At 41.9% G+C, this 540363-nt stretch overlaps 5 protein-coding genes across 10 annotated transcripts; 2 read left to right on the plus strand and 3 right to left on the minus strand.

Moving 5' to 3' along the window:
• Nucleotides 1–49232: 49232 nt before the first annotated feature.
• Nucleotides 49233–50197, plus strand: cmlc1 (cardiac myosin light chain-1). The gene has a single exon (XM_047568915.1). It carries the CDS (start codon nt 49331–49333, stop codon nt 49937–49939), a length of 609 nt encoding a protein of 202 aa, XP_047424871.1. The 5' UTR covers nt 49233–49330; the 3' UTR covers nt 49940–50197.
• Nucleotides 50198–125872: 75675 nt separating this feature from the next.
• On the plus strand, nt 125873–385004 carry LOC124996430 (astrotactin-2-like). The gene is made up of 23 exons (XM_047569442.1): nt 125873–126552; nt 173467–173654; nt 200002–200431; nt 224361–224513; nt 246518–246625; nt 251225–251371; nt 255571–255738; nt 265992–266076; nt 266943–267017; nt 269880–270017; nt 282355–282505; nt 295599–295765; nt 298672–298860; nt 323944–324068; nt 325168–325272; nt 326219–326398; nt 336870–337192; nt 345348–345481; nt 347169–347317; nt 367401–367542; nt 379129–379229; nt 379714–379897; nt 382495–385004. Exons 1-23 carry the CDS (start codon nt 126084–126086, stop codon nt 382730–382732), a joined length of 4149 nt encoding a protein of 1382 aa, XP_047425398.1. The 5' UTR covers nt 125873–126083; the 3' UTR covers nt 382733–385004.
• Nucleotides 327785–334184, minus strand: trim32 (tripartite motif containing 32). Its single transcript, XM_047569443.1, has 2 exons — nt 334036–334184; nt 327785–332652 (listed from the first exon to the last, which is right to left on the minus strand). The coding sequence occupies exon 2, from the start codon at nt 332637–332639 to the stop codon at nt 330591–330593; it is 2049 nt and encodes a 682-aa protein (XP_047425399.1). The 5' UTR covers nt 332640–332652; nt 334036–334184; the 3' UTR covers nt 327785–330590.
• A 4709-nt stretch (nt 385005–389713) lies between the features above and the next one.
• On the minus strand, nt 389714–475138 carry pappaa (pregnancy-associated plasma protein A, pappalysin 1a). Of its 2 annotated transcripts, none has more exons than XM_047570158.1 (22): nt 473476–475138; nt 467074–468196; nt 459790–459935; nt 459195–459488; nt 458744–458936; nt 458501–458622; nt 451835–452336; nt 444597–444725; nt 444382–444473; nt 441589–441785; nt 426850–426960; nt 426371–426506; nt 425961–426174; nt 421897–422068; nt 413628–413811; nt 413182–413383; nt 412849–413080; nt 411718–411865; nt 411312–411427; nt 407458–407529; nt 406510–406608; nt 389714–396040 (listed from the first exon to the last, which is right to left on the minus strand). In XM_047570158.1, the coding sequence occupies exons 1-22, from the start codon at nt 473864–473866 to the stop codon at nt 395936–395938; spliced, it is 4980 nt and encodes a 1659-aa protein (XP_047426114.1). In that variant the 5' UTR covers nt 473867–475138; the 3' UTR covers nt 389714–395935. The 2 variants fall into 2 exon arrangements, with proteins under 2 accessions (XP_047426114.1, XP_047426115.1); XM_047570159.1 differs by having other exon boundaries at nt 412879–413080; nt 473476–475137.
• Nucleotides 475139–488050: 12912 nt separating this feature from the next.
• znf618 (zinc finger protein 618) lies at nt 488051–521032 on the minus strand. Of its 5 annotated transcripts, none has more exons than XM_047569774.1 (16): nt 520412–521032; nt 520223–520308; nt 511155–511422; nt 509884–509961; nt 509596–509640; nt 504373–504462; nt 501345–501425; nt 500208–500297; nt 499723–499812; nt 499486–499575; nt 497862–497939; nt 496844–496888; nt 496002–496079; nt 494606–494764; nt 493251–494350; nt 488051–493060 (listed from the first exon to the last, which is right to left on the minus strand). In XM_047569774.1, exons 3-16 carry the CDS (start codon nt 511393–511395, stop codon nt 492518–492520), a joined length of 2808 nt encoding a protein of 935 aa, XP_047425730.1. In that variant the 5' UTR covers nt 511396–511422; nt 520223–520308; nt 520412–521032; the 3' UTR covers nt 488051–492517. The 5 variants fall into 5 exon arrangements, with proteins under 5 accessions (XP_047425730.1, XP_047425729.1, XP_047425731.1 ...); XM_047569773.1 differs by having other exon boundaries at nt 511101–511422; XM_047569775.1 differs by lacking the exon at nt 496002–496079 and having other exon boundaries at nt 511101–511422.
• Between the last annotated feature and the right edge of the window lie 19331 nt (nt 521033–540363).

Here is a 540363-nt window from a genome sequence, read left to right on the forward strand (position 1 = left end):
AGTTCACAGTGGATCATGAGAGGAGGCATAGTCTTCCACACAGACTCCCACTACAGCCCAGCTGTCTATCACAACTTACCAACTGCTCCCCTTTTTCAACTTGGCACCGTGGTGAATGTACCGTACCACAAGTTCTGTATAGCATAGGTCTTCAACAGGGGATCCCCTAGGGGGTCCGCAGAGGTACTGCAGGGGGGGTCACAAAATCTTTGGTTGATTAGACATTTTATATATATATACACACATTAACAGTATATTTTAGCAAAGGGATAAGGGATAGCTTAATATTGAATGCAAAATGTATGTATATTTTCAAATAGCACTAGGCCGAGTCCTGCTTTCACAAGACTGATCTGAAAACAAACAACAAACAAACAAAAAAAAAGCCCCAGGCACCCAACTTTAGTTTTATGGAAAATAGCAAATTTTTCATGTTTTTTTTTTTTTTAACAGTGACTTCAAGTAATCAAACTGACATTTGACAAATTCCTCAAAATGATTGAATCTTTGGTAGTTTTGTAAAGTGCTGAAGTGGTTTAGAGATTTATGCAGAAAGAATCAGAAAAAAATATTAATCCGTTAAGTTTTTATAGCAGTGTTGGGACATGGACGTTTTTGTCTGCAAAAGTTACAAGAGGGTAGAAAATTAAAAGGATGCCTGAGGGTTAATAGAACACATGTAGTAGGTAGGGGGTCCCGATTAAGACCCCTGACATATAGGAAGTGTGAAAAAACTAAAATGTAGCAACTATATTTGAATGTTACACGTTTTAATGAACTTATCCTATTTACATATATTCATCAAACTTATTGTATTTAATTGCTGCTGGTCAGCAAACGACAAACGCTGAAAAGGAGCATCTTGTTAAACATTTGTGACAATGTGAAGTAGTCAGTTTTTACGCTTCCCATCGTCATGGACCTGAAATGGCAAGCTGTCATTTATGCGAACGAATAATGACAGTGAGTGTATGACACAGCGATAAGGGTTGCCCCTTTGACGCCAGCAGTGAGAGGCAAATAAACATTGTTGGCATAAACTGAAAGCTTTATCAAACTAATTTGGTGAAATCAAGTAAACAGCCGTCAACTGTTCTGTATTTTTCCTGCATTATTTATAGATTGCCACTTGCGCCGTGTGGGTTCTTTAAAACATCCAAATGTGTTTATAGACACTCAGTAGAGAGTGACAGTTCAGTTTTGCTTTGGGAATTGAAAATGCGCTGGTATATTTGTGTGCCAGGCGTCTTTGCATTTCTGGCGTTACAGAGAAACGACTGACCCAGTGTCTCTTGTTTTTTATTTTTGTTGTAGTTGTTTTAGTTTTTTTTTTATCTACTGTCTAATTATGATGCTATCCTAGCACTTAAAAACTATTTATACAGTATATGAAATGTCAGCAGGTAGACTAAGAACATGCATTTTGTGTCAGTTCATCTTTAAATTACCGTAATAACCTGGATATAGCGACAAATAGCAGCAGTTTATATACAGGAATACAAAACAATGCTGCTGAGATGTGGCAGACTATGAGCAAATGTATGTAAGATTAAATGAAGTGTGGGCCAATAAAACTAATTTATAGTATAGACTTTCCATAAAACTCTCTTTAAATAATTGTAAATCTCCGTGGTCTGAAAAATCAACAGCGCAAACATCCGATTTTGAAAAGCGCCGGCAACATCAATGTTGTATTTATAGCCTCACATGCTATGTGAGTTGTCCATGACGTTTTCCATCAGATTAAATTACTACAGAGCAGAAGTGCTGGTAGAGCAGCAGAGCAGCTCCATGCATGGTGGCATATTCATATAAGATTCAGTTCTAAAAAATAAAAGCTTCTTTCTAACCTGCTGGAGTTATAATCACCAATTCCTTTGTGTGACCTTGCGTTTCACCTTCTGGTACCCCGAGTGGAGCACATCAAAGAGACTTCAAGGGCCACATCTGGCCCTCTAGAAAAAGATGAAAAAGTGGTGCAACCTCAGGCATTACTCTTAGAAGTAGTAATCCCCTGTGGTTAAAGGTACCACCAACTATAAAAGGGCTGCACTGGGAGACTAGATGTGAAGAATAAATCATATCTCTCTATTCAGGAATCAGTTTTCTGTGACTCAACTTTTTCCACAGCATACTAGTTAAATGTATATTAAATGTCTTTTTTTTTGTAGGTATTTATGTTTGAATTATAAATCAACACTGATTTGATTTGTTGGTGTGACATATGATCAGAATAGAATGGAAATAGTTTTCTTCACTTATTCACGGGTCTAGATCCTTCAGAAAAGACGGATTTTGTCCTTGGTCCCGAGACACACTCCTACTACTTTAACTAAATGAATGTAAAGTAATTTTATATTAGCTTCAGGCGTTTGCATATGGCTTTAAATGTTTGACATGATTAATATTGCCCTTGTTTGATCCCTGATATTGATGACTTATGATCTGTAACTCTCTATTTTTATGTAAACTGCAATGTACAAGTGCATGTCTGTAATCTTTACTGCTGCTTGTCTAAACCAAGCCCCTGGAGTTACAGTCATGTTTGTATATTGAACTGATGGCCATCAAGTCTTTCTTCATCCTTCAAAAGTACTGGTTGAGGGAGTGGTGTTCACATAATTGCAATCTGCAACCTTACCATAAGGTGTCACCCAATTTTACACACTGGTCCTTTAAAGGTCCATCCCACCCTAGGTTATGAATTACACCAAACATATTTTATAAGATAAGATAAAATAAGATAATCTCCCAAACTGAGGTGGACATTTAAACTGTCTTTCAGGCTGGTCTTTGAATAGATTTTTTTGAATGGTGGACCCAGGCTTTGAAAAGTGAGGGGAAGAAAATGTTTTGATTGTATCTCACTATGAAAATGGAATCAATTATTCAACACCTGAAGTACTTTGATTTAACATCTAACTCACAGTATGAGGCCCTTTCCCTTTTCCGTCACTTCAGGAGATAATTGTGCATGTCCAGGGTCCCGGGTCATCGCAATTAAGTGATCTTGATTTAAGGCAACACATTATGCCGCTGACTGGTTAATGTTTGCCAGTGTTATAATCTTGTCAGGGTCATCCCCAACTCCCTAAGGAGCCCACGAACGGTGCAGGAGTTAATGATTTCCCAAGGGATCATATCAATCCATGTTATATTCAAATGTCACTTCAATTTAATCATTCACTTAAAGCAATAGTGTATACATCTATATGTGTTTTAAAGCATATGTAAATGGAAAATCTTTGATTGCCCTAGGAAAAAGCATAATGTTTATTCGTTTCACTTTTTCGACTTTTAGTATTCTGGCCACCCTGAACTTTGCCTCATTAGACAGTCACATTCACATCACATTCACATCACCTCCAACTCCTGTGTTTTTGGGTTCCATGCTAATTTGCTTAACTAAGATGCTAATATGGTCTTAAACATCAGCACATGAGCATGGTACAGTGTTTCCTAGCAGGGTGGCCTATACCCCAGAACGCAAGAAATCTATAGAATTTAAGATAACTTAAGTCATTCAATTTAAAAACACTCTATTTAATTCCAAACTAGATAAACTGTCATAGAACTGACACAGTCCTGTTAATTCACAGTGCCACTGTGTTTCATTTGTGTGACAAACCGATGTGTTTTACTTTCGTTCACAGTTTTTTTCCATATAGCACTGAATTTGAACTGCCTTTGCACATCGAAAATGCATGATTATATGTAAAGCATGTCTTGCACTATGAAAACACTCGAAGAAATGATGTCTCTTTTACTTACAAGGCAACAGAGAGAGACAATGACTGCACATTTTTTCATGTGTATAGATATATATATATGTTCCCTGCAGCCTTTGGCACTTATACACTCAATTATGAATTTCGAATAATATATGACAGTCATTGTTATCAGTGTGCTTTGCATGTTGCGATATTGTGATCGTTCATTATGCATCGCTATTCATAACGCTCTTGGCGTAACCCTCGCAGATGTTGTTTTTCAGTCGTTTCGTCTGATTTGATCTCTACACCTGCAAATCTGTTTAACATCTCTCTAACTACCTTTTGTCACACCTGTTAGGGCAGAAACATCTGACCCTTTTTCTTCTTAGGAACGACGTGCTCCATTTGGCTTTGCAGTGTGCTTTTTGCAGCGCCAGTGGTCGCAGCAAAAATGCACACACACTCGGATGATTACTGACAGACCCACGGTAATAAAACAGCACAAAGTAACTACAGATTTGACAAGCTATTACACCAGTACAGAAAAATGAGTATTGCATACTACAAAATTAAAAATAAACAATATACTCTGCAGTTGTATAGCTTAATTTAAATTAAATCACTGCAACTATCCCGTACGACAGTAGTGAATCAGAAATGACAGAGGGAGTTTAAAGTAAAAGTTTCAAACAAAGTTTCTATAAAAAGAGCCCTCATTAGGCATAAAACATGCATAAAATAAGGATCTAATCTCCATCTCAGCAAGTGAACTCTGGGTTCATTCATTTGGGTTTGAATAAACTGCTATCAATAGTTATTCAGAGCTGCACAGCATCACACCATAAGAGTCGATTGATTTACAAAACGAAAAAAAAAAAAAGAAATAAGGGAAAAAAAGTTCTAGTACATATGGAAGCAGTCTTTTCAAAAGAAGGAACAGAGAACAGACAAGACGTTATTTCGAATCACGGGCTCCAGCTGCGGGAACTACAAGTGCAAGATAAACAAACAGCGAGGCTGAAAATGTGCAGCAATTTCGACTTCTCTCTGGGACGTTGCGGGAGGCTGCCGAGGAGAAACGGCAGCGAAAGCTCAGTCACCTTTTCAGCCTTGACCTTCCAACAGCCAGATATCCCCGTTGTGAAAACATGCAAAGAATGGGGAAATAGATGAGGAAACGTATCCAAATAGGCAGGTCATTTTGCCGCGGGTGGGTTGATCCTGTCTGCTCTGGCAGGTATGGATCACCGTTTTGAGGAACAAAAGAAAAACAACAAAAAAAAAAAAACAGCATTGGTATTCATTGATGCTAAGCTGTGACATTAGGTCACACTACTCTTGTAGTATGGGTAACGGTGCCGTGGGGAGGTCATTATTATTATTTAAAGATTGAGGAAGGTGAGGCTGAATGTACTTCAGAAGTTCCTGATTGGGTTTTAAAGAGGAGGACTGTTTGCAAGGAGCTCACAATGCCTCCTCTGCACTGGTATCTACTCCTTACTTCTAATTTATAATAATATACAGTATCAGCCACAACATTATGACCTTTGACAGGAGAAACAAATTACATTGACCATCTGGTGACAATTCAATGAGAGATAAGCAAGTATGGAATTACTGGCCTTACAAGAGCTTGTAACCCAGAGTCGAGGTTGAAACCTTCATTGCAGGTCAGGTCCTTGGCGCACACATTTAATCGGTAATCAAGATACAAAGCATGGGTTGGGTCAGCTGGAGTTGAAAGCACTTGGCAAATTATCTGCTGAGTATTGACCCGGAATCCATACTCCCACACTCAACGAGCGCGAGGGTGAAGGGCTGGATGTTTGAATGAATAAATCTATTATCTGACATTATAACTTTAGAAACAACCCAATTTCCGTTATGTCGATGTGGTCAATAAAGTCAATTATTCCACACTGCTGTCAGCCTAACTCGTTCATGCTCATACGTCGACACAGAGACGCGAATGGCATGCTCCCTCGCTACTTGTAGTCTAATCAGTGAGAAATGGCAAGGACGGCAAAACACAATACAGAATGAAGTGAGGGTGTACACACAAGCTACTATGAAAGCCTTGCTGCCAACTTTGAAGAGAAGATGTCACATCTTAAATCTTCATCTTAAACCAGTGTGAAAAATTCTGCAGTTTGAAGTTTTTAGACAGAGTTTTGTTTTATTTGATCAAGCTAAATTTTGAAGACATTTTTGAAGTGACAAAATGTGTGAAATAATCCTACCTTTTTCTTTTTAATGTCAGAAAAATGGAAGATTCTGTGACACACGTAAATGACAGAACGAAAGCCTAGACTTACTATACTTTCCTATAAGGACCAAAAGTTTTTTGTTCTCACACTACTATTATCCTCTTAAATGTTTAATTCAAGTATTAAAAAATACAGATAATAAAAAATGGCAAATTTTCCTTTTGCGCACATGATGATTTTAAAAAATAATAGTTGAATTCATCCTAAATAAGCTAAATGTCATAATTGTTCATGGTGATATTGCCTTATCCCTTATACTGAATGTCATCAGAAAACTCTTGTCTAGGTTGAAGCTCACATCACTGTCTCAACTTTTCCCCGGCAGTGTGAAACTGCCTGAAAAGGGAAGAGACAGATGACAGGTGATGATGAGACGGCAGTTTGAAAGATGAACGAAAAAGACAATCTATGTCAAACACGAACAACCGTGGATGAAGAGAGCAGACGGCCGGCGGCCGCACTTATCAGGTACTTACAATGCCATCCTGACATGCCTATGTGAGTAAGTTCACGCCAATTCACACTTAAATTGACGAGACTGTATCCACTGCAGGATCTCGAAGCAGGGGCGAGGCGGCAGGAAACGTTGTCAGGAACAGCTCCCTAACTGGCCCTTAATGCCTTTCGGTTTCCATCGCTGTCTGTGATCCACCAGACTCATTATGTGATGTGATAATTATGAACAGCATCAGCCGCGGCATCACTGCAGGCCAAAACTACAAGATTCATTAATAGGCGTTGAGCCCCACCCAGGAGGTTTTCAGGGCAACCTAGATGTAAGTACATTTCTCTCCTCCCAAAAACATCCCTGGAAGAAGTCCAAAGGGATCAGTTCTTCCTTTGAGAAAGTGCACAAAAATTTGAAAATTAGTTCAAGTTAGGACTGGTGCTCACATTCAGTTTTCTAATAATGAGCGAAGTGAACAGACTTTCTCTAGTCTCCTTAAGGAATGGGCAACAGTGAAATGTATAGAAATATGTATATAAATATGGACACTTGAATATCAATATGATATTGAATGACTTGAACATGCATCAGAATTACATTATCTAAAATGACAGACCATCCTTGGGAAAAAAAATCATTTGATGTGTGTTAGAATTTTACTTCAGCTCAAGTCCCATCCACTAACATGGAGGGGGTGGAGCTTATGACCTCTACTGCAGCGAGTCACCAGGGGGAGCTCTACTCGCTTTGGCTTCACTTTTGAGGAGCAGTTCCGCCGTAAATCTTTAAATTGTCTATGGGTAAAACCTGTGTGACACAGATGCATGAGGCGGTGTTTAACTGAACCTGTCTCGTTCCCTGAGTGTACCAGACAGTATACATTTTGTTCTTGCTCTTCGCTGCTCCTGTGTTTCCTTATTCTTAATTAGAAATGATGAGACAACAGATCCAGTTGCGTTGGGCTTAGCCCCTCTCGTTAAATCATGTTCTGAGTGCCCTGTGTGCTCATGAGTAACGGCGGGTTTATTTGACATCCATCTCGCCTGCATCTGACTGAACAGATATGCTCCCACTTTAATCAACCCAGGTGTCTATACAGGCTGCATAATAGGTTTTACTTGAGCTCTAACAATTGTGAATAGGGCTCGGAGCACTTCCAAAACGAGGGGTGACCTACAACTCGACACCGCGCCTGAATGCCTCATGCACACACGTACCAGCGCTGCTCAAGTGCCTCGGCGTTGTGTGCGGACATGACTCGAGGGCTGTTAAATTCTGTAATCCAGACGCAAAAGGGTAAGGGGAAATGTGGCCGCAGCGCTCCACGCGTGATCCTTTTGTGTCACACGCCGCCGCTGGCAGCCACGCAATGTGTCGAAGGATGAAACAGCTTTAAAAACAACAGAATTTTCTACTGTGAATGCTACGTGCACGGCGCCATGTCAACACCGTAAGTGTAGTCTGAGACGATATCAAATCTAAAACGGAGAGCTGCCATTTTTTTTTTTTTTTAGACTTTTGATGGCAAATGAAGAATAAGATACAAATCCGTGGATCAAGGTCTTAGCCTTAAATGACACTGACTAGCGGCTGTGGGAGGACAGGCCATAGATTTCCATAACATGGCGAACAGCACCAGATGGTGATGCAGCCTATCGAGTTCTATATGCCCTCTTTTTCACCTTGCTATCATGGAGCTTTTTTTTTTTTTATAGAAGGCGGCTGACAAGTCCGTGCATAGCCTCGCACAGACGTACAGAACAATATCAGTGAGAGTGCAGAGAGGAATATCAATTCGCGGCGTAACGTGTAAGAGCTTCTGCAACGCAGGCTGGGGCGGTGCAAGGAAGATCCAGCATCGAACGGTTTTAGCGGCAGCGCGTCAGGTGTCAGGTTAAGACGGGCCGCAGTGAAAACATGCACAAACGGCAACGTTAGCGGCTGAAGAATGAGCGGGAGCATTAATGAAACAGCTGATACTAATCAGCTAATGCAAGCGCGCCCTCAGTGCTCTGCCGAAACTAATGCTACGCCCCATTTAGTTGCAATGTAAATGAATAACACCGCATGCGGATTTAATACATAAATGCTAAATTAATGTCTCACTTAGGCGAGTGGTTGTTAAGTCACTTGTGTCTAACTTTAATCACAATTTATGTTGATTAATGGTAATATTTGCAGAAACCAGAAAGCCGCGTGGAAAGTGGCACCGCTGCTTCAGAGAAATGAGACAATAAAAAAAAAAAAAGCCAAATCAGTATCCGTAAAATTTCCACTTTTAGAGATCTATGTAGAGCTGTCTCTTCCCTTTTTCCAATTAACTTTGACCCATTAATCAGCCCAAATTAGACAACACAACAAGGTAAACTGATGCCAGGCATTATGTCCTCATGCATTTGTCCTCGTCCCACAGCGAGGGGAAATATTTTACCATTGTGCTCAGAACACTTCTGGTGGAAGCGAATACATCAGCAGAAACATCAGGAGCATGTGAGCAATTGCGCAAAAGAGTTTTTACATTTCTCTTCGCAACTCGAAGATCCCTGTTCAAAAATATCTGTATGGTCTTTGGTATTTGCCTGTTAAATATAATGTTGTGTGTCATTTGCTTTTATTTTTGACATAAAGCTAAAATAATTAGCTATACTTGCTGCTAACCATCTGGCCTGGGAAAGACCAATAAAATAATATGTCCATAAAAGTCATTTCAGGTCTTGATGTACTGGTCTTTTGGATACATGCCTTTATAACACGTAGCAACACGGTCTATTTTAAAAGTCCCCACTGGGCTGGTACAAAGGGTGTGTCTAAAAGTGTGCACATGCACTCTGAGGCAAGACTATCACCACGCCATCTGTAGTCTCTCCACAGGAACATAACCAGCACCATTTATTGCACATATGATTACTGGTTGGCGTATTTTTTTTTTTTTTTTCCCTTTTACAAGCCATCTGCTCAGGAGAGGTGAGAAGGGATTTGTGAAATGGAATACTGTAGCATATTGATTCTCTCCTTTAGCACATCGATATCCATTCTTTGCACTTGGCTGTTTTTTTTTTTCTTTTTTTTTTTTTTTTTAATTGTGTTAGGTAAATCTGTTAATTCTCGGCCTGGTCTAGCCTGATCCTCGCAAACAAACAAGGATGTAACCGGCGAGGAAGCAGAGGGATTTGTTTGCGAAACCATATTTGTTAGTCTGTTTTTTAGTGTAGCCCCAAGACTGACTGTTGAGGTTGGTTCAAAATACAAACACAGCACGGGCTGGTGCAGTTCTGTTATTTGTGCAGACCGTGCCTTGACTGACATATTCATTGAACTGCCATATCTGTTATCTGATATAAAATAAATGTCTTTCTGCAGCAAGCTGTTTCGGCGTCCTGCGCAACTCAGCCCTTAACCTCGCAGCATTTAGATGAGGCTACATATTGCTTCTGTTTGCCGACAAACAAGCCGGCTCTTTTAGGTGAATGATGGGAACTGGCTCGCGTGTCTGAGGGGCTTTCGGTTTAGCGCGTGTTTGTTTTTTGAGCCCGCGCGCCCGTGACGTCTGCCTCGCTCAGTGACAAAGCTTTGGACTCGGTTCTAACGAGGCTGCGGAGCAGGAGTGTCTGCCTCTCTCTGTTGTGTCACCGTGTTTGTGCTGCGAAGCAGAGAATGAGTGGCCGCCAGTGGAGACTCAACCCTATGTATAATGATTTGTTTTATAGTTGTTTTTTTTTTTTGTGCGTCGTCAGGATCCGTGCATGCACGCGTATGAAAGCTTTCTTTTTACGCTGAGCCCAGTTTGTATGTATTTTATATTTTTGTGCATACTTTCGCGATGCAGGATGATTTCTGTCCATTACATTCAGTGTTTTGTTTTCGCGTCATGAGTCATTTGGCGTGAACACAGTCGAGTTAATCTCCTTCATTTACTGACACTGCTCCACTGCTGAGGACGCCGTGTGCTAATATTGTCAGTATAAATACGGAGGGTCAAAATTTACAATGGCCTAAGTCATCACCTTGTTGTTAATTGTCTCTTAATTGTGTGGCGCTGGCTATGATTTAGCATGTCTTAAACGAGCCTGTGAAATTGTCCCACTCTAATCAGGTAGCATTGTTCTGGTTGTCTCGCAGGGCCGCGCTGTGATCCGAACACAGAATGACTCGAATTCAGAGTACAAAAAGCGGAGGGGGGGGACTAAGTCGAGGCTTCAGCGTGAGCGTGACAGAGAGCTGTTTATTCTCCCTCACGCTGCTGTCACCAAAACTGTTCTTTGCGCATGTGATTAGGAAGTCGTCTGCGAAGGCAGCAATGCAGACGAAATGCGCACTGAGCGTCTCGCCGTGTGGCTGATTTGCAAAAACACAAAAATCGGCTGTGCCACTCTGACTAACTCTCAAATGGGCTCATTTGGCAGTAGCAGTGCACTGTGGGCCAAAGATCAATGACTGACTTTGTAGCTGTCTCATTAGACTTGAGGTGTTATGTCCTGGGTGAGAATAGGGGCTTAGCTGTCAATTGATCACCACCTGGTAGCGACTTGGATCAGATGGGGAGGAAAGAAGTGTGTATTATACTGTAAGGGTGTGTGGTATTGGCCTCAAACACGTCTGTCCGAATATATTTTTAACCTTTCAATCGGGGCATACGTTCACCGTACGTAGACAGAGGTTGGCTCCTTTTGAGCGCTGCTCAAACCCTACAGCATGGACACCAGCACTTAGAGAGGCTATCAAAGCTGAAGAAGGAGGCCATCCAAGCCTGGTTGGCATGACCAGCTCCAGACTCAGAGGGAAGGTTTCCACTGGCCAAAAGGTTGTGTAGGCCAAAAGGCTTCTTTGGTCCCAGGAAAAAAAAAAAAAAAAAAAAAAACGGGCTGTATTTGGAGAGTCTGTGGAGGGTGCGTTTGAAATGATTTCAGGCTTGCAAACACAATTGCCAAGTTAAAGGGGAGGCGGAAGCTTGGGCCACTTGAGCAAAGAATACTTCTGATTCAGTTGGGCATTTTACATTTCATTTATTTATTTGGGAGTCATTTACTGCCTGGATGACACAGTATCCCTGCATGGTTACATACATTAAGCATTTGAAGACAATCGGGTTTTTGCAGAGAAAAAAAAATGGTCCCAATATACAGCAGGTAAAATAAGTATTGAACTCATTCCAATTTTTCATAGAAAACGTATTTCTAAAGGTGCTATTGACATGAAATTTTCACCAGGTGTTGGTAACAACCCAAGTAATCCACACAGCGAAAGAACAAATAAGTTCAGAAATTAAGTTATGTGTAATAATGTAAAATAACAGAGGGAAAAAGTATTGAAGACATGCAGACAGGGAGGTGGAAAAGGGCACGTGAAAGCCAAGACACCAGCTGAAATCTAACAGAGATCACAAAACCATAAGCTGTGTCATTACCAAGGTGTCGCACAAGGAACATCTCATGATGGGTAAAAGCAAAGAACCTTCTCAAGACCTTCGCAACCTTATTGTCGCAAAACATTCTGATGGCATTGGTTACAGAAGGATTTCTACACTTCTAAATGTTCCAGTGAGCACTGTTGGGGCCATAGAAGTGGAAAGAACATCATTCGACCTCAAAACCGGCCACGACCAGGTGCTCCTCGCAAGATTTCTGACAGAGGAGTGAAAAGAATTATCTGAAGAGTTGTCCAAGAGCCAAGAGGACCACTTGTGGAGAGCCTCGGAGAGAAAGAAAACAATAAGCAATGCACTCAACGGCCGTGACCCATATGCACCCTCACCGCGCAAGAAAAAGCACGTTGGAGTTCGTCTAAAGTTTTTTCGCACAACATTTGGACAAGCCCGCAAAACACTGGGAGAACATAGTCTGGTCAGATGAGAGAAAAATTGAACTCTCTGGATGCCAAATGCACTGCACATCACACATGATGATCATGGTGTGGGGCTCTTTTGAAATCTTAAGCTATGCCATCGTAAGCTACGATTTGAAATGCTACTTTTTTTAGATTATTAGAAAATCGGTGGTATTGAACATCCCTAATATGCATATATATAGAACAGCCTGCCATAGAAATGCAACATGCATTCCCTGTCACGGCTTTAGAGTTTTGCACTTTTGGCGTAACCTTTTTCCAGTGTTCATTTTGGATTTCTGCTTCCTGCCTGTCTGTTCCTGCCTCTGCAGCTGGCCTCACCCGTCTTGTCTTGTGTCTTTTGGCTGCGTGCTCCAGCCCTTATTGGTCTCTCCTCTCTCTCGTCACCCCTTGTGTCGTGTGTGAGTGTATGCCTTTCCCTTTGTTCTTTATCAGGTCATCTGTTCTGTTACCCCTGTCAAGCTGTCTGTTGTATTTTCCCAGCGCTGCTACCTCTTTGGATTTTTTCCTCGTGGTTTGTCCTTGGTTTTTGGCCTTCAACTGTTTCTTTTGCATTTGCGTGTTTCAACTTAAGTTTTTTCTTTATATATATATATATATATATATATATATATATATATATATATATATATATATATATATATATATAAAAGCTGTTTGTTGCCTGCTTCTGCCTCCCCTTAGTGTCTTGAATTTGGGTCCTCCCTCCCTTGCTACTATACGTGACCCTCCCATCGCATCATAAGGACAATGGCCGGATCTGTAGTTCGGAGGTGTTTCTTCTACTAATGCAAGGCTTAAGAATGCGCAAATATTGTGATTTGGTTAGGGTGGGGGTGGCTAATATGCATCCCTCATAATCTCACGTTCACACGGTTTCACTGAGAATACACACAAGCGCGGGCCAAGTGCCAAGTGGAATTGCGTGACGCTTGCCGCAATAAATGGTTCTAAATCCTTTGACGTGTCTCCTGACTGAAATTGTGTGAGTTCAGGCGGCGCGGTGGAGTCATGCACACCATTAGCTGATAAGTACTAGCTGACTCTTACAATCGCCACTCACATTCAAACAAGTCAGTAAGACAGCCTTAATAATCTAACAAGCTTCCGCCCTCACTCTCACTCCTCTGATCATTTATGCTGCCTCTGCGTCTACTGGTTTTGCTGCTTACTGCTGCTGTAGTGTATCGCTACCTCCCCCACCTTCTGTTCCACTGTCATATTACCATACTTAAGAGATGGCATCTCTGCCTTGTGCATTATGTATGCAGCCCAACGTGGTGATATGCACCCTCTGGGCTCTGTTTAGTATACTCCCCGTAGTTTGAGTGTGCTGCCACAGTACCTGCTTGGATTCATTTAGGGTGCACCGTCATGTGTAGAGCCTTTTACATGTGAATATGGACGTCACGGTGGATCCGTGGCACCGCAAAATGATCCTGGATTCGCTTCTGAAGGGTGGTTACGACCTTTTAATATGAAGTCTGGGTTTTTTCTATAGTCCAATAAGAAAGAATGTGGACTTCAAACTCCAAGTACCCTGTAGGCATAAACCTGTCCCACTGTCTTAGCTTTGTGTTTGTACAAGGACCCAGTCCAGGGTGTATTGTCGTTGTAACAAAAGTCATCTTTCAGTGTATCAGTATCTTCTGGATACAACGTTGCACTGTGACTCCAGCACCTTAGTTACCGTTACGCACTATTTAAAGAAGGCACCTTTTCAGATGTGTTTTTTTTTTTAACCATTTTAAGAAAAAACAAAAAAACATCACAGCGTGCGGCAAAAAACAAAGGCGTGAGCGACAGGGCTGATATCTGCCCACAGTACCCTATCTTTCAATCTGCCACATCTGCTGCACCGACTGATGGGTTAATGAGGGGCACACATGTCCCATCCTATTTCCTGCAATCAGCTCACTCAGACATTTTGACAGGAGGCAATTATGGACGAAAAATACTGAGCAGACTGCAAAATTGCTTAGACACACACACACGCACAGATATATCTATTCCAAGGGTCAGTACTGCATTAGGGATAAGGTTTGGTGCACCTGATTGGCACACACTCTGGAATTACGTTTGACATGTGAAGACTCCGGACCGTTCGGAGCCCAACCTCAGTCATTTAAATACAGAGGACTAGATGCTATATCTTGCAAATTATACCTGCCACGAACAGATAGACAATTCTCATTTCCTATAAGTAGGGATAGTAGAATTGATCAAAAGAAAATGAATTTTCTCTTTAGGTACATTAGAAATGGCATTTGATCTTGAAACCCACGCCGCCTGAATCACAGACGAGGCATTAAAACAGGGGCGGCCGTGCAGCTTTGCGAACTGCAGCAGTGCTGCTGAGATTACTCGCCAGGCGTCTGACTCGGGTTGAGGTTGGGGTCATTAAAACAGTCTGCCTGTGCATCTCCATCTTGCTGAGTGATTGAGTGATAAGGCAGTCACAAATGATGCGGGCCGGTCATACATCAACCAAATACTTCACTTATCCCGCCACCACACCCCTGCATCCCCAAGGTGATATTGACTGGAACTTGATAGAGAAGGGCAGGGGGAAGAAATGTCTACACTCAGCATGCTAACATCATACTTCAATCAATCTCGCACGTGCCACTTTTTATGTCTTGTTGGTCGGACGAGGACGAGGCGTTTTACGACGTCGGAGGCTCTTAAACTGTGACATTTCCTTCTTCTTCAGACAGGAAGTGCCCGTCGTGTGCACAAGGAAATTCTTTAGGCATTTTTAACAATCGCATACTGCTTATAATTACAAAGGCAGAATCTCCCTGAGGAGAGTTTGCTAATCAAGGCATGAGACACTTTTATCTAAATGGCTTAAGAAACACATTAAAAAGCTGCAGACTAATTCTCAGATGGCTGACTTCTGACGAGAAGCTGGTTTAAACCTGCAAACTGTCTCCTAATCTGCCCTTCCACCTTGGGCAATCTATCATGATTGACAGTGTGTATTCAGTGGTAACAACACAAACATTCAATCTAACTGCAGAGGCCCCCACAAGGCATTTCATTTCCCTCCAATGAGACAGCTAGGGAGTAAACCCTGTGATTACAGGTATAGCACTGGTTAAGGTTCAGTTTGGCAGAATACTGCTCTCTGGTGATTCAGCCGCATTAACATCCCGGACACTCAGGATGATTTGCATGCATTGTCAGCCCTTTTAAAACATCACACTAAGCACTTGAACAGCTTGCTGCTACTGGGGCCAAGGGGCCTCACACCTCTCCGCTGTCAAAGATGTGCACACTCACAACCCTCATTGTGCTGTCTGCGCTGGTGGTGGGGTTACATCTTATCTGAGCAGAATGACTGTAGAGGTAATTTGTTTAGCTTTATCTCATTAAATTGCTTCATTGGGCATTAGGTAAACGCTACAATATAACATCTCAGCTTGAAGAATTAACCTGAAATGAACTTCTGAAATCCTCTTTAGCTATTTTCCAGTAAAAAAAAAAATATATATATATATATATATATATGACTTTTGGATGCAATGTTAAATGGAAAACAAGAGTTTTAAATGAAGGTAAACTGTTTGGTGTGGGTAAAGACAAAAGACCGAGCGGACCCGTCTCGTGAGCTGAGGCTACCTGACAAAACATGTCAAATGTGAGAAATGACACTGGACGTGACATTTAAGTTGAGACGGCACGCGGGAAAGAGAGGTACGACAATGATGACACATGGGACAGAAGTATTACTCACAGAAGTAAGTGCAGCACAGGTATCCTCTGCGCTTCCTGTGCTGGGGATGGGATTCAGATGGCGCTGCAGTTTACAAAAGCCGATCCATCCACGTCAGCAGCTGCGGGGGGAAAATGTGCTGGGCCAGTGTCACAGAGTGAGTAACATTTGACTGCAGATCAAGACAGAACACAGGGAGACAGCCGCAAGAGCCGAGGCATCCAGCTGACAAGCTGAGCTAGTTCGACAGTCACCCCGTTGTCACTGAAAGATTCCATTCAGATGTATGTATTTTTATTGGATAGTTATTTTCTTAAGGTTATCACTTTTGTAACTGATTCAGCTGCGTTTTCATTTCTGTGGTTTGCAGTGCTGCTGAATTGCATTGTGCGCCAATGTTTCCATCATTGCAAATACGTCCATTGGTAGTGAGAGACATGGACAGAGGGATAAGAAGTGTCGGGATGAAAAGGGGTTGAGGGGATGGGATGAAAAGAGATGAAAAGGGTTGAAGGGGGATGGGATGAAAAGGTGTTGAGGGAAAGACATGAAGGTGGCGGAATTTGTAGAAAGCTGATGGTAGGGGCACATCTCAGGAAGCTTCGGATCCTTGTCCCTTGGTTTCTGTGATGAAAGGTGGAAGAGGAAGACAAAGAAAATAGTGGGATGCGGAGGGTGGGTTTGAGAACTGAGATGAACATTTACGCACTTTTGTGATTAATTCAGTACAGTTTCAAACTACACCCACCCAGAATGATCATATAGTTGACTTTCTTACCATCTTTCTTATTTTCTTTTTCAACATATTATCGTGAGGTGCTTTTCAGTTAAGCAATAAAAAAAAGGCGGACTACAACCTTGCCGTCTGTCACCTTGTCTCGACGTTCAATAAATCTTTTAAGCCGACCAGACAATTTAGCACAATACTCTTTTCTCATATTTGAGTTACTTAATTTCACCTTTGCTTTTGGACTTTCGTCAACACGAGCCGCCCTCGTGCTCACGTCGGCGCTTTCTTGTTTTGTTCAGCTTTAAAGGGAGTTTTCAGGCCCCTTGTTTATCGCACACAAGAGCTCAGTCTGCTCTGCCATCCAGAACAGAATCCAGTAAAAACAAACAGTCCAGTGAAACTCATTCCGCCGCGGCGTCCCTCTCCTACCGGCAACGACTTCTCCCCGCTCACTCCTACAAGTCTTATGTGTTTCCTCTGCCAGAAAGGGTTGTACTTTCGGTCTAAGTGGTCTGTGAATAACTCCTGATGAAACAGATTTCAGTGAGCTTTGATGTGGAGTGGAGCCTTTAGCATAATGATTAAATAAATGTGATCTGATGGGAAATGTTATATTTCTCATCAGCATCAACTTCATGATGGTTAGCTAATGGCATACATGTTTTTTTTCTTTTTAACTTTTTTAATAAATATGTAACTGTAATGCAATTAAAGGTAATTTTGATTGACATCGGTGGTATGGCTATTCTGCAGTAGTGTTTAACAGTTACATACGTTTATGCGTATAAACGGTGCCACGTAACTCAGCGGTCAAACCAGCTCTCAACATCAATGTGTGACTACTTACTTGCTGTATGGTCTAAATGCCAACAAAGTTTTCTTGAATAGTTTGATATGTTTGAATCTGACAATGTGTAAATTGCTTAGACTCAAAGTTTTTTCTTCCATGGCAATAATGTATTTGTAAGTGCAGCTATATAAAGAGGAATTTACATACAGTGCGTGGGCTCCACTCTGCTTGGTTAGACCAGTATCTATGACTTGTGATTTGTAAAATACCACTGACCCCTTCAGTCTTCTATGTTTTTCTTTTGTTGTGTTTCGCTTGCCCATATCATACCTCCACGTACAACTCATACAATTTAGTGACTGTGTCCCAAATAGCTGTGAGAATACTCGCCTTTAAAAGTTGCGGTGCAGGCACAAAATATACTGCCAACTTAAGTTGCCCCCCCTAAAAAAAGTGGACACAATTTGTGTCTTTTACAGCCAATCATAGATCCCATTTCATGACTTTTTATGAATCGCCATGTGTCAGTGTTGCTGTATCCATTCTGGCTGCATGATGTGACATTTTTTTATGGTATTTTTGCAGTCGCATCCTACAGGACGTCCCTTTATGTAGTTTTATGAATATAGATGTGTTCATTTCGTCTAGGCTTTCTATGCATCGGTTTCTGTCTTTCTTCTGCTGTCATTCTCTTTTGAAAAGTGCCATTTTGTCTCACACCAAATGCTCCATCCAACCAGCAGCAGTCTCAACGGCGGTAACTACACACCCATCCCTCAGCTGATTTGTTTTGTCGAGTTTGTCCTTAGAGTCACCAGGAACCGTCTCCACACATAAACCTAACCTGACCTCGCTCGGTTATTCCAGATAAAATATAATGTACGTTCACGCTAGATAATCCTATTTGTGTATGCATTGCCCCGAATCGTTCCGGGCATCATGTTTGCTTCGCTGAGTATGTCTGCAAGATAGCCAGATTAAGCAAGCCACTTCTAATCCATCAAGACATCTGCCTGATCAGACTTCTTGTCACACGGAATGAGATCTCCTTCCTCAGCTAAAACGAACATGTCACAGTTAGATAAAGGGACTTCACCCCTGCGTGCAGGGTCAGTGAGCAATGGTCAGTACTCAGCTGACGAAGACTCGGCGCAGAATTGAGATTCTGGTGTTGATGGAGTTCATAATAGCCTCATGTCCAGGAGATTTGAGTAAAACGCACGGTTGGCTTATCCGTTGGGACTGTGCCACATGCAACAAGGACATAGGGGGGTAATAATTACGAGGGTAATTTTTAATCACCTGATAACCCCCAGGTAACTGTAATCCCTTGGAAATAGGGAAAATAACACAATAGGGAATATGTGATCAGCAGTGCCCACATCATTGCTTTTTCAGTGTGGACATTTCACTGAGGATGACATCGTAAATTACCATTACGCAGCAAGACAAGTTGTGTTACTTTCTGTCAGGATTATGGGCTTTAGTAGCTGCAGATTTATTTTGGCCACTTACTATCACACTGATTTGATGGGCCGGTGTTGTAAAGTTTTATCTTCCTTGCTTACCTCCCAGTTGCATCAGTTTCAGCCGGTCCTGCAAACCTTCCTTCGGGTGGAATGCTTATCTTTCAGAGCATGAGTCACAGAGTCAGGTTAGCACAGGTCAGATTTTCTGAAGATGCAGTGGAGTTTGCTTTCACATAATGATGTGTACTTTTACTCCCACATCATTACTTTTAGCTCAACACGGTTCTGGGTCTCAGTTTCTACACATCTATATATTTCTATTTCCATTGGGATATTTTGAACATAAAGTAATATTTGTGGTTGCCATGAGATAATCTTCTAAGGTAGAGGTATTGATTAGTGTTAAATTAAATTTCTTGATGATACTTGATGATGAATGAATCTGGTGTGTGTTGAGCACTGATGCCTCACAGCAAGAAGGTCTGGGTTGGAGTCTGACTCAGGCCTTTCTGGTTGGAGTTTGCATGTTCCTCCTGTGTCTGCCTGGGCTTTCTCCAAGTACTCCCGCCCTCCAAAGACATGCTCATTAGGTTGATTGGTAACTCCAGCAACCTCCACGGCCCTAGTGAGGATAAGGGGTAGCAGAAGATGAAGTTCGTTATTTTTTTTTTATTATTGTGAAATAGACAATACAGATGTAGCCCTGTGGCTCTTGATTGTATTCATACAGAGGTTAAAATGTTTATGTTGGTAATAAATAACAGTTCAAGTGTAAATATGTTTAAAATGTTGGATTATAACATGTTAAAATACAGTCATTTCATATACAGTTAAAAGTCAGAGATTATAGGGTGGTGTTGGTTTTAAAAAGAAAAAAAAAAACAATTCATATTGGTTGTTGGCGCAAATGGCAGACCACATTTGTTTGTGGGGCATGGAAGCATCTTTTCATTCTGTCATCTCTGTGACGTTAGCCCTTAACCAATCCGGTCCTCACCTTGTTCAGGTAGGCGGGGCTTAGCGTCACCTACGTGCTGCAGCAAAGTTAGCAATCGCAGAGGCCGCTTTGCCGGCATGCGAGTAGGAGAGCTGTACGCTGAAAAATAAAGTAAACCCCCGTAATTCCCAGGACTGACGGAAAGTCGTCTTGTGCTTCATGAGCGTGAATGTGCCAGAGGTAAATCCATGTATGTTGGTGCTGTTGCTTGAAATGTGTAAAAAAAAAAAAAAAACAAGCTGAATTGCTAATCGATGCTAGCCTTTAGCTTAGCGGCTCATACGCTTTCACGCTGTTAATTTTGCACTGCAGCTAGCAATTGCTAATTTGCGTAGGACACATTGTGGACTTTTTTGCTATGCATTAGCCTATAGCTTATTTACTAAGAGGACTTATGTGATTCAGGACTGGACATTCGCCATAGGAGGGAGAGCCCTGGACGATTGAGAGAGACTGTAGCTGCTGTACTTGAACGTGGTTCCCCGCACCGTGTTGCCGCACGCTCCCTTGCCTGCCGTTGGAACTGCACCTTGCCTTTTCCTCCCTCCATCTTCATCTCCGACTGTGCTGGACTCGTGAGTACACCTTTAACACTTTGCTTTTGTTTGCGCTGGTTAAAGCCAGTGAAGCGGCCATTTGTTTCCGGCCTTCGCGCTCACAAGCGTAGACTGGGCCTGCAACATATTTATTTTATTTGCATTTAATAGTCCGGTGTGAATGTGTGTGCATGTGTGGGCTATGGACATTTGAGTTACCCTGGTCATTTTGGTTTATTTTCCATTTTGGGTTCATCAGGGATATTGTCGGGTCATAACTGCCATAACCAGAGTGTTGTTATTAGTGCATACCTAAAGGTCATCAGTGAACCAGTTAACTCATTTACGAATAACTAATTCCTATCCTTGTAATAAATAATTAAATAATTCTTGTTTCAACTAAAACCTGCGTTCTAATTACAAAGCTGAAGTTCAAAGTGAACTTGTATTTTAAAGGGGAAGTACCACATTTTGTGTTTACTTCTTAGACATTATTGGAGGCACCGCCATGTTACTTTATAATAATCATTTGCACAGGTATATAGCGCCATTTCCAGGTGGACTCAGGCCCCGTCCTGTTGTACTGTAGCTACACACCCCATTATTTGTCAATCTGTATTCATTAGCTACATGGGACTGGGGTTACCAGATATACAGACATCATACATGGAGTTACATTTGATAATTACATATTTACCAGCAAATTATGAATATGATTTAAAAGTGTATGTGTGTGTGTATATATATATATGTGTGTGTATAAAGCTTCAATTAATAATTAGATAAACAAACAGACATACGCAAAATAACTAATAATTATAGTGATAATAATCACAAGGATAATGGAGGAGGAGGAGGGGATCTTTTATGAAACTGATGTCTTGGGCCCCTGCCAGCCCACTGGGGCCTAAGCACATGTGGCAGGACGTGTTTTGTTTTGTTTTATTTTTTTGTGAATACATGTGGTGCATTAAAATCAAGATGTGTGTGATGCATTAAAAACAAGATGGGGGTTGCCATGGGCTGTTTTTTTGGTTTGTTTGTTTCTTTTACTTGATTGTGGTTTCCTGTTTTTTTTTTTGTGTCTGTTCGTGTAAAATGCAAGAACTACAACAACAGCAGCAGCAGCAGCGTTGTGCAACGCGCCACGCGAGAGCAGTCCAGGGCAGAAAACGGGGAGGCCCAGAGGCCAGGAGGGGCAAGGAGACCCCGGGCCAGGTCTGCCACGTGCGGCCCCACAGGGACCTGAGGCCTTAGTAGCGGCAGCAGTTGCAATAATAATAATGACGTTTGTTAGTTTAGTTACTAAGGTTAAATTAGATCTGCTTCGACCCAAGGTTTTATTTAAATGCGCACATATATCAAGTCAAATCAAGTCCTTATTAACAACTCCAGGATGGTGTAACAAAACAACAACAAAAAAAACAATTAAAGGTTGTTCCAGGTTACATTTAATATTTAGATATTTCAGTATTGAAAATGGCAAAGATGTCATATAGAAGTCACAAGAGTCGTGCAGTACTATAGGAAAGAAAGTAGTTGAACCTTTTGAAAAGGAACTTAAAATAGCGGTTGCAACAATGAAAGATTGTGCACTCCAAACACTTATAACATCACCTGAAAGGAGCCCTGCTGCTAGGCAATGTTGAGAGGCAATTTATCGCCGTCTCCTTTTTGCCTCAGGTGTGCGGAGTGGAGCTACTGGCCCTTATTCTGGGGCTGGGCCTGCTATCTAGCCTGCAGCTAATTGTCCAATCAAGCTGTACTCTACTTAAAGACTTTCTACTCGCCCACTCATTGCCAGTTCTTCTAGAAAGCATGTAGGAACCAATGAGAAGCATCTATCGTGTGTGACGTTGCTCTGTTTGCCTTCCTGTTCAGTTCCTCGTTGTTCATGTTTTTGTCTTGGTCTCGGTTTTCATCTGTTTTCAGATTTGAGTTGTGAATTTTGAGTTTTTATCAAAGTCATTTTGCTTCCTGGTTCCACCTCCCTTTGTGTCCTGCATTTGGGTCCTACTTCACGAGAAACCTAACATTAACATAATATATACATATATACAGAGAAAAAACTTGCCATTCACTTCCATCCCTTCAGAAAACAGACACATCAAACACTCATAAACTCAGACCTCACCTAAAACTGTAATTTACATAGCTGTTGATACCACAGAGAGGGCTACTCATGTGGTCTCCTCCGATGAACATGGTAAATATCTCATTCATAACACCACCTTAGACAAACACTCGGCCAAATTAGAAAGCAACAAATCTCTCATTCATAACGCTACCTAATATTATAGTCCCCGCAATATCTATCCTGTAACTACTTTCCCCAAAAAATATAAACTTCTTTTATCATGAACTTCAAAGGATGCGGTCCCTTTTCTAAAATAGGATTATAAACTGTATGTTGTATTAAAGCCACACATAAGGGTCAGCCCTTCCACTTTAAGTCCCCTAACCCTAAGGCAGACAATCAAACTTGGTCTGGGCACAAATAAACAAACTGAATTTCAACTGACCTGTATGTTGGATAGTTTATATGAGTTTCGAGCACTTTGTGGCAAGCGGTTTTCAGGGTCTGCTGACCCCCCCCTCCCCCACCCCCGGAGCGAGGAGCTAGGGCCAGTCTGCCTCTCATAAAAGATTCCTTTCATCCTTTTTAAAAGCATTACTCTCCCACCGTGACACACTGACAAATTAATAATGGAATAAAGACTTTAGAGCAGCTTCCCTTGAGAGGAGACTAATATTCTTGCTTTGGATGCGCAGAGTGGCGAGTTTAGGGAGTCCAGAAAATGATGGCGTCAGGTGATTTAACTCACAGTTCAGAACACGCTGATATATTAGACATCGCATTGTCAGGACTAATGTTTTACTTGCACTAAAACATTATTTTTCAAATGCACATTCACGTTTGAGCTGGAAATGGAAAGTTCTACCTTACCTTTACATAACAAGCTCCAGATCTAATTATCTTGGTAGATATTACTGAAGTCCTCATGACCTGGTTGCAGTACATTGAATATTTTTATTTAAATAAATAAATAAATAAATGTGCCCGAACACAGTTTTGAAAGCTATGTGTAGTTCAGCATGATGAAAACGAACAAGAAATGTTGTACTTAATCACGTGTCAAGCCCAAACATCGTTTTCAGCATTGACCATGGTTTATTTTAATATGATCCAGCTTTGGCCATTGTGCGCTTCAATTACAATAATAGTAATCAACCCCATTTTTACACCCCTTTTCAAAACACAATCCTGTCCGGTGTGTTTTCTGAATAAGGTGTAATGTGATGATTATATTCCTCCATGAGGAAAGGGTTACTTGACAATGGATCAAATTGGCATCCCATGTTTTACAATAGCACAAAGGCAAGCCTTTTTTTTTTCTTTTTTTTCTTTAATTGATTGTTTCATGATGTTGGGGCTGAAAACTAGCGTATAAAAGAAAAGTATTATACAACATGAGTGGAAACTGGAGCATTGGTCACAAACATAGGAGATGCATTTACCCACTCTGAACATTGTGCCAAACTGTTGCTTAATTCCTCTTATGCATTGTCATTTTAAGGTGGTAAAATACATCTGTGCATTAAAAAAAATAAAATTGAATAAAATATATTTTGCATTCATAGGAATTACAGCCTCTTGTCACATAAAAATAGATGTAGGAGCTCTGAAAATGCCAGATGTGTTCTAGGCTTAAGGGAACAGGGTAATCAATTCAGCCGGTTGCTTGGTAACTGAGGTCACGCTTGGACATTTTCATAGGTTATATATCTGTTCACAATGATGTCCCTGAGCAGTACACTAGCAAAGCTACTTCACCAGTTAAATCTGTCTATCCTTGCACACACATCAACACAAAGCATTTCAGTATTACTATCTCCCGACAGAGGATCGGGAGCTGCAAGTGGAACAGTTACGTGAGCCGCATGGCAGGCTCGTATTTTACCTTCGGGCACTGACTGTCAACATCTCGACCACAGAATTACAAATGACAGAGCAGCTCCTAAAATCCTGACCACCACCCTCTGCACACCCAGAAATGGTGTGCAGACATTACTAAGTATTGTGTTCCGTGAGCCATGAGCTGAAATGTGATATCTGCTGGGTGTTTTGTCCTCCTTACAGCAACCAAACAAAGGTTTATTCTTGAATAAGAGATGTTAAAGTGAACTACCACTTTATTGGTTTATCCTTAGGAACCAGTGCAATTTGCGTGTTTGTGGAGCTTTGGATATTGATATGTGTTGACAGGACAAACACCTCTTGGGAACCATGCTGTTTTTCCAAACCATTACGTGAATCTGAGCCTTTAACCTCAGTGTTAATATTTATTTTCTTTGGAAATGGTTGAACCGACTTTTACTTGTGTCTCAAATAAACAGGTGTTGACCTCTCGGTGTCTAAAGCCTCGCGTGCAAACTCATTATTCTTAATTTAGAGAGCTAATTAGATCACTGAGAAAGAAAAAGAATTAGATAAACAAACAGAATAGAAAGAATAGATGTCGGAGAAATAAAGGTCCAATTGCGTGTTTTCACAGCTTTTCTTTTCTGAAGTTTTTCTGGATGGGACACAAAGTTAATGTGAATAACACATCATCACACACATACACCGATCAGGCATAACATTATGACCACTGACAGGTGAACTGCCAGCAATGCAATGTTCTCCTGGAAATCTTTTGGAACTGGCATTCGTGTGACCTGTGCTGCAGCCTGCCACCAGGGGGAGCTCCACATGCTCTGGTTTCAGAGCTGTATATTTGAGAGTCTGGTCGACTCAAACCATGGGCGCCATGTTGGATACAGTGTAACCCTATGGAGCGGATGTGCTATGTTGAAATAAATCTTATTTTCACCATTAATGGGCCTATTAATGTTATTTCCAACGTCTGTCAATATGTAAAAGGCCCGTACTTAAATATCCCGGCGTCTACTTACTTTAAATATTTTAAATGAGCCTGTAAAATGTTTTGTAGCCCAGTCGCCTCATCAGTCACTCAGCTGTGTTTACCGTCTCCTCAGTCTCCGTGTTCATCCATCGCCAAGAAAAGTTTGAAATTACTCAGAAAAATTATATTCTGTAATAGTGAAAATTAAGCTAGTCCTACTGTTGTTTAGTATTATCATTATAACATTAGCACGCTAGCCATAATAACTTAACAACACAAAGTTACGTGTCAATTAAATTTGTCTTTCTACATGGACATAAATTACATGCACACATGGGTTTCACAGTATATATGACGGTAGCTGCTATTTTCCTAAGCCTTTAGTCTAGATAACTAGCTACCATAAGGCTAGGATTAGGCTAGCATAAGGCCTGGTTAACTTCAATCTTAATTCATTTGTTAAGTATGTTGGGCATTTTTGAGATCCAGGTTCACATTAATGACGGTATGACTTTATTTTTGCTATATAAAATCTTAACAAACGTCAAAGAGAGACATTGAGATTTACCTCACATAACAGGGAGAAATCAGTTGACATCCAGTTCTTCCTTTTAGTCTTCTATTCCCACAACTTTCTCCGTTTTTGTTCACTGGGGAAACGGTGCTGGAGCCGTAGGCTGAACACTGGCGTATTTTAACTTTTAATCCAATTTTATTCTGTTATTGCCACTTTTCTATGGGTGAATATTGGTTAAATGTATCGAACATGGTGCCCATGAAACACGTGAAACACAGCTCAGAACCAGTCAGCACAGCCGAATAACTGAGACGTCCACTCCTTAGTTGGCCAGACTCTCTCTAATGTACGCCTCTGTTTGGCTTCGCTTTTGAGGAGCTGTCATGGCGTCCACTTCTACTACAATCGAAGTTCCAGAACATGCCACTCCCACCTGATTGCCATTCCTGCCTGTGGAGTCACTTGACTGCTCATCTCCACTCACCTGCATCCACTCCACAAATCAGCAGTATTTACACCAGCTCCATACCCCTCTCTTTCCAGATTGGGGCTTTGTTCCATGTACCATTACTGTCCAGTGTTCTGTTGCACCATTTTCAGTTCACCTAAATTCTGGCTTCTGTCTCTTGATTCTCCCATGTGCTTGTTTGCCTTCCTGGTTTTACAACCTCATACATACCTTTCTTCTTCTTCTTTTTTGCTTTTACCCTCTCACCCTTCGTGTCGTGCTTCGGATCCAAAAATCTGAAAGCTGACAACAGCTGCACTGATTAAAACCCTTCATCATTGTCTCATGTGCATGCATGTTGTGCGCGTGGCGCCAGACTTCGTTCTCAAGCTGCGTCTGCACAGACGGCTCAGCTGCATTTTTAAATTTTTTATTTTTTTTTTCCCAGTCATGTGTCTCACGCGCATCTGATGAAACAGAAATGCTCCAATTTTAATCAATCCAGCTGTCTTCACAGGCGGCGTAACGGCTTGTGTTTGACTCACACTGTGTGTACATGTTTGTAACCACAGCAGTTATGTACTGGGCTCTGAGCAATTTCAAAACGCAGGTGACCTACAACTCAATCCTGTGCCTATTATATAGACATAGATGGAAGACCAAGGGAAGCAGCTCCCCCTTTTCTACTTATGCGCTTGCCAGTGAGCACTGGCACTGTGTCAGACTGTGTCATTTCACCATATTGTGGCAAAATACAGGCAATTTACATACGATATGTTTTCCTAGGATTCATATACTGTATTTTAATAGGATTTGTCAGGATGGTTTTGTCAAGCCGTCACTTATAGTTGTAGCTAATTAATTTCTTTAGTTGGTCACTGTAGAAATGTCTCTATGAAATAGAACTGATGCGCCTTCCCATACATCCCAACAATGCCTCCTTCGCGACACTGTTCAGATGCTTTTCTGAGTATGGCATGGAGTCGCACAACCACAATATAAAATGCCATAGTATTCAGTTTACCTACTGAGCTACATGACTAACCAGTTATAGAAAAGCTCAGCTATTCGAGGTTTCCATAATCTTTTACAATAAACACACGTAGCGGTCCCAGCCAATATCTCAGAGAACTGTGGATCCTCAGTTCTCATTCCCTTGACGGACTCTGCGGCAGACATGTAAGAAAATGTGTCACTCATGAGATGAAAAATAAAAGGAGAGAATGTTGAGTGGGAATTTAAAAACATGCGTGGGCAACTGAGATTTGCCACTGTGCAGCAAGAGGTGAAGGTGAGAAGGTTGTTTTTCTTTTTTCAACAGAAAAAGGAAATCAACACACAGGAAGGAAAACGCAGAATAATACACCATATTTATTAACTGGATGTGACGTGACAAAGGTCACATCGAGCAGAAAACAGGACTTAATTGGAAGCACGGTACAGCGTTGATAAGACCTATGAACTAATCACTACAATGAGTTCTAGGTCGAAGGGTTGAGGGTGAAAGGGGCGTGGTGATGAGAATTGTAAAGAAAATCTTTGTCGTTCTGGCCAATCATTTCAACTGGAACTGTCACATTCATCTAGGGCACATGGATCGGTTCAGCCTGAGAACAGGATCATGTAAACCATGATGAATTTATACATACAACTTACACCGATCAACCATAACATTAAAACCACGACGAAAGAAGTACATTGACAACATTGTGACCAGTGATGCCAGATTGTGACTTTAATCTTTAGTCTGACCACTTTTTTTTTCCAGTAATGAGTGATCTCGCGTTACTATTTCCAAACAAGTAATCAGATTAAAGTTACCAAGTTTCTGCGCGTTCCTTTTTTTCCCCATTATATATTTTTGATTTTTTCTTGTGTCTTGCGGGGAGTGACGTCACGTTTTCGGTATGAGGACAACTCACGTGCACGCAGTGACACAAACGCAAACAACAACGGAGGGTGGAGTGAGATGAGCGTTACCGCTACTGGAGTAGTGGTTAGACGCACAGCTTGGAGGCAGAAGGGTCGGAGGTTCACGTACCAGAAAAAAAAAGTCTTCAAGTCAAGACTTTGGAGCAAAGCCAGTAAGTTGGGGAGAGTTGAAGAAGTTGGACGGGCAGAATGTTGCAGAGGAAATGTTGCAGTTTTGATAAAAACGTGTTTTATTTGTTTTTTCCTGATGTAACTAATAAAGTAACTTGGAATCTAACTTGGTTACTTTTAAAATCAAGTAATCAGTAAAGTAATTAGGCTACTTTTTAATCGGTAATCACTAATTGGACTACTTTTTCAAGGTAACTGTGACAACACTGATTGTGACACTGACTGTGCGAGTGACTTTTGGACCCAGTATTTGTGCAGAAGTTGCTTAGACAAGTACCACCCGCCTAGACCAGACCAGACACCCCCACACCATAGCAATGACACTCCTTGATGGCAGCAACCATCCCCAGCAGAATGCAGCCTGACACAGTCACACATTCAAAAATATTGTAGAAACAATCCAAAGAACATGAAGAATAGCACAAGAAGTTGACCTGGCCTCCAAATTCACTAGATCCCAAACTGATCAAGTATCTGTGGGATGATCCACAGAGGTCCATCCCCTCAACCCATCAGGCCCAAAGTTCCCCACTAACCACATTGTGTTGCCAGACACCGCAGGACACCCTCAGAAGGCCCACGTCTGCAGTATTTGGCAGGTGTTTATAATGTCGTGCCTGATCAGTGTTTGTTTAAACAGTTTTTGAGGAGAGCGTTCACAAGACGATCCCAGAGGATAGGGTGAAAAATCACGCTGTCCTAACAGTTCTCAACTTTACACACTTGACTAATTGCTGTTAAAAGTCTGTCTCTGAAAGCTTTTTTTTACAGCTCTTTCCATGAGCAAACACATGGCTTTATGGGTGATATCTGTCATTCGGAATGACTAAATTGTTCATCTTCTGTTTCCCCTGAACGTGTCGGGGACATAATTAATTTGATAATTGTTAACGATTTAAACAGGGTCCTTTGCTTATTAAATCTACTGACCTATTGACGTTTGCAGGTCCCATTACTTATTTTCTCTCTCCAGTTCTATTTACTTTGAATCTGCATTTAGTTCACCAGTGCACATTTCACTGAATAAAAGGTCACGGGTATAATGAAGGTCCAAGATCTAACACACTTGTCATTTTAGCTTGGTCACTAGAAGAGCAATTAGATCGGTTTCAAAAGACCTACAGTATGTGAATCGTACTGTACACACTCACAGAGCAGGTTAAGGTTATCCAGCTGTACAGCATTCAGTGCTGCATCAACACTCCACTTGCAGTCATTAAAGTGTTCAATTGTGTTCAATTATGCCTTTGACAAGACAAGACGTTGGTTCTGCACGTTTTTATTCCAATATGGCCTATATACAATTACTGAGATTATCTTGGCTCTGTGGGTCATGATAACTAGCGTGAACAGATATGTGATTAGCATGACGGCTCTTTTAGCGTATTGCAGAACATAGATGCTGTAAGTTACCTCCACCGGTGCAAGCCATTTATACTCGTCCATCTGACTCGCTCTGTAATTGGCGCTGTGTCTTCTTTTGCCACTAGGGTTCATTTTTGTTTCTACTTCCCACTCCACTTACAACAGTGGCAACTGAAACTTTTGCCTGGTCATACACATGTCTGTATCACCAAACCAATTCTTTAGTCATCCAAAACAGTTGATTCAAAAATTGCACAGATGGAGAAGCAGTTGGAACAGTAGTAAAGCGGAAACTACCACCAAGCACTACCTGAAGACGAGTCATACACATCCAAACCTCCTCAGTTTACTTTTCCTCGAGCTGTTCTATCTAGATTCGTAGTTTTACATCAGCTGCTGCGCTAGGGGCTGCGTATCCTCTAGGTTTTCGCCGTAGCTACGCCATGAAATTGATGCAGAACGATAAACTGCCTATAAGCCAGCAAGTTCTCCCTCACGGACATCCCGGGTGCGGTAAGCTAAATAGGTGCTAAATTTTACTTGCTTAAATTTTACTTACTGTTTTCTATGCCAACTTTAAACTGAACAAGCAGGTGATTCATAAAATATAATTTCCCTAAACAATTGAGGTTGAGAGCCCAAAAGTAACCAAGATCCACAGACGCAGTAGACACGATAATCACAAAATAGTTCAAATAAACCATAGTTTTCTGTTAAGTGGTCAAAACTACAGCCATACCAGCTGGTTAATGATAAGTCGGTGAACATCGGCTACAGGCAGAGTATTGGTATTTTGAAGGTAAAAAGAACATCTAAATTAAAAACAAAAAGTCTTCTTCTGCTTATCTGGGACCTGCCCAGCTGATGGTATCCTAAGAGGCCACGTAGCTCACCGTTCACTAAAAACAACGCTGCAAAGCAGAAGAGGTTTAAGTACTGATAGCATTATCTCCAAGATAATGCCTCTCTTGCACTCTGTCACATCTCTCTTTCTCTCTCCACACAAGATTAGTGGCTACTTACTGAGCTTGTTTTTTTTCACCTCGTTTGCTCCCATGACATCAATATAATTTCCAGTGTTACACAGGCAAAAGCCCCTGGAATTCACAGGTTCCGATAATTAAATTTGCTTAATTGGTGCCGTCAAAAAAACGGGATGAGTTTTATGATATTTTACCACAAGATGGCATCGTGAAAGCAGCTGAGAGATACCACAGTATCTTCTGCTACCAAAAGACAAGTAGCCTAAATATAGCATAGCTTCACATCACAGTACCACAAATTATTGCATCTTGTTAGTGAGTTCATATCGATGGAAATGTTGCGCCACCGTGCAGGGAATTGACAAAGAGCTCAACTCATTGACACAAAACACCCCCAGGGACTAGTGAGTAAGATGATAAATCCGATGTGATAGAAGATAATTAGATTTATTTGGATAAATTGTCGGTTTTCGAGCTGTTGTGGTTCAGGTGAGACAAATAAGCTGCAGTCATTACTGTGAAAAACCTAGCTATCAGGCACATTTTTTCTCTTTAAGCCAAAAGCACATTACATTAGATGAACCCAGTATACTGCTAGGTTGAACATTTTATCATTTATGCAGTCTTTTGAATATAAAAATACTTGATCAATCACAAATCCCAATCCCAAGGCTAATCAACTGTACAAATCTTAATTTGTTACATTGCAAACAGTTGAAGGCACTCTCACTTTGTCATCACTTTGCAATCAATATTAGTTTGATGCTGATATTAGTTTTTAAGTAGATTAACTTCCCGGCTTCTTGGCTTAATCTGGTTTGCCGAGATGTACAGCCACGTGCTAAACGCGAGAAGAATTATTTTATACTTGTACCGAGAACCGACTTCAACAAAACAAATACACAAAAACATAAATTGTCAGAATTTCCCCTGCCATAAAATGTTGCGGGAGATGTACTCCCTGCTTTTACGTCGCATTGTTTCCTGGAATTGTTGTCGTTCGCAATGATACACCGAGCACTTCACAATATGAATAGAATCTCCTTGAATGCAGCAGATGGATGGTGAATATGGACGACTCCTGCAGCTGCAGAAGCCACATGTGCCAAAGCAGAACCCTAAGAGCACTCTGATCTATAAACAACAGATTAGAGCTGCTGCAAAAAAAAGCCCGTTTCACTGTGAGCTCATTCATACAAGTCCACTTCTGATCAGTCCACTTCCCTCCAGTGCTCTTTTTCTTCTTGTCATCTTCACACATATTGTGCCAGAATGCCTGGTTCCCATTGCCAGGAGCAAAAGGCACCATGTCATCACAGGCGTGAATGGACATGAACTGACCCCTGATGATTATTTCCTTTATGCCCTGGTGCATATGTTACCTCCAGATCATGGCCTAGTCGAGAGACGGCGCAATATTAGATGTTATTCCTTTCTGGTGAAACCGTTGCGGGTTGTCAGTTACTAAAAACCTGAAGGTCGCTCGCGCCTTAGATATGGTGTAAGATGTACAACGATAAGAAACTAGCACGCATGAATGTTCTGTGTCACTCTCGCACTCCCCCGGCATCTTCGGCACATGAATGTAACACTTGTCAACTTTTTTTGTGCCCATGCCGTCAACTTTCTTCTTTTTCTGCACCAAAGCGAAAGCGCTTCAAAGTCTTCCAATGTGCTGGTCAGCAGTGGAACTGTCGTACGGAAAGCTGAAATCAACAAACAGGCTGGGTTCTCCTCTATCAGAGTGACTTTGCCTGTCTTTTTTTTTTTTCTTCTTTCTTACAGCCGCAAGCTCTAAGAGTCTGCTCTGCGGGCTGCACAGAAAGACTCTGCTACTTCCTTTTAAGACAGACGGATTCAAGTTTGCATGAAGTACTGTTCGTCCTCACAGAATTCCAACAAAAAAACAGGAATAAACGCTGAACTGAGAAAACTGCACACATTGCCCATGTCAAACTATAGAAACTATGAAAAAACTTCTACAAAAAAACAAACTGAATTGGTTATAGAATCTTTTCAAATGCTTCCACATAAAACTTGTATCCATATTACACATTAATATTAGTTGCTATGATCAAAACAGTGGTTACTGTGTGTTAATGCACGAGAAAAATATACAAATTTACTAATAAATTGGTGACTTAATAACGTGCTTTAAAAAAAAAAATGTTGATTTACTTCACCCCTGCAGAGAAAGTGGGCGTCTGGTAACCAGTGGATACCAATGGGTGAGATCCTTACCCTGGAGGAGGTATGTGTAGGCTGCAGTGTAAGGTAAACATACAGCAAACACTGGGGCTATCTTTCAGTTCCTATTTTTATGAGTCAACACGGTGCCACTGCTGCCGCTTCATTGTTTTTTTTCTTTTTGCCTTCACGAGGGCCACAGATGTGGGGCTATATATTGCCTTTAACAGGGTAGCTGATGTGCTTTAGCATTTGCCACAACAGGTGCCTTAATGGCCACAACATTAGCGCTAATGTGGTGCCGGCATTGTTTGCGACATGCCCGGTTTCCTTATCGTATGTGAGTGTGTAATGTCTGTACCGCCGAGTCCATTATCGCTTTTAAAAATCTCAGCACCTCTTTTCATATCTTTTTTTTGTAATAGGGCAAATAAAATTGCGCTTGAACTGGATATTAAGGGCTGTTGTCACAGTTGTCCTGCAAAACTATTTCTTCCGGGCGTATTATTAAAAATATTTACTGTAGGTGCTTGGCCGCGGTGTTTATTTGTCGATATAAATTCCGGCGTTCTTTAAATGCTGTCGCCGCTGAGGTGCGCGAGTATTTCACAGCGAAAGCGCGAGGCCCACAGAGCGTCGGCAAAGAGGGAATGCCGGGTGTGTGCGCTGCTATGTGTCCATAAAAGTGTGTGCTGGAAAGAGTAGTGTTTGTGTTTTGCAGCAGGGCACAGCATGGTCATATTGTGTTAATGGCGCCGACTGTTACTGTGGGAGTCCGCAGCAGAATCTTAAAATTACCAGAGCTCCTGAAGGTGCCAAAGGAGCCAGACCACCCGTTTTATAGCATGTTATCTCAGGGGAGGCTACAGTTTTTATCCCCAGGGATTATAAATAGGGGCTCATAGAGTTGCATCTTCCAGTACTGTGGAGTGTCTTCAGCCCATTTTAGACAAGCTGTATTATTTTATGCATAAGGTGTGGATTCCAGACCTTGCCAAAGATTGGGATATCTCCCCTACAGGGGCGCACCTGTTCATCTGAATTTTTATTTATTTATTTATTTTTTCAGAAAGAATTATTAAATTACGCGCTGCCTCCCAGTCAGTGTGAGACCAAGATTGAGTGCACCCCATGCTTCCCCGCTTTCTTTCCTGTCACTCTTAATAGTTATTGCTACAAATTTGACACCCCGAAGGACGCGGCCAAGTTCTTTCACAAAGAGGTTCCCTTCCAGCTAGACAAGGCTGCCTCTGCAGACCTCATCAAGCACAATAAGGAGCATATAAACCATTTCCCAAAGGTTAAAAGAGACGACATGGCACTTTTATCACATGCGTTTTGGGCTTTATATATAGAGAAAAGGAAAGTCTCGAGGGAATAGTAATGTCTTTTTGGTGTTTCAAGTGAGAGCAACAAAGGGAAAAAGGAAAGTCTTAGAGAATAGCGTGTGACCTGTCGGTAAATACCGAGTATGTGCGTGCATATTTCATGTTGCAGTTATTTTATGTTGGAAACATGTCTGTTCTCGGCGTTAGAGCAAATGTGTACAGCGCCCTTTCATTTATGTACCACCTGTGTAATCATCTGTAAATACCTGCATTTTCTTCTCCCCGTGCAAATGGAAATCGCTTTAATCTATTAACCAGTTCCAATGTGTGCCAACCTAACGACATGTTAACGACAGTATTTTGTTAATCATTTGAATTATTGCCCAACAAAAATGTCTCCCTTATGACTTCAAAATACTGTGGTGTGTTATTAGTGGGGGCCTTTGGGTCCTATGGGCTGAGGGGAGGGGCCTCTCATGGCTAAGTAACACCCACACGAATGCCAGTCCAAAAGTTTCACAGCAGAACATTATATTGTCACAAGATGGTCAATTGTATTTACTTCTCCCGTCAGTGGTTTTAATGTTGTGGCAGATCGGTGTAGTCCCTGGTAACTTTGAAAAGACACTTGGTTAACACTGACACAGGCAGACTTTTACATAGCCAGAGCATGAGCTTGTAACAGTATTTAACTTAAAAGTTTCTTAGCTTAAAAATGTATATTTAGTTGTTTAGACCATTGACTGTATATAATATGGACGACGTGTCCACAGTTTCTTGCTTTGGCCAAACTGAAGCTATTTTCCAGGGGACACGGGTGGCGCTCTCTTGTGGGTGTGAGTCTATGCAGTGCAGTCCGAGAGTGCTACTTCCCCCAGCTGTGAAGAAATGTTGGGTTATACATTACACTTTTTTTTTTTCTCACAGCCCCACAAGACTGATTTATATGATGGTTGTCACTGAAACTGGTACTCATCAAGATGTCACGTCCTGTTTTACAGCATCAAATAACTAACTAAAATGAAACTTGAAAAAATGGCACTTGCGTATGCATCAGCATTATATACTGCAGCCAGTCACCAGGGGGAGCTCTGCTTGCTTTGGCTTCACTTGAGCAGAGGTTTGGTTTAGACCGTAGCTTTGCTGTGCGTGCATCTAGTATTCTTTTAGGCTAATTAAAGCTCATTTCTTTCTTAGTTGTTGAGAGGGGTTACAAAAGCTTGCTGTTGACACTGGAAAAGGGAATAACCATAAACTCAGTGTTACCCTGTTAAAGAGGAAGGTGCCAGACATCATTGTGGAAAGAAAGTCCCATTCAGAGAAAAATGGACTTATATTTTCAGAACGGCCAGAAATGAGGCTAAATAAATTATGTGCTGTCGTAGCTCCAGGTCTGCTGTAATAAGATGTCACTGTTGTGTTTACAAGATGTTTATTCCTCACAGCTCAGTTGCGTCACAACTTACCTTTCAGAGCAGCCCTCGAAAAGGGGCAATTTTGTGGATTTATTTATTTACTGAAACACAACAAAATAATTTTTAAGTTGCCACTTAACAAACCTATTAAAATATAATGGATAATATATATTTTAAAATGAAATATCTGAGATTGTATATGTGTGTATTTTTGGCACACTTGCATTTTTCATCATAGGCCTCTCATCCCAATAGGTTTTTCTGTTTTCAAATTAATAAAAGAGCGTGTAATCTGTTCACACTCGAGGTGAAAGAAAACGTCGCTGTTTTGGTCTTACCTCCTGTTCAACTATTGCGCTTTTCCATGTGTTTTCTCTCCGTTTGTGAGCGTATATGTATGTGAGTGTGGCGCTCGTTACCTCCTCGGGGCCCCGCTGATTGCTCATCAGCCTACACACCAATATTCCATCTACTCCTCAGCCGAGCAGCATTTCAACCCCGGGCATTCGTTCCATTCCTCGCCACATTGTTACTCCAGTCAGCCGGCGCGGTGCTCGTGCTCTTTGGCCTCCTTGGTTTAGTCAGCCTCTTTGAGGCTTTGTGTGTTTGCCAAACTGGCTCCTTACCAGCCTCTCAGCCATCTAGCACTGTATTTTTTTCCCATTACCTCTGGAAATGCTCAAAACCTAAATATCACAATAAAAAAAGAAAACCGGTAATAGCGACGCCTGCATTTCAAAAAACTCATATCACTAAAACACTTTTACGCTCTCTTGAGGTGGTTTTTCAGACATACAGACACAAAGGTGTATCGCAAAATTGCAATGAAAGACTTTTTTTTCCCATCACCGCCGCCACCAGAGATGACGCAGGGGATCATGTGAGCAGTTCATTTTGACATTTAAGAGAATTTTGGGATATCATGAGACTTTACGAGAGTTACAGCTCATTTGCAGAACATTTAAACCTTTAAATGGCGCAGTTCTACTTGATTGAAATTTAAGAATTAAGAATGATTGCTTTATGGAAATGCAGCTTGTGCCAGTGTCCTGTTCCTTACTGACTTTACTTAAAGCCACTGAAAGGAGCTAAAAAACTGCACTTTTAAACTAAATGACTGAATACACGTACTATACAATCACAGCACATCCCATTCCAGATATTACTTCGTATCCAACCATGCTGCATTGAAGAGCTGCTCTGTATTTCGCACCCATCGTCTATGTCTTTATTTATGCACTCATTACATTTTGATGCAGTGGCCCCAGCTGTTAATCATGCGTACCATTTAGTTCAATAAAAATCTTCCACTCCAGGCGAGTGACGTAGCGCGAGCACCTGCCAGAAACGAAATGCGCTGTCAGCAGGAAGCGCAACACAACTGTCTTTCCGATCTGTTTTGTTCTGCCTCTCCGTTTTATCTGACTTTTATATCTCCTGCTAAATCCGTCTCGCACGTGTGCCGAGATAATGCTGATTCTTGGTAACTGAAGCAACTTGTCAAACTTTTTTAAAATAGAATTGAACAGTAAGTATTGAACACATTAGCCATCCAGGTTTAATATATTTCACAATGTTTTTTTTTCTTCCTGTGCATAAGACTAAAAGGTTCCATAGGTGCCCCTTTAATCTCTGTGCAACAAAAGGTTACACCAACCGCTTCCTCACATAAATGTAAATGTGATGATTACCAAATTACATGCAGGAAAGGGTCTCCGAGCACGGTGGTTGGTGCTTGCGCTGTGGATCATGTGCAGTGTACCCGCTGAAGTGTCATATTTGCCCAAAAATTATCTTAACGCTATTCTGATCACACTAAAAAATGAAAAAGACAACAACGCGCAGCAGCAGCAGCACATAACTGCAAAAGGCAAACAGTTTAAGCATGGCTGCATAGTCAAACATTTGATTTGGGTCTCTAACTTCTATAATGAATTTCTCAGCTTGGCTTTCGTTTTGTAAATATTCCAGCGGTTGTTGCTCTGACACCGTGTCTATGCAGGAGGCTTAGCATGAGCAGAACATTAGCATAGCAGCAGCATCAGCAGCTCCAGGGGCCGTGTCCGTGTCTACGCAGGGAGCGTTCAAGCGGCACAGTGCTGCACAGTGGGTCACCTGTCTTCCGGATTTGCTGCACGCAAAATGCAGGGAAACAGACTTAAAAAATGTTTCACCTCGACTGTAGACAGATTAATTTAATAAAAGAGGAGCATATCTGCTCATTCAGGCGGTCGTGATGCACACAGCTGAACCCAGAAGCTGGTTATCTTATGTAAATGAGCTTGGGAATGCAACAAAAACAGTGACCTCCAAACCCAGTACTCCAGTTTTTTGGCAAATCTCCATACTAAATAGGATCATTTAAAGAAGTCGGGGCCTATCGCAAAATGCATCTGCTTCCCTGAGAGGTCCTTCCAGAATAAGAGCAGTCCAGCTCAGTTTATTATCCTACTCTAATGTGCACATATTTTTTTCTTTTATGAATGGATGTGACTTACAAAACTCACTTGTTTATATTTTCTTCAATTTACACGGTGCCCTATAAGAAAGCAGCACAAGCACCATATGTATCCTGGAAAAAGCTAGTCAGGGGGCATGCCCCAGCCACATTTCTTGATCTTTGTAAAGATGTAATTTAGACTGTTCAGGTTTTGCCAAAGAAATCTGAGTCTGAGAATGAGTTTTCTTCCGGTGGGCTCGGAGTGGTGCCAGTGTGAGCGTGGAGCACAGGAAATGTAGATGAGGAAGCGCATTAATTTGTAATGACTGAGATTCTGGCCCAATGTGACACCGGCGGATTAACCCACCATCCAAAGCTGATTCTGCATTCCGACCGAAATCATTGCAATCCTTTGGCACAGACGAGCCAATTCCTTTTAAGTCTCTGATAATTAGAGTGTTTTATCTTTGTGACATTTGTGATGACAGTCTACTTCTTTTTAAAGGCCAGGTGGACTGATTCGTTTCCCTTACACCTATAGCTTGCAATGCAATTAAAGGTCGTTCAGATGGGTTATGTATGAAAGAGAATCATAATCACAGACAAAGAAAAATTATCTTATATCCTGTCAATTTGATTTGGTAAACATTTGTATTCAAGATGCTCAAAAATATGAACCCATCACTTACTCACTTCTCTGTACTGTATAGAGGGGCCAATACATATTCTGGCTGTCACATGTGACTCGTAATGGAGTACCACTTTGTATTATTTATTAAATTACAGGTGTGATACAGCTTGCAAATACAGCAGTTTCGGACACAAGATTCTGGAATGGATGAACACATAAATACACCAGCCGGTTTCAGCCAGAACAGCCTGTTTTTTTGTTGTTTTTGTTGTTTTTTTTTTCTCGGTTTTAACAACCTAACAAGCACAAGGGGAATAAAGCTCCAGCTTTCTGTTTGACATGCTCTGCTAATGCAACACTATCAAAGGCTCTATACACTCCCGACACATCAGATCCAGTCACTTGTGGGTCTCAGCTGCAGTCACATAAATGCTGCCCCGGTTTGCCTCCTTTTGCTTGTTGACACCTGAACGACAGAGAGTCGGTAACTAAGGTCGAGTGACCACTTTTCAGGTACCACTTTTTGGAAGACGCCTCAAATGTCACCTGTCACAGATGTTTCTTTGTATCTTGAATCTTCCTGTTTTGTCTGTGTGGGGTTTCTACCGTTTAGGACACTGCCCCAAGTAACACAGGTTAAGCAGTTTCGAAAATGGGAGCATTAAACACAAGTAAAGCAATGTGGGAATGTTACTGCAGTATACTGTATATTCACCTTCCAAGGACACTTAACACCTCCCTCAATCTTCACTTTCTAACCAATAACCTTGTCTTATTGCGTCATTGTTCTTGTTGGGTGCGGAGAAACACCCCATAGCATGATGCTGCAACCACCGTGCCTTACTGTGGAGATGGTATTAGTCAGATAACAAGAGGCGCTATATATTCTCCAAGTGTAATGTTTGGACTCTGCCCAAGAGTCCAGTTTTTGTCTCATCAGACAAAAGAGCAATTTTTCTTTGGGGTGTCAGGGTTTTTGACATTCACTTTCAATAAATGTTCTTTTCCATAACAGACGAGGTACAGATCATCTGAATTCATTATAAAGCAAATGGAAAGCCACAACAAAAGAAACACAAGTTTTTATCATTACTTTTAATTAAATTCTAAAAAAATAAAAGTAATCACTTTGTCGCTATGGGTTATTGAGTGTAGAACATTTGGGAAACATTTTTCTTCACTTATTTAAAAATAAGTGAAAAAATAAAAATAAATCTACAATTTTTTTTTTAGTCAAAAAAAAAAAACCTCAGATATTATTTGTGTTTGATTGGATTTTGAATCTTCTTATTTTGTCTCTGTGGCCTTTCTACCTTTTTGTATACTGGCATTGGAATTGGGTCTTAGAACAGATTAAGTAGTTTAGAAACAGCATTAAGCAAAATTTGAGCAGAATGGGAAGTGGATGAATGTCACTCTAGTGAAGCAAAACTGTACACTATTGATTTTTTCACCTTTCAAACACAATTAATACCCCCATCAGTCTTCCCTTCAAAACCTATAACCTAGTCTCATTGTGTCATTGCTTCTTGATGCTGCCACCACCGTGCTTCGCTGACATTAGTCAGACCAGGTGACATTTTTCCTTGTGGTCTCAGGGTTTGTGACAATCAAAAATAATCAAAGCTGATGTGTTTTTGCTGTGGCTTTCTATATGCCTCGTCTACCATGGAAAAGAATATTTATTGTCTTACTCATAAAATACTCATGTTATTCATACTATAGACTACTAAAGGGGTTCCTTTTTATCAATAAGTAAACGTGTAGCCTACTTGAGGACTCACTTTCAGTGTTTTTGTGTTTTAGAAATAAACTATACTAGAGTATATATCGGCTAAATGGGCAGCGTAATAAAAGTGTCAGTCCTCTTATCATTTTATTGAAATCTGCCACAGTCCAGTAAGCATTCTCACCACCAGAACAGCGCGAGTGTCCTCCATCCTGCTCCGTGGTCACATCTACAGCTGAAAAGAGTCAGTGGCCCTCTTGGATGAAGCCCAAGATTTTTCAAAGACCAGCCTGTGTGCAGAGTTGCTTTGTCTGTTGCCCAGCAACTGTCCTCATCTCACAGCATAGATGGTGGTGGTTTGAGAAGATCGAGTACGTCCAACTGAGGAAAGAAAAGCCATTCTTCTTGCCTTCCACAAGAAAATATCCACACTTCAAGAGCAAGATACTGAATGCAGCACATAGACCACAGAAAAATACAATTTGGTAGCAAAGCAGTTTTATGTTGAGAAAACTGGCTTGTATAAAACCACACCTATCGCAGCAAGTATGTCAACGTAATGGCACGCAGGTCGGAAAGGTCTAGGTTATCTCACTGTTGACCCACTTGTAGTGAAACATCTGGAGTGCTACTGGAATGTGACTTGTGAGCTGAAAGAATTCAGATAAAATTGATACACAGGGGCGCAGGGTCAGCGCAGAGTCGTGGGTTGGCTCTGAAATCTTCAAATAACTAAATTAACATAGCGTTCTGTGTCTATTCATGAGTTGCAGTTTTGTTCTTCTCCTTTCCCTCCTCTAACTTAGTGCTAGAAGAGAAGAGCTTCTAGATACAATTACAGTACACACTGATCAGACATAACATTATGACTACCTTCCTAATATCATGTGTATCTGTGTGTCTCTTGCGCCTCCAAAACAGTTGTGACTGAATGGACATGGACCTTCTGAGGGTGTCCTGTGGTGTTTGGCAACAGAATGTTGGGCTTTGAGTCCTGTGGGTTGAGGTGAGGGGTTTGTGTGGATCAGGTTTGCTCCAGGCTTCGAATGCCAGATCCAAAAGTTTCCCAGCAGAACACTGGTTTGTCACAAGATGGTCAGTGTTGTTTATTTCCTCCTGTCAGTGGTTTTAATCTTGTGGCAGATCGGAAAGTAGAAATATTTTATATTTTTGTCTGGAGAAAAAAAAAATGCCTTAAATGGTTGTCCAGTCAGTTGGCTGTCAGATGGATGACAAATTAATCAACCAATTGTTTCAGCCATGCTGGTATATATGCAGTTGTGTAGCTCAGTCTGATGTTATTTTGAAGTGCACTTGTGCGGCTCTGTCATCTATCAACGGCAGCACTTGCTGATTGGAATCCATGGCACGGAGTGAGTCAGGGGAGTTTTTACGGGGCTGGGTTCAAATTATAGATCTGTGGCTGCAGGTGACTTCAGCATTTCAAGATCGCCTCTAGCATATTTACCGGGGACAAGAGACATTTTAATATCAGAATGTGCTTTTAATTAAGAATTTATCACAATCAGCTGTGCTGCATCTAGACAGGGTCAACTCTATTTCTGTTTTTTGGGCACTTCCTGTTTTACTTTGAATGACACTAAACTCTCCATGTGTCTTCACTTCCCCCTTGTGGTTGCCGCCCCTGCTCGTTAGCCCCGCCCTGATGTATCTCACCTGTGTCTCATTGTTCCACTTGCATTTAGCCTACGAGTTCCCATCATGCATGACAGAAGCTCCCCGGCCTGTTTCATTCATGCCTGGTAATTTTGATCTGCTCCTTGCATTTTTCTTATTTTTGGACTTTGTACTTTCACCTGCTTTGACAGGCAAAGACTTCCTAACCGCCACCTGTGCCTTGGGTCGCGCAATTAAGTCCTCCTCACTCGCGATGCGTACGGGCATTCCAAAATGAAATACTGGCGTTGACAATTTCACTGACTGCTTAAAAAAAACTTTACTAAAAGATGGCACGTGAGTGTTCGGTCCTGCACTTTGAAGCATGAAAGGTGGTCACTGGAAACTGGGCAAAAACACTATATGGGGAAGGGGGTATATGGGGGTACCCCTGTTTTGCGTTTCCAGAATGCGCTTTACAACACGTTGATTCCCACGCAGCTATGTTCTGGGGGGAAAAAAAAGAAAAAGCCAGGCACGATGAGCAGTAAAAAATTCAGGGCTCTGCTGAAAGCCCCATAAGGCCGCTCCAGGTGCTGCCTATATGCTGTGGTGGCCATAGCATCTTGATTGTGTCGCGTCAATATTTCACCAGCTGTCAAACCGACTCTGTCAGTTACTGCAAGTGCTTTTTGGGGCGCTTTTTTTTTTTTTTTTGGCGGCGGCGCAGCTATCTGTATCATCGAACGCGCTTAGCTGTAGCAAATGTCATGGGGATTTATGCAAATCTGTAAATACATTCGGGTCTGCGCGATCATTTTTGTCTGAAAGCGTGTTTGTGAGGACGGGCATGGTTTTTTGCTTAGTGACAGGGAGTAGAGGAGTGAAGACAAACCAGAGGAGATGCAAAAAAAAAAAAAAAAGAAGGTTAAAAAGAAAAAAATTAGAACCCACATTTCTGTGTAAGATAGCGGAAGCACACCGAAGACATGTTTGGTCCACTTTTCTTGGGATTAAGGGTCTGAATTAAACATACGGGCATTCCAGCTGAGAAAAGCACCTGGTAAGCTTTGAGGCAAACACCTCATAAGCCTGTGTGCTGCTGGGATAAACAGGTACAAGCCATTCAGAGACACGGTCTAAACATGGCAGCAGAGGCACGTCAGAAATAGACCGGTCCAGCAGAAAGGGAGAGGATTCCGCCGTCAAGCCAAGTGCTCGGTGGAGAAGGGGAGGTGGTGGGTATGAATAGCTTGGAAACTTCCCTAATCTCCCCGTCAGAATTCCAAGCCGAGCTTGCGTCGAGGAAGCCTACGGCTCATTCCTAGTAAGGGGGGGATGTGCACTGTGATCCCCAAACTATTGTTTGGTGCAGACATGGATACCTTACAGATGCAAAAATAAACTAAGCATCATGTTGACATGAACAAAAATCATACTGAATTACCATATAAATGTCACCCGCTACAAAGAGGCTACAAAGGCACAAAATGTCCATTTAAAGTTGCTTTGTAACTGATATACATTCATATTATAGGAGTCTATGTTTTAGGTCAGCTCTCTGATGTCAAGAGACTTTCTTCACTGTTCCTTAACTGTGCCGTATTGTGGCACGTCTCATTGGGATGCCCGTAATATAACCCTGCTTGATTTTTGAACTGGACCGGTGTAGGTGATTGTCTCCTCAAAGAAAATACGGTACACTGATTGTCTGATTGGCATATGATAAAAGACCCTGAGCAGGAAATGTGCTCGTCTCTGATTCCAGGTTCAGTGTAGGTCAAGTTAGTCCTATTGTTATTACGAGTGCTGACATTCAATGATTGGCTTCACAGACGGTGTACTTTTTTTTTTTTTTAATGACAAAGGTCGCTTCTATATATAACTGTCCGAATGCAAGGCAAAATTCAGTTCTCTTAAGGACCCTTTCTGAGAGACGTGTTTGATCTGCTTTTATATATTCCATTTACTCAAAAGGGATAACCGAGACTTTATGTCCAGATTTGTTTTTTCAAATGCAAATTCTCACCTAAAATGTAATTTAGTCCGAATGCAGTTTTTGCCCAGTATTATTTTATGTCGTAATGTGAAAATGTGACCGGAATATCACAAATCAACTCCCCTCATTTTATATGCGGCGCCTCTTTATCATGTTGTAAACTTATTGTGTTTTGATTAATTTCAAATTGCTTGCTTTGCTTCAGTAGAGTGTGAAATGCACTTTCGCTTTTTGCAGGTTTTTCAATTTCTATCATTGTAAGCAGGGGGAGAGGACGAGGGTGGGTGACGAGAATGAACACATGGATGTCTCGTGTAATTAAGAAACTGAAGTATTAGAACAGGCAGTGCCTTCACCAGCTATAATTCATCAAACATGGTCTTAATTAAATTGTTTACACAGATGTCTGCAAGCCGGTTTCTGCAACAGTCATTCTATTATAACTACGCAATATTATTACTGGACTCATAAAGAAAAGTTTTGTGTAGCTGCTCAGTACACAATGACAAAAAAAAAAAAAAATAGAAATGAACTCCTAATAGCTAATTCAAACAAGTGCTCTTTGGAAGATGCTGTGAACGGGGTCTGGTTCTTTAGAGTGGCGGCTGCAGTAATGGGTGGACGTACTAATGTTTAGCCTTTGAATACCTCACTGTCAACAAATAATTAAAATATGCTGGGTGCCTGCGAGGTGTTTATAGGTCTTTATAGTGTGCTGAATCTGGGGATCTGTAGAATATATGCTAATATTTTAATGATGAAACACATTTGATGTGCCCTGCAAAGGACAAAAGCAACTGTCCAGGTTGGACACATGTGGGCAATAGAGTCACAGGCACTTTAGAGGAAAGATAAGACTCAGTCCTGCTTCCCTTTTTAGCAAGTTAACTAATCAGAGATCTTTAAAGTCTGAGTCACACCCTGCCAGGGCCACAGAAAGAATGTAGCTGCTGTCTCTATCACTCTCTTTTATTAGCCTGGACCAGACCAGTGGTCTGCCTGCTCTCATTCCCAGTGTTATCTCAGGGATTAAGGGCTTGCTGTCTCTGACCACCCTCTCTTCTTCTGGTGACACAGATATAAACAAACACTCGGAAGATCTCCGCGAAACGCAGGCATGCAAAGCACACTCTCGCCCACACATGGATTTGGAGGGAAGCCGTAAGTCGGTTGGGGTTAGAAGAGAATGGTTGACCTTAGGCAGGATTTTGTGGATATAGTTGGATTTTATTTGTACTTTTTTTTTTTTTTTTTTTTTTTCAATATGAGTATGTAAAGGAAAGGGAGCCTCTTTAAGGTTGAATTAATAGTTTTACTTGTTTGTCTTTTTACTTTTTATGTTTTTTTTTTTTTTTCAGAAGTACATCACATGCTTGTATTAATATTTTAGATTTACTAACTACAAATGGACTTGATGAATGTGAGACCAAAACATTAAGCGGAAATGGGCTTAACTATCCGGGTTCTATGGGTCTATAGGTGGTAATAGTTACTAGTATTGATCAGTCCAGCACTAAAGATAAAGTAAACCACACTAACCAACACTTAATGCTTAAGGAGACGCCTAAAAGGTTAAGTTAAGCCCTTTAGGACCAAACAGCTCTGCCAACTCCCTGAGCGCAAGTACTATCCCGACAACATAATTTCAGGGGGAATATTCTTCCATTTGCATTTACACCGCCATCAGGACCAACAACACACAGCAATATACAGCACAAACAAGTACGGAGATTGTATACAATCTCTATAAAGCCCTAGACTTCACTGGTCCATTCCTTTTGTGTTTCCTTCCACTGTTAGAGCTCCTGTCCGCAGCATTCATGTGTTTGAACAATCAGTGTAGACTTGCGTCACTCACTCTTGTGCTGAGAATCGTTCATTAGATCCTACTTACCTCAAACAATGTAAACTCTTCACAGAACCATGATTATTGTCGGTTCTTGCAATGCGAGCACACCAAAGGGCATACCGTCTCCAACAATTATATGAAAAAGCTTCCCGCAATCCGAAAGCCTCTATTGCAGGCCCGGGCGTACAAGCCCATATAGACTACTAAAGCATCCACGCTTAATGCTAGACTAGACTTGACATTTTTGACTGGATTTTCATGTTTGTGCGTGATGGCAATTCCATCCAAGTTTCTGACTGACATCTGGTCACTGCTCAGTTGTGCTATCAGCTCCATGAGTTTGTCCCCTGTATGAATTGCAGCACTGTAATATGGGTCTGAATACTTTTTATGCATTTTAACACTGGCCTCTCAATCTTTTGCCAACTGAGGAACGTGAGCAACAGTATTATTCAGATTATTCAGCGTCATTATCAGTCATGACTGGGAGAAGACTGTTCCATGTGACTGTATGTGAGGCAAAGCATAAAATAAAAATCACAAGAATCCAGTAACATACAACATATCAACGTTTAAGTAAAGTTAGGTGAAAGTCACTAATGGATTTTTGAAAGTCTGGGATAAAATAGTTTTGTTCATAATGTGCAGACAGCTGACAGCTCTTTAAAAATCATACGGACCAATAAAATTACCACTTTTTTTGAACCAGTCGATTACGGCTTTCAGCATTTTGAAATCAGTCATTGCAATAGCAGTGTACTGATTGAAGCCTTGTCTGAAAGACGTTTGATGGAAGAAAGACCAATAACGAGCCTGTCCCAACGCAACCCATCCAACATCATCGCACGGCAAAGCGACGGCTTGACAAAACGTCTGCGTAAGACCCAACATGCATTTGCTTGTTTGTCACAATCAAAACTGCACGAGGTCATTGGTTTCACATTAGTTAATCCGGCGTGGGCTTACGTTTGCTGGTGTTTTAAAGATGTCAGACAGCAGCAGCTGTAACCTTGAAGGAGAAGGGAGAGGATAATGAGGTTCTATCATGAAAAATATAATTTCAACCTTTCGGTGGTCGGTATGACAGAAATCATTACAAGTAAGTAGCCCATGCGAAGATGACTGCGAATGAGGTGAAACATTTCATCATTTATTTTTTAATAATGCAAGGGGAGAAATACCTGGAATCTTACATAAATTACTTTTGAGTACAGATTTTCTGCTTGGCCTCTCTTGCAGGTTTTGCTTGTTTGTTTCCATCGGGCACAAATGTGCACATACACACCAAAAGACGACAAATTAGCTGTCAGTTTTACTAGCCATGTGACCTCAGAAGCAAAGGGAAGGGAGATAACGATCTTAGGCTAAGGACAACTATACACAAACACACACACAGAGGCACACACACTTAAACTGCTCTGCTCAAGGACTTCAGCCTCTTGATTGACGGATCAAGGAGGACTGGCATGAAGACAGAGGAGGGTAAACGTGATTATTGCTTGACATTCGTTGGCTTTCTTAAAGTGAGTTGATAAACTGCGAGGCATGCATAAAATTAAAGTTGCCATAATTAACAGCGTGTCACACAACTGCACATCCTATATACTCTCTCCTGCATAAATGAAATGAATATTTTGTTGGTTTAATTTATCATTCATGGAGGGAATTGCAGACCAGTCATCCACATAAAACAAAGTGACACATTATGTATTTATAAACCAGACACATAATGGAATTGCCTTTCCTGCTTTCACCTTGTAACCCTGCAAGGTATATTATTGTACATGGGAATACAAATACAATGGACACTTTCAAAACACACAGGTAGTATGCCAAATATTTGAAAGGCCATTGTTTTTGGTCACGGTACTGTAATTATAAATTTGTCACGTACATAAGTGAATTGGGGAAAAATATATATGTATTCTGTTATATATATATATATATATATATATATATATATACATATATATACATATATATATATATATACATATATATACATACATATATATATATATATATATACATATATATACATATATATATATATATACATATATATACATATATATACATACATATATATATACAAGTTCATACACAAAAGCAGCTTCATGGTTTGGCTTAAGATGTAATGATAGATGACCGGCATTGCCATGGTTAAAGTATTGTATTTTAGGTTGTCGAATAGTGATGGTTGGGAGTCCAGTGTTTTGTCATCATCTGTTTTGTCCCATCTATCCAGCCCAAACTCCTCACAATGGGGACAACATTATAATAACTTCAACCACCAGAGCTCTGTCTGTTAAAGGTAAACTTCGGTTCTGTTGGGATATTTAATGAAACCACTGATGCTGTCTCACGTGGCTGAAAGACAATGACTTGTATTAAACTGCTTGACCTCTGGGGCCATTATTTATGGGGGGACTGTCGACTAATTAGGCACCTGCAGAGGACAACATATATATTGTCCTCCAAAAGACACTAGCACTGAATGTATCTTAAACATTTATGGGCTTAACTTGTTGACCTTTCTAGAGCATCAGCCATTAATAAGCATTAATTAAGAGTCCCTTCAGGATAGGAGTTCCTGGCAAGTTCCTAAATATTGTGAAACACTCTAAGCTACCCGGTGACCAGGAAGGGATATGGAAGTCATGATTTATCTAGGAAATGAAAATTGCAAATTATTGTGCACTGATATATTATCCAAACACATAACATAGAGAAACATCTCTTAAAAGTACAGTAAAGGGATCTGTTGCCATTGTCTTAAAATAGAATTTCATTGTCTTACTATAAAAACAATACATACAGTACCACGTCTGGAAGCTCCTCACATTGACAATGCACTATTTGTGAGTTTGCCATTCAGAGACAAGGAAAGGATTGTTCTAGAAAGTAGTGATTCCCAAGCATTTAGCAGGCTATTTTGGTCCTTCTCCCCCATGGGCTGATCACCGGCTCTGCTCTGATCCCTTTGTCCATCAGAGAGACAGAACATTTTCGGGGTAATGCAACTGGACCCTCACTAATGACAGTAAATAGCCCTGTCGGCTAGATGACAGCAGCTGAGAACAATACTTAATGTTGACATCACTTGCTATGCGTATCTATTTTGGGTTTCTTCCTTTTATAGTATGCTGTTTGAAATTGCTATCTGGTTCCCTAGACAAAGGCCATATAAAAGCTTTGTGAGTGGAGGTGGCCCCTTGTACTTGGGAATCACTTCCAGTCCATCCAGAGTATTGCTTGTTTCTCAGCAAGTAACAGCTCACCTCTGAATTCTGCTGCAACATGCCACCAAAGAAGATTGAACCAAAGAAACCCGAGCCCAAAAAGCCGGAGCCCAAGAAAGATGCAGCTCCAGCTGCCAAGCCAACTCCACCCCCTGAGCCGCTGCCTGAGCCACCAAAGGAGCCCGATTTTGACCCAAAAAGCATCACCCTTGAGTACACCGCTGACCAGATTGAGGAGTTCAAGGAGGCCTTCACCTTGTTTGATCGTACGCCAACTGGAGAAATGAAGATCACATATGCCCAGTGCGGGGATGTGATGCGAGCTCTGGGCCAGAACCCTACCAATGCAGATGTGCTGAAAGTCCTTGGAAAACCTCGACCAGAGGACATGAGCACCAAATTGGTGGACTTCGAGACCTTCCTGCCAATGCTGCAACACATCTCCCGTGCGAAAGATCAAGGCAACTTTGAGGATTTTGTTGAGGGGCTCAGGGTTTTTGACAAGGAAGGCAATGGCACCATCATGGGAGCGGAGCTGCGTCACGTGCTGGCAACCCTGGGAGAGAGGATGACAGAAGACGAGGTCGACAGACTGATGGCTGGACAGGAGGATGCCAATGGATGTATCAATTATGCCTCCTTTGTAAAGCACATTCTCTCTGGGTAAACAGGACATTCAATAGACATAAAGACTTAATTTTACATCAGTTTTCTTCATTTTCTGGAACCTTGCTGACATTTGTCCATTTAGTCTGACGTTATTTTGATGCAGTCCAAATGTGTTCAACATAAAGAGATGCTGGCTGCAAAACCCAATGATCACTTCTTTTTCATAAACATTATGAAATTTAATAAAATACCAGTGAGATAATATGAACATCTATTTAAAAAAACAAAGGTTTAATAAAGAACATATGATTACAAACTGTCTCAAAAATGTCATTTCAACATACTGAACATTTAAATTTGAAAATAATGTTTCACCTAGGACTGCTGACAAAAGTGATCTTTTTATATGAATTCAACTTTTCACATCAACTGTGTCAATGCAATTAGGCCAAAGTATTGTTGGAACTGGATTAAAAAAAAAAAAAAATAGGACTTGGCTCCTTCTAAAAAGATTTCATTCTATTCTACTTCAGACAAAGAGGGTTTGGATGCTATTGTGACTGAGTTGCTGCTGCTGTGAATCACAAAGCTGAAAGTCCTTAGCTCATATTTAATGTTTATAGTTCAGGAGGTCCATACATTATCCAACTGTGTTTGTTGAATATATATCCATTTCAGAAGTAAACACGTTTAAAGTTTAATTCTGCAAAATGTGACCACCACAGGGTATAAAGATCCCCAAAACAATGTCATAGTAAGCTTTACTTTTTCCACCATTGCTTTTGAGCTTTGGACACACTAAATCTATTCTCGCTACCTATGAAACTGGAGAAGTACACTCAAGTAATTAAGCAGATCAATCAAGTGGAGACTGGGGCCATGGAGGTCTCATTTTCTGCCCTAGGGTTAGCAGTTTATAAGACCCATCTCAGATAAAGGTTTCTGAGGTGGATATCAGGCAGTTATCTCCGTAATTAGTCAAAGCTATGGAGTCACAAACACAAAGGACATACTAAACTATTCAGCTTAAAGATTAGATAAAAAAAAAAAGTGTAAGATCAAAAATCACACCATCTTCACCATTAACAGTGCGCTTGATTGATTTATAGCTGCAAATATAACATTACAAATCCATACCATCATAAACTAAATGGAAACACCACAAAGGATTATAGTAGCACACAGGCTGACCTCTGTTAACAGCTGACAATAAATCCACTGTAACACTGCGGGGAGATACACCTCCGGACTAATATTATGTCGGTCTCCTTGTGCCTCCAAAACAGTTGTGACTCAGCAGAGAATGGACACGGGCCTCCTGTGGTGTCTGGTAGTGGAATGTTGTTAGTGGAGGTCTGAGGGGTTGAGGGGTAAGGGGAGGGGCCTCTATGAATCAGACTTGTTCCAGTGCATCCCACAGATCAGTTTGGGATCTAGGGCAGTGGTCTTTTTTCATGCCAAACTGGTGGAGAGATTAAGTAGGAACCCCGGCTTATTATATATAAACTCGGCCTAGTGCTATTTTGAAATATACATTATTATTATCATTTTGCATTCAATATTAAGCTATTCCTTATTCCTTAAAATATACTAAAATATGTTGGATTCATGGTAATGTGTATTTTAAAAAAATGTCTAATCAACCAAAGATTTTGCGACACCCCTGCAGTACCTCCATTGACTCCCCAGGTGTCATGGACCCCCGTTGAAGACCTATGATTTGGGGAATTTAGAGGCCAGGTCAACATCGCGTGCTGTTCTTTATGTTTTTTTGAGTTGTTCCTCCCGGGGGGATGGATGTTGCCATCAAGAAGCATCATTGGATGTTTAAGCAACATCCACACAGGTGTATATATTATATTTACGTTACAGCTGCTCATGTAATAACGCTCTGCAAATACATAATGAGGATACCAACATAGTAAAACCCGTGTTTTTTCTTCAACAACTGAAACTGAATCCCTGATACACATTAAATATGTTTAGCTGGTATTTTTGACTAGATGTAGAAAGATTAGAAAGATGCAGCTAAATAGGCAGAAGTGGCACTTACTCTATGCAGCTGTCAAGTACATGCAAAGGAGGTTCTAAGTGCACTGGGCACCCAGCTTCGTAACCATTTGAGAGCCAGCCAGTAATTTAGACTCATCGTGATTAATCAGCAGCTGTTAGCTTTAAAGTCCTTTGTCAAATATGTGGGGTTCTTGGCCGAGAGGATCCACCAGCTTGTGTATTTACGTTTTATTATTAGCTTCGCAGAGCATCCCCTGTACAAAAGGTGGACACAATATGCTAAATAGCTAAATATTACTGTCAGAGAGGTGAGGATTCTATTATAATTTTCATAGCCATGACTTTGCCACTGTTGTAGTTTTAGATTGCATCATATTAAAATGTCAGCTATACAAAGTGCTCTCTGCATGGGTCTGGCAGCCCAGGTGGCGGCATAAAACAGCACAGTGCACACACAAGCACTCAAACGGAAATATCAAGTGGCAGAATTGTATCTCATTTAAGGCGGTAATTTGCGAGATCCTCGGTTTTTTGCCAAGGGCGGCATGGAGTGCTCGGTGCCAAAAAGTTATTGCAGAAGGCTAGGGATCTCGCGCTGCCTCAGCCTAATCGTGCAATGACTGGGTCTTGTCATTGTCGCTTCTCTTCTGCCAGAAATGCATCAGATCCCATTACGGAACTGGATATTCACTGGGAAAGATGGCTGCAAAAATAAACCTTCTGTGTGCTGTAGATTGTCACTTGAGCCCTCGTTAATACAGAATAGTGAAAAAAAAGACGTCTTATCCTTTTTGTGTTTTCCTGCGGCGCTCCGTGGACCGGCACATTTTTTGGCAGAGAAGGCTCCTGATCAACAATGTTTTTAAATCACAATTTTGAAAAAGGGGTGTCAAAGAAGGTGTGCCGAGCATCATTTGTTGGCAGGCAATCATTTATCAGGGGGAGAAACAAATGCCTACCTTCTATTAGGATGATGATAAACTCATTTACTAAGGTACCTGACATTTAAACTGATCTGAGTGAGGGAAGTCAATACAGGGGAACTGGCGTGATGGCACTGTTTGTGATATTTGCATACAAATGGATCATTTTTGGGTTTTGTACTGTGAGTGAAAAAGCTGTTATTGCAAATACACTATTACTGGATTTCGAATAACAATATCAGCCTCGAATATGACAAACACGGGCTGATATTATGCGAATAAACGGACCTTTGCTTGAGGTAAAGATTAGAGATCTGCAACATACAAGCGGAAAACCTCCCATGCACGTTGCATGTGCATGCATTAAGAGGTTGCCAAGTCTGCTCTGTTGGCGAGGACACCAGCTGCAGTGTGATTACATCAAAGTTAACATTTGTACTTGAGATCCTCTTGACACATCTTGTCTCAACTCATCTGCAGTCTCACAGGTCGCACTGATAATTTGCAGTTTTCCTTCAGCCCGGAACCTGAGCACTAATATCTATGTCTTCACTTGCAAATGAAAGCAGTTCCAAATCAATATAGTTAAGAGCCTGTGGATGTGCACCATCAACCAATTCTCTCGAGGGCTCCCGTCTGACAGCCCTCAAAAGCAATATCCTTGCGCCATCCTATAAAGTCATGCCGCGGACAACTTTTTTGCACCGCGCGGCGCTCGAGCTGTTGATACTGCTATTGTGATGCGCGGCACAGCTAAGCTAGTTAGCACTAATGACATTAGCGCGCATGTGTCCTGTTGACTGATGGCGGCTAAGTAATCACACCGATGCTGCGCGTCAAAGACATTACAGCTGCGATACGCAGCCAGGATCTGTTCCTAAACGGCATCCTTTCTCGAAGGTTTCCAGCTCTCAAATCGAAACGGTTAGGTCAATTAATCAAACATCTGCTGGTCTCGAGCGACGCATGTGAAATCGGCACGTTAACCACGTCAGTTAAACGTTTTCTCGTTATTTGTTGCCTTTTTACATGTTTAAATTACATCATGAGAGGTATAAGTGGTAGCAGAAAAAAGGAGAGGAAAAACACAGACCTAAAGGGATTTTTCATGCAGTTTTCTGTTTTTTTTGTAATATTCATCCAAAACAAGTTATTTAAATGATTACAGAATGAGTAAGTAATACAAATGATCCTCATTGTCAATGCAATCTGGCCGTCTGATAAGCTTTTTGTACAATGCTCTTCAGAGAATGCTGCAGACAAAACCTCTACAAACAGCCTCTATCCTCAAAGCTGCTTTCATTACCGTTCATTCAACACACACTGTGTCCAGCGATCAATACTCCTTCACCTTGTGCAGCGTGGCAGCCAGATTAGATGCAGCTCCAAGGGCAATAATGAGGAGTGTCTGAACTGGCTTCTCGCAAACATCCAAGTTTATGACATTTAAACTGATCTCAGTGAGAGATATCAGTGCGGGCGAATTAGCAACGTGGCACTGTTTGTGATGGTTGCATACGAATGGGTCATTTACAGCAATTAGAAATGACGCTACGTAATATATATTTACATGACTTGATTCCATATGATCGCATTAGGATTCTGCGCAAATGTAAGTATCTTCTGCCCTCGGGTTCCTTTTTGTTTTTTTACAGTTTAACTGCAAATGAAAAACTGTCATTGCATTACACCGTTCTCTCTTATAATTGGAAAGTTTCCCCTCGTTGGAAAATATTCATCTACTGAAAGGCATCATTTAGAGATTCGTCCAACCTTGGTTGCGCATAAAGATGTCTGGAAGCGATTTATTGACTACCTTTCAAAATAAAAAAAAGGTCATCTTTGAGCTTACATGTTTTTTACAGAGTGGAGAAAATAACGTACTGCAGCTGTAGCTTCCCAGCGTGTGACATTTAAATGGTCAGTGATTGAAGACAAACAATTCTTGCTTTGGAATCCTCTCAAATAATCCCTAATAGTTTCTGAAAATATGCCTCAATTAGAGTGCCCGTTCGCATTATGGGACGTTGAGAGGCCGCGGCGAACACAATCATGAGGCTCATTTTTCTCCGAAAAGGTTCTGAAGTCGACGCTCGCATTTCGGGCAGGGAGCCGAACCTGAGCTGGGCCTTTGCTGCCATTATGAAAATGTATTAGGGTGCCTAATGAACCCGTGCGCCATCTTGTACGCAGCGGCCCACTGCCATTTATTTTAATTCCGCGTTCCGTGTCTGCGGACTGAAAACACATTTAAATGGTTATGATAGAAAGACACACCAGGCGACTAGTTAAGGTCCCTCCGTATTCTTAGTCAAACACGCTACAGGCTATACACGGCCACAGCAAGCATGAGGAGTATCTCTAATGACTCGTGGTTAAATCAGGCCCGCGAACGGGGCTACCACTAAGCTGTGTTTCACCTTAAAAAAAAAAAAAATCCTTCATTTGACATTTAATACTCTGGCCGGCCTATAAATAAAAATAATTTTCTTGCCGAGGACAAAGTTGCTCTCACAGTGCCATGCCTGCCCATAGGGAAGGTGAGCCCTTGCCTAGCCCACCAGAGATGTCTCCTCTGCCATCCCCAGCTGCGAGAGGCTATTATTTTTCTGTAGTCTGTGCTCCTCGACACGGAGTCAAGCTGACTGTCACGCTGGAACTTAAAACCTCACTAAATCCCCATCAGGGTGTTATAAGCAAAATATGATACGGACTTGGCAACAAATGAGAACTCCCTGTATTCAGATTTTGATCCCAAACTGGTTTTATTGTTATTATTCTCTATTTAGAGTCCTCTATTTTCTAAATGAGGCCTTTGTTGGCATTCTTTAGGCAGACTGAGGGATGGTTTCAGCCATTCAGACATTCAGCCAAAAAGACTATTTTTCATATTGGTTTATAAGCATAATGCACAGAAAGAAAGCACAGGGCAGACGTTATCAGCCAAGGACATGCAAGTCTCTTGAGGACCTTTTACCGCTCCGCGAAGGCTTTAGCCGTCTTCTGTAGCGCGCTCTAACTTTTTGACTGCTGACAGGAAGAGATTTAACAGGCAGGTTAAGAAGGCCGGCACTGCCCTGGGATGTCCCCTCGACCCAGAGGAGGTGATGGGTGACAGGAGTTTGCTGGCTAAGCTATCATCCCTGCAGGAGAACAGGTCCCATCCCATTTAGCAGTCTGTGTTCCCCGACCCGGAGTCGAGCTGTCACGCTGGAACTTAAAATCTCACGAACCCTCATCTTGACTTGTTTTATCGTCTAAAGGTGCATAATGGATTGAGAAGGACACATGTTATAAAAATTCCTGGGCTCAAAATCACTGCCAGAAAGAATACCTTACCTTTTTTTTTTTTATTTTGTAGAAAATGCCATTAAATAAAGTTGATATTTAACTTCACACAACGTGATGCACGACGCACAGAATGCGAAAGAGCATCTCTGTCCGGTGCAGAGTGCAGGAAGCCCCCCCAGAGGACCTTTTATGACTCTGCGGTTCCATGGTGTGGATCTCTCATTTCCACTGCTGACAGCGAGAGGCTTAACAGGCTGCTTAAGGAGGCCCGACTTCGTCTCGGGATGTCCCCCCACCCCCCACCCCTCGACCCGGTCAAGCCGGTGGGCGAGCTATCATCCCTGATGGAGAACATGTCCTGGCCCGCGCGGGACACTTTGACGAGACTGGGCAGCTCATTTAGTGACAGGCTGGTTCACCGGCGGTGTGTGAAGGAGAGATACCGCAGGTCCTCCCCTTCCTGCAGCTGTCAGACTTTGCAATCAGCGCCGCCCTCAGCAGGCCACACACACACACGCAAATCTCCCCAATTCATCCGTGTGCAGCGTCAGCTGTGCAATGTAAACGCTTCCAATGTGCTATTACAGTAGCACTGCTACTGGTAAGCGGCTTTTTATCCGATTATCTATTTCATCGGTTTCTTCTTGATTCTTTTGCTGCATTTGTCTAATAAAACATTTCATTGCATTTAATCTAATTTAATATCTTAGTACATACTAACTTGCTAATCCTGTTTAGGTTTCCCTTGTTGTGACTCATGAGAGAGTGGACATTTGGCCTTCTGAGGGTGTCCTGTGTTCTAGGGAATTTGGAGGCCAGGTCAACACCTTTTTTCTAAACGTTTTTTTTTTTTGTGTGTGTGTGTTCCTGTGTCAGGCTGCATCCTCCTGGGGATGGTTGCTGTCATCAAGGAGTGTCATTGCTACGGGGGTGGTCAAGTCAGCTGTGGTCTTGGTACATGACTAAGTAACGTCCGCAGGAATGCCAGGTCCGAACATTTACCAGCAGAGCCTTGCATTAGTCAGTGTTACTTAGGTCTCTCCCGTCAGTGGTCATAATGTTATGTCTGATCAGTGTATGCTGCATAAAGATAAATTGTGCCTCCCCAGAGGCCATCACATGTGCAGGCAAATCTAAAGTATGAAATAAAAAGGATGTGGATTCTCTGTGGGAGAAAAAAAAAAACTGTCTGGTGTCAAAGCTAGCCTACACACATATGCCAGCCCAAACGTTACGAATAAAAATGTTAATGTATTCAATTGTAAAAATGCCACCACGCCAAATTTTTTCATGTTTTTATGTGGGTGTGCATAAATCAGGGATGATCAGTTTTCAAACTGCCATGTTGTGTTTGAGTTTCCATAAAAGATCTGAATGTCTATAAAGAAGCACGGTCCCTGAGAAGATAAAAAAAAAAAAAAGAAAACTTGTACGAGGCAGCACTTGTCAGCACGTACGCACAGAAAACTGCTACAACATCACACAAACTGGTTACCATGCTGAAGCCATGTGCCCTTAACAACCGTGCCAATCAGAGGGAATTAAGTCATTTGGCTGTATGTTGCATTGATGTTTTGGACTTATAGAGAGGAACACTTAATGTAAATCTATGTCCTTAGGTCTAATCCTAATTGAGTGTTAAACAGTGTTTTTTATTTATTTTTTTGCTGTAACTGAGAAAGCATTGTAAGGATTATAGACACAGCCTCTGGCCAAAACATCTGAGCAGCACTAAGAGGAAACACTTTGTTAAATTTCTCATTAAATATTGCAAATTTACTTAGCTTCTTAGCTTTGCCTCAGATTTCGCGGCGAACCTGACTACGTGCCCGCTCGTTCTGAAACGTTCCTGCTCTCTCTGGCTCACAGGTGCGGATTATCAGCCCTCGATTGTACCCCTGACCACCGCCAATTACCCGCCCAACTATTTTAGAAAATGTTATTTTAAAAGCAAAGGCAGAAATAACAAAATGGCTCTTTCAGGGAAGAAAATTAATTAATCCGCTGAAGTAGTTAAGCTTCATTACAGCTAAAAGAGTGCTGATTTTCACCCCCTCTTTTTCCATGTGGAATTGGTTCCTTTTGATCAGTAAGCTTTTTGAAAAATACATTAAATGTAAGTTGTGGCCTCGAGGAATTCGAAAACTTTCAAATGTTAAGTTACACTGTGTTTTTCAAACAGTAACATTTAAGATGAAGTGCTTTATCTAGGACACATATATTATGTGCTGCTGATGAACACACAAGGTGGATTAAATTAACTGGAAAGAACAAAACACCTGACACTATTTTTTTTGTATGCTGTGTGTGTGCAAAAAGTAAACCCATGGAAATCTATAGGCGTGCGGCAGTGCAGTTATCTGTTGAGACATAGCCTTTTTTTTCTGTATTTTTTTCCCTTTGTTATTATTTTTCACTGTTTGGGATGTCTTTGGGCTGGAGTGTTTGGGCAGGGATGCAGAGTGCAGCCCCCTGCTGATGGGACTCTATAAAACCACAGCGAATGTAGCCTCAGCATATCTCTTCTACTCTCTTACTGTGTCGTGGACGTATAAGGAGCTGTGGGTCTGTTCGACCAAGCGCAACGCCGAGCTACTGTACGCACAGACACGCACGCCGAGCAAAGAACTCAAAGAAGACTCTGCAGGACTGGCCTGCGGGATGGTGTGGAGGTGCGTCCGAAAATACTTTTTTTACCGCCTGACTCACGTTATATCGTCTAATTTCTCTCACTCTCTGGCTCCTTGAGTTGGGGAGGAGGGGCAACTGCCAACTTCCACCAATCTTCCCCTTAATAAAATATATAAAATGCTTTATGGTTCAGGTCAGTGTGCAGGTTTCACTCTCTCCAGAAGTACATTTGTCAAAATATTGTCATTCACTGCACGACAGGTCCGTTTATTTCAAGTGCAAAGATAAGTGAAACTGACATGACCACTGTGATCCCGTCCGCTGACAATGCTGGCAGAGCCGCGGATAATGGTGGAGTTGTGTTTCTTTCTATTCAGCGTCTGAGGAGCTCTAATGCACAGTCCACATAATGGCCCTCGTATTTTGTCTTTAATGGTTGAGGAGTGTGACAGTGGGTTATTTTCTGATAAGAAAGAATGGCAGTATGTCAGTCACTAAGTTCTGGTGATACACACAGCACGTCAGGGTGGAGAATAGTAGTGCTATAGATAATAATTGACATATTGTCTGCTATACCACTGTATGTCAGGTCATGATGGACAAAGATAGACTGGGCCAGTGAAGTGAGTATTCTATCAAAGCAACAGTAAAAAATGTGTTTAAAAATGGTAGCGGATTTGTGATGCAGAAAACTGACTGCATGAGGGTTGTGCGTGCCTTCTGCATCAATTTGATGCCCTAGTTACGGCATCATACCAGACCCCACGCGGACCCAACGCCACAGCCTGACCTGCGCTTCCCCAGAAATGTAACTAGAGCAAGAGCTGTGATTGATCTGCTTGGTAGTAGCGTGTTTCGGCCTCAGTATTTGCAGGCTGCCTCGCAATCTCCGCAATTTTCAAATTGATTGTTTCGGATCAATGAAGATGGTACGGATCGAGGAAAGGTTAATTCAGGACGCTCAAAGATGCTTCGGCGTTTTCAGTTTCCATTTGGGGCAGGAAGCAAAAATGAATCCTATCGGCAAAAAAAAAAAAAAAAAAAAAAAAAAAAGACGGGTGGCGTTTCATTTCAGAGCGAGCCAGACTGACGATCGCACAAGAATAAATGGCTCGCACCTGTGTAGGGTATGTGCGTAGGTTACGGTATCTATGTCCCGCAGAGGTATAAAACGCACTTTCCAGTAAAGGATCATCCAAAAGCCCTGACAGAGGAAAGGGTCGGTACACCAGGTACAATTGAGCACGCTACACTATTGTTCTCTGAGCGGAGTCCAAAAGTCATCTAATTTGTCAAAGGCTGCAGACAATGGGCTCGCCCCATTCTACGCCTGTCCACCAAGTGATGTGATATAGGGTGCCTTACTTTCCCTCCATAACAATTCATTAAGCATTCAACTGAGTGAAAGGAAGGCTTCTTTTAAATAGTGGCCGTCTTAATTGATGCCGACGCTGGACGAGTTCCTCACTTCGTCTACTCTCAGCCGTATTGAGCCGCGTACGAACCTTACGGACAGAAATGTGAGCCATTATTCTGCGGGATGCTGCCTTTGCTCAGAGGTAGATAGAAGTTCAAAATTAGACTTTCAGTGCTCTCCGTATGATGTATTAGACTCTTACCTTTTAGTAGATTAAATCCAGAGGAACGCACACCTTCGGGGCTGATGCAATATGACCATACGCCACCATGCTGTGTTTTTTAAACTGGTTGGTGAACTCAGGCTTCTACAAGATTCCTACATTATGAGGTCTGATCATGAGTTTCCATTTTCTGCGTTCAATATGGTTATGAAAAGCTGTAGGAAAACAAAAAAAATGATATTTCTTCTGTCTGTACCACTGAAATTCGTAGTTTAGTTTAACATTATTAATGTTGTGTTTTAAGAGCAACCTGGTCATACTGCACTTCTCTTACGTTAAAAGGAATGTGTATTCTTTCTAATTCTGAAACATTACCACGCGCCCAGTGCACCGCATCCCTCCGGCAAAGATCGACCAAAAATCTGCTTCAATTTCTGCCCACAGAACACTCCCCTACGCTTTGCGGCGTTCGCCATCAATCACAAAAGAAGGCCCCGAACGCGCAGAGTTTCGTGCAGACTGTGTGCCCTCTGATGGACTAATTAGTCTCGAACACTGTTACACTGCAGGAACACTAGACTGAAAAGCAGCAGGTGATCCATACCGCGCTTGCCACATCCGTGTAGGGCCTCAGCACGCCACCAACAATCTCCAGGAGTTTCCCGGGCCTCCTGGAGATCTGTGCACTCCCCCTAGGCTATTAAAACCGCTCTATGGTATAGTGTTATGTAATTTCCAAATCGTGTGTAATTTACAATTCTACCGTAAGAGTGAAAATGTACTTATATCTTCAAGTCAAAGAGGAGTGTAATAAGGCTTCCTTTAGTTTACCATATGTGTATATATAACAAAATAACTGTGAGTACTAACATTACAGGGTGATGAAACTAACTCAGTAATGTGGTAGACAATAGACAGAACTTGAAAACAGTAATAATAGAAAATAAAGTAATCATAAGAATAAAACAAGCAAATAAACCCACACATCTACAGCCCGGTATAATACATGTTAAGGCTGTATGAGTGACAAATACTCTACTTTCCCATCTTATATTTCTCCAATCTGTTGCTTAAGACATATCGTATTTTGTCTAGGTAGAGGGTATCTGTTAGTATTGTTATTGAGTGGCTAAAAGATGGGAGTTCTTCCCTCCTTTCAGTGCTGCAAAATCAATTTCTGGGCACAGAGAAGACCATTAGACAATAAGCGATATTGCGCTTTCCAGAGTTATAACAGGATCAAAATTATAACAGGGTCCAGCTTCATTCGCGCTTCCAAATGTTTTGTAAAATCGGCAAAAATTTCCAACTGGAACCACTGTAATCTTGGCTTCTTTACTCATCACAGATAGGTGACAGATCCGGGTAGATTTTGTTCAGTTTCACCTTCATAATATAATCTGTGAGTGATTTTGAACTGTATTATTAATGGTGTCTTGCATTAAGAGTACACCGGTTAACAAATTGCACTGCCCTTCCCCAGATCTCTACCGATATCTCCCCACTTCATTTTAATCGGTTCTGTATTCGCTTGATCATGATCTTGTGATACGCCATATAAATATGAAATGGCGTGGCTCATCTAATAAACTCTCGCTAAAGCGGAGATCTAGCTTGTCCCGCTCGGCGTTTTCAAAGTAGTGGAAATGTGTTTGAACGAAACCTCGGACCTGAAGATAGGTGCAAAGGTGCCGTGAAGGTGAAGATCTCCCACCCTACTCAGTCCCATCAATCGAAACCTCCATCTGCGAGAGAAGGTGGGAATGCCGGATAAAGACCGTTAAAGGCAGTGTAAAATGACAAAGATCTAAGCTTGAGTTGTTTGGAGATGTGTCACCGTATGAAGATGGCATTGTGTATGATGGTTGTGATTGTAAAGCGATTTTTTTGAGATGGATGGGAGATGTGAATACGGTCTCCACGTACTACATGCAACCAAAGAGGAGTGTAATAAAGTCAGAGTGAAATTCTGTATGCCGCATGCGTAAGAGGTATAAATGTTTCAGACAGAGGCTTTAATCATTTATGATAACATGAAACAGTAATTACATCCCCATCGATCAGTTCATCCCTCTTCCCTGCAGGTACACAGAGTCTGACAACTGTCCATCACCCGGATCCTATTAGTCCCATTACAAGCAAAATATGTACACATCCACCTGTGCAAGGCAGCGAGGAATGGCAGTCAATTTCATCTGACCTTGCATTAAACTAAGGTGTCCCAATTTAGCCACGGATAACCTTAGTTTTTGACATTGCCTGTCAATTTTGAACCTCTATATGTGTCCCAATTAGCGGCACTGTGGCTGTCACTGTCCTTCACAAGATGGCGGTGGTGGCGGCGGTTGCGGTGGTGGAGAACATAGCCATTAAGGGGGATTTTTTTTTTTTTTTTGCAACATGGATCTTATTTTAGTGGCTCTGCCCATCATTCCCCTCAGGCTACGTTGATATTTCACTAACCAACAAGACAGGTGAGATCAGCCACAAAGACACAAATGGTCCGACAATCAATTTGTAAACAAACCCAAACCTTTGCGGTAGAAACAGGCACACAAGACGCATGCACACATATGCACCGGTTTGACAGTTCTGACAACCGCTCTGGCGTCTATTAGAGAAAGAAAAATGCTGCAATGCAGGATTGTGAATGCATAAAAGAGAGACTGCCTCCAGATTCCCCCCGGTTTTACCTTCCACATCTCGGATCAATATTGTCTATCCAGCGAGAGCTTTTGATAAATGGGGAGTCAAGGCCGTTTCCTTCCCCCCTGCTAACTGTGGTTCTCGGCCTTTTATCAAATCAAAATGTGAACGCTTATCACAGCGCACCTTCCAAAAACAACTTTTAATGGCATTTGGATTGGAAATGAGGCAAGCTAACGCGCGAAGTAGCTCATGAGATTCGGAAAGACGAGTCAAGACGAGTCAATTTTGACGAGACCAATTTGCCAGTCATCGCAGTAAGTGTATGAGACGAGACTCATGGCACGGACAGAATGTCTTAACCACAGCTAAAAAAAAAATGGTTTCCATCTTGCATTCGCCGCATCAACAGTTCAAAACAACAACCCCGAAGAATAAAGTTTATTATACGCGAACCTCATTAAACTTTTCAGTATTAATATATACGACAAGCTCCTGTGAGTTGAAGTCTTTTGACTTAATATGAGGAGCTCAATGAATGTCAACATGAGCATTAGCGGATCCCTCCGCATACAGTGTTTTCTTTTTTCCTTCTTTCTTTTTTTTTTTTTTCAAAGTAAAAACTCTCCGGAGGCTTTTCTGGTTAAAGAAAACATTCACGATGGAAGTGAAGCCATGAGTCTTTTATTGCATGTTAATTAAGATGGTTGTTTCATCTCATAATAATGAACGCTGTCGGTAGCAGTAGCATGAAAGTCACCGGGAGCATCCTCATGTGCCGTTTTGGGGATTAACGGGTGCAACCACGGTTGTATGTCAAAACTTAAAAAATATGTGTTGGTTAAGTTTTTGCAGGACCGAACACCTATTAGTCATGTGTGGGTTCAGGGTCAGGTTAGTGTCCTCACAGATCTGTATTTTCAGTCGGGAGACAAAATCTGATGACGTCTTTTTAAGAAAGATGATAACTTTGCAGCTCTTCTTCCATTTCTCCTTCTCCCTCTTCTTTTTCTCCTCCTCCTTCTCCTTTGTCTTCTTCTGAATAATGAATATGTAACACCATATGCTATTGGTGTGGTACTTGAGATGACCTGTGCTTTCTTTTAGAGAAAAAGTCACCACTGGCGGAATCACGTGCTTACCTGTGACATCTTCAACCTCAAGTTCTCACTTCAGGGGGGAACACCTGACTTAAGGGTGAAAGTCTCCGCGTTTATCGCTAAACTGGCTCACTGTGTGGACAGGAGCATATCTGACATACTTTAGCCGGGTTATTGCGGGAGGCCGAGGCCCGCCGATCCTCGCTGCTTCTCCCAGCTGCCGCGCAGTTACTATCTGCAGAATTTGAGGTGTCGCCGCGTAAACCGCTGAGCACGCCGTTTTCCGATTTCCATCATTACTGCATGCAATGTGCGCGCGCGGTGGATTTTTCTGCAGTGAACGCAAGAAAATGGTGAATTCCAGGATAGATTGGACACAAGTAACACGTTTCAGGTGTCACTGTCCCAGGCATATATAAATATGGACGGTGTGTCCCCACTTCCTTGCACTGGCCACACCGATGCTGTTGTCCCGGGGATACGGGCAGCGCCATCTTACGACTTTGGAGCCAGATATGGCCCAAGAGCAGAGCCACACAGGCCCGCGTTATCAGTGATCCAGCCACACTTTCGCCAGACTCACTCGCGTTTTCCTTTAATTAATACTGTGCTGTGCCATCAGTTACAAATAAAGGGTGTGCGTATCGATCCGGAAATATTGATACTTCCCATCTAGACGTGTGTTTTTTTTTAGAACCTATCTTCACATCAAAATATCGATACCAAGTCCGTCTGGAAGGCAGTTCCCAGGTGTATAGTGGAAATACATCACAGTGCTCATCACAGACATATACACGTAGATCACGTCAACATGCTGTTGTTTCTTAACAAAAACATATCAATGGGAAGTGACAGAGAATGTAGAATGTGACCTTTGCCGTCAAAGTCCAACTTCTGTCAAGTTCTAACCCGAAGACCAATAAGATTTATATCGAAGTCAGAGCGACTGTTCTTATTTTCATTTTTGCTTGAGTTTTTTTTTTTTTAATGTGATTTGCTCAGATTTTTAGTTGACTTGTTGATTTGCACAGATTGTCTTTAATTGCTCTGATTAAAGTGAAGTCTGATATTTGGCAGCTCGTTTAATTCTAATACAGAGGTACAGAATACATTTTTCATAATTACATTCACAAACGTTCATTGTAACAGTCACCATTTCTGTCTAATAGTATCAGCGTTGGGATATTAGCCTTGGTATCGCACATGCCTAGTTACAAGGTAATGTTGGAACATACACTGTACTTATGTTTAAAAATGGTGTTTACAACTCTCACAATCCCATGGGACTGCTTTTCGGAGCGGATGGCATGGCAACTGGTGCTCGGCATCATGTCACAACCCGTTTCAATAGCAACGGAAATGAAACTTATACAAAATATTGTCACATTAGCATGTATTAACATTATATTAACTACCTAAAATGACTGAAACCGCCCTTGGGGGAAAAATAAATATTTGACGTCTATTAGAGTGTTTTAGTTTGACCCAAGTCCCAAGTCCACTAAAATGGAGGAGGTGGAGCTTATGACCACCAGGGGGAGCTCTACTTGCTTTGGATTCACTTTTGGGGAGCAGTTCCAATCAGCTTCACACAAATTATAAAATGCAGAGCAACTAGTGAAATATATTCATTATAACAATCCAGGCAGTTAAAGCAGTCTATTATTTATGTTTATATTGATCTATGACACTATTAATTGGCTAAAATTTTAAGTTGCTGGTTACGGACTAGTTCTTCTTCATCAATTAGCTCTGATTAGACGATACAATGGAAAACACTGTGATGCTGTTGCAAGAAGGAAACACGGCCTTTGCAAATGACAATGTAGTCTTGCTGTAAAGCAGTCTAACAGAGATGCACTGCGAAGGACCTTTGCTCTCCACACCCGCAGCATACAGCGCAGGTGTGGGAGGTGTGCAGCAGCAACTTGATCCACTATTCTGCAGGAGCTAGAAATGATTGCTGCGGGGAATTTCGACGCAACACCTGAACGGGCAGGAAACAGGGAGACGGGTTGTGTTTGTTTCACACAGCAGCACAGAAACATCACTTGTTTTACTTTGAAAATAAGGCATTGATTATGGAAGCGCACATAAGGGATTTATTAGCGGATAGGCCCCACCAGCGTGTTCTTTTTGGAATTCTTCATGAGGGCATACTGGATGCGATTGTTTGCGGATACTAGCTTGGGATGTAGTGCTTCAGGCTGTTCACTCACCCTCATCTGCATTAAAATTGTATAACATTTATCAACACTGTCAGACACTGCGGTGCACAAAAGACAGTGGAGACTTTAAACTGAGAAGTTTCACACATTATACACTACCAATAGCTTGCTCCTCTTCGCCGTTTCTCACTCTTGTACAAATAATAACATTAATTTAAACAGAATATAAGCATTCGAGGGCAGAAACGCACGCAAAAGAACCTTGCATGAGACACGGTGGAGCTTTATTCACACGAACTTGAATTATATTTTCAGTCTAACATCGTAAAGCACCTTTGGCGTCCACTGGCATTGCACCACATTGCGACTACAGACAGAACCTGATTGGAACACAAATGGTCTTTCTGCCATTTTATCTGCAACTACACAACCTGAAGCGCGATAGAGAGGAAAAAAAAAAAATGAACGCAGGCATCGACACGTTTACTGCGGCAAAATGGATGTATTCGCGTGCCTGTCCGTCAGGGAGCGCTGCTTGTGGTTGTCCAGAGAGAGAGAGAGAGAGCGAGAAAGTGTTAATCCGTCTGTTGATGAAACAAACTGCAGCTTTTGATCCAGATAAAGATTTGAGGCTTTGCACCTCTCTCAGGAGTGCAGCCTGGGCAATTTCAGAATGCCTCCAAATATCAGGTGGTGTGGGTTTTCAAAAATGTTCACTTTGTATTAATTTTAGTGAGAAATGGAATAGCGAGAGGAGAACGGGAACTAAAAGGTGCACACGCAGCACTAAACAAAGTGGCGAAAAATAGAGAGAGCAATACATTACGATCTAATTAATCAGCCTTGTGTACTGTAAGCCTATGGGGAAACACATGGAGCTAAAAACCCTTTAATACAGCGACACAATCTCCTTCCATGTGCTCCTTATCTGTCTTTGAGAGACGTATCTAACTACCTCCCTATTACTCTCCCATTATACGCTGCCACTCTGTGGCATTCTCACAAAAAAAACCTTTGCTTCATCGTGAAAACACGATGGCCCCCCAACTGAAAGCATATTAAAAAGGTCACACATCCAAATAAATGCCAGCAATGCCAAAGTATTTCCCCCCACTAATATAAACACTCAGGAAAAACAGAGGCTTGCTGCACACACACAGAGAGAGACCCCGGTCTGGTTGAAGGGACTTGATGTAATGTGAGCTTGGCCTTTAATTAAATAGCGCAGGATTGATTTTTTTTGGCCACAGCTGAATGGAGCTGCGAACGAAACTTAGCTTCATTATGACGTGGCAGTCTGTCCAATACGGTTAGATGGCTTTTAGAGGGTAATTAAAAGTACGACTGTAATTGCAAACTGCAGAGCTTTTGTTAAAAGAAAAAAAAATAGTTAATACATCCACCGCTATCAGTTCAAAAGCAGATATTTAAGTTCTGCTCATGGGCTTATATAACAGCGGCAAGGGGAACAGTTTGCAAGCATGATAAACAGCCGTTACGCTTTTTGAGAATAAAGGATGAGCATTTCACTTCAACCCTTAGCTAACAGCCAAACTTGCAGGGGAAGGATTCAGCGTGACTTTTGCCAAGGTTATGGAGGCATTTATCAGTGCTGAATTCCTGCTAAACACAATAGAAGAAAAGGAAGAAGAATGAGAGCACTTTTCTAGAGCACAAGGGCACCGGCAGAGCTCTACATCTCATAGGCCAAGTGCTATTTCACTGAAAGGACAGTGGCGTCGCATAAAGCGAAGTTTAGTTTTTAAATTCCTTCAGTTAACTGCATTTATTACTGTGCATCTGCACAGATATGGACTCTACAACCCTTCGGGATGATCGATTGACACTAATGATCTGTGTAAGATGAAAAAAAAAAAAAATGAAGTTAATTAATTTTTTGCCCACTTGTTTCTATTTATAAGACCCACCATGCATTACTTTTGGGGAGTGGGAGCCCGTGACATAAAGCAAAGTAAATAGTTTAAAGAGTCGTGACTTGAAACCGTGTAGTTTCTCACTGTGGATACAATGCAAGACTATCTCAAGGCTTTATCGTGCACACAGAGCTTGCAGACGTGTGCTCCATCAGGCTCTTGTACCACAGTCAGAGATAAAGGCCGAGTAAATGATGCATGCTATGCAACATTTTGCGACAGTCAAAACTACTGTGCTAGTTAAAACCGGGAATTAATTTGGATAAAGTCCTGTTGTTTCCCTGAAATTTGAACATCCGTAATGGTGGCATTTTGTCATCGTAATGGAGAAGTAAATGGTCTGGGGTAATAAATGAATTTGTTAAATGAAATGGAAAATGAAAGGTTGATGTAGTATGGATGTTTTTTTTTTTTTTTTTTGCACTTTCATTGTATTCTGCGTGCTTGGTCCACTCACATCAATGTCAGATGGAGGTAGACTACATGGAAAAGCCAGATCTGGGAAACAGGTGGTATAAACAGGTGGCATATGGTTCTCACATATATAGATTGTATGTACACACATGTTTACACACATATAAACTTAAGTGACATCCCACTCTTAATCCATAGGGTTTAATATGACATCAGACCACCCTTTGCAGTTATGACAGCTTCAAATCTTCTGGGAAAGCTTTCCATAAAGTTTAGGAGTGTGTTCATGGAATTTTATGAACATTCTTAAAGAAACACATTTGTGAGGTCAGACACTGATGTTGGATGAGAGGACCTGGCTCACGGTCATCATCTAATTCATCCCAAAGGTGTTCTATTGGGTTGAGGCCAGTCAAGTTCTTCCGCACCAAACTCGCTCATCCATGTCTTTGCTTTATGCACTGGGGCACAGTCATGTTGGAACAAGAAGGGGCCATCGCCAAACTCTTTCCACAAACTTGGGAGCATGGAATTGTCCAAAATCTCTTGGTATGCTGAAGCGTTCAGCGTTCCTTACACTGGAAGCAACAACAAACAACCCCACACCATAATCTCCCCTCCGCCAAACTTCACACTTGGCACAATGCAGTCAGCGAGCGTTCTCCTGGCAACTTCCAAACCCAGACTGGTCCATCAGATTGCCGGATGGAGAAGCGTGATGGGTCACTCCAGAGAATGTCTCCACTGCTCCAGTGTGCTTTACACCACTGCATCTGGCGCTTTTCATTGCACTTGGTGATGTGCGGCTTGGATGCAGCTGCTCGGCCATGGAAACCCATTTCATGAAACTCTCTATGGACTGCTCTTGAGCTAATCTGAAGGCCACATGAAGTTTGGAGGTCTGTAGCGATGAACTTTCTGCAGAAAGTCGGGGACCTCCGTGCACTATGCGCCTCAGCATCCACTGACCCAGCTCTGTCATTGTACCTGGCCTGCCACTTTGTGACTGAGTTGCTGTCATTCCCAGTCACATCCAATCACAATAAAACCACTGACAGTCGACTGTGGAATATTTAGTAGTGAGGATATTTCATGGCTGGACTTGTTGCACAGATGGCATCCTATCACAGCACCACGCTGAAATTCACGGAGCTCCTGAGAGGGACCCATTCTTTCACAAGTGTTTGCAGAAGCAGTCTGCATGCCGAGGTGCTTGAGTTAATACTATTGCCATGGAAAGGATTGGGAAACCTGAATTCAGTTATTTGGATGGGTGAGTGAATACTTTTGGCAATTCAGTGTATATACACATATATCGAGAGTGCTTTGGAACTCCGCTAAAGTGAATTGATAGCAAGTAGAGCTCTCAATCATAAGCTCTTCATTTTTTTTGGATAAATTTTGTCTTACTAAGTTATTTGATGCCCTAGAAACAGGATGTGACATAATGGTGACTACCGGTTGCCATGCCAACCACTCCTTTAATCTCTTATTTTATTCCTGTTCATTTTGGTCTCCATGTTTCAAACAGAAAACACCTGCTTGCTACTCTCTGGTGTCTTTTCAGCATCACAAGCTTGTGTACTGGTACCATGAAGCAAAAAAGCTCTCTAGAGCCTCTGTGGTAAAACTACCCTCAAGCTCCGGCGGTGCAATACAATACAGAAAGATCTTCATCCCACACGTGGCGCTGCAGCTTGACTTGACTGATTAATTGCTTTGCTGATCTCATTGCTCTCCTTGATATTAGAAGAAAGTAATAAATGCTTACGCCTCTGGGCCCTTTGGAGAGCTGTACTAGGCGAGACGGGACAAAATTGCTTACAACAGAGAAGCTTCCTCATTTTGTGTGGACCATTTTGGCCATTTCCAATGGTCTGTATCCCACCGACGCTCCAAATATGCTTCCATTAGTTTTTTTTTTGAGCACAGCTTGAGGATGATAGATCAATGAATTCCTTGTTGGCCCTTGGATGATCACAATTTTACCCCAGTCTGCAATGTGTGTCACATATCGACACAGAAAACGTGCTTTGGGTAACTGTGACGCAAGATCATTGTGATTTATTCACTGCAGGACGTTTAACAGTGCCAGAAATAAACCCTAACCAATGACTCATCGGAGAATGGACATGGGCCTGTTGAGGGTGTCCTAGGCTGTCCTGTGGTGTCCAACAACAGAATGTTGTTAGTGGGCGTCTTTGGGTCCTATGGGTTGAGGAGAGGGGCCTCAGTGCATCAGGCTGGTTCCAGTGCATCTCACAGATACTTGATCGGTTTGGGGTCTAGGGAATTCGAAGGCCAGGTCAACACCTTGTGCTGTTCTTCATGTGTTTTTCTGGTTCTGGTCAATGTTGGTGGTACATGTCTCAGTAACGTCCACACAAATGCCAGATCCAACGGTTTCCCAGCAGAACACTGTGCTGTCAGATGTCAGTGACATTTACTTCACCTGTCAGTGGTCACAGTGTTATGCCTGTGGAAGTGGAACCCTGGTAGCATAGCAAAAACATTGCGATCGACTACCTGTACCTATTCAACTGAAAGGCTCATCTTGCACTTACACAGACGGTAGTTGGCGAATAGACTATAGCTATTGATTTAAAGCTTGATTGTGTTTACTATTTGTTAAGCGCTTTTGACTTTACCAAGTTTATATAAGCGCAGTCAATATCAAATCATTTCAAAAAGCTAGACTGAGTCAGTGTGGTGTGAGTCTGTGTGTTTAAAGGGTCTGTAAAATGGCCATCAGCCAGACACTCTTGACCTATTCCCTGAGAATCCTTCTCTATCCCTGTAGTTTCTCTCCAGCGACTCCACTGCCAGCCTGTCCTCTCCCTCTCTCTCTCTCTCTCTGCTCTCCAACCTCCCTGTTCTCTCTCTAATGCCTTCCTCTCATGCTCTTCCCGCTCCAGTGGTCTCCTCTAGCCTCTCCTCTCCATTTCCTGGAGCCAAATCAGCCAGTCTGCCCCTCTCTGTGCTTCTAACTGGTGTGTCCTCCTCTTCACAAACCCACCCTCGTCTTTTGCCCTGTGCTTGCAGTGGAGGAGAAAGAAACCGCTGCTGCGTCCTTGGGGGAGTCGCACTGGGCCCGAGGATTAATGTGATGTTTAGGTTTAAGCGTATCGTCCATCATCCTGTAGCACATCCAGGATGCAGCAGCAGTTTCTCTTCCCTATGCTGCTATCCCTGTGTGGGTCCTTTAGCTTCTCAAGTGAAATAAAAACACATTCTGTTGTTTTAACATACTGTCAAACGTGTTAGCATACCGATTCCCCCAGTCGTCTTTCGCTACACTCTTAGTTCTATTTTCACCCAATGCTTTTCTTCCGTGGGAGTTCAACGTATAATAGTGGATAGCCAGTTGTTCCATCAATTGTAAATTTGAATTACTAAATACTATTGTGACGTGTTTGTGTTTTAGCTGTGAGGCAAACAAAATGTTACACAAAACAGCAGTTTTTGCAGGCGCACATCACATAATCTAACCACTCATAGTCGCTAACGAAACCAAGCACGTTATTTGGCCTGCATTTTCAGTCTAGTACGGTGACACTGTGTAGAGTCCGTCCCACCTAAAGTTAAGCCAGTAAAAGGTTCACACCAAAGGTCATTTCATCAGGAACAAATGGCAACGGAAATCCCTGTCCGCTGTCTGATTATATTTTGCCTTGATTTGTGTCTGTAGCTGCGGCCTTAGAATGGTGTGAAGGGCACATACATTGATCAGGATTAACATTATGGCCACCTTCCTTAAATTGTGTAGGCCTCCCTTGTGCCTCCAAAACAATTATGACTCATCAGAGAATGGACATGAGCCTTCTAAGGGTGTCCTGTGGCATCTAATGTGTTGAGGGAAGGGGCCTCTGTGGATGATCCCACAGATACTCGATCAGTTTGGTATTCAGTGAATTTGGAGGCCAGTTCACACAATATCAGTGTTGCTAGGATGTGGTTACTTTGGCAGCTGAACTGAAATGCCTGTTCATTCGGTGCACTACTGAAGACAGTCCTGGGCTATACAATATCTTATAGGCAGTTTCCGTGTTAAGTTGACACAATGGCTATGACAACAACACAAACACGTGCTAACTACATGCTGCAGCGACGCATGGAGACGCATGACTGGGCAAAATTTCTCTGAAATTTCACCAACCACCAAAGTTTCAGTTTATTGAAAGTGAAGCAGGAAGTAGAAACGAAAATGAGCCCGAATGGCAAAAAAGACACATCACCGACTAGCGTTAGAGTGGCATTGTTACAGAGCGAGCCAGACTGTATTGTGTTCTGACACGTTTCTATTAGTGGACCAGGCTAAACAACACAAACGCCTTTGTGTTTATAGACTTTTATATTCCAGTGCATTTGTTCTCACGACTGTAAGCGATGAACTGGCAAGCGAGCGTACACTTTTGTGCCGCACTTCTGTCTAAACCTGGGGAAATAACGAGCGAATAATTGTTTCGGATGATTTATTGTCGCCGTGACATCTGCAAGTGTCCATTCGGTTGGCCCTCACCTTCAAAACTTGCTCCAGCACTTCTGCTCAAAATCTGTTCCTGTTTGCCTCAGAAACGGCGGCTTGGCAGTTTTCGAGGCGCGCGGCTCCCAACGCTGCAGTGGGCGATGGGCAAATTTTCGCTCATGCATCCACTGAAGAGGCCGCGAGTTGACAGGGAGTGCATGACACACCGCAGATAGACGGGGGGGTAGTGTCATCCGACTCCAAGGGCACCGTCCCTTTACCCCCTCGCAGTATGTGCACCAGCTGCTTCGATGAAATGTGAAGTGACAGCTCGGTGTTATACCGTCAGTTGTTAACATAATTCATCGTTAACCCTTTGTCACAAAATTGACTTTTTTTTTTTTGTCTCAGACGGGTTAATGCTAGAACGAATTCAAGATCGCGGTACCTTTATAAATGACAATCTGTGACACTGTTTATTATATTGGGCACTGCTATAACTAACTACAAATCAATTCACATTTATTTGCTGCTATTTTTTTAACTAAGTGTTAACTCACTGTATTGATGTTATATATTACCACGTATGCTCCCATATACAAGGCATTTGTCTTGGCACAATAAACATAGTATTAGTAAAAGTATGAAATGGGAGTGCAGAAAAGAGTGCTAAAGTATTAATTCGGTAACAGAATGTACAGGAAAAGCAAGATGGCAGTCTTGTCTTAAAATTAATGTAACTTACAGTGAGTTATAGCAATGAAACAGATATGAAAAAAAAATAAACAAATAAAGATTAACGTTATTTTGAGGGCATTTACATCATGCATCCAAAGTTAGTCAACATGCGCGATGATGTGCAGACAATTCAAACTCATTTACTTAAGTGGATCGCTTTATTAGCCGCGAGGGGAGGAAATCACAAACACCGGCGTGTCTGCGGATCTTTATGGGCTCCTTCGCGCAACAGACCCCGAGCCTGTAATTCAAACATGCATACTGCTGACTGGCGATTGTTGTGTTATGGCTCCTTTTAATTAAACCCGAGCACATGCGCGTGTTTTACTTGCCTCCGTTTATCGGGAGCCAGCAGTCCGCGCGCGCCGCAGATGGAACTTATTAGGACGACGACACGTCTCTCATCGTCTCGGGGGCCGCACCAACGCATCCGTCCGCTCTTTCAGCGGTTTATCCCGTTCGTGCTCGCAGGAGGCCGGAGCCTCTCCCTGCGCACATTGGGCGAGAGACGGGGCGCGCCCCTGACAGGTTGCCAGTCTGTCGCAGGGCTAACTCGCGCGGACAGGCGAATACTTGAAGCGAAATTAGTCACTAAATTGCTTAACTTGCATGTCCTTGGACTGAGAGGACACCTAGAAAAAAAAACAAAAAAACAACAGCTGTGTTCAAATAAAACCCTCCTTATAAAAAGGCAGCAAAATAACGGATTTTCTCAGTAAAGGTGCTAAGCGCTGACCTGTCTTGCCGCTCTGATGGAGTCATCATAAATAAGATAGTAGTGCTCCTGCCTAACGTCAGCATCTATATTTTCTCCTGCCACGCCAGAGGCCTACTTGAATTGAGCCAATCTTGCGCAGCTGGATGCAAGGAACGCAGGTGTAAAATAAATGTAAATTCATTCACTTTCAAATGAAAAGGTTGTTTCAGGCCCGGCGCACACTTCCACACCCACCCACTGCACGATAAAATAGTCATTTCAAAATCGTACGTTTCACATTTTTGCTGAAAATACAGACGGGGAACTTGGGGAAAAAGGACTCGGCGAAGACATCCCCGCGTTCTACTTTTGGAACCGTGAAAGTGACTTTTCCATGACCTTCGCCGTGATGTTTTGGCTGCGGCGGATGTGGCGCGTGTGGAAATATTAAGTTAACGGTGTATTTGGACGAAAGACTGAGCAGCAGTCACTTGGGGCTGAAAGCTTTTTGAGTCTGGCTCTAAAAGTCAGCCCATCCCCATAGATTGCCACGTTAAAAAAAAAAAAAAAAAAAAAAAAAAAAAAAATGACATGTTGTCAGCCTTACACGTGAAAAAGTTTTCCTTTTTTTTTTCTCAACTGCAAGTTCCCTATTCGACGTTCCTCTCCTTTGCCTGTTTTTAAACTGGAGAGAAGATGGCCATGCAGAGATTTAAGAATCATCCTGAAATCCTACGTGTGATATCATGGACGTATTTATTATAAACTTTTATGAATAATACAAATCACATATCAACCGAGATAGAGGATCTGATCATAATAAATGATAAAATATGCATCCCGGTCCTGCCGATCCCTTTGATATTCCTTCCTCCTGCTGTTCTCCTCATCCCCCATATTTCTTCCCAACACATGATTATCATGGAGAGGGCTCTCTGCGTCTACATACATGCATAAATTCTTTTGTTGTGGAACACTTTTAGAGTTTCAGTTCATAAATTCACGAGGTGACCATCAGCTCTTGCGCAGGATCGCTGGTTGACCGGAGCGGCGCCTTCCCGTCTGAACCCGGCGTCAGTCTTTTTACGAGACAGAAGTGTGCGCTACACTCTGAAGACGCCGGGGCCTCTCATTTCTGTGTGTTTTCATTAGCTTTTGTGCGCGCCCGAGCCCGCACGCACGTGCTCACACGTGAAGATTAGCTCAAAAAAGAAAAGGAAACCTGTCAAATGGAAATCCAGGCATGAACCCGTCTGTCAGATCCTCGTAGGTAATGAATACCAAGCAAATGTGGCTGACGTGATGCAAACACAGAGCTATATTTGCAGTGTTCTGAGAAGCGCTATTTTTCTTTCTTTCTTTTTTTAATGTGACAACTTTACAAAACCAGGTGCCGTCTTCTCGGCACATCCAGGGCACACGTAACGTTTGTAGATAGGGAATAATTTGCAGAACACAGGCTTAATGACATTTTTGTTTAAGGACGTGCATGAAAGTGCTTCAGACACAAATCTTCCAGACGCACGCTTGCCGTTTTAGGTGCGTCGCATTCAGCGCCTTTTTAAAAATACACGCAACTCCGTCTGTGACACGCACAGAACTTTTCAACTCCCGAACTTTTTTCTTTTTTTCTTTTTTTTTTTTATTGCACGGATAACACCTTGCTGTTCTTGCAGAGGCCCATCTGGCAGCTTGCTTTGAAACCAAATGACCCATTCAATATGGAACAGGTCAGTGCTTTGGCGATTACCGCCATTACTTCTTGCAACACCAATTTAGTATTTTTGTCACCTGAAGAAAAAAAAAAAGTAAAAATCAAGATAGATGGGACAAGTAGAATGTGCAAAATAGAGTATTACAGAAAGGTTAAATAAGAGACGGGGGGGTTGGCGAAGGGAAGCCGCTGAAGACGTGAGTGACACGCAGCTCAAAAACAGCTGCTCCTGTGATTGTGCGTGGTATGTGAAGTGCGGAGAAATGAACGTACTCCACGTTCACAAGTGCAGAGTGACAGAGCTAATTATAGCCATCAGGATTCTTCTACTGTTCAAAAAAAAAAAAAAAAGACAAGACAAGACAAAGCCAAGCTGAGGGGGAGCAGGTAGAAACAGCTGCGTGAAATCCCCCCGAGGACGAGAGCACGTTCGTTAGCACGAGGGGTCTGCTTATTAGCGGAATTTTTGTCCTCGTCACTTGTGAGGTTCGTGATTTGTGCTTCAGCCTCTCGAGCTGCACCTCCGCTCGTGCAGGTTACTATCTTGAAACGCAGCCACCCGGCTCTTATGCCCACCCCTCAGCAAGTTACACATGTCATTATCATTATGTGGCATGCACTGCCAAACCACTGTCAGTGCTACATGGACAGCCATTAAAGAGGGTCAAAAAATGTGCCAGAAATACAAAATTTTAGACAGTGAAATTATTCCATTTACCAATCTAATGCATTAAAAAGACGAATTAAAAGTTTAGTTTAATTTTTCACAAAAAAAACTAATTTAACAATCTTCTTTTTTGTCTTTAATGCTTGGTGTGAATCTGTTTTTGATTAATTCAGCAGAGATTAAGTTCTTGATTTCATTTATCTGTATTGTATATTGTGTTCAAAGTTTCTTTTAAGAAAGGGAAAGATGCAGCCTTCCATCATGGATCCATGGAAAAGGAAAGAGAATGAGAAGGGCTTGTGGTGCATTAAATACGTCGCAGCAGCAGCATTTTACGGTAAAGCACAAACTCAGCTGGTGTATCTCCTGATCTATGACAAGGACCCGGCAATAGTTTTTCCAAACAAAACTGCAGCCTTCGCTTAATTTCTGCCCGAGGTACCTTTTATCGAATGGATGTGTATGTTTCATTTTAAAATAAATCTGTTCTTGAAAGTTTTATTCGTTCCGTTTGGGATGACAGAAACTGAGATGAGGGGGAAGTTGCGGCTGTTAAATAGGATTCACTTATTTTAAGTTAACATTAAAGTGTTAACCTGTCAAACAACCAGCAGTTTCTTCTGTTTGCTTTAATTTGTTTGGAGTTTGCTGGACTGTGCTTCCGTTTGCTATGTTATTGTTCAAATATGGAAAGCTTGGCAGACTTGTGACTGTTAGGAAAACTGTCGTTGCTGGCCAAGCCCTGTGGTAACAGTACGGCAAAAAAACAAAAACAAAGCCATTCATTATATTTTTGGGTGCCTGTGAACGTTAAGGCTTCCAAATAATTTATGGCAACTCTGGGCTGGTTAGATGGTTAAATGGAGGGAAAAAAAAAAGTGCAGCAACTACAGTCAATGGCACCAACGCTGATGCGTGTCGAATATGAGTCCGACTGTAAAATCAAGGGTGCTAAGTCACTGGTGGCAGCACTTCATGCGTTTTATTATCGATAGACAAATATTTGAGGACTGCCAGGAAGTTTAGTGGCTATATCCTGCGCAAGGAACTATACAGAGGTCATTCTAGTCTTTTTATTACTTTTTTCACTTTCACAAAGGGATAACTTCTTCTAAATTGTCATAGTTTAAGTAGCATTGACATGTTCCGCCCACCTAGACCAGCCCAGGCACCCCCACCTCATAGCAATGACACCCAGCAGGATGCAGGCTGACACAGGCACACACACAAAAAAACGGTTACGGTTTAACTAAATAAAAAACAGCACAAGGTGTTGACCTGACCTCCAAATTTCACACAAACCGATCAAGTTACTGTGGGATTCTCTGGAGCAAGTCTGATCCACAAAGGCCCATCCCCTCAACCCATAGGACGCCAAGGCAACGCTAACAGCATTCTCATGGGACCCACACAATATTAGGAAGGTGGTCATAATTTTATGCCTGGTTGGTAGGTTTACTTTGTCCCGTTATAATACCTACCTCCAAAACAGTAACACAGTGGTGTTTAAATCAGAGGTATAATTTAATTGTATAATAATAATATATATAAATATAATTTAAAAATGACATGAAACACATAATTCTTTTGGAATACCCTGAAGAAGAATAAATTATTTTATGTTTTGCAGTGTATCCATGCTAAACTATGAGCCTAATACCAGTGTACCAAATGAAATATTTCTGTTTTCAGCTGCTTATATACATTTCTTTACGGTAATGTCAACTGTCGACATATACATATAACCAAAATAAAACTGCAAAATTGCACAAAAAAATAATGTTTCATCATAGAGCATGGTTCCTATGGAAGACAGACTATTCTCCACGAAGATTGTGTGCCAGTTAATTATACTGTATGGGAATCATTTCTAACTCCAGGTCTCCGCCCCCTATCAATTGATTTTTCTTCCGTTTCATTGCAGAGAGACGAAATGCCCACTCCATCTCAATTGTCAGAGGCAGCGGGATCCACTTATAGGTTCTTCTCGGGTAATTGCAATGCAAATGAGGTTCTCCAAAGACAAATTAGCCACCCTGAATGAGAGGCCATGTCCTCAGTTGGTCTGTCTGTCTAGTGGATAGTCCAATGGAAGGTGAAAAAGAAAAAAGGCCCACTTTGATTAATAAAACATGACTGAGAAATCCTGATGATCTGCGGGGGGACAGCTTTGATCATCATCTAACCCTTGAGATACGACAGCGTCCCATTCTACATGACATTGCACAAACATCAGTCAAAGCAAAGCTCTGCTGCACACACGAGGAGAATAACAGATTGCCGTGTAAGGGTTGCCATGTGTTATCATTTGGATCTGATCGCCAAGATTCACGTCTGTTCCTTTAATTGAAGGTGACACGGGAAGTCAAAGAATCATATTTAATCTCTTTGTTTTGAGTTAGATCTCTCTTTTTTTGTTTTCTTGCTTTGACTAAGCCTCGCTTAAGAGCAGGGGCGCATTTAAATTCGCAGTTGTTTCGCGAAAACATGCTTGAACATTCCCGGTTTTGTCTTCCGAGAGCAACATCAGCTACAGTGCACGTCCGCTCGGCCTGGGAAACAGTCGCTCCCGTTTAGCCTGTTAACATTAGAGTCATGTAGAGTCTCCAACTGGGATAACAGAGAGCGAAATCATTCATGTTAATTTGTGCATACACAAGGTGCAACTGCGCGAGGCGCCTTGCATTTTAACGAGGCTGACGCTGAACTCTTGGGCAGCGGTGTGTTCAAGTGAAGAAAATATGTTGGTTGGAACATCTTTGGCACTAAAGCCTTGCCTGGCCCTGTGAAGGAGACACAAATTGTAGAGCATGCCTATAGAGGATTAATGTGTGCACTCTCTCATCGCGACTCAATTTAATACTGCAGTGATTAATGAAGTCCTAATTAGCCGTAACCCCTACCTTTTGGATTTGTGCTAGGTATATATTCTCAAAACAGAATATATTTACACACTTTATTCTGAATTGCTCTAATCCTGTTGCTCCAAATATGGTATAACAGCATATGACACACCAGACTGCGTAGAGTTCCCTTTTATAATCATCAAAATAACATCTCATTTTGCATCTCTGTCCAACAGATGTTCGCTTATACAAGATTTAATGAACTGCTCAGAAGGGCATGCACAGGAGCCACCTTGGGAGTTTTTAAACCCCCAACCTTTGACTAAATGAAAGGCTGATGTTGCTTTATCCGCTGTTTTGTGGTGCACAACGCAGCGGCCCACAGAGTTGTCTCGCACTTCTATAGCTCATTAACATGAAACCGACGAAGAGATAAGGAAATTAATGAAAAGTCACGCCTGTCAATCGCGAGGTCTTCCAGCATCATGCGTCTGTGAAATGTCTTTGAGGCTACTATCGTGGATGACGTAGATTATGATTGAAAAAAAAAAAAAAAAAGATAATAAAATTTGGGTTGAGAGACACCCTCGAATGGAAGAGCAGGACCACACCTCCTCTCTTCCTGTCATATGTCTATAAATGCCTTCCTGCTCTACACACCTGTTTGTTCTCATTTTCCATCCACCGCCCGCCCTCCTTCACTTCTCTCCCGCTCTCCTCTGTCATCACTCCTAGTATCCCCTGGGGGTCTGCCGAGCATGGAAGCCATGATAGATCCATTTCAGTGCCTTCCCCACACCGCAGCCATCGTTCTGCTGCAGCATTCCCATCTGCCAAATGCTACTGATACGTTTCATCTTCAATAAACAATTCATTTGCAGATCATTTTATCGTGTGTTTTTTGCTCACGAAAGGAGAAAAACACATGGTCTGCAAGTATTGTAATTTAGTGTCTTTCCACAATGGGACTTTTTTTTTTTGGAATACAATAGAAATAGTGTGATGATGGTCTTAGAAATCATCAACAAAGATTGACTGCGGCGCCGTCTCATATTCCCTGTATTTGGGTCAAAAAACCTGCAACTGAACAGCCACAAAAATTACCACAATCACTGTATGATATGCATCCGAGGGAGAAGAAATATCTCCATACCGGCATGTCTGTTAGTCTGTTTTCCTCATTTAAAATGGGTATCTTCAAGAGCAAGTTAGGAAGCTAAGTAGCTATGAAGAGCAACAAAACCTTTGTCCGGCAGCCATCTCCGGTTGCAGATTGGTGTCAGGTGTTTAAAGGTAATAAGTATATGAAACATAAATATAAAAAACAGACCACATAATCCTTGCCTGAAACAAGGGGAGTGGGTTGACATTCCTCCAGCAGTCCTTTCAAAGCCACGGGGAAAAAAGATGTCCTTGAGTATGTTAGTGTGGGCCCTCATGAGTCTACGGGGGTGTCCTTCCTGGGTCCTGAGTAGTGGGGTCCCTATGGATCTTCCGTGGAGATGGTTCCCGTAGGTCTTGTCCGGATGTGGAAGTATAGATCCTACAATCCACTCGGCAGTCTTCGCGACCCGCTGCAGATGTTTTTTTTCTCGGTGCAGCTGGCGTACCATACCATACATCCGTACAACCTATGCTGTGAGGACCTTCTTCGTTTCGTCATTGCTAACTTGCTTGACATTTGTGTCTCTTCTTGTGCAATGACTTGCAACGCTGAGCAGCCAATCAGGCTGTTGTATCACGCAGAATATGTTGAAAAAGCCACTATGTGAGGTACTGCCAGTGTCTACAGTATGGAACATATCCTCTAAATGACACCAGAAAACAGACGACCAATGGCTTGATGTCAGGGCCCTTAGAGAACCAGGCCTCCTACCCAACCTATCCATTCATCTATGTTTCCTCGCTATATAGTAATGTGAATATTAGGAGTTTGGTCCATTAAAATGAACAGTTGGTGGCACTAATACTCCAGGGGGGTGCCACTAAACCATTGCAGAAAAAGGGGACGCAACAAGGTGATAAATTTTAAAGAGCAGCCATTAAACCTAACACTGCGGAAAACAGTGTAGCAAAAACACCAGGTAATTGTGATATTTACGTTCATGTGTTATTGTGAGGCGTGTGTCACAGAGTGTTACAATTAAGGTGCTTAAGACGCCTGCTTCATGCGCACAATGACTGACCTACACAGTCTTTTTCCGTCGCAGTTTGCCACCATCTAGCAAGAGCAAAAATGTCACGAGGAGGATATCCTCTCACCCTTTTTAATGCCTGAAAACAAAACTTGACAAAACCTTATCCATTCTAATATACTAAAAGTGCCAAGTTCAATGTAATATATGTAATGTTTTCCAAGGTACAGATCTACGACCTTTTGCAAGTGATATGAGGTATGTAAACAGGATCATCAATCAAACTTAGAATCCACCTACGTACAGTATTTTAAATGCAGTCCTCCACTATTGCAATTTATGGCTGAGCTGATCAGAAGGTCTGTTTGCTTTGACCCGTGATAATGCCCACCGCCGGGGCCACAGACTGTCTGAAATGCTGAAACACACTTATTAGCTGCAGCGTGCCTCCAAGTGTTATCTGAAACAATAGATTGCGAGGCCAATCTATTCTCTTTCTCCCTGAATCGTTGAGGAGGACAATTACATTGCTGTGTTGTTGGTTTTTATAGCTATTCTAATGCGCTAAAAGTAGTGTTGTTTCCATAATGCCGTAGTACTGCTCATGAAAACATGTTCAACACCATTAATTATCTGCCTTTTACACCCAGCATGGATTGATTTTACTACAACACAATTGGATTACGCTACGCAAGCTGTTCAAGTAATTCTGCGGTAATTTGAGGTTTCTATATGTCCTGCAACTAATTTAGTTGTTCTGGAGCAGACTTGCAAAAACATATTATTTCAACAGCCAGCATATGACCATGAATAAATTAATATATAATACATTTTTGAGCTATTCATAAAAGCAGCTGGAACATTTCTATTCTCATCATTTCAGAACCGGTTTTCTTTTCTCCATAAACATTAACAACAGTATCTTTTTATTCCGCTGACGCTCTGTCCTTTAATTCTCCCTGTGGGATTGTGTGTATTGCAGTGACAAGGGGCTTGTAACTAAAAACATTTTCAGTTTGAAAGACTTAATTTCAGAGGGAACGTTATATGCATGCAAACAGAGAATGATTCATCCGGTTCACGAGGTTCATTGTGGAGTACTTGCAGATGGCCGTAGAAAATAAATGAGATTTTCAAAGTATGTGTAGGTGGAATATTTCTACGTAGAAGTGCTCTGCCATAAACACAATTATATGTGTAACCCCTGGCAGCAGGTTGAGAGACAGAGAAAGCAGTCGTGTTGGCATATTTCATCTATTGCTCTGACATTTAGTATGGGCAGTACAGTGAGCATGTTTGTGCGTCACACGTATGTGGTGAGTTCACAGCAGCGAACATGTGATCTGTTAAATATCTTATTGTTTTTGTAAGGTCCTCCAAAACAGCAGTAGCAGAAAGGACACCGTTTGAGATGATTCAATAATCTGATTCAACAGACATTTGGAGCGACACACTGAAAGACACACTGTTTGTATTGGCATTGATTGTTCCCCATTAAGCCTCGGGATGCACCAGCTCTGTTCCTCAGTTGAGGAACTAATTATGGTGGATACCATCCAAGAAGCAAAGTACATCCCTGGACTGAAACACCAGTGTTTGTGCAGCAATATCTGCCGACAAAAAAAATACATGAATAAATAAAAAATCTACAATGAAAGTACAAATAATCATAATGCATGGCACATTTGAGCTGTTAAATAAATTGTCTTTGTCAATAACAACAATGGCGACTGTGCCTGTGGATTGTATCATTAGATGGTTAATTATGACTGATAAAATGGCATAATATTGTATAGACTGTATATAAACATGGACAACGCATCCCCACTTCCTCATGATCCAAGAGTGGAGCAATGTTATCAGTGAGCCACCCACAACTCCATTTCCACGAGTTACAAAGAAATGAGAGAAACCATCCTTGAAAAAAAATATTGCATGTTTTTTAGTGTCCAAGGCCACGTCTACACTTACCAAAACAAGCTTTTTTTTCTCAGGTTTTCCCTGGCATCATTTCAGAAATTTCTCCGTGAAGTTGCATTGTAGTTGTAGGTCTATGTGTGGTGCTGTTTCTGCTACGGAACTCAGACAAAAAAACTGAAGAGGAGACAGAGCATGCGCATCAACCCTGCTTGCCGTATACAAACATACAGTCCAGATCACAGTCCAGATTTCCTTTTTAAGTTGTTGGGAGACATTGCGGGCTAGTGGGGGTGAAAGGTGGGGCAATGACATCATTGCGTTCATACCAGGCGTCCACGCGAATGAAAAACAGAAACTGCACAGGCTCCATATTTGTCTTTTCACTGTGGGACCTGGATTCAAAAAGTTGCAGTATCTGCCACCCAAAAATCCATCATGACAGACAGCCTAAATGTGCACCCAAAAATTGTATTCGTGTGGACATGACCTTAACGTGGCCAAAGTCCTATCCACTAACATGGAGGGGGTGAAGCTTATGACCTATACTGCAGCCAAACACCAGGGGGAGCTATACTTGCTTTGGCTTCACTTTTAAGGAACAAGTTGTAGTGGATCAACTGGATTTACAGTCTATGATTTATAGGCTACACGTATCACATCTGTTACTATAAGTAGTAGTAAACACGAAAACGACCTGTCATGGGCAAGTGGTCCTTTCAGTCCACAACTAGGTGATTTTATCATATGGACTATTGGAAGGAGACCTGTGCTTATTTTTAATCTTGTTGTTGTGGCATTCTCAAAGATCTCTATTTTGTTCTTTTTAATGGCACCAGTGGAGATGAGCACAAATTGAAGGTTTTTGAACCTCAATTCTCAGAGATCCAAACAGGTGTGACGCCGTCAGTCAGTCAGCCAGCTGAATGTTTGAATGTCAATCCACCTACCCCTCTCTCTGGCATAACTCCTGGGTAATAGAACATGTGTCACTAACTGTAAGTGCTTTATGATTTTCTGTAGGAATTGCTCCCCAGACAGTTAATGGATGCATTTCTATTTTTCAGCCAGTCATTAGTTCAATCGCCACTGCCTAAAAAGACATTTATGCTCATAATGTTTACATAAGAATCATTATGTTTAACAGTACTAATGGAAGTGAATCAATCTCCTTTGTAAGGGCAAATTTTCTAGCCATTTCCACGTTTTGTTGGATTGTTTTTTTTTTTTTCATTATTTGAAGCTGTGGCTGTAACGGTGTATTAGTACCACCATTGGTCGTGTGCATTGGCAGTCGGCAGAAACTCCTGGCCTAGTGCGCCGCATGTTATTCATAAAAAAACAACAACTGAGCCCTCCCAACACAGTTGCATTTCTTTATTGATAGCAATTACTCTGAAGGGTAACAGTTAACATTTAAACGGAAAATTTATTCTGCATGGCGGCATAACTAAATTAGCCGGTAGCGTCCATTAAATTGCATTTTTCAATATACCACTCAAATGTAACGTAAAAAATAAATAAATAAATTCACTACGTGGTCCTGCACATGTGAATGCGTGTGTGTGTGTGTGTGTGTGTGTGTTCGGTTAATGGGAAAAATAACCTGCAAAGATAGTTGTCTTTGACTCTCATTTGAATTCATTTAATTGCCTCTCTGGTTATTAAAACGCGTGTTTTCGGACTGCATGATTTATAGTCAGATGGTGGGGCAGGAAATGGTAAATTCATTGCCGTGTGTTGCACCAGCTAAGGCGCCACCTGCTCAACAGCATGTCCAAGGGGAATCACTGTAATCTATTACAAGCTCTCTCCAGAGCACAGCTTGTTTTGTCGCTCCATGCCCAGTGGGTAATTTGGATCCAAGCCCACTGTTTTCTAAAACATCCAGGACACTTACACAACAAAATATTTCAAATGCAGAATCATGCTTTAATTCGGTAGGCAAAATGTATGCGGCTGAATTCCCTGGGCTTCACGCAAACACGCATCTTGATAACACAGAGATGATCACATTAAACATCAGAGCTTAGATCATGCTGAAGACAACGCTGCTCATGGTTAGGACAGACAACTCTGTCACAGTAGCCTGAACACAGCCGAGCATTTCTCTTACTTTTGGATAAGTGAGGCTTACCGTGTGCTGCAGGTTCAATCCCCTGCACTGAGAGAATTATTAAATACAGTCCCCACGTCGGTGTGCTACATTTTATGCTGAATGGTGAATTTAATGCATAACTTAATTTTATCATCGCTACAGTCATCAAATACTCAATTAACTTTGAACTCAAAGGCAAGGGTCGGAGCCGCGGAAATTATCCACGACAACCGCGCCCCTACCTTGAGTTGGCTTTGCCGGCATTCAAGTAAATAAGCATATTGCCGAAAGTGCTTGTGTAAACAGAACGCCAAAAAGAAGCAGCATTAATACGAGACTGGGAGCTTGGTATTAAAAAAAGAAAAAAGAAAAAAAAAGTGGCTGGTGGGTAATTTTGGTGTTATTTTGTGCTTAACTTAATGCTGCGTGTAGCAGTTGTCATTATTTATTTATTTTACTCTGCTAATCCTGCCTGCAATTCTCACGACGGGACGTTTGCCCATTCACTTTGGATTTTCAGTTATCTGATCGCGTACAAGTTCATGCAAACATTTGCTTTTTTTTTTAAAAGAAACTTGTACTTCAGGAAGTCCAATTATTCTCAATCCGCATATTTTTTGTGACCCTTGCACCTCCCACACTTTCTGAGGCTGCACAGATGCGCTGAAGACGAATGTCGTTGCTAAGCAGTTCATTATACGCTGCTGAAAACAATGAGAGGTGTGATGACCGAGTGGAGGAATGTAGTGAACAAAGCAGACCAGCAGGTGCTGATGTTACTTCATAAATGTCACCCAGGAACATGCAGGTGTTTGAAGAGAACAACACACCTCTTTCCTCTCCTCTCCTCTCCTCTCCTCTCCTCTCCTCTCTCTGTGTCCAGCTGTATTCTATACCCACATGCAGGATGCTCATGCGTCTTTCCTGGTCTGATGGATCTGAGCGTGTCAGCGTTGCAATAGAGAGTTGCAAAGACACAGTCAGCAGTCCTTTAGTCATTTGTCAGTTACTTCCTCAGTGGAAAGGATCATTCTGCTCCTCTTGTTTGTTAGAACAGCTCATACAGCCCTCTTTCCCGAGTTAATTTCAACTCCAGCACAACTCCACGGTGATCGTCCTGGTTATCTGACTATGACTCATTTGCACATGACATCTATCATCTCATTTACTCACATCATTAGGCAGCAGGGCGAACTTATTAAGAGCACAGGGAACAGAGGTGAAAGAGTGCAAGTGTTCAAGCATCCCGGGAGAAGGGAAAATCAGGCTACCACGATGTTTTCAGACAGCGCAAGAGTAAAGTGGCGACAGGACACCTGCACCTTCGTTAAAAAAAAAAAAAAGTCCTCTAAGCCTGTGTGCCTGCTTTGTTCTCTTCTAGCACAAACAACAAGGGCATCTTCATCATGCACCAGCTGGAACTGTGAGCACCTGCGTGTGGTCGTGTCCTAGTCACAGGTTTCTGAAGACATCCTTCTGTGACTGGAGTTTTGGGTTTTCATTCAGTTCGATCTTTTTTTTTTCCCATCTTCCTTAAGCCCAAACCTCCCATTGGCCAATATGTTGGTTCCCAGGTGGATATGCTGAGCAAGTGGCACAGGTTGAGAGTGACTTGTGACTTAGCACTGAAGTGTCAGTTGTACACTGCCAGGGTACAGGGCTGGAGTGGAGTCAAAACAGCAGCAGCCACAGAAGAAGGAACAGTTCTAATTTCTGTGAAGGTTCTCAGTCATCCAGGTCATAGTATATCCAAAAAGAGTTTGGTAGGTACGACAGTTTTTGATCATCACAGAAACAAGCCAGGTGAGTTTTTCTAATGGACTACACTCACAGATGTTCCTATTTAAGCCTAAAACTTTGCACCCGTCCCTTAGAACTGATGAAGCTACTCGGATGAGTGGCAAAACGTCCTCAACAAGCTCTACAAGTCCACCTGGCTTTCTTTAACACCTTTTGGATAAACAGTTATAATTCTTAATTTAAGTTTCGTGTCTTGAAAACTTTTTTTTTTTCCTCAGGAACTGTGAATTTAAACCAAGAATGGCGCTCTGCAGGAAAGACTCTTCCAAACAGTGATTGCACAGCTGCTAATTAAGACTCTAACAAAAGTGCTCCCGTTGAAGAGAATTTCTCAGAAGGAAGGTTTTATTTTATTTTGTAAAAAATAATAACAGTGATTCAAGACCTATTTTCTGCACGTACGAGATGCACCTTGTTCCCCAACCAGCAAACCAGCGCTCGCATCACAGTGAACAACACAACACTCTGGATCTCTGCTGGATGTTGCGTGTACATTTGCACAACAGGCACAGTAAGCTTAATGAAACTTGCATCACAATTAGAAGAAAATGACTCTACACTGATGTCTTTAATTAAGGCCATTATCACCGCTTACCTCAGTCTAAATTTGATGCAAATTTAATTTGGATAATGTAAGGTGTGGGGACTTTCAGGTCAGGACGGGAAAGAGGGAAAGAAAGAAAACAAACCGCTGTTGCCTTGGAAACATAATGAATGCAGATGTTTCCATTTACAGTCAGAAGAATCGGTTTAATGAGTCTGGGAATAATGCGACTCAATCAGTCGTGACCTTTGCGGTTGCCAGACTTCAACCCAATTTCATAACTACGGAAGGTTTTACGCAGCTGTATCAGACGGCGCTTTGAGCAAAACACCAAATGAGGGTTTTGTCGTTGGCTCCACAGGTGGCAACGCTGATCTCCGACTCCATCATGTTCATCCAGACAGAAAAACGGTTTAAGATGGAAACAGTTTGGTACGTACTTAATATCCATCTCAGGAACTGTATCCACATCCTCAAAGTTTTTATCTAGCTACCACCAGGTCAAACTTTCAGCCAGTCCACTAGTTGTTTTAGGACAGTATCTCTTACAAGACCACCGACCTCGCCACGAGCCTCGTCTGTACTTGAGCATTAACGTTGTGGGCATGTTGGCTGCTGACATTAGTATACATGAAGATCAAGTTATCCCTGCGCCGGCAGCCACAGAGCTTAGCTGTAGTCCCTCACCCTTGTTATGTTTTATTTATCATGAATTAAACATGTAGAAAACACACCGAACACTGATTTCCTTTGACTGCTGAAGTTCACGTTATCATATCATAACCTCTCATGTGCTCTCAACTCCTACACCACTTACCGTGTGCATACTGTATTGACCATTTCATTAGTGTAAGTGCTATTTGTTTGAGCGTTAGATGTATTTAAGGGCTCTCTGTGGTTTGCCTCTGCGCCGTATTGTATTCCATAGGTCTTCAGCAGGGAGTCCGCGACCCCTATGGGTTCTGCGGAGGTACTGGGGGAGTCGCAAAATCTTTGGTTGATTAGATATTTTCTCTGTATTTTTTTTAATTAAAAAAATAAAAAATGAATATTTGAACCTGTGTATTATCTGAATGCTTAATATTAAAAATGATAATGTATATTTATAAATAGCACTAGGCCGACTTCAACATAGAACACATAGTTATAGAACATATAGTAGGTAGGGGGTCCCTCCTTAATCTCTCCATTGGTCCTTGGTCTGCAAAACGTTGAAAACCTCTGTTGTATTCGATTACCAGAACTTGCCATATTGTATTTAAATTACCAAGAAGTATGGTCTCACACCGGGACCTTCTTAGAAGTCCCTCGCCATCATGTTGTATGTTCATAATACAAGTTCTTGCTCAAGGGGTTTCTAACTGCTGTATGTAACGCCTAATTAACTCTCCTCCAGTTCCTATTACCTTATGACTACTGTACCAACATATTTCCTTTTAGAAAGATTAGCTGTGAAGAAAGAACGAGAAATAAGTTAGAAATACGGCGCCTGTCTTCAAAGAATGAGCGTCGTCATCCATCGCATGACTTCTCTTTATCAAGGTAGCTTGCTTCCTTCATTCTTTTGATGTGTGTCATACGAGCTGTAATTGATTCCACTCACTGCTGTCATGCTATTGCCTGCAATTTGCACTGCAATATGCCACCCTGAACTTTTTGAACCCATAGCATAATGGAAAAGCTGTGGGGCCCGCGAAGCGTGAATTATCACCTGGTCTTGCACATAATGCTGCTGGCACGAGAACACACACACCGACATTCAGCGTGTAAGAGAATTACGCTTCTGATGAAGTTAGACAGAGGAGCTATTGTTGCTCAACTGTGTAAGCTCTAGACGCTTCAAGAGGTAACTCATTAGCCTCTTCCTAATTCTCCCTATTTTTCACCTTGAAAATTTAAAGCTGAAATGTAATCAAAGCTAATTTGCCTCTCAGAAGTAATATATAATAAATGGATTTGTGCATAACTTAATCTCCAAGTGCTGAACTTATAATAATGTCAATATAGCGGTGGAAGTTTTACCTTATTACTTCTGTTTAGGACTCTGCGAATATCAAATGTTCTCATGTCTAACACTGATTAATAGGTCCCCTCCTTCTCCTCCTTCAAAACGAGGGGTATGAGTTAAGATGTTAGCGTTAAGGTCCCTCTTTTTTTCCGTCTACCAATTATATCTAGTGCCATTCATCACCCATTAGAGCTTCAGCGTTTTGTTTGTGCTGATGCTGCTATTCACTTACATAAAATAAAAAAAAATAAAAAAATAAAAATAAAAAACCTTCGTGATGGGAAAATGTCTGCTGCCACAGAAACTCTTTGAAACACGTGGCGCTTATATAAATAAATTCCGTTGTGTTTATTCTGTCAGTCTGCTGATTACTTGGATTCCGTGATATTTTCAAGATGAAACAAGTAACAAATTCGGCTTGACAAGCAGAGAAGCATTATGTATGAGAGGAAAATGTGTTCTTATTATGTTTCCTCTTCCTCTTTTCATAAGTGAGGGCTCCCTCCCCATAAGTATTTTTTTGGGGGAAAGTGGGAGGCCTATTACTTTACATCTAATCCGCGGATGAAGACAGCCTTTCTTGTATGTGTCAGACATGACGGTGGATCTTTTAACTTTTTTTTTTCTTTTTCTTTTTAGATTTAATTTAGGGAGCCGCAGCGTGAAAACAGAGTGGCTTTCTCTCAGTCTGCAGCACACTAGTGCCATTCTGAGTGTTAACGTGAAATCCGGTGCTGGTTTTTTGTGCAGGACGCTTAAAAATATTTACCCTTGAAGTATTCCCTCTGAAAACGGAAAATCATACATGAACAATCGTGTGCGTGCGCACACTCGCGTGCACACAGTTTAAACAACCTATGCAAATGGTAACCCAGAAACAAGCACAGCCTAGAGGAGGGAAGAGACAAAAGATAAAACAAAGTGACTGTGTTCTTTGCACTAATAGTATACACTGCAACTCAAAATGTTTTTCAAAGTCAGCTTGGGGCAAAAAAGTCATTTGTTTAATGGTTTCTGCCCAGCAGGAAGCTGACGGTCTATTTATAAAAAAAGGGATACTAGCAGGTGGACCACACCTTCAGCGCACCGGGTACATTACAACGCAGTGTATCCCCAAATGGCCTCGGCAAAAAACGCAGTCAGGCGGGTTTCAACACACGTCTCTTCTCGATAAGGGCATTAAAATGTGATGACTTTCTAAAACACTGCACGGTGACTAGGTGAGAACAATGAAAGTGGGCAAGCGAGGGAGGAGTGAAAAGGGAATTAAGTACAGGGGATGAAGTCTATGAGAAAGAGGCTGAAAGAAGGCGACGCGTTAGAACGTAGTCTATATCTGCTCAAATCAAAGGCCCCTGCACCTTTTTTTTTTTTTTTTTTTTTTACCCCCTACTCCTTTCATCCCTTTGTCAGTGCTTTACCATTGCTGCTCTCTGCGGTCAGGGAACCTTTTCACAGTGACTACAGCACGGCGGAGTGGAGCCCCCGTCAGCACAGACATGACTGAGAGCATCTGAGTAGATCTCTGCTACCACCTAGAGGTCTCAGGGATGGTGGTTTCACGTCTCATTTCAGTCACCGTCAAGGAAATGGATAGATTAAGACTCTTCAAAGATGTGGCACAAAGTTACTAGACTATTTAATTTCACATTTTTGGCGCTACATTAAGCAAAATGTAACAATAGTTTTTTTCAATTCCATGGATTTGAACAACAAATTTCTTTGTTGAAAGGTGTGAAGCATGAATATTCCTACCCCATCCATCAAAACCACTCGAGTGAGACGGAAAGTGAGGAGGCTCCAGAGAGATAAGGTTTCAGTTTCAAAGTGGCCAGCCAGGAAAGAATTTCTTGCTCCCGCCTTAACATTTAAGCCTCAGAAGAGAAAAAAAGTACTCCCCGTGGCCATCGTAAATTTGCATAACAGTCCCAGATAGATGATACAACTACTTCACAGGGCTTATTCTTACCTGGGGAGACCAAGGGGGGGATGGTGAGAATCAGTTTCTTGGATTTTGCGTGTGCTTTAAAACCATCTAGCTTTTCCTGCTCGGTCAGAAGCGCATAGAGATGCAAGGTGCAGACGGTTTTCAAAGGCTTCCTTGGTGGCAAGGGGGTGATTTCAGCCTGGTGTAACATGAGGGCAAGCCAGTGGATCTGCAGTGTAGCCATACGTACCTCAAGACTCAACTCAGCGTATTTCCAGCATAACTTGTGATGACTCCTTCATTGTACATTACCTCCCTAGTGGTGAAGGTCTAGTTGAGAGTGCAGAAGATTGTTAAGTGCTAAAAGAAAAGAAGTTGGGTCTGTTGTGAGGCTGAGTATAGACACCCTGAAGGCGGTAGCAAAGGGCACAGAGGGGAACAAACTCAATTCCATCTTGGATATCACCTCTCTCTCCCTCTGTAATGAGCTGATGCTGCTTTGAGCAACCTGAGCCTTGCATCGCCTCTTCGAAAGGTGCAAAATTGAGTGTTTTACTTACTCTTTTGTGCTGACAGCCATCAGAGTGTACAGCGTTTCTTGCTAAAATTGTCCCAGCCTCATCGATTTAGGATGCTGGCAAAGCGGGTCACCTGAATAGTTAAGGCTGTACTTGCATATTAGAAAAAACAACTCTATAGGTTGTTTGTGGATGCAGCTTGTCAGGTACGTAGGTATGTTTGACTGTGACGACACTCTGGTGGTTGTAGTTGTATGTAAGTATGAGAGCAAGAAAGAAAGTGGAAGTAACACGGCGCAAAAACGTTACGAATAAAAAACTATGTTCTTTTTATGCAAAACTGCTCATGCAGTTGAAAGTATATATATAATTGCACTATAGTATGTAGTCACAACACTGTTCCTTCAACTTGTGAAGAAATGAATACCCTGGTTACCCCATTGCATATTCCCCACCCTAAATGGAGCAAGGATGGAGAGCGAAACAAGCAGAACATAAAAACATTGCTCGTGTGTGCTAGCTTTTATTGGCATCAACAACACCACAACTTCATCTGAGTTCACCCTACACTCTGCACTATGGGTCAGATTAAACATTTATCTTAAAGGATCAGTGCTCGGTGGGTAGCTGATGCCTCCCAGCGAGAAGGTCTGGGTTTCAGTCCAGCTCGGGGCCAATCTGGGTGGATTATTGCTGTGATGCTAGCATTCTACGGTCTGTCATGTCAAAGCAAAGTCACATTTTTTAGTTATTATCATTCCACAACCACAGGTTTATTCTTACCATGACTAAACCAACCAAACCCTGGTACTGTCCTACTTTCTTCCAAGAGATTGTATGCAGAGTTCGAGATTTCCAAGTGTATGGGCCCATTCTACATGTGTACTGTGGACTGAGATGTTGGATTACTCCTTATGGCTTGTGAGTGAGTCACTGTCCCAAGTGAAGGAGTTAAAGTATCTTAATGTCCGGTTTGCAAGGCAGATTTTCAGGCAGATAGCTGTGGCAATGTTGTAGCAGATCTTTGTGGTAATGAGTTGGCTGAACTGGAGGGCAAAGCTTGGACAAATGTTTGAGGGAGTCATTGAAATGCACTAAAATGTTGTTTCAGGTATATGATAAGGATGCTTCCTGAACAACGTCAATTTGATGGGTATCCAGGTAACTCAGGTACTGTCCTAGCTTCTTCATACAGATTTTATGCAGATTTTGAGGACCTGCTGGAACTGCCACACTGCTTACTTTTTTCTGGTACAGATCCATGCAAGATTTGTGTGCTTGTTTGTGCTAGATATGAGTCAACACATTGATTTAAGCATCACATATCAATATAGTATTACACGTTGCACACAAATAGGAAGCAACTCATGGACAGAAAATAGAATACATAGGTTATTTATATGTTAGTCTACAGTTTAATGATCCACATTGTCAAATAGTTACGTGACCTGTATTTATTTTCAACGTACACCATAAAAATGGTACATTGAGAAACAAGAAATACATAATCTACAAGATATAATTCACCTGAGACCATTGGAACATTAATTTCCCATTTGCACTGTTTGCCTTTACTATTTCCTAAAGAACCAAGTATTTTCTGGCAACAATCTCGCAAGCACCCTCTGCAACGTTCAAAAAGCAGGTAGATCTTCTGCATGAAGGTGGAATTTACACAGAGCGCAATGGACTGTTTAATGAGGTCAAACGTTCATTCATCTTGCAGCTTAGTAGGCAACACAATTTAGAGGAACTTCACAATGTAAACACTTTTGTGTTTTCTCTTTGGAACGGCAAGGCTTAAGTTTAATTGAAGATGTCAACACAAATAAGGCCAGATAAACCTTTGAAATAATTACAGAGAGCTACAGAGCGTTTAAACCCTTTACTTTCAGAGACAGGAAATCCAGACTGACCACTGGGATCAGGGATTTAGAGACCCTCAATTCACAGAGCTGGCAACAAATGTAGCACAACAACAGGGCTTTGTACGCGCAGGACAATCTGCTTAGTGGATCGTACATTATTGCTTTACTAGTTTGATGAAAGGCATGGTCACACATATTCATACTCACATGATAAAAGTATGTCTCTGAGTGGGGGTGGCCACCATTGCGGCCTGATTTACCAGTTAACACACTCCAAGGCTTGTTCGCTTGTTTCTTCTCTTGGCGGCTGGGAGACGTGGCTCCCGTGGGTCAAATAATGTCACAGAATAGCGTATAATCTTCGAACCAGCTGTGGCTGGAGATAAAACCTTAATCAGGTGAAGGGAGCTTGGTAATATAATAACCTGGAGCAAGAGAGTCACAGTAGACACTGTTTTGATAATCTTAGTTCAGGAGCTTACTTACCTGCATCACTATCGTGGCCCACTCAGAACTGGAAAGACATGATTGAAGGATTTGGGAGGGAAGAAAAACATTTCGCTAAGTGCAAAGCTAGAAAAGCGAGGTAACATGGAGTCAGGATGAAAGAGTTTTAATGACACACTTTTGAATCCTGTCATGTGCTCCTTTATAATCTTAAACCACATGTGAACAATTGCGTTTGAGGTGTGCTTTCTGGAGAGGATGTAAAATTAGTCTGATAGCAGGGGGTAATACAAACTGACGTGTTTTTGCCTGCAGTCGGACCATATTACACTGAATTCAGTAGTATTTGAACTGTGAGAATGTGACTGATTTTGTGCATGCACACAAGGATATGCACATGCATGTGGGTGACACAGACGTAATTACAGCCAGTGGCATCACTGCCGAACAGGTGGCAGAAACATATTGAGGTGTGTACAGGGTGTCGTTTTTGGACTAGTCAGTGATGGGCAACAAAACAAACATCATAGGATGATTCATAGGCGTGTCAGAGACACGTTCCACCAAAGATCACTGATGAACTGTGTGTTTGTTTAACCAGATCAGCTGCCATATGTCTTGAACACTCAGAGCAGAGCTGAAGTGATCACCACCTGGGGGTGATCTAGATGGCAGGCGAGACTGCCAGACAGATCTGGTAATCAAATGCATGAGTTGTGGTTCTACTAGCAATATCCGACTGACGCCCCCTTGCCATTTTCAGACAGGCAGAGGTAACATTTCAGGGGAGGCTGGGGACATGGGATCTCAGTGCGGCACGTCCAGCCCTCCATTGTGAAAGTGGCCGCTGAGGTCAGAAGGTCAGAAAATCACAACTGCGACATAAAAATGAGTCAGGTGAGGGAAAGCATAAAGCCGAAGAAGAACACCTTTTCATGCTTGGCTGGGTCAGGGGTCTTCTGAAACACCAAAAAGTCGTCACCCAGACCACAAAGTAGGTGTGGGAGGTGCATGGAGAAGCTAAAGGGAAGTATTGTTTGGTTGGTTTCAAGTAAGTTCTGGTACTTTATGAAAGAAAAAGAGACAGGGTGTGAAGACTTGGAGAGGCAGCAAGTCACCAGGCATGGATTGATGAGAGAAGCCTTGGGATATCAGGGACAGACTGCATTGCACATGAACAATGTGGTGATTACAACCAGGTTGTGGGACAACCAACTGTACAGGCCCAGTCTACATGTGTACTGTGGACTGGGATGATGGATTACTCCCTATGGATTTTGAGTGAGTCACTGCCCTAAGTGATGGAGTTAAAGAATCTTAATGTCCGGTTTGCAGCAGACTTTCAGGCAGATATGTGGCAACGTTGTACCAGATCTTTGTGGTAATGAGGTAGCTGAACTGTTGGGCAAAGCTTGGGCAAATGTCCGAGGGAGCCACTGAAATGCCTTAACATGTTCTATTTGTTATTTTTTTCAGGCATCTGATAAGGATGCTTCCTGAACAACTCCCATTTGACGGGTATCCACGTAACACAAATATCCCATAACCCATATACTGTATCACATGTGGGGAGCTTATATACTGTATAGGGACCTCACATGAAACGTCTCAGTTAAACAGAAAAAAAAAAAATCTTCCAAGACTCAAGACTGTAAGGAGAGCGCTTGAGACATAATTGCTTCTAAATTCCCCCTGTACTAAGCAGGTGTTAGATTTATGCAGTTTAGGTCCACTTTAGATGATGCAGTATTCTATCATCGACAGTGAGCAAGATGAGTTAAGGATTCATTTTATCACTCAACTTAGTTCAGCTTCGCACTTCAAAAAGACCCAAGCTTGGAGATGAAAAGATTCACAGATTGCGCCTGGCATGTCTTTGTCACAAGATAGTCTGTCTCCATTTTGCTCCTTTAACATACTGTATACAGTCTTTGCTGAATGGTTTGCGGAAAGAAAAAGGCGATGCTGTATGGCCAAAGCATTCACCGCAACCTTCAGAAGTACAGAACTATTAGAAGAGAAATTAATAATTATTATAGTACAGAACTATTAGAAGAGAAATTAATAATTATTATAGAGTATATTTTCCAATAACAGTATGGATTGTAAGATCTGAAATAAAACATGAGATACTCCCCACACACACGCTATCCTATCAACACAATGAACTTCAGATTAGACATGCAGTATCAGTAAACATGCACACTGATCATCCATAACATTATGACCTTTCCTAATATCGTGTAGGTTTATGGGGTGGTGGTGTCTGGTCTGGTCTGGTCCAGGTGGGTGGTACATGTCTAGGTAACATCCACAGGAATGCCAGGTCCAAATGCTTCATAGCATTGCATTGTCACAAGATGTTCAATGTGTTCACTTGTCAGTGATCATGATGTCTAAATGTCTGCTGTTCCTCTTATTACGCACTCCACAAGATGTACAGATACATTTTTATTATAAGCTTTGTATTTGTGTGCCATGGAAATGGAAAACTAATTTCTTGCCCTCTTGTAGATATTGACTGTCACTTCGGCTGATTTTGGAATAGTTACTATTTTGCCTTAGTTTCTCTTTGGATTGATTTACTTCTTTTAATGTGTACTTAAGTCTGGTTCTAGTATTTATTTACTGGATGTAGACCATTTTATTATGTTGCATCTTTGTGATGCTGCTAACTGGTCTGTAGAGGTGACCTGTTATTTCTTTGTTGAAAATGCGCTGCAGGGATAAACAGTGCAGGGGGGTGACAAGCTCCCCTTACTAACCTCACCAGCACTTCACCGCCCCGTAGTTGTGATATCAAAGAGTCTAAGCTAAGCCTCAGCCTGTCTACATGTTCATTGCATTTGAAGGTTCTAATTTAAGGCAAGAGTTGTGTGGAATTATGTACCGTGATTATCAGGCTTATTAGTTAAAGCGTGTAGCATTTCTCTTTGCCTAAGGATCCAGCTAAATGCACCCCGTGGCACATTCAGCGGGGGTTCTTTTTAAACATGTAAAGCTGACTGGAAATAACGGCTTTTATTGCTGTCAGTCACACTCGGAGAAACCTGAGGGTGTGTTGACATCCATCTCGACCACTTTTCTCGCTGAGAGACAAGCGTGGACTTTTTTTTTCTTCCTTTGGTAACCTGCACGCCAACATCACAGAGCAGCGGTTGAAGGGCTCGGGAAAAAAAATATACACGTAGCGATGCAGACACACCATCAAGCAATTGAAGGTGAACTATGAAAAAAAAAGGACAGAGCCGTGATAGTACATAATGCACAAAAAAGCCATGTTTTCCTTTATAAACCCGATCTCTTTCAGGATCTTCAAGAAAATTACAGGCTGCTGGAACACCTTCATTTGTGCTGTGTTGCTCGATAGACTCTGTGGGCCTCAGAAGGTGCCTTCACGCATGCTACTGGCCAGATTAGGGAGCTGCTCTTCAAGTCTTCTTGACCTTTTCTTGCCAGCTGCTTGCTCCTTATGTAGTGATTTCCGAGCTTTGTACACAGCCGTCTTGTGTTGTTTCTAGGGCAGAATCTAGAGTAGGGATTGTTATACGTTCTGCAGCTCTTGACCCCTCACCAGGAAGCCCTGTAGGCCCGAGTTGTCACCTCACTTGTAGCTCCTGTTGTCCTTTTTTTTTTTATTGAAAGTTAGGGTTGGGATTGTACCTTTTTGTTTTCAAGTAGCAGTTGTGTTTTTCTGACTTGCCCTTGGCTCTCTCTGATTTTTTTTTTTTTTTTTTTGAACTGGCAATAAAAAGACTGAAATGCTGAACGCTCCTGATGTCCTTCCTCTAGTTTTATGTCACTCTTTCCTAGACCAACTTGGGGTCATAACATGTGCAAGCTAAATATTCATCATTTTTTCAGCATTCACTGAACAAATTTCTTATTTTTAATTAACAGCGATGCTAAAAATGTCTTAAGTCTACATAGGATATGTATTGATATGAATATGTAGAGTCACCTGCATATTCGGAGCCCAATCATTGCACCAACCAGGGTAAAATGAGGGAAAAAAAACGATCTGAAACATAAGGCAGAAAGTAGTAAAGCCACGTGTTTAGACAGCTGGGCAGATTAAAACGGGAGAATATCTCCTCCATCAGACATGCGTGAGCTGGACAAAAACGTGTGGCTGGAGCGCTTTCTGTGTTGACACAGCATTAGCTGTTCAGATTGTTATCCATCATGCAACACCATCAGGGAGCCATCTGGTCCGTCCGAGACTCATTCTGCAGCGTGTGACGAGGACCCCAAACATTCCCCCGTCGCCCTTCACTTCGGCGGCCCCCCTGAAGTGTACGAACGAAGGCACAAAATGTAAAGGAAGCTGGCTCCAAATACGTGGCGGCAACAAATGCGAAAGCGCATTCAAATAGGGAAAGAACATGCATAAAATGAAATCCAAATATTGCCGGAGTCGGGAGTCTGCTTTGACATTCCTCAGAGGTGTGAGGACCAACCTGTGGTTTGAGACCTGCCCTGACTAGCCAATCGCTGTGTGTTGTCATACTGGGGAGCGCTATCACAAAAAGTGCTTTGGCAATTTACCACTTGGTCTAGTGTCTGTAGACATAAGAAATAGTAAAAAAAATCTCACAATATCATGGATTAATCCATCCCAAAAAGGTGAGAGATGTTCATATCTCAGTTACTCTGTAGTCGGAGTGTTGCAGAAGAATGTCCACATGGCAGCCCATTCAGTATTTGCGATGTGTGCCAATGAAAATAATACGCCAGACCGCACATAAATGTCTGATGTAACAACCTTAACAGGATCCTCAGTTGTGAGTGGTGGTGTGAGCCCCTGATAAACCGGAAATATGGGAAAATGGGAAAACGCTGCCCGCTGATCTGATCAGTTCTCTCCGGTTGGAATAGATGGATTCTTTCTGCGCCTGTTTTCCCAACATCGAGTGACGTGACAAGTTCGGGGAAGGCGTAAAAACCAAGCAACAAAAAGACTTGCTCAAAAAATGTGTTTGAAAAAGAAGTCTTATGTTTCTGAGTGAATTCAGTGTTATTGACAAATCTGAAGGAGATAAACTGTACTTGTTCTGTTATGTCTCTGCTAAATTCTAAATGCCTTTATTATATTTTATCTGATAAATGTATGTAGTAAACTTTTAAACTGGAATCCATGATCAGAACCTTTTAAATGGGGCAGAAGGAATGTTGTCCATGTAAATATGTGAATGATGACACATTAGGTGTGTTTTGATGTATGTGTGTCTGTGGAGGAGGTCATCCAGCACGTGCAGCTCAAATAACATAAATCTTCAGATTGAATTTAACCTGTTACTTAGCTTACCTGATACTCATGATCCCATCCTCTCTTATGATAATGTTTTTCTCCGTTTGCACCTTTCAGTCCGCTGATGCAAATACCAACAGCGGCTTCAAGATACTTATCCTTGAAGACATGTTTGTCTGTAAAAGTTTCCATTTGCCGAGGCTGAAATTAGCGTATTCACAGAATGTCAATGAGCACATGAAAAGGCTCCGAATTCCTTCCCAATATCGGAGTTTATTCGCTGCGCTGGAGCTCTAAGGTAAACAAAGCGACACAAATATTTGCACCTGAATTTCATTTGAATGCCACGCCACTGTTTCTCATTATTATTTTCATCCCTCTTCTTAGACAGAGCTGCGCGTGTAGGCTATGTGAAAATTAATCTCTCCAGAGGAGTCTGGGACTGCAGATTGGGCCGAATTGGCGCCTTCGTTTTTATTTTCTAGTAACATCCGAAATGAGCCTCTATAAACTGAGACAGAGGTGGTTCCTTCAGGGCTCGGCCAACATGCTCTGAAGATATTAAGTCCAGCCTTCACCAAGGATCAAACAGTGACCCACCAGTTCATCAAATACTCTGAGCTGGACATTCATAAAACATGCTTTCCCCAGCTTGCTCTTGGCATAAGCTCAGATGTAATAAATTACATACTGTATATTTTATAACCGTACTGGTTTCGGGGTCGTACTCAGGGTTGTATTAAGACGGTTGCCTTAGATACTGAAGACAGGATTCGTGCATGTTTAATCATGGATTTAATCCTATATTACTGACCGGCACCACACCACCATTACAATATAAATTTTACAGCCAACACGGCTTTTAAACCCAGATCATAAAACATATATTTCCCCAAAAAATCAGTGCGTGCTTTATCAAAATCTGTGTATCTCTCAATTTTTCACAATTCGTAACTCCTTCCCATAACTTATAAAAGATTATAGAAGTCCTACAACCCCTTTATCTTTCAAGTGACACGTGCACGCACGCACACAAACTCTACAAATGAGCAATATTTTCGTTTACAGCCGTCTTGTTATTGCCAGTAAACTGCCCACCTGTTATTGCCTCCATGTATTTCCAATTATTTTATATGTGAGAGAGGGCAAAGGGACAAATGGAGTAGAGACAAGAGATAGAAAGAGTGTAGCAAGCCAAGACACTTTGTAATGCCATGGGCAGGTTATAAGGAAGATAAATAGCGTGACACCTTAATGGAGCCATATAGTTATCCTTTATGAATAAAGTGAGATTGCTTCATAAAAGGTACAGTCCATGATTAATGATAGGTCTGATAGAACTGAACTGCTTACATCGATCTTGGACATAAAAGGACTCTCGAGTATTTACAGCTGTTAATGTTATAACAAATGGCATTATAAAAGTTGGATGTATTGTAAGTAAGTCCAATAAAACGGTACAGACTTGGGAATTTGACTGAGTCTCTGGTGGCTATCGCTGTTACTGTGCTCTGCTTTTTTTTTTATTTTTTGAAGTGAACGGTGGCATTGGGGAAATACAAAGACGCTGCGAGACAGACAGGCAAGTGCCAGAGGGGGATTCACTAGAAACGTTACACTGTAAAAATAAAGACAAATGTATAGTTTTTGGTGCAGGTGCTTTGCCCGATGTTGGGATGTTGGGATTTCATTATGGGAGAACTTTTGTAGGACAATTGGGTAGTTCTACTACCAATCAGAGCCATTTTGTTATAAAGAAAATCAACTTCATAGTCCTCAGATGATGGTATGATTATGTTGACGTTACTCTTCTTTCCACCACTGCATGAAGCCCAACCAAACGACCCGATTGGACTCGTAGATCTTTTCCGGTGGATAATCAACTCCCAACAGTGTGAACCCAAACCAAAGATTTTGTGGGCCGGGACGGTTCAGGCTGACTTCCAGACTAGTGGTTACTAGAATATGATGCACATCTGTGCCATTACATACACTGAACACCCATAACATTATGACCACAGGCAAGAGAAGTGAACAACATTGACCATTTTGTGGCAGCTGAATGTTCTGCTGGGAAACTCTCGGACCTGGCATTAGCGCAGATGTTACCACCCACCTACACCAGACACAGCACCCCCACCCCATAGCAGTGACACTCCTTGATACATCCCCAGCAGGATGATGGAAAAACACCTGGCCTCCAAATTCACCGGATCCCAAACTGATCAAGTATCTGTATGTGGGATGCAGTGGACCAAGCCTGACCCACAGAGACCCCTCAACTCACATTACCCAGAGGCTTGTCTGTTGTAGAGGCACAAGAGAAATGTGTTCATAATGTTATGCCTGATCAGTGTATATTAAAGAGCATATAAAAAAGAGTACAACACCATATCAAAACAAAGATAAGCCAAATGCCTGCATTAGCTAAAAGATTGGGGAAAAAGGGTGTTTAACACTTTCTATTTTGCAGTGAGTTTCTCTGTACATGTGGTTTGAGGTAATAAACTTAATGTATACTTGACATTAGGTATAGACTTAAGCGTATGCGATCATGTATCTCTCTGCTCACAATCCTACTGAGGAAGCCTGTGGTAACTTGCAGGGTATGAAGGCTGGATTTAAAAACGTCAAAAAGGTGCCATGTTGGAATTAAAATACCTCTGCATAAATTTGTAACTTCAGAGGCCGCGCTATAAAAACGCTGCCAAATTTATATTCGTCGGTGGAATTTAATGCTCTTTGTCACATCTGTGCTAGATGTGCCGGATAAATACGATTTCAAAGGGGAGACCGCGGTTCAAACAAGGCTGTGAACTGACTCCCTGTGTATCACACAAAAAAAAAAATATATATATATGTATACAGTATCTAACAACTTCTCACCACGTATTAAAGGACACATATCAAAGACAGCAAAAAAAAAAGGCGAAGAGAAGCGAAAGCCCAGCATATCCACATGCTTGGATAATTAACACTGAATATATGTTGTTAAAGTGCTTGTTTGAATGAAGAAGAAAACCACACATTCTATTCCGAGGTGAGTTTCTCCGCACGTGTGCATTGTGGGAATAAATGACTTAAGCAGATGCAGTCGCATCTCCGCTTGCAGTCCAGCTGAGGAAGCCAACAGCAATTTCCAGGGTTTGAAGGCTGGATATAAACACCTCAAACTCTTTCCATATATACAATATATAATTCATAAGCAGCATATATCGCAAATTATGAGGGGGAAAGGCGAAGGCCTAATTGGACTGAGATGGACAGTAGCGTCTTTGGAAATTCTTCATCTGGAGTCAGAAATCAATGGGCGCAATTACGAAACACGCGGCTGACAGTGTGACATTTTCAGAGAATGACAGCTTACCACATTGTAAGGACTGAGTAAATGCTTCACAATGATTTGTTTGGATTTAATTGTGGAATGTGGGCTAAGGCCGATCAGCCGAAAAACCTGCGCAACGCTGCCATGAGTGATTCAGTGTTGATGTTAACAAGGCACGTCTCTGAAGGAAGCCTGAGGCAACGAGCATTGACGGGATATCAAGAGCGTTCATTCGTGCCAACCTCCATCTCAAAGAAATACCATATATTCACACCTCACACGCGTGATATTAGCAGGATTACAGGCGTGTTGTTTTTGCTATTATTATTCCGCATCCCATTGCTTAGACAAATTATCTCCCAATTAGAGTCGTTTTTGGTCCACTTGGGGTGAGAGTAAACCTTCCAGTAATCGACATATTGTGTTCGTTATGCACTTATCTTCAGTCACAGAGTGCTAAAAACGCACGTCTTTGTGACTTCTGACCAAATAAAAGAGATCTGTTCCTCCATATTTTCTCCTAACAGGCCCATACTGTAACAATATGAAAGATAATGTGTAACATGCGAGCCTTGAACATTTGCATAGAAATCTGGGACAATATACTGTGTTATCTTCACTTGGAGTTTTTCACACCATCTATGTCATTTAAATGGATAAAGTAAATAGACTTTGACACATCATTAACCACGGTAGCAGTAGTCCCACAGAATGCTGTCTGGCTGCGGGCTGCCTGAGTTTGAATGTTCTACGGGCTTCCTCCCGTTATTCCAAAGGCATTGCGTGTTAAGTCAATTGCTGCATCTAAATTGGCCGTAGGTTAGGGATGTGCGTATCGATCTGGAAGTATCGATACTTCCGATCTAGGTGTGTCTTGTTTTTTTTTTTTTTTTTCAAAATCAATCTTCATGTCAAAATATTGATGCCAAGTCTGTTTTCACAAGAAATATTAATACTTTCATGACACTGAATATATAATCAATTCTAAAAAAGCAAAAAGGGTACACACACACACACACACACACACATACATATATGCACAAGTAGACATCTAAAAGTATTGGTATCAGGATATTAGCCTTGGTATCACTTGGTATCGGATCGAAAGTAAAAATAGTGGTATCGCACATTCCTTGACGTAGGTGTGGTGTGCATGAAAGTCTGAAAAGTTTGTCTGTGTTAGCCTTGTGATGGACTAGCGACCTGAATGCAACCTCGCCTCTGGGATAGGCTGGAGACCCCCCATCATGTAGATAATGGATGAATGCATGGATGCTGGCTATCATCTTTAAAATCATCAATACGTTTTTAACTTTTATGACTGCCCATCATCGGTTACCATAGCCAGAACATAGCCATATGTTCGCACGGCATGATACAGCAATAGCTCTCACTTTACTCACTGCTGCTTTTTTTTTTTTGCATATTACCGAACTAACTGCCAAGCGTATAAATAGAAGCACACGCTGTGCCCCCAATAACTGAACCGCAAAAGAAAACCAGGTGTTTAAGGGCTTGCTACAAGAGTCACAGTAGACAAAGTGCAAGTTTGCTAAGTTAGCCTGTGGAAAATCTGCTTCGCTGCTTTGGGACTTCGGTGAGACATGCAGCTGCAGTTTGGCTCATCGTTGGACACGTTTTAGGGCCTTTGGTATTTTGATTTAAATAAGCTAATTTAAGTGTCTTTCCTTTCTTCTTCTACTGTGTGTCGATCCCGCATGCATAGTAGTTCCTGCAGGTTTTAGTTTATTTTAGTTTATTTTAGTTATTATCACAGTGTGTTAAAGTAAAGGCAGTTTTTGATTCAACACAGGTTATCCTTTTGGGCGAATAATGCTGTTTGATGCCTTCGTATCACACCACAGGGAAGCACTTAAAGCCAAAAGGTGGTTGTTCTGGAAGACGGAAAACTAATTTTATCCGAGCAATGAGCTCAGTGGTTAATGCCCACGTGCCAATACACGTGAATGGCAATTTTAAAGAATTATCGGCTATTTTCTTCTATGACTTTGCTCTGTTTAACATATTAGTGGTTGGTCATGAGACTAAACATCTTGTTAAGATGCATTATTTTTTCAATGTGTCACTGCCTCTTGTGATGATCGCCAGCCAGAGGAGATGCGGGTCAGATCAATGGTGCTTTGGAAGGCCTGTTGAACCTGGATCAATAGCCACTGGCTGAGCGAGGACTTGCTCTCTGATTTGGTGTTTTTCACTGTCAGACACTTGCTCATAAACTGCAGTCACTCTCTCAGCTATCCACCCCCGCACTAAACACACACGTACGCTCACACGCACGCACGCACACACGCACACACATGCTTCCCTATCTATCTCTTACTCTCCCTCTCTCTCTCGAGGCTAAATAGACTGGCAGTTCCCAGTGCGGCGCGGTTAAGTCATCATGCCTGCTGACAAAGATGCGAAGGGTTATTATCTGATTCATGCTGTGAAAGACAAAGGTGATTTGGATCGATACACTCAAGTGTTGTGGCTGAGACACTGAGTCCCGTCTTGTACATCATATGTACTAATATGAAAACTAATATGAATTTAACTCAATATCAAAGGATCAAAAAGGCCACCACGTACTGTAGCTATATGGTCGCAGTCTTCAGTAGCTTTTAAAATGCATCTGGATCCTCTAGAATTTAAAATAAAACATTTAAATATGTAAAATATAATTAATTTAGAATTCTAATGTAGCCTTAGGAACATTAGGCTTTCAAAGGAGCCACACCGTACTTTTTTGCCCAATCCCTGAGTGACACCCATGATGGCGTCCTGAGAAATGAAATTATTTGTTGTATCCATTGGAAATACACTGACATTTTCTTCTTCGCTTGCAAGCATTTCCAGCGGAAAAAGATACTGCACATTTAATTGGCTAATGGACTTGCCAGTGACAGAGAAAAGGAAAGAAATAATTGCATTTGAATTGCAGATTCCTAGAGCTAAGTCCTAAGCTTCTAAGGCACAGGAAGGAACAAACATCAGCATTTTACCCTGTAAACAGCAAGGACAGCAAGATGGCTGACTGCTGACAATAAACAGCTGACACTATAGGCTGCCATACACGGATGTACCCCCGCTGCTACTTCTTGTGAGGTAAATCTCTCACAGAAATTTCTGCTCTCTCAAAAAGTCACGCATAATCCTGGCTTCCAAAAGCGCTGGGGCTTCCAACTACGTCAAAAGACCTTTGGATGTCCCGGAATTTGCATTTCAGCTGTGAAGACGGTGCTGCGCCCATGCATGGGGTCTGTGAACACCTGGAGACCTGGTTGTGTCATCAACTGTTTTACTGTTGCTGCGCTTTTATCACAGTACAACCTCATAAATCTAAATGTCAACACTCAATAAAATGGATTGTGACTGAAGTGGCTAACCCAAATCAGTATGTTACTTAAAGGGAACATAAGTTCAGATTAGATCTACACCAACACAGAGTAGCTCCACTCACAGTGTAGTGTTGTCAGCTTTCTTATTTATCTTGTACACAAGAGGCATGAAACACAATCAGGAAATGAGGCACATGCAGAAATCCTCCGGTGAAACAGCACTTGTCAGTTGTATTTTTAGGCTGTGATGAAAGAAGAGAAATCTAATTATTTTCACACCGTATCTTCAGGCAAATAAAGCAGGTGAAAAAAGAAGGAAACTGCATTGCACACTGTACAAAACAAAAAGGAGTCTACATCCTGTGAGGCTGTACTGAGCTAATTACTACGTCAGCATGCCAGCATGTCATACTGTGAGAGGGACCATGGTAAGGTTGTAATGGTTTGCCGGAATGAGGCTTGCCATATTACATGTCTTAAGGGGTACACACAGAGAGGCTCTATCAGCGATATGGCCAGTGGAAAACATGGATTGTTCAAGTTCAGCGAGTTGTAGCAAAGGCGATATATCCTTGGGTAAGGCAAAGTGGCCAGGTACCAAGGCGAAGTAATCATAACCCTGAGGCGACGCAGCACAGGGGAACAATATCGTTCATTCATGCAAGCAAAACCATACATAACTTACGTCTTTGAAGGTTCTCAGTCGTTCAGGTTGTTATATTTCCAAAAATGTTCAAGACGTTTCACAAGTCATCCAAGAAGCTTCTTCCATTCTAAGGAACTACTCAAGGACAGAAAGATATGATACCATTCATGTAATCTCGTAATGAGAACGCAGTTATTTATACCATCGCAGTATCTGCGCTAAAGTTAATATTCCAAAATTGGAATTGTAAATAGTTTATTTTCGTCAATAAATGAAATGCAGTGAATGGACACAAGAGAAATCTATATCAAATTAAGTATTTGGTGTGACCACCCTTTGCCTTCAAGACAGCATCAAATCAAGTACACTTGCACACAGTTTCTGAAGGAACTCGGCTGGTAGGCTGCTCCAAACATCTTGGAGAATTAACAACAGATCTTCTGTGGATATAGGCTTCCTCAAATCCTTCTGTCTATTCACACTCGATGATGTTGAGATCAGGGCTCTGTAGGAGCCCCACCATCACTTCCAGGACGTTTCGTTCTTCTGTACTCTGAAGATTTATGCTGAAGTTTCTCAGCATAGAGGACACCATTAATCATGACCAAATCTCCAACTCCATTTGCAGAAATGCAGCCCCAACCTTGCAAGGAACCTCCACCATGCCTCGATGGATTTTTGGCTGCAACTGTTCCATGAATACCACTTCTGGTAAGACTTCTCCAGACAGCCGATGGGTGTACCTGGGTCCCACTGGTTTCTGCCAGTTCTCAACTTGGCATTTTGTAAATAGAGTCTCAGTTAAGGCTACTTTAGTACTATAAGCACACAGCAGAAGGCCTCTGTAAAGAATACATTAGCAGAATATAACAACACCGTTGTAATGAGTTAAAGCATCAGGCAAAGCCAGATGAAGCTGCGACGTTAGCGGTATTTTCTCCTCAAATAGAGAGGAATTCCAGTTAGGAGAGCTAGGTCGTGGTGATCCATGATGACAACAGGTGCTGAAGTTCAGGCTAGCTCTGTTCTTAAACTAGTTTTGTAGGCATGCTAATATGCTGATAGGTGCCGAACACAAACTGAGGCTAATGGGTTTTGCAAATCATTTTTGAGGGAAGAAGAACCTCAATTTCCATGACAATCCAGTGAATGGTTGATGATATACATTACTAAATAAACATTAAAAAATAAAACTTCTTTGTGCCAATACAGGATGAGTCTGGGGATCACTTACGTAAGTAAGCTTCATCCTCGGACAATGATAAAACGTCTGCCCCAAATGTCATAGCAACCCATCTAGAAGTCGTTGCAATATTTAAGGCTAAACCAAATGAGCGAGCCAACCGACAGATATTGCCTCCCTCTGGCCTTGCTGCTAGTGTGACTAATAAAAAAAAAAAAAGTGAAAAATGAAGCTTCTGTGTCCTTGGAAATACCAAGGACTTTCTATAGCTTTTCATATTTTATTATAGTGTCCTTGCTGCTGTATGGGCAGGTTATATCTCTCTACACTAAGATCATCAGGTGCGCTACTATTATAGTAATCTGGTTTACAATGTTCACATGGAGGGGTAATGAGTTTTTTTTTTTTAATTTCAAAATGATTTATGAGTTATTTCCTCATCTTTTACTTGTGCATTCAAGTTGCCCTTTGTGCCCTCGTTTGCATTGTACTTCCACGCACATCTTTTATCACATTTTAACTGGCTGCCAGCATTTGTAAATGAAGCCTACAACTTCTTATGGGATGACCAAAACTTTTAAAAAACATAGTTTCTTGTTTGCAACTAACATAACAGAAAGAACATTTCTCTGAAACTCAGCCAAACACAATATTATATTCAATATCAAAGTTTTCATCGCGTACATTTTCAAAACTTTCCCCTCTACAACATCTGAGCCGAGCAAATATGGGCAAGGTTAGACAAAGATTACTCTTATCCCAGATTGGTCGGGATTTGCAAAGGAGGTAAAGGTCATGTGTTACAGAATTGGCCGTAGGACTGTAACTGTTCAATATAGACCGACGTAGTGCTTCTTTTTCAAACCCATTTTTATTTTAATGTCTATGTATAATTGAGACTTGGCGTACAATATATGAAAAAATAAATGGTATATTCAGTGTCCTCGTCTCCAGCTCTTCACAAATCCCATCCACAAAATCCTCTTCACCGTGACCCATTGTGAACGTCTCTGTATACTCTGATCTCATGCTTCTACCTGCCCTCAACCCGTTGAACACAGCCTGCAACCCAAAACCTCATATTCACCCTGTTTTTGTATTCAGAGGACAACACTCTATGGACACAATCTCCAACTGAGAGAGCTATTGATTTGAACCGTACAATATCGATCTTCGCTTCTTTTGGCATGAAAAACTACTTTTCCATCCTTTGGTTCTCTGGTTCCATTCATAGAACTTCACTCCCAATTGAGACCTTGTGTTTCTTTCACCCTGTCTTGGTCTTGTGTTAATTCATCTGTGAGTTTAATATGAGATTTCTGTTACCTGCTGAGCTTCTGCTAAAGGAAAGGGGGGGAAAAGCCTTGGCCAACGTTCTGTTAGACCCTCTGGTTGGGAATTGTGTGTGAAAACAATACACACACACACACACACACACACACACACACACACACAAACAAAAGAAAAACAAGATATGGGTCACCGATATACCTTTTTGACACTTACTCAAGAGTCCTGACCACTGTACCATAAAGCATCCTGTTAGAGGGACTTGAGTTCAAGAGAATAGGAACAACTCTGCAGAAATCCTAAGTCACCACACTGGCTTTTGAAGCCACATACCGCAAGAAACACCTACGCTGATTATGAAGAAACACCTCATAGTACAACTCAGATCTCTAATATTGACATTATTGCGACACCAATTACGAGCGATTAGGGAATTATTTCAATCACGCGCCATCAGTGGGCTTATGAATGGGGAAAAAGCGTATTGTTCTGTAACCGCTTAGAGGGCATTGATGTGCAAATCACCCCTCGCAAACGGAATGCAGAAGAAGTCCACTTTCCATTAGTAAATAGATAAATATAGAAGAAAAATAGACACACTCCGCAGACGGGAGGTGGACGACAGGCATGCTGTGGTCCCATATTGCTTTCAAAGATATTCAGAATTGTCCAGGGAGGCACAACTTCAAAAGAGAGTCACTCCCCACTGAACCCGTCTCTTGACTCTTTGATTGTTAGCTATTCCAGCCATGTATGAGGTATTGTAGAGGCTATAAAAAAAATTATGACCTCATGTTTTATTCATGGCTTCTCCGCTTTCATAAGATAAGGGGTGTCATTGTTGCACCAGCACAAAGTTAGCAGAGCTTTTGTGTGAACGTTTCACCTTCAGCTTCTGCGGGGCTCTAATCGCAACTGCGTGTTGATCTCGCGTGGAATAATGTGTGGCGAAAAGGAGACCAGGAAAGGCGAACAAGATAAGGACTCGCCGTCACCTAAAGCGCATGTGATGTCCCTAAGATGTTTAAACGTATGCGGCGTGCCTAATACGGTATAGGCGAATGAAAGGGTTCCTTATTGGCTGCAACACCTCTGCTGTATCAGCAGCAACCCACATGCTCACATGTATGCATACATGCATGCACAACCAGTAAAAAAACAACAACAAAAAAAAAACATGTTGCCACCCTCCAGTAAACAGATTTGCTCCAGATGGAATTTCTACTCCGTGAGGTCAGGGGAAACACAGGAGTGGGCTCCCCGGAATGACTCGCGCAGTATTTTGTGTTGCTGTACCTGGGTGTGATAGCTTGTGCTGATATATTTGGTCTGACACATACGATAGCCTCACTGTATTCCCTAATTATTGAACAATTTCAGCATAAAATCCGATTTAGCGGTGCAAATGAAGCTGCCTGAAGTCATTTGGCTCGGGCCAAGACTTATCTCCTCTGGTGGTTTTATTCATTTGTTTTGCAATATTTTCTTCTTTTGTCAAGCTTCCCACTGTACTCCAAAGATTTTCCAGCACCGGAGCCTCTGGGTGAAGTGATCGTCTCAGTGACAGAGCAACATTGCCCCCTGTTGGCTGCAAATGAGAAAAACCTCGCAGCAACACCAATGCGGCCACAATATGTATGCTGCAGGCGCACTTTGTAGTCACCGTGCTCCTAATGTTGCATCTGATCACTGACCTTGTCTTGACACCTATTATAATACTGGTATCACATTAATACCCGGGCAAAAACAGGTACAGAAACACACCGGAGAACCTCCAGCTGAATGTTAGTGTAAGTAAATCAGTGAGATTATCAAGTGGGCAGGCACCTTGCCTCACCGATACGTTCTCTGAATTATGCACAATGCACTACAAATAGACTTAGCAGTAGATTTCGATTCCTTGCACATGACTATACTGTATGCACAGCATGATTGCAGAATCCTGGGCTCCTCTTGATTGCTGTCATTGTACGCATTTAAACTCCTGCCACTGGTAGTTATCAATACAATATGCTTCAAATACAAATACACAAATGATGCTGAAGCCGCTCTGTACAACCATCTAAATAAAACATAACAAACTAGTAAACTCTATGGACATGTGGTTGTTTGCAGGATCGTCTTGCATTGTTATTAACCGTATCTTCTCACAATTGTGATTCTTCAACCCATTTTCTCCTCCGTTTCTGCCTCATCGATTCCCCTTTCCCAAAATTTGATTGGACAGTTCCCCGTGTTCTAGCCCCTGCTGCAGCTAACGCCCTACATTGATCTGGGTAGTGTGCACACTACCCACAGCGTCCCCCCGGGACACATCAGTTCCCTATGTTCAAGCAGCTATTTTCCCTTACTTCTGGAAGGGAAGGGGGGGGTTTAATGCGCCAAGGTTCACACTGTCCTGTTGCCCACCGCCCTCTTCTACACTGCCTTCACCAGTCAAGCTGCCATTGCAGAGAAAAAGGACTCCACTCCAACTTCCCGCCATAAGAATATATTATTTTAAAAGGAATGCTTTTAGGCACTTAAGCCGACTATACGGAAGGCGCATTTTATCTTCGCACGTCAGCCAGGCATATTGTGTGACTGCAGCTGCCATTATGATGTATCGTAACAATCCAAAAAGGTTAATTTCCTTTGTATATTTTTATATTTTTTTTAAACTAACCCAGTTAACTTTCTCTGACCCTTTTAGTTACTATCATTTAGGCCACTATTAAAGTTGACAGTTGGCACTTTTACCATAGACCGTTAGACCTCTCACTCATTGATGACATTTGGCATTTCCACAGATTATAAAATTAAATTTGCAAATGCACTGTGCTCCATATAAATAGTGACTGCCTCTGCCAAGGCTCTTTCCTTCTGCATCTTTCCATCCGAAGCAATAAGTGCATACAGTTGGGAAGCCGGGAAGTCTTTGGATGTATAGCATATTATCTGTATATCTTTAAAAGCTGCATTCACTATCATTTTGCCTCTCATGCCGAGTCCAGTTACACTACACTATGCTGCATCATTTTTGCATTTTTATAGTTTGACCGTCTATCTCGTTGAAGTCCACGGAGATATTTGGCGCTCGCCCTGAACCAGCGGCAAGCGGCGAATCAAGTGTTTGATTTAATACTTAATCTACACGACTCAGCAGCCGTCAGATAATCCGCATGGATAAATGTGACTAAGCCGGTGGCTGGACTTCGTCTTCGTGCCTGCAGCTTCATAATAGCTCCACGTGTCACCTGCCGCACCTGCTGTTACACCTACGGAGGCGGCGCCGCTGAGAGCCTACTGAATACTGATTCGTTACTCTGGTGTTGATTGTGAGAACGCCACGGTCATCTCAATTCGGCATGAGTCACAGATTAATTTGGCTTCGTTTGTTATATATTCAAGGAGGGCTGCGTAAAGATTAAGAGCATGCATTACGCATAACTATAAAGTTATCTTATCTAACTAACAAGTTCATTTATTCTGAATTGTAGCCTTTTTTTTCTTTAGCCTTGCAACTTTGCTCAAATGTAATGATATGCATTACTCCAGCACACCACCACCAACATTTTCATTAGATGTGATATATTCAGGTTTGTATGCAAATTGTGCATAATTCCAGCTCATGAAAAAAAAAATGTAAGTATTGTAGATTTTGCAAAAACTCACATTGCTTTTATTTGTGTAGAACATATGTTAGGCTTCAGTAAAAGTTCTGGTTATTAATCAGGAGCTTGCTCTTTATAGGGAGTAAATTCTAATGAAAGTAATAAAGATTTAATTATAACCTTCCACGGTGAATTTTATTCATTTTTTTGTTTTTGTGCTCTTTTTTTTTTTTTTTTTAAATTATCATTATGAATAAAATCTGATCGGAGCTTGTTTTTGATTTTTAAGCAGGTTCGTAGCGACCTCGTGTGATTTGCATCTTAAGTACGCCTTCTCTGTATGACTGCTCTCTGCATCCGAGAGCGCCCATTTGTAATTCAGATGTTGCCTTGTTTATCCTATCTGTCAAATAAGCTCATGAGAAGAGGATGAACATCCACCCCTTGGCCAAACTGCAACTTATAAGTCCATCACAAGCTCGGAATCCCAGATGAAGTAGGGGAAAAGCATTTGAATAATTATGTACAAATTAATCTGTCAATAACATTATCTGAAAAAAACAAAAACAACAAAAAAAAAACAACCTTTACATACATAACACGGTAGATTAGTGAGGGATAAAATTCAGTTTACTTGCAAATAGAGTTGCATTTTGCAACCTTTACCCGCAAATAATAATCAACTCAGCCTTGATATGATAATAAAAATGAAACGATACGTATCTTTATACTTTTTTCCTTCTGATGGTGTGACAATGAGGCCAAATAAAAAAAAAGGAAAGAGCCTTCCTTCCCCTCACATTTAGTCACAGTTTTAATTATCAGCTGTTCTAATTGCATTCTGTGTCCATCTAATTAGTTTGAAGGCATGGATTTTACAGGAGTCACTCTGTGGGAGGGTCATGTCGGGATCTGCAAATTAGGTCTGGGGTCCTGCTGATGAGCCGGGGGCCTTGGAGTGGAGTGCCAGAGTGCTCTGTGACCAGATGAAAGAGATACAGTGTGGCTCTCTAATAATCTTTGAGCCATTACTGACTCTGGTCTGTCTCCTCTCGCACGTTCTCCCTTGCCGGTAGGTGGACAGGGAAGGTAAGCCAATAATATCAGGGTTAATTGCTGAGCCCGGTTTGCAGAGAAATGTGATGCAATGACGAGTCAATATAAAACCCCTGTAACTCCTGTTTACATTTGCATTTTATTCCCTTTACTCTTAAGGCTCATTTGAGGTGCTGTGGGAATAGATGCTGTAGCCTACGCCGGTGCGAGCCATTTACACTTGTGCTTGTCATTCGCCGAGTCGGTTTTGCCGGTTGGGTTCATTTTTTTTTTCCACTTCCTGCTTCACTTTCAAAAATGGCGACTGAAACTTTTGCAGAAACTTCACCGAAGACGTGTCGTGCAAATGTTCATATCTCCGAACCCAGTCAGTTAACCTTTCCTCAGCGCGTTCCGTCTTCATTGATCCAAAGCAATCAATTCGAGAATTGCGTCGATGGGGAAGCAGCAGTCAGCTACGGCGCTGGGGTCTGTGCAGGGTCTGCTCTGCTTCGTGCTGTCACTGTAGCAACGCCGTCAAACTGACGCAGAAGTCTAAACCGCCCACTACGTTTGTGGGGAGGTGCACGTCAGGTTACGGTGTTAGGTTATGGTCTGCGTAGGCTAGAAGCCTAGAAGAAACATTTATGGCATAGTTCCTTAAATGTTTCCTGTTTTTGCACATCATGCTGTTCACATTACACAACTTCAATTGCCCCCCAGCGACAAATAAGTGTTGTGAATCGAAATTTCTCAGGGTTTGTGCTAGTGTAGCTGGAAAATCTTCTCTCTTCTCTTGGTGACTTTTAACCAATGGTCTCTCAAGATCCGACTACCTATATATATATATATTTATGCATTCATAAAAGCCAGATTTAATCTGTGATCTTTATCTAGCACTTAGGAATCCTGAAGCGTCCACGATACAATCACCTTTGGCATTTAGATAAGGCCACGGGTCTGATAGTGCAGCCGTGTTACGGGGCTCTAAATTAAGATTACATGGATATAAAAGCCAAGAAAAAAAAGGGTGATAGGGAACCCTTAGGTAACGGCAGAAATTCACCACAAATTGGTTCTGCTGTTCCAACCTTTGGTCCAAATAATGAGACCTGTGGTAAGAATTTTAAAAAATCCACTTTAGGTCAGAACGGGGAAGCGAGAGTTTTATTTTTTTATAGGTGTTATTCTAGACTCTCGAGTGGAGTGGCTCAATTTTCTGAAATGCATGCCGTAACACTGCGGGACTGTATACTGTTTTTCATTTGGGGAAATGAAATGAAAAACTAAATAAAGTATTAGGCTCCAGTGCGAGCCAGATGTTTGTTAGCGTCAGGGTTACATAGCTGCTCCGTTGTTCCGCTAACGTAACCTGATTTACGTGTAGGGTCACAAAACGACATAAGCACTGTTTTGATTAACCCTGATTTTCTTCCAGACAGTGGAACCATTGGCGAACATGCCTGTATGTTACACACTGAACATTGGGAAAGGCTTTGTATCTTTCTTTTGCGTAATGTTTTCTTTTGTTCTTGTTTTACTCTGCTGTATTTTCTTTTATTGTGATATGAAAAGAAAATAAAGAAATTATGATATTTGAAATCATATATATCCCACTGAGGCCATTTCTGAAGTTAATGGCGCAAAATTTCAAACAACGCACTGTATTTTATCAGCGCAATTATGAATGCAAAGTGTCCGAGATGCTGCTAAGAACAGCCAGCGATTACAAAATGTGAATTATTTTTGACAGGCTTTTATTGTTTGTTGTCTCAACAGTACCATTAAATTGTCAATATTTGAAATAAATACAATAGACTTTAATTTCCTCTGTTGCACTCGGCGTTGCAGCTCTAATTATTCAGCCGGTGAAGACGCGTGTAGCCAAGCTGCGTTTTCTGATAAAACTACATGAGATAAAATAACAACACAAATATTTGAGAATGCCCAAAGAGAGATTCTAATTCTCTCACGGAAAACACGACTCTGCAGAGTGCGGCAGCTTAAATGCTGTAATAAAACACGCCTGAGGTGTGAGGAATATGCCGCGCTGCTGTTAATTCTGGTGACAGATGGATTCGGGGGGTGGTGGGGGGGAAACAGAGGAAGGGGAAAGCTGAAAAGTAATGGCAGGGAGCAAGGCCAGAGTAATGAGAGTAAGGCCGTACCTCCGACCTTGCCTGACTGTCCCACCTACCCCGTCCATCACCGACGGGGACTAACGGATGGGTGAGTCGGTGTGCCAGGATGAGGACGGTAAACAGGGGTGACAGCTGACCTGGCAGTACTCACCGGCAGTACTCAGTGGGAATGATGGAAGAGGATATGACCATGGGGGTGGGGTCATCCAGAGGTAGATTTTCTAACACTCGGGAGTCTGTCAGGGAACCGCAGGCCCGGCGATGAGGTGGGGGACGTGGTCCTGAATGAAAAAGGTCCGTGGCTCCGGTGTGGCAGGAGCATGAATCAGCTCTATGGTCCCACTGGAACGGACATAAAATATCAGCAATTGCGACCTGGAACCAGCCGCTTGCACTCTTCACAGAGGAATGTTGGCAGCTGGAGCTTAAAACAGAAACACAACTAATGCCAACTACATACCAATTCGCATAGAGGTGTGCGTGGAAGTCCTTGCTCCCGTGAAGGCTGACGGCAGGCCGGTGCTGCGGCGTATCACCAGGGCACACACTCACACTCACACTCACACTCACTTTGAACCAAATTTAATTATTGCTAATAAAGAATATATGCTTTTTTTTTCAACCAGGCCAAAGTAAGTATTTAAATATAAACTTGATTTTTTTTTTTTCTTGAACTTAAATCTCTTTTTTTGAATGGATGTCCTATGCCAAGGAAAGAAGGATTTTTATTGCACTAGAGGTGTTACACAGACCAGCCAAAACATTAAAACCACCTGGCTAACATTATTTGAATGGACATGGTCCTTCTGAGGGTGTCCGGTGGCGTCTGGAAACAGAATGTTGTTAATGGAGGGCCTTTGGATCCTATGAGTTGAGGGGAGGGGCCTCTGTGGATCAGGCCTGCTCCAGTTTGTCCCACAGACACTTGATCAGTTTGGGATCTAGTGAATTTGGAAGCCAGGTCAACACCTAGTGTTGTTCTTTGTGTTTTTTTGAGTTGTTCCTAAATGTTCTTTTTGTGTGTGAGCTTGTGTGTACCTGTCAAATACCTAGTCTGAAAGTTCCCCAACAGAACCATTGCACGGTCACAAGATAGTCAATGTTATTTGCTTCTCCAGTCAGTGGTCATAATGTTGTGGCGGATCAGTGAATAATGCATTACTATGTATTTTCCAGTCTTCATGCATTTGTATTGTTCTTTAAACTACAACCAAGCTTGTCAAATCATCATCAAACCACAAATATATATATATATATTATTTAACTACTGTGTTTGAACTTACTTACTTCCAAAGTGTCTTCTCATAAATTAAATATTTGCCTCATTCAGAGAGCTGTCTCCTGCAATGTTGTGATATAAATAGTCAATCTGCTATTCCTGTGTGGAGCAAAAAAAAAAACAAAAAACACTTTTTTGCCGAACAAATCACTAATGCTGCTATAAAAAGTACACAAACAAAAAACCCCAACTAACTGTTCGAGTGGCTCGCTCAGTAAAAGGAATCCGCTGATTAAAATGGAACACTCGTGATTACACCCCAACACACTTACCTTCCGTGATAAAACGTACCAGTGCTGATGGAAGCCACTTTGGAAAACCCATAAAATTTGTTGCGGCCTGGCCCCCACACGTGTTCCATCAGTATTAGGGAAACACATTTGAAGTTTCTGTACTTTGAACTAACAGGATTTATCAGAACCCTGCTGTACACATTTTCTGGATTGTGCGCTCAGCACCCACTAAACCAATTTGTTAGATGATACTCTCTGCGCGCTTCATGTGTGTTTTGCCTTGGTGCGCGGTTGTGTGTTTGTCCTCCAGGTGTAACCCAGTTACTAATTGAGGAGCTCTTTGTTTACACCTGCAGAACTGGGGCAGTCTCCAGATAACTTAAAGTAATCAATTAGCAAAGATAGCATGGGGAAAAAAAAAAAAAAAACACATTGCCAGCGCACTTTCTTTCCCCTTACATCACCTCGCGAAGAACAAAAACAAATTACACATGTGGCTTTGCAGATTTCACGATTTCATGACACAGCTTTTTTTGGCTCCACGGGTGGAAATGTCAGCTAGTTCAACGCTTTGGTCCATTCTGCAATTTTCCCAGCACCTACTAGATGGATTGCCGTGACATTTAATACGGACGTGCATTGTTCCTGGAGGGTGAATTGGTCTGATTTTGGGTGATCCTTGTCTTTCCCTCTAATGCCACCATGTGGATCACAGTTTTATTATGTTTTCATCCATGTTGCACAGAGGCGTGAATCCTAATGATTTTCAGTGGTCCTCCCTTGACATTTCCCTTTGTCGCCTTCATGAGGCTGACATTTGTGTGGGCTCTGTGTGAAGCAGCTACTAGAGTAGCATGTTTACTCTGCATTAACAACCCTGCGTTAACTAACCCTAGCCCTAACCCTAACCCTAGTTTAAATAATCACTCTTGCCAAGAATAAAACATATTCTTTAATATTCTCACATGAAGCTGTTAGGGCTTCACCCGTTTATGTACATTTAAACTCTGATCTATTTATCCACAGCCTTCTTCTACTTGCGCAGGTCTGCTCAAAGATTTGGAGCTTCCCGGAATTATATATTTTTAATAATGCACGAGGGAGCAGAGAGAAAAAACGTTCACTCGCTTTCTCAATCCAAATTCACTCTCTAATCTAGGGATTTGTACTATCATGCTTAAACCTTTAGGTTAGAATCTGGCACAACGCTATAAGCGCCTCAAGCCCAGTATTACCACCTAACTCAAAGAAAAGAATGGAAGACAGAAATTTCAATCATTCGCTGACATGAAACAAACAAAAAAAAAAAAAATAATTCACCAGTCTCGCCGAAAGGATGTGGGGACAGAAAAGGTCAAGGCCTTCGCTCATTACGCCGCAGAAATGTGTTTAACCATCTCCGTCTAGGTGCAGCGGACTTTCGGTTGTTGTCTATCAAATTCAATTTTGAGGGAGTAAGATGCTGCCACGGCATTCGGGTCGAAGCAATTTCCTGAGCAATAAATCTCATATAACCAACCACAGACTGTTTAAAAGCTCTCCATCAGCTAATAAGAGTGCAGTTTCCCTTTCCATATCCTTGTTTAAGTTGCTTCTCGGAGCTCTCCACCACCTCGCACAGCGCGCCGACATCAATCAGTCCCACCGGATGCCTTGTTACTGTTTGCCCATTAAAAACAGACAGTGTTCGATGAAATCTATCTACAAAAGAGGTCATGTCTGCAAAGCTACGGCACCCGCTTAGTGGGCCTGCCCTCGCCCTCTCCACAGTGTCAGCACTTTTGCTAGAGCAGGACAGCAAAACCTGTCAGATTTGCCCTTTAGGCTAATCTTTGTAGCCAAATATTCTATTAGGAAATCATTATGACAGAATGACTAAAATGTCAAATTACCACAGAGGGGAAAGGGAGAAATTGCCCGAATGCAAATTTCCATAAGGGTGGTTGTTGCGGCAGTGACTTAGAAGGGTTCACTTTGATGCCGGCTCTTCAAAGTATGGATTAAACACCACAGAACTTTAGCAGTGATTTAAGGAAATAGCAATTATTTTCCGTGCATACATTTGGTGTTGTTAGCGAGATGAATGCGATAGCTCTCAGTTTAAACTCTTAGAGAGCGGAGCCTTCAAATGCAAATAGATACAAATGGCCGTGTTAGCAACTGTCGACTTTCAAACGACTGATTAAAAGAGTAGGAAGCGGAATGAACTGGTTGCCATGTTGATCCTGCATTTAATTTAAAGGCTGCGGCAGACGACATGACTGGGGCCAAAAGCGTGTCTTATAAATCTCCCATCTTTTTTTTTTTTTTTTTGTGCATATATTTTCTGTATGTTAATGTATAAAAATGATTCATGTCTCGAACATAAAGTTAGTGTGGTCAGTTGGGGAGAAATGCACTTTGTAGAAGGCACAAACTACATAAAACTTTAGATTGTCCAGCACAATAAAAATGCATTGCTTCCAAATGAAGGAATGGAGGCGACGGAGACAGCGGAGAGTCGAAGCTTGCAACCTTAACGCATTTATCAGTGTCTTTGTTTGTTTTACTTTCCATCTTTCATCCTTTCCTGGCGACTTTTATTTACTTAAATGTAAAAGCATGGAGATGTAGGAATTCCAGGAAAAAGAGGAAGTATGTCCTTACCTCTCAAGCGTCATAAGCAAATTTATTCCCTTATGACAGCTGCAGAGCTGGGTCGGCTGTCAACGGGGTGAAGTGCTCGGGAACAAAAGACGCCACGGCATAGTGCTCCTCCGTGGCATCTTTTGTTGACGTGGAATTTTTTTGTGTGTTGCCCCCGAGATTTACGGGATGCACTGCCCGGATAACCGGCTGCAATGTCACTGTTGCACAGATATTTTGAGATTTGCTCCCACAACTAAACTGAATGTGCAGAAAAATGGTATATTTATGAACTACTACCAGACTAAATGAATGAAAGTAAATGGCTGAAATAAATCATTTGAATACAAGGACAAATACAGGTACACAAATTGTTTATCATCTACACCAGTGGTGCAGTATTTACAAGTGTGGATGTTGTGCTGTGCAACATTTTTTTTTCTTCTTTTGTGATTGTGTAGTGGTTTAAAAGAGGGAATCATTTAGTTACGTATCCACATTGCTCATGCAAAAATTGTCTTTAGAAGCTTAGCACTAATATTACATTACATTCACACACATGAACAGCAATGCGGCAACAACTCGACAATCACTAAGGTCAAATATTACACATTTTTAAAGGAGCTAATGCAGTCATAAAGTAAATTATGGGACAACCCCATTTGAGTTCATGCAAATATTTCATAGTGTTTACACATGAATAAAACATCTAATTTTGCAGCTGGTTTCCCAGGACAGAGATGCTTTAGAAGTCCACATCAAAATTTAACTGCAGAACAAGTAGATGTTTCCACGAGCTGGTATAGACTCTGTAAGAAGCATTCATTTTCTTTTTGGTTTGTTAGTCATTATTTTTAAAAACTCAAAACACAGTGTGACCCTGCTAATATTATTATTATTTGACATTATGTAGATTCTTTTAAATAACACGTTGTCAGTTCTACACCTAAGATACAACTGTTGTGGTCCAATCAAAAAAACAAAAACAAAAAAAAGACTTAAGATCAATAAGACTGTTGATTTGCATTAAGTTGGAGAGGGTTATGGAGCATACAGTAGCTGCCAGAGAGGGAGGAAATCAGGCCAGACCTTGCTCTAGTCTATACCAAGGTTTGGCCGTGATTATCTGGTGATGTGAGATGTTTACGCATCTACCATTAAACCCCTTGAACCCAGACTTGTGTCTCCCCCTATTAGTATCAAACCGGTTTGAAGTCTTGAATTTAAATGCTCAGTGACCACGCCAATACCTTCACAATAACTAATCAGAGAAGCAAGTGTACAAGGACTTACTCGCGTCATCTGGGGGAATCTCACTTCCAGTTCTAGCTGTGAAGACCCCGCGCTTCTGACATTTTCTCATCCACACTAATTTATGTTTTGTTAGTTCTTTTTTTTCCCCTCACGGCAAAGTATTTCTGAGTTACAGTGAGTTCTTCTTTTTGTTTCAGTGTGAAATTGTAGATTTGCAGTTGTACCGCAGTCTTTGTTTTTCTTAGTTCTTCCACGAGATCACACGAGACGATGCCTTCAAAACTAGTTAGTGATGTCAAAATAGGGAAAGGATTTTTTAAAACTGCAGCCTGAGCACAGCCTTAAAAGATATTATTGGAGATTACTACCAGAAGAAAATCGTAAAGGAAGTCACATCTCACTTCTAAGAACCTTGACTGTCCACAACACTACTGGGACAATGGAAGTACACGAAGCTCTGGACGTGGAGTAAAAAGGCTTGAAATCATTATCTCATGAGTTAAGGTTGCTTTGCAGTTTCTGGGCCAAGAAATCTCACTATCTCCGAGGAGTCGATTGATCTCCAAATGTACCAGGATGTCTTACGGGATAATGTCAGGGTGGTAATCCCTAAGCTAAGTGAAAGCAGAGACCACTTGATGCAACAGCAAAAAGCTTAAACACTGAAGTATTTCCTACAGTTTACTAAAGTAATTGAGGTTACTGATGCCAAAGAAGGTACAGCCTGTTATGAAAAGAAGGATTTACCAAATTTTCCGTGAATTATCACAGTTGCGTCATTAAAAACACATTATGTCCGTCTATACCTGGATCTGCGGTGAAGAGTAGACTGTAACTAATGACCAGTTATAAGAGAAAACCAGATCTGTCTAGTGGATTTGCATTTGTTTTCTTGCCACTAGGTCTGTGTGCATAGGAAAGACTTGCATTGATTGCGTTCGCACCAATCCAGTATGTCAAGGAACCCGATGACCCCAACCAATATGTGTTCGCATCAGTTGGGAAACCAGCTGAAAGGAGTGTTAACGACAGTGGCACAGGAAAAGCATGATGAATTACGGGATACACTCTGAAGTCAACAGCTCTGACTTTTGCTTTCACGTACCGGGTAAGTCTGCATTAAATGGAGGTTACGTAAGTGAATTGGCTGCTGGATTTTACTGGCTCCCGACGGTGAACGTGCCCAAGTGACTGATGTGACCAAGGTGCACTACTGAAATGAGCATGCATGAGGTTTTAAGGTAACCTAATGGAGCACAGCCGACACTATCCTTGCGCTGTGGCCTTGACAACTGCTTTCTGTGGCATTAGCTACTTCGCCTTGATATGTTACCCCCACCACATAGCAATGACACTCTTTGACACAGGCTCACACACAAAAATGGTTTAGGAACAACTCTAAAAAAGGTGTTGACTTGGACTCCCATTTCGCTAAATCCCAAACAGATAAAGTATGGGGATGTACTGGACCAAGCCTGATGCCAGACCACACAGGACACCCTCAGAAGGCCCATGTCCATTCTCTGATGAGTCACAACTGTTTTGGAGGCACAAGGGAGACCTACACAATGTTAGTAGGTCATAATAATGTTGTACCCGATTGGTGTAAAATGTCAAGTGCAATTCTAAAAGTCCTTCCATTCAATCATAAAAAAATGTTATTGGGACTTGTCTCATCACTGGGTTGCATGCACCATCAAGAAAATACAGAATTACTTATCCTTAAATGGCAAACATGCCCTTACTTGGCAGCTAGCAAGCTTCATCATGGATAAAAACAGACAAAGAGAGTGCGTTTGAATATGTCATTTCCATGGAGAGAAAATGATCCTTCACTTTATTAAATCCTTGCAGCATAAGCAATGTGTTAATACCGGCAAAGTGATAAATAATGAGTATTCACAAAGGTGGCGACATACAAAGAGAATGCATGCGCATGTCATTTTTTTTTTTTTTTTTTTACAGTGTGTGTACTCATGACCCACAATACCGTACACAAAACAAATTATGACTCCTCTTCAGAACTGTGAGAAACAATAAAAAAGCGCTCATACTGATGCGACAGCCTTGGGGAAATATTGGAAAACTAGCAATGAAGTATTAGATCAAAAGAATAACTTGTGCATACATAATTTAATTACATCTATATTTGTTTTATTTATGACTCAAATTTAACCCACCTCTGCGTTTTTAGAAAATTAAATTGGATTAAAAGTATGTCATTATTTTGTACTGAACATCGCAATGTGAAGTGGGCCCCTTTAATTTCAGCTGAGGATTTATAGCTTAGAAGGAGATGAAAATATTTCAAATCTTTCAAGTGAAACTGCAATTTCAGTTCATTTTTTTTTTTTTTTTTAACATTAACCCTTGCAACTCCCTAGCTGGGAGAGAGAATGATTTTCACTTTTATGGGTGAATGAAAATCTTTTTCTTTTTCTTCTGACCTAAACAATGAATCCTTTTCTGTAATTGAAAACCCAAAACATGACCTCTGCCAACATAATTGATTTTTTTTTCTTCATTTTCTTATTTAACACAGAAAAAACTATACCTTTTTCAGCTAATAATGATAATAAAAAACCTTGTGATGAGATTCCCAAGAATGAACTTCACTGCATGTTCAGACCAGCGTGGATGAGTACATCATATTTTTGTATTTTATCATTCATTGGTTTGACATTTTGGCACTTTGAGTTTGAGTGCACTTTGTCTGTTTCTGAAAGTTGCACCGCTTTGTAGTGTTCAAAAGCTCTGGATCTTGGGGTGAGATTACGGCCTCACATATGAAGTTATGAAGTTATCAGTTCAAATGGCATGCTTTATAATGAATGCAGTTTATTTGTTGCTCTGTTTCAGGCGTAGTAGCAGTACTAATTTTGCACGCGCACAAAGAAAGGAACAAATATGATATTAAGTTTGGTTCAATGACAACTCTATGGGCTAATGAAGATAATCTGCTATGATCAAGAGCTATGGATCTCGATGTCAGATGATAAGGCAATCATACCTCTACACCCTTACATAAATATTTAGTGTTTAAATGGGATGTTCTACTTGAATTCATGCCTCATTTTAATGAATGCACTTTGTTTTTGAAGCACTTGTGTCTTCTATTCTTATTCAGGAAGAAAACTAACTATTAGTTTTAGTTTTGTGATCACTCTAAGGTGAAGACTCTCCGATGAAGATCATCTGTTATGATCCAGAGCTCTGGATCTTGAGGTAGGATGATACGATAATCATTATATGTAGTTGTGTTTAAATGGCATGCTCTGTTTGAATGCATGCTTGCTTTTAATGAATGCACTTTTAAGGGTCTCACTGTCTCAGATGTAGCAGTACTCATTTTTGTATGTCTACAGTGACAGCTAGTGAACTTTTCATCTCTTCTAAGCATATTCAGGAACATTTCAGTTCCATGACAACTCCGTGGGCTGATGAAGATCATATGTTATGATCAAGAGCTCCGGATCTTGAGGTCTGATGATGAGACAATCTGCATCCTCGCGTTAATATTTAACTATGTATCTGTTTGAATCACTAATATAATGATACTTTGATGAAAAAAAATGTCCAAATGATGCGTTTGATCATTTATTTGTCTATTTCTGGATGCCCTTACTATTCAACGCTGTTTGTTAAGAAGACATCAGAAGCCTTTAAAATGACTGATATGCAAATAAACATCTCTTTAAAAAGGACACGTGTTTGTCCAAGTTTCGGTGATTTGTTGTCCCGTGCGCACGGGGCGAGCACGAATGGATGTGCGAGGAGCCGAAAGATGTCATTCTCCTCACTACACCTGTGCTGCCGCCTCCTGGACGGACGCGACTCCTTTGCAGCGACTGTACTATAAGTGAACGGACAGCTTATGAGCCCCGCTCAAAGCGAGGGAACCACACACAAGGAGCGGGATGGCGAGGATGTTGGCGCTGCACCTCCGCGTCCTTCTCGTGGCTCTCCTCCTCGCCGGCTCCCTGACAGTCCGCGCCAGCGGAGGCGCGACGTCGCCCGACGAAGAGAGGGACAAAGAGAGCGACGCGGAGACGCCGTGTGAGGTGAAAACCGTCACCGTCTCGACCCTGCCCGTACTCCGGGAGAACGAGTTCAGCTTCACCGGCGGAGCCTCGGGGAGCGTGGTCGGAGGAGGAGGAGGAGGGGGTGCTGCTGCTGCTGCTGGAGCAGGTGGTGGTGGTGGTGCTGCTGGTGGTGGTGGAGGAGGTGGAGGAGGATCTGGAGGAGGAACTGGAGGAGGAGGAGGAGGAGCAGGAGGAGGAGGAGGGGGGGAATCCCGACTCCTGTTATTCGTGAGAACAGACCTACCTGGGCGAATTTCCGTAATGGATGATCTTGACAACACAGCTCTTCCCTACTTCACTCTCGGTAAGAACTGCTGTGGTTCTGTGTTTGCCCTCCATGATGATAACCAGGCAGCGTGGCTGCACGTTCGCGCAACATTGGGACCAAACTAGTGGGTCCACGGCTGCGTCCCCACGCTGAGGCGCAGCACCTGCATGGCGTTAAATCCCCCATGTTTCACGTTGCCCATGTGCAACCCATAATCCACTTAATATAATGATACCCTGTTTCCTTTTCCACTTTTTTTTTTTTTAACTTGCAAGCTGCATAGGAAGCAACTCTTGTTTAAGCAACACTTCTTGCTTTCTCACTTTGCTCCCTTCTTTCCTGTTTTGTGGTTGAATATGAATATGATTTTTAAATTTCATGGCATACCCCTAAGTACGGTGCCCCAATCAAGGAATGCAATTTGGCCCTGCAAATATGCGTGAAATTGGTATTTTATTCTCACTTGAGCACATAATTCATGGCACACATGCCTCCCCGCCAGCAGAAGTTGAGGCGAGGTTAAAACACCACACGCCGGAGTTGCCGTCAATATTTAGTCGTTTTGGCTTTTAGGGGTAGCCCAGACGTCCCAGTTTTGCGTGGGTTGACTCGCACATCCCTAGAAAACTGAGTGAATCAGCACAGCGCTGACAGGTCGTCTGAAGTTCTCCGTGAAAGCCACCGACTTTAAAGTGGTCTTGGGGAAAAGCGTCACTGATAGGATAATCATAGACCGCTTAGAAGGGAAGTAACTCTGCCCTACACGAACCAAAAAGATAAATTTGCTCATTAAAAGGAGCAGGCTCCGTGTGCACACGACTTTGCTTTCTTGTGTGTGTTTCAAGATCCAAGGTTTGGATGCACGGGGACGGCAGCAGTGAAGTGTTTTTTTTTTTTGTTCTCGTGCTTTCCTCTTTGCACTTGACTATGAGCACGTAGAGCGGACTAGTCTCGATGCCTCAAGCCACACAAGATGAAGTGAAAGACAACACTCGCAGCCCCGCTGTTCAGTGGCCCATCATTTCACAGAATTACAGAAAAAAAAAAAAAAAAAAACATGACAAAGATGCAGGACTAGGTGGAGGTCACGCCTGAGCGCGGAGAATCCATGATAACGTCTCATTATTGCAGGACAGTGGCTTTCTTGCTATCTCCTATCCCCCCCCTCCCTCGCCCCTGTTCCTCGGTCTCAATTTCATTCTCTGTATGGAGAGTGTCGACTGAACTGGCTACGCGAAGCAAAGTCTGGCAGGCAGGCTGAGGGCTGGAGCATTAAGCTAGTAAATCACTTTCTATTCTCATTAAGGACAGCCGTTGACTGGTGAGAAAGGCCTCTCTGTCCTCCCAGTCAGCCAGCTAGCAAATTTGCCGCTTCACTCTTTCAGTGCATCACTGCATGCTGTAGAGTGAGAACAGCAGCTTTTAATAGATCCATATGTGCAATACACACTGCGGACACGCGCTCTTTGAAGAGGTAAAGATGTCACCTGCCCTGCGTTTAACATGACTTTAAAAACATTTGAATTGGCGGTGGAGGTATCGCTGGCATTGAAGACAGTTGCGTTTTTTTGCTGTAAATGATGTTTTTATCAAGGCATTACGAAATTTGTGACTCGCGCCCTTGACCACATTGTAAAACTATTAACTATAAATTAACAAAATAACTGTTATAGTCTCCCTTGCCAGTTCTGCTGGTACACTTGTGAAAAGGAATACCTTTCAATGTAATGATCCTGCAATGAATTCCCCCGCTAGACTCTCGTAATGTAAAGTTGCGGCGCTGTTCGTCTGTATTGAATTAAACGCAAACGTGTTTCTGATTAGAATGGAAATAGTAGAAATTTCTCTGTGCAATATAATTAAATAAAGCCACAAAATGCAGACTCCTAAATGAAAATGCAGTTAAAACAATAGCTCTTGGGTCATTTTAAAGAAATGCTGAATACTGTAACCTTCATGAAGCCTTCATCGAATCTTTTTGTGTTCGCTTATGTACCTAATGCACTCAGGTGCACGTTTTGCTTCTTGTTAAAATAATGTAGGATTTTACTTTGCTAGTAGCCATGTGCTTAATTCTCTCTTTGCAGTTATGTCATTATTTTGTCAAACCCTTTATCTAAGTCTGATTTTCATTAACTAGAAAGCACATATTTGCTGTCCTGGAAGCCAGCCTGAACTGACGAAAGGTTTGCGTGTACGTTGGGGTGGTGGTCTGGAGTTGCTCGGTTGCAAGTTCGGGCAGCGTTTCCCAACGGCGTGTTTCCAGTGTTTCTAGTGTTCTCAAATTTAACCTGCCCACCCCAGGCTACATGTTCGGTATAATATTCAAATTTTTGGACCAGAGTTTTCAGTTGAAGCTGCTGTAGTGTGACACTTGCTGGTCGCATGTCATGACTTGTCATCCACCCAAAGCTAATGGTGAAAAAACTCTTATTGTTATTATTATTGTCTTAAGATCCCCATACTGGAGTCCCAGGCAAAATTAGGCAGACATTCCGGTGCTACGTGACTTTTCCTGGCATTCGGTATTCAAACCCTTGATGCGTGCCGGTCATGCTGACAGCTGTTTTTCTTGATGGATGTATTAGTGTCTGTGCTGCAGCTCGTGAAATGAAATGTTTTACTAAACTGCATAAAAACGCACCTTGTCGCTGGAGAAAAATGGAAAAAAAATTAAGTGGAATACACAGAGACACTGTTCATCATTCACTCACACCTATTAAAATTGTGAATTTTGATGCTCGAGATGCTGCAAAAGCTTAAGCTTTACCATAATGGCACATATTGGCTTAGACGGGGGACATTGTCATTTTTGATTCATTCGTTTTTTTTTCTTCTTCATGTTAGCGGTTTTAATATCCGCTAACCATTACACAAGGCGATACTATATAGGGTACACAGACTGTACTGGATTGATGCAGCCACCCACCAACACTCCCTATTGCTCTTTCTGTTTTGATGCTCTTAGAAAGCTGGTAACAGCACTTCAAGTGGGAAAAAACAACAACTCTAACACCACGAATGCTGCCTCCAGTTTTGTAAGCTGATCGGATGAGCTGCTCATTCTAAACGGCCTCCTAATTGAAACTGTAACATTTTCTCGCCGACTCTGAGGTCAAAGAAGAAACATACGGAAATCTTAATTGGTCAACAGCAGTTGGCACCTCAATACTCTAACAGCACCTGTTTTTTTTTTTTTGCTTAGATTGTAGAAGCTTTGACTCTTAATAGATTTTTTTTTATATAACGCTGCAATAACTGGACTGATATGTAAAAGCATGTTTTTTGCTTTGGTCCATGTGCTACTGTCACAATGCTCCCTAGTGGTTGGGTTGATCAAACCATACAGGAAGGTAGTGTTGTCGCGAGAAGTAACACACTTTAATGCTAATTTGCGGGGATGATCGCAAAAATGACCAAGGAGTCCAACTGAAACAGTTACTGAAATATTTTTCAAACATAGGCTTTCCCGTAAATGTTTAATGTAATTGAAAGGCTTACCGTAGGAAAATGCTGTCCACAAATGCGGTTGCTGCCACCAAATTGCTGATGGCGGGCTTGATGCGGTAAACCCAGATGGAGTGGCCACACTCCATTGATATATACCAATATTTTCCTCCATTTGTTTCATTCTGAGACATCACGGATATAAAATATACACAACGCTTACCCAAGCAAGCGGCACCAGGAATATCCATCAGTGGCCAACTTTCGGCTACAAAGTAAAGGGCAAATCTTTGCAGCTTTACATGTGGACTGGCCTTAACTTGCCATTAGCAGACCATGACCTTAACAAAGTGTTTGTTATTGCAACCATGATAATGAAAGGCTGCTATTTAGATCCCGTTTTAAACCAAATGTCAATAGCTGTGTCCTAAATCACTGTCTACGGACCTCCTGTTCACTCATGTACTGCTCTTTACAAAACGCAAACTCAATAGTGCACTTGTGGTGTGCAGTGCATTGATATTTCAAACTCGTACAGCTTACAGCACTTGTCATTTTGCATTGTTACCTGTTGTGTTCCTCAGTGCTGTGACATACAGTCAGCTTTTATAAATCCCACCCTTGAAATTTTTTTATAAACTGAACTCAAACAAGGCGTTGAAATTAGAATGTGGTGCAACACATGCTGATTATGTTATCACTTCTCTTTAAACTATGACTTTCCATGACAATTAACATGTTTAACCGATTGTAGTGCCTGGTGTAGGCACCTTTATGAGAACATGACCTACAACGTGCTAACCATGTATTACGCAACCACACCTCATCCCCGGTGGCTGCATTAATCTCCTGTCAAGAAGGAAAAAGAAAAAAAAATGGAGCTTTCCATTTGTTTTAACACAAGCGAAAGGAACTCCATAGAGATAACGCATGTTGGAGCATAGCCTATTAGCCAAATGCCATCCACACCTTAATGACCGTAGTCGTGTCGTTTTCCTCAATACTGTCAGATGTCCAATTGTTTTGTCGAACCAACATCAGGGGTTAGAGGAGAGGGAAGGGGGTGGTGGTGGAGGACAGTCGTCTCCTTCCCGCTGTGGCCTGTCCGCACAGCTTTGATTTATTACTACAAGTGTCATGGAGAATGGATGAGCAGAAAGGGCACTGTGGAGGAAATGTACGGGGCTGCTTCTCTACCCTGCCCACCCTATCCTGTTGTTTTCTAAGTAATTTCCTTAAAGGTTAGCAAATTTACTATTTATTCGGGAAGCGCATAACCCATGTACATATCATTAACTTGAGCAAAAAGCTCTGCGTTGTATTGTTATGTTTCTTGTTCTTATGCTGTGCCACGGTGCTCTGTTTTTTATTTTTTTTTCTTTCTCCCATCTCTTCAAAAATAGGCCATCAAGGCACATTTTTAATGCAGTTTTAGAATGCAGTGTGTTGCTTTGCAGCATTGTGCTTACAAATTCAAGGGGCATAATTCGGCGCCCCTATGCTTTATCATGCGAGATAATTTCCCTTGCACATTTTAAAGGATGTTGTGGGACTGCGCGGAAATCAATACCTTTATCAACATGGATGAGTCCATAAACGCCTCATTAGGAGTTCATGTTTTTGAAAAAAAAAAACCTTCAGGTACGTTAAGGTAAAACCAAAAAGCATTTAACTATCTCCCCGTGTTATCGTTTCCATCTATTGTATTGGGCTAAATCTTTCCACTATTTTTTCCCCTTCACACCGCACCCCAGTCATTTTTTTTTTTTTTTGCGCGTCTTATCGAACTCAGACGTGTCAACCATGCCTTTTACTCTCTCTCTCTCTCTCTCTCTCCCCGTCTCCTCTCTCAACATAGCCGTATCTCTATAAGCAGGAGTTACAGCAAACCATGCTTGCTTGGAGATGGGAGATTAAAAGCTACAGTGGCGAAGTGAAAAAAAAAAAAAAGAAGAAGAATGCAAGGACTAGAATGCACTGTTCCCTGTGGCACACAACATGTACACACTGCACTGCATCTCACTCTTGTGTCAGGGGTTCAGCTTAGCACTGCGGGACAAGCGATGTGGAGAGGGTAAAGGTCAGCAGAAGAGATGGGAGTTGGTGTTACTTGATGTGGAACAGGGATGAAAATGTGAGATTTTATGAGGGTGCTTCAAAATTTTCGCTCTTAACTTTGGTTTAAATGTAGTGGAATATTGCAAAAAGTGTTATGAGTCCGTACAAACACAAACCATGGTAGGGAAATGATCTTTTTATTATCATTTGGTCTGCTTTAATGGACCTGAAAGACGCTGTCTCTTTTTAAGACGGATGTTCTACTCTAGGTGGTCTCATTTGAGGCGTGTATGCTGTTGCTCCCCATGCAGATGTAACGCCCTGCCACAGCGTTCCAAGGCCTAAAGTTTCAAGTCTACAACAACAACAACAACAACAAAAGGTTTACATTTATCTCCCCTGCTGTTTAAGAGAAATGTCAGTGTGGGCATGTTATTCATCACTTTCCAGTTGTTTTTAAAACGATCGTTATGGTTTGCATCATGTTGCGAAGAGCTGCGAAAAGAGTTTCTATCTGCTCCCGCAGTGATTTGCGAACCGCTTCGTATGCTTTGGATGTAATTAGACAATGTTAATTAATGCATCGCACTTGATATGGCACCAGTAAAGATCAACTGTGGGTGTTAAACATTCTCGCAAAAAGTCCGCATGGATGGCACCCTTTTGTGCTATGTATAACCGCGCAAGCGGAAACTTTCGGAGATGTCAAAGTCTTCGAGTTGGGACAAACTTTAGGTGTTTTAGGTTTTAGGTAGGAAGTAGATGGTAAATACTGCAGTTTGGTCTTTGGACTTTTGGGCTTATTTTCTTTGTCCAGTGTTTCCCGCTCTTTTTTGAGGGGGGCGGCATTCTACTGTACAAAGATTGATTTTTATCAATCCGCCATTACTGCAATGACCTGGAAATAGCAGCAGCCTGTGCACAAAATGCTGTTTAGACGTGACATAGTGTGGATAAATAAATGTATCCAAAATTAAATAAAATGTCAGTGAATACTTAATTAGTTAATTAAATAGTTAATTGACTTTGCTAGCTTGCGCTAGGCCTGGAGTCGTGTCGTCCGGGTTTTGACCGCCTATCTTAAAATGATTTTAAATCTCCATCTCCAAAAAATTAAGGCCACAAACATTGGGTTTTAAAAAGTAGCGTTGAAACTTTCATTAGTGTACTACACGAATAGCTTCCCTTGCTATGCCTGGTGGATCTCTATGTAGAGGAAAATACAGCTATTTCCTGCAGCTTGCTTTGGATTTCCTTCATTGTTGCTGTTAGCTTGCTAATCTGTTCTAGTCTTTGTGGCTTCTCTATGCCAACAGTTTGTTAGCAGCGGTATTCTCGCAATTTGTAGCAGATGTTTGATGCGTATTTTGACTTCCCGTCCCCTAATTACAAGCTCACAGGTTCCATCCGAAGGCAGCGACAGACGGAGTGGCAGCCTTGATGTTGTTCATCTCTGCCATCGAGGCGAAAGATGTGTGACAAATTACGGTCACACCAAGTGCAGCGTAGTGTACACCTAGAAGAAACATATTCCTTTTACAAGAACCTGCGTTCCACTGATCAATGGCTTCTGTCCGCCACACAATGGGAACACATTTTGACCTGCAGAGGGTGAGGAATCATGCTCATTAGTGTTAATGGTGACAGACAGAAGTGATGGCACGGAAACGATGAATGCGCCGCGGCCGCTGACCCATGTTTGCTGCTGTCCTGCCGAGTAGCCGTGTTTTGCGGGGCTTTGTTTCGCCCGCGGAGTCTCCAGCCTTGCCTCGCGGCGCTCGTGGACAGCTTTGATCTCAAGATAATCATTTGATCATTACCATTGCTGAGAGGCGCTCTGCAGTTATCTTTGACGGAAGGAACAAAGAACTTTATGTAAATACCGCTAATGAATGCACGGGCTCTTTTTTCCCTCTGATTTATGCAAAGCAACAACATGCACAATTGTTCTCCTGTTTTATTAATTAAGAGAGTATTTGCCAAATGAGCTTTTTCCCCTTGTTTAACACACGGATTTTTGGGGGGTGATTTACTTAAATAAATAATAAATAATAAATAAAGAAGTGGATAGATCCCAAAAAGGTGTTTACCCGTCCTCATACATAAATATGAAGCACGAGCATTGTTTACTTATGTACCTAACAAAATGGTTTATTCATATCATTTCAGAAGCTCTGTGAGGTGTAATGTAGAAGTTGATATTTAGATATTTATCTAAGGAGAGCGTGCTAGTTGAATACTTACATACAAAGATCAGGCATAACATTATGACCACCTTCCTGATGTTGTGTAGGTCTCCCTACAAAACCGTTACGATGTTAGTGAGGAGCCTTTGGGGTCTATGTCTTGAAGAGAGGGGGGCTTGTTCCATTGCATCCCACAGATATTTGATCAGTTTAGGATCTAGCGAATTTGGAGGCCAGGTCAACACTTTGTGCTGTTTTTCATGTTTTTTGAGTTGTTCCTTGTGTGTGTGCATGTGTAAAGGAGTGTCACTGTGGGGTGGAGATCGGGTGGAGGTGTCTGGTCTGGTCTTGGTGGGTGGTACATGTCTAAGGAACATCGGCACGAATGCCAGGTCCAAAAGTTTCCCAGCACAACAGTGCATCACAAGATGGTGGTCATAATGTTATGCCTGATCGGCGTACCTTACGCATACAGCTACTCTAACCAACGCAATAGCTGTTTTACCCATTAGCATTTTACACAGGCCCTCAACATTCGATTAGACAAGTGTCACAGGTTCAGGAAGCGACCAGTAGTCTTGTCTTTAATGTTGACAGAAAACCTAAACTTTTTCGGTTGTATGGATTTCCACTTGTACACCTTCATTTTGACAGCTCGCACTGAAAGTTTCTCCGTAACCGTAGCATCGTTTCACGTGGCTGTACCTCTGCAACTTATCTTGACGTGTAGAACTGGACCGGCGTCAGCGGCCAGCCCAGACGGTGTTGCCTAACAAAAGAGCCCACCCCGAGCTGCTGATTGCCAAAAGATTCATAAACTTCCTACGTGCGTGCTGTAGAGAGAGAGGCTTTTTAGTCTGTGCACCGAATGCATAATGTGACACTGATTTATAAAAGCAATTCCATTTAGGTGCTCTTTTTGCTCCTTGGACTCCTCTCGTGTGTCCCCGCTACATAATAGAAGGCCCCGTGTGACAAAAACTGTGTAATGTATTTGCTCTCTTAGTAAAATACTTTTTATAATGTGAACAAGACATTAGGGCCACAGAGAGTTCGGGTAAAATCCATCAACTCGGAATACATTAAAATCGAGCATCGTATGTACTTGTGAATATTTTAAAGTATAAACTTGTCCGCGGTTCACCGAGGCCAATATCTGCTGACAACGTGATCCAGTTTATTTAACAACTAGCGATTTAGATTTTACAGGATTCATCTAAATGTGCTTAAAATGGATTTGTTTTCTTAACATGGTGGTGAGTCTGTCACTTATTTCCCTGCCTTTATTGGGTTGTGATATTTTTCTTCCCTGGAATTATACAGTATTGAAGTTTAAGCCGCGCGCACATATTGATGCCGAGTTTGTTCTGTCAGGTGGAATTGGTTTAAAAGTAGCGATAAAGAAAGTTGGTGCTGAAATGTAAGTGGGCGAACATACAGTGTTAAATCCAGGTTCTGGTGGGGGAAGCAAATCAGCTGTGATTCATGGCAGGCGTTTCGACTAATCACGAATGAAGTCCGACCCCGCCAGTGCAATTACGTACACGGACTGGACATTGTTTTCTCCTTGAGGTGGAGCGCGCTCGCTTTTTGGATTTCTGCTGGCAGCACTGCTTTGAAATGTGAAATTCACCCTCGTGTGTGAGCTATCCCGTATTCTCAAGAGCAGCTGGGTTTCCCTTCGCCGGGGCAATGCTCCGAGTTCTGACTTATCTCTCCAAAGTTGAAATGGAAAGGGCTGCGTAGCCGTCTCCTGATACTCAGCCACATGATTGCTGCGTGTCACTCTCGCCGCGTGGCGTATAAGTAAAGAAGCTTTTGAACCGGTGGTAGTGCTGCTTACGTCGCATGCGGTCCTCATATAAATAATGCTGCCGTGTTATATACCTGTGAATCGGTGCTGGCCGTTTATTATGGCGTTCTCTGGCGCACCTGTGACATAAATGACATAAAGCGCAGCACAGATTTAGGGATTCTTGTTTAAAAAGGCAGTAAAAATTGAAATTGTGGCCTTAAACTGAAATTGTAGTTTTATGAATCCATTATTTTCAAGTTACATCAGGGTTTGGGGGCGTAAAGTGTATTTTTTAATGCCTCTATGCTGGCAACCGCAGTGGAGTTGGCTGGTCTGTTCCATTCTTGCAAATGTGATGTCTCAAAAACACCTGGGACTTTGCTTAAATCTGAGCATCGGTTTTGGTGGTATATATTTGTATATATTTTAAAATACGGGGTTGGCGTGGGACATGCAAATGCAAAGCTGCGGTTTTGCTCGGCTGATTTTCTTGTCATAAAGTGTCCTTTCTTTCGAAAAAAAAAAAAAAAGAAATTAAATGAATTTTCATTCTTTTGAGCATGTGCATGGGTGGCTCATCAAATTGCAATCAGCAAACTAATGCCGCACTACACTTCTTTAATTAAAACTAGAAAGGAATAAGCTTAAAGTAAAAGTGGGCAATGCGTTGTCAGTGAAAATGCGTGGGTTACCCAGAACCAGGCCTGGTGCAGTGTATTTATACCACCATCTCTGCCTTCAAACGGGCCCGAAAGCCTGAAAATGTTCCCCTACTGGTTGAAAGGTTGGATTCCGAGATCACAGGCAGATAAATCGCACAGTTTCACACTTTTTGAACGCTTGTAGTTCTTACTCCTGCTCCCCTCGTTGCTGCTTTCATGCACATGCTACTTTATATTTTGCTCACCGACCTCCGTTTTCATTCCGTCTTTGCTCCGTGTGTTTTATGTTAAGAGGAATCTGTGCTCCATGCTTATAGCATCATGGATTCAGCATACTTTTTTTTTTTTTAATCCTGTATTGGTATCTGTTTTTCTTTATCACCAGTCTCACGGTGCAAGTGTGAATAAATAAAAGCATGACTAGGGATTCTAGCAGGGTTGCTCCGATCAAGTTTTTGTCCCCCCCCGATCCGATGCTGTCTTTTAATATTCAGTATCGGCGGATCTGAATCCCCGATCCGATCTTAAAGAAACAAAATACCCTCCCCTCAAGATTCATGATCTTTTTTTTTAACTTTTTTTTATCACACTGCAAAATCACAAGTTTGTCTGACCTCATTTTCCGGAATGAAGCGCTTCCCGCACAGCAGGCGGCAAATGATTGGGCTCGGCTGAAGTCCGATACCAGTCCGATAATTTTGCAAATGCCTGGATTGGCTCCAATACGCATTTCCTGATGCAGATCCGGAACATTGGTTTATAGTACCCATCATATTGTGTGTATTCCACACCCCTCCACCCATATATAAATGATAAAATGTGGATTGCCAATGACTCCCAAACATAAATATACTGCACTGTGATTGTCGATTATGAAAGTGATAAATTTGCAGCCAGCCAAGGCTGTATGAAGAGTAAAGGGTTGGATTATTGTTTAAAGCCTAAAGCTAGACTTTCAGTTAAGGGACTTATTACTTTTTTGAATTTTTCTTTTGGTTTGGTTATGTTTCAATGTTTTAAATGATGGCTTAGGACCAGATGCCAAAACTTTTTGGTTAGTAAAGGTTAAGATTTACTTTTATGGTTGGGGATTAGGGTTTAGAAAAAGCTCATATTTTTCTCCAGGAGAGACTCTCTTACAAGTTTAAACACATCTTAAAAGGCAAACATCTCTTATCTGCAACAAATTTCTCCACTATTTCCTTGCGCGCCTCCTTGACAAGTCATTTCCTGGCCAGTAGGTTCTGTATAAGTGGAAAAAAGACAGGGCTGTGAGGGAATGTACGGCTCGGTATACGCCAGTCACTCCCGCCGTCTGAGGTAATTCGGGTGATGATGGGTCTGTGTATCAGTTCATCATCACGGCGCAAATTCAGTTAAATAGTCTGGACTAACCTAGTTAATGGACTTATTGAAATCACATAAGGGTCTTATTTTGCAAACATGACAAGCGGCGTGTGCGCGTTTCCAAGAAGAGAAGGAGAGTCATTGTTCATATAAGCTGGTCACAATGATGTTTAAGACCCATAAAATTCGATTCCCGCCAGAATTTGCTCGGCACCTTGGAAACGTGCCAGCGCCGCACCGCTCAGCACCGTCACATCCTCGTGGTTCCTACAAAAGATTTTAAACCTTTTATCTATGCTGGCGCGTTTGTACCTATTTGCATTTCCTCCAAGCTGTACAATCTCTGCGATTTCCTTTCAGATAAAGAGTGTTCGCCATTAATCTCCCCTCAACTGATGTGTTCCCTCCCACAATTTGTTTATGCTCCATCATGCACATCTGTCTGAGTTCCGTGTGGAGAGGGCTTTATCTGCAGAGGCACACATGTTCTTATTCACTTTCTTTTTTTTTTTTTTTCCTCTAGTTGTCAGTGTGGGGAATATTGGCTCAGTGGCTTAAAACAAAACAAAGACTTGTTCCCCGTTCTGAGCAGTCACTGAGATTAAACATTGTGGATATGACCTGAGGTTGTCTGGATTATGGGAGCATTGTTAAGGTTTTACAAAGGAGCATTTTTGACGGGAACCGTCAGAGTTCTGCTCACGCCATGTTTACTTGCTTGGTTTGCAGGGACGCCTACAACAACGTCTGAAATTCGGTTGCGTTGCTGCCCGTGCGTTCAGCCCTAAATTGTCGTCTTTGATTCTCCACAGCTCATTGAGACATGTCGTGCAATCATTATAAATATTGAAGGATGCCAAACATGCTGTGGGCTGCAGGGCTTTCAAACCAATAGTTTTTTTTGTGCGTCATTATTATCAAATTGCACACTTTCTCTTTTCTCATTTTCGAATATGTCTCCGTCTGATTTAATCATTCCTTTCATGCGGCGCCAGTTGTGCTGAAAAGAGGTGGTTTCAGCACATCTATGCACTTCGGATAGGCCTTGTGGGAAAATGGGCATTCGGCCTCACACATTGTCTTCTTATCCGGAGAAAGCTCATTGGTATGTCACGGCTGTATCCTTCTCGCCTTCATTCAGAGGCACGGCACACAGTGTGCATTTTTTTTTTTTCAGGTGTTTTGTCTGCCGTTGGATTAGCTGTGATCTAACAGCAATTACCCTTAGATGTGTAACATAGAAGAGTGGGCTCTCCGGAGGTCACTGGTAGGCGACGTGCCTTCGCGACGGTTAAGAGCATTGGTGAGCAGCGTGCGCCGATTGATTTGCAGCCTTAAATTGATTTATTCTTAAAGCTGAAGACCACGCAAACGCCGTTAAACAATGCTGCGCGGAGCCAGCGGTGATTACAGCAAGTGTTAATCATTTAATAGCTTACACATGTAGGCATATTATTCTCCTCCCATCTGTTTTCGCAGTGTTGCACTTTCACAGAGACTGAAAAACACATGTACAGTGTCAAGTCTTAATGTTATCGTCACTTCTTGAAATAAATAAATCACACATCAAAGAGGCGGGGGGAAAAGCGGCAAGATGTTCAACGGGAGGCAGCTGTTTTCAAACAGGATGAGGATGTTCTGTATGTTTGTTTCTCCTCCCGAGGCACAAGGAGCTTTCTGTAATTGGTTTATAGTTTGACTTTGACGAGAAATGTTCCGTTCCGTACGTTTTACTTTCTCAGCGGTGAAGGAAACCCAGCAAACCAGAAACAGTCTAACATTTGGATATGACAGATTAATTTGTCGCTCCTATCACCGGCCGTAATCACAGAAGTGCAGCTGCAGCTGCGGTAGTTAATGGTTCATCTATGATATCAAATGCAAAGTGATAAATAAACAACATATTCGTTGGTTATTCGTCGTAATGGCTCCAATTTCCTTTTTTTATTGAAAGGATGGTACTGTTTGACTAGCGGCTCCTTTGGTAAAATGTTTTCTCATCTCTGTGTGTACAAGATCCCCCAAAGGCAACAGCGTATCTGTATGCCGGGGCTCTGATCTGCTTCTGATACCCACCACAACCAGGTGTAGACTCCTGCTGCTTTTGTCATTGCTGTATACTCGGGCTGCGTCTCCATTTAAACCGTAACATTTGAAATCACAACTTCAGAGGCTATATTTCTTGGCAGCTGGGATTACGCGGTAGATATATGTGGTCATTTAAAATAAACATATGCATATAGTACTTCCTAAATCAAAAGTGTCACCAAGAGATTACGGAAGTTTGAAGGGTTGGAGGTATAGTCCGAGTTTCTTGCAAAGACTAAGTGATATCATGGTGGAGATCAGTAAATAATAACATGATGTGTATGCCAAATTAATGACGTACTCTGTATTCGTTGTTATGGACACCTGGGGCCAAATAGCCCCTGCCTAAATAAAAAAGTATACAGAGCGGATAAAGTCCATAACTTACGTACATATGAATGCCATTGTACATGCGTGGCTCATTGTAGATACTGTATAAATGTGTAGTGAGGAAACTGCACTGTATCGCTGTATTTTGTTTTATGGAGGCTGTAATAGCTGGGATGAATTGCAACCTGAGAGCCCACAGGCAGCAGACTGCAGCCCAAATGTTTCCGGGGGACACTAAAAATGATGAACATGGCTGCGAGTAAATGAAGTTGACCAGCAACAGTTGAGCTAAAAGTGTTTGTTTAAACATTCTGTCCACAAGATTTAGATATTACTCAGGTTGTCTGTTGTCGTCTCTGCAGCATTTCTAGTATTTGTTAGTGTTTCAGCTTTCGGTCGTGTTTTCTCACTTTGCAGTGTTTTCTCTCTATTGTGCGCTGCATGCCTAGTCAGATTGGTGGAGTTGCTGTCTTTGTTTGGTTATTGATTCGTCTATTTTTGAGCTCTTGCGCCCACCACAGGGTGGCATTAGTAGCAGAAACACACTGGACCGTTCATTGCCATGCGCCTTAATGTCGCCAGATTCAGCCTTAACACGAAAACCATCTTTCAATTTTACCCAGGATTGTGGAGAATTTCATAGAAATATGTGAGAATTGAGTAAAACGGACGGGCCATTGTGCACCTATTGCTTTGTGTGCGGCGTGCCTTCTACCTATTAGTCCAACAGTGTGATCACTGTTCCGTAACATGACCGCAATCAGGACAAATGCACTATTAACTCTGTAATGAGACAGCTCAACAAACAGAATTAATGGGACCATTCAAAATGGCGTTCTCCAGCTATCAACACTTAGTTAGGCTTGTAACTGTGGATGTCAGAGTCCGGGAGAGAACTCTGCTGGGGCTAAGACGATCATTAGTAGGTTGATTTTTGTGGATTCTACCATCCAGGCCCCGCTCAATGTATGTTGATATTTTATTACTTCAGTCGACCTCTCTAATCTTTCCTATGTTATTCTGCTGTAAAGACCTGATGTTAAATACATCTCAGACAATTCAAGTACAGTCTGATTTTCAAAGGCCTTTTGTTTTAACCTATTGCATTCATTCTGGGCTACCAGGTGTAATGCATCTCCCCACACTGTCTACATATCGTCAACTGTCTCACCTCCCAGAAGCCTATAATGTATAGGTAATGTCCTATAGTATAAGCCTCAGTCTTGCATACAGTACATTGGAGATGTAATTACTTGTTGTAGTGTTTGCCAAGTTTGTAGACAAAAATGTCTCGCTAAGTGAGCTACAAATGAGATTATCTTTCAGCCAACTCAGTGTTTATACATCAAATGCAGTGTAGTCACTTTCAAAGTATCTAAGTGAAATTAAATTTATATCAATAATAACGTTGCATGTTCACAACCACAAAATCGCTGTCCTGGTGCCACTTCTTGTCAGACCAAGTGGAGCATCTTTTCACAGCTGCATTAGAAGTTTAATTTTAGTGTTTTGTTGTCACTTTCCTTGTTGTTGTTTTTTTTTCCACCATAAGAGCTCACTTCTTTAACTCATCAAATAGAGCTGGAACAGATGACGTCATTTCCAAAAGTGTCCACCTTTGAGAAGCAGGTAACACATATTCAGGTCCAAATAGTCCCACATCCCACTTCTGTTTGGTGGGAGACTGTAGAATTATGCTTCCAGGTGGTTAGCACGTCACGCTGTAGTCATATACTGTAGTCAGGAATACCGGCTTTACCAGGAATGTTGGTTATGTATTGTAAAACTATATGCTATGAGTACATCTCTATTAGTATGTTGCCGTAAAGTCTATGGCTATATATAAGCCATTGTATGAGTTCAAATACACAACCACACACCTGTTTGCTGATGCTCGTGTTGTAAATCTAATAATAATGTTTAACTTCACAGCACCCATGTTGGTGAAAAATATTTGAGCCATTAAATTAAAACTGAAATCTTAAAATCAGGTTCTGAATGCAGTTCTGTCACAATTGAAATGACAGAGAAATACAATCATTGTTAAAAATTTGGGTATTGAGCCAACAATATCCATGTATACACAACAAAGGTTAGCAAACGGGATAACATAAAATAAAAATTGTTTGCACTACAACACCATATATGTTCCATGTTTTGTTTTTGTTTTGGGATTTTTATCAGCCCTTTTAGCTTGTTAGATGCTGTCAGCGACGGATAATTCAACATTAATAAACTCTCAGACAGCCCAATGATGGATTTATTCCTTAGCACTTTCCCTATTACATCCACTGATCTAATGGGATTTGCTAGACTGACTATTATGATGAAGTAGGGAAATGATTGTCAGGATGTTGCCTCTCATCAGTCATATTAGTTGCATTTATATGTCATTATTACAGCCTCCTAATGGATGATCGCTGCTTGCAGGCGGGCCCTCTTCTCCTTAACCTAATTGAGTTTGAGCCAGTGTTTTTCTCTCCCAAAGCAAATTGCAACTTGAGTGCAATGTTTTCCGCTATATTCATAAAAAAAAAAATGCTTTCTTTGACTACTTAATGCTATTTGTCAGTGGATTTGAGCTGGCTTCTCGGTTTCCAACCTATTGATCCAGCGACTGTTAAAGGTTACATGGCTTAAGAAAGTCAGCATCTAATATAGAGGGATCAAAACAAACATATTTTTAAGGTATTGATTTTTTTTTTCACTTGGTAATGCTTCCATGACTGAAGCAGAACGAGAAAGCAGACTGTTCGTTTTTGACCCTTTTCAGTATTTTTTTCAGTTTTACCAAGATAACAACAAAATGACACAAATTTACGCATTTAAGTGTAGTGATAAACTACTGAAGTCTGAAGTATTCTTTGAATATAAACACAACTTCCAGGCTGCAATTATGTCTGTCAAACCTGTAATGCAATAATTTAAGTTTTAGTTCTCTTTGGTGAGGCACTGTACAACATCCTGTATCAGACTGTTTCCCAAACCCAAGTTGTCATCAATCCCATGCGATTCAGGGATAGTCTGCTACAGAATTCATGTACTTGTAACTGTACTTCAATCAGGAGAGACTTCGTTTGAGATATCTTATACCAATTTGGCATAACATTATGAACACCTGCCTAACATTGGGTGTCAGTCCCTGTGGATCCTGCTGGGGATGGCTGCAGCCATCAAGGCATGTCATTGCTATGGGGTGCCTGGTCTGGTCTAGGTGGGTAGTACATGTCTGTGTTACATACACATGAATGCCAGGTCCAAAAATTTCCCAGTAGAATATTATATTGGATTGTCACAAGATGGTCACTGTTATTTACCTCTGTCAGTGTTCATAATGTTATGCCTGATTGGTCTATTTAACAATGTGGCCAATAAGAGGGTAATGCAGTGGCGAGTGTGGAAACCCCACTGGGTCTAAACAGATGAAAATGCTGAAGATATGGATGTGATGAGGAGTGGACTTTGATGATCTGGAGGTAAACGGTTTGGAGGAAGGTCAAAGCAGTTTCAAATTGAAATGACCACGACAAAGGAGGACATATTTAAAGTATGACACCAGTGGCATGATTGGCTGCTCGAGATCATGGTAAAATCTAACTTGCAGACATAGGGACCCTGTTTGACTGGCAGAAGCCATTTGATTAGTTCACAGGCCATATTCCTGTTACAGTCAAACGGATTCCTAATGATCTGTGTGTTTTTATGGACTCCTCCTGTGAGTATTGGATTGGCCACAGTAATAAGCTATCATTTAGAGAGAGCGCAGCAAATTAGAACCCACATGTAAAATGTGTATGTACTCTCCAAACACGAAGGGGGAAAATATCAAAATCGTGATGTTTCATTGTAGGATGTTACACTTTATTAGAAGTGAAATATCTTCAGTGCATTGAGGAGTACACTAACTTGTAAAATCAAAAATGTAAGGGTTGTTTACTTCTGTCTGAAAGGATTTTTTGCAAATTTCTGTCATAACGTGTTGTACTCAGAAAACCTCTTGCAAGATGTGACAGGCCGGAGAGCGCCAGAGGGGCTTTCCTTCAGTGTGGACTATATGTCAATAGTTTTTTTCTTTCTTTTTTAAACCACAAGTTCTCTTTCATTGAGTCTCTCATTGGAAAATAAATAATAAATATAATTGGCAGGACGTGTGCCGTCTGATTAATGATTTTTCATTGAGTGGAACACCTGCAATTTCATTTTCAAGCCCCATGACAAGAATCACAGTTTTATTTGTTAATTTCACTTCATGTGATTACAGACCATATTTTTATGTTTCAGAAATGAGATCCCCCTAATTAAAGAGACCTTTATTGAAAGCCTAAAATGAAGTCGCCTTGCCATTTACAAGGTTCACAAGGCATTGATTGCAATCCAACAGCAAATATCTGTAAACATGAGTCAGTATGTGTCCCAGTTTTAAAAGGGCTGCCCTTGTCTGTTGAACATGTTATGTGTATAATTGCCCCTTAACTGCTCTGCATTGTTCTTTTCTATGCCATGACAAAACCAGCCCTGCTGTCATATCCTCAGTCAAGTCTTCCACTGCACATCTGCACATCACATCTGCACTTCCATCAGCCTAGGGAGACATGGGATGATAGGGAATGATTTTGGAATTAGAATAAGAAAACGTTTATTTGTCCCATGATGGGGAAGTTGCAGTTTGCAACAGTACACATAGGGGCAGAAAAATAACAATATTAAAGGGCGGACTGTATAAAAGATAAATAATAAGATAGAATAGAATAAAAAGTATTTCCTTGCCTTGCCTAACTGCAGCAAGAAGGAAAGACTTTATCTTCCCTTCACACAGCGAGGGTGAAGCAGTCTGTCAGGTCACCCTGCAGGGGTGGTGCTCATTGTCCAGCATGGATGTCTGTTTGGCCGGGACTCTCCTGTCGCCACCCACCACCCTCACTGAGTCCAGGGAGCAGCCCAGGGCAGAGGTGGACTTCCTGATGACCTTGTTCAGCTTCTTCCTCTCCCTCTTTGTGATGCTACTGTTCCATCAGACTACTACAGAGTCACAGAGGGTCTTCAGGGGTGCCCCTTTCACAACAAAAGACCTCAGTCTCCTCACAAGGTAGAGGCTGCTCTGTCACTGAGTCCAGTCCATCTTATTACTGAGGTGAACACCCAAGTGATGTTCAGTGGTGAGGGGCGGGAGGCGGAACAGCATCTGAGAAAATCCACCACCATCTACTTGTTTTTTCCAGTGTTGACCAGTAGGTGGTTTCGCTGACACCAGTCCACAAAGTTCTGCTTCAGACCTTTGTACTGTGCGTCAGCATTGTCTCTGATGAGGCTAACAACCGCAGAGTCATTGGAGAACTTCTGCAGTATACAGCCATCGGTGTTGTGTCTGAAGTCTGCTGTGTAGAGGGTGAAAAGGAAGGGAGCCAGGACAGTCCCCTGGGGGGCACCTGTGTTGCTGGTAAGCAGGTCAAACGAACAGTTCCTGGCTCTCACAAACTGAGGTCGGTTTGTGAAGTAGTCCAGGATCCATTCACAGTGGCTCCCCACACCCATCCTACCCGTTTGTCCAAACATGAGGGGATCCACGCGGCACTTTTCTAACAAACCACCAGGGGTCCACCACTCCATCCTCCACATTTGTTGCAATAGCCTGGAGGAGTCCCACGGAGATGTCCAGTTGTCTTCGTGTTCATAGATGGATGTAAAGCACTCTGTAGAGGATCTTGGGTGCATTTTTAGTGGCGCGGACTTTTCCTGAAGAGTCGTGTACATAGATAGGTGACCTCAAGTGTAGCCATGCTCCATACTCCACATTAGGTGTGGCAATCTGCAATGACCTGTAGGGTCCCCAGAGCTGGAGATGTCCCAGTATCAGTCTCTCCGGTGTTTTCATCAGATGGGATGTTAAAGCCACCGGTCTGTAGCTGCTGGGGTCTTTAGGGTGCAATGTTTTAGGTACTGGCACCACGCAGGAGGTCTTCCAAATCTGTGGTACCACTCTCAGCTCGAGACTCAGGTTGAAGACATGCTCCATAACTCCACACAGTTCATCTGCACATGACTTAGGGAGCCTGGAGCTGACAGCATCTGGTCCAGCTGCTTTCTTGGCTTTTATCTTCCTGATCTCTTTCCTCACCTGGTCTGCTCTGAGGGACAGGGGTGGGGGGTGAGTGTGAAGTGTTAGTATTGTGTGAATTACATTTCCTGCATTACTGACAACCGTGGGTGAATCAAGAAATGGTACTTTTTGAAAGGTTAAAAATGACAAGCTGACTACAAAAATGTTTTTGACCAAATGGATTTCATTAGAAAGCCTTCCTCAAAGCATTGCACTAAATTCCACGACTGCTTAGCTAGCTCTAGTGTCAAAATAATATGCATAGCTAGTGACTGCTGTTGTAAACTACTTCCAGTTATATTTTATTCACTGACACGATGATGGCTGTGCATGGTATGTTGCCGTAAAAATCAGGTTGCAAGTTATTACAGTCATCTGATTTAATACACACTAAACACTAAAGTCGGGTGAAAACATGTACACGAACATGTATCTGTAGAAAAAAGAAGGGATGGGGCGGTTAAACTACCTCCGATGATGTCAGTAAGCAGCGTCAAAGTACCCAAGGACCAATTCAAATGGCAGCAACACAACAAAAATCACATGACAATAATTGCATGGGTGAAAATCATCTGAGAGTTCTAGGGTTAAGGTGTTCACACGCACATTTTTTTGGATTCAACTCGAGAAAGAACACACTACATGTCGGTTGCACTAAAAGTATTCTCCATGTCTGTCCATCCTCCATCCACAGCTCACCGTTGCAGGTGGTGTGGAAAGGACTGATGGTTGCCATCATGCAGTGGAAATTCTGCATTGCTTAGTTAGTTAGTGAGCAAACAGTTTTTCTAGTGCAGTGCACACAACACATTGGTACTATATTAATACCTTTTGCCCCTTTGTTTCTTTGTAGAACATATGTTGCGGCCTGTTATCCATAGCCACAAACAGTGGAGCAGCTATACCCGAAGGGGTTGCCATAATAAAAGCCTGTTAGTGTCTTCTCATGTTGAACAAAAGTGGGTACTTGTGACCGCCATCTATGCTTTTCTGTATTATTTTCTTTTACAACTAAAAGCACATGCTGTAATCAGGACAATTCAATTAATTTACACTGTATTTTACGGAGCTGGGAAGCAGAACACCCAGAGCAGAGAAACTAATTTCTAGCAATCCTGCTTTTATTAACAAAAGTGCCACAATGGAATACAAAAACTTGTATTCCTGCCATGTATACTATTTTCATTTTACTAACATCCCCCGTAATGGAGTACACACATTTTACGGATGCCAAATTTAACAGTTGTGTGGCACAACACCAGGCAGCGAGGTTCCAAATTGTTGATTCATAAATGTCTCAATTTACTGCTCAGCACAGAGAAGTGTCTAATAGTGTCTGTATTTTGAGAGCAGTAGTGATTGATTTCAGCCTCTAGTTGCGTATGATAGATCATTTTGGATAGAGGTTTCTTCATGATGTGTTTTTTTAGTGATATTGTGGTTGTACCTTATTTTAAATGATCGTTTTCATTTGTGCTAGCATAGAATTGTTTCTTTTATTGGCTATTATTTCTACCTCGTCTTTTTCTTATTACATACCCCCCCACCCCACCACCTCAATTGTTTTGTAAAAAACACTGCATGTGTGGATGTATATTCTGTTCTGCCTAAGAATAAGACTGCTACTGGTTCCAAGGGACTAACAAGGGCTGCCGAACTTCTATAAACCTTCAAGGATGTGCAAATCTTTTTCAAACTATATTGGATACACTACAAAGATATTTAATGTGCAAATGGAAAAACTTTTTTTGCAAATGTTCGGTCACTTATGAAATTGGTCAGGTTAAGAACACATCTCAAGGTACAATTACAAAGAATTCAGGGATTTTATCATCTACAGCCTATATAATTATATCATCAAAAGATTCAGAGATGAAATCTCTGGACGTAAGCGGCGAGGCCAAAAACCAACATTGAATGCTTGTGACCTTTGATCTTCCTATAAAAGTTATTACCATCAAGGCTATTGTCGGTTCGCACAGTTCGTCGCTACATCTACGAGTACAAGTTAAAACTCTACCACCTACCTAGACCAAACCAGGCACCCCCGCCCCATAGCAGTGGCACTCCTTGATGGCAGCAGCTGTCCCCAGCACGATGCAGCCTGACACAGACACACACACAAAAACGGTTTTGGAACAACTCTAAAAAACATGAAAAACAACCCAAGGTTGTCCAAATTCACTAGATCCCAAACTGATCAAGTATCTGTGGGAGGCAACAGAACAAGCATGATCCGCTCCCCTCAACCCATAGGACCCAAAAGCCCCCACTAACATAATTCTGTGTTATTTTATGCCTGATTGGTGCTTTAATACACCCAGAGACGTCCATTCTCTGGGCCCGAGTTCATGTGAGATGGACTGAAGCAAAGTGGAAAAATGTGTTGTGGTCTGACAAGTCCACATTTTAAATAGTTTTTGGAAATCATGGATGTCATGTCCTCTGGGCTAAAGAGGAAAAGGGCCATCCGAATTATTATCAGTCCAAAGTTTAATAGCCAGCAACTGTGATTGGGGTGTGATAGTGCCCATGGCACTGGTAATTTGCACATCTTTGAAGAGACCTTTAATGCTGAAAGGTACGAGCAGGTTTTTGGAGTAATGTATGCAGCCATCCAAGCAACGCCTTTTTCAGGGAGGTCCCTGCTTATTTTACCAAGGCAATGCCAAGCCACATTCTGCACTTGGACTTGCCCAAAATACAAACAACGTAGCTCCCAGACTATTGATCAACTAAAGTCGTACATCAAGCAAACTCGAGCAGTTCCACCTACAGGCTTTAACAGGTGGTGTCGTCACTTCTCAGATGTGTTTGGTACATGATACAGAGATTTGCCAGTCATTGTATTCTGTCTTTACTTGTGTTTTACACGACGTTCCAACTTCATCGGTATATGGGTTTATTCATCTACGTTTGAGATGCCACATTTTGCGACTGGAACCTCTTTTCTTTCATGCATGCTCAAGGGCTGCTGCATAATTTAGTGGTCTGAGTGGTGACCTCATCCAAGTTGTGGCGAGGATCATTTATTACACTCTTAGCTTATTTTTTTCATCTTCGTGTGGCCTGTGGGAGCTCTGGACAATACACAATTTCAAAAAGATGATTGATGACAACCAACAAAGGCTTGGAAAAATAAACGTGAGCGTGTGTCTCTTTGTTTTGTTTCCCCTTGAGACATAAATGCCTCCCAGAGTCTATAATATGTTCGTTTAACACATAGATTCTAAAACGGACCCTTCAAGGCCCTTCAAGCCTCCAGTGCTGGCAAAACAGGATAGTATTACCAGCACATTATTGTTTCTCTCTATATGTTCTTTTATAATATAGTACACTGATCCGGCATAACATTATAACCACTGACAGGAGAAGAAACATTGAACATCTTGTGACAATTCAATGTTCTGCTGGGAAACGTTTGGACCTGGCCTTCGTGTGGATGTTACTTAGACATGTACCACCCACCTAGACCAGACCAGGCACCCCCACACAATAGCAGTGACAACCCTGGATGGCAGCAGCCATCCCCAGCAGAATGCCAGGCACCTTAGGACACCCTTAGAAGCCCCGCATCCATACTCTGATAAGTCTGAACTGTTTTGGAGACACAAAGGAGAACTATAACTATAACATTTTCTTACAATACAGTATATTAGCCACACAGTCTCAGAATGTAGTGTAAATTTAGGTCAACAATGTAAGTTCAGAAGCTTCCTGAGGCAGCAGTTTGCACGGGATGACCCCAATAGGCATAACTGAACGTCAGCTTTATTCAAACGAGTATTATCAAACTGTCATTGACACTCAATGCAAAGCAACCAGAATGCATTAGACAGCTGCTTACTTAGAACAAGTCCACTGTTTCAGTGGATTGTTTAACACCTTTTAGTAGGATTTTCAGGACCTACTTTAATGTGAAGAAGCAGGAAATAGTCAAAAGCCAGTATTTCCCTTTTTGTTTTTTCTTTGCAACAACATCACAATAAGAATATCAAGAGAAGCGGATGGAGTCAGGAAAACTCAAGTGAGAAGGTAGATTTACTTAGAGTTCTTGCATCTCAGATTATATAAGGTCACATAGCTCATTTTGTGAGGTCCACATGTAGATAGAAAAAACTGAGTTGTTTATTACGTGATTTATCAGAGAACACTGAGCATCTACAGCAACAATAGAAAATTAACCATTTTCTTCCACCCACTCTGTGCAGCCTTAGCAATGCCCGTTGTGATCTTGCAAAATCTTGGCACGTGTATACCAGGAAACATTAGGAATTCTTGATTGTACAGATGTTTTACAGAGATTCGCTGGTAATTTGTGTGCCTGTTGAACCTCGTAGCTATTAAAACTTATATGTTGTGCTGCATCTGATGCATTCGTGTCTGTATTTAGAAACCTGCAACTCCCACTGTTCTATATCATTTTGGATATGTGACAGGAGGAAAGGAGAATACAGGGTACTTGGATTGGATGGAAAACTGCTGGGCCTAGTAGACCTAACTTGACATTTACGTTCATTACCTACAGTGTGTAGGAGGATGTCGAACCTTGTGTGTAATCCCCAGCATGGTATTAACTGTTTTAACTGCATCTCAAGATCAGCTTGTTCGGTACAACTGCTTGTGTGATAGGAGCCTGATCACTGTTGGCGTACAGTAGGTGGTCCAGAATTCATCAAGGCACCAAAAGGTCAAATCCATTCAAGGAAAAATGTTTGCTGGGAATCGTTGCATGCATTCGGAGCATACATGCATTTCGTTTTAGATATCAGCTAAGTGAAATTTCTGTCTTTTCAAAGTGGGATCTTGGAGGCGGCAACAAGAGTGTAGAGCAGACGGAGAGGGACAGAGCCAAAAACTGACAGCAGCCAAAGGGATGATAATCCAAGTGGTCGACATCCTCTTAAGTAGACAGCTTGGCATCGGACGAACTGTTTGTGCACAATGTGTTTTTCTGCATTTTAAAACTTACATCACAGACACACAAAGGTCTAAAAAAAAATAACTTAAGTCCGTCCAAAGTTAATTTTTATTGCTGCGAGAAATATTTTCAGACACACATTTATCTTACCTTGAGCTATATTTCCAAAGGCATGCCCCGGGGCCATTTATCATAGAGATAGAAAAATGAATCTGTGTCATGGGCTCGGCTAATGCTATGTGTGCTTTTATGTCTTTGGTCCTGGAGCTCGACACACAGAGCAGATAAAAACCTTAGCCTCTGCAGTTCAAGGCTGAAGTAGAAAGAACCGAGGCGGGCCTCTGGTTGTTGGAGCAAAAAACAAAAAAAAACAGCTGCAAGTGTCAGTATTTGAGCATGTATTTATTCTGTGTGTTTGTGGCTTCCGGTGTCGGTAATGCTTCCCTTGCAGTGTGTGCGCCTTAATGCTGTCTGCTGTCTAAAGGAAACAAAGTTGCTGGCTAATGACATCAGACAGAGGCCGTCTGTTATGGCCATGTGATACAGTCTCAGAGCAGCGGAGGCCTGCTTAATAGACGTGGCCCGGCCGCCAATCCATGCAAGAAAACAGAAGCAGAAACTCGATTAACCACAGCCAAAGAGGCCAATTCGTAAGTCATCATATTGCATGACAGTGGCGGGGCGATACAGCCGTACATATACTGTACCACGAGACAATATGAATTTGTCAGCACTCATAGATTTTGACATGCCATTTATCCCAGAGTACTTGCTGCTTCAACATCCGTGGCTGTATTACACCAGAGTGGGCAAAGTTGCAAATCAAACAGCAGGGCTGCTTATTGGAATACAGGATTTCATCGATGTCAGCCACTTTTACTACATGTTATTAAGTCAGGCAGTGCTCATGTAGCGCTAGATCCGCGAGGAAAAGCCGAGGAAAGGCAGAGAAGTGGTAAAACATTGAGAGATAACGTAAAGTTACCACGTTTCGTTTGGATTTCTAGCCTCCAATTATGATGCTTTCCCAACTATTAACAAACGATTCATTGTAGCATATGAATTTTTGTGTAGTTTGTAGTCCATATACAGGAATATCTAAACATAAGTAAGTTTATCATTACCAGCAAATAAATCAAATTAAAGTAAAGTGTTGACTTTCTAACCTAGCTCTTACAAAGTTAAGCTAGTTCATGTTACGTCTGAGATACTTTCGGGGAAAACAAGAAAAACACAACGCAAGCACATTATTTGAAACGGGCAAAAATATTCCCGATTTGTTATGAGTCCATGGTGGAGTAAATTAGATCCTGGGTCGCCTTTCTGGAAATACCAAAATGTTTGATTATGTTTTCATTGGGTCTCCACTCTGCATTTCTTCTCCACTGCTCCACAGTCAGTTCCTGATTCACAATACACAAAGTTCCCTCAATGGATGTCGTCGTTCATACAGCAAATCTAAGCCCTGATCCACACTCTCTCGGTCCGCCTTTCGCTTAACATTGTTGAAGGAGCGTGTTTGTCCAGAAATGGCCGTCATTAAATCCTACTTAAGGTTGAACATGTTTGGCGCGTGACGCTCTTAGAGGAAAATTGAAGGACTGTGGTCAGAACAATTTGTCGCATAAAGTTACAGACACGAAATGGCCAAAACAAAATCCATGTTTACCTGAAGCAAAAAAGCTACAAGCATGAGTGGCTTCAAGAAAAGCCAAACAAGTCCGACATGTTTTTTATTTTATCAGGGACGGCACCGTTACCTGGATGCAAGTACTGGGGGGGGGGAAGAGTAAAAATCAGCCAATAATTAAGTTTTATAGTGTCACGTCACTATTTAGGTCAGTGGCATGCAAGCCCCTTTTGTCGCACTAATCCTCTGTTGCTTTTTTGAGCGCGCACAAAAGTATACGCGCATAAACGCCCTCACAGTACAGTGTTTCATTCATCCATCTGTCACGTACATCTGCGTCTCTCCGCCTCTGAAAACTGCTTTGGCTCAGATAGGAATCAATGTACCAGTCAAGTGAATCCAGGTGAGATAGAAATCCACTTACAGACCTCTGATCGCAATCAGTGGTGGAGAAACCACATGGAGTCGGGTTTACCTTAGCTTCAAAAAACACAGGGCTGTGGCACAATGGGGGACGACGATGGAAGGGAAAGCAGAGAAGATTACATCTCAGTCTCTGCACGGCGCTCCGCGGGAGGTGCCGCTGGCGCGCAGGAAAGAACTCCTGGGGCTTGAATTTAGAGGACTAACACGGGCTGACAGAGGCTAGTGTGTGGTTGAGGTTAGATTAGCGGTGCAAGCGATCTGCTACGAGCGCGCAGTCGTCTGACTGATGCGTGCGGGGCATCAGATACGTTTGCGTAGGTGTAGGAAGAAAGCCCGTTCTCCAACATAAATCTCACTTAATTATGCTGTTCACCGGACTTGCTTGGAAATCCTAAACGGACGCCGTCGCGTAAAACGTTTTACCCAAGATATTAAACCATCGAATGCAATTTTGTGTAAAGAGGAAATCGGCAGGAAAGCACACTGGGCTAACGTATTTGATCTGATCATGACATGAATAACACAGCGCTGAGTTAGGGGACGTTAAGTCAGAGAATATGGAGGGTTATCACTGGCTCCTTTAACATCTTTTGGTCATATTTGGATTTTTCTTATACACAAAAGCACCAGTGGCAGCTGGTGTCAGGTGAAGCAGTGCACGCCTACGCTGTCATTAAGTACCGTAATCTCAAACATTTGTGACTTTGTTGCAACGAGAAAAAGTAATTGGAAAACGGCATAAAATCTTTTAATTCCTTGAGCTTTTCAGCTTTTTTTTTTAAAAACATGTTTTTTGAATACTATGTTATAAATGCTGTACACTGTATCTAATGATGCTGTTTTCGCAGCCTAGAACTTGGCCTGTGTAAGGTACAACATATACCTGTCCTCTCCAAACGGACAGCTATGGTGTCTGTGCTATTCTGTGCCAGAGCACTTAGCTACTTTGGCCGGTGGGGCTTGCAGTCTATAATCATAGAGGGACCTCTCCAGGAGACTGTTGCTCGTAGAAAATAATTGATATCATGCTGAAATGGCAGGCCAGGGTACGATGATGGAGACATCAGAGGCCAGACAAAGAAATGACACCTTTTATGAGACTTCCTATTGTGGATGAGTGACTCACTGCCGTTGGACAGTTATTCCGAGACACTCGCTTCCCTTGTCTCTCTTTTTTTTTATTTCCCCCTCTTTTTAAGCTAACCTCACGATGACATTAGATTATTTTTTTATTGTCATGCAACCAACAGGTGAGGTTTGATTGACACGTAGTCATGCAGGTATGCAATGCAGGGCAATTGTTATTCAAGTTGTCAAGAATTGTTTTGTTGAAGTGAGGAGGACAAGCTAAATGAGGGAGGTGTGTCCTTGTGATTTGGAAATGTCAGCGCCCCTTGATTTATATGTACTTTCTGTTAACGGCCCTCCACTTCTGTGACACATGGTCGATTTGCTTCCTTTGCACAATCAGTGCGCACATTTTTGAGAACCTATTGAGCCCATGGAAAGGCTTCTGCTTGTTAGCCATTCAGAAACTTTCCTCGTCCACCTCTGACCAGTGCCGAACCGCCTTCACAGAGCTGCACTCCGAGACCACCGTCTGCTCTCAGTTTCTCAGGTGAATGTGTCTTTGTAAGTCAGCACGTTTTTAATACGAAGTGTCTGTCCTACGCAGTCCGCATTCAGGCAGGCAGGCAGGCAGGCAGGCAGGCTGTCTGTGTGCGTCAGCAATACTTTTTAAGTGCTTAATTATCATAAAGACATGCACTTTTCTCCTTTCCGGGAGATGAAGCGAGCTGTCAGAAAATCCCATCTCATGTGCCTGTCCATGTGAGAGCCCTTGTTGAGAGCGTGTTCAAGAATGCAACCTCTCTGTCACCGTCAACCCACAAGTGCACAGTTTATATATTATTGTCTGCTTATTATGCTGCCTAGATAGAGTCGGTGCAGCATATAAAAAAGACAGGATTGTTGTGCCACTGGTGTACCTCCAGGCATGGCCGGGACCAGCTGTTGGTTGGCTTATTCAACACGGTGCAGCGGCAACTTGTAAATTAATCTGGTACCACATTGAAGACCTACGAAAGATGAGGATTTGATTTTTGCGCGGCCAACTGGTCAACGCTTTCACCTTCTTCTCATATAGCTATCAATCGCAATTCAATTGTAAATCTGACTAATTTGGGGTTAGCGGAATGGAATTGGTGTATAAAACTAAAGTCAAGTAAATTAAGTCTTCTTTTGCTTGACGATCTTTAATTTAACATTAGTGTTGAACAATCTGGCTGGGCAACACGTCAAGTTGGCTACAAAGCTCCTCTGTACTTCTTTCCCGCTGTGGTCCTGTATTTGTCGCAATAATACTCCATGCCTCACCTCATACGCATGTCTTGTGGTCAAAGCAAATCAGTCAATCTGCTCAGCACTGGTTTGTGGTCGTACAGTTATTAATCTCACAAGCTGCCACATAACAGTCCAGATGAAAGGGCCAAAAGAAGTTGAATGATGATGAGATTGTGTTGCATTTCATCAATACGGCACCATAAGAAAGCTAGGTGTCCGGATATGGATTGATCTTTTGTAACTGCGTCAGTTATTGAACATCAGCTGTAATGAAGGGGAGTGGTTGTTGATTCGGAGCCTGTGAAAAGAATGCGACGGATATGATCACTTTCCCTCCCCCTTAACGAATAGATGCCGGGGAGGAACATTCGCAGCAGGGTAACCTGTCAGGAGGACCGGCTCGAGCTGCGCTGATGTCCTGATGCTTCTGTCTCTTTCTATCAACCACGCCTCTGAAGCTTCAGTGGTCCTCGGCAGCTTCTTTTTTCTTTTCATTTTCATTGTCGGTGACGACAGTAACCAGAGTCACAAGCTTATACAGAACTGAGTGATACTGCAACTGGGTTCATATGCTGACGATAAGCCTCTTACACTAATAAAGTATAGCAAACCAAGCTGATGCAGATTTTCCACTTTCTTTTTTTTTTGTTTGTTTGTCTGGAAAGGAGGGAAAAAACAAAAGGGAGGAATTAGAGGGGATTAAGGTCTTTGGAGTTTTCGATTCATTTTACATGGAGGTGGACAGCATGTTGAGGACATTAGGGATGGTTGGAAACCATTTTGGATTATTTGTTGTGGATTAATCTACTGTATTTACAAAGAGCTATGGAAAATTAGCAGCATTTCACTTACACCCATTAGCACGTCATGCTTAAGGGTTTTTTATTTCTCATTGTAAATCATACAGTTGCTTGATCTGTTGCTGTTCCATTGTTGCGTGCTGTGACGCCATCATGCCATGCCAAAGCTGCCTGCTTCATTTTGTACTTAATTTTTGCCAGCAAATATATATATATATATATTTTTTTGTGTGTGTGTGTGTGTGTCATAACCGTACAAAATTATTGAGCGTAATCTTGTTTGTCAAACCCCCAGACCTCCTCTCACACCCTGTGGCTTTGTTAAAACAGAAATCTTTGTTGTCATGGTACCTGAATCAGGCCATCTGGGTAGGTGACAGCCATTTCTAATGGTTTCATTTTTCTGTGACACTGGGAACATGTACAGGCCATTCTCATGCCGGGAGTATGTTATATCCTGCAAGCATTTGAAAGCATCTAGCAGCCCTTGCAAATTCAACTTAATGAGTACACTGCAAGAATATGCAGAAAAGGAGGGAATGGGGTTCGTCCTCCATTCAAACGCCTTGGTTAGTTTTCTGCATTGTGATATCTGTGTGGAACAGTCAGTCTCCATGGCCATGAACAATTCAGTGAAAAGGCGGCTGTGTAGTACTCTTTTAAGAATGGCACCCATAAACCAGGGAAGTGTTTGTCATCAGGGTTTCAACGTCTGTTTGTCATTAACTATTTTTGCTACTAAGTCATTTACCAATTACAATTTACAGTTTAGCCAGTATTTTGAAACACATAGTCAGTGGAACAACTAAGATATGCACAAATACATACATTTACATACAAGATGCATTTACTTTATTGTCCAATTGGATTGAGATATTATTTGTAGCAAATAAAGTAGTAAAATATCCTTGTTAAGGAATGTTCATCATAATTTATCTCGTCAGCTCCATTAACAGACATTATCTTGTTTTTGAATGCTTAGTTTATTTTTACATTGTTTTGTTCCTTTAGTATCTATGCAAGGCAGTGTTGATATCCTGGTTGGTACGGTTGATGCTATGCAAGTAAAACAGCTTAGTTAATTTTATGGCTAGACGGATCAAAGGCCCTAATTTTGTGAGCCTCGGAGTGCAATACAAATAGCTGTCAAGTGCACCCCAGCGCAGTGCACTAGGGGAGCACGTTGCTACTTTTAGCCGGCTGCGCCTTGTCCCTCAGGGGGTAAGAATGTGTCATCACACATTACAAGTGGGTATATTGGAGGTTGTGACTATCACTACCAAATTATTTTAACTTGGATTCACGTTAGATGTGAGCTTTAGATAGAAACCTTGCAAAGAAAGTGACTTCCAAGCGTCAGCCTGTGTTTCAACATATCATCAACGCAATGCAACTCAGACTTGATCGTGCAATAGTTAATATGCAAACTAAAAGAAACACATTTGCTTAGGAGGGCACTGCTATAAAATCTAACCCCAATGGCCACATCCTGTTTGGGTTATTGGTGACATTTATATCTTCATTGTAACGAAAAAGTAGAGCTCCAAGTGTTGCTTTAGCTAGACGTGTTAGAAAGAAAATGTAGTGTGCAGCCATTATCCCTGGTTACCCAGTGTTTGGTGATGGAGTCATCTGGGTAGGACTGAGAGGAGCTATTAGTGGAGAAAGACATTTTAATTGGCCTATGAATTTTCATGGAACTGATGTGAACTGTTCGTTTGCCGTAGAAGACAAAACTAAAGAGGTATAGTATCCTTTTTAAAAAGCACTCATGCACACAGGTTTCTGTAGTAGAGAAACTCTGCTACACATAGCTGTGATTGGACATTGTGCATCACTCCAGTGAGACTCTTCAGATGGAACTGATAATCTGCCCCTCCGAAAGCGGAAACAAAACACAATGCACACTTATCATTGGCCCCGTGACTGCAGTGTACCATCGAACTGACATCACCACACCCTGAACTTTACCTCTCCACCCGCTGGTCTGCACGGTGAGTCACCGAGATACCATGCAGTCAAAGAAATAACCTTGGCACTCCACATGAAGGATTTTGCATGACAATAGAATCTTAAAAAAAAATGAGTGTTATGAGTGTGAGATGAGGCATGAGCTCAGATGGCAAGCATGAAAAGTGGTGGAGGAACCTGGTCCTTGCTGTTTGCCTCGCCACATGACACTGCCACTTCCTGCACTGGCCATGCGTAAGAGTATCTTAGAAAGATGAGAATATCACCCGGGTGGCTGACTCAATTCATTTTGTAAAACACTGCAGGATGTTTTCCCCAAGGCTTCGCGCAAGCCCAACGGACATGACCTAATACTTGTATGGGCTAGTCCCAGTTTTTTTTTTTTTGTCGCCTTTGTTACAGACTCTCTGCCTGGCGGTTATAGATCTCAAAAGCTACAGCACTAGTATCGCTGGTAGCAAGGCAACGTTACCGACTTTAACACCGTTTTCCTCTTTCTGATAAGTTGCTATTAATAGAGCCTGTGTTAAAAAGTAAATAGTACCGGCTTTTCAACATTGGCGGATTGAGTTCTACCACCAACACTGGAATATGATAGGAAAATGAGGACAATATCAAGCAAATTGGGATGTAGTGATCTATTTTGCATATTTGTAAGTTTCCCTCTGTCTACGAAGTAGCAGACTTATGACCATGTACATCCACGGTCATCCCCAGACTGTGTCATAGGTCAGGAAGCCAGGTAAAGGGAACATGTTGGACACAGCTGGGGCATGACGCTTTTCAGCACACAGCTGATTTATCTCCAGTGACAGGGGGACCCAAGTCAGCATGCCAATGGTATTACCATCATTAATCAGGCGAGACACTGCAATGCCCAAAGGAAATTAATTAACTCTTAAAAAAAAACGTGATAGGTTCATTATTTATGTTGGCTTATTTATAGCAGGAAGTGTACATATTTTACATATCATGCCGTGCTCACATTCACAGGGATAACAATGTGTAAGGCGAGCGAGGAAGGTAGCTGAGAACGAAAATGGCCAATGCACAGGTTTCAGTTATTGTAGGAATTTGCATCTGTGAATAACTGCCGAAAGGTGGAACAGTATACCACAAAACATGGCGCCCGTGATGCCACTTCTTTTAAAACACAGAGCACTAGCTGTACATGCTGGCCCTCGGCCAGTACTTCACAATAGCAGAAGAAATAATAAAATTTCGAAATCATTTGAACAATAAATCCTTGCTCGGATACTTCGCTTTTGGAAGGAACGGCTACTATTTCTAGCTTTTGGAAAGGGTTTAGTGTAATGTTCTAGAGTGGTTTGCAAAAGCCAATGCCAGTGTTGGACATATTGTGTGGCCAGCTAAATCCATTGGTTAAGTCCTCCATTGGCGAAGGACCGAATCCTGTTAGGCATTTTTTTTTGTTTTCCTACCTTTTGTTTGCTTTAAACCATCTGACTAGCTCAATCCAAACATAAAACGAATAGAACAGAACATCCTCATCATTTTTGGCTGACTGTACATACAGTTCACTACATACTCAATACGTGCGTATATATCTTGAGAGAAAGAGTGCTGCGCTAACCCCTGAACTCACTTCTACAGAATTAAATTGTGTGATATTAGTGTCCAGTGTGCACACTATAATATTGCTTGCAAGGGCTCATACCATTGGTTTCACACTAACGCTTTGGGCATACCAAATAAAAAAAACCAAACAAAACAGCAAGCTGTCCAAGCCAGCAAATTATAACTAAATAACTGCCCTTTGACAGTGGACATTTTCTCTATTAGAAAACCAGCTAAAGTATTCATCATGTTAAGTGCACCATGTCAGGATAAAGCCCAGATTTTGACACACACATGCGGGACGAATTCTTTGATGGCTGGTTAGGGTCATCGAGTCTAGTTATTCCAGTGTGATGTATGAATTTTGTACTTTTTGGGGATTACTGCACTTGTGCCAGCTATGAACACAGTGCTCAACTGAGTAAAGCAAATTAGAAATGACTGGTGAGATGGGAAAGGGCAGCTGGTGCAGTGAGTTTTCAGCCAAAACGACATCTCCTTAGAAAAGGAAGCCCACGCTGAGCTACACACAGACAACAAACATACCTCCCTGGAAAGTAGGAGCGAGAAGAAAAGCGTGAGCCCACTGGTCGCGAATATTCGGCCGTTCCAAGGATAACATGGGACTAGGCGAATAAATGTTAATGCTTCAGAATTTTAGCATAATAAACCACTCAACTTCACGCAAATCAGCGTTTTGGCCGTTAACAAGAAAGATCCAGTCAGAGCTAGGACCTTTAAGTATTCCATCACTGACCAAATGACTGCAAGATTACTGATGGTAGGAGAGGTTGAACCCACAGTGGTACCCACAGTCAAGGGAGACACAGATAGGAGGCTGCCATCAAGGATTATTTGTCATGATTGTTGTGCCAGAGCTTTATGAAACATGCTGTTCAGAAATGGCGCAATAATTGGTCTGGTTCTTAATCCTCTGTGGAATAGGGTATTCAGTTCTTTCAAATTATGGCAAAAGTACACAGCAACAGGACAACAATACAGTACAATATCTCTAAAAATATTCAGTTTTTTTAGTTCGGTGATCGACATGGTAGAATTAATTACTACTCCAGTACTTCGATCAGTTTTGATTTTTGGGATGTATAGAATCTTTCTTCGTAATATTCTAACCCACTTTTTTCCTCTTAACGCTGAATTCACACTAATCTTACCTATATAAACAGAAAGAATTCCCCACTTTTCGCTCTTCCCTTAAAAAGATGTTTCTTCAGCAGAAAAAAAAGCAGAGCGGTAAACCAATGGCGGTGCCAAGCTGTCCACGGAGAGTCTTACCGTGATGAGGGAATGCTGGTTTTGGTGCATATTAGATCTGTAATGATGTCTCCCTGACCGGCATTATAATGTACCTCAAAATAGAAGCCATTAAATTGTACACTTTTCATACAGTAGGGACCACGCTGAGAAAAGCTACAGAGACAGAGAACTAGTGATCAGTGTTGTACTTGACCTTGATTTACCTTCTGAATTACTGCACATACGGGTAGGTAAGGTGACAAAGGAAAGCAACTTATTATTTTATTTTTGTGTGACAAGAGTTGTCTGAATGGAACCGACGCAGACCTTGACATGGGATGCATGTCTTTGACAACGTACCTGGCAGTCACTCTGTATATTTCTGCCTGGCTTACAACCCTCAGCTGTTTGGATATTTCAGGAACAGCAAGCCAACATGGACCAAACAGCTAATTCTCATCACTTGATTCAGTTTGAAAAATCTGGTGACGAATCATCATTAACAGAAAATTATGTAACTGCCAACTTGGCTAACGCGTTTCTTTCAACACAACAACATTTATCCACTCCCTGAGATTGATTAACTCTTGCATGTATGTCACCACAGAGTCTGTGCACAGCTGATTCATCCGGCAAGCAGCTACCGAGGCATAAAGGCTCATCATGTGAAGCGAGGCCTGTTAAGAAGAAAATGGTTACAGAATGTTTTCTTTTTACTTTTGCAAAGTAGCGTCAGCACAATGACAAAAATCATCGCAGGGAGAAATAAAAAAACAGCAAAAAACATCCTGAAGTACACCGCAGCAATCCAGGGAAAATGCCAGGACCTTAATGGTTCACAGAGAGTTGTCAACATGTACAGACTCTGCTGAAGGTACAGCTCTGCCAGCATGGAATCATCCACATCTTAGGCGTAGTACATAGTAATTGCAGTGAATGCAGTTACCAGAGCAGATATTTGTTGAGGCCGGTTAGAGAATGAGGATACACCAGAACCGAGCGGTAGCAGAATGTAGAGAAAAACATCCCATCAGAAATAATTATATACCAGATGCTTTTTTCTTCTCCTATGCAAGTTGGGTATTTTCAGCAGGGCATGCCTGTTGACTCCAGATAAAGACGGATGGACCCATCCTTAGGATTCCTACAGAATTGCTTTGAAGCTCTGGGTGGTGGCTCCATCTGTCACCATCTTGGCGGTGCATCAGTCCTCCTCCTTCTCACTCAAGGTGGCCACATCCTTAATTGTGCATATCTTAAACCCTTGATACAATTTAAATTGTTGAGTTATACAAGCTGCCACTCCCTACAGTTGTCATCAATTGGGGTAATTGCTAAAGAGACTAAGAACATTTTAAGTTCCAGGCCTTAAACTAGTTTATTCCTGCTGTTGAGTTGGGCTTTTTAACTCTGGAGTCTCCGAGCCATGCTCAAGTGGCCAATTGCAGAAGTGTTCTTCAATGTTAGCTTCATTTAGCCTATTAGCCCTACAGAATACCAGAAGAGATATTAGGTACATTGTGGACCGCTGTTAAATAGCCAGTTTTGGTGATGACCATCACTCTTGACAAAAGCAAGATCCTCACAGGGACCATGTAACATATAGACCATGGCCCAAAACTTGCACATCAGATGGTCCAGTCTGGCCCACAGGATGGATCTGGAAGGAACGACTACTAGACAAACCAGTAAACAAAGGGAAACATCTGGTGTTGTCTTTACTTTAAGGTTTTTATGTTACTGGTCCGGCCTGCCTGAAATCAAACTATATGTGGCCCCTGAGCTAAAATGAGTTTGACGTCCCAGGTCTAAGTTATGAAGGAGGCTGCCAGCTTTAAAATCTGGACCATGGATCTGGATCATTCGGCTTTGGTAAGCTATAAACATATTATTCCTAAGTAGACACATCCTGCCACAGTTTGTTACTGGGAAATATTTTTGGCAGCAAGTGCAATAACTTTGAATGGCACAGATCCAGTGATGCTTTTGAAGTAAGCCTGTTATAATCATATTTTAGTACATCAGTAATCTAGTTAGTGGAATCTAATATATCCCAGTTCATTGGCCAAATAAACATTCTTGCCTTATCTATACACAGGTCTGTTTTTGCATGTGAGCAAATTCCAAAACCAGTGGCTAGAATCGTCGCTAGCCTGATTTACGCCATATAGATGGTACCAAACACCTCTGAAATTTTATCTGGAATAAATTTTCCACCGAAAAAGAAACATCATTGGTTTTCTTCTTCACCTTATTTCATGAGGTCATAAACCTTATTTGGTGAGGTAAATTGGTAGATTGGTATCTACTTGTTTTTAGAACCAGGCGGCAATCTGTTCACAGCGCAGGGTTGTCTTGTCTGACCAAAGAGGCCAAAACGAAGGATTAGTAATCTTGATGTGTTTATTGCTACGCCCAAACCTCCCACATTGGCACCGGCCGACAACTCCCCTCAGAGGACAAGCCTTACATTATAGTGCAAGTGAATGAGAGCGATGTGAAATCAGAATAGGTCTTGTTAATGGGATTGTAGTGTTTTAGAAGAAGCCCATGCACTCAGCAGATAAGGGGACTGTTTATCCTGTTAATGTGTCACTTTAAATACATTAGGAGTGGGAGGGCCCCTGCTTTTGTTTTGGCACAGTGCCTTGCTAATCCTGCAGAGTGCAAGGGACAAAGTGTTTATAGATCCACACGTTTTTCTTTAAGTAATTTTTATCAGGTTAATGATTTCAAGTTTTCAAAAATGAAACTAAACTGTGTTTTGAGTTGATTAAACAATGAAATCTGTGTATCAGTTTAAAAAAATGAAAATTGAGGTGACTCTGAGTGACAACAGAAGCTCAAACACACACGCGTACAATACATAATGGCAAGTGTAATCGCTCGCACATGGGCACGAGCAATTACACACATGACAAGAATGTATTCAATGCTAATGAGAGATAATCCGAGTCCCACTGTGCCACGGTGGGGCCAATGACAAACAGCTATTTGTTTTGTTTTTTCTATTTACACTGTCACAACAGGTTCCCAGCGGTCCATTAGTCATTTGTTATAAAAAAAAAAAAAAAATCAAATGCTATTCTATAATTCATCCCTTTCTTTGCACTTCTCTTATCTTAGAGAAATATCTGTGATTTTATTTTCCTGCTTAAATTTATAGTTTGTTTAGATTCAGGCGAGGAAAAAAGAAAGATGCATTATTTTTCTGTGACTTTCACTTAACTTCTGTGTTGTTTATTGCGTGAGGGGGAAAAAAAAAAACATGACAGGTCCGCTTTCCTTAAGGCACCGACGACGACTTCCTGACACTGTTACTGCCGCGCCTTGGTTGTGTGTTTCCAAGTCATAAGTCACCTTCTCCTTCATGCTGGGAGGCTCACTGGCAATGTATCTGAAATGATGATTGGTTTTCTGTAGGAGGTGGTCAGCGCACAAGTCCAGCAGCTGCTGCTGTGATAGAGCACAGTGGGAGCTAGCACGGGTTTGAACATCGACTATAAGACCTGAGTGACATTGGCAGGGCCTCTAGTTAGCAGGGGATTCTTCAGAGGATCCCACTAAGTTGACAAAGTTGTTGTTGTCTCAAATCCTGCGCCGGCGATATCCTGTTCCAGTGATATCAAGTGGAATGGCTGTTTTCTTTGTCGCATGCTGAATGCACAGGGACAGCCGTTGATCGAAATTTTGAATTATAATTAGTGACTCCATACTTGTGGCGCTGTGACTAATTAAGTTAGATTTAGATAAATAGGACCACGAAGGTAGCGCCATTATGCATATATACTTATTTCCCCAAAGTCTTCATTGAATTTTATTCCACATAAATTCCATTATGCTGTCTCTCTAATTCAGAAGGCTAAAGTCTATAAAGAAACAACATAAATAAAAGACTTGTGAAAATATCAAAAGTAATTTAATGATACCCCTAGCCCTAACAAAAAAAAGATATTAAAAAGATATATAAAAAATACATGCTCCCTTCTCCTTTTGGCCTGCATTGCTTTTATTTTAGTTTTGATTGACTCTGAGTACATTTTCCTCTCTATATTTGCCTTTTAACTTAATTTCTTCTTCTTCATCTCAATTTATTTTTATTTATGCTTTTTTTTTTTTCCATTTACATACATCGCGCCATAGTCTTGACTTTCCTCCGGTCACCACCTATTATTCTCCTTCTCTCCCACTGTGAAGCAAAATTCATAAATGTATGTTCTTTGAGTTTCAGACTGAGGTCTGTCGGATGTAGGTGAGGCGGTATGATCTTGGAGTCTGAGGGAGTGTTCACAGATAGGATGGTCGTGAATTTATTGATCACCTCCCTATAGAATTTTGTCATCCTGCTACACTCCCACACACACAAATGTGCCTTGATCCAGACCGCGCTTAAAACAAGTATCCGGTGTATATTACAGCTTTGACAGGAGTTATATATGCGCGCATTAACCAACTGTATTGAAGCGGCTTTAGATTAGTAGTTGACGTTAGTGTGAGTATATTAGGCGCAATTAATCACCATAGAAAATAAATCTATTTCAAGGAATGAGTTTTATTCATAGACAGTTATGGGGGCGGCGGCGCTGGTGAGATGATCAGCGAGCGTTTCATCTCGAGAAATACAAGGTGTAGTAAAGTGTCAAGAGTATGAAGTGGGCTCCCGAGCGGGGAGCATGTGGGGAAGTGAGGTGAAAAACAGGTCATCCAGAGAAACAGGTGTTGAGTCAACAGAATTGGATCCCACGGTGCTGATTGAGAGAGGAAGTGTGGTGACAGCAGCCAGCTGTTCTGAATGTTAAAAACTACAGCTTATATTTATTTGCATCCGTCTTTGTCTGTTTGTGTTCATTTTTCAAACTGAATACAATTAAGCATAAGAAAGCACACTCGACGCTTAACAAATACAGAAAAATCTGCAATTTTAAAGCAAAAACTATAACTATACAACTATAAAACATCAGCAAGGGCTGTCTGATCAGTGTATGCAGAGATTTAGAGGAAAACACAGTCAGGTGACGGGGCCCACGGGGCCATAAGCTACAGCATAGGTCTTCAACAAGGGGTACTGCAGGGGGGTTGCAAAATCTTTGGTTGATTAGACATTTCTTATATATATATATATATATATATATATATATATATTTATATATATTTTTTTAATTTTCTCCCACAAATTTAAAGAGAGCCTATTCAGTCCCCAGGTGAAATCCCATGTATGTATGTATGATTATGTCAGGTATGTTTACAGCAGTTACACGGCCACCAAACTGTTGAATTGAATGCAAAGTGATAGCTACAACGTCAGCCCAGATCCTACGCAGACCCCAGTTCCAGCACTTTCCCAGAAATGTACTCCGCAATACAGCGATGCAGACTGCAAGAGCTGTGATTGGTTCGCTTGGTAGTAGCGTATTTCCGCTGCTTCTCCATCTCCACAGTTTTCAAATCGATTGTTTTGGATCAATAAGAATGGGGCACGTTAAGGAAAGGTTACTGGAGGAGGTTAGAAAATACAAACATTTTGGCGAAATTTTGGAAAGTTTCAGTAGCCATTGTTAAAAGTGAACCCGGAAGTAGAAAAAAAATGTCCAAAAAGACACAGAGACACAGCGGTAGCTAGCATTTATGTGGTGTTGTTGCAGAGCGAGCCAGACTGATGAGGGTACAAGTATATATGGCTTGCACTAACATAGCTACGCTGTCTACCATCCGCAGAAGTATATACCGCACTTAACCGTGAACATCTACCCGCCTGCATGGTGCTAAAAATTCAGTGATGTAGCCAGGTGCACGGTCATGAAGAGCTTTAAAAATAATCATTGTGATCTTAAAATCGATTTTAAAACATACTGGGAGCTGGTGTAGACCTGCTAAAACTGGCGTGATATGATCCCTTTTCCTGGCTCTGGTAAAAAGAAATCCTGGCAGCTGAATTTTGTACTGCATGGCTGATCATTAAATATACTAGTGCTGTCTCTCACACACTGCAGTGGCACAGGTTTGATTATAGCCTGCTCCCTTTGCAACATGTCTGTTGCCCCATTACTTCCTGTCCCTCACCACAGACAGTTGTCTAATAAAGGCACAAAAAAAAAAAACTATTTGAAAAATGTTGGCATTTCTTTGATTACTTTTATTAAAAAAAAAAAAAAAAAAAATATGACAAGAGCCCACACAAGCTGTTTTTTATTCAACAGTTTTTATGTACCAGAATCAGTTAGTGCTAGCTTGCATAGAATGAGTGTGCTGCATTTAAAGGCCGGTTGGCTGATGATACCAGTAATTTGACTTTCCAATGAATTCCACCACAGTTGCTGGAAAATGTGGAACCCACGCTTCACCCAAATGAAACTGGGTGCGGCTCATTGACGCTGAGAAAATGACACTATGGTGTTGGTGCTAAACTGATCATTTTGGCTGAAATACAAACATGTTGGTTTCCTCACTACCGTGTGGCTGGCTTGTGTAAACACTCATGACATTTCCTGGGTTAAAAAAAAAAGAAAAAAAAGAAGCCTTGATGTTTTTATAATTGTGTTCATTTTCATTGGTCTTTATGTGAATGCCAGCCATTTCATTAGCGCTTGTAATTAGACATTAGTGTGACATTTAGTTGCATGGGTGTTAAATGGAAGTGGGACCCTGCATGCCTTTTGAAACTCATCTTGCATTATCTTTTTCCATAGCTCCCGCCAGGTCTTTAGAAATGGTAATGTTACAATTAGCATTTTGGGAGGATGAGACATCAAGAGCGTTTTCTAGCTAATCAATGAGTCATTTTTCTCAACCTGTTTGTTTGGACGATGACTATAATTTCCCGTCGAGGGCTAGCAGCGATTGGTGAAGTGAATAAACTTTGAAAATTTGCCATTGTCGCAGGTGACAGAGGTGTTTTGAGGCTGGGTTTGAACGTCTAGGAGGTATGCTAATATTCAGGAATATTTCTGATGAGTGTCAGACCGATAAGTCCTTTCTCCCGTCTCCGTCTGCTCGCCTTTCTCTTACTCATGCGCCCACCTCTCCACTTCTGTCCTCGCTTTCATTTTGCGTTGAGACATTCGAAACACACAAATTCGTCCTCATTCACTCGCATGAATTATTGAATTTTCATCTGCCTGTTGTGTTGTCAACCATGCTATGGGCCCGCCTGAGCAATGAGATGCGTGGACGTGCAGTCGGCAGAAGACTGACGCGTAACACCACGTATGTAATGACAGGCTGCAAAGTGCCTTTAGGGTGCCAGCCTTCATCATAGTAAATGTTGATGACACGCACTTGTTGCTGCGGCTGACAAACTGTCAAGGAGCTGTCAGATTGGCACAATCACTCTGCACTGCTATGATCACCTTTATACTGATAAATGCCAACGTTTGTGGAACATGTGTTGTTGTGTAGGCACAAAGAAGGCCGCGTGGGCAGGAATATGCTTGTTTGCTCCTACATAATATATTCTAATGTAGGAATTTGCTGCTTTGAACTAGAGTCTGTCAGACTGCTGGAGGCAGGGGAATTATTATTAACACACAGCCTGATTATGCTTCCATTTGTAGTCATGAAGTTGAAGATTGTTCTGAAAAGAAGAAAAAAAGATCATAAGAGTAATACGTTTTTTAGTAAATGGTCCATAGACAATGAATTCGATTTTGCCTCTGTGGGCTTGTAGAATTTCAAGGTTATTCTTTTCGATTTAGGTTCAGCTTTGAATCAGAAAATACACCCAAATCACCTGAAGAACCATGGCAGAATATTCACGACGGCCAAATTGACGTTTGTATGTTTGATCAAATTGGCGAAGAAGTCTACATTCGCTGTAAGTGAGCCACTTGGAGCTGTGGACAGTTCCAAGTGTAAGTTAAGTTTGATGGAATTTTGTGGTCAGACTAGATTTTATTATGATCTATCAAAAAGTATGTAAAAAATTCGACACTTACAGAATGCTTTTTTTTCTTTCTTTGTTAAACAGGAAGAAGTCTGTGTTTTAGGGTTAGAGTTCCCTCCACCGTGTTAGGGGCTTCCAGGCCTTTCTGTTCTTATTCTGTGGTGTTGGGAAAACCACAACTCATTAAATATCCAAAGCTGAGAGACTGGGCTAAGTGGAAATCACTCTTGCTCAAGGCAAAATTTAAAGAATGTGAAAGTAAACCCAGAATTGAACTCAGCACTTCTAGTCTTACAACCTTGCACATGGTGAAGAAAAGATGAAAAGCCCTTTAAGGAAAAGCAGATAAAATTAAGGACAGAAAAGATACATTAAGATGCAGACTGAGTACTTGAATGATCATCACATCCTCTTATAAGCGTTCTGCTGACATTGGGTGTTGAATTTCACTTATATCGGAAGAAGAAGGATTTATTTTGGATTTGTAGAGTGCTGTTCTTACTGTCAAGAGGGACTACTAAATGTTTTCACTTTAGTTGGTTTGGGGCCAGTTTTCAGGGCCAGTACTGTCTTTTGTCCTGTTCACTCTTGGCAGTAACGCGTGTTTTTAGCCCCTTTCACACTGCTGAAAATCCTGTGTTGTCCCAGGTCATTGTGGTTCTTTTCGACAGTGTGAAAGGGTTGCCCTGGCATTTCTTCCCAGGTCAAATGATCCTGCAAGCAACCCGGGAATTTAGCGGCTCAACTCGGCTGTAGTGTGCAACACGTATGTGGTCGCCCCCGCTGAATTACCTGATGACGTTGATGTACCTGCCTGTCGCATTCTGATTTTGTCACCGATCAGCCGGTCAGGATGTCATTGTGGAAGCTCCGAGGCTGTGAGAGCTGCTCACTCAGACCTCAAAACAGAGCGAGGTTTGGTCCACTACCATAAGATCGGTCTTCTTGTTGATCCCCCTGAAACCGATCTCTGAAGGGCAGAGATTTTTTTTTCCATTTTTTCAATCAAACAATGGAAGCCCATACGTGAATTAGCCAATGAGACCTTATAGACATCTAACCAGCAAATTCATACTTGGTCTAGTCATGTTATGAGAGAGTCAAGCGTTTTGGGCTTGCCTGGGACACACCAAAGCCTAGACTCTGTTTACACCGTTTTTATTTTGTCTATTCATTTCCGGAAGGGTAGGCACAAGAATACATTTTGGTATTTGCAAAGGGAAGCGATGTGGGTGTTTATTTGCATACAGACTGGGGAGGTGAGATCAGATCACAAGTGATCACTCAAGACACATTCTAAATCAGGCGTACAAAGTCTTTCCCTAAACTTTCAGGGCATGTTTCACTAGTCAAGAGATCCCCTGAGTCAAATGTCATTTTTCAGTTGTCAAACGTTAAAAAATGTTTTGCTTACAGAGAAATGCATTAATTCATGCGAACAGCACGGTGAACTGGATCTCGCAACTGGATGCTATTGAATGCACAGCAACGCGGGCCAGTGAGATAAGACAGAACCCTTAAAAGAGATATTTAAAACATGCAGCGTAGCGTTTCACTTGAAAATATTGCAAAGTTGGTGCAACTTGACTCTCAAAGGTCAGGACTATTTTGTCTGCCAAATTGCAGCCCCTTTTTTTTTTTTTTTATCAGAAGACCTAAGCAAATTCACATGAACATTCTTCTCAACAGCTATTTCTCCCTAAACCTATCTCTAGGGAGATTTTAAAATGGGTAATTGCTGTAAGTTGTCGCGCCGTGAACTCGAACTTTTGTGTGCTGGGTGGAGAATACATTTCAAACCTGGCAAATAGGTTTTAGCTTTGAAAAATGGTCAGCAGTAATGTAAAGAATGGCCTAAACGGTGCAAATCCACTAGTTAAATAAGCCTCAAGATCGCTCACGACTAGGGTCCCTTGTGGCATTTCTTTGGCCTGCCCTTGGACTGGAGTGTTTCTGATGTTCGTTTTTGGAATAAGAGTGTCAGCCACGCTCACAATGTATATACGTGTGCGCGCTGTCACGCATGTGCTCACATTAATAATGTTCCTCCTAATGAATTACAAGTAGACCTTGAGGCCATACACCTATATCCCACTAACGTCTGGCTAGGTGCCCAATGACAAGCCTCATAGCACAAAAGACAAGGACAAACTTGCACACACGCCAGTCTTTTGTCTTAAAATAGCACGCTCACCGAGCTTCCTCATCTACATAACAATCGCACAAAGGTACATAACAACTTTAGAAACCCTATTACTGTCCATCCATCCTGCATGTGATTGCTTCCATTACCGCAAGATTTGCTCTTTGCATTTTTTTCCCACTGCAAAATCACCTCTAATTTGGATCAGACTTAGTGTCATTGTTGTGCAGAGTTATTTAAATCTAGCTGAAATGCACAAGGCGTGCCAGCAGACTTCTGAGGCAAATTTGACAGGCGCTTGATAAGCTCCGTTAGCAATAGTAACAGATGGCAGGAGGTACATCACTGTTGGCCCAGCAGTCTAAGCTTTATCTGCTGTCAAGGTGAAAGGTCGAGCTGTGTGTTTCCGGCCTACAGATTAAGCACAAAGAGTTGAATAGGCAGCAGTTATGGCATTTAATCGTTTCACACCCTGCAAAATCTTATCATAAGCTGCAGTCAGCAAAAGTATAGAGCATTTCACAGGTCTATTGTAAGAGGGAGGATGTTACTACTGTACCGTCAGACAGCTCGGAGCTAGTTATGAGATAATGTGTATGTTGATTTAATTCTAAAATAATCAACTAGACAATAGAAATGGCACAAGTAGGGACGAGAATAAAGCAAATGAAAAGAGATACATATTAAATAAAACTCCTTACTTACTATATTTAAGTGATGTTATGAGTTAATTTGTCAAAATAATGCTATATAATTATAGTTTCTGTCATTTTCGGGGGGAACATCCGTTCTGCACGCTCCCTCCCTCCCTGCACCTAAAGGCCCGTGCCACTATTGAACACAGCTCATGTAACCCTCCCCTGATGCCCACGTCCTCTGACCCAGAGTCAGCGGGTTAATAACCAGCTGCACCGAAAGCCATTTGTCATTTGCTACCTGCCGCTGATAGGAGATGTCAGCAGATGTCTGTGCCCTTGTCACCCAGCCACATGACAAATACTGTATCAAGCTTTGCAATCGGAGGCTCCCCGAGGCTCCCACAGTACTCCTCTACTGAACAACCACTCCCACTTGATAGCATTAGATTCTTGTGCCATGATCCATATCAAGATAAACTACTGATCCATCCCCTCTCGCTCTTTTTCATCCCTGTTCCGCAAATTGCAATTGTGTTTTTCCCTTTTTTTTTATTTATTTATTTTTTAATGTGCACATTTCCCCTCTCCTGATGTTTGATACTTAAGTCCTAGCACTGGCCTGAGGCTGATGGTTTTATACTGGCATGATGTGGTTTTATACCGGTAGGATGGGTGATTTATTCAGATTAGAAGGGGACGTCAAATGGTGAGACGCCGTTTCCACAACCGCTGTTGACATATACATTTAATCAGGCTTAACAGACCAATTGTCTCCCCCATGTGAGGCTTTCGTGGATGTCGGTCTTGCCTGATAGGAAAAGAAAAGATGAGCGTAAACAAATGGATATTAACGAGGATAAGCCTTTTCCATCTGTGACTTATTTTGTCTGTAATTAAATTGATGGCGGCGGCTGAAACATTTGTGATGCTTGGCACTTATTCTTTTTGGACAAATCTCTAACTGATATCACGGGGGAACAAGTCATCATCATCATCATCATCATCATCATCATCATCATCATCATAAGATGTGCAGGATGCACAGCAATAACAAAATTAAGACGACTTAAGAAGTCTGCTCAGCTCTTCAAGAGTTCAAAGTTTCTAGTCGCAGCAGACTGTTGATGTGCATGTAGACAGAGGACTAGAATACTAAAGCACAGCCTCGTATAATGTGAAACGATCTTTCTTTTTTTCCTTTTTTGTCTTCATAGTCTATTTACTTGTTTTTATCTTTGAAAGTTCCACTGAATAAGGTTAGGAAGTACTTTAACAGACAGTCTAAATGTCATTTCTCATTGATTAAATGTTGTCTCACAAACCCATTCCCCCTTTTCTCTCTCCTTGTTATCTCCAGAAATGTCGGGCACAGGAGAAGATATTTCTCAGGTGCACTGGAAGCAGCAGTGGTTGGAAAATGGGACACTGTACTTCCATGTGTCCATGACTGAGTCGGAGCTTCTAGCACAGACAACGCAACCCACAGCCCGGGAGCCTGCTCACGTCCTGCATGAACACATGCATCTGCTACACATCTCGGTTATGGTGAGTTCTGAACAGTGAAGGGTGATGCTTTTGGCTGTGGCCTTATTTGCATTCGTGTGGGAACGGATGTGTGACGGTGCAACTGGTTACGTACAGAAATGCACCATTTGCTTCCTTTTTTTTGTGATCGTCTTTAGTGTTCTGTGGAAATGTTGTGCGCCCATAAAAGAGTGTCATATAGTGTCGAGGCTAAATGATGTTTACATTTTACCCTGCACAGGCAATATATTCCCATTTGGAGGATGACGTATGATTTTGTCAACCTTAAGTCCCTGCAGAAAGGGGAAAAATGTCATCCGCGAATGTTGGTGACAGGGAATGGTCCCTGTTAACTAGCGGTTGCTGGGCTAAGCGCTATTGCACAAGCCAGCCAGCAACATGCCAGTGGCAGTCAGTCACATGACGTCTCTTCCAGAGCAACCTCGAGACTCGAAAATCATGCAGTTCATTACGGAGAGTTACGGCATTTTTGTCACATACGGGGTCCATGGGAACACTACACCCAGTTTATTTACGTGGCCTTTTTTTTTTTTGCAGTGTTGACTCCTGACTCAATTATGTCTGCAAACCATTCTACTTTTGAGCTTTATTCTACAACAGAAGAGATCAATTAAAAGTTAATGGTGCGACTTTGTTGATAATTATTTCTGAGAGCGTTCCATTGTGGATGTTGTGGAGGATTTTAGCTGCCAAGGCCAGCACTGACAGCTTGCTATCAGTCGATGGTGCAGTGGGGTGAAAATCCAACAAAACAGAATTCTGAAAGGAAAAAAAAAAAGTTAAAACAGATTTTAGCCTTTGCACCATATCCACTGACTGTATGGAGAGATGGACAAACCTTCCCTGATGTTACCCATAGGTTTCCTAGAGAAAATCTCAGTGCTTCACTCCACTTAACTCCAATTCAATTCAAAATTGCATGCATAGTTTCAATTCTTTATTTATTTGGACAGCTAATAACCAAACCCATTAGATAAAGACAACTGGACTTGTAGAGTTTCTTGAAGACTTGGCTCTTGAGTTCTAAGGGACAGGTCGGGGGTTGAGGTTTGTGGGTGCAGCCCATCAGAAACTACTCCCCACCAGTCTCTTAGAACTGCAGTGAAACACCTTCAAAAAACTCTACAAGTCCAGTTTTTGGATGTACCGCGAGCTGGATAACTGAGAACCTTCACATTTCACACAGACATTTAGACAGTTAAGTTATTTCAGAGGTCACTCCTCATGCTCATTTTACAGACGGATCAAAAGCGATTTTTATTTGTACCAGGCTTTGAATGTTCTTCTGTAAAGTCAGACGTTTTCCACGGAGGCCTATGTGGATTGACCTGAGGTGCCCCACGACCAGATCTGCATACAGAGTCAGTATATGTAGGGAGTGCATTTCCTGCATGTTAATGACCCGTCTGAGGCGCGTAGTATGGGCAGGCTGTGGGTTGTCAATCTTCATTTAAAAAGTGTGCCGAGACAGCTCTGCGTAATAATACCCTACACAGCTTTGCGATAACGTGGCGTCATGTCACATAATGAATGTGCTTACGTTCCTGGTGTTTGTCCCGGCTGATGGTTTAAAAAGCTTTTGTTCGGAGGAAGCATTGAGGTTAGTTATGTGAATGCAATAGATGGAGAGGATAATGTCTTTGTGGAGGAGAAGTCTGGCGTAGCAAGGTTAAGAGGTTAGGATCTTCAAATGTCAGACGAGAGCTGTGATGCACTTGGTTTATTACTTACTGCTGATGTAATGCTGACAGAGCGTGGGAGGGGGGTGGTGGCAGTGTTTTCAAGTGTACAATTACCAAGCATTAGCAGCTGCAGTGGGAAGTTGATAAGGCACTGATGGTGAAAGGCTTGATCGGCCTTTATATTCAAGATATAGATGTTCTCAAAGACCTGCAGAGGGACCAGGACTGTTACTGTGATGTTTAAAGATCAGCCAGTGCTTTGCAATAATTTCATGCGCACCACACACATCGTTCTACAGAACCAACAGTTTCTTTCCTGGCATGAGCTTCTTCTTGTTGAGACCAACCTCTTTGCCACCGTCTGCGCTTTAATTGAATGAATATTTGTTGAAGAGATGAATATTTATTCATCTCTCTTTGTGGATGTCAGTACTCGACTGGCTCAGTGCGCCCGACTGTGTTTTCTTACACAGAGACTCTCTCCCAGTCTCCCTTTTCTCACATCACTTCACCCATTCACTTTTTCTGCAAATTTCCAACTTTCCAGACTCCCAGTCTCGTGTTTCACACCCGTTCAGTTGTTGACTTCTTCTCTGCCTCACCTCTTCCCGCGAACCCCGCCACATTCGCTATTTCTGTCTCCTGTCTCTTCTCCGTGCACCATCTCCTCCATCCACCTCTGTGTTTTCTCAAATCCTCTCACTCCTCCCGCGTGCGGTCCCACCTCCTCTTCCTCCTCTCTCGCTCCGTCAAAACACTTAACTTGACACTTAACTTGAAGGGGTGTGCACGGGGCTGCCATAACAATGTCATGACAACGCCACGGAAAGTGACATAGACATGAATTAAACATTCTGAATTAATAGGACGGTTATATGAAGTGCGTCGATTGGTTAGTGTCACTTTCGGCGCGAAACTGACAACGGAAGCGGGTATCTGGCTTGACAAGATGACGTTAACTATTGTGGCGTAATTTTTATTTCTTTACTCATCTGCAAGCTATGATGTAACGTTTACTCTAAATACTGCGATAAAATCATTCAACATTTAAACCAACAGCAGTGTGGGAGGCTATGTCGTCATTGTTTAATTTTCTTCATCTAACAGTCCGTTAGCATAGCAGGAGCTTGCACCTGCGTTAAACAGACTGTCTGGGGATGCTGTCGGCATGGTGAATTTCATGGTAGTCATGGATGATGTTTGGGGCACTTAGCTTATTAGTCACTCCTACTAGTCATTGCCTCAATTGCCTTAAAGTTCGTACCCACCAATTTTGCATTACAACTGGCTGAATTATATTAACAATGTCCATGATCCTCGGTCACCACATTACTTATGGTCTCTTCCTGTTTGTACAAGCTTTAACATTGATTTACTTCAATTCTGGTGTCCAAATAAGTGCTACCATTGTGGTATTATTACAAATTGTCCCTTTCTTTATTGTGTGCATGTTTGTTCCCCAAATGCACAACTCTTCCATGCAAAGGAGTGCTTTCCCTGCACTGCTCTCATCATCACCAACGCCCTGTTATAACTGCAGCTGGTCTAAAAATGCAGTGGCGAGTTTACAAAGTAAAACTAGATGAAAGTAGATTGTGCGAGTCAAAAACAGCTGACGACGAAGAACAAGGAGTCCTGCAACAGATACCGTATCACTCCTGCAGAGGCCTGATCGCAGCGTCTTCAAGTCACTCCGGGAATACATGTGACAGAAGCAACTGAGGCAGCCTTGGTACTGTGGGAAGTTCTTCAAGATGTTCAGGCACCGCTGTGCACAAATGTATCAAACAGATGCTCAAGTTATTATTTTTTTATTTATTTACTACACTTTAAATGAAGTCAGTTGTTGAAATAAAACTTCATTGCATTATTTTACACTGTATATTCTCATGCATACACAGATCGGGCATAACATCATTGCATAGGTTTCCCTTGTTCCCCGACTGATCACGTGGCAATAACGTGGACGAGAAGACAGGTGAGGAGCCCAGTGAGTCATTGCAGCCAACTTGCAGCGGAATTGTGTGGAAATACCTCACTAAAGATGAGTACAACAAATGTATGAGAGAAGGCGTCTGCAAATCTTCAATTTATTGGTGAATTTCATTGCCAAAGTTATTAGACTTTTAGCTGCTGTATACGGAGGCGGCTTCAGAATTTATTTTATTTATTTCTTTTACCCTGGCTGCACTATCCTTTCTTACAACATACCGTAGAGTACTATTAAATGCTATTGACAGCGCAGATTTATGTATACGTATCTGCAGTGCATAGAATTGATAAGGTCGCGTGTTTATATTCAATTCTGTTGTGTTCTATCAGTTGACATGCAAGAGAAGGCCGTTAAGGTGGAGCTGGGAGTTTGCCGAGCCAGAACGAATGAGCAAGTGCCGCATATTGGAAGTGTCAGACTGATGGTGTTAATGGCGTTGGCGTGGGCTACGGCCGGAAGCTCCTGTGTTCAAGCTTCAGTAAACTTAACAGAAAAGCCTCCGTAGCGCCCTTTGTGTGAGATGCTACAATACATATTTAAGGCAAGAATATAGATTTCACTGTTGGAAAGCGTTTCTTTGTGGTGCGTATTAGCAGAAAATCACCCACCAAATAATAATCGACTTAATGGCATGGGTTTCTGTGGATCAGACTTGTTTCGTCCCATTGATACTTGAACAATTTGGGATCTAGTGAATTTGGGCATATTTTCATGTGTCATGGCAGTTAGCTTTGGTTTGGGCTACATACAAAACCTCACTTAGATAGCACGTGGCATAATTTGGCGTGCTACTAATGCACTCTTAGATGATAGCCATCTGGTCCTTTTTCGTTTCAAAATTTTTCTTGGAAGTAACTGCACCTTAGAATCACTGGGAGTTCCAAATTGACTACCGATTAGTGGGATCATTATTATGTGTGTTGGCCCAAATAGTGACCAGTTCAGCTCGGACCTCTCATCTGGGTAAGGTCTAAGTCCCCTTTGACCAGAGCAGTGAGCTTAAGAGCTAAATTAGTTCTGCTTCGACCATTTGTTGTTTTGCTAGTCAAGAGTGTTGCCGTTAGATTTGTCGTCTGGATCAAGAATAAATGGACATTGTTTTTTTTAGCCACGTGGAGCTCATATTACTGGCTTATTTTTACCTTTGCAAACTCGTCCGCAAACCTTACACACCCAGTTAATCCGTAAACACACTAGTATTTGGAGTCATTAACACCAGATTTAAATTGAAGATTTATGCAATGAGGGGAAAAAAAGGTAAAATAAGAGGGGAAAGGTACAGTCTGAATGAAACAGAAGGTATGCTACTTTGGCCTTATGGCCTGAAGGTGTCTCCTGGCTCTTTGAGTGAACATCATTATGTCTGATGCTGTCATATCGGGGCCAGACTGAAGTGTGAGCACTCTATTCTTCTGGCATTGAGCTGTCAGCTTTTCTCACTCGCTCAAGCAATCTTTTTTCCCAACTCTTTTTGCTGCCCGTCCCCTGCACTGCCTGTCTTCATCCTTTGACAGGAGCAGACAGAGACAGGTATTCTTATTACCATAGATCGAAAAGACTATTAACTGGCGTAGTGATCAAAATTTTTTGGTAATACTCTACGGGGCACTGACTGCCACTTTCTATTTTTTCCCTCTCGGTATTCTGATGAAATGGTTTCTCTCCAAGGCTTCCATCAACCAAATTCATCAAAAGAGTGTATTTATTGTCAATATCAGCCTTCATGACGCATTCCGAAATGGTTTGCTTTAAAAGACGTGTTTACTACCTAGTTTTTCTTCACTGCAAAACTGGGTCTGTTGTTGCCCTCCTGCTTTTCATAGGCCTAAAAAGAGTTCAGCTCTATTGTTCTAAATGTTAAGCTGTTAAATGCATTCATGATTGCAAACACATTGTGATACTCCACATGTTGGCGACTACTCACAACCTTGAGGATTTCACTGAAAACGATTGTATCCTTGAGTTCTTTCTCTTGCTTTCTTACGCTCGCTTCCTTTCAAAGAATTAAGTTGGGCTGATGAAAATATAATATTAATGCCTAATATACAATAGTTTGTGATGAACAATTCAGTTCCCAGTTGTGCACAATTCATTCAATAATTCAAACAGTCAAAGAGGTGCATTGACTAGTACACAACATTTGATTAATATATCAATTTATATTTTGGATTAGCCCATTTCACGATATCATTATAATAATCTATCGGAATCTATGAGTTATTTTCTGAGTAGGCAGTTAATTTAAAACCACAACTTTTACCATTATCAACATTTCCTAATATTGTGCGAATGAAGGTCTACCAATTGAAAGATATGTAAGATTTATGCTGTATAAACCCAGTTAGGAAAAAAAAAGTTACAATATGATATAACATGCCATTAATTGACATATATATTGTTGGGTAGGATTTAACTTAAATGTTTTGATGTGATTGCAGTTGGAAATGCAATTGTACTATTTACCTACAGGCACTTGGAGCATGAAGTTATGGTGGAAATGTGAGCACAAACACACTTCAAACAACTGGAGGGCAATGTTGCCGCACTAGGCATTAGCATTTGTTTCAGGGACTCTTAAGTGAGATCCTCGTGCATCCCAGTTGTGCTGCTGTGGTAGGCCGTTTTACGAAGCATTCATTTCATTAGGTCCGTTTATTGACTTCACAAACTTCTGTCAGTTTGGTTGGGGCTTTTTTGGATAAAACCCAATTTGCGGCATACCTTGCATAATGAGCCGCCATAATCAGGGAAGAACTTAAAAAATGCAACACATCCATATCGGCATATTCGTAACTGACGTCATGCTTTATGTCAATGGACTGTTAGAACAATGTACTTAGTTAATGTTAAATTTAGATATTATGCATGCATATTATGCAATCCATTCACTTAAAAATAAATGGGCTCCAATGTAAATAATCAACCAATGCAGTACTTTGCTCTCTTCTTTTCATTTTGTACCATTAGAACACATTTTGCTCTTTGGCCAGTCTTGGCCTTTATTTATAATTGGTCAATTTGGTTGTGTTATCCCAAATATCTGGCACAGCAGCTACAGTATTGTGAGGAGTTTGTTAAGTGTGGCTGCCTTTTAATCCAACCTTTATATTGTTGCTCAACTGTGCATCCATGGGACGTTCTAGCAGGAGCCAAACTGTGTTCGTATATCACCGAAACACTATTTCATACGTGCTTCATTCAGCTCTTTGTTGTCCGTTTGCCACAGTCTCTAGAATCTCCCAGTTGTGCACTCAGTTTTTCATCATCGCAAGATGAGCGTCAGTGTTAGGAAATAAAAGACCTTTGCCCCCCTTTTACACAGACAATTGATAGAGATGATTGATGGAATGTAAATCAGTCCAGAAAGACAATTCACAGTCCAACAGAAAGAAAAATAATGTGATTCATGGACTTATTAACATCTAACACAGGACCGTTTTCCTCTAGATAGAAGTCACACCCTTGATTTGGCTCAGACCTCTGAGATGTACTGAAGCAGACCTTAAACAAAGCCTCCATCCTGCAGCTAAGACAGATCACTGAGAAAAAGCAATTTTCTCCACTCGATGCAACCTCCAAACCAGAAACCATCTGTGATGCACAATGCATGATGCAATATAAAACATTCTTCTTTTTTTTAGGAAGAAGAAAAGAATTATAGGTGAGATATAGTTTCATTCCTTACCTCTCAGTACTGGAAATGATATAATGCAGCAGAAATTTGAATATGAAGTTCAGAGGAAACAGCAATCAGTCATATTGTGTGTAGCTCTGTGGAGGATTTTTCAAAGAAATGGCATGTTTGAGTTCACTGGGAGGACAGGTAGTATTTTACCAAAATGAGATGCAATAAAAGCGGGCAGATTCGAGCCTTTCATACGTCACGTTAGAGACCATAATCATCCATTCCATGACATCTGCGTGTCTGTGGCACAACACATAATGCTAATGAGATATTTTTTCCTTTTTCTTTTTGACTATCTGGACATTGCGAAACCCCAAATTAAACATCTGAAATGAACAGAAAAGATGGCTCATTTATTATATTTGAGCATATGCCAAATGAACTTAATATATTGAGATCACATAATGTGAAGGGAAGGGACTACTATTCTTATCTCTGTCTTGATAGATATGCATGAGGATATGGTGCACCCTACACGGTTGAAATGGCTTCCTCATAATTAAGCAGTCACTGGTAATATATGACCATCAGTGTGGTGGGTCATTGAGGCATTCGAGGCAATCGTGGCTGCTCAGGAATCCAGGGGCTGAAGAAATTAATTTCCACCATGCCACAGCACAGGCTGGCATAAAGCTGCTGTGTCTGAGGACACTTTCAATTATCGCTTAAAGTCCAAGCCAGTTCCATTTTAATTGCTCCAAAGTTTAATTGTTCCAGTCACCTTTTGGCTTCTATAATTTTACACATGTGTGTTATTGCACCATGAATACAAAAATATGTGGTAATTAAAATTACTGGTAGCCAGTAGCTTAAGGAGGTGGGATGAGCTTTTAGAGTAGAAATATTACAAGGTTAAAAAGAAATGTATTCGTGGTTGATACACTGAAAGAGTTCATTGCTCCTTTGTGCCATTAATATAGTTTGAGTTTGCTTATTTTGGTCATTTTCACCTAATAGAAAGTAGGTTTAGAATAAAATGCTTCTTTCTTTGTTTTAGAATGTGTCTTTAGACATCAGACTGTTATTATGTTATGTAATTAACGTTATGTTTCATGGATCAGGCCCTGAATCCGAGTGAGGACGGCCTTGTCATTCAAAATGCCATACTTTTGATAATTGCTGTATTCTGTTTCTATTGATTAATATAGACAATTTCTTGATAAATACAAGATATACATACAGTATATTCTGGTACACCATCAACTAGAGATCGTTATTTCCCCTTCTTTACTGTTATCTGTATCAGCCGATACACGGTACGTTTGCGGTTATATGTATGTATACACACACACACACACACACACACACACACATCCACAGGCACCCTGTGGTGCTGGAGATGCTGCGGACTGTGCAGCCCATACATTGCCCCTCGCCCAATAATGCAACTGGAAGCTGGAAAATGCTTGTGCTCATGGCCATGTTGAGCACCCCTAATAATAAGAATTAAAAAAAATATGTATATTTATTTATTTATTTTAAATAGTTACCAATCAAAGATCTATTTACTTAATCACTCAGCACCAACACATTGCAGTCATTACCAACACCCCTAACTATTACTGTTTTTGCTGTTCAGGAGGAGTTTGCTAGCTGATGTTTTTTTTTTCTCTTTCTGGCAAACTAGTAGTTTATAATGGAGCTGTTGTGCTGTTGTTAAGATTTTGGTAGGAATATGGGTTGATGTTAAAGCCAAGGTGTAAGGCTAATATTGCCTGTAAGCTAAACATACTTGGCTGAGAAGGACCACAGGCCAAAGCAGGTTCCAACTGTGATGTGAGAGAGCTCTGACCCTAGAATTCTTTGAGTTCAATAAATGTTTAATAAATGTTTTTGGTTAAATTGAGACTTTTTACATTTGTTATCATTTTAATCATGCAAAGGGAGAAAAAACATTATTCAAAAATCGTCTCAGAGAAATTGGCAGCATGTATCGGCTAGTTCTGATGTTAAAAAAAAATCGGTATCAGCCCTAAAAAATCCATATCAGTCGACCTCTACCACTTACACTGGAGTATCACTGGAACTACACCATTAGCCAAGCTATTTTGATCATGAGCACATTGCAGCTTCAGCCACATTTCCACCTGGTTTTCTAACACTGCAGTCAAGAATACCTTTAACAATGGTAAAATAAATAAATAAATAAATGTATGTTGTGGTCTACCAACTGATCCAGATTGTGTTTTTATGCCTTAAGTCTGAAAAGATATTCTGCTGCCCTCAGCAACTTATCTCACGACGCTTACAGTTTATTTTCCCTCTTGTCCACTCTTGACAGCTCATCACTTGATTCCGAACGTTCTCAAATTAATAGCCAGAACGTAAAAAAACTGAGTGAGCATGTCTTTTCTGTAACATCAGCAGGGTGTGACATTCAAATCCCAGTGCCACTCACCATCATTACAAAATTCCATATTAACCATATCCCAGTGGGACATTTCGAACTTGATGCCTCACAAAGTCTTATGCACAGTAAATGTTTAGTTGGTCATTGGGTGGTTTAGGTGGAGACTGCCCGTCAAAAGCCTAGAATTTAGTGAGAGAATGCTGCCGGGTTTCAACACAGTCCATTCAGCAAGTCAATTCAAAGCGTAAATGAGCTGCTGTGGCTTAAATGCAAAAGCTTGCAAATAATTAGTGAACTAGATATTTATTCTTCCAATCAGTCTTTTCCTAATTCAAATTTAGTCTGGTCATTCAGTTGTAGCTTTCTTATCTGTTAGTTTTTTTTTCTTCCCTGCAGAAAACTGTCACCTCCTTCTTGGCAGTCAAGAAAGGTCTAACACATTCCACTTAGCCATATGGCACTGTGCCTTGCTTTAAATGTCAGTCAGTAACCAAGTCTTCACCTCCCAAAGCAGTGAAAGATTTGCAAATAATGTATTAGTTGTGAGTCGCGGGCTGGACAGCCTTGGCGTATTGACATTCAACCAGCTGTAGGCTGACATAAATATAACTATTAGTCATCTTAAGATTCTTTACAGCTTGTCACCACAGTACTGTTCCCACACTATATTCACCTACTACCTCAGTGATTGTTGCCTCAGGGAATGCCCTTGCACTACCTCCATTGCTGAATTCCTTGCCCCTTCCAGATCCAGTCAGATGACTGACTTAGTAGCTACAGGGGTTCCCCTGTGGCCCCTATACTCTTTTTGATAATTGAGGTCTTTTAAAAGTTGACCTGTGCGATCTCCTTTGAAACTTAAGCTTTCTCTGCTCAGCTTTCAATTTGTGACAACTTCTCTCCTATGGCGGGGAGATTCAAGTTCAGGGTTCTTGGCCATGTTTTCTGTAATAGACACTCCATGACTAGCACAGATGTTCAGTAACACCATACTACATTATTTTGCTGCTATAAGTAGCTCAGAGGAAAACAGCAGTTCGTGTTCTTCCATTTCTGCAACACGAAGTCACATTGGCATGACCCTCTCATCCGCTGGGACACACTAAATGTGCGGAGTTGCAGTAGTGGGCCTTGGTGTCCTTATTCTGGGCATAATTCCTTTGGTTTCTGCTGGAAGTCACACTGATCTTTTTGAAAGACTTTTTGTCCTCTCTCCTGAAACTGTTTTACCTTGTGCGTCCCTATCAGGACTAGAACAAAGAATAGAATATGCGAAGAACCTAGATAATTTATTCCTGCACATGATTAATTAATGGGTATCAATGGGCTTATTGGGTAGAGGCATCAATGTATCACTATGTTTTGAGCTAGTTGGATCTCCGGCTTGTTAGATAACGAGGAGAAGCCGATTGCTTTTTTTCAACACGTTAGTCTACACCTGCCGTGCTTGTCCATCAAATCAATACATGACCTGCTTCACCGCCTTGTAAAATGTTCTTAACCAAAGCAATTAGCGCTATGATATACTCTTGGAGCTGACGTTGATGTAATTAGGAAACGAACATGAGTTTGTCTTCATAACTTTATATCGGCAGCGCAGTTGAGTCATCAGCTTCTTGATTAAGTAGTGTTCATCCTTCAGCTTTACTGCTGCCTTACAAATTACGTGACATCTGTTTAAAATTTCTGAGAAATGAGCTCGGATTGCAGTTTTGTTGGTAAACTGATTCCGTGGTCCTTTTATGCAGCTGTTCTGTCCATGGTTTTGCACCGGTCTGTGTCACGTATATTCCCCTCACTCTGAGCATGGATATGAGGCCAGTAGTACACTTGGGACAAGTCTAATTTCATTTAATTAGATCATAAGGAGGACAGGAGATTTGTTCCGGACCACTATTCACTATAATCTTCTACAGCGAGTGACACCGTATGCGTAAAGGTCAAGATGGTCTTTATATGTTCTGCTAGGCCCCGGCTCTGTCACTTACTCGTATCCATAGGGAAGAGAATGGTACAAGCAGCTCTTTATGGTAGCTTCCTGGCATGATTCCCACTTGTGCTCATTCGTAGCTGCTCTGTTCCCGGATTTTTATCAGGGTACTAAACACATGGTCAGGTGCTCTGGTGCTGCTTCAACGACTGTGCTACTGCCATGATGGCTTGGTTCCAGGCTCTGGTTGCGACATGCAGAAAGGATAGTTTCTGATCTTGTCATGCATTCTGAACTAATTGGCCATATCTCCGCAAGACACAAATATAAATATATATTCACATTTACGTGGTGACATTATTGCTTTTTAATGTAAAAAAAAATAATAATAAACTGTGAGTTTATGTAAATTGGAAGAAACTGATATTTGCATATGCCTTTGCAGACCCATGCTTAGCCATTTGCATTTTACATGCAAAACACATCCTTCTGGGTTCCTTGCCTTACTCATACTCTACATGGCTGACATGATCACGCAAAAAGACCATTGTGTGAATTATCTTTGGGTAGCTGTTGCAACAATAAACAAAAAATGAAAAGGATTTTAATGGCATGCAAATATAAGAGCCTTTTGGTCATTTTGCCTTAAGGTAGAGGCACTCCAATCACAGAACTACCAACAACAAAGGCCAACTGTGACATTGCCTCACGATGTTGTGCCTGTGTGGACCAAAAAGTTGCACTTGAACACACCACAAATGGGCCAGTGGCCATGTGTGTTGTTCGTGCGGGAAAGGCAATAACTCTTCATGCCATGGAGCGGGTAGTCTGTATTTGTGATTCAAGAGGTGAAACCGAAGGCGCTGCTGTTAGCTGTGAGGCTGCAAAGGTAGGAAGTGCTACAAACCCTCTCACTGAGCTGGCCTTTCAAAAAGCATGCTGATCAGCTGGTCTCAGTTCTGTTTCTTTTCTTATTCTCTGGCTTGCTACGCTGAACAGCCAGTCAGAGAGATCTCTCTGACCTCTGGTTCGAGACACTGAATCGACTGAAAAGCTGCCAACGAGGGTCTTACTAGTGCCAGTGGTGCAAGACCCACCGCTAAAACTAGGGGCCACAGATGCACACTGACAGCCGACAGTCGACAGCGCTGCTTTTTCCTTGCTATGTATCTTTCAAGTTGAGCTGGTTTGCCCTGTGACTCTGCAACTATGTATTTTAGGCAAGGTCCAGTTTTAGCTGTTTTAGGCAAGTGGCACAGTGTCCTTGATAGTGCACACGTAGCCACTGGATATTCAACTGTGCCAAAATGACAGTGGAAATGGTGTGCACTTTGGTACCTTTGCTGGAGTACTGTGTGTGTGATGTATTCAATCTTTATACAGTAGGTATGTAGGTGTGCATTCTTTCATACGCGTAGTGCATGCCTGCCATCATTTGCCCACGATTATTAAGGATTGTGCACCTCTTTTGAAATTTAAATAGTTCTGCCACATCCGTCATCCTTCCACTTTCAAAGCCACGCATTGTGCACAAGGTCGCGCGATGCTGGAGACGATCCCTGCAACTGAACAAAAAAGCTTGACGGGTGGCCAGACACAAGCAAGGCAGACGAACACATTCACATGCATTCACATGTGTGGGCAGGTTTCTCAATTGTATATTAGGCGTGGAAGGACAACCACACAGAAACAAAAGCAGTCCGTGCAGAACAGTTTTAAAATTCACAGGTTCAAAATATATAGGATTGGTTTGGTACTGCACTTAATGGCCGTCTGTGTGTTGGATGTTGTAAGTCACCCTGTATTATCTGTGTGTTTGCTAGCTAAAACTAACTCATAATATACTGGGTCTCGTGACAACGTCTAATTTAAATATTTTTTTATACTTAACTGATCAGCCATAGCATTAAAACCACTGATAGGAGAAGTAAATTACATTGACCTTTTTGCTATTCAGTGTTCTGCTGAAAAACTTTGGAACCTTGTGTGGATGCTACTTAGACATGTACCAGCCACCTAGACCAGACCAGGCAAAAAAACATGAAAACAGGATAAGTTGTTGACCTGGCCTTCAAATTCCCTATATCCCAAACTGATAAAGTGGGAGAATAAGCCTGATCTGCAGAGGACCCTCCTCTCAACTCTTGGGCCCTCACTACCAACATACTGTTGCCAGACACCACAGGACACCCTCAGAAGGTCCATGTCCATTCTCTGACGAGTCACAACTGTTTTGGAGGAAGTCCTGCACAATATTTGTCAGTTGGTCATAATGTTGTGCCTGATCTGTGAGTGCGTATTGTTAGTCTAGATCTATTCAGAGAACATTCGGTGAGCCTAAGCTCAAGGGACTGCACCCCCTCATCTTTGTTTTTGTTTTGTTTTTCTTCTGCCCATTCACTCACCTTCACTCTCTGTTGCCTGGGTAACAGTTACTGATGGAGACCAGAAGTTTGGAGAACACAGGGAAAGTACGATGCTAAAAGGGAGAGGACCATTGAGTAGCCTTGTTCATGTAAGTGCTATGTGCTATTGACTGTTTGTGCGTATGCATGGGTGCTTTATTAATGTGATTCCACAAAGAAAAGAGGTACCCTGGTTGAGCATACGTGGAGAGGGACTGCAGATTGGAGTCGATTTGAAAGAATGGGTAGCTGCAAATACAATGGCTTGGGTATTTTTTTTTTTTTTGTGCGGATGTGTGTGGGTGTAATGTTCAATTCATGGGAACTGCAGATTCGAGTGTCATTAAACAGAGCAAAAACAACCCTTCAAAATCTAAATGCAGCAAGGACAAATATGAAAAAGTTAAACAAACTGAATGCTTACTTTTCTACAGTGGCTGGCGATGCAGTCTCAAATTGACATATGCATTACTAGCCTGAAACTTATATGAACAGGCCATGTGTGTTCAGAGTTGAAACCGTCATGTGTTGAACAGTATATTTAAGAGCCATATTTTTATTTGGCTTTTTCACTGACTGGCTGGAGGTATTACGCTGTCGGTCCGTGTGTCCATTCCACCCATTTTTGTTATAATAATAATCTCGACTTTAGATTTGGTGCAAACGTTCCCTTGGATTCAAGAACGAATGTGAATGATCAGAGGTTACTGTGAACTCCTAAAACATGTTTCTGTAAACATGATGAAAAAAATTTCTTATCTGGATGGGGTGGACGAGGTCACATTGACCTTGCAGGACTTTTTCTTGGACACGCTGTAACACAACAATTCATAAATTAATTCAAAACAGAATAAAATGCTCAAGTCATGTCATTTCATATGCAACAGGTGAAAGGTTTCCCTCACATCTTAACATTCTGCATTACCACTGTAATGAAATTCTTGCAAACTTAATATGTGCATTATAGGTGTAAACTGTGTCTTGTTGGTGGAGGCTTTCACCCAAAGGCAGTAATTCTAGAGTTGCACACTTATTGTAAAGGTTTTTGTTCAAGGGCAAGCTAAGCCCTAGGGTTTACAGCTAGGACTCACTCATTGTAAGCGAAAAGGTTCCTTCACTAGGTGATGGTTCTTTTATTGATGCATCACTTCAGAAACATTTACTGTTGGAAATAGGACCATCCTCGTCGCATATCTTCATCTATTAACCTTTGAGAGCTCTAAAGATAACACTTCAGAGCAAGCTTCCACCTTAAGCTTAAGCTTCTCATCTCCTCATCTACCTCGATATCTCACTATTGATCCCCCCCCCCCAATTCTTCCTTTAATGGCCCCTCGAAGCGCAGTGATTAAAGTCTCTGGGAAATTTCCCATTAACGTATATTCGAACGGCTTGTTTTCCCTCCCCTTTGTGCTAATGATAGCAGATGTGTTTTCGCTAGCAGCCATTAATGACTCAAGCACCAATTGGGAACATCTGTGCTATTTAGATTGGGCTTGGAAGTGTTATTCAGACCTTTGTCATCTATTAGCATTTCCAAGGGAATCTCAGCCATTACATGTTTTGGCTACAGGTTTGTGTATTTCTGCTTCTTTCCCCCTGCGCTTAAGGCAAATTGGAAGCCAGGCTACCCTTTTCAGTCTTACGGTTTAACCCCAGGACTCGGTGAAAGATTGCGTCCGAATGAACATGACATATATTTTGCGGAGCTGCCACTGAAGCGAGGAGACATTGCTGTGATATGTGGTGGAGGGCGAGAGACCACGGATAGAGGGTTTGAGGGGAAAAGCAGTACGGCAGGGCGAAAGTGAGTTTTTGATTGCATCTGGCACGAATGGACAAAGACTACCTTCCCCCTTCAGCTGCTGGCACTTGCTGACAGGTCTTCTCGCGCAAGCTGTTGTGGTAACACTTGGCCAGCAGCTGCAGATACAAATAAAGGCCTCACTTCAAGCTAAACGACAGGGAATATAACAAGGGCTGAGCCCCAGCTGCCCCTGATAGAAGGAACGGTAGAGGAACACGGGCACGAGCGCACAATGACGCACAAAAACATCCGTAATCACGCATGGCTCTATTGCACCTGCGAGCTTTCAACGCTAGAATATGTCTTCCATACAGCAAACGCATCCATTTCACATGTTTAGTCTTGTGTTTGTTCTGTATCCTGTTAAATACCACACAATTGTGCCTGACAGCACCCTGAAAACACCAAACCGAGTAATCCTCATAAGCCTTGAAAAACATTTTGAAAAAATGGCCCTCCAAGCAAGACGGAGAAACAAAATGATCGTGTGTGTCCACTGTTATTTTCCCACATGCTGCTCTTTACAAGTATGCACCATTGTCCGCACTCTGATGGCTGTATCTCAACGAAAGCAAAAATCTATTTTCTGCCCCTTTTCACTCCTCCGCCCTTGCATTTTTTTCTCAATCAAAGTCAGCCCTGGGGCCTCATTGTCCAAACCCTCTTACTGCCTTGTTATCAACAGCTGTAGCAGGCCTGTATTGGCCCCTTGTGACACCTCTGCAAATATTGGCATTACCTTTCTAATCACATTTCTCTCTCTGAAATGTCACAGAGGGAGGGCATGTGTGCTCACACTTGGTTTACACCGTCTAACTGGGAAGATATCGTTTGTCTCTTATAAAAGCAAATGAAAGAGTCGTAATGTAGTGCGAGTGGATAGGGTGGTGTTGAGGTGTGTGTGTGTCTGTGTGTGTGTGTGTGTGGGGTGGGGTGGGGGGGTCTCTTCTTTTCCAGCAGTATTAATTTGCCACAGTAATGAGCGAGCAGCGGTGCATGGTCATCAGGCAATTATATTTGGTTACCGTGCAAATGCTGAGCATCACGGGATGTCATTATGCTGAGAAATACACCCAGGCTCCATTACAGTGCTGGTGTGATGTTGGTTATTATCGATGTATATCAAGTTCTTTTTTTAAATGTGTGTGATTTTAAAAAAATGCCAAATGTTTTTCCCCCCAGCAATGACCTCATTGGTAGAATATGTTTTATGGAGGGGGTTCTCTGTAATTGTCTTGTTAGCTGTCTTGAGTATGATGTGTCCGTAACTGAGTCCACAAGAAGCTGCCGGCAATGATGAAACAACACCAAACGAAGGTGATCACAAATTTTGCCGTTTTGCTTGAAATGGTTTGGTTGTAAGTCGCCTTTTCAACATGAGCCTAACGTGGTACGGGCTGCCATTTGCTAAAAATTGTATTAAAACAACTAAAACGTTGCACATAAGAAACCGAAGCGTGCTGCTAGAATGGGAGCAAAGTGCCTCTTCTCTGTGAGATTCTGAGGCTGGCTCGCACCCGACCTCCACAATAACCATTTGAAGGAAATTACGCGAGTTAGAATTGAATCCGTAAAGGGGGGCCAATTATATATTTGAGTAGTGTGACGTTACTGGGGCTGTTCCAGGGCCTCCTCAGAGTGGGACTGCGCAGCTACACAAAAAACGCAGTGCGGTGAAAGAATGCACACCGAGACCTTTTTGATAAAGAATAAAAAACAAAATGCATGATTCACCACTCATTGCTTGGCAGTAGCAGAAAGACTTTTTTTTGTGGAACACGGAAAACCATTTTGAAACGTGTTTTGATATCGACAACACAAATTAGGATTTTATCTTTTGGTAAAATATACATTGTTGAGCTATTAACGTTTACTAAACTAACAAAAATACGTATTGACGATGTATTTTCAGTATTCCGATTTGTATATGTAGCCTCCTCCTCCTATAGCTCATGTGTCTGTAAGAGGAATGTGTAGGGCGGCGACTTTAGCAAGAAAAAGAGGTAGTGGATGGGCGCGAGCCGCACTGGTAAATCAACCCTAATTCTCTGTTATAATTCACAAAGCTAGGGCTCAAGGCAGCATTATCTGCCCTCAAATCTTCTTCCTCTGTGAGATTGAGCATTGTGCCGTGTAAAAGGGGAGGACGCCGAGGCCGGGTAAAAACGGGATAGGACCTCTAACGATGGATAAAGGGGACGGGGAGAGAATGATGGAAACGTGTGTTATTTTCCGTGGTGAGAGGGACAGAATGGAAAGGTCGACCTGGTGCTTTCCAATTAAGCTGTAGGAGATTTTAATTCGGTTTTCAATCGCAGTGTAATCAGATTTTATGATTAGGTAGGGGCTTTTGGTCAGCGCAATTTCTCTAGCGATTTACATAGATAGCGCTGTGGATATTTTCAAATGATTTTCAGTTACTTAGGAATATATTGTTTCACTTCCTGAATCCGAGTTAGAAAATGTGGATCTAACAGGTTCGCTAAGGCCTTTTCAAACTATTTTTCTTAACCACTGAACAACCCTTAGAAAGTGGTCATAACACAAAGCACTTAAGCAGACAGCAGTGGAGTAGGGCTGCCTAATAAGCCTAATATATAATACTTGTATATAATGTATATATGTATTTTGTTGCACATTAGAGGTGTTCGATACCGATTTCCTTTCCGATCTGATATTAATCGGCGATACCGATCCAATAATGATACTTTGTATAAATACAGTTAATGTGTCTGTAAAAAAAAAAGTAGTTTATTTCAAATTACAGCTTCATAAAGATCACAAGACACCAGAGCAATACTTTAAACTCTGAAGTATACTGAGGTAGTGGCCTCATTTACTATATAGCTGAGCTAATCCAACAACAGAGAAACCAAACAGAGGACACAGCCATACAAAATATGTAAAAAAATTCTGTTTCAGACACTAAAAAAAAATAAGTAAAATGATGAAAAATAAATTATTGTTTAACTGTTAAGACTATAAAATGAAAACATGCATTTTAATTTTGACCCTCTCCTCTTCTGTCTGTCCTGTCCGCCTCATTTTGTTTGTTGTGGTTTAACCTCAGGTGTTTCACAAGGTCTGCTGTGTTGCCACAACTCAATAGTTTGGTTACTTCCCATTGTGTTCCTATATTACCTCGAATGACTGAAGTATCGAAAGTATTGATATTTTGATTTGGATTTGAATGGATTTTAGAAAATAAAGACCTGGTATCAGTATTTCACTATCGATCTGCACGTCACTATTGCACATCAAAAACACCTCGGAGAAGTACAGAAATGTTCCATCCCACTGTGTTAACAAAAAAACAGAAGCTGATGTAAAGCAAACAGTACCCATGCTCTGCTGTGTTTGTATCAGCTATCTGAGACCGGTCTATGTCTCCGTGCGCCCAGGTAATGGACAGCCATGGTCTCTCCAAGGTGAATTAGTAGAGTGGAAACATTAACCAGAGAGCCAAGTCCTGTCATTCACGCTGAGACTTCTAGTTGGACAGGGAGAATGGAGAGCAGATGCTAGGGCACATGCCACTTTAACTTCCTGCTGGGAGAGTGGGAACAAGAGAAACAGATACAGCACTGAAAGGAAGGAAGGTAGGAAAGTGTGGGAGGCTTGACAAGTAAAACATGGTGACAGGGAAAGAAAAAAAAAAAGTTGAAGTGGGAGGGAAAGGATGTGCTGCCTTCAAGGTTTTTGCCTGACATAGAAACAGCCCATTAAAGGAAGCATGTATGTGTTTGTGTGCATTAGGTTGTGCATGAGTGCCTCCCGGCATATCGTCTGTGACTTTTCTTTTTGTTGTAATATGTCCATGTCAGCATTTGGCATGCGAGTGTATCAGTGACATTTTCTCCAAAGCATACACTAAAGATTGCCCTAGTCCACTGTTCCTTTGGTGCAGGAGGTGGATGGTTACTGGGGGGACAGTGAGCCACTCACTCCACTGTGCACAGATGGTGGTTAAACCACAGAGCATGTGTTGGATGTGTTGGCTCTGTGTCGTGTTGTTTTTCTGCATAAAGTAGCTTATTAGGATCATAAGGGAGCAGTAGCTGTAGAAGTAAAAGTCTCCATTTTCCACATCTTGAGGGTCTGTGGAAGCTATTGAGCCGGGTGTGAAGAATGGATCAATGCAGCTGATCATTAAACGCCCTTGCGGTTAAGGAGTTTGATGTGGTTTGGGGGGGTTTTGATTGAGTACGGCTTTCATCAATAAAGTGGATGACAATAATGACCCTCACCCACTTAGACATATTCCCGTACCCTTTTCACGACAGTGCAGTCAAAAATACAAACACATAATTTTATCAAAGCACACTCGACAGCACCCTCGATTTGTATAAAAAAACTTCCTGAGCACCATGGACCCTGTTCTCCTCTTCTTTTTGTTCACTGAAAACATTATTTTATCAGTACTACTTAAAAGACTACCAACAATCTATGTTATATATTGATGAGCCAAACCATAAAGACCGCCTGCCTGGACGTCTGAAAGTGTGCTTTTGTATCTGGCACCAAGACATCGGCAGCAGATCCTTAACGTCCTGCACGTCGCGAGGCGGGGACTCTAAGGATGGGAATTGTTTTCCCAGCTCATCCCACAGATGCTGGATTGGATCGAGATCTGGGGACTTTGGAGGCAGACGAAACGACTTAAACTAGTTATTGTCTTCCCCAAACTGTTCCTGAATCATTTTTATTGCAAGGTGCGTTATCTTCAAACCAGGCCACCTTCTTCCATTGCTCCGCGGTCCAGTTCTGAAGCTGACGTGCCCACTGTATGACCTTTTGGCAATGGATAGAGCACAGCGTGGGCATCCTGTCTGGTTTGTGGTGCACAGCCCCAAACACAATGTGCATTGTGTGTTCGGATACCTTCCTATTGGAACCAGTGTTAACTTTTTCAGTCATGGCTGTTTGTGACCCTGTCTCTGGTTCGTCACTTTTTGCCTACTCCAGACTGGGATCACATTTTGTTACTTTTCTGGGGAGGCACATGTCAGGCTACGGCATTGGGGTCTGCATAGGGTCTGGGCTGACGCTGTAGGTGTAAACCTCGCATGACACATATGTTTAATACTTCATAATATTTGAGATAATTAGCATTATTCACTCCACATCTCAGCGGTCACGGTGTTTTGATGGGTGTATATGGGTAATACATTGTGGATGTGCAGTAGCATTTAGGTAATTACTTAACTGAACAAACATCAATATAATAATGTTAGTCTGTAATATAAATTATGATATTCATTTGATTGTGCTTTTATTGACATAATGCTGATCATTTTACGTTGAAAAGACAATGTGGCAAAGCATCTGCCAAGACATCTGCTGTTGTAGACTTTTTCTTTTTTTTTTTTTTTTTTTTTCATGTGAATGGGCCAAAGAGAAGTGTCACATCTGAGAGATCCACGGCGATGCTGCTATTTCTGTCCTCAACAGAGGCAACGCCATCGGAATGAGAGTCGCACGAATTTTGCCGAGATTAGATACAACAGCCAAGTGAACACGCACCCATGCAAAATCATGAAGTAAATGTTGACTTGTGTTTCGGAAAACAATCCGACCGGGTAAAAGATTGAGCTCTAGTGCGGCACAACGGGTGACGTGGATGATTATCTGGAACGCCAGCGTAAAATGAGAGTAAATGTTTTTTCTTTTTTTTTAAAAAAAATATAAGGCTGAACAGGAAATTGCACTGGAAAGAGGTTATGCAAATGATTCTTAGCTGTACGGATAAGAACCGACGGCACCTTCTGTCATCACTCTTAAAAAGACTGACAACTGAAATTAAACCAAAAACTAATTTATGTCAGCCTGACTCATATTAGAGCCCAATAAATTCCAAACTTTTGCATCTTGCCTCTTCTTTCTTTGGCTTGGCTCAGGCTACGTTTTATCAATAATTTAATACTTTTTATTCATCATGCCTTAAACCAAACTTAGTAGTCAAGTCTAATATAGCTTGGTTTTTTAAACTCCTGACTTTCTCCTATTTAAAGAAGTCTACAACCAATATATATATGTACAGTGTTTTTCTTCACCACAATGAGTATCCATAGAAACCATTACTGCTGAGAACGTGTATTTCTGTATGTTGTAATTGCAAGCTTAAGCGCTGATATTTTTCTAGTGTACCTACAGCAGATATGTTCAAACTAAAAAGGTTGAAATGAAATCTTTTCTTAAATGTTGTTTTATCCCTCAGCTAATCCTGTTCTTACCTATTTAAAACGGCTAGGTAAAGCTATTTCAAATTCTTCCACTTAGTATTAATAGCCCGGTAGACATGCTTCAATGGCACTGTAATTTTTATAATCCGGTCCACCATAAATAGACGCCATGGACAAAGCGTCACACTATTTTCTAAAACTCCTTGGCTGCAGCGAACAACATTTAAGTCGGCAAGATTTGACTGTAATCTGGCTTGTGAACGGTTATCATGATCCGTAAATAACTGATCTCTTGCATGATCTGTTCTCTGTTACGACCGTCATCACTTTGCACATCGGTTTGCCACATCATTTTACTCTGGCAGCTGCACCAGTGACACTGACTTGAGCAACGGGCTGATTTGTTCCACTTCAACTGAGCTTCTGCGATATTGCAACTCAAATTTACATTATGTATGTCGCCGCTTCCTGGCGTTGGCGCTGCCCAAGACTGCTACAGCTTTTTGTGCTGCAGCCGTGAAAACTGCAAAAATAAATAACAAAATGATATGTTCCTTAGTCATTTTGAAAGGTTTACTCATGGAGACACATGCATACACATCATAAAGTATAATGCAAAGCAAATAAATCACCTCATGTATAGTAAGGTTAATTCAGAGTAATACACCAATCGGCCACAAAATTAAAACCACTCACTGCTGAAGTGAATAACATTGACCATCTTGTGCCAATGCAATGTTCTGCTGGGAAACTTTTGGACCCACCTAGACAACAACTGCTTTGGAGGCGCAAGAGAAACCTACACAATATGGGGAAGTTGGTCATAGTGTAATTTTATGCCCGATCAGTGTACATTTTCCTATGTATCCATTAGGGCTGCATGATTCTGGAAAAAATGTGAATCATGTTTTTTTTTTTTTTTTTTTTGCTTAGAAATGAGATCACGATTCTTAAACATGATCTATTTTTTTACTAAATGTTTATTGCACTGATGAACTTTAACTCTGTGGGTGACTCTCGCTTATACCACCTAGGGTTTCTTCGCCATCCATTTAACCCCCTTTACCGCTGACTTCTCTCTGCTTCTCTCCTACACTGTTTCCACACACTCAGCTGCAGGTGGACTTCCTCCACTGACAGAATCACATGTTGTAATGTAAGGCTTTACCGTAGGTCGAGGGAGGAGTGCTGCCTTTAGGGGCGCTTGAAAAAATCTGTGAGGAAATGGGAGCTTGTTTGTGATGCCACTCGTGAAATAAAATGCTTAAGAATCGTTGTGTTTTGAGATTTTTTTTAACAATTTATCGTGCAGCCGTAGTATCCACGTTGTAAGTCATACTCTTAATCTGGCTATTTGATCCATCAAACAAAATATCTTGAAGCCTGCTCGTTCTGCTTCTTTATTGTTACGGCCGTCATTTTCTTTTTGCAGTTTAAAGATGACTGTGATAGGGACCTGCTGCAGTTTAATTAATTGATCAATATGCGGGCGTTACTGAAAGGGAGTAAACGCTGTTTAATTATTTAGTGCTGGCGTTTGTAGCCATATTCGGCTCAGTCCGTAGAAGAATGAGGATGAGAAGTAAGTGAGAAGGGAAGAAAGCGCAGTTAGCTTGGCAGGCGGACATGAAAGGAAGTCAACATGATCTCATAGAAAAGGAGAAGAGGAAATGGTACAAAGCAGAGACAACAAAGAAACAAAACAGACTAAAGGAAAGCTAATGGGAGAGGATACGTGAGTGAAATAAAAGGCAAAAGGAAAGAATAACATACGGAGTTATTTAGAGGGAATGTGTGGCCATTATGGGGAGAAAGGTGAATGCAAAGTAAGGACAATAATCACAGACCGCAGTGAACCTATACTACAGAAAAGAGTGGAATTACAGGGCTTCCAGCCACTCTCCTCCCCGTGAAGTCACTTAGGGACCGGAGCAGCGGGGATTTGTAGGGTTTGAAGATGAACAGAAAACCCATTTTCCCTCATGGCTACATCTGCCACTGTGAATTTATATGGCTGTTGTACTGAAGAGTGGGAGAAAGATGTGATCAAACATGAAGGGGAATGGAGACTGAGAGACGCGCCGTAATCGAGAGGGAGCGAGAACGGGGAACAAATCAAATAAATAAATAAATGAAAGGAAGGAAGTGTGGGGGAAAACACAGTGTGATGATGCGGGGAAGGAAATTTGAGAGGAACGAATTTGGAAGGTACAAAAATTGCATGAAAGATGAACTCTTAAGGACACGGATGTTACAAAGATGGAGGGAAAATTAAACGGCAAAAGCTGACATATGGTGTGTATATATCTATATATATAGATATATACATATACATGTGTACTTTTAACAATTACTTGCAGTGTAGTGTGCAGAATTGTAAATCTAAAAGATAGGAGGGTAATTAAGGTTTTAAATGTCAGAAATAGCTTCTATTGCACTGTGTAATTGTAAAAGGTGTAATTATATTTTTATGACAAAGGCACAGTTGCTTTGCAGTGACATGCTACTGCGGTGAATTAAGGCCACATAAACTACATAAAAACGTTCTTTCTCATGTTTTCGGCTGCCGTTTATCCCTTTTACTTTTCATTTTGCATTTTTCTGTTGTGCTGCCGAGCCGTGCAATGTCACACCATTATCACCGCGTCCCCAAAATGAAACATAAGCCCCCCTCCCCTGCTCAGGGAGGGGCCCTAATGTGGAAGCGCAGGCCAAAGGAGGGGCTTTGCGAGGTTGCTTTTCTGCAAAGCTGCCATCCCGTTGGAGATTAATGGACAAGTCCGACCGCGGTGCTGGTCCACCCCGTGCTGCCTTACCTCTCAGCATATTTGATTTATGGACACCCAGCAGTGCATGAGTTATAATTTGAAAGGGGTTTGTTTTTCCTGCATGAAGATGGAATTTTAAATGTTGACGTGATGAATGAACCCTTGTGGTTTTTATTTATTATTCTGCCGTGATTCAGTTTCTTCAAGTGTGCATGCGTGTTGTTGATGCCTCCATGGCGTTTCGCGCGTGTGTACGTACGTATAATTTGGTAAATATAGCCAGGTAGTTTAGTGAGTTCGCGCACAAGTGCTGATGCCGCCTTTTCCATGTGACATTACAAATACATCACCCTTAGGTGCCACGTCTTGCTGAGTCTAATACTACGTCTCACCTATTGGATGCCATTGTGAAAAAATCAAAGAATGAGTCATGCCCTCCCCATTTCTCTCCACCGTTCTGTCTGTGCATATAGATTTACTTTATCATCCAGCTGCCTCATGTATGGCAGGCTTGTTTGATGCCTCTGCTATGGTCAGATATTGAATGAACTGTGGGGAAATGCGATGCTCCTTGGTGAATTTACGGGGCTAAGGGGGGGAAAAAGGAGAGGGCACAACAGGCTAACAACCCTTGTGCATTGGCGTGTGACACCCAAAAGAGAGGAGAATGGATGCGGCACTGCTACAAAGGAAATCATTTCTCCACACTGCTGTGTAAACAGGATGCACTAAATGTATCATTTGTGAATCGCGCGCTGTCAAATTATTGTTGAGAAATGCATATTCAACTGCATGGTCATTTTTTTTTGTAAGCTGTTGATCGCTAGGTCTGCTGCGTACGGTGCGAGTGGCTGCAAATGCAAAAAAGTGCACCATGTGCTAATAAAGTGCTGATTTAGGCACTAAATATATCTGTAATGTGCTGCATTGTAATTCCGGTGTGTACGTACGTGCCTTTTATGTGCGCGCGTGAGTTAGCGTCTGTGTGTCTGTATCCTTCCTATCTTCTAATTACTTGCTAATGTCATCATTGCTACGGGGGAATGCTGGTTCATTCCTCTCTTCTTTTCCTCCTATCTTTTTTTCCTGAGTAAGTCCGCAAATCCTTTTAGATCTTCATCAGCTTCTTTTGTCTCGCGGAGACTAAAAATTAAGGCGGAGTAATCAAACCAACATTCGGAGCATCGGATATATAGTGTAATGTATAAATCGGACACGTTCTCATGTAAACGTGCTTGTTGATTAGTCATTTGGGGATTTTTTTAACCAGTGCACTTGTTCTGTAATTTCACTACAGAAGTGCTGGTCTTGTCAGAACCCCATTAGCAGCCTCATGCTGCTTTAAGAACTCTCATATCAAAGTGCTGATTGCTCTTTTAATAGCTGATGCTAATTTGGCATTCAACCAAATGTAACTGGCAAGGCAGTGATTGTAATTGTTATTGTTAAGAGGTAAAGTTATCCTTTTGTTGGAGAAGGTGTGTCGTTGAGTACCAAGTTCTACTTCCCTCTCACTCAGTCTTATTGTGTTCTGCCTTCATCCAGGGAGGCCTCATCGCCCTCCTCCTGCTGATCCTCCTCTTCACGCTCGTCCTGTACACCCGCCACCGATGGTGCAAGCGCCGGCGTATCCCCCAGAAGAGCGCCAGCACCGAGGCCACCCACGAGATCCACTACATCCCCTCCGTTCTGCTGGGGCCGCAGGGCCGCGACAGCTACCGGGGCACCCGCAACACCCACCAGCACGGCAGCTCCGTCATCGGCATGCCCATCCGAGAGACCCCGATCCTTGACGACTACGACTGCGACGAGGACGACGCAGGCGGACACTCTCTCAACTCCACGCCCAACCAGCTCCACAACAAGCTGAATGACGGGAAGGTCCTGGACGACTACGGGGTTAACGTTGGCGTCGGCGGACACGCGGACATGATGTGCAAAGACGACGACGTCAGGCATAATTTTGAAAAACGAGGTAGGTCGGCTGCCCCAAAAGGCACTTCCCTTAGAAAACGACGCATGCGTTAAATGGAGATTCATTTCGAGGCGGCGGTAAGATGAACTGCACGCATCCCTGGGAGTCTGTTTCTCTCAGTGCTTGCTGCGCTGCATTTATGAGCGTGGTTTGTACATCCGTCGAGGCTCTTAGTCAGTGCCAGGTCCTCAGATGGCCCGGCCTGGACAGTACACCTCGGCTCCTGCCAGCCCACCCGCGTTCATGATAGCACAGCATGTACAGCATGTATTTTGTAACATCATCACGCCACATGGCAACAATAGGAAGTCAGTATCCTATGAGTCATATAAACTCAGTTTCCCTCTCAGATCATTGCAGTGAAAGAGTGAGAACCAAAGCCTTACATACACACTCCTCCTTCTCCTCTCCCGTTGCCATAGACATGAACCTTGGAGTCAAGCACTTATGTAATGCAGTTCCATACAATTTAATGTAGTGTGTGAAGGTCAACTGACAGGGGGCCACTGATCTACTCAATTAGACACCAAGGTGCGTTGATCCTTGCTAAACATAGTCCGGGGTCTCCACTTTGAAACATTCTACCCGGTAATTACTTGATCTTCTAAATAAAAAACGTTTAAAATGAATCATCGAAAAGTAATAATCTCAAGTTATCTGTTTTCTTTTGTTTGTTTTTTTTTTTGGATATCATATCCTCTTGAACCCGGAGTGCTCCGTTGCCAAGTTGGACGTTAATAATTGAAAGGTGCTGACTAAGTTGGAGGGTGCCCTGGTTATTCTTGTCGTGTTGAATAATGCAGGAAATGTGCAGGAGTGGCCTCTTGATCCCGTAGTATTTATTGCTTCACGTAACTGTATCTACACAGGCCGTTTGAGAATGTGCTGCGAATCAGGCAGGTAGAATTTAGATCTGGCATCGGCCCATTTCGTCTTGTTGGTTAATGTCGATTTCTTAATAGGATGTTGCATCGTGTCAGTACGCTACTGTTGTTTGTACAGACAACAGAAGTGTTAAAATGATAGAATATTTATGTTATTTTGTCATTTTTTATTAATTAAACCTTGCGTTAGTTGTTACAAGCATCAAAATCTAATATACGATTCAGCCAGTGATGAAACACTTAGTTTCAAATAAGACAGCTGTTATTTATATATTAAAAAAAAGAAAGAAAAAGAAACAAAAAATGATGCAACAATGTGATGAGAAATTCCCTTCTGCTGCACTCCCAAGTGTAAAGGAAAGACCGTTTCGGATTAGATGCGAGAGAATGAGGAACGAAGCGGAGGGCACAGAGGTCAGAGCTCTTACAGTCCAAGCCTGCCTCTAGGGCTGAATGTATGCCATTGTTACAGACAGGACAAAAAAAAAAAGAAAAAAAAAGTGACCATTGTCCTTGGGTGAGAAGAAGAGAGACAAAAGCGCAGGTCAATTACCGTTGGAACCTGACTGATCCTGTCTCTGTGTCGGGGCTAATTAATAACTCTGAATAAGTAATGCAGTTAATGTGCACAGCAGCTCTCTTAATTATGACGTGTTCGCATCAGTCCTGCTGCCGCGCGATAGCTCATATATCTCGGAGGGAAGAGAACCAGCTGGAAGAGACAAACAAAAGCGTCAGCGGGCCTTTAACGGCGCAGGGGTTACATTCACAGGCAGGGGGGCGATGCTGTTGCCGAGACTTGTTTATAAAATCTACAAAAGTCTTCATTTTGCATTAAAAAAAATTGACATTTGAATTTGTAATGTATGTGAACAGAATGAGGTAAACTCAAGATGAAATACAATTAAACTAGGCTTGTATAACTAAAGTAGTGTCATTTTTAATTTGAAGTCTGTGCTATTTGTCTGTTAGGTTTCATTGTAGTCTCTCTTACCTGTCTTTAACAAAGTGCAAACTCCATTCAAGGACATTAACTACTTCCTTTCCATTCAGTTGTTTTAAAAAATATGGAAATAATATGCACCACTTTTCTATCTTAGTGGTACTCAAAGTGCTTCACAGTGTTTTTTACTAACACATCAGTGGCAGCAGGTGTTTTTTGGCCATCTTAAAGTTCATTGTTTTGCCCGACAGCACTTTGGCATATTCAGGGCCCGAGTATTGAAACCTGCGGCCCTGTCATTTTTTTGGACAACCTGGTATACCACCTGAGCCACAAGCCACAAGGACCAAACAGATGTGGTCAGCCTTTGTTTTTGAGGACAGACTTTACCTTCCTGGATAACACTAATGTTGCACAAATATGGATCGTACTGAGTCACTTAACAACAACAAAAAAAAATGGGTTTTGAGATTTCAGGAAGGTCTTTGTAAAGTTCAAAATTTAACCTTTATCCATAAAACAATAATTACATGCATCTCACATATTATATTTGTTATATCAATAGAAAAGCAACAAATACAAAATGTTAAATAAAAAATAATAACTAAAAGTCATATATTGAGAAAAACACCTGTGCGATTGAGTTCATTAAAGCTTGTTACATGCTCTGCAAGAAGATAAGCGTAGGCCTGCGGGAACAAGAAAATTTTTTTTTTGGCCAGGTAATTTGTACAGAACTATGGGGAAGTCCACACACACAACTCTCACTGCAGTATACTCACATGTGCTAAGCACTGTGGGAGCTGTGGGATCGACTACTTATTACTTTCGGGTGTCGGTTAGGGTTATGGGTTAGGGTTATGTCGGATCACGACATTCATTCAGCATTCAACCACACACAGCATGCTGATCTCCGCACAGGAAAGATTAGTGGTCACACTGCGAATATTAACATCTGGGAGATCACAGAGTGCCGGCTAGCATTTCCGCTTTCTGGCACTGCCAATTTCTGACGCATCACGGAAAAGTTGCCGGACACCACGCGAGTAAAAAAAAAAAAATTTCTGCCCGGTCGATGTGTCGAGAACAAGCTGTGAGAATTCCCAAACGAGAACTGCGAGAACTAATTAGCTGCTCTTATCTAATCACTTCTTGCGGAGTATGTGACTGCCTTCAGCAGGGACATTGTCGAGCAGAAGCATAGTTATTGATCACAACCAATTATAAAGACATAAATGTGAATCTGTAACAAAGAACTAACAGCAATAGACTTCAAGTTTTTTCATGCACTAAATAATCCAAATAATGAACTCTGAAATACCACAAAAAAAGCCCGATTTGAACGCCCTATTTTCTTTGTGATGGAATAAGTCCAATGGAGTATTACACTGGGACTTGTACTCTGCCTAAAATAGGTGGAAGATGGGGATCTCTTTGTCCATATGTAGCCCTCGACACATATTTCTATAAACAATCTGGTGTTTTTCCAAAAGATAGCACACAAACGGTTTCAAATTGATTCCTCCCCCATGTGTACCATGCATACAGCAGTAACATTTGAATACACGGCCCCACCTGTCCGATTCTGCCCGCCGCTCCTAAAAGTCTCCAAATACCAGTCATCCGCTTATCTGTCCTTGCTGACAGGTAACCCCATTCAGCTGGACTCAATAGTATTTTCCCCGGGGATTACCGCTATGATTCAGGGGGTTGCGCGTGGCATTAGCTTTTGTTAAACGGACAACCAGACAAATGAGGGATGTCAGTTTCATTATTCAGGGAGATTCCCACCGCTTTGCGAGAGCATCGGGCAGGCGTGGATGGTGTAAATCGCCAAAAGGAAAGGCATTGGCAACATACGGCAAATCTTGTTTTGCGATAAGCGCTCTGGGATCGGATCCAGGCTCCGACCACCCAACTGCAACCGATCGTAATCCTTCTCAGTTTATAGTGTACAGCAAAAAAAGTTTGAGTATTAACTATATTTAAATACTTTAAGTTTAAGTTTATGCATCCGAACTTATGCTAATTAATAATTTCATCACCCTTTGCAAGATGCATGCTGTAGCTTCTATTTACAGTAATCTCAAAGAATGGCGCCAAATTAAAAACAGTCAAATTCGTCTTTAAGAGCAATAAAGTGTGCTCAGTGGCCACATTATACTTGTAAATAGTCCTTCAGGTTCTACATGTGGCATAACTAACTAAAAAGTTAAGAGTAAGGCCATTAAGGCTACTGTTTTCATGTCCCCCAGTTATCGTCAAGATGAGTTATAGGTATTGGATTGATAAATTATTAACGTAAAGATGCAAAATTAAGTTCAGGGATTGTCTCCTTTTTGTGGACTGGTGCCCGGGTGGCAGGGACCACAGCTAATGGAGGAAGGTGATGGACCGTTAATGCCGCTAATGCAACAACATCCTCCGTCTAGGCTGAAATGGCCGCAGGCTCAGTGTGTCTGTCTGAGGACAAAAGGCCGCGAGAATATTCTGCGGTTCATTACGGCCGGGACATAAAACCATATATAATTTCTTTCTTTCGTTAGGTCCTGGCTGCGCATTTGCTGCATAAGATTTAGTCTGTTCACTTTATCCGCTTCTGTCGATTCATGATGTGTCGAGCCAGATGTGATTGGCTGAGCTCTCCACGCCGTTGCTCTGCCAGCACAGCGCTGAGGGCATCTTGGCTGGAGCCATTGAACTGGTCTTCAAAATAATAACAAGCAATCCAACCAATTTCCATGTAGAATGACTCTTGTAAGTCCTATTTAAAACACACACACACACTCCTGAGGAGAGGAGAGAGAGCACCACAGTGCATTCAGCTGCCTGTGTTCATCTATGATGATAATATTTTATGTTTTCCCTCCGTCTACCGATACCAGTACAGGCTTCGAGGTGACGATACCATGAACGCAGACTGAATACAGTATGGACAGAAGGTCACTGGAGTCTCTTGCACTTTTAATTAAGTCATTGATCTGGCTCTTGAATACATAGCAAATAGTTTCCCCAGTTACCTTCAGGTGGCAATTCATTGGTTGGATCTCACTTACAGGCGATGCAATACGTTTGAATGAATGAAATTAGGTCTGGAGCAACACATTGGTGTGATCAATAATGCTGATGAATATTTAGATTTGTGTGCAATACGTTAACATGTTAATTGTTAATTTCCAACTATGGAGCCTCCTGCCCTCAGGCATACAAAAAAAAAATATGGAACCATAATAAGCCATCAGTAATTGGTCTATTACATCGAGTTTTTTGGGATGCTTTGTTGGTCAGTGCCTTTGAATCTCTGTTGTGTCCTTATCTGTTGCATTTTACACATAAAACCCTCCTGCTCTAAAGACCCTTTAGAGCAGATGCTAATGGCTAAAATGGCTATGCTGCTTTTACCAATGCATTAAAGTTGTAATCACTTTCTATTAACATTGCGCTCCAAGTGGGTGTAAGCAACCTTTTGCAGATAAACAACACAACCACCATTTCCAGTTAAAATCAGCATAAGCCATTAAAATTGAATCATACACCTCACCATGTATGCCAATATGTGGTAAATAGCACATTTCCTAAGGCTGTAACATAAGATCTACACTTTTGCTATGAAAAATATAATTGGGATTTCTTTGTTTCTAGATTTCATTTGATCGAAGCTGCAAAAAATAATGGACATTGATTAACTGATTTAAAACATAATCTATATATTAATAAATGATAAATAGAGTAAAATGCTTCTAGCAGCCCGCGATGACGCATAATACACACCACAGTCACTTGCAGGTGGTCGGGGCGGATGGTGGGCGTATCAAGCACACACAAGAAAAATTTAAACGTGGCAAAAGAAAATTGTATCGAAACGTTCTGTGCGTGCAGACATTGCTTTCAGGTTACAGAAGGACTTTAACATGAAATACGAAACACACTATGTCTCAAGTTGCCGTGGACTCGCCGAGTGCTTTAAAAATGACTGGAAAAATAACCGAATACTATATTTGAAAAGATACTTTGGCTTGAAAATACTTTTAGTGAACTTACAACCGATGCATTCGGTGTCATATCAGTATATCAGATATTGTCAGTATCTTTCCTTTGACATGTTTTTTTGTAAGCTGTCTGTACAGAAGGATTTGTATAACGAAGGGCAATTTCACAAGGACTCGCACAATGGATTGTGAGCTGTAATAGAGAATAATTAGAAAAATAGAATAATTAATAGAGTATAATTAGTATTAAAAGTCTTGTTTTCAGTGTCTTAGTGATATTATATTCTGTGGGAGGCAAGTATAAATGTTACTGTTGAAAGGTTGTAGCTGAAGTTCTATTTATTTTTTTTCTCACTAATGAGCTGTATTGACCGATCCACTAAAAGATCAACATTGCATTACATTTCTAGGAGTGCTCTGTTGAAATCAGCAGGGTTATGTCTAATCCAAAACTACCATAGAACTGTTGGTAATGAAAGGGTCCCTGTAGATTAAGGTTTCCGCTATAGTAAGGCGGCAGGTGCTCCTGTCATGTCTGCTATTCCTCTAAAGTGAGAAATTCTGTTGTTCATAAAGGCTGCTGAACGCAATTACTCTGTATTTATTTTATATTGTAGACACAGAGAAAGCCGTGGGCAACGCATGTAGCCCACTGAGAAGCCGCCGAAACATGCTCTGATTCTCCTACTTTGAAGAAGTAAATGTAAATGTGTTGCTTAATACTGCTTAAAAATAGACAAAAGAGAAAAGTGACAAAGATCCCAAGCTGCTTCTCTGTTTTTTTTATATATATATATTTTGTTGTTGTTTTTTTCAATTCCCTCCCCCATTGTGGAGCCACTCTACACAATCTGAACAAAAGCGCATTTCCCTCCTGACTCAAGAACAGTGAATCTGCTTGTTGTTTGTTTCTCTTTTTTTCCCCCCAGTTTTGCACAGCGGAGGAAACCGTTTGGCAAACAACTCTGGCTAAATTCAATACATAAAACTACTAAAGCGCAGTAATTACTGTATTCAGCAAGTCAGAGATGCTCCTATTTTTGTTCTTTATATACAAAAAAAAAAAAAGAAAATCTCCGCAGTGCCCTTGTGCAGAGTAAGGTCATGGCAAGGATGAATTGTCTTTGTTTTCCTGCAGACATGACCGAGGAACTCATGGGAAACCGTTTTAGATTTATAGGCGGTAATTATCTCTGCTGTGTATCTTTAATATTTAGAATTATGAGAGCTTTATTCATTCAATAGAAATTAAGAAGCATCCAAGAGAGGGGAAAAAAGTATTGTCATTCACCGGTCCACTGTCATTACCAAGCTTATTAGGTGTTTACTGAGCCTTAATTGAACTCAAAGCCTGCAGAGTAATAATCCAGTGTCAAGCTTCAGATCGCTAATGTGACATCATTGATGAGAAATGGTTGCCCGCTTGGCACACTCAAGCTAGCTCAGGGTAATGTTTTGATTAATACTGAATCAGGCTTGTCATCCTTCCCCCGTGATAAATAGAAGGGAGTTAATTGCAAAGACTTCACATCGTGCCTTTTGCCCCATCCACACACAGCTGTACAGCTGTGTGTTGTCAACAAGGGGAGTTGGGTGAGATGAATGCGATTGCTGGCGCATGTGCGGCATGCCTAGAAGAAGGGTTGGGCAATTTTTGAAAAATCGGACGTGGTGATGTTCTTCAAATGCTTTCATTCGTTCAAATAAATCGTCCACCGCAGTGAGCGCAGTGTATACTATTAAGACTGTAAGAATATTCTGCCCGACTGACATTTACGGAATCATTATGGGGTTGAATGAAACACTTTTCTTGGTGACTCTCATTCAGAGGAGATGCAATCCGACACAACACAGCAAAAGTTCAGTACTAATGTAACATGTCTGAATCAGACAACCAAACTGCTTGTTCTTTTGGTTAAACCTCAATATTTAATAGGTGATAAATGCAAAGTGTAACTAATAAATAAGCTTTCAAACCTAAATCTCAGACAGTAAGCCTTTCTTGACCCACCCTCGTTTAGTAAAGTGTCCTGGCTGAATGTAACCTCCAGTCATAGAGCCAAGCTAGAGCTTGTAAGCCTGCATTGCCTGTCACATCAATTGAGTCAGCTTAGGACTTGTTAATTTTCAACAGTGGCTCGTATGTGGTCTCATTCTCTGTTAAAATATTTCTAGGATTTCTTGTAAAGATCCAGTCAAATACAGCTTTCAGTTTTCAGTTTCAACTTGGCTAGCTGTAGCTTTCAGGCTGAAATAGACTGACATTCTGAGAACCCGTACACCAATCAGTGCCACTGAGAGCGGGTTCATCTCTATTGTCCGTCGAATGCATGCGCCATACAGTTCAGATTTAATATGTCTGTGAAGGTTCTCAGTTATCCAAAAGTTGTTTTTTTTTTTAAAAAGGGCAACTGGGTTTGTAGAATTTTGAGAAGGTGTTTTCCTGCTCATCCGAGTAGCTTCTTCAGTCTTCATAGACTTCTATCGAGAGATTTTTTTTTCCCAATTTGACATAGACGCCCTCTTTTACTCCTCTCTCAAACCATCTGTCTTCTTCATCTGGCTTCTCTGGCAAGATTTAGCCAAACCTTCTGTTAACAGAGGGGGCGGGCTGAGATACAATCTGCCATAAATTTACAATGCAGTCTTAACTGCTGTCCCCAAGAAGTTTCAACCTCATTCACACCTTGAGACCGGAGCAGTGGCTTCGTTAGAGCACCATTCATAGGGAAAGTTAATGGCAATTAGTGTCCAGCAAGTTTCTGATTGGTTTTACCCACAGAGTTTCCTATTTACACCTCAACTTCCCACCAGTGCCTTAGAACTGAAGAAGCAACTTGGAGGAGCGGCGAAATGTCTTCTTAGAACTCTATAAGTTCAATGGCCGTTTTCGGGATCAGATTTAGTGCAGTTTTGCGCTATATATGACTTTCATCTCAGGAGTTTTTTAAGATCTATTTTTGAAGTAGCATTGATCACTAAACTCAACCCCTTCAGGAATAAAAAATGATTCATCAGAGGCAGAAACTTATACCACAGAAGACTCCGGGAAATCGAACCCGACGTGCACGAACTAGGTTGCGTGATCCAGACCATTTAAAATAATTTTCTCGTCTTATGTATGTGATCTGAATGGACGTTTTTGAGCGCGGCATCGTAAAATTTCTAATCTTCTTCTGCCCACTTCAGTGTGGAGGGGGGGCCTGCGTGAGACTCATCCATCATAGTTTTCACAATCTCTAGGGGTTTGTGTTTGTCAGGAAGTCCTAAACAAGCACGAGATGAGCAAACCTCACAATACAGCAGCTGAATAGATCATTTAGAGCGGGATAGAGGTACAGGGAAAGAGCTTGCGGACGATTAGTCCAGGTGCAGTAACTCATTTAGAAATGAAGCCTTCGAAATCACGAAATTAAAAAAGAAAAAAAAGACACGGCTGTAGAAATAGGTTTGTAAGCATCAAAGCCACGCTGGATCAATATGTGTGGGTCGATTGCACGCCAGCTTGCGAGCCGTCTTCATGAGACTCTTTTGAAAAGTGGTTTAGGCTGGTCACCCTTGTGTAATGGTCAATTTATCTCCCAATGCTTATTTTGTTTGATTTTTGTGCTACCAGTATTTCGGAGACTCTCGGTTCATGAAAGTGATCACGCTACTCTTCACATACACGGCATCTCTGAAGGTTTGATTGCAGCTACTTTAAGGCGAAAGGCAGAGAAAAATCAGTGAGGAATCGGCAATGAAATATATGGTGTATATACCGCAAGATCATGTTTGGAAGGCAGTTATGGAATTATACGGTTTTAATTTACAAAAATCTTACATTGAAAGTAGAAATTAGATCTGAAATCAAACTTTACAAGAGGTTATGCCACAAACAAGGCTCCGAGATGGTCCAGGTTTGAGCCACTTGTGGCAAGTTCAGAGAACGCAGAACTCCACGAGTTCACCTCAGCCTGCGTTGGGTCAATACGCAATTGCAGGAAGAACACTGTTGCTCGCAGCGTATTAAATTAACTGGATGGTTTCAGGGTGTGATGAATTATCTTGGGGTGTGATAAATTGGCACCGTATCCTAATTGTATTTGCATAATATCTTTTCTGCTTCATTTCCGCTCCTGCACGTGCCGGAAATTCCTCAGCGACACTCTGGAAATGACTCATAATATTTCTTGTTGTGTCTCTGAGATCTGTCAAAAGTTTAATGGTGTTTCCTACCATCTACAGAACTCCGGTAGCTGTGCACTCATTAATAATCATTGAAAAAAAATCGCAATAAGGCTGCAACTGAATGTACCCAAAGTCGGTTTATATTGTGATTACATTTTTATACTCAATCATTCCTTTGAGATTTGTTGTAGAAGCTTTGAACAGAAATCTATGTCCGAGTTCAGTTTGGTGTGATGGATGTATCCACATCCTCAAGACCTTTCTGAATCTCTGAAGTGCATTTATACTGATCAGTCACAACATTAAAGCCAGTGACAGGAGACTAAATAACATTGACCCTCTTGTGACAATACAATGTTCTGCTGGGAAAGTTTCAGATCCTGCATTCTTGGATGAATGTTACTTAGATGTACCACCCACCTGGACCAGACAAGACACCCCCACCCCATAGCAATGACACTGACTTGATGCCAGATGCACACACAAAAACGCTTAAGAACAACTCAGAAACTTGAAGAACAGCACAAGGTGTTGACCTGGCCTCCAAATTCACTGTTCACTGATCAAGTACCTGTGGGGTGAACTGGAACGAGCCTGATCCACAGAGGTCACTCCCCTCAACCCATAGCACCCAAAGGCCCCCCACTAACAACATTCTGTTGCCAGATGCCACAGGACACCCTCAGAAGGCCCATATCCATTCTCTTATGAGTCACAACAACTTTTTTGAAGGCATAAGGGAGGCCTACACAACTTTATTCATCATAATGTTATCCCTGATCGGTGTAGAAATGATAATGGTCACATTGTCTTTGTCAAGTATACCCCATTCAGTCACATTTTCAGTAATACCATCTGAGATATTGCATTCAGTAGCACAGTAAGCAAATACTCCCTCAGTGGAATCTGGTTGCCAGGATGATGATGATGATAAATCCCTCACTTCATCAGCAATCTTTACATGAGGTCTTCTAAGTTGAGAAAAAATCAAAGAATGCCCTCCCGAGAGCCCCGCTTTGTTTTCAGTCAGGAATCAACCCCATTTGTCTGCTGAGTCCAGTGTTATCACCTTTGCCAAGATGTTCTACTGCTTCATTCAGCTACAGGGAGAGAGAGACAGAGTGAGAGAGAGGGAGGGGGCAATGAGGTTACACTCCAGGGGCTGTATTCACGGCAACATCTTAGGAGCTAAAAGTAGCTCAGAAGTCTGAGAGGAGTTAGTAATCCAGAGGATTCCTAGGTTAATAAGACACAATCAGCTGTGGCTTCTCCCAGTAATGGGCATTGTTGCGGCAGTCATTTTTAGAAGTACGATGATAAGAAGTGATTGTAAAGGGATTCTGATACAAGATGCTGATAGAAGGTGAAGTCACCTGATCAACTTATTAAAATGATCCAATTATCATAGTTAATCAAATCATGCCACACTACTCAGAGCAAAGCACAGAGCAACATCAGTTACCAAATAAATGGTTGAGCCATTGATTGATTGTGTGGAGTCATGAAATGTGTTGATTTAGAGTTTAGAAGTAAAAGAAAACGAAAAGAAAAGTGAACAATGGTAGTAAGGCCTCCAATTGTAGAAGTTGAATGATTATGCCTGTGATCTTGGCTCCTTCAACCTCCCAGGATACAAAAAAATGAAGAAATCTTTTGTGCTCGCCTTCTGCTCATCTCGGTACAAGCAGTTGCTCTCAGCAAACACGATGTAAGGCAAATAACTTCATTTGTGCGAGTTTATAGAGACTTGAAAAGTGTTGATTTGTAGTTGAAAATAAGTGAATAAAAACTCCTAGAATAAAATAATAAAGACAAGTTATTGTACTGTGTTACTCATTCCTCTGCCTTCTGCTCTTACCGAGCAGAACAAGCTGTGCAATAGGCATTTCCTGCCTATAACAGGCTTGCACGCCACTGTGGCATTGCTACTTATTAAGAATTTACAGACACAGTAATTCAGTCAAACTACTTTTTTTTGCAGTGTTACGCAGTGCCATGAAAGATAAATGCATTTAAAATCCGCCTATACGTTAAAACTGGTGACCTGAGCTTATTTGCGATTATCAGTCAGGTGCTTCAGCCTGTCTGGAGCAGCTGGGGGTGAGAGGTTGGCCTGCTATGTTCGGCTGAGAAAGCACGAGGAGACACATCCATATTTTATTCTGGCCCGTGGCAAGAGCAGTGCTATAGATAGAACTTTATTCCTGCTCCCCGTACGAGCGGCAGAGGCCTTAAAATATGCAAGTGAAGGCAAAGGCGAGCAGAAAGGAGAATTGTTAGGCTAAAGATGGGGCATTACAAGCTTTCCCGTGGCTAGGAACGACGAGGCATGAGACAGTGAATCTTCAAATCCTGCAGACAAAAGAGAAGAGGAGGCAGAGTGGGCGCAGTTGCGTCTGTTCTAGTTGTTCTGTAGTCCTCCAGAGTTCTCCAGTGTCAATATATTTTCATTTTGTACTTTTGTACTTGGCAATTGCCATAGGAAAACAATGCAGTGTCAAGGAGGAGATGGTGAAGCTTTCCTCTCATTTCGGTCCATGTGTCTGATTCATCTCTTGTCGAATCTCTTGTTGCAGGTTTTCCCAGAACATAATAGAACAATTCTTGATGTCCAACATGTGCAACCGAAGTGAACTCCCGTTAATTTAGAGATATCAGAGAGTACCTATACTGTTAAACCCTTGCTCAGCTCAGGTAGTCCCAGTGTGCCTGAATGTGCGGTATAAACCGACACATTGTTTGGATTCTGATGATTTCACACATTTTTCTTTCGTATTTGCTTCAGTAATATTGTGTATACTTTGCACCCTGTCTGACTGGCTCCTTTTTATTTGCCTGTCTCTTCCTCTTAGTGGATGTTTTTTTTACCAATTCTTGCCCTTTTCCTTCTGTGATCACCTTTTTTCCTCACTATCTGTCTCCTTATGTATTTGTCTTATGTGTTTTTACCCTCAATTCTCTCCACTGGATGCCTTATCAGCGGCTTATCCCAATCATCGTCATCTCCTTCCGCTCCCCTTTAATACATGTGGCATCCATTGTCTCGCCATCTCCTCCTCGCACTCCTCAGTCTTTATCTTTTCCCCTTTTAGCCCTTCTCCATTCATGTCTGGATCCCTTGTGTCCTGTGACGCTGGATCCCCTGTCTTCTCCAACGCTTTTGTCTTTTTGCTTTGTTTCTGTCTAACCTCTTACTCCCCTCTCATGTACCTGTCACACTTCCAGAAGCGTTGCTGTGAAGGCTTTCCCAGAGAGCTACACTGGACTGCTCCCATTGAAACAATGGCAAATTTAATAAATCACAGAGGGAATCAGAGCTGGGCTCAACCCTCCTCTCCCTCCCCATTGATCTCATGTGCACTCATTTGCTCCCCAAGCCGTGAAGGAGAGGAGAAAAAACAAGGGAATAAAGATGTGACTACCGTGTGTGTGTGTGTGTGTGTGTGTGGTTGAAGGTAGGAGTGAGAAAGTGAGTAATGAAATGAAATGCAATAAAAAAACATAGAAATCTGCAGGAATTTAATTTCTTTTACTCTCAGCTTCTTCTCTTCCCGCCGATTTGCTCCAAATTAAAACAGCAGGGGGGTTGTAGTGTCCAAAGACCTACAGAAATGCTCCCATCATTTCCCTTGTGGCTACATCTCTCTCCGTGAATATAAATGCTGTTTGGCTGACAGACGGTATGCCTAAGAATAGGAAAAAGTCCATAACTGACTCCTAGTTGTTAAATAGTGTGTGTGGCATTGAATTGGAAGTGGAGTTCAAAGCGTTGGTTTCCATTTTGGGGAAAGTATTTTTCATTTTTTTGGGGTTTTTTTTTTAGGGTTACTGTTTGGTGTTCTTCACGGCTTTAAGTGGATACATTTATACGATGCATGGTTACGGATGGTTTTAAACTATATATAGGCTGTGTGTGTGTGTACACGTTTTAGCAGCTTGGGATTTATAAAAGTTATGACAGTTTAATGTTATATGGTATAACCCTATACAGTGGTATGAAAAAGTGTTGCCCCCCTTCTTGATTTCTTATTTTTTGCATGTTTGTCACACTTAAAATTTCAGATCATGAAACAAATTTTAGTCAAAGAAAACACAAGTAAACACAAAAGGCAGTTCTAAATGAAGGTTTCTACCATTAAGGGAAAACAATATCCTAACCTACATGTCCCGGTGTGAAAAGGTGATTGCCTCCTAAACCTAATAACTGGTTGGGCCACCCATAACAGCACAACTGGAATCAAACGTTTGCGATAGCTTGCACTGAGTCTTTTACACACTGAGGAGGCATTCTGGCCCACTCATCTTTGCAGAATTGTTGTAATTTAGCCACATGCAAGCAAGAATCGCTTTCTCAAGGTCATGCCACAGCATCTCAATAGGATTCAGGTCAGGTCAGCCATTCAGAGGTGGTCAGACTTGATGGTGTGGTTTTGGATCACTGTCCTGCTGCAGAACCCAACTTTTCTTCAGCTTGAGGTCACAAACAGATGGCCGGACATTCTCCTTCAAGATGTCTTGGTAGGCAGCAGAATTCGTGGTTCCATTTATCGCAGCAAGTCTTCCAGGTCCTGAAGCAGCGAAACAACCCCAGACCATCGCACTACCTCCACTGTATGTCACTGTTGTTATGATGTCCTTTTTCTCAAATGCGGTGTTACCGTTATGCCACAAGTTCAACTTTTGTCTTGCCAGTCTACAGAGTGTTGTTCCAATAGTCTTGGGTGTCAGTGAGATGTTTGCTGGCAGAACTGAGAGGAGCCCGGTCTCTTTCTTGTGGTGGAGTCATGAACACTGACCTTAACTGAGGCAAGTGTGGCCTGCAGTTCTTTGGATATTGTTGCGGGGTCTTTTCTGAGCTCTAGGATGAGACGCTGCTGCAGTCTTTTTGTCTGGTCTATTTCACAATTCTGTTTACTTGTGTTTTCTCTGTGTTGCATTTAAATTTGTTTGATGTTCTGAAACATTTAGGTGTGACAAACATGCAAAAATGTAAGACACTTTTTATATCATAGACAGTATATACTACAGTGCATAAAGAAAGAGATTGTAGCTATACATCAGATATACAAACATTTTGGCAAAGGAGAGCATAACATTATGACCACCTTCCTAATACTGCGCAAATGATATAGTGGTATTCAGTTAGGTTAGGTTAGGTAGTTAGGTTCTGGGTTTACGTATGTATGTTGTCTCTGTGTCTGTGTGGGTTTTTGTCCAGGTCCACTGCCTTGTTTTTGCCACAATTCAAAGACATGGGCATCTGTGAAGATTCTAGATTGTGTGTCTAAGTTTCGTCATGATGTGTCGTCAGTCATCCAAATGCCTTTTGCAATTTGACACAAAACTGAAGAAACCCCTTGGATGAACAGTGAAATCTTCAACAAACATCAAACGAGTCCATGCACCATTTCTTTCTCTTTTTTTTTTTTTTTTTTTTTACCCTTGTTTTAGATTTGCATGTAGGGCTATTTAGTGTGCATGTGAGTGAGAATGGTTGCTTGACATGCATGACATTATGGCGACCATTCCAGGGTTTGCAACGCCTCTTGCCCAGTGCCAGCTAAAATAAGCTCCCAGCAAGACTCTATAGATAATGGACGCCCATATAGATAATGGAAAATGCTGTGAGTGTTCACAATGCGGCTGTTTGCAAGGCACAGATTGCAGCTTGCACATTAGTCAAGCAACGCTCTTTCAAACAACCAGTCCCCAGAACTACACTCGCCATGTGTGCAGTAAATGAAATTAGCGGTTATCAAGAAAAGCAAAGGACGTCCAGATACTCTCGTGCACATACAAATATGCCTTGCTTTATTAGTGAGATAATGCTTATGATGTTTACAGCGTTTACATCAGTAGGGATTACCAACGTTATTAAAATTCATCCTGACAGACATTTGGAAGATTTAAACTTCTACTCTACTGGGATTGCTAGATATAAATTGAAAATTTCAAAAGTTGTATGTAGGAATTGGCTCAAAATCCTGTTCCCTGAGACAGACGTTGGAGCCTGAAATGTGGTATGATATTGAATAAATTCTTGAGTCTGATATTACAGTGCCACATGTGTTTCTGTGGATTGAGAGTACTGTGTAATCCATCTTCCAAGCTGCATTGGAAGCTATATCGCCACTTGCTTTGAGACACGGGGCTCGGGTGAAGAGCCTGCAAATGTTGCCCTGTGTTTCACTGACTTTCAGTAAAGAGGAAATATCATCTTGAGCCTAAGAGAAATAAGGGTCAAGCACTATTTGTGGACCGAGAGTCATGGTCAGAGGTTTCGCTTTCTGACAGACAGTAATTCCCATAGGCTGTATCAGCGATTTAGCGAAAGCCGGCCAAGTCTTGTTCATTTGGCTTTTTTAGAGTAGCTAGTCCTTCAGTGTATTATTTATTTTATTATTTATTTTTTCGCTGACAGAACAGCTGTTGCCTTTCCTGGTGCTGGATATTATTTTCTGTGAAGGTACAGGCATCTTGATAACGGCGCCATTGGATCAGATTTTGTCATGATACCCGGCAATATATTTTTAGAAACCTCTGCTTCCGCAAATTTGGGATCAACCTGTGAATCTCACTACAGGAAAACCATATTTGTTCACGGTTTATGCCATCTAATCTGATGATTTTGTAACTGATTGCAACACGCCATCCATATTGCCAGTAATTATAGTTCTGCTGAAGTTTGTCTACATTTGAAATAATTACGCTGGAAAACAACAATCACTCACTTCTAACTTTATTTCTAAAACAAAGACTGAATTGCGCCACACACTTACTTTTTGCTTATGTTCTTGTTTTGCTGCTTGTTCCTAAGGATTTTTCACCATCAAACCAAATGAAATGTCAAGTATTGTAACAAATTCGTCAAAGATAAAAGGCTTTCTAAAACATTGGCCTAACCGAGGGGTGTCTGGGAGATAAGGAAGAGTTTGACTCATTGACTTGCAGTCTGTTGTGTTTATTTCATCTATCTCCATTAGAGTGCTGCAGAACGTAATTAAAAAAAGAAAAGAAAAAAAACACTCAAAAAAAGCAGACTTATTCAGTGCTTCTCCATATGGACGACATATATGCTGCATTTATTTACCTGAAATAATTGCTCTGGGAGTCAAGTGAATAGCGTCAAAATGCAAATAGAGGAAAGCCATTAAACTGGAAAAATATCACCTTATATTTTAAGCATTTGAGGTTCAGTCAGTCGGTACATGCTGCATGTGCAAATCTATAATAATCTATCCTCCTGGTGCAGTCTGTTAGTCTGGCAGTGGCTTGTTAACGCTAACCCTTCTTGTGTTTTGCCTGACTAGTGGCGCTTTCCTGTCACCTTAGCAGACCCTTAATAAGAACACTGAGTACATGTCCATCAGAAAAGCGTACGGCATCATATTTTACCTCTCTGGATCCATGTGAGTGCATTGCTCACCAATGAGGTCCCGGGGGAGGCTGGGAATGAGAGTAGCAGAAAAGGGAGGAGGAGGAGGCTGAGGCAGAAGCAGATAGATTGCATTATGTCTGGAGTTGACACTTCAGCAAAATCCTTTTTCAGATGTTCACCGTTCTGTGGTGTTGAGATGAAATTTGAAAGTATATTATGTTGAATATCGCACATCTATATGATATAACACGCCTTTGAGACAATCATTTCTAATGCATATATACAATTAATTTGGTATTAGATTTCACATAAGCTTGATTTGTTTATTGTCTGGCTTGATGATCACCGTATCGCAAAGACAAGGAAAACTATGCCTGGATGCCACTTTATGTAATCTGCTATGCTTTCCGCACAATTGTGAAAGCAATGTGCTTTGCAAACAGGAAGTAACAAGTAAACACGGGGCGGCAGTAAAGACGTATGCAAACATTTATGTGGACAAAAGCAAACCCGTGCATATATACACACACGCTTTCACAAAAGCCCGCATAAACACACAAGCAAGTCCAATGGCGCAGCTGAGCAAAAAAGAGAAAATTGAGTAGGGTTATCTTTTCGTTGTGGGCATCGTGAGACCACCAAGAATAAGTTGACTGAGGCAGCGTGCTGTTGACATCCACTGCTTATGAGACACTGTTAACACACACACTCAGCACTGATAAGGGAGTAACTGCAGATAAAGGAGATGAAAAGAAAAAAAAAAGGCACCAGGGCTTTAGCTGACATTGAACTCAAAATGAGAAGCCAGTGGATTTGGTGTCTAGAGGAAAACAAATGTCAGAATAAAATATTTTGGAGGTTGCTTCTGACAGAAGTGAGAAATTGGGAGACCGTATAGGAAAAAGAACACAGCACAAATGTATACATTCTGGTGTCTTACATTCCATGCTATTGCAGACATCCATGCCATATTACTTTTCTTTATGTGTATTATTTGTCCTAGATTCAATACACACTGTACACTGTAATGCCAGACATAACATTGTAACCCGGAATGGACATTGATAAGATTTTATTGATACTGATGCCATTATTGATTCTGCTTATCGATCCGATTCTTTATCAATTCCCTTATCAATTCCTCCTGTGATTTTTTGGTTTACAAAAAGTAGGCATTTGTGGTTTTGTGTAAATGACAGACATTTTATTGAGTTTCTAAACAAGAGTTAAGAGCTTGTGTAAGTAAACAAATAGGAAATTGGCCACTGGATCCTCACTAGCTCTGCTGACTAGTGTCTGCTCTGCTGACACTTTGCGGCAGCCGCAATTGTTGACCAGTTATTGTCGAACACTTAGCACTCTTGGTTTTTAATGCTGTGAATGCTTCAGCATGTTGTTGGCCCTTGCGTGAAATTACGGTGCTGCATAAATTGCAGGTTTGCGCTGTTACACTGCCTTCTTGAGAAGTGAAGTCACACTTTTGACCGTTTCAGTCTCTCACCATCTTGTCGCCATGTGCGCGTCATGTGATGTGAATGATGCGCTTTGACTAAAGATTCAGCACGAAAAGTGATCGATAAGGGGAATCAATAAGCATGAAAGCTAATGATATTGATGATTTATACCAGTAAGAACCAGTTCTCGACACCCATCCCTAATTATAACCACCTTCTTAATATTGTGTAGGACTCCCTTGGGTGCCCTGCACTGTCTAGCAACCAAATGTTGTTAGTGGAGGCCTTGGGGCTCCCAAACCATTTTATTATGCACATGTCAGGCTACATCGTGCTGGGAATGTCATTGCTATGGCATGGCAGCGCCTGGTCTGGTCTAGGTGAGTGGTAACATCCACACAAATGCCAGGTCCAAAGGTTTCCCAGCAGAAAATCGCATTGTCATAAGATGATCAGCATTATTTATTTTACCTGACAGTGGTTTTAATGCAGTGGTTGGAGTGCCTTAGTTAGGGGCAAAAAAGGATCAAAAGTGGCAGACAGCCTGTGGAGGCAAAAGTGTTTCAAGGATAGTGGCTTTAAGCACTTTTGTTTAACCTAAAATCTATTTCTCCTAAACTAAAGAAAATAACTAAAAAGAGACCATGAAATATGTATGGAAAGCAGCTAACCTCCAACTTATTGTCACAGACACTTCTCATTCAAGGCAGATTAAAGTTTAACTGCCAGTGTGCTCAGCTGTTCTTGTTTGTTTGCTAAACCCCTAGTATCAACCTAGCACTTGCATAAATGCCTAAGAGGAATGAGGCTCTTTTAACTCTCTATTATGTAATAGGTGACACTGACTCACTTCAACTTTTAAGTTCTCAGAAAACTTTTTTTTTTTTTTTTTTACCCCAAAAATGTTCTCCCAACAGTTCTTTGACTTTTGTTATTTTGGTCATGAACTTGTGTGCAGTGTGAAGACATAGACAGTTGTGGAATGTCTGTACTAGCAGTTGTACTGACTAGTCGATTAGTCGACTTTACTGCTGTGCCATGTCGCTTTAAGCATAATTTTGACTAGTCGTCAGTCATGTGACAAAAACAACTTGTATAGGATTCTGTTCCGTTGCTGTCGATGTAGAGCCTGCTTTTTTGTCCTTGATGTCAGTGAATGCATCATACAAGAGATGGAAGTTATCTCTCCTTGAGACTTTGCAGAGTAAGAGCCGCATATTAGAAGTGTGAGACTGATGGTGTTCATGGTGTTGATGTTCGGTGAATAGTTGACTCGACTTTCACAACATAATAGTTGACTTCAAAATCTGACATCGTTCAACCCTTAATCTGTTTTGGCTTTATATGATGAATGATGTTTGCCGCTCTCACGCACGTGATCAATCAGATGAGTTATTTTTCTGATGTAAGAGCCTCGACTTTTTTGCACTTCTTAAGATACTTTAGTCCCAAACTTTCACCATACCTCATCTAAAACTCCACACTCAGTTGACAGAAACTAAAGTAATGTCAAAATATATGTAATTTTCTCTAACAAAACACCCAGAGTATAACCAAGTGTAGGCAAGCTGTTAGAGCTAAATACAAATCAAACATTTATTTTTAACATCCCGAATCTCACTTGAGTTTGTGTGTATTGTACCTGTCTGTCGTGAAAGGTTAACTTGTTATTGTTTTTGAGGATAAATTGCATCCACTCCTTTTGCCTTCTTCGTCTCCATGGTTTAGTGCCTCTTACGGTGAGAGTGTTTTCAACGGACTGCAGCAAATTCTTAAACACTTGAACCACAAGTAGCAGGACTATAAACACTACAACTCAAGTGCAGTGATGTGTGCAATAATGTGTAATATGTATTGTTTGAATGGGAAGGGAAATGAGCCTCCCTCTGTCCTTGGGGTTTGAAAAAAATGGGGTTGAGTTTGGTTGTTTTTTGAGAAGACTGTGACAATGATAAAATCCTTTGCATGCTCCTGCATGGTGGTGGCACTCTTTCAACACAAGTCATATTCTACTCATACCCCAAAGGGTATGCTCAGATGGTGTGTATAATGTAGCACACTGAGGTTTAAATCAACACTGCTAGAAGCAACTGTTACAGGTACCAGTAGATGTAGCTGGGAGTGAGTTGCATATTAATAAGGCTAGGATGATGAGTGATTGATACCTAATCACTTAGTAGTCCTGAAGACACAAGCAGTGATATTAAATGACAGCAATGCACACAAGGCACATTAATACAACTTACAATTTACTTTCTTCATTTCACCAAGCAATGTAATGACATGTACATTATTAAATTTGTTATTTCTTATAAAAATAAAAGAATAAAATACCTAGTGTTGTGTTGCTAGGAAACTATTTGAGCCACAGTTTGATTTCCAAGAGCTGCATTAGCAAATGCTATGAAAGGAATTTAAATTGGACACATGATAATCATTAGATTACCTGAAAAAAGAGTGGTTAATGGAGTTATTTGCAGTGTAAAAGCATATTATGGCCACTAACCAATCTTCAAGCAAAAAATATGTCTAAAATTGACCAATATTGACCCGTATTTACTTTGTCTTATGGACATTTGGCCACATTCCAAACATTCTCAATTACTATGTTAACCATAGCCTTTTTTTTCTCCTAAGCTACTGCCATCAATACAATATGACCATTCCACAGAGCTGATATTATAGTTGCTTGATTAATACGTCGTTTGGGTCTGCTGCTCTGAGCATGCTTGGCTCCCATTTAGCATTTTGTCTGCCTTCTGGCCATCTTAGACATTGGCAGGGGTCCTGGTCAGCGGCTCATGCTAGATACCATACTGCATCTAAACGGATAACCACATAAAGGCTTATATAGCGTGTTTTGTTCACCACCAATTATAGGTCAACAATGCATAGAATAAATGGATGTCTCTCTCAGCTAACACCCAGGCAGACGAGGTAAAATACATTACGGCCGATGCACAACTCTGCCTCCGCAGTCAGGAGAAATGTTAGAGACAGCTGTGAAGACGACACAAGGGCAGAAGCTAAATTGGTTTGTTTTTATAGAGAAACACCAGAATAGTAATTCACGGAACTAAAACTAAGCCCCATCTGTTCCAGTGTGGTATGACCGTTATGTGCATAATGTTTGGTGAGTAATGAAGCAATGGTTTGCAGTCTGCATGGCGGCTCAAAGCCAGAACACACATGAGACTCTGTCAGGGGATATGAGGATTTCTAGACAAAAAAAAACACAATGTCTGAGGAATACTGAAAAAGCAAACAACAGTGACGACTTTTTGTTGAACTTGCAAATCACTTGCTACTTCAAAAAAGTAAAGCAGCCTTCGAGGGGTGGGCTTAAGCCAACATATGTCTCCCCAGTGAGGTCATGGTCACTTTGCATCATCTGTTGTATCAGGTAGTGGGGTCCAATTTCAGTAGAAATACTGACAGAATGTCTCTGTAACAAAACAATAACCATGGCAAATTGAGTTTAGACACAAATGAATATGAACAAATATGTGTTGTTGCAAGGATAATACTATATATGTCTCTGTTAATGATTGCATTTATAATATCCAAAACAGCGCGACTACGTCTGCCTCTTCATTTTCACCCTTGTCCTCCCTCATCTGCTTCTTCCTCTGCTACGGCATGCTCATTGGCATGCGTGATGAACATCCACTGGGAGCAACACATCACCATTATTCATGGGTAGAGTACACCTCACAGCCAGACTGACAGATCAAAAGATGACGATGATAGGTGGGGGGTGCTGGTGGTTGGAGTGATGAATGGCCCCGTCGTTTAGAGATGGCTATACTTGCTCTAAGTTAGGGGACAAAGCTGTTTTCACAGTTCTTCAAGTGGGCCGAAACCTCAGCTGTCCAAGCCTGTGCTTTACTTGCAGATATAGCACAAATCCTTGCTTCTAGATTGAATGTCTAAGCCATATCCGATAAAGCAATGTGAAGTAAAGGCGGTGAGGCTGTTACTTGTTCCATGAGAAGTTTTTCTCGTGCCTAGCGCTGAAACAACAAAATGTGTTGCATCTAGTGCTCGACATGTCAACTGGGCAGAACTTTGCTTAATGCGGAAAAGTGGAAATGCTAGCGGCCGCTCTTTGAGCTCCCCAATGCTATTCGTTGCATGACCGCCAATCTCTCCTGGGTTGAGTTTAGCATACTGTGTATGGGTGCGTGCTAAATGAACAGCGTGATCCAGTGGACAAGGTCGTTAAAAACAACTAGCCGGCATCCGAAAATAATAAGTACCTTGTCATTCGTCTCCCGTTTGTCCCACAATGCCTGGGCTGAGTGATATAAACAGCACTAGGAGGGCCCTGTGAGGACTTCCCCGGAGTCCGACACTTGAGTTTTGTGTGAAGTATAAATTACCTGGCCAGAATGAACTTTTTCCTAGCAGTGAAAACAAATTTGTCACTTCTCACGGAGTATGTGACAAGCTTAACAGCGACTAGAGGTACGTTATACATACATTTTATATGCACATATTTTGATATTATTATCACATTCAGATATCTACTTTTCTACCTTCTCGGATGTGCCGGATTGTGATAATTAGTCTTTTAACCTGTGCAAATGAGCCAGAACTATCTAGACAGGTCTGACTTCTCTTTGCTAACATTCTGTGTGTGAGGAAAAGGGAAAAGCAAACCCGTCTCTTTCTCTAGCCTCCTTTCTTCCCCCTCAGCCAGTTGTTTTGGAGTCATTCATCAGGAAGAGTGAGACTGAGCCATCAGGGGAAGTGTTGGCAGGATCCCTGTAGAGATGAGGCAATATTGAATTGATGGAATCATTTAAAGGCCAGGAAAAAAAAACAACAACAACAAAAAAATAGAATAGACAAAATAAGATGGTGCTGTTTTTACAGGGTCTAAATGGGACAGCCTAGTGGTTTATGATGCATATCATCTAGTCTCTCATCCTAAAAAAGATAAAAGATAAAAGGCAGGCTATATTTGGATATGTTCCTGTTTGTATCTGTGTATGGATTTCTTATTTTCCCCCCAATATCTTGGGTGTATGTCAGTGTTTACGAAACGATTTTGACTTTAAAGCCTCATGACATGGCTGCCATTTTCACTTTGCATCTCTTTCTCACAGCCATTGACCCAAACACAGAGTCGGTAGAGGATTTGATGCAGAGGTTCCAGGACAGTTTCCGCGTTCCCAACACGCCAACAGACATGTCTCACTACCAGCATGTCATGCACAGCTCGTCGACAGGCCGCCGGAGGGTCCCCAGCCACACAAGAGGTAGGACAAAAAAAAAAAAAGTCAGCCGAAAAACTGTTGGCAGAATGTCACAGGCCGCACTAGCAAGGTGATTTATAATGTCTGAATGTTCTCCTCAACACACTCAAAGTCATTTTTGGTGTGATTGACCAATGATAACAGCGCTGTGCTGCACCATAATGTAATTTCCTGAATAAAGTTAGCTAGATAATACTCTACTATTATATTTGACTGAAAGCTAAATTTGAATAAATTTCAATGCACTGCCTCATACTTAAACATAATTTCTGCATGAGTCACATAAGACATCAGAGATTTACAGCAGTAATGGTAGAGCTGATAAGGACTCTCGTGAGCCCACAGTACTTTACAATATCCTCAGTCTATGCCTTTTTGTCTTCGTTTGGATTGAGAAACCCCCTAGTGGATGATCGCATGTTATTATTTTGGAAATCCATTAGGAACAATATGCTAATCTAATATTCCTAATATTCTGTAGACCTCCCGTGTGCTTCCCAAACCATTCAGACTCATCAGAGAATGCACATGGGCCTTCTGAGGTTGTCCTGCGGTGTCTGGCAACAGAATGTGGTTAGCGGGGGCCTTTGGGTCCTATGGGTTGAAAGGAAGGGCATCCAGTGCAACCCACAGATACTTGATCCATTTGGGATCTAGGGAATTAGGAGGCCAGGTCAACGCCTTATGCTGTTTTTCATGTTTTTTGAGTTGAGTTAACCCTAAACCATTTTTGTGTTTGTGCCTGTATCAGGCTGCAGGGGGTGGCTGTTGCCATAAAGGCTGACTATGGGGTGGGGGTGTCTGGTCTAGTCTAGGTGGATGGTACATGTCTAAGTAACATCCACATGATTGCCAGCTCCAAGACATTTCCAGCAGAACACTGTATTGTCACAATATGGTAAATGTCATTAACTTCTCCTGTCAGTGTTTTTAAAGTTATGGCTGATATGACTAATAAGCCGACTGAAAATGATAGTATAGCTTGCTTTACATTAAGTTACAATGTATCATTTACTTCATTGCCATATATTAACCAGAAATAGCTTTCAGCACATATGATCATTTAATTCAGGCATATATACAGATACAGATCGTCATCTACATGTTCCAGCACACGCGATAATATACAACCTCTAACCTACTATGATAATATATCAGACAATATATCATTTGACACGTACTTTATTTCATGTAGTTATTTATGGTCGAACATTACACGTCCCATCTGATTACTGGGAAATGCATTAATATGTAGATTGTTTTGATTTACGTCATGAAGCTAATGTAGACGCCAGATGTGGCTGGCATTTAGTCACATGAAGAATAGCAGAGAAAGTGTATGTTGTCGTAGTCAGATGATTTGTGAATGAGCATGCTTTCATTTGCATATTCACCACTCAGACTCTCGTCTTGCATGTTTAACACTGTCAGTGCCCCTGTGTCTGATCTACAGAATACGGTTGCATTTACCTGCTTGTGGTTTGTCTATAAAACTATTAAGGTATTAATTAGATTCGGATCTAGGAGACTCTAGTAATTCTTCAGCGCATTTGAAACTTAACCTTTGCAGTTTAGTGTTTAGGATTTTTTGGATAATTGCTGTCAGCCTACTCTGTTTGGCTTTCTGTTTCATTAAATATAATTTGGGAGTTCAGTTTCACCCATGTGCAAAATATGCCCTGTGCAATTTTGAAACGTGGCACCACTGACACCAGCAATAAATACAGCTCATTACCTGGAACATTTCCAATAATTTTAATCAGACATGTTGTAAAAAAAAAAAAAAAGGCTGTGTTGCCGGTCATGCTATTGTGACCAGTGATAAATTAACATTAAAATGAGACAAGTTTACCAATCCTTGACAGAATAACTTACTATCATCTTTTTCAGTGTCATCTGTTACTGCGGGAGGCAAAATACTACAAGAGCACTGAGATGTTTTGCAAATTATGCATGCTTAATTATGTTGAAATTATAAGCTGTTCCCACCACACAGCGCGGTGGTAGAGGTATTCTCTGTAATAGAATCTAAAGCAACTCTTTAAAATGACCAGGAAGCTTGTTCAGGCCATCTGAGCAAAGGATGCCTTTACTATTAAACCCATGCTTATTATGCAAATATATGATTTGAAAATGTCCACTGTAGTTAACAATAAGAGAGTCTCCTTTTAGGGCCTCCAATTAGAGGTTAAAATGTGTCTTGACTTTAAAGGTGTTGGCCAGTACTACAAACTACTGGGACAAGTATTTAATATGAGGAGTAAACTCAATTTGTTGGAGTACAGACCCTAAAGCTCATTGCTCCATAAAGGAAATGAATGCATTGGAAGTTCCCTATGAAGTATGAGTCCATTAGACAAATCCAAAATAGAGTTTCTTCCACCTCTCCAGAAATGTAACTACTTCACGGCGATGCAGATCACAAGAGCTGTGATTGGTCCACTTGGTAATAGCGTATTTCCGCTTTACTACTTCCAGGTGCTTCTCCATCCCCCACAGTTTTGGAATTGGTTGTTTTGGATAATGTTGAAACACATCGAGTAAAAGATAAACTGAGGAGGGTCTGAGATACATGCATTTGGAGGACTGTCTTAGAAGAAATTTTGTCGAACGCTTCGGTCGCCATTGTTGACAGTGAAGCAGGAAGTGTAAACAAAAGTAAACTCAACTTGTAAAAAAGACAAAGCACCTACTAGCGTTTGGGTGATGTTTTTAAAGAGTGAGCCAGGTATAAATGGCTCGCTCCAGTGTATTCTACGTGCGTAGGTTACGTAGTATAAACTGCACTTGAGGGACTGGTGGGGAGTTGAGGTTTAAATAGGAACATCTGTGTGTGTATCCCATCGGAAACTTGCTTGAGTTGTTTCCGTTAACAAGTCCAGTTGCCTTTAGTGTTGACGTTGTTAGGTATACCATGGCCTGGAGAACCTTCACAGACATACATCCATTAGAAAAGTTTATAACGGCTAAGCTGGTGCATGTTCTTCTCCAGACTGTGATTTGCATTTTTGTTTGTGCATCATCTATGCTTATATATTGTGTTGTCAATAATTAACCTTCATGTATATTTGCATACCAACATCTGTGTGGAAATAGATCAAATCGAGCTTGGGCCCTGTTGCATTTTCCTTTTCTTCTTAACTGTCAAGCGGTTTTGGCAGTGTAACACAAACTCCTGGGAGCATTAAAGAAATTTGACCCAGTTAAGCGGAAATCCATATTATGCAGATCTAACCAGGTGACACAGACGAGACATCTCGGATGTGGGTTATGAGAAGTGACAAGAAGTGGTCGGTCTGAGCCGGCTGTCACGCATACGCATGATGGGACCACCTATTGTGATTGTTAGCCAACATGAAATACAGCTGATCCACCTCTTGAAGAGAATAAACTGAGCTACACAATACTCGTCTTCTCTTACCCCGACAGGGACCAGGGCTAGGATCTTTAGATACCTTTCCAGCCTGCCACTCCTGCCTACACATAATAAAAAGCTTGCATTCTTCCTTTTTTTTCCAGTTTCTTTGAATAACCAGCTAGAACGATGCTATTATCACTTTAGTCAATTTTTGTACCATGCTGATGATGTGCAAAACCGAGGATTAGGGAGTTAACGCGCCAATATCAAGAACACAGGCGGCCGGCTAGTCTGCACAAGAGTGAAGCAATTGTCCTCGCTGTCTGAGTGGGAGGAGAAACAGCAGGTAGTGTAAGAATATGGTATGTGTGGCGTCAGCATCGAGCAGCACACACAACATTTTTTTCCCCCCTGCTTGAAGCCTGGGAGATGGAGAAGAAAGAAAATATGCCACTAATGGTCAATCACTGCCAGCCTCAGAGCTGTCTGGAGTTCAGAGAATCTTCTTAGGAATGGGACACAGAACATAAATAGGAGAAGGAGAATGGAAACATGTTACATATCCAGTGCCTGGACATCAGCTGAAACTGGATTTGTTTCCTCCCCATAGTGGTTAATTTCATGTGCACTTACAGTATATTACGAGAAACTGAATATCTAACCAACTGGAAAACTACAGCGGCAGTTATGTCCGCTCAGCTAAGCCCCGCAGCTGTTCATCAGCTCTTCTCCTGGTGTCCAGCAGCCTGCATGTTGGAATATTGCTTTGCGGGGACATTCCTTTCCTGTCAACATGCAGCGTTTTGCCCTAGTTTCTCTTAGCACGATCTTCTTATACCTGGACTCCCAGAAAAATGTTGGCTCGAGCGTAGGTTCTCTCGTTGTAGAGTCAACGGGCCATGAAACTTCTAATGATAATAAAATATATGAACCTTGGAAACGGTTTTAAATAACCATTAAGTGTTCTTTTACACATTTACCTCATTGACGAAAGGATAGCTATATGATTACCTAAAATGCCAAGCCACATTTTGCCAAAATTGGTAAGAGCCGGGACTACAGAGAAACATTTTGATTGGTCAAAACATTTTGAATTTAGCAGCTTGTGGGGCAGATGTAAATTTTCCTCTCTAATCTCTCTAATTCAGATAGCATAACCTACTCTCGTGTTGCTCATGCTCATGTATGTCTTGCTCATGTAAGTGGAATTTCGTTTGATGATAAATACATATGCCAGCCACAACATTAAAACCACTGACAGGAGAAGTACACATCTGAAAAGGCTTCCGCTGCTGCTAGCAGAGCAACCTTAGATGTTTTCTCTGCTTGGTGCATGCCAATGATTTGACCCATCTCTAACAGACTAACAGCGGTTTAAGAAATAAGAAGCTAGTCAGGTTAAATAACTCGTTGCCAGCTACAAGATAATCGCCCATGCAGTAATTATCCAATAGTAGGCTTCTACCTATTTGCTTTGATTTCATTGTCTCAAAGTATTTCATTGTCTTAAAGTATTAATCATGCATAATCAGGTGTTCACAACAATTTGTAATGGTTGAGAGAGGAAATAATGCAGTAGATTGACTAAGGATGGTCGATTTTAGTGTGATGATGAGTAATTATTGTAGAATGATCCCACACTAGTAGTAAAACAGGTTTGCATAGCCCTGTGTTAGCACTGCGTGCTGATGTGTAAATCCAGGGACAATCCAGTGAAATGAAGAAACGGGCCATTATGGTTTAATTTAATTTACATATTTATTCATATTTAAACATATTTATACTGCTGTGTCTGTAATGTCAATAGCAGCGGGACTGACTACCATTACATTTGTAGTCTGTGCACAATATACATCATATATATTATTTATTTTTTTTTCTCATTCAAAAAGCTAAAATTGGGGACACTTTTGGGGAGACAGCTTTAGCCAGGGGACAGCTCTCGTTCTGCCTCTTCGTTGTTCGGACCTTTCCATCTTCACCACGCCTCGCAGTGACACAGTCACAACATGTGTCTATACCCCCCAGCCCTACTTTCTAGTCAATGTAGACTCGACTTTCACCACACATAGTCGACTTTAAAAACTTGTGATTCATTCAGATCTTTTACTTTTTAGGTTATTATTTTTAGCGTCCTGACCGTTCCCCATCCAAATCCACATCTAGCACAGAAAACCAACACAAATTCGCCTGCCACATTCGGTCCGTACAATGGGCAGTGCTATTGAGGCCACTCGCTTTGCAGACACAACGGTGTGAAGTCAGTGAACTGCCCAATCTACCGCCTCTTTCCTGCCAGAGAAATGTGGTTGCATTATGCTGTCAGAGACTACGTGTCATCAACTTGCTCATGTCATGAAAAGATAGGCGAGAGAGAGACTGCTTTTCTTGTTTTGTTCTATTGTCGAGTACAACCCTGCAATGAGATGCACACATAAGCCCTTTCTTTTGTACTTCTTCAATCCCCCTGAATGTGCCTTGTGAACACCGCATCTAATGATGTGGAAATGGAGTGCCGAGAGCTGCCTCCCTTCCCTCCAAAGGGAGTCTGGATGTTAAGAGGCTGTCTTTCAGCTGTTGGTCAAACCTGTAGTCTGCAAGAAACTTTTAATGGATGAAAATGTTTCTTTTGTACTGCATGATATTCTTTATGTGAGGATCATAAGTTTTTTTTTTTGGCATATAGGGACTGCTCTACCTTAAAATATAAAGCAAAATCTGCATTCTCCTGATGTAAACTATTTGTAACCTTCATTGTTCTGCTGTGGGCACCTTTGCATAAACATTACTAAGTGAAAAGACATCGTGGTTTTGCAAAAATATTAAGAGCTGTCCTTAAAAAGCGTCCTCTGTTATTTGCATGCACCGCTGTGCATTCTATTCCCCCACTGTGGTGTTAATGCATTTCCATGTGCTGGCTAGAAGCGGTGGTAGTGTTTTTGATGTGTCACAACGAATACATTGGCTCATTACGATGTGGATAACCTTATGGTTATTATCTAGGTTTTCTCCTGTTTAATTGATGCTTTGAAGTAGCACATGAAAGTAGTTTCTCTGCTGTCATCAGTGTGTGTGTGGGTGTGGGAGTGTGTGTGTGTGTGAGAGAGAGAGAGAGAGTTTGTGTTCGACGGTTCTTGAGTTCATTCTGTGCTCAGCTCCACTTTCAGCAGTCTTCAATCTTTGCTGCAGACAAAACACAGTGATTACAGCTGTGGGTCTGCAGCCCCAGGGCTTCTCTACAACAGGCCGTAGAGCTGATCTACTGCCAAGTCATAGCAGTGCATTTTGTGTGTGAAGGACCTAGACGGACTGAAACAAAACAGACAACCAAAGAGATCACACAGTGATCTGTGAAGCCGTCTGACCAAAATGAATCCTCTGTAAAGGCCCTGCATAATCATTTAGTCACTGTCTATAACAGCGAATTGCTTTTAAATAAGTCAGTTGAATAAGTAAAATGTCGCCGCATTGTTATCCAAATTGTTTTTGTTTAAACATAACATATAAATATGGTCACACACTCTAATATTTCACTGGACCGACTTTAACGTTGTATACAGCATTGCCGTTGTTTCGATAAGCTTCTGCAGTGTTGCAAGATTTATTTCCATCCAGAGTTGCAAGAATTTTTCACCGAGATCTTGTATGATGGGAGAGTCTGACCACTGTGCAAGGCTTTCTCCGGCACATCCCACAGATTCTGAATGGGGTTCAGGTGTGGACTCTGTGGTGGCCAATCCATCTGTGAAAATGATGTCTCATGCTCCCTGAAACACCCTTTCAGTATTTGAGCCCCATGAATCCTGTCATTGTCGCCTTGGAATATGCCTGTGCCATAAGGGAAGAAAAACTCCATTGCTGGAATGACCTGGTCATTCAGTGTATTCGAGTAGTCAGCTGACCTCATCTAGACATGAGCAACTGCAGCAACCCCAGATCATAGCACCGCCCCCACAGGCTTGTACAGTAGACCCTAGGTGTGATGGGTGCACCGCTTCATCTGCTCTCTTCTTACCCTGATGCCCCATCAGATCACACGGCCTTCTACCATTGCTCCACAGTCCAAACTTTATGCTCCCTGGCAAATTGAAGCCTTTTTTACCAGTTAGCCTCACTGATTAGTGGTTTTCTTAAGGCTACACAGCAGTTTAGTCCCAGTCCCTTGAGTTCGCTTCATATTGTACGTGTGGAAGTGCTCTTACTTTCACTATTAAACATAGCCCTGAGTTCCACTGTTGTTTTTCTTCGATTTGATTTCACCAAACCTTTAACAGATGCCAGTCACAATCAATCAGGATTTTTTCACGACCACATTTCGATGATTCCCCACTGTCCGACCCAATTTTAGTAGTTTCTACAGCCTCCTTAAATATTTTTCTCTGCTTGATGCATGCCAATGATTTGACCCTTCTCAAAAAAGACTTAATATCTTTTCCACGACCACCGGATGTGTGTTTTGACATGGTCGTTTAAGAAATGAGGAGATACTCATTGCGGCAGTTGGGGTTAAATAACATGTTGCCAGCTGAAAGCAGTAATTGTCCAATTGGAGGCTCATACTTATTTGGCTAGTTAAATCCCAGTGGTGAATTTTAATTTTTTTTTGGCCAGTGTATATACGTGTGTGTGTGTGTGTTTTTATGTCTCCTAATTTGCAATGTATTTGTTACTTGTTTTCCCACAGTTGCTGATCACTGCAGTCTACACTAACTCCATTAATTAGGTCTTTGCCTAATTAAGAAGCCCAGAATTTTATTTTAAGCATCATAGGCAGTTACAGTAAAACTTGCGGAGATGCATTGTGAATATTGTCAGCCCATATACAGTAACTACAATTTTAAAAGTTGTAAGTTATATTAAGGGTCTTGTGAAATTCTTATCATAAATGCTGCCATTATAACCAAATGATGCCTGCATAGCTTATATTCCTATTCACAATTCTCAGATCCCCAGGGTTGACTATCTTACTTTGTAAAAACGGTAGGACAACCAGCATGTTACACAATTTGACAATGGAACTTCTTCACATTGTTCACACAGTTCCAGTAATATCATTACATGTCAGTTTTCTTCAGCTCCGGTCTTCTATTGTGCCAAGCAAGAACAGTTTTACGACGAGTCCTACTGCTTCTTAAACCAGGCACCCTTCCCTATGGATAATGCACACAAAAAACTAGTTGACTAATCTGCATTTAACAATCTAGCTGCTTTCCTCGGAGAGCCACTGCATGTTAGATCCACATTTATCTGTTATTTCGAGCACACTGTGCTGTGTGAACCAAGCCCTTCATCAGTATTCACCATATGCCAGCTCACCATCGTGTCCTGCACCGGTGTCCGATGCTTCCAGCTGCCTGACCAGCACAGCTGCTAGAGACGATCCGCTGCCACTCTAGCCAGTGTTTATGTGTTTATGTCTGTTTTTTTTTTTTTTGTTTTTTTTACTCATGAAGCATGAAATTAATTTGTGAATGTAAATATGTCCTTGTAGTAATTGACAGCTGACTTATAATTCAAGCGGTTATTGACTTTGCTTCAACACATAGGCAGCAAAACTGTTAGTTTTGCATGCGTAAGTAGGGCTAGAAGGCGAAAGAGGAGCAACAAGGGAAGGTGGGAGGAAGATGGTCTCATTTGGACTCATTTACATGAGAACAACTCTACAATTTCCCTATAAGCAAATGCCTGATGCCTGCATGCAAAGTGTTGTAAGCTGCAGCAGTCACTCACTTAATGATGTGGAACAATATTTATTAGTTTATTCAGAGAAGTGAATCACCTTAAAAGAGAGTGTAACTTCTGGCTGTATGTGAATGCTCCATATTCAAGTATTTTTTTTTAAAACCAAGTACAGGCATCCAAGGTTGAAGCTGTTAAATTTACTTGGACCAAAGTTAGAATTATTCTTTAACGCCCACCTTTGGCTGGAATCTGTCTACTTAATCCTGACCACATTCATTGATACGTTTACTCATAGGGGTATGGGGGATATTCTTTGATGTTGCCTTCAGCAGTAGCATCAATATTCAGGAAGCAAGTGGTTTCGGGAAGTGAACATTTTCTTTATTATATGTACAGTTATTTTGTTGTTGAGAGAAAAGAAAAAAAAATAAGAGGCTGAATGACAAAACCAAACCTCCATGGAAAGTAATATTACAAATGGCCTTGCCTACTACCAAAACAATCGAGCAAGGTTCATTGACGGCAACGTGCATACATTTTGGCTGCTTTCTATTTAATTTCTAGGTTTGTCCCTTGAAACCAGCTGTGTCAGTAATTCGCAGCCTTCTTTTATCTGCCGCCTTCTTACTTTAAGATGTATTTTATCAAGCCCATGCAGGAATCACTTGTTATTGTAGCCGCATTCCACCCTGGCCTTTTAACTAAATGTGAGGCAGACATTAACAGACTGTCCTAAACAGAACTTCACTCTCTTTCCCACCTTGTAAAAACAAAAAAAGAGCTAAGGCACCGAGAAGCCTGAAGACGAGGGCCCTGTTTTGCAATAATCATTGATTTTACAGCAGACGCGTTCTGAGAGCATTACTAAGAGCCCTTGGCATTGAAGCTGTTGCTAAATACGCTCTTGAGCAACTCTCGATGCTCAGCCGTTTTCCGAAGACTTGCTATATGTTAAAAACAGACATTCAGCAGAAAGCCTGGATCTCTGTAATTCAAACAACAGGAGCACACGCTTGAGGTATAATTCAGTGTGAAAATGAAGCAGCAAAAGCCCACAGTTTTAACTTGGTTCCCTTTATAATTCATGTCACTCTGTGGAAGTCGGTGTATTAAAGTCAACTTTGATTGCTGCTCGCGGCAGCAATCTAAGTTGTATAACTCTCACATTAAAAAAATAAAGAGACAGAGGCTGCTCAAGCATTATGAATATGCAGCTCATCTATAGTGAATTTTATTCTTTCTCCTTTTCTCTCTTAGACTGACTATTTAAGCATCTGACAAACAACACAGCTAACAGAACTTGAAATATATCAAGGTTTATGTCAGTCCAAAAATATGTATATCGACATTTTTAATCAGATCAACAGATAAACAATAAACGTGTGGATGATTGTGCTTCTTAAAATGCTTTTTAAAATGTTCTTACACTTGTTCAAGAGGGTTAAAGGTACTCTTTAACCTAAAACCATTTCTAAAGGCTGTTGCATATTCTGTGAGAAGTAAGAAGTTGTTGAATGTTGTCATTTTATTCACGACATCAACCAGGGAGAGCTTTTTACCATGGTGTGTCCAGCAAGTATTCTATGATCGGGCAGAAAATGGAGTGGGTGTGGTTAATGCGTAAAAAACGGAAGTGCTAGCAGCCACTCTGCAAGCTGACAGGTGCTAATATTTGCAGCTAATATCTCCTGGGTAGAGATCGGCATACTTTGTGTGGTTGCATGCTGAATGAATGCTGTGATCCGACCGACATGGCGTCTCATCGTCCGTCTCCCTTGTTTAGCATGTGTGACTGATGGAGTAGGAGAGCCCTGTGAGGACTTCCCTGGAGTTCAGCACTTGAGTTTCCTATGAAGTATAAATTACCTGGCCAGACCAAAATTTGTTCTTGTTCTCACAGCCCTAGGAGAGAGAACCAATTTTGCGCTTTTTTGCAGAGTAACAAGCTTAAAAGGGCCTTCAGTTCTTGCTTCATGTACACACCTTAGGAAAATACCTTTTGAGTTATGGTAAGGAATTCCAGATACAACATATAACCATCATATTCAAGCAAGATTAAGCTAATTAGGGTCACAAATTCTTTGTATTTCACTGTAATGTCGTGTTTGTTGCCATATTTCCACTCTGTCACACAGCAATAGCTTTTGCATCAGTCAATGATGATTACTTGCCAGAGAAACCTTGAACATCGAAAGGGAGTTGTTGACACTGCCTTATGCCTTTGGCCGAAAAACAAGTTACTAATGTAACCAAGATTCTATGAACTCTTAGTCTCCGGTCAGGAAGGATCAAATACAAGAAACGGCCAAGAAGTTCTTCTTATTCTACAGATAAAATGAAACTCATTTCAAGGAAGGATTATAGACTCAACAATAAACTGGCTGACAGCCAGGACATTGATGTGATATTTTCATGTTGGACAATGTTGAAAGGAGAAAACCTTGAGATGTTTTTCAAAAGGAAGCAGAAACCCTGTAATTGTCATGCATATGTACACATACGTTGTAAGATGTCATAACCTGCGCCTCTTTCCCCCGTTTCTTTTCTTTCACTGCAATTAACTGAACACTAGAGTGTTTTCTCATATGAAGATACTGACACGACTGCTATTTGTAAAGACAATAATCCTTTTAAATATTCCAATTAGGATAATTGCAGTGCCACCCTATACAACCTTTCATCATTTTGCCACTGCAAAAGCTGGTGGATAACAGGTGAGGAAACAGCATACCACAGGGAGCCAAAGACCTTCGTTTAAAATGACTTTTAACAGCCTGTCACTGCCTTTTCAGCAATCGCATATCTAAAAAATCTCTGAGTGGTCTCCTTACGCAACGCCATTAGCTTATTAGGTCCAAATTTGCAAGTGTGTTCTTGATGGCGATGTGATACAATAAAAAAAAATAAATAAATAAGGAGATGAGTATACAAACACTGCAGCCACTTGAGTACAAATGCCAAGTGGTGCCTTGTTAAGCCTCACCTTTTCAAGTCATTTCTCTCCCCTCTTAACAGGTAGCAACTTGTAAATTTTGACTGTAAAATGTGTCAGCAGCGCTTATGCAGTGATGCCCTCAGTAATAACTTGTCAGCATGCCTAGGTGGTTTATAGTATTGTGTATGCGCATGCGTGCTCAGCTCTTAGCATATAATGTCCAACCGCAGTATGAAACAGTATTGATTTGGAATATTTTTGGTTGGGCGTCATAGCAGCAGGAGACATAAGAAAGAAATGAACAAGAGACTGACAGACACAAGAAGAGCCAGACCATCATTACGGATCTTTGGGGATTCCTGCACCATTATGCAGATTCCACTTAAAACATAGACAGGCTGGGGCCGGCACGAAGACGAAAATAAATCACAAATTCTACCTCCAGTTCCAGTCATGTTTCTCTAATTTCGCGATTTACCGTGTCGAATCCCTTTGCTCATGTGCAGACTGAAATGCTTCGGGCCTTCATTTTCGATCCTGATCCTTGCAAGAACTTCAGAACTTTAATTGCCGCACCACCAGGGCAGGTGGTAATTGTTTTCTGTCCAAGGTAGGAAGTGATGACACTTCTTGTCAGTAGAGGTGCTTGATTGTGCTTTTTTGTATTTCAGCGGATGCGATTGTGTTGCAAACGTTAGATCTGCTCACATACATTTTTAATAGTGTTTTGAAATACAACTCAATGATCATTTGGTCTTGCAGCCTCTCAGATGCTGCCTTGTGCATTATAAATGGCACATTTGCATACTTTTACTTGTTGTTTGAATGTAGATGCCGGTTCACATTGAGTTGGAAATACTTAACATGTTGGTGTCAGAAAGCCCAACTGCTGAATACAGCTGTGAGTTAACGTCATTCCCAGTTGCTGAGCCATGTGGGCACCAGTGTTGCTGTCAGCTTAATTTACTCATGAACGCATAATCACAGACGTACATGGAATGCCGGGCACAAAGCGCAAGTAGTATCCACCTCCAGAAATACGGAGCGCTCAATTTACAGTATGCGCATGCAAGCTGACATTTAAGTGTAGCAGCTGTAAGTCAGACCAATTTGTCTTGCTCAGGGAGTCACAGGAAGTCACACTGGTGCCACGTGGGCACATTTGCATGGAGTGAATGAGAGTACGGACGCATGCTTACAGTTTTAATGAACGCAAGGTTATCCAAACGCACAAACCTGTCAGCGCGCATGGCAGCAGGTGCAAATTAGCTGTGGCACTGACGTACTATTTTCCTTTCACTTCTGTTTTTTTCCCACTGACAAGTGCACTCTTAACCTATGAAAGGTCAGTCCGCTCACAGCCGCCACACCTTCTCATGCCTCTATTGATTCACATGTCCGTGCAATTATGCGGGCGATATTCTGGGAAAGTGACACGTAACCCTTTTTTTTCGTGTAAAAGGATAAATATTGGTTGGTTGGTTAAAATTAAGTCTGTCCAGTGAGCCCTATTAGATGCAACACATGCACAGGTCAAACTGTAATTCCATTATATGTAATACGTAATTATAAGTATTTTCTTTAAATGCATCTCCTGGCAACTGGACTTAACTGATGACACCAATATAATGTACTGAACAATTCATACACTGTTATTCTTAGCTTTCTTTGCACTTTCAGTGACGGGCCAAATGCATTTTTACCTAATGTATATAATGTATAATTATATTTGTTCAGCTTCTTATTTCTCTGTACATCAGTTTAGCCTATAATTACCGTACTCTTGTTTTTTTTCATTACATTGGTTGCATTAAATTAGCCTCAGATAACAAGAGACAAATGTCTTGCACCACGGAAATGATCTCATGTAATTCGTGAAATCAAATAGTTTGCGACAGATTTGAGAGTCACATGTTGTTGCATCTGTATTTCATTGTCTGCTTGCATGTTTTAGCCAGAGTCGCTACTAATTATGTCTTTTTTGATGAAACTGTGCAATATTTCTCCATACATTAATCAAATGTTCGACCTGTCTGAGACGGGTGAAAAATGTTAAAGTCGGTCTTAGAAAGTCGCCCTATTTGATTGTTGGAACTTGTTGCCAGTTATGTTTCTTTTGATCAAATAATGACATCAGCTGTAACTGTGCAACTGTCTGATACAAGCTTGTTAAAATACAAAGAATTTGGAGAAAATATTTGCAAACTTATCTTGAAGGACATGCTAAAGCCCACGTGCTTCTTCATTCTACCTAAAACAGGCTCTTCAGTATAAGCTCTGTTGCCTTTCACTCACCGTTAGATCTGAAAGCAGTACTGGCACAATAGACGCAAATTAAATAGGTTATTGTCCTTTAAGCCCAGCACAGTAGTGGTGGTAGTAATAGTAGTAATAATAGAAAACATGATTTGTCTTAAAAGTGACCCTTTCATGTTAAAGATGACAAACATTTCTGATCTATAATAAACTTCTGCACCGTTTTCACGTCATATGTTTCAATCTTCTTAAAAAAAAATCCCCAACTATGTTTGTATTTCTGGTGACGTTGGGTTGATCATTCTGATCCATCAAACTTTACTGTAGTTGCAGTAAAAATCCAGGTGTGCTCTTCACATATGAAGTGTATAAACAAGCAAGTGTGTGTAAGTAAGAGGTAATATACATGGTAAAAGTACCTTTCCTTTCTCCAAATCTTTTTCCGTTATTGTCTCATTTACATGTCGGCTTTATTGTTTTTTCATGCCGGTGCAACGTACAACAGTATCACAGCACTACTAGTGTGTGGTGTGCCCTCCTTCTGTGCAGAGGATTATTAGCTTTTACAGTTCGGTCTGAAAACATCACCTCAACTCCCGGCTCTCCCATAACCGCTCATCTCGCTAATCATTCTGACTACAGGAAAGATTACAAACCAGCACATCATTCTCTCTCCTGTGGACTCGCTGTTCCCTCTTAAGCTCATGTGTGTGCTTTGCTTGTCACACTAAGTGCCCCCCTCCCCCACCCCAAACCCCTTTTATCACCAAATCACTTCATTCTTGTTTCGGTGGATAATTGTGCCATCCCACTTGCTATTTCCCTGCAGCTTGTTTTACTTTATTTTTTTTATTTGTGTCTTCTTTCCCCTCTTCTTGTCTTATTTTTACATATTGCTCTGACTTCTGTCTGCTTGCCTAGTTGCAATCTATATGAGTAGGCGTATTCTCAAAATTGATCGAATAGCGCACACGTAATGAAATTAGATGTAAGATAAATGCTGAAGTGCACAAAGGCCCAATCTGAATATAAAGCCATTTGCTCATCATCCATCGCTATGTGGCTGACAGATGGTCGCCAGCACAGAATTAAAATCTCTCTAGAGACAATACTAGCCTCGGCTTCACTCTCTGTCTCTTAGCTCACTGGTACGCCTAGTACTACATTTTGGATCAAGGATCTTCAACAATTTTCAGGCCAAGGACCCCCAAACTGATGGAGAGATTAAATATGGACCCCTACATGTGTTCCACATTCACTGTTAGCTTTTCTTCTGCTAATACTGCAGCATGCCTCTGGGATTTTACCTGGGGAGTGAATAGGCTCTTGGAACCTGACAGTCAGCGTGTAACATGCTGTAATATGTAATATTGACTGAAATATGGTTAAAATATGTTGGATTCGTGTTAGTGTAATGTTAATTATTTAAAGAAATTTAAATTTGTGGGGGAAAACTATAAAACAAAATAATATATATATATATAAATAAAACATGTCTAGTCTACCAAAGATTTTAATCAACCAAAGCTCTATCTCATGCTTTAGCAAGTACAAGCCCTTGTTGCCGTCCCCTCCCTCTATGAAGAAAAGCTGACATTGCCTGCACACATTGGATACCTACATTTTTTTTGTTTTGTTTTTTACCTTCAATTGTGACAAATTCCCAAATTTCATTAACATTGTATGTTCGCCACATCACTTTCTTTGACCGTACAGGCCAAAAAAAAGGCGGATCCATATATGCGTAGACTATGCGGAGGAGTGGTCAGCACTGTACTTGATTGGTAAACATGTGAAGAGTAATTATTTGAAAGTTTCTTCCTCGTTTGGAGGCTGACATTTTTTTTTTTTTTTGGAGGCCAAAAATAAATGTAACCCTAGCCACCGTTGCCCACTTTGCCTCCGCGTAATGTTTGTATTGTGCACTACCTTGCAACAGCAAATTATATTTGGCAAAACAAGGATCCACTCTTGTCTATGACCCGCTGATATCGTATTATGGGATTTTATAGTCTGAGATCATATCTATTTTCACACAGCTGTCGTCATCTCCGAGAGGGGATTGTTATCGGTGGCAGCAGTTGCCTTTGCCTTACTAAAACAAAGGTGAACACTGTAATGAATAGTATAAAATTTCAAGAAAGGATCCATTCTTCCTGTGTTCCAGGTACTGAATGCACATAGGTGAGAACAGATATGGCATGGGTTGAGATTAAAAGTAGTGGGTTATTTATATGCATCGTATTGTAAGAAATCAGGGGGGGTCTAGAATTTTGTAATGGACTTCAAGACTGCGAAATGGAAGGTAAAAATGTGTATAGTAATTGGATTTTGTAGTACATGCATTCCAGAGTTTAGCCTTAGTGTTTGGGCTGTTTATATTTTGATGGGACACGGTTCTGAAGGTAGTATTACTGCTGAGGGAGAGGGAGAGGGATGCAAGATGAACTACTACTATGACTACTAATGCAGAAAATATGGTGGAAGAGAGAGAGAAGCTAAAAAAAAACACAGAAACGACCAAGGGTCACATTTCTATAGTTTTGCCCTGTGTTTTAGGTGTAATGTTGTGTGTGTGTGTGTGTTTTGCAAGCACAGTTCACACTAAAAACCTGTGCACAAGCGTATTAGATGACTTATTTTCCAGACTGCATGTGATCAGTGAAATGTTACCCTGTCCTTTACGGCAACCATGTATTTAAAGGGAAAGACCATGGAAATGACAGGGAATGCAAGCCTCGACTATATCCTTCCGATTTCCTTTCCGGAGAACGGATTTGATGGGAAAGGGTAATCCGATCATCTTTTTTTGTTCGAATATGAGTAGCTGCAGACAAAAGGTGATGGGGAGCAAGACTTAATTTCCAAAACAAAGCAAGAAAAAAAGAGAGCACTGAATAAAAGCGATATCCGTGTGTGTGTGTAGTTATTAAACTTGAAATTGATTTTGTTGTTCACTGAGCTTCTAATGCAGTGTGAAAATTGTTCTCCCTTGATAATTCATTTACATTTTGGTACAGTTATTTATTCATTTATATATTTTTTTTCATTTTATCCATTTTTTTTATTTCATTCCATCTATTTCTCGTTATAAGTGCATGAATTTATCTCAACTGCTCTGATTTAACAAAGCCCTCATGAATAACAATGAAACGGTTTTCCTGGTAAATGTTCTGGAATGATTTCATTTCATTAATGAGTGGTGCTATGTCAGCACATCTCCAGTTTATGTAGCAGCTAAAGGAGACTGAATCTTTAGTCCATACTTTAGTAAAAAAATAAAAATAAATCAAACAAAAAACATATGCCAATGTCACACAGGTTAGCAAGGGCAAATTTAATTTGTGATGCACTTTAATTGTTGTTAGTTTGGTCACAAATGCACTTGTCGGCGCTGCGTCTTTTTTGCAAGTCGGGCTAATTTTTGTTTCTACTTCCTGCTTCACTTTCAACAATGGCAAACTTTCAGCTTAAATTTCGCGGAACGGGAGTCATGCAAATGTCTGTATCTCCAAACCTCCTTAGTTACCCTTATTGATTCTTTATTGATCCATAACAATCAATTCAAAAGTTGCGGAGATGGAGAAGCAGCTGTAAATACTAAAGGCAGTAACACGCTACTTCCATACTACATTTTACGCATCAGTTCCCTCACATTTGCAACTATCTGATAAGCTAGCTCACTTTTGTTTTATGAACATGTCTAAGAAACATAAAAGTGCTGATTATTCATTAAAGAATGACTTTAACTTTGGCTTTTATTGAAAAACAGGACCAAACTTGGTTAGGGTTAAGGTTAGGGTTAGGGTTAGGGTTGTGTCAGATGCTGCAAGAAGTTAGCCAATCTTGTATGTCTTGGATTCCAAGAAAGAAACAGCTGGTAAGAACTGGTATGGAATAACTTGTAGTAATTTTAAATATGGTGCAACCTGGATAAGTTGAAATGCTTCCAGCTGGATGATCTTCAGAAACATTTTAAACTCTCTAAAATAGTTTTCGCTCCACTTTTAACACACTGTCACAAAATATATTCAGCGCAATAAAGACCGCCAGAGTTATATTTAGTAAAAAGGAACAATGAAAATACAGTTCCAATATGTAGAGAAGATTCAGATATTATTATTCATATCTGCCATATAAAATATAAAGTTAGTTTTTCATCTTACTGGGAAAAAAACTACATCCCTGTAAGAATATTTCAAAGACAGACTGGCTGTGTGCTACTGTTCCTGATTAGATATATATATATAAAAAAATAACCTCCTTTCTTCAACAAGGCAGACCAGTGATGCCGTCCTTGTATTTTCTCCTCCTCTCACTCCGTCTTTTCTCCATCTCCCACCTCTGCGGGCGTGTTCTAACACGATGCATAAATTCAGAGCCAATTTTACACCACATTGCCTCGCCTTCACTCTCCAAACACCGCCACTGGAAATCCAACTCGACTCTGGACCTGTTTAAGTGCACCGGACCAAAAGAATGACTGCAGCTTTTTCCCGCGCGCACTTTTTACACAGACTTAATAGAACTTTTAATCACGTCTGAAATCTTTATGGTGCGGGCAAATTTTCACGAGCTATGACAAAATGTTTATGAAGTGAGTAAGAGAAGCTATTTCACCTGGCGTTGCTCATGCGTTTGTCCGGTGGAAGAATTACGGCTGTCGACTGAACGAGGAATATGTTGCTCTGTCTTTGGCAATAATTTATTTGTAATAAGAGTGATGTGAATTTTGTAAGAAAATAACCGATTCTACAGTGATAAAAAATAGTCTGACAGGGCATCTGTTGTGTACCACTTCATGATGTATCTATATTCCTGTGTCTTCAGCCACAAGCTACAATTACTATTTTCATTGTTTATTCATTTGCCCTTGTCAGCGTACAAGCTTCCAAAATATTCTCTTTTGACCTTCAAACATTTCCCCGTGCCTTCACCCTGTCTTGTCGACAATACTGTAACTTGGTACAGTCTTGCCTCAGAGAAAAATATTCTCTTCCAGCTACGTTCGCTTCAGAACACACCATCGTATCTTGAGTAAAACCAGAACATTTTGTTTGTGCTTTTGATACTTGTTGTCTTACCTTACAAGACATATGTTTTTGTTTTTTTTTTCCTGAGTTTGATCCTTTCACCCGAAAGCCAGTTGTGATGAAGTGCTGGGGGTATATTTTCTAACAGAGTTTGAAAACAGGTTGGCTCACACACTTTGGTCTTTTAATCTTTGGTCTTATCTAAGTGTGGTATCATATAACTGTAGATGTAGGTGTAGGTGATGTCAGTCTTCAAGAAGGCAGTTAAAAACCTCTCCATTTTCATAGTAAGTGTAATCAAAAGTGTAATATTCTTGATCTAGACAGCTACCAAATCTTTATGGATGTCTGTCTCATTGTCAACGTTTTAAAAGGTTCCCCCTCACACACCAATGAATGAATTCATTCAAAGAAAAAACACTGAAGGACGAAGAATGAGAGCTCTGACTAGAGGTGACTGTAATGTACCGAGGCGTAGAACTAAATTCTCCCAAATGGTCTTATCTGTAAGAGGAACACATTCCTGGAACAAGTTACCGCCACTCATCTGACAACTACTTACTTTAAAAAATAAATAAATCGGTGGTTAAAAATAAATCAGAAATGTACTCACATAGCCAGGTCTTTGGTCCATTAATATTTTTAGTCATAATATTGTCCATTTCTGTGTTTTTTATTGGTTCATTTTGGCATTGTCTGTCTGTGTCTGGTGCTGTAATTGTCGATTGTTGTTTTAAAGTCTTCTGTGTCTGTGTTGTGTACCTGCCTTGGGACTACGGCTGAAATTTTGCATTTGTGCTAAGGCAGACACATTTACACTGATGGCTAATGCATCAATGTTGATTAATGTGCATTGTCCGAATTCAATAAACTAATAATAGTAAGGAAACGCTTTGACCTGGCATATGTGTGAATGTTATTTAGAACAGTTTTTCAAGGACGACTTTTCAATCAGTTGTGTCAAAAAAATCATTATCATCATCATTATATATATTGTAACTTTTTGTTGTGTATTGTAATAGGTTGTGTTGATTTTTTACAGACCCAAAGGTCAAATTGACCGTTGCGTCTTTTTATTATAGTGCTCATTGTTTGTTCACTCATGGTTCTTTCATTGGTCATCCGGCGCAGGACCATTAGGACGCAAATTCTCTACTGAACATTTTTGCTGGCTTCCTGCCATCTGGTACGAGTTTACACACAATGCTATGCCGTTGCATCGATCGGCCACTTCAGTGGCCTCTATCAACCCATTAAAGGAGAGGAATAAAGTAAAAGTCATCGTAACTTTACACATTAACGCGTGCTGTTTCTTAAGTGCTCCACAAGTGAGCCCTCATCTGAGTCCACACTGTATTTTACGCTCGGTACAACCCCTTCGTCTCAGTTGCGCGACATGTCTTTTTTTTCTCTTGTGTACCACGGAAAGACAATTACCAAAATCTTTTAAGTGACGGCACTTTGGAAGTGAAGCTTGTAATCGTTACCCTTTTGTTCATAAAGCTTAGCTAAAGACTAAATGCTCAACTCAACCCATCTGTACTTGTGGGTGTGGATTTGTACGGCTAAGTAACAGCCATCAAAATAAATTTCATCCTGTTATTCTGCACTTTAATCTATTCTCCACAGCCTTTGGTCTGGATAAAACGGCATCTACGGTTTGAGGGCATTCCAAACTAGCGGCTAGCTCACATCATGCAAATGTGTTACGTATGGACGTAAGTGAGAAATACATTTTTTTATTTTTTTTTGTGGGAGAGCTCTTTTGGACATGAAGCTTGTTTTTTTTTTGTAACTTTGTACACGGAACACACACACACACACAAAAATAAAAAAATAAAAAGAACAGACAAAAGGGCAAGGACAAAAGCCAAAAAAAAAAGCACAATACAGCCTCTCTAATTTATTTATTGTCTGCATGAGAAGAATTTCTTCTCAGACGCTTCTTCATAGACACAAATAATCATTGATTTTCCTTTCTGTCCTTTATCCTCCTCCACGCCAGCTTAGGAAGTGTAATCACTGCGATGCTGGGGGTTACACAAGCGCAGGGCGCTTAAGAAATCAGACAGCTCATATTTTCATGAGGCATTTCTTTCATGACAAAGCCTCAATCACACCTGAAAACTCCAATAACAAACACATTCAGCAGAAGCTCTCTCCTGTACATTTTATCAAAGTTGGTGGAATGCAGTTTAAAAACCATTCGCGCATATTTGAGATTAATTATTTCTCCTGCCATGGCTTAGCACTCCGCAAATCCCTGACAATTTTCACTTTGCGCCACCCCCTGTGCGTTTTACTGCGGCAGGGGTGTGCGTTTTGATGTTGCTGTGCCAAGGCAGTGCAATCAAATCCTCTTACCGTCTCCTCTACAACTTCATTCAAACTCGAGCGCAGACTTTCACACGTGCACACACCCTGGGGACGCGACCCAATCTGATTTGACAATTGAGCTTCTCAGACTTTGCAACGACGGACAATTTATCCTCAGATCAAACGAGGAGGGACAGGAAAGGATGCAGAGGTGTTTGAAATCTGATTAGCTGACAGTCGATCCATATTTTCCAGTCACCCTTCTGCAAATATGTTGGTCTGTTCTGCGCGCTGGAGTTGAGTTACAGCATGTGGGATCTGCTAAAAACACGCTGAAAAAACAAAATGTACTTTACCCACTGATTCATCGATTCACATTTGTTTTTCTTCTGTTTCTTTATTTATTTTTCTTCTGTGTCACTTCCAGCAACCGGAGGTGTGTTTGGTCCTCAAGGGGAATCTGGGTCGGAGCCTGAAGAAGACAGCCAAATGAAGTTTTACACGGAGCAGCACAGAGGACGAAGACGCAGCAAAGGTGAGGGGTGATGCGGGCTTATTCCTTTGTGCTATAATAATTGCGTCGCATTTTCAAAAAATTAAGGAGACCCTCTTATCCACTGCTCACTGCTGAGAAGGCAATAAAGTAAAGAAAAGGGAATAAAATAAGATAATTTTTTTTTTTTTTTTTTAAAAAAACAAATGACTTCCAACCTTACTCTGGTTGAATGTGGGGGGAAATGATGGGAGGGTGGCTCGTGGCTGAGTGAAATGAGGCTAGACGTTTCTGGAATTGTCAGCATAGCTGGAAGTAAGAGGGAGTCGCGCTCGTTCCCGGTGGGGTTTAAAGTGCCGTTCCACAGCACAGTTCAATGACACTCAACGCAGATATATGGGCTGATGTAAATGGAGGCTCCGTGACGAGCAAGGCTGTGTCGAATAACTCGGATGGGCATGATTTTAATGTCCTTTCTCACGTAGTGGCATGTGATATGTGGACTTTTGTGTCACTTTTGTGTTCATTTGTGTGTATATGAAACAAATTGTGAAATGAAACTTATTATGTTGCTCTTAAGTTTCACACTCTCTCTTTTACACACTCTGCAGGAAACACTTGCTCTTGAGGTGAGCAAGAACAACAACAAAGTTTATTTTAGCCATTTATACTTCACGAGAATCTCAAGTGCCAAACTCTGGGGAAGCCTGCATAGGGCCCTCACACTGAATACGTCACATGTGCTAAGCATTGTGGGAGAACCCACTCTTCTTATTATTTTCAGATGTTAGCCAGTGTTCATTCAGCCTGCATCTACACAGTACACTGATCTCTACCCATGAGATTAGCGGTTACAGAGTGGCTGTTATAATTTACGCTTATCCGCATTACCCACACCCAATCAAATTTTATGACCAATCACAGAATAGTTGCCGGACACTCCAAGAGAACAAGTTCTACTCAGTTGATGAGCCGGGAACAAGCTGTGAGAACTCCCAAACTAGGGCTGCGAGAACAAAATGATGTAATGTTTGACGTCAATGACAACCCTAGGAGCAAGAACAGATTTCTAGCTTCTCACCGATTATGTAACAGTCTTTATTACCCTGTTCTTGCAGATCAACAAAACATAGCTCATCTTAGTGAAAATCCTTCACCGGTGTTGCAAGAGTAGTGCCCCTCTGGTGACTGATTATATTCATTAAAGCATTCCCTTTTTCCCTTTTCTTAAGACAGCAAAAGCCAAAGAGTCTCAAGACAGGGTTGTCTGTGGTGAACGGTACAGTAGTTCCATATATCATCATGATAAAACTATTGTCTTTTAAACTACTAATTTAAATACCAAATTGGCTCTAAAGTTCATTTACAACCATTATTTCAACGTCAACAATAAGCTATAGCCCATGTTTGTATGTCCAACAGAAACATACCTTTATGAGGAGTTAAGGGTTATAACCCTAGGACCAAACACTCCTCAAATTAGATTTCAGTTTAGTGTTTCTAACTGAATATAAATCAGACCGAAAATGACTTAATATTGAGTTGAAAAACTCTTTGTCTCCTTCTGCTATCATGGATATTTCACTCTGGACCCTGGAGACTAACTTTCTTCCGACCAAAACAGCTGTGACCCGTCTGGGCACGGACACGGAACCTCTGGGGGGGCGTCTCGTAGTGTCTGGCACCAGGACGTGGGAGGATGGGTCATGTGGGTCACAGTATAGGGCTCTTGTGGCCTGACCTTGTTTAGGCACATCCCAGGGATGCTTGATCAGATCTGGGATCTAGGGATTTTAAAGGCCGGGCCAGCGCCTCGGGCTCTTTGTCCCGTTCCTCGAGGTGTCATGAGCAGCTTTTGCAATGCGGTGGGAAGCACTGCGGGCGCGGTGTGGAGTTGTGCTTGGTGTGCAACAATGTGAAAGTAGCATCCACATGAATGCCAGAAGGCACGATTTACCGGTAGAACATTGCATTGTAGCGATACGATCGATGCTATTAAGCTCACCTGTCAGTGGTTGCAGAGTGGTGGCCGATCGGTGTACAGCCTCAGAGCAGGATTTAGGACGTTTTGTTATTATCTCAGATGCAGCCTTTTGAGGAATAATGATAAGGTTGTAATACCTGTAGTAATGTTTATCTGCAAAGGCTTCAGTCAGTTCAGCTATTAAGATTACATTCTCTGCTCGCAAACATAACAACAATGTGGGTTTGTGTTGAATTTGTTAATATGCGGTTAACCCAATCTGAAAATGTGTTGACAAATAAAATTAATGGCCCGAAGCGTACATCTATGTTTCAACAGGATTTTATAGCAAAGCCTTGTGAGCCCACCACCGGGATAGACATACTTTAAAACTCATGTTCACGATCTGCGTTAAAGCCACAGCCCGAGAAAAAAAAAGGTAGTGGTTTCTTTAAGAGGACGGGCAGAGGGAAGTGAATAAAAGCAAGAAGAAAATGGAAGACGTTTCAAGCTAAACATTATTTACTTTGTTTTGTGTATCACTTGTGTATATTTTTATGCTTGTCTGTTGTAAATGTGCTCTGTTTGTTGCGCGTTTGGTTGGTGGCCGTAATGTAAGTGTTAGCCGCCGTGACCGTACATGCTTTTGTCTACTCAGTGAGCTTTTATAGTAATTGAGGGACCCCTCTGCTAGCCCGGTGACACCGCCCGCACCCGATGGGGATTAACCGCTCTGCTGTTATCTCTGTCCCTTCACAATAGCATCGCAGTCGGTGACGGTGTGGGCGGATTCATTAGCCTAACTTTGTCTCTCTTATTTTGACCTTGAACTGCTTTTTGCTGCCTCTGTACTTCTGCCGTCACATTGAGTCTGTGATTCATAAAATAATACTTTAGAAGGGGGAAAGCGAAGGAAAGCGCTTTTCTGTACTTACAGGTATAAAATAGAATTATGCAGTTCTACGTAGTCTGAAGCCACAACATTATGACCCACAGTAATCAGTAGAAGCAAATACTGTTGAGCATCTTGTGACAATACAGTGTTCTGCTGTGAAATTCTTGGACCTGACATTTGTATGGATGCTACTTTGACATGTACCACCCACGTAGACACCAACCAGCGTAAGGCGTTGACAAATTCATTAGATCCCAAACTGATCTGTGGAATGCACTGAAACAAGCCTGATCCACGAGGGCCATGTCCACTCTCTTGATGAGTCAGAAGAGCGTTGGCTTTGGGGAGAACTACACAATATTAGGAGGGTGGTCATAAATAATGTTACGCCCGATTGGTGCAACTTCCACATTGTAGATGCTGGTTTGGGTCTATGTGAATAAATGATTAATGAGCACAACAATCTGTTATTTCCTCAAGTATTTGTAAAATTCACAGCCTAAAACTGACAAGCAAGAATAGCTACGGTATATTATCGCCGTCGGCCTTTTCAGGAAATTCTTCACCGTGCATTGTGCATGCCGGGCAGCTGTCTTTCTAGAAACTATTCAGTCATTTTCACAAGCTTGCAGATTCTGAAATACTGTGTCATATTTTCCTTGAAGTGGTTGAAATAAGCACAGGAGTACATTTTAAAGACGTTAAAAAAGCACTGATACATGCAGTATTTATGTGTGAAATAAGCCATTCTAATCCAGCGCACCTTTGCTCAACCTGAGCGAATGTTTCCTCTCAGTCTGCGAGCTGTCTAGTCTGTCTGCACTTTTACCCGGAGGCTCGGAGCGATCGACTCAATAGCGTCCCCGAACAGCAACAGGAGTTCGAGCGCACAGGATGTATGGGAAGGGAAGGGGAGATCGAGGGGGGGGGGGGGGGGGGGGCCGTGCAGTACAAGTGAGAAGGAAATTCAAACGGAAAAGGGGAAGGTCAATGCTAAAGTGCTGAACACTTCAAACAGGACGTACTGCTGAGAAACAGCCCAAGGAGTAAAGGTCAGATGAATATAAACTGAAGAAGGGTTATGATCAGCCAGGGGCTCGGAGGCACGTTTACATCGGCGAATCTGCGGCGTTGTTACCTTGACAGTGCACGGCCGCCCATGCATTGAAATGAAGGAGTGCTGAATGGGAGGGGCCCGTGTTTGTTTGGCTGCTGAGCTCAAATATCAACAGCGTTTCCTACCACTGGCTTACTCCACCTTTAATCAGCGCCGTCGCTACCTCATCCTCCTCACATCCCAGTAAGCCTCCTTTTAACATGCCAACTTGTCTCCCATGATAAATATCAGTATACAGAGGTTAAGCAGCTAATTTCATTTCCCATACCCTGGCTTGGAAATAGGAGCCCCGACAGAGCCAAAGGGCAACCAAAACAACCAATCTATAACCCTGTCAGTGGCAATAAGATCATATATCACACTGGTAAATGATTCCGCGCCGTTGTGCAGAAGCTGGGTTATTCTAAATCATCTTTTACCCACGCTGGCCAAAGTTGCGTCAGGGTTGGATTCATAAATCAGGAGCACAATTAACCGCATTCTCAAGGCTTGGCGGCACTTCCAGCAAAGCAAAAGTGCAAAGGTAAATGATTTCATTTTAGGTTTGTTTTTACGTGCCTGTGTGCATTATGTCCCTGTCATCTGTTTGAGACGCCGATAAAAACCAAAGGTCTTCTGTTAAGTTGTTTACTTTTCTTTTCCTCTCTCCTCTTTCTCTACCTCCAGGCCATCCACACAGTCCTCTGAATAAGGTCACCCTGACGCTGATTACCATCAGTACATGTGTCATTGCCATTGTCTATGCTACGCAGGATTCCTGCCCCCTCACTGTCAAGGTTACCCTCCACGTGCCGGAGCATTTTGTTGCGGATGGTAAGTGCAACGCATTCATTGGACGCGGGTGGGTTCAAGTCGGAGAACATCGAGACAAGCGCTGACTTTTTAAAATTTCATTAATTTTTTTTTATTAATTGCAACCACGTGACGTTACGCTGATCTCAGTTATGTCAGAGCTGCACAAGAAATTCAGTTAACTCAGAATAAAACTTTGAGGGGAATATTATGAAATAACATATCACTTTTGGATTATATCCTTAAAAATTGAAGAAGGCTCACCATTGCCAAGTTGTCGGGTTTGGAGTTGGCTAAGAAAGGATGTATATTTGTGGAGCTTATTACCATAATTGCCACTATCCATCACGGTCTACTATTGTTTGTTTGTTTCCAACCGTAATTGGATCCAGTTGTCCTTCAAGAAGCACACTGCAGAGATGACTGTGGAGCTGCATGCCCGCCGCCGACTACTGAAAAATATTATGCAATTGGCATAGTTTGTATTGTTAGGTTGAACAGCTAATGGACCAGGGACAGCTCTCCCTGCTTTTTCCCCGTTTCTATTTTCAAACGGCCAGCATTTAAAATCGTCCCCACCCTCACCCTCAGCTGATTTGGGGTTTTCAATTTCCGTCCAGTGTCCAGTGTTCCCCTCTGCAGGGCCACTGGAAAAGATCCTCAATTGTTTCAAAACCAAAAAAAAAAAAAAAAAAGAGAGAGAGAGAGCAGTAAATCATGAGCTAGAACCAAAATAAAATAAGCAAAACCAGGACATGAAAGCCCACACACTGAAAGCTTTGAGAGGAGGGAAAAAAAAAAAAAAGATGTATTATTGCCACCAGTGACGAGTGATATTTGGAGCCATTCAACTGATGAAGAGCTGTGTACTCAAGCTCTGATTGTTTTTTTTTTTGTTTTTTGTTTTTCTTTGTTTTTGAACTGTGAGCGTTCAGCTTTCAGCGCGCCGGCTTTATTTAACGGGACTGCGTGTCGTAGATTGGAAAACCGAGCCGCCGCTTGCACATTTTCATTTAACGTGACACTGACGCTGTGTTAAACTAATTTTCACTCCAAGGTCAATTTTCGCCGTATTCATCGTACAACCTTCCCGCATCTCTACGGCATGCAAACAAGCTAAAGCTATATGCTGAAAATGAAATTACCAAAGAGGAACATATAGAATTTGCGCTTTTGCGTTTCGCACCAAATTAAGGTAACAAAACGGTGTCCTGTCAGCTGGTAGCATAAACAGGAGATTCACAAAATAAACTCAGGAGAGGTATGTAAGCAATAAGACTGGATGCCCCTGCTTTTGAAAACTGTCTCGCTGATTCCTGTTTTCCTTGTTGGCTATATGAGATAATTGGAAATTGGGTTCGCGGATGGCACCGCATAAACTTTACAGGGAAAATAAAAATGGAACATGTGGGAGGGGTTGACTGAAGTAAGAGGGAGAGGAGAGCAGGAGCAATTCCATAAATGATTGGATTGTATCTCTGAAAGCAGCGCGTTCGCGTGTCGGTTGATCAGGTGCCCCTCCCTCTTTGGCTTCTTTTCCGGTCCTCCCACAGGCTCACAGTTTACGTGCTCACAGGAGCAGGCAGCGTTTTGAAGTGTTGATCCGTAACTCTATGTACAGTGAGATGAACATGCTATTTTACTCCTAACTGCAGATTATTTCTACCCCTGCCAGCCAGCGTGCTGTGAAACTTACCGTGGATTCCTGCAGTCTCTCCAGAATGATTATCGGCTAATTTCGATAACCTTACGACCCCTGTTCTCCTTCCCCCTTATCCCGTCCAGTTACACACAAGTATTATCTTAAAAGTTCGGCTGCTCCTCGGTTTCTGCCTTGACCTCGCTATCACTTCTCAACTTTTATCGAAAGGAATCAAACTTTAATGTTGAGAATTTAATGAAACCTTTGCACAGATCGTCCCGATCTTTGGAGGATTCATTATTTTCATTTAGAGGACTGCATGGTCTTTCCAGCAGTGCCACCGGCAGGAGAGAACACTGGAAGTGTGGGCATTAGAGCAGTGAGATCGTCTGTGTTTTTGTGTATTCCATACAGCACGTTCTGTGCATCCTGAAGGAGTTACAGTAGAGCCAGGGCTTCGGAGCGTTACTTCTTGTTTTTCCTCTGCAAACTAACTTACTTGTCGTGGAACGCGGGGCGCAGAAAAAGTGCACACCTGAGGCAGAGCAGATGTGATAAAAGGCGGCTTTACCGAGCGGCCTGGCAGGCATATAGTCGGCGGCAGCAAACAAATCCAACAGGTAAACGAAACAAAACAAATCCACGCATGAGTATAAGTTAGATTAGGTGAGGTACCAGTGGGCATGGGGGAAAAAAGACTCTGTGTTTACTAGGAAATGCATAATCTGACACATAGCGTGAGCTGCCCTCTGCACGAACAGGCTTTCTATATTTTAGAAGCGATGGTAGGAGGCGACTGAGGAAACAGGTGACGAGGTCGGGCTTCAGCGCGAGCAGCGAGCATGAAAGAAGAAGTTTAATGCAAAAACAGCACAATGCAGAAAGACAAGAACTTTTAAGTAAGAAAGTAGAAAAACTGGAGGCTGGAGGGTAGCAGGCCCATTTGGTTACAACATACTGCATTCACTGAAATTGAATACGAGGTGGGATTAACTAAATACAGATTAAATAAAGTACAATGTTCTGACCTCGATTTCATTTTAATATTAATTTGAATATATACCTCCAGAATTTGAATCAAATCATTGATGTTCATTTTAAAGTCTAATAGGTGTTTTTTGTTACCTAGAGACATAATGAGAACTTTGTCTTTTTGTTTAAGTAATGACCCTTAATTGCTATAACCTTACGATGCATAGACAACAGAAATAACAAAGCAGCGCACACAAGCCCATGGAAATATTTTCTGAAGAGGCTGTTGCTGCACCCAACTTTTACTTGTGTTAATATTGTTATTTCTTTCTTTTTTTGCCCCCACTCTTCTGCGCTTAATTTACGTCGTATGTGCCGCAAACCAATTAATGCCCTTATGCCCGTGAGGGGTTTCTCTGCAGGTCTCGAAGAAGGCAGCCCATAATCTCGCAATTGCTCCGCTCACCGCGTGATCCGTAGCCGGTAGATTTGTCTGGTCTGTGTGCAAATGAGCACCGCTAGCAAATGTGTTCACTGAGCTTGCCGTCCCGCAGTAAAAAAGGGCCATTTTATGGACACCTGTGGTCAGCTTGACCTGGGAGGCGCTTTCACGGAGCCGTTACGGAGATTTTATTGTGTATTTTAGCCTTTTGGCATTTTGGTGGGCACGCTTTTGTCCTCATCTAGGGGGGTTCGGGTAAATTATTATTCATTAATATAGTTGTTTGTCCCGCGTTTGACGCATAGCCAGCGAATAAAACTTTTCAACATGTGAGTGTGATTTTTTTGTGAGGCTTTGCATGAGTCAGGTTGTCAATTAACCGCTTTCTGTCAAGTGAAAAGAGGCAGCCGGTGACTTCATGTGTGTGGGAGGAGACAAATGGTATTGTGGTCTGTCAGGAATATGCAACAGCCAACATGTTAGGAAAGAAAAAATCTAACAAAGAAAAAAAAGAATATATGAGGCTTGGGATATTATTGCTGTATTTGCTGCATGGTGAAAGGCTAAGGCCTCCTTTGCCTAAACTGGCACTTAGCTGTGGGTAAAGGACCTGTAACTTTTACCCATGACTCAGAGTTTTAAATCCATTTTGGATACACAAAGAAATGCTGATCCTTCCGTCCACGCACAATGTCGCTGTATCTGAATCATTGCGGTAAACCAAAAGAGCTGAAGCACAATCACCCCACCAGCTCCCTTTGAATTGAAACTCATTGGCATCAATTAGGAATAATCTTGTTCAGTGATCGGAATTTAACGATTGGTCTGAGAGCAGTAAAAAAGGAAAGGTAAGTCAGCGCCAATGAGCGTAGCGTTTACTGATTGACTCGTGGAACCCTTTTAGCCCCTCTACTGCAATTACCAAGGAAATCCCATCAGTACACACATTATAGGTCTTAATTTCCTAATTTAAATTCAGTCCGATCAGGATGGGACATAAAATTACAGTGGAAACAAAAGAATTAGCTACTTCCACGATTGATTTTTGCAGCGGAACCAGGAAAAAAGCTTTCAAAGTGGCACACGACTGAGCCCTTCCTGTCGTTTTTATTGTTTTGCTTTCGATTTATAATCTAACCTCTGCCTCTTCCATTTTCTTTTCAGGAAGTAGTTTTGTGGTCAGCATGGGCAGCTTCCTGGATGTCTCTAATTGGCTAAATCCAGCCAAGCTTACTCTCTACTACCAGACCAATTCGTCCACGCAGTGGGTCCGAGACTACTGTGGCCAGAGGACCACTGAGCCCTGTGAGCAGATTTGTGACCAGGACACAGGTTAGCACTCAAGTTCAATTTGACAATTTTGATTCATTCTTATATCATATAGACATGAAGGTACAGTTGTAAGGTAGTAGGAATGATTAGCGCTACACATGGTTCATCTAATTAGGTCCTTATGGTGACATGAGATCACTTTTTGCATATGTAGAGTTGTGGCATTGAGTGTATTGAGAGCCATATTAAACTGACCAGGTCAGCTGACCATTCATTAGCTGTACCTGTGGAGGGTCTACAGCCTATCCTAGGAGGCATGGGGTGGTCTACCACTGGGTTAAGACACCAAGAGATACCATTCCCGAACACATTCACACCTACGGATTAACATGCATGTATTTGGGAATCTATCAACGCCATTCCAACAACAACAAAAGGAGGGGTTCATATGTTGTCATTCATGGCCTTGGAGGTTGTCCTGGATGTATTTCTTATAATATCAATTTTTGTTGGAGAAGCAGAGATGTTAAGCAACTCTTAACTAAAAAAAAAAAAAAAGTAAACCGCAAAATAAGATCTAAGGTATATATTTCTGTAGGTATATACTTGCTTCTTAATCACAGTCAACTATGTTCTGAATGTTACTGCAGCGTCCCATTAGAGAGCACATTACAGAACTCACAGCGCACTGAGACCCATATTATTCCCTCACCACTTTGTTTTGTGGAAGATACTTGGTTACTAATAAGCCCTTAATGTCAAAATTGCTTATCCAACTCAGGGAACGTGCTCTCCAAAGTCACATTCGCGCTTTTTAGCATGAATGGACATATTGGTGTGAAATTTTTTGTTTGTTTTGTTTGTTTTTTATGCATAAATGTGTAGTTAAGATATTTCGGACCAAAAAATTACTTCAAAAATGTATGTAAAATATCACAAACACAGTTGGCCTTTAAGCTAAACAGAAACTCAACATTTTGCTTCTGTTTATGGAAATGGTAATTAATGTAAATTTGGCATTAGTTTGGCATTGCACGCTGACAAACAATTGAGTTTTTTGTGTTTCGTTCTTACGTCAATATCTCCTAATGTATAAGCAACAGCTAACCCTAACCCCCCAACCAGCCACCACCGCAGTAGAGTTCGTCCTCCAGCTTGTTGCGTGTACTTGTGCTGACATTAAAACTACACCAACAAAAGTGAGCACGTAGCATTATGATATTTATCTTACCTTGAGTGGCGTATCTCCCTTGTGTTTTTCGTGCCCAACTAGATAAAGTCTAAGCTCATTAGAATGGATTACATCTGTAATGTATGTGCAATTTATGTAACCCTGGTCAAGGACATGTTGAGAGCTGATGCATAATGTATTAGAGCTCGAGACACTTAACTCAGCGAGTACACTCGAAGATGCCAAAGTAGTTATGTGTGCTTGTGGATTCCGAATGTGCACGTTCCTGCGATGGGAGCTCATTAATGGTTGTAATTCAATTTTGGAGTCATTTACTCATTCAGACCCCAGCACATTCAGCGTTCTCACTTTGTTAGTAGCACTGTCTCTCTCCGTCTTCTTGTCTCCGTCCATTTATTTCTCGTTTCATCTGTCCTTTTCCGCAGCAAGATTATTTGATCAGTAATTACCTTCAAGTATGTTGTATACCCTCAGGGCAATCGCATCCATCCGGTAGCAAAATTAAAGGTGTTTTTTCAAAAGAGGTTTTCTATTTCCATAGCTATCATCTGTTTTAACAGACTGTATCTCTGGCACACGCACAAACACACACACACAAACACTCATTTACTACCGCTTTATCAACAGGATGGATGGCTGTATGTTAATATAATATACATAGCTTCTTACCCTAACGCTTACCCTAATCTTAACATAATCCAGTTATTGTAACCTTTACCCTAATATAGAGTCTTAACCCCCAACAGCCTTGTAAAGAAGTTGAACAAACGTCCTAATTTTGATGGCTTAAAATTCAAATTGGTTCTCAGAAAAAAAACAAGAAATATACAAGGACAGTCACACATATGACATTCAATGCATTTCCCAACCCCTTACCCTAATCCTGATCATATCGGGATTGGTTTATCATATGTCCTCATATGTCCTCACTCTGATGGTGTAAAACTCCTGGTCCTCAAAAAGATAGTTTTACAAAATCTCACACACACACACACACACACACACACACACACACACACACACACACACACACACACACACACCTGAATGGCTAACTAACCCTAATGTAATTGTAACATTTACCCTAAAACTGAGTTTTAACTCTCAAACAACCTCATAAAGATGTGAGGACAGGCCAAAATGTCCTCACTCTGACGATGTAATACTTAAACTTGTCTCAAAAGTATTAGTTTAGTCTCCCAGTTTGGTCAAAACACAGACTGCGTCCACACTGGTGTAACAGCACTGTCACTCTGTGTCGAGTGAAGACAACATTTTTCACTGCATAACCAACAATGTTTTTGGAACTTTTCGGAAAAAGGGACATTGAAGGACATTCTTTGCCACTGAGGGGAGGACGCTACGCATGGCTATAATATTAGAAAAAAACTGATACATATTCCGATAGGGACGAGGGAGAAGAATACAAATGTAACCTCATCTACCTGGCAGTGGGGCTGCTGCTCCATCAGCGCTCCTTCATCCGGTGGGAATAATTTTTGCATCCATTTAATGAAATACCACAGTCTCATGGGAGTTATAGAAGTAGTCACGAGATTTAATTAAAGTGATTCGTGTCCTTGAACTGAAACTACCTTTTTCCCCCCTTGTGTCAGGAACAAAAGTGTCTTTGGAGATAGTGGGCAGTACTTTTTTTGAAGTTTGGAATATTTGGAATTTTAAGCCAAATTACGATCTTTTCTAAACTTAAACCTGTTTTTTAAGCTAACCAGAGAAAGGAGCCACGCAGTATGAAAGTATAACATAGGGTTTGAGCAGAAGGCTGTAGTTGGTCTAACTCATGTCCACAGAAATAAACCAAGAGCTAAGATTTTGTGACCTTTTAGCAAACTGCCATGAGACTATGTTCTATAAAAGCTGGTGTAGGACATGGTGACACGTTTCAAGATAAGTACAAAAAATACTATTTCAGTATATGTAGGCATCAGCATTAAGCAAATACCCCAGATATAACTTAACATTTGGCACTCACTGTAGCATTAGTTACATAAACATAAACTACTTAAAGTGTTTCTGTTCAGCAATCCGACCTTGTATCTGGAAAGACATCGTACTCTACGCAGGTATATGTCAGAAATCCATATTCACACATTCGAACCTTGTCCGTCAACTTTCCCCTGAGATGTATGCAAACACACCTACAGACGCACTTTCTTTGGCCTCCGTAATCGCAAGCAGATGTATATTCAGCAGGTCACCTCCCACCGGTTCTATCTCGCGCCGGCAGCTTGTTTGAATGTCACGCTGGTTGACTGTCACTGTTGACTACAGGTCACATGTTCACTGTGCCTGGATAATCAATCCTCTCTGCCATCACTTTCACTCCAGGACTCAACAGTGAGCGCGGAGGTCAGCGCACGAATGATTTGTTGCGACTGTTTCTGATGTCTGGGCTCTGATTGACTATCACTGAACCATCTCGGGTTAGTTTTTACTGTCATGGCAATGTAAGAAGTGATAATATACATGTGTATGCACCGATCAAGCGTAACATTATGACCTAATATTCTGTAGGTCTCCCTTGTGCTTCCGAAACAGTTGTGACTCATCAGAGACTGGACATGGGCCTTCTGAGGATGTCCTTTGGTCAACACCTTGTTCTGTCCTTCATGTTTTTTGAGATGTTCCTAAAGCGTTTTTCATGTGTGCATGTGCTGCATCCTGCTGGCGGTGTCTAGAGGGTGGGGGTGCCTGGTCTGGTCTAGGTAGGGGTCTAAGTAACATCCACACGAATGCCGGGTCCAAAAGTTTCCCAGCAGAACATTCCATTGTCACAAGATGGTCTATGTCATTCACTTCTCCTCTCAGTGTCAGAATACTTTTTCCAACGGTGCGTTTATGAGGCAGTCATGACAACATGATTACTAAATTTAACGCTTTTAATATTATCTATTATTACAGTCACCCTTATATAATTGCACTCCCGGTACATTTCCATCTATCATCACAACAACCTACATAAAGACCTGTACACCTCCTCACCTGCCTTCGCTTTCCTCATTAAAAATTATTTCTCCTTGACTCCTCCAACCTCATCTAATGGGAAGCCGCTGAGGTGTGTAACATGTATATAACTGCTTTAGCTTAAGGTGGTATTCAACAAACACACTACTTGTATCTCCACACACACACACACACAAACACACACACACACAACCACACACTCTTTGGAGAAAACTCGTATTGAATCTGCCCAAGGTCTTTGGGCAGAATGACTTCTCCACTTGGAAATATTATAACAAGCACAAATAGGCATCAGACCAACAATAACTATTTTCCGTGCCAACACGATGGACCTTGAAATGTGAAAATCCCCCACGCAGCCAGAGAGAGAAACAAGAAATCATTACAATGACACATATCATTTTTTATAGCGTGATGTAATGCGGGAGGAAGAGAGATGGTTTTTGCTCTCAAGAGGTTGCCACCGTTTAAGATTTTTTTTTTTTAGCTTCTTAATTTAGAATCGAGTGGTTGAGGTGAGAGCAAATGCAAGAGGTAGAGAAGAGGCAACAGTGGAAAGTACGAATGGATGTTGCATAATAGTGTTTACACAGGGTGTCGCTATCCCCGTGTGTGGTACAAAGTGGTGCGCCTGACACCTGGTTGGAACTGAACGGGGAAGGGACTGGGTGAGCGCAGTCGGGTAATCGTCGCCATCAAATGGCCATTTGCAATCACAGATGATTAGCTCCAAATTAGGATAACAGTGTGTTCTTATCAGTCAACCATAACTTTTGGCATCACCGAGTTAACCCATTTTATCCAAGCCCTCGGGGCACATGTTCAATTTGCGCTTGCCGTCTGCCTAAAACAAGAATCTGATTTATTGAGGTGACATAAGGAAGAACTGGTGGGAAGCTCATGGGCCAGGTTTGTTAAAGACCAACGAGTGTGATATTGAAAAACTGATTCTTATCAATAAATACGATAGCTAAACTTTTACCTGCAAAAAAAACGCATTTGCTCAGTGACACATTCATAATCTACAGCATATATAGTGGAATTGTTTAAAAAAAACCTATGGAAAGAAGATTTTAAATAAACCAGTCAATAAGTCACCATCAGCAACAAATTATATAACATAGCAAATGGAGTGCGTGGATTACTCTGATATGGCCACTGTCGTCCTAGAATCTCAAGATAACCGCAGCTGAGTGCAAACAGTAAATGTAAAAGGAATGCATTCGCCATAGTGCATTAGCAGCTCAGTGACATTCAAGTTTAATGGCCACACAATAACAATTTCCTTTCCTCTCTGAGCATTTTTTCCTTTACTGCTGCCTTTATCTTTTTTTTTTTTTTAAAAAAGTCTTTTTTCATTAACTAACCCTCTTCAACTCTTCCGAGTCATGCTTGTTTGTCGTACACCGTGCTGCGCTGCTGTTACTGAGCTTCGGAAAGAATAACTTCAGTCAGTTTAAGTGCCTCTTCTTAACCAACCACAATAATGCGCCTGAACAATATCTGTGCTGGTTTTTCAAACTCAGAGAAACCGACGCACGAAACGGAGGCCTGCGAGTTGCGCCGAGGTTAGTTAATTCAGCGGAATGTGTAATCAACCGGGCATAAATCTTCCTGTTAATTGCTTGATCCCCCCTTAAATGGATTAGGTGAAAGAAAGGAGCCACATTCCGCTGATCGCTTGCAAGGTGTGTGTCAGATTACGGGGGATAAAATGTGCTTCAAGGCTAGTGCATCTCGTCTGAAATGAGGTGGAAATATTTTAGGAAACGGGTCATTTCGCATCCTTGGGGCCTACACATATGGCCGTGCGATACTTGAGTCTCTTCAGTGCAGCTGTCTGCAGTTAAGTGTAAGCTACAATGCTAAGCTAAAGTGTGCATAGTTCATCACTCTGAATAATCTATCCTTCTAAAGGAGGGCTGTCTAGATGTAAACAGCGCAGTCCAACCTCTCTAATATCTGATTTAGTTGAGAAAGGCAATTCATAACTGTCGGTACGAAGCTGGTTGTATTTTGCAAAGTGGCACTAAAATATTAATACTGGCTATGTAACTGTGCAGATAAGACTTGCTGACCTTATAAGACAAGAGGACACAAGAGCTAAGAGGAGACAAAGAACGCTGCGACATTCAGGATGAAACAAGGCAGGGGCGAGTTTTCTCCCCGGTTGGAAGTTCTTGTTTTATAGCCAGACTTGATGACAGTTATCTGACTTCTCACCTGTGTAAATCAACGGGTTATCATTCAGAGCCATTCAAGCAAACAAAACAGAAACACACTGTTTATAATTACTAGCGAGAGGCACGAATTACGCACAAATAATAACTTTCTGGCAGTGATTTATCATCACTTTTATCCAAATGAGATCAGATGCAGTGCAGAGTACTGATGTAAAAACAAAAGAGATTAGTGAAATAAATAACAACAATAATTGGGAAGTTATTTCTGGCAAAAAAATTAGAGGGGTTCATGTTTTGACCTTAACAGAGAAACTAGTTTTTTGCTTACGTCGCCTAATTGTTGCATTAGCATGGGGCAAGGGCACATCTGGACTGTAAACAGAATAATGCAAACAGTGGAGATATTTTAAATGTAGGGCAACATTTAGATTGCCTAATTGCTTGTTTAAATGCGTATGCGCAGCCCCCACTTAACGCAGCAAAACGCGTACGGCGTCAGTGTTACATTTTCGCCCTGACTAAGAAGTAAGAAGTACCCTGCCGTGGTACAGTACCAGCGTGAGGTGATCATTTATTCAGTGCCAGCACCTCAGAGGGATGAGACTCGCCACCCTGGAAACCTCTGAAATTGAGCTCGCGGTAGTTAATGATGACAGGGTCTATTTTAACCCAAAGCACAACGTTTTTCTAAACCTAATCCAAGTGGAAATGTACACCAGTCTCCTGGGTTGAAGTCCTGCGGGTGACTCACTCCACCACCCCGACTGTCGAATGCGGAGTTTGGTCTTTGTGCCTGATTGTGGTCACTGCAGCTTTGATTTTTCATTCCCGGGCGAGGAAAACTGTGACGCGTTGGACCAGTGTGTCTGTTGCACGCTGTGGCATGGTACTCGTGGATATTTGCATATTCTGAACACCTCTTGCAGTTCTTTTTTTTATGGCCACAGTAAGTATTTATGCCCCAGTGGACATAAATAAATCTGTCTCCAATGATACATCCAAGTATGAACAATTGTTTTAGATATCCAGCAAATGTATTACCTGACTCAGTGCAAGGATACCAAGTCCCTGCAACTTGGCTCCAGACTTGCTTTGCTGGCAGCATCCTTGCAGAAAAGAAACTCAGGACATTCATGTATTGATTAACACTCTGCTCGGCATATAGAACAAAATCCCCATCCAAAAAAAAAAAAGAACGGTTGCCATTAAATCTTTCTTCTTGAACTAAAAACTTCCTGACGATAACATTTGTCAGAGGCTGCCACGCACTCGTCAGTTGTACTCCTGGATGTATACTGCTCTCATTCCCCCTCTCCAATTAATCAGAGGTGCAGTCAGGCATTCCGACTCACAAAATCAGACTTCACTATGTAAATTTATCTGCCTACACATGTAAGAGAAAAAAATAAAAAAATATTTAAGCCAGCATGCTGTTGTTAGCCTCATGCTTAAATGAATGAAAATACTATTTGCAGCTTGTGGCAGACAGGCAGGTGAAAGCAAAGAGGGAAAAATAAAGCTGCCACTACAAAATGTAGCCGGTAGCGTGTGATGTGACTTTCTATGTGTAAGATTGATTTTTACTGTGCGCTGCCTCTGGCAGTCAGGAAGGATCAAATATCAGTAGGTTAAACGTCCACGTAAATGGCAACTGTGGGAAACGGGAGCGTGTGCGTATGTGTGTTTGGAAAACATAAACTGTGTACATGTATGTGTACCTCTAAGGACGATATCAGTATTCAGTGCAGTGCTCCAAAATGACACATGTTAATGTTCAATCAGTAACAAGAGGGGAGGTTGGATGGGGTTTAGCTTGGTGAGACGACTGTTGTTCCCCCTTACCAAGTACCTATCGCGGTAACCATGACAACAAATGTTCATCAGCCTTAGCGGAGATGTAATTTGAGCCAAACGTGACCTTTCCTGATCCCTAGCCAAGTCTAACCAAGTACTTACAAATTCAGAAAACATATCTTCTTGCTGCTAGCCATGATCAACTCTGGAAACAGAATGTTGTTAGTGGTGGAGGCTTTGGGTGCTATGAGTTGAGGGGAGGGGCCTCTGTGGATCATCCCACAAATACTTGATCAGTTTGGGATCCAGTGAATTTGGAGGCCAGGTCAACACCTTTCATGTTTTTCTGAGTTGTTCCTGAACCGTTTTTGTGTCCTGCTGGTGATGGCTGCTGCCATCAAGGAGTGACATTGCCATGGGGTGTGGGCGCCTGGTCTGCTTTAGGCGGGTGGTACATATCCAAGTAACATCCACACGAAACCCAGGTCCTACAGTTTCCCAGCAGAACATTGTGCCGTTACAAGATGGTCATTTACTTCTCCTGGTCATAATGTTATGCCTGACCGGTGTATGTCAGACTTCTTGAAACCAGCTGAATGAGACTTTAGGTATTCGGAAAATATTGTGTGATGGACTAAATAAAATAAAAGCTGCCAAAATTATGATAAACACTTGTCATGGATGCAACAGTTATCCGGCAATATCAGCGCCTTTCAGTTATCTTTTATTTGAAAGGGCCATTTGAGTTTTGCTGACGCTGACTTTCGTCCACATTTTAAAGTGCCGACATTTCAAGAGCTCTTGCTCTTTAAGTAAGCCCATGAAATAGACGCACGGAAGTAAAAACACGGTTGTTGCTGCTCTTCTCTTGAATCCTCCTCGAGTGAGTCTTGGGTCCTATAAACTGCCTCGATAAATTATTAACCACTAAGTGATAAAATGTGAATGGGGCTGCCGGGGTGGCCATTACACATTTTTCCAGTGTCATGCTTCCATATAGGTCAACGGAACGCAGTCAGGTGCATTTATTGCGGGAGCAGTGGTAATAGAGCGGCAGGTGAACGTATCAATACACAAATGCATCCATCCACTTCAAAGGCATCACGCAGACAGCCTCCTCAATTCTTTAGTATTTTTCTTTTTGCTTACTCGAGTGCTTCTTTTAAAGCTCAGATTACATTTCAAGGAGATAATCCCCATACAGTTTAATATTTACTAATGGCCTCTATTAATAGCAAATCAAAGGATTTATTAAGACGTTGCGCATCGATAAAGGTTTCAGTACACACAACAACGGGGTGGTTTTTAAAGTCAATGACTTGCTGGAGACACGAGCACCAGCAAGGTAAAACATTGACCCGAGCTGTCCAGTTGGCAGCCAATTTGGCAGCCTGATCTCTCGCAGACACTCAAGACTTTCAAGGATGGAATTGCCTTAGTGAAGATGACGAAAGACTTGAGGAGTGACACTGGGAGCAAACAAAGTAAGCTAGTTGTTTTTTTTTGCCGGAACTTGAGTCAATGGAATATGGGTCACGGACTCAAGGTTGTACCAGTGTGTGTGTGCGCGCAACGCATCAAATTTATGTAACTGATGGACAACTCATAAATGGAAAAAATAAGTAACGTAGTTTTAAGTCCCGTTTCCTTTTTTTTTTGTTGTTGTTGTTGTTGGCTAGAGAATACAAAGCTTCGTTTGCCCGAGATAGCTAAACAGATAAACAACTCGAGATCTCGAGAGAACAGGGGAAATTAACTCAATATTACAGGTAAATGGAGGAAATAATATGCGTGAATTCATGGCCGCTTAGGGCTTCCATAAGTTTTATACCACACATCTAGTGGGACCTATATATATACGTATTTCATATATGTATTTATATGTGTATTTTAGAAAAAATAATGGAAACATGCAACATCTTGATGGCTTGTTACTGCATTATCCATTATTGATTGCTTCTAATTTTAGCTATCATAGCCACTGTGTAAACATGTTCCTTCTTTTCTGACTGCAGAGAATAAGCTGTAAAATGATGAGCCACGGCAGTGGCTTATTTGATACATCTCTAATGAATGAGGACGTCAGGGTGACTTACATGGTGATTTATTCATCTGCTGGGGATAAATAAATATGCCTCGTTGTGTTATCTGTGCCGCAGGAGAATGCAGCTGTCATGAGGGCTATGCCCCCGACCCCGCCCACAAACACCTCTGCGTTCGCAGCGACTGGGGTCGCAACGAAGGGTGAGTCCTCGCCGCTAATCGCAGTTATATAAAAGAACCAAACAAAAAAGACTTGTACTACATTTACCATACAGATGATTTCACAGCCCATACCTACAATCCTATAAGTGGACTTTATTAACTTCACATTATGTAAAGATTAACTGTTCACTGTGATGTATTGACTACCGCGAGCAGGTCAGTGTGACTTGATCTTCTAATTATTCAAATAAATCAAAACCAAGGTGGAAAATTAATCTAATAACTTATTGAATGATTTCAAAAATGACAACAGGAATATAAAATGTAGGCACTTTGTGGCTAATGGGCTAAAACATGTGGTCTTTTTACATGAGGAAGTAGAAATTTAAGACAGAGTCAGGTCCACGCATAGAAGAGGAAAGTTAACTATGTGTAATGAAATGAAACAAAGAGAAGGGAACAGAGAGAGAAAGGCCGACAGAGGAGTTAAATCACTAAAATGGGACATGATGGGGGAGAAGTGACGTCTGTCGCTGACCCTGTTTTACGATTAGTTGGCATGGCCCAGCCAATGGTTGTTATTTAAGCACCTGTCATCAGCTGAATTTGGTCCAGACGCAATTAAACTTCCGCTCACTTGTTTGTAGTAGCAGGAGTAGCAGAAGACAGAGGGGGATCTTATCCAGCTGAGAACTTTTTGATCGAACGTTCTTTTTGACTTGTGCTTGCGTCCATCAATATTTAAACTGCACAGCTTAAAGGTCATTATTCGTGAAAAATGCACCGAGAGCCGCATGGGATTTGCCGTGTTTGCATTTTAAAGCGGTGACTGTTGAGTTGTAAATCACATCATATTGAAAACCAAATGATCGTCTTCAATCTTGTGTCCCCTCTTCTTTGTCAAGTCCTTGGCCGTACGCTAACTTGGAGAAGGGCTATGACCTGGTTACCGGAGAGCAGGCCCCTGAGAGGATCTTCAGGTGAGTCCCTCACTTCTGGTGCATGGCTTGAGCGCATGACTTTTGGCAGCCGCACGGGGCTCTGCGCACGCACAGCGGTTGTGTCTTTGGCATGGGTCTGCATGTGCGTGCATGTGTGAGACAGGGCATACAGATAAGCAGCTGGCAGGTACGTGTGGACACAGTCGGGCGGGCACACAAATATACCTCACGCCGGGCAAAAGTCTGGGTGTGTGTGTGTGTGTGTGTGTGTGTGTGTGTGTGTGTGTGTGTGTGTGTGGAGAATAGCCCAAGGAGCAGTCCTGGTGTGGACTCTTCCAAATGCTTTTACTGCCATTTTCGTTGGACTTCTCATTTTTGATGGGGTCATTGTGTCTGACATTCTCCAAGCAGTGCAAAACTCAAAGGACCCATTCAGCATCGTCCAGCTGTTCTTTGTAAAAGATGCTCCATAACACACCACCCCAACACACACACACACACACACACACACACACACTTCTCCCAAAACTAGAAAAACAACTGTATTTGAAACTAATTAACAGGATAGGTTTAGATTTTAGCTAAATCTATCTTTATACCATGCTCCCTACCCCTCCAGTATGTAGGTAGGTAGGTAGATCTCTTTGTCACAATAATCTGTGTCCAACTATAAGAGAGATCATGCGCTAAATCCTCAATATTTGCTCTGCACATAAACACATTTAAGCATTCAGCCAGGCCGTGCCAGCTAAAAGCGCCGCACTATTTCAGGACTTGGGCAGCACCGGCGTTACACAGGGACATGAAGGCAGCAGCTAAACTTGCTCGCATGAATCACTGTGTCAGCCCAGAGTCTGTGAGGGAAGGGAGATGAAAGGAGGGCCGTCTACACAAACCGCTGTACAAGCAGCCATGAGCGCGCTGATACAGATAGCCACCAAGTTAAAAAAAAAAAATGCAGCAGCCGACAGGAAAGTTTTTTTTGGATCGCTGCTGTGCAGGGGAGGAGGGAGAGGACTGCGAGGCTCTTCAGCTGGACGGAGTCGGCCCTATGTCAGTCAGCGAAAAGAGGGGCTTAATCGTATCAGGGATTGGTTTCACAGATGGGGAGCTTTATAGGAAACTAAGGCTGCTTCTTACTATTTTCTCAATGCTAGGATCATAATGGGGAAACTAAGCGTTTCATGAGCTGGAGGTACGAAAGCTATATAAGGATTTGCAGTGAGGGGAGGTCAGAATGAGTGCGATGCATCCACATTCTTCATTGTTGTCGGCGTATTGGCAGCAGTGTTTATGCATGTTGAAGGGCTTTCATGCTTGGCACGGACTGAAAATTAAAGCTGAGTGCTCCAAAAATTTGGAATTGTACATGCAAAGATGTGTTTGACAGGTTGCACATCAGAAATATTTAGAGTGGCAACCTTGAAGGTCTCAGCCCGGGCTGATTTGATGACAGCAAGAGGAGTTCGACGTTTCGCAGGATTCCTGGGACAAAACTGCCGCTGTCTTCGTGAAATTTAATTGGCCTTATCCATCATTCTGTGTGTAATTGTGGTGTTATCTCATGCTGCACACAGCATGAAGCAGCAAACAGCAGGGCACGGTAAAAAGGTTTGTTACCTCTGGAAAAGTTGGAGGTGTGTCGACTGTCGCCTGCAGCTCTTCATATAACAGCTAACTGCGGCTGCTTCTTTTTGTTCTGCTGCTTTCTTCAGAATTTCACTGACCTATCCTCAAAATATTCCAAAGCGATCGTTGTCCTGTGACTATTTTATAATAAAAACATGTTGTTGTTGTTTTTTTTTTCCAGTTAAAGGCTTTGAAGCTGCAGCGTTAGAAAATGTTCCGTTTGCTGTCGTAGCAATCTTGGAAACCCTTTGGCAATCATCAGTGTGTCATCTTATTTGGCAGGAGATAGTGACTTAGCATATGAATGAATGTAAATGTTTCAGATTCTTACCATACCGCTAGACAAATTCACAAGATATTGGTTGTAGATAGAGAAAATAAATAGCAACATGCGAGTGATTAGGCCCTCGTGGTTTTGCGCCCTACATGTTCAGATATATATCAGAAGCACATGATGCAATGCTCTACCATATCCTGTGCTATTCGTCCTGTGCCTTACCTGCTATTCACAAACGAGCAAACTGCTCAGGGTATAATATCATATATATTAATAATCTTTATACCATCTCATCTCGTGCACCACATTCCAAATCGCTTAGCTGCAGATTACACATTACATTCAAAGAGAAAAATAGAACAGAGGAATTAAACTTTAATTCAGCTATAAACAAAAACCAAGGACAACACAGCTTCCTCTAATCTCTTTCTCCGAATCCAATTCTGTGTCCAGCTGTGCCAGTTCTGTGTCCAGCTGTGCCATAGATGTGAATAACAGTTAAATTAAGCTGGCAATTATTTCCTCCGGGGCTAAACACGTTGCCTTGGCTGTAATGGACCTGAATAGATCTTCGCGGGTCGATCTGCGGTTCAGAAAAAGCTGTGAACTACTTTGGCGAGGGGTTAAACGCAACAAACCATTACTATTGCTTTGATGGATTAGTGGCTCTTAACACAGGTCCTCACCAAGTTCAGTCATGCCTTGAGTGCCACCTGATCTAAAAAGGAAAAGTTTAAGTAGCTTGCCACTGATTGCTTAAAGTTTTTCAATCTTGGACTAAACAAAATCACAGCCTTACTGATGCTCTGAACACTGATTCTACCATTGCATGCATTAGTCTTGCATAACGCTTCAACTTTTTCATTGTGTTCAAACCATCCTGCATGTGTCTGCATGTGTGTACGTCGTGTGTGCTTCTGTATAACAGCAAAGTGCAATGGTGTGACAATGGCGCGCCACTGACATTCGTGTCTTTTCCGGTCACGCCAACACAGATCATTCTACAGCCTGGGTCAAGGATTGTGGCTGCCAGTCAGCAAAAGCTTTGTTGTGCCGCCGGTGGAACTGTCAATCAACCCAATAGCCAGCTGTAAGACGGACGTGTTGGTTACCGAAGATCCGGGGGAGGTCAGGTCAGTCCGACTCAACTCAGAGCTCTCCACACTTCTGCTGAAGGGAGCGTTGCCGTGTGGATTATATAAAACGTGCGCTTTTTAGTGCTGTGAAATCTTTATCCGGGGCCCAATAACTGGAGTGACACAGAGGGGTACTTTATATAGCTTCTTTGTGTCACAAGTCAAATTAATAAACGTCTTAGTATTGAGTGTGTGCTCAATCCATGACACTGGCATTAGTGCTGATATTGCAATTCTCATTTTAGGACAGAATTCCATTATATATGGCAATTCTGTTAAACCATCTAACAAACATATATAAATGTGCTTTTACAGCACGCTTCTTGCTGGGCAATATTGTCGGTACATGAATGTTACAAATACAAAGTAAAATAGAAGCTTCTGCCACCCTTACCTGAAAGTAACAAAGCGGAGCACGAAGCCCAGATGAAAAATATATCAAAATGCTCATTAGGAATTTAACTGGGCTGTTAAACTCTCCGAAGGTCTTCAATTTAAAGGCCTAAAATGAATCAAAGCGAAACAGCTTGGGCAGCAAACAGGACAGTTGTGTCAATAAGGTTATGGATTTGGCAGTCCCACAGCCCAATAACAAAATATAGCCGGCATAAAAATGTTTTTTATTTGTCCAACCGGCAGCACGCTGGCACTCGCCGGCGAAGCACAGCATCACAATACACGACAGGGCATCAGTTACAGATTAAAACAATCACCCATCCGTGGAATCCCACCGTTATCGGCATGGGAAGTGACAATTCATTTTAAAAACCAAATTGTCTGCTATTGCTGCACAAAAGCTGCTGCGCTTGTCACACAATGTAAAGGACGGATATGGTGCATCGTACTCCTGTCACACGCTGCAACCCACTATTTATTTTATGACCGCACAAAGTGATGTAATTGCTTAATAAGTGTACACCTGCTTTCAACAGTAGTCTGGCATCAGCACGTATGATGATATCCGTTTATTAACGGTGGCGCGGTGCTGGTTTAACAGACGTATCACCGCACAGGTAGAGTCCGCGCAGTTGCGTCACGTCGTGCCCCGGTTGTGCCGTATAAACTGCATGAAAACATCCTGCCAATCACGTCTAGGAACCATTTGGGTCGTTTTGAGAATTGTTGTGCCGCGCTTTCCATCAGCAAGCAAATGCTGGTTACTGAAAACGAGAAATCCCGCCAGCCAAAATGTTGCTGTAATTATAGTTGATACAAAACCTGTGATCACGGCTCTTTGGTAAAGGAGGATGAACTCTTGCAACAACTTAAAACAGGTGCTTATGAGCCAAACATTGTGTGCCCCGAATGGGTTGCACTCGCTAAAGCTGCTCATGTTCTCCATGACGGCCCCAGAGGATGTTTCCCACGGTTAAAGACAGGAGTAAATAAAAACGGCTCTTGTTGGGCTTTTGTAACATATCAAGCAACTGACTGAGGATAGCATTAAAATCATAGACAGGAGAGGGAAATAACATTGCTTTTCAATGCAGTTCAATGTTCTTTTGGGGAACTTTTGCACCTGTCATTCGTGTGGATGTTACTTAGACACACCGAGACCAGACCAAAGAGAACAAGGTGTTAACCTGGCCTCCAAATTCACTTGATCCCAAAGTGACCACAGAGACCCCTCCTCTCAACCCACACAACCAACAATAGGACCCAGAGGCCCGCGCTGAAAACTGTTGCCAGACACCACAGGACACCCTCAATAGGCCCATGTCCAGTCTATGATGAGTCACCACTGTTTTTTTTTGCAAACTTCCCTGTTCTGCTGTAGGGTTAGGGTTAGGGTTAGAGTTAGGGTTGAGAGGAGCTCAACATCACCATAAGGATCCAAGTAGTCCTGCGGGAATGCTGGGACAACAGAATGGTGGCTATGCCAATAGCACACCTGTGGAGTGCTGCACACCTTGCCCACGGTTATGAAGTCATAACTATCCTATGTCATCGCCAGCATCCAAAATATAATCAACAGTTTTGGAGGCACAAGGGAGACCTGCACAATATTGGAAAAGCGGTCATAATGTTATGCCTGATGCGTGTAATTATCTGGACAGTCACTGAAACTGATACATTTCAGATTTTCTCAATGGATATATTAGTTTGAGAATATATCCAAGGGCAAACCCTTAATTACAGCAAAAACGCATATGATTCAAACCACTAATGTAACAGCAGAATCCATTCAGCAAAGAAACACATTCCCACTCTGAAAAAGAGACTAAAAGGAATATTATATATATAATACGCCACAGTCCAATACCACAGCTCGTACCCAAAACTACCCCAGAATTTTTTCTTTGTCTTATGAATTCAGACACGGGCAATGCGGATTCCGCCAAAGGAGACTCTTCATCTTCCTCCCTTTTTTCTTGTTAACAAGGTATTGATTTTGGTTGACTCTTCCATGGCCTGTTTTGTCAGCAGGGAAATATCCTTCATGTAATATTTCTTATCAAGGCTCATGCTGTACTTTTTATTTTATATATATATATTTTTTTTTTTTACTCGTGTTCTGTGCCAAATCACATCTGAGCACATAAAAGCAAGGCTGTCTTACTATAAATATTATTGTTGTGTTTATGTTTTTATTCCATCATGTAATTTTAACTTACTCTGCACTCATTCGACAACACGTCGCTGTTGCCTGGCTCTGTAATCTCTCGCCAAGTGTAATTGCCAGTTGAAATCACCACTTTTCACTGGTCATCGGCCTCAGTGTGGGAGCATAAATGCGTTTCCATGTCTTGCTTTCCTTGAGTGCACATCCACAGTCACAATGAGTTTATAGGCATAATCATGCATGCTAGCTATATACGCAAAGAAACTAGAGATCACATCCTTGCGTGACACATTGTCTGGTCCAGATTTACATTTGCAGGTCTATCTGGACCCTGGTTGTGCTCTGGAGTTTGAGAGGTTTCATTTTCGGTACTTCTGCCTTCCCGAGAGCTGAGGGTCATGAATAGAGGAAATGTCTTTTCACTTTAAAAAGTGATCCAACTGGTGAGTACTCAACCAGCGATTACAGCTGACCTGTACTGATTGTAAGAACACTTTGTCGGGTTAGTTTTTGATCCCCTGAGACCTTAGCGAAGCACCTTAACTAATGCGCCAGAGAAAATTCATTCCACGAGCGTTCTTTATCGCTTCTCTGCTTATAACACGAGCCGCCGTAATACATGCACAGACAGCACTGCTTTCACTTTGGACAAATGAAAACACAATTGTGCGGTTGATTTTCTTTTTTTTTTTTTTTAAGAATCTCGTCTGCCCTCAGCACTCTTGGGCTTATTTGATATCAAATAATCAATAAAGTAATTTCAGAGACAGAAACCCTAAATCGTAGCAGTCAGAGGTTTTGTTTATTTAATTTTTTCCACATTGCCGCATAAAGCTAAACTTTTCAAACAGTCTCTATGAAATTGCCTCAGGGGCACAGGACTCCCAAGGCGTTTGTACAGATGCTCATTCTGACGTAAATGGAATTATAGCGCGCCTCTCGATTAATTAGCCAAGGTTCGTCATCTGCTTTGAAACGGGGTTGCGACCGGCGACGGTGAGCTCCAAAAAATGAGGACGTGTTGTAGACGGGAGTTCATGGCCGTGCCTCGTGGTAACTCGTGGACCTCCGATCGGATTCTGAATATTTAGAACCGCGATCACCAAAAGGTGGCGGTTTCTCCGTGTAGCCAGGAGGCAAAGCAATTATTTCGAAGCAATTATCTCTTTTTGTGCGTTTTCTTTTTATTGACTACCACTCAAGTGCCCCCGTCACCGCTTGATGAATAGACCTCGCTAGGTTACATCACAGTCTCAGGTGCAAATTGAACACTTCAGCGAGAGAGAGCAAGAGCTTAGCTTTTGTTTACGTTGCAGCACGGGAGCTCCATTTGGGTTACAGCAACTTGAGCTATTCATCAGTGGAAGGATGTTGCTTCATGGAAATGCTATTGTCACTTCCTGATATTATACCAGCAGTCTAATTAGAATGCACTTCTACTGCCTGGCTGTCTTTTGAGACTGCCACTCAGAGTACATTATTTATTTTGTTAACTTCAAGAGAGAGATTATATCTGAGACTGGCAACTGTCAGTGGAAATAAACTATCTGTCTGCCTTCATGATGAGAAGCGCTGAAGGACTGATCAGAGTTTAAAGACGCAAAATGAAACGAAAGAGCGTCTCTGAAAACACCAGTGAGGAAATGCGTGCTGTGTGGCCGATTAAAAGCCCACTTCAGTAGGGATAATGCGTTAATGTTCCGTATTTAGTTGACGATTAGTTCCCGTAACTCTTTTGAAAATCTGTCAGATTGTCATGAATAATGCAGGCGGCTCATTATCCGAAGCATTTTTATTTATTTATTTATTTTGAGGGACAGAGTCTCGTGGGAGCACGTGGAGTTTCTGGCTGATGCATTTTCTCAAAGTGTTTATGCACTGATGTAGTCAGTTAGGCATTGATAGACACGTTGATGTGGAAAGAGGTGAAAATGCACTTTGGTTGTTTTAGAATTTTATGTCTGCTTATCAGACTACAGAAATTCCCCTGTGAAATATATTATTGTGTTAAGGTAAGATATTAAGTCTCTTGATATCAAGATTACCTGGCATCATATTATCTTTTCAATAAGCTAATACACTCTCTGTATGTTTATGTTTTTCCATTTTCTGCTAATGGACATTTAGCCAATGGCAATTAAGCCTGCAATTCAAATCACACATAAAGCACACATTTAAATGCTGATAAGTGCCATTACTCTAGGGAGGTTAAATTGAAATGCATGTATTTATAAAGCTCTGAGAAACTTTTTGTTATTCTCTCGATCGATCCACAAACCCAGTTGTCAGGAACTTCTTTGCAGCAGTCGAATCATTAATGAGTTCAAATTTGTTTCTTGTGGTTTAGCAAATTAGGGCAATGCCGCCTTTATACAAATGCTGTAAAAAGAAAAAATTAGGACAACATTCAAAATATAGCTCCTAGTGGGAATGTTTGTGGCATCCATCCTTTCTGAATCCTGGATCCTCAGACGTGATGCTGCAGTTCGTTCATGGGTTAAGCAACAGAATGAAGCGCATTTCCTATTCAGATACAGTAACGGTTTTACCTTGTTCAATTATCCATGTATAAAAAAAAAGTTGGTTAAAGCACATTCGATTATATAGCCATCAAGCCATATGTCAGGTTTTGCCCTTTATTCCCATTATAGTTAGAGTTTAATTACTTTACTTGCATTGTCCTTGACATTTAAAGCCAGACACTGCTAGAGGAAGATTCATTTTAGTGCGTGTATATGAGGCATATATATAAATACGGGAAACGTAAAAGGAGTCCTCGTAATTAAAGCAAGGGCTCTGCTTTCACAGGATTCAGCTCTTTGCAGCACTTTGCTACTCCTTTTTATGAAAGAGATTATTTAATGCCTGAGAAACGAACTGTTGCACATGCCGCGTAAAGCTTGATTCGTTGATCAGTGATCTGATAGTCGGAGCTATTTACTCGTCTGTGTGTGTGTTCCTTTCAGTCGAGGCGCAGATTGCCAGACGTGAATTAGCCTCCAGTGAACACTTGCTTTGACAATACCCTTTGTTATGAGTAAACATTTGCACACTTTATGTGGTTTGAGTTTAACAGCAAAGTACTGTATACAATGCAAAGCACAGAATGTGTAGTCCTGTTTTTCTGTGTTCAGTTTCTGGTTATCAGATTAATAACTGCATTGATGTTCAAAGTGAAAAACAAGGGGCCATTGTGTATGGTGTTCCTCCAAACCCTTATTACAGCACCTACCATTTAAGCGTACCTTGCACTTGTACTCTGTGACGAATGTATTTTGTTTAATATAGTTGTACATTAGAGAAGGAGTTGACTTTCTCTAAGGGTACACAAGGGTTAAATCTTGTATCAAGCTGTCATATTTCCTATAAATGGGTTGATATTTAATGTATAAGTTCTCTGACTCACTGTCCCACTGGCTGTAATTATAATTTAATATTATCCAGTATTGCATTTTTTGCTCCTTATTGGTGAGCGAAAGCCAATACATCAACAAACACCCCATGAATGTCACAAAACGCAACGATTCCGGCTCTCTAAACTGTGCTCAAAGACCAGCGTTTTTTGTCAATAGGGAACTGTTTATAACCCAGAGTAGCCGCTGAAACCTCGCGCTCGTGATTAATGACCTCGCTCGCTGTGATCAAGTGAACCATCAAAAGTGCCATTGCCAATAATCCGATGCAAGTGCGAGAGGCCGAAACCAGGAGGAAGAAAAAAAAAGCGCATAAATCTGTTCGCCTTTGCTCCGTATCGCCATCAAAAGATATTTTACAACTGAGCAGTCGAACTAAAGTATTGACGCATCAGTCTTTATTTTATCACTTAGATTTACCTGCTCTCTGCAGCTGCTAGATTTTTCCTCAGTGATTACAGAAAGCCCCAAGAAAATGCGCCCTATTCAGTGACGAAAGTGCTTGATGAGACTCAGCATATTTGTGTGGAGCTGGAACAAGAGCATTAATCAAGTGCAGGGGCAGACCAATAACGGGCTCGGTAATCATGCTCGGAGCAGCGCTCTAACTTTGGGCAGCTTCGCCTGGTCATTCATCATCGGGAGAAGCAAGAGGCAGAGAGGGAGATTAATAACAAGTACATTAGTCAGTGTTTAGATGCAGCCGTAGTGCTTCTGGGTCAAGCAACGGAGTCACAGTGCCAGAAGAGTTGATCTTGATTAGCAAATGATTTTGAAGTGTTACGCAACCGGGATGAACTGTTTATCATGGTAGCTATATGAAACCCAGACACCTTTTTGCAGAAATACTGGAAGTATAGGTATACATCAAGGTAAACTCTTTCCACATATGGTGCACAACAGTTTCAGAAACTTTTCTATGTCCTCCTCTATCCTACCTCCCCCTGTATCCTACTGTCTTTCTGTTTCTTCCTCTGATCGGTCTTTTATCAGGTATTTTTGCAATCGATTGTTTGTCCCTCACTCCAGAAGGAAAGTCTGTTAGCATGTACCTCACAGCAGAGGCAACCCATTATTTTTGTCTGCCCCACCTTCCCTCTATTTTCCTCTGAATTAAGGAGTCATTTGTCAATGCTTTGAGTGCCTGGCAGGAAGACCTGATGCGCAGAATGCCATGCGCTCCCTGTCGTAAGCAGAAAAATTGAGTTGTCCATTATAGAAACAGAGATGAGCAATACTCCCCTGTGACACAGGTAAGCAATGATGTCACCCAGGAGCAGTTACTACTGGAGGGAGCCCTGGGATCAAAGCTTCCCCCCAAAAAATAGGCAATCAAGCAGACAGGACCCTGGAGAACTGTGTCTTAATTGAAACCTTGGCCTATCATCCAATCCACTTTGATTATGTTACATTCATGTCTGCGAAGGGATTACCGTAGTACGTAGGAATGGCCATTCCGAATCATTTAGTGTGGAAACAAAGTGGGCGGAAAAAACCTTCGACACCATTACTAACTTGTTACTGTCACTGACTTGTCTTTTACGCCTGAACACATTTGCATAAAAGAATTAACAGTTCATCTCGCAGTTAAGACCCGACCCTCTTTTTGCTCTGGATGACACTCGAGGGGTATTGGGTCTAGTCGGTGGAGGACCAGTTTGAGAAAGACAAATGTTGACATGGCGCAGGTGTTATGGAGATGATCCTCATAGACACTCAAAGAATGTTTTTGGGATTTTGAGATTATGTCAGAAACGTAAATAGTGCAAAAATCATCCCGGGCTTATAATGAGTCCAATCAGCAAGAGTGTTCTGATTATCTGTGACTCATCACTTCAAAGCGCTCTCGATCCTCGCTGTGTATTTGGTGCTCACGATATAAATCCTCTGCCATTTCTAATGTGCATTTGTAGGCTATCAAGACTCAAAACAAATATGGCACCAAATATAGAGGTATTGTTTTTGTAGCACTGGAATGAACGGCACCATGAAAGATGACCAGTCATGGTTTCCTACTCCTAAATACTAACATATATGTGCAAAGATCAGTAGTAATTTCATTCTCTGCATGATGGAGAAAGTCCAAGAAGTTGTAGAAGCAATTCCTGGTCAACCAACCAAAGCTTTGATGGCAGTGAGCCCAATGGCCTTGTGTTGGTACCTTTCAACTTTGCAGATAATCTTTTTTTTTTCTGGTTTGATGGGCCAGCATTGTGTACCACAGTCCCTCTGTGGAGATTCAGAAGATGAGCTTACGTTTTTACCAGAAATTTCAACACAGTAAATGTGGGCGTCAGGCCCAGTCAAAGGTGTACCTTGTTACAGTTTTTGCCATTTTTATCTAGGTTCAATGTGCAACTGTTTTTAGATGATGTTGGTTTTCTGGCCCCATTGCCTTGTTTATCTCTGATTTGTGTCAGAGTGGGACATCGCCGTGACACACCCAGCACCAAATACCCCTGCACCATTAAGGATTAAATAGTGAACTTAAGAGATTTTGACAGCTTACTGTCCAAACCAAAAACAGTGTGAAAAAATGGGGCGAATGTCTTGGCATTTTCTAAAATAAAAGTAAGGGATTGCTTCTTCCTAATCTCTGCAAAGGGAAAAGCACTCGAAGGCTGGACTCTAAGGCGTCCGGGGAGAACTTGGCGATCCTTGATGTGGACAAAACTGCTTCAGAAAACAATCTGGACAGTTCTGCTCCACTTGTCTGTGAAGAAGTCGTCTTACGCTAATCCATGTAAACTGAGTCAAAGTACTTTGAAACAAAAACAACTTTTATCACGGGCACCAGTGGCAACTATAAATATTTACAATTCAAGCACATATCACAGGAAATGTAGAAGAAGAAGAAGAGGAAGAAGAAGAAGATTTTAGCACTGAAATTTCCAGTTAGACTCTTTCTATGTATTTAGGGAATGAGATCATCTAACATATCCTGTGGCAGTCCAAGGATAAACAAACCGGGAGAAGGCTGAATAAATATAATTACATAAATTTGGGCTATCCTCAAGTGATTGTGGCTGGTCGACCAGAAGGTTAATTACCTACTCTCTTTATAAATGCTGTTTATTTGGCCTTAAGAAACAGCCTACGGTGTATCATCCCAAATGCTTGACTGCAGCACAGCTTTTCATGTTGCCAGAAAAACACTGTAATGTAAATCTTCAAAAGCTTTCTTGTCTTTAATGACATTAACACCCTGGTGCTATATTTGTAGTTTAAACAAAGGCACCCTAATTTAAAATGAATTAAAATAGTGTAACAGTGTATTGTGTCAATATTGTACAATCCCTTGAGTGGCCGTCATACTTACATTTAAATTAACTCTGTGTTGTGTTCAGTAAATGCAACACATACACTGATCAGGCATAACATTATGACCACCTTATACTTGACGAGTTTGGGATCAACAGCACGTCATCTTCATGTTTTTTGAGTTGTTCCTAAACCATTTTTGTCTGTGTGCCTGTGTCAGGCCGCATCCTGCTGGGGATGGGGATGGGAGTGTCATTGCTATGGGATGGTTGGAGGGTGCCTGGTCTGGTCTAGGTTGGCAGTACAACAGAACATTGTATTATCACAAGATGGTCAATGTAATTAACGTCTCCTGTCAGGTTTTAATGTTGTGGCAGATTGGTGTAGATTAAATACACCAAGAGGTACTTTACTACAAGAAACATATGCAAATTGCGGGCTGACAGGGCAAATGCCTCACTTAAAACATATTATGGTGTTAAACCTCTTTCCAAATCCATAAAGAAAAAGGTATTTAGAAGGCATCTGCTCCTGCTCCCTACCTCCCCATGCATCCTTCCTCAGATTGATTATGTATATTTCAATGCCGCACACGAATCACTCTTACCTTTTTGATTCATTGCAAGACTTTGCCTTTTCCTTTTTCCTAAAGTCAACAAAAAGGTCACAATATGGAACTGTTTTCACAGAATTATTATTTTTTGCCATTCACGCGCATTGAAGCAACGTTGCGAGACGAATGACCTTGTGGTGATTTATACCCACTTCAAAGAGAGGTTACTTAGGGACATTTTAATCAAATTAACAGCGACATCAATATGTGCCTCGTCGCTTGAGTGGCCCTATTTCTGTGTACTCTCTGAAATGACATTGCCACATAGGCATCAAAAAAAAAAAAAAAACACACACGCAAAGACACACACAAACAGTGACAGTGGCAAAACTGCAAAATGTCCCTCGCTCAGCAAGTCATCTGTCTTCGCATCATTCACAGTCTCCGTTCTGTTTGTAGAGTCAAGTCATCCTTTCAGCACAGTGCGATCCCCGTGGTCCCATTCCAAGAGACAACGCTGGTGTTGCATTGCTTACCCCTGACAGCGGGCGTACAGAGCTTGGTGTACGGGTCTGGCAGGGCATGCTGAAGTGAACGGAGCAGCGACCGTTATTATCAAAGGGTCCTCCTTTGATAATAATGATTTCTTAAGAAGTAACGCCAGCATTGGCAGGGTCACAGGCACATAGACAAATGAATGATTCTCTGGCCAGAGTTCGTCCCAGGAATGGTGACATCTGACTGTCTGCAAGTTAGTTCACCACTTTGCAGAGATATTCCAATGATGTGATCCCCTAACTGTGGGGATCCACAGATGTGGGTCTGAGCGAAATGTCTTAAGTGGATTGCCATTAAATAAATTGTAATAGCTCAACTGAAGCCGGTAAACACGGTAATGGCTGACATTGGCATTTAACTCCCCTGTGCCCAAGTGCAGCCTCACAGAGCGGCAACACAACAAACACACTGCCAGGGAACAGGCAAATCTTAAAACGTATTTTACTCCACTGCTTACCCCATATTGTCTTTGTTATCTTCGACTGTGCGTGCACGTTCTTGTCTACGCTTTTGTTTTTCTGTTCTGCTGTCAAGCCTCGATACGTGGGCCTCGCATTAGTTCAGATAACAAAAGGTGCCCTGTGGGATCTTTCTGCAAACAAGTGAAGCATATATATTTATACTGAGCCTGGCTTGGGGGTAGCAGCACGAAGAAGAAAAGATTAACCAGGTGTTACATTTATTAAGATAATAAAAAATAATAAGAATTGTGATGATAAAAAATAATAATGATGGTGTGGCCTGGAGGGGATGCTCCGATACAGACTGCTGACTGAGAGAGTTAGAGGAAGGACATTTTAAAGACAAGTGGTTGCTCAGGAGCAGCTGATTGTTGGTTGGACTTTATGAAACAAACAACCGGGGCTGACAGGTACACAGAATCCTCCAGTGGATGACAAATTTCAATCACTGCTAAAGGCCATAGTTTCCACAAAGAAACTAGCAGTGATGCTGTACCAGGAGACTATGGAGTATTAATGGAAATCCATTGAGTTGTAGGTGAAATAAAATACTCAAAGTGGGCATGTACCATGTTGAAGTAATCTCAACTTTGAAGTGAGTTTATGAGTCTACGGCCAATGGCAGCAACTGATGCATGTGATTGTCATATGACGCATGAAAAAAGTTACCCCCAAGCCTTTACTGCCACAATTTTAGGGCTAGCAAGCACTAGCTCAGCTAATACACTAGAGATAATTTCATCCTCTGCTTGTTGCACTCTGAGTCATTTGGGGGGGAACATACATAAGAGAGTTACCAGCCAACCAGAGCCTGCAGTGTCAACTAGTAGCGATCAGCAATGCGCAAATTGCTTTATTTGTGCACAGGGCTACAGTCATCAAAATGCATTTGGTACATCCTTGAGAATGGTGTACCAATCGTGGAATTTGATTCCCTTGGCTGCCCGTCAACACACACACAGAAATGTCCAGTTCCTTCCAGCACGCTATTGATATAACCCTTCATAAAGGGGGCTCATCTCCGACTCCAATGCAACACCGATTTCAAAAACATCAACAGTCTTTTCTGGAGCAATTTCAAAATACTCTTAGATAGTTTGCCTATTGCGCTGCCAGTCGGAGGATTAAACTAAACCCCTCGCAGAGGAATAGTAAATGTTCATTTTCAGAATTCACATTTTGTCATTTTGTTGGCGTGAAGCTGCCTTTTGTACCATTTTAAGTATAAAAAAACGGGAAAACACTGCCAAACGAGGTGCCAGCATTACAAGTGGGCATTAATTGCAGGTGTACGAATAAACACCGCCAAAGCGCCACAATCTCGCCGCATTATGCACGAGCATGAATAGCGTCTTAATTGCGCTAGAAACCGTAAGGATGAGAGAGACTGCTTCGCAGCTGCTCAGGCATTCACTTTCACTTGACATTACTTGTACCCATGTGTCCTTATTTACACTGGTAAAGCACACACGTAGAGGCGTCTGTATTGGCTGGTTAAATCTTTTCTTCCTGCCTTATTTTCCAGGGAGGAGGCCATGATGTCTACGTACTTCGAGACCGTGGAGGACCTGCTGGGATCCTTTGGGCCCGTCCGTGACTGCTCCAAAGATAATGGCGGCTGCAAGAAGAATTTCAAGTGTGTGTCGGATCGACAGCTGGATTCATCCGGCTGTATGGTAAGCACATTTCTGTTTTTTTGTTTTTTGTTTTTTTGTGTTTATTAAACCTTTTTTTGCCATTTAATAATTCGCTCTTTCAGATGTCAGTATTTGCAAGTGTACAAATGGCTTTGTGAGTGCACCTCTGTGTGTATTTGTGTGTGCTTGCAAGTGATAGACGTACTGTTGAAAGGCACGGGAGTTTCAACTTATCATCCAGACATGCTGTCGGCAGGACAGCAGCTTTGAGCTGCAGCTAACTAGCAAGCGAGGGGGTGTTGACAACCGATTTTTTTTTTTTTTTTGTTGGAGAAGCAGACTTGAGCGGTGCTAGTAATGCTGGAAGGGCCTTTAGTCTGGCTAGACAGATACCCTGTGCTTGCATGCATTCAACCTTGTCCTAATCCTTGTGTTTCACCCGCAACCGTGCGTGGTCCAAATGTGGAAACGAGGCAAAACGCCAGCAACTTTCCTTGAAACGGTTAAAGATCATAATCAGTAGTTATCAGCAGCCTGCAGACTGGTGTACGTTTTCTGTTCCTCACCCAATAATGCAACTCATTAAATCTGCATACCATCTGTTAACAGGGTATTTGTCATATTTGCGAGCGATCCATAGTGTTCTATGTGCTGCTTGAAGCCATAATTAGTATTCTTTGGAGCTTTGCTCTTTAGTTTATGTAGATGCACGGAGGGGTCTGTAGTTAGAAGCAGTTATGAGTTTTGCTGTTTAAAGCTCCTGCACTGTACTCGTACTTAACCGTGCTTTACTTTGGGCATACATATAGTGATATATATAATGCACGGCATACTCTACATATTTAAGGCATTTGTCGTTGGGTTTCTTCTCGTTTGTCTCTCTTTGCTTCATAAAGTCAGATTTTTAGATGTAACATTGTAAACTGCTCTGCCAAAGAGTTTTTCTTCTGGCATATTTACAAGTACGGGGTGACTGGAAACTTCCGCTGCCAGGCTTTTGACAGCATGGGGCGGGCCTGCGTTGTAAAGTAATTAAATTGATGAGCCATCTCGATTGCCGGAGGACAGTTCGGTGAGTCATTAAGAGGTTGGATGGGACCATAAATCGACAGGTCTTTTTGTTGCCTGTGTCGAGCAAAGACAAACAACGATGGAGCGATTTTGGGTTCTCCCCCTTCTTCCTCCTCATCCCTCGGCTGGACGGCGGACGCACTCGTCACCGCGAAACAATCCTGGGAAACCTCGCCAGGAGAACCTTTTCCCGTATTCACCGCGCACCGGGTGCACAACCTTCTGTAATAAGGATTGCAAACGATTAATGATTATTTTATTTTATTTTTTTCATCATTAGGCAGCAATGCGCGCGGTTACTGACAGAACTATTGAGGCACGTTGCAGAATAAACTAGACACATTTGCTTGTGATATTTTCTACTAGACGCTTTCATCCCCTGCAATTCACCTCCCACTGCGTTACCATGACGATTAATCCATATTAATAAACCTGACTCATATTCCTCATCATTCATAATTCCACCTTTGACATGTTTATTTACTAGCTGGTGCTTTTATCTAACTATGGTAAGTCGTTGCCTATTTATAGATGTCCTAGATGTAACGTCCATCGTATTGTTACAGCTAATATGACAGCAATTCATTACAACTGTATGGATGATTTATATCAATATATATATATATATATACACACACACATATATATATATATATACACATATATATATGCTTGAACAGAATGTGGCATTGTTGCATTACATCTGCTGCAAAGTTTTGGTGAACTTTTTAACTTTCTCACCAATGTATAAAATATAATCCACATGCACAGGTACATGCTTCAGAGACGTATTCATAAAGGTGGGAATATAAACTTTAATTGCATTCCTAATCCCGTCTTCATTTATTAAACTGTTTTAGTTAATAATAATTTATAACACCGTGAGTGTGAATCCATGGAGCTCATATCCACGGTTTGTGTGATGAGGAATCTGTACAATTATTTATAGTGACATTGGTCCCAATCATGTTTTATGTATCTGCACAGCGGCGGCACCATTTGCATCCCATGCAGAGCAGGAGACTGAAATTGAACAGACACTTCCTCACGCTAATCCTACGCCACTAATATTAATCCTTATTAGACCCCAGAGGTGGGACATGGCGGACGGCGGCGGAGAGTGCGTGTAAAATATGAATGAGTACGTGATAATAAGCCACGGATTGTTTGTCAAACTCCATCACACTTCAAGCCCCCCCCCTCCCTGCGTGTCACAGCACATTTCCTCTGGACTTCACTTAAATGGATAGGCAGCTTGGAAAGGCTCCAACTCACACTTTCAGAAACAGAAGAGAACATTGCTCTAAAATAATTCAGAACAGTCTCGCGCCGTGAGCCACAGACAAAAAGACTGACAAATCCTTCTAGTCTGCTAAGATTAACCGAGAGGATCGCGGACACGGCGGTATTATTTTCTTTTTTTTTTCTTTTCTTTTTTTTGACTCTTTTGGGTGACTGGGATTTTAACTAACCTTGTCAGAGTGGGCGCTGGCACAGAGCAGCGACATGCGGTGCGGACGGCTTAAAATCCATTATCAGTCGGTCCCTCAAGGCTGTCTGCTGCTCTTAAGACAGTTGAAATGCATTTGCTATGAATTAAATTTCAGTCCGAGCTGGTACTGAAGTTCTGCAGACACTGTTTATTCCATGCTTGTCTTGCTCAGCTGGTTTGTTCTCCACGCAACCTCAGCGTATGACGTATGACTGTTTTAATTGCAGGTTAGTCATTTTGTACAGGTGATGTTTTGGTGCCTTCCTTTTTCATCTTTTAGTTCATTAAACAGCAGTTGTCTATATTATAGAGTAGTAGTGATGTGTAAAATGGTATGCATTAGACTGTTTACAGTAGCAGTTTCCATTATGACAGTCACTTTTTTTTCCCCACAATATCAAATGGATTTTTTTTTTTTTTTTTTTTTGCTATTTATCCAGCATTTGTTGTGACTAAACTGCCTAAATGAGAAGTGTGGAAAGAGAAAAGTGACCATATATGGGCAATAAACTGAGGTTCGTGCACAACAAAGAAGCAGCGATAAAAAGCAGACACGTGCGCAGAACACAATTCACACATGTTGCATACAGGACCCAAAGGCCCCCACTAACAACAGAAGGTCCCTGTGGACATGCAGATGGGCACTGTTGTCCATTAAACATTGAAATTTTAGATAATAATAAGTAATTTAAATAATAAACTTCATACATATACCACAGTGTGTCACACTTGGTAACCTGATAACGCCTTGGGATCCCTCATGAGACATTAGGGATAGAGACAGGGCTGGGCTGGATTCAGACCGGACCAGTTTCAATGTAATGGTTCTTAACATGACCAGGCGCGACTGCATCAGTGCGAGGCGTGGTGAAGATGGAAAGGCCGAAAAAACAACCTTTTAACAACCGACACGGTTGTTAAAAGGTCTCGGGGCCATGCAAACCCATTTTACTACTAATGTGGAGTTATTCTACAATATTTACTCATCCTGACAGTAAAATAGTCCATCCTCAGTCAATCTGCTGCATTCATTTTTCTCTTGACCAGTAGAAAATGTTGTGAACACCCTTTCACATGAAAGAAAAAAATACCATCAAAGATCAGATGGATGATGGATGGATTGTTGGATCGCTCTTATTAAAAACATGTCCTAAAAATTGACATTTTGATCACATTGCTGTGACGCGATCAGAGAACGTGCTAAATGAGCCAGCTATTAAAACAAATCATGAATTATTTATAGATATTAAAACGTACCAGGGCAGAGGATTCTTTGGGCGCCTCGGCCGCGTTGGATGGAGCCTGCATGGGTTCGGGCAGGCGCATGATGGGATTAGGGAGTTTATAGGCGGGTGGTCAGTGCCAAGTGGTGCTGAAGTTTGTCTGCAGAACATCCCATTGTAACAGGATGATCAATGTTATTCACTTCACCCGTCAGTGCTTTTAATCCTGTGGCTGATCGGTGCAATAGATTAGATAAATAATGTACAGCACAGCTCCTTTGCCATGCATAATATAATAGACAACTCTTTGGGCCAATGCCACACGCTGTGGCACACTTGACTTGTGACTCAGCCCTAAACTTTTTACTATTTTTTTCTACCTCGTGCCTCACAGAGCGGACAAAAAACCCAGGGTTAGTTTTCAAAGAGTGGAATTTCTGCCATTCGCTGATTGTCAAAATCTAAAAGCACACATTTAGTCAGATGCCTCTTTTCGCTGCTCTGAAACGCAGCGGCGGAAAAAGTGTAGGGAACCTGACCAGTCAGATGTGGGTTGTGTAAATAGCTTTTACCCAGTCATGTAGAATGAGTGGGCAGATTGTAGTTGAACTTGTGGGCAGCGTGTTTTGTGTCGCTCGCCTGGGACTGGTTCAACTCTGCAGACATGGCTTTTTTTTTTTCTCTCCTCTGGTAGTTTGCCATTTTTAAAGTTTAACTTTGACAACTGATGCGGCACATGCGGTGCCTTCCCTGCTTTTAGGAAACAGCAAAATGCTTTTTCTTTATGACACGTCGTCGCATCCAGCTACAGTATCCGTCCTCTTAATGAAAATACTAAGAGGCTGAGCAGATGGTAGCATATTAGTGGCATATATTTCATGACTTGATGTCCCTTTTGGGAAGTCTGTGATAAAGTGGACGCAGGGCTGGCAAAGATGTACTTCACACACACTTCAAGCACACTTTAATTCCAGCCCGTCAAACACCCAGTCGTTTGTAACAGTTTAGGAAAGGCATGTACTGTTGTCTCGGATGTCATTTTAAGCCTCTTGCATAGTCTCCCCAGAATGCAAGAGTTTATTAAAACATGTGGCACACTCCAAAAGTCAAGAATTAAATGATGAGTTGTCAGTGTGGAGCCAGATTTCTGCTTGGTTGCCTCTGGTTTTGCATAAAGAGTCAGCGGGGAGGGGGGTGGGAAAGTGGCAAAACAAAACGTTTGCTCAAACCCTCGCCTCCTAATCCCCCCACCCAGCATCCCCTGTATGTCCCCACAGTTCTGTGCTGTTGACAACTGAGCGTCATGACTTGCCCTGCTCTGCTGCACAGTACAGCTCAGTTTACCTCATTACCATTGAATTTCAATGCTTTGTGGTTTAAAAGCAAATGCATTGTGATAAAAAAAAGAAAGAAAGAAATTCAGCCTTTCGCTCCGACGCTGTTGGTTAAATGCCGGATCAAGTGTGTCATTTAGTCTGCCGCAGAGATTCACGTGACACCGTTGTTGCCAAGGGTGGGAATTAAGATTTGTGTGCACTGGATTTGAGTTCAAAGGAGCTTAAGAAGATAATATTTGCAACTATTTGCAGCAAAACAGTGAAACTGTAACATGTCGTAATGTGTACGTAGATGTATTAAGTGTATTTGATTTAATACTAATGGCTTTTCCGGGGATGAATGGATGAGAACAATCACAATCTGCTAGTTTGGTTGGATCCCATGTTTCTGTGAATTATTTGACAATGAAAGTGTCTGAAGTTGCAAATTAAGACTTGTATGGTATTCAATTAACATTTTGGATACCAGGAGAAAACTTAAGGCAGTCTTGGATGTAAAATACAGATCATATCTTGAGTCTTTGTGGCCTGACGGCGACGGCAAGAGTGACAGTAGTCCTCATCTTGTTGTATATTGCTGTGGGACGAGTTGCAAGCTCCGGTGACCCCCGAAAGGTGCATTTGTACGTCCGCTTTTAATCTTTGTGCGTTCGCGCTCATAAAACTGCCCGTGTTCAGTAACACAGAAATTATACTCTCGATAATCGGCATCTTGACCTGACCACACGTGAATCATCATTAATAAACCATGCCTGGGTTGCCTTAATCATCAAAGGCAGGCAATAATAAATGCCTCTGGCGATGGAGCAGAGCTAAGAGTAGCAGAGCCCGGTGGAGGCTCGGGAGTAAAGACATGTGAGACTGCATTAAATATTGCCGGCCTCCATGTTATAGAATAAAGCCATTATGGTCTGCGCGCGGTGGTATTTTTCTGTAAATGTGAAGATGGGTGCCAAAGACTAAATCATCCTCTTACGCCCTGTTCACATATAAAATGATCTGCTGGTTGCCCGTCCCTCTGTAGCTGACTCTTGATTGCTCCGATAACTCTCTTGTGTATTTCCCCTTTCCAGATGCTTCCGAGTGAAACAAGCAGAACACAAAAACATTTCTAGTGTGAGATTGGAGCTAGCTCTTCTTGCTGTCACCGCTCTCTATCTGAAAACAAAGTACCGTCGATGCTGCCACTGCAAGGTCTCTATCAGCACGGTGATTTGGGGGTAGTAACCGTAGTCGGGGATGGTGTTTCGTCCTGTGTTGAAGCCCCATTTTTGAAGGAAGCCTCTGTGAAAAGAGGACAAAGCATGAAATTTATGTAAAGTCAAAACAGTTGTGACTCATCAGAGGATGGACTTGTGCCTTCTGAGGGCGTCCTGTGGTGTCTGGCAACGGTGGTGTATGTGGTCAGTGTAGTTAATGGGGGTCTTTGGGTCCTACGGGTTGAGGAGAGGGGTCTCTGTGGATTAGGCTTGTTCCGGCTTGATCGGTCTGGATCTGGAGAACTTGGAGGCCAGGTCAACACCTTGTGTTGTTTCTTATTTTCTCATAGTCGTTCCTAAACTGTTTTTGTGTGCGTGCCTGTGTCCGGCTACATCCTGCTACGGATGGCTGCCGCCATCGTTGCTATGGCGTTGGGCTGCCTGGTCTGGTTTAGGTGGGTGGTACATGTCTAAATAAAATCCACACGCATGCCAGGTCCAACAGTTTCCTAGCAGAACATTGAACTGGCACTGACAGCCAATGTTATTCACTTCTCCCATTGGTGGTTTTAATATTGTGGCTGATCCGTGCATGGTAAACAGATATGCAAATGTTTTAAATAATTTCTGTGTAAACAAAGTATATTTATGTCTGTTTGAGCTTTATCAACGACACCATTCCCAGTATCTAACAGACGACTGTGTGCTCTCTCACTGAAGATGAAGGCTGGATTGGCAGCAACACGAGCAACATAACAGGCAGGTTTAGGCTCCCTGAGTGCGTTTCCTTTTCATGATCCAATTTTTGAACTCTCCTGCTTTTATCATGTCCCAATTTCAGAATCCCTGATTAGCTCAATTTCGAGAAGCCCAAAAATATTACCTTTGAGGGAGGAAGCCAGGATAGCATTTCTTGTGCACGGAACAGTATGGACGCAGCGGAATGAAAACCGTCACTGTGTTGGGAAAACAGGACAGTAGAAAGTTTTACAGATAAACAGGTTTAACATAAATGGGGAAAATAATGAAATGCTGACCCGTACTTGTTACGGTGAGGTGGTTTCCCGTTCGTCAGATTTCATTTCGGATCAGGCGGTTGATGTTTGCAGACATCACGGGCACCTGCGCAAACAGTGCGCGGCGATCGGTAACAGGGCGGCCAATATTTGTCATGTATACGGGCGATATGCGCAACCAGAGTTCTCTACACTGCATGCAAATCTCACCTCCCGAATATGATCAATGGATAAGCCTCTTAACCGAGATACCCCCTATGCAAACAGACTCAGGGAGGAAATGAATTGAAACTTTTCTGCTCTTAGAGCAATAAAACTGTTGCGCCTAATTTAACACATTTGAGCAGTGCTGGAGCTGCAGGGCATGCATCACCGCCACCCTTAAACCAGATTAGGCTGTCAAATATGCTTTTAGAGTATTTGATTTTTTTTTTTTTCCCTCGCCTGTCTTTGTGATTAAGACCTGGGCTGGTTCAAAAACTTTTGTCAAAGACTCACACACGTCGTTACGAAGATATTATTTCCTTATTATCCTCAAGTATTTACTGTTTACGGCGCGTTCCTCTTCTGTTCTGGTTTCCAAAGGTTTGAGTGGGAAACAATATAAAATTCACGAACTGGTCTTTACTTGCAGTTTCTCCACTCCCTGAAATGAGCCATAGCCGCTAAGTACGAACATCCAGCATCTTAATTTTGACAAGATCATTATGAAATAGAGTTCTCAATAGATTATACTCGGTTCCTGATTAAAGCTGAGGGCACTAATGGGTGATTAGGAAAATGAATAGCATTCATTCACAATGTATGAATGTTAATTTGGTGGGGTGATCTACGAGCAGTATGTAATGTTTAGGGGGATGTATGTGCAGCCATATTTCATGCGCACTTAGGTTTTTTTTTTCATTGTTCTTTTATGTCTCCAGACCTGCTTATCTGGTACTTTTAATCTCCACATATTCTCTGGAGTCAAATACCATCACTTTGATTCTTAACGGTGTCATGAAATTCTCATTTGCTATAGCACCCAGGGGAAACATACATGAGCAACCCGCTGTGTTTTATGTGTCTTAACGCGCCAGCACTCAGGGAAAAAAGGAGAAGGATATGGGCTAGATATGCGCAACGTAAAAGTAAGAAATAAAATGTCTTTTTAATTTGGTCAAACTGTTGAAGCTATTAATTGCTCATGTTGAATGTTTAATTTTTACTTACTCTTTCAAATATTGAACATATTAAATGATATGTAAATCATTCATTTGCCAGATTATGTTTGTATAAAAAGTTAGGTCAATTTGTGACCAGCTGCAGACATGGCATTTATATTTGCAACCTTAATGTCAAAAAAGCTGCAGCTATGTGTCTGAGATAAGTGTTGCAGACTGGTTACTACATAGGAACTGTCTAAAATTCATTTATCTGAAATACAAAGCTTCCCACTCCCCGGGCCCTCGTGTCTTTGGAGAATTGTCCAAGCAGAAAGAGCAAGTAGCTTGTGGGCTGCGCTAATGGCTAACCTTAAGAACTTCCATTCAAGCAGAGTGCTGCATGACAATTCCGAATTACAGGCAGCTATTCCCACAGCTCTGCAGCAGTGTGATGAATGGCTGCAATCTTCTTCTCCTGAGGAAGTTCGCCCTTACATACATGAGATACAGTAAATGGATATGGTACTGGAGAGCTTTTCTGCAGAGTATGTGACCAGAACACACACGACAATCCAATTTTATCTGTCTTTAACTCTCCCAGGAGATCAAAAAGCCTGTTGGTGGATTTGTTTAGTATAGTCAGAAACTGTATTCGGCAAAGCGAGTGGTGATATGCCCTTGTTTTCACATTAATTGATAGCCTTTGTGTGAAATCACTGTTTATTTCATCTTCTAATTTAATAGCATAACCTTCCTGTTATGAGAAGACTAATTATGATAATCATAATTGGACGGATGTAATAACCCCCTGATTACTGTTAAGAGTTCAATCGCTACTTGTGGTTGATGATAGTGCCGGATTGCCGATTGCGCTCTTGACCGCCAAACAACTTTTGAGCAAAATGAACAACTTTGCCTGTAAACTAACAGTCGTCTGACATGTCAACCCACCACTGATTACGCTCGAGTAAAAAGTCAGTCTATTTCCATAATTGCCTTGGTAATTGTTATGAGATGGTTAAGGGGAAACACATGCTTGAGGGAAAAATGTAATGCGGACCATGAATGAAAGCCTGGCATGAGTATAATTTTTTTTTAAATACGTATGGGCATTCAAGACAGTGGAGGTTTCGCATTTTCCGGGGTATCTTCTAAACAGGTATATTATTGCTGATTGTCCAAAAAATAGAAAGTAAGAAAGCGCTGTTCTACAGAAGCTTTAAGCTCAAAGTGGCAGATGTTATTGTTTAAACTCTCTCCTGCACTTAATCTCTTACACACAGTATTTAAAGCATCATAAAACAGATATTTTCCCCTTAAATCATGTAACTTTAAAAATTCCTGGAACTAGCCTGGAAGCCAGAGCGACCTTCACCCCCCATCTTGGGATGGGCATCGATGGGATTTTGTTAGTAGTGATGCCATTATCGATTCTGCTTATCGATCCGATTCTTTATCGATTCCCTTCCCGTTCGTGGTTTTGTATAAACGACAGCAATTTTATTGGGTTTCTACGCAAGATATAAGTGCAAGTGTAAGAAATATAGGAATTTGGTCACTGGATCCTCACTAGCACTGCTCTGCTGAGACATAGCAATGGCTGCACTCGTTGACCGGAGATTGTCGAACACATGGCACTCTCTCGGTATTTAATGTCTGTGGCGTCGACAAATGCTTCAGTATGTTGGTTGAGTTTTCGCCCCTGCTTCAAATTACAGTGCTGCATAAATTGCACGTTGTGCTGCTACAGCCCTTCTGGTGAAGTGAAGCCACACTTTTGTCCATTTCAGCCTCTCTGCCATCACGTCTTCCTTGATGTGCTTCGACGTAATGATGGTTGGCAAACAACTTTTAGGTGCATTACTGCCACCTTCTGGACTGGGATGTAAAGATTCACCACGAAAAGTATCTATAAGGAGAATTGTTAAGCATGAGGGCTAAAGATGTTGATGAATTGAACCAACTAGAACCGGCTCTTTAAAAGAACTGGTTATCGATGCTCATCCCATTTTTTTTGTCCAGGAAAGTTGGTCTGGAGACATGCTGGTGGAAGTTGATTGGGTCCAATCGAATCGTTGGGTGGTCTCCATGAACTGATGGACACAAGAGTAATGGCAACGTTACGATGTACGTCATCTGAGCGCCGCCGAGGAGAATTAGTTTACAACAAAATGTCTATGGTTGTAGGAATATCCAATTGTGTTGCTGTTTTTTTCTCTCTATTTGTTGAACCAACCCCTATAATGAAATCCAAATAGTGTGTTACCTGATTCATATCCTGACAAGAATTGAGTCAGGCTGTTTCTACTAATCACTGGAGTAAAACTCCATAAAAATGTTTAATGCAACCGCTTCAGTCAGAACAGATTGGCCCGGTCCGGTCCAGTTGGTGAGAATTTCAGATTCAGAGGGTTAGCTGTCACTCATCCGATGTTGCCGGGAGGGACAGAGGTAGTAAAACGATGAAGTGTTCAAATAAGTGTTTTCAAAGGTTTTCAAAGGAAGAGTCCATCTAGGTAGTTTTGTTGTGAACTTGGATCTGTCATCGTCATCTCCTTCTACTGAATGAACGTAACTGTCAAGGAGTGTCATTGCTATGTGGTGGGGATGCCTGGTCTGGTCTAGGTGGGTGGTACATGTCTAAGTAACGCCAGGTCCGGAACACTACAGAACACTGAATTGTCACAAGATGGTCACTGTTATTTACTTCTCCTGTTAGTGGTTGGTTGATCGATGTGTGTGTTCACCTCTGTGTGCCATTCATTTAAAGTGTAAATGTTGTTTTTCTGACACCTAATGTCATAACTCAGTAGGCTACAGTATACAACACGGCAGTCACGTCTATGATACAGAGAATGGCATGCAAATATGATAAAGCTGCTGAAATCACTTGTCTGTAAGTTGTGTTTTATTTCTTTATCAATATTATTTTTCAGAAGGAAAAGGAATCTCTGGTTACCACGATACGTTGCGGCTGTGTTGTGTGTGGCTCTCCTGATGTAACCTGACGTGACAGATGGTGTGTTGCACAGACCCATCTGGGAAGTCGTCAATGGAAACAGTTTGGAAACGGGGAAAAAAAGGAAGAAAAATACTTGTCTGGTGATTGGATGAACCATCTGTCCATCAGCAGACAATGAACAAAAGAGTAAACAGAAGCAACAGTGTAGCTAGCTAAGAATGTTTGTAGTTGCTGATTTTAAACCTATTGAAACTTTTGTATCCTGTATCTGGCGGTAGTTCCTCAGGCTCCAGGTAAACATGGACTGTCATCCCACAAATCTCATAAGAATCCATCTTTGCTGCAAAATTATCAAAAAGAAAAGTCATACGGTGGCCAAATTGGAAACAATGTGGAGGACTCTGCATGTTATACATTAGGATACCAATATCAAATAAAAACAACAAAATGAGTCTGATAAAGCGGTGAACTATACACATTGCTCCTGGCCATGCAAAAAAAAAAGAAAAGACCCTTGATCCTATTTTTATTTGCAGAGTGAGCTTCTCAGAATCCTATTCCAGGATTCTTGTCAGAGGAATGTTTTTGTTATATAGAACAATGCACGAAGTGAATGTAGATTTTAAAATCCGACAATACTTGTCAACGGCATTTCCTCTCAGCAATTTCCTCCAACACGTACGAACTGAATCAGCAGGAAACCATAATGTCATTGTTCCGTTAGTGTAGTAATCTTTTGTTTACATCCGAGATGGGTAATGCAATGCAAATCATGACACTTTTCTATTAAATCTACAAGTTATTAATTTTAAGTAAAATTCCATTTTTAATGGAGGGCCAGCTTTGTTACTGAATGCATCCGCCGCTGCTGCTGCATTCATGCTTGATTAGTGTTTCTTGTGCTGGAGGAAATATAATTCATTAGAAACTCCACTTCATAAATTAACTGCTGCACTGTAAATTGGCCAATTTAAAGTTAGAATATTGGACACATTGTTTCCATTCAGATTTCTGTCTGGAGTGTGTACTCTCAAGTAATGTGTTTTGAGTTGCCCTGCAGGGCCTCAAAGTTAAACTGAAACTCATATTTACCTGTGCTGAAAACTGCCTGTACTGTCTTTTACCTTCTTACTAAATCGCCACTGATTGTCCAATTTAACTGTCCAAAAGTCTCAATAGACTCCACAATTTTAAGTATGAGTATAAAGTTGGGGGTATCACTGCTTCTAAAAGTCCCTTTGTAGAATATCCAACCTTGCACTTATGCTAAATTGACTTAATTATTTCCCCTTTTGCTTTACGTCTCATTTCTAACACACACAGAAAAATTCAAATTTTATGTCTCGCACTGCCTATGCCAATGGTCTTTTTCATCCATCACCGTGCAGCCTTGTCAGGGGTGTGTAACAGTGTAAAGCAGTGTGGAGGATTATGGCTTGTTATAGTGTCAACTGAAAGTACCTTTCTAGTCAAGTAGTGAGTTGCGTTGTGATTCCAAGTTGTCAAACAGCGGAGCGCTTTTCCTCTCTCATCTTTCCCATCTTCGCCTTCTGATCCTGATTAAAATGCACATTCCGACCTCTGTGCTTTGTTCTTTTCTTCTCTGTCCCTAATCAAGGCCTCTCTCTCTCCACGCCTCCCTCCTGCCACCTTCTCCTTCTTACGCCAAAATCCTTCTCTTTTGCAGTGTCCTGAGGGGCTGAGGCCAATGAAGGATGGCTCAGGTTGCTATGACTACTCCAGGGGCATTGACTGCACGGATGGCTTCAACGGGGGCTGTGAACAGCTGTGTCTCCAGCAGCTTGTGCCCCTCGAAGATGACCCAAGTTCCAGCAATGTGCTCATGTTTTGCGGGTGAGAATAATTAGCATTAAACAAAAAGTGATGTTTCAGTCAACGAAAACATTCCCAATGGCAGGATTTCATGAATCTTTGTAATTCTGTGTTCATCATGTGTCCAAAGGATGGTTTGGATATTTTAACTCAAAAGACGCATCAAAGACTAAACTGGAATCTTGGACCATGCCGACTGCATTTGCCTAACGTCATTCAGTGATACTTTCCCTCCATGAACGCCCGCTTCCTCGTCCCACACATTCCACTGAGTTTACAATATACACATGCGATGGGGAAGGCATCTTTCCGACATCTAGACTAGGTCACAGTGCATTGTTTTCTCAAGGAAGTTTCCATTTGAAAGAGGTTGCTAAGGGAATAAAGGGCCATGCAGCCGGTTGCCGGCTTTCCATCAGTTAGCTTCAGCTCTTTTACCAAGGTCCCTAATGTGCAGCAAGAAAACATTACCCACACCATTATGCCTCCCTTTAGGCTTTTGTATCATGTTTGTCAGTGGTATTCCACAACACATTTCACGGATCAGTAGACCACAGAATTTTTAACTATACTCCCTGATAGTTCATTACTGCAACACAGTTTCTGTTTGTATGTTTGTATGCCTTTTGTTTCTGTTTTGTACTATATAACTGTAGGTGGTTGGGCATTTTGGAGCATCTGGTCCAATGAGCAGATCCAGTCACATGGTTCAGACCACGTTGTTTAAGTCCCATGGAAGCACTTGCAAAGTCAGACAATAGTCACTTTGGTATATGTGTTTTTTTGAATAGTATTACAAGTATTTGTAGACTCTATTTGTGCATAAATAACTACCATTATGTGACACACTCAGCTTTATTTTGTCCAAGTATCCACACATACAGGGATTTTGTTTTATACAAAGAGTAGTGAGCAGTGGCAAAGGCGCACGAAGGGCTGCCATGGAAGTAGAGGGGATTTGAACCAGTCGCCCTGGTCCACTTCTTCAACCACTCGACGCTGCAGATGTCCTTACTGCCCACTCTCATGTTGCAGAATTGTGTTACTTAGGAGGTCTACAGTTCACTTTTGGATGCAGGACGACATTGCTCACAAGCAAAAGCTACAAAGCCAGCCAATCAGAACACAGAGGGCTGTTAAGGAGGGGGGCCTTTAAGAGATCTGAGCTAATATTACTCGTTTTCAGGCAGAGCCTGAACTGACAGTGTGAGATAAATAAGGATTTTGTTTAACTATGAATCATGCAAAGCCACCGTAGTGGAGACCCAGAATGAAAATATAGAGCGGTAAATTTGCATGATAGGTCCCTTTTAACAGGGGAAGCATGCTGTACATGAAGGATATTCTGATATTCTTTGAAGTGTGTCAGGTCCACAGTGTAGGATGGCTACGTGACCAAACACATAAAAAAGAATCCAATTTGTGGCCATGTTCATCTTCCATAAAATCCTCAGGTTGATTCATATGGACTTACGTTAAAAGAAAAAAAGAAAAGAAAAATTTAAAACGCAACTCCGGAAGGTGGCTTTCTTTTCGTCAATTAAATGCATGCCCATTTGTAGTTAGGGGAACTGTTAGTTTACAGAATAGCTAAATAGCTTTGCCACAGAGAGACCGCTCCAGCAGATCTGAGCATTGCCAGCAAAGACGGATTTCTCCCTCCCAGCGACGGCAAAGAGACTTGAGCCCAAATATCAGCCCTAGCCAACAGCAGTGGATACTCAGCCTTGTTTGTATGGCAGAAAACTGGAGGCGATATGATAATTTGTGACTAACTGCAAAGTCTGTTGAATGCTCTGCCTTTGGAATTAGTTTGGAGTTCTCACGTCCACAATCTCTCTATAGTGATAACTACTTTGCAAGTGCAAAAGACACTTTGGCCAAACCTATGTCACCCCGTTTACATGAATACTAGATAAGATGATCCAATAAGATGAATAGCTCAACTCATTTGACAGAAGACTGTGGTTCTGTCTTCTGTAGTGCATCAAAAGTTCCTGAAATATAATACATTTTTTCCTCTTATTTCCACCTTATTGACAAAACTTGAATGATTCAGTAGAAGAAGATGACTGAGACAGACCTATGTTTTTGATAACAAAGTGCCCATTATTTTCAGGACTTGTAGAGACTCTTAAAGGCACTCCACCGGTCCCTCAACTCTCCACCATTCCCATAGAACTGAAGAAGCATTTATCCGAGTAGCTTCTTCAACAGGGCTGGTGGGGAGTTGAGGTTTAAATAGGATCATCAACGTCATGCAAGTATCTGGCCGCTAAGGGACACTAGTCAATTATTTTTTGACGGGCTACACCCACAGATGTTCCCATTTAAACCCCACCTGTCTTTTAAAACTGAAGAACCTACTGAGTGGTGAAACATCTTCCAGAAGGTCCAGCTGCCTTTCTTTGACGTTTTTGGATATACCACGACCTGGATCCCTTAGAACCTTCAAAGACTTGTTTGAATTATTTTTTGCAACCATCATGTTCCCATCCCTGATGGAAATTCGTCTCATCATCAAAATTCTATATCATGTGGGGCAAACTTGCAGAAGGAATGATCAAAGGTTTACACCACCCCTTTCACTGAGAATTTTTTCCAACCGGGCCAGTCTGTTCCAACTGGGGCGGCATAGCATTTTTGTTCTGATTGAGCTGTTATTCCAATTATTCTTAGAATGCCAGTGTCCTTGTAACAGCACCAACTGTTGCACACAGTGGATGCATGTTTGTATTAAAATACAAAGGCAGGATCATGTTTGTATGATTCATTCAGTGTCAGTATACCAACCTCAATCAGCTTGCCACCTTCTGATTCAACAACTATACACCCACACGTCCCTTCACCTCAAGTGTAAATGGGTTTCCATACATTTAAATTAAATATCCTACATTGTATTGACAGCTTTCCCCCCACTTCCTCAGGTGCGTGCAGGAGTACAAGCTAGCAGGGGACGGGCGCTCCTGCCTCCTGCAGTCAGACAACTGCGAGGGACCGAAATGCCCGAGGCAGGATGTCCACTTCAATGACACCCTGTTTGGTGAGATGCTGCACGGATACAACAACAAAACCCAGCAAGTCAACTTGGGACAGATATTCCAAATGACCTTCCGGTAACTAGTGTACAAGTACACACATTACACCTACATACACATTTTTTTCTTTCTGTTGCTTGTGGACATACGGTATATTCGTCCTGCCATTTCTTTGGTTTTATCGTCTTTATAATTTGTGTCCTTCTCTCTCTTTAGTATCTCTAGTATTTTAAAAATATACAGTATATATTGTGTCTATCCACACATGTAGGCATTTACAATTGTCCCTGGAGATGTCTTTAATGTTTCCCCGCATCTCAGAATATACATCATCTGGATCGACGGTCATCTTTTATCTGTGCGGGGATGAAGGAGCAATAGAACGGCTTGAAACCTCAGTGGAGCAGCTCTGGGAATCAGTAGTCAGGGTTTGCCGTTTGGTTTCTGCATCTGTGTTTGCGCTGATATGTGTGTGTATATGTGTGTGTGTTTGAGAGAGAGAGGAATGAGTGAGAAGGGTATGAGAGATGTAATGGCTGAGCGAGGATTGAGCCTTATCCCATGGCAGTTCTCCTTAAACTGTCAGTCCTCTGAAAACCTGGCTCCCTCCGATAAGTCGCACGCCGTCTGTGATGGAATGCTCAACACCGAAAGATGATGAGGGTCCATCAATGCACATATACACACAGAATAACAACCTATAGCTCACACTCGCTGTGTCTGCCTTGTAGTCCATCATACATTACATGTACTTCACATCGGTACAGTTATCAGTGGTGTAACCGCCATCCATTCTGCTCCGTGGGTCACAACAGTTCCCTCAATGGCCCTCAAGGTCATGCCTATATAACTTACTGCGTTATGTTATACTTATAGATTGTGAATCAGAATTTCTCTCATAAGAACTGTTCAACCATTTCTCCTTTTAGGAATCATTATCATTTGAGATCCAGATGGATTCATTTGAATTTATAAATAATTTATTTGTGCAAGTTCTATTGAGAGACCCTCATGTGAAGAAAGACGAGTGTGCTCTTCCACAGCTTTACAGTGTTACTTTTTATTCTAAAATCGCTCGTTAATTTCAAATTCAAAAGAGATGTGATACAATTTCACCAGTGGTGAGGCGTGCATTTTCCATCTAGGTGTTCAATGACCTCCAACCTTATACAAAACACCCCTTAATGCGACTGCTATGACGCCACTGTGTCAATAGGAACCGTCGACATCGTACGGATATGCAATAAAACATTGCATTCTCCTCTGACTCTCACTCCAGCTTCCCACTAGCGCCACATACATCAAAAAAGCATCACTGTCGACACATAAATACACACAGCAGATGCAAGTATAATTCATTTTGCTCACCGGAAGTTAACAAATAATTTCATTTCCTCCGGTTATAATGGTAGCACTTATAGCCGCAGACCTGAAAGTGGCGCACACACTTTTCACAGCTGGGTCTGGCTGGCTAGCTAGCTCCGTGGTAGAGTGACCTTTCTTCGCAATGTCCAGCTTTTCATTCAATATCCGCAGTGAGAATTTCCAACTAAGAAGATCTGCAACCAAATCGATAGCCTCTCCTCTTTCTGCCATCATGGGTTCAAGAACAGCTATCAAAATGTTAACAGGGAGGATTTGCAAGAGATGAACACGAACCGAAAGCTTGGCTTAAATAGAGCGGCCTTCTGACCCTCCAATGAGAGGACGTGAAAACGTTGATGCTACCGTAGACCACAGAGGAGGCCTAAGAATAACAACTCGAAATGTGATCGGTTAAAAGAACGGCGTCGCCATCAGTGTATTTCAAGCTTCAGCCGACTGCAGTTTTAATTGTGAAGATCTGGTTGGTTTCTTTGAGAGACAGACAAGAAATAAAAAGAACAGATTATTGAGAATAATTTCCTAAGATTAATGGGGGAAAATACTAAAATGTGACTCAGTGATTTTGATAAAGTTTAGACCACAAGAGAAGGCTTAGCTGGCCCTAATGGCACCACCGCTGAATTTCACATAATTCTGCAAATGTACCAGCAGTTCCGTAAATCCACACGAAAGTGAATGAAAGGAGAACTCCAGCCCTAGCATTCTTATATTCTTCACATAAACAGCTTTCAGATTAAATAATCACTGCGAATGTCATTAGGTTGCATTTATTTGGGATTTAACGTTCCACACAGTTGCGTGTGCAGCTGTCCTTGAAGATGTTGTTGGCATTGGCTCTTTCGCATGTGCTGTTTATTAGCGCACGCAGAAAAGCTCAATTCAGATTGCAACGGCTTACCCCTCGCATTCGTTTTTGCATGAGTGTGCACCGAAGGTCCACGTGCCATGAAGTAGGGAACTTTGAGCGCTGATGGGAACAAAGGGCTTTAGTGTTTAAAGGGATTTGTTATCTTTGATCGCCTCAAGAGCTGGTGAGCAAAAACGGGGATAACTTTAGAGAATTTGTGGGAATGATTGACATGTCTGCAGCCTAGCTTGGGGGAAAAAAACAAAAAACAAAAAAAAATAAAGGTCTGAGTGGCTAAACCCGTTGGGAACTGCCTCTAATACACTAAACAGGGCACAGTTTGACAGATAAAACAAAGGCTCCGTTTGGGGATGTTAAACCAGGGGAAAGAGACAGGTTTGATCCATTTGCCCTCAAGCAACAGGGAGCACAGTGGGTCCTCTGCCTCCAGACTCCAGCTCTACACACAGGGTTACATCAAACGACGGGAAGTAAAGTGACTCGCACACAAGCCGGGGCTCTGGTGAGGGTATACAAATGACAAGTTTAAACTAGCCAGACACCTCGGCGGCCCGGCTAGACAGCTCGACATGCATTGAAAGATGTGCTGGATATCTTTTCATCGGGGGAAAACGTTCAGTAGATGAAGAACCTAATGTGGCTCTTCGGTTTTCAACAGATGTCGTCTCTTAAAAGAATGTCTAGCTGAGAAGTCCAGCATTAGTCACACCTCCTGTTATCTTGCAACGAAACCACTGAAAAGTAACAAATTGTGTAGCGAATTGCAGGGAAGAAGTCCGACTCCAAGCTTTTTAGTGAATGTCCCACAACTGCCCAGGCCATTTCTGTGTCATATAAAGATGGACAAACCCTCTGCAACGTCCCCCTTAGTGTTTTTGAAGATCCGTTTTCAAGCCCATTGCAGGTGTGTCTAGCCATTGCCATCTAGCCAGGGCAAAAAAATGGGCAAATAAGTGTGTGTGGAGGCAGGCAGAAGATGCCAAGGCTGCCGTCTATCAACCTAAGACTGCACCCACCTGGCACTCAAATCAGCCATTCCTTTAATTATGCAGAACTTTATAAAAGTGGATATCATTTAACTGAGCGATAAAATTTTAAAAAATAAATAAATAAAATTGATTGGACAGATGTCCTGAATGGGGAAATTTGCAGTAGAGACCAACTAATTTTTTGTAACATTCACTGATCAGGCGTAACATTATGACCAGGCATGGTCAGTGTGAATAGCACTGACCATCTTCCAGCCTCCAAACTGATCAAGTGTCTGTGGGATGCACTGGAACAAGTCTGATCCACAGAGGCCCCTCCCATCAACCCACAGAACCCAAAGGCCCCCACTAAAAACACTGTGTTGCCGTGTCTGTTCTCTTATGAGAGCTGATTTGGTGGCACAAAAGAGGCCTTCACAATATTAGGAAGGTGATCACGATGTTGTGCCTGACTGGTGTATATTTCTGCTGTAGAATTGGACGTTTAAACATGAATGTCAACTGGGATTGACTTTGTTTCTGAGCCACCCTCAAGCGGCAAATTGAGGAACTGCAATTTTTGGAGCCTGATGGATTCATTTTGTTCTGCCCTGTCAGTCGCCTAATTGTCCACACACGGTAAATAATAGGTTACCTTAACTGCTGTTTTCCTTTGCTCTGCTGCATGACACCAATTAATTGCGCAGCAGTGTATATGTCAAACCTCAATAACTAAATGACAAGCTGAGAAATTGTCATCAACCATAAAAATGTAACGGGACTAACAGTTTTTATTAACGGCAGACACCTCTGACACTGTCAAGGTAACTGCAGACAGCCTTACTCTGATGTTATAAATTGGCCAGATACAGTAGTCACACACATTTACTAGAAGCTACACTTTGTCCTCTGAGAGATTTCCATGGAACACGGAGAACTGAATTTTCTTCTTTCCCGCCTCAACTTTCATTTTATTGCACCTATGCAATTTGCACCTGCTCCTGGAAGCTAGAACCATTTCCATGCTAATTACAAGATGCACACTCAGCCACACTTATCTGGTTCCCCGCAGTTAAAGGCACACTCGACTGATTACATGCAGATGACAGGCAAAGTGCACCTCCAGGATGATGTGCCTGTTTGGATAAATAACACACATTTCTCTAGGTGCAGAGTGCGTCTGAAACGAACCGCAGAAAGCATTTATACAGATGGCGCCGACTGTCCACAGTTGAGTGGTTTTCGGAGAGGCCAGCGGAAAGAATGGGAAGAAAGGAAAGAGGAAAGAAGTTACTCTCTGAATCTATAATTTAACTCAACACCAAACTCTGGGGTGAAAAAAACGTTTATACTTAAAAGGTAAAGGTATTTTACATGCATCAACACCAGACTTCAAACCTTTCTTTCATAGGTTTGATCAGATTAATTCAGTTTGAAAGTTAACTCTTCAGAGCTATTCATCATCAAGTCTCAACGCAACTACTAAGCACACAGGAGTATAGTACTTGACTTCCCAGTGGCTCTAATTAAACATGTGTCTTACTGCGTGCCGTCTCACTAAAGTACTTATTCCTCTTATCAAATCGACTGTGTCATTTGTTGAGAGAACAATGGCTTTGTCTTCTGAATGACTCACTCCCACAAGATTCTACTTCACACTCTACATATTACAGAAACATGTTACACTTTTTTATTCTAATTATTTCCTACACTTTCCTCCACACCGTCTTTGATATGCAGATGCATATCCTCTTTCACAGCCACCCCTCGCCACACACCCACCCACCCACTTGCCCACCCCCTTTGTTTCTCTCACATCCACGGTCGACTGATTCTCCCTCACAACACACCGTTCTCCTCCATCGGCAGGCTCAAAGTGAAATATTAGATGATGGAGATGAATTATGTGATTCGATTCACGACTTCACAGGTACTGTTTTAATATGAAACACTACGCGTGATTTATGACTCCTTTGCATATGTTTGGTTTTAAATTGATCTCACTTTGCGCAGTCAGTTCAAGTAAGCCGTGGGAATTCATTTCGGTTAATGCCGTTCGGAAATTGCAGAATAACGCACTTTCTTGCGAGCATACGTTTCTGTGATGAAGTTACAGTTGTTCAACGTTCAACTGAGAGAATTACCCACTGCAATGGGATTGCATTTTTTCTATGTATGACAGCTGTGAACATAAAATCATCCATTGGAGAAGGTCTATGTGACTTGTATTTTGGGTTTTTTTTCCAGCGAACTGATAGTGGGTTTAGCCAAGGTTTTTGGTTGAAAGCATACCAGCATCTCAGGCATGACATATTCTTCCAACGAGTAGATGGAGCAGGTGGGAGTACACTTCTGTTGCTGTCAAATAAATCATCCATTTGGGTGATCTCTGTTGTACACTGTCCTCTGAATATAGTCCAATCAGTTTGAAGCATTGCTTCTTTCTGGCGACTATAATATTGACCAGATCATTCTATACTCTCACATGGATCCCTTTATTCATTTATTTTTATATTTGTTCAGAATTGTAATTCCTAATTTTGATTTACGGGTCGGCTTGCACTTTCACACCTTTTTTCGCCCGTCTAGACCGCTGGGGCAGCCAGTTAGCTAGCAATGAAGACATTCCTGTGAAATGCAATGAGCCAGGAGCATCTAAATCCAATGACCCCGTATCCATGAACAGGGAACTAGCCAGGAAGATGTTTGACATCAATGAGACAGTAATTAATCACCTAGCTGCTTTGTGGGAGAGACGAGCAACGTTTCCAGATAAGAGTAATGTCAGTTTAAATTAGTGCAGTGGTTGAGTTGTCGGAGATGTGACACTGATCATCTTGTGGCAATTCAGTGTTCTGCTGGGAAACCTTTGGACCCGGCATTCATGTGGATGGTTCTTAGACATGCAACACTCACCTAGACCAGACCAGACTACGCACCCACACACCACCTAGAATGGTGGTTGGGGGGTTGGACTGTTGGGTGGTGGATAGAGGGGATGGGGGTCTTCCTGGCCTGCTCTGGTTTGCACTCGCTTGGGCGGTCTGAAGGTGCTCACCATCCCAGTGTAGTGTGTGTGCCCTATAGCTGTGGTGGTTCTCTGGGCTTAGTACCAATGTGTTTCCATACTAGGATGGTGGTTTTTGGGGGCCGGGTCCCTTGACCTGACTCTGGGCCCTGGTGATGGTCTCACTCATAGTTAGGAAATGCCCACATGCGTATGCGGTGTCGCCTGCCAGCTCGTGCTGTGTCCCATCAAGAAAAATTGATGAGTCCCGCCTAAGAACTGGACTGGACTGCTCTTTGACTTAGCTCCTCTGTTGGGACACCCTTACCCGCCTGGACTCTCCCATCTCTCCAGAGATCTACACACAACCCCCCTGGGCCCCCTCAATCCTGAGTGAGGTGACTTGGAAAGCACAGGATCCTTCACTCCACCAGGTCCTACCACCACTACATGCCTCCCTTCCTCTGTCCATCCTTCCACATCCTCCCTGTCCTTTGTCCTCCCCCTCTTTCACTGAGGTGTAGCGCTGTCCTCCCTCCCACACAAGGTCACTCCACTCAATCAAGATCAACAAACTAGCTTCCAGGGAGAGCCGGTGATGGTCGCACACACGCACTGAAAGAGTAAATTACTCGGCTGCAACAATATACCTGCATCAGTCTTGTATAATGTTGACACCCTGTGGTGTTTAACTATGTGGAGAAAAGCAGACAAAAAACACCTGGATCCCAAAGTGGTCAAGCATCTGTGGGATGCACGGGAACAGGAAGACCAAGACAAGACAACCTCAGAAGACCCATGTCCACTGATGAACTGTTTTGGACAAGAGAGGCTTACACAGTATTAGGAAGGCGGTCATAATGTTGCACATAGAAATATTCTTTTTCAGAAATTTGCCTTTACCACAAAAAGTGCTGAACTGATGAATGGCCGCTAACAGAATAGGCTGCTGTCACAGTTCAGGCAAATTTGAACCTTTAAAGACACCAGTAGTATGAGGAGTGCCTTTTGTACTTGATCCATTATACCTGATGTGCATAAATTCAAAGACCTTATCCGAGCCAGTGTGACCTAAACAGACCCCGCTACTTAGAGAATAACAGCACAATCCACCGCCACCTGACGAGGCACGTGGTTAGAAGGAGCAGCACTTCATACTGTATCACCTTTCACTTCATTTCACAGTTCACACTCCCTGCCTCATTTCATGAACACTTTTTTTTTTTTTTTCCCCAAATGATCAGAGCTAATGTTGAGTCTCCAAGGGATGCACTCGGGTATTCAACACATTAAAGCAGCCGCAGTAGAAGAGAAGCCTGCTCAGGCCTGATAATTGATAATAACGATACCAGTATCCTCGTCTTAATGGAGAATACAATTATAGAAGGATTTGATGCAAAATCATAATGAAAAACAAGGCCTCTCATGGTCAGATACGTCAATAAAATCTGCGCGTTCTGTAAACTTGAAAGCTGCCAAGATCAAGTGAACTCTTTTAGCATAAATCTTTTATCACGCACGCCACACAGTTTTTTTTCCCCCCAAAATCGAGTTCATGCGTTCATCTTCCAATAGATGTGCTCCCTTCCTTCTCAACAGTTGCAAGAATGAGCTGCCTGTTCGAAGCCGGGTTGTAATAAATAAGATGCAGCAGCTGAGACTGGAGAGAAAAATCTCACCTGCTTTGTGAAGGTGTTGACGTCGTCACCCCTGTCACTCTGATGCTTTTAACCAAAAAAAATGAAATAAAATAAAGCAGGAAAAGATACAGTCAGGGAAGAAAACAGACAACAATGCTTTTGATAGCCACTCTGTCGTAACTCCTCATCACGGCTCACCTCTCAAACTAAGACGACGCCGCTACATGAATAATTTGTGAATCTGGCAGCCCACAAGGCTCGCAGGCATAAACACAGCTACTGTTCCACGTTCCTCTGTAATTTTCCGTAATTATCTCCTCGGTGCACACGCGCTAGCTTCTGCTGGGGAGTTGAGTCAACAAACATTATAAGGCAATCTCTTCCCACATAATGAGTAGCCATGAGACGGTGAGGCAGACTGTTGAGGTGAGGGGTTAAGCTGCTCAAGGTTGACCAGAAGCTTCTCAATTCTCTTCCTAAAATGAGTGGTCTGCTCGCTCATACATCTTTTATGTTCCCAAAATTTGATTGAGCATTTACCTTTTCATTCTCGCCTTCTCAGGAATATCATTGCTGTTGGGTAGGGGTGTGGGGTCTGGTCGAGGTGGGTGGCACATGGCTAAGTAGGATTCACACAAGAGTCCCAGCAAAAGACTGAATTGTCACAAGATGTTATTTAATTCTCCTGACAGTGGCTTTAATGTTATGGCTGATCAGTGTATATGTCCCACTGTGGGATTAAAACAAGGCGTTATCATACTTATCCTATCGTAATAATAGTGCATACCATATATCCCTGCTTATATTAAATTAATTCGGTTGTAATTACATTCAGTTACTAAATGCCTCGCTGGAGTTGCTCTTACATATATACACACATTATACTGCATATTGTTCTAATCTGTCTGGCTGAGATCTGAGACGGTGCATTTGCTAAATCATTATAATGAGTGTAATTTAAAGTGCTATTTTCATGCATTAAATTCAGACTGCTTATGCTACATAACATGTAAAAAAAAAAAAAAATGTTGTGTAATACTTTCTGCGGTTCCGTTTGCAGTTTAATAGAGCTGAGATAAGCCCTCGTGATGCCCTCAGCGTTATCTGTGCTTTCAACTGGATTCCGTACGCTTTTGGACATAAAGCTTGCGTCACAAACTGGGGTTATGGCATTTACAAGACGTGGGTGTTAACAAGGCTGGGGCGGCCATTTGGAAAGATTCTATTGTATATTGGTGTAGGGTTTTGCATTTCGTGGGAGCGTGACCTATACTGAGATCCCATTAATTACTACCACCTTAATTATGTATCCGGAAAAGCAACATGTTAAAGCATGTGAGCAGAATTGGATGTATTGCCAGGAGGTGGCTGGATCTTAGCCAAGTGTAAATGCAATTTGAGCGCAAAATCTATCTAATGCTAGCTTATGGAAAACAATTATGGGCAACCCTTTCCTTGTAAAAGAGGAAGTAAGTCGTGAAGCGGCATCTAAAAATGGCTTTGTAACACCACAATGTTAATGCAATGACCTTTGATCAATTTTTATTGACTACGTGTACTACTACATGGAGATGAACATATCAGATGTAAATACTTCAGTTTTATCAACTCTCATGCATCTATATTAACAATCCTTTAAGTTCCTTTATCATATTGTTTTCATTATTTTGGTCCACATTAGCATGCACAATGCATTTACTTTAACATTTATGTCTAACTCATTCTTTTGCTGTGTATTTACATCATCCTTTTTGATGTCTCTACAATCTTCACAAGAGAAATAAGTCTTGACTCCCTTAAACGTTAATAGTAATGTCTTAAAAGGAACGCAGGCGGATTACTGTCAAAATGTTTCACATTAATATGTAAAATTGTGTCATTACATATGAGTTACTAAACTTTTTTCTCATGTTGCAGCAGCTGACTTCGTGGAAAGTTTGTCTGTCGCTCACACACCGGCGTGACAGCAGAGTCAGGGTAGGGAAAAAAAAGGCTCTTAAAGCCTCGGTGATTCCTCCATCTTTGAGACTGAGCTCGTTTTTTTTTTTTTTTTTTTTTTTTTCCGTAAAGCGCTCAAACATTTATGTGGGTTTGTGTTTACCTTTGTGTGGGTATGTGTTTGCCTTTGTGAGCCGGTGCCCATACACATGGGAACGCGATCATTCCTGAGGCACTCACTCTCTGCTTGGTAACCCACATGGCGAGGCGCGACCTAATAGACCCTGGCCTAATATCAGTTAATGTCAGAGCGGCTTATAGCTGACTACCTGCAGTTTGAGAAAGGGGTGGGGGGTGGGGGGCGGAGGGGGGAGATAAGTGTTGAGAGAGAAAACGAACGGGAAAATAAATGAAAAGTGAAAAATCGAAATTAAAAAAAGCAAAGCTGAGCAGATGTTGGGTGAGTGAGACATTAGGAGAAGAATGAGAGAAATGCAAAGGTAGTAGCAGTGCAGCAAATTAGGCTTCTAGGTCTGGGCTGTGAGGAAATCATCAGACATCATGCTGAGATATAGTTAATCATGTGGGAGAGTAGAAGGGAGCACAGTGGTTATATGCAGACTTCCAGACTTCACACCAAAAGTCACATTGCATGTTGATTTAACATGAAAGTGTCAATCTTTCCTTTGTCTTGTTGTGTCTGGGGACCCGTGGGTTGAGAAGAGGGGCCTCTGTGGATCAAACTTCGAGGGTGGTGGTGGTGGTGCCTGGTCTCGTCTAGATGGGTGCTACGTGTCTAAGCAACATCAACACGTTTGCCAGGTCCAAACAGTTCCCAACAGAACATTGACTTATCACAAGGTGGTCAATGATATTCACTTCTCCCGTCAGTGGTCATAATGTTATGCCTGGCCGTGTGCATTTAGGACAAAGCCACCAGATCCAAACAGTGGGAAAAGTCAATATGTTTTCTTTGAGTTACCATGTTATGAAAGCATATCAAAGTAGAAAGTAGACCATTCGCTCCAGTGAGTTCTTTGCTAATCAAGTTAGCTAGAAAACCAGTGTTAACTGATAACTAACGTAAGCTGTATACAAACGTACAGTTCTAGGTCAGATCAGCACTTTGTTGTTACCTAGCTTCAAACTTTCATTTGAATATGGCCAAATAACTAAAGCCATAACAACTTGAAGTAATTTGCCGCACAAAGAGGCAGCTCTTTGTTATTTCCCTTTCTATTTTATGAAGGCTTTCAGATGTCCTTGAGTACATTCTGCCTCATTCCATTCCACACATCTGAAAAAAAAAAGAGTTGCTTCGCGTTCAACAAATACCCTTTTTCAAATAGAGTCTACCGTGTTTCTTTAAGAAGACATGTAAATCTAGATGACCCATTTAGGAAGGTGCATCGCAAAATTGCACGATGTATATGATGAGGCAAAAAGTGTGGGTTCGGTGCAGCTTCACACCCAGCTGCAATGCTCCCCATTGTGCGCAGAGGTGTTCTCTCAAGTGTTTTGCTAGCGAGTGTTTCAGTGTGCGTTTTCCCACAGCGTTTTCTATAGTGCCTCTCCTCTCCGCGGAGAGAGGGGAGTCGGAAAACGTTCCGGCTCGTGGGCTTGACCCTGCCGTGGGTTGTTGGATGTGTACGCGACGATGCATTAAACATGCTGGAGGTCGCCCGTGTTAACTTCATTTTCAGTCATTGTCGCTTACAGTAATTCAGTTGTTTGGAGATAAAGGGAAAAGAGGAAGGGAATCGTTCGGTTTCATCAGTCCACAAATCACGTTTTATCCAACCCACACTTTGAATAACATGTATATTCAATGTAAACGGTACAACGGATTGCGTTTGGTCATAGCTGTAACTTAGCTACAGATGTAACCACTTTGTTTGAGAAATGTACATGTACATGAATGCATTACCATATATAACTTATCAGCTAACTTTATATAGACCTCCATGAATTTGTTTATTTTTGATTCTCTGGTTCCACTGTGCAGCAGGATTTTCTTTTGCTAGGGAAGTTAATTACGGTATGCTGCCTTAAATCAGACATAGATGAGACCCCCCGCTCAAAGTCAGCTGGAATACACTTAGGTATGTGTGTTGGTGTTGATTACAGTAATGAATCCTTGGACTGACTTCAAATTAGAAAGTGATATCTTCAGGGAAGAGGAGTAGGAAAAGAAACAGTACATTATCGTGCAGGCATAGAAAGCCACGAATCAAGAGGCAGAGGTCTTGTTCAGCTGAAAGGCTAATTCATCATTAAAATAAAAGTGTATTTTTTCCTCCGCTGATTAAGTAGCCTCTTCGTTTGTCCACTTAAAATTAATACACTGAAAATTTGACAGCACACTCAATTTACCCTCAGCGTGATTTTGTAAACTAGAGCCTCTCCAAAACCTTAACCTTGAGAGGTTATGCATTTCTGTTTCACATAAATTAGGCCTTGGCTGCGGCCAGAAACGAGAGCGATGATTTGGTGTGTTTAATTAGCTTAGCTGGGGTTCCTGTTGGGCGGGTGCGCTAGGCTGATAAAATCGTGTGCAGCAGTTGGGGAATCAATAGTAAACCGGAGGGTGAAAAATGAGAATGTGTGGCGTGAAGCGGCGGACCCTCGGCCTCAGAGTGTGAGACGGAGTTGCCTCGGAGGGCGTAGCTAACAATGGCAACGCTCCAAAAATGGTTCAGCTGCCTCGCACTTTCGGCGAAGGGAAACTGCATGGAGTAATTTGTGGGCCAGGGCTAAATCTGGAATTAGTGGTTGGATGTTTTTAGTATTGATTAATGAACTACCTCCGCAGCAGCAAGCTGCAGGGTGGTGGCGCTTGTGTTTTTTTTGTATCCCCTCCGGACGACTCTCCGTCTTAACTCTTCCCCTTCCGCATCCTTCTCTCCCCAGCGCCGTGCCCCGGCCTTCCCCCGGAGATTGTTTCCTTGTGCTGCAAGTTTACGAGCCGTAAATTATTCATAAATATCAATTCATGAATCGCCATTTCCCGGCTTCATTCAGCTAGGGCTGTATGAAAGTTTGCCACATTGAGAGCTCTCCCACTCACGCTCGGTCCTGCAAGGCCGCACTGTGAAGCGGCTAATTACCGCTCCTGCAACGTGATTTCTAGAGCCCGCCTTTCAAAACGCGGTGCCGCGCTCCGGTTATATGTCGCACCGGCCGACGGAATACCAGATAACATAATAACATTCAGTCACGCCTGCGTGTCAGTGGTGTTAATTTGTAATTACACTGTACAGTACAAGAACACAAAGGCTGTCTTGCTGCCTGCGACCATCGCTGCTGATGAAATGCAAGATGATAGCACTGAGGAAAAGTCTCCATTAAAACGTCCTTTTGTGTATTTTTTACATGTCGGGATTGCACAAAATGCAACAGTTCTATGGTGTATCTTTGCATGAACAATGGGTGCCGACAGCTTGCATGCAAAGATATACACTTACCCCAATCCAGCATAACATTATGACCACCTTTCTACTAGCGTGCCTCCGTAATATCTGTGACTCATCAGAGAATGGACATGGGGAGGATCATCCCACAGATACTTGATCAATTTGGAATCTAGAGTATTTGGAGGTTGGGTCAGCACTGTATCCTGTTTCTTATTCTTTTTGAGTTGTCCCTAAACCGTTTTTCTCACGTGTGCCTGCGTCTGGCTGCAATTTCCCCATTGCGGGACAAATTTTGCTTTTCCATTCATCCTGCCAGGTGTCGTTGCTGTGTCTAAGTAACACGCTTCTCCTGACGGTGGTTTTAATGTTGTGGCTAATTGGTGTACTTCTGTCTTTTGTCAGAGCTAGATTGTGTCTTTATGCCCGTTTTATTGAGCACAGACTCCCTGTTGTGAGTGTTTCAGCCCACATATTCTGTTGTCTTTATCAATAGAACGGCGCATAAAGACATTTTGTTGTGTCTTTTGATTGTCAAAATTGCCCCGTTATAAACTGCCTTTTCTCTGTTGGGTTAAGTAAAAATGTATGGCGTTGTCTTCTAATCAAAAAGCTCTGGAGTGCTGCTCTCCTTTCGGCGTGATGACATGAGAGTCTGTCAGGAACGGGAGTTTTAACCGCCAGTTAGGCATCCTTGTGAAACCACGGCGTCTGTGTTTGAGCGAATCAGAGGGAAAATGGCGGGGTGGGGGTGGGGGTGGGATTGGAGACGGAGGGAGATAGACAGAGGAAGACGGATTGGGTAGACGCACACGTACACACAGAGAAGTTTGTAGCAAGCGAGCGAGAGCAAGAGCAACTAAAAAAAAAAAACAGAAAAGCCAGGTCTCTAATCAGTTCCTGGGCTAGCTGGCCTGCGTGCCCCCTCACTCCGCATTACCAAGCTTCATCTCTATGGTAATGCTCCTGGCCACCAGAGTTCATTTCCACAATTTCCTAAGGCAGGCCAACAGAGATATCAAGGAACAAAAAAAAAAAAAAACTCCATGCACACTCACATTGTATTTCAATTGTATGCACAACTCAGGGGAATGAAAGTGAGGTTGAGTGCGAGTGTGTGTGTGTGTTTTTGTGTGTGTGTGGGTGAGAGCGATGAAGGTGGAGAAAGAGAGCGACGAAAACAATGAAATATGTAACACTGTACAACAGCGAGAAACACACTTTTCTTACTCATCAGGTCCCTGCGGGTTGTTACCAGGCTTATTTGTATTTAAAAAAAACAAAAAAAAACAGTAACGATCTCATATATGCAAAGTGCACTCTCCATTAGAGGTTGTTTCTTTCTTTCACAGCATCAACTACCACGCTTAATCAATATTGACCATGACAAGTCACCAGATCTCCTCCTCTCAGTGGAATCATTCATCAACCAAGCTCTGGCTGCAGCTGTAATCAGAGATTGCAACACAACTCTCAAGGCAAACATCTCTGATTGTTTTATTACACTACGAATTAGCCCCCCCTCCCCCCCTCCCGCCTTTTTTTTTTTTTTTTTTTTTTTTTTTTTTTTGCGGTCCTGCCCTTTAATAACGCTTTAATTCGTCATCCGGGGCCTATGCCCTGGGTGACACCGGGTGCTTTATCTCCATTATGACTCATCTGAGGCAGGCCCCCACTCGCGCAGAGCGTTTATTCAAATAACAGATATTACAGCCGTTATTGGACCGGCTACACGGACAACTCTCGTAAATCTTGGAATCGCCGCGCGGTGCGACGAATTGGTGGACGGCCGTCAAGGGCAAGCGTAGCACCTCTTTCACAGCGGTGGGAGCGGAGCCACGGGGATTGATGGATATTGGGGGAGGACACATTAAATGCTCAGTTCAGATCTTAAATGATGTGGTGCTAATTTAGCAATGAATCTAAACATCCCTTTTTTTCCAGCTTATTTTGGGAAGGTTTCAACCAACAACACTGTGAATTGCATTAGAGCGATATTTAAATATGGATGTCTTCCCTGGATACAACTAGAGGAAATATATATATATTTGCGATACTAAAAGCAGTCTTGACTTTATGCCATATCATTGCCATACATTGTAAATCATAGGTCTTCAACAGAGGGTCTGTGACCCCTAGAGGGTCTGCGGAGGTACTGCAGGGGGGTTCGCAAAATCTTTGGTTGATTAGACAATTTTATATATTTTTTTTGTAATTTTCCCGCACAAATTTAAAGAGAGCCTATTCAGTCCCTAGGTAAAATCATACGTAGATATGTAAGTACGTTTATCTCAGGTGTGTTTATGTTTGAAATAATATGTTTAATAGAATAATAATAATAATAATAATAATAATAATAATAACTAGGCTGAGTTTAATATATTTAACACAAATAGTAGGTAGGCGGCCCCTACTAATCTCTGCATCAGTTTGGGGGTCCGTGATGTTGAAGACCCCTGTTTGTGGTTGAGGCAACTGTTCTAAACAACTTTTTTTTTCTTTTGTCTCCTCTGCCTTTTGTTGCGCGCTTCTCCTTCAAACGCTGGGTAATTATCCCATTTAGGAACGAGTCCAAACAGCATGGCAGCCATAGAAATTACAAGCACGCTGCGTCGTGCTGGATGTCGAGCGTTCTGTTGGCTCCTTTCGGGCCCGTTTTGTGCACGTGGAAGGAGGAGAAGACTGGGAGGAGACCACTGACGAATTTGCGCCGCGAGCGTAAACGGCATCATCCGCTCGCAGCAGCATCATGATATATTTCATAACCCATCAAATCCCTCTGCGGATTTGTTTTTTTGTTTTCTTCTTCTTCTTCTTCTTCTTCTTCTTCTTCTTCTTCATATCTTGAGATTTGGACTGCCTTTCTTGTAATTTTTCGTTTCATTTTGTAAAGGAAAAGGGGAGGGGGCTTTGCCGATATGCCACTGTGCTGGTAGAGGCTGTGCAAGCGCGCGTTCCACTTTATAAGTTGTTTTCCTCTACCTCCAGTAAATGTCAAAAAAAAGAGAAACAAGATCTGGTGGAGCACAGGCTGCTCCAACAAGGTGCTTTTTGACAATAAAAGACTGCTCAAAAGTGTTGCTTTTGTTCAATCAGAAAGAAATTCTCTATGTCTGGAAAAGGTATTTTCCTTCGCTGGTCATCTGCGTCCAGCGCCGTTCCACTTTAAAGTTCCTCTCCCCCGTAATGTCAAACAGATGAAACCAAGTCGGTGGATGAACAGGCTGCTTACCAAACAAGGCTTTGCCAATAAAAGACTCTCAAAATGTGTTTGTTCATCAAGAAATTCTCTATCAAGTATTTTCCTCCCTTGTCCGCATCCCCTGTCCAGCTCAACCCCTTCTGCACTGACTGGCACCCAGAGCTCACAGCAATGAAGCGTGGTGCTACAAGCAACCTGCGCCTCACCTCAGATTCCTCCAGTCCTCCCCCTGGTAACTACCATCACTGGCCCCGTGCCGTCCACCCGTCCAGTCGGACTCTTCTTCCTTTCCCATTATCCCAGTGGAGAAGTAATCTCTCCACCTCAGTCAGGACTGCCATCCCCTCCTATCAGCGCGTTTAGGAAACGCTCTGCTCTGAACTCCAGCTCTGTGCCCGACCGACCCCTTCAGATCCTGCGCCTTTCTGTCAAACAAACACAGACGTACAAATCTCTCTATTTTTGTTGACTCTGTGAATCTGTAATTTAATTGCTTATTGACTTGAATGTAATTGCAGAGGGAGCCTGCGTTATACCTTCTCCCACATTTTAAAAGTCTCAAGCAGTCTCCACATAAAGTGCCGCCACATAAACACACATAAATACTGATGTTCATGGACTTCGACCAGAAGCCTTTCCCTTAGACGCAGAGACAGAGCAGCCTCTAGTGGTGAAGTTTATGATTAGGTGTTCTCCCTTTTCTGCAATACAGTTAGTTATTTATTGATTATTACGGCTCAGACTGTTTGATCCCCCACTCCTCCCTCCACACACACACACACACTGCGATAACCTCTCTACTCCAGATTTATTCTGTAAGAGGTTATTAAAGTGTGGCAGGATACAGTTTAGTGCAGGATCATTTGACAGGGCTCTGTAAACAGAGCTTGACTATTAAAACATAATAGACTGAAATTAAAATTTGGAAGGGGAGATTTATTTGGCCTTTACCTCCAGCATTGTTGGTTTACAACTGCTGTAATGAAGTTTTAATGAATGCAGTTGGTTAAACCCTCACTATTCTGGCCAAACTCATCATATAGGAATGGCTCATCATCTTGCCCCTTTTGGGGTTAACAAGACCAGGCTCCTATTTTTTAATTAGGAAGAGGTCATAATGGCAACTTTGCTGGTCGCCAGACAAAAAGTAAATAAAAGAATGAATAAAGATCATTTTAAATAATGCATATACAGAATATACTCTCAAAACTGAATAAAATTTCCTTCATAGTGTGTCAGTGACCCAAAATAAGGTTTTAAAAATCTTCAAATTCCACAGATTAACCAGATTGATTTATGGCTCAGTCCAGAGTGATATGACCCATCTGGTCGATCCCACTAGAGTGCTAAAAAACTAACTATACTTAACCTTCAACATCCATCTACAGCTGAACCTGCCAACACATTGTTGAAACTGCAGTGAACCTTGTGTCAGTGGAATAACACTGGGTGAAAACGTTTCATCATCCAGGTCATGATCTGCGGTTTGAATTTTCTTTGAGATGTTTCACCACAAAGTTGAGTGGTTTCTTCAGTTCTAAATGTTTGCTGGAGAGTTTACATGTGTGTTTGGAACATCTTCGGGCGGTGCCCACCTGAAGCTCACATGACGAAGGTCTGTCAGTGGCCCAGTACCCTCTACGACATGATACGACATGATGTTTGATTCTTCTTTCTAGATTAGTGGTTCTCAGTACAACCCAAGTTGATAATGGGAGCGAAACCTTTTATGGAGAGATGTTTAGCTGATGTTTCAGCCACATCCTCTGTTTAGAGATGTGGTTTTCAGCAAGTGTCTTCTCTGACCAGGGTCGCACCGTTAGGACAAGCAAACCTAGCAATTGTCCATGAAAAAATTGAGAAGGGGACCCCAGATGGCTACTTTCAGGCATATTTACAATGACAACCATAAACCCCCCTGAAACCTATTATAGTACAACATGCAGTGCCACCTCCTCTACTACCTCCCATAAGGACCCTCTTCAACCCTTCCATCTTCCCTACTGGCAGATCTCTCAAGTTTGGACTGCCTTTGTTCAGTGAGTTTGGTTTAGGCACCACTTATTATAAATGTTGATTCACAACAATTTGATTGGCTTTAGTTTCCAAACACATGGTAGCACATGTACACCTTTGTCTTGTCCCAGCCAGAAGCTAGGGATTATCACTCCTTCTGGCTTGGGTGTTTTTAGCCAGTAAAAAGTCTCTGCCATTAATTTAGATCTGTACAAAGTACTTGGCCGAATGGTCAAATGTCTTCAAAAAACCTGAAAAAGTCAAACTTAAAGTTTACTTGTCACTTGTATTTTTTTGGAGGGCTTTTTATGTGTTATAAGTAGTTCCATACCTCTCCATTGAAATTACCGTCCACACCGAGTGCTGAAAATGCCCATGCAAGGGTTGCTTTGTTCTTCAGTTTTGCCCTAAAAAAGGTTGTAAGTGGTCAATTACCTGCTGAGCCAGAACAGAGACTCTGATAATCACCTTTGTAAGCTCGGCACCAAGGATTTGTTTGTATATTCAATCCTCATTTCCTCTGAGAATTAGGGAGTCTTTGTTAGTGCTTGCATCAGTCCACAAAAGCAGTTCCTAAATTAGTGGAAAAGAGCATCCTGCACGGTAAACAGCTTGCCAGAACAGTTACGTTTCCTCGTTGTTAGAGGAGCTGTTCAAAGCCAGGTTTAGTCATCTCTAGAACTTACAGTGTGGGGGGAAAAAAAGTATTATTCATAATCTGTTTATGAATGAGTCAGGATTTACGAATGCCTGCATGTGTCACTTTAAACCTTGTTGGCCAACACTGAGGTTTCAGCTTTCCCAATCATTTAGTCAAAAGCTTGAGATGTTTTTTTTGACTAGTGACTTTAACTAAATGAAGCCACTACTGAAGAGCACCATTAACTTATATTGCTGTTGGGATGACTCTGGAGATAATTAACTGTTATGGAATGCCATTGTTTAAGAAGTATTGAATATTGTTTAATGTGTCGGATAAGCGTAGCGATGTGGTGATGAGGTTTCTACATGGACGTTCGCTCTAAGCGACACCAGGGCCAATTACCTCCAGTATTGTTTAGATAAGCACTACTCAATATCACTTACACAGTCACAAACTCAGATAAATGCTCAAACATGCACGGACACTCTCGCTCTCATATAAGGGGATCGGTCCTAGACTAGGATAGATGCATAAACATGGTTGGAAATTGACTTGTGTCCATCAATAATGCCTGTTTTTAAGGAGGAGTAAGCAAACGCACGCTGGAGAGTGATTAAAGACAGGAGGACTAGAGGATGCAGGGACCAAACTAGGAAGGTTAGGACTTGGCTGAGCAAACGGTAAACGCAGTTTCACTCCGTCTAGGTGGACACCTGGCTGTGAAATATATATAGAAATAGTCTTGACAATCTTTGCACGTGAGTGCTGGGCTTCAGCGTACTTTAGTAATGATGTATCTACACCATGTTTGAATTGGAATAGCACACACAGAGACCAGGAAGAAACACAGAGTAGCTTTCATATATATGCATGAACTAATTTTAAACATTGGTATTCATCCCAGCAGACACAATTTTATTCCACGCGGGACGTCAGAGGCTTGTGTTTTGGAGATTCTCATTCAAATGGGAAGAGTTTTTCTCTTGTTCACTCCGGTGGGGTAGTAGGTCCGTTTGGCCAGGAGGGATCCCAGTGTCCACTGTCCTTAATGAACACACATGGGTACTGAATGATACATGAGTAAACACACACTTCCCCGGCAAGTCCAGAGCCATGTGTGTGGTCTGGTAGGAGTGATAAGGCTGCGTGTGTGAAGCGAGTTTGGTAAAATAATGAGTTGTGTATGCGGTCAGAGTTTGGACTGAACCAGGAAGAGGTCTTTATCTGGAACAACTAGATGTGGATGTAGCTTGAAAGAGCAAAAAGAGATCACAGGAATAAAGTCAGGCGGGAGAACGGAGCCGAAAAAATAATGCTGCAAAATGTACCAGCCAGCATCTACAAACATATTTTGAAAATATGTTTCAGAGGAAACTTTGCAAACCAGAAAAATATGTCACCTCATACCAGAAGTGTAATTAATAATATGAATTAATAATGCCTGCATTCCTTTTATGTCCATGGCAGTTGCGGGGTTTTGGTATTGTGCGTGCTGATTTACTGTCAGCACTCACTGTGAAACTTAATGGAACTGAGCTATCACCTGTGTAATTAATCACATCTGTGCTTTCCAGACTTGTTAGACTGCTGTGGACGAAAGGTCCATTAACTGAATTATTGGGAATAGTCGGAATAGGAGTCAACATGTTATTTTCACTGAAGAGCAGTCAAAGTGTTCGCCACATTAAAAGCAGTTTTGCTTTTTTTTAATGATGCACATTAGTTCAGATACGTTAAATTGTGTAACTTATATGCAAACCTAAATAAAAGAAAACAGTATTTTGTGTCTTTTTAAAAAAAAAAAAAGAAAATCTACTATGGGCCTTTAATCAGGTCAGAAGATTTTCCGAACTTGCAAATTGAGATTTTAATCTGAATTAATGATTGTATATATTGTTTTCACATCAACTTTATTTAACTCCTACTTCCAAGTAGGCCAAGACATGTGACAGCCATTGACTGTATAAGAAGATCACCCAAAAGATTACCTGATGATCTGTTTTGAAGCTCAATGAGGGCAGCTCTGGCCTTGTGGGTGGTTGCTGAATTCGCCCTAACTCCCGGCTGATTCAAAATTGAACAAAGAGTTGGAGTATGAGGTTACTTCAAAGAGCAAACAGCCAGTAGCATCAGACCTGTCATCCAGAGTGAGCACTGTCTAAATTATGATTAACTTTAAGTTATGATGTAATTTAAATGGGTGTGTTAAATGAAAATGTGTCCCTTTACGGTCATGAATATAAAAACTCAATACAGAAGCCGAAACGGTAACCAGGTTTATGTTAATCTTATATGTAAAGGATTTTTAACCATAGACTGTATATAAATATGGACAAAGCATCGCCACTTCCTGCCGTTGGCCAAACTGATGCTAATTTCACAGGGATTTTGGTGGCACCATCTTGTGAGTTTGGAGCATGCAGATTACGGTCCGAGAGTGGATCCACGCGTTATCTATATGCGTCCTGCCTTGCTCTTTCGCTTTTTTGTTTCATTAATGCTACACTCTGCCATAACTCAGCCAACTACATAGAAATGCTGGATTATAACTGTGCTTAATGATTTATTTTTCCCTACTCTCACGGACCTGCTTTACGGAGCGATGGCATGGCAATCGGTAGTCATTATGAGGTTACATCTTGTTTCTATAGCTTCAAATAAATAACTAAAACAGAAAAACTGACACTTGAATATGTATTAGCATTATACCAGGGTGTTCCCACTTTGAGTCACTCCGCTACCTGTTAGCGTGGTCTGCGCTAACAGGTAGCGGAGAGTTATGTGGGCAGGTCTCAATGTCCAGGCTGTGGTACATCTTTATTTACAGTCTATGACTTTAACATGGCAATCTGTGGAGGATTAACTTGTTATTGGAGCCACCCTCAAGTGGCCATTCAAGGAACTGCAGCACCAAAACTGATGTCAGCTGAGCTCAAATACAAAAGAGGAAGCTTCTGAAACCAAAGCAACTAAATTTATTTTATTATTTTGAACTTTCTTTTTTATGTTGAGTAAAAATGTTCTTAAAAAAAAAACCTTCGTAAAAACTGTGCAGGTAAAACACAATGCTACATGCATGATTAATCAAACAAGTTTAATACGGTGTACAGGGAAAAAAAAACAGTCGGCGAGAGAAATTCACGGTCGCTGCTGGTCCTCTAACATTTTGACTTGAGAATTAACCATGTCGCTATCCCATTTCACTTTCAGTAATATCTGTGAATCAACATGCACATTAGCATGTCCGCTCTCCTGGAGCCATAACTGATTTTGACACCTCTATCATAAAGTCAAAATAAATATCTCCCCTTACAAAGTTCTGTCGTCATGTTTACAGCTCATTAAGCCTAACTTTAATTAAGTAAGTAAATCTTGTCAGTTTATAAAAGGTCAGTTTTCACTCTAAGGTAAGATATGTTAACCGTGGTGATGGTTAAATGAGTGGAACCATTTGTGTTAGATGGAGGTGATATTTCTTGAAAGACAAGCAACCGCCTCATCTTGTTAGCCCCACTGGTTTGTTTGGGTTGTAGTGTTACAGATAAATGTCTCTGCCAGTAATGAGCTGTCAGCAGAATAAATGCTTCCGCCTCCCGCCACGTACACGTACTGTACACGCACGCACACACACATTCGGACACACCCAATCAATGAACTGCAGTCTCACCAAAACCCAGTAAACAGAAATCTTCAGCTTTGACATTCTGTCCCACTGCTTAACCTCTGCAGAGAGGGATGGATGCCAGAATCTACGCGTGTAGGTTGTAGATGTGTTCCTTTTGTTTTCCACTCAAGCCTAGAAGACGTAGAAGGAAAGGGGCATTTAACACTGTTATATTCACTCTGATGCTGAGGAGTCCCGCGGCATTACTCTCGACACGCTCCCCATGCTTCAAATTGAGTTTTTTTGTTTTTAAGAGGTAAAGACAGTCATGATGAATATATACAAAAAGCGAAGACGTTTAGAAATACAAACTTTCCACCAGTCCCATTAGGGTCCCTTATAACTGAAGAAGCTACTCGAATGAGTGCAAAGCGTCTTCTCAAAACTGATGTGCAGATCGATACTGAAATATCGATTCTTCCGATACCAGGTCTTCATACTCTAAACTCAAAATATCGATACTTTGCACGTTTTCATTTTATGGTAGTTCTTAGTGGTTAAACAATAATTTATTTGAATGGTGTTATGTTTTACATATTCCCTTTTTTAGTGTTTGAAATAGCATTTTTTTCCCACATATTTTGTTTGGTTTTTATGTTGTATTAGCTTGGCTATAGTAAATGGGGCCACTGCCTCAATATATGTTTCCGAGTTAAAAATAAATGAATTACTTTTATGTTGTATTCTTTATGGTTTGAAATACACTACTTTTTTTAGGTTTACCAGATACAGTAGGGTTTATTTACACAAAGTATGGGATCGGTATCGCCGATACCAGCCTGGATTTTACCCAGTATCATATGAGAAAGAAAATCAGTGGTATCGAACCTCACTACTACAAGTCTAGTTATCTTAAAAGAATGTAAAGGATATGAGAAGCTCTTGTGATGTATGTCTTTCAACCCTGTAATATATCTGAGCAACATGGCTTAGAACACGGACACAAGGACAGTCCGCAACTAGGCTTAAAACTCCACACAGCTACATATCGCCCTGGTCCACGCGCCTCTGAAGGTGCTCCGAGCCGCAGCGTGAAGCTGGCTGATTTAGTTTAGCAATCAATATGTTTTCTGTGAGCATAAGCCATGGTAATCTTTTTACAGCACCTCTCCTCCCCCACCTCTCCTCTCAACCTCTGCCCTTGCCCTTGAATCCATCCCCCTATATAACACTGAGGCTGTCTAACAGGCTTTGTGGTTTTCAAAAAAAAAAAAAAAAAAGCATAGGGAGAGACGGGATGAAACGGGATGAAAAATAGATATCAAGATTCTACCGCTACCCTCACCCCTTTCAGTCTCAACGGCCTCCGCGTTGAGACTCTGTCCCATAAATGTGGATTATGTGAAATTGGTTGCTCCTGCTCGCCAGGCTCTCCAAACGCAGCAAGACAACCCATCTTCTTGACGGGAAATGAACTGCGTCTCGTTCACTTCAACCAGGACGGTCTATCTACTGAACAAAAAAAAAAAAAAAAAAATGGAGCAACATATCTCTCCGCTTGTTGGCCTGCTTCTATTTATTTTGCAAGCAATTTGTTCAGTGAGATGCATTGTGGAGGTGGAAATAGATTGAAAAATGGGAAAAGATTTGGAAAACGTGTCTAGAGGTAACGCGCTGTCCAACACATCAGCCCCGTGAGCGTGCGTGGATGTTGTCTCTCTCTCTCTCTTTCTCTATAGAGCACAGTATGTGGGTCTTCTATCCTTCCCTCCCATAATTCACCATTTGGTTCATGTACTTATCGTCTCCCGCAGGAAGAAAGAAAGTGATTCCAATGGGTCTGTCCTTATCTTTGCCTGCAGTTCTCTTTTCAGCCCTCAAGGCTGAAACTGGGGGACACAACACTGTTTTTTTTCTCCCCCCTTCCCTTTTTAATTTATTAGGCCGCCGAGCATCAAACACACGCATATCAGCCTTGTACCCATTGCTAATGTTGTCCGTGCGGCCAAAGAGAAACTCTTTATTTCCGTCATGAAGGAAACAGATTACAGTGATTAAAATAAATGAAACATGGTGTGCTCGTCGAGTTTAAAGTATTATTATTGTTCCACAAATCCACTGAGGTCGTGCACGTTTAATGTGACCTGAAGCAGAGGAGACTGGAAGAAAAGAAAAAGAAAAAAAAAACACCACTTAAAGCTGTATCGGAGAATCAGAAGTTGCATGAAAAACCGTGAAACCTCCAAATCCCTGTCTCTGAATGATGCAGGAGGCCGGCACAGCTGGACGGGGCAGTGGAACATGACAGGATTGCAGAAAGTGATTGTGAACGTCTGTGGGGTTGTTTTCACAGAGTTAAGAATTTTTAGTGGCTCCCTTGACTGTAAAGCACAGCCTTTAGATTCCCTCAGGATACTGCAGGTGGAGGTGTTTGATATTCTGCTCTCTTTGTTTCGTTTTTTCTCTCGTTCCTTCTTAGGGACAACAACTTCATTAAGGACTTTCCCCAGCTGGCCGATGGCCTCATGGTCATCCCCTTACCGGTGGAGGAGCAGTGTCGGGGGGTCTTGTCGGAGCCCCTGCCCAACTTGCAGCTTCTCACAGGTGAGATTGTTAGAAGAATGTGTCTTTTCTTTCTTTTTTTTCTTGTGACGTGCCTTTTAAGATCCATTTGATTCATTGTGCTCTTCATTGGCTATGAATCAATCCTAAGATGCGGCCCTTTAGGTCGCTAAAGGAAAAAAAAAAAAACAGCACTTGTGTTCATATTTAACAAATTACATCTGCGGAAAGCTCCAGCAATTACTACACTTGAGCGTAAAGAGCGATAGGAAAAATGATAAATTTGAAATGTCAGTTTTTTTTTGTGTTTTTGCAGGTGCATTGTCCTTGATTAGCCTTGTGTGCCTTCGCACCGCTGAATCGCATGCGCCATCTCAAGACGCAGCCCCGTCTCAAAGCCCTGCATACAACCCGCACTTAAACCTCACAAAAGCGGACCTTCAGTTTTATCCTGTTATCCTTTTTTTCTCCTTTAATTTAACTTTTCCTTCTCATCCTGCGGGGGCAGAGTCAGTAAGACATTTGGCTTGAAACCTGTTCCTCCACCTCTGCCACCTAATCCCTCCATTAGCTAAATTGGCATTTGGTCCACAGTGACCCCCCTGAGATATTTCAACCCAGGTTCTGCTTTTACCACAATTGGAACTCCAATACGCATACACAGAAGCTAAATTAGCCTCCTTTTTTTTTTGCTGCGTGTGAATGTCTCGGGTGTAAAAACGCTTTCCAGGGGCACGAGGATCAAGGTTCTTGTAGGCTGGTTTATTTATTTATTACCCTCCCATCCACTACCACTTGCTCTTCGCTTTTGTGGCTTTAGTTTTAAACTGGTGTGAAAGTTTGGTAATTGAATTGCAGAGAAAGGCCAGATTGCTCCCACTTCGTAATGCCAGCAATCCAATTGGAGTTCAGGCTGCACTATATATCACCATTGATCCGGGAGCAGCTGGGATGCGGGCTGCGGTAAAAGACGTTAAGGCAATAAGGGATAACAACGGACGCGCAATAAAGTGTACAAAATGAAATGATGGATTTTATTTATCCTTTCATTTATTTGGGATTTCGGCTTCTCTTTATGACTCTGTCTCTTTGTTTTTGCCATCCATTTTCTTTCTTTCTTTCTTAATTCTTTCTTTCACAGGCGATGCCCAGTTCAGTGAGGCAGTGGGCTACCCCATGGTTCAGCAGTGGAGAGTACGCAGCAATCTTTACAAAGTCAAGCTCAGCTCCATTACCTTGTCTACAGGTCAGTGTCTAAAATGGATCAATACCAAAGAGATATGTCTTGCTTCTAACTTCCTTTACTATCCCCTACAGTTTTAATGCATACGCTGCGTATTGTTACCTTAGACTGTACAAATATGGACAACACGTCACCACTTCCTTGCTTTGGCCAAGCTGATGCTGTTTTCTCGAGTATACTGGTGACGCCGTCTTATGACTTTGGATTCAAGAGTAGAGCCGATATATCCATGACATGCCCACACATGCCAAAGTGCAAAAGACTGCAGTTCATTGAGTGGCCACTTGAGGCTGTCTCCAAAAGGGAGCAAATCCCTTCTCACTCATTCGTTTATTTATTTTTTTAAAATTTTTTTATGAAGGTCTAAAATTCTGCATAATTATGAGCGTTCCTGCTTTGAGTTACCAGCCGTGGCCTGAGTCTCAGTGTCCGACACAACCCTCCCATATTTGGAGTATCCGAGTGTGGGCGGAGTAAAACTCATCCAACATGGTGACAGAGGGCTCTGCTCACTTCAGGCTTCATTTTCTAGGTTCAGAATCATCGTCACGATGGGTTTGTCCAAAAGATTGATAAACCTTAAATTCATTAACTCAACTTTTTGTGTACTATTGTTTTAATTTGACCCAAGTCCTATCCACTAACATGGAGTGGGTGGAGCTTATGATCTATACTCCAGCCAGTCACCAGGAGGAGCTCTACTTGCTTTGGCTTCACTTTTGAGAAGCTGTTCTACCGCCCATTTTTATACAGTCTATGATAGTATTACCGTCTCTGCTATCGCCTAAACATCTGTCTGTATATTTAAGTGTGTCCACTCTGTATACATCTCAATATTGATATTATTCGCACAAAAGGATTTTTTTACACCACAAGCCTGAGTTTAATACACATTATTCTCACACTCCACTACCCAAAAAATTACTTTTCTCCCATCTTGACCCGGAAGGCTTTTCCAAGGTGCTCAAGACGCTGTCGGCGGAGAGCACACGCGATGAGCTGCTGGCTTTTCTCCAGCAGTTTGGCAGCCATTACGTGTCTGAGGCCCTGTACGGCTCTGAGCTCAGCTGTAGCATCTACTTCCCCAGCAAGAAGGCCCAGCAGCAGCTCTGGCTGCAGTACCAGAAAGGTGAGCAAACTGACGAAAACAGAAACACACTAAACTGTACAGGGCTGAGAATGGAGATCCTCAGATTAGTTTATGGGAGCTTTTTCTGAGAGCTCTTTCTGATAAACAGCAGTTGAGAAATTTGACAAGTGTGTATTAAAGGTAAATGAAAACAGTGGCGCCATCAGGTGCATGTACCAAAAGTACACAGTGAACAGATTCAGGTTTACTATTACTACTAGATTTTCTATTCTTTAACAGGAAGGGACTACACTTTGTCCAAATAAAAACAAAACTGGGTGAGAGACTCTTTTATTTCACACTCTGGTTAGAAGGCATTATCATATTTGATATTTGGTCCGTCCACCATTCAGTGCAGTTGAGAGTTGAAAATTCTCGTTCACCTTGTAAAAAAAAAAAAAAAAAAAGAAGACAAGACTTTGGTTCAAGGAGATCTAAGACAGAAACTTCCACGGCCCTCTGACAAATGTGTTTTCAGTGCCAGCGTGCTGAGTGGTCTTGACTTAAACCCAGCCCTGGAAGAAGTACCCAAGATGTTTTACTTAATTAAAAGTACCAGTATCAGAGTGTAAAAACAGTAAAAAGCAGTATCCTCTAAATGTAATTGATTTTACAAAGATAATAAATACTTATTGCCCAAAATGGTTTCAAAATGCTATAAAGTGTCACGTAATACTGCAGCCCAAACTATATGAATGTGTCACAATTTGTTTGGTGATGCGAGTTCTCTGCATATTTATTTATTATCGTATCAGTAAAATTATCTCATCAAATGTTTGACTTAAATGAATTGAGGCACAATGCTTTGCCTAACATGACACATACTAGAGAGCACTACACTAAGTATATATGTACTATACAGTACATTTACTTTATGTATGTTGTACAACTTTTAGCTACTTGTACTTGTTATCCCACATTTTTTAAGGTCAGATTACACAAGAAAAGAAGTATTAACTACAGCTAAAAAATTGCAATAGTCACAAGGTAATGAATCTGTAATGTAAAATGAATAAGTAGTTTCATTTTTGATACTTCAGGTACTCTGTTTACATGTTTCACCTTTGAGAAGAATAACTTTTATTCTTATATTACCATATATACTACTTTTAAAGAGCTGTGTACAGTTTAAGCCAATGACTCTAATGACATCCATTACAGCTGATAATGGCTGTGTGATGACACCATTTTCATTAGTGTTATTATTTTCATCCTCGTCATCCACCACTACCTCTAGCAATCTAACCAGATATTTGTAAATTTATAACCAACCATTTAGGGTGACAGAATGTTTTTCTTTTACTTTAATGGCAATACAAGAAGAAAAAAAAGAGAAATGTATATGCATGTACATATGCTATGAAGAAACACCGCTACAGATACTTGTTTTGTTTCATAGATGTTTATTGCACTCAGATTATCAACAATACAAACATGGGTTTGACTACACAGAGATGTCAGCAATGTGTTCAACACATTGTAAAATTCAAAAGCTTTCAAAAGACAGTACGTGAAGGACACTGGAGATTTGGTTTGTGGACATATAATGCATATGTAATAGAACAAAACCAGTAGCATACTGTAAATGAATAACTCTATGCAAGGAAATTTGCCTTTTGCTCAAAGGAAATACAATAAAAGATATTCAGATGACGTGAAGACACTCTGATGTTCACCACACGGACACAAGGACACTTGATTTTTGTAGCATTTTAGGCTTTTTTCTGTCACCGAAAGAGTCTTGAATATTATCTACTACTAGTGATGACTTAAAGTAAGTGTAGCACAAAAAAAAATAAAAATCTGTTTCGATGGCAGGGATGGCATGCAACCGAGACTGTCTGTCTTGAATCTAAAGGCATTGCGTGCCCAACAACAAAACAAATACGTCACATGGATCATAAAAGTACGAGGGTAGGACTGTGACGGACTTGACCTAATACTTAAATTCTGTTCTATTTGTTTTCCTTATCGCTTATCTAGACGTTTTAAAAACACTTATTGTTTATGATACAGTTTGACTCTTGGATATGTGTGTTGCTTTGTAACAGGGCTCCATGTGCAGAGTTAAGGTCAGCTTTGTGAAATCAATTCTTTTTAAGGCTGAAAACAAGTCAGTTTGCGAAATGCTCCAATGAGCAAATCTGGGCTGGAAGATACTCATTTAATATTTATGACTTTTATGGACATTGAATATATTACATAGAGTATTGTTACAGGGATTTCAATGATTAACTTGACTCCCCATATTTAGGCCACTAAATATTTTGATTAAAGGTGTCTTTAATTATTATTTTACCTGAAAGTATTGTCTTTGTTATGCCTCATTTGGGCTGAAAAACGTAATAAATTTACATGATAGAAAAAAAACAAACAACGCTGATAGTGAACAGATTTATGTGAATTAACTTTATGCACCAATTAGCAAAACACTGTATCCGGCTGCTGTTTTTGTTGCCACATCTACCAACACTTGCAAGTTGCAGGTTGTCAGGTGTCAGACACAGAACCAGCTCAGTGTAACACAGCCAGGTTCGGAGTGTGAAGCTGGAGGTTTCAGTCATCATTATCCTAGCTGTGCTATTCTGAACACTGCTGCCATCTGCAATCCCTACAAAGACCGCGTAACCAGAAGGCATTCGTGCAGGATTTTGTCTGGAATAAATGTCAGGTTTAAGTAAAAGTTGGCAGACATTATTCAAGTTACAGACATCTGCTGCATCCTTATGCTTGATGTGATCTGGGTGCTGAATTTATTCTGTGCCAGAAGAGCAGTTGAAAGCCATTTATAGATGGTTGTATAATCTAGCGTTGAGAATAGAAAGAGCGGAGCGCTTTTTACTTTTTTAAGAGCCTCCGAGCTACAAAGGTCCATCCGGGTCCTTAGAAAGTTTCTGCTCTATTCATAAGGGACACATTTCTGTCTGAGTAGCAGGGCTAAAACTAGGAGTATCTTCTCAGTACTAATGTCGGTGCTGCGGGTTAACAGAATAAAGAGGTTTAAAATTGATGTGAACTCTATGATTTGCGCTGAGGAGCTTGAATATAATCTGGAGCAGATGACATGAATTTAATCTTACTGGTGCCTTACAGTGGCGCCGCGTCTCAGAGAACGTTAAATTAAAATAAATGAAAATATAGTATGTGAATCAGATGGTGGATTTTAGTGACCTTTGCTCAGAGAACTGTAAACTTGTATTTTGGCTGATGTATACAGGCTTGCTGGGCAGTTTTAATAAATACAAGAAACAAAATACATTAATGTAGTAACTTAGCTAACCTTTAATAAAGATAAATAGATTTATTTAATAGACTGTTGCCTTATTTTCCGTCATACACCAACATAAATATTTTTCCTGACAACATGAATAAAAAATAGAAATCCACAGAATTCCAGGAAATGGCCATAATCATTATTGTTCTATATTCTCTCCATATCATGTTGTGATTTCCATTTAAACCCGCTCTCTGTAACTCAATATTTTATATTTAATGCTCCCTGAATGTTACTGAATGCTATGCAATGAATGCTGGTACTTGGTTACTGTTTCGCCTTTAGCTAACTGCACAGTAATCTGTAAAGCTGCCAGCTGCATTCAGCAACATCAATATTAGTCTGTGCTACGAAAACCAAACACTAAGAAACAGTGACGTGTCGATAATAAAGTGCTTCACAGGCCGAAAGCCTCGGTAATGCTTTATTTCATATGTAAATAACATCTTCATTTTCAGCTCATTTTCCTCCCCCTGTTCTTTTTTTTTCCTCTGGTGCAAAGCTGAGCCAAATTGGTGAAAGCCATGCACCACCCATAGTTAGGCTTAATGGTGGATACTGCAGCCAGTAACGGAGGAAGGAAAGTCGTCTGTACTTTACGCCTCAGCAGCTTTGACATCCGTGGCTTCTTTTGCCTAGCCAGTCAGTGCCTTTGATCTAAAAATGTTGCAAGGTCTGTTTCGCCGTTTTGATCCATTAAAATCATGAGGTTAAATTTGAGTTATTAAATTAAAATCCAGTTGGCCTTAAACTGTACTGACCGTAACATTCATTTAATAACCCAGTGAAAGCTAAAGTGAGAATTGTCTGCTTTGAGTGCAGCAAACTAAAGTGACATATAACGGGACTCCTTCTCTTTCTACACTTCCATAAAGACGCATAACACACCCAAGCAAAACCTCTCAATGCACTGTCCCTCTAGGAAGTAGAGGAATGCCTCCTCTGGATGTATGTGTAGACTTTAACACAATGGTCCGAGCAATCCAGCACCAACAGTTGTCCTTTCTGGGTGGTGGCCACTCCCACGGGGCAGGTCAGCCCCTCCTGTATCAGGACATTGAATCCACCTTCTTTGGGAAACTGGAGGATTTCCTTCCTGCCACTGTCTGTGACCAGCAAATCCCCATTTGCATCCACACACATGCCAGTGATACAGCGGAAGTCCTCTGACTCTGAGAAGAAGTGGCTGAGCTGTTTGCCAAGCTGCCCATCGGCACCCACTGAACCAATAGAGAAGCCCCCCTCCAGGTGGGGCTCGTTGTGGCGTTTCTCAAAGTTTAGGGCGAGGCCCTGGGTGAAGTAGACCGTTCCGGCTGCGTCACAGGTCACAAACTTTGGCCGGACAGCGGAGCACAATCGGCTGTAACTGACTACGCCTACGTTGCGGTCCACAGCTAGACACCACAGCTTGCCACCTTCCACGTCTGACACCACAAACTGGCCTGACGGCATGGCAGTAATGCCCCACGGCTTAATCAGCTGGTTCTTGTGGCAAGCCACACAGTGCCCGTCCATGGTGTAGACTTTAACCGAGTTGTCGTAGTTGTCAGTGACGCCAATCAACCCTTGAGGTGTCACCGCAATGGATAAGGGGACGAGGTTAGGCAGGTCAGCCCCCAGGAAGCTCAAGACAAAGTTGTCAATGCTACTGGAATTGCGCCTGATTTCACGCTGGAAACCTTTGCGGTTAAATATCTGGATACGATAGTTGCCGCGATCAGCCACCAGCACCTCACCTTGTGGTGTTACACAGATGCTGACTGGCAGATTGAACATGCCAGCCAGACTTCCCTTAGAGCCCATCTTCTTTACAAACTGGCACATTGGGGGACCTGAACTTGCCCTAGCTGGCCCAGGTGATCCTCCTCCTGCATCCATGGACTTTGACTTAAAGCTGCTTGGTGACCCACATACTGCCTCCTCCACAGCTGCAACCATGTCAATATCCCTGTAAAGATCCACTGGAGCCCCCATTGCACCCCCCGTAGCCCCAGCTGCGCCATCTATAACACCTTCAAGTGCCATTTCTAGCCTACTCTCCTCATCATCTGTGTTGACAGTGTAAGTGTTTGTGGTCATCTGGCCCACTTCTAAAGATTTAGAGTTTTCTGTTCTGACAAGTTCAGGCTCTTGCAGCTGAAACATTGTGGGTAAACTACTCCTCAGATCCAGATCCTCATCATCACTGCCTCCACCATCATCTTTTAGCAAGGCGATATCGCTCTGCCTCACCCGCATTGTCAGATAATCACAACGTGACACCACTTTTACCTCTGCAATATTAAGAAGGTATGTCTGATCCTCCAGGACCTGTGCATTGAGCTTTTCCACTTCTGCCATGGAAGACGCGAACGTCCTTCTAGATCTGCTGAGCTCCTCCTGAAGACGGAGCTCAGCCGTAGTGTATTCCTGCTGAACCGCGCGGTACTTTAGCCTCAAGGACCTGGAAATGTTTTCGATTGCTGTCTTTTTCTTCTGAATTTCCCCCATTACGTCACGGAGGGCAGCCAGCTTACCACCCAGTTCTTTACGACGCTGTTCGGCAGCCACCCTTATCGGCTGGACTGAGTGGCCTTGATGCAGGTGGCCCTCCTCTTTGCATGGCTCGCAGAGAACTGTGACACAGTCATGGCAGTACTGCCGTGGCAGGCGGTTGCAGCAGGACCTGCACAAGAGGGCTGCCGCCGCAGCGCTGCAGGACATGGCGCAGTCTAGTATCTTCAGGACCGTGAGGTTATCAGCCAGCTGGGAGATGCTGCTCATACGAGAGACCTTGCTACAGAAGGGGCAGCGGACGCCATTGATGGTATTGGCCAACAGCTTCTCAAGACACTGGCGGCACACTGTGTGACCACACTGCAGGAGTTTGGGTCTCATCTGCTCCTGGTTGTAGGTTTCTAGGCAGATGGGGCATTCCAGGACCTCCCTCATCAAGTCTGGGTCCAGTGGGGAAGATGCAGCCGCCATGATGGATCCCTTCCTTGAAAGAGAGATGGGGGAAAAAAAGTGAATAATATTTCACCATTCCGTGTGAAATCTTTGTGTCGCACAACCGACGTGAGCAAAAGACAATGCCTCACAGCTGAGTGTTGGGTGCAGCAGAGCAGTGACTGAACATGGCTGTGCAAAGTAGAAATGGAGTAACGTGGTGTCTGGTACTGTGATGATCAATCAACCAATCAAATTTTATTTATATAGCACCTTTCAAAACAATTCAGTGCCATTCAGAGTGCTTTACCTTCTTAAGGAATAGAACATTTAGACTAATGCACGCTGTATCATAGAGAAAAGGACTGGCTCAAATAATCAAAGATCAATATCAGAAAAAAAATACGGATATTAATATTGAAATATAACAATAACAATGATAGAACCATAGTAAAATATGCAAGCATTAAAACAGAATTAAATAAAATGAACGACAAAAATATAGAATAAAATATACAAAATAACTATCAAATAACTTTTAGCCTACATTTAAAGATGTCAATGTTTCTAATTCCTCTCAGATGCTCTTCCACAGTTTTGAAAGCAGCATTGCCAAATGTTTTTTTTTATATATATATACTCTGTGGAACAATTAAAAGAGAGGAGCCAGGGGATATGAGAGGCTTTCTGGTCCATGGAGCGCTTTAAAAACTAATAAAAGAACTTTAAAATTAATTCGTTAACTAACAGGCAGCCAGTGTAAGGTTTTTAATATAAGTGTAATGTGTGCTCTCATTCTTGTCTGAATTCGTGCTGCAGATGTTTGAATCAGCTGCAGCTTGATACAGTCCTAAACATCGCCACTAATCTAACATTAGTGGACCAGTGTGCAGTTTATCTGCGGCGCAAAGGATATTGGGTACTAGGACAGCAAGCTAGTTCTTGCTACCTCTCACTGTGCAGCTCACCTAAACAGAGAAGACTAATAAGGTGATCGGTTTAAAGGGCAGCAATTCTTGTAAGTCTAAGGGGCGTGAAAGTTCAATTCAATTAAATTTTAATTGAATGTATTCATCACAGCACAACCACGAGTCACAGGTGACGACAGACGCTAATTATGATAATGGTTAGCATGTGTTGATGTGTCAACGGACGCACGGTGGTGCTAGGCGATGCTAAAGACAAGCAACACGGTAAGCCACCTCGTTAGGTTAAAGCACAACGCCTCGTTTTTGCTTTAAAGTGTGTTGACATTGCAGCCTCGACTTAGAAACTACTCAATGAGAGGCCTCCCCCCAAGACAACAGTGCCCTTAACGACAGACAGACACACAACGCGACTGTTATTCACTGTGACGGGGCGGATTTTGAAGAACGTGCATTCAAAAATTGCGCAGCTTCAAGGCAATGGTTCACGTTTTGCGCCGTAGCGTTACCTTTTCTTCAGTGTCTGCCGGTGGAAAGTGCAGATGTTTCGCTGGGCGTGCTGCTGTCTGTCTGCAACTGCAGCTGCTACTGAAAGACTGCAGTGTTGACGACTTCACGTACGTGTCACGCAGTACGCACGGCGGCCGAGCCTGGCGTTTGTTTTGGTTGGCTGCTGCGCTGACCCGGTACATCGAGCCACGCCCCCTCCATTCTCCAGGCGGTAAACATAGACTGGTGATAAAAACCGGAGCAATTAAGTTCAGTTCGCGCAGTGTGAGCCTGATCGCAGCCGTGCGTGAGCCGATTACATCAACATCAAATTATTTTACAGCGTTTCATTCCCTTGTTTCAATTGTTCCCTTCTGTTTTTATTGCCAAGGCATGATTTTGCATGCGCAGTGCAAGCGTTAAAAATCCCTCGTTAATAAAGCATTTTTTATTATTAAATATAAAATAGCGTCTCTTGGAGCACTACTTATCATATATATCTTGCAAATAATACAAGACTGATCAACTTTTTTTTTGAGGAAAGACAGTAATTATAGAAAATAACCACTAGATGTCAGTATAACTCTGTATAAATCCAAGAGAGGCCATGCAGCATCCCTACTCTCATGAGTGACTGTGGGCATAAGGTTCATTTAGAAACTGAAAAGACCTTTGATAAATGTAACTGTGTTTTAGTATGATATTAACAAAGCAACGTAGAGGGAGGAAAATGATTCTGTACAAAATGAAAGGATAGATGGGATGATTACAACAAGGTCCCGTTAAAATTAGATGTGTGACTCGTGCATCCAGAGGGAATAACAGCTTTACTAAATTGCTACAGAAGACACCTGACACTTCAGCCGTAACCCTGGCCAAAAGGGACATGTCCCTGTTGAATAATTACCCCGCAACCCCTCTCCAAAGACGTTTGAATTAGCGAAGGCAGCACAAAACTGGTGGCCGGTTAGTTCACTCCATTTATCATCCTGCTTTGTTTGATGAAGAGTTGCATACTGTAAGCATCACATTCAGACCACTCAGCAAAGAGATGTCACGGCTTATTAAGAGGTGAAGCGATGATCTCTGTTAATGTCTGTAAATCGTGTCGCCATTTATCACACTTGAAGAAAAAAACACGCTGTTAACACTTAAAACTTAGTTGCAAGATTTTAAATTGCCTTGTTTTACTTGCAAATATATAAAGATTTTCATAAAAATGCAACTGATATGCGGTGGAAGGAGGCAAGAGTGAAGCAGACTGACTTTTCCCCGCCATCCTGCCTGAAATGTATCGTGAGAGCTGGATGATAACGGCTCTTCTCCGCGTCTGTGTTCCCTCAAGAAGTGAATGTAAATGGGCTCTTGGGCCACCCCTTGAGCCTGTTTACATAACTGTTGCACATTAAGTTACCACCCACCCTTTCAGCTGGAAGTTACAAAGATGTACATAAATAGACTTGGATCACTTTTACACTTAAAGTCTCATTACTGAGTTTACTCAACTTCACTATCACATTTCTAAATGTAAAGTATATACTGTGTAATCACATGGTTTCTAGTTGTAGGCTACTTTTAGAATCATCTACCATAAATAACTAAAATACAATGTTATGTTGTTGAGGTGAGAATAAAATGACTGGAAGTGTACTCCACATTTATATCCCCGGTTAGCTTGTCTTACTGCGTTGGAAATGTTGAAATTGCACCTGTAGACGCATCCTGAGTTGTTTCTTTCCATCTTAAGCATAAACACATAAAATATGCAGTTTTCCCTGACTTTGAGAATAGTTTGTAATAATTACATTAAATTTCTCTGTGAAAGTTATTAAAAACCGCCAGCAGGCGATAATTGTTATTTAGAGTTATTTAGTTATTGAAAATATCAGTTTTCATTTTCCTGCATTCGTGATTGTAAGTTTGCTCGTTCATGCGTTTTGGGCTGATGAAGATTTTGTCTAAATGAGATTCATTATCAGCTTAGGGTGTAGGTTATTCAGTTCTTGAAACAAGCCTTCATTACAGTAAGGTATGTATTTAGCGTTTTAAATCAAGTGGCTGATTTCTCAAGCATTGTGGTTTTGCGTCTTTCGTAGCACAGCCTGATGATGCGTCACAGCTCATAATCCAAACATTAATGCAGCTTTTTTGCGACCAGAAGTACACTTTGGCATCCATTTGGGAAACGTTTCTAAGCGGACGCGCACGTGCATGCGCGCGCCACATCAGCGCAGATGGTAGATCTACTCGGCAGTAACGCGTGGCCTGATGTGGCCCCCAATTCAGACGCTCAACACCCAAGTAGCAATCTCTCGTGCGTCTCCTCCTCTCCTGCTTCTGCCGCTGCCTCCTCTCTCCGCATGGTGTGTTATTTTCTCGCTTAAAGAGGAAATGATGAAAAAGAATCCCCACCAAGTCCATTGAGAACATCAAACAGCAGTAATTGACACTGAGGAGAAGAAGCCCGGTCGCACCCCCATCCCTCCCCCTCCCTCTACTCCCCCTACCATTCTTCCTTTGTCCATTAAAGCTGATGGCAGTAAGAGATTAGTTGTTATTTTTATTCTTTTTCTTGTTTTCTGTTTAGCAAGTGAATACAAATGCTGATGCTCTGTGCATCTGGGGGACTTTTCTTCATCATATTCTTTTAGTAAAAGTTAGTAAGGAAATGGGGTTGTTTTAATAATTTAGAGACTTATACATAAAAATGAAAAAGTCTCATCTGCCCACCAATCACCCTACCTCTTCTGAAACAAATGGGAATCGTTAGTGTTGTTAACTGTTTATCTTAATGTCTACCACCTCCTACCCATACCCACATAACATCCCTTCCTCTCCTGCCTACCCCCTCCAGAGGCAACGGACCAGGGAGTCGGCGGAGGCGGGCGGCGCGAACTCAAGTCGGTCCCCTTCATCAGCTACCTCTCGGCGCTGCAGAAGAGCCAGCTGTTGTCCGACGACATGGTGAACGGCGTGGAGATCCGCTGCGAGGAGAAGGGCAGCTGTCCAGCTGGCTGCCACCTGTGCCATCACCAGGCCGTGATGGGGGGAGTGTCAGGGAGAGGCCGCAGTGGTAACAGCAGGGGTGGAGAGCAGCCTTCCCCCATCCCCGTCCTGCTGGAAGTCAGCCGCGTGGTGCCCCTTTACAGCCTGGTCCAAGACAACGTCACCAAAGAGGTGAGAAAGCAGCAGTAGGGAGCTGTGTGTGCGTGTGTGTGTGTGTGCACATGCGTGTGGATGTCTGTATAAAGAGAGAGGCTGGGAAAGTGACCATAGAAGGGACAGAAAAGGAAAGCCGTTGTGTACAAGAGAAATAATATAAGGCGATTTAGGTTGTTTAATAAAAGAAGAAGGTATAGACCTGTTCTATAGGAATTATCTAGTGTAATCAGGCGCCATGTGAAAATTGAATAAAATAAACTTGACCTTCAAGGGGGTTAGGGCCTGAGATGTGTGGGGTGCCCCAGTAATATAATGGTAGCAGAAAAACTGTATTTTTGTTGCATTAAATCACATTTTATATCAAATGAATCAACTTTTTATCATTTTTCTTTTGCATTCAAGTTGTGAAATAGTGTTACACAGCAAATTTCGGTGTCATGCAATGTCTCCCGCAGTCTATTCCACCAATATACAATCTCGTGCCGTGTGATGGTGGTGTAATCCTTCCAGACTGCACAAATCCCTCGTCCCGTGAAGCCGCCAACCGGTGCAGTTGTAGCAATCCGCCTCCAGGTGGCATTAGTTGGTTAACTTTGACCACTGGAAGTGAGCACTGTAACACAGAGGGCATAAAAAAGATGACATCATGGTTTTCTCTTGCGGGGTAGTCGGCGTGCATATGTGCGAGGTGTATACGTGTGTCTGTGTCTAAACAAGCATGCACAGCTGAATGTAATATCAGCTTAATGACCACATGCTGTGTTCATGATTCATCCTGGATGAGAAGTCTTTGGGTCTCTTTGCAGTGAAAGTTAATCATATCCGATTCCTCTTCCGTAAGCTAATTTAGGACGGGGCTCTGGCTTCACTTGACATTTACTTGACCACATTTTGCGCCGTTTGGGCTTCGTCTTGACATTGTCTTGCTGCCTAACGTCTGGTGCAAACGCAGAGGTGTTTTGCAGGTGACTCACACCCAGCGCGCACACACGCGCGTCATAGGGGAGCGGGCTGGTCCACGCTCCCCCCTAATCAAGCATCTAATTACCTTACCTTCTGAAATTACATGCATATTTCGGCGCTCGTGATCACGCACACAATATAGCATCCTATACGTGCCTCCCATAACAAGCGCCGCAGCCCCAAAGAAAAGAAGGCACAATCAATAGCAGACGGCCCCTTGTGGGCCTCATCAATACCTAAACGTGAGGAAGAGCAAATCCATCCCTCTCTCTCTCCCTCGACCCACCCGTGGTCTTCTGGGGATGTGGAGAGTGAGATGTATGAGGAGAAGGAAAAGGGGTAGACTGCAGTGGATCGCTCTGGCAAGCCCTTCTGAGGTAGCTTGAGGCAGGATTATTAGCTTCTTATTGATGTCATCGACCTCTTGGGAGGGAGGGGAGTCCATCACTCTGCTCCTCTTTTCCTCGCTTTCTCTTCTTCTCTTGGCCTCAGCTGCTGCTAGTCAGAATGGCACATACGTATATTGCATTAGAGAAGAGCGACAACCTGCCCCCTCTTCCTCCCCCCTCCTCCTCCCCCCTCTGTCTTTATGTGCGTGTCTGTCTCACACACACAATTTTGCTTGAGACTGTCTTTCTACTTGGCTGGGTCTATCAGGAACGACAGCTGCCATGTTGCAAAAGCTTTCTCGGAGATGAGGTCCTTTTTCTTTTACCTTAAACCCGTGGAGGCAATCAAAAATTGAGGCTTAGTTGTCCAGTTTATGATTGGGTTGACTGACATCATATCTATATGCTGGGCGGACGTGTCTCTGCATTGCCACCACCAGACTTCCACAGAGCTGCCACTCTTCCCTTTCTTCGGCTCCTTTCCTCCTTCCTCCCTCGGCTACCTGCATCGTTCAGTGACTTCCTCCCGTCCCTTTAACATTTATCTCAGGCTAAGCAGGAAGGAAGCCTGCACACCGTGTGAAATTAGCCTTTCTTTGCATACCAAACCTTAAAAGAAACGCGATGAGTAGGAATATTTGACTTAGCATACTTGCTTTCTTCTTAGCTGTGTCTGTGTGGTTTTCAAAGAGGAGAATTGACTGACACTAGTTATGGATTTTGGGGAATATAATAGCTGAACTAATGATCATATCTGTCAATACTGGATAATTATCTGAGTAACACCTAAAACATGCTGTTTCAGTACACCCAAATAAAGAAAAAATACATATTCTCTGACTTATCTTGATGGCTAACGGCTACATTTAATTTAAACTGTCCATTTTGAAATATCGCATTTTATTGCTCCCTTGAAGGTGCTGCACTCAAACGCATCCAATAGTAACTTTTAAAAACGTCGTAGTAAGTAAGTAAAATTCCATTCACTTCTATTACATAATTGCGTACTGTATGTTTATCCCAAAAATAAAACCAGGAGGCTGGCATTGTGGCGTGAGTTTTTTAACTGACTCCTTCAAATGTTTTAAATGCACCACCGCTACTTGTTGTGCTGCATTATCGGCCCAGCTTCACAAATTGAATCTCGCACATAGACGTTTGTGCAGACAACATTATAAATCCCTCATTGTTTTCCCCGTCCGCAAGAAATGTAATGATTATGTTTTTCATTTTGGAAGGAAAGGCTCGCTTCCTATTTGTCTTGGTAGTAAATACTTCTCAAGTTTCCCTGTTCTCTGGCTTGGCTTGATTTAAACATAGGCTTGACTTGAATTCGACTGGAACCAGTCTTGGAATTGGATTGGAGCTGACTTGCTTAGGGGCCTGACGTACGCAAACACACACACACACATTCACACACAAACTCCTACAGACTGTTTCAGTGCCAGAGAAAAATACCTCAGTGAATAAGCAAATAAGCTTGCGTCTGTGTTGCTTGCCAGTAGACCTGTGTCACTGTGACTGAATTATGGCAAACCTTTTGAACAAATTGGTTGTGAGTCTAATGGGTCAGAATGCTCTATATCTTGTACAGGGCCGCTGTCATGCTCTCACCATAACCCAATACTGCAGCTCCTCACTGGGGCGTGTCTCCGGCGTTTTCAGTGGTGCAGATGGGAGGTGGTGGGTTCTGAGTACGAGAGGTGGAAGCACTAAGAGGTTTGTTTGGGGAGCGAGATGCATATAGTTCAAACAGTCCGTGCCGCAGATGAGGCCATTTTAACTCTTCAGCCCAAACTTAAATCTTACAAAAGTAATTGAACAGAATCAAATCAAGTCAGACAAAAACGTCATATAAAACATTTTATGAGGTCTTCATAAAAAAAATTCTTCTTCTTCCTGGTCTAGGACCAGCCCATAAGGTCAACATGTTGCCATGACATTGGATGCATTAAAGGATTATTTTATGTTAAAGGATTATCTCGTGTCATATTTTTCTCTAACTGATATTTGGATAAAGCTATCCTGTGTCATCATTCTGTAGAACATCCAAAACTCTAATGGTTTCCTCTTTACTAGCTGCAACCCGCCTGTTTTCTTAACTCTTACCCCGAATCCTTTGGGTTCTTAAATCCTCTCTTGATTGTTTACAAGGGCGCATGTACGCCTACTTCCCGGAGAGCATTCTTGCCTTGTTGTGTAAAGCAAACATTTTTTTTTGTTTACTCCATATGCCACAAAACCTTTGCAGACCTTTATCTATCTGACAAATGTGTGGCATTGAAACCTTTCGTGTTTAAGACTCGTACAGGCAGTAGGTTATTAGACAAGCAGCTTTGGGGACCGGAGGTTTGCTCCCCTGGCTCACTTCACAAGTGATAGCCCACCGTTCTGAGTGCACCATAGGTGGGTCAAATGCAGAGAAAGGAATTTTACCACGTGGGATCCATACAGTATTATTAATTTCTATTTTTGCATATTCTCCCCTTTACTATGTCTCAATGCCAAACGCTCACTCCAATTACTTTTAAACCCTTGCCATTTGGGCAGTATGTGTTAAACGTTCTCTCAAACACAGTTATTTTAACACCGTCTAAATATACAAACAGTATGAACAAGGAAAAAGCTGAATGCTGCTATTAGCTTTCTGTAATTATCTGCCACACAGCTCATTCCTGACTTTCCAGTTAGGATTCCTGGAACATCATTTCAGTACCAAGGAGAGAGCACGTTCCCATACCGTAGATCATTAAATGGATTAATAAAAGCTTTGTGTGGCCAGTATGTTCTTGTCAACACCCATCCTGTACCGCTACATCCTTTATCGTATACCAACACCATTTACCAATTGCACTGACCACACTGTTCTTTCCAATTACAAATAAAGATGCAACAAAGCCCCGGGTACTTTAGTGCTCATAGCCGAGGTGCGCTGTCTATCATTTCATTTAAAGGATGTGTTTGCAGTTTTTCAGATCAGTAGTTAAATGCCCATGTGAACATTCTAAAAGTTTTTTGCTTGTTGTGATCATCCATTAAGAGAGGCCCTCCTAATGTACTTCCTTTGTAAGTGGAGTGGGATGATATTACCGGAGATTTTATACCAAAATCCATTTGCCTAGCCCAGTACTTAGCTTCCAATAAGCTTCAGAATGTATTTCTGCACAGAAGGACTGTAAATTGTGTCAGAATATTTGCCTAAATTATTACTGACAAGATTTATATTCATTTTATCTCTTCTCTGTTGGTTTTTTAACTGCTCGGCTACCAATAAGTTGACCGATCATCCCTTTGCCTCGCCGGAAAAGTTTGATCACCTTAGAACATCCTCTGACAGAGTTGGCTAAAACCCGGCTAAAACCCGACCCTACGTGGTGTTGGAGGTTTTCTTATGTGACACAGCAGTCCCCCATCAACCTCTGGGTGAACCAACCCTTGAGCTGCCCCTAGTGTCCCATTTCCAGGAAGTACTACTTCTGATAAGGTTCCTTGAAGCAGCCCATTGGTTCCTTTGTTAACACCATTAGCCTTGAATGATTGGAAAGGCCATATAAATGCGTCGATGTGCAAGCGCACACACACACACACACACACACACACATATACACACTCTTAGGACACCATGATGGTGTGCTGTGTGTGCTGACTTAGACTCTTTACCACCACTGGTGATTATCTTATAAATCAATACTGTGGGCCAGCTGGCCAGTGTTTTTGTGTATTAGCCTCTGAATACGGACAGTAATATGGTCAGCAAAGACTAGACAAACAGATTAATACATTAAAGAGGTCACAATGGCCTCCCTTGGCTTCTTGTAAGTCACGACAGGCATCTACAAAAGTGAAAGGTCCAAATTGTGTTTTGGTGCCAGCGAGTCTGCAGTGTCCAAATGACGTCAAGGCTTGGAATTTGTGGCTGGAGTTGTTGCTGATGCTTGGTGGCCTTGCTGTCCAAGACATCGGTCTTGTCTTCTCTTCTCTTCACAGCGGGTGGGGGGGGGGTTGGTGATTACGTTTCAGCTCAATTCGTTCAGTATCGATAAGGTCAGTGGAGATGAATTGTGGCATATTTGTGAAACGGTAGACCCATGTGTTATTGTAACAGTAGGGGTATCACCAGTTCCTGAAAGCAAATATGTCATGACTGCACAGAAAACAGTCGTCCACTGTTACAGTCAGTGCCCATGTCGTACCTCCTTTGTCAAAACACTTGCTTTTCTAGTATGAAGCATAATGGATAGGAGTTTTTTTTCTAACCCCTGTGTGGTCAACACAGAATGTGTATGGATCTGTAGTGTTCTGGGAAATGCATGATCTGTGGTTAATCAATAAAGTATAGAGTAGCCTCCTCTTGTAGATTGTGACTTATCTTGTAACTGCACCGAGCCTGGAAGTACAGCAACCTAGGACTTTCAGTGTGTTTGTGTGTGTGTGTGTCCGTCTCCCTGAAAGATTTTCCCGACCGACCCACGCGACGTCTTTCCCATGTACCACATGCTGCTCTCTTCACCAACACACACTTGACATACTATCACTTTACATATTAGGTAACTATCACTTTCTCTTTCTTTTCAGTAATTCCTCCTCTCTGTTTTACCTCCTGTGCCCCCCCACACACACAACTCCCCACCTCATTCCCTAAACCACAATTAGATTCCCTGTTTACCCAGTGGAGACTGGCTTGCATTACTCTTCAAACATAAACACGGTGGTAATCGCTTTGTCTGTTTTTCACATGTGCAGCCGTGCAATCAAGCACACAGACCCATATGGGGTTTTTGTAGGAATCTGGTGGTGGTAAACGCATGGCGGTCCTGTGGTCTTTCTCCCTTTTGCGCCTAGTATCGGAGGTCATTTCTCATATTTGTCTAGTCTGTGTGCGTGCACAGACCTTGAGTCCAGGTTTTTCATGTTGCCTTTGTCTGTAGCCTGCTTCCCATTGACATGAGGTGGCAAGACTCCTGCTGCTGTTGTTTTCTGGCAGCAGTTATCCACATGGGTTCGGGAAAAGGGGGGGGGGGGGGGGGGGTGATATGTAATAACCTTTTTGGTTTTCCAGGGGGTTATTATATTGCCATGGATTACAGCGCTTCCTACCCCCTATAATAACTGCTCATTCAGCAGGCTCATTTAGAGGGCCTTGTATCGGAGGGTACATAATGAGAAAGCCCCGACTGCCGAAGGATCCATTCGCCAGTAAAGTGGGGAAATGCTTTGAGAGTTGGAAGTCTCCCTTTTCACACCTTTGTTTCCTTGTTCATCTTGTTGATTTTTTACTGTCCTATTTTCTCCGGTCTCTCAAGCCTCACCCTCTTTTTTTTCCCCCTCGCTCTTTCCTCTGCTGCTCATTTAGGTCACTTGCACTCTCAAGGTACTTTTCCCTGAGTGAACGCTAGTGGTATTGGAAGAAGTCAGTTCCCATAAAAGTCTGATGAGCCTCCTTAACAGCTAACAATGCAGTGTTGTGGAAATGCTAACATCAGCTTTGGAGTGCACACCCTGACTCTTTTTTTTTTCTTTTTTCTTTTTTTTTGAGAAAGCTGTCTGCCTTTCTGGTCAGGGCTACGACCAAAGTAATCTCAAGTGTCACTTCCACTAATCAACACGCTGCAGAAATCTTCTTTGGCGTTTCTCCAGTGAAATGAAAGAGCCGACGGTGGAAATCAATTATAATATTGGGAGTTTGCATTTGCATTAACCCATGTGCACATGACGCATGTGCGCAGCTTTCTTTTAGGCGGTCTCATCAGCCGCTTCGCTTTCAGATGAGTGAACGTCACGGTGCGTTGGAACAAAGGAGTGGCTCCTCTGCCTTTTCTCGCACGCCTGGTATTCAATGATAATGTTTTTCTGCGCGCTTCCAGTGTCCTATTTTTGTGACCATGATCAAGCACATCTCCAAAGAAGCCTGCATGAGGCAGCACTGCCAACCAGTTAGAGCACATAAATAACTGAGTGCTCCATTGATCTGTAGTGCGACAGGGGGAGCCAGAGTGTGAGCGAACTCCCTTGAACTCGCTCTCTATCATGCCTGTGGCTTTAGGGAAAGCCCTGACATTATACTTTATTGCTTTGACGGTTATATTGGCATTTTGCTGCCTTTTAGAGGATGACTGAGCTTCTGCCTTTGATTTTTTTTTTTTTCTTTCACCCGTTAATGAAGTAGCACACGGAGATGTTAGGAGATGATGTCACCTCTTAATATCTCACTACCCGCCCCCTCCATCCCCTTCACAGTCAGACCGACAGCGACACCGACAGATCTCACACACAAACATGCGCATAGAATGAGGGAGCTGGGGAGTGTCACAGCTTTCACATCTCCATCATAAAAGTCACAGTGTGTCTACGATATCACAGTGTAAGCTTGTCGATGTTAGCGAGATGTTCCTGCCTTCCGGTAATTGGGAACGGTGGGTATGAAAAGGTCACTGCGTGTGTGTGTGTGTAGGTGTGTGAGGTGGGGGGGGAGTGGTACATCTCTATTTCTATTGTCGTGCGACTTTGAGGTCTGGGCATTTTGCAAAGCTTCCAGTCCTCACTTCTTCTCTAGAAAGGTAAGGCGGTGGTTTAATATGTTAGCGGCCATGGATAATTTTAGGGGATAGTCAAATGGAAATGAACATAGTCAGTGGAAAGTCATCACTTGGACATAAGTAGGACGTGCGCCTGTGTGTGTGTGTGTGCAAGGATATGGAGGGCACTGGTGGAGAAGGTGGAAGAAGGGGGCGGGGGATGGGGGTGGGGTAAGCGTAGATGGACAGGGAGCGCATGTTCCAAGAGATAATTGCATTTCTCTCACCTGTTACCCTTTGCAGGCCTTCAAGAGCGCCACAATGAGCTCATACTGGTGTGCTGGAAAGGGCGATGTCATTGATAACTGGTGTCGCTGTGACCTGAGTGCCTTCAGCAAAGATGGCCTGCCTAACTGCAGTCCCCTCAGGCAGCCAATGTAAGTGTGAGGTGACACCATGACACCTAGGAATTCATGCACAAGAGGGTTTTTATGGATGCATGCACTGATGCACTGCGGGGACACGCACATATGCACATGGATATGCACACACAGACACACGCTCCTGCCTCCACTGACTCCCGGGGCACTTGAAAAAGTTGTAGACACAAGCACAGTCCCTGAAGTTCTAATAACTGTCAGTCGGCCCTTACACTCCTCTGAAAAGAACATGCTCTCATTCAAGGTGTCCTAATAATACTCTTGGGGCTTTTGTGAGTCATCCACTCCAGCCATTGTTGCCTTGAGAACTTTTAAAAAGAAACAAGAAGTTGAAAGGGCATTGGAGGACAAGCCTACAATGAAAATGTTTGTTTTGAGAATAAAAATAGCATTTTGTCTTAGGTATCTTAGAAAACAAATGACGTCGCATGTAGCTTGCGCACTGTACTAACTATAATTGAGCTTAACTGGACTGGCTTCCGACCAAATTGAGAGATTTTGCCCGCTCTCGTGTCCCAAATTTCGCAGCGGCCACATGGTTGTAATTTCGAGCAGCAAATTTGATTGCAAAAATGCAACAAATTGGAAATACGATAAGCCATTTTCCCCAAATTCACACGCTCATGCAATTAAATCTGCGAGGACAAAATCTGAACCTTCGTGCACATTCCAACAAGGCCGTAAATGATGCTTGAAGTGACACGCGATTTTAAAAAGGTGAAAGAATCACCGCATTGGCAGGTGTGACCCTGCAAACCGACAGGCTCCACCTGACAAATGAATGTAATGCATGTGTACTGTTTAATACCACAGTGCATTTATCTAGATGTCTATTTAGACTGGATGTTTTTGGGACAAATAGTCAAATCTGTTCCTCATTTCGTTTGTGCGGAGAAAAAGTCTTTGTGCGCGTCATTTGATCTTGCAATTGAACACTGTTCCCGTAAGCCTGAATATACAGTGTTACAGTACATGCTGTTTCCAATGTCAAGAATAAACATTAAACCTCAGTTTTTAAGCCACCAGAGAGAAGCATTTAAAGCTCTCAGAAAATAAAAAAAAAAATATGGAAATCTACAGTCGCACGAAAACAGGGTGAACTCCATCTGCCGATAAAGATTATGTAATATGATCAAAACCTCCAAAACAGCCAGTAAAGAGTCACTGTAGCCAGAGCCAAATCTCCAACTCTGGCCTCGCACATTTAAATCTGCGGTACTTATGACTGTTGTGAAACTGAGTGGCACATTTTAGTTTTATGAAAGAGGGATAACCTACCTCTCTGATGCCACTGTCACAGACACAGCTGGAGGACAGGCGAAATGGAAATGTTATTCTTTTATCTCTTTTGAGGGATTAGAGAGGGAAAACTGCACAGGGAACACTGCTGGAGAACATGTGGCATTGGAATGCTTTTTTGTCCGAAGTCCCTGTTCGCCATCCTGTTGTCCAGTCAGATGCAGGCAGAGGTTTGGCGGTTTCTACTTCTACGACAAAATAATGACCCCACGGGATTTCTGCTTATTCATCCTTAGATTCTTGTCATCCACTACCCTACGCTCAGAGCATATGTACACTCTTTTTGTTTGAAATCCCAGTAGCAGAGGCCCTTTTTATCTCATTGTTTGTATTCACCTCATTCCTGTATCTTAAGCTTAACGTCTTCTCTGTGCCGCACCATTAGTTTGCGCCTAGCTCCCTACCTGGAGCCGTCAAGCACGATGGTGGCCCTGGAGTGGATGGATGTGGAGCCTCTGATTGGCTGCAAAGTGTCCGACTACGTCATCCAGCACAAACGAGTGGAGGATCCATCAGAGGCGGAGGTCTACACAGGTAGAGAAGCTTTAATTCCAAGCCTCAGTTGATTTCTATAAAACCCATGTTTTTTTAAAGGGATTGTCCATTAACAGTACCTGTCACTGAGGCGGGCCACTGTTTGTCCCTGTCTTCCTCGGCATATTGTATCTATGTCCTTTATTAAGAGAAAGGTTTTCGAATTCAACAAAGATGGCTTCAAACCATCTGTCTTCTCTGGTTAAGATTTGGACCTATTGCCCTTAAGGAGTAGTGGACCGCTGACTCGTATTCTGATGAGCTGGCTCTCCTGTGTTGTGACATGCGTTTGTGTTTCCAACACAGGAGAGCCAGCTCATGGCTAAAAACCTTCACTGACAACTTCATTGCAGAGCAATAGTTATTGTGTGTGTGCACATCCAAATAGTTGCATGCATGACAACAAGAACTGAAAAGAAGAATGTGGGTTCTCTCAGCCTAGCTCAGTATCACTGGCGTATTCTTGAAATGGTTACGAAATTTCATGAAACTGATTTATGTCTTTGGACACAAAAGAATGAAAAAAAAATAGAAAATGTGACTTTGAATTTAATGAATTCCAACTGGCATTTTTTTCCCTTAAACTAGTAGTGTTTTTAGTTGCCTAAACCTAACTAAGTAGCGACTACAGAAGAAGAAAACAATGAATGAGAACAAAACTGAAGAACATAACAAGAATGTAATAATAGTTCCACAGTGGGATCAAACCACAGTCTCCTTGGTGTGGAGCTCCATGGCCGTGAAACAATTGAGTTATTGTTTTGGCAGTTTTACAGGCTGCTGTGAAACTGTGTTGCTCAGCCACAGACGTACAAATCACGTTGTTGACTGCGCTCACATGGATAAATGATCTCCAATGCATGAAGTTACAGGTCTTAACTTTATATAGTGGAACACTTGAGATCCGATTATGGTTTCAGGAAAAGCAATTGCATGGCCTAAGGTTATGTATTGTCGGAAATCAATAATGAGCATGTTCTGCATCAAGATGGAGTCAGAGATTTGTCTTTTAAAGCAGTGATGAAGAGTGGAAATAATAATGAGAGTTGAGAGGAAAGTTAAATGCCATTGATAGATAAACGAATAAAGATGTTTAATGAATTAATTAGAAGACTCACAACAAGGAGAGTTATATTGAGTAGCTTTGGTTTGGATGCGGAACAAAAGTAGGGGGTTAGACTGAGGCTAGGGGAAGATGACGTAGGGCAATTTATCAGGCTCCATAAATGGTGCTGACCATTGTGCTGTAGGGGCTAGGGAAATGGTCATGGTTGTGACAAGAGGCTGGAGTGACTCAGAGGAAAAGGGCAAGATTTAATAATATTGGAGAAATGAGGTGGTCTGGAAGGAGCTGGCTTTAGACGTTGGGAAGTATGGACAGGCCATCCATCACCCCTGGGAGGAGTGCTGATGAAGCGTGGGCACCAGTGAGCAAAGAGACAGCTAGACGCAGGCATGCTGGCAGAGGTGAGGTAGGAAGGGGCAGATGGTGTGGGTGACTCACTTTGCTATGTGCCAGTCACCACTATAAATCATGTTGTAACAGAGAGCATTATACACATTAAAAGTCATTGTCTTCATCTTGAGTCTGCCACTCTTATTGTCTGTTACCTGTTTTTCGTCTCTCCCCGAAAGTCCGAACTGGAACTTTGGTGTGAGAAAGGACCATCTTAGTCGAGTGCCTTGATAGGGGTATGCACATGTGTGAGGATTTAAGCTATTATTGGCAGGCTACCGGCCCTCAATCAGTGAAATTGAGTATAGGTTTGCATGTGGATCCCATTTTAACTACAACTACTTGGAACTGTAGCTTCTCAAAACCGTCATCTGCAAAAGGAGGGCTCGGAATGGATTTCAGAGGTAGATTTATGAAATAGTAGCCGCCTCTTAAAACGAGGAGCTCTTGTTCTCTAAACTCAGCAAAAAAAAGGGCTTCATTTTCTCCCACCTACTCTGCCTTATTCTGAAATTATTGGATTTGTACTCCCTGTCCAAATAAACTGCTGACGTCTTATTTGATGACCACCTCGGATGGACTTTCTAGGAAAAAAGGGTTAGTGTTAGTTGCATGTATTGAAAGCTGAGATTTCCATCCAGTTTAGCTTTCCATCAGATTGTTTATACAAAGTAACAAACAGAGAATTCTTTTTTAAATTTTTCTTTATACATATCCAATCCGCTACGGGAATCCCCAAGTGAAACCAGTTCTCCATGCAGAAGCACTCACGGAGCAGTTTGAGGATAAACACTTTGCTCGAGGGCATGTTGGCGGTTTTACTGTAAAGCAAGTGATTCTACTTCATTTTCTCTGTTCATATTTTCCAAGACTGCGTGATGACTCGAGCCAGCGAGCTTGTAGTAGAGCCTCCAACATCTAAGGGCGGGTACGCACTAAAGGATTATTCGTCTGAATAACAGTTAAGCCATATTTGTCAATCGTAGGGAAAACTCTTGAGCCGTAGCTTAAGTCAGGGGTGATAGTTGGCAGCGCGGGACGGAGTGAGGTGATATTCAGATTTAGGGAGGGAATATTATTGCAGACTTGTGTCAAATAAGGGATCGAGCAGTGTCAGCATTCCCGACAGTTGGTCACAGTGGTACTTTTTAAATAAAAGCATGGAAAAACGTCTCTCGGATCTGGCTGTGAAACATTTGACAAAACCGGTGATAAGTCACAGGCGTAGGTATATTAATAGGTATGAATAAATAAATAAAACAGTAGCAAAAAAAAAATGTGTTATTGGACAGTAGCACTGAAAACAGAAGGTAGATGAAACGCATATTGTTGTGCCATGGTACAGAGATGGGACATTAACCATCATCAGCAGTAAGAACAGCATCAAGGAGACGGGATTCAGCCGGCGCCGGCATCCGCGGAAGCCGAGGCTGCATCCATTGAAAGTTGAAACACTGCCTCAGGCTGGCGTCTGCGAGAGAAGAAAGACGGAAAGCCACACACAGACACTCGGCCATGCTGGGTATGAGTCACACACCCAGAGCACACACATTCAGCCATGTGCACACTCATACAGATGGCAGACAGAGAGCGGGCGTGGAGATGCACACACTTGGATGCAGCTCGCACCTAAAGTCGCGTTTCTGTTTCGGCGCTGTCTGCTCTCAGACGGGAGACCGCGTCCCTCCATTGTGTCAGAAACGGACACTGAGCTGACGTGGTTTCTCCTCACATGACCCTCGCACTCCCAACTTTCGCATGACATTTCTGCCAAAGCTCAGATCCCCTCCTGCACACGGGGGAGCAGCATTTATGGATGCTAGCGTCGGAGGAGATAGCGTTGACTGTAAAGGTTTTCAAGGACCCCGTGATTGCATCTATTCATGCAGGAAGTTGTTGCAAATGAAAAAAAAAAACCTGAGCCAAAAAAGGGTGGCACATTACGTCATCCGAATCAGCTTAGCAAATGTCACCCAGCCCGTGGAAAAAAAAAACTGCATTTCAAAAACAGAGACAACTCTTCGTATTGAGTGATAAATGGAGTGATGACATGAGTTAAAAAAAAGAGTTATCCCCACATATTCCAACTGAGGTGATGAAATTTCTGAATGAGTGATGTTGCTATGGGGATTTCAGTGTGTATGTCAACTGAATAAGGAAGAATACATTCATACGTAAGAACTTGGATGTCACTTATTTCTATATTTTAATGTTTTACATATACACCGATGACCACCTGCCTAATATTGTGAAGGTCTCCTTTGTGCCTTTAAAATAGTTCAGACTCATCAGAGAATGGACTTGGGCCTTCTGAGGATGATGTCCTGTGGCGTTTGGCAACAGAATGTTGTTAGTGGGGGGTCTTCGGGTCCTCGGGTTTGAGGGGATGGACCTCCGTGGATCAGGCTTGTTCCAGTCCATCCCACAGATACTTGATCAGTTTGGGATCTAGGGAGTTTGGAGGTCAGGTCAACCTTGTTCGTGTTTTTTTTTTTTTTTTTTTTGAGTTCGTAAACCATTTTTGTGTGTCTGTGTCAGGCTGGATCCTGCGGGGGATGACTGCTGCCATCAAGGAGTGTCATTACTATGAGGTGGGGGCGCCTGGTCTGGTCTGAGTGATGTATGTGCGTTGACACGTTGATAGTGGAAAAATAGGCGAATCCATTAAAAAAAAAAATAAAGGAATAGTTGTAGCAAAGAGACAAGTATTTTCCCGATGAGATAATAAGACACAAATCCCAAATCTGTTTGTCTTATGCGCAACAATACTGTGTAAACCTCGCCTTTTTCATCAACTCCGGTTTCATGCGGATTCATCTTTTCTCATTCCATCCGAATCTTATTTAGGTTATGTATTTTGCTTTAAACACAGAAAGGAACAACGTTATGCCAATGTGTGACAGGAGTTTTTCCTCCAAATGTCCTAAAAGTAAAAGCAGGTAAGAAGATAAAAGGAGGTTGTAGTATGTGTTTGCCTCCACTAGCTTGTCTTCCTGCAAAGTCCCATTTTTTAGCCAGCAAAGCCCCGGCACCACTCGAATACATTTTTCACTTGTTATACCCTTTGTTGACATTTCTCACTGTTTCCTCTACCTTACCTTGTCTTTAACTCTATTCCATTGTATATGAGGTGCCTTTAGAGGGATCAGGTTATTTTGTAGCATTACCCATTCCACTCACATCTGTACAAACCATCAGCCCTAAGACCCCCATCTCCAATCCCCCTAGCTCACCCTACTTATCAGCGCCGTTTGAAAAAAAAGTCATCTCGTCTTTGAAGGCTTCTCCCTGGTCACTCACAAATCTTCCCTCTGAGGTCAGCAGTAACTGGGAGATATAGCTGGTTCTTTGATGTGCAAGGAGAGCAGCTGAGCCTTTAGTTCATATATCTTGTTGTTTATATGGACATGATGCTCTACTAGCAGCCCTCGATGCCCCCACCACCACCACCACCACCACGCCAAGCCTGGATCCATGTATGTATGGTTGCAAAGCACGGTAAATTCAGGGCTTCCTCTTCCAGAAATGTTAAAAGGTTCCTGGTGTACCTCCTGATAATAACGGGAAATTTACTATTGCTGGGACCTCTGGGTCATCATAAAAAAGTCTTGCTGTTCAAGCCATGTGAAATGTATAGGTTTCTCAAATATAGATAGATGTTATGGCTTGAGGTACAAACAACCTCCTCAATCTTTCCGTGGAGCAGGACAGAGATGGCAGCCTGTCACTGAATGAGATTCGCTGCCTGACTGTGGTGTCGTGTAGAGGGTGGTGGACATTGTTCATGATGATCCGGAATTTGCTAAGGGCGTAGCGTAGAAGAGGGCACTGACCTTTGACTTGATATGAGAAAGATATTTTGCTTTTTTACGTAGGCATCCCTAGGCCCGGAATCATGTAGGCCAAGATCCGAAATGACCTTTAAAAGGATCCACTGAAGCTTTGTGTGCAGCACAGTGCAGCATCTCAACCTGCACACAGGTAGCGCGTGAGTCACACTTGCCTGCTTCCGAGTCAAGTGAAGCAGGGAGTTCGACAGCCACATCAGCGGAGGCAGTCTAAAGGCCGAGATCTGTGACGTTGACTCATTCTGCTTGAGTTTGGACCAAAATGTTGCACTTGATGACCAGTGTTGACCAGTAACCACAGTTACCTTTAAAAAGATTAGTCCTTTAAAAAGTGCCTTAGTTATTTTACTAATTATTTGATTTTAAAAGTAAGATAAAAGTTACTCTATTAGTTACATTCAGCAGCTGCCGCCTCAACATAAAAATGAGAACCAGTTTTGCCAATACTCACTTTATTGGAAGTGCATTTTAACAGCTTTAACTTAAAAAACATGTTATTATATTTTTTTAAAAAAAGGCAGCATTTTCTCTACAACATACTCCCCGACCATCTTCTTCAGTTCTCCCCCACTTACGGGTTTTGCACCAACGTCCAGCTTTTGTTGTTTGGGTTGTGGTGGGGGACCTCCCGCATTAGGTGCAGCTCTTTCTTTTTATTTGATGTTGTGTCTTTGAAGCTAGATGGGACTTTGTCGCCAGTCACCAGAGTGTACACAATGTAGTTAATGTAGTTTTAGTCTCTGGCTGACACAAACTCAAAACAGTGGCGGTATTTCCAGCTCGAAAACATGCCTCTCCCCCCTCCCTTCGTGGTTGTTTGTGGCTGTGTCGCTGCGTGGTATTACACGTGAGTTGTCCTCATGCTGAAAACGTGACTGGCCGCGTACGTGACTTGTCACTCCCCAAGACACGAGAAGAAATCAAAAGTATAGCTTTTTACTCAGGAAAATGGGTAAAATAGTAACGCACAGTGACTTGGATAAGTAACTTTAATCTGATCACTGGTTTAGAAATAGAAACTGGAAAAAAAGTGGTCAGATTAGAGTAATTACCGCATTACCAGCATCATTGTTTATGACACTGCAAGGACGTCAATGGCCAGCTTGAACATACCAGCTGGTGGCGGTAGTCTGTATTGGTCATTCAAATGGGATAAACAGGAATAGCTCCCGTTGCAGAATCGGCTGAAAAAAGTCCCTGTCAGGTGTCCAACTAGTGACTTTCTGGGGTCACCTCCAAAACTAGTCACCCTTTTTTTTGTGTGTGTGGTGTCTGACACCTGCAAACAGTCAACCACCAGCTAGTTGGGTGGTTTGCCAGGTTTACCACAGCGCTAACTCACAACACGGATTGCAGCTACATCATAACATCATAACTGATCCTGATTGGAAGTCAAATTCAAATGTATATTTTGTGTCTTCTGAGGACCACAGAGGACAATCATTAAGCACAACTATAATTACAAGAGCCCCCGAACATCTAACACTGTTTGGGAAAACTTTTACCCCAGTTTTCCACTCTCCGCCTGCTTGTGACTCCTGAACATGGAGCAAAACCAACCAAAACCATGCTAGTGGTACGCCAGCCTTTCAGTATTATTCAACCAAGGGATGCTGAAAGGAGAAGCGTCATATTCTAGAGTCCTCTTTTGCAAGCAAGTTTTTAACTAAACTGTATATTTATATTCATGTCAACTTGTATGTTATAAATGTTTAGATCGTGACAGTTCATTAATAATGGTGGCAGAGGTCTCTTTGCCAGTTAGTGCGCTGTGCACAACTCTTATATTTCAGGCTGCTTGTAAATACTATAAGAGCCTTGCATGGTTTATTTTAAAAGTCTCTTCTAGTTTCTCTGAAATTCAGTCACAACAGTGATGGATGTGCTCGAATGACTGGCTTCACTGGGCCTCACACAGGCCTCTAGATGGCACACCAAGGCAGAGGCAGCCTTCACAGAGACGCCAGTTGGACAGACAGCGCTGATGTATTGTTGTGAGGCTCAGCATTCCTCTACAGCAATAGGTCAAACCAGATGTGAAATGTAAGGAGGCATCGTAGATGATATAGAGGGAAATTGACTAAAGCATCAAGCATCTAGAAAATTTCTGGAGGTGGCTTTAATTTCAGCCGAAGCTCAGAACAAACGATGGAGCAGCTGCGAGTCTGCAAAGGCAAAGTTGTGTCAAAGGACAAAGAAGTCGTTTTAACTTGCGACGGCTGCAAAGCAAAAAAACCTGCCTAATATTATTTTGATTTAGTATCTATTAGTAGGGAATAGCTTAGTCATTTAAAGTGCCATTGTTCTGCCTTGCAATATAACACTGTGCGGCTTACCTATAATCTCATTTATGTCATTATTCTGCTCTGTTTCCTGTATATCTTGCTGGGAGTTCCCAGAAAAAAAAAAAGGAAGGCGCCAAAAAGTTGCCTAATGAAAGGGCTTATCTAACCAGTCCTCCCTATTGGTCAAATTAACTTATTGACTTCTGGTTCTCATCAGTCCCCCTGTTGTCTCATCAGCTTGTCCTTAGATCGCAGTTATGCTGAGGTGACACTTTTTTTCTTCTTTCTTGTTTTTTTATTTTTTGCAAATTGCGTTCATCAGCGTAGCACCGTGCTTCCCACAACTCTCAGGCGAATGCACACGCCTGGCGCTAATTAAAAAACCTGTGAGTCTCCGCGTTGCGTCACCGCTGTATGACACCTGATTTTGTGGCATAAAGAACGGCACGGGAAGGAGGGGGAGGAGGGGGTTACATCGACCGGCAGGAACGGGAAAGTGCGAGAGAGATTGTATGAAAATGTGGAAAGGCACCGCGAGGTGAGAAGAGCGGAGACGAAGGGGCAGAGGAGATAAGACAAAGAGGGAAAGGGGAGCGAGAGCACAGGGTGGAGGAGAGGAAGAAGGGAACCAGACAGCAGCAGCAGCAGCAGCAGCAGCACCGAGGGTTACACAGCAATGATGTCACCTCATGCTGGCACTGTTGGACTGAGAAACAGATTAGCCATTTGATCTTTGCCCTTATTATAGTTCCAATTTCCTTGTTCCAACTCACGCAGCCAGCTTATTGAGATACATGCCATGTGGATCTTCCTCTGCTTTACACACATCTTCTGTTACATACGTCTCCCCTTTCCCTATATGTCCCCCTTTCGATCAGAGCCAGTGGTATCCCCCTCCCCTGTTTATGTAACATCTCCATCATTGGTTGAGACTATGAATGCACCCCAATGCGTCGATAAGCCTTCATTCAAAGAGATTGAATTATATGGAGATAAACGGTGTCCTTGAGCATGGGTGCAGATAACAGATTGAAGTGACACAGCTGACTCTCTTTGTTTTGTTAATTAAAGATGACCTCATCGCTAAAAATGGACGCTGTGCACCTCCTCGTCACGAGCTTCGCCATCAGCAGATTGCAGATTGCAGGCAGGGGGCCAAGGGCTTTCTGCAGTCCCTTTCCCTTTTTTGCTTCCTTTCCTATTCTGCCTTTTCACACACACATCGTTAGTCTCTCTGTCTTCGCCGCGCGTCTAGACTTTCCTGATATCTTTTTTCGTCTCTCCATCTCTCAATAATTATGACAATCCCTCAGTGTCCCCGTACTCTCGCTAATGAATGTGTGCTGGAATTATGGAAATATTACTCAGACAAGATAAGGATGCTGCATCTCTGTGCGTCAATTTTTATCCATCATTGTCTGTTGAGGGGCATTTTGTTTCCAATCACTTATAATGAGATCTATGCGTGTTTGACACAACTTGTGGTGATCTGGACTTGTGTTGAATTTGGTGGTGGGTAAAAATCTATTCAAAATGCATTTAAGCATAAAATTGGGATTGATTTGTCTCATTCTGCAATTTGGGGCATTGCACACACTTAAAGCGGGGGGAATAAATATTAACACACAGTACAACTGCTTGCAATAATATAAAGGAAAGGATTTATTGTAATTACTGACTTGGCACATTGTACTGTTGAGTATCTATATCCTCAGCGGCTACATTATTCACAAAAACACAGAACCTGAATCAAGGCTGGCACGATTATTTTTAATGTAAAATATCATATATTTGTGATATAATATTGTCGGCAAAGCTTCTTCATCATCCTGGCCATGGCATATCCAGAACGGTTAAAGAAAGGCAACTGGATTTGTAGAGTTTCTCGAAGACGTTTTGCTGCTCATCCAAGTAGCTTCTTCAGTTCCTAAGGAGTGGTGGGGAGTCTGGTTTTAAATAGGAACATCTGTGGGTGTTAGCCATGAGGAATTCACTTGACCAGTGTCTGTTAACGACCAGATACTTACATGACTAGGGTCTGTTAACGGCTGGATGCGGCTAGAATGAGGACAGGGCCAAACAGTCTCCCCCAACAACAGTTAAGTATCTGGTCGTTAACAGACGCTAGTCAAGCGAAGTCTACAAAGTCCAGTTGCCGTTCTTGAACATTATTGGATGTGTCATATAATATTATTCCAACCTGTATTTTGTCATTATTATTGTGGCACCCCTTAAGTCAATGTTTCCGTACAATATGTGACAAATTGTCCTTAAATACTAATGTGACAGATGTATAAACAAAGAGTATACTGCTTAACAATTACATATGACCAATTATCACTAAAGGATTTAAATGACTCACTTTCCTGTGCCAGAAGAACATGCTAAAACTATTCAGGGAGCTCAATTTGCTGCTATGGAACTGGTATCAATAGGCATAAGGTTTGCCACTTTACGAAAGAGGCAAATGCCATTTACAAGCCTCACTGAGGTGGTCACCATACAGCTCCTGCACTAGGCGGGGTTCTGGGAAAGTTAGTTGGCACAAGTGGCCCCAGCGTAAGAACATGTTCCACTCTTTTAGCAGTTGAAGTCCCTCGGATTGCACCAGACCTCTTGTTCAGCAGGTGAAGAATGGCGCCGTACGTCAACACACGGTGTTGCAGCCAGTCAACACTCACAGCTCTATTCTTGAAGCTACACCCAGAGCAAGACCAAGCCACAGTAAAAGGTGCAAGGGGCAGTAAAAACAGACCACACACGGGTCACATCAAAATGGCAGACATGGACCCAGGGGGCCATTAGTCCGTGACAAAGCACCACACCTGACCTTATTTCTTGCTGTGCAGAAAGTACATGGAAGCCCACTGCCAAACACAATGTAACTCCCAAATTGTAAGAGCCAGCGTGCCACACAGATGTGGAGAGGAACCGAATGTCCAAGTAAAAGAATTTCACAAATGCGCAGAGCACCTGCCGTGTTGCCAACTCGTCACAGAAATAAAATGTGGCAGCTGAATGTGAGGAATTGTTCCTTACTTTTACATTACATGACTAAAAATGAGTTGTTTGGATGCCAGTTGTGGGCAATGATGTTGAGCTTTACCCCGATTTGACCCTCTCCCTGTAGTATGTGCCAGTAATAGAACTGCAGAAATATGGCTTGCAGGATGACATTGAAATTAAACTCTAAATTCATCCTAAGGGATGATTAAATAATTAATTAATCAGTTTTTGCCATTACATCTACTTAACCTGTTTTACAGAGTTTTCCTTAATTTTCATATGTTACTTTAGTTTCAAATATCCCATCTTTGATTATAGCATGGCCTGGGTGAAAACTCAATTATTATTAGCCTCGAGGAAGTTGATTAATTTCAGATAATTGGAAGGCCCTCACAAAATTATCTTTTTACTCTTTCAAATTAACGCGATATCAAGATGTAAAAATTCCTCTGAGATGTCCGTTGGTTTACTTTCTGCTCGGCAACAACATGCAATCAGAAAATACAGATTCAGAGTATGATTTAATACAGCTAACAGATTAGAAAGATGTTAGTGGAAGCTTTTATTCAAAATGTTGCTCAGTTAACTATTTAGTATTATTATTAATCCTCATTGTCTGATTCATTTGAATTAAGTGAAGTCAACTGGATTGAGTATCCAGAGTTGTATCTCATACTCTCAAGCAAAGTCCAAGTCCGTATTTCCATTTACACATTCAGGGATTGCAAATTTGCTTTTGCCATTTGACAATAAATTGTGTGGGGCACAGTTCACCTCCAACTTGAGATTAGTTAAACTTTGCGTCTGCCCAAATTGTTTGCTTGTCTTTACTTATCAAGACAAATAGTACAAAGATTCCCATAAACTCTACTGGAGTCTATAAGGCCCCCATTAGATGAAAGTTACTGGCAGTTATTTGTACGAGGAGGCTGAGGTCATGGGAACTCACGTAGTTGCAATCTATGAACTCACCACTAGGTGTAAATACTTCTCACACAATGGTCCTTTAACCCTAGCCATTACTTACGCACTGAAGAGTAGCAACTTCACTTACTGAGTAAAATTTAAGTATTATTTGCTTTCTTCTTATTTATTTATTATTTTCATTTAACACCAGTATTTTTCTTCATCCCAACAGCAGGTTACATGTACCAATTCTGAACCCTTTATTTCTGTCAAAATTCAGGGAGGAATCTAAATTGGTTCAAAACGCATTATACAGTACAACATTGACTCTAAACCTTACGGGACACACTTGATGCTACAGCCAGACCAACACAAGGAGTCTGTATGCCCTGATACATTTTTTTGTTGCACAACATAGTTCATGTGGGGTTCAAGCAGAGCAATATAGAGTACAATTTAATTTACAAAGCTACATCAAAGTAATTCCATTCAAGTCTACTTTTGTCTCCTGTTTCAAATCTGTTTTCATAAATAAATTTAGACTCTGTGGGCCCGCACAATGCCTCCGTAGGGTTGTCCAAAGAGATGTCCCACTACCTGATGTGAAAAACTTGGACGTTTATGTGGAACTCGGCCTGCTTGGAGTTTCAGTGCTTTTATTCCCACTTTTAAGTCTCCCCTCGCACATAAACACACGTAAATCCGTGTTTTCTTTTTCCTATATATTTGGGTTTCTTGTTACCTTGAATTTCCTTCCATAGGTGGCATTGCCTGACATAAGTTTCCATCTGACACTGTGTGTACATCTGTGTGTGTGAGAGAGAGAGAGAGAGGAAGGGAGGAAGGTGGTGTTGTGTAGGCTCAGTGTTGGGAGTGGAGGGCTGAGTGCTGACAGTTTAACAGAAGAGGCCCCTAGCAGGTTTGGCAGACCACAGGAAATATAAAGCTTGTGATTTGTTTGTTAATATAAAGCTTATGTTTTGTTTGTCTAAAAAGCGTCCACTGTACTATTATCTGGACTGTTTGCATCAACAGTGGAAGGATATTTGGATAGTTTAAATGTTCCCTTTGATAAAACCCACAGACACAAGTCATAGTATCTAAAAGATATTATAAAGTGTATTCTTCTTCTTATGAGAAGTAGTAAATGTGAAATGCATAAACAAACATTTTACAGAATAATAAGTTACAGTGACAATTATTAATTTTTTCATGGATGCTCTGAAAGCTGTGATGTGTACCTGCACCCTGCAACAATAACTACATTACTGCATTCATTCACGTTACAGAAATGTGGATACGTTTATAAATCATCTGTACTGAAGTGACCTCTTGTAAATGAACAGCAGCGTACTACGGTGGGTGTTTTTTTTTCTTCCTCTTTCCCCTCAAATTTCCTCTTTGGGCGAAAAAGAAAAAAAAAACTCTTAATGTGTGAACCCACTGACCTTGAGGATTTACGCGTACACTCTCTCAACTCCCAGACACACACACACACACACACACACACAAGGACACACACAGACGCATGCAGCTAATGGCTGAGGCAATTACACAGTGCCTGAATTCAGTAGTGTAATTGAAATGATATGTCAGGGATAACAATATAGCAAGTCTGGCCTCCAACATCAGATGAAATGCCACTGTGCACACACACACATGTCCCCCTGTAGAGAAACAAATAAGTTTAGATGTTGTACTGGCGTGTGTATGTACAGAGTCTAAGTACATTTAAAGAGTATGCATGTTTCTTTAGGACTGTTGCAATTTTTTGTTCACATTTTTTCATTGCCCGTTTTTTCCCGCCTACAGCTACTATTGCACCAAGGGAGGAGGGATCCCTTTGAATTACCCTCCTCGTACACTTATGTTATGTATCAAGGTTTTTTCAGGGGGTATTCCTTATTTTTGCAGGGAATTTGGCCCAGTCTGGGCCAGAAAAGCGCCGTGGGACATTGTATATGATCTCTGTCTGTACAAATAAACTTATCTTGACTTGTTTGCAGCTCCACCGTAGTTACGAGGCCTGGGCGTGTTAGATTCCAAGTGGTCCGCTCTGTACACGGTCCGTCAGCCTAACGTGTCACTTTCCCATGATTTGCTATTATTTGTTCCCCTCTCTGCTTCCTAAAAAGGTCACCTGGCATTTGCCATGAGGTTTTAATCGCCATGTAAGCTGGAGAACACGCAAAATGGCTTTTACCGTAATAGAATTTCAGGGGCCTTAATTTTTGCCAGCTGTGAGCTGTTTTGGCTTTGGTATTGACAGAAATGTTGACGGACCACAGACCTAACCATGAGGAACCCCTCGGAAGGCTAGGAGGACCATAAATGCTGCTTCTGGGTGGGTTTAAATATCGCATTCTACCGATAATATATTAGATTTTGAATATCATTATCTAATTCTAGTATTAAAGCAATTACATGCTACCTCTAGTAGAAATGAGCAAGCTGCCATAGATACAGCTGTACGTGTGTGCCAATGTATGTGCCAATGACTCGTAAAAAAAAAAACAAAAAAACACTTCCAGTTAAGCGCCTGAGTCATGCGATAATTTTGCATGTGTGAAAACACATAGTCTATAAAGATGCATGCACGCTCCCCTCTTGCTTATGTCTCACGTCTTATCATACTCAGTGAATAGGTACAGGGGTGTGAAAGAGTTTTCACCCTTCCTGAATTTTTTTTTTTTTTTTTTTTTTTGCCTGAATGTCAAAACTAAATGTTTCAGATTATGAAAAAATAAATATGTAAAACAAAGATAACAGAAGTAAGCACAAAATGCCCTGAGTGAAAAAGTGTTTGCAACCCCTGTTAAAACATAACTTAACTGCAGTTTATCATGCCAGAGTTCAATTTCTCTAGCCACACCCAGGCCTGATTACTGCCACACCTGTTCTCAATCAAGAAATCACTTCAATAGGACCTGCCTGACAAAGTGAAGTAGACCTAGACATCATGCCGAGATCCAAAGAAATTCAGGAACAAATGAGAAAGAAAGTAATTGAGATCTATCAGCCTGGAAAAGGTTATAAAGTCATTTCTAAAGCTTTGGGACTCCAGCGAACCACAGTGAGAGCCATTATCCACAAATGGTGAAAACACAGTATAGTGGTGAACCTTCCTAGGAGTGGCCAGCCAACCAAAATTACTCCAAGAGCTCAGTGACGACTCATCCAAGAGGTCACAAAAGACCCCACAACAACATCTGAAGAACTTCTGGTCTCACTTGCCCCAGTTAAGGTCCGTTTTCATGGCTCCACCATAAGAAAGAAACTAGGCGAAAATGGTTTTGTCAGAAAACATCTTGAGTATCCAAATACTTTGTGGACTGACAAGACAAAAGCTGACCTTTCTGGAAAGTGTGTGTCCCATTACATCTTGCAGAAAATTATCATGACTCAGTAACATGGCATTTCAGAAAAAGACCATCATACCTAGAGTAAACTATGGTGGTGGTATTGTGATGGTCTGCTTTGCTGCTTCAGGACCTGGAAGACTTGCTGTGATAAATGGAACCATGAATTCTGCTGTCTACAAAAAGATCCTGAAGTAGAATGTCCAGCCATCTGTTCATGACCTCAAGCTGAAGAGACATGGGTTCTGCAGCAGGACAATGATCCAAAACACACCAGCAAATCCACCTCTGAATGGCTGAAGAAAAACAAAATAAAGACCTTGGAGAGGCGTAGTCAAAGTCCTGACCTGAATCCTATTGAGATGCTGTGGCATGACCTTAAAAAAGCAGTTCATGCTGTAAAACCGTCCAACATTTCTGCAGAGATGAGTGGGCCAAAACTCCTCCACAGCATTGTAAAATACTTATTGCAAGTTATCACAAAGACTTGATTCCAGTTGTTGATACTAAGGTTGGCCCAACCACTTATTAGGTTTAGAGGCAATCACTTTCCCACACAGGGCCATGTGGGTTTGGATTTTGTTTTCCCTTAATAACAACAACCTTCGTTTAAAAACTGCATTTGTGTTTAAACATGCAAAAAAAAAAAGAGAAATCAGGAAGGGCGCCAACACTTTTTCACATCTTCTTCGTAGGCTAAACAGAAGACAATGTATTAATAGAGACTCGTGGTTGCAACAAACCCTGCAATATCTATGAAGGCAACAAATGAATTATTCTTGACACAAGTTTTGTTGAGTGTATTCATAAAAGGCTGCAGGTAATGCAGGGGAATAGGAAACATTTTTTGTAAGTGGTTTAGCATGTACGACCACGTGCTGCCGATTCATAAATTCTTGTTTTACAATGAGTGTTGCTGGAATTTCCTCTGACTCAAGCAGCTGCCTGATTTGGAGAGATACAGCACGCTGCCTTATGTCTGAAGCCAAGTTTTACAAGATAAACATTAGGTTGCATTAAAGGTTCAGATCAGACAGAATCTGTCTTTTTTCCTTCTGAACTAAAATTGAATGCTCGTAAATAATCTTTTGCCTTCTGAGGGACAAATTCTGATCTGGTGAACTGGATTTCCAGGTACCTTTCACCACTCTCCAGTGATTCTTCCAGAAACCTCTGTCAATGTTCTTATCTAGGATCAGTCTACAACTTCAGGTGGTGTCATGTTGGATTTGAAGTTCTGTAAATCAGCAGGGGGAAAGGGCATGGCTATTGATCTGAGTATTTTTTTTTATTTTTTATTTTGTTTTACTTAATGTTGAAATGAAAGATATGCACTCTGCAAGACCCATCAGCATTTTTCTGTTGTTAATCACTTATATGTAATACAAATGTGAACTGTAGAATATTATATAAAACACAGCTTTGAAATGCTCTATATGATATTAATTTCATATATTAAAAAATGTTTTTAGACATGAAATGAAATAATTTGCTTTTCACAAGCGACCAGTATTGCCCTCTTTACACTGGCAACTTGATGGTACATAGTGTACCACTACTAAGCCTGCATGCTGGTGTTATATTTATGTAATTGCATAACAATTTATAACTTTCAGTTGGCTCTGTTTGGAGAGGGTTTGACGCATGGAATGTGTGGGCTCAGGAAGAGTATCTGATTGTTATAAGGAGTGAAACGCTCACTCTGTTCTCCTGCTGAGTCCTTAAATTGATAATTACACAGTAAGAGATTCAAGACCTACCAAAGGCCAGTCCAAAGACATTTGTCTTTTGTTTAGTCTTTCCAGATGGATCAGTTAATCTCTTCTTCCTTGCGCTGTCAGTGGCACAAATGATCCATTCACACTGTAGGTCCAGACACATTACCTCGCTAAGATAAGAATTCTAGCTTTGGACCACAACTGTTAAGTATTGGGAAGTATTTGGATACAATCAACATATTCGTGGGTAGTGTTTTCCGTTACTGTGTAATAAATGAGTCGAAGTTTCATATGCTCTTCACTTGTCTTTTGATTTTGAACTGTGAGGGAATATTTAAGAAGAAAGCAAGTAAGTGAAGTTGCTACTCTTTTGTAAGTTCACAAGGAGGCACTAGGGTTAAAGGACCATTGTGTAAAATATATTTGCACCTAGTGGTGAGTTTGTATATTGCAGTTATGTGCTTAAGTATGGCCTCATCCTCCTTTTACGAGGACATTACAAAACCTTTGGTGGATTCTGTGGATGAGGAGCCTCTTCTATGATCAGTTTATTCCAGTAGGTTCCTCAAAACACTACACACCAGCTCTTTCAATAGATAAATTAAAACTTCAGTCAAAACAGACAACATCTTGAACTGAGTTTAGAGTTGAAGTCGGGTCAGACGAAAGTACGTCCGTACTTTCGTCTATCAGTACCCTGTAGAATTTCTTTCTTTCCACTGGGTTGGTCAACTTACTACTACTTCCCAGATGTCTCTTTCGCAAAATTGTCATTTCTGTTTTTACTTATTACCCTCGAATTTATGCAAATCTCACATGTCATCACAAATCTTCAGGGAGATGTGTGTGCACCGTTCTGCCAGTGTGTATTTTTGTGCATTTGTCTACATGCTGCGTTTCCGTGGGCCTATAAAGAAAATTAATTTGTGACACAGCAATGATCAATAGCTACATCAGAGGGGTAGAAGCACACTCTACTGTCCCCACTGACAGTAGGTCTGTCAAACCAGGATTAGAACACTAATAATCACATCGCATACATCAACGCATTAATATAAAAACACTCGAGTGGTGGTTCTTGAAATAGACTCTAGTAATGCATCAAGTCCTTGATTTATTCTGATTATGAAAACACCCACCAACATGATCGTTTTTCTCTGACTATAACTTAAATCATAAAACATGGAGCAATTTTCCTGCACTCCCTCGTTGTTTGTCTTTTTCTCTGTTGACTTTTTTCAGTTTCTCTCCCTCCTTCAAATCTGGATTTGTCTGTGTTGTATTTGGAACTGTCTTTTTCTACTGTTTCTATTGCACTGCGAAGTAGCAGAAGTCGGCCATTTAATCCCATTACCCTCACAGTTGCTTTCAATAAAAGTCTGGAGAATGTATGTGAAAGGCCTAATGAATGCGGGCCGAATTAAGTCAACCTTCAATCCTGAATAGATTATCACCAATTATTTCTGGAAAAGATTAAGTGCTCTGCTAGGGATCATTTATTGTTGTACCAAATTTCAGTACGGGAACAAAATTAGGCGACTACAAAAACAAACTTTGGAGAACTGATCACTTATGAATTGCCGATGGATTTCAGACCGTGAAATGAAAATAAATGTTATCAGGGCAGCGAGCATATCGCAAAAGGTTGGTTCCGAATCAACACAATTGGAATTGACTGACTAAAAATGTTGAGTTGATTAAAAACATTGAGCCATACACACCATATAGACAATATAGTAAGGTTATGGTGTCTTCATTGGTGTTATACTGCCTAATTCTACAAGTAAATCAGCTTTCCTGACTCAGCTCAGCTTATTTCATTTTTTATTTCATATTTAGATAATGTTGTATTGAGTATAAAAGTCAACTATGGAATTTCTCTGTAGCTTGATTAAATCTATTATCAACACAATTGAAGATAGACATTATATCCCCGGAGAGAACTATCTATTATTCTACTAATCTTGTCAGAATTTGTACAGATTTAGTTTATATGCAGCTGCAAACCTTACAAATCTTATCGCTAATGGAACTAATAACAGACGGGTACGTTTGTATAAGTAATGTTGGAAGAAAATGCAAAAACCAAACCAAGTGAAGTACAAAAATAATAATACAGAGAAACGCACAATAGTGAGAAGTGTCTAAATCTCAATTCTAAACTGGAATACAGCTATTCCATTGGCCACTTCTTGACCAGCCAAGACATGCTGACTGTTTAATGATTACTTAGCACTTTACGTAACATCATATCCAAAGATTATCGAGTCGTATATAAACACTGTGTGCAGGTGGTCTAGAGGTTTAAGGAAAATCTCCCAAAAGACGTCAGTTGCGTGCAAATGGGAATTCCTGCTTCGAATGTAAATGATACAGCACCTGATACTGATTAATCTTCGTCTAAAATGCAAGTTCAGAAGGAACTCATATAAGTATTAACAGTTTCTTTGCACCATTAAGAAAATTTTAAAGACGGTGTAAATGAATATATTTTGAGAGGCGAGTTTAAAAATGTAAGACCTTCGAAAGAGCAACCCTATGACTGTGCAGGAATGTGTTCGGGGGCAACCTCCTCTACACAAAGCCCTTTCTGTGAAAAGGTCAAATCATTCATTCGTGCAGTTCTTTTTCCTCTCTTCTGCAACCTTTTCTTACTATCCCCTTGTGCATTACCAGCCAGACTTACTCCCTGTGTTTATAAGTTGGCCCATGTATCATAAGCTAAAACTAAGCTGCCCTTTTCTTCATGTAGAAATAGTTAGAAATCCAACCATTTGAGAGTTTTTAAACTATTTTGACAGGTCCCTCTTTTTTCCATCACCCCCATGAGCACTGGAAACTGGCCTTGTGTATGTCTGTGTCTAAATGAACAACTGTGCGTCGCTCTCCTTTCCCGTAAACCAACATGAAAGATATATGCCGGCTTGTGAAGTACTGTTTTGTGAGACACTGGGGTGGTCAGCGAGATGACATTGCAATACTACCGTGCACCATGTGCCCGTGAAGAAAAGAAATCCTATTTTCCTCACAGTTCTGTATTGTCGTGTATGTGTGTATGGGTTGCTGCCACTAAAAATTCACGTTTAATTTAGCCTTGGGCTTGGTGCTGGCAGAATGACTCCCACCGGACCAGGCCGAGGTGAAACTCAAAGCACAACACCAAACAAAGGGCACAATCATTCATATGGAAAGAGCTGCTTGACTAAATGTAGAAATTCATTCATGACTAAGTCTGCGTTTGCCAAGTTATGTTTCCCATGATGGAACATGTGTTGGAAGCAAAACATGTGGTATTGTTTTGGTTAACTAGGAACAATAGATGATACACAATGTTTCCCTCCTTTTTTGGCAAAAACATTGATCACTGGTAAAACAGTACCATCATTTCCAAGTGATCATTTTGGAAGACAGATTTTTTTTTTTTTTTTTTTTTTTTTTTTCTTCTGGTGACTCATTTCAACCTTTTATTGTTTTCTCTTTCCTTCTATTTTCCTCTCACTTCCAGGTGAGGTTCTGAGTTTGATGGATGATTTGTTCTCTGGCTTGGGTTCGTCCTGTGTTGTTGCCGGGAAAAGGAGTGGAGACCATCCCCACTCTGTGCTATATTCGGTGGTCTTCAAGTGCCTGGAACCAGACAGCCTCTACAAGTAAGTCAGCACATGCCCCTTATCTTCCTCAGCTCATTCTGGTGCAAACAAGCAATAATGACATTGTCATCTCCTTTGAGGCACAAGAAAAATGGTACTCCAACGTCCCTAATGGGAACAAAAGTCTTTATTTCATTCAAGTTGAGATTTTTTGTTTATGCATAGGTATTTTTTTCAGTTTTACAAGAGCAAAGACTGTTTGATTTGAAAAATGTTTGGTCTAAAAAAAGCTTGTGTTTGGCCTTTTCGGCCAACAGACAACCATTCCTGTTTGTGAACCACAAAACCAATCACTCTGTAGCAAACAGAAGCCTTTCAACCACAGCACCGTTTGCCAGCTCTTCAGCAAGTTCTGTGTTCACTTTGCTTTCCGAGTATAGTCCTCATTTTCTTTGTATGACCAGGCAACACACTTCTTCTTTTGTGGCATGTTTGTTTTTGCGGGTTTAGTACTTGCCCACACATGACACTGATGTCGTCAAGATTCCTGTTCAGATCCAACTGGCATCTGCTTCTTGCTGGGAACCAACAGTTTTGGTTCCAAACCATCTATTTTTGGTCGAAATGCCAGGGACTCTGTTTGTGAGGGTGCACTTAACCATTTCTCTCGAAATGCTAAAGGGGGCCCCCAGATGACAACCTTTTGGCTTACTTTGCAATGACCACCCTAAACCCCTTTTAGACGATCCCCTACTGCCCCCTCATATCCATTGATAGATCGCAGTAGTTTGTATTTGGTGGATGCCACACAAACGTCTTCTCCAAGGCCTCCCAGAACCTAGGATTGCCACTGATTAGAAAGTAATCAGAGTGCATTGATTCAGGAGGATTGTGATAATCCTTTAAATTTAAAATCCCCTATTCACCTACAGTATTCCATGGAATTGATCTTTGAATTGGTTCACAATTAATTGCAAGCCAATTGATTTGACTTTCCCATTAATACACAGACCTTTCATTAAACATTATGTTGTGGCCATGTTTGCAACTTACCCAAACAACAATAGACAAATATCAGCAATACCACATCCTCCCATGCCTGTCTACACTTCCCACTGCAAATGTTATTTTCTTTCAGGGGGTGAATTCTGTTACCTTCGAACAACAGCTGGATTGAGTTAACCAGGGAAGCATACTTAGTCTCAACGTGGTGGATGCTTCCGTTCTTTTATGTTCTCTTTGGTCAGAGCTTTTAGTGAATACAGAAGGATCCTTGTTAAGGAATGGTATTTCTTTAAACTCAAAGAACAAATTAACCATTGTTTGTGTCCCTGTAGATTTGATGGGGCGGGGGGCTAATAGACAGACATTGAGGTAATTACGTGCTGTCATAATGGTCGTAACTAACACATCATGCTTTTACAACAGAAAGTCAAACTGTGATAATGTGAGACACGGGCAGGCAGTTCTCTTTGCTGTTGCTGATCATGGATTTCCTAGTGAATGGAATAAGTTTATCAGTCATACGGGCTTGTAAAAAGCACAACAAATTCGGATTCCTGAAAACATTGTTAAATGTCTAGTTAAATGTAGTGTTTTGTATCCTTTCAAGAAAAAAAAAGAACATTCTATTATACACTGCCTGGCCAAAAAAAGAAAAGTCGCCACCTGGATTTAACTAAGAAAATCAGTACGAGCCACCTATTGGATAATTACTGCATGGGTGATTATCTTTCAACTGGCAACAAGTTATTTAACCCCAACTGATGCAATGAGTAGCTTCTCATTTTTTAAACAATCATGTTATGACACCCTTGGTCGTGGAAAGGATGTCTGAGAAGGGTCAAATCATTGGCATGCATCAAGCAGAGGAAACATCTAAAGAGATTGCAGAAACTAAAATTGGGTTAAGAACAGTCCAACCCATTATTAAGAGCAGGAAGCATAAAAAAAGAACAGGAACAATAGTGAGAAACCATTGTGTTCAAAGAAAAATGTGATAAAAAAAAGCCTGAATGATCATGATTTGCGATCATTTAAACGTTTGGAGAAATCAAATTGAAGAACAACAACAATAGAACTCAGAGCTATGTTTAATACTGAAAGTATTTCCAAACATACCATGCAAAGAGAACCCAAGGGATCAGAACTGAACAGCTGCGTAGTCTTAAGAAAACCACTAATCAGTGAGACTAACTGGGAAAAAAGGCTTCAATTTGGTAGGGAGCATACATATTGGATTCTGGAGCAATGGAAGAAGGTCATGTGGTCTGATGAGTCCAGATTTACCCTGTTCCAGAGTGACATCAGTACATCAGGGAAAGAAGAGAGGCAGATGAAGTGATGCACCCATCATGCTTAGTGTCTACTGTACAAGTCTGTATGGGCAGTGCCATGATCTGGGGTTGCTGCAGTTGCTCAGGTCTAGGTTCAGCAACATTACGTGCCCAAAGAATGAGGTCAGCTGACTAACGGAATATACTGAATGACCAGGTTATTCCATCAATAGTTTTTAAAATGTTCAAATATGACTCAGGCAGTTATACTATTAGGCTAACGATATGTTAGATAACCCTAACCCTAACCAATATGTAGGATAACCCTAACCCTAACCCTATCAGTGTTGCTCAGTTAATCTGAAACTACGTGGTGGATTGCTAGTTGCTGGCAACTTGGGTTGCCTGGACAATGAGGCCATTTTAATGTTTTTATTGACATCATTTACTTGTCCCTGCCGTGATAACTCGATTTAATTCTTCTTGAGAAAAATACCTAATTGACCAGTTTGGCAACACACTTGAAAAGAGCAAAAAAACAAAACACTGTGGTTATTACATTACTTACATGCTCTTGAGCTGAGTCTGTCTCTGAGCCTGTTTAACAAGAAGCTAATTTTAATTGTAACGCTAATTCTGAATGAGTGGAAGATACATACGACAATAAACAATATGAGTCATGCCATAACAATGTTAAAACAAGCAAACACAAAACAGCTTGTCAGAAAAAAGACCGCTAGTTTCCCAACACCACTGATGAATACTCTTCATGACTTCATGTGTCACAAACTGTTGCAACAACAAGCGTGCCCACTTTTAATCAATTCAGCAAACAGCTAAGAACTCTTGTAGTCTGTGCTACAGTTAGGTCCACATATATTTGGACACTGACACAAGGTATATTATCTGTATACCAAAACATGTTAAACATACAGTTATATAATCAATATGGGCTGAAATGCAGACTGTAGTGTATTTACATCCAAATTGGAGGAAGGGTTTAGGGATTAAAACTCTTTATTTTGTAGCTGCCTCTTTTTCAAGAAACCAAAAGTAATTGGACAGTTGACTCAAAAGCTACTGCATGAGCTGCATGGGCTATTCCCTTGTTAATCCTTCATCGTTTAAGCAGGTAAAAGGTCTGGACTTGATTCCAGATGAGGCATTTGCATTTGGATGTTCTGAATCCACAACATGCAGCTAAAGTACTTCTCAATGAAAGTATAACAGACTATCCTAAGGCCGGGGTAAAAAAAGAAAATCAGTCAGGGAGGTAGCTGAAATGTTAGGATTGGCCAAATCATCAGTTTAGTTCATTCTAAGAACGTACAGAAAATGGTGGTGGATGATCACATCCATCCTTTGCATGGTGAAGAAAAACGCCTTCGCAATATCCTACCAAGTGAAGAACACTCTCCAGGAAGTAGATGTATCAGCATCTAAGTCTACAATAAACAGAAGACTTTGTGAGAGTAAATACAGAGGGTTCACCACAAGGTGCAAACCATTCATCAGCCTCAAAAATAGAGAGGCCAGATTAGACTTTGGCAAAAAAACTTCTGAAACAGTTCTGGGACAGCATTCTTTGGACAGATGAAACTAAGATCAACCTGTACCAGAATGATGGGAAGAAGAAAGTATGCAGAAAGCTTGGAACGGATCACGATCCAAAGCACACGACATCTTCTGTAAAATATGGTGGCCAGTATGATAGCATGGGCATGCATGGCTTCCAATGGCACTGGCCAAAACTGTTGCAACAAAGTGTATTGGATGGCGCTTCACAGTATAGATGGACGATGACCCAAAACATACAGCAGAAGTTTGTCCAGGAGTTTTTTAATGCAGAGGAATTGAATATTCTGCAATGACTGAATCAGTTACCAGATTTCAACCCAATCAAACACGCAATTCATTTACTTACGACAAAACTTGGTGCAGGAAGACTAACAAACCAGCAAGAAATGAAGACAGCTGCAGTAAAGGCCCGGCAAAGATCAGAAAGGAGGAAACTCAGCATTTGGTGATGACCATGGGTTCCAGACTTCAGGCAGTCATTGCCTGCAAAGCATTCTCAACAATACTTTAAAAAAAATCAGCATTTTATTCATGGCAAAGTTAATTTGTCCAATTATTTTTGACCCCTTGAAATGAGGAGACTTTGTTTCCATAACTTTTCATGGGATTTTTTTGTTTAACCACTTGAATTAAATCTAAAAATCTGCTCTTCCATTGCATCTCAGTTGTTTCATCTCAAATCCGATGTGGTGGCATGCGGAGCCTAAATCATGAAGATTGTGTCACTGTCCAAATATTTCTGGGCCTAACTGTATTTGCCGCTTGTTTTTCTATTTAACCGTGATTTCTATATTTGCAGCGTTTTTAATAAATGCCAAATGCCACTCTCAAATTGGTAAAATGTTTTCTTTATTTGCTTGTGTTTTCCGTTGTGGTTTAAGTAGTGGTTTAAGATCTCAAGAAACACCAAATAACACGACGCACGGCACCATACAACAACAAACATTAAAAAAATTACCATAGTGCTGACTTGATGCGTCTCTGGAAACAAGAATTGCAAAACCATTAATTATTGTGCTGTAAGGAAGACGCTGCAGTTATCATGGATTTCGGTTTTTCCAGTCATTGTACATAGGGCCATTTCAGACCAGAAATTCTCTTGTCTTCAGATTGAGACAGATAAGTTCTTCCCCTACTGGATATTGCTGTGATGTGCATTTCCTGTCAGTGCTATTCGTCAGTCTCTTTAAAATTGCAAGATCAGCAATAGCAGGTGAAGCAGACAGGGCCCAGATGTTGTTGTGGCTGTCACCGGACACATGAAACACGCTGCCTTCACAGCTTTTCCTGTCTTCTCGGGTTATGTTCCTCAGTTTGTTGCTATATGGTGGCCTTGGTTTGTTTTGGGAACTTTAGCATTGCCTCTGCAAAAGAGACAGGTGCGTTTTACCTAATACGCACATGCACGTGTCAGTCAGCACTGGAATAACCTGAATGTTGGAAAAGCTGTGAACTGAAGTGTCAGCAAAAGTAGGGACATTGCTGTTGGATGTAAATAAAGTCAAGTAATAACGCAAATAAGGCAAAAATGATGTACGTGCCTCACAAAAACAAGTCCAGAGTGCTCTGAAAGCGATAGTATTAGTAAGGCAGAGGACCTTAAATAACCTGAAATGAAAACAAAGCAAAGCATTTTCACTTTTTCTGTAGTTAGAGGTTGGAGAACTGGGTGAAGTTTGGATTCCCTTTTCGTCTCAAAGCTGCTTCTCCAACCACTCCACACGACATTACAGTATGTCTAGCTGGAAATGTCAGTTTAATGTAAAAAGTAGTATTAGAGAAAAGCAGAGTGATCAGTTATTATTATCATTCCCAGTCTGTTGTTTTTCCAAATAAGTCCAGCAAAAGAGCCAGGAATCACTCACTGAACAAATCTGTTTAGTTTAAGATTCACAATTGTGCGCTCTTACGACGTTTTGATAGTGATGTACAACAGTGAAGTTGAACAGAACTGCAACAAGGGACCTAATTTCCAACTTTGTTGCACGGCTATCTTTGTTTAGGCATTCCCAACAGATTTGTTTTTCTCTGATAAGGGCATAACTTACGTCGGACTTACGTCTGAGGACACATCTGTTTGAAGCCAACTCCACGTGTCATAATCAAGAGCCTGATAAGGTCTCTAGTGGTATTGGCTTCACACTTGATCATTACCCAGGCTGAGATGGCCCCAATGTTCCCTGCAAACTAAAATGCTCTATGTGTAAGTTACAACCAACATGAAAATGGTTGTTTTAGAACATAAAAAAAACAATATACTAGATATAATCTAACACCCTCTTTATACAAAACAAAGTCAAATGTGAAAAGCAGCTCGTGATAAGCCGCCATCTCTTTATCTGGAAAACATTATGTTTGCCATTTTATGAATACGACGTATTTTTTGGACTGTCGGCCCTCAGCATCATTCACTAACCACCATGTTTAATATTGTTGTTGAGTTTCGTCATGTAGACGAGTAAGTGGGGTTATCAAAATGGGCTCCTGGAGTGTAGAGTGGGGCGGGGGGAACTTGACCGCGGTCCTTTAAGTCCATTCCCCTTTAGTCTGTCTGAACCCACACCTTTTGTTGCCATGTGCTGGTTCTGCACCATGTCAGAAAAGAAAAACGAGTCCGTGTCCACAAGTCGGTTGATGAAATTTTGTTTTGACTGTTTCACAAAGTGCCATTACACTGATTCAAATTGTCAGTTAATGATTGCTCTAATAAAAGCAATATTCTAATATTTGAACATTCAACATTTCTTAAAACAAATCTTAAAAGTCCCTCATGTCATAAATTATTTTAATTATGCAAAAAGCGTTTGATTTATCTCATGCTTCTTTCTGTTTTGTTATTTACCACAAATGCTCATGCCAATGTGCTCTGAGTCACTTGACAGATCCTTTATCTTCTCTTAACTGCCTCAGTCACAGCTGCCCTGCATCTTCCCGCTTGCTCCTCAGCTGCTTCTAATTGCTCCAGACTATTTAAGGCAGTGTCTCCAGACACCTCGTCAGTCAGACGGTTTGTCTGAATTCCTTTGCCATCGTATTCGTGTTTTTGCCAGTCTGAAGTCCACATTTATCCACTTTATTTCAGTCGTTTTCCGTTATCGCGTTTCCTCTCTGTTGGTGTGCCAGCAGCACCTGCCCAGACTTAACCGTGTTCAAAATTTAAAAACAGTTAAAGTGCCAGTGGTCTCGGGCCAGATCACAGGTCGGTCTTCGCCTGCAGCGTACCAGCAATACCTCACTCTGACTTCCGCCAGTGCCTGAATGTGCGAATACAAACCTTCAAGTGAAAATGTCAGCCATTCACACAGCTTTGTGTTACTTTCGGTTCATGCGAGGTAACGTGTAACTGCAGACAGAAATTAAACCAATATACATCAGGGGTAAAATATATTAATTGACTTTCGCTCTCAAGGAAAACAGTCTTTCACTGCTTGGCGCCCCTTTCCAACTACCTTGGATTTTCATTTCCTTCTTTCTTTTCTGGCTCCAGCATCTGCTTTCTTGATGTTCTGCAATCAATCAGTAGGACATTTGCAACCGCTTGACAGTGATGACATCGATGGTGACAGTTGCTACGTTTCCATTACCCCTAGAAATGTACTGCAATAAAAAAAACTGTTAATGGGTTAGGGTTAGGCTCAAAAATGGCTAAAACATTTGTATGCTCTCATGAGATGGTTTATCAGACATATCGATGCGAAAGCGTATCGCAAAAAGTGCAATGGAAACATTTTTCCGCATTTCAGGGGTCATGTCTGGCGTAGCGAGGATTTAAGAGAATTAAGGGATAAGACGAGACTTTAGGAGAGCTACAGCTCATTTGCAAGACACCTTTCAATGGAAACACGTACATGGCGCAATTGTACTTTGTACTCTACAGAAATGTCACTTTTATTTTGCAAAAAACTGTAATGGAATTGGCTATTTTCCCGTCCACAGGAGTGAATTGGGCTAAGTTACCATACAGCAACAACATGTTCTGCTGATCCAGTCCCGCATGCCACTAAACCTTGGTGATCTGTTTTTACCATGTGCCAAGACTGAAGTTTGATTAAATTTTGATTAAACTTACTGGAAAGTGTGTCTGCCTTAAGTAGAGTAGGTTTGGCTGGTTTGCAAATGTCGAAGGGTATGCACGGTCGTATGTGTCTGCTTCTATTGTTTGGACTGTGTTTTGTTGCTCATTAAAGGCAAGCCTATTTTATTTAGGTCCCTTACACCAGTGAGATGCCACTTAGATCAGAGGATTTGAAATCATGAGATGCTGTAATGCGACACGAATTCTTCGGGCTATGAGAAACTGTTCCGCGGCCTTGATTGATTCGTGCACAGGCTCGACTGATGTGCGTCCAAATCCTGATGTCATGGAAAAGGCATCCCCTACTGTCCTGGCTTCTCGCAGCATGCCAAAAATACTGCCCTAATTGATCCTCTTTCCCTATCACTTTCTCTCGTTCCTCCTCTCTCTCGCGCTCTCCGCCGAGCTTTCTGTCGTGTCATCCCCTTGTTCGGGCCGTCTCTCCGCTGCCTCATTAAATTAGAGGACAATGGCTACTTTTAATGGCAACATTGTTCATTTACACAAACATTAATCTGCCATTTGCCGACTCCATTGTTTGCTGAGCTTTCAAAACCGTGGCACGTGGACAAAATCGCTTCCAAAGGAGCTATGCGCTGCCAGGCGGGCTTGGAATAGATTCGAGAGACGCTGAATTAGAAGGGACAGACAGAGTTTAGCTATATGTGAGCAATGTAGAAAGAAAAACAAAGACGGAGGAGAGAGCAATCTGTATCAGTGTGTGGGTGGGTGGCCGTGGTGGTTGTGTATGTCTTGCCATTTCTGTTACTTGATGATTTGACATTCTCGTGGTGGGCCAGACTGTGGCTGGTTCCTTTGTTCTCTCAGGCGATCTTTATCATCATTGAGTGCCTGTACTGAGCTCAGACACCATAGGCTGTCCATTTTACTGCTACTATTACAGTGTATAACTGAGCTGTACATATATATATGCATATATATATATATATATATATATAGCAGCAAAGTTTTCGTAAAATTAATGTGCATTTCCTTGCAAACCTCCTTTTTGTTTGTTTGTTTTCACTTTGCATAGCAATCCTGAAATTGCTGCAGGAGCTATGAAAGGGGAACGATCCCAGTGATTTAAACAATCAAACAAGAGGCTGGGAAGCTCATATCCTGGGTCCCAGCACTGCTTGATAAAACTCCCGCCTTGTCATTCGCCTGTTTCCCTCCCATCCCCTACCTCATTGTATCCATCTGCACGTTATGCGGCCACATAATTTAAACAGTGTGACTGTTACATGCCGGCATTGTTTTGCTGGGCAGAGGAGCCAGCGGGGCCCGTGTGTCTTTTGTGAGGTTCTTGGGGAATACCACATCCACCCTGCTGAATAACAAGACCAGACAAACTATGTGAGCTATGTCCAAACAGGTCGTGTTACAAACAAAACAATCATTTGACAGCATTGTAACAAATCACAAAAGACATTATCCAAAACAAATGCAAATGGGTTTAGGAGGAAAAGCAACCCATGCAAAAACAATAATAGGCCTAATTTCTTTATTTTCATGTATTTCAAAAAGATTTTTAGCATTGGAATTCCATTTGAGTTGCTCGCTGTGTCTCACTTTGTTTTGCGGCTTCCCTTTTTGTCATACTGTTGTTTTTACAGCGGTAACTCTGTGGAAACGCTGATGAAAGCTCGCAGTTTTTCACAAGCAGTTACAAATATTTCTCAATACTTAATTCACTTTCTCAAAACTTCCCCTGCAGTAAGAAAAACAGGCCATGTGGACCAAAGGATGGGACTTTTAATTATTTTTTCTCCAGGAAAACCCGTGTATTATATACACCAATCAGCCACAACATTAAAACCATTAACAGGTGAAGTGAATAACATCGATCTTGTGACAATACATTTATGTATTGCATGCGGAACATATATGTTCTGTTGGGAAATTTTTGGACCTGGTGTTCGTATGGATGTTACTTAGACATGAACCACCTGCCTAAACCATACCAGGCATCTCCGCCCCAGAGCAAATGCAAATGTGAAAACAGCACGAGGTGTTGACCTGGCCTCCAAATTCACTAGATCCCAAGCTGATCAGGTACCTGTGGGACGCACTGGAACAAGCCTGATCCACAGAGGCCACTTCCCTCAACCCAAAGGCCTCAAAGGTCCCCACTAACAACATTCTGTTGCCAAACACCACAGGACACCCTCAGAGGGCCCATGTCCATTCTCTGATGAGTCAGAACTGTTTTGTAGGCACAGGGGAGACCTATATTAGGAAGGTGATCATAATGTTAAGCCTGAACACTGCATGATGTATAATAGTGAGTAGCTTTAAGTATTATTTAATCAGGGCAGATATGTGCATAGAGTATCTCTACTTATTCAATAAACCACTAAAAGTATGTTCCCTAATCATCATGAAGACATGTTCATAAAAGTGACTGCTGATGGCTTAATCTGTTCCAATTTTTTATATATATATATATATCTTCTTTTTTTTTTTTAGATTCAGTATGACCTGTTTCTCCATGTACTTTTTCATAATCAGAAGTACACAGATTGGCATTTTCAAAAGGACACGTAAAGGTCATTGGGTTTCTATTCTGAGCGGCGAGGTCTTACATTACTTGAGATGCAGTATCTTTTCTCCGTGTGCCTCATCTCCCTATTGGGATGTCTTGAATTGTTTGTTGTGATTCCCTAACACCCTATCAGGCCACTGAGTGGTCCTGGAATCTGTCATGGTACCAAAAGTATTTTGGTATTTGGCATTTTCAAAAACAAAAAAATAATAATAATAATAAATGAACTTTGTCCTTATGGAGTTCTTGGAGTCAAGCCACATGCCACTTTACGCCTTACCTCCTTTGCCATTGTGGTGCTGGCTGTTTTCATTTTAAAACCCACAATGGCTGGCTTCTTATTCACAAGACATTTTCTGAAAAAAGTACATTATGCGATTTCAGTTTAGTATAGTCTTCTACAATCTAATATAATCTTGTCTGGTATGACTACAATCACATCCATCTTCTTGCTCTTCTTTTAGTCCGTTCATTGCCAGAAATCTGAGATACTGTTACAAAAAGAACACTAAGCAGAAAAATAAGCAGACAGTACCATCCTCAGATGATACAAAATATATAATGAAAGTTTTGTTTTTAAATTCCTATACTGGTAATTTGAAAAGTGAGCTGTTAATGTTCCTCTCCATATCTGACCATCACAGTATCCAACGAACATATGTTTTGTTCTATAAAGGGACGCTGATATCAAATCAAAGTTTATTTATATAGCACTTTTCATGCAATAAGAAGGCAACACAAAGTGCTTCTATATCTGTCTTGCATTCTTACACATTTCACATTCCTTTATTTATTTACATTATTATTAAATATATCAATGGTTGAAATCGAATAAAGGAAACATTAAAGGTCCTAAAATACAACCTTGTGGTACCCCATAAATTATGAACTGTGTTTGAAGCCCAATAATGTGTTGTAACATGTATCTCTCTCTCTCTTTCTCACGTAGCTTGTTAACTATTACCACTGCTAACATGCTATGTTAACAATAAAATAATCAGTGGGAATGCTAGTTCCTGTTAAAACAAATCTTTTGTTGTCTCATTGTCTCATAAAGTGTTTGAGTTGTTTGGATTAATATTTCAAGCTCACTTTGTCTTTACTGGGTTGGATTTGACAAATAAAATTGCTGCTTCTGCTCTGCTTTTCTGCTTCTGCCTTATTTTCAGGTTTACTCTCTATGCAGTGGATAGCCGAGGAAGTCAGTCTGAGTCGAGCTTTGTCTCAGTACGGACATCTTGTCCGGTGGTGGACGACAGCCGAGCCGAAGGTACACCACAGCACCTTTTCCGACTGCACCATATCCACAGTGTACACGTCACTATTTCTTTTATCGAACTCAAAATCATGCCGTTGTCTTAACTTCTATTTAGTTTCACATATACACATATTGTAAATTTTGAATCCACCTGTCATTATTGGTGTCAAGTTTTACCTTGTAACTCATGAAGGTCAGAATTTACATGTCTCTTTTACTACTGTGGAAAGTCTCGTGGAAGACAGCAATAACTTGAATTATGAGAAGTGCTAGATCTAGTGTATTTGATGTATGACCAATAAGTGCCAAAACTCAGTGGGGTTCAGCTTCTGCTGCAGTAACTCACGCATGTTCTCAACTTTAACTACAATACCAAAATTGCTGAAATTTCATATACATATATTGCTTATTTGCAATTCTTCACTCATGTTAAATGTCTCACATTCTCTTTTGTATTTCCCTGCATCTGGTCTGTTTGTTTCTCACCTCCTGACAGAAATAGCAGACAAGGTGTACAACTTGTATAATGGCTACACCAGCGGCAAGGAGCAGCAGATGGCATACAATACTTTGATGGAGATTCCTCCACCACTGCTATACAGAGTACAGCACCACTACAATTCCCACTATGAGAAGTTCGGAGACTTTGTCTGGCGTAGCGAAGATGAGCTGGGCCCCAGGTGAGAAGATTTGGACGGAGGCACTGTTTTTCTCGTGCAGGCATAGAAGATGCCTCAGATATTTTCAATTTTTTTTTACACAGATGCCTTACGACTTTGTGTGTAACAATTGTTTTCTTGTCTAGAATTTATATTTTTTGCCCGCAGTTTCCATTTTTTATCCCTGACCTCTTGTCACAGTGTTATGACATTCTGTTCAATTACAGTCATCCTGAGGTTTCTTACGTAACAATAGCTAAAGCCGTCTGAACTTGCGCTGCCAGATTCTGATTATTCAGCCATTATTCAAAACCACTCCCTCCCACTAAGCAGGAACAACATTTCATGAGAAACACACACACACACACACACACTTCCAAAAGTGCTTCCACTGAAAAGCAAGTAGGCAAGGTCACCGTAAAAACTCTGGGGTTGCAGTTGCTCCCCACATCACCATGGCGATGCCAAAACAGTGTTTGACAGCCAAGCCAAACACTAAATGTGATATTCGGGTAACACTAACTCAACTTCCAACTCCATTTCCTCTTCTTTCACATAAAAAAAGGTTCATCTGTGTCTACAACGTACCACCCTGACATCCCCTCACCCATGACCCTCTTTACAGGGACACTCCCACTGATAGCTTGAACAGGCGGCGAGACCTTAAGATGCACGCGAACAAAGAAAAGCCGAAAACTGCCAAGGAGGTAGAAGAATAAACAACAGTTTAAAAATAGTATAGAACAAAAACTTTGATGTAGATAAATCTGACAGGGCAGTTGGTCCCGCACTCATGATAGCAACACAAGATCTTAAGTTACAGCCCAATGTTTTGGTTTGTCCACCCCCACTGCCTGGAAGCACTCCTTTAAAGCCGTAAATAATATAATAATTGAGGAATAACTTTGGTCTGTAGGAATATTATGCCTCTCTCTGATTGGTGAAGGGGGGTGGGAGGCAGAGGTTGGCCATTGGGACTTTGGGGAATGGGGATTGGAGTGGTTGGTCGGTGTGTTTGTGTATGTGTGTTTGTGTGTGGGCAGCTGCAAGGGGCTGGGGCGGCTTTTGGATGAGCGAGTGTGGATTATTTACTGCCTGAAGTTGGCAGGGTTGAGCCTCATTGCGGTAATTTACAAGCGGGCTCTATTGGTGGTGCCTTTTAAAAGGTAACAGAATGGCCAAGTGAAACGTAAGCACAGTCAGCACTCCTCCAGGAGCTTAGAATCCCAGGAGCCCCCAAAAGTCCACCATTGTTGCAACTGAACAGGAGCCCCTGTTATAATTATATTGTTGTTTTGGACAGGCTGTGATACATGGCTACTCTTTTTTCTTTTTTTTTTTTCTTCACTGATATTGTGAACACAACTATTGTCCTGTAGTGCAGTGTCCTTTTTCTATGTCCATACATCAGTGTCCATGAGTTGGTTGAGCTCTTGAGTGAAGCTGTTTTTGTGAATTTAAGTGAGTCACGTGCGTAAACCCACATTTTTACTTATAGTAGTTGCAAACTTATAAGTTCCTACGCAGGAATGTATTAAATGAACTTTTTGTCATCATGAATGACATTAACCGGGTTTAAATCGTCCGTGGCGCATGTGCTTTCAAGCGTCCATTGATAATGTGTTCGGCATTCTGTTGTTGCAGACGTAAGAATTCAAGGGAAATGAGAAAATGCCCCCCTCACCCTTTTCGGCAAATAAGCGAAAAGGATGTCTGCACTCCTTGCTTAACTAAAGACAGATGTTGATGCTCAGCAGACACTGTTTTTTAAAACAAATGGAATTTTTTTGCCTTTCTCCGTGTGTGTTTCCCTCATTTTGATGTGCATATGAGCTTCACAACCTTGTAGGTGTTTTTTTATTTTTTTTTTCGTGTGTTTTCCAAAGGCGTCTTTTTATAAATTGAGCTGACCTGACATGTGGCTCCATCATGTCGTAAACCTCAGCTCCAGACTCTGGACATGGAGACAAAATTCTTTGTTTCACTCGCTCTAGACAGCTGCCTCTGGTATAGTGTTCGACTGAACCAGTGTGCCCACGAACTCGAAATGCCATCGCACGTCATTGGTTGTGACCCAGACTGGCATTCCCCGTCGGAGTGACAGGAGAGACGGCAGTTGCAATTCTTTGAATTCTGGTAACACTGAAACCTTTACATTTGCGCAGACAAAACCCCAGTGGAGGTACATTTCAAAAAAGTTGTACCTTATCATGTCGTCCAGGCGACACTGATTTTTTTTTTAGGTCCCCAGTTTAGTGTGAAATTGGGGTCCACCTTGTACATATGGAGTTGGAGTTATAGGTCTTCGACGTATTTTAGGCCAAGGACGCCCAAACTGATGACGATATTAAGTAGTGACCCCCTACCTACTATATGTGTTCTATGTTAAACTCTGGGGAAAATTAAAAAGAACAAAACATATATATATATATATATATATATATATATATATATAAAAATGTGTAATCAACCAAGGATTTTGCGACACCCCCTGCAGTACCTTGGCTGCCCCTTAGGGGATAGTCTCCAGCCCCCTGTCAAATATTCACTCATTTTTACATTATTTTCTAACCTTATTGTCTAATTTTTGTCTTTTTTTTTTTGTCTTTTTCCAATAGAAAAGCCAACCTGATACTACGAAGGGTGGAGAAGATCAGCCTCTACTGCCGGTCCCTCCTGCGCAGCACCCACATTCAGAGCCGCACCGACACCATGGCGTACGTCTACTGCCGGAGCGAAGAGGGGCGACCTCCCAGCAACATGTGGCACAGCTCTTTACATGACAGTCGCACCATGTGCATGGAAAAGCTCATCTCTGTACAGCGTAACACGTACAGCAACACCAAACTCCGATGAGACGGGAGTTTAGGAGACGGGCGGCACGTCTTTTATTGTTTTTTCTTATTTATTTTTGTCTGCAAAGTGACATCATTGATTGATGCGCGCCTTCAGCAGCACCACTCTGCAGCGGGTGTCTCTCTCTCTCTCACGTGACTGGTGCATTTTTATGAAAGCCAGGAGAGGTTTAAAAAAAAGAAAAAAAGAAAATCTCAGAATTCACTGGACATTGTGTTCAAGCGACCGAAAAAAAACGACATATTTTTATGTGGCCTCCTTTTATTATGAGACAGAAGATTTAAAAGAAAAATAAATGAATATATCCCCGACACTGACACATCTCTGCAAAAATGCCAGTGATTGAACATATCAACGAGAAACTGCAGCGTGAACATGTAAAATACCATTCAGCCAAATGAAAACTGGTTGGCTTAAATACTTTGAATGTAATATTGTAGTTCCTTTTCGGTGCTTTGAAGATTACCTGGAACACTTAAAACAAGAGGAGTGAAAAAAAACAAAAAAAAAACAGTATAACTTATTTGCCTTTACTACTTTCCTTTGAAAGGAGAAGCCGAAATGTGTTAAAGCCATTTGAATAATAACTCACTTGTTTTCAAGTTCACGTTCATTTAAAAAACAAGAAAAAAAAGAAGAAAGAATGCTTCAGGAATTTATAATCAGCAAGTGAAAACTATGTAGTTATTCTTATATGAGGTTTCATATATTCTGTTGAAATAGCAAGGACGAGCGCGGTAAGAGGAGTGGTCAAGAGGCTACGAGGAGCCTGGTGATATAATTATGCAAAGACGGCAGGTGGTATTCATACTTTATATTCCTTCGTACACGTTAAAAGCTTTAATTTCAGTGCTGAAATGTAGGAATCATTTTGTTATCTGCTTGTTTAGTAACTACTATTACCCAAAATAAATACAAACACTCTCATGTCTCACTACAGAAATGGATCTAGGACAAAGGAAGACGAACGCAGAAGTCTGCACTTGGGTGATGTGATGGGTTTGGGTATAAAAATTCCAATAACTAAAGGGGGAGGGTTGGAAAAAAAAAAGGTCAAATCGGATGTTATACCTCTCAAGTCTATTTAATGTGCTCGTGATCTAATGATGAGTTATGACTTGTCAGTGGAATGTGATTGTCATTAAGGGTTAAGTCACCGGATGACAGGTTCAGCATATTAAAGACAGATCTGTGGTGGCGCGGTGGTCAGAACCGTCGCCTCGCAGCAGAAGCGGTTCTGGGTTTGAACGTGCTATTGCCAGTTAATTGGCGGTGAATCTAAATTGATCGTAGGTGTGAATGTAGCCCTGTGATAAATGTGTGCCCCGCCCCCTGACTGGTGTCAACTGGCATCGGCTCCGGCTCCCCATTTACCGGATAAGAGGTAATAGATGATGGATGGATGGATGGATGGATGGATAATTATTTACCTCAGAACAGAAATGGACCCAAACAGAGTTCTATTATGCATTTTTATGGGATAAAAAAACAAAAAGAACACTGAAGTGAACACTTGTGATGGGTTAAGGTACAAATACCATAATACCTTTCTGCCAATTAAAGTGCTGGTATGATTTATGACTTGTCAGTAGGATGTGTTGTTATTGTTATACACCGATCAGCTATAACATTATGACCACCTGCCTAATATTGTGTAGGTCTCCCTTGTGCCTTTGGGTCATATGGGTTGAGGGGAGGGGCCTCTGTGGATCAGTGGTTTCAATGTTGTGGCTGATCGGTGTATATCTGCAATAAGACACAGATTAAAGTAGCAGTATTAAAGACCCAATTGCAGTCACCATATGGTAACAAGATGGCCACATGTGTGATTGAAACTCAGTGCTGGCTGGCTTTGAAAAAAAATTCCTCCGTCACAGCAGAATTTGACATTTTCCCATATTTATGTGCTCTCTTAGAAAATATTGCAAGCAGGATGAAGGGACGGTAACGGCAGTTTCTGCAGCTGTAAAAGTGAGGTTCTGTATAAGAATTGGTGATTGTAGGGATTCCTCGCAGTTACTGTTGACGCTCATTTTTGTTTCGGTCCAATGACATATAGCTCCAAGCCATGGATATTGTTTTAATGAAGACAACCAATGCCTTTTTCAATATGTTCATCTCATGTTAAATGAATTGTGATAATAAATTATTATATTGTACATTTTCAATTGTAAAAAAAAAACAAAAAAACAACAAAAGATATCTGTATTATTATGTGGCTTTGATTGTCTTTTTCTGAAGAATGTGAAATATTAAAAATGTATAGAAAATTCCCAGACTTTTATTTCTTCTCCCCCACTGCGGTGCATGTTAACGTGGAAAACTGGATAGCACTCGTGCAGCTGTGTGGCAAAGCGATCTTCACAAGTGGCAAAATAATTTAAGCCCCCCCCCTCCCCAAACAAACAATCTAACAATGCATTGCGAAACGGCTCGCCACATCTGCACATGAACTGTTTTCCTCGTGTATTTACTATTGATTTTCTGTGAAGCCCTCCCAATTTTAACGATCGTGTTTTCCACCTGGCAGTTATTTTCCTGGTGTCTAGTGATTCAGTTAAAATACTTGACATTAGAGGCGCATACCTCTCAGTTTACTCCAATCTTCTGCTTCCAGTGGCGCTAGAAACAACTCAGTTGGACTTAAACATGTATTTTTAAAGACAATAAACCTCACACTACCAGCTTAAAATAGCTGACTGTGTAATTGTCAGTGTGGGAGTTAATAGCCCATTGGATACTTTGGTATTCGATACTTCCACATTTCCTCATTTAATCTCGACTCCTCGCCTTGTGGTATGCTTACGTCATATCTGAGGAAACCAAAGAACGGGATGTTGTTGCTCAAACTTGAAAGTGTTAACACATGTTGGAACACCCACATCCAAAACCAATGGTATTCATGACCTGAAAATCAATGAACTACAACACATATTACACACTTGAAAACAAGTATTGGAAATGGAAATGTGTCTTTTGTGAGAACATAGCGGCGTGACGCTTGTTGGAAATTTCTGCATCTTTTAAAACCTCTCCACATATTTCATACGTCCTATATATGCACTCAGAGGTTAATATCTTTCCATATGGCAGGACGTGAGGGAGTTTCATCAGTAGCCCTTTTGGCTGCAGGAACTTTCCGCAGAGACCGGGAACCTTTTGGAGGTGCTCGGTGTGTTTTCACCGTAGCAACCAGGGTTTGATTTAAGTTCGGAGGAAATTATTTTACCCCCTAAAAAGGTCCTTCTCGGGGGCTTGCAGCATTTTATTTGCAGATGGCGTGAGTACATCTCAGTCAGTCTCTGCAACAGCTAAAAAATCATTTTATAATAGTCTAGGATTCAGGCATTGGACTGCTTGTTTTGAGCCCATTTGTTGCAGGTTACAAAAATAATGTCTTAAATTACTTGTGACTTTTTCCGATTCAGTTTGTCTAATCCCTGCAGGTCTTTGCAAAAACAGAGAGTTTTTGAAGAAGCCTTTTAGTTTACTGAAAAAAAGGTTCTTGGGACTAAAACTTCCAGGCACTTTGTAGGAGAACAGTTTATTAGCCGGCCTGCCATTTTGGTCCGGACTAAAATGGATGGATTGCCGCAACATTTGCACATTCATTGTCTGCTGAGGATTAAACTAAAAGATGTTAATCCTCTGACGTTTCCTCTCGGTCCACAAGAGTTTGTAGTCTGTAGTTGTGAGTGACGCCCTCTATCTTTACATCGGTTGAACTGAACTTATCTGGAGAATTGCAGGAAATTCACGTTTAGTTATTGATGTCTGAACGCTCGCCTTCCATGGATGAATAATAAAAACTTTGTTTGTCATGTTGTCAAATTTCTAAATATGTACTATATTTTGCTTTATGGGCATACACAATATGTGTGACCATCAGTTTAAGTTAACGTGCTGACATGGCAAACTAAGACAGTGAACGTGGAAGTTTAGTATTCCTAATGAGTTTACCTCAAAACTGTCCCAAGACGCTGAAAATTTTCTTCCACAGGTCATCTTCTTCAGCATACCTGCCACCAGTGGCTAGACTCTGGTGGGTCCTGTTCCTGTTTACCTGCATGGCCTCGAAGTCCAACAACCAATTACCAATCAATTTTATGTCTCCTTAATATTCATTACTAAACAGGTAGAGATGTTACAATTCCTTTTTCCAAGATCCAAGACAAAACACATTCAGAAGTCCAACTTAAAAAAAAAAAAAAAAGATCAGCAGGCTAGCAGACAGCTACAAGCTAGCAAGCTAGCAACTAACAAGAAGACACCAGCTAACTAGTCTAGCCAACAGCAGTAGGTATGAAGTGATGGGAAATGCAACTACATTTCAACCAACACTTCTCACAACAAACAAAAAAAAATAACAAAAAAAAGAGAAGCAGCTAACTAGCCTAGCCAACAGCAGTAGGCTGTATGTGGCCTACTGCTGTTGGCTGTTGGCTTGTTAGCTTGTGTCGTCTTGTTGCTTTTTTGTTTGTTCTTTTTAGTTGGATGTGCAAAAATGTGTAATTTATCCCTTCTTCGCCTCCTTGATCACTTCTTATTGAATTCAGGTTGAAAGAATAGGCAGCCCTCCCATACAGCCGATCATCACTAGCATGTATAAGGACAGAGAATAATGTTATGTTGATGTCAGTGATTTAATGTGTTAAGAGGTTTAACTTTACGTGGCGTGGTTTTACTCAGCTGATATGCAGCATGTGACTCAATCCTGCCTAAACTGACATGGACCTCACCAGAGAGAAGCCCCCGGGGGGCAAACCACTACAGCAAATTTGCGCAATATCAGGGCAATAAGTGGATCACAATTAATTAGCACGATGACAGAATGAGGCACAGATGAAAATGGCTGTAAGCAATCGGAGAATGCGCTGCGACGCCGGGATTTTAGGTTCCTTTTTGACACATGATCCAGCAGGAAAAATATTTACATTGAGCGAGAACGGAGGGAAATCAGTCACTGAACTAACAGACAGCTATCCCATATGAATTGCCCTAATTTATATCATTAACCGAAGGTGGCTTTGCCTCTCTGCATGTGAGCTCCTGGGAAGCATTTTCTTTTTCCACCTCCCTCAACAAACTATTCCTTTAAGCTCAGATCCAGTTTCTTTCCAGTCATGCAACATTAACTGCACTTTAAAAATCAGTAGCTTGATGTTCATTCTCACAAATTAGGCCATTAGGGTCAATGATGTGCCAGGAACAGCACTCACATTTCCATACCAATGTATCAATGAAGGCTTAAAGAATTACAGTTAGGCCGAAATTATATATATATATATATATTTGGACAATGGCACAATCTTCATGATTTACAATCTACATGCTGCCATATTAGATTTGAAATTAAACAACTAAGATGCAGTTGAAGTGTAGACTTTCAGGGGGTTGGACAAAAATATCCCATGAAACGTTCAGGAATTACAACTATTTATTATACAAAGTCTCTTCATTTCAGGGGCTTAAAAGTAATTGGACATGAGCAAAATGTCCCTGGGTTCCTGGGTTGCTTCTGCTGTATGTTTTGGGTTGCGGTCCAATACACTTTGGTGCATTTGGCTGAATCTGAGCAGAAAATATATCCCTATATGCTTTAGAATTTATTTGGCTGCTTTTGTCTTCTGTCACATCATCAATAAACACTGTGACCCAGTGCCAATGGAAGCCATGCATGCACATGCTATCACACTCTGTCCACCATGATTTACAGAAGATGTGGTGTGATCCATTCCAAACCTTCTGCATACCTTCTTCTTCTAATCGTTCCTGTACAGGTTGATCTTAGTTCCATCTGTCCAAAGAATGCTGCTCCAGAACTTGGCTGGCTTCTTCAGAAGTTTTTTATGCCAAAGTCTAATCTGGCCTTAATATTTTTTGAGGCTGATTAATGGTTTCCACCTTGTGATGCACCCTCTGTATTCACTCTCATGAAGTGTTCTCTATTTGGTAGACTTACGTTGTGAAGGAGTTTTCTTCACAGTGGAAAGGGTCCGACGATCATCCACCACTGTTGTCTTCTGTGAACGTCCAGGACATTTTGAGTTCCAGAGGTCACCAGTTTGTTTTGCTTTTCTCAGAATTGACTCAGAATACTTGATTTGGCCTCTCCTAACATTTCCACTACCCCTCTGATGGATTTGTTCTTTTTGTTCGACCTAAGGATGGTCTGTTGTCTGTTGATGGTCATGTCATGAGATCGTGTTTGACCGCATGTTGTGGGTTCATACCAACAGCTTCTAAATGCAGATGCCACACCTGGAATCAACTCTACCCGCTTAAATGGTGAAGGATTAATGAGGGAATAGACTATGCAGCCCATGTAATGGCTGTTGAGTAAATTGTCCTATTACTTCTGGTCCCTGGAAAAAGAGGTGGCTACATATTAAAGAGCTGCCATTCCTAAACCCTTCCTCCAATTTAGATGTGAATACCATCAAATTACACCCGAGAGTCTGCACTTTAAGCCCATATTCAATACACAACTATATCTTGAACATGTTTAGTTAAAACAGCTAAAATAAAAAAACTTGTATCACTAGACACTGTGCCTCCAAAACAGTTCGTTAGTTTGGGTCCTACGGGTTGAGGGGAGGGGACTCTGTGGATCAAAGTTGTTCCAGTGCATCCCACAGATTTTGTTGAGAATTTGTTGAATGTCCTGTTTTTCATGTTTTCTGAGTTGTTCCTAAGCTGTTTTTGTGTGTGTGCCTAGGTCAAGCTGCATCCTGCTGGGGATGGCTGCTGCCATCAAGGAGTGTCATTGCCATGGGGTGGGGGGTACCTGGTCTGGTCTAGGTGGGTGGTTCATGTCTAAGTAACATCCACATGAATGCCAGGTTCAAAAGTTTACCAGCGGAACACTGCAGTGTGGTTTACTTCACCTGTCAGTGGTTTTAATGTTCTGGCTGATCATGCTGCACAATGCGCTGCAAAAACTGGCACACATTTCCAAAAAAGTGACCACACACCTCCAGCTTATGCTCACTTTAACCAGTGTTTTATTTCTACACAATAAATGACAGCAAAATGAACATGATACTCATTATTTATGACTCTTCCTTATGAAAATATAGTACACATCAGACATGTTTTTGCCATGTACCAGAGCACCAAAAATATAATTGCAACTGTGAAAAACAGAGAGAAACATCGACTGAAACACAAAGAGTCCAATCTGTTGTATATGTGCCTGAAAAAGTGCATACTGTGTAAGAACCAAAGAGAGAGGAGGCCATCAGAGAGGAGAGGAGGGACTACTGAGTTCGATGGCTACCTGTACAGTGTTGGTGAAATTCTCAGCAAACACAAAGGCATGTGGATAAGACTCGACAAGGTACAGAATGGAGTGAGGAGAAAATGAGAGTTGTCAGTTGGTGCCGGTCGAAATTTGAAATGAAACCCCTCGACGCGTGGTCGAGATCAACTTTGAGTGTGAGGATCGCTTTCTGACGGAGACCCAGAAAATGACCATTGCGACTTTATTCATCTTGACAACAAATAAATAATTAATGATTCAATGGGTAAATCCATGGTTTAGACAACTGACAACAGTGCTTGCACTAAGCCATTATGAACAAACAAATGCTGACAGCAAGTGGTGTGGTAAAGCATCACAGATATTATTTTTTTTTTCTATTTTTTTTTTTTTTTTTTTCTGGCTTGCAGGTGATACTTTGACACAATGCACAACATTTCACGGTTCATTTCTTTGTATAATAGTTATGATAAAAATCAATCCAAGAGCTACTCCCAAACAGTTAGTACATGGTTTGCAAATACAATCATCATATAATATTATTATTTACATCTTAAAATATATTTGTTGAGCAATTGGGTACGAAACATCGCAGTAATACCACTAGATATCCACGTAATATGCAAATACATTTTTTTTTTCTTTTAACTTCCCACTTAGAAAAAAGGGACAATTCACCTTTTTTTATTTATTGAGGGATTAGGAAACAGACATACGTACATAAGAGGACCATTCTATAACCAGAGGCCTGTGAGAGGTACTTCATGTGTTACAACACACAAAGGAAATGTCTTACAACAAGATGGCACGTCAGTATTTTTCTCCACAAAGATCTGAGCAGAAAAAAAAAACAACAAAAAAAAAAACATCAGGGCTTCAGACGCTCGTTCTTACACTAACCCCCCTCCCACCCTCCCCTCCCACCCATTGCTTCATAATGAGCTAGACACAACGTTTCTGCCATTTTTAGACAAGAAATACACAACCAGGTGTTAAATTAGAAACAAAGGAGCGGCTGTTGGTGTAAAGCGCAGAGAGGTATCAAAGCCTGTCAAAAAAAAAAAAAAAAACAGAAAAAAAAAGAGACTGCTATACACATGATATTATGTGATAAGCACAGGCTGTGGGTGAGGAGAACTGTGTTCCTTCAGCCCGACTTCAAAAGGCTCTGTATGCTGGGCAAACATCCTCTCTCATTTTCACAGGGCCAGCTTGACCCTGGCCGCCCTGCGCAGGCATACCTGACATTGACAGATGAGGCAGTGTGTCGAGGAGTGGGGAGGTGGAGGTAGTAAGGGGGGAAGAGGGGGGCGGCGGGCGGGCGGGCGGGCGGCGGCGGCGGGGAGTCCCAGAGAGGGACGGCTGCCACCCCTAGGAGAAACTCTGACTCATTGGCCTCGGCTTGTTGCCAGTCAGGCTGGCCACCCCTGGCCCAGGGGCAGCCTCTGTGAGTACACATTTTCACACCTGGACAAACAGCTAGACAGGCCAGGAAAAGCAGCCCACCCATCCCTACACCTCTCTCACTGCCCACCTTCTACTTTTAACCCATCCAAGAACACTCTGCCACTCCTGACATCAGCTCCTTCTTTCCCCTTCAATTAAGATCCCTTTCTTTGCCTCCTGCCCCCGGCGCGGCTGAGCACGTGCATCCCTTCCGCCTTACGCCGGCTCTCGTGACATCATTTGCTATATTAGATATTTAAGTACTCGACCAGTATACACTTCTTTGCAGAACTCTTTGTATGCACGGCTAATGTGTGCATTCTTCCCAAAAAAAAATTAAAAATAAAAATAAACTTTACATTCTGGTTTTAAAGGAAAAACAACAACAAAAAGACAAAAGATACACTGCACTCAGTGTGCTGAAACACAGTGAATCCTCACTGGAGACGAGCAGTGTCCATCTACACATAAGGACCAATGAGAGACGTTCTTTTGTGGTGGTGGTGGTGGAGGTGGCGGGCCGGAATTGTACTGCATGTGTGTGTGCGTGTGTGTGTCCGATAAGTGCCGGACAGCGACGAGACTGTTAACGACGGAGACGAAAAAAAAAAAGAACAGTTTTGACTCTATGATGTGTCGGTTTATAAGAACAATGTAAAAAATAAGTTACATGGACATTAAATATAACTTAAAAAAGTATAACACTCTCAATAAATAGTTCTACTATTTACACCATTGCTATGAGACGCAAAAAAAAAAAATGTCACTAACATACCAAAAAAAAAAAAAAAATATAGAAGCAGCAAACGTTACAGGCATGAGGTACAGCAAGGGATCCTGTGATGACTACAGTAGAGAGGTGACGTCCTCATCCAATGCGCAATTGTTTAATTCTTCCCATGGCTATCTATCTTGGTAAGCTATGGCTTATGGGCACCTTCTCCAATAACGAGATTTTTTTTTAATTATTATTATTATTATTTCAAGTTGACATGCAGTCACATTCTGTGGCCTTTCTTAGCGATAGCAGTCGGGTGTTTTGGTGTCCACGCTTTGAACTGGTGGTTCTGGTAATGCGTCGAGGAGGCTATTTGGAAGGTAGTCTGAGCATGTGGAAGCGACAAGTCAGATTTGGTTCATACAAATGATTTCGAAGGATTTGGATTCGTCCATTTTCGAACAGCTGGAACGGCTTTCCAGTGGCCTCGGTGGCAGGTGACGAACCACAGCACTGCATGTCATTGGTTTCGCGTAGTGATTGCAGGTCAGTCTCTCACCGGTAACAGTTCTATGTAAAGCAGCAGTATCTGGAGTACTAATATTACATATAATTTGATAATATCAACATAATACAATTCATTTCTTTTTAACCAGGGCTATATAGTTTCCATATAAAGTGTTAAATGCAATATTCGAAGATGGTGTAGCCTTTAGACTGTCCGTACAAAGTTTCATAAAAGTCCGTTCCCTTGTAATGGGAACTTCTTCATTTTCTTTCTTCACCATCTCCCGGTTTTCTCTGCCAAAATGTACACCTTTTGACCGAAGACAACGCATTACACAAACATCGAGGAAAAGACAGAAACACAAAGAAAATATGCAGTCTAAGCTTAGACCTTTAAATATCCGACAGTACACAAAAACAAAATGTGTACCCAATTGTTTTGGATCTGGCGGCCCCTATGGATGATGTACGAATGGATACATGCTTCATAGTGACAACACCTCCCTACTTCATTGATAATATCCGAGTCCGTTTAGGATGGAGAGGATTTAGGGTCAGACACAAGTAAAAAACAAAAAAAAACAAAAAAACAAAACACTAATGACAGGAAAGCTAATAGCAACACAGGGAGTCAAATGATCGAAATATCATACAGTTTGCTTCAGATCACCATTTTTGACAATAGCAGCTTCTAAACATTTTTGAAAGATATACTTTTTTTTTCTTCTTACATGACGACTAGAAAGTGCAGTAACTGAGGTCAATAATAATACAAACACTGATTAAATATGACATTTTCTAAAAATAAAAAAAAAATGAAATACATGATAAACCTAAAAACATATTTTCTTAACGCTCCTGTCCATCAAGAACATATAGTAATATTTACATGATATTTTCTTTTTTTCATTTTTCTTTTTTTCCTTTATATTTGGTGGAAAATAATACCTTCTCCCTTTCTTTGTATGTTCTGGTATCGATCTTCGCTAATGTAAAAAAAACAAAAACAAAAAAAAACCCATGAAAATGGTCTTGCATTGACGCTCAACTACGCTCAATGTGAGACCACGTACTTGTGACGAGGATCTGGAATGCTATAGCAGCCTGATGTGAGTCCGAGGGGCCGTGGCGTTGGCCCCCCCGAATGAAATGAAAGGTCGTGATCATGCCGGCCGAAAAGCCACGACTACAGTTGCAGCCAGAGAGTAGCAGCAAACGGTGGAGCGGTACGCCAAGCAGCCTTCATTATCAAATGTGCGTGAGGGGGAGAGGAAAAAAACAAAAAAAAAAAAGGGCCTGAAATGAAGAGTAACAAACCCACAAAGCTATCGCAGCAAGCAGCCAAGGTTAATTGGTGAGGAGGTCGAAAAAAATACTGAAAAGCGCTGATCGGAAAACAACCAAGTGCACTTTATACCGAAGAGGGCGGCTGAATGTGTGTGACTTAAACTGGACCCCGGCGGAGAGTCGTGGGGAGATTTGATCGTATTGTGACTGCAAATGCTGTGTTGACATATACATCCAAATGTCATTTTCATGTACAACATCGTTGTAAGAGAGAGTCCGGTCCTACCGGGAGGAGAGAGGGTAACAGATGTGTGCTTGTTTGAGCATGTGCGGAGAGGATGGGTTGAAGGTAGGTGTGTGTGTGTGTGTGTGTGTGTGTGTGTGTGTGTGTGTGTGTGTGTGTGTGTGTGTGTGTGTGTTTGTGTTGGGGGGGATAACAGATACAGTCTCCTATCACCTACACTCATTCTCACCCAACTCACTATTCCCCTACTCTGGTGTGACTGTGCTGTGCAGTACTGTGCAATCAAGACTCCAGACTCCAAGCATTGACTACATTCTGAACAAGGCCGGGACGCTTTTTTATTTTTCAGTTTGGAATCGGCGCTCGAGGTAACAGGGTTCTTATCAAGCGATTAGGAGAGAGAGAGAGAGCGAGAGAGAGAGAGAGAGAGAGACAGAGAGAGAAAGAGGAGTTCAAACTGAAACTAAAATCAGCTCGACCCAAAGTGAGGCATCGTCGATAACATTCTTCAAGTCGTGATCGATTCGTGTAGTGTCGCGTGTCGTCGGATGGGATGTGCGGTCGGGGGGTGGGGGGGCGAACAGGTGAGGTTCCGGACGTTCTAAAGTTCTTTAGTGCGTTGCTCGCGTGGCGTCGTCGGCGTGCACTATTGTATTAATGTGAGGTTAAAACATGCAAGCGTGAACGGAATGGAGAGGTACCGTGAAGCAGCAAGGAAGACGAAGCGGTCTAACTCTGTGAGATACTGCAATGATGGGAAGATGGGAAGAAGCAAAAGCCATGCTAAGGTGTTTTCATTACGCATTTTGGATAAATCGAAGTAGGAAACTTGTTTATGTGTTTTGGTCATCAATTAGATATTTTTTATTTGTACATCTCCGTGTACGTGAGTTTGGCCCTTTTTTGTTTCCTCTGTTCGTTGAATCTGTGACTTAAACTTTAACAACATGGCTCTCTCTATTCCCCACCAAGCTAGAAATAACCTCTATAGCCTCTGATGTGCCTATGAAGAAACACACTTCACTGAAAAGGATGTAGAGATACAGGATATCTGACAGGTTTGGAACCAGGAACAACGTAACATGCCTTCAAAGGATTATTAGGAGGATTTTTTTTTTTTTTTTTAACGCTTCCCCTGATTTCCTTCATATTTGTCAATCCCCCACTTGCACATTTTGATTTACCTTTGGTTCAGTCGTGTGGTTGTACAGCAAGGTCACTAAAATAGACACAGAAGCCAGCACAAAACTCAACGAAAGGCATGCTAACTAGGCTTGGTTACGTTTTTGCTGTTGTTTTCTTTTTCTTTTTTCTTTTCTTTTCTTAAAAAAAAAATGGCTGATATAATTTTATTTTTAAATTTTTGTCTTTGCTACATATGTTTTCTTTCTTTTTTTTTTGTTGGTTTGTTTATGATGCTACTGCGAGGGGGGGAGGGTTACTTTCCTTTACAGCTGAAAAATGAAGTTTTCCATGAAGTCTCATGAGTCCCATCTTCTTTTTCTAGATCTTCCCGTGATGTGGAGGCGGAGAGGCATTTCGGCTGGTCGGGGTTGCAGTATGGATGGAGAGGTATGCCTTTTAAGCAGCATGTGCAGGAAATTGGAGGCCGAGAGGAGGATGAAGGTAGGTGGCGGGGGAGAGGGGGAGAGGGGGAGGGGGTCTGCCTCGGCCGCTCTGGCTGTGTTGTGTTGGAGAAAGGGTCCTGGGACGTTGAACAGAGGTCCCCGCTCAGGTTGGTCACCCCAGGGAATGGACGTGTTGGTCCCTCCGGTTCTCTACGGCGTTGGGATCCCGGCAGGAGCACTCGTCGCGTATGTCGCAGGACATGGGGAATGGAATCACCTGGGCAGGAGGGAAAGAGATACTCGTTTTAGTCTGTGCAGCCATTACAGATGCGTGATAGGTAGCAGGGCTGCCATTCTGGAAAAAATGTGAATCGGGATTTTTTTTTTGCTTAGAATTGGCACAATTTTACAAATTGTTTATTGCACTGATGAACTTTAACAAAACAAAACCAAAAAAAACATTCAAATGGTCATTCGAGTAGAGTATCAAACATTGAGATTTCCTTAGAATATAGAGCATACGTTTGAACAATAGGCTTGTTAGCTTGTTAGCTTGTTAGCCTCAACTGCAGGCGGGCTTCCTCCACTGACAGAATCACGCTTTACCATAGGTTGAGGGAGGAGTCAGCGGCAGTGCTGCCTTTAGGGGCGCTTGAAGAAATACAGGAAGAAATGGGAGCATTTGTTTGTGATGCCACTCGTGAAATACAATACTTCATACGTGTACGTGAGAATCGATATCGCGATTTTTTTAACGATTAATCGTGCAGCCCCAATGGGTAGTTGGTTCACACATACATAATGGAAGCGCCGTGTAATCCAACTAAAATAACATTTCTTTTTCTACACTGCGATTACTTTTATTGCTCCACTTAAAATTTCTGTCACATGATCTTTTCAGCCAACTCTGCATTATCTCCCTTTTTCATCATCTCTCTCGCTCCCTCCAATGCTTCCACATAGAAACACACAGCTTGTTCTTGTTCGGCCTCCCCTCGTAGCTGATGCAGACCAGATTTTTTTGCAAATATCAAACAGGTTTGAAATTTAAATGGTGCGGTTCTCATTAACTTATTTGCCTCATTTTGTAACTGGGTACACAAAACTCAGCGTACAGAGTGTACCTAAACTCAGAGCTGAACTGGAGGCCCGGTTACATAGTAAAATTTCAGTATGGCAAGAGAAAAAGAAAATACGGCCGGTTCAAAGAAAATCATCTCCAAGCCAATGGGAAGGAACGGCCGGTCTTATAGCCAATATGAACACATCATACGAGAAAACCTTCAGGGTGATATCGCCTAACGCCTCTGCTTTTTCTTTTGCTGACACACAACCCCATAAACAAGCGGTCCTATCTCAGGCAGGCGGATGTCAAAGTGAAATTCTGTAGTTGAAAAACTGAAACCAGAAGATCAGTGGCCATTGCCCGTGGCTTTGACGTCACTGTATAACGTTGGCAATGCGTCACCAGCACCAGCTGCTGCTGCCTTGTCTATTCGCCTCTCGGGGGGCCTGCTTCAGCTGTTTGGGTACACAAAATGTGCCCCCCCACCACCACCACCACCACCACCACCACCTCCTCTCTCTCCAGTCCAAACAAGATACACATGTGGTCCAAGTCATGGAAGGCAGGCAGCCGACCAAGGACATGTCTGTATTTGTGTCCTGGTGGCTAATATTATCAGTCTGCGGGGGCCTGCGGTCGGTGTTGCTTTTTCTTATTAGGGCTAAGTGGTATTGCCTTTTTTTGCACAAACTGTGTATATCTCAGTATATATTGAAGATGTAACAACAGCTCTGGCCGGTGCAACTAAAACAGATGCTAAGCTGACAGCGCGCCGCGTGCCAAAGACATCTATTGGTTCAATGCCGTTAGTGAAAGCTGTCTGGCCGCTACGGGAGGAGCCGTATCCAAGGAAGGGTCATGGTGCTATTATCTGAATATGGAGTAGCTGTTGTATAATTACGGAGACTACTTTTGTAATGGCATCTAACTGAATGATTACTGAATGCATTAGCAAAGAATGACTAAGAAATTGGAGTTTTTTCATCCACTAAAAGATGCATTTAATATGATGGCGTAGCCTGAATTGCACGCTATCGACTTCAAAGTTTGGGGTGAACTTGAAGCTGGCTCACTTATGAAGAGACGTCAAACTAATTCATCTTGTTTCGCTGGGTATTAATATAAACCTAATTTGAAGCTCTGACTAATTTCCAGAATAGCAAATTTTATCAAAACTGGTGCTAAAGGAAGATGACCGCCTGATTGTGCAACAGTGTCCTGCATTACTTTGCAAAGTAATGTAACATGGTAAATATGGCGCACAGGTAACAGGACCGATGGTTCGTGAGTATTGGGGATTTCTGGACAGCTGGTCTGTGGAATGACGTGGGGGGCTAGCTAGCCTACCGAGGAGCAGTGACGCACGCTCCCCTTTGGAATAGGGTGTAAAATAAGTTGTTTGTGTGCGGGGATGGTGCTCCCGACGCGAGGGCCAGGTGGGCAGTGCCTAGACTCCTTTGAGAAAACGGGGCCTACGCGTGACGACTTTACAAGCGTGCGGCCGGACACACTTCAGAAACAGCTGTCGACTGCATCACCAGCGTTTCCTCTGCGACGTTTCGAGGCCAAGAACTCGGGTCTCCTCGTTCCCACCTGAACCCGCCTCGGTTCAATTGCGATATCTCTTTTCGCACGTCGGCTCCGCTACTTTTTGAATCTCTTCTCGCTTATCTCAGCCTGCTTTATTACTTCCCTGTCTTGCCGCGCACTTTCGCCCTACGCCTCCCACTCCTCTTGCGCGATCCGCTTCCCCTCCAAGGCCACTTCTGTTTATCTCTCTATCTAGAGAATGATGGTGGGTGGCAAATTTGACATGGTTTCCTTTGACCTTGACCTCTAGGGTGGCTGGGCCAGCTGCCACATCTGGCCCTGAGTTAAGGTTCTCTCAGGGTGGCTGGGAAATGGGACTGACTGGCCTTGTGGGCCTGGGGGCCCTCATGCTGCCCCGTGTCCCAGGGCTAGAAGAGGGCTGGGCGAGGACACCCACTAACAGCAACATAAAAGCCCTTCTGAAGGGCGCAGACCTTGTCAGAGCCCCATCCCTCCATCTCAGGAACAGGTCAAAATAACACCGAGTTCCTCTCCACACTTCTGTGTGTGCAGTATGTGCGTGTAAGCCAGTGCTTAAAGGAAAGAAGGTGGTGTAAGGGGCACAGGGCTGGGGGGGAAAGGAAAGGAAACTGTCTGATCTAGAGATGCATACCACACTGTTCATTAGCAAGCAACTGAGGTTATTAGAAATGATTACAACAAACAATATAGGGCGGCCCGTCAGATCTTTTCTAATCTGTCTGCACGAGTTAGCAAACCAACAACATCGCCGCAGTCCAAATGGAAACATATAGCCGCGTCCACGAAGGGAGCGCGCGCCTGCGATCGCATGTCGCACTCGCAGGTCTCGTGACCTCGAGCGGCTTCGCCCGACAACGCTGTCAGACACGGCATGATGCATACTTTGAAATCAATTACCGGTGTGAAGTATCCCACACACGCAAACACGCACACACAAAAAAAATCCTAGGTCCAGAGCAAGAGGGGGAAAATAAAGTTTTTACAGATCAGATTTTGGAAGGAGAAAGAGTGACTTAACAGCCAAAAAACACCTAACTAAGTCTGGCAAAGTAAATGCAACCGCCTGGTGCACGCCAGCCCAAGCTCCTACAAACGGTTGGGGTTGGGGGGGTGCGTACACCTGGTGTGTAACCACCTTTGCTCAAATGTGCAGAAAAGCCCTATAGGAAGGAAGCTATAGAATTATTGATTTGAATCCTTCCATCGCAGCGGTTTGACCTCAGTAGTAAGTAAGCTGTTATAAATACAGCGACCAGAAAATTTCCTTACTTTCCTCTCTCGGGAGGTTCTCTTTTGCCCCTTTTTCCCCTTTAATTGCCCTGGCAGGGCAGTTGAAAGTCTACTCAGCTGCATGCTGGAGATTTTAAAAACCAAAGATATGTTGATAGTGCGCACTTTTAGTCTTCATTAATCTGAATATTTAATGTAGTCCACGTTAAAAAAAAAAAAAAAAAAAGACAGAAAATGTCCGGAAAGAAGACCGACATTCACAGTCAATTCTGGAAAAACACAATATAGCATTTATTCCTATGCATCTATGTATCTGCAGCGGCTCCGAGATGCTATTTACTAATGTATTTTGAAAGGGAGCAAATGGCTCGGTCTACGTGCGTCACCAACACGACACAGAAAGGTTAGCGGTTAGCGATGGATATCACGGACCAGCAGCTCAGACACAAACATCAATCATGACACATAGCGAGTCACGTATTAAGCGTACTCGTGCCAGATGGAAAGCTGTAAACAGGGGTGAGGGACTCAGAAGGATCTTACACAAGACCCCATCTCAGACAGAAACAACATACAGGCACATTCATAAAAAGTCGTCCGAGAGGGGGCCGGCTAAATCCAAGAAAGGAATTCCTTCCCGACTAGATGGGGGGCTGCAAAAAGGGTCTCGAGCAGGGAACCCTCAGAAAGGCATGCCCTTGCTTCCTCTCCTCCCTGCCTCGCTAAATCCAGCCAACAGCTTGCAACTATTAAGGGGAGATCCTGTGGCGACCTTACGTGCAGCCAGTCCTTGCACCTTCAAAGCTCCTGGGGTGGAACAATACACAGCAAGTCGTCCAGAACTCCCTAATACACAAATCCTTAGCAAAACAAAAGGAGTATTTTCTGAGAAGTGAAAGTAAAGTTAATTAGCGGAGCTATGTTGCTTTTCGCTGTAGTTAAACAGATCGTATCGGGGAGAAATTCTGATATTAGCAAGGCAAACAACTAATAACTCCTGGCATGTTTAAAGTGTCTCTATTAAACCCCAAATATAGTGTTTTTCGCATTAAACCGCGTGACATTTTCGCCTCTTAATGATGATTTATCGAGACGTCTATTTATCCGCCCATTTGGTCCCCCGCTCTGTTAACCGATCCGGCGACGGATAATGAATTTAATGGCTGTTTGTTTAAATTAAAAGATTCATTCGAGATTGCCCGCTTTAACACTAGAAAAGTATCATTATCATTTAAAAGCGCTTGGCTTTTTCGAGTGACTTTTCATATTCACGGGAGACGTCCTAAGAGCTGGAACGTGGGACCGGGCATGTTCTTTCCCTCGATAAATAATATTTTTGCTTTGATGCGAGACATCAGACAAGAAGTCCTACCCCATCAATAATGTATAATTTGCAATTACAATAAACACATTTTTGCCTAATTTAGCGGACCTATCAAAGGCACAGCAAGAACACCGTATACTTGTCCCTGTCTAGGAGGAACACTCAGGACCACCAATAAATTAGATGTTCTTTCAGCTGACGTTAAATGACCCCCACTGTGCCATAGACAACAAAATCCGCGTCGACAAAATATGTGTTCAGGAACTTGTGGTCTGGACGAGAACATAAATTTCCCACTAAAGAGGAGCTCAGAGGAGAGGGACTGTCAGTAATTAGTTACAGATCCCTTTTGACATATATTGCATCTTTTTTTATTGTTGTTGTTTTTGTTATGTTTGTTTTCAGAGGTTTTATGCATCGCCATCCCGGGTTTCCTGCCCGTGCATGTGTTCGGTTTGGGGAAAATCAGAATCAGGTGCAAAGCTTACCCCGCTTCTGACTCGACGACCGAGCTGATCAGATGGGGATGACTACGAGGATAAACTTCCCCCAAGAGAGAAAAACAACTACATGCAAATACCGAAAACGATAAATACGGAGCGAATTTTAAATGTGGGCAACGATATCAAAGCAATGCCATAAAACAACAAGATAACGTTGTCAGGGGAGGCTGTTTAAATGTAATAATTTAAAACTTAAGCTCTGGTTAATTTGAGTTTCATGAAAATAGGGTATGTTTAGATTGGCCGCGGCACTGAGCAACATGTGTTTTTCGAGCAAGCAACATCAATTAGGCAATCGACTAACAAGAAAAAGGGATTATATCAAACATCTGGCTTTCCTCTGTTCCCGTATCAAATTCACATATCGGCTTAATTCCTCAGTGTTTCCTTTTTGTTTCTCACCCACAGTAACCTTCCTTCACCCCTTGCTCCTGGCAGACGATAAATCAAATTATGATAGATTATTTCAGAGCAAGTTTTTTTTAAGTTTTTTTTTTTTTTTTTCCCTGTATCTTCCAAAATAGTTTCCAGGGGACCCGCTAGTGGAAAACACCTGTCTACTGTTGTTTTTAAAATAATAATGCCTGGGTGCGATTTATTCAACTAGACATTTTAAAGCCAGGTGATCCAGTTACTGTGTTAATACCTCAGCGGTGTCTATATTTCAGTAGCTGGAATGAAGCTTCTCTTCACCAGTCGTGCTGCACCGACGGAAGTCAATTAAAGACATTTACTAGATGATTTGATACTTCGTTTGCCTGTATTTACCTCAGTAAACTGGCAACACCTGCTTTATAGACACTACTATTGACCGTCGGTATGCGGCATCCTCGGCTTGGAAATGCTACATCACCGAACCCCGGTCGGATAAATCCAAAAAGGCTTTAAAGCTCGGAAGGTGAATGCGTCCTTTTGCGTGAAAAATGCGCCACTCTAATTCTACTATCAACGGGATTTTAAAAATGATTATCGAATGAAATACGGCGAAGTTATTTGAGGAAATATCAGAAATGCTCCTTCCCCTCTCATCCATGAGGGAGGTGTGTCCGTGTTTGATTAATAGCAGCTGGCAGGCCGAGCCCCAGCAGGGGAATGGGAGTCAAAATAAACTAACTTTCACTGTAGCTCACAGGCCACGGGCGGGCGGACGTGTAGGCAAGCGGGCACAGAGCGAGGACCGTCCCGAGCACATAAAGAAGAGGCACTTGAAGATCTGTTTGAAAGGCGAAGGTGCAGGAAAAGACAAGGAGTTTAGACCGGGGGTCTTAAACGTTTTCCAGGCCAAGGACCCCCAAACTGATGGAGAGATTAAGTAGGGACCCCCTACCTACTACATGTGTTCTATATTAAACTCAGCCTAGTGCTATTCATAAATATACATTATTGTTATCATTATCCCTTATCCCTTTACTAAAATATGTTGGATTCATGTTAATGTGTATTTAAAGGAATTTAAATTTGTGGGGGGAAATTAAAAAGTATATAAAAAATGTCTAATCAACCTAAGATTGCAGTACCTACGCGGACCCCCTGTTGAAGACCTATGGTTTAGACCATAAGTATCCCCCACCAGGCTGTGTACTTCAGCAAATTCAATAGGAAATATTCACAATAGATGAATTACCTTTAACTTGTGTTTGTCTAAAGGCTCAGACAAACCAAACCAAAGGCCCAGAAAACTGGTAGTGATTGTTGACATCTAGCTGGTATCTAATCTGTGCCAGCAAGTGTCATTTAAAGCAGGAGAACACAGGCATTAGACCTGCGGACACACAAACTGTGGTAAAGATCTTTCCCAAATAAGGTTGTTCAGTGGCCTCATTCAATAACGGCCTTCAAATGAAATACCTGGGGGGGGGGAGCCCTGGCTCAGAAGAAAAAACCTTGGGATGTGCATGGATTGATACAGTCGTAAGTTGTAGTGCAGAGGTATATAGAGGAGCGCGTTCTGTGTGTTCAGGTTGATTTAAAAGCGCCGCAATTCACCGGATTACTTTTCGCCGTGCATAATTACAACAATCTGGATCCTGCAGAGCAACCGAAGAGCTCAACAATTTGAAAACGTGGGATTTCCATTGAAAAGGCACGAGGCTGAAAACAGCACTAAAGGCTGAGAGACCTGGGAACAAACAGTTTAAGGCTGTTGCATAGCAGGGACTGGCTGAGGATCACCAGGCTACAACGTGTGTGGTGCTGTTTACCAGAAGTCACTGACTGCAAAGAATGATTTGGCCTTTCTTCACTAGTATCACTCTGGTTGATTTGAAACCCCTGAACACTGGGAACTGTGTTACAAGCGCTGTACACCGATCAGGCAGAACATTATGACCAGCTACCTAATACTATGGAGGTCTCCCTTGTGCCTCAAAAACAGTCATCAGAGAATGGACATGGGGTCACATGGGGGTGTCCTGTGGTGTCTGGTAATGGAATGTTGCCTTTGAGTCCTATGGGTTGAGGGGAGGGGCCTCTGTGGATCAGGCTTGTTCCACTGCATCCCACAGATAACTGATCAGTTTGGGATCTAGTGAATTCCGAGGCCAGGTCAACGCCTCATGCTGTTTTCATGTTTTTGGAGTTTTCAAAAGTTTCCGAGCAGAACATTGTATTGTCACGAGATGGTCGATGTTATTTACTTCTCATGGGAGTGGTTTTAATGTTGTGGCCGATTGTTGCACACGTCACACCAGTTTTCTAGACTGATGTGAATCCTAATCCTTGTAACTTTGATAAAAAGGGACATTTTGGCGGGATAATGTACGAAAATATTAAAACTATCAAAGGTGTTCCATTTGTAAACTAAACATGTGTTACTTGACACCCCCCCCCAACCCCATGTAGAGCACAACAACTTTCACAACTCGTGGCCTGAACTCCCCTAACCCAGATCAACCTCTTCTTGCTGATATAGTTTAATGGAGTCCATCCTCCCACTGGAGTCTGTCAGTAAAAGTGAGTTATGCAAGTGTTGGCGTTGCCCTTCCATTGGATTGGGGTAAGAAGATGCAGAGACGAGATAGCGTCAATCAGAAGCAGCGAAACCACTACAGGAGTGAGGTCACTTTCCAGAGGGTTTCTCACCAACTTTCTGCTGCTATTGAACTCCAAAACCAATACCTTGCATCTGGACTTTTTTTTTTTTTTTTTTATAACAAAAGATTAGCTGCTCCTACTACAGTAGCAGATTGCAGATAAATATAAGAAGAGCAGCTGTTTGGCTGCTTAAACACACTTTGCCCAAATGTAGTTTTAGCAGATGTAGTCATTTGAAACTCATTACTTTACTTTTGAACTGGCTATTTCATTTCTTGTTGTGTATTGCAGAGACTGCATGAAAAGTTCAGCCACATTAAACAGGAGCGGGGCCAGGGTCAGCTGGAGACGGGGTCTTGTAAAGAGAAGCGCAAGACGGACCACTCATTGTTTTCAGCAGGTGATCCCTACATGTCTGGTATTCATCCAATTTGACACCAACTAATATTACTTTGTGTCATCCGCGGCAATGTTTCTTAATGCAAACTGGGTTTCTGTCTGGCCGAACTGAGGCTGAAGACTCCCAGAACTCCTGCAGCTTGAGAGAAACTGCATTAGCTGTCATGTTCAAAAAGAGCCGTCTCTGGAGACATCCAGCAGACAGACGTTGGGGTCACTGGAGCAGAAATTGCAACAGAGCATACGCAGATGATTTCTCTCTTCTTTATTTTCCTTTTTCTAACACACAACTTCACAGCCCCACCAGCTTACACCATTAAAGAAAGAAAAAAAAAAACACTCTCTCCCTTAAAGGGACCGCGTCAACCGACGCAACAGCGTGTAGAACATACACAAGACCACTGATTGTGTTACCAGAGTCTGCTGCGGTACAACACCCTTCGGTCAGGAGGGATCGATGCTCCGGACGAAACTGCGGAGACTTTCAGATGCAAAGCAATGCCTTTGTCATTCCATGGTCATCCCCGTTATTTGGTTCTCATTTAAATCAAAGAAGCCGCCTCTGTTAGACAGGAAGGATGATACGTCCTATTCTCATGGCTCTCAGGACACAAAACGTGCATGAGCGAATAACAAACCATGAAAACACGGACCAGAACCAAATACCAGAATTTTTTGACTCTCCTGTCCCGCAAGAAGGTCTCTTTCCTTCTTGTACGAAAATTAAGAGGCTCTCCATTGAGACACGCTGACACAGCTGGTGAGATGGATAGGCGGCGAGATAAAACCGTCCAGACGTACAGATGGAAATGCCAGGAGTACGACTGAAGTCCCTCACCAGATTTACAGAAACAGCCCAGACCAGAGAAGCAGATGCTGCAGCCCAGAAGCTACAATACACTTCCAATCAGATCTCCTGCCAGGAGCCGGCTGGAATGAGCCAGACACCGTACTTCCCTGAACCAAGACAGCTATTGCCACGAGAATGGCCGACAGCTCCGTGCTGGGATACAGTACATATTTTCATTTATTATCATTTATTTATAATAATAATAGGTACCTCCTGGCCTTTTAATATGTGGCCTAATGGATAACAGGTTAAAACCACCACCTACGGTCTGGGTAGTAATGAAGGTAGGCGCACAAAAACACATAAGGAAACACAATACCAGTCCAGAGATAAAAAAGAAAAAAAAAAAAAGAAAAAGAAAAGACGGTTGATCAAGTCTAAACACTCCCACTCTCTTGGATGTTGTGCCATTAATCTGTCTACCAGTAATCCAAGGTTGGACACGGGACAAAGGAAGGATGGAACTGCTTAGAGATGGTCCAAGAGGTGAACCGCAGCAGTCTCCAACACTATAGCCTTTTCTGATCCCCAATAAACATATCCTGCGTAGAAAGCAAACCGATAAAGACGACAGGCAACCTGCGCTGAAGGGAAGGCAGTCAGAAAGTAAAGATGTCCAGATGGATTAGGAACTGATGAAGGAGCAGGAAAAAAAAAAAAAAGCATGGGAAAAGCGGGATCTACCTCTAAACTACTGACTACTGTTTAATCAGCTCGAGTTTAACTTAATCTCTTTTTCAGAAGGATGAGGTTTATTTCGGACACTCACCTTCTTGGTCTTGACAGTGGATTGGCAGCAGTCTCCTCCATCATAGTTGCAGAAAGCTCTGTTGTTGACTGAATCACAGTAGTTGTCTCCCATGAATGGCTATACCAGAGAGAAAGAGAGGGACAAAAGCACAGATCTTAGGAAGTGACACATTCTCAGTTACAGTCCCAATGCCCTAAGCCTTTTGTTCGAGTTTTCTCTCGAGCATTTCAAGGCCTTTAGAAGTCTTTGGATAAATTTGCTGATGAATCCGATACATTAAATTTTCCTCATTTTTCAATGTGACTTTTTAAGCCCTTAGTCGGCCAGACCCGTAAATCAAACCGAGGACACCATAAACTATTCCCTGCACAAAATGCTCCAGTAAGGTGATTTATTGGGTTGGCCCCACCCTCTCTGCTTGGGTTACCAATCAGGTTATCCAATTGGCCTAAACCGAGTAGATGATATCATTCTTCCATGCGGCGGAGTGGAATTCTTTCGCATGTTGCGTTCACTTTCGTGTGCACCATTTATCAGGAGGAAGACACATCTGGCATGCGATGGCACATTCACGTGTAAAGTTTAGAATACCTCTGTGATTATTTCAGGGAAGGTTAATAAATTTTAATGTGCTCCATTTATAAATGGCTTCTTTTAACGAGCGCTTGTGCGTCCTGCGCAGGTGGATGACTTCAGTAACAGGGCATCCACCTGCACAGGCATCAGGAACCCCCCCTCCAATGTGGACATAATGTGTTAAAATACTCCATCAAACTGCATGAAGAAAAACCTGTTGCTGATGTCCCACCTGGAAATACAAGTATTCTGACAAGTCCTGACTGATCTGAACGTTTAACGTGTACAGCATCGACCAATTATTTGCACAGCCAGTAAGAAAAACTTTATATTCCACATTTCGTGTATGAGGTCACACTGAACATTACCTACTGCAGGTCGAGTCCTTACCTCACATCCTTTAATGCAGTGGAGCAGTTCTGGATGTGGATACCATTTCAGTCTCATCGTACAGACTATACTCTGAAAGACAAGACGACATTTGAATGTTAAATTAATTAAGAAGCACGGCTGCTTTCAGAGGTTCAGCCCGGACATCTTAATTCACTTACGTGAACATTCGAACCACTTTGCCAGAACTTTGTTCTTTTCGTACCTGCATGCCAGTCCACATAACCCTAACTGTAACTGAACCCACCGGGCACTTCTTAGCTCCTCGCGGGCACACCGCCTGAGACGATGAAACGCAGGGGTTATCAAAAGGGGCTCATCGGCCACTCGCAGAGGTTTTATTTGCGAAGCCTCCTTTGATTTACACCGGACTTCTTCCACCTCAGAGCAAAGCTGAATAAATTGATTTTGAAAAGACGTAACGAGATAAAAATGTTGGGTGTTTTTTTTCATAACTAAGCCATAGCCTCGAGGGGGAGGTGGGGGGGGCTGAGAGCTGAGCGCGAGAGAGAAGAAGAAGGAGACCGAGGTAAAGAGCAACGTGTTCTCAAATATCTTTGCAGAATGTTTGGAATCCTGTCCTGTTCTCCCACTGTGCTCTTCATTGAAATGCAACAGAAAACATTTGTGCTCAGGGGAGGCGGGCAGCACTATGCACAGAATGTCAACCTGTATGTGCAAATGCATACATGCACGGAGATGCATCCCAGCATGACCCTGGAAGGGTGCGCGTGTCAAGCTCTTGGGCAATATGAGTCTTTTCGAGACAGCAATCGGAGGCTTAGGAGATATGTAACTAAGACTTCAGATAGTAGCGTCCACGATCAAAAGTGCCATCCACAGCAAAGGACTGGCTGTCCTCAGATGGTCCATTTCTCAGACCCACCGTGTCCCAATATCTCACCAATCTGACATGCTTTTCTTTCGTTGCTGCAAACTAAGGTATTTTTCATTTCAGCGCCGTCAGCGAATCGATGCAAAAGGAAAGATCAGAGTTTGGAGGTGGAGAGAAGCAACAACGTAGCATCTGAGGACAACTGAGAGCGGCGGGAGTTTCTACTACTGCGATGTAGTACTGCATAGCAGGATGCAGGCATGTCTGTGGTGTGAGCGCGCGCGCACCTGTGTTTCGGCGGGGTGCGATCGTTACGGATTGCGTAAGATCGAGCGCATTATTCCATATCGAGGTGAAAGTTTCTGCAACTGCTGTACTTTTGTTCTCTCCCTCTCCTGCTCCGCTATCATGATGTCATGCCGAAACTCCTTCTCTCCCCCCCCCCTCTCTCTCATTTCCTACCTCTCCCTTTCTTCCCTCTCGCAGCGAGGCCGTAAATCATGATAATCCATGATTGTGGCCTAGCCTCACCCCTCACTACGTATGGGATCCTCACCCTCCAAAGCCTCCCCGGGGCACTGATACCACATAAAAATAGATCCCTATCTCAGCGCCACCACAGACGAGGTCATGTCATATAGAAAATGACTAATTCCGCAGCGTGCCCGACAGGATAATTTTGCTGATAAAGGGGGAGGAAGATGCTGGGGGCACAAAAAAAAAAAAAAAAAGAAACGTCAGAGACAGAGAGACAGTCCAGAGAAGAGGAGGAGGTGGAGGTAAAGACGCAGGAGAGATTTCTAAATGGGTCACGCTAAGAACCAAAATACAACTGGTTTAAAGGCAATAAATCAACATCACTGATTAAGGTGGGCAATACTGACCTCCAGCTCAGTAAAGTAGAGCTAGAGAGTGCATTTGGGGACAAGGATTTTCTTTTAGGTATCATGTGAAGGATCCCGTTCTGGAAGGCTAGCTCAAAAGTTTCTACTACAACACTCCTACTGTTACTACACCTTCCACCACGACAACAACTTCCTGTTCCTGCTTCTCGTGATAGCATTTTTTTTTGTGACAGCCCCATATTTTTTTAATCTTATATCTCAGCCATATGTGTCTGTAATGTTTAGTTACAGCATTTGATATTATATTTTTTCCGGCTGCCAAAATGACAATTTGCAGAAACTTCGCAGTGGACCTTTAACGAATGGATTGCCCTGTCTCCTTAAGAAAAGTTTCTGTCACCGGATGTTGGACTTCTTCAAGTCAACCTACAGTACCCGCCAGGGTCCACAGCTGATGCATTCACCCCCCTGACCCGCTCACACGGTTAGCCTCGCACGCTTACTATGCAACTTACGCAGCGGGCTTGCAAATTATTCAAGAGGCCCCCCCTCACCACCACCACCACCACCACCACCACCACCACCGCCGCCAAAATGTGTGTCAGAGCATGTGTCTGCAATGGGAGGACTTAAGCAGAAGAGGGAACTGCGGAAACCGCAATCGGGAACACTGTGCTCCCTTAATTGGTTGCTTGGTTGTAAACAGATATCACTCAAGTTGCTGCGCCACATTGCTGGCGCGTGTCTCTTTCTGGAGGTCTCTTGATTTGGAGCCACTTCTAACAAAAAGGGATTTAAAAAAAAAAAAAAGTAGTTTAGAAACAATCATCGGATTGTGTGTAGATGTCAAATGTAGATGACATAATCACGGTGACGTTAGGGATGGGTGTCCTGAAGAGCAGTTTCGGAGTCACCACCTCGACAGTGCGTGACTCCACCTTATTCAACAATGAGCCACGAGCGGAGCAGAGGCAGGGCTGACGACGCCAGGAGGCCGACAGATGGAGCAAACTGTTTTAAACGAGGGCTGTCAGGTGTGACAGGGCGGCAAAAGCTTTGCGTTGCTTGCGGCTGTTATCTCAGCAGAGTTTGGCTGCTGAAAGGGACCCGGGGAGGTCAAGACCAGCTCCGGGTTCGACGTACCACCACCGCTTCCCCGACTCCTCCTGCGGGATCCGCTGCCCCCCCCGACGGCATAGCCTCAGGTTTCAAATTACCACCAGGCACACATCATATCAATTACACAAATCCATGAAAAACAGATCATTTCATGTCCACGTGGCCCAGCCTCCCTACCCCCCCGCCCCCCACCCCTTTCTCCCAACATCCACCACAAAAAGCTGCTGACTCAGCGTAACTCTGAAACAAAAACAAAAAGCATTGTGGGGGGTGTGGGGGGGTGAAAAACACAGCGAGAATTACAAAGTGTTCCTTTACTCGGCCCGTGGCTTCTCATCTCTCGCTCTCTTGTTACCAAACCTGATGCTGTTTAGTAAGATCTTTCTCCGACTCTACAGCTAAAAGGGCATTAAGCTGACAAAAACACTTAAATTGCACATCAGTGACATTGATCAAGTTGAAAGGGGAGAGCAAAATTAGAAGAGCGGGGGACAGTCTGCATAAGGCCGTAGCGCACACACCTCCTGACCCCACCGACAGGGTTCACGCGTATCTCAAGTGACACCGAGGCCGCGTGAGTGGCACCCATCAGGGCCAAGGTGAACGGTTCAGTGCTAAATGACCTTCCCAACTGCTGTCGGCCAGTTTGAAAAAATATCTTTTAGGCTAAATTTAGCAGTCATTTACCACTGAGCATCGGCGGTTTAAAGTTGACCAACCCATTCTCATAAATTCATTTTGTCAGACTCCTTTTAATTTGTCCTGCAGTCCAGTTTCCTCGTCACATCGGAGGCCAGGAGCAAAGAGCATAGCAGCGTGTTATCGTACTTCCTGTCGAGAGCAGAATAAAATCTTTCAAGGGTTGCCATGCTTCTAACCCAAATATTTACATGCCAATGTTGGGCAGAAGCTGCCATATTGCATTGTTGGTAATAGAGCCAGGATGTAGGCACGACGCGTGAAATTCCTTACAGGAGAGTCGTGGATCGCAGAACTTTGTGAAGTGCGTCTGTCAGAGCCGCGAGGTCGGACACAAACACGCGCACAGAACGTACCTTGACTTTAGGCGGGTTCCTCCAGTGCTCTTTGAGCACGCTTTCCACCGTCATGTTGCTGGGGAGGATCACCACGTCGTTGTTACCCTCTCGGCAAGTCAGCTCGCACTCCTCACCTGCGTGTGTTTGTGCGACACGCACAGGGAAAAAAAATTAAAAATGAGCCCGTATAAGTCTGAACAAAACAAGGCCCAGATCCTAATATACTTTTCCATTCCCAACCATTGTTTTCAAATAATAGTGACATTGTGCGATATTAAAACAGCCAGGTTACGCAACTGACGAGTAATGAATAATGTCGAAGCATAACAGCACACTTCACAAAAGCTGTGAGTAATGCGGACAATGAAAGATAATGTCAGCAGTAAGAAAACAGAGTGAAAGCGGAAAATTCGCGCATACAGACCTATGCCGTATCCCCGCTTGCATAAGTACTGTAGGCTGTGGTGGAGGTTTTGAGGTAAAGAACACTGGCCTTTGCTCTGTGGGCAGAGGCGGAACGACCCTGTCCAGTTTCCATCCTTCCTGCAGCGGATCGCGTTAGACCCCGCAGCCTGAAAATAACACATATATTGACAGACAAACAGTTACACACATACACGTGCGCTCACACACACACAGGTACACAAACACTACCAGGCCAAGGACATCGAGATGGCATCCCGTTGCAAAACGGGGAAATGCAATCCAATTTTTATCAGGCATCCAACCCACAACGCCTGAGAGGCAGAACAGATTAAAAGGTGTATACATTTCAAAAGTCTGTGGCAGCACGGCTGTTCTGGAAATCAATAGCAATCTAATTAGCATGGCGTCAAATTGAGTAGGGCTAAGGGAGACAGGCATAGTGAGGCCAGTGTATAATGTATCAAATAAAAGGCTGCGAGGAAACGGGGTGTATTTAGGGTAAACTTATTTTTCGATCGTTAATTTAGCCTGTTAGCATCGGCTGTCACAAATATTTGGACACTTTCACGCTACAACAATGCGTCTGTAGTGATTTTCGAAGAATAGTCAAACAAATTACCGAGGAGTCATTATGGAAAGCTGACTTCAGGCATGCTTTTACTTTGATTATACACTGATTAGGCACAACAGTGAAACCGTCTTCCTAATATTGTGCAGGTCTCCCTTGTGCCTCCAACAGTTGTGTCCCATCAGAGAATGGACCGAATGGAGGCCTTTGGGTCCTATGGCTTGAGGGGAGGGGCCTTTGTGGATCAGGCTTGTTCCAGAGCATCCTACAGATGCTTGATCATCTAGGGAATTTGGAGGCCGGGTCAACACAATGTTTTTGTGTTCATATCTAACATGCACATGAATGCCGGGTCCAAACGTTTCCCTGCAGAACACTGCATTGCCACAAGGTGTTTTTTTTTTTACTTCTCCTGTCAGTGGTTTTAATGTTGTGGCTGAGCCCCAAAGAGAAGAGAGAGAAAAAAAGAGAGGATGTCTGCTTTTCATGCTCATGACAAAAAAAAGAAGACAAAACCATCGGTAAAGCAAGAGTAGAAAGACAGGAAAGAGATGGACAGACCTGCTTGCATGGAGGATGCAGCAGCCTCACCGTATGGGCAGAGCCTCCCGTGGCGATAGCGGTGTTACCAGGAGGACCAGAGCAATTGAGCTTGCAGACGCTGTCGAAGCGGAAGCCGTCGGTGCAGTGGTAGGAGCCGTGGAAGATGGGAGGCGGGGGGTCGCAAGTCACCGGCTCGCACGCCCCCTCCAGCCAGCTGCCGTCCTCCGTGCACTGACGCTTAAACGCGCGCCTAAAGAGAAGGGACATGATCGATTTGTTGGAAACATTGGTCGGAAACATTCTCTGACGAGGAGGGCCAAATAAATCGTGCAACGCGCGTTTCGGTTTCACCTCTTGGGTTTGTTGGTGACGTGGTAGCCCGGCTTGCATTTGTACTTGCAGAGCGTGCCGACTTTCAGGCCCGTTTCATTGCAGCGCTTAGTCTGCAGCACAGCGTTGGGGACGGGAGGAGGGGCCGGGCAGCGGAGCTCACAGAGAGCCTCGGGGAAGGACCACAGGCCGTCTTCCAGGCAGGTGAGAGTGTTGTTTGTACCTGGGGAGAAGAGATAAACAAAAAAAAAAAAGATTAAAGGTGAAATGTTGGGTTACAAGTTCACATTCAGCTAATTAATCAATAAGAAATCTGCAGCAAACACATTTAATTAGTAAATCTGTACAATAAATAGCTAATAATCTAATCAAGACTATGTTTCTATCGCCAACCCAACAAAACATCTTTCAGACTTGAAAATATCTATCTGTCAATACATGCGTGAATGCTCCACTATGCATCTCACCTATGAGCTGGGCGGGTTCCCGACACTGAAAGGTGCTCTTGTTGCCGTAGGTAGTCCCCTCTGGGAAGGTGAAATTGGCAGGATGAACATGGTATTTGTCTGGCAGACCACAGTCCACAGGCTCACATGAAACGTGTTTGTTCCACTGCCCATTTGCACAGGTTATGGTCACTGAAGAGGCTGGCTGGAAAATAAGACAAGGCGCACTGTAAAGTGATGCCAGATTGATGCCCCGCACACATCCCATAAATGTTTATCTCACACACAAAAAAAAAAAAATGACCACAGCAATTCGGCACTCGCACCAACAAGTTTCTAATCAGCGTGCAACCTAACAAAGCTTGGTGGAGCTTAGTTTACTGAATGTCAGTAAGCCTCGCAGGCTACTCAGCAGCTCAAGTAACTGCTGATAGCATTGGTAAGGTCAAATCACGTCACTCAGACAACTGATATCCAACAACTGCATAATCAGCCCTAACCCAAAACAGACCGACTTCATTGGAAGTTTGACAGCTTCTGAGAAACGCACAACTGGAATACCAACCTCTGAAGATTTATCCCCTCATTCATCCTCTGTGATTTACTCATAGGCACGATACTAAGAAAGGGTTTATATTCAGAGAATGGTATTTATGATCATTTTGGCGTGAATTATTTACATGCAACCAAATTCATATGATAATTAGGGGGCGGACAAAAGACAGCAAAATTGAAACCGTAATCGCGCAACAATCAAGCGAGGGTCAGTTCATAAAATGTGTGCAGCACGGCATAGTGATTGACAGCAGATGCCTGTCAACAGAAAAGGAAAAAAAGTGACTTTTCCAGTGCAGCTTCCTGTGCACGCTCCTAAAAATTAAGACAGCCCCCTAACGTTTGCAAGACTACAGAGAGCATCCTGTGCGACTGGGCTGTTACATGTTCTTGGAATGTGGTAGGAAACTGGAGAACCCCGAGGAAATCCACACAGAGGGCGAACATGCAAAATCCACAAGGAACTGAGTCAGGCCAGGAGGAAAACCGGGCCGTGGTAACACCACTCTGCTATGACGAACAAAGACAGATTTTCAGCGCAATATAAGTGCTGGTTTAATAGATTACCATCCCTTCAATTCTCATTATAGTACCACTTAGCAAGGTTTGACTGAGACTTTCGAATGCCACATGTTTGGCATTAATTGTGCGTTTGCTGCGCACGTAGTGGTGGGCAACCACCGCAGATCAGGAACAGGAATGGCGTCCTAAAGATTTTGCATTAAGGGCACAGTATTTTCTGGTAAACAACTTCCTGACAACACCGAGGGCAATCAGAAAAAAAATCCCGAACACTTCAGTTCAATGGTAAATCTCTTGTTCCTGGCCTTTATTTCTCAGCAGAAAAAAATAAATCTCATCTTTGGTCTACTTCCTATTAAAAAATAACTGATTCCTGTAAATGATTTGGCTTGTAGTATGATATTTGCGGAGATGAGACCAAAATGGGAAGCCACTGCATGATCCAAACCTCAACTGTTTTCATCCTCTTCCATGAAACAGCACCATGTAACGCAGCAGGAATGCTTATATTGATATCAATGCCAAGAAAACTAACTAAGGACTAAAAACAAAGATGTTACAGCTCAATCATGTCAATTTTTTCCCTCTCAGAACAAAATAAAATCAAATAAAATAAAACAGTGTTTTTACCATCAATTATATTATACACCTGTTTCAGTTGACTTTAATTGCACACATTTAAAGAGGGGCCAAATTTTAAGGTCGCACAAGCTGGATTCATTTAACATTACGTATCTTATTGCTTCATAACCTTCTCTCTCTCTTCCCGTGTATATCTGTCTTTCATCTTGATCCCATTATATGATACTGCATAACAGTATCAAGTTCCCACAAAATAAATAAGCTCCTTTCATATTTGGATATCCAACAAAGTAACATATGCATTGCATGTGAGCGCCTTCTGAAAAATAACTGGGAGAAGAGTGAATGAGTCATCAGTCATAATGGGAGGCCGTGCAAATAGCCCGCATAGAGGAAATGTGGAAGCATCAATTTGGCGGTTATATACTGACTTTAAACATGTGTGCAAATTGTATGTTTGCTGAGTTACAAGTTCAAACGGGGGGTTATGTTACGAGTACAAAAATGCGTTCAAGTGGATGCATTAACCGCACAATAATTAATTGGACATGAAATGTTCTATTTAATTAAGGGCACGTCGCCAAGTACAAGTGCTGCAGAACGTATTTTGGCACATTTCATTTTAAATCTATAGCCGAAAATGTGGAATGACAAAGTGAAAACATAATTTTAGTAACACTATTTGGAATCTTTCTTTTATGAAGTTTTAATTCATCTTCTTTGCATATAACTATTCATGAGATGAGTTGCATGAATTGGATTGAAACACATGCATATACTACTCACTATTAGTCACAATTTGGCAAGACCGAGGCATCCCTTGAACTTTCTGTGCAAAGCTACATGCATTGTGTTTGCCGCTGTTTATCATGTGCTAAACCACCCTAGAACATGGTAGCGGCAGCATCATGCTAAAGAGATTGGCTTTGAGCTGCCGTAAAGAAAACCTGTTACATAGTTGATGCGAATTGAAAGTGGGGGGATGATTAACCTTCCAGCTATCCCGGACAGCTAGCCAACTTCCCCATTCACATTTGTTTTGGTCTGGAACCTCTCCACCAAAGCAATGCTTGGCTGATCAAATCGTCTGTGCGGATGCGGTGATGGAAAGAAAACAGCGACATGGCCATACACGTCATCTGAGCACCGTACAGTTTGGCTCTGATTGGTTGTAGGACTATTAAATTGCATGTTATTGACATAATATTCCTATCAGTCAGAATCCTCCAACATTCGTAGAATTGAGTCTGGTTACGGCAGGCTGCCATCCAGCAGGACAATGGGCCGTAGCATACAGACAAGACAATTATAAAGATTTGAGTACTACCAGTGTTGCAGTGGTATGGAGCCTTGGAATGGCTCCAGGACAAGTCTCTGACTGTCCTTAAGTGACCCAGCCAAAGGCCAGACTTATGGAAATCTCAAAGGAGCTCCGTAGAGAGACTTGCAGACAGCAGTCCATGGAAGCCTCCAATCCAGCATGATGGAGCTTGATATTATCTGGCAAATCTGCCCATATCTATGTTTGCTAAAACTTGCCGAAGATTAAAGGACTGTGTTGAGAGTTTGAATACTTTTGAAATGACTGAAGTTTTCAATTTTAATGAACTTGCAAACAAAAGAAGAATCACTTCGTCATAAGATCAGTGCAGATCGGTGGAAAAAGGGGCCAATATAATTCATTTAAAATCAAACAACACAATAAAGTGTGCAAACAGAAGTATAAAAACTTTTGTGAAGGAACCATATGTATAGGGTTGCACGCATGTGTGTGCACGACTGTGTGTTTAAACGTGTGGGAATTTTCCTTCCTTTAAAAAAATTTTTTACAGCTGACTGTTTCTCTTCCAGTAGCAACTTTAACAATCTCTGGCTACTCGGCCTAATTCAAGCCAGACAGACTGACAGACAAATGAACCAAAAGACTGACAGATTCATGTTGTCAGCTGCGGTGTTTACCTGAACTGGGACGGCACATGAAAAAGTGTGCTATTAGCGCAGCTGCACACTGATGAAGTTGAAATACGATAACACTAAGTGGTTGAATTAAGTATAATTTATTATGGCCTATGGTCCTTATGGAAAAACCTATTCGACAAAAGGCTTTACTTAGAAGAATTCACACAAACAATCCTGAACAAGAAAGTGTTCCTAAAAGAAGCATGCTACTGAGAATCTAACTGTACTCAGAAACTGACACGCTTCCAAGTACATAAAATTCTGTGAGGGCTTGATTTTGTTGGTTTTGTTTAAGGATCCGTTTATACAGAGTGGATTCCAAACCACCATATGAGAGTTTATGTTTTGAAAGTATAGTTTGCATTAGCAAAACTTTACAATTGTTGCTGTGCAAAGTACAACAAAAATAGAGCGTCTCTTTTCCCATTATTGATGCAAGATTTATTGCTACGGATGTTCACGAATATGAGGAATTTGTTGTGGTGGTGGTAGAGGGTGAAATAAAAATGTGCATTAGCAAATGCAGCAAGTTTGGAGGCCCAGTCCTTGCTGAGGGTAAGAGTATTTCTGATGCAGAAGCCAGCAAGCATGTCCTTTGGCGTCAGAGGAAACTGGAACATGTGCCGATCCAAACAATACAATGTAATGACAAATGGATTAAGTGATCCAGAAGAAAGCCCAATCATTCCGGTAAAGTTGCTCACCGGGCACAAAAGTATATGTCATTATGGATCTTATTAGCTTCCCAGTGTATATTGGACGTAACAGCTCAAATTATGATAATGCCATACTTAGAGATTTATAGATAGATACGTGGGAATTTTTGCAATCACTTTGACGAGGCCTGAAGAGGGTCTTTCGGTCAAGGCCGGGGAAGGCAAGTACTGTTTCATGTTGGATGACGATCAAACCTATAGAGCCTGTTCAAGGATGGGCCTATGTGAAATAGATGTTTTCGTGCCAGCACGCCGTGTTCTTTCGTCATTTAAAAAGAGACATAATGATGGGAAAAACAGACATCATAACGACACACATAAAAAAAATCAAGCAATGAGGGAAACAGATTTGTTCTCGAGATAGCGTTATCTTAGAAGGTGGTGTTCCCAGAACCACTTTGACATCAGTGAAACGAGAATGTAATTGGCTAATGAAAGGAGACAAGCTTGTGCTTCACGCTGCACTTTTCAACCTTAGTGTCGATGCTTGTGTGTGTGTCTGTGTGTGTGTAAGCGTCTTGAAAAAGGAGGAAAGAAAGAAATGAAGAGATGGCGGGGGGGGGGGGGCAAAAAGGTTCTTTGGTAGTAATGTTTGTTTAATTTTATTTTGCTGTTGTTTCTTTTAACTTTTGCTCTGAAGCATTATGAATACTAATGAATCTGGCCAGATCGATGTATGTGACTCATTCCTTTATTACATTTAATATGGAAAGTGTCCAGCGTTGCTGCCAAATGTGCATTGTCCTATTTGCATTCTACTCTCTAAACTAAGAAAAGTTTATGCCAAAATTAATCATTTACGTTGAAATTTAAACTAACTGGCTGTTGGCAAAACATCCTCTAAAAACTCTACTCTCTACTCTTTAAGTCCAGTTGCCTTTTTCAAATGCCTTTTCGATTAACTGCAGAGGTTTCTAGAAGGAAAGTTACAGACCCCTTCATGACCTACGTCTCTGTGACGTCACAACGTAAACTAGAGGCAAAACAGAGGGAAGCTTGCGGCCAACACTGTCACTATTAACCAGGAAAATATCGTCTTGCTGTATTTTTGAGTGACGAAACCGAAAAAGCAAAAACACTAACTTGAACACTAACTAAAAATACTAACTGCCAGTTGTGGACAACTTTGGTTGAATGCGATTAAAATAAAGGATTGGAGTGAGACAATCATCAACAACTCTCTTGCAGCTCTCTTTGCAGCGCACAATTAATATAAGGTAAGATATCTAATACACGATCATTTTGGGAGTTTGACTAAATTTTTACTGAAACAACGTTAAGTTAATTATTATCTGGATTATTTATTCTTGGTTAATGCTAATGCTAATGCTAACCGCGAGCAACGGTAGTTGTATGTTATAGCAGAAGTTGCATTCACTACATTATCCTCCACAGTGGCACTTACTTATTGTAATATCTTTGTTGGCTTCACTTGATAAAGACAGACCAAACTTCGTCCCCTCCGTGTCCTGCTTTGGTCGAACCGTTCATCCAATGAGTGTAGGGGTCGGTGGATGTAGTCCCATCAATCAGTGTCAAGTTTTTAAAATAACACGGTTTCGGGGAGTGATTGTATTAGTGTATTATCTAAAATATGCGTTTTCCTTGTCGATTCTTGACAAAACAGTCCTGAAATTTGCTTACTGACGTTTACAGGGTACAGTGTTTGAGATCTTTTGCCACACGCTAAGCCACGCCCCTCAAAATGTTATGCCCTGACCTTACATCCGCCTCGGGCCACGCCCCCCTGAGTGGAAAAAGCACAGTGAAATGTATCCGTAAACACAGCAAGACCAGGAAAAATGTGGATTATCAGATAAAATTAAGGACAGTTGGACTCGACAATGATTATATTTTTCCAAAGCAAAACTGCTGGCAAGCAAGTAATTTCTTCTGTGATCTTTAGTGCAGGATTTGACAATCTGCTATTTGCTAGCTGAAGTGCTTCCTGATTTAGTTTTACCAGCTCTTGGCTAATTTTAAAAGAGGGCAAAAAGGTGGAGTGTTAGAGGGGCAAAGAGGGGAGGGAGCCTTGGCCCCTCTCTACTGGACGCTTGGCGTGGGTAGAAAACAGGCAACTCTAGCCAGCGTAGCCTAATCTGGGCGCAACCCACTGAATAAATATTCAGTCCAAATGGTAAAATACACTACAATTAAATTCAAATATTGAAGGTATGAACGCACCCTTAGGAACTCATTGAGTACTTACTCGCAAATTACAGGTTCTTGCATTGCCCTTGGCCCACCTGGAGAGGCTGTTGATTGTTTGACTTTTCACAGCACACCGTACATGTAATTGTGCAAAGCATTATTCATCCGAACTATCTGCAAGATGCCGACTTCCCACCAACAAAATTCACCGCATGCCTTTCAGCGTTCAGAGTGAACGGACACAACAAGTACTTCCTGCATAACAAGTCCTCTAAATACCTTTGAACTGTCAGTCATCATTTGTGCCAAACATTTGGAGTCCAAAAAAAAAAAAGGTATTTGGCATAACTCGACTTCCCTTTCTGCCCCCCCTTCTCCGTTTACCCCACTTTCTCCGTACTTTCCAGCCTCTCCCACTCTGAAAAGCATAATTTATCACTAAATGAATTGACATTGATGAATAGCCACATTGTGCACTGTCAGTCAAAATCTAACGCAATTAGATATCTGCTCAGACTCAATGGAGAACCAGTCCCGGAGACTGTTGATGAAACCATGCTTGTCTGCTTGTATGTTTATATCTGTGTGCAGATATACGCTACCTGAGTATTTATGGGGCATTTAGTGGAAGAAAACAGCCAGCCAAACAATTTCTGACTCTAAAAACCCCAAGATGACAAAGCACACATCCCAGCAACCACCACTGGGAAATATCGGATTGTATTTAACCAGTCTTACACATTGCTGATGTGAGTCCAGACCAAATTTCTTTTTTTTTTAATGTCATTATTTTATACATCTTTACCCTTTCTTGCTCTTCTCTTGCCTCTTTTTTTTCAGTTTGTACCGTGCCAATACATACAGCACAGGCATGCCTTTTCCACTCTAAAATTCACACAAAAAATAAATAAAATGTTGCTTATTCCTGACTGCCTCATGTCTCTGGGGGAGCATTAATAGACTGTCTTGCGGACAGATTTACATAGCCACGGACTGGATAGATGGAGTGTTTATATGGCCTGTACAGCAGCTTGCCTTCAATCCAAAGGGTTTACGTTGTGGTCTAACTATACTGTATGTTTGTGTGTTTACTGTGTGTAAACTGTATCCATGGTGTGCTTTGGTATCTACACAAAAGCATTAAATGCATGCTGCTCTGTGGCGGCGGTAGCACATCGCTGCCCTTTAACAGAGACTTCAATGTGTGCGAAATGAGCAGAGATGGAGCCAGGGAGGGAGCAGACACTATGCTATGATGTCATCGTCCCGGTGGAGTAGCAATACAAAGTGACTGTTTGAGGTGATGGTGCAGCACGCTCAGCAAGAGACTAAACACTTTTATGTCTGTGCTTGTAGAGAATGAGTGTGTGCGCTTGCGTGTGCTTGTGTGTGTGTGTGTGTGTGCGTGTTTGAGCATATGCGTGGCGTGCTAGCGGGAGGAGGAGACCGGGGCTCCACTCCTCGGTGCAGTATACCCATCTACCTGGATGTTTATGATGTCATTCTCTCTGGGGGCTTGCCGTGCCAAGCCTAGTTTCTGCAGGTGACAAAATAAATGCAGAGACGGAGCGGAGAGCAGCTTGCCTCTGTCTCACGGCCACATACGTACTCAAGTTTGCATCGCTGCCTGTTCATGTGTGCGTTCACAAATCTATGTTTGCACGCGTGTTCCGTATGCTGCAGAAACGCTTTTGCACTTAAGCGTTTGCATGTGTACATTCATGTGTCTGTGTGCCTCCTCGAGCACCAAGTTCTTTAACTGTGTGTGCGTGCGTGCGTTTAAACACGTGCGTTCGTGTGTTCACCTGGCTCTTGATGAAGTCATCATCCTGGTGGACTTGCAGGACATATCCAGAATTGCAGGAGATGGTGCAGCGGTCTCCGTTGTAGTGGTGGCCAGAGCTACTGCACTTTAGGTCTGCATTGCGGGTTGAGGGCTTCTTGCAGACGATGGCTTCGCACGAATAATGTACACAACTACGAGGGATTGTGTGTGTATGTGTGGGTGAGAAAGAGAAAGAGAGAGAGAGAGAGAGAGAAAGAGAACACGGTGAAAAAAAAGCTCAAAACCCCATTTTAAGTTAGAACGGATATAAATTTTGTGAATAAAACAACACTGCGGACCCTCAAACATTCAATCAGTCACACGGTTGCTCGCAAACAGACAAGCTACGGTTTGACTCACAGTTTGACCACATCCATCCATCAATGCCTGTTTAACATATCAAATCAATAAAACCACATGAAAAGGGTGTCTGTGTGCACATAGTTTGTTGAATTAAGAGCAACAGGACAGATTGTGCGCAGGCTACAACGAAAAAGGGTTTGTCCGCAGGTCTACGTTAGTAGCCTGATGGAGAAGGCATTTAATGCTCTTGGAATGCTTGGATGCCCAAGGCACCTTTTTACAACAGTCCACATTCTACAGTATAGGGTTGCCTTATGAAGCAGAGGGAGAAAGAGTGAAAGAGAGGAAGATATAGGGACCAGAGAGAGAGAGATGTAAGAAAATACAGGTCTGGAGAAACCTTGTTAAAGTTGCTCCCTCGAGAACGGAATCTCTATTTTCCTGTTTTTATCCATTCATTTTCCCGCTTCTGTTGCCGACATGATCTTTCTTTGCTTTTTTTTTTTTTTTTTCCTCTGAGGAGATCATTAATGAGGCAAACCTTCTATCAGTACGTCCTTCATTTTCCCCCTCTCTGTCCTTCCCATTATGTCAGTTCATGCCGGAGAGAGGCTATAAGCTGAGCAGGTGAAGGCTGTTTATAAGAGCAGCAGTCCCTTATGTCTAGACTCTTTGAGGACAAACCAGGGAAGCCTAGGAGCCTCCTCTGCGGACACTTAGGCTTTGAACTTTGCGGTTTTCTGGTAGTCACTGTGGAATTTATGACATAAATTACAATTAACTACCTGGAAAACTATCCCCCTCCCCTGCAAACGAGAATACAGTAACTCCACAAGCGAAGTTGTGTGTATGTGGAGGATAGAGCAGAAAAGAGACAGCAGAATGAACGTTTTTGTTTTAATAACCTTTGCACATTAACTAACACAACCCCAACTGTTTTTGATGCAGGAAGACTTTTGATGCACGAAGCGAGGAGAAAAACGGAGAAAACAAAAACGCTGCCAAAAACTGAGACAAAGGGGGAAAACATACATGTGCTTGCAGACAAGCATGGAACATAAAACTGAGTCATGTTAATAGCTCCTGTTGTTAACAACTCAGGGAAAAAGGGATGTGGTGTTTCGTGGAGGCATAAGTATTACGGGAAATATGCTGCTCGGCCCAGGAGAATGAGAGAAGGAAAAGCGGGAGCAGGAGGCACAAAAAAGGGGAGAATTGAGGAGAAGGAGATGGCAGACGGCGGGAAAGGAAGATGACGTGAAAGCGAGGGATGAGAGGACAGCATGGGATGGAGGGAGGTGTGGAAAAGCATGGGAATAAGGAGGAAGCGAAGACGGAGGGGAGTGAAATGGAGACGAGAGACGAGTCATTTGGAAAATCGGGATCCGCGGAGGACAGGAGGCAGATGACGGATTGGAGTCGATTAATGAAAAGAACCAGATCAGTGACATGAAGAGACATCGAGGCTGAGCCTGGATTCTCTACTAATGTTGTAAGGACAGACTCGTAAATAATAACTGATAAAGCCATAATACAATACTGGGCTTGTAGCATGTCGAGAGCGTCTGAAGATGGCCACGTTTAGTCGAATTGCAGTCATATAAACATAACAGTTTTCAAGAGTCTCTGGAAATTAGTTGAAAAAGAAAGACAAGTCAGCACAAACTCTTGGAGAAAGTCTGTGTTTGCGGCAACAAACAATTTCCTGGCCGATGCAGATACACAGCAGTTTTAATCTATTTAGGTGCTCTTGGATGTCTCATTGGCACACAACAAAAGCCACATGCAGCCCTATCTCTCCGCACAGAGCCCCCTGACCATCCGTTCTTTGCGCACTGCCGTGTCTATTAGTGCATTTCCCGTTGAAAGGGCTGTGGGAGCATCGTCCCTGTGAACAGCCTCATGCATGACAGCGGTGTGGAAATTGGTAAATTGTGACTCGATGAGCGTGCCTGTGTGGTCCGGTTTAGCTATGTTTGCGAGGAGTGACTTGACACCACGAGGTCTGTAGTAAAAGTTAAAGGTAGAGGAGACTCAGACTTGGTAGTTACGTGGGTGATACTTGTTTTGGTGATAATTTCAGTGGCTGTCAATGGTTTTTAAAGTTGATCTATTAAAGCTGAATTCCTGGTTCTGATAATGTTGCTATGAATCATTTTGTATCAAACTGACCGACAGACGCGCCATTTAATTGATTAACTACTCAGAGTCGTTTGACAATCACATGAGCAATGACATGTCCACGTGGAAAGAGTCGTCTGAGAATCCTGATCATTTTTATGCAGAGTGCACTTCAGCCGAACTCAATACCAAACAAACCGGGGCGGTAAACAAGATTTAAAACCTGGAGGCAGCGCGGCAGCTGTGTTGTTGGAAATTTGCAGAGCTCAGCTACAGGTCCAAATTAATTGTAAATTTCCAGTCACTTTCTACTCGTTTCCTCCAATTTATTTACTGTTTTAGCCGCAGTTATGGGCAGAGGTTTGACATCAAATAGCTTGTTGGCGTCATTAATTACAACAAGTCTCTCCCTCTTTCTGGCTCAAATGCTCAAAAACTATTAGCACGTCTGTGTCTTACAATATCTTCTGAGTACGTTGCAGAGAAGACAGTTTGAAGTGTAAGACTAATGACTCCGATGCATAATCTTCTAATTGTAATACCTTGGCTCAAATGCTGCAATTCCTTCACAGTGTCATTTGTTTTCTCCATACTGTCATTCTACTACTACTACTTTTGTCTGAACTGTATGCCGCATAGCACCTATGTAAGATGTGTGGTTATTGGGCGGTTATACTTAAATGTTGAATTTTGTTCAGATCATGATGACGTCTAAGATCCAAGACACACAAAGTGCACAGTTGATAAACACCCTTGACCCTAGTTTTTACAACAAGCCGATTCAGCAAGTTGAGTTGGCAAAGAAACATGTGATTGAGAGAGATCACTGTAACTGGCTGCTTTGTGAGCCAGTGCACAAGATGAGAGACTGTACACCGATAGGGCATAACATTAAACCACGGTCAGGAAACTTTTGGACCTGGAATTCGCGTCGGTGTTACTCAGACACGTACCACCCAGCTAGACCAGATCAGGCACTCCCACCCCATAGCAATGACACTCCTTGATGACTTCAAAAACATGAAAAACAGCACAAGGTGTTGATCTGGCCTCTAAATTCTCTAGATCCCAAACTGATCAGGTATCTGTGGGATGATCCACAGAGGACCCACCCCTTTACCCACAGGGACCAAAGGCCCCGACTAAAAATATCCTGTTGCTACAGCAGGACACCTTCAGAAGGTGCATGTCCGTTCTCTGATGAGTCAGAACTGTTTTGGAGGCACAAGGGAGACCTACACAATATTAGGACGGTGGTCATGATGTTATGCGTGATCAGTGTATGTGCTGACTTTGTAGTGTGTTCAAGTGAAAGTTTTTGGTCCAGATACAGGCATTCTGCCAATCTTCCTTTGTTGCTTTGAAGTCTGTTTGGTATGTCCAGGCTCCAAGACATTTTAAGAGATTTATGATTTTGGCCATTTTAAATAAACTTGTCAGTGAGGTTAGAGCGAGAAGGTGTGTGTGTGTGCTTGTGTGTTAGCGAGAGAGAGAGAGAGTCAGCATAGTTGTGCACACAATCAAAAAAATGTTTCATATGCGTATTCAGTTATGATCTCTGTGTAACACTACAGTATGTAAGCGCCATCTCCAGCCGTGTTCCATTTTCCTATCACTCACCTCTGCCCTGTGGGGTTGTAGATCTCATCGCTCTGGCAGCTACTTATTGTGATGGGGTCAAAAGACTGGAAGGAGCGCAGGCCCACGCCAGAGATGGCCACCAGGCGAGAGGCAAACATGACAAGGATTGCCTTGGTGTGGTAAAAGGGCAACGACAGGTCGTGGCTCACGGGGATCACCAAAGGGTTAGTGCGGCAACTCAGACGCCACTCACCTGTGGAGAGAACATTAGGCCAAAGAGCCGAAGACAAAACAGACATTAACCTTAGCTGAAAGGGGAAGGGGGATAAAAGAATTGGATCATAGAGAGGACTTCAGAGCGCTGCTGGTGTTGCTGCAAACAAGAAAAGGTAAATGTGGCACCATTCTGTCATTTGGGTTTAGCTTTGGAAGTATAGGAGACATCCTACCTAGACTATGGATGCCCTCCTTGGTGTCCACCAGCTGAACAGTGATATTACACTGTGTCTGATCAATGTAGCCGGTCCCATCAGCAGCCAGGTGTATAATTACGGCTGCAGCCACCATGGGATGAGAAAAGTAAGCCTGAATCAAGAAAAAAAAAATGTATTTCAGTACAATTCGTCAATACAGACTCCATCTCAGAATATTCGTTCCTGTAGCTTCCAGTACATCGCATCATTTCTGCTACAACACAAATTCTATCTGGAATTCTGGTGTTTCTACATTTATTTCCCTTATTTGCATGTTTTAGTCACACTATATTTTACTTAATTGGTACTTAATTGTGTTGTTTCACTTGCAAAGTGTTGCAAAACTTGATGCAACTACAAGTAGACAACTACTAGTAGACATAGTGTTGCTTTAGGAGATTTAGGTGATTTTTTCAAGTTTTTCCTGAGCTAAATTTCATGGATGATGATCTTACCTTCAACCAATAGGTAGAATATCCCCAAGAAGATTGATGGGACTCACGACAGGGGAACCATGCATACTGGGACACGCCATCGGATAGATCGAACACCTTGGACTGACATGTCTGGGGAAGCATAAGAGACATAAAAGAAAATTTTATATATTGTCAATAGTTTTCTCAACTTCTATCATCAAACCATGCAAGTCAGTAAGACGACAGGCTGGATTTAGGTTGAAATGATCAGATGAGCTGCTAAGTAGTATGCAAATTACAGTCCTGTCTATACAAAAAGCATACATTTGGTTACAGTGTGAACCTTTGGCAGTGCTGTGACCCCTGGTTTTCCACAACTGTCAGCTGTTAGTCGGCTGTTTGGAATGACGTGCAGCTGACGTGCATCGTGTGCAGCACTGTTTGTTTGTGCCTTGTCAACAAACTCCTGTCATGTGTCACACATCCCAGATCTCTCTCCTCTTCATTTCGCCTCCAAGTCTGTTTTCCACTTGTTTCGTGTGCTCGCCGTGACCTGACATTTTCAACTCTGTCACGCCGCACCTGTCAACTAGAGGCCCCCGGAGAGTACGTGAGCATTTGTCACCTGAGCCCCACAGATGACTCATTCAAAATACACTGCCTGGCCAAGAAAAAAAAAAAAAAAAAAAAGTCCACACTTACTATTTTGTTGGACCACTTTTAGCTTTGATTGGAGTATGCAAACACTGTGACAGTGTTTCAGTAAGAAGTTTCTGCAATGTCACGAGATTTATTTCCATCCAGTGTTATAATCTTTTGCCAAGATCTTTTTGTATTGATGATGGGAGAGTCTGACCACTGTGCAAAGCCTTCTCCAGCACATCCCAAAGATTCTCAATAGGGTAAAGGTCTGGGCTCTGTAGTGGCCAATCTTTGTGAAAATGATGCCTCATGCTCCCAGAACCACTCTTTCACAATCCTGGCATTGTAAAACTCCACTGATGGAATAACCTGGTCATCCAGTATTTTCAGGTGGTCAGCTGACCTCATTCTTTGGGCATAATGTTGCTGAACCTAGACCTGAACAACTGCAGCAACCCCAGATCATAACACTGCCCCCACAGGCTTGTACAGTAGACCATAGGCATGATGGGGGCATCACTTCATCTGCATCTCTTCTTACCCTGCTGTGGACTCATCAGACCACATAACCTTCTTCCATTGCTCCAGAGTCCAAACTTTATGCTCCCTAGCAAATTGAAGCCTTTTTACCATTTAGCTTCACTGATTAGTGGTTTTCTTAAGGCTACACAGCTGTTCAGTCCCAATCCCTTGAGTTCTCTTCACATTGTACGTGTGGAAATGCTCTTACTTTCACTATTAAACATAGATCTGAGTTCTACTGTTGTTTTTCTTCAATTCGATTTCACCAAACGTTTAAGTGATCACGATCAATCAGGATTTATTTCCCAACTACATTTTTTCCTGGAAGACGATGGTTCCCCACGATCCTTCCTGTTCTTAATAATGGGTTGGACAGTTCTTAATCCAATTTTAGTGTGGAGCACCACGGGATGTGTCTTTCGACATGGTTGTTTAAGAAATGAGAAGCTAGTCATTGCATCAGTTGGTGTTAAATAACTTGTTGCCCGCTGAAAAATAATCGGCCGTGCAGTAATTCGCTCGAACCTAGTTGATAAGTTAAATCTGGGTAGCGACTTTTCTTTGGCCAAGGAGTGTAAAATGTGTGAAAAATACGCTTTATCGAAACTGTCTTTCTGTGGATTTGGGCTGTCTCAGTTGCTTTGTCTCTTCGTGTAATCCCAGACTTACTCTGAGATCAGGGCTCTATAGGGGGCATACCATCTGCTGCATGGCTCTTTGCTCTTCTTGTTGCTGAGTATAGTTCTTGGTAACTCTGTGTGTTTTGCAACGTATTGTGTGATGGATAATTGTAAGACATATTGAGAAATATTGCTATCTAGTAGAACACTGACCTGCGTGATAGGAACTACTACTACAAGTGAAATGCAAAGTGAAGACAATGCAAACTCTATCCGCACTGGGCTAATTCTAATGTAACCATAGTTGTAAGAATAATTTATGCTGTGTCTGACATGCATATCATGCCCATATAACGGTGGATCTCTATTAAAAATATTCCTCTTTGTTTATAGAGGCTGAGGACAATAATTATTTTTGATTACTGATGTGGTCAAACAGCACGGCTTGAGAACAGAAACAGTAACCAATCAAAGGATCCCCATCTGGGATTTGTGTCCCACGCACCTCATTAGCTACGTTTGCATCGTGATGCATGTTTGGCAGGGTTATGGTGAGAAGCAATGTGAGGGAAACAGAAATGTGGAGAAGCCCACATTCATTATAATTACACAGAAAGTGATTAGAGGCAGAGAGAAAATCACGATAGATTGCAAAAGACCATTGTGCAATAGAAAAACACAGATAAAGGAGAGAGAGGACACATGCCCAAGGACGTTGAGTTTCGCCCGGTGCCCTGAGCTAGTGAAATGAGACACCGGTAACATGAGAGTTTTGCTAGACAGGCTACTGTAAGATCCTGCCACCGTGGAAAACTGGCCAGACCAGCTATCTGTACATATATCTATCCCCTGGATCTGTTGACGCGACCTTTCCGCTCACAGCTGAAGCGGCAGAATTGAAAAATGCAGGTGACAAAAACACCTGAGATAAGTGGCCGTGAGACTTTGGTTCCACTTAACTGTATGTTCAGTTGTGCAGATCTCACTTCAGATTATCCCTCCGTGGTTTATGAGTACACGGTTACCAGAAAATATAGGGATTTGCTGGAATATTACTGTCAAAAAAGTTAATTGAGACCAGGCATTCTGTTATTCTTCAACATAGCCTCCCAGCCCAGATGTACTTTGGTCCAGCCTTGACAAAAACAAAATCTACAAAAAGTCTGTCCCTAACTGTCTGAAATGATTAGCGTTTGTGATTTAATGTGACTGTATGGCAGGGCTTGCTGGTAAACTGAAGTCAAGAGGACCTGTTTCCGTTTGCTAACCCTTCACTGGCAGGGCAAGTGACAAAACCTTTTCCATGTGTAAACTGATGACTTCTTCATGTAAACACAGGTGGCACTAGCTACACCTTCCTCCCGCACCCCTCCTCCTCTCATCCTTTCATGCCCTCAAGCAAACATCGCACCGCCACCCCTCCCTTCACAAAGCATCACACCAGTAGGAGGAAATTCACAAGTGGCCCATGGCTCATTACACTTCCTTCTTCCCTTCCCCCCTCCCCTCACGGTATGGTTACAATCAAAAGGTACATAAAAGGTGTAGATATTTATGTATATTTTAATACATCACTAAAGCTTTATCTTTTTGGAGGTCTCAATGGACTAGAGCTGGGACTGACCTCCGGTCTATAACAGTGCTAACACTATATGATACACAAGCATTCTTGTTCATGTTCACCTATGGGCAGGTTAGAGTCTCCAATTAACTAGACCCAACTGTCCAGTGGGAGGCAGGAGCAGTTCAAGGAAACCAATACAACCGGGAGAACACTGACAACACTCAAACCCAAGATACTCTTGCCTGACTAAACAGTGCTCAACTACATCATGTTGACACTAGAATTTCAGAATAAAAATGTCTAAATCACTTTTAAACATTGCAAATGTTAAGACAACATTACTACAGTATTTACTACAATATTAATCAGTTTCATTTAAGCTTTAGTTCGAGGTGAATTTAAAACATAGCATGGCCATTTTGAAATTTGGAACAGTGTTTTCTACCAAATGTTATGCCAGTTCAGCTCTATCTTTATATATTCTTTTCATGATATCTTTTGTAAATAATGAAAGACCCATCCGAGATGCACTTTTGGAGTAAGGTTTAGGGTTAGGGTTAGGGTTAGCTTTCTCGATTTTGATCTGATGCACAGTCAGTGTCAATATTAGCCTAATCACCAGTCTAGATGTCACTGTGTCATGGCTTTACCTTCTTTCCAAAACATATGTATTAAAGAAAGTATGAACAAATTTGATATAAATATGAATTTGTGCATAACGCTGTTAAACCTGCCAAGATGCCATGTGCTATGTAAGTATATAAAAATGTACATAAGTTCAGTTCTTGCTGAAATATATATACATATGCTCCACACGATGCATATATATATATATTTCGGACTGCTGGAGATCGTAGACGGAAATTCTTGTGTACTACGATCAGGTGTTATTCAAGGACTGTGGTACTTGCATTCTCAGCAGTAAGTCTCCAAGGATGGTGAAAGGCACGTGCATTGATGAATGGACTGAGGAGAGAGGGATGGGAGCCCAGAAACATTTATGGCACTCACTTTATCACAGGTTCAGTAAAGAAATCTGATCATTTTACACTGAATTTTCAGGTTCGCAACATATGGATGCAATTATCAATATACGAATGAATGCCATTTCACCAACATCTGCACAAAGCATTCCAGTATTACTTACTCTTACATAGGGAATGTACGAGTTAGGGACAAATACTGCTTAGCTTATATTGGTGCACCCCATTTCATTCTCTTTTTATAGTCTATCTCAGAAAGTTACAACTAATTCGGGTCCACATGTTTGGTCTCTTTGGCTAACATCCACATTTATGTCTAGTAATGGCAGGGCTATCTCAGCCACTGGTGATGCCCTTAGAGGAAAGGCGAGTAAAAAGACAGACAACTGACTGATAGAAAATCAACCAATAAACATTGATTAAAAAACCCAAAGGGAGGATATTTTCTTGATACAGAATGAGGTGCAACAGAAAGAAAAATCAGTTGCGGTCCAGACGCAACAGTTTATCGATGTAGAACTTCTTGCACTGACATAAACTCTATTATTCATGTCTGAACCTGACTACCTCCTACCTGTCTTCAGAAGAAAGAATTACCAGACAAGCTGAGGTATTCTCTGATCTTGTTATCTGGAAATGTTTTATGTTTTTACCCAACATTACATAGAGCCAGGCAATGATTGAAGCCATCGCACTCACCTTCAGAACTACTCTAATCCTAAGGGTAATGCTGAAAGTTCATCCATCCTTATATACACTGACGGGCATAACATTATGACCAACTTCCTAATGTTATATAGATCTCCTTGTGCCTCCAACCAGTTCTGACCCATCAGGGAATGGACATGGGCCTTCTGAGAGCGTCTGGCTACAGAATGTTGTCAGTGGGGGTCTTTGGATCCTGTGAGTTGAGAGGAGGGGCCTCTGCAGGTCCGGTTTGTTCCAGTACATCCCACAAATACTTGATCGGTTTGGGATCCAGTGAATCTGGAGGCCAGGTCAACCAAGGAATAATATGGTTCCCCACTGATGCTGGCAGGGCTGAAACATGCTGATTAAAATTGTGACATTGCTTGAAAGAGATTTAAACATTACAAAAGAGCTCATTACCAAGATTCAAATGGGATAGCTATTTAGCAAAATAACTAAACAAAATGGATTAGTTGTGATAGCCTCTCCAAACCCCACTTATTCTAGGTATGCTTCTCCTTGTATTGATTCATAAAACAGACGTAACAGTCCCTGTTCCAAGCCCTGTCTAGGATAATTGCTGGTTGGATGACATCCAGAAGCAACATTCTGTTTGAAGACAAGTGTTGATGTTCTCTTTGGGATTTTTAATGAATGGGGCAATATATTTGTGAACTACATTTGATTCGCTGGGTGCTGGTCATTGCGTAAGAGTGTATAACCACACCAGGGGTTCACATTCCAACTCACCACCTGTGGTTTGGTTTGGGCAGCAGTGGCACGTTGGTTAAAGTTAGAGATTAGTGGTTTTGGTTAAATGTTTATTAGCATGTATTTTATGTATTGAGACAGGTCTTAAACTTAACCATGAGCTGCCACGCATCACCACCAAAAATGGCCAACAATAACAGTTCCTCATAATACTGAACAAAAACAGATTTGGAACCTTTCTTTAAATGCATATTCGCCACTGCAGTCCTTTATATAGAAATGTGAGTCCCAATGCCAGGTACATTCTGCAAGTCAAATGCTGAACTATCCAATTGATAACCATTCATTCCGTCGTCTTCTCTGGAAAACAATAATAGCAACACTGGAGATGAGTTCAGCTTTTAGCTCTAAAATACACACACGCTTATGCATAACCATTCGTACACACACACACACACACACACAGCAATACACACGCACACAGCAACACACATGGTCTTAATATTTACCAGCTGGATAGTCAGACTGGCAGACAACAGCAAACTCCAGGTCTGTAGACAAACTGGTGTTTGTAAATCACCACTTCAGATAAAAGGAGAGCCAAGCGTCTTAAGTCAAGGGGAAACCAAAGGAGACAAAGGTGAGGGGAACGAGAAAGTGCATCTGTCACACTTATTACCCAAAAAATATGCCCGTACTGAAATCATATATTAAGAGTATAAAGCAAAACATAAACTTGAAAAGGGAAAAACAGAGAGGGGAGCTGTTAGCAAAGGCAGAATAATGACAATAATAATGGCTTAAATAGCAGCATATAACTCAGAACAGCCTTTTCCCTGTGTGCTAGGCTGAAGTCAGTTCACCTCTGTGCACATAGCACTTATCCATGTACAAACATGTAATCCGACTCAAATGGAAGCCATACACATGCTGTACACATGCTGCATCCACCTTGGCTTGGATACAGAGGTTGAAGCCTCCAGACTTTCAAAATGTCCGAGCTTGGATAGGAATCAGTAAACCTCACAGCCACAACCACAAACATGGGCCATATGTTCTTGAAAGAGCTAATATCAGACGTTTAGGAGGCCCTGCAAATGTCCTCTCTATATCAACCGAACACAAACTAGAGGCTGGTCCAGGAGCGTGAGGAAGCTCTTAACTAACCTCAGATCACCTCAGATTCCTGGCAGCGTTCACTCTTTTTGACTTTACCACGCAATGAACCGAGACACGTCTACACACAGACAAACATGAAGATGCTATCGTGACAAAATGGTGTTTCACAACCTATGTGTCATGGGTGAGAACAGTAAAAAGATGGCTCATAAAACAATTTTGTTGTTAGTAGCTTAAGCAATAAATGATTACAGCAACTAACAGCTCATTCATTTTGAGTCATCCAGCGTCATCAGCACCAGTAGGCGAGGATACCTGCTGAGCATTTCCATGTTTATGGGTTGCTTCAGGGTTTGTCCTACAACAAAGTCAGGCAGTGACCTAGTTCTTGTTTTATTATTATTTATTTTTTTCTGCATTTGTGAAAATTATGGACACATGCAAATTAAGAGGTGACTATTGTGTGAAGGTATTTAAGCTTTTACAGCACCCAATAAATATTTTTTATATTAAAAAAAAGTGTTTTATCTCTGCTATTTCGCCTGTCTATGTCAAGCACACGTACAAATCCGAAGACTGGGCACTGGAACGAAAAGTGAGCATCTGTGAGGCATTTGTGGCGAGGAAGAGAGAAAAAGAAACAGAGAAAGTAGCATGAGTTTCCAAGCACCATCCCATGGTTTACTGGAATGCTGGTGAGCGCCTGGTGTGTGAGGTAATGTCCTGTCACTCAGACCCACCCATACCTACTGAAGCTCACCGTCTCATTGGTCCGAGGCTAATGATGGGCGACTTCCGTAGCCTACTGAGAATGGGGCAGTAAAAGTTAGTGAGTGGGTGCAATTATGCAGTTTGCCTATCCCAGTCTCATCAGAACAGACTGTGAGTAGAGACTGGGTGGTAGGGAACACAGACCGCAAACTAATGTATAGGGATTGGTGCGCGTACAATGCCGGCAAGTTGAAAACAGATGGGTTTGCGGAGAATATAAATGTCCCTCAGTCAGTGGCCCCCTATGCTCAATAAAACAGTGCCAAAACCCTGCGTATTAACAGCTTGAAAATGTTATGGGGGGGGGGGTCATCAGTGCCATGAAAACATACACCAGCTTGAATGAGGTTTCCACATGGCACGACCACAATAATAACCGAAACGGGAACGAGGAAAAGAAACGCCATCCCAGAGGTTGCTTTTTTTATGTTACCACATGCTTATGTCACTGGCCCTGTGCCTGATGGGGACTTTGTGGTTTGTAGGAAATGTTGGTGAGAGAGACACTGTCAGAAAAGCTTGCCTTCCTGCACTGCTGAAAGCAACAGCTCAGCTACTGTATGAGCTTTAGTTTTTGTGGGCATGTACATGTGCGTGTGTTTCAGCTTGCGCAACAGTTTTTTTTTTTTTTTTTTTGCATAGATACGTAGAGGAAAGTGTGTGTAAATGTCTATCTATCCTCTGCAGTAGCCTGTATATAGTATGCATATATCCTCCACTTAAGCACACAAACACACGCCGACTGTTTTTTCAGAACCTGGGATGAAGCTGGGCCAATTTAATTTTCTTTAACAACCTAGAATAATTTCTTTTACAGTGCCTCCCTACTCTCCTTCCTTCCGTCTGAAGCATTATTTACCTGAAGACGAATGCAGCAGAGGTTTATTTAATCCAGGCCTCATGCACATATGTTTGTTTTACATCTCAAGATGGGTGAACTTTATATATAGGCAATTTCTTGCAGCATGAGAGGACTAAAATGTTATCCCTTCTGTTGCTTATGTATAATTAAGGTTAGTGTTCTCCAGGGGTGCCCAGGGGTTGCGTCAGAGATTGCCTGGGCAGCAGCCCTCTCTGGAGAAATCACCTGGCTTGCTGTTTGATCTTAAAGTTCGAATGCACATGCACGCTCCCCACTCGTCTACACACACGTATGTGAAGGCACACGTACACGGTCACTCACACGGGCGTGCGCACACATGCATACGCGCACACCAAAGGTTAGTTGCTAGGGCCAGTTCTCCACTCCAATTCCCCTAGAGCAAGTTGAACTGGCTCACCATATTCCACGGTGTGGTAGTGGGAGGACATTATGTTCTGCTCCACAAAGACAGCAGTAGTACATTTCAGTCCCCTGTGGACCTGCCCTATAATCCTATATGGAATCGGTACTGTGCATCTGTGTGTGTGTGTGTGTATATATATATGTATGTCTATGTGTGAGCTCGATCAGGGAGCAAGGAAGAATGATTTTAAATTGGCTGAAGTGACATTATTACAGTCACAGGTAGCTCTGTATTTGAGGTATTACATTTAATGACATACACACACACACACAAAAACAACAATTAAACCTGGCAAAAATGGTTCCTTGGCAGTTTTGTGATCATTTATGTGTCTCCACTTTATTAACTTCAAACATTGTCTCCTGTCCATATGGTATTTTGATTGGATCAAACAGCTCATTTCAGGACACATTAATGTGGGAACGGCCAACAAGAGCGGTTTTGGATCATTTTCTGCTTTCATAATAATTTTTATCCCGTGATGTATTTTCTTTTGAATGCTTTGAGACCGTCGGTCAAACTAAATTCCAGATAATTTTACCTCCATTTACAACCTTGGACCCCATCTGTCCGTACATTTGTCATTTGTCATGTTTCTGCCTATTTGCATTATTTTAATTGTTATTTTAGGCCATTATCTTTTTATAAAATTTCCATTTTCTGCTGGTTTTATAGTATTTGACTGCCGTGCGCTCTATTGTCGGAATTTCGGCTCACAAATCTGGGCCCTCATCCATCATCCAGTCTGCGTGTCATTCTTTCCCTCCCTTTTTTTTTTTTTTGTTTGGGTAATCGCAAAAAAACATTACTACCATTATTTAACTCCACGGGATAGTGCTGGAATTCACACTCCATGACCTAAAAATGAATGTGTGTCAGCCTTACAAAGACCTAGCACACATTTACATTCTGTAAGGCAGACAGCAGGCTACAAAGCTATTGTGTACAAACGGGCGATATGTATTTATGGCTCTATGCACCATTTATTCTTATGTTGCTGAACCCTCCCTCGGCAGTGGTTTAAATATGGGATCATTCATCCATCCTTGGCTTTGTTTTGATGCATGAAGATTCAGAAGTTAAGGGGGAAAAAAATCTGATCTCATGCACGAATGCTGTATATTGAGATAATCAATCACCAAGGTACTTAATGGAATACTTAATGCATCTCAATATTCTTTTGCATCTACCTTGTGTGGGTTTTACAGTAGAAATATTAGAATGCACACACACACACACACTTCTTTCTCCCACACACGCGAGTACATAGCACTTGAGATTTCGTGCAGATACATGATCTTTCTTTCTCCTCAAGTGCCTTCTTGTGCTGTTGTTGCTTTCTTGCATCCGTAAAGATCCCTATCAACACTGCCCGCTTCTCTCTCTCTCTCAACACACACACACACTCTTACAGAATCAACACTGTCTTCAGACATCAAACAGGACTGATACACAAAGTGAATACAGGAGTTGTTTACTAGATCAGAAGGAAATGATCTGCTATCTACTCCCCCTATCCCCTCCAACACACTCATTCGAACAAAAAGTCCCCGCAAAGCATTGTCCCGTATCGGGGGAACTCATCTCTTTTTAGACTTTACCAAAGAGCTGTGAACCACAAATAAGGAAACGTGATTAAATTAAACCACAAAGGAAGGAATGGGCTATTAAAAAGGATGGACTGTTGACTTGTGATAAAATTATAATTAGCACCACAAGCGCAGATTCTCCTGCACAGTCAGTTCTTCAAGTACTTAGAGAAGCTGCTCAGGTGTCCCGTGGTGGCACAGCATCTCTCTAAGACGTCGTTTCTTTGCGTACTCCTTTTTTTTAATGTACAGTATAGCCTCTTTCTGGGCCTCTGCTTGCCTCTCTCTCTTTATTCCTTAACACATAAACACACACGCCAGCACACAAACAAGCACTAGAAAGGCAATAATGGTACTTACTGTGGGATGAATGCTAGTGGTTAACCAGACACTAACTCCAGCAGAGAACTTTACTGTGATTTTGGCTGTTTGTCATAGTACTGACATTGTCTCCGGAGTGCGGTTACCTCAGATCAAAACGTTACCCTATGTGCAGTGCCAAGCCCCAAACAAGAAAAAATGGCTGCTCATCGTATCTCTGTTATTGATGCTGTCATGCATAAGGGTTTTGTTCATTTGCAACTTTAGTTAAGTTTAGTAAACAAAGATTGGGTGAATGACAAGGAGAGAGTGTGTTGTAACCACATAATGAATTCTATTTAACAAAAGAGCTGTTCCAACAGCAGCTTAGGTACTGGCAGGGTCACTGTTAAGCTTATTTATGCATGGTCACTCAATGCTCTCAACAGCGCTTTCTTGAGAAAAGATACTGTGTTGCAACATGCCACATTTATACCTCAGCGACTACAAGCAGACAAAGACAGAAATAATTCCAAGTAAAATATTAAAAAAAGTAATAATGTATTCTGTCTTGTCTCCCTTGAGTACAGACACAAGGTCTGCATTCTAGCAGTAGTCACCGTTTGTCAAACCTCACCATTTTAATATTGATGACAGAATCGCAAATTTGCCAAGCAATTGTCACTACTACCCCAACAGAGATCTGACACTCTGTCAAGGGCAATAAGTGAATCTGTCAACGCCAGCACCGCCACAGCATTTTGAGGTACACTTAGCTAAAAAAACAAAAAAAAAAAACAACTAAAAATTAAGGTATATGAACAAGAAGAGAATGCCATCATAGGTTACTACTCATAGGCTACTTTGGATTTCTTGAGTTATTGCATCAAAGCCATATTAAGCTTTTACATCCCATTCCACCAACAAAGACTCATTGTCGCCAGGCACATTGCAAACACACCCGCAAACTGAGAAAACTGGAAGGAAGAACTAAAGATACGGAATGAGATCCAGATGGCAAAGGAATGAACTCTTCATTGGGCACTCAACGACAGATTCCTGGTTGGCATCAAGGGAAATTGTCAGTGAAAACAGCAATTGAACAACCAAGTGGCCGGACATCACCAAAGTTTACCCCCAAAGTAGCGTTGGTTTACGTCAAAATGAGTTGTTTCATGCACTGCGGTGTTTCGCATGTTGCTCTAAAGCGGTTGCATTTAAACTGGATCTGTGAACAAAGACAAAGCTACTGCCTGGTCTTCATCTCTGCAATAAATCCTTACATGACTCATCTGTGGCATGAGCCTCGAGAAGAGTTGCGTCACATGCATGCATCTGTGCGACTGATCTCTAGTTATTTTGCTTCAGTTATTTGATGCTATTTTGTGTTATGTTTACTGTGTGAGGCCAGATAGATTGTTGCAGTATCTCAAGATCATGAGAGAATCCAACAGGTCAGGCTCCAAGATTAAAACCACCCGTGGTTCAAACAATCTGCATCCTACGATTAACATTTGACAACTGCGGGTGTTTTACATGTGATTACATTCTGTGGTGATGACAGCAAGAAGTGACTGCTCATTCAAACAATAAAAATGGCATTGTCTGCCTACATGCGAAATGCATAGCTAGGTTGAGTGACTGTTAGCTTTCTAATCCCATGATGGTTAGGCCACTCACCATTTAAGTATCTTTTGAAAGTGGCTGCCCTTTTCCCAGCAGCTTCCAAGGACGAATTCTCAGATGGTTCTGTGTAACAAACCATCTGTTGCATCAGGTTAATGTTATCATTGTTTCCCAAGTAAACCCCATAGGAAAACAAGTTTGCACAATTGTGTATTCACAACTGCGTGTGAATTTGTCTGCTTGTCCACATGCAGGATGTTTTGTTTGTGTGTGCATACGTATGCTCAAAACTGCAAGGACACAGCACAATCAGAGTTCATTTGGAGTTGAAAAGATGGCATTTGATGTGACTGTAGTGCATGTTACTGGAGTGGAAAAATAAATGTCAGTGGGCTTTGAGCACAAATTTTTGTGATGTAACAATTTACAGTTTACCGGATAGCTGGCAGTGTTAGAATGTAAGGGAGAGGCCACAAGAGGTACGGACAAGACCTTTATGCAACCTCTGTTTGCAGGTTTTGCACATGTGTATAGGCGCTATCAGTGGCCTTGTAATGAGGTGATCTCATCACGTGTGACCCTTAGGGAACAGTGTGTTCTTCACAGTAAAAGCAGTTTTTGAATGAACAACGTGTCCTTCACAGCAGAAATCCTTTCTTTATGGTTATATGGACATGTTCCACTGATGTCTCATTCCCCCCAGAAAATAAAACATCTGCAATGATGTTGGAAAGCACCAAGTTTTTTTTGGTCACTGAAGTGATGCAATATAAATATCAAATGCATTAAATGATGTCTGTTAATCTTCTATCCTTGTTTGAGCGGGACACCTGACCACAGCTGTGAAGAATAACTAGTTCACTGGCCTTGTGAAATGCAGTGGGAACGAGCTCCACCAACAACGCGCAGTTCCAACATCACATGCACATCAGAAGATAGATAGATGCTTTATTCATCCCAGACTGGGACACAGAACAGAAGACAGAGCACTGTCAGGGTAAGGGTGTTGAGTCTTACTATCCAACATACAAAGATTCTCCTTTGTATCGTTAAAGTTAGAGTGGTGACGATCGCGAGCGAGCCAAATCTATTGACCAGCTCTTTAAAAAAGAGTGACGGGAACATTTGCAAGACGTTCTTTTTTATTATTATTATTATTATTCCATTTTATTGTTTTCAGGGTGTTTTGACACAGTTGCACAAATAAGGTCCTGCTTTAGTTTGGGATAGTGTTGTTGACGGGGTTGACATGGTAATGAGTATGGCAGCGGACCAGGGTTTGATTCCCAGTCAGTGGAAAGGTGTTTAAAGACCATATAAATATAAAGCATCTGTCTATCTTGTATATATAGATCTAAATCTTAGACTACCCAGCTTATTTTGAGGATAAAATAAGGTTCTGCCAGGCTGGCATCTTATGAACCAGTCTTTTGAACGGCTCTTTAAAAGGAACGGGTGGACAAGATCTGGCTCCCTCTAAAGGCTCTCCAAATCCAATCCCTAATTAAAATTTATCAAATTAAATTTAACAATACATTAATGTCAACATTCCAAGCAACCAGAGCAAGAATTTGGTTTCGACAAAATACATCTTGAAAGCCAGTAAGAAACTCAATCATAGTGAAATGCAATAATAAATGGGGCTTTAACCGAGAGATAGTATACGTCAACAACATGTCTTAGCTTTCACCATCCATATTAGCGAGTGGGGATTAAATAGGATTGAGGCCAATGCACTTGTATGTGTCTGAAGCTTTGTGTTTGTGCCGTGAGCACTTCTATTACATCATGTTGTGCCGACAAAAACCTCTATACACAGCCACGATGTGTAGACCGAAGCAGCTTTTGGGCACAAAAGGCACATTTTCATAACGTAAATCATTGAATGTTGGTGTGAAGGATTTGGTTAATGTCGGGTTATGGTTTAGTTTGTGTTTGTGAGCAAACGAATGTGTCACCTTGATGTTTTGGGCAGTCAGCCACCTTCTAAGTTGCACCAGCAACAGATCAATACATCCACCGGGCTCAGGTGGAATCAATGGCTTCTCTTGCTGTCTTCAATAAACATTACTCTAATGAAAGGGGCAAACTTCAGCACTCCCCCTGGTAGACGTCTAATCAAAGGTCCCAGTCTCACTTAACTAGCAAACCGGGAACTTCTTTCACAGAGAGAAAAAGCAACAGTTGCAAATCTTCAAAGACTTAAGGACTGTTTTGTTCAATCAGCTGATTGGTCGTAGATTGACAAGATATGCAATCACTCGTCTACGAGTAGAAATTTTTCCTGCCATCTAAATTACATCAATGACGGCAACTGCGACATGTGTTGGCGATACAAAGTTTGTATGACCTTACCTTAGTAACAGCCGGATACCCAGCAGCAACCTCGCCAGAGCAGTAGGGCTTTTCTTCATGGGAAACCTCGACCGCGGAAGCCCACTGATCCTGGTAACCACTGGGGGTGTAGAGGCCACAGTCTCTCACGCCAGTCTCCCGCTCAAAGTCTTCGCACACCCCATCGCCGTCATAGTAGTAGCACATGCTTGGCTCTCCTGCGGTCGAAAAAAAAGTACAGAAAAGGTTGTGCTCTGAAATAAGTGCGGTGAGGAATGTGCAGATTTGTTAATTGAGGGAAATCAAACCAACGCATCGGTCCACCTACACTTGAAGGAACTTCCCACCAGTCATTAAGAACCGAAGAAACCGGTTGGTTGGATGACTCGCGAAATGTCCTCAAGAAACCTTACAAGCCCAGCTGCCTTAATTTCTGATTTTCCGCATTTGGACATACCGCAACCTGGATGACTGAGAAGCTTCACAGATATATCCCCACCGCAACCACCCAAGCCTCTGCCCTCATTTCTACAAAGTCATACAGAGGAGTTCTCATACAACCTTTCTTATGGAGTTTATAATGTCTAGCCTTAATATCTATTGTTTTGGCATTTGAAGACAGAGAGGACCAGATAAAGACAAGGGAAGAAGGTAAAAGGTAAAAAATAAAAGAAGGATACATTGTTGTGTGTGCCACTGTATATAAACAGATGAGAGACTATGTAAAGGTCAGGAGAAAAGAAACAAAAGAATGAAAGAGAGGGAGCGTAATAAAATTTGAGCAAGACAGACAAAGTCAAGGGGTAAAGAAAGATACAGCAGTATTTTTTCCAGACATCCCACCCGGAGTTAAGGTCTGGAACTGAAAGCTTATGGACTGAAGGAGAGGGGAGCAAAGCAGGGAGGTTGCCTGGGCCTCATTGGTCTCAGCCCTCAGCTAAAGCAGCGTCAGCCGGTGGGGTTCCAGTTAGGGGGAAAGGCGGCATTCTGTGCCAAGTTGGCCGGGGCCTCCTTCTCGAAATTCCAGCCATCCCCAGCACGGCCAAAAGCTCAAGTCAGTTCTGTGCTCTGGCAATGGTAAAACAAGGGGCTACTGAGGGGGCATAAAGAATAGACTCCCGCCACTCACTCAGCAGGAACAGAGGCAAGGAATAAGGGAAGGGGTGGGACTGAGACAAGGAGCAGCGCAAACAATGGCTCGCGAAGGGTGCGGGAATAATGGGTCCAATGTGAGCTGAAAGAGAAGACGAGTGAAAGGATGAAAAAAGGTGTGAAAGAGTATTGCTACAGTATTTGAATTTGGACAGGGATAGAGTAAACAGATAACGGAAAAGTGGGAAGGTGACTGAGTGCATGAGCAACGAGAGGAAAGCTCTGCAGCTAGAGGAAGAAAGGGAGGGATGAGATGAGTTGAGAAAACAAAGAAACATAAAGAGGCCTTTTTTTTTCATTTTTCAATAAGCACCTTAAGCTATATTCGACGACATATATGAGAGGGGGGAGGAGTGAAATCTGACTCGAACACTGTGGCTAAAGAAACGCTGATTGCATTTATTTCATGCTTTATCTGCACCTGTGTTAATTATGACTTGGAGCCCTGTTGAGACATAGCCCCTGGGATTGTGACACCAGGTGGGGTCATGTGAAAACAACTTGTGAATTTCATCAGTTCCAGATATAAATCTGCGCAGTCGTGTGAATAGCCTATTAAAGCTCATCCAGATTGTAACACCCTAAACCTGTTGTGTACTTAGTATCAATTCTCCATCCAGTTCTCCCTTTCACTATCCGGCACGCTGACAAGCGGGAACTCTTTTGCACATACAGATAGATGGACAGAAGGTCCTGTCATTATAGTGTCAGATTTCTGTGCAAAACTTCAGCTATGTCAGACGGTGTTGGACACACAAACACGCACGCACACACATCCCAGAGCACTGCAGTTGGTGGAAAAACAGCACAGCCAAAGCAGTCATCCAGCAATCTGACAGGGATTAAGTGGCCACTTCACAGAGGCTCACACATGTGTGTCCATGCATGCATGCGCTGTGCATGCACAAACACACGGACACAAAAAGCGCAGAAAAAAAAAAAAAAAAAGCTTGTCGGCCAGCAGGAGACAGGACAGGAAACCATCCATCTATTCACAAAGTAAAACAACGTACAGTAGGAGAGGCCGTCCACTTAACTATGTTAAATAAGATTACATCCACCCTTTCAACAATAATGATTTCCAGATTTAAATTTTTTTTTCTTCTTTTTTTTTTTTTTCTGCAAGAGGTCAAAACGATTATGATATCTTCTGCTTTTGTATTCCTTTGGGAAAGGCTCAAAACAGATGATGTACACATGGATGGTAAACCCGCTCATTCACAAAGTGAGCCTCATTGAAAATTCTGAAGCCTCTCTCTTCCGTGAAATAATGTGTAAACACGAGGGCCTGAGAAATCCGAAGAGACAATAGCACCACATGGCAAAAAAACACAAAACCCTGACCGGACTTCTGGCCAGTAAAATATGTTTTCGTAACTTTCAGGGACTTCTCTTTACATGACAAACACGAATCTGCTGCAGTCTGAAACAAGCAATGGCTCAAAATGGTATGATACGGAGTCCCTCGTTCACAGCTGTTGATATATATTACAACAAATGTCCATTTTCAGACGACAACAGAGCAGCTCTGTTTGAGAAACACGGGGATAAAATATGTTGATATGATAAACTCTTTCCCGTTCTGGTATTTTCTTTCACATAAATTCACCACTGACGTTCCTATTTTAACTTTCAGAGTAGCTTTGTCCTTATTTGACTTACCAACACAGTTGAAGAAGGCCTCCTTCCTGCACTGACTGGAGCAGCCATCCCCATTCATAGAATTCATATCATCGCATTCTTCCCCTTTGGAGCTAAAATAGCAGGAGGCCATATTTAGACACACACACACACACTTGGAAACTGATGAAACACAATAAAAAGTGCTCCATTCACATTTGGGTGCGTTCGTGTGAGCTATGAACACTTGTGTGTACCTCTGGATGTGTCCATCCCCGCAGTAGGAAGCCCCAAGTTCATGCAACAGGGGTGGGGACGGCTCGCTCTCGCTCTGGCTGGAGATTGTTTGGACCTGGTAAGTATACACAACATGTGGTGCCACATCCCTAGACAGAAAGGGACAAAAAATAATAGTTTATATTTCAAGATAGACAGAGAGAGAAATTTAAGGATTGTACACTGAGGGAAAAAAAAGTAAGAAAGTAAAACAGGCCTGTGGAGAAGGGGTCGATAGGACTGACGCTCTGTTTGCTGGTGGGTGCTCGTGTGTGACTTTTAGTTTCCTATCAAGCGCCTCAACACACGTCCGCGTTTCTACCTACTGCTGACGTGGCCGCCACTATTGGGTCCAGCTTTGCCTTGTTTCCTTATCACGGTGATTCAAGGAACCATCGCGAGGAACGGAGGGGAGAACATGTTCGGGGGAGTGGGGGGCTACTCACTTTGACGGTGTACATAAGTCGTCACGATGGTTTCTTGAGTCACCGTGATAAGAAAAAAAGTCTGAAAGGAAAACAAAAAAAACATAACTGGGAAAATCAAAAACCATAAACAAACCAACGCTGTAAATGAGAGACCAGAATCATAAGAAAAGCAGCAAAAACCCATGGAAAGAAAACCAGGAAGCGACAAACGTGCAATTGAGTGTGCTTTTGTGACATCAATTATTCTGATTTGTAACGTAAAATAGTACAATTTTTCTCATTTGTTCTTTGCCTTTACATGTTCCCCTTAGAATAATCGGGTTGGGTTCTGGCCGCTTTAACTGCTGGTTGGCATAAGCCACTAAATCCTCAATCTTGATTCGTGTATTCAGATTGGTTATACTTAAAATAAAACATATGTAAAGGCAAGAAAAAAATAAAATAAATCAATAAATAAAAATTTCACATAAGCACTCTCATTTGCCAGTAATTTGGCCACAGATTTCTTTCCGTTTTGACACCCTTTTCCTTCGCTTATAGGTTTGGTTTCCCATTTCCAGTTTTGATTTGTAGCGTATGGTTATGGTTTTTCGTCCATGGTCCCCCCTGCTCCTGCTTTTTTTTGTTTTTTGGGGGCTTTCAGAGTTTTTGGTCCCGTGTGTGCACTTGCATTACTTATGCTGTGGGGTCGTAAATCTGTTTACACAGTCACACTGTGGGAACTTGACTTCCTTTTGGGGACAAAACGCATGTCACTCCGACATAAATCGTTCAGTTTTTTAGGCTGTAGACTTGGTATAAGTTAAGGGTAGCTTCAGGGTTGACAGATCATGCGTGTCGTTTTGATTTAGGGTACCACTCTCTATAATTTATGCTATATGAATGTCTTCAATTTGTCTTTGTGTGGCAGGTGATCACTTCATTAGATTGCATGATTTTCTTTAAAAGGAAACGTAAAAGTTTCAAACAAGCTGTGTGCAATCTCTTGAAAGATGGGTGTTGTAATGATTGATTAAATATAGGGGCAAACTATATCTGTATTTGTTTTTCTAATTATATATTTGCTTAATGGGACTAAGTCAACACAATAGAGAAGATGAGTGAGTGCTGCTGTATTTACGGAGTTATGCAGGGCATAAAGGGGATGGGAGTGTGTAATTGTTTGGTACAATCGGGGCTATTGTCGGTTAACTGTGCGGCAGGCATTAGGTATGCAGGTGGGAAGTGATGATGTCAGAAAATCAGGGCAAACAGGAAAAAAACAATCATTTCATGTGGACCATCAAGTATCTCTGACTTAATTTTGGACCGCCTTCTGCAATGCTGCGAATGCAGCGAAGAGCAGGCGAGAGCGCTGCGCTGGGAAAATGCGCGTGCAGCACGTGGATATAAAGTATACACGCTGCCCCGTGCTCCAAACTTTTAATAGACAACACACACACACAAACAACATACTGACTGCCAACAATGGCCTGTACACATGCATAAACTGCTATTCCCAACTCTGCCATATAGTTCCCAGTGTAAATGCGCTGCAGCACCAGCCAAAGTCAGCTATTAAATCTACAAAGTCTTTTGAGTGATGTTCAGGAGACCTGAACATGTGTAACAAACATCCCCTAAATGGTAGGAATAGATGTGAATATTTCCATATTTACTTGTGTGCACACATGCTCTGCTTCTTTTAATGAAAGATTGATGGGAAACATTGTTTCTCTGTGATCATTTCTGATTACGGTTCATAGCCATTTTTTCCCCCTTATCATCCTATTATTAATTCCTCTTGTGTTTGTTCATTGAATCCCCTATAGACAAAGGTAGACCTATCAAGTTAGCTGTGCAGTTCGAATTTTTTATGTATTTATTTTTTTTAAAAAGGGGGCCCATAAGACTTATCAAATTGAACTTCCTACCAGACAAGAAAAAAACTCATGCCTAAGATGAGATATTTATGTTGGCTTAATCAACATCAACACATAACGCTTGATCTGACAGGCTGTCATCCATACAGAGGCGTGTCCTGTTCCGCAACACTTGTTCATGCTGGTGCAACTCCGGGCTGCACAACATGCCCCCTCCTAATTGAATTAGTTAAGCCCCTGGAAAAGTCGAGCTGTGGGAGACTTTATCTTTGAGGAGACCAAACACACACAATGGAAAGAAGACAGTGCTTTGAAAGGAATCAGGCAAGTTTCCTTTTTGTGGACAAACTGATATTCGGGCTGTCATATACAAGTACACACACATAAAAAAAAAAAAAAAAAAAAGTGCCGCCTGATCTAGCCACAGTGGAAAACATGGTCACAGAAGTCTGAGCAAACAGAAAGAGTTAAAGGACAGACGAGGAAAATGAAGGAGGAAATCATAATTCCTAAAATAGGGTCTAGGGAAGTTGGGTCAGAGGGCTTTTGTGGAAAATATGATTAGGTCATTCATTCTTCATTACGCTGAGGTTTAGTCCTTCTGTCATCCCGTGGGTAATCCACAATTACAGATAAATTCAAAATAGCTTCGAATGAGTTTCTGTTTAGTTGAACATGTTGTAGCCAGTTGAGAAAAAAAAAAAAAAAAAAAAACATGACAGCGCTGTTTTCATGTTTCCTGACAAGCAAGGTCGTTTACTCCAAGGATTAATCTCTTCCAGCAGAAAAGATGGAGTGCTATGATTGTTGGTGTACTACCAGAATAAGACAAAATGTGTTGTTGAGGAAGTTAAGGTGAATGACAGAGCACAGACTGTGCGCAACTCTTCAAGAGACGACTGGATATTTGTGTCCTCTGTGAAGCGTAACTGTCATTTTTTTGACTTACCCTTCCAATATCAATAAAAATACCAATGTGTTTGCTAAAAATTGTTCTTTCCTGTTTTCCAGAAATGTTCAAATATGATTTTTACTAGCAATTATGCTATTAGGCTAACAATATAGTATAGTTCAAAGGTCTTCAACAGGGGGTCCACAGAAGTACTGCAGAGGGGTCGCGAAATTGTTGATTGATTAGACATTTTTTATATATATATATTTTTTTTAGTTTTCCCATTAATTAACACATAAATATGAATCCAACATATTTTAATAAAGGGTAAATGGAGGAAGAAGACCTGTACACAGTAGGACCCGCCCCTATCGCTGCTGTAATATTAGCAGAAGAGAAGCTAACGGTGTAGCTTGCTCCCATCAACCAACTACTGAGACCAAAATGGATCGAATAATTTCACACACACGCATATATACATATGCTAAAAAAAGAATATTTGAACCTGTGTATTTGAATCTCTCATCAGTTTCGGGGCCCTTGGTATAGTTCTTAATTGCATTAATCTTAATCTTTTTGATGATCATTGGTAAGAAGTTAAAGTTCAAAATGTTAATTGTGAGAACATGTTCACAGTATGAACTAATCAGAAAACAACCAATAGATTAATTGAAAAAGATCAATCGAATCTGCTCAGTTTACATGTTTCTTGGACGTCCTAACACATCTTTGTTTCCAAAGGGCAAAACATTCCCACTCTTCACAGTGATACCAACGATAACAAGACTTTAAATGTTCTTTCAATCTGTTCCCAATCAGGAGGATGCTTGATTCCCCCCCTGACCTTATACCGCTGCGGGCTGTGCTGGCAGCAGGGAAGAATAAAACCGAACAAGTGGTGCGGATGTAACAAGAGTCAATAAATTCTCTCTCCCATAGAACTTCTTAAGTGCAATAAATAGAGAGGAACGAGCTTTTTAATGACACAGGCATTAATACGTAGTAAATCTATGAAAGCATTTATGACCAGCTTCATCTATAGGTCGCACTTGACACATGGACGATATGGATGGCGTCCAGCGATACTTATAATTTTAGGCGCGCGTCCAGAATTCCTAAAAAAAAAACACAGTTTCATCTGTAACCGATCAAATGTCATGTGTAGCTGATCTGATATACAACGCGCACTACAAAGGGCTTTACTTAAGTCACTGTGGAGTTATCATGCAACAAGGATTCATCGCCCGGTGCTTGTTTGTTCATCCAGACATTCTTTCTGAGACCCCTGTATGAAGCAAGTTTTTTTTTTTTTTTTTTTTTTATCTTGGTTTGCTCTCAAAGTCGGTCGCATGGCACAATAACATGCTTTTCAAAGGTATTTTGATTGTACCAGGTGATTAGACATATAAGCATGTGTGATTGCATGTGTCTGCTACTGAGAGCAAGAAGAGCACTATAGTGTGTGTGTTCGTGTGTGTGTGTGTGTTCTGGAGCTTCACTGATGTGCGCGCTATGTGTGAGCATACATATGGATGTGTTTCCATTCTCCTTGTTGTTCTTGGCTGAAAGATCCCAGATGAGAAAAACAGATAAATATAAGGAAGTTGAAGGGGAAAAAAAAAACTTAGATTGGGCCTGCGAGAGTGACGGACGCAGCGAAGCTCCTTTTTGAATTTTAGTTTTTTTTTTTTTACTGCTATTCATTTTACGCCCACCGCATGTCAAACTAAGTAATGCTGCATGTTTAGCGTTATAGGAGATACTTTAGAAGAGATAGAAGGTGACATTTAATGGAAAGTGCATGCCTTTACAGAATGCCCCTGTGAGCCTGCGGTTTCCATTTGCATGAGCGGCTGCATTTTTGTGATTTTTGATATCGTGGTCCGTGAAGAAACCTTACCTGAGTCTGAGCCTTGAATCCAGGACCCCCAAGACTTTTCCCTACGCGCCCTCGCCAACATATTATCTCAACAGAACCATCAGAACAGTGCACCGGGAGCGGGATTTAGACTCTTTGGCAAGAATCTGCGTTTGAACACACTACCATCATTTCTGTGTACCGAACTGATAATCACTGGAACACAGATGTATTGATGTTTTTTTTTTAAAAAAATAGCCAGAAAGACGCAAAAAAATATAGTAAAACGCGAAAAATTATCATGCATACATAAGTGAAGACACAAAGTATGCAGTATTGTAATAATGAAGGGATGAATAGAGCAAATGAAGGCAAAGAGTTGTGCAGAACCGGTTCGGGGGAAGGGAGGAGCTACCCTCTGTCTCCCTTAGCTGTGAGCTCTCCTACCCTCTGTCTTCATGCTTTCCCGACACCCTTATGTTCTCCTTCATCGCCCATTGCCACCCACCCTCCGAGCCCATAGCAATGATTTACCCCCAACTGTTCAGCCCGGCATCTCTTCTTCACCCTTCTTACTCTCCACTATAATTTACTCTGTCACCCTGACCTCCCAGCCATTCCAAACAAACCACCACCACCCATGGATGGAGCCAAAGAAGCCAAAATGTCAGCCGTTCCTCTTGTTCCGTTTGCCCCGGCTCAGATGAACGCCAGCAGACTGACAGCAGGAGGTCAGTCTTCCCTCCGCCACCCCCCACCCCATGGAAACATACCACGGGAAGAAGTGACTTTCTGTGTGGTCAACAAAAGCATTTCAGCAGCTGGACGCGGATGATCAAACGGAGTCATTTTCACTGGATCTGTGGCATGCCAAAACATCTGGGTGAACTGCATGTGCCGCCATGACAAAGGCTGTTTGTTGTGAGACGTTGGCTCAGCCAGAGGAATAGTTCCTTATCAAAAAAAAAGCCTAAGAAAGAATTTAGCAGATCCACCCCAAAGTGTGATAATAAACTCATAAACTGCTTGAAGATGAGCTAATGCCCCAGTAACGTAATGTCCATTTGTTCAATAATAATAAATAAGAGAAATTAATGCTTAAAAAAATAAAGTGTAGCACGTTTTGTTACAGCTATCATTTGTGGGGGGCTTTTTATAGTTAGTATATAGTTTAAATTAAACTAACAATTTTGATAGCTAGTACACACATGCCGACTTTCAACAGAAATTCTCCGACCACCTAACAGAGACAAGATCCCACATGCTCTCACAACACAGAATAGACAGCCATTGCTGCTGACCACTACCACTGGAATGCGACCACAGCTAGTGAATTACACCACAGTAGTAAAACTACCTACAGTACATCAATAATCACCAAAGTGTGCCAAAACCTCTGAATAAATACATCCCCACGGGAGGCGGCCTTCCACATGCGCTGCCGTCCTAGCGAGAAGCTGCGCGCCGGCGCTTTGAAGGACCCAGATGTCATCGCTCCATCTTGCATAACACGCATGCTCACCTTTTTGACTCTTATCAAGCGCTTTCCTTCTCATGTGAACCGCGCTGACAGCACGATAGCGAGATGGCATAACACGCGGCGGTGCCATGTATAGCACAGTTTTATCAAGTCAGCACATTCCATGAAAGCAAAGCACTAAACTCTCGCCACAGTGTGCAGATAATACCTTCAACAAGCCATCTATCTGCCCTTGCTTCACGGAACAAGGGAAAAAACAAATGTGGGCAACAACTGACCTGTGACATAGGAAACAAATGTTGGGCAACAGATTTGAAACTACAGAAGCAGTGGTGGCTCGCTAGTGGTCCCGGGGGGTATCGAAAAGGATATCTGGTATTACAAGAGCATATTTTTGTGGATAGTTTCCACAGATAAATAAACACTTTTTACTGGCATGTCTGAGGTAACCACTCAGCAATTTTCAGCGTCTAACAGATAACACTTTGTGTAAAAACAATTGTTCAAATGTATTGTATGTCTTCGACCATTCCTCCTTTACAAGGAAGAACGGTTGTTCTTTCCAGAACATTTGTTTTATATGCTATTTAGTTATTTCTCAACTCAGGAATGTCAGGGAGAGCAGCCTCGAGTTTTGTGCACACTGCTGACACAGGCGCTCAGTATGACAGATATTTGTGGACCTACCGGGCCACTCACCTGTCTGTATATCGGCGGGACGGTTCATTCAACATCAGGCCATGTGGTGCGTGGGTGAAGGGCGGCTGGCGCAACAGGCGGTAGCGTAGTGGCTGGCAGTGCCTGCAAAGGCTGCAGTCTGGCTTGGACGCCAAGAGAGTGGCGTCAATCTCCAGGTGTTGCTCCATGGTGTAAAACTGAACGCCGTACACCTCTTCCTCTATGTCCAGCTTCAGAGTCAATGGGGTGTCACAGAAAACATTACTGGGACCCAGTGAAATGTTGTTCCCACGAACAGTCAGCAGCAAGATGTTATGGATAGCGGGCAGTGCTGTTTCTTCGGGACTGAAGAAGGTGACCCACACGGTCAAGGAGTCAGGTATCAGCGGGTACGGGAACTCTAGCTGAAGCATGCAGCCCTGGAGGGGGCACTCTGACAGGCCAACGACACCTTGCTCAATCCCTGCATTGGGGCTCCAGGTGCGCACACTTGGCTCACAGGCCTGCTCCACATCTGGAGGACCTATGGGATAAAATAACAAGAGTAAGTGCCACACATCACATGTAAACAAGTATAAAATTCATGCAATGACATAACAGTACGATGGCCATTTCCAAGATAAACACGAGCGGCTGTTAAATTACATAAAAGTGTTTATTTTTTTTATTTTTCATTTTTTTTTTGCTTTTTGACAAGCACGACTTTGCATCAGTGGCATTTTTGGTGTATCTGCAGTTCTTGCAGCATCAAGGTTGAGGTGAAACTGAGAGTTCATTGTTAGTCCATCTGCAGAGGAAAGGCAGAGCTGAGGTGTGTACCTTCTGAGAGGGGCCCTGCACAGGGTTCTCACTTCAGCGCAGTCATTACAACCCCTACCAGTCACACTCCAGCCATATTTGGAGTCCACACACAGCTAACTCGCATTATCCCAAGTGACGTACACTAACATTCATCAAGCACTTTTAGAAGCCAGCGAGCGGCAGACACTATGTTCTCCCTCGATTTCCTTTTGTGCATTTCCAAGCTGGCAACCAACAAAGCCATTTGCTAACCTCATTTCTGGGCACCGTGCAAAATTCCAGTGTTTAATCAAGTGAGGACTGAATACGGTTTCCAAGCCACATTATCTCAACACATTTATTATTGTACTGTAAGTGTGTGTGTGGCCAGAGTGGAGGTGAATTAAAGAAAAAAAACAGAGAGAGCCAGAGAAAAAGAGAAGAGAGGGAGGAAGAAAAAGTGGGGAGGCTGGAAGAGAATGAACCAAGGTACTCCAAGAGCTTGGCTTCGCTCCGCTCATGTAGTCCTGGCTTTCTGGGTACATTTTCATTGAGTTTGCGAGGAAAGGAGCTTTAGCCACTGAAAATATTTTGTAATGTCAGCTGTTATGATGGGCCCTACTCCTGCTCTGGCGTTGCTGCTAATGTAGTCGGAGATTTAAGAGGAGACAGAGCAGGGGTGTCATCCATTGTGTAACCCAAGGCAATGTAAACTGTGTTTCCAACATGCAACATAGTAGCAATGATTGGCAGTGCAGTCTGTGCAAGCAAGGAGCTTATATTTAACAGAAATGCAATGCAACATGTTCTTCGCTGCAGACGAAATATCCCCCTGTGTTTATATAAATGCGTGAGTGATGTTAATTTTGTATACATGGAAAAGATATACCACTTCTTTTTTTGTCTCGGCTACGCTAAGCTAAACATATCTGCAGCACATAGTATTGATAAGCTCATGTGTTTATGTTCAGTTTTGAGTTGACACTGTTGCTGTGGTTGTAGAGCGTGTGGATTTTACAGCAGTTATCATGGCAAAAAAAAAATCACCTGTCATCCTTAACGTTAACAGCTAAATAGTAGAAATTCCCTTTCATGTCAGACATTTATCCTTCGGGAAACATGCACTGGCATGTGTTTGACTGGCCAACGCAATACGCCACTGGACGTCGTCCCATTCCTTTTCGGTAAAAGCTGACTTTTTTCTTTCTTTTTTTTTAAGAGCATTACATACTGATGTCTGTTAGAACATGGATTTATTTTCAAAAGTCTTTGTAATAGCTAAAAATATTGGTAGGCAGTCCTTCGTCTCAAGGCTGATTGACGGTATGATAATGCCTTTGCTTTCTCCAACAAGCTAACAGCATGTGGCGATTGCTGATTGCTAAAAAGGTTAACTTGAACTGGGAAAAAAGGGAAACGCTACAACGTGAGAAGCATAAAAATCTAAGAAGCATGAAAAGGAGTGAGGCACAGACAGTGGCTTTAAGCAGGGATCTTCAACAATTTCAGGCCAAGGACTCCCAGACTGATGGAGAGATTAAGTAGTGACCCCCTACCTAATATATGTGTATATTAAACTCGGCCTAGTGATTTTTATAAATATGCATTATTATTATCATTTTGCATTCAATATCAAGCTATTAAGCATTAATTTTTTTTATTTCAAACATGTGTAACAGGAGGGTGGCCGTGCGACTGGCGTAAACTTAAACATACCTATATATATCATGCACTGTTAGCTTCTCTTTTGCTAATATTTCCCCTGAGACTGAACAGGCTCTCGGCCAATCGCGGGGAACCTGAAAGAGTCAGTGTGTAATATGCGGCCCTGTGATTGGCTCAGCAGCGATGGGGGTGGGGCCTGCTGTGGAAATGGCCTTGGCTAGTGCGGCGCTCTGTGTGAAACGGTGCGCTGATGAGACAGCTCCTGTATCCCTGAATGAGCGAAGTGCAGACTGAAAAATAAAGTCTTCTACCCCCGTTTATCCCGCTAATAAAATATGCTGGAGTCATGTTATGGATTTAAAGAAACGCAAATTAGCAGGGGGAAATTGTGGGTAAAAAATTTTTTAAAAATAAGGAAAAATGTCTAATCAACCAAAGATTTTGAGGCCCCACTGCAGTACCTCTACAGACCCCATAGGGGTGGCAGACCCCCGTTGAAGACGTATGCCTTTAAGACTTAGTTTCACTGCACTCTGTAAGAAGTTATTTGTCTAGTCTTTACCGTGGCACGGCTAAAGCTAAACGACCAACAGCAGCACAAACACAGACGAGCAATTTTTTCACCATCAAGTCCTTCCGTAACCAAAATGAGTGTTGTGGTGACCGTTTAGCCTCAATTTGACTCAGTCAGCAAATACTTGTTTGTGAAATCACCTGATTGTGCGGCAACATGTAAATTTGAGCCACATTTCCAGCCGCTTAAGCTTAATCCTCGTCTTACTTGCACCCCTTCGATGTTCTGCTGATCTAAATCAAGGACAATCAGTGCTTGGTGCAACTTATGTAAATCACCTAAAAAAAAAAAAAAACAAGAATCTGGTGACGAATAACTCTGGGATAGATTCTGGAGCCTGCCCACTATCCTCTCATAATCCTCCCGCTCTGGAGAATCATACTGATCCACAAAAAGTCCAGAGAGCAGGATGAATAAACAGACAGGGATATGTCCGGGCATGCACACTCTCTATGCTTTCTAAGAAGTGTCTGGCCCTGGCTCTCACTATCGATGACTCACTGTCACGCACTGTTACACACTTCCTCACTTAGAAGGCAGACACCGGTCCCCTTCAGCCCTTTTTGCCTTGACACACACAGAAACAGAGTGACACTTTGCAGACACGCCGGCGCTCTTTATAAAAAGGCAACAGACACTCTACGGCTTGGGAATCAGTGTCACAGCACGTTGGATTTTTACATACGCCGTGGAGCAGACGACACAGGTGTCGCCGTGACGCACGCATCGATACGAGAATTTCTTGAATGAAGGAGCTGACATGACATGAAACGTAAAAACATGCGTCAAAAACGAGGCTTCCTCTCAATCGCTTGTTTTGTATTTTGTGTCTGTATTGAGAATTTGTGTTTCCCCAATGAAAGACAGTAACAAATCAAACTAAAGGATGCCATCAAAACGTGAAAGTATGTGTGAATTAACTTATGAAACTATTTTGCAGGATATGAGACCGAAGCCACCAGTGGATTTTAGCTATGTAAATATCATTGGTGTTAAAAGGTTGGATTTTTTTACAGTGTACTGAGGAATGTAGAAGAATGTGCCTTACAGTTGCCTGTAAATCAGGATTCTCCTCCAAGACACAAGAGCATCAACAAAAAATGTGAAGTTAGTTTAATTTAGTTTAATTGAATTGTGGGCCTGGAGCACGATGTACAACTGGGATTCTGTTCTTGAATGATGTCAGATAAACTTGGCATGCCATCACGAGCAAGGCTTGAAACAGTATGTCCTTTAATGAGGCTTCTAGTACTTTGGATGTGTACATACACACTGACATGTGCTTGCTGTTAAGACTGATTCAGTAAATCCATAGTGGTTTCATAGTCATTATTTCATCCATGCAATCAGGTTATTGATCAAATTCCTGCGTGCAAACACATATTTTTTACCGAAGCTAAACGCTCACGTACAGATTGAGCAATTTAAAACCGTGGCCGCGTGAATCCTCTCCCGAACGTATGTTTGAACTTCATGTTTTCTGAACCAACTGATGAACTTGCACGCAGGAATACGTTGCGCTTTTGCCGCGGCACATGAAAATCATTATGCTGTAAACGCACGTCCATGCAAACTCGCGAAATACTTGGACATACACATCCTGGACATTTTCGCTTGCATCCATTCCACACGTCTGTTCTCAATCAATGCGGGATCCTCTCTTGTTAATGTCACAAACCACATGCAATCCTCTTAACTATCTTGGGTGGTTTCAACCCCATCCGATCTCTCTCATTCCCTCCTGGAATCCGCATCCATGTGTCTACCCCCTTTTTTTCATTCCTGCATATTTTTTTTTTTTACTCCAGCCATATTTCTCTGCGGCATAAAGTAGTAAAGATTTATGAGTGGCACTCTGGCTCACTCTAGCCACACTAGTGTTTCTCAGCGTGAGCACGCCGGTCCACAATTCGTCAGATAACAGGTGCTATCTATGCACGAATGCAGATGACATGGGCACAATCACATTTTCGCTCAGATAAAGATATTACGACTGTGATTAATATGCTGCTGCTTTTGTTTGCCGTATCTCGGCGTTTGCCAGAAGGTCTAAAGGAAGTTAGTGACTGCAGAACGGCAGCTGTGGTATCCAGCGTATCCAGTGAGAAGCTGGCCCGAGCACAGTTAACAGAGAACGGGGAGCTGCCACAAACAGGGACACGTTCCAAGAGAGAAAATAGAGTACAGTTTACACACACACAAGCGTATAAGACAAGCCCGGACTTGCCCCCGGTACACACGCTATAGCCTGTGTAAAGGCAAGCTTCAGCTACTTCAGAAACTATAGAGCATCCACACACAGGAGTGTTGCAAATGAATGTCACAGTAGAAGACAGGGAAATAGTGCAAAAAAATGTGAGAAATAGTGTAATTTTGCTCATTTGTGATCATTATTATTTTCTTATAGACTGTTGCGTAATGGCTTAAACCGATTTAGTTTCAGTGGGTGATTTCCTCCATGAATGGTTTGCAAATGAAAGCACAGATTGCATTTAAAGTTAAAGAGTGCAGTATTTCTGGTTTACTGATCATAGAGAACTCATCACTTTTAAAACGGATGCACTTCTATTCTTATCTCAGTCCCCAGTTACTACAAAGTCAGTGGTTGACACACTACAGTAGGCATCATTTGTTTATGCCCATTCCATGTATGCCACGTGGTATTTGTGTGAACTAAACTGTTCTTTATGATGTGCAGAATAGAAACATACTGATGTATTCAATTGCACATTAAACAAACGAGAGCTCAGTCTAAATGTGCTTTGATTCGGCCTGAAGTAGCTGACGGACTTTGCTGCTCTTGTGTATTGTTAGCCTAACAGCACAACTGCTGAAGTCATTTTTTGACTTACTGTCACAACATCAATAAAAAAATATAATGGGCCTGCTGAAAAAAAAAAAAAATCTTTTCTTGTTTTCCGAAAACGTTCAAATATAACTTAGGCAATTATGCTGTTAGGCTAACGATATGGAAAAAATGTTTCATTGCAAAAAAATGTGACAATGTGTCCCTACTTTTCTTTGGGATTTCATAAACTTAGCTTTTCCCACCGGCAAACAATAGACAGGAATAAACTAGCTAGCCAAGCAGCATTAAAGCTACCGAAAACCCAGAGCTGAACGTTCTCAGGCAACAGGCTGGCAGTGTGAAAAAGGCATTTTCTACACCATGGCTAATTTCAGCACATATTGCATTCACCCCTAAACCCCCTTAAAATTGGGGAATTACAGATATGATCTTTAACCTTGGTTTTGGACCTGGGCCCTCATGTGGGAATTGTGGTACCATACAGCACCATCCATTGGGAAGCGACCTTTCCTGATCCTTCTGTGTTGTCCCACGGCCCAAGTGTCATGAATCCAGTGAGTCATTTGCATGTTTTGGGGTTGAGTCAGTCACCAAAAATTTAGCATGGTAGGGTCTTTACTCACAAAACAAACAAACCTCAAACTCTTATCATACCGAGATTTAAGATTTGGCTTTGTTTTTACATTTGCTTTTCACAGAAAGAGTCCATTATAATCGAAGTGACTCAGTTTCAGTGTGAGAGTAAAGTGGACCCTTTGTATGTTTCAAAAAATAAAAATTAAAAAAATGCCCAGCTGGCAAACTAGCTGCAAACTTGCCATAAAACCTTGGAAGAATTATATTAAATACTGTACTTTACCTTCAGCCTCTCGTGGGGACCAGTGACCGGACGGGGCGCACGGTCGCGGAGAAGACGAGTTGGAGGCATACTGCAGTAGAACTCTCCCCTCAGTACATTTATCACACACTGATCCCACTTCTCTAGGAAACCAACAGGCAGGCACAGCAACCAACTTAGATACAGGCCAAATATGCAGTACATACAAGTGTATACACACACAATAAGGACGGCAAGATTCTAGCATCATCTAGTTCATTTCACCTGTCATAAAAGTGTCCAGAAATGGGTGGAAACCATTCCAGCGTGATGGAATTATGATGCTGCTCAACCACTTGGGGAGACATTGGCACCGGGGGAGGTTTGGACGCAGGTTGCCACGTCTGGTAGATGAGGTCCAGGTAGCAATGCATCCTGGCCACCTGGTTCAGCGTGAAGGAGTCCGTGCATGCGTCATCTGCAGATAAAAATGTAGTTTGTGAGGGTGAGGATAGGATTTTGGATTGATCGGTGATAACATCTGGTCCTTTTCATATGCATAAAATAAATCACATGCTTATATTTTGGAAGTATATTTTCCCGTGTATATAAGACTACAAAGAAATCGGACATATTTGTACTGCGTGTGTCAGTTTCGCATGTAATATGGTTCAGCTGCAGCAGTTTGTGCTCAGGAAAGCGGAGAAACTAGTGAAACGTGGCGGTCATGTCTCACCTGCATAGCTCATGTAGTTGTTAAACGGCGTGTGGGTGAAATACCGAGAGCCGCACGTCTCGTTGCCCGGGTCGGGATCGTTGCAGCCCTTGTATTTGGAAGTGGGGTTGGTGTCCGCGCAGAGATCTCCGGTCTCCATCGAGGGCTCCGTTTCCAAGCACGCGTCGTTGCACGATTCGATTTCTGAAATGCCTCGGAACACGTGGTAAAGGCCGAGGCTGTGGCCGATCTCGTGGACCATCGTGTCAGTGTGGCCGAATGTTCCATAGAAGGACGGATTCAGTACGATCCCGCCTGAAAAAAATACAGACACAAGAAGCCACTGATACACATGACGGAATCACTCACATCTCTATTCCTGATGTAGTGTTAAGTCATTGTGGAACTGGAGTAAGATTCAGATTATGCATTATTCATGGGCCTCCTCAGCTTCATTATCACCTTCTTCCCTGTTGGAGCTGTGATGAAGACAGAAACTGCTTGGGGCTTGAACTGTAATTACTCAAAATCAACTATCCGGGCTGCTAAATGTGTGCGTGTGTTCATGCGAGTGTGTACACGCTCTCGCATGTATGTGCGTCGGTTTGTCTTCTACCCAAATGCGTGAGGGCCTCTTTATCCCAGGGCCAAGTGGCAACCCCCGCCAGATCTTCATCAGAAGAATTGGCAAAGAAAACATTCAGGTGAGTCGAGCCATCCAAATGCAAAATTTCTTTCAGCTCTTTCACGTCCAAATAGGCTCTGGAAAATAAGAACACAAAAGAAAAAGAGAGAATTTCGCATTAAGTTAATAGCTCTATAATGAAGATGGTGAATGCAGATTTCGCTGGGGCAAAGTTCTACAAATACCTAAACAGTGTTCCACGCCAAAAGGAGCTTAAGTGTTAACATCAGAATTGGGTCCCTGTTGAATTGAAATATTTCTTTTAAAGTGTATCAGGGCTTACAGCAGAGAATACATGAGGAATGGCTGACCCTGTGAAGTTGGCGTTTCATGTTCAAATTAATATAGACTTAATCTCCTCGCTCTGGTTAAGAATGTCTGAGTAATGTTTTCGTTTCTGTGACCAGTATGAAGGTTGACTTCACTACAAACAGCCCCATAACAACCACCACTTACATAACAACATAACTATGTTTTTGTTACTTTTGACTCATTTCTTGTTAATTTTGTGTCCAGGAGCCCTGGCACACCGATAGTGCACCTGGAGTGTGGTTATGACTCGGCCTAGATAGAGTTACATCTTAATGGCTGTAAATCAAGCTGGTATCAATTTGAATCAATTAAACCATTTCTTCTCATTCCATTCGGTATCAGTTGAGTCTCACTTGCACTTAATATAAAGGAGATTAAAGATCCCGTTGCCTTGGAGGAAGAACAAAAAAGAACAATAACCTCAAATTTCCTAGCATGTGTTGCTAGCAATGTTAGCGAGGTTGAGCCACAGTGAACCAAACAGAACAATAAAATATTTTTTTAAATGACTACTTTGCCTCTTTTTGGGTATCCCTATGAACAGTTTTGTTTGGAACAACTCAAGAAACAAGAAAAACAGCGCATGGGTGTTGACCTGGCCTCCAAATTCACTAGATCAGGACTGACAAGTGGGAGTGAATATCATTTTGGACATCTTTGCTGTCCAATGCACTGTTGGTATTCCCTCGTCAGAGTCTACATTGTAGCTCATGTAAGATTTGTGAGCCGGAGTGTTGTTGTTCTCTAATTAAGCCGGTAAGAAGAAGTCAGTGGCTCGTCATCTGTGTTGAGTTTATGTGCACTTCAAACGATGGCAATTGGAACTGAGCGGCTCATGTTGGAGTTGGAGCTAATAAACCCTGAAGGGCGGATACTTTTACTTAAATCACTGCGATACAAAAAAAACAACAACAAAAATAAAAAAACGTTAAAGACGTCCAATGCTGAAATGCATTTTCGTCCAATCGCGGCTGCCTGCGTTGCCACGACGTTTCTGGGGAGTTTCTCATCAGTGTACGCCATGAGCTGCAGCGCAATGCAGAAGCATGAATCGAAATATTACATAATACAAGTCCTAGCATTAAGTATACTGAATGATGTTTATACTTTATATGTTAACATGGCCATAAAATAAACCTGTCCCTGCAGCAATACCATATTATTGGGAAATAGTTTTAGCATTTTTTTTTTTTTTTTGAGAATTCAATTAATAGTTCAGGTATTCTGATGCCTACCTACCCACCCTGCTGACATATCGTTCTGTCTGAGGCCCTGGGTGTACTAATGGCTGTATTAATGACTGCAATCACTCAACACAATGAGATATCCTTCCAGCAGTGAAACTGTCATTCATTCATTTTATGAACACATCAAACACAGTTTTCCTCTATGAGCCTGGCTGGTGGTCCTGGCAAACAACATCAACAAGCTCTGTCATCTCTTGGAAGAGTCGGTAATCTGTTGCATATGCAGAAAAGATAAGTTTATTCTTTTACTTCGGCTTCGGGGGGGCTGTGGAAATAGATATTCAGAGGATTCGCAGGAACAGGTGTTCTCTGGAAACAAAACATCACAGCGGCCTTACTATCACAAATTAGATCTTCTTCGGATGTTTTGACCCAGTTTGTGCGACCCACTTGTCCGCCTCATATTTTGTGCTCGTATTCCGCGTGTCCTCATGAGATCGTGTCCACAGAGGCTAAAATAACATGACTTCACAGCGGCTAACTCGATACATATATTGAGACTAACAGTACGGTGAGTTAATTCATTCACAGTCCTCTCGTCAAGTGTGTACATTGTGATCTAAGCTAACTGCAAGATTGTTCTCGTGAATTCCATATCAACAAACACCACATCCGCTTTAACATTTAAAGAGGAATTTAATACAAAAAAAACTTAACTGAAGACAGCGCAATGCACGAATTGTATTTGTTTAAAATATCAGAAACACCTCAGTTACACCTCCAAGTGTTGAGGTACAGCTTAGATGTACTTTAATTTTTGTGTTTGTACAGATTATAACGCACAATTGTCCCATTTAAAGCGATCTCCGGTAAATATAAAGATAAAAGCAAAAAATTTCAAAGACTCGTTACCTTTGTGAAGCGTATAATCCCGGCGTGTGCTATTTATATTTACCCTTCCACTCGACAGCCCACGCAAAATAAGGTATATTTACACGATGGTTTGAATAGCTGCGATGGTGTTAGCGGGTGTAAAGTTTCACCGGGTGAAGGTATTTGATTGTTGTTGTTTGAAGTTAAACCGAGAGCTCGAGGCTTGCGGCTTAGTGACGTGCAGCACAATTTTATGCCCCATGAATACTGGAGATCAGATTCAATAACCTGTAATACCACATGGAGCATAGCTTTCAATCTGTTTGTGGGTCAACCCTTGCACATTGACTACATTATTAAACCTGTAGAACGTGTAGAATAATTTTTATTCATGCATTTCTATAATAGTCAGAACTTAAAATGTGTCCTTCTGCACCCATGTGCACTTTGTTCAGCTTTTTCGTTAATACTTCTTGTGTTCTGTGCTTGAAAAACAACCTAAAATGTTAAGATTTAAGAGTGAAACCAAGTTTTTCCCATTGCATGAACACGTTTGACCACAGACAGTCCTCCTAAGGTTACCGCCAACGCGGATTTTAAATGCAAAATGTTTCATAACATCTCCACAACCTTTACTGGACAAGTCTATCTTGCCTCGGGCCATATGTTAGATAAGGAACTGCTTAGTGAAGATTCCGCGTTCCCTCCGAACAGACGTTTCGAATAAAGGGTTTAGTGTAGTACATGCTTTCCTCAAGCCTATGTAAGAGCAACACAGGGTACTCACTGGGGCCAGGTCTAAGGAGAGAGACAGAGAGAGAGAGAACAGATGATATAAGGTCCCTCTTCCTAATAATTTCAGGAATTTCATTATTTCCTTAGAAAATATTTGTCCAGAGTTTTTGGACATGCGTGAGGGGGGGAAAGGGTCAGAAGAGTTTGATGCAGAAATGACTGAGTCAGCAATGAATGAGAGCAGCAATTCTACTGTACTGTCAACATGTATCTGATTTTTCTAACACCCTCGGCGCTGTAGCATGCGAAGGGAAAAATGGCACGTTGCGATATTTGCACTCGCTGTTGTTAAGGATCTGTAAAATCAGTACCCAATACCGTCATACTAAGTTCTATCTGTCTGTTCACATCTTACTCAAACCTGCTTGCCAATAACCCTTCACCCTGACTTACCCCGTCCCTGGTGTTTTCTCCCCCTCGCCCACGCGCACACACACACAGGCGCGCACACACACACACACACACGCACACACACACACACACACACACACACACCCCTCAAATATTTCCCCATCCCATAATCCCTGTTCCCCACTCTCGCCTCTCATCATACATTTTTTTTCGGCATAGATGAGCCACTGGGGAAGGACAAGATTTTCCATGCATTTAACCACGCCATTTTTTTTCACATGTCCTGGGAAAATAAAGACTTACAACGAGATAGAACGGAGGGGGGGGGGCTCTAATGAAGCATCCCTGCGGGGTATCTGTTGTAGGGAGATCCAGGGGTGCGCGAGGCAGCCCTAACTGTCGCGTTAATGCTTTTATATCTGATACATATTAAATGGGGGATTATGACTTCATCCATTTACATCCATATATAATTCATATAAGCCCATAAATTTGCCTCGTATAGATATGTCCAGAGCAGCACAGTGTGAGAGCTGGGTGAGCTGGCATGGCAATGAGAGTCTCACGGCCAAGAACACTTTTGAAATTGGAGGGGGCCCTCAGCTCCCCTGTCATCAAGTCGGTCAACACCGTAGCCCCTAAACCCATCATTCATCTCTGGCTTTATTAGTATACTTGCACTCTCCTCTTTAACCTTCCAGCTAAGTCCTCTGCTTATTTTTTCCCTTCCAGTGAAGACATATGCGCGAGAACAGTCGTTGAGTTTAAAACAGCATGAAGTATCCCAGTTTCTGTCTGAAGAAGAAGATGTTAATGGAGGGCTAAACTTTTTTTTCAGGTTTGGCAGAACCATTTCTATCAGCCCCTTCATTTACTTCTGAACCACAGTTACCCTGCCGGTGCAATATCAGCTGAATTCCTCGGCGTGCCGTATTTTAAGGGGACCACCAACGGCATTGGGCTGCATATTATCTTGGCATACCCAGATGCGACTCCCGTGTATTCCTATGGCGGCCCAAGAAAAGACCCACAGCCCCCAAATAACCTTCAGTCCCATAGTTTAGCCAAACTCCTGCTTCAGACTTCCACCAGCCCCGAAGAGAGCACAGGTGAAACCTTGACAACAGGTGGTTTAATAAGTGTGGTATGGCTTTAAATGGGAAGTGCAAAGTCCTGGTATTTACACCCAAGCACTCCATTATGTTTTATGGGATGGGGGCTTAAGGTTTAGACGACCAACTGTAAAACACCCAAGTCAAGGGCCCTGGAGATTGGCTCCATGCAGTTAGCTAGAATACAGCAGGGAGAGGGAGTGAATGAAAGACATAAGGTGGCCCATCCATTAACCTGCCACAGGGAGAGGTATTGACTCAGGAGGTGCAGAGAGATCGAGGCGAAGGGAAAACAGATGACCTATCAGCCCTTGACAATGCAAGGCCAAAACTTAATTTCCCAAAACCATATTGAGGTTGAAATGGTTTTATTGGGTACTCACGTTTGTGTATCTATCTTGCTTTAGTTTGAAAGGTGCTTCCAAACAATTATCATTTCAGGGCCGAGTTTCTATATTATCGGATTGATCTTTAATCTAGTTGCCTGGGAATTACATTGACCCGTCACTGATAGTCAAACACATAAGCTTCTCATACAGCTTGTTGTGCGCTGTTTGTGTTGCCTATTTGCACACATGACGTAAAACTTCACTGTATAGATTGCAAATACAATTCCAGATACCACCAAAACCACGAGAAGTGTCAAAAGCAAAGACTGGGAAAACAATGTAAAATATTTTCTCCGGCCAAATGTGGGGGTTATTATCAATGGTATTTTCAGAGGAGAGGCTGCTGCAGGACCACAGAGCCGCCTGTGTCCTGCACTAGCCAGATTTTTCAAAACACTACATGTACGTAAGTGGTAACAGGCGCGAACTCTGCAAAAATAAATGCAGGACCTCACAACCATTGTTTCCCTGCAAGCGCAGTACATTGTTCATCCAGAATTCCATAATTAAGGAGGAATGTCAAAGTGTTTGTAGTGCAGCTCTCTGCAAGTCTCCCCAGACATACCATAATCAAAGCAAAATAAGCAACCACTTGGGGAGATTACATCTATTTTTTGGGCTGAGAATTCTCTGGTCCTTTTTCTATGCGTTTCATCCCAGATTCGCTGGTATCCTTCCATTCACAAGCCCATTTTTCAAATGCCTGCAGGGAGATTTGAACATTGCAGCGTCAAGTGTTTTGCCAGTGGCTGATGTCTAAATGAAGCAGTTAGCTGCCACTTGATGAATGAGCTTCTAATGATGACTACGTTGGAAGGGATGTGGTGGGAATTGAGATATGGAAGCAACGGCAAACCCACCTGCTTTCCCCTCTGATGTTGTTAATTAGATGTCATTATTTAGCTATTTAGCGGTCATTTTAAACAACTGGATAGTGCCAAACAGACAGTGCTTCCAGCCTAACTCTGATTGAAAACAGCCCTGGCTTCTTGAGTCGTGCTATCAGAAAGACCCAAACAATCCCACACACTAGGCCTACTCGTGTTTCTCCCTTTCACTTGTCCTCACATGACAGTGGCAAGAAGCACTGACAAACATTGATCATATTTGTCTCATTTTCTGGCATACCCAGAACGATCCCAGCATTGTCCACAAAAATGTCTCACTCTACTCTGTTGAGTTTCAGTGTACCAAGAAACAAACAATCCGGCTATTGGAGGTCTGGCACAAACCTTATTACAGCAAATTCCAGAGATTTATTCTCCATGCCAGCTTTTGCTCATCATCCACACACCACAATGAAGTTACCACAAAAACAAAAATTGCATTCATGAATGCCTCTGTATTTTACTTAAGTTACTCTATGTAATCACATAATTTCTTTCCTCATGAGTATACAGGATACTTTAATATCCAGGAAAATCCGTGACGCTGGACCACTTACATGCAAGTTAAGTGAACCTCCTTCACACGCATTTAGGGAGACATATGGTACCTGCTTGCCCAGAGCACACACGAGAGTGGTATGTTTTTAAAATGATTTCCTTTGCTCCAGGAATATGCCATACTGGATTATTGTTATGACCTTTTGTTGCCCTTACACTCTGTTTAGAACGTCACTCTTTCCAAACCAACTCCCTTCTCTAATCAAGCCAGCTTAATTAAGACCACTGGCTATAGGAGGCACAGAGTAGAAAAAGGTGGGGAGTGTTGTTGAAAACTGGATACAAAAATGAGCGGTCTGGCCTCTGCATGCGCTACCAGGAAAGTCATCCGGTTGCGTTTGTTTTGCCCTGCTTAAGTGTGGAACACTGATTGAACCAGGCCAAGGCTAGATTGGACTAGCTTCCCCCAGAGGATTTCCCGGGCCACACATGCTGGGAGTTGAGTTACACTCAGTTAGCCTCAGCCCAAATTGTCAGGAAACAGTAGGACTAGACATTTAAACCTTTTTTTTTTCTCTTAGGGACACATGGAAAGATTTGCAGTTTGATTTACTCTAGGCATGTGAGGCTATCCAGTGGAGTTGGTTTACCAAAATTACTCAATCATATCAACCAAAAAGTGTATCAAATTAAGCAAAGAATCATGTGGTTAGTTAAGCTTTTTGGGGTGAATTAAAGTCCTGTGTTTGTTGAGAAGCTCACAAGTGCTTAACATATGATAATTGGCAAAATTAGAAAGGAGAGATCTTACTTGTGTGGAGAGGAGCGGTTGAAGCATGTCTTGGTCACATCCGTCACATTGGGGTTACAGCAGTCACCGAGATCATAGAAGAAGTTCTCCCAGTTACATTCAGGGTCACATATGCCATTTCCCTGCTTGTGATCAGGGCAGCGGCTCCGATGCCCAGACATGCAGTCACCTGCGTCATACCCTGTCAGTGGATGGTTGCATTCTGGGTCACATGCATCATCGCCGACTTTGCTGATATCACAGTTAGCTAGAATCAATCGGTTACGCAGGGAGGAGTTGGTCACATTGTGAATGCTGAGCTCCCAGGTGATGTTGTAGGGGCTAAAGGCGTCGTTAAGCTGCTGGTGCTGCAGGTTGACCTGGTGGTCTGATACGGTTGGCCTTGTCCTCGCATCATCCCAAATGTTTATGACACGATACCGGACTTTCTTGGGCCGACGGAAGGTCCAAAGCTGGTTGTAGTTTTTAATGACCTCAACATTGTCGCAAACAGTTTGACCACAAGATGGGGGCTCCAGGCTTGTGTCCAATAGTCCTTCAGCATTTCCAATTCCCCCACCACCCTGAATCATTGGTCTTCCTCCTCCTCCTCCTCCTCCTCCTCCTCCTTGCTCAGGCTGAGGAAAGCTACCATCTTTTACAGTCAACCACTTCCGGCCTGGGTGCTCAAATGTTTCACGGATGACCAGCTGAGGTAGATCTTGGGGGTCTTCATGGCCCTGCATATCCCTGATAATATGCTTCTGCTGTCGGGCCTGCCTCCATAAACCCACCCTTTCCACTGCCCCCCTGTAATTATGATTGAGTGCATTTCCACCAATCATCAGCACTTTGCACTTTTTGGTCAAATGACTGAAGACATCACCAGATTGCTCCCGACTTACGCCGACTTGGGCCCCGTTGACGAAGAGCTTCATGTACACACCATCGTACGTTATTGCCACATGTACCCATTGGTTGGGTATGTAACGGGCATTGGAGTGGATGGAGGTCGCTTTGTGGGCACGGTCAGTTTTAAGGGAGAAGAAGAAGCGAGGGTCACGGTTCCCGTATTCACTGACCGCCTGGATGCCAAGCAGCCAGCCTCGGTCGCTGGACGCATAGAAGCATTTGTCGTATAGGCCTGGGGAGAGAATGGACAAAAGGTAATTAATATGAGCATTCCTTCATTACCGAGTTCTACTGGGGATGTGAACAAAACAGAACTTGAATGCATTAACTAAAAGTTTGTTTATCAGTCATCTGCAAACAATAAGGGAGATAGACGTCACTACATTTGTAGACTCTTTCAATATTTGTTCTCTTTTCAAGTAAATTTTGAGATTGCTTTTGAGAGTCACATAGTCGGCTAACTAACTACATTTCTGATAAGGTTTATTCCTAAAAGGAAACAGAAAATGTATGTAATATAAGAATAATAATATGGTATATTTTTTTTTTTATCTAACTTTATATCTAAGGGTGTGTTGTCCTGGAAATTGGGTTGAAGTGCATGTTTAGCTAAGGGGAGACCCCATGGAAATCTCTCTGCATAGGCTTTTTGTGAACACTGAGCACATTTAAAGTTGTTCGTGTAAATGTCCCATGCCAGTGGGGTAGCCAGAAAAGGCTAGTTTTCTGCTAAAGCCTTGTTTTTGTAGAGGCACCAAAACACCTTTTTCCTGTTTCACTTGGACTGCGTATGTCAGCTTCAGCATGGTAATGTGTTTTCACTTCTTAGGGGATCTCTGAATGCTAACTGTTTGTTTGCTTAGCGCTTGTCGAGGTACGTGTGTGCGGGCACACAAGTTCACATCTGTGCGTGTGTGTTTGCTAATGCATGTTCGTGTCTATGTGCACATATCCATGAGATCCAGTCGCAGCGCGCACAGATTCCAGAGCACCTTGAAAAGCCTAACAAGGTCCATTTCAGCATGTGGAAATCAGTGTATTCACAGGTGATAGAACTGGACGCCGTTCTTGACATTTCAAGAATTGCAAACATCAGGGAGGCAGTTCATGAGATTCCAGGTTATTCTATCACAGATACTCAATCTGTGACCAGCACACCCAGCCCATATCGGTATGAAGTGTCATTTACAGTCACTATCGGGATCACTGCTTCAGATTTCTCTAAAATCCTTCATGTGTCTCTGCTACCTTTACTTTGGCCTGAAAGCTGATTAGCACAGGGACGGTCACATATTTGCCTCAACGAACTTGTCCACTCAGACGCCTTTGTTCCCCAATCGATTGGGCTACCTGAGCGTGCTGTAAGTGGCTTGCTAATGGTGATTGCACAGACATCTTGCTAACTTTGACCTGTTTCTAATTAGATGCACACTGCAGTGTGCATTCATTAACTTGGTATTTCAATGGACTAATGTTCAAAGACTAAGGGTTGGGTTCAGCGTCAAGGTCAGTCCTTTGGTGGATGACGTTTTTAGGCTTTCCACTACACTGGAAGGAAAAAGCCTTCCATCTGTCAGCTAGTGCACTCAAGGCTAAAAGGTGTGCTAAAATGCTTGTCAGGCTCCTAGTGTAAACAGCTGTCATAATTCTGCCATGCTCAATTAATCTAACATGCTACACTTTTCCAGACCGAACGCTGCAACTGCTCAGGCTCACACAAACACACCTACACACACATATGCACATACTTATCCGGACATGCATATATACATTCTCATGAACAAATACACACACACCCATATACGCAGTCAAACTGAAGCACCGGGGGCGCACGTTAGCGTTCACACAGAAACACACACAAAGGGGCTTGCATGTGCGCGCTGTACGCTCGGGCACTGTCAGGTTCAAAAGCAACCTTCCTTGCGCTTGCCATTTATCTTCTCCCACAAAAACACGCTCGGGGAAAAAAAAAAAAGAAAAAGTAAAAAAAAAAAAAATACACACATACACACACAAAGAAAAATGTCACAAGGACTTGATAAAAAGCAGGGAGGAAGGGAACAATGAAGACTCCGTTTACTTTTGAACTGTTCTGGCTCTGAAAGGTCAAAGAAAGGCTCTTTTCATAGTCCTACTAAAGTGACCGCCAGCAATTTCTCTGAGTAGACAATGGAAAATTCCATGGATATTTTAAAAATAAACTCGGTGAACATAACATATATTAATTACAGAATTATCATCACACCACTTTAAAACACTTTACTTCAAAGATTTGACTAAGCTGTCAGGTTTCACTCGGGTTTTAATGAGTCATGCTTGTTTTAGTGAGTCATAAATGATCTGCCAATAGCAGCAGTTAAACGTGTTTTTGAATGTCAGGTGATATAAAGTATTATAAGTATTCATCCGCTGTTACAAAGTCACTGTAGTCAGGGAAATACTTCCCATTAAATATAAGGATATCCATCAGGATTTGATGTATTCAGCCAGCTTTTTCCAAACACTCAGAGCCTCGCCGTGATATAGCTTTAAACTAATAAGCTGTACTTGAAGTAATGACTGCTGAGGCTGACAGTTACACTCAGTCCTCGACCCCACTCCAGACTCCAGCCACTTCGCGGGTGATTACTTATGATTTCAAGATTACTCACCGTCCTTTTAGGATCGGTTATATTTGACCAAAGCGAAACAAGATGACGACACAGGTTTTTGAGTGCCCCACGAAATGAGCCTCCAACAGGCAAAACTCTGTGCGTTTCTGTCTGTCATCAGTCTAGGTGAAAGTGTCGGCATATACTGTATCTGTTATCGGGGCAATTATCTGCCCACGTCTGCATATGATTGTCCGCAGCAGGTCATGGAAGAGAGCCTCCACTCCTCTCGCGATTTGTTTTCCTCTTCCTTTGATGCGGGACAACCCAACGTGACCCAGATACACGTTCTCATAGGGCCCGACAAAGTTTGCATAACATTTGGACACAGAACTTGATGTTCTGATTGTGCAGTGGCGAGCTTGGATGGGCGGGTGGGTACGCATACGTGTGTGTGTGTGTGAGTGGAAATGCTATTAAACCTGAACACATGTCAGTGTGAAACTCAGGGGTCTTTAGGTTCAATTCGAAAGGCACTAATACAGTTCACACTTTGTAATAGTTTAACCAGTAAAAATAACAGACAGTGTCCAAGTGTGCCTTACAATTCCAAGGAAAAGTCATACTAAAATTTGGTCACTGGACAAGTAAAGTTTATTATATTTCCAAAATATTACTCTTAAATATCATATTGAATTCATCTGGGGATGCTGGTTTCCTTTCATCTGTTTTTCCTAAATGAAGATATTTTGGCCAGCGTCCCAGTCGGAATAATGTTACATGTGCGTGTCCAGGAGGCAACTCAAAACCAGACACACGAACATGTCACAAAAATTTGTCAAGGATGCAACAGTAAGACTCTAGCACAGACAAAAGCAGCACGAGACAACAAATGACACACACACAAAAAGAGAGGGGGGGAGGTGAAATCTGGAAGAAACAAAGGATAAATAAAGAAAGGAAGAGATAAAGAGTGGTCAAAAACAACACAGTGAAAAAAACACTGGGATCAAAACAAGGGGATGGAGCAGTTTTAGCAGAGACGCTGGGATTTCTGAGGCCTGAATTGGATTTAAAAAGATTAGGCCCGATTGAATTTGTTTGATCGTCGCATTTGTTGTCCTTAGGTCTCCCTCTTCGCCGCGGCGGCGGGAGCAAATCTTCAAAAAATCAACACACACGATTATTAATGAACGGCGAGGATGTTTAGTGGGCAGGAGCCAGTACGAGGTGGGGGCAGGGCACCACAACAAAAACACCTGTGTGAAATTATGTGATCCCGTACCACATCTGGGACAACTGTAGTGTGCATATTCTGTCAGGACAGCGTCCAAGAGGTGTTTATTAAACTCTGCAGCCAATGTGGAGGGAGGTTGTCGTCTGTGTTATTGTTGTACTGGGCTGCATTATACTGTACAGATGTTGCTGTTATCCTGTCCATCCTTTGTAAAAATCTAGGAGTCACTCAGGTCATTTCCACCCCCTCTCCAATGGTTTGAGACTCTTACAAGGGATTGGCTTTGCAGATCATGTCCCTGCCAACTGGCTTGCACTACCTAAAAGTCCGCTGTATCCCCATGCACGCTGATTATGAATGTATGCGAAGGGGAGGGGCTGTTTTAAGAGAGTGGCGCGCACAGCAAATAACGGAGGAAGTGAATGTGCCGATATCGTACAGTAAAGCCTCCAAATGTGCAGAATGGCATACAGGAGGCTTGGGGAGGACTGAGTTCAATTCAGTTCAGTTCAGTTCAAAGGCAGCCATCTGCACAAGTACTGTAGCAGGCGATGAGTTGTGTATGCAACGCTCCCTATCGGCTAGGGAAAGAAGCAGAAGATACGATCCAATAGTGTAATGCACAAAAGCGCTATTGGTCAAAACAAACGGAGCCGTTTTAACGCCTCTCTGGTGCTCCTTTACGCGTGGCTGCAGAGCGGACAGGACCGAAAAGCAGCGCGCGCAGACGACAAAGTGTCGCGCGTTCCTCTGGCTGCAGGGCTACGCCGAAAAGGCTGGCAGTCCAACTCTGCTCTCAGTCGGCGGACGGAGACGCATCATCACTATCTGATCGTGCCTTAAATTAGAAACTCGCCGACGACGGTGATTGAGCGCACGTGTGTCTGCGTTTTGGAGACGCTGCGCATGACACAATGGAAGCGCATCGCCGGTGCACAAACACACACACGCCCGCGCGCGCCCACACACACACACAAGTATATTTTCGCGCAAGAGGGGAAACCCTGGATATCTCAGTCCCGTCTCGTAACTCCGGTAGCCAATCCAAAGGTGTCGGTTTGAAGGGAGGAGGGGGTGCACTCGAGCTTGCGGCTTGAGCTGCGAGCTTTGAGCGCCTCCACATACGCCGAACGTCTCCCACTTTGTGCCTGACGTGACGTGCTCGCTCACAAAGTTTTGGCCATTACATCATAGCTTTAAAATAGCCAAGTCGGCTCAGAGAAATTACATTTTTACGCACAGTGACATCAGCCACCGGTCAAATGATGCAGTAGTCTATATCGGCTGCCCGTATTCTTCACTTAGATGTTATTATCACAAGTCGCACGAATCGCGTTTAAAGTGGAAACACAGTCCGGGAATAGATTCGCGTGGCAAAATGACACTGCAGCGACGATCTCCCCGTAAAGTGGCAAACTTAAATGTGGTCAAAATCTCCAGTGACCCTATGGTTGCACTACCTAAAATACCCGCCGTACTTTTCGGAGCATTACATCATTGTCTAGTCTGATAGATGAACTCATTTTCAACTCACTGAAACTGCATGTTGCTTTATTTCAAACACTGCGATGACACTGGGACAAATCACTAAACGTTTGCATGTTCGTCTATGTCGCCAGTTTGGAGTTAGGTTAATAAAAAAAGGAGTTGTGTTGACAATAGGATGGAAGATGTGTAGACTACCTGCAATCACTGTGGGCGATCGCTGACCTCCCTCCGGTTTGATCCACATCTCCAGAGTGAAATTGCCTCTGGGTATCTCCACGCCGGGCTTCAGTCGTAGCTGATCTCCCCTGCCGGTAAAATACACAGCTTTCCCCCGGTCAAGAGAGTTTTCCTCCGCCCGCGAGGAGCGCCGGCGCTGGCGGAGCACCCGTCGCTCCAAGCCGGGCAAAGACCGTTTGCCCCGGGGCAGACGTGTGGCACAAGCCCCAGGGATGGTGGCTTTCGCCTCCCTAATGCGCACCAACTCCCTCTTGGATCTCCCCTTTCTCCGGACTGTCCCGCACTCTGATCCAAAACACAAGATGAGAATCACCAGGCAAGACACCCAGGGTGATGTCCAAAGTTTCATTTTTCGGGAAAAGAAATGGCACAAAAAATAAAATATTTAAAAAATAAGAGGAAAAAATAAAAAACAATAATAATAAAAAAAATAACAAAAATAAAAGAAACAACTACGAGAAAAAAAAAATATGTCCACAATGTTCTTCTCTTTGGGATCCTCTCGAGTTTTTCCTTCTCTCTTTTTACAGCGGTAGAATGTCAAACCGTAGAAACTGTCTAAATAAACCCATAAAGCTATGCTGTTTTTCCCTCTTTATAATGCTAAGCCACGACCCCCTCTCTTAAGCAAAACTACTCTGGAGACATTCAGGGGACACAGGAATATTTGATTCATGTATGTGTTCCACGGTGCCTTTTCAATGGGTCCCATTTAGCCAAAGGGATGACTAATAAGTAATCAATCAAGAGGGGGGTCCGGCCGATGCCCCCCTCATCCCCTTTGGACGGTAGGAGTTACTCGCAGAAATCCACAGTTGTCCGCCAAGCTCTTGTCACACCTTTTTGGTGTTTCCTTATCCTACCCGTAAAACAGCATAAGAAATGGCACATAGCCTATTAAATCCCAAAGAAAAGTGACAGCAAACCGACCTCTCATATTTATTACAGGAAAACAAGAGGTGAACTGTGAGCAAAAATCAAATCCAAAACTTCTCCCCCTTTCCCCGTGTGCCTGCCTGCACAAAAGTTGAAATGCTCTATAATATCTGGCAAGGCGAAGGAGAGACAGAGGGACAGAGAGCTGCAGAAGTAACCATCGCGGTCCTCAATGATTGCCTGAAGCTGATACACTTGGAGGAGTCGGAGCTCGCCGTCCGCTTTTAGAGGCTGTTAAAGTCTTTTAAAGAACAAGTCATGTTTCAAATGTTCCGGGGCTGTGTGGGTTGTTTTTTTTTTTTTTTTTTTTTCATAGTGGGAAGTCACACAGGTAGGCAACTCACTGACGGCAATTCTCTCAGTGGCACAGAGTGATAGGATGGTGTTTACGGACTTTGGAAGGCGTATATGTATCCCTCTAGCGGTTACAATTCAAACAATCCAACACTTCCACGAGTCCACAGTTACAGGACCGGTCTGAAGTCGTGAAAGAATCATTTGAGCCCGTGTCTTCTGGGAAACAAACAACAACAACAACAAAAAAAGCCCTCTTGAAGGATGATTATATTTTTCTTTTAAAGTCATATATTGTCACACTGGTGCAGATTTCTCCTTAGAGTAAATGCTGTTTAAACTATGGAATAGAATATAGAGAGTAAGAAGGATTGATGAAATCATTAGAATTCTTATATCACAATAGCAGCACAAATAAAATATTTATAACTGATAAAGATTAAAAAAAAAAAAAAGCTTTTCATGATCTTTTTATTTATTTGTTTCATTGTTGATAAGATAAGATAATGTAAAAATAGTATTTGGCTACTCACTCACTTCCTTCCTTTTAACTCCAGCAAGAGGATGATGTATTTCACAAAGGTAACAAAGTCAGAGCCATGCTTCCCATTAAGGTAATTTTGGAATAAATAAGCAGTAGATCAAACTAGCAGTGGACAAAAACAGTGACAAAGTCGGAGCAGCCCTTGTCCCATATTTACTTAACTTAACTTGATGGATCGTGTGTCCATTCTTCATCTGCCTTAAAAGCCCCCAGCTGAACGTTCTCAACCACAAAATGCCAAGTCTACACGTTCATTAAAATCTCAGTTGATCCCAAATTAATTTACCACACTCTGGCTTTTGCAAAAAAAAAAAGAAAAAAAGAAAGTAAGAAAGAAGAAAGAAAAAGGGGGGGATGTGAGAAGAAGAAGGAAAAAAAAGTGTAAGTTTCAGGTTGACTCACACGCACTGGTGTTTACCGAGCGTCGCTTTTGATGGATGCGAATTTCAAAACAGCACACTCGACTAAGATTTGTAAGCCTTTGAGGCCGGTGACAAAGCCTTTGTGAGTCTTAGCTGCTGAGTGAAATGAAAACAGCCCTTTACGTTTAATGGCTTTCCATAGAGACAGTCAGCTGGAATGCCAGCGTCTCCTCTCTGTTCTCCTCCGGTTGTTTGTTGCAAATGTGTGTTCAGACAGCCCCCCAAAAACCTGCCACCTACCATAAAGAGAGGAGGGAACAAACATTAAATATTTGCTTTCTTTCAATGGCTGCGACTTGGGTGCAATATCTTTGTGCCGAGCATGGGGGTGCGATGGCCGGGGGGGGGGGAGCCGCATGTGCTAGAGGTGGTGGTTCTCAGCAGCAATGGACTTGAGGGGGGGGGGGGGGGGGGGGGGGGGGGGGGGGGGGGGGGGGGGGGGGGGGGGGGGGGGGGGGGGGGGGGGGGGGGGGGGGGGGGGGGGGGGGGGGGGGGGGGGGGGGGGGGGGGGGGGGGGGGGGGGGGAGGGGGGGAGGTGACATATTGAAAGGTGTTTGACCTTGAAAGTTGCTCCAAGTCGAGCTTCACATGGACCAAGGATTGAAATCTTTTCAAAGGAGGCAGCGGGGAACTTTGTGTCCAAGCCTTCGTGGGACATATTGTTAACAGACGCTGTCCTTCCTTTCAGATTGTGTGGCAACTTTTCCTCCCCTCTGAGAGCTTTTGCCGGGGACCTTGTCTCGAAGGCTCCTCATTCCCGTGAGATTGCTCGTGTTTGGTGCACAGTTTGTGTCGAAATCCACGCTGACCTATAGCATATATAGTTGTTGTTTTTGTCTGTCAGCAAAATATGCAAAATGTACTGCATGCAGTATCAGAAGTTAAGAGGGAAAGAAAATGGGAATGCAAACTTAGTGAGGTGCCAAAGTGTCCTGACAGAAGGTGAAAGACTTCTCCGGTACCGTAATTACATTCTGCACCTGAGATCAGTCTGTCACCCTCGCGCTGTCTGTAAAGGAACATGAGTGCTGAAGGTAGAAAAGATGGCCTAATGTCTTACAGTCAGCATCCTTCCAGGTTGGTACACTATGTACAGACTGAGTGGATCTGAGGGGGGAGGGAGAGGGGGAGGGTGGGAGGGGGGGTTGAATAACCTTTATGTGTGAAACATCCTCACATAAAGGTCACTCACTAGTCCTCTGTTATGCAAGGAGATTGAGCTGAATAGTCCTGGTACACTCTTGCACCCACCGTCCGAGCCCACGGGGGAACGGCCAATCGCCGTGCGCAGAAGTTCAAACCACGTGCTTCCACCGGCCTCCGCCATTTGTCGCCCGAGCGGGTGTCATGGCATATATCTCCTTTTTCCAAACGGGCTGATTCCCAGTTACACCTGGATTTGTTTGTCCAGGAAGGCGACACATCCCGTCTTAACCCAATGACCTGCGACGGTTGTGTCACAGGGGGCCCCCAGTGCCCTTCTGCAAATCCCCACTGGAAATCTGAGTCGGGACGTGGCGGCGGGGACACCACCGTGCTGCTGTTAGAAATGCGACATGTTCAAGATTGTTCAGACGTGAATAGATAGGAGCGTACCTATGTTCCCCAGGTCCTATGTTCCCCGGGTCCCTAACCCTAGGGGGATGTGCCCTAACCCTAACCCTAGGTTAGCCACCTAATCCCACCTAACCCTAGGTTAGGGACCTGGGCAACATAGGATGTTGTCCTATGTTCCCCGGTCACATACAAAGCGGGGAACATAGGACCCGGGGAACAAAGGGATGATCCCAAATAGACTGGGCAAAAACAAAGCTCTGATGTTGTAAGAGAAAAACAATGCATGGGTGACAGAGTTGGCGAGTGCTCGCTTCTCACTAGCAACTCTTAAGTAAGTGGTTCTCTAATGTCCATGCCTATCCTAAGATGTAAAATAAAAGCTACACATGAACCCACCCTTACTATATTAACAGTTGGCATAAAGAGCCGCAACTTGTACGTGACACTGTTTGGAAAATCTGCATTTAATATCCGAATCCGTTGCACTTTTGCCACTCTCTTTTGACCCAAAGAGATTACATCTGTGCAGTCCAAAGCAACAGCTTGGCGAGATGGGTAAAACATGGAGCCTGTGCCGCACACACGACGCCCCGTAGGGCGATATTGGGGAGGAGAATCTGCAAGTCAGATGGCCTTCGAAACGTTGTTTTCCCTCCATTGTGATCGCCAAGTGATCTCAAATGTTAGCTCCTCAGGCCTCTCACAGGGATGCGGTCTTTTCTTCTGTTTAGAGAAAATTGGTCGCGGTGCTGGACAATAATCCCGCTACGTCATCTGAGTGACTGCAGAGAAGTGCGAGTCACAAAGGGATGGGGGGGAGAAAAAAAAAAGGAGAAAACATTGTCCCATAATCCATTAATGCATCCAGCTTAATCTGTGACTGTGTGTGGCCGTTTAATGCAAACCTCAATGCTCTTGGCTCATATGGTTTCTTTTTTTTTAACTTCGTTTCGTGGTGATGATATCCAACAACGTTATCGCATACAAGAAGAACTCAGATTGCAGTAAATATGGAGGAACAGCTGAGAGTAAAGGACAATGGGATTCCATGACAGTACCCTGGAACCTTAGAAGGTGGTGGCTCTTTTGAAAAATAATACCGTTACAGAATACCCATTAAAGCCCTTAAGAGTATAATCCCACCTACAAACACACAGCAGCCGAATTTTCTGAGATTCCATGAAAACTGGCACACACGCAATTTCTGGTTAAAAAGAAAAAAAAAAAAAAAGCACTTCCCCCGTATGAGATGGGTTAACTGAGATGGAGGTGTTGTTTGTTACTTTTCAGCAGAATATTGCAAAGATTACAGAAAATGTATATGCTCGCATAAATCAGCTTTAATCTCCCGTAATGCTTATGACAGCTGTCATTTACATGCGCTTAGCATCGAAGGGCAGCCAGTTCAGCCAGACAGTGACACACTATACGTGGAGATGGCCGCCGAGTTATGGTTTGATAAAACCGAGCATTGGCAGGGTGAAATGCTATTCATAGAGGGGAGTGGTCAGATTACTGTCTTGAGCAACGCGCACAATCAATACATTGTTTTGTTGATGGAAATGTTTGTTGTTTAGTTTTTACTCCATGGGAACGGTTTTATTAGTTTACACGTATTCATCAAATTCAATTGCCGTTAGTTAGAGAGTTGATGACCGGAGGAAAAAATTAACTCGGGCACATGTTTATGTCTCATATCTGTAATTTATTCATTTCTCCTAAGTGCGTTTGTATCACCGCGCCATGAAACACAACAGTTTTTCCTCCATACGTCATCCCTAACCTTCCAGTCTCCCACTTTATCTTCCCTTATCCAAGTGCAACATCATTTATTAGTCATAGCTTCCAGTCATAGAGCAACAGAAAGTAAGAGGAGGACAGGATGTTGCATCTCTGCCGGTAGTTTGTCTTACCACAGAGACTCTTGTCTTTCTGTTCTCATGTCTCACTGCTACTGTCCACTTATCTGAACCTTTAGATTCCCAGACTACAACGGTGTTAGCTAGTCTCTTTGTTGGGAAAAATGTCACAATTGAAGTAAACCCCAGCCCAGGGGTCTTCAACATTTTTCAGGCCAAGGATCCCAAACTGACGGAGAGATTATGTGGAGACTCCCTACCTACCTACTATATGTGTTCTATATTAAACTTGGCCTAGTGCTATTAATAAATATACATCATTATTATCATTGTGCATGTTGAAGACATATGCCCTAGCCCGAAATGAACTCTAACTAATCCGTCATGAACCGAAACCAAACTTACATAGTGCCAACTTGTTACCACCCTTTCTCAGAATTGCTGCATGCTTCTTCACTGACCGACTATACAACAGCCCAAGTAGACAGGTATGGTACATTAGCTCATGTTTACAAGGCAGACTAAGGTCACGGATTTGGCTCAAAATCGACTTCACGTCCACCCCGTTTATAAATTGTTGCGTAAATGTTGGTGGCCCACGCAACCCTGTCAAAAGCAAACCGTTGTTTGTTCAAATTTCTGCTCTTTCTTCATTGTATCTTATCAATCGGACGGGAGAGAAGTCACACTTTTCCCACCACCATCTGGTCAGCTGCGTGGTTGAATGGGAAGATACATTTGCAGAGGCACTTCACTTGGCTTCAGTTGGTCAGCAAGGGACGCTCTCAGTGACCACACTGCCGGGCCTCTCGCGGCAATGCGGTCTTTTTTCTGGAAGGACAATTTGAGTTTGAGTTCAGTATTAGTATTCCTGTAAAGCTGATCAGACGGCCAGAGCTGTACATGTTGTTGTGGTAACATGAAGTAGGTTGGAACATTTAGGGAGTTAAAGGCGGCAGAGAGTTTGTCTTTTGTCCACATTTGAAAAAGCTTCTACTTCAGATGTTTATTGAAACTCCAGTGGAAGCTTTGGATGATTTAACATCGAGTTGTCACTTTTCAGGACAATGCTTTTTGGCACTCTTGAGAATCGATCGCTTTTTTAAAAAAAAAGTAGAATGATTTACAGTGTGAAGCGCTTCACAATGACTCCTGAAATAAAAAATAAATGAATACTTCTTGTGTTGGATATTTAAGGAAACGCAGAATCCCACTGAGCATCACTTTATAGGGTACATGCTGTATGTAAATGTTCATGAGCAGTGTGTTCCTCATCATCTTCACATCCTGGATTTGAGCTGCTGTTGAGTGCTGTGTGGTAAACAATAACCCATTATGGGTCCCCTACGGCAACCGAGGCTTGCCCTCGGTTTAACTCTACTGTTTGCGGGGAAGAATAATACTGTATGTGCAGGGGTGCAGAGTACGGCACAGTCAGCACACCACCGCTTACCACCACTACTGCCCCTCCGTCTAGACTTTCGAGCACGTCCATATGGAGATGGTTAAAAAGCTCATTAGCCTGCCTACTTGAAATACAGTTGCAGTGACGCTTGTCCATAAAAACACAAAGTAGACTGGTTTCTGCAGTGGTATTAACCAGGTTGAGGCATCAAGCCCCCAGAACTGACAACAATTTGGCGCGGGCCCCCACTTCACCAAATGATGGTTGAAACTGAACGCTTTCCAAGAAAGGAATAAAGAAGCTAAATGATTTCTTAGAAGATTTCTGTAACCATTTGCTCGGGGTGCCCTGATCCATCTGGGTGAGGAAGACTAGGAAAATGTCTGGTAAGGTGAATGGGATATGGCCCATTGGAAGAAAAAGGGCTGGGTCTTATTAAAAACATTTAGGGCGGCTCGCTATGAGGCAAGGAAAGATTCGAAGAGGAGAGAGCACAGAGTAAATCCGCAATAAACACCCATTCCCCGTTTCTCACCGCTGAATTCGCAGTGTTAGATTTACACCCTGAACTCACTGAACTGAAACTCAAATTGTCCTTCCATTCCAAGAAATAGTCTGTAAAGTGTTTGGGCATTTAGAGAGTCACATATTAAAGCCCATTACAGAGTGTCCATTGAACACCTACAGCCCATTAGAGGCTGCAATGACCTGAATTAAGCTAATGAAGAAAATGTTGGCCAAGTTATTTTCCATGAAATGTGCAAGAAATCGAGTTTGTGAAAGACAAACAATTCCCAGCCCCAGTCTTAGTCAAATATTTCTCATCTCTATGCAAAAACTTGCCTTTTAAAACCACTACAATGACAATTAGTATATTAAGAGCCTGCAGTAAATTATCAATTTCACTTCCCCTCAGCTAAACGTGGGTTTTTGTTTTACTTATGTTGCACCCATTTTTGTTTTCTTTCATTCAAGCAGGTAATTGATTTCTGTTGTGGGGGGGAGAAAAGAAAAAGTTCTGATGAACCCACTGAACCTGTCCACCACTGGCCAACAGACAATATTAGCAATCTGGCTGTGAACTTGGTGGAGCATTTAAGAGTGTGAGACAAGCGTCAGGACATTTTAAGGGAGAAAAGCTGAGCAAAAAAAGATGCAATATTGAACTTAGCCCAGGAGCAAAATAAAAAATAACTTCAACAAAGTGTATTAAATATATAGTAATCCTGCCAAAGCTGCCCATTACCAATTTTCTTGATATATGACATACATACAACCTTCAAAAAGAGAATTTGCTAATATTATGCAAAATGTATATATTTGTGCAGGCAGCACTGACTAAAACTGAATGAAGGGTCGTGAAACGCTGGACGAGAACCACGCAACTGAGTCAACAGTCTCTCGAGTATCTTTTGTGAGCCCGCCTCAATGCTTCACGCCTCTTCACGTCTTCGCATTAAAGCCTCATTGCACAACATCTTTGAGGCCGTGTGTTTCATTGGCAGGGCAGTGTTTACACAGAATTGAACAATGAAAGAAAAACTAAGTGCCGAAATGCTCGTAAAGCGCCGGATTCACAGAGTGGCGCCGCCGTCACGTCCCAGCGCCGGAAGAGTGTTTAGCCAATGGGACTGGTGGACGGAGGCGTGCTTTGAGCAAAAAATGGAAATAGCCGAAGGGAGCAGATGGGAGTCTTTGTTTAAAGCGTGTTCTTACCTGCTGTTGGCTAGGCTAGTTTGCTGGTGGCTTTTAGTGGTTTACTTTTGTTCTTAGGGTAGAGGGGGAAGTATTGGTTGAAACTGTAGTCGCATGTCCCATCACTTCTTACCTGCTGTTGTTGGCTAGGCTAGTTAGCTAGTGTCTTCTTGTTGGTTGCTTGTTGGTAGCTTACTGCTAGCCTGCTAGGCTTCTAAATGTGTTTCGCCTCAGATTATGGCACAAGGGATTGTAACGTCTTAACCGTGTATTTATGATATGGGACATGCACGTTCTTGACTAGTATCATCCGTTTGCAGGGTTGGTTGGCTGGTACAGGAGGGGTGCATCCTCAGTCCTTCGTCGACAAAACAAAACACTTGCAGGAATGTCTAGAATGCGGCCGGTGAACAGGATTAACTTTGCGAAGAACATATATGCCTACGCGCTCGCTGCACATGTTGTAAATAATCAAAGTGCTTTGGGGAGAACGTAAACAACCCGTCGCCGCTGCAAACGCAAAGATCCTGGGAAAGCATACACAATGAGAGCAACAATACGACGCTAAAGTCAGCAAGCGGAAAAACACATGCTGCAGCATAAGTCAACAATGCATAATGCTACGCAGAGATGAGCAAACAATGGGCACGTGCTGATTGGCGGTTAACAATGCCGCACCTTAATGTGTCTGGGCTAAACAATGCAAAAGCCGATTATGCAAATTGGGGTTATCGAGGGCACTGCGATGCAACAATGGCACCAAGTTGATTGGGTTGTGTGTGTGTGTGCGCGCGTGTGTGTGTGTGTGTGTGTATACGCTACCCATCCCCTTGGGTTTCTTTTTTCCCCATCAGATGCCCTTCCCAAAAAGCCCCTATCCCGGGGTCTCTGTTCTGAGGCCTCATTATAGAGGCTGCTGTCAATCGGAAGGTCAAGGGTCACGGCAGAGTATCAGATTGATCAATGCCCCCCCGGCCTGATCAATCAACTTGTCTTTTCGCTTCCACCAATAGGATACAGGCCCCCGTCAAAACAAAGGAGCAAGAGGGGAAAAAATGCCAGAAAGAATTAGGAGGAGTAAGAAAAGGGAGAATGTAAACAAGCCTGCCTCACTGAACAGAGTCCAGAAGCTTCTCCCCCCCCCCTCTCTCAGTTTAGAATGACATTGTCGAGGACTAGGACATTGATGAGTGGCGTGCGTCATCATGATGCACCTGTAGTACCCACGGGACCTTCTGCGTTTGCTCCAGAGTTAAGACACTTTTTGGGAGATTTAGATCTCCCAAAAAGTGTGTTCCTCACGCAAGTAACGCACACTTGCACTGTACACATTCTTCTGTCTACTTTAGTAATAGCAACTATTCTTAACATATTTGTAAAAAAAAAAAAAAAAGTACCCCATCATCTTCAATTTGCATTAAAATAACTGAATTAGTCGTCAAGAAAGCGCACTTCCATCTAATTAAAAATCACCTCGTTTCACATTTCAAGATTACAAAACACAGTCAGCCTTTTAGCATTTGCAGAGTTAAGAAAATTGAGATGATCCATTAGCTTTGATTATCAAACACTCCTAATAAATGGATCATTTTTCAGTATCCTCTCAAATTAAAATTGCCCAGTGTGTATTTTCAGCTGAGCGGCCGCTTCATCTGCGCCAAGGAATTACTCTCCCTCAGGAATCATTCCCGCCACCAAGTAGTTACAAATCACGGAAATGAGATGATGGAATAGGGAAGAGAAAGGCACCCGATGCTAAATCATTAAAGCGTACTTTCTTTACCTCAGCTCCGGAGCAACGCTTTGCATGACATTAGTTGGACGGGAGCCAAAGCGCGAAGGCTGCGCCGAGCTATTCGGTGCCGAGATAATTCTTTTAAAACTGAGGGCGGGAGTCTAACAACGCTGTCTTTGATCTATGGCATTGTAACAGATTTCAGATGTTTTAAAGAGACGTTTCAATGCTGTTAAATGAATTTGGAACAATATTACAATTTCCCAAAAAATAGGGAAAAAAAACTGAAAACGGAAATTGAACACCTGAATGTATCTTATGGTAACATGGTAGCATGGTAACCGCATGGTTGATCTTTTTTTGTAGTATTAGTATTAGTAGTAGAAGACAATAAAATGCAAAATTTCTCATTTTGTACCCGTTTTCCAACCACTGGTAGTCACTCAGTTTGTAAAATACAATAATTTGCCCAATCATGTCAACATTTTAATTAGGACATGTAAAAATTACTCAGTTTGCAGTGCACACTATTAATATAGATTAAAAAAATGAACGATATTTAATCGCGATTAATCGTATTCTTAGTGTGGAAGTCAAAGGGTTAAGTGCGCCTCTACTCATACCAGCCTAACCACCGTCAGGCTCTTTAAAATGGACATATACGACACTAGTATACGTTTACTTTAGACACAGGGTCCGATTTGTAATCAAAAGATGATTTTCCGAGGTCTGCACACAAATGCTAGATCATTGTGTCTTTTATTCATGAATTAAGAGTCATCTTATTGATATAAAAAGTCAAAAATAGTGCAGGATTAGAAGCAACTGCAGAGCACGCAAGACTCCAGAGAGATTAAAATTCATTAATTAATTAATTTTAAGAGAAACTCATGGACATTTTTCAAATGCATTTTCGCAATAATGGCCAGCAATTAGATATATCACAGGACAAATTGCTGAAAAAGGAAAAAAAAAAGAGAGGGGAGGGAAGATGAGGTCATGGACTTGATTCAAATCGACTATGTTGTAAAAGCGCATGGTACATGTTTTAGCTTAGTGAGCTGTCAACACAGCCCCAGGGACTGTATGTAACAAGTCATTTCAAGTTGGGGGGAGAGGGGCGGTGGGGTTTGGAAGGTGCAGCAGAAGGTGAACTGATTGAGCGGCTGAAGACTGTACAGACACTACAGAGGAAGCACAAAAACAGAGGCGTGCAAAAAAAAAAGAAAAAGAAAGAAAGAAAAACTCAACAGCAACAGAAGGAACTGTTTGTATAATGAGCCAAGATGGAGGAGTTGATTACGTTCAACGTCTGACATATCATAATAATTTCGCAGCCAAATAGCACCGTTTTATTGGTGTGTGCAGTGTTACTTGTCAAGCCCGAGGTTCTCTGGGTGGAATAGAGAAATTGTGTCAGTGAGACAAAAACTTAACAAAGGACAGAGTCCCGTCTGAAACACTGCCACCGATACACCCCGCCTGTAGTAGTGGTTTGCAAAGATGCATGTCAGCAGTCCTGAATATAGAATATATGTATATTTAAATATATATATATGTTAGGAAATTACGCCCAAATTGTATTCGGTTTAAAGCATTAACATTAGCATTACATATTTGTCCTCTTGTCATCGTCTGAAACAGCACGGCCAGCCTGGATGTGCTCCCCAGATCATGACAAAGATTAATAAATAATAATGGTGAGATCAAGGGGACATCGCTGAAGGGCTATTTATATCTACAGAACAAAATTTAACCTTGACCTCCTTTTTCCACAGAAACCGCACATGCATTGCTCAAGCCAAGGGTCATACGTCACTTTTTTCTTTCTTTTTTTTTTTTTAACGCTAAATCTAACACTGCGTCATCTCATAACTCTGACTTAGACATGAAATATTCAAATGCTTCTTTGTCTAGTGTAACAGACAGTGAAATTCCTCATCGGGAGCTCCAGAGTTTCAGATATAATGCATGGTATGTGTAACGGGGCTCAATAAATCCAGGATCCTTATCGCGTGTGCCTGTGAAGACATCTAAATCGTATGTCTGGCGTCACGATTTAACTTGTACGGCTTTGGGCAGCTGTGGGAAGACTTTAGTGCGGGCTGGCGTGCAACACGCGTGCATGCGCATATACGTGTGTCCGCACAGGTGTGCAGGGGAGGCAGGCGAGCACACGGGCCCACCGGGTGCCTGTGAGGTTAGGGGCTAGGTGGAGTGTTAGCGGGAATGACACCTGACAGCGACTGGGTGGATGCGCCCTGGCAGTTCTGTACATTCATGTCACTACTGATAAAAATCAGCACCTGCTGAGCAGGAGAAACCACGGCGCCGGTGCCACCGGGTCCTCCATACAGGACAGGGAGAGGAGGATGAGAACACTTCCTTCCGCCTGTCCTTGCCTGTCCCTCCAGTGCTCACTGAGCAGACAAGTCGCGACAGCTGTGATGGCCATTGGCTGGGCAGGGGTGAAGGTGCCAGCCTTGTAAATGCCAGAAAGGTGAGAGCGAAGCTGCATGGCACCACCTGAGTTGGGCTTGGAAAAGGAAACCTGGATGCTTCTCTTGTGGTTGTGTAACAGCCAAGGGCAAAGGCAAGTCCACTGAACTTTCTCTGTTTCTGTAAGTGTAGCTGGGGGGCTACAAGTGTCTCACTGGGTAAAGATGTAGCCTTCGGAAGCTACATGCTACAAAACGTTAACGTGAGCATTCACCCAAAAGCAGACAAACAGTGAAAGCAACACATTAAGAGAGTTTTTTTTTTTCTTACTATCCAAAATCCTCCAGATGGAAAACTTCGAATAGAAAAATCATATTTAAAACTCTAACAAATCTGTGTCATGCATTCAACAAACTCTTGCTGTAACAGAGGATCCATGGAGAAGCTCAAAAAGATTTGTCTACAACACAATGACCCTAAACAGACTTACTTCAAGTTCCAAAACACATTGGCCTGTGTTCTCCTTAATAAATACATTTGTTGTCAGTATAATACGATCTAAATCTAACTTAAGATTGCTCATAGGCCTCAGCTTGTACTCTTATCAAACTGCATTTCATTGTATTGTTCAGGTGATGCGTTCATCGTCCGCGGCTGATAAAAAGCAACACACTGCCACCTAGTGTTGACATCCTGACACGCAGAGGGAACCCCTTTTATATTCACATCCTGCTAGATTTATCAGGTTTAATAACACAAAAGATAACAACGTAAAGATAGGCAGCGGTGCAAAAAAAACTCCTTTTACTTATGCGGTGCGCGTCGACTCCAAAGAAGCCCTGCATTTTACGCTCACTCCAGTACTTTCCATGAGAAAAGAGCTGATCTGCAACTTCTGTGCAACTCAAAACGAAAACGGAAGCAATTGCCCTATGGGCGGGACGCCTTTCCCAACATTTTTCCTTTTCTAAATGACTGAAAATAAGGAGGGAGAGGTGAGGGCGGGGGGGGGCAGGTCACTGTAGTAATAGCTTGTGGAAAATAGTCACCTTCAGCAGCAGGGCGTGGAGGAAGCATAGGTTGGGGTAAGAGTGTGTGTGGTGGTGGATGAGGGGGTTTGCGGGGCAGTAGAGGAAGAGCGGGCGGGAAACCTGGACGCATGTGCTGCAGATTTGGTGGGTAGCCCCCTCTTGTTCGGAACAACTGAGGAGACATCTTTCTGCATGGCCGCAGACAACTGCACCTCGGGGGCCGACTGACCCGGGGTGCGAGAGGAGGAAGCGAGACGGGCAAAGCCGGAGCTAACGCTCGCACGCACTCCTACCTACTCCTAGGCCCCGCATCTCCCCCACCTCAGCCGCCGTGAAAAGCTGCGCTCCATTTCTCTCTGGGTGGGAGTCCTCGCTCACAGCGAGGCAGCCTCATTTTACAGGAATACGGCCAAATGTCTCCTCAAGGTTTCATGGCTGATAAACACAGGAGCGGCCTTTCTAAACATTTCGCTTGACCCCCGGTTTTATATGAAGCAGGGCGGCTCAAAGCGTTTTGATTGAATTTACTCGAATGCTTGAATCCAGTTTGAAATGAGAAAAAACATTTAAACTACTTCCCCCTCATCGATATCCCAAAGAGCATTGACACGAAAGCTTGACACAGATTTGGAGTTTATTCACACATAACATACTACAGTGGGTAATGTATCCAAGAAACATTGAACAGCGCTGTCATATATGACACAGGAAAGGAAAAAAAATAATAAAAATAATAAAAGACACTCAACCCTTTCTTTGCCATTATATAAAAATAGTGTTGCTACAAAAGTATAAATTAGGTTTACTAATAAGACAACTCAGATCTGAATCTACACAAGAACCTGCTGCCAAAGTGCGATAAAAAGACAAAATGAACAGAATCAAACGTAGATTTCTTTTTCTTTTTTTTGCATTTTAGCAGAGTATAAAAAGGAAGAAATGCCTGTAAAGTAAGATGAAAGCAACACTAATTTCTTAACCTGAATTGATAAAACAGACTATTAATCCATAAAACATAACAGGATCTCCGTGTTAGCGTTCGTATACCACATTTTACAACTGAACCTTTATTATCTGAATAAGTTAAAGTCCTGAAACAAAATAAAACTTACAGCTGATTTCAGTTTCCTAGTAACAGTATCTAAGTTGAGTTTTCTATTATATCAAAACCTTTTGAAATGCTACTTTAGAAAAAAGAGGTATAATGTTATTGGTGCTCCCTACTTTATCTCTGAAATGAAGGTGCCCCCTTGTGGCATAAAAACAGCAGTTCTCTTGTATTTACATAATACATCCTCTCTGAAAATGGATGATGTCAACCCATAAACACCAGCCCAAGATCAGCGTAGCTACTTCCACCTTGAAAGGTTAAAATTCAGTCCGGGTTTTCTGGCCTTGACTCTTCACGAATGTCTTAAATTAACATCAACTCAGAGCCAATGATGATTCATTTCCATCTAATGAGAAACACTGGCTTATAATAACGTTATATATCCGTACTCTTATTAAAAGCATGCATATCTTAGATATAATTCTCATTTAATCAACAAAAAGAATGCTAGGTCTGACTAAAATTAAGTTGACATCATTACGTCAACGATGGCATTTTGTCCCAGAGCATATCCTATTGAAAATACTTATTTAAAAACTGTAAGAAAAATCCCTTCATCAGTTCAGTCGAGGATCACGCTTCAAACCCCAAACCAATGTACAGTATTTTGACTATTTCTTTGAACGAATATCTATATATCTTTTTTTTTTTTCTTTAATCAACATCTGATTTCCAATCTTTAAATTACAACACTACCTTCTGAGTACTGAGGTAAAACATTGGATCGGTACTTAAAAAATTAAATACAATTTACAGTAATTTTCTTTTCTTTTTTTTTTTTACCAAAATATATTAAAAAGAACACATCAGACATTTTAAGAAATCATTCGGGAGAGAAAAAGCAGTTAAGAAAATCAAAGCTTGGAGGTAAAGAGGGCTACAGTCTATTAAAAACAACTTATGTGATTGTTAAACAGTTTTCACTGCAGAGCCTTTAACCTGTAATTGATAGAAATATGTTTTACACTTGTAATGCCACTCTAAAAGAAAGCTGACGGATGTCCTTATATAGGGAAAAACTGAAACAATGGCCTTTTGGTGGAGCATATGAACTTCCATATTCTCATATTCGGCTCCTCCTCCTCCTCATTATGTTCAAAGAGAGGCCGTTTTCCTGTGAGCCGACATCCCAGGTCACCTCAACCTTGCGTTTAGTAAAAGTGCCCGACGCTCAGCCTCAAAGAAGGACGCGGCATTAGCATCATGAATAAGTATTGATTACTGTGAGGTTAATGTGGCAGTTTTTAAGTCAATTATATTGTACAAAACAAGGTGGTGCAAAGCTTTGGAATAGTGACTAATTCTACTGGTCGATCATGCACATCGGCAAAGTCAAAGCTGAACAGAGGTGAGCTCCCATCTGGTGGGAATGACTGGGAATATATAACACGTCTGTAAATTAAGTCGCCCTATTGCCTAAACTTGGGCAACTTGACAAAAAAAATAAAAAAAGACTGATAAAATATATTTTGCTGTTGCTAATATGGCGACGAGGCGATTTGTTCAGACTTGATTACGTGTTAATATCTGAATAAAGAACAGGTGATTTAAGCTGTGGCGAAAATGAACGCGATTAAATCACTTTACGGCCTTTAGGATGGCAAATAAAATATTCAACCTGCACCACAAATGTTAGAGTCAGGACGAGAGTTTCATATCACAGTATCAATATCAAACATATTAGAACACCTGTTATAGCCCCAATAAAGATCTGCTAACGTCACTACTACTACTACGGAGTCAGTTTATGCAGTGGATGCTTGTGTTTCGGTGTGTTAATGTTAAATATATTACCGTAATAAAGCACTTGGCAAATACCACAGTTGCCCGTGATTGGAAAGTCCTCATTTGGGCACTAGAGGACACCATAAGCCATCAAGTCCCTTTGAGTCTAGAGGAGTTGGGAGGAAAAACAAAACAAAAACTATAAGCTTTAAAAAATATGACAAAAGAAGGCCATTGAACAGCAATATAAAAGGCATGGTTGTCGGCTCTGACTGGAGGATTTGAGGTGATCACATGAGAGAGACTTAAGGCCCAAAAAACTGAGATCACAAACTAGTACTTGACCAATTAGTACCAGAGGCAACAAACAAAAGTTACAGCATAGCTTCCATTCATCCAAGTCATTGTAGGAGGTATCAGCTCAAGTAAATGTATACTAGAATCCATAAAAAAATAAATAACTTGACTTCATGAGCATGCATGCGTTTGACTTTAGTGAATGCACTGGCGGGAATTGGTTTCGTCCTGTAAAAAAAATGCACCCTCTCGAGGTTTCCTTTTTCGTCGTTTGTTGCGTGTGGCACTAACTGCGTTTTGGGGTGGAACGTTTCACAAAAGTCTCGGTTCAGTACATACCTCGGCATTGAGGTCACAGTTTGGTTTCTTTCCGGTACAGTGAGGAAAAGTGGCGGTGCCTGCTTGGGTGTGCTCATTCCTGAGAGAATCCCGTTGATTTCACGAAAAACATAAAATAATTTAATAGTTAACTGTAGGAGTGTAGAGGAAACAGTCGGATAAAGCTGGAAACTATGCCCTGTGATAAAGCTTATTGCCTCGAAAATGGAAATGTGTAGCTCACGTAAGGAAGACGATATCTATGTTAGAAAGATAAATGAGGAAAGAATAATAAATAAAGTAATACTCCTCCTATGGAAAGCCTTTTTTTTTGCGTGAAAAACAAATACATACAACATATTTATGCAATTATAAATTAAACCTTTTCTTGCCTACAAGCTTATAAACTGATGGCTAATAATATTACTGCTGTTTAACTGAGGGTAAAGCACCCTCTGTACTGTTAAATATTAGAAGGATAGCATAAGGATTGCCAAGCCAACATGTTAGTTCATTCTATGTGGGTGAAACCCAGCTACAAAATAGTAACGCTGAATGGAATCAGTGTGAAGACCGACCCCAACCGGCTCCTAATGTGACGCTTTCCTCTTTGCACAATTAACAAAAACACTTGTAAAGAAAAGTCAACCAAACGTTAACTGTCAGCTCTCAAGTTCTGTTCAAGTCTAGCAGTGTGACTTGCATATCTAGCAGCATAGGACCTTTTGAATTAATTCTAGAGGAAAAAAAAAAAAAAAAAAGAATAAACAAACCTTTGGATGGCTTTTCTTTGCAATTTTGTAATGTTAACAAAAAGGAAAACTCACTTTTAAAATGATTTGTCAGCTACTTTTTTTTTTCCTTTTCTTTTTTTTAGTTTGAGGCCACTGACGCGACCATCAACTCATCTGCAATGGTTTTGCTTTCAGTTATCTGTACATGGCTGAATACTTTGAAAAGAAAAATATTTTCAGTGACAGGTGACAGTAAATCATAAACCTAGTGCACTTACATACCAGAGGTGCAATGGCAGTGAAGATTCACCGCTTGACTTTGTTTTTGTCATAAACCAAAGAAAACTGTGCGACATACTGTATTTGCTACAGCACGCTGCCACTACATCCCGCTTCAACAACTTCTAGTACGAGTGTTTTCAGAGGTCTATGACAGTAGCTTCAAGCAACGAATGCAAAGTTTACCTGAAAATGTTGTCATCCAGTGAGAATAACAGCATTATAGCCTTGTAGCAGTTTAGTTGTTAGGCTGGAGTAATTCAGATCACTAGCTGTGAAGAGACCAAACTCATCCTGCTTACGTGTGCATCCCAAACCGAGGGCAGCGTACCAAACGGGACAGTCTTTTGAGAGCTACCGTTCCACCCCTACACTTCTTCCACAGTACTTGACAACAGTCCGTTCTCCATACAAAATACATGATAAGCCGCATTGTTTTATGGGTGTTGCAACCTTTACAATGTGAGTTGTTCAGTAAATATCTGTCTTGAGAAGAATTCAATGTCCATACACGTTTATGTTTACACTTGGTCTAAACCTACAGTATACAAATAATAGTCTTGAGTCATTGGTTGGAGGTGAAGGTTTGGTTGATTGGGGTTTGTTGGGTTTTTTTCTTCTAGCCCATGTTAGAGCGAAGGAAAATTAGTTTGTTCATCTCCTCAGCAGTGACCTGCTGCCTCCTCTTCATGGCCAGGCTCTGCTCGCACACAGTCACGCACTCGCTCCGTATGCCCACGGCCGGCACCGCCAGGAGCCACAGCGCCAGGCGAGCGAGCCTGGGGAACTTCTCGCCCACCGTTGAGCTCCAGTACTGGAAGAGATCTGGTGTACCCTGGAGAAGAGGCTCGGCCAGGTATTGAAAAATCTCCTGCCTGACCTGGCTCTGACTCTCATCGTTACCAGACACTGAGCAAGAGGTCCCCCTTGAGGAGGCGCTGTTGGTTGCGCTTCCCTCCACGCGGCTTATTTTCGGGGTGGGTGGGCCATCGGCGTCCCGCTCCTCGCCACCTGAACCTCCACCGCTTGTCATACCTCCATCCCTGGGTTCGGACGCCATTTCACATGCGCGGGAAATTATGTCTTCATGCTGATAGGCCGGCACCGAACGGAGCTTGAGCTGTGGGTCTAGGACCATGGCTACCTGGTGAGCTCGTTCAACCTGGACACAAAAACAAACAAACAAACAAACCCAACACTCAGTCCTTCCTAAGAGTAAATTCTTAGAGCTGCACGATTCTGGAAAAAATTTGAATCACGATTTTAGTTTCTTTCTAGGCGCCTTTGGTCCAAATGCATGCATCAAAAGGGGTTATTTAAGGCATGAAATATAAGTAAAGCTAGATCAGTACCTTGAAGTTTTCCTTGAGTGCTTCTAGGAAATAGTGGCAGAGTTTGCTAGCTGTGCCGGTTCCAGCCTCTCCCGCTTTAGATGTAAAAAACTTCTCCAAGCGCAGGTAGACGGGCAGCACCTGTTGTAAGGTTGGTCTCCTCTGGCTGCTCAGCTCCAGAGCCGCCAGGCGTAGTGGTGCCAGCAGACAGGCCAGTGTGCTAAGCAGATGCTTGTTGAGACCCTGGAGGACTGGAGCTGTGGCCTTACTGCGACCGTAAGCCTCGCAAATATGTTCGAAGTGGGCGTGGACCTGGAGGAGCGCTTCAGCGGTACGATCCCAGCAAGGAGGGGTGGGGCATTGTGCAGGGCTGCCCTGTGAACCTTCCTCGGTTGTGCTTGTGGACGTGTTGGTGAACTGCTCGTCGCGAAGGGTCAGCGTGGTTGAGGAGGAAATATCTCTGCACGTCGACAGGAGCTCGGCTAACTCGTGGAGCCCTCTGGCCTGGAGGCTGCGCTTGCCGAGGACAGCCTGAACGACGGCACCGAGTGAACACCCAGCGCATCGCAGGCATATCCTCCCCCGGCCGCCGCCTCCCAGCGGTGATCCTCCAAATCCCGCTGCCCACACTCTGGGCTCGGAGACGTACACGGTGCGAATGTCTGACATGACGAACTCAGACAGCACGTTCTGCACCCAGTGGTGAACCTGCTCGGGCCCTTCCCTCAGCTCGGCCTCCCTTACGCCGAGCACGTAGCGTTTCAGTCTGGAGCCCTCCACCTGGTAGGCCGTCAGAACGAAGCAAGCGTCGGGGCCAGACGTCTGGGAGTGGCAGGTGACGGCGATGCCGAGCGAAGCATTGGAGCCCAGAGCACACGTGACCTTGACTTTCACTTGGTTGTACATGCGGGGCAGCTGGCGCAGTGCCAAGGCACTCATGTTGCCAAGAGCATCACGGGTGGAGTAGGCACCATGGCGGGCACCTGTATCCACTAGGGTCTGTGCCAACTTCAGGAAGTCCTTGCTGTTGAGCACGTTTAGCATGCTTAGGTCTGAACACATTACCCGTAATAGGCGCTCAGCCACCTGCTGTCGTTCCTTCTCAGGTAGTCCGTTATTCTCTGCCAGGACGGACAGCAGATGGACGGGAAGGAAGGCAAAACGAAACACAAGTCAATTAGTGGCAATGTTATCTTTATTTGATAGGGCAAATATCAAATGTGGCAAAACACAGGGCACATTAAAATGGAAAAGGAAACAGAGGATCAGGGGTGGCATGCAACATACACCGATGCATAGTTGGAATCGAACCAAGGACGTTGCAGATGTATGGTATGACTTTTAAGGGCCAGGCTTAATGAAGTTGTGGTACTTACGGCTGAGTGCATGGTTCCTCTGGGGGATACTTTGAGGCTGGATTTGTAGTTTAACTGAGGAATGGGCCTGAGCCGGAGAACCTCTCCACAACTGCTCCTGAGGCCCTGAGGCTGAAGAGGCTTTGGGTGAGTCCCCTTTGGTGTGGTTCTCATTATCGGCTGAGTACAGAGACACGGGTGATAAGGCAGAGTTTCCAATACTGTTTGGTGTTAATGAAGAAATTTAACGTCAAGCGTTTCCACTGGACGAAAACGTAGAGGATACAACCAAGACGCAAAACTAATCAAAATAAGAGAAACAACTAAAATGCCTCATTTGGCCTCCCTGAATCTGTAATGAATATTTTTGCCTTCAAAAGTAGCTGTGCAAGTTCCCAAAAAAAGAATTTTGTTCATTAATCGTTTCCTCAGTCGGTTCTCATATAAGATCAGCCACACATCTTGCATTGTAATTAATTTACTGAAGTCAGTTTCACAGCAATAACTCAACAGCAACACCAAACAGCAAGAAAACACAATGAATTACTACCAGTGTAATAAATATATTTTGTTTTCCTTGTTGAAGCCTGGATGAAAGTATATTAATTATGATAAATGCATAATTTTAACTGCATGCATGGACAAGCAACATGACTCATACATAAGAGGGAAACTAAACTTCAGTCATCACATAAAATACCACACATCTGGTAGCCACAGATTGTCAAAGATGAATATTTTGCTTGCTTTCTTTGTTTTTATTACCAAATGCACGTCAATAATTTTAATGAGTTTGGGTGATGGTTGAAGAAATAATAATTAATTGGAAAAAAATAGCATCTATGCTGCACATACATTGCAGTTTAGTTTTTTTGTTGTTGTTGTTGTTCTATATTTTGGCATGAAAATGTCTCCAAACATCGGTGCATTTTCACACCAGTCCTGAACGTAGTCCCCAATCAAACAAATTACACTAAGATATCAGTGTATTTGTGGAAGTGTTTAAATAAAAACAGTATTAATCTATCTATATATCTGAAGACCTCAGAACAAGATGGTTTTGTGATATTTTCCAGTCCTGTTTAACTAGTTTCAGTGAAAATCCACTAATGTTTTTTTGCATTTTTGTGTGTGTCTGTGTGAGCAGAAATGTAGAATATACTGTAGAGAGCAAAAATGTAGGAAACTATGAAGGGAGCAATATATGCAAACTATTTCCAGCAGCCTCAGATCCAGATCTGCAACAACCCTTTATATCAACATTCCTCTTAGCCGCTTATTGCCTGCATCTCAGTAAACAACTACAGTTTATGTGTAATTGCTGACACTTCTCACATGCACTGCAGCCACTGAGGGTGTGTTCACATTATGTATTTGTCGCCCTGTCGAGCTTAACATGCATTTGTCGTCGACTCACCAGCATGGGACTGCATGTGTTCCAGCAGGTTGTTGTAGAACTGGAACTGGATGCCACAGGCACCACAAGTGTACGGTTCTAAAAAATCACAAGGCCCAGAAGAGTGTTGACTCTTTGTCAGAGGCAACAATGAAAATACTGTGCATCTGTCCTGGACACTATCTGTACTGACCCCCCCATCTGTTCTGGATTTCTGCCGAATGCAGCAGCTCTAAAAGTCAGTCCCAAAGATGTGGTTATTTATGTGATACTTGTGGCCTCAAGTAACTCAATTTGAGGTAGAACTTCAGGAATTTGTCGTGTAATTTTCAAGGGGCTTTTTGAATTACTAAGCAACATAACTGCAGCAACATGTAACTTCTATTTCAAATTGGGGCCTAGGAGTTTAATACTGACAATGTATTTCAATCATCATGTCCCCAGTACGTCAGATCTGGACAGACCCATCCCAGCTTCTCATTCTAATCTTGTTTATACAATAACACATCTATTTAAAACCAAAACTAAATTAATCTCCACGTCTAAACATTTCCAATAATCTTCACCACCCCAATAAAAAATAAAAACGAAACAAACAAAAAAAAAAAAACAGTATGAGTCATCCGACGATTAAATGTCATTTCTGAACACACTACTGTTAACCATCTTGTTCAGACATTCCCTAGTGATGATGAGGCTAAATGCGGAAAATCTATATAATCACAACTGATTATAGAGAGACTGGTTGCACCAAACGAGGACAGACTGACAAAAAAAATGTAATAACAGAAAGAAAGGTGAAATGAGACAGAGGCAGCATGCCTATTCCACTGCGTTGTGCAGGAAGGTGGGGTCGGACTTACTCTGTGTTGTAGAGAATGTGCTGGCCACCAGAGGGCTCGGAGTTCCTGTTGACAAGGAGACAGGGAGGATGCTTTATCATTCATTTGCCATTTTTATTCAATCAGCGCGCTTAATTTATTTTTATTTTTGCAAGCATGATTCGCAATCAAAGAACATTTACCTAAATAGAGCATAGAACCGCAGATCATTATAAGAATTTCACTGAGGACAAACCTTAAAATGTAATCTTATGATTGTTGAAAAAGGTCAGGTTTCATTTTGAATGTCATGAGGGCTAGACAGGCCTCACCAACACTGCTGTGGTATTAGTCCCTGAAAACTCAGTTTCATATTTTATATATGTATGGATTCATAAAATTAAATGCATGTGGAAAACAAAAACAACGTTTGTGGGTGATGGTGGTGGTTTGATTGACAGACCGCTTTCACTAAATGTCATCAGTTCTGATTATGAGGTGACGTTACATTTCCGCGCGCCGTCTTCCAACTTTAAAACGACAAGCGATGCACAGACAAAACAGGACGGAAAAGGAGACGTTTGTAACTCTGTCAGCAAATTTGCAATTTGTGCTGTGTTTTCAGGGCCTGTAACTACAACACACAATGACTGCGGCGAATGTGCGGCAGCTGTTATCGGAACTGAAGGTGATCTAATGTGATTTTCAACAAGGTCTCCATTTTCGTGTTCCGAGCGTGGAGTAGAATAATGATAACAGAGCTCTTGGACTTTTATATAGTAACAGTTGATGCGAGGTAGGTCACACGAACCTCTTTACATCCACCACTCCCTAACCATCTCAGTTTTCAGCTCAGGCATGAGCAGCAGAACACAGACTGCAGAAACACTTTCTCTCTCTCTCTATACTGGCATTCACTTTCACATTTACGTGGTTTGCAGCACAACTTTTACTTTTCCTTTTTTTATTTTATACCGTTTGAGCAGAAATACATTTCCACGCAAAAACACACATATCCACAGAACAAAGAAGGAAAAAAAAAAAGCGACTCGGCGCTCACCACTTGAGTTCTGCGAACTGTTTGTGTCAACCAGACTAGACTGAATCGCGCTTTCCAGTTTCCGCCTGAACGGGCTGTCTGCAAGAGAAAACACAGGAGAAACAATGAGTGACATGCCCATGCGAGATAACTCTGATTATACTTTCACTCGGTATAATGCCTCATCTGTTAAGATGAAGCAAAGTTAAACACGCTTTATACTTAATTTTAGTTTGCAGCATGCAAATCAATCACACTAACAGCCTTGAAAAAGGCTCCAAATGTTCATATTACATTTAAATATGGGTTTAAGTCCTCCCCTTCATTCCATCTTTTTGACCCACTTCTAAGATGTGAGCGTGTGCCATGCTTTAAATAGTTCTGAATGGCAGAGTGCTTCTTAGCAGGAAGATGGGTGTGTATCAACCATGAAACGCAGTGCCAAAAATCAATGCATTTTGACAGGAAGGCAAAAACCGCCTATGTTGACAATGCACTTTTTATGTGGTGTTATGTATATTTAATTTTACTTGGTTTAAGTATAACCTCATGAATCATTCTGTAAAGTATGAAATAAATTTCTACTCTCTTCCGTTTGCTTATCTATATTACATTCCTAAAGGTTAATAGTTTCAAGCGAGGTTAGCACATCTCCTCTGTCCTTTGATGAGGCAGCTACAGTGAGGTATGCTTGTGCGCTTGTGTGCTTGTATGCATTTTCCGCCACACCCTTGCAACAGGGCTGCGATATTATTTTGATGATCTACGCTCGGCCCCGAAATCCAACCATGTCGAGACCACGGTAAACACTTCTGTTTAGCCATGTGGGCGACAGACACTGACATTTTAAAAGAGACATTCAGCAGCTCAGGCGTTTTTTTTTTTTTTTTTTTTTTTGCCCGTGTGTGAACACTGTGTTGTTTTCCTGCTTTATCAACATCAATTTTGGCTCAATTTTGTCAGTACTTCCTGACAACGGAACAGAAATTGTCAGGCTGACATGATGGGCGAAACCATTTATAAAATATACAGGTTGTGCATTGCTGAAAGGAATATGTTTAAAAAAAAAAAAAAAAAAAAAAAAAGGCCAGTGGCGAGCTGACAACATTATTACCACCCTTGTCTAATATTCTTTTGAATCTTTGTGTTCAACTAGCAAAGTTGAAGGTGCCTTGTGGTATCTGGCACCGATATGTTAGCAACAGTCTTCTAAGGAAGTTGTGAATCGGAGCCATCGTGGATCGGCCTTGCTCTTTCCTTGATGTTTTAGAGAGACTCCAGCCCGGTATTCGGGTCATAAATATTTCAGCCTTGTCAAATAAAGTCAAACACCTTAACTACAACTGACAAATGTATCCTCGACTTTAATATGTGTGTCTGTTAGGAGACAAAGTTCATCCATTGTGTGCGATTTAATAATGTTTTGGCTCATCTGTGTATACGATCTGTAAATATTATACTGTCCACAGCTCTGAGTAAAAAGTATAGAGTAATTCTATCCAGCTACAGAATACGGATCAAATTTCACCCACCATAAGAAACAATGTCACAACTACATGTCTATGAGTGTAATAAATAAGCCTGGATATTTTGCGTGGCAGTATACAACACTCAACAAGATGCAAGAGAATAAAGTTATGCTTACTTTTTATTTTACTGGTTTGGCTGTGGCCAAATTTACCGATGTCCATGCTTCCGCATTCTTGTACCCGTGATGACTTCAAATCAAATGAGCCTGCATCAAAAGAGATTCTTGGAGTCAAGTGCATACACTGTTAAAACACTGTTAAGAGGCTTGTTAAAATGACTAAGACTCCATTATTCGGAACTGAAAAGCTTGGGAATGTTCAGTTCACGTAGCGCAGTGAGCAGACAGACTTACCCATTGGTGTGTGAAGCGCGACGTGCTCCTGGTACGGGTTGAAGTACTTGTACTGCTTCCCGCAGAACTCACAAACATAGCTTCCGGTTTCTGGAGACAAAAAAAAAAACAAAAAAAAAAAAACACATAAACAAATCTTAGTTTTCATCAACATCTATGTTAGTGACAAAATAAGTGTCATGTCAGCTAAGATCAATTTGTTTGGATTAGTTGTCTTCAGTTAAAAAAAGAGGGACAGAGTTGTTTTGTTAATCATGTCTTACTGGGGGAGAAGCGGGAGACAAGAGGTCTCAATAGAGTGCAGAAGAAGGAGCTGGTGATTCTCATGGTATGTTTTCCCAACTGAACAATCTTTTACACTTAGCTGTACCTCACTATTAGAAAACAAAGAAACACAATGGTTTCCCTGCATAGTGAGTGGATGTTCACACTATCCCACCAATCAACTGGAGTCATTAGTGCGGTGACAAGTGCAGGTTTCCCACCTGCGAACACTGCCAATTGTGTTTGAAGGGACACGCGTTGCCATCGGTTGAACCTGCGGTCTCTGCTGAGGTGGGCGAGAGCTTTGTCCCCTGCGAAAGAGGACTTTTGGACTTATGTACTGAAACCTTTCCAGTGTAGCTGTAGCTCATATGCTTAAGTGTTTTTTTTTTTAATCAACGTGGATTATCGCCATGGCTTAAGCCCTTTCATTACAAAATGTGTTCCATACAGGTGTAGTCGCTGCAATGTGAGTTTCAAAGCGAGCTAAATGTGTAAAGTTGTGTTTCTAAAAACGAATTTAATTGCAACACAGAACAAATGACATCAAAGGATTTTGTAAATATTGGGTGACAGCATCATAATTATCCCAATCTAATTTTATTTCTTCTGCAGGGTAACACAAAAAGCCAAAGCACAGCCACAAACGGAGGATACTCCATCTAATCTCGCTCTGCTACGTTATATTTTTTCTAACCTTTTAGACGAGGGGTGTAACGGTACACGCGTTCGTCCTCAGCGGTTCAGTATTCTACGCGTGGTTCGGTTCATTACGCCCTGTGATCCAAATAATAACCGTCGGATGTCTATTCATGTCAAAATACTTGCACTTCCGAAACAAAACCTCTAGAGCGCAAACCGAAATGTTTTGGCAACGCACCAGTTCTTGTCCATCAGCCTCAGCGTACAGTCATCAGTCAGTTATCATTAACAGCCGGGCCGAAAACAGAGCTCTCACATGTTTGATAAGTTAACTGATTTGCCCACACCGTTAAATCGACTGGTCGGTTGAGCATAAAGACTCTGCACTTTGTCCCCCTAACAATTCAAAGAAAGTTTTTTTTTTTTTTTTTTTAAATTAAAAGAGCTTTGCTTGATAAACGTTAATAAACTTTGCGTTTCTAAACGTTAACTGAAAAGTTAACTATGAATATTACGCTTTTATCTTATCTAGTTTATATTATACTTGAGTAAACAGACCAAAGTCTCTTTTTATGGCGACAATAAGATTTTTTTTATTATGGTACCATAATTTATGCAATTCTAATTTATCCTCCGCTCCATAAAATATACTTGAACCGTTGATTTAGTGTACCGTTACACCCCTCTGTTAAACAAAATACATCAAACAGTCTTACTTGGTCCAATTTTCTGATAGGGTTCAACTGGCTCCTCTTCTTTAAGGCCGTCCACAGGTAACACCACCTGTTCATATGGATCTGAGAGAGAGAGGATATGGGCAATAAAGAGTTACATAAACAGGATCAAAATGGAAAAAGAAAAAAGTAAAATACCATGCACTTTAGCCTTTATGCCCTCCTCAAATTTATTACCCTCAAGCCTCTTTGGTGGGGGAAAAAAAAGTACACACACAAAGGAACATAAATATCCTCATACATTTTTTTCTGCTTTTATTCATAAATCATTCATAAATCTCTTAAACAACAACTTGTTCAAAACTAACAAATTAAAGTTCAGTCAATATTTTTTTCAGATTTTAACCCTTTAAATGCCTGTGTAATCATTCAAAATATTTCATTATGGATTATTTTTTCTTTAAAACAGAAGGGGGATGTGGCTTTGGTGGTGATTATTGTCTTGGATGTGTCAAAGATTAGCAATAAAACTGATACAGCATTAGTATTTTTTATGCAGTGCCTCTGGATACCTTCGTGGCCAAGTATGACTCATAGGCTTCCATTCAGACCACGTTTTTTTAATCGCACTGCCAGCACAGTATAACACCATGCATTCTTTACTGTTTTACATTTCATTCAGAAGAAAACAGTGATATTCAACATTTTCACTGTATTTGATCAGATTCAACCACTTTTTCCATTGTAGGCCAATGCATGAAATTCTTGTAAATTTGCCATTTAGATTACGGAGCCATGTGACAACCAGGGGGCCTCAAGTGTGTGTGTGTGGGGTTGTGTATGTGCATATGTGGGTATGTGCAAGAGAGACGGTGTGTGTGAATCTGTAGCATGAACTGATCATTTCATGGTTGATAAAACGGCGTCTTCTTTTGAGGGAGGTTTTTCATGAGTCTTTGAAGAGGGGCTTGAGTAAAATTATGAGCTCCTGCCTTTCCTGTACTCAAAAACAAAAACAAGTGTTGTGTGTGTCTATGTACCTATCTGCATTCACAGTCAAAGATAAACATGCAGCTTGGCTGGGGGACATTTCATTAGTGAGCAAAGCAGGACAAAAACCTGGAGTGAAAAGGAAGGAGCATAAATGAAGAAGTATTTGAGCCCAGAAGAGGCTTTAGAAATGGTCGTGCACCCTGCCAGCGAGCTGCAGGACTCATCTGGAGAAGACACAGGCTTCGAGGGGGAGTCTGACATGGAAGGCTCACTGGAGTCCTTCACTTCTGAAAGTGTCTCTGACCCTGATGCCAAGATGCTGCGCTACATGGCACCCACCGGCATGATGCCAGGGACCAAAAGATTTGCCATTGGCCTACAATGGGAAAATGGTTGAATCTGATCAAATACACTAAAAATGTCAAATATCACTATTTTCTTCTAAATGAAATGTAAAACACTAAAGAATGCATGGCTTTATACTGTAATGGCAGTGCGATTAAAAAGGTCAGAGAGGTGTCCAGAGGGAGTATCTCACCCTACATAGTACAAATGCTAATGCTATCAAATTAATTTTATTCCTAATTTTGGACGTTTCCAAGATTCCAATCACCAAATCCCAACCCTGTACTGCTTATTCTATGGACAATAATTCAGTTTTTGTGTTTTTTTTTGTTTATTTAAGTGGTTAAAATCCTGAAAATGATTGAAATGTTTATTAGTTTTGAGCAGGTTTCAAGTTATGCAAGAGATTTATGAAAAGAAAAGCACAAAAATATTGATGTAGAAGGCTTTTCTGGCTGTTTTCTGCATATGCACATTTGCAACAAAGGTGTCCAGAGTGAAGAATGCATCACTAGAGTATAGATGACATGTGAGTGTAAAATACAAGGGTTTTCAAAAATTTAACTAAAAAAAAAAAAAGATTTCTATGAAGGCAGATTTGTTTCTTTATTCTTTGTTTCTTTATTGTTCAATCAAAAAAACACTTCACTTCGATCAAAGAAAACATTTTCAATCAAAATAAACCTTTTCAATCAAAGAAAAAATGTGTTTGAATGCAAAAATAAATTTGAGACCCCCCAAAAAAAATGTTTAAACACTTTTTAGCTTTAATTGAAAATGTTGTTTTTTTGATTGAATGGAGTTATTATTTGATTGGAAATAATTTTTTTGACTGAAGCAATCTTTTTCGTGTTTGGGCCATATTGTTGGTAGGATGTTTGTGCCTTTATCGTTCAAGCCCAAAAAATATTACTTCAATCAAATGAATTTTTTTGGGTCTCAATTTTATTTTTGCATTCAAACACTTTTTTCTTTGATTGAAAATATATTTTTTGATTGAAGTGAATGATGTTTTGGTTGGAAATATTATTTTTTTTGACTAAAGTTAAATTTCTTGGGATTGAATGATAAAGACACAAATGTCCTACCGACAACAAGGCCCAAACACGAAAAAGATTGCTTCAATGAAAAAACATTATTAAAAAAAAAAAAAAAAAAAAATCTCTTCAAAGAAAAAAAGTGTTCAAATGTTTTTTTTTGGCATCTCAAATTTATTTTTGCATTCAAACACCTTTTTTCTTTGATTGAAAATGTTTATTTTGATTGAAGTGAAGTTTTTTTTGATTGAAAATGTTTTCTTTGATTGAAGTGAAGTATTTTTTGATTGAACAATAAAGAAACAAATATACCTTCATATATTTCCTGCAGAAAATCAAGCCACAAGCCGTAACACAGCCAAAATGATCACCAAATGGAAAAAGGTTTCCCAAGGAGGGCCTAAGGGACAGAATAAGCATAAAGTGCACCAGTCTGTATCAAATGCACTATACCTAAAGAGACAAGACACACAACATTATTTTTGTATTTTGTCCGGGGAAAAAAAGGCTCCTCTTTACATGGAGCTACTCCTCTATACCATTTTACTCAGATTAGGCTGCAGCAAGAAGCAGAGTTTCTGAAGGGAGAAGACACTATGAAATAGGACATCCAATGAAAGGCTTTCAAGTGCTCGAGTTGGAGTTTCAAAGAATAATTAAGCTGTCAAGTAAACTGTATAAAAACACCTAGTTACCGTCAACTGCATGCAGGTCACGGTGCTCCTGGAAGCAACTGTAGTATTTATACTTCTTGCCACAAATGTCACAGGAGTAACGGAAGTTGCCTGCAGAAAGAAAAGAGACCAACATAGTATGTATGCGACTAACAGGCAGACACAAAGTGGATGTCATTGCCACTGACAACCAGTATTTTTGCAGATGGCAATAACAATGAAAGTGAAATCTTGGTACATTGTAATGTCATAAAAATAACCAACATGTGTTTGCACAGTTCAGTGAGAATGAGGGATGGGATGAGGCTTGAAATGAACTTTGAACATGGTACAGCGTATACATTTTAACCAACTGAACTCCGTCACACAGCAGTTTAGTAACTTCTGAGAGCAGCTGAACTCTTTGAACCTCAAGGTGTTGCAGTTGCCTTTCACACTTAATTTGCAGAGAAGTCTTACATGGTGTCATAAAGTTCTGATTTTGAAGAAACCTGAGTCAATGAACAAACAAGTAAGTTCAAGTACACAGGGTGCAACTTGATTGCGTGCATGCAGATATGAAGGAAGGGAAAATAACATTAGGCGGAGGAATCCCTGAGGGAAAGGTGAGAGAAAATATAGGTTTAGCCTTGTCTAATATCTGAAATAAACAAAGCTAAACCTATATGCATGCAAATAAATGTGGATGGATGGATGTAAATTCTTGAAAATGAAATGAGAAAATGTCTTTGCATTTTTATTTGGCTCATATCAATATATACATATATATATGAATATTTTGAACCGTTACTAGGGCCCAAGTTGTGCAAACAATATTTTAATCTGTTTAAATACCAGTATGCATTAAATACCCAATAATGATTCAAACAGCAGTGGGTTTTCACAAGTTCTGAAAGTATCTGTGAGTTACAAAAGTATGTGAACTCTTGTTTAGCAGTAACATCAACTAAACATTGCCAGTATTAGCTGATCAGTCGTTCTTGGTCCTTCTACAAAATTTCTATTGGATTAAGGTCAGGTCTTTTGTAGAACGACTTGGGTGCTTTGGGGTCGTCATCTTCCCGCATGCCCCAGTTTCTCTTAAGATTCAGCTCACGGACATACGTCCTGCCATTTTCTTTTAGAATACCGTGGTGTAATTCAGAATTCATTGGTCCATCAGTGATGGCAAGCAGTCCTGGCTTAGAAGCTGTAAAACAGGCCCAGACAAGGACTTTACCACCCACATGTTTCATGGACGGGAATACGGTGATGGTTCTTCTCCAGGTACGAGCCTCCCAATTAAACCAAACTATTCTACTTTGATCTCATCTGTCCACAAAATAATTTCCCAACAGTCTCATGCCTTGTTCACATGATATTTAGCAAACTGCAGGGCAGAAACGTCCCGAGCTAGAGAGCTCCCATGGGTGTTCAGTGCTCTCTTGATTGTGGATTCACAAAATTACCAGTAGCCAATTGGAGAGAGACCTTTAGTTGCTTAGAAATTACCCTAGGTTCCTTTGGACTGCAACACATCTTGGCTTTGAAGCGATCTTTGTTTGTTGACTACTTCTGTGAAGGGTAATAATCATCTTAAATCTCCTCCATTTGTTCACCATCTCTCTGATTGTGGATTCCAAACTCTTTAGAGATGGTTTAAACAAAACAGGGCACTGAGTGATACACGAGTCTCATTACATTGACTGAACAGATGGACTCTCAACTGGCCTTGAAACTAAAGTGTAAAATAAAGTGCACCTCAAAGATATGCAATATTGTCTCATTTTCCTAAATAAAGAAATACACAAGTATATACTCTAGTTTCTTTTGTTTAATTGGGTTCTCGCTGATGTTTTGACTGAAGTGTTATGCAGAAATGTAAGACACTGTATAGGTTCGAATTTAATTTCAGCTTTCACAGACAGTTCTTGCCAGATCTATAAAGGGCTAACGAAGCGAAAGGACATAAGGGATGCAGATTACTTGTTCTGATCTTGCTAATTTTGTTGCCGTGGGAAGCATTGTGCAGCCAGGTGGCAGCTGACAAGTAAGAACATCTCGAGTTCCTCTTGGTACGCTATAGTCAATTCCTGTCTGAAGGCAATCTGTTGCATAAAAATCATGGCACAGAGCAACTGTACGACAAAATCAATTTCTAACCGCAATTCTCTAGTTGGTTCAGGTTTTGTCTTCTCTCCGTAATAACTTACCTGACTCGCGGTAGCCTCAGAGAAAAGCTTCTCACTACACACTGATGTGACAAATGTTTTATCATTTAGCAGCAGAGTGACAACTTTTAAATATTCTCCAGTCGTTCTCTAAGGGTATGCAGTTAATTCAATTCGCTGTATTCTCGGCTGAATTACTGGAGTAACAAAATATCTAACACGAGGAAATAAAATATTCCGTTCTGAATTTAAATTGTTTAGGACTGAAACAGTCTTTATGACTTCAACGTTTCGTTCACAAAGCAAAAGGTTACCTATAACAGGGCAAAAAAAAGTTGACACCATTGATTTAAAACAAATGTTTTCCTCTTTTCACACCAAAAAGTTTCTCTAACAGCAATGATACAGGTGCCCAACTGTAACTGCACATATCACACCTCTAGGCTGCAAAAGCATCGGTTTTATTATATTTTTCCCACCAATTAACATGATTAAAACTATTTTCCACAAATTAGTGGATTCCTGGTGTTTGTCACTATAATTAAAGCTCACATAACATCAGTGCTCTGAGCATAGGTGAGACTACATTCTGAGAAAACTGATAAAACTTCAAACACTTATTGATACAGCTAGAATAAGATATAACTGCACCAATCTCATATAACGTTAAACACCCTGTGGTGTTTAACTATGTGGACAAATGCCGACAATAAATATATATATATTTAATGTTGTTTTATTTTTCTTTCTTTCTCAGTTATACATATATAATATAACTGCGTCACCATCCACAGGGTTGACTCTATACTAATTTATTGCTCATTATTTCTTCCCTAATCCTGGGTTTATTTTTATTGCTACCTCCCCTCACCCTCTAACCATCCTTATGGGTTGTAACACTCGTTTATTTCCTGCTTACTAGTGCTTACTAGTCTATAACAGATCTCAGGAAACAAGGCTGGCTTCATCCTGATGTTACTTCAGGGAATTTACAACATAGCATTTCCATTTTTTTTTTTTTTAGCAGTACAGTTATGTCATTTCACATTCAAATGCCAAAGCACATTTTGCATTTTCATTTTTAGGTAGAACAGTGGCTCACAACTTTAAAAATAACTTGTGTTTAAAATACTCTTGGTAAATAAAACCTTTTTATTTTGATAATGGTGTAAAAGGTTCATTCCTGCCTCCTGTGTATTCCTAGGCCTAATTGTGTTTCAGTTAAACTTTGAGATGGTTGAGTTATACAAACCCATGTCTCAGCGAATAAGAGGTTACACCAATTAATGTAAAAAGTAAAATCAATTCTTTAGTTTTTCCATTTCCATAGCTCCGTTTAACAGATCCTCACCAATGATTTGTCTATGATCCTTCTTCAAGCCGAAACTTCATTTGGGCTGATTTAAACCTTTAAATGTTAATATTTAGACATTGCACCGTTTCCAGTTCAAGTCAACAATATAATCCAAATTTGTGAACCACCATTGGCAAGGAGAGAACTTCTGTTGTGTTGTTGGAGAACAGTACACAAGCCCGGCTCTGTAGCCTCTGCATTGGTAGAATTCCCATAATCCTTCACTCTGAATAGCCTGAGAGCTATGCAAACAGACACCAACACCGAGCCATGAAATAGCCATAATGTAGCACGGGGTACCAAAAGCAATGGGTTCATTCAGCAAAGAAACTGAGCCTGGTTTAACTTCTGCTACAACACAGCATCTGATGCAATATTTGACAAACAAGTACATGCAAGCGCACATTCCTCTGTCGATTACTATGAAACTATAACTACTATTGAACAACAAATTACTGCCCTCCGTTTACAATAGTCGCCAAGATGATGACTTCCAAGAGTTGCTAGATTCCTCTGATTATTTAAATACATCATATCTATACACCCTGGATCTGCACCTATTGCACACTCCCACCAAACCCATGAATACCCATTTAATAAACCGTGGCTGTTTTTGGTCCCAACACACATATAATCAGAACTATGAAAATTTTGTTCAAGCTATGCTCCTTAAATAGTCTCTTCAACCCCTGGACCTCCTCCACGCTGCTATAGCATGTGTCACATTTTGCTATTTAAAACTTCTATCTATGCTAACACTCAACACATTTAATGTAGGGACATTTATAAAGTAGACTAAGTGGAAACTCTGGGTTCATCATTGATGGGCCTGGTTTTTGTCAAATTTCAAAAAAATCCAGACTTGCAACGAGAGTATGTTGCTACTATGAGTCTAGTGTTTAAAGCAGGATTTAAGTCAAGGTTATGATAAAGCCATGTATTCATTGTCCTGTCCAGAACCCATTTTAAACCCTTACATGCAGAGCTAGTAAGCAAACGCTCTTTATATTAATCAATATAATTTTCTAGGTTATCGCCTGCTCTAGAGGCCACATTTCCTGCTTCTAGTTATACTTAAGAATAATATTGAAATTGATATGCGAGCCGTTAGTAAGCATAACATCTAAATATGCAGAATCAACCAAAATGCTTTACAGCATGTTCTACCCTCATAAGAATTTAATCTAGTAGCAATTTCTTTGCCAAGCAGCCTCACTGGCCTACTTATTAACACTGTCACAGACCTTTTGGTTGCACTGGGTTTGGATTCCTCATAAAAAAAAAAAGAAAATAAAAAAGAAACTCATGTTCTGTCTGGATAAAGATGACTGTTCTCTCTCTGCCACGGCGGAACCGCTGCCTTTAAGCAATATGCGCATTCACGTAATGGTTGCCGAGAGTGCGTGTAGGTAGATTTATAAATAACTCAAGTACTACTCTGAGGTACGAGTATTTTTAGTCCTAATCAAACTTTTGCCGTGATGTTCAGATGCCTGATAAATACAGGTTGTGGCGGCATTTAAATGTATTCGTAGTTTCAGGTTTACTGCAGTTCAAATGTAATTCTCTTACAACAAACACATTTATTCAGTAAAATTATAATTATCAGAACATTCTGTCCACACATTTTATGTCTAATTGTCTGGAAAATGTCTAATCTAACAGCGTGTTCGCTAAGTAAAGAGTAAACGTGCCGGCCTGCTAATAAAGTTGAGATTCTTAGTAGATGAGTGTACTCACTGTTGGGTGTCTGGGGCAGACCATCTGCAACCATGCTCTCTGATTCTGTTGTTGAGAAAAGAAAAAAAAGAAGAACATTTTTTTTTTTTTTTTTTTTTAACTAAAACTGCGATCTCTCACACCCTAATAATTCACTAAAACATTAATGAATTAAATGCAACTCCTGGCCAAAACAGCACATGCATGATTCATGGTGAATAAATTTAGGAGGAAAAACAACGCAGCGGTCGGTTATTATGTGGTTCCTCGCAGAGAACAAATACATTTACACAAACTACAGCGTCTTACCTCTGTGTGCCCTGACGTGCGTCTGAAAGCAGTTGTAATACTTGTACTTCTTCCCACATACCCCGCACACATAGGAACCTGAAACAAAAGCCGAGATGAGTCATAAAACCAAAGCCACAATACACACACACACACACACACACAACCATATATCTTCTGTCCCATCTAATCTTCTTATTAATCCCACAATTCCCATAAGGGTGAAAGATTAGTTAATGTTTTCATAATGCTGTGTACTTCTCGTTCTACAGTTTCAACACTCTCTCGTTTTGTGTCTACCGGACATCTTGAGATTTCACTCTTTCTCTTTCTGGGCACTATAAAGGGAGACTGACATCATAGCAAATAAAAAGGTATATTTAAACTGGTCAGATCACATCAACAACAGTTTCTTTGTTTTTGGTTTTCCTAGAAGGGAACCATCAAAATGTTGGATAGATGTAGGCAAAAACAGAAAACAGAACAATGAACGCAACGCACACTAGAATTTAAGGCGTTGTTTGTGGTACTCTACTGGATTATTGTGAAAGGAGCTTTTATCATCTGTTACAAATCAGTTACATTAAAAACTGATTTTCACCCATTATCGTAATAAATACTACAAACATTACAAGATTCAAAAAGCTACAACTTACTGAATTATTGGGTTAGCCATAACGAGCAATATGCAGTTTCACTGAAGACTATTTCAGTGTTATAGTAACGATAATCCTCTCCATCATCATGTGAAAAGAAAAGAAAAGAAACAAAACTACATCTTTTAAGTCCCAGCTCATCCAAAATTACAAAACACATTTTCTCATTTCCCCTCTAATGTCGCAGTCACGAGCCGTGTAGATTCACTCAGGTTTTGAGATGTCTATCTCTGACATTTCGGCTGCCACCGCAATACATGAAGGTGCAAAGAATCTTTCATTTGTGTGCATAGGATTGGAAAATTACATCTTAAAAAATTTAACAGCAGTTGCGTGGTATAGGGATCTTTTCTTAGGAAGAAAGAGGTTCTGTAAAAACTGCTGGCCGATGTTTGCGAGTTATCTCCAGTAATCAGTTTCTAAATCCGCACACGGCTGCAGAACTCTTTTTTTAAATGACACTTTTAAATGCTGCGTGGTCGGTTTTTCAACAGTCGGGAGGCAAGGTCAGGGTCAAAAGACGCCAAACGTCATTACTGTCAGCAAATTCAGGCATATACGTTCATGTGTACATTCACACACCTATGCATGAGTCTGTGCTCTTCGTTGGTGGAGGAGTACCAAGGGCAAACATACCCTCGGTCTGCGCTCTACGGGATCCACCTCCGCCTGCTCCTCGATCGTTCCCCCCAATAACAACACAGATTTCAGCAGGGTTGGCATCACTGGCTTTCCCATTGCTCGTCTCTGAGGTGCCAGGCTCTTTCTTTACAGTCACAGGTGGTGGACTGCTACTCTGGGCCGCTGAGGCGTCTGTGGCTGCACTCCCACCGTCTGCCTGCTCCTTCCCAGGATTCGGCGCCTCTTGTGCACTCATGACTCCACCTCCTCTGAGCCTCTGCTTCTGTATGAGGAACAGAAACAGAGACAAAAACTTCAACGCCTCGTCAGAATATACGATCTTTACTGCAGCGTGACTTGTTCTCCAATATATATCAGCAATTTAGAAAGTAAAAGTATTAGTGTTAAAGCTCGCTGCCAGCGCTGCATGTACAGCAGTGCCTCTAAAGATACATTTGACAAACATGTAACTCTAAAAATAACAAAACCGTGGCCAAAGCTCCGTTTCTAAATGCTGCCAAAAGCTGTGGGCGCTGAACATGTATAGGAGACACTACAGGTAGAATATCTGTGCAAGTGCAGTTTTTAGAAACTCGATGTATGTTATTGTGTATTTTAAAGGACAGAGGGGGTTAACTGTTTTTAAGTGGCATTCAAAAGTATAAATTCAACAATTCTTTGCGGCACAAAAATGTTCCAATTTCAGAAATATCTAAATTACACAACTTGCCACTTCAGCACAAGGCTATAAAAGGCCTTGTCAGGAGAATGTGCTCAAAATGCAACCAAGCAAAACAGAGTTATGCCAGGCTGACTGATATTATGGAAAGAAGGAAAATTGGTCTTCTAATAATAGCGCACCAATACAGCATCAACAAGCCTTTTCATAGCCCAAATACACCTTTCTTTGGATATTACAGATGACTGCAGGCTTAGAAAACAGGTCCGTGAACCACATCATTTTGAGACAAAACATTTGGAAACACTCAAACACATAACATATTTACAAATTGCCCGGTTACAATCATTTTGCTTAATCATCAGATTAGTTTCCATTCACCTGGATAAAAATAGCTGCATGATACCAACAGATATAGCTACATACTTCCTTGTTCTGCTGTCGAACTGTTGCTCTTCCTCTGCAAAAAGAAGTTCCACGAACGTCTGAATCGGGCCTAAAAGAGTTGTACCCCACTTCACAAGCAAAAGTTAGGATCTGGGAAAATAAAACTTGGCAGGAGAATGCGCACACCTGTGCAGAAACTCCTAACCATGCAAACACAAATGTTGTAGACGAGGGAAACTGGCATTGCAGATGTAGGTTTGGGTCTAATGTTTTAACAGGCAACCGATGACATGTATACATGTATAGTTCTTTATATAAGCAAACGTTTCCTACAATACTTAAAAAGAGTTTGTTGAGGTCAGACAAAGGACACCCCTAACACAACACGATATTAAATGGTACACAATCAAGGTACACAACAGCATTAATGATTAATGAATTGCCGTTGCTTTTCAGCTCCAATCACTCAGACAACAAATGCTCAAGGTGGCTTATATCATGTCAAGTGTGGCAAGATGCATCAAAACAGATCTGTATACAGTTGAACCAGTAAAAAAGACCTTTCAACAGCATAATGATCAACACACAAGCAAATGTGCCATGAACAGCTACCAGTACTTTTTATTTATATGGGGAAAAAAAACGCATCCACTGGTATTTATGTTGAACGGCTGAAGTCTTTTCAATCGAAATCCGTCCAAGGTTGTGTGCTTGGCAGGTGCAGTATAACTCAATATAAGTACACATTAAACTGGACCACCATAAAGAAATAAAAAAAAAAAAAAAAAGCGGCTCGCGCTAGTTCACAAGCAGCTTTGGTTAGAGACATGACAGATCTTGCAGACCCTTGTTGTCTGCAATAAGACTCCTATCAACCGAGGACATACGGAGCTAAGTCCATTCTGTGATCTCATTCAGGCCGACAACAACCAATCACATACGATTACTTTTCCAGAATGTATTGTTTATCAAATAATAAAAGATGTGGGTCTCCATAAGGGGAGCAGCAGGTATAGCTCTACCAGTTTGATGAGTTTACGAGCTGCTCCTGTGTAGCGTCAGAGTGCAAATGTGGAATATTCCTGAACGCGGGGTAAAACCTGAGACGTATGAGACTGAAAAGTACGTTTTGGAATTAGTACAGTCAAAGATCGTCTGAGTGTAAAGCACGATTTTAAACCTAATTTATGAGCAGGAATTTGCACACAACTCTCTCTCCTCTGCGGCAGTGCCAAATATGACGTCTCGACGACATTAGAAATTAAAATGTCTGTCCTATATTTTCCACCTTCGGGAGTGGACAGTCATATGGAATAATAAATTCTTGAAATGGCTGGCATTGTAGCTTTAAGTGCTTTGCATAAGTTCCCGACAAAGGCTCGTTACAGATCAACTGCTGAAAATACACCTAATATGAGATGGCACCATACTATTAAAGTTGCTGGTGAGTTCAACTCGGATTAAATTTGTTCTACTCAACAATTATCTGATTCATGGATGAAAAGAAAGTACGTAACGGCCGACAGGTTCAGGCTTTGAGTCGGTTTGACAAAATGAACACTACATTTCCAGAACCACAGTAACTTGGGTTTAGCCATTAGACAACTTCTCCATTTTTGACAGGCAACTTTTTTCCACTTTTATAGACCAACAGAGTCCGAACTGACAAGGGCAACAAAACTGCATTTATTTTTAACTAGTTAATTTAACGTTTAAAAGTAACGAAATGATTTTCTTATGAAGAATATTGCGTGTACGTTCAACAGTGCGCACAGCTTCAATTCCATCCAAACCAAATAAAGGCTGCATAAATATACTGAATCTTAGCTTTAGTGAGTTGATCACATTAATCACCATAAATAATTAACACTAAAAGGACATACACTGATTACTCACAATGGGACTAAATTCCCTTTAAGTGATTCTAAAAGCAGTCTTCAAACTTATAGTACATTTTATTCCATTACATTTAACAGATACAGTGAATTCAACCTTACTGCTCTGTGGAGTCAATATTAAATCGCAAAGAAAAAGCTATTTTTGCCCGAGTACACCCATCGATCAGTTATAGATCCATTTTTTTTTTTATTGCAAACCCCACTGAAAACCCAAATCTTTCTAAGTATTCATACATTTCATTGTGGTCAACAGCATCATGTTTATCCTCGAGACGCGACGCTTTCAAGACAAACAGTGTGACAGAGGACGTGGTGCAGAACTTCCTCAGCAGAAATGAGATCTACTGGAATGGACTACCAAGGACTTTATTGTATGGTGGGGTGACTAGACAGAAGTCAGAAGACAGAAGAGAGAAATGGCGTCACAGACCAGTTTGCCAATGACAGCAAGGCCAAGTCAAAAGCCAGTTAAAAACCCTTCCAACATGTGTAGACAGCACGGTAGGTCAGCAGGGTGACATATGATACCACATTCTAATCTGCATCATGACGTATTATGTTGGTAACTCCACAAATTTCCATACAAGTATTTAAATCAGTGCAATTTGTTGTCAGAAAAATATTTATCCAATAGTCTGACATCTTGTGACTTGTCTGTGCAAGCTCACAACCGTGACATGAAGCGTCTGTATCTGAGACTGAAGAGCTATGAACGAGTTTTAAGGCTGCCACTGCTCTTCCGTAAACTCTTACTCTTGACATGTTGCCAAGTCAGAATTAGATTTTAAATAAATTTGCTATGTTCACTTTGTCATTATGGATTATACAGCAACGTGTTGATAGGCAAAAACGGCATTTAAAATTATATCTACAATGCAAAGCATGCAAAAACAGTTAGGAGGAGTACAATCAACTGCAATACAGCAGATTTTTAAGGTGTTCCTTACTATTTGGTTTTAAACTCATGAATCAAACCAACTACTGTGTCTTGAGACCAAGACTTACGTTGTTTAATACAGCAGAAAAATTATTGGCATCTTCACAAAACAGTAGGTCACATGGTGTACGCTAAAAGTCCCGGGCTGTCCTACTACATCTGGTTGCATTTTATGGCATGCAAGTCAGCGTGCCGCCTTTCTGGCTATTCTGACCTGCAATCTTCCACATAGAGGCAGATGCGTCACAATCGCCAAGTTGTTTTATCTCCGAGGTAGGAAATATATATCACTAACCGTTTTAATGTTAACGTGCTACCGAGTGCGACATTTACGAGCTGAAGGATCAAAGTTCAGAGCACAATTCTACAATGTGGCGAGGTAGTATGTCCAATTTGTATAAATACAGCATGCATACTGCGTGCCACAGTAAGTACTTTGTGAGGGCAGCTGCAGTGCGTACATACATAAAGCAGCGATACACCTCTGTCGACCCTGCACCACATTTAAGAGTCGTTTCCCTTCTCAGATGGTTTTAATAACTCCTTGAGGCCCAACGAGGCAAAATTAACCATTACAGTACAAAGATTAGAGGAACTGGAAACAGATTTGTGTGGCTGAACTTTGTTTTTTTTCCTGTTCCATTAATCATCTCACAACCCTTAAAATTTATTGATGACCTTTAGGAGGGGTCTGGTCCCTTGATTGGAACCAACTGAGGGAATCAAATGTCTGTAAGTCCAATTTAACTGGTCAAAATGCTGCACACACGTTGCTGTATTTCTACTGACAACATAATAACGTAATATATTACTTTTTAGCACTGTAGATGTGCACTTCTTTCACCGCCGTCCACAATATATTCCAACAACTTTATCTTGCTGATTCACCAAATCGTCTCATTCTTCTACAAAAAGAATAAGACGATTATGTTTGCACTGCTCAAAGCACACCAATAACGAACAAAGGCACCAAATTGAGCAGTAAAATCAATGCTGGATAAGTCTTTCCTTCACCTATTTTATGATGTTGTTTTGTAAAGGATACTGGCCAACATTGATTGGCTCCTGATTGATTTACGTTTACCCTGCCATGGGGTAAAGGAAGCAATGCCTATTCCCTCAATCTAATTGCTTCTTTAAACAAAAAATAACTGACTCCTGGTTCTGTAACCAACTGAAACTTTTGTCAACTGTGATCTAACTAACAATGGCATGGAAATGTACGTATCTCAGATCAGTCCCTTAGTTATCCATTAACATTTCCTGTTGCAGCATTTGAATGCATACCATGGATATGTAAAAAATAAAAAAAAGAATGCCTGTTGTGGACTGTTTCCCTCTCATTAAAGTCAAAATGCAAAATTAGCCATCTGGCCTTATGTTCTTTTGTAGTCTAAGGCTTCTGTGTAACCTACAGCATTATGGCAGGAGGAGAGTCGAAACCAGATGCACATTCGCTTGACGCTCCCTAAAAATGAAGCACAAACTAAACCAACTAAACCAAAAGGGAGATAAACAACAAGACGTGCTCGAGAAACGTGGATGAAAGAAATCCTCTTCTGTCTTTTGAACATCAGGCGTGTATGAAAAGCACATGGCTTTAGTGGCAGAGAAAAGAACATGCGGCATTGTGATTTATGTCAATTAATTAAACTAACTTTGTGATTTGACCCAGCTGTGTTTCAAAATGTCAACGTGTCCATATTAATCACAACATATTATATGGCCGCACTAAATTTATCTAGGGCTACAGAATAAGGAGGTTAGGCATACAAGGAAAACATCTCTAGGACATACCACTGTACAGAATTCAGCTCTTAGTCGAGGTACTTAAAATAATTGGCCTATATTTGGGCAGTACTGTATCTGCCTCTGCACAATAATGTAGTAAATCAATCACTGTGCTGGGTTAATGCAAAAAAAAATAAATAAAAAAATAAATCTTCTAACCTGGAGAGATTTTCTCAATTTGAATTGTACCTTGCTTTGCCAAAAATCACTATGCTCTGAATGTTAAGTAGGCTGGAGGGGAGATTCCAAATATAAAATACAAATTTGTTTAAGGCTCATGAAAATGTTTCCACCCTGGAGGGCTTAAAAATAGGAATCAGCTAAAAAGGGAGATGGAGGGGGTCATTTCAATCACCGCTTTGACTGCATGTGTGTATTATCCGGAGTAGAGTCAGTGACTAGGAGCGAGGGTTGACCAAAAACCTGTTTCACACTAAATGCTTTGCTTTCCGTGTTCCTTTAATCAAATGCACATTTCCCTGTCCTCTGTAATAAATGTCTTCCAAGATGGTGTATGACCAATGATTTCAAAAAGCAATAATGCAGAGAAATGGATAAACCCCCCCCTCTCTCCCCTCCTCTTACACACACACGCGGGATGCTCTGGAAAAAGAAACTGTGTCGTCTAGTAAAATTCCATCAGCATACACTCAAAAAAGCCCATAAAAACCTTTTCAATCTATATGTTAATGCCACGAATTAAAATTTAATAACAAGAGATATTGAAAAGCAGACTTGAATTATACAAAAAATAAATCCTGAAAGATCAGGCCCCTAAAATTAGAAATTCAGGGCTGCATCCGGACTGCTGCTAAACCCTTGTAGGCTGGCAGATTAAATTTTTGATGAAAATCAAAATTACACTGCACACTGACGCAGGCGCAGCAAACCTGGCACTATTGTGATTTATGGATTCATTAAACCCGCGGGAGCTTCACCCCTCCCCTTTTCACTCAAAGAAATGAGATTTGCTTTGCTGAAAATTTGTGTTTTCAGAAAAGCTACTCAAGCTGTGCTCTACCTTCAGAAATGGTCAAGGAAAAAAAAAAAAAAAAAAAAAGGCAGCTTCTGTGTATATAACCACTGCACGTAAACAGGCCTAATTTTCATTGCTGCAGCAATTGAACATCCCTATGCATTATTCATGAAACCAATAAGGTTCATTTTTACAAAGGAGGAGGCAGGAAAAAATATGTGCAGAATGCACAGAAATTTTTTTTTTAATGCAGCACTCCCAAGCCCTGAAAAGCCATTCCCCGGAGACTAATTTAACTGAAGCCATATTCAGACGTTTTCAACATGCCACTAAGAAAACAAGGGAACATAAGGTGTTTCACCGTGTCTAAAAGGGATGCACGTTTTCCAGACACATTAAAATGAATCCTTAATTGCACATTAAATAAAAAAAGAAAAAAGGAATGGCCCGACATCAAAGGAACTAAGCGGCACTGTTCACCCTTTAAATGTAAAGTGAACCCTCTGTTCTAAGTTAATGACGATAAGAGGAGCAACTGCGTTTCAAACCATGTAAACCACAGGCCCGAGATATGATCCCTCACCATCTTGTGTTTATCAGAGCCTGGGGGGACAAGTTTTACCTCACCATCCAAACTATTCGCTCCAAATATCCCCAGTGAAACAAAGCTTTTGTTCATTAAAAGTACAGACAGAGCAGCATTCCTGTTCCTTTACTTAAAATGAGAACACTCCCAGAATACAATCCCCATTAACCAAATCAGGTGCTTTCTTTTTTCTTTTTCTTTTTTTTTCGTTAACACTGCAGCACTACTCCTGAGAGCTTTATAACTTATTACTTGGTCCTTCAGATATTCTGCACATAAATATTTCCATCACTCACAGGGCGATCTCCACCCATGACACCGCTTGCCTCTCTTCATTTCTGTTCCTTTAACTCGAACTCTTGCATTTTCATTAGACTTTCCGAGAAAAGGTCAGGATTTACACCCGGATTTTGCATACGGGCCACACAATTTCCACCAGCTCTTTTGAACTGAGTGAATGCAGATTTGAAGGTCAGCATTAAAATTAGTCAACCCCAGCAAAAAAAAGAAAAAAAAAGAAAAAAGCCAAAAAAAAAAAGAAAAGAAAAAAGAAAATGGCCTCTGCAGTTTCCCCTTACATTAAAATAAAAGCAAGCCATGCAAGATGGGAAGCTGTTTGGCGTCTGCAGGATTAATATAAACAGTCAAGGCACTGGTTGTGATTGTTTTTCCTGCCCTCAAATTATGCTGACATGGTCTTTCTTCTTTCGCTGCTGTTCAGTTCACTTTGGATAGTTTTTTCCGCCTGCAGGTTTCCAATTTCCATGAATGAAACTAAATAATAACTTCGAGACACTTAAAACAAATAAGCATTCATGCCAAAGAAAAAGGTTCAATTGCGCGACTGATTGAAGAGATCGAGGATATATTTTTGGACGCTTTATGCCTTAACAAAAAGGGACATTAACGAGACTTCAAACGACAAGTGCTCTTTAAAACAGCGCTTTGTAAATATAATGCAAAACCAGAACAGTCACTGTGAACAAACCCAGATGAAGAAACTGTGCAGCTTTTAGAAGATGCTTGTTGCGTTTTCACTTCATATAAACATGTGGAAATGACCATTATCTGTCTCAAAAGGCTTATAACAGAAGCACTGGATGCACAATTCAACAAACAAGCCTCAGAACTAGTCTGCTTACAATTTCTAATTTCTCAGAATGACAGCCTACAGGTGGCGCCAACGGCACCCAGATTTAAAATCCTCTATCTTCCCAAAAAATAAAAGTCGAAATGGATTTTTGACATGACGACACTTCGGCGGTCCTTCCCCTCCGTGTACAATGAACAACAAGCCGTCAAATACTGCCAAGTAGCGCGGCCGTCGATGTGCGATGCGTGTCACGGGGAGAGAAACTCCGGAGCTCTGCCTTAAATTTGCAGGAAAATTCACAAAACATGGCTGCAGGAGGTTTTTGTGTTTCAGATTGTTCCTCCCCTCATCGTCCTTCATGTTGCCACTAACGCCTGGTCCCTTTGCTCTATCGGAATAAACTGTGTTCAAACCCGGGGAGGCGTCTACGCGAAAACAAAACTAGGTGCACTGTTAACTAGGCAGCAGCTCCACAGAAGAAACTTCATTGCTTAAAAAAAAAAAATTAGTCTCCCCCCAAAAAAAAAAAAAAAAAAATTTTTAACATCAACAGATCAGGGTCTATTTCAGATGGCTTCAAAAGCCTGCACCTGGTTTCTAGTGCAACGAGACGGACGCAGACAGCTCGTGAATTATTTAGAGGGCTGAAACTTAACATCCGCTAGAGAAATTTCTAAAAATTTACGATTTCTAAATGAGAAAAAAAAAACCACACACACACGGCGGTTTGACATACCTCCAAAAACGATGCAGCTCATGCGAAGCAGACTCGCGCTCCAGAAATCTTCCCTCCCCGACCAGAGGTGACTGCACAACTGCTTCCTTAAAAAAAAATGTGAATTAGTTATGAGAAATTCCAAATGGTAAAAAATAAATAAATAAATAATAAATAAATAAATAAAAATTCACAACGGTGTTTTCTAACCTGCGCGAGTCGCTACGTTACATTTTAGTAAAGCGCAATGGCGTAATGAGGCATGAATTTGTCGAGGTTAAATAGGTCCGTGCAAAGCTCTTCGGTTTCTGCCTTGCACAGAGGGGTTTGTGTTGCGGTTCCTCCTGTGGAAATTTTCGTCCGCCATATACAAGGGCAGATTCCGAAATTGCAGCGCCGGCCTGTATATTAGCCCACATGAAAAAAAAAAAAGAAAAAAGAAAAAAAAAGGAAAGAAAAAGGAAAAAAGTCTGGGAAGAAGACAGAAAAAATGCGTTGGCCGACTGTGAAGTAACACGGGGAAAAGACGACTGCATGTTACGCAGAGGGGAAAAAATGTAATGTGAATGGAAACATTATAAAATGAGGCTCTTTTTACAGCTGCACAGTGTGTAACTGGGGCTTTAGGTTTATGTTTGCGTGGCTGATGAACTATTTCTGTTTTAAACTGCCATTTAATAAGAAACATGTTCCACTTTCCATTACATTAAAAGACACCCATGATGTGAGTGCTCTTAAAAGTGTCAAATACGCTCTCGGACTGTTCCTAATGCGCAATTAAACCAAAATAAAACATCTGTTTAGATGAAGACTCGCTAAATCCACCACTGTCAGTTTCTTTGCTACAGCCCATCCCACGTCTTGTTAATAGATTATTTATTCGGCGCAACGTTTTGGTTGGCCAACAAATTTTGTTTTCAAAACCTCACTGAGAATTAACAATCTCCTTTTCTTTTGAAATAGTTTAGTTTTGTGTCTAGTTAAAAGTTCTGTGTTTTCAGAATAAGACTTAGAGGTTTAAGTTAATTAGTCGAGACAATAGAATAATGCCCACCAGAGCAATGCTGACGACATCACATGTCACATTTAATGTTATTACATCTGCCATAGAAAATAAAATGCAATATAGAAGTTGTTTCCATGAGCAAATCAGCATCAGTCTGCAATAAATACTAAACACACATTATGACATCTCTTCAAACCTTTCATTCTCCACTGAACTCATTTATCAGTAATGGAAGAGCAAAAGGGGGAGGATGTGAGCTGTGAGCTGCCTTTAGTTGTTCAGAGTCCCAAAGGGAAATCATTCAGAACCTCTAAAATAGCTAATTCACCGATCATATAGCCTCCTGCAGTATTAATGGATGAATTATATACATCAAAAATAAATATTTACATTATAAAACTATAAATGTGCAAGGACTAAATTAAATGCAATCACATTTGTTCCTTTCGCAGCTGCATAACTAGTACAAGGCTGACAAAGGGAAAGTATTCAGATTCTCCTCGTTTAATATGAATTATTCAGCGCGATCTAGGAAAAGGATAGGGAAAGGAGATTACTGAGGAAAATTGGAAAGCAAAACTACAAATTTCACCAAGTTTTGTCAGTTGAATAGTTTGGATCAAAGACAGAAGAAAATTTCCAACGCACCAACTATTCTATCAATCCTTAAAAATGATTACCCCCAGCCTCTAGAGGACAATCGGTTACAGACGAGAATGAGAGAATGATTATCCCTGTGAGAAAGAGCACTGAGACATATTCGGAAACTCTGAAAGAGCTGCAGTGCTTCTTTTTTGAAGCTTTTGAGTGTTTTCTCGAAAGGTGCGCAAGAGATCGAAAACATGTTCTCTGGGCATATTTCTAATCTTTCTGCAATCAGCAGAAACACAGCATCCTCACCTTGATTCGGGGCGGAGGCAGCATCGTGCCGATACTTCTCCGCAGCGGGCCCTTGTTTGACTTGTGAGGGCAGAGGGTCAAATGAATGCAGCAAAACAAAGAGAAATCCTGGAGGAAAACTCATTGCGGTCTGCAAGAGAAATGCAATTTTGAAGACGACAACAACCCTTAAAAAAACAAAAAAAACAATGCTAATGTCCTGCCTGACCGAGTCTGTATCCTGACCTCATCCGAACAAGAAAGGAAGGAAATTACTGTTAATATGCCACATGTGTAACTAGAGTAAATGGATCTTCGGTAGAAAACCTGCAGATAAGAGAAGAAAAGCAGACACAGAACAACTATAAAGACCAAGGCTGCCAGTGCTGTTCAAATAAAAAAAAAATGGCGCCTGGGCTTAATCGACTTGGAGAATATGAATAATTACGAATCATTTACTTTGTGTTGCTTCACTGTGTTACATACATACTAGTTTAAAATCAACTTGTAGAGCTTTTCCCCCTAATTACCCCAAATCATATCATTTGATTTGACGATTTATTCATAATAATGTGCTTGTGTATGTATATCAGTGCATGCATCTCTGACTAATCTGACTAATTTTTCTTTTCCCGTGCATGTACAGCATGATTTATTTTGACCTGGACTAAACTCCTTTTATTTTTAACTTTGATTGAAATATAATTCCCTGTTTGGAGAACTGCTCAGTAAATACATTATTACCTTTCTGTAATCCAAAAGCAACACTCATAATTTTGCAGATCATTCTTTATATTTTACTTATTATGCTTTGTATGCTCATTGTAACTTGAGTGTGCTTGGGAATTAGTCATTTGTATCAAAGGGATTTATTGCATTAGTGACTTTGCGAAGTTTGCTTTGAATCTTGTGTTTTAGTCCATCTTGCACGTTGCATTTGTTGTGTTTGACCAGCAGAGGGCATCAACGCACCATCATTGCTCCCATGCAGCATCCAGCGAGCACCGTGGTGAGTACACTGCATACAGTACATAGTAGTGCCTGCTTCCTTTACGCTCTCCGTCTCCCTCTGCTGCTTTTGGTTTGCAGAGGTCTGATCCACTGGATGCCAGCAGTGTCTTCTAAAAATCTGCTTTTTTCATTCATGGGATTGAATGCTGACGCTTTACATTCATCACACAGTGAGTTTGCATCATGCAAGAAAAGTAACACGGTGTCTGGGACACTTAGGTAACCAGATCACCGATATGAAGGAATTTAGATCACAGATACAAGAATAATGCTGAAGGAGTTAGGCTTTGTTTCAAGTTTCCAATATATCTTTGGAACACAGTCTCATGCAAAGGCAATTTAATAGTTTTACACGGTGATTCAGCCGAAAATAAATGTAACAAAAGCTATCTTCCCATCTAAATCACTTTGAGCTGTTACAAAAGGTTCTCTGCTTTTTCAAAAAAAACAAAAAAGAACAAAAAAAAAAAAAAAAAACAAAGGCGCCCACTGATGTCAAATATGCAAGTCAGCGAAGACTGATGGATATTTAATTAAATCGGGGAAGAATGGAACATTTCTTCACAGGACAAAACAAATCCGTTGACCACCGCCGCACCAAGTGATACCGTCTGCTGCAGCAACTTTTTGGCATCTCAGGAACCGGGGATGAAACCTTACCACAGTGTCCTTAATAATACAACGCACTCCGTCTTTATCATTTTTCACGGCTCAAGGTTAACCCGACCTCCTCCCAACCTAGTTTTTCGGAGAAATATTCTTTCAAGTGGCAGAAGGACCAACAGGTGAGAGGGGCTGACAACAAGGATGCTATTTTTTCCTCGCTGACCTACTTGGGTTTGAAAGCCACCAGACCTTTGCTGCATGCTCAAGAGCTTTACATAAATTAGGAGACAGTTCCCACCACACTAGGGGACCGCAATGTAGGTCTTCTGAAATTTGGAAAACATAACATAAACGGCATCTCAAAGAAAATGTGATATATTTTGTGCTACAAGAGAGAAGATAATCAGATGAACTCTTTGCATCCGAGGCCGATTTTGAAATCTGTGTTAACGTTTGTACACTGCACAGACACTTCTTTGACACTGGGTTTAGGTAAATGTGACAGAGGCAGCTTTCTGGAGCCCTCCAACTTTCTGATGAGCAGCAGGGTGAAGATCTCAGCGAGACGGGGGGCGGGACGATTTAAGATGGGGAGTCGGGGACACCTGGGATCTATCAAGTAGCGAACCTCTACAGGAGACTACTATGTATTTAAAATGTAAACGCGCAACACTGTTAAATAAACAGCCTTCATTATATTGTTAGTAGGGGCCCGTAACTTCACAGACAGAATTTTCTGGTTTGTGTTAAACGGTGAATTTAATACAAACTACTGACTCTTGACTGATGGGTAATGTAGTGATTCTCCATGGCCATGGGGAAGAAGAGGGCGGAGCTCAAATAAAATGGAAAAGAAGAGGAGGAAAAACATGCAAGAGATAAAATTGTGTTGCTGTAATCTATTCATTGGTATGGTCATAGGTAGGTATGGACTGATACGATGTCACTAAAGATAGATAGGACGCTTAGATAGGACGAAGGTTTCCATTGTCAGTTCAACTACCAGCTAGAATTATAGTATAATATCAAACTGTTACATCTCAACATATTATTTATTTGAATTTCCCCAATGGGGATCAATAAAGTATTATCTTTAGCTTTATTTTTAGGTCTATATGACGCCACCGTGAGTGTTTTCCATGCTATTTTCTAGTATCTAGTATCAGCGATTAGCCCAGAGTGTTGCATTGTTCCTATTGTAAATACTACCATGTCGTATCACTTGGATGTATAAACATTTGAAGAAACAGATCGGACACTACTTCAGAAGGTTTTGTAAATTGTGAATAATGACATTTAAATGTGCAAAAAAAACATGCTATATTGACTTTTAATACAAAATCAGTGGGGACTCTCTGGTTTTGAAGGCTTATTACAGTCAAAACTGAAACGCAAACATCATTCATTTGCTTCCTGTTCTAGCAAGACAGATTTCTGGCATTATTTCCAGAATGGACAAAACACAGCAACAACAGGACTAATTACAAGTGTTACAAGCAAAGACGTTTCACAACTTCTTAAGCAAATCCAGTGCCGGAATTTAAAAATCCAATCAAGCATGGGCGCCCATACTTTTTTTTTTTTTTTTTTTTTCAAAAGTCAAGACTTGAATGTTGTTAGTTTCGATGTTGCTTTTCACAGCAGACACGAAGTCACAGTAGAAATTAAAAAGCAATATACGCCACCTTCACTTTATTGTCTGTTGCGAGTGACAGAAATTCATCTTCGACAGGCTCATGAAATAGATATTATCTTCAACAAAGAGGATGGGGGCTGTTAACATCAGCATGTGTCCATTCCTGTTTGTTCAGGGTGGTTATTGCAGAGGGGATGAGTGATTTCTTAAAGATGTTTTTCCGGGGCCAGTGGAACCTTGTAACGTTTACCTGACGGCAGCTTCTGAAAGCAGCGGTGGAGGTGGTGGGAGGATGGTTTTCATGGTCACAGACCGCCTGTGCAGTTCTGAGAGGAGGGGGGCGGAAGGGGGGGTTTGTGGTGCTCCAATGATTGCTTGTATTCATCTAATAATCAGAAAAGTAGAGTAAAAAGCGCCCCAACGGTGCAATCACTTGATCAGGTTGCTTCTTTCCACCTGCGTTTGCCCTCTGCCGCTGTTCAAATAACGGTTTAGAAAGACGAACGGAGGGCCGCCGAAAACGTGGGTCCGTCTTCGTCTGCCTTGGACATCTGCTTCCGTTAAACGAATTCAGTGTTGTCAACACAAATCAGATGTTCTGTGTAAACAGTTACATTGGAATCTCCGATCCTCGTGATTACATAAATATTCACAACGATTGGAGAAAGCCACGTAAACACAGTGAGCGTGGCAGTCAGCCAGAATGCACAATCCCAGGACCTGCAATTCGCCCGCTGTCATCGGTTTCATTAATGTTTCTTTAACATGTAACATGAAGAAGTAACAGGAAGAACCTAAAAAGGGAAATATTTTTTTTTTTGTGGTTTTATGCCCAAACCATAAAGACACTGGGCCCCTAGTGGCGGCCTGAGATGACATATAGACGTGCACTTACATATATTTTCTCTTTTCAGGGTATGTTGACTTACATGTGCAAATGGAGCAGATGGCCGCGTATAAGCTCTAGCACCAGATGACGACCGTGTTGATTTAGACGGTATGATCTGCAAACACAATGATATAACCTCTGACCAATGTCCAGCCAGTTGTCAGTGAACATATATATATATATATATCACGGGTAACCCACGATTACGGAGTGTAAGGCAATTTAATATGCATTGTCGGTGCAAGAACACAGCACCGGTAGTTGCCGGCTGACCTCAGACCAGTAAAAAAACAGCCAGAAATCCGGGGATGTTGTTTGTTAGCTTGCCACTAGAGCTGTAATTGCAGGTTTTCAAGAAAGGGCAATTGAAGGCCTTTTGTGTTTGTGTGCTGCGAGCAAACTCAGCCTTATACAATGGAGACACTTCATTATATATTTATACGCCAATTGGGCATGACATTACGACCACATTCCTAACATGGTGTAGGTGTCCCTTGTGCCTCCAAAACAGTCATCAGAGACTAGACACTGGCCCTGTGGTGTCTGGAAACAAAATGTTGTTAGTGGGTGCTTTTGGATCATATGGGTTGAAGGTAGGCGCCTTTGTTGATCATCCCACAGATTTTTGATCAGATTTTGGATGGATGTTTTCTTGAGTTGCTCGTAAACCGTTTTCTTGGTACATGTCTAAGTAACTTCAACACGAAGGTTGCATTGTCACAGGTTGGTCATCGTCATTTATTTCTCCTGTCATAATGCTATGCCTGATCGGCGTATATAATTTACATACACCGGATCAGCCACAACATTAAAACCTCCAACCCGTGAATACCACTGATCCCGTTACATTTTAATGTTCTTCAAGGAAATCTGGATCCAGATTTTTTAAAAAATTTTTTATGGATGTTACTTTGATGCCACAACTTGGACATTTTTGCAGACCAAGCACACCACCAGTGCAATGGCAAGGTGGTGTTCCTTGTATCCTGGCACTATATGTTCTCAGCAATCCACCGTCCGTCTTTCTTGTGTTTGTGGTCCAGTTGTGATGCTAACCTGCCAACTGTGGATGGAGTGGACAGGACTCAGATGAATGCCTGTAGCTAAAGTTTCTTTAAAAAGTATGGGTGCCCATGCTGTCAGATCAGACAACGTGGTCCAGCCTTCACTTCCTACATGTGTCAATGGGCCATAGCCACCCCTGACCCTGGCGCTGTTTTTTTCCCCCCATGGATCCCTGAAGACCAGGAACACCCCACAAGAGCATTTACCCATTTTTCCCACACATCAGCTACCTAATACAATATATTCCACCCTCTGACAGATGCCATGATAACAAGATGATCAGTGTTATTTAGTTGACCGGTCATTATGGCGATAATGCTTCACATAGCTAGTACGGTATAATGTTATAAATATTTATGTAATCATGAGGATCAGAGATTCCAACGTAACTGTTTACACAGAGCATCTGATTTGTGTTGAAACCACTGAATTGTTTTAACGGAAGCAGATGTCCAAGGCAGACAGAGACGGACCCACAGACATAAGTTTTGTATTCATAGGTTTGTCTCGGGTTTGAATATTTATTCCGCTAACTCGCAAACACAAAGAGTTAACAAATTACCGTCCAGACCTTCCAGACTTTTACTGCTCGTGATTCGTAATCATCAGATTCAATGCGCTGGTTTGAAGACACACAAAAATAAACATCATGCAGGTGATGTTACCTCGTATCCGAGCATGCTAGCTTCACCTATTTTTTTCCCCCGCCCAAATTATACCCTTTGTTCAGCAGGTACGATGACACATGGACTCAAAAAGGCAAAAACAAAAACATTGCACAATAGCATGAGTAGCACTTTGTCTATTTTGAGATGTTTCTGCTGTGTTCTTTTCAAGCTCAACCTACAGGTATTCAATCAGAGAGACCATAATTGCTCCATTACCACATCTACGCTTACACTGCGAGCACCTGAGCAGGAAAGCGTTGTGTTGTAATCGTCTATAATAGTTATACCCGGGCGGAATCTGACTAAACCTCCTACACTTTCACATGCAGCAGAGGTTTCGAAGGAGGAAGCTAAGAATAAAGCGCAGACAGTGAGTGAGCAGTAAGCCTCCGCTGTTTCTGATTACAGAAGTACCCTTTCCAAAGCTAATTATAGTTTCTGTACATGGTTATTGTTTTTAAGTTTGGTCACCGTGGAGTCAGGACCAAGCCCTGAAATCATCATGAGGGAAGTGAAAATATATGACGTACTTATAATTGGATCCGTCCGCAGAAGACACCGTCTAAAAGAGCTTTTTAGCTAAGCATCCAGTGGCTTCTAATAACACTCTGTTGGAATTAGCTTGTCAACAAGGTGATTATATAGTCTTTGTAACACTGCCGTTGAAAGATCGTGCTTTATATACATGAGAATGATGATTCTGACACATGTCAGCCATCTGGGGGTGACCTAATCTTTTCCAGTTCTGTCATTTTGTTTTTCCCCTCGACTGACTTCAAGATGGTTGATAAAGCAGCTCCATATCGTAGCATGAACTATGTCTAAGCTAATAAAGGCTCATGCTAAAAGGAACTACGGTAAATGCTCATATCAGCAGGCAGACAGGCTCACGGTGACAACGATCACCCATCAATGTTTAGCAGGTAGGCTATAATATTTAGTTTAACACAATTTTCGTTTGAAAGTAAAATCTCGACCTGACGAACTGTGTGTGAAACAGCCCGAGCGCACAGGAGTCCGTGCAAAAGTTGTTGAGATATTTCCACAGACGTCAGCCTTGGCATTGGCACAACAGGAAAAGCAGTAGATCAAGTGAAAGTCAGTTTCATAACTCTTCACAGCAGCAGTTAATGTCAACACAAGAACAGAAAGGGGATCAAGATCAAGTTTAATAGCTCTTCAACCAATTAGCAGTAGAAACCATAAAGTACTTTCTCTCAGAATTCATTTCTTGATGGTTTGTTATTTTTTAGTTTCTCTGTTAGTTTCTCTGTTAGTATTTTATATTTATGACGTTGTGTGCTGCCAGATAACTATTTCTCCATTCTTTACTTAAAGCCCAAGGTGAACTTGTTCTACTGCGGCATAAGGTTGTTGGTTTTTTTTCCCCTCTAACTATAACGCAAGTCATCCTGTTCTGTCCTCGATGTGACATTTATTCCCTTTTTCTCCTCTGCTTTCTGTGTCAGAGTCATTCTTCGGCCACCTGGCCGTCCTCCAAATTTCATTTCAACAACAAACTCCATTTTCTGTCCCCCAGGTGAAAGAACATCATCACACTGGCTCCTCCATCTCTCAGGGTGAAGCGGGGATTCGCCGCTGCGATGATGAAACTGCTAATGGGCTCTTAGTTTATTAGCAGCTAAATCGAGGCAGTACATTGATAGATAATTGAGTTAAGCGTTATTGAAAACAGTGACAATGACCTAAACGCACCATCTGTCGTAAGCTGGAGAACAAAACCGAGAGGGCCGGCCAAGTTAGAGCGACTTGCGGTTACAAGGCACCCCAAGTATGAAGGAAAACAAAAAGATTTTTCCATCTGTGGAGCGAGGAATATGCTTGCCAGAAATTACAGATGGTGACGACGTTCCTTGAAGAAAAAAAAGGGACAGATGGCTTCTTATCAAGATGAGGACGAATCCAACTGCACAATGGATGACCCCATGTTTAAACAAGTGAAAGAAACGCGCTTCAAGTTGATTCACAAAACATATTGCTATCATTTTTAATTGGGTGAAGCAGTTTGGTGGCAAACCATGAGTCCTACTCAACATCTTGTCACTTGTTGTGCGTCATCGCCCATTTTTAACCGAGGGCCCGCATATTTATTATGAGCTATGGAGGGATTGAAGCTCCCTGCAGATGTTTTTGAGCCTCTCTTCTCAGATAACATGTAATCTGACTTCAATTGACCAACAGTGTCATAACCAGCCACCAGCCAGCATTTTAGAAGCATAATAAAGAAAATGTGGTACAAAAGTACAATAATAATGCATCGGTCTTACATAACGCTTTATCATAGACACTCAAAGTGTCTAAAATTGGATGCAACCAAGCTTAACTGATGTGTGTCTTGGGATTTTCTACAGGAATGTCTCTACAGACGCCCAGTTTGTAAAACTGTGCATATCTCTAAAATAAGAATCTCCGAGATTGGAGCTTAACACTAAGAAATCTTGAGTGCGATTAATACTACAGCCACATGTTGACATCATTGTTACAGCGTTCCACCGGACCCTATGCAGACCCTAATGCAAGGTTTATACGTCTGCGTCAACAGACAACCCAGATCATATGGAGCTACCTGTCACGGTGACGCAGACTGCAAGAGCTGTGAACGGTCCACTTGGTTGTAGCGTGTTTTCATCAATAAGGATGACTCAGGAGCTTCGGCAATACAAACATTTGCATGACTCATCTTCGGCGAAAGTTTAGCAGTTCAGTCGCCACTGTTGAAAGTGAAGCAGGAAGCAGAAACAAAAGTGGATTTGGATGAGTGAGGGTGGAACACATCGAGGAAAGGTTAACTGAGGAGACAGAGACGTTAGCATGACTCGCCTTCGAGGTACTTATCTTTAGTTGAACATTAACACGCGCGAGGTGCAACAAGGTCGCCTCAGTTGCTGCCGCCATGGTTCCAAGTGAAGCAGGAAGTAGAGTAAACAGATAAACATAAAGACACTTGACTCACTTTTAACAGAGTGAGTCAGACTCAAGAGCAAACAAGTATCAATGGCTCACACCAATATATGCTATTTGCATAGGTTACACCGCATGTATCTCGCGGTACTTTACCTGCATAAAGTATCTTTAAAAGAACTGCCTCACCAGGATTGACTTGGTGATGACCACGACTGATTAGTTTCTCAATTAAAAAAGCATAGAAAAATATGAAATGTACAATAACTTTGGACAAAATGTATATCCCCATATTCATCAGATGAGAACAGAGATTTAGAACAAGGTGCCCCAGGCGGGACTGTGATTACATCCCAGTGTGTCAGCCGAGGCGTCCATGTTTGATCACGGTTGATCGGTGGTCTCTAATTTTAAAAGCCCACACTTTTAAGTAAGGCCCCAAAGTTCCAGTTATGCAACAGTATACATGTAGGTTACGAGGAACCCTAGCATAAATTACAGCACGAACAAATTAGCAAGGCTTTTCAAGGTATTCGTAAATTACATTTATTCATTAGGAATGTGCTCCTCTGAGGCTCAGAGATGGAGATACGTGCGTGTATGTTGGCTTGACCTAAGCATTGACATCATACAAATGAACCGTCTATAAATGGAACCTCATTAGTGCGCCGTTATAATAGAGACAGGGCATCTCAAGGACCCTGGGGGCTTTAAATTCTGCCAGTGATGCAGGTCTGAGAGACATCTTGGATCCGCACAAAGAGTTCATGTGTGAGTTCTAAAAAACCTTGTACGTTGGAGTCTTATTGATGAGGACTGAAAGAATCTTTCTTCATTATGAGGTATTATCTTGGCTGCACTACGGCCTCTGTGGCTACAAGTGCCAATTTACTGGACAACTGTTGAGAGTAAATTCAGCTTAGCAAATTCTCAAATTCTGAAATGAAGCATTTACAAGGCCCTTCTACTCACATCAATTGCTTGAAACTAGTCTCTCTCACTTCCTTCCACAAATTCTGGGAAGGCTGGTTTTGTTTTCCCCTTTGTCCATCACCACCTCCCACTCCTGCTACGCAGGACTTACAGTAAATCAAATACCTCCTTTGTGCTGAAGCTAGCTCCGCAGACTGTAAATACTGCAGGAGCCTCTTCTGTGGGCAGAATAAAAGATCAGGAAAACACATCTCAATCGAAAATAGAAACTTGACATTTATGAGCCCCTGAGCAGAACTAAAGTTACCTTTATACTGAGTTGTTTTACCGAATCGCTGTGTTGTGGTTTAAATTAGGTTAAAAAAAACTATATATATAACTCGTAGCTCATAACTTATATTCCCAAGGCTCCAACACAATTAAAACTGCGCAGCTATTTTAAATAGAATGTTTTCATATCTCCGGCAAAGGACACAAGGGATGGGGAGTACAGAAACCAAAGAAAGGGAGAAACAATGCAAGAGGGAAATCAGAAATATGACTGAAGAAGATACAAATTGTAGTGACATTTAAAGAAAAGGGGCAAAGGAAACAGATTCAAGATCAATGCAGGGGTCAAGACATAGACATCTGAGTGGCAGAAAACAACTGATTTCCATCTATATATCCAAGTCACTTCTTCTGATTTTAAATCAAAATCTTAAGGGTAAAGGTTAAAGATCTACGTGGTCAAAAGCGAGAAACTCTGTGAACTTAAATGACAGCAGCACTTGCTCACCGATTTGGAACTCAAAGAGCTTAACAGTCGCGTTGACGCATCCACCCATCCCCCGAGAGAGGACGAACACAGTCTTCATGACTGAAGCTTCACTTCACACACCGATCTAAAGCAAAGGCCATATACACCACATACAGGCTGCATTTAAGTCTAGGCTGTGAGAGCGTACTCGATCAAAACAGCCCCGGGCCTGATCAGACGAGCGGTGGAAAATAATTAAACTCAAGCGCGATACAAAAGTTAGACTTTTACCTAAAGTCTAACTAGACCATACATTTATACGTTCAAGGAGTTTACTTTAATTTACCTTTTACCCCACTACATTTAACTGACAGCTATAGTTATTTTGCAGAAGAGACTTAGATGCTCACAATAGTTAAAAATAATGATATTAATTCAATTATAAAATAAAATAAAAAGATTTGTAGGGTTTCTAGAAGACTCATATAGAGTATCTGATAGGGAGTACAGTATGTTCACACCTTATAAATTCAGTGCTGCTTATGTGTCAATTAGTACTAATGAAAATCCAGTAATGTGACGTTTACAGAGTGCATATTACTGCAGCAATATATAAAAAATATATAGCTCTCAAGATTTACTTGTAAAGCATATGGTCTTTTACAGCCTTGAGCATCTACTTCCTCCACCAGAGCATAATTGATCAGTTTGTCCAGGCAGAAGGCCATCCACCACACTCTTCTTCATGTGTGAATACCTGGGTTTCTCTCTAACCGCATCACTGGATGACATGGCATACATCATGAATCGGCATTATACGAATTTTAAAAAGGGCATCTATTTCCAATTATACGCCCAGGGCCTTTCATTATAGATGTGCGTGGACTATTTCATTGCATAAGTTGGCGCACTCGCGTCACCTTATGGATCCCTCTCTTTCTGCCACCCTTTGCGGCTCCCCCGTTTCAGGTTACATAATGCAGAGTGGAGCGCGCTCGCCTGTAAATTGAATGCTGAGAGCTTTACACTCAGCGCTTTGAAGCCACCATCTTATATCAAGGGCCCGTTTCATTTTCCATATTCATCATCCTCTGTGTGGCGTGCGCTCGTGGTGGCTTGGTTTTGTCTCCTCCGCCGTGGATGCGGGATGACAAACAACTGGAGATGATTGCACCCAGGCGGAGAGGTGAAAGAATGGCTAAGTTGATCTGAAATCATGAGGACAGTTTACAGTTCTGCGAGAGAAAAACACTCCACTTTGATTCCCCTTCAGAAAAACTTTGTCGGTCTTCTCATTATCTGACCCTGCTGATGCTATTTTTAAACATTCTTCCCGTTGCGATCCTTCCCCTCCTATGTGATTATGACCTTTAGCTTGTCCTTTGTCCTCTCCAGACCTTTTTTTATGTTTTTTTCCTAGTTTCCCACTTTAATCTCCCTCCCTCCGTCTCTCTTGCGAGCGGAGTGGCTGAGACTCCGAATGGGACTCTGCAGCCTACACGGCGGTGTTACAAAACACTGCAGCACTTGTTATTCATAGTGTTGCCCTACTTTCCCCATTACTTCTACCTGCACACACACACACACACACACCTACGCTGAATGGGCTGATTCACAAAGTGTTAGAAGCAGTCCTAAATGAATGAGTCACTCTTGCATTTGCAAGAAGAAATTATTTGTGTATATAAATATATCGACACTGTCCAGGTTTTTAAATCGGCTACTGCTAATTTTGGAAAATTATGTAAGATGCTGGCAACTGAAAAATACTTTGCATACTTCAGTTCCTCTCGTTGAATGAGGGTTATTCAAATCTAAGGCCCTTGAATGCCCAGGCTCAAGGTAGTGATCTCGACACATCCAGTTGTCTTGTTATTGAGCTCACGGTATGGGCGTTCACTCGATCCACAGCTGGATTTGATGACGGTGACTCCAGCACTCAGGGCTCATTCACGTTTATCCTGCATGCGCCACAAATGTGTTTACGCGTGGAAAGTGCTCCATTAAGTGCGTCTTCCGGGTCTGAGGCCGCACAGGGAGTCAGTTAAAGAACTTTATTTTTCTCCACGTACAGTAGATCTGCAGAGGCTGTTAGGGCACAAGATGAAGTGTTCGCGACGCAATCACGACGAGAACATGTGCAAACGCGCGCACAAACCCCGCAAACAAAGCGACGCCCGTGTGTTTGTCGTATTCGCTCCCTTTCAGGGCTTGTACCGGTCCCTTCTCTGCTTTTACGCACATCAGAAATGGAGCCCCTCTCTCTCGCACGCTCTAATTGTCTGAAATTATATAATTGACCTGCAGGTATGACCAACTCAGAGAGCTGGGGAATAGGCTGTTCTTTGCCTTTATTTTGTCATTGTTCAGTCAGCAAAGCGCCGGATCATTTCTCGTCCTTAAAAGGCACCGAGGACTGACAGGCGTGCTACTAGAGAGCAGCAATGTTTTAACCAATTCCACCCAAATGAAAAAGCAAAACAAAAACAGTGTTCTGGCCGTAGATTGATCACAGCCACCGTTTCCTTAACATTACAAACAACAAGCTACGTGATTTTTAGCCTGCACGCTTGTAGGTATTAACGTGATGCCAGTCATCCTCTAGCTTTGTTTTGTCGGCCACAGCCAAAAATAGACATCAAATCACCTTAATGGATGAGTCCTGCGATAGTGGGAGCGACAAATCCAGCTGTACGCCGTAGCCACACACAACCAGGAGAATGTGCGCTTTCATTTGAGGATCATTTCTAATCATAGTTCCGCGCCGGTGATGCTACATTCGAGGATTGCGTTAAACCGAACGTGATCTCCGGTGGGGATGAGTCTCTGGCTGCTTTTATCTCATTTTTGAGGCTTGAGCGGGAATGCGGTGACCTAGATGCTCTGTGGCAGGCTTCCATTTATGGCGTGAATGAATATGATCAGATAAGACTGTTAGGGACTTTGCTGCTCCTATATTTTAAGTCACACATGGAGAAAAAAACATCAATGACAAATTATTTCTGAAAAGACTCTTTGATTCTTATAAATACTCCTGCTGTGAGTTGGATGTTGGATGTTCTGGTTTGAGTCAAGGGCAGCTGGACTTTGTCCAGACGCATCAGTGTTGAGATCTCACCGAGGACTCATGGTGACATATAATATACTGTACCTCCTTTATAATAAAACTGTTATAAACAAGGGGAAAGAACACTGGATGGCATGAGACACACTGTACACACAGGTCATTGTACAAATCTCATCTAAAGATGTTTATAATAGCACATAAAAGCTGAATGAAACATGAGTTAATCCCTAGCTTGTGTTACGTAACCGGTCAAAGGGATGGCTCGTTGTCACTGGGACAATGGTGCCTTTTATATTAGTTTCCTATTCCGGCTTGGCAGGAGGTTTATGGAAACGTCTGAATGCTCACAAGACCTTGGATAGCTGCTGCATGAAAAGGAGGTGATATCAAAGCAGAAGAAAGTTTTCTGCACTTCTGCAGGAAACTGGTGGGTTCTAACTCGAGCTCCGCAGTTGGAGATGACATTGCTCTCTCATATTTAATCTACTTTTCAATCAAATTAAATGGGTTCCAATACATTATCGCACACCATTATAGAACTTCAGCTTTCCTGACATAGTTTGACCTCCCGAGACCTGGACTTTTGTTTGCTATGCATTTTTAATTTCGCCAAGGTATTTGGGATCAGTAGGACCTAAGACGTATAAAAGCTAAGCATCCATCTTTGAACAGGAAGTTTTTGAAAAAAACTAACAAAAAAACAATGTCCTCATATGTGGACTCTGGGATTATTTCATTATTTATATTATAATGAAGTCGCCAATGTGTGACAAAAATATAAAGCTGTTTAACACCTGAACGTGACTGAGCAAAACCAGAATTGCGAACAAAGAAGTCCCGGCGTCCTCAAACGAGTACTTGCTAATTAGCAACATTGTAGCTCATTGCTATTGATGAAATTGTTTAAATTTGCACGTCATATCAAACTACAAACATTAATAAGCATAAATATATAAGTTTTATTCGTAATGTTTGATGGGGTTTTGTTCCTCGTCCGCTTTTGTCCTGTGATCGTCTGTAGAATGAACTCCATGAAATGCCCACTATCAGCAGGCATTTCATCAATACTAGCGTATTGATCTTTTGTCACCATTAGATGGCAGACTAAAGTGTCCACTAATGAGGACAAGGGCTTTAAATGAAGCAGAATAAGCTGCTATAAAACCTAAAACTCAATGTCCCCATATGAGGACCTGGGTCTCAAGAGGTTAAGTTGCACAACCCTGTTTCTAGTTCGACCGCGAAGGAAAAATATTTGTTATACTGATTAGTCATTAGTGTTTTTGGGTTTATTGAACTTGAGACTTTATCCCTTTGCCTTTAAAATGAATATGGAGACATATATATTCTTGACAAAACATGCATTTCTCAGTGAGTCTCTCAACACGTTAGGCTTCTGTAATCTTTATGCGAATCCGATTTCAAAAGGTCGTCTTTCAAAGTGGAAATGTTGCTTGGCCTCGTAAGACTGGCTTCATGAAAGTGTTTTCTAAAGTCTTTTTAATGCCTTCAGGAAGTCTGTACAATCTCAACATATTTGAGCCTCTTTTCCCAGCGTACTCCAATTACAACCAGAACTTTGTCAGGTTTTCATTAAACCCTGAGCTTGAGACAGAAGGAGGAGATGCATCTTACCATGGCTGCGGTATTGTAGAAGGATACCTGTGTTTCACAATAAAGAACAATGAAATCACACTTTGCAGGGATTTAATTAGAATTAAAGACAATTAGTTCCCAATAGGTGCTCAGATATTGTTTTAGATGCGAGGTAATGAAAGATTATTTTACTCCTTCACTTCTTGGGGCCTGACTGAATGCTGAAACAAATCAAAGACATGTGATGAGAAAAGTTAAAGCTCTAATTGCGGTGGAGATTTTGGGATGCAGACAGCGCTAACAGGAACACTGCGTCTGTTTACATCAGTCTATGTATTCTTCCTCAGACCAGTGACACACAGGATTGACGTCATTCTGGTAGCTGTGGCGTTTCGTCACGCTCCCTTGAAGCATTTCCAGTTTAGGCCTAGGATGTAATACTATATACAGAGTCACAATTTAGTTTTTTGCTCCTTGTCGAAGCCCTTTTTACACGGCCGCTTAAGCCCGTTAGTCACGGCGTGACGTTAAACATCCGTCATCACTGAACTAAAAGATTCAAAGATTCACACTAACACGCCGTGTGTGTGTTTGTGCGTTTGTGTGCTGTGTGTGTGCGTGTGTGCTGTTGGAGTCAACAACGCTTCCCGGCATTCCCTTCCTGCACTGACATCTTCATTGCCTAAACTTCTGTGTAAATCAGGGCTCAGGGTAATGATCTGTTTATTTACAAGATACCTACTCATCTGCACCACCCATGTAGTCATGCTTTCTTTGGAAGCGTTTACGGCAAGTGGCACACGCACATGGACCCTGCTGTAACGTCAGTTCAACCCCAGAAAAACTCCACTGGTCCTCTGATAAAACTTTTCTCTGGAAGTTGTTACTACAACTAGCTGATTGCTCGGTATTTGCAGCTGGCATGTACGAGCTGTTATTTTCCTGGACCACGGGTTTAAAACTTAAATTCATGCACCAATTCAATTCAATGAAATGTAACGGTTTAATATTTCCTGAGTATTGGGAGGACGAATGTTATTGTATTGACAAATCGAAGGCTTGTGCAAAGAGCAAAGGGTAAGGTGGTTATTTTTATTCGCAGGAAGTTCAGCTAAATGTGCTTTATCATCCAACTCATGCTGAGGAGGAGGAGGAGGAGGAGGAGGAGGAGGAGGAAAAGCATTTCCAGTTAAAATATTATTAGAGGCGACTGGCATTGTGAGGTTAGGAAAATAAAAGTAAGCTTCTAACGCTGGAAATCTAGTTTCGAAATTTTAACATGGTGTGGAAGTGAAATTAAAATGAAAACATCACGCCTGAAAACGCTTGTTTTCCTTAAGATTTTAGGAGAGTAAAAACGGAAATTAAAGGAGATCTTTATTTGAAATTCATCCCAGAAGCCAGATGTGCCTCAAACATGTGGTTTCCTTTAAGGGGTTTTTTTTGCGCCACCTGGAACGTCTCTTCAAGACGTTTCCACATACCTCACAAATGTGGCCCAGAAACTAGAACTTAAAATCAGCAGCGTTTTCGATGAATTTAAAGAAATTACCGTCATGTTGTTCTCATCCCGTACTCCAGTGATTACTGTAATCGATAAGCAGCTTTTTCATAGCCCAGCAAGTTACACACAGGTCATTTGTCATGGGGAGTAAAATGAGGGATTATGTTGCAAATCTCTGGTTCCTGTTTTCTAATTTTATATCAGACAAAAAAAAAAAAAAAGAAAAAAAAAAAGATATGAAGTGTTTCCTGACAGCGTCCTAAGGGATCAAGCCCTGGTTGCTAAGAGACTAATGGAAAATCAGGGGCTTAAGGAATGGCAACAGTGAGTCACAGACCAAGGAAAACTGACTGCATGAGTGAGAGAAAGAGAAAATAGAAAAGAGGAAATGATATCAAATTGTCTAGCCCTGCATCGTTTGGGAAAACACGAGTGAAAATCGTCACACATTTTGGTCGCTTACTCCCACAAACATCTGAGTTTGTGTGTGTTTGAGCAGTGCGTCACTCCACTAATTTGGTTTTTCACTGACAGCATTCGATTGACCACTATTCAAACCACTATTAAATTCACACTCAGACCCTAGGACGTCATTCTTTCCCATAAGACAACCTAAAAACGTGACACTGTACCTGTGACCAACGTCATCCATATCTTGATTTCCCTCAGGAACTTGAATGGGCTTATTGGACCTTCATTGAATGGCATTAAGCTTTGGTTATGAGTTACAGAGCCAAGAAGAACGTGTTAGCTGCCTTTACTGCGCAGCACTTTGACTACGATTTATCCTGGATACCAACAGTACGTGTTTGAGATACAGTGAAACATGTTCTAAGAAATTATGCTAATGAAACACTGAAAACACAAAACACAAAAGTAATCAGTAACAGATTTGAGACTTTAGTAGTCATAGATGATACATGATACAGATAGATGATACATTAAAATTTACAAAAGTCATGAACAACTGAACCATATTTTTGCAAAAAGTTGGGGAAGTTCACAGCTTAAGTGAAAACTTTAACCAGTTCATGTTTCAGGAGAAAATCGCTGATTTTCAACATTTGTAAGATCCAACATTTATACCATACCATCTGTATACAAAAGATGGACAATGTGTCTCCACTTCCAAACTGGCCAAACTGCCAAAACACTCTGCTCTACTTTCAATATTTACAAAGAAATGTTGGATTATACAAAAAAAAGTCTTCTCAATCCTCACCAAGTCCATTTTTTTTAAAGCTGTTTGTATATGCCACGACCTGGATGACTGAGAACCTTTACAGGGATATAACTAAAATGAAAAATAGCCAAAAAATTGACACTTGATCATGCATCATGCAACATTATATTAACCACCTAAAATGACAGAAAATAACACTTTGATGTGTATTTTAGTGTTTTAGTTTTGCCCAAGTCCCATCCACTAACATTGAGGAGGTGGAGCTTATGACCTATACTGCAGCCAGCCACCAGGGGGAGCTCTACTTGCTTACATTTACTTTGGAGGAGCAGTTCCACCATTCATCTTTATACTGTCTACGATTCATACGTGTATGAGCCTCGCACTGGGCTGCCAGTAAGGCCAGAAGAGCTTCTGTGCATGCGGCACAGTCTAATTTTCTCACCTCACCCCCGCAT

Source organism: Mugil cephalus, chromosome 19, assembly GCF_022458985.1.
Source record: "Mugil cephalus isolate CIBA_MC_2020 chromosome 19, CIBA_Mcephalus_1.1, whole genome shotgun sequence".
Taxonomy (NCBI): Eukaryota; Metazoa; Chordata; class Actinopteri; order Mugiliformes; family Mugilidae; genus Mugil; species Mugil cephalus.

Coding starts and splice junctions, on each gene's coding strand:
- cmlc1 (XM_047568915.1), top strand. CDS start 49,331: ATGCCACCAAAGAAGATTGAACCAAAGAAACCCGAGCCCAAAAAGCCG.
- LOC124996430 (XM_047569442.1), top strand. CDS start 126,084: ATGGCGAGGATGTTGGCGCTGCACCTCCGCGTCCTTCTCGTGGCTCTC. Junction 266,077..266,942: donor GACTGGGGTCGCAACGAAGG/GTGAGTCCTCGC, acceptor TTCTTTGTCAAG/TCCTTGGCCGTACGCTAACT. Junction 345,482..347,168: donor AGTCCCCTCAGGCAGCCAAT/GTAAGTGTGAGG, acceptor CCGCACCATTAG/TTTGCGCCTAGCTCCCTACC.
- trim32 (XM_047569443.1), bottom strand. CDS start 332,639: ATGGCGGCTGCATCTTCCCCACTGGACCCAGACTTGATGAGGGAGGTC.
- pappaa (XM_047570158.1), bottom strand. CDS start 473,866: ATGAAACTTTGGACATCACCCTGGGTGTCTTGCCTGGTGATTCTCATC. Junction 459,936..467,073: donor AACCGCTCCTCTCCACACAA/GTAAGATCTCTC, acceptor CTTATTTTCCAG/AGCCTATTTGGACGTGAAAG. Junction 422,069..425,960: donor TACAACCCCACAGGGCAGAG/GTGAGTGATAGG, acceptor AATCCCTCGTAG/TTGTGTACATTATTCGTGCG.
- znf618 (XM_047569773.1), bottom strand. CDS start 511,395: ATGAGTGCACAAGAGGCGCCGAATCCTGGGAAGGAGCAGGCAGACGGT. Junction 509,641..509,883: donor GCACGTCAGGGCACACAGAG/GTAAGACGCTGT, acceptor TCTCAACAACAG/AATCAGAGAGCATGGTTGCA. Junction 501,426..504,372: donor TGACCTGCATGCAGTTGACG/GTAACTAGGTGT, acceptor TCTCTCTCTCAG/ATCCATATGAACAGGTGGTG.